The sequence below is a fragment of the Ambystoma mexicanum genome, chromosome 12, assembly GCF_040938575.1.
Source record: "Ambystoma mexicanum isolate Mex_15411 chromosome 12, UKY_AmexF1_1, whole genome shotgun sequence".
NCBI classification, from domain to species: domain Eukaryota; kingdom Metazoa; phylum Chordata; class Amphibia; order Caudata; family Ambystomatidae; genus Ambystoma; species Ambystoma mexicanum.
In genome coordinates this window covers 765616520-766193235 of record NC_090936.1, presented here as the reverse complement: position 1 = coordinate 766193235, position 576716 = coordinate 765616520, and the positions used below count along the sequence as shown (strand labels likewise).

Genomic DNA, 576716 nt, shown 5'->3' with positions numbered 1-576716 from the left:
CTGTTTTCTCTAAATTCTATCTAAAATGATATTCCTCTGAGTCACAGCCTCATAATCCTCATTGCCAAGAATTCCTTTGGCAAGTCTCCCACTCTAATACATCCTAATGTAGATCTTAGAACATTGAATAACCACATATCTCCAGATGAAATTGTTAAAGCCAATAGATACCATAAAAAAAGGTAAAGCCCCGGGTTCTGATGGCTTCCCCATTGATTTCCATGCACCCTTTAATACTCCATTAAGTACCTTAACTTGACAGACTTTTTTCTCATTTTACAACAGTGAAAAAAGCTCAGAAGGCATGTTAATTGTATTTCCTAAACCTAATAAAGATCCTGAAGATCCCCAAAGCTATTGACCAATTTCCCTTACAAACATAGACTGTAAAACATTTGCTAATATTCTGGCAAATAGACTTCTCCCTGTCTTACCTAATCTGATAAAAAATGACCATGTAGGGTATATTAAAAGTAGATTATACTCTTCTAATTTAACATTATTCCATGCTATTCTAGGTGTTATCCATAAATCTAAGGATACTTGTGCAGCTGTATCTATAGATGCAAGGAAAGCATTTGATAGGGTACAATGGGATTCTATATTTAATGCGCTCAAGTGGCATCAGATGGGTGCCCCCTTTCTTTCCATGATTAATGTGCTATATTACAATCCTAAAACAGCGTTTTTTGCAAACGGACAAGTGTCCTCATACTTTATGCCATTTGGAGGCACAAGCCAATGCTGTCCTTTGTCTCCCCTTCTTTTCATTTTGGCAATGGAACCTTTTCTAGAAGCAATTAGATGAGACAATACTATTCAAGGAATAGATGCTGGTGGAGTGTGAGTAGAATTTGTGGCATATGTGGATGATGTCCTTCTAGTTAGGATTAAATCCTGACACTAGTACAGAGCCTGTTGGATGTCATTTCACGATTTTCACTAGCCTCTGGCTATAAACTTAATACTGATAAATCCGAAATACTGCCTCTCAATATATACTGCACCAAACATCACATTGAAACATTTAGCATAAAATGGTGTCCAACAGGAATAAAATATTTAGGCATTCACATATCTTCATCTATTAAGGATATCATTAAGCAAAACACTAACACTTTACTGTCCGGAATCACAGACGTAACCAATTCATGGTCTCCCCTATCTTTGTCTTGGTGGGGTCGCATTGAGTCCATTAAAATTATGATTTCTCCAATCATTTTATATCTTCTATATATGTTCCCAATCTACCTTCCTTCCTTTTTGTTTAAAGCTATTGATTCATGGCTGATCAAGTCCCTGTGGGGGAAGAAGCGGTACAGAATATCAATATGTAAACTCAAAAGATCTCCTGCAAATGGTGTAGTAGGGTTTCCTGATTTAAGACAAAGATCATTTAGCCTTTGTCTTGAAAGAAATGCAAATGTGGTTTATCCCTACAAACCATGCTAATTTGCCTGTATGGTTGAACCTGAAGAGAGATATGGTATCCTCTATGTCACTCGTTGATGGTTATATTATTAAAGGGAAGAATCGATTCATCAAAGGCTCATGTGTTATCTTGTCTACTCGTTACCTCAGAACCTATTTGCACCCTACTATTCTTAACTCATCGCATTTCATTTAGTAATTTCTCTGGTTCAACTCCTTGGTACAAGTAAATGGCAAATCTGTCTTTTGGAAGCCACAGCTCTCTAAGGGGATCAGTATGTAGATCAGTTATTTTTTCATGGTGTGCCGTTATCGTTTCAATAATTGTCTGCAAAGTTCTCTATTCTGGTTTCATATTTGCACCATTGTTCATATATGCCACAATTATTAATGCACTAATGGAAAATGTTGAAGGTTTATTATTAAATTAATTTGCTCCTGATAAAAAAAAGATTACAAAGCATGCAAAATTGTAATTGAAGTGCTTCTATGGTTTTTAAGCCTTATCTGTCGAAACACCCCCTGATCCTGTGTGGGAGTAACACATTGCATGGCAGCATGTGTGTAACCTAAACAATGATGGGAAAAGTTGGTCCCCTGTGTGGAAAAGAATGTCCCAGGTTACTTCTTCAGCCAGATTACTCCAAACTGTATACATTTTCCATCACAGAGCTTTCACTATTACAACTAAACTGTTCAAGTGCAAGGTAGCTAAAACAACAGATTCTGGAGCTGCCTACAAGCTGAAGTATCACTTAAACAAATGTTTGGAGACAAATGTATTTAAAAAATGTGTGAAATGCAATAAAACTAATCTTCAAGATTCAACATGACATCTGTTTTAAATTCCTTCTGCTGGGCACTGCTCTTTTACGAGGAGTTTTAAAAAGTGATGCTTGACATTTGTTTGATCTCTTCATTTTAGTTGTTATTCAAACTATTTCAACCAATTGGAAAAACCTTGATCGTATTAATCATAAAATGTGGTGGAATTCCATATGCAATGTTCATAGACTGGAACAATGTAATGATTCCTCCCCTACGCTTGTATATACGCATGAATTGAAGTGGAAGGTTTAGTTTTTTATCTCATGCTGTTCCTAATTCATAATGTACGCTACCTCAGTATCTTCTTCTCTGACCCCTCACGTTCCTTGTCTGTATGGCTTTCGTTTTATGTTATTGTATGTTTTTCTTAGTTTTCTATCTAAAAAATGTGCTGCATTTAATCTAATCTCATATAGTTACTTGGCTTTCATGATTTCCTATTACCAATATACAGCTCAATTTGCATTATTTGTTGTATCATCAATTACTAGATCCACTGACATTATTTGTTGCCTTGCATTACATTCTTCAAATAAAACGTTTTTCCAAAAAAATAATCAGATGACCAGGGAAGCTACTGTGTCAAAGTAATTTACAGATGTTAAATACAACCTTCCACAACTATTGTTAAAATCTGAAATTAAAATAAACAAAGCTCACATAAAGTGCATTATATATCAATAAAATCATGAGCAGAGGTTTGTTTGTATTTATATAGCACTACAAACCCTCAGGCATCTGAGCACTGCTTACCCACGGTGTGTGGTGTTAATTTATTGACCTAGGAAGGATGAAAGGCTGAGTTTGGCCCTGCCGGGATTCAAACCTGCGTTGGCAGGTTCTGCACAGATGTCAAAGCGAGCACTCTACTCGCTATGCTATCTGACCAGTGGTAAACAGAAAATTTACTTTCAAGAGCAATACCCTTTCTATTCAGGGTTCCTCCATACTACAGTTTATGTTTTCTCCGAGGGTGTGAATGTATTGGCAAGTTAGAATAATATTTTAAAACTATGGTTTATTAATCTCCTGTTGAAATTTCAGGGTTGAGATTTTGACTGCTTCTCTGCAACGATCTTTGCCTTCTCAGTCACACCCTGTGTAGATACTTTGCAACAGACCAAATCATATGCCTAGATGATGTTAGCTTACATATGCCCATTGCATTGCTTATATCATGGACATTATAGAGCCTGAGTGCCGGTTTCAGGTACTCATGACTAAATAAGGAATGTCCAGGACAAAGGAATTAGAAATTGGAAATTATACTTCTATGCTTTTACAATTCAGGCAGTGCATGTCATGTGGCGGGTGCAAGGATTTTGTGAAAGCAGCCAGAGAGATTGTACCCATGCAAAGTCTGAGGATCCGGGACCGAGCAAGTGGTAGAGTTATGTAGTCAAATGTTCCTCATATCCCGGCTCCAGTTTACTCAAACTATAGGCCTGCCCCCTAGGCAATCACATTCAGCCTTGCGACATTCTTGTAAATATGACATGTATGCTCTGTTTACTAGGTGAATAGTCCCAGTTGTTGTGTCTTTGTGGCAGTGCAATAATAGTTTTCACTTGCTGGAACCAAGCATGTTATGAGCCTCCATTCTGAGATGAGATGTCAAGTATGCTATCTCTATATTTTAAAAGATCTGGGGACACCCATGTATTGTGGAGTGCTGGTTTTAAAGCTATACCATCCATAATAGGGTTCAGGTTAGTCTCGGCATTGAGGTGCATTTGATGAACTCTTCGGGGGAAGCAATATTCTCTTTAAGCATGACAGATAATTGAGGTGTACTTGAGTATCCCTGCAGCTCTGCCACGTATGTTGCGGCTGATATCACCTGCATTTTATACATGTCTAGCCTAGGGGTCTGGGCTCCATTACCATGTAATTAGGTGAACCTATATATTGCATGACTTGTACGTTCAAATGAAGCAATAGGCTTCAGTATTTGCCCAATCCAATTGCGCCTTCCAGTTAATTTGATTCCTAAATAATCACAATTGGTCACTTGGTCTGAGCTGGCATCGCCTAACAACAAATTAAGTTTTTATTTTTTATGCTTAGGGTGGAAAACCATAGTTTTCACCTTTGTTAGGTTAATTTCAAGACCCAAGTTACCGCACCACTCATTAAAGGCAAACGCGTTTATTTTTAGGCCTTTGGGTCTCATAGAGATTAGAAGTGCATCACCAGCAAAGAGTAGTATAGGTATGCAGTCAGCATCCAATTAAGTGGAATCTGCTTTAAGGAGAGTAGGGGTTTAATCAAAATGTTGATAAAAATACGAAAGCGGATCAGGGCCAGCACACAGCCTTGCCTCACACCTCTCTGTACTGGAAATGTCTCGGATGTCTCACCCTCTAAACTCCAATGCACAACTGCCTTTTTATATGTATAAAGGATTTGTATTGCCTTAAAAAGTGAGCTGGGTAGGCCGGCATCCGTAAGTACACCCTAGATAACTTCCCTTCCTCTGTTCTTAGGTCAATGAATACAGAATACAGACAGACTTTTCTTAGCTGAACATACTTCTCAGTAATGAGGCAAAGGCAAACACTTTGGTCCACAGGGCTCATGCCCTTCTGGAATTTGGCTTCAAGGTGACTTATTACATTGTTTTCCTCTACCTAGCACAAGAGGTGTCCCAGTAGTGTTTTTGCAAAGTTCTTATACAAAGCATCCGGGAGCGAGATTGGACAATATTTAGCTAGGTCTTCTCACCCCCCCTTTTTTATAAATAGGCACGATTTCAGCATTTGTCCATGAATCTGGCACTTGCCCTGTTGCTGTCATGATGTTAAAAAGGCGCAGGAAAATTGGTACACAAACGTCAGGCTCAGCTTTGAATAAGTTGAAAGGTATGTTGTCCGGGCCTGGGTCTGTCCCCCCTTTTTGCAAATGTATTGCTCCCCCAATTTCTGACAGATTAAAACTCAGTGTCAATCTTAAACCCTGGTCAATTGTCATGCTTTGATTGAGCTTGTCTTTTATCAAGAAAAGCCTAATTTCCCCTGATAAAGGTTGAAAGCGATTTTTCCAAGTGCTTTTTGCAATGCCCCCGGATATTGGTTTACTATTCGATTCTGCACTATCCCTTATCTGCTTCCAAAAGCTGGCACTATCCTTATTACTGGCTGCCTCCCTATGTCTATCCCACCTTGATTTCAAAAATTGACTTTTATCCCTAACTTGAAAGTTTTTGTAGGCTTGTGTCTATTTACTCCTTCGATGTTCCTAATGCATCCAAGGAGATACTTCTTTCCTATTCTGCATTCATCATCAAACCAGTCATTTGATTCAGGTGCTAAGTAGCCCAAGTCTCTTGGAAGCACATTCCTACTATCCCTGGGCAGAAATCCTACTGGGCAAGCCAGCAGCAGTACACTTGAGTTACACACCATTAAGCTATATTATTGTTTGGCCAGAGTGCAGGCCTTTCTTCAGGAAGTTTGGAAGGATAGGTGTCCCTCCTTCCAATTACTAAGTCACATCAACTTCACCATACTTCCTCGATGATTGATTTTCAATGTTCTCCTAGAAAGATCGAATGGCTATGTTTCTGCATTCCTGAACTACATGGTCACATATGAATTGTACAAGCTACACTACACGTAGAAATGTCATGCAGACAGAATCCACAGTGCTGACTGTTCATGAGTCTCCTCCCTCTTTCAGTCAGGATAACTAAGCCACAGGCAACGTGTGCACCCCTCAGCACTCCTCCCTGCTAAGGCATCGTAAACGTACTTAGATGTTCTCCCCACCCGAGAGCAACAGAAAAAGATAACTGGTGTCCCCAATCCAGTAATTTTCTTATAACGCAGGACAGTAATGCTTCATTTAGGATTGCTTTGCTTTTTTCCATATTATTAAAATTGGCAATTTCCAAATTGCAGTCTTAGATTGCCAACTCAGAATTCTAGTGACAATAGAATCCAAGTGAAGACCGGTTCTAGGCTGTAGGTTTTGCCAAAGGAGTATGTTTTTATCATAAATCACATAATACCTCATCCTGCACTTGAATGGTTAAAAGAACAAATTGAAAAAATAATATCTAATGCATTCACCATCTTCACTTTGCATTTCTTATTTCGGCAATTATGTGAAGCTGGACGTGGGAGTTCAAAATGATTCTTTAAAAGCATATGGAATGGTTCCATTTAAGAAATCAGCCCATTTTCCAGATGTGAGTTCGTTGGAGACAAACCACTGTCTGACTAAGTTCCTGGTAGCCCAGGGATGTGAGTCATGCATAACTGTGTATGTCAGTCTGCGGTTTGGTGTTAAGAGCCAGCCTGGTCACTGCTTCAGAACTATTTTCGAGTTTTGGACTAGTGTCTTCCCTCTAGGCTTCATTAAACAATATCTGTTTGTCTGCATTAAGTCATATATGGAAAAATAATTCCTTCCCATGTTTCCCCAAATCACCACACTCATTGAAAATAAATCAAAATAACTGAACAGAAGGGGAAAGTCATTCAACACAAGTTATTTACGAAGATGTAGGCATTCCCCACATTCTAAAAAACATGACTACCGACAATGAGAGAACTCTACTACAGAGAATGAACACATGCTTAAATTGCTTGTTCTGTAGGCTGTAGCCCACTCAGCAAGTCATTGATAATGCTTGACCTCTTTGTGTCATGTCAGAGCAGAACATTTCTGTGCATATCTGTCTGGTGTCACCCATTAGAGAAGTCCAGCCCAAAATGCAAACATATTTGCCCTCAACATGTAAGAACAGCGCGCACAGACACATATTTCTACTTCATTAGGCATCATTAATGAGGTGTATCGGTTTGTCTAGGCACAGAGAACAAGGGGTCCATGTCGCGATTATCCTACTCACCTAGGCGGAAACATCAAGTGGTTCAAGATTATCTCCACAGAAAATGAACAAATGCTAAACTAGATTTATCTGTGGCTGTAACTCTGTGCCACACCAGAAGGGAACGTACATTTACAAATCACTCTGATCCCACTCACCCATGAAGCAGCCCAGCCGAAAATACCCGAAAAATATCCTCTGAGCAAGAACACCAGCAGAAACTCGAGAAACAAGTGTATGCCTCATTGGAAGTCATTAGGTCAGTAGTGATGAGCAGCTATCTCTTTAGGCACATACCATTGCATAAACAACTTTTCTATTGCTGAATACATATTCTCTCAAGTCCCTATTCATCAGCAATTGTGTAACAATTTATTGAAAAATAACAATGAATTTTCTGTGAAAAAATATATTCGTCATTGTTCCATAAAATAAAAAAAAACACATATGTTATGTTATTTAATTTAAATTATAACATGCACCAGTGCCCCGAAGGCATAAGGGCACACATAAAGAACATTCAACAGACATTGCAATAGGCCATGAGAATTGTTACCAGACCACATTCCGACATTGCTGCACAAGTCAAGCACAATCTAAACATGTGGGTCTTTCGTCTTCTTTTAAAGAGTTTTCTTGATCCGATCTTCCTGAGATAAGGTAGAATTGAATTCCATTGCATGGGTGCTGCTGCAAAGATTGTGCTTTTCTAACTATGGTCAATTTGGTCCTGAGAGCCGTGAGTATATTGCCATCATTAGATCTCAAGCACCTTACACAAGGTTTATTTTTCAGGGTGTCTCAGAGATTGGGGGGCTATTAACTGCAAGACAATTGTGAGTTATGGACAAAAGACGGAAAAGGATTCTAGCTTCTATAGGAAGCCAATGCAGCTTTCTACTGGCTTCAGACACATGCCCTCTTCTATTAAGTCCTACAACTGCTCCGAACGCACTGTTCTGAATAGTTTGGAGCCTGGAACAATTCCTCTTCCTAATGCCAACTAATACACTAATGCAATAGTCGATTTTGGTGCTAATGTTGGCTCTGGCTATTATGGTGCCGCATTTTTGGAGAGGAATTGGTGAATCTGAGACAGGAGTCTAATATTGTAAAAGCAAAAAGAGAATATCGAGGCTGAGTATCCCAAAAGGAAATACACCAACACGGGTTTACAAAGATACACAGATCTTTATTCTACAACTGAACAGTTTCAAAGGACAAAGGAACAGATAGCTGTCAGGCCCTCAGTACAACACAGCGAATACCAGCCCTGTTCGGTGTGCGAAGTGAGTGGGACTGTATATCAGAATATTCATACCTTTTATACAGTTTTGTAACATGATGTTTTATGATGTTCAGCCCCTCTGTACGTTAATAATTCCCAATCTAGGGTTCGTGCCAAGTTCACCTCTGACTCACCCAGCTATATGCATATGGATCACCTTCAGTTTATATGTTCAACAAGTCACAATAGCAACAGTATATTCTTGGATCTAACATAAGCCTTAGTACATATTTCAATACAATGTAGTTCATCAAGTGTTCACGTTCAGTATTTACACTGCATTGTGCTTAATATATGCTCAGTGATTAGTATCGCTGGCACAGGTAATCCTCGACCTCTAGGTCAATGAAGGACAAGGTCTCAGTACATGACCCTAACATTTGGCCTCAGGGCAGTTTAAGCATTGACATGCATACAGAAGTCAAGACGGCCATGTTACTAACAGAAGAACACTGTCCACCATTTTAGAACACAGGCTGACCTTGGAGCGACAATCAAAATGGTGGATGAACCTAAAATGGCGGCTAAATCGATCTAAGGTCAGAACCTTGCAACGTGGATTTCTTCGCAGAGCGACTGAGCTTAGGCCAATATATACAATAAAGGAGGCATGATATGATTTCCCGTTCAACAATATGATAGCCCGAGGTGGATACTACATTATTAACCTGAGCCAGGAATATTTTATGTGTGATCCAGGAAGACTGCAAGGGTCTTCTTTTTCTGCTGGATGGTGATTTTACAATCTGCCAGCTGTATTTGTTGATATGCTGGGTCTAGATTATGGATTCTGGTTGGGGAGCCTACTACCATGAGCTTGTTTTTTTCATCATTTAACGCAAGTCCTTTCTGTATCATCCAGGGCTGAATCTGTTTGTATGTTTGTGACGTCCTCCGTTTAGACTCTGGAGAGGGGGATCACGCATTTGGTGTTGCCTTCATAATTAATGAAACTCGAGATATTGGAATAATGGAGCAGTACAAATGTTATACAGGGACAGAGAGAGACATGCCACCTGTGGGCCCCATACAGTAAGCATTTTGGGGTGCCTTTGCATCCCCACTACAGACTCTCACTAGTATATCATCCAGAAAATATTGGACCCTTTCTGCCGTGTCATGGGAGAAGTTTCCCACCTTTTGCAATCTTTTAATCAAGAGAGAATGATCCACCAAGTCAAAGGCAGCCGAAAGGTCTGGCAGCATAAGTATGGCCATATGACCTTTATCAGTGGATTGGAGCATGGAGGATTTCAGGTCCAGCAGCACCATCTCTATCCCGTGACCTTACCTGAACCCATAGTGGCATTTGTTGAACACATTATTATTGACTAGATGCTCTAGGATCTGCTCGTATGCCACTCTGTCAAGAATTTTAGGCAGGAATGGTGTGTTGATAATGGGTCTATAGTTGGTGGCAATTAAAGGGTAATTTCTTTTTTAAGGGGGGCATGATCCATACATTTTTAGCTCTCTGGATTCCCAGTTCTCCCTGAAGGAACAGTTGAAGAATTTAGTAATCGTACCTATGAGTGACAGGAGGTATACCTTGATAGTGATGACAGGGCATACATCGCCCTTACAGAGGGTTGGTTTTAGTTTGCTCACAATATCTACCATCTCTGTTTCTGACATGGTCCTAAAATTAAAGGTTTCTTTACCCTCAAACTGGGAGTCTGATGCACTTGTCTTTGCTATGTATTTTTTTCTTCTTTCATCACGTTTTGAGCTTCTCTTTTAAGGTTAATGATTCACAGTTCTTCTTAAAGGAACAGTTGAAGAATTTAGAAATCGTACCTATGATTGACAGGAGGCATACCTTGACAGTGATGGCAGGGCATACATCACCCTTACAGCGGGTTGGTTTTAGTTTGCTCACAATATCTGCCATCTCTGTTTCTGACATGGTGCTAAAATTAAAGGTTTCTTTACCCTCAAACTGGGAGTTTGATGTACTTGTCTTTGCTATGTATTTTTTTTTCTTCTTTCATCATGTTTTGAGCTTCTCTTTTAAGGTTAATTTTTTTTTATGTCATGTTATGTTATGTTAAAGATACTTATATAGCGCACCGTTACCAATGGAATTGGTCCCCAGGTGCTCTGGCAGATCTGTAAACAAGAAGGTGGGATGGGTTAGTAAGGTGAAGAGTGAGTAGGATAGTGAGAGGAGTGGTGTACTGTTGACAGCTTTAACTTGGTATACACTGGGTGCTGAGCTTTTGTGCGAGTATTGGATCGGTGTCAGTCCGCGTGTTATGTTGGTGCGGCTTATGTGTTGTTGTGGTGTAGTGAAGTGCGTGCAGCTTGTTGTGCGAGAGATGGTGGTGTGAGTTTTTTGAGTGAGATAAGTATGCAGAGAGTTTGAGCTTATATTGTTTAGATGGTTATATGACATTTAACATGCTTACATTCACAGTTCTGTCTAAGTGTAGTACTTGCTGATCTACAGATTCTGTCTAAGAGTGGCACTCGCTAACCTTCACAGTAATTATCTAGGTGTGGCATATGCTAACATTCATAATCATATCAAGGTGCGGCGCAGGCTAATGGTCTCAATTCTAAGTGTGGCACATGCTAACATTCAAGTTCCATCTAGGTGTGGCATGTGCTTGATCAGTCTAAGTTTATCACAAATAGCTTCTTGAATCGTATAACAGCACACATCATCCTTGATGGGTCTCTCAACTTCTTTTGTGCACAGAATCTGTTATCCCATCAGATTTTGTAATAATTTGTGAGTATCCTGTTCTGCATTGGCGATTCAGCTGTCCATCACTTTCTTTGCTTCTGCTATCATATTTTTACATAGTTGCTCAATTCTTGTTTATTCCGCCTTATCTTTGCTGCATCCAGACTTTTTCCAAACTTCAAAGCATTTACGGGTCTCTGTTTTGCATTTTTGTAGTTCCGGTGAAAACCATGTATTAATCATTTTGCACATTACCCGGCGTGAGTTTACACAGGTTTCTCAAGGTGACCCATGTACTATTCTTCTGGATACACCTGATTTTTCTCCATAGTAATATGTCAATTTCCACAAAAAGTCATCTGACCATGGGCAAAGAGATATGTTTGGATTGCTGCATGTAGTGTTGCAGACAACCTCCCAATCAAAGGTGTGTCCTTTTTCATGGGTAGCTATATTGACCAGCTGATTAAATCCAAGATCTGCCAAAGATGTTTCTAATACCAGGACATTAGGATCTGTGTCATTCTTCAACCATACAAAAAAAAGAGGTCTGGGAACTCCTTTGCGAGAACGAACACAGCCAATTGACCTGTTCTTTGGGAAGGTACCCACTCGAGAATCCACAGCCACGTTTTAGCTCACTGTACCTTTCGTAGAGGAGAAATATCCATTTACATATAATACTTTGACCCACACAGTTGGGCAGTCCAGCACCGAAATGCTAGGCAATTCTCATCTGAACAAGAGTACCAACAACAACCCCAGACATGTGTTTCGGCCTAGTCGGGCCTCATCAGTGAGGTGGAGCTGTGCCACGCTAAGCACAGTGAACATGCGGTCCAATTAATTCATCATTTACTCATAGCCTTACACGCTACACATATCACAATCATGCTAGAAATTAAATTTAACAGACATTGGATTACATCATTGACTCTTGGTATATCTTTTCTACCAGACATACAAGACATGTTCTCTTGAACTGAAATATCGCCTGACTTGTGATGTGTCAATGCCTCTATGCGAGAGAGACCCATTGTCATGTCAGTGACCTCCGCTTGATTTATTTATTTTTTCCTGTTGCCAACGTTTCTGCCCCTCTCCATTCTCTCTGTGGTATGGTGGTAGATGGAAACCTGTTGCCTATGCCTACACCATGTTTTTGCTTGGGCCAATCGCATGGTAATATTAAATACGCAGAATGGTGTCAAAGTCATGGAGTATGCGGCTAAACTCGTGGCTTGGAATGCAGAGGAGATACGTTGAGCAGGGGCTAGCAGTTGGCTTTCTATATATTCACTACGTTTGAAACCCCCTTGCTATCAGATGCATATTTTACTTGCTTTTTCAGTCAAAACATAATCTGAAAACTATAGAAATGTGCTAAACTTCTGAATATTTGCAGGGTAATTCATAGAAATTCGCACAAAAGTGGCGCACGCGAGTGGCGCACAGCATGCCCGTGCGAATGTCTGCGCCAGCCGCGTGCGCTAAAATCGATTTCCGCGCACAGCGTATTCATGGATATTCGCATCCAAAACCAGCCGTGGCGCAGCGTGGCGCAGCGACCCTGCAGCAGCGCCAGTTACGCCCCCAAGAACGCCCTCGCGCAAGGAAAAGCCTTCAAAAACCACAAATAATCGCAAAGGGCTGCGCTAACCCTGGACCAGTTCACAGGGCTGGCAAACAGCAAACGCCAAGCGGGAACGTGTATTTCAGTGGTTCGCGGTAAGTTCCACACGCGATTGTCCTGTGAACGTGTGCATCAGGGGTGCGCGGGAAGTTCCACACGCAAAATCAGCAGGGTATGTGTATTTCAGGGGTGCGCGGGAAGTTCCACACGCGATTTCAGCAGGGTACGTGTATTTCAGGGGTGCGCGGGAAGTTCCACACGCGATTGGCCCCGTGCGAGCAGGGTACGTGTAATTCAGGGGTGCGCGGGAAGTTCCACACGCGATTTCAGCAGGGTACGTGTATTTCAGGGGTGCGCGGGAAGTTCCACACGCGATTGGCCCCGTGCGAGCGGGGTACGTGTAATTCAGGGGTGCGCGGGAAGTTCCACACGCGATTTCAGCAGGGTACGTGTATTCCAGGGGTTCTGGGGAGTACTACACGTGAATTGGTCGTGTGGGTCCTCCCAGGTGTTCGCTCTACAACCTCCACGGCCCCTGCATGCAGCCCACACTACGGGGGACTACCCTGCACCCCTGCTCATGTCCCGCAGGCAGCCCATCCACCATAGGCATGCCCCCCAGCCAACCCACATGTCACCTTGCACTACTGATCAACAATGCATGTCTCCCACCACCCCCACCCCCCAGCAGTGCAGGGGCAGCCTCCACCAGGCCCCCAACCATGTCTACCACCACCCCCACCCCCCAGCCACCAGGGGCAGCCTCCACCAGGCCCCCACTCATGTCTCCCACCACCCCCACCCCCCAGCAGTGCAGGGCAGCCTCCACCAGGCCCCCACTCATGTCCCCCTGCACCCCCACCCCCCAGCAGTGCAGGGGCAGCCTCCACCAGGCCCCCACCCATGTCTACCACCACCCCTACCCCCCAGCCACCAGGGGCAGCCTCCACCAGGCCCCCACTCATGTCTCCCACCACCCCCACCCCCAGCAGTGCAGGGGCAGCCTCCACCAGGCTTCCACCCATGTCTACCACAACCCCCACCCCCCAGCCACCAGGGGCAGCCTCCACCAGGCCCCCACTCATGTCTCCCAACACCCCCACCCCCCAGCAGTGCAGGGGCAGCCTCCACCAGGCCCCCTCTCATGTCTCCCACCACCCCCACCCCCCAGCAGTTCAGGGGCAGCCTCCACCAGGCCTCCACTCATGTCCCCCTGCACCCCCACCCCCCAGCAGTGCAGGGGCAGCCTCCACCAGGCCCCCACTCATGTCTACCACCACCCCCACCCCCCAGCAGTGCATGGGGCAGCCTCCACCAGGCCCCCACTCATGTCTCCCACCACCTCCACCCTCCAGCAGTGCAGGGGCAGCCTCCACCAGGCCCCCACTCATGTCCCCCTGCACCCCCACCCCCCAGCAGTGCAGGGGCAGCCTCCACCAGGCCCCCACCCATGTCTACCACCACCCCCACCCCCCAGCCACCAAGGGCAGCCTCCACCAGGCCCCCACCCATGTCTACCACCACCCCCACCCCCCAGCCACCAGGGGCAGCCTCCACCAGGCCCCCACTCATGTCTCCCACCACCACCACCCCCGGCAGTGCAGGGGCAGCCTCCACCAGGCCCCCACTCATGTAAGCCACCACCCCCACCCCCCAGCCACCAGGGGCAGCCTCCACCAGGCCCCCACTCATGTCTCCTACCACCCCCACCCCCCAGCAATGCAGGGGCAGCCTCCACCAGGCCCCCACTCATGTCCCCTATTACCCCCACCCCCCCGCAGTACAGGGGCAGCCTCCACCAGGCCCCCACTCATGTCCCCCTGCACCCCCACCCCCCAGCAGTGCAGGGGCAGCCTCCACCAGGCCCCCACTCATGTCCCCCTGCACCCCCACCCCCAGCAGTGCAGGGGCAGCCTCCACCAGGCCCCCACTCATGTCTACCACCACCCCCCAGCCACCAGGGGCAGCCTCCACCAGGCCCCCACTCATGTCTCCCACCACCCCCACCCCCCAGCAGTGCAGGGGCAGCCTCCACCAGGCCCCCACCCATGTCTACCACCACCCCCACCCCCCAGGCACCAGGGGCAGCCTCCACCAGGCCCCCACTCATGTCTCCCACCACCCCACCCCCCAGCAGTGCAGGGGCAGCCTCCACCAGGCCCCCACTCATGTCCCCATGCACCCCCACCCCCCAGCAGTGCAGGGGCAGCCTCCACCAGGCCCCCACTCATGTCCCCCTGCAACCCACTCCCCAGCAGTGCAGGGGCAGCCTCCACCAGGCCCCCACTCATGTCTACCACCACCCCCCAGCCACCAGGGGCAGCCTCCACCAGGCCCCCACTCATGTCCCCCTGAACCCCCTCCCCCCAGCAGTGCAGCGGCAGCCTCCACCAGGCCCCCACACATGTCTACCACCACCCCCACCCCCCAGCCACCAGGGGCAGCCTCCACCAGGCCCCCACTCATGTCTCCCACCACCCCACCCACCAGCAGTGCAGGGGCAGCCTCAACCAGGCCCCCACTCATGTCTACCACCACCCCCCAGCCACCAGGGGCAGCCTCCACCAGGCCCCCACTCATGTCCCCCTGAACCCCCTCCCCCCAGCAGTGCAGCGGCAGCCTCCACCAGGCCCCCACACATGTCTACCACCACCCCCACCCCCCAGCCACCAGGGGCAGCCTCCACCAGGCCCCCACTCATGTCTCCCACCACCCCACCCACCAGCAGTGCAGGGGCAGCCTCCACCAGGCTCCCACCCATGTCTACCACCACCCCCACCCCCCAGCCACCAGGGGCAGCCTCCACCAGGCCCCCACTCATGTCTCCCACCACCCCCACCCTCTAGCAGTGCAGGGGCAGCCTTCACCAGGCCCCCACTCATGTCCCCCTGCACTCCCACCCCCAGCAGTGCAGGGGCAGCTTCCACCAGGCCCCCACTCATGTCCCCTATTACCCCCACCCCCCCGCAGTGCAGGGGCAGCCTCCACCAGGCCCCCACTCATGTCCCCCTGCACCCCCACCCCCCAGCAGTGCAGGGGCAGCCTCCACCAGGCCCCCGCTCATGTCTACCACCACCACCACCCCCCAGCCACCAGGGGCAGCCTCCACCAAGCCCCCACTCATGTCCCCCTGCACCCCCACACCCCTGCAGTGCAGGGGAAGGCTCCACCAGCCCCCCACTCATGTCTACCACCACCCCCACCCCCCAGCCACCAGGGGCAGCCTCCACCAGGCCCCCACTCATGTCCCCCTGCACCCCCACCCCCAAGCAGTGCAGGGGCAGCCGCCACCAGGCCCCCACCCATGTCTACCACCACCCCCACCCTCCAGCCACCAGGGGCAGCCTCCACCAGGCCCCCACTCATGTCTCCCACCCCCCACCCCCCAGCAGTGCAGGGGCAGCCTCCACCAGGCCCCCACTCATGTCCCCCTGCACCCCCACCCCCCAGCAGTGCAGGGGCAGCCTCCACCAGGCCCCCACCCATGTCTACCACCACCCCCACCCCCCAGCCACCAGGGGCAGCCTCCACCAGGCCCCCACTCATGTCTCCCACCACCCCACCCCCCAGCAGCGCAGGGGCAGCCTCCACCAGGCCCCATCCATGTCTACCACCACCCCCCCAGCCACCAGGGGCAGCCTCGTCCAGGCCCCCACTCATGTCTCCCACCACCCCCACCCCCAGCAGTGCAGGGGCAGCCCCACCAGGCCCCCACTCATGTCCCCCTGCACCCCACCCCCCAGCAGTGCAGGGGCAGCCTCCACCAGGCCCCCACTCATGTCCCCTATTACCCCCACCCCCCCGCAGTGCAGTGGCAGCCTCCACCAGGCCCCCACTCATGTCCCCCTGCACCCCCACCCCCCAGCAGTGCAGGGGCAGCCTCCACCAGGCCCCCACTCATGTCCCCTATTACCCCCACCCCCCCGCAGTGCAGTGGCAGCCTCCACCAGGCCCCCACCCATGTCTACCACCACCCCCACCCCCCAGCCACCAAGGGCAGCCTCCACCAGGCCCCCACCCATGCCTACCACCACCCCCACCCCCAGCCACCAGGGGCAGCCTCCACCAGGCCCCCACTCATGTCTCCCACCACCCCCACCCCCGGCAGTGCAGGGGCAGCCTCCACCAGGCCCCCACTCATGACTGCCACCACCCCCACCACCCACCCACCAGGGGCAGCCTCCACCAGGCCCCCACTCATGTCCCCCTGCACCCCCACCCCCCAGCAGTGCAGGGGCAGCCGCCACCAGGCCCACACCCATGTCTACCACCACTCCCACCCCCCAGCCACCAGGGGCAGCCTCCACCAGACCCCCACTCATGTCTCCCACCCCCCCACCCCCCAGCAGTGCAGGGGCAGCCTCCACCAGGCCCCCACTCATGTCCCCCTGCACCCTCACCCCCCAGCAGTGCAGGGGCAGCCTCCACCAGGCCCCCACCCATGTCTACCACCACCCCCAACCCCCAGCCACCAGGGGCAGCCTCCACCAGGCTCCCACTCATGTCTCCCACCACCCCACCCCCCAGCAGTGCAGGGGCAGCTTCCACCAGGCCCCCATCCATGTCTACCACCACCCCCCCCAGCCACCAGGGGCAGCCTCGTCCAGGCCCCCACTCATGTCTCCCACCACCCCCACCCCCAGCAGTGCAGGGGCAGCCTCCACCAGGCCCCCACTCATATCCCCCTGCACCCCCACCCCCCAGCAGTGCAGGGGCAGCCTCCACCAGGCCCCCACTCATGTCCCCTATTACCCCCACCCCCCAGCAGTGCAGGGGCAGCCTCCACCAGGCCCCCACCCATGTCTCCCACCACCCCCTACCCCCCAGCAGTCAGGGGCACTCTCCACCAGGCCCCCACCCATGTCTAACACCACCCCCACCCCCAGCCACCAGGGGCAGCCTCCACCAGGCCCCCACTTATGTCTCCCACCACCCCCACCCCCCAGCAGTGCAGGGGCAGCCTCCACCAGGCCCCCACTCATGTCCCCATTTACCCCCACCCCCCAGCCACCAGGGGCAGCCTCCACCAGGCCCCCACTCATGTCCCCCTGCACCCCCACCCCCCAGCACTGTGGGGCACCTGCCAGCAGACCTCCACCATGTCCAACTCATGTTCCCCAGCCAACATGTTATCACAATCTAATTCCCTGGTCCCTATGGTCAGCCTCCAAATACAAAACACCCACCCAAGTATTGCATCCACCCACTCATAATTGGCAATTACATGACAGAACACCAATTGCAAGTTCCGAAACAAACACATTTCCCTCACATACACCCAATGGGTGTCAGTGCATCTCAAAAGCCATATCATGATATGCATTAAACCAATGAGATGATACTACACATTGAAGTTTGATAAAAAAATATGTATTGAAGGAAACATAAATAGAATCAAAAATAAAGAAACAGAAATGGGAATGTACATAAATGAAAAGAAGCATGTCCGTGAAAAAAAGCAAAACCAAAAATGAAAATCCAAAGTAATGGTGTCCAAAGTCACTGTCCAGAAAACAAAATCCAATGGGAAATAAAATAGAAAGCCATTGCTCCATGGTTAAAATGTGAAAGAAAAATACAATCCAACAGTGAACTATGTACATACGAACAAGCCAGGGTCCATTATCCCAACAAAAGAAAGGAAGCCTATCTAACTACACTAACTAATAAAATAAACTATATACAAAAATGTGGCCAATGTCCGAAAGGTCCAAAATAAATCCTAAAATAAATGAAACCTAACACTACCTACATAACTATGTACAAGGGCAGCGGGCTACTTTGACGGCTCACTTGTGGATGTCCCGGGCCAGGGCATCATCGATCTCATGCTCAATGTCCCGGAGGCGGTCCTCCTCCATGGCCCCGAGGGTCCGCAGGGCCCTCGACGTGTCCACCTCCAACCCCCTGCGGATTGCCTCGAGGCACTCGGCCCACCTCAGGGCCCTCCGCATGGAGTTCTCCGCCCTGACCATTGTGAGCCGTGCCTCTTCCGCCCGCTGCCGCTCCGCATCTATGGCGTGGCCCAAACGCTGCCACACGGAAGACACTCTCTGTCCTGGGTCCTCCTGCCCTCTGGCCGATGCCTGCCCCTCCGATGTTGAAGGCCCCGAGCCTTCATGGCTCCCACCACGTTGCTGCTGTGCCTCTGCCCGTGCACGGCCTCCTGCTGCCTGCACATCCTCCGCCGGCTGGGGTGCAGTCGTTGATGTGGCCACCCCTGCTGGACGTCCGACTCCCGACTGTGGCAGGGATGCCTCCTCCACCAGCCTGGCCGCACCGTCAGAGGCAGCTCCACAGGGCACCCAGGTGACTGATGGGTGGGAAGATGGCACGGAGGACGACTGGTGCGTAGGGGGTTCAGTTGAGGAGGGGGTTGTAGCAAGCCCCATCATATGGAGGAATCCGGCCTGGGTGACCTGTTCCAGCAGGCTGACGTGGTCAACGAGCCATTCGAGATGACGTGCAGTCTCCTCATGAAAAGACTGCAGGTCATCTCGCATGGCCCGTTGACGCAACGCCACACCAGTCAGAACAGGCTCAACCCGGACCCGGATAGCCACGTCTGCAGGCAGAGGAAGGCCAGTTGTCGTGAGCTCCTCCCCTGCCTGAAAACGGGTCTGGACGTAGGCATCCCTGCTGGTGCAAGGTGATGCAGGGACAGGATCAGGGACAGGATTGCACACAGGCACCTCCACGGCGGCCTGTGCTGCCTCCTGTCCCTGGTCCTGCACTGCACCACTAGCACCAGTGGGATCCCCACCTCCAGACCCCATCTCTGTTGCTTGCACGGCGTCCTCCTCCACCAAACCCCCCACCAACCTGGATGACTCCGTGCATCTTCCCCCGTTGGGCCCTGTGGGGTCCCAGCTGCCCCTTCTGCTGCCGAGGAGTCCAACTCCAACCTCCGCCTCTTGGACCTCCCCCCGGCAGCTGCGGCCTGGGACGTGGCACCGGACTCCTCACTCCCCGATAAGATGACAACATGGGAGGGGAGTCGGGCCTTGCTTCTCCGGCTGGCGGTGGGATCCCCGCCGTTGTGCTCCACCGCACCTCCTCCGCCCTATTCATCAGTCGACGCTGCTGACAGTGAGAAATAAAACACAGGCATCAGGGCACTGTACAATGTACACATACACACATGACAGTTGTACATGAGTGGCATTGGCAAACCTCAGACATGTCATCACAATCCCCAACACACATGTCATTTCGACTCGTACACATGAGCCATACCACAGCCATATCGCAACTGCCAGCACCATCCATACACATACAACAGCATGAGCAGGCAAAGGTGAGCCAGACATCACATGCAACACAGGAAGTGCACCACACATGTACACACACCACCACACTTGCATGCATGTGTACACCTCTGGCAAGTGTCACAGTGTTCAGATGGGCATCCATGTCACATCTGCCCATCAGGCTTCCACATACCGCTGTCACATGCATCCATGTTGCATCACTGTTGCACCCTTGTCAAATACACACACATGCACATGTACACAGTGCTGATACCTGCAGCTGAAAACAACATACATGCGTGACATCACGGACATGTCTACTTACATACACATTCATCCAAACATGTGTGCCCACACAACTGCATTTGTCATGCAAGCCTACACACACAAGCACCATCCATGTCTCACACATTCCAGCCCTCGCATGTGTTAGCCCCATGGCCCTGTACACCCCCACCCATACTCGACCCCATACAAACAGATGTGCAACCTGCACACTACTGAAAAATCACCACACGCACAGCTCACAATCAGGATGCATGTACACTTACCGCTCGACTCCAGACGGGTCTGCCTCTCAAGGACCTGGACGTGGAGCGCTGGGGATATGCGTTCCAGGACCCTCATCTGTTCTTCCGACAAGTGGCCCCGGCGCCCCTTGGCATCCGCTGCCTTCAAGAGGTGCCGGGCCTTGTTCTGGGTCCTGGACCTGAAGTCCTCCCAGCGCTTCTTGACATGTTGTAAGTCGCGTACTGCCACCCCCTCCGCGTTGATGGCAGTCACGATGTCAGTCCAGATCCAAGTCCATCCTTCCTTGTCGGCGCGGGAACTTCCGAAGAGGGCATCATACTGCCCGAGGACTTGCTCCACCAGGAATCCAACTTTGGTGGCACTGAAGCTGGTGCCCCTCTGCCTCTCTGGCCGGGGGTTGTCAGTGGTCTCAGATGGTGTTTGCCCCGACATGACAACCCCAGAGGCAGGAGTGGGTGGGCAACTGGGTCCTGGGGCTGGGCTGTGGAGCGATGGAATCCCAGTCGGGAGTCTTTGGTTCCAGCAGGGGTGGTCACAGCAACAGCACCCCTGGCTGATGTGCAGGCAGCAAATGGCAGGGCACGTGGGCAGCAGGCAGTCAGGCAGCAGCAGATGGCAGGTGGGAGCGTGCTCGGGGGGGCAGTAGTTCGGCCTTCTGGGCAGGAGCGTGGTCTTCTGTGTGCTTACGCGTGGCCAGCTTGATACGGAGTGATTTGGCAAGTGAAAATCCTGCACGTCTGCGTGTAAATCGAGGAAAGGCCCTTAGCGCATATGCACGTCAGCACGCATATGCGATTTAATTGGACCAAAGACCCTTAGCGCGTGAGCGTGTCTGTGACGTGATGCGCGCGGGTGTTTCCCTCATTATACGTGATGACAGAGCACACGTGGATTTCCACCAATCGCGCGTGGAACTTCCTGCGCACCCCAGAAATACACGTACCCAGGCCAATCGCGTGTACGATCACTTCCCTCCGATTACACGCGATGACACTCGGAAGTGCAGTTTTACCACGTGTGCTCGCATATGCGATTTCATTGACCCAAAGGCCACCACGCGCAGCTGTGACGTTACGCGCATGGCCGTAGAGAATGGCGCGTGTAAAAATGAAGAGATACACGTCCGAGTGTCAAAGCGCGTAATTGGTGGAAATGGCCTCATTGCGTATGCTCGTCTGTGACGTGTGTATAAAAGGTACATGCAGAACGCCATTTCTTTGTACATACTTTTCGTGGAGAGCGAGTGGGTGAAATCTGTACTTCTTGTCGGTTTACACACAATTTACTTCATGGCGTTTCCAATTCGTACTCCCTGTTACCTCTGACAGCTTTTTCTCTTTTCCTCTTTTTCCTGGGCCTGTTTCCTCAAACAGCTTCCCTACTACTGGTGTCCTGTCTCCTCAGACAGCGTACAATTCTTCTTTTGGCGGGGGTGTTGCCAACGCGCACACGCGCATATTTCTCACGCTTTTGTTCCTGGTGGACGGTGAGTCGCGCATGTATCTAACATCTGTGCTTGCCCCGTGTGTCGCGTACCCCTTCAGAGGTCATTCTAGGCTACGTGTGACACGCATACGTTCATTCTTGTTTTCCTGGGTGCCACAGCGTAGTGCAGGTTTATTTTTCCTCGCACGTGGTCTAGGAGGGGTTGCGTGCACCTTACTTCGCTTTTTTGGGGTGCCTGTGCATTGCGTGACCCGTCATCTTTCCCCTGGGGTGACATACAGCCTTGCTAGAGCACTAGGGTACGATTACCATCTGGTACCCAACCCCTTTGACCCCCAATTGCCCAGGACAATAGTTCACATCGACTCCCATACGCACAATAGCCATGGCTGGGAGGTGAACAAGCCGTAAGGGTGGCAAAGGTGGCCGACCCCCAAGTGGTGGCCGTGGTGGATCCGGTAGGGGACGTGACCGTGACTTGCAGGGTGCCCCTAGCCTCCCATGTGTGGAGGAGCAGTCAGGGACACCCACGCCCCCCCCTGGTTGAGGTTACCGTGGCTGACACCATCCATGCTCAGCCATTGTTGGACCAGCCCACTGTGGAACCAGACCTGGCACAGAGTGACTCCATGGCTGACTTCCAGGTCAGCAGGTCTAGGCCACGTGCGCCGGTGAACGTTGGTGTCATCAGGCCACGTGGATCAGGGGCAGCTAGGTCATCTGCTGCCCCGCGTAGGCAGGCTCGGGAGGCTGCAGTGGCAGCTGCGGCTCCATCCACCCCACCTCTCACACACCCATCCAGGACAGTGTCGGTCCAAGTCCATCATGCTGACATTCCCCCTGACACCATCACACTTGAGATAATGCCTGCACCAACTCCCATGCTGAGTGTGCAATCCCACGATCCTGCCCCTAGTGTCCACAGCGGCGCAGGACACTCCGGATCCCCACCACCTTCCAAGCGGAAGAGGAAGAGTGCTCGTCCAGTAGAGGCTGATGTCCCAGACACGGCTACACAGTCCGGCCCGTCAAGGAAGCCCAGCTTCAATGAGGCCGAACTGAATGCACTTGTAGAGTATGTGTCCGCACATGACCGCGAAATGGTGATTGTTGCAGGATCCAAGACCACACCTGCACAACGTCAGGCACACTGGCAGACCATTGCGGACATCATAAGTGCCCTTGGAATCGTGAGGCGCACAGCTAATGAATGCTACAAGCGCTGGAATGACCTGAAGCGTAGGGCAAAGAATAAGCTGGCCTCAAGTCATGCCGCAACTCTAGTGACTGGAGGTGGGTCTCCAGCAGACAACATAGAACTCACTCCACATGAGCAGGTTGCTGGGACCTACGTCACGGAGGAACAGATCCAAGGCATGGGAGAAGTGGCAGATTACGAGGCATTGTCCGGTGAGTGCACATGCATGTGTGTGTCATCCATGTGCATGGTGTGTGTGGGAGGGCTTCTGTTTGAGTGCCAGGGGAGGGTGTGTGTCCCTGAGTGGTTCGGCTCACCCATGTGCCTCTTCCTAAACATTCTTGCCATCAGCATTTGGGTATAGCAGCATCCCTTCGGCCAACATTAGACATCCAGCCCAACACAACCCCAATTGCCCTTGGAGTGTCATCTTGCCACTACACTGTTGCTCATTTACCTCTGTTTATTCAGGCAGATTGTTTGCATATCACCACTTTTACTCGGGATTTCTCAGTCCTATTGTTACATGTCTGACATGGCTATGGTACAGTGGACTGGCTCAGTTTCGTGGACATGATTAGTTTGGACATGTCCCTATGCTATAGGACCATTTTTGACTGGCAGCTGCATGTTAAACATTTGAACCATTACAATGAAAATAATCAATCATATGAACAAACTGGACTGAATGAACAATTGGTGACCTCCTCTCCCTCTTCACTTCATGGCTAGGGTACATGCCATCTGTGTAATGGCATGTGTATTTGACCTGCCAATCAATGGCCAATGGGTGATGCCACTGCTAGGCAGCATGCAGCAAATGTGTTCATCTTCCATCTTGGTGTCATCAATGTGTGCCATCTGCCTCCCCATCACACGCAGTGACGGTGCATGCATGGGAGTGTTTTAGTCATGTAGGACATGTCAATCAAGTACTGTTTCTGTAGCCTCTCAGCCCTCATTGTGTGCAATAGTGCTAATGCCTGTTTCCATTTGTTTTCTTTTATGTCTTTGCAGGGGAAGACACACCTGATACTGCTGGGGTTGTGGAGATATGCAGACCCAGGAGGGGTCTGAGGGCCGACCGACCACCAGTTAGGGACGTGGTGTGGTGGTGGGTGAGAACAGATCAGAGGGGGAATGCAGTCCTGCAGCCTCAGGCAGTGCCGGCACAGCAAGGCGCAGTTCGCCTTGCCCCAGACAGGTGTGGTGCCCGCCGACGTGGTGGCCGTACGCCACCTGGCAATACCGCATGGGAGCAATCCATTTACGGTATGGCAGCCCAACAGGCATCATCATCAGAGATGATGGCTCAGGCCATGGATAGGGTGGCCACTTCCATTTTCCCCCCCGAAAGGCTGATGGAACGACTACAGCAGGCAACCGACTCCATCTGCCAGTCACACAGGGAGGACATGTTGGCGTCCGACAGGGACAGGCGGGCGGCACTGGCGACTCTGCAGGAAGCCATCTCCATAGAGTCCCAGGGCCACAGGGAAGCCCTGAGGCAGGAACTCCTTCACCTCAGGACGACTCTTGTTGAGCTTGAGGCTTCAACAAACCGAAGGACAGAACAGCAGCTGGAGCGTCTCACCCGTACGCTCTCAGCTGAGATGCAGGCAACTAGGGCGGAGGTCCGGGCATCCCGTGAGTTGTTGCATGGGGACCTCCGCACACTCATCCTCCAGAACGAGACCTACCACACCCGCATGCTTGCAGCCATGGAGGAACAGACTAGGGCTTTGCGTGGGCTGCCTTCCATAGTGCCACCACCTTCGGATGCAGCTGCAGAGGGTGAGGATAGCGACAGCAGTGATACTCCCACAATAGGGTAGCCGTGTAGGACATGAGCCCATGGAGGTGTTTTTTTTTCGCAAGATCCACACAGGTGGGTTTTGGTGTGCACCCTGTCCTCGGACCTCCTGGGTGGCCTCCCCAACATCCCCGGGCCCATTAATGGCCATTTTTGATTTCTTTTTTTCCTTTTTTTTTTTGGGACAGTGTGTTGCCTTGTGTGGCTCCCGTGGGCATACGCTGCATTGTGGCTGGGCACATGCAGGCTTGTCATGGATTTGGTTCAGATGCTTGGGTTTTTGTCACACACCCCTCCTGCTTCCCGTTTCCATGGGCTTGCAAAAGGTGTGCCCAAGTGACATTGACGTACATGGTGACAATGGACTCCCATGAGCTGTGTGGGCAGTCTGTAGTCAATACTGTGTATACATTCATAGTGCATATTGTTGTTGTATTGTACACTGCGTGGTGTATTGATATGTGCCTCTGCATCCATCTCATCCTCCATATTTGCAGGTCCATTCCTCATGTCTTCACAATGCGGTCCACCTTGGAACTGGAGTCCATGTTGTAAGCAGTGCACCTACACTCTTGCGTGGCGCTAACACTGTATACTTGGAAGTGTTCGGAGGGCTGTCATCATCAGGTGGTGAATCTAGCTAATTGCTAAGTCTGTAATGTCATGTTTAAGGTAGGTTGGAGGTTGTGTAGGTGATTGGTATTCTTGGTAAGTATTTGGTAATGTGGGTTGTAGGTCCTGCATTACTGTGAGCATTTCATGTGTGGACATGTTTCCATTAGGGACACTGTAGCTGCTGACACTTGGGGCATGTTGTGGGGATTCTTTTCTTTCCTCTCACATTGCATGACATGCCATGGTGTGTTGTGTGGCCGTGCCGGGGAGGGGGTGGGTGACATGGCACTGTTTTCATGTAATATTTTGCAAGTGGGTATTCATTTCTGCAGCATGGAAGTGTCTTTTCATGACACTGCATTGGTGGTGTTTGTGTAGGTAGGGATGCACACATTGTGACACTTCCACATGAACAATCTCAGGCTGCTATGGTTCTGACAGTTGACAGTCCCTTTGTTCGTCTTAATTGTCAGGTCGAGTCATCATTGCTTATCAGATGGTATGTGCCAGGCCTGTGTGCACTCCACTGGGGTGTGATTTCTATGTGTAGTAATTAGCCACCAGCTGCGTACGGGCTGCCTCACCCCGTGCCCTCGTCCCTCCCATGCGCAGCGGGCGTACATGAGTTGGGGATGTGGTGGCACCACCATGTCCACGGCCACGCCCCGGGGTGTTGCAACATTGTGCAGGACACATGCTGCCACTATGATCCTGCACACTACTGGGGGCGCATATAACAGCTGCCCGCCAGAACGGTCAAGGGAGCGAAAGCGTGACTTGAGCACTCCGAATGTGCGCTCCACTATGCCCCGGGTTGCAATATGGGCTGTGTTGTATCTTACCTCTGGAGGCATGATAGGGTTCCGAATTGGCGCCATCATGTGGGTGCTCAGAGGGTAGGCACTGTCCCCTGGTGAGGAGGTGATTGGTATCATTAGTGGGGTAGTTACATAACTCTGCATCTGACATGCATGCATGTGCAGTGCCATTCATACTCACCAAGCAGCCATGTATCGCCATGCCGCCCAGCTTCGAGGTCCCGGCTTAGGGTAGACATTCGGTAAATGGAGCTGTCGTGGGTGGACCCTGGATAGTTGGCATATACTGAGGTGATGATTCCCTTAGCATTACATACTACCTGCACGTTGATGGAATGCCAGTGCTTGCGGTTCCTATAGATGTGCTCAGATGCCCTGGGGGGACGTAGTGCCACATGGGTGCAGTCAATGGCACCTAGCACTTTTGGGAATTGTGCCACACCGTAGAAATCGAGGGTGGCTGCCTGCCTTTCTGCAGGTGTCCTGGGCAGGTATATGTGCCTACAAACTGATGGGCGTGCAGTGATGATGTTCAAGACCTGGTGTAGGCAGCGTGACTGCGTGGCCTGTGACACCCCACCCACTATGGCACTTGTCCACTGAAATGATCCTGTGGCCAAGAAGTGCAGTACATTGAGGACCTTCTCCAGGGGGCTGAGTGCTTGGGAGCACAGGGTGGGTGATGTGAGGTCATCCTCCCACTCACTGACCAGGTCCAGTATTATGTGTGGGGGAAACCTGTACCTCCCATACACCTGGTCATCAGGCATCCCAAAAAGGCTGGTTCTGGGAGTGAAAATTCAGGCCCTCACTATCCTCCTCCTCCTTTGGTAACCCACAGCCACTGCTGCTAGGAATGGTATATTCATCCTGGCGTATGAGCTTGTTTGTTGTTTGCGCGCACTTGTATGCTGCTCGGGTCAACGTACGCCTGCTTCATGCTGGCGTACGTGTCTCAGGATTGGACCATTTTTCTGCACGTCGTAGGCGAACGTGTGAATCTTCCCGCCCACCCCAGGAATACACGTAGTATGCTCTCAAAGGCACAGTCACGGGTAAATATTTCCGCCCACCCCTGGAATACATGTAACCCACTCTCACAGGCCCAATCGCGTGTGGAAGTTCACGCGCACCCCGAAGTACACGTACCCAGGCCAATCGCGTGTGGGACTTCCCGCGCACCCCGAAGTACACGTACAATCGCGTGTGGAACTTCCCGCGCACCCCGTAGTACACCTACCCAGGCAAATTGCGTGTGGAAGTTCACGCGCACCCCGAAGTACACGTACCCAGGCTAATCGCATGTGGAACTTCCCGCGCACCCCGAGGTACACATACCAGGCCAATCGCGTGTGGAACTTCCCGCGCACCCCGAAGTACACATACCCAGGCAAATCGCACGGCTGGGGGATGGGGGTGGTGGGAGACATGAGTTGGGGCCTGGTGGAGGCTGCCCCTGGTGGCTGTGGGATGGGGGTGGTGGGAGACATGAGTGGGGGCCTGGTGGAGGCTGCCCCTGCACTGCTGGGGGGTGGGGGTGGTGGGAGACATGAGTGGGGGCCTGGTGGAGGCTGCCCCTGCACTGATGAGGGGTGGGGGTGGTGGGAGACATGAGTGGGGGCCTGGTGGAGGCTGCCCCTGCACTGCTTGTGGCTGGGGGTAATAGGGGACATGAGTGGGGGCCTGGTGGAGGCTGCCCCTGGTGGCTAGGGGCTGGGGTGGTGGGAGACATGAGTGGGGGCCTGGTGGAGGCTGCCCCTGCTCTGCTGGGGGGTGGGGGTGGTGGGAGACATGAGTGGGGGCCTGGTGGAGGCTGCCCCTGGTGGCTGTGGGATGGGGGTGGTGGGAGACATGAGTGGGGGCCTGGTGCAGGCTGCCCCTGCACTGCTGGGGGGTGGGGTTGGTGGGAGACATGAGTGGGGGCCTGGTGGAGGCTGCCCCTGCACTGCTGAGGGGTGGGGGTGGTGGGAGACATGAGTGGGGGCCTGGTGGAGGCTGCCCCTGCACTGCTGGGGGGTGGGGGTGGTGGGAGACATGAGTGGGGGCCTGGTGGAGGCTGCCCCTGCACTGATGAGGGGTGGGGGTGGTGGGAGACATGAGTGGGGGCCTGGTGGAGGCTGCCCCTGCACTGCTTGTGGCTGGGGGTAATAGGGGACATGAGTGGGGGCCTGGTGGAGGCTGCCCCTGGTGGCTAGGGGCTGGGGTGGTGGGAGACATGAGTGGGGGCCTGGTGGAGGCTGCCCCTGCTCTGCTGGGGGGTGGGGGTGGTGGGAGACATGAGTGGGGGCCTGGTGGAGGCTGCCCCTGGTGGCTGTGGGATGGGGGTGGTGGGAGACATGAGTGGGGGCCTGGTGCAGGCTGCCCCTGCACTGCTGGGGGGTGGGGTTGGTGGGAGACATGAGTGGGGGCCTGGTGGAGGCTGCCCCTGCACTGCTGAGGGGTGGGGGTGGTGGGAGACATGAGTGGGGGCCTGTTGGAGGCTGCCCCTGCACTGCTTGGGGCTGGGGGTAATAGGGGACATGAGTGGGGGCCTGGTGGAGGCTGCCCCTGGTGGCTGGGGGGTGGGGGTGGTGGGAGACATGAGTGGGGGCCTGGTGGAGGCTGCCCCTGCACTGCTGGGGGGTGGGCGTGGTGGGAGACATGAGTGGGGGCCTGGTGGAGGCTGCCCCTGCACTGCTGAAGGTTGGGGGTAATAGGGGACATGAGTGGGGGCCTGGTGGAGGCTGCCCCTGGTGGCTGCGGGGTGGGGGTGGTGGGAGACAGGAGTGGGGGCCTGGTGGAGGCTGCCCCTGGTGGCTGTGGGATGGGGGTTGTGGGAGACATGAGTGGGGGCCTTGTGGAGGCTGCCCCTGCACTGCGGGGGGATGGGGGTAATAGGGGACATGAGTGGGGGCCTGGAGGAGGCTGCCCCTGCACTGCTGGGGGATGGGGTTGGTGGGAGACATGAGTGGGGGCCTGGTGGAGGCTGCCCCTGGTGGCTGTGGGATGGGGGTGGTGGGAGACATGAGTGGGGGCCTGGTGGAGGCTGCCCCTGCACTGCTGGGGGGTGGGGGTGGTGGGAGACATGAGTGGGGGCCAGGTGGAGGCTGCCCCTGGTGACTGGGGGTGGGGGTGGTGGGAGACATGAGTGGGGGCCTGGTGGAGGCTGCCCCTGCACTACTGGGGGGTGGGGGTGGAGGGAGACATGAGTTGGGGCCTGGTGGAGGCTGCCCCTGCACTGCTGGGGGGTGGGAGTAATAGGGGACATGAGTGGGGGCCTGGTGGAGGCTGCCCCTGCACTGCTGGGGGGTGCGGGTGGTGGGAGACATGAGTGGGGGCCTGGTGGAGGCTGCCCCTGCACTGCTGGGGGGTGGGGGTAATAGGGGACATGAGTTGGGGCCTGGTGGAGGCTGCCCCTGGTGGCTGGGGGGTGGGGGTGGTGGGAGACATGTGTTGGTGATCACTAGTGCAAGGTGACATGTGGGTTGGCTGGTGGGCATGGCCATGGTGGATGGGTTGCCTGTGGGACATGAGCAGGGGTGCAGGGTATTACCCTATCGTGTGGGCTGCATGCAGGGGCCGTGGAGGGTGTAGAGGGAACACCTGGGGGGACCCACATGGCAAAATCACGTGTAGCATTCCCCGGCACCACCGAAATACACGTACCCTGCAGGAATCGCGTGTGAATCTTCCGCACACATCGGAATACACGTACCCAGGCCAATTGCGTGTGGAACTTCCCGCGCACCCCGTAGTACACTTACCCAGGCCAATCGCGTCTGGAACTTCCCACGCACCCCCACCTACCCAGGCCAATCGCGTGTGGAACTTCCCGCGCACCCTGGAACACGCGCACACGCTATTTTTCACACAATGGGTGTCCGTGTTTGTCGGGGCCCCTTTGCACCTCATTTGTCCTAGAGGGCCACTGTATGGGCCATTCATCATGGCTGTATATGGGTGCTTTTTGTTAGCGCACATTTTGGCGCACATTTTTTTCAGTCGCAGGGGCGCTACCGCCTGCTTTCTTGTGGCGTACTTGTTTGGCCCTGTGCGCGTCTTTGACCGTGCGCTGGTTTGCCCTATTCGATTCCATGAATACGGGTTGTAGCGAGCGTGTGGGCGTTCCGCGCACTTGCCTCCTATACTTCCCCCGTGACGCCCATATTTTCAGGCGTTGTTCCCCATTCCGAGTGTTAAGCCCCGTGTTCCGCCTACTTTTGTGATGTGCGCCGCGCTATGTGCGATTTCGTAGTGGCCGTGGCGCACGCTGTTGGATGACCTGTGCGCCGGCGTGTGCGGCGCACATTTTTAGTGCACATCCAATGTTTTTCTCGTGCACAGACTTCCATGAATCGCTGTGCGCTGGTTTTCCTGCGATTTTCGCACTTGCACTGCGATTTTCGGACTTTTCCTGCGATTTGCACGTTTTGGCACCTCTGCGCGGGATTTTTCGGCGCACATTAATTCCATGAATCGACCCCTTAATCGTGCCATAGGTGTTTGTCGGAAGTGAAAGCTCTACCTGCTACAAAACCAATGCCATGAATATAAAGCCAGGAGCAGTTACAGGATCATCAACCCATGTCACAAAGCAATCTACTATATGTACACTTCTGTGGTCCTCGCGCGAGAAGTGTTGGAGTGCCCAGTGGATCTAGGCCTTCAATTCATCACTCATGAGAACAGGTTTTGATTAGTACCACGACATCGCCATTTTGAAATTTCCCCCTTTTTATTTTGGTAGTGAAATAAACCATTAAATAAACAGACAATAATCAGACTGCATTATTAAAATGTGAAACTAATCACGTTGCTTGAATGGCCGAGGGTATAATTTGGGTGAGGGTAAACAGTTCCCGCGCTACTTTTTTTGCCAAGGAATGCCTTTGTAGAAAGCCTTCTTTTTATTTGTTGAATAAGCGAAGACAGTGGACGCATTGCATTGTACTCTGGCCTTCTCTCCTGATGAACAACTGGCACACCTCATGCAGAATGAATGGATCCATGACCTTCAGCAACCTTTCTTTTATACAGGAACTGGGTACTTTTAACGTTCACAACAACACTAGATTTGACTCAGAGATACCTGTACAGGGTCTGCACATGTCTGTAGGTGATAGGACACAACTGCAACTTTATTTACAGGATGTTAGACAGGATATGCTGAAACACCCTTCCCCCACATGAATATGGATTTGCTTTGTACACAACTTTGTATGTATAGATCCCAGTTAAGGAATACCAAAATGGCTTCACTCGGACTGATATAAGGAATGCAGGTCCTGTACTTGATGGTTGGACTGTAGCACATATTATAGTGATAAAGCTGAGGTCTGCATCCTGCGCCTCTCTGAATGTTTTGCACCAGAGCCCCCAGGACTCCTCACCATAGAGCATGTCGGCTCAGGATGATCGGAGCTGTAGGCAAACACATTTGGAGAGACAAAGGTTGTGGATCCATCAATAGTGCAGTGGCAAGAGATTTCCCCAATGTTAGGGTACATTTTAAATGATTTCCACGCTTTGAATGTTGCGGTTTGTTGCCCCCGTTTAGCTGCATATTCTGTTATGTACCATGACTCCCATGACTCCTCAGCATAAAGCATGCTGGGTGGGGATGATAGGAGCTGTAGGCAAACACATCCGGAGAGGCAAACGTTGAAGATCCCTCATTAGTGCAGTGGCAGAAAAGCTATCCAATATTAGGATACATTTTTGAGGATTTCGGGTGCGCGCTTCCACGCTTCAATGCTGCAGTTTGATGACCTGGTCTAGCTGGATATTCTATTATGTAGGAACCAGAAATCTACTATTGTGGACAATCATGTTAATGTTCTAATTTAATGAAACACAAACATCTTGTCCAAAAGATCATCTCACCATCATCCTAGGCTCTGTGGTTTTCATTTGATAGTGTTGCACTATAAATGGCTACACAGACCTGCTCCGAAATAAAATAATGTAATTTAAAATCGTTACATGTTCAAAGTTGCATTAAATGAGCATGGAAATATCTTGCCTGGCCCCCTAATATCTTTTTTTTTAAACACTCTTTTTATTAGGTTTTTGCAAAGCATGTCATTAACAGCTTCATTGGCCCATCGGCCTATCACGAAGGCTGGGCATCTGTAACATCAATCTGTGCCCTACCACCCCCGCACCCCCGTACCCTCTCGCACCCTCATGAAACTTAAAGGAGAAGAAAGAAAGAAAGAAAGAAAGAAAGAAAGAAAGAAAGAAAGAAAGAAAGAAAGAAAGAAAGAAAGAAAGAAAGAAAGAAAGAAAGAAAGAAAGAAAGAAACACGTTAGCAATAATACCAATCACATAGGGGGAGCCAACTATTCCTAATGTTCATTTATGTCAGTAGTATATGTTCCCCATGAGCAGAGTTCAACTGTGGCCTGGCCCCCTAATCTTAATCCATGACCACAGGCACCTGCTGTGAGCAGCTGCCAAACTCAGAGAGTTGATTCACAATTGAACACATTCAAAGTCGTTGGGGAGTGGGCAGAAGCAGTGCAGCAGTACTAGATGCGCATTATTCACGCCACACCAAAGTGAGGATGCTAGAGAGGTAGGGAAAAGCCTATGGTACCCGGTGCACAATCAAGCGTCTCACTCGTGTTTTAGTAAAGGGCCTTTTCCAAGTTGTTCACAGGGGACTGGTTTGAACATATGGGGTGAATATGTCACTCTGTTTTAAAAGCAGTCAGAGGTAGAAGAGGTGAGAGAACTCAAGTGTGGGAGCATGGGCGTGGGGTGAGATAGAAAAGAAACAGAATCAGAATGTGATGCCGAAATTGGGGCGTACGTGTAATTTAAACAGTACTACATAGAGAGAACACTGTTATTTCTTGTTACGTTACTAATGTCTGTAACTTTAGGAAAATATAGATTTATGTTCTCATTTTAAGTGGATTGATAATCATCTGGAAATGACAGCTGCTGCTAGTTCTTTCTCATCTTGTGCCTTCTCTATGGAATGTGGATTGTTTACTCTTCAACGTGCAAAAAAGACACCGAAATTCTGGAATTCCTAGTTGCCATTCGTTTTGTTTTACACTCTGACCAGCTATCAAATATTTGCATCATGTGGGCCATCAAGTGCATGGATTATGATCATTATATCATTATAGGTTTTCCTCACTACTTTTCTTCCCTGCTCCTCATCCTTAACAATGTCCCACCTCTTCTCCAAACCTGTGTCTACCCCCTCACCTCCTTGATGTTCCTCCACATTTCCTCATCACTTCATTCTACCATCTCCTCCTCTAACTCTTTTCTTCAGTTCCTGCTACTACCTCTTCCATCGCTTCTTAAGTTTCCTCCATGTTTCGCATCCACATCTCTTGTTCACATCCTCTTTCTCTTTGCAGGTGTATTTCTACTCCTCTATCTCATTCAATAACTTTTCCAACAACTCTTTATCTGGTTGCTTTAACTCCGTCTTTTGCTTGCCCATATCTCCCGATCTGATAAAGCTTCCTTTTGTTCCGCTTTGACTAACTTCTTAAAATATCCCCTGGATCTTCCTCTTCTCAACACTCTGGTTCTCTCTCTTCTTAGACCTGTGGGCCATTCTCTTATCAACCTGCTGTGTCTTTCTACTCCCAGTCCTTCTCTTCCCACTCGTTTGGGTCTGTCTCATCCCATCCCTATAGGTTCTACTAACCCTGGTCTCCTGAGTCTCTACTCAAGACTGTATCTCCAGCTCCAACTCCTTCTCCAGATCATTCTGTTCTAATCTCCAGTGGTTACTATATGAGTGTTTCCAACAAACTTCCACAGCCCTCTGCCAGAGGGCCTGCCTTTTATAGGCCATTGACCACACCTTCAAGCTTCTGCCTTGCATAAGGGGACTCAGGTGTGTTGACCTATCTAGTTGAGATAGGTATTTGCTTAAAAGCCCCAGCCAAAGAGCTGACTTGCAGCCCTGCTGTGGGATGTTGGTTTGACCTACCCCTCTCCTTGTGTGGTGCTTTCCCTGACTGCCACACCTAGGCTCAACCCTCAGGGCATAGTCTCTTAGCCTAACTATTAATAACTGCATGAGTGTGGAGACTTTGACAGGTGAATTATTAATTTCTCGCATTCTAATTCATGGTTTAGGTCCCACTCTTTCCTTTTGTAGATTTTATAAGAGGTTTCTATACTGACAGAAGAGGAGGTGACCATAGAGGTATGAGCATCCCTGTGGAACCACGGCTAATCAATCCCCTTAAAGGGACAGGAGAATTCTCAATTGACACATGATGTGTCCCTGCTTTCCCACACATGGGATGGCTGGGGTAGCCAGGGTATCCCAGCCATGTCACGTCCAGGCCTAGCATTGCATGGTTTGCTGAAGCACCCATCATCCCTGTTGGCCTTACCATCCACCACCAAGATCAGACAAGGAACTTTGCCACATATTTCCAACGTTACTGTGCATAGCCATTGGGTAGTTCTAAGGGTTCTCTTGGTGTCCACTTCTTTATCTGTTTTATTTTGGAGGGAGATTTTTTACACACATAATTTCCAATCATCACCCGCATTCCCTACACTTTGCTTGTACCAATCATTGTTCCTTAACTCACCTGTGACTTTCTCAAGTGTTTTTTATCTCCATTCCGCGAGCTTCAAGCTTAATTTTGGGTTCAGGGTATTCAGAACGATATTGCACTGGTTAACTGGAATCTGAAATAAGGGTAAGTCTGCTCTGTGTTGTTAGTTGCAAGCATGCTTTATTGTCCTCGGTCTGCCATATACTGGCATTCAGGAAACAGCTGAAGGATAGATAGACAGAGACAACAAGTATATACGATAGGACACCAGATTTCCCCACACCCAACCAACCAGCCTCTCTCACACTCCTAACAGTGCTCTTGAGAACCGTAAGCCCTCACATTCCATATAGAACCAACAGCTATGACATCAGGTCGCATACACCCACTCACATTACTACACAACCCTTCCCCAGGTCTTGTCTGCTTTCTCTGATTGATGGTTTTCCTGGGACTTTCTGTATTTTAGCTTAACTCAGGCTAGAGCACCTGTGTAGCAGGATTCTGTTTTGTGATTTCCAAATAAGAGAGCTGCCTCAAGTTATATTAATTTTCAGTACACAGAGTAAGGTTTTCCCTTGTAGTATCTTGTCTACATCAGAGTTCTCTCGAAGATGGTCACTCTTTGATGGTCACTCTTGAAATCTAGGTAAGTCCCTAGTGGACAGGGAGCCACTACTGTTTGGAAACCTCTGAATTGCTCACAGTTGGGTTGAAGAGGTTCTTCATGATTGTCTTTGGATGCTGATAGATGTTCTTTTCATATGGAGTTTCGTATTGGAGTTTCAGATCATCAAAAGTAAACATTTTTGGTGAGTTGGCTTGTGCACCCTTAGTTGTATGTGTCTATTGAAGCAACAGAGTGCTAAACAGCCATGTCTTCTCTGTCGCTTCACAGGCTGACACTCTCAGTGTCGCTTTATGTTGTCACCCTGTTGCTATATAAGTTTCTCAAACTCTTCTCTTCTCCCCTCTGCAGATGTCTGGCTAGCGCAGCACCTCAGTCAGTAACAAACTTGGAATTTCTCTAATGGTGGGGAGGTCAGTTTTGCATGTCTATTACGGTTTATGGTGTGGCGTCTGACTTCAATGTCTCTCCTACTCCAATAAGGGCAAACATCATGGTGATACCAGAGGTTTGCACAGGTGAGCAGGACACAGTTGAAATGTATTCATGCTCTGATGGTGTGGGTCTGACCATAATGCCTATCAAAGCATCTTTTTCAGAATCTATTATGCTGAACTGCTCTATGGGGAGCTGAATCATTGTCTTCTGATTTCCGATATTCACTGGGTTTCCATGAACCTTCTGTAAACCACAGATGTTTGCAAGAGAAGTGGGTGATGACATCCCCTTGACTGATTTGATCGGGTTGCTCTGATAAGTTGAGGCTATCAATTTCCCTGAACAGTCAGTGGAGACTATGCCATATGTCTCCTTAATGCAAGGTTTAAACTAGATGTTGGTGATGTTGTTGATGGTGACAGAACACCATTGAAATGTCAACACTCCTGTTGATTTCAAGCAACTCTGTCTCCCTTCTGGGACACAGTAAGAAGAGGTTGCAAATATGTCATAGGTGTTACTTGTTGGCTAGCAATTAATGGTTTTCTAAGCCTCAGGAATCCCTCTACGACCACATGGATGTTTTGCCAATTTTGGGAAACTGTCTCATGTGTGAAGGTGCTGAAATCTGGGGAAAGGGGTGGGGTGTCCAAATGTTATGTAGTCATACATGTCCAGAAGGTCCTAATAGGTAAGTATGAATAATTTGGTGCAGATAGATGAAATGGTGTGGAATTGTATAAGGAACAACCCTTCACCAAGCCACAGAATCAGATACAAATTCAGAGTTGTGCTGAAATCCAGGGAAAGTGGTGGGTATCCCAAATGCTATGTAGCCAGTAATGTTTGCAGCGTCCTAAAAGGTAGCTATGCAAAATGTTGTGCAGATTGGTGAAACAGTGTCGAATTGTATAAGGAACGATGCTTCGCCAAGCCACAAACTCCCAAACAAATTCAGAGTTTTGCTGAAATCCAGGCAAAGGGGTGAGATGTCCTAATTTCATGTAGCCACTAATCTCCAGAGTGTCCTAACAGGTAACTTTACAAAATATGGTGCAGATTGGTGAAACGGCATGGAATTGTATAAGGAACAACGCTTGTCCAAGCCAAAAACTCACAAATTCAGACTTTTGCTGAAATCCAGGGAAAGGAGTGGGGTGTCCAAATGTCATGTAGCCAGTAATTTCCAGAAGTGTCTAACAGGTAACTATGGAAAATGTGGTGCAGAATGGTGTAACAGTGTTGAATTGAATAAGGAACGATGCTTTGCCAAGCCACACCCACAAAAATGTTAGGGTGTTGCTGGAAACCAGGGAAAGGGGTGAGGTGTCCAAATGTCATGTACCCAGTAATACCCAGAGGATTCTATCAGGTAACTATGAAAAATGTGGTGCAGATTGGTGAAACAGTGTGGAATTGTATTAGGAATAACTCTTTGCTAAGTCACAAACAAATTATGGCTCGTGCTGAAATCCGGGGAAAGGGGTGGACTGTCCACATGTCATGTAGCTAGTAATGTCCGGAGGGTTGTGGAATACGTTTATCCACACCACTGCACCACACTGCACCCCTTTGCCAATGCAGAAAGAAAACTGTCAAAAATTGAGGAAATAACCCTGTGCGCGTCAAATCTGAAAAATTGCACATGGTGCATAAACCACCAAAGAGCTGCACACCCTGCCACACGCGCAGGCAAAGTTGGTGTAAAAACAGGAATCACTGCTGTCATCTATCATCTGTCACTGCCACCTGAAATAAGGCCACAGAAGGGCTAAAATCCGAAAATGCTCTTAAATACAGTTTCCTAATCAATGGCAAACTACAAAGTGCTGTTTTGGTGCTCATTTCAGTGATTTTCCCCAGTGAATTATTGAAAGGAAAGTGACTGACAGCTACATCAGAAAATTGGCTGTCAGACCCAGTTTAAATGTATTTTCTTTGCCCTGAAAAATTACAAAATCCACTGTTTCAAGCATGTTGGTGAAGGGCTAATTATTTTAAAATGTTTAAATCCATTATAAACTGTGCTTATATTTTATGTGGTAAATTAACAAAATCTTTAATGTCAAAGGGCCCAGTCTGGGACCAATCCACTATGTAATTCTTATCTGATAGCCTGGCCTGGGAAAACTGACATCTCCGCTTGACACTTCCTTGAGAACAGGAAGGCTAATGGCTGTTAATGGTTCCCGCAAAATGAAAACAAAGAAAGCCTCAGACATTAGTCTCCTTGCTGACCCAAGGACAAAGCAAGGCTTGGGCACCCATCTTCCTAAAGGAGGGGCCGGATGTGGAGGAGGTTTCTCAGTGAACTTCAAAGGACTGGCCATTTGCTCACATTGAAAGTAAGAAATAAAAACCTGGACTGGATTTTGAATGGAAATTACTTGTTTTTGCATCAGAACTTTATGACATTTAACAGGACAGTCAAAATAAGTAGACAATTGAAAAATACAAACTTATAAATCTTAACTCATGCTAGATAGTTGAAGATGTGGTAGCAGTTCGTACTACATAAGGAACCAACAATACACTAAAACACTGATTGTGGCAAAACTATAAATGTTGCAAGCTTAAAAATGTATGTACATGATCCCGTGATCAGCGCCTAGAGATGTATCAAATTAAAAATGATTAATCCAAAGTGTTATGGATAAAATTGATAAAAATCCATAGAATGACCAATACAGCTCTCACAAAGATGGGAAGTGAATGTAAGTGTAAATAATTGAGTATAAAGTACACGTGTACAATTTTATGAGGGTACATAATGGTAGAAATGTACATTTGTGCAAAAGTATGTTTTGGGTAAAAATCCAGGAGGGAGATCCTTAAACCTGTCATAAGATGACAGCTCAGTTTAGACTGCCAACCGGGACTGCCAACCAGGACAAAGCACACGCCAGTAGCCACTCAGAGACATGGGGGTGTGTTTTAAAGTTCTGCCCACACCATAAACTGGGGGATGGCATTTGTAATGTATAAATATAGAAGTTTCACTACACAAAAGGGACTGCTTCCAGAACAGACTGATTCCAGAACTCATCCAGATGTTCGCGCAGCACCTTATTCCAGAACTCTTCAATTTATAGCTGACATCAAAATATTTTGAAAAATCCAGACTCTAGCATTGCAAAATTATTGCTAGCCTGACCCAATTGCAAACATCCCAAACTTGAAGGGATTAAATTCTGATTCAACTTGGCTTGCTACCACTAAGGCTTGCTCGCTGAAAACTTGCATGCTGCTATCTACCGTATCCAGTAACCAGAAGATGCCCTTCCAAATGCAGGCTGAGGTGCAATCAAGTTGACCAGAACCACCTTGCTTATCCGATCCCGCTAGAGGTGCCCTGCCACCGGTAGACCAGATTCAATTCATTGAGCAGAGCTGACCTCCAATTTAATAACTTCTTCTGTAAGTATTAATGAGAAGAACAGTGACCCTTAGTACATCTGCATTGTATTATCCCTATCTCAACCCATCCCATCTTTAATTCAGAACTCCAGTATTGTTAGAATCTTTCTTGCGCTGATTGTCTCACCTGTGTTCCAAAACCATAACTCCCTAGTGATTTGTATAACTAAAGTAAATCCCAGGAAGAAGTAGAGCATCCACAACAGGACAGGTTACGCTGATCATGTGACTGTAAGATCCATCTGTGGTATTCTCTTTTTCATAGTCATAATATAGTGCAATCAAACCCATCTATCATTTACTACAGCGCATTTCTGTTTTCATTTTTGCGCCTATTTTGCAAAAACGCCTCTCACTAAAACCTCTATAACTCCCTCAGTTTTAAAGATAGAAATTAAATTTCAACGGACTAGTGTATTTGACCTATGTTCTTCAATATTGCATAGTAAAATAGTTTGCCGCAAATTTGCAAAATTCCCAAGTTTACATGTGTCATTTCCCCATTTCAAAGTGCGTTTTCCATCCATACTAATCTCAAGTGTGTGTTGTTGTTTATATTATGACTCATGTATGTTAGGACCTGATTAGTGTTGCTTTTCTTAGAATTTCTATCCATTTAAGCATTTTGCACACTTTTGCAGTATTTCACAAAGCCATTTTCACCTGTCATTTTCAAAGTCACCTGTCATTTTCAAAGTGTCATTTGCCAAAATACGGTTTTCTCTCTTGTTTGGGTGGGAGGATTGCCTATAACTCTAGACATTGTCAGGGTAATTCATAGAATTTCGCACAAAAGTGGCGCATGCGGCTGGCACACAGTGTGTGCGTGCGAATGTCTGCGCCAGCCACGTGCGCTAAAATCAATTTCCGCGCACAGCGTATTCATGGATTTTAGCCTCCAAAACCAGCCGTGGTGCAGAGTGGCGCACCGACCCTGCAGCAGCACCAGTTACACCCCCAAGAACGCCCTTGCGCAAAGAAAAGCCATCAAAATTCCCAATTCAGTGCAAAGGGCTGCGCTAACCCTGTACCAGTTTACAGGGCTGCCAAACAGCAAACGCCAAGCGGGGAACGTGTATTACTGGGGTGCGTGGGAAGTTTGACACGTGAAAGGGCCTGTGCGGGTGGGGTACGTGTATTACTGGGGTTTGCGGGAAGTTTCACACGCGATTTCAGCAGGGTACGTGTATTACGGGGTTTGCAGGATCTTTCACACGCGAAAGGGCCTTTGCGAGTGGGGTACATGTATTACGGGGGTGCGTGGGAAGTTTCACACGTGATTGGCTGGGTACGTGTATTTCAGGGGTGCGCGGGAAGTTTCACATGCGATTGGCCTGGGTACGTGTATTTCAGGGGTGCGCGGGAAGTTTCACACGCAATTGGGCTGGGTACGTGTATTTCAGGGGTGCGCGGGAAGTTTCACATGCGATTGGCCTGGGTACGTGTATTTCAGGGGTGCGCAGGAAGTTTCACACGCGGTTGGCATGGGTACGTGTATTTTGGGGGTGCACGGGAAGTTTCACACACGATTGGCCTGGGTATGTGTATTTCAGGGGTGCGTGGGAAGTTTCACACGCGATTGGGCTGGGTACGTGTATTTCAGGGGTGCGCGGGAAGTTTCACATGCAATTTTGCTGTCAGAGCGGGGAACGCGTATTTCGGGGGTGCGCGGGGAGTCCTACACGTGAATTTGCAGTGTGGGTCCTCCCAGGTGTCCCCTCTACCCCCTCCACGGCCCCTGCAGGCATCCCACACCACAGGGGACTACCCTGCACCCCTGGTCATGTCTCGCAGGCAGCCCATCCACCATGGGCATGCACCCCAGCCAAGCCACATGTCATGTTGCAATATGATCACCAACTCATGTCTCCCAGCACCCCCACCCCCCAGCAGTGAGGGGCACCTGCCAGCAGGCCCCCACTCATGTCCCCCAGCACCCCCACCCCCCAGCAGTGCAGGGGCACCTGCCAGCAGGCCCCCACACATGTCCCCCAGCACCCCCACCCCCCAGCAGTCAGGGGCACCTGCCAGCAGGCCCCCACACATGTCCCCCAGCACCCCCACCCCCCAGCAGTCAGGGGCACCTGCCAGTAGGCCCCCACACATGTCCCACTCATGATCCCCTGCACCCCCATGATTGACAGGCACCTGCCAGCAGGCCCCGACACATGTCCCCCAGCCAATACGTCATCACAATCCAGATCCCTGGCTCTTATGGCCACACAAACCCCACCCCACAGCACCCTAGTCCAAACACCCAACCAAGCTTTACATCCACTCCTAATTGAAATCATCATTACATGATAGATCACAATTAAGCAGTATGCGCATGTGTTCAAGTCTGTCAGACCCACACAATGGCAACACATGACTGAGAAAACCCACATTGCGACATGCATGAAACCAATGAGAGAAGACCACACATTGAAGTAAGAAACAAAAATGTATTCAAGTCAAAATGAAGGGAATGAAATAAAAACAAACAATAATGCCAATAATAATCAAAATGCAGCATGTCCCAAAAAATGATTAATAAAAAAAATAAGAATCCAAATTAATCCAAATGAAAATGTGTCCAAAGTCACCGTCCAACAAAGCAAATCCAAAGGGAAAGAAAAGCGTAATTATACAATGGTGGTGGTTAAGTCCAACAGCTCACTTGTTGATGTCATGGGCCAGGGCATCATCGAAATCCTATTCAATGTCTTGGAGGCGGGCCTGTTCTCTGGCCCAGAGGTCTTGCAGGGATAACGTCATGTCCACCTCCAACTCCCTGCGAATTCCCTCAAGGCACTCAGCCCGCCTCAGCGCCCTGCGCATGGAGTTCTCCGCCCTGACCATTGTGAGCCGTGCCTCCTCCGCCCGCCGCCGCTCTGCACCTATCTGCTGGCCCAACCGCTGCCACACGGAAGACACTCCCATTCCAGGGTCCTCCTGCCCTCCGTCCGATGCCTTCCCCTCTGGTGTAGATGGCCTCGAGCCATGATGCCTCCCACGTTGAGCCTGCTGCTGCCTCCGATGCAACTGCCTCTGCCAGCACAACGGCATCCAGGCTGATGGAATCCACCGACGCCGTCGTGCATGCCCTGCTCGATGATGGCGGCACATCCTCCATCTGCTGGGGTCCAGTTGCTGTGGTGTCCACCCCTGCTGGACCTCCGACTCCCGACTGTGTCAGGGATGGGATCCCCACCGAGCTGGCTGCGTTGGCCAGGGCAGGTCCACAGGGGGCCCTGGTGGCATCTGGGCCGGAAGACGGCATGGAGAACGACTGGCGCATAGTCTCCACAGAGGAGGAGAGGGCCGCCAGAGTGGCCGACACATGTACAAAACCCCTGACCATGGACACTCCCAACTGGGCCACGTTGGCACGGTGCTCTTCATGATGACGTGAACCCAGGAAGCACGCACATCTTCACAAATGTCACACGTGCGCAACGCGACACCAATCAGGACCTTTTCCATACTGCCAGGGGTCCCCTCGTCCGCAGGTAGAGGAGTGTCAGATGACATGGACACCCCCCTACCTGCGGACGGGCCTGGGATGGGGCATCCCTGCTGGTGCATGGTGGTGCAGTCACAGGTTCAGGGACAGCGACATGATCATGCCCCTCCGCGGTGACCTGTGCTGCCTCCTGCCCCTGGCCCTGGACTGCACCACTTGCACCAGTGGTACCACCCCCACCAGGCCCCATGCACGGCTCAGTAGCGGCCTCCTCCTCCTCTGTGGAAACTGGATGGCTCCACACTGTCTTCCGCCGTTGCAAGCCCCTGTGGGGGCTCACCCACCCCTTCCACTGCGTAGTGGCAGACGCAGCACCAGTCCCCTCACTCCCGGACGATGGTAAATCTGGGCGGATGACTGGGCCTTGCATCGCTGGCCGGTAGGGGCATCCCCACTGATTTGCACCACAGCGCCGTCTCCGCCCTCTTCATCATTTCCCGCTGTGTAGAGGGAGACATAGAACACAAGCATCAGGGTACTGTACAATGGTCCCCTAGACAGGAAGCAATAGCAGATGAGTGGCACTGTCAAACATCACTTCCATCATGTCCCTCCACAACACATGGGTCAGTGCAGGCAAAACACATGCATTAACATGCATGGCACATGCTATGAACATTAGAATACATGTCCAAGGGACTCTTGAAACATACAATGCTGGTTTGAAACTCACATGCATCATGGGTCATGCCTATCACATGCACACACTTTACCGTAGTTTCATCCATCTGGCCTCGTACACCCCAGACACAGTGGATACAAGGATGAGTAGGCTGCATCAGTGAATCTGAACATTGTCACAGGCATGTGTCATGCATCCATGGCATTTACAAGTCACAGACATGCAAGTCAGACAAACAGACATGGACACCATACATGTCCATGACAGCAGCACCCATCTCTCACACCCCATCCATGTCCAATAACAGAGACAGGAATGCATTAATGTGTGCATTCCCCATGCTGCTCCGCATGTTGCATTGTAACACATGCACCAACCATGTGGTTCACACATTACTGGTCTCACATGCATGACCATGATGTCCCTGCACACACACATACGTGCATGGCCTATGTCACACATACAGGCAAGTATCAGACAACCAGCACCCTGCAACATGCCCTGTCTCACACAGCAATGCTTGGCCACTTATCGCTCAACTCCGGACGGGTCTGCCTCCGAAGGATCTGGGTGTGGAGCGCTGGGCCTACGCGTTCCAGGACCCTCATCTGGATGGTACTCATGCTGCCCCGGCCCCCTTACACGAGGCGCTGGGCCTTGTTGAGGGTCCTGGACCTCAAGTCCTCCCAGCGCTTCTTGACTTGCTTGATGTTGCAGGTTGCCACCCCCTCCGCGTTGATGGCAACCACAAAGTCGTCCCAGATCCTATCCCGTCCTTCCTTGTTGGCGCGTGATGTTCCGAAGAGGGCATCATACTGCCCCAGGACATGCTCCACCAGGACACCAACTTCCTTCTGACTGAAGCTGGTGGCCCTCTGCCCCTCTGGCTGGGGGTCGCCAGTGGTCTCAGATGGTGTTTGCCCCAACATGGCGACCCCCGAGGCAGGCGTGGGTGGGCAACTGGGTCCTGGGGATGGGCTGTGGAGCGATGGTATCCCAGTCGGGAGTCTTCAGTTCCAGCAGGGCGTTTCCCTCATAGCACGTGATGACAGAGCACACGTGGAAAAACTGCACGTCCGAGTGTCATCGCGTGTAATTGGATGAAAGCGCCCACGTACATGCGTCTCTGACGTGTATGTGTGGGCCGGTTTAAAAGCTGCGTGTAGGACGCCATTTCCTTGTACGTGCTTTTCGTGGAGAGCGAGTGGGTGAAATCTGTACTTCTTGTCGGTTCACACGTGATTACTTCACAGCGTTACTAGTTCGTACTCCCTGTTACCTCTGACAGCTCTTTTCTGATTTTTTGTTGGGCCTGTTTCCTCAAACAGGGTTCACTTCTCCTTTTGTCCTGTCTCCTCAGACAGCGTACAATTCTTCTTTTGGCGGGGGTGTTGCCAACGCGCACATGCGCGTATTTTTCACATTCTTTTTCCAGGCAGACGGTGAGTTCCGCACGTACTTAGCAACTGTGCTTGCCCCGTGTGTCGCGTTCCCCTTCAGAGGTCATTGTAGGCTGCGTGTATTACGCGTACGCTTATTTTTGTGTTTCTGGGTGCCACAGCATAGTGCGAGTTCATTTTCTCATGCACGTGGTCTACGAGGGGTTGCGTGCACGTTTATTTTTGATTTTGGGCTGCCTGTGCGTTGCGCAACGCGTCATCTTCCCCCAGGGGTCACAGACAGACTTGTTAGAGCACTAGTGTATGAATTCCATCTGGTATCCTACCCCTTTGACCTCCAATTGCCCAGGACAATAGTTTACTGCAACTCCCATACGCACAGCATCAGTGCCATGGCTGGGAGGCGACCAAGTGGTAAGGGAGGCAAAGGTGGCCGACCCTCAAAAGGTGGGCGTGGAGGGCGCGGTAGGGGACGTGGCTGGTTTTTGCAGGGTGCCCCTATGCCCCCATGTGTGGATGAACAATCAGGGATACCCATGCCCTCACCCCCCCATGGTTGAGGGAAACGTGGCTGACACCATCCAAGCTCAGCCCCTGTTGGACCAGCCCATTGTGGCACCTGACCTGGCACAGGATGACTCCCTGGCTGACTTCCAGGTTAGCAAGTCTAGGCCACGTGTGGCAGTGCAAGTTGTTGTCACCAATCCACGTGGATCTGGGGCAGCTATGTCATCTGCTGCCCCAAGTATGCAGGGTGGGGAGGCTGCAGGGGCAGCTGCAGCTCCATCCGCCCCAGTTCTGACTCTCCCAGCCAGGACAGTGTCAGTCCCAGTCCATCAAACTGACCTTCCCCCTGCCAACATTACCCTGCAACCAATGCCTGCATCAAGAACTATGGTCATTGTGCATTCCCACACTTCTACTACCCAGTCCACCGGTGATTCTGCCCCTACTGACCACAGCGGCGTAAGCCACTCTGGCTCTGCTCCACCTTTAAAGAAGAGGAAGAAGGGTTCTCTGGCACGACAGGCTAAGACCCCAGACACGGCTACACACTCCGGTACCTCAAGGAAGCCTCGCTTCAATGATCCGGAACTTGATGCACTTGTGCGCTATGTGTCGGCACATAGCCGTGAACTATTGGTGATTGCAGGGTGCAAGACCACACCTGGTCAACGTAAGGCACACTGGCAGACCATTGCCGACCGCATAAGTGCCCTTGGATTTGTGAGGCGCTCAGCTGATGATTGCTACAAGCCGTGGAATGACCTGAAACGCAGAGCAAAGAACAAGCTGGCCTCAAATCATGCCGCTACTCTGGTGACTGGCGGTGGGTCTCCACAAGAGGACAACAAACTCACTGAACATGAGTCTGTTGCTGGGGCCTTCGTCACAGAGGAACAGATCCAAGGTGTGGGAGGACTACCTGATTATGAAGCATTGTCCGGTGAGTGTCCATGCATGTGTGTGTAATGCATGTGTATGTTGTTTGGGTGACGGGTTCTGATTGAGTGCCAGGTGAGGGTGTGTGTGCCTGAGTGGTATGGGTCACCCATGTGCTTCATCCAAAATATTCAGCGGCCTTGGATTTGGGTGTGACAGTATCCCTTCTTCCCACATTAGTAATTTGGCTCAACATTACGGCAGTTGCCCGTGAAGTGGCATCTTGCAAAAACATTGTTTGTATTTTTCAGTGTTCGTTCAGGCTGATTGTTTCAATTCTCCCACTTTGGCTATGCATTCCTCAGCCCTATTGTCACATGTGTGACATGCTTCTGTCATTGATGAACCCCACATTGGACCACATGTGTTACCTTGTTAGATGAATGATTTGACCATTCAGGCTAATTGAGTATTGGCCTGATCACAGGAATTTTTGGGGCCTGTTTGAATGTGGAACATGATAGTTGTTTCCTGTCATGTTGAAGTGACAAACCATTGATGTGTACATCGGCCTGCAATCACTGTATTTTTGTACACTGGATGTGTTGCAGTGTGTGGCACATGCCTATTTTGTCACACTATGTAGCATTTTTCATCTCATCATGTCCATCTCACATGGATGGCTGACAGTATTCATTCACTGACACATGGATGTACTTGTGGAATGTACCATGGCTATGGTACATGCCATCTGTGTGTTGACATGTGTCATGTATGTGTATTGGACATGCCACTCACAGGCCAATGTGTGATGGCAGTGCTACCCAACATGCAGCAAATGTGTTGCTCTTCCATGTAGGTGTCATCAGTGTCTGCCTTTTGGGTCCCCTTCAAACTCAGTGACAGTGCATGCATGGGAGGGTTATAGTCATGTGGGACATGTGTAAATTGTGTAAATCATGTACTGGTTATGTAGCTTGTCAGGCCTATTTGTGTGCTATGGTGCTAATGCCTGTTTCCATTTTTTGTCTTTCATGTTTTTGCAGGGGATGACACACTTGATGCTGTAGAGGTTGAGGAGATGGTGCAGACCCAGGAGGAATCTCAGGCACGACCGGCCACCAGTGGGGGACGTGGTGTGGTGGTGGGTGAGAACCCAATCTTGCTGCAGAACATTCTATCGAGGGGTGCCTCGGGGTGCACCTCCCCAGACCTCTATTCAGGTGCTGATTTGGATGATGAGACCTATGTGCCGTCGCAGGTAAGTGTTTTTGGCAGGGATTCTGTTCTGTCCAACCCACCTGTACCAGGGGCAGAACCCTCTATGGGGATGTCAGTGTTGGTAAGTCCGCCTTTGGCGGTTACAGACGCAGGGTCACACTACACAACATCTGATCCTGTTCCTGGGCCAGCAGATCAGAGGGAGAATGCAGTCCTGCAGCCTCAGGCAGTGCCGGCACAGCAAGGCGCAGATCGCCTTGCCCCAAACAGGTGTGGTGCCCGCCGACGCGGTGTCCGTATGCCACCAGGCAATACCGCATGGGAACAATCCATTTACGGTATAGCAACCCAACAGGCAGCATCAGTTGAGATGATGGCTCAAGCAATGGAGAGGGTGGCCACTTCCATTGTCCCCCCTGACAGGCATATGGAGCTACTACAGCAGGCAACAGACTCCATTTGCCAATCACACAGGGAGGACATGTTGGCGTCCAACAGGGACAGACGGCGGCACTGGAGACTCTACGCCAATCGATACCAATAGAGTCCCAGGGCCACAGGGAAGCCCTGAGGGTAGAACTCCATCACCTCAGGGAGACTCTTATTGACCTTGAGGCTTCCACTAACTTGAGGACAGAACAGCAGCTGGAGCGGCTCACACGTTCGCTCTCAGCTGAGATGCAGGCAACTCGGGAGGAGATCCGTGCATCACGTAAGGTGCTGCATGGGGATCTCCGCACTATAATCCTCCAAAACGGGACCTTCCACACCCGCATGCTTGCTGCCATGGAGGACCATACCAGGGCTTTCAGTGGGCTGCCTCCCATTGCACCACCACCTCCTGTGGCAGCACCACCTCCTGTGGCAGCAGCAGAGGGGGATGATAGCGACAGCAGCAGGCCTCCCACATTGGCATAGCCGTGCAAGCCATGAGCCCATGGAGGTGTTTTATTTTTCCCAAAAGCACACAGGTGGGTGTTGGTGCGCACCCTGTCCTCGGACCTCCTGGGTGACCTCCCCCCCTGGCCCCCACATGGCCATTTTTGATTTTTGATTTTCTTTTTTTTTTGCAGTGTGTTGCCTTGTGTGGCTCCCGTGGGCATCCACTGTATTCCGGATGGGCACATGCAGGCTTGTCCTGAGTTTGGGTTACATGCTTGGGTTCGTGAGACACACACCCCTCCTGCTTCCCGTTTCCATGGGTTTGCAAAGGGTGTTCCCAAGTGACATTGACTTACACGGTGACGTAGGACTCCCATGAGCTGTGTGGGCAGTCTGTAGTCATTACTGTGTATACATTCCTAGTGGATATTGTTGTTGAATTGTACACTGCATGGTGTATTGCTATGTGCTTGCGCATCCATGTTTTTCGCCTAATTTGCAGGTTAATTCCTCATGTCTTCACAAGGCTGTCTACTTTGGAGATGGAGTTCATGTTGTAAGCAGTGCACTTGGACATTTGCGTGGCAGCAGCACTGTACAGTTGGAAGTGGCCGATGTGCTGGCATGATCAGGTTGTTAGACTACCAGTACTTTAACTTAGTACTGTCATGTTTATGCTATGTTTGAGGTTGTGTAGCTGCATTGTATTGTTGGTAAGTATTTGGTCATGTGTGTTGTTAGTTCTACATTACTGGGAGCATATTGTGTGTGGGCAGTTTCCATTGATGTCACTGTACTTTGATACTTGTGTGATGTTTTGGATATTGCTCTGTTTGCTCTCACATAGCATGACATGCCATGGTGTGTTGGGTGGCGGTGCTGGGGAGGGGTTGGGTGACATGGCACTGTTGTCATGTTGTATTTTGCAAGGGGGTAATGATTTTTGCAGCATAGAAGTGTGTCTTTTGATGACACAGCATTGGTGGTGTTTGTGTAGGTAGGGCACACAATGTAACACTTCCAGGTGACCAATCTCAGGCTGGTATGGTTGTGACAGTTGACTGTCCCTTATGTCATCATCATTGATTGTCAGCTGGCTTGTGCCAGGGCTGTGTGCACTCCACAGGGGTGTGATTTTAGGTGAAGTAATTATCCACCAGCTGTGTACGGGCTGCCTCACCCCATGCCCTTTCCCCTCCAATGCGCAGCGGGCGTGCTTGTGGCTGGGGATGTGGGGCACCACCATGTCCACGGGCAGGCCCTGGCGTGTTGCAACGTTGTGCAGGACACATGCTGCCACTATGATCCTGCACACTACTGGGGGAGCGTATAACAGCTGCCCGCCAGAACGGTCAAGGGAGCGAAAGCGTGACTTGAGCACTCCGAATGTGTGCTCCACTATGCCCCGGGTTGCAATGTGGGCTGTGTTGTATCTTACCTCGGGTGGCGTGGTGGGGTTCCGAATTGGTGTCATCATGTGGGTGCTCAGAGGGTAGGCACTGTCCCCCGGGGAGGTGTTGATGGGTATCATTAGTGGGGTTGTGACATTGCTCGGTATCTGACATGCATGCATGTGCTGTGGCATTTATACTCACCGAGCAGCCATGTATCGCCATGCCGCCCAGCTTCTAGGTCCCGGTTTAGGGTTGACATTCTGTAAATAAAACTGTTGTGGGTGGACCCTAGATAGTTGCCATATACTGAGGTGATGATTCCCTTGGCATCACATACTACCTGGACGTTGATAGAATGCCAGTGCTTGCGGTTTCTGTAGATGTGCTCTGATGCCCTGGGGGGACGTAGAGCCACATGGGTGCAGCCAATGGCACCTAGCACTTTGGGGAAGTGTGCCACCCTGTAAAAATCCTGGACGACAGCCTGCCTTTCTGCAGGTGTTCTGGGCAGGTATATGTGCCTGCAGACTGATGGGCGTGCAGTCATGATGGCCAAGACCTGGTGTAGGCAGCGTGACTGCTGGCCTGTGACACCCCCCACTATAGCAGTTGTCCGTTGAAATGATCCAGTGAGCAAGAAGTGCAGTACATTGAGGACCTTCTGCAGTGGGAGCACAGGGTGGGTGATGTGAGGTCATCCTCCCACTCACTGACCAGGTCGAGTATTATATGAGGTGGAAACCTGTACCTCCCATACACCTGGTCATCAGGCATCCCAAAAAGGCTGGTTCTGGGTGTAAACATTCTGGGCCCGACTATCCTCCTCCTCCTCCTGCAGTATCCCACGACCACTGCTGCTAGGAACGGTATATTCATACTGGCGTCTGTGCTTGTTTGTTGTTTGCGCGCACTTTTATGCTGTGTGGGTCCACGTACGCCTGCTTCCTGCTGGCGTACTTGTTTCCGGATTAGCGCGTCTTTTTTGGCGCACGCGTTAGCCCCGTTCGATTCCATGAATACGTGTTTTGAATGTGCGTGTGGGCGTTCCGCGCACTTGCCTCCTGTACTTCCCTCGTGACGCCTACATTTTCACGAGTTGTTCCCCATTCCGCGTGTCACGCCCCCTGTTCCTCCTACTTTTGTTGTGTGCGCCGCGCTATGTGCGATTTCGCTGTGCGCTTAGCGCACGCTGTTTGGAGACGTGTGCGCCAGCATGCGCCACGCAGAATTTTGGTCCACTTCCTGGAATTTCCTCGCGCACGGACTTCCATGAATCGCTGTGCGCGGGTTTCGGTGCAATTTTCACACTGGCACTGCGATTCGCACGATTTTGCATGCTTGCGCTGAAAATTTCAGCGCACATTAATTCCATGAATCGGCTCCAGAATTTCATTCCTGAAAACCTGCTGATTACTCACATTGGTGTAGGATTGCTCGTTTGTATTTGAACAAAACTTTGCAGGGGGAACATTAACCTAACCACTATCTGTGTGCAAAACGAACTGTTCTTTTTCCCTGTGTTTTCTATTTTGCCTCCTTATATATGAATTCAATTGCTTTGCTTATTTCTGAATTGTATTGTCACCCTTTGGGTGATTGTTGCCCCAAATATATATCTATAGTAAACCTATGTGTGATTGTACATTAGAATAAATAAATAAATATTTACCTTTTATAAACTAGCCTGATTCCTGGTTCAGTGTGACCTGGGGGTATTTTGAGAAGGGTGTGATGTGAGTGGTATATCATTCAGAATATTGAACTTATAGACAAAAATAAAATAAGGGTTTCATTTGCGCACTACATGCTAGGCGAGACTTGGGTGTGTGCCTGACTGAAATCCCTTACACGCCGTGATTCTGAATTGAAATACCACCCGTGACAGTCTAACCCAGCATACTAGCCTGCAGGGTACAGACACCTTGCTGGGTGGCATACTGTGCTACAATGTACAAGCAACCCTCAAAAGAAATACTCAAAAGAATTGGGCCTGTTTGCAAAAGTAAATTAACCCTGAAATAATTCAGAAGGAAATTGATATTTCTGAGATGGCGACCCCAATGGAAATTAATATTGCTAGGGAACACCTCCTGCACAAACTGTTTGTCAGGGGTGAGTGGCCAGAACAGGATGAACAGGTATGGCTGCAGGAAATAAAAGAACAAGTCATTGCAATAGACCTGAATACATGGCAGGACAAGGGTCAATTACATCAAGCACTTAGCAAACTGTACATGGCCCCGCAATAAAAGAGGAGCAGTGTAAAATTGCCAAAATAGCGGCCTACCTGTTCCTCCACATAGGAGTCATACAATAAAAGTATGCAGACAACAAAGATCAAGCAAAGAGGCAAGGGGAAACACTGCAGAAAATACAGACTAATCTGGACTCTGCAGAACAAAGGCTCCAGGACAGCCAAGAATCAGAAACAGAGGCTAGACAATATATATTACCAAATTAAAGGAAGATCTGGCTCTCTTACAGCAAAGGAATGTAGAACAAGATCTCAAATTACAGACACTGCAAGATGAATATCAGGAAAGAGTTGACTCTTTGCAACAGAGTCAACAGAAACTGGTGCATCAATTAAATTATAATAGAGTCTGCACAGAACAGATAGTTACATTACAGAACCACATAGAATCCTTGAAAGAGTAAAATAATACATTAATTATTAAATAGATCCACTCTCAAGAGGAATTTGACGAGTAGCACCAAAAATCTAGTGCATTTAAAAAACAGAGGGATGACCTGGCTGAACAGAGGGGCACTCTAACTCAGGAGAGGGACGCCTTAGGGCAGGAAGTCTGCCAATTAAAAATTAAGTTGGAAGAAAGAATGCTGGCTCTTCAGGAGTTTTGTGAAGTTGAAACTTAGTATAAAAAGCTACTAGAGCACACCAAGCGGGTGGCGGATGCTCTGGAAAAGAACACTCAGACCAATAAGGACCAAACTCAGGAGGTGAGTCTCCTGCAGCAAAAATTGGCCCAGTATTCCCAATCCAGACAGGAAGCACAGAGAGACAATGAGGCTCTCTGTGAAAAGAATGACAGGCTCCACAAACAGATAGCCGTGCAGGAGCAAATCATTGAGACCAGAAAGGCCTTAATAGAGGAGCAAAAGGGTCAGATTTTGGCATGTCATCAGGGAATAGGGTCTGAAAGAGATGAGGTAAGAAGGTACAGAGAAACCCCTGAGCATAACCTCAGGACCCCTGTCATCAAGGACTTTAACCCCTTCAGTTCCATGGACTCTGCCACCCTCAGGTCCACTGGCTCACATGAACCAAGGGCCGCGAGATGGTAGACCAGTAGAATGGGAAACATGGAACTGACAGATCAGCGCCTCCCAGAAATGGATGGGTGGGCATCTCTGTACAGATTCCCAAATGTTAGGGCTAGCCTCTCTGATCAGGAAGACTCCAGTGAGGGGAGAATCAGAGAATTGTATCCTCAAAAATACTGCCTACCAAGGGATCAGTCTGTCAAATTTGGTGGGGAATTCCATGAAACTAGACCCACAAAGTACATCTTAAAGACCTCTTCCCAGCTTGTTCAGTGGGGGGGGTACTCAGCCAATCCTGGGAGCAAGGGAGAGTCAGAAGACCCTTCTGAGCACCACAGGTCTCAAGAGACTAGGCCCCCACATTCTGCAAGCCATTCCCAAGCTTGCAGAATCATGGAGAGCCTAGAGGATCAGAGAGTCACCTCCTGTAGCAGTGCCTCTGAGTCAGAGTGGACAAGGGTGACCAAGACTAAAAAGGCCATCAAAATTAAGAGGGACCTACTGAAAGAGCCCCTGAAACAAATCAAGGCCATTAGGAGCGTCATAACTCCCTATCATAAAAATGCCAAGTATTCAGTTTTGGAGCACCTCGAGATATATGAGCAATTGATGGATAGTTTCCATTTGAAAGATAGCCAGAATTGCATTCAATATGCCAAGTGGAAATTTTCCCCTGAATACTCCAGCTTATTTGCGGGGCTGGAGGATCCGAACCACTCAAGATGGTCCACCTATAGGGCAGCCATCTTAAAGCATTTCTCCATACATAGGAATCCTCAAGAGGCCCGCAAGGCGGCCTACAATCTGCAATGTGGGGAAGTCCAGGCCCCACAAGAATTTGTACAAGAGTTAAAACGTGCCTTTGCGCAGACCACCAGCAGGGTGCGCACAGAGAGTAGGGAGTTCATTAATACCTTCTTTTCATGCACTCCCTAAATACATCATGACCCAGCTGGTGAGGGACTTCCATGAGAAGAGATCACTAGACTGGGTCATTGAACAGGCAACTCGCATTTATGAAGTGCAGAAACCGGTAGAGAATAAAAGTACCAATAAAAACCCCAAACCAGCTAACACCCCTACTGCTGCTAAGGTGGCAGAGGTGAAGGTTGCCCCCATATTAGATCTGGAGATGGGGGGCCTAAAAATATTGGGGGGAGCCTAAAAATATTCCTGTGCAAAATCCTTCGAACCCAAGACCCAGAAGGCCCTCGGGCCAATCCCAAACAGGTAGTCAGGGAGGTAATCCCACAAATGGGACCCCTAACTCCCCTGATTATATCAGCCCCCGTTACAAGGGCAACAGACCCATCCTGGGCTATGTGTGGACTCCCCCAACCCCAGGGGGAGGGATCCAACCAGGTAGTTACCAACCCAGGAAACTTCCCTCTTAACTTTCCCCAGGAGGGCAGTAATCCCCCAAATGCCGGGTTGAGCTTCTTTCCCCAGTACCCATCAAACATCAACCCCCAAAACAACCTTTCTTTCTTTCCCCACTTTCCTGAGCCCAGAACTATCCCAAACCAGGGTATTATGGGAGAAGGGACAGTTACCCTTCCCGTGATCAACCTAGGATGGACCAGAGACCCCCGTACCAACCAGAGCAGGTGTCCCAACTGGAGCACCAGGTCCAGAACTTGTCCCAGGATCTGGGTCGCATGTTGAGGGCGCAGCAGAAACCTCAGATGAACATGGCTGCCCAGAACCCCTCAAATCAAGGGTCTGGTACTCCAGAGCAACGATGGGGAGAGAACCCTGACAACCCACCGGATCCCAGGGAGGAGGCACAGAGGGAAGGTGGGGTGTCAAGCTTTAGAGCAAGTTCCTTCCCCACTTGTGAAAAGCCCCTGGAAACCCAGGAACCGGAACCAGAATCTCCTGCCCCCGAAAGTCTGCAATCTAAGGAACAGAGGGCGGGTAGGAGAAATAAAGGGCCTAAAAATACCCATTTTGTGGAGGAGGTTAGAGTCTTCCAATTTGAAGGAGAGGGGTCATCAGTGGATTCTGGGAAAAGGATCTTCTCATTCAGGGATGGGGGAACTCCTCCCAAAGGAAAATGGGTCCCGAGAGATCCTAATCCAGACAAGGTAGATGTGGGGGGTATTAGGTAATATTATCCCCACCAAAAATATCGCTGTATGTATGGTCGTCGGGAACGGCCATAGGCGATATTTTTAGTGGACATAATATTATGGTTTTTTGTGAGTGGGGGTTGCAGGGGTGTCCACCCGCCTTTAAAATAATATGTGGGTTGCGGGGGTGTCCCCCGCAGGTTCCATGCCTTAATATTGACACAGAAATATGGCAATATCTTTGTATGGAGATATTTTTGCGAGGATAGTAACACATGGAACCATGTGGGGACTGAGTTGAAACCACCCATCATTGAACCCCAGAATGACCAGCCAGAAAATCACCTTGCCCAAACCAATTCTGGTGACTGCCTCCAAAAAGGGGGGGCAGCCCAGAATCAGAACCAAGGGAGCTCAAAACCTCCCCAATATCCAGCTGTCACCTTTTTCTTACAGGTTCTCAAGCTCCCAAACAGAATCCTGCCCAAATTACCCCTCTGTCAGAATCGAGATTAAAGAAATTAACCCATCAATTGGCCCAGAATGTGCATTATCTTTGCCCCCTTGAGGAAAAGGAGGGAAGATTTTATGCCCTGGTCCAAATACAATGTACATTTTTGGCACGGGTGGACACTGGATCCCAAGCCACCCTTATGTTAAAGAGGGCCTTTGATCAGCTGAATTCAGGAAGGGGGGAGTGATACGAGATCCCTCTCACCCCCCTTCCTGCACAACTTCAGAACTTTGATGGGAATGAAATTCCTGTCGCGGGGACTGCAGATTTAGACATTAAAATTGGGCGACATGAGGTGATAGTTGGGACTCCCGATGGCACACCATGTTTACTAGGGAATGACATCCTGTGTAGATTGTCTCCCCTAATAGATTGTGTAAACAAGGTCCTCTGGACCCAGACTAACCGACCCAGAAAATTAAAACATAGTGTCAACCATGTTAGTTTAAATGGCACATGCCACATGGTTGAACAAAAACCTGACCAAATTGAATTCCATTTTCAAAACAATCAAATCCCTGACATGACAGTAATTGCAGTAGGACAACAAACTGGTGATGGGAAGTCCTCTCTGTTTCTGAAAATCAACCTTCCTTCCAGTCTCAAGTGGCATTCCACGTTGGAAGGAAATACTCTGAAATTCTATACCAATCCACAATCAGAAAATCCCACTTCTATAGTCAAAAATGATGAGAAACCAGCTCAAAATTTGGCTAACATTCAGAAAATTGGAGAACAGTTGTTCATCCCATTCAGTTAAATGGGGGGAAGGACTCTGTTCTTGCCCGAGTGTGCGTGAACAACGGTAAGAGCTTCATCAGCGCAGCCATGTTCCGAAAACTCCCAAAAGATCTAGCCATTCCCACATTTAAATTGATAGAAAAATTTGAAATGGACATGGAAACACCCAATTCCAAACATCTCCTGCCTAGCAGGTGTAGGCTCAAAATTTCCATAGGCAACAAGAGCATAGTCCATAATTGTTGGGTCGTGCGAGATGTCCCTGCTGCATTTTATTTAGGCAGTGACATTCTCAATCACTTGGCCATTAGTTTGCACTTAATACACTTCAAAGCCTGGTCCCGATTAGTGGGTAATCCCATGGACTTTAATGATCCAGAGAAAGCATTTTGGTCAGCTCAATTACTGCTATATGCAGTTGAAGTTCAGATTGGAGAGGAGGTCACCATCCCAGAATGGACCCGACAATTCTCACTGAAAGTAAAAATTAAAAGAGGACAGAAACTGCAAAATCCTGACGCATATGTTCACCTCAATGCCCATTTGCAACAGCAAGGGTTGGGGTTAACACCACTAATCATTGCAGAACACGACACCATTCCAATAGTGGCGGATAACAGCAACCTTAGGAGTATCACTCTGGGCGCAGGCACCATTATTGGAATGGCGGTTGATGACCAACATTTTTCCATAGATTTAGGTAATTAATTGATACAATGAATCCACAATTACTGTTTTGACAGTGATAGCGACAATGACACTACACCAGACAGGATCTTCACCCGGTATGGGGGGAATTTCCTGGTGTACCCTTCCTGCCCTTATGGTAAGGAAGAGGTGACCTGTGACTTCAGGAGCGATGAGGTGATCTTTAAAGTCCACCAGGACTGCCTTCCCCACCTGAAGCCATCAGTCCAAGTCAGTATTTTAACCAGGGACTTCTCCACCCAGCTGGATGAGGCCACTGAGATAACCAAACCAGAAGTCTTTCTGTGCTTCAGGCAGATGGTTGAAGAGAGAGTCAACCCAGCTGATGCCTGTGAGACTCTGGAGCAAATGCAAAAATTGAAACAAGTTTTCTTAGATTTTCAAGATCTCTTTGCATTGGACTCATATGACTGTGGTCGCACCAAAATCCATACAGCAACAATTCTCACTGACCCTGGCATGACTCCAGTGTTTGTGAAGCAATACCGCCTGCCTCTCGCATAAATGGAGACCCTTACCGAAATAATCAAGACCCTTAAGTCCTGTTGGATAATTCGTCCAGCCGACAGCACATTCAATAATCCGGTGCTGGGGATTTTGAAACCTAAAGGCGAGTGCTGACCTAAGGGAGCTCAACCAACGGGTCCACACTTCCCGATGGCCTCTTCCCTACATTGACCAAGGGCTGGCCCAGATCCAGGGGTCAAAGGTATACACTGCCATTGACCTGACCAATGGGTACTGGACTGTACCTGTCAGTAGGGAGGACCAATGCAAGCTGGCCTTAACCTTCAGGGGCAGCAGTACACTTGGACCCGGACTCCCTTCGGATACATCAACTCCGGCAATTAATGTAATATCTTTTTGCATAAGGCCATGCCCGACTTGGGTGAAAGGAGTAACCTGGCCTATGTAGATGATGTTCTAATCAAAAGCTCAACTGTGGAGGAACACATAGCGGAGATCTGTTATGTTCTGACACAGTTGAGGGCTGCCGGAGCAAAACTCTCTTTCCAAAAGGCACAGTGGTGCAGGACCCATGTCAACTTCTCTTCCAGAGTGGCATATGATATGATATAGTGTGTGCATAATCTTTATTCTGCATATTCTGTTTTCTTTCCGCTAAGGTGGATTTTTGTTAGTGTATTTATAGTGCAGTTATCACATATCGTGTATTTAATAACATATATATAGAACCTTGATTGGACTTTCCTTTATTTAGGACTGTTGTACTATTGCTGTTTGAACTGATACTGTAATCCTACATTCACATGCCTCTTACGAGTATAGCCTGCCCTTGTCCATGTTACCACAAAAGACGAAGGAAGTGTATCTCTTGACTGTTCCTGTTTCATCTTTATGATTGAAATCTTTGTTGTTCTGCAGTAGTTTGCAAGATGAACACGTGGTTTTTCCAGTATTCACCCATGTAACCCTTACAGGCAGCCGTCACAGTAGGCAACTAGACCTTACAGTCTGTTAGATAACATTTACTCTAGTGCTGAAAATCCTGATGTAGTCTGGATGGTATGTGGAGCTGGGTCTGTGGCCAGTCGATTCTTTTTCTGAAATCATGTCACATAGGGTCATATACGCAGAAGGGCAATCTACATCTCTGATGGAACCTGGAGAATACCTGGAACAAACAGAGAGGGGAGTGTTCCCATCAGGGATTATTTATGGCCAATACCCAAGACGTGCAAGTGCAGCAATATCAGCCCATAACACATGCATTACAGACGCAAGGACACATGCAGCAATCACAACCAGCACAACGGGTACCAGTTCAGCAGAACATGATAACCATGACACATGTTGGCACCTTGATGTCGGCTCCCATGCAAAAGCTGGGAGGAGCGACTGTTGTAGGGGGCAATCTATGTACATGGACGGGAATGTCATTATACAAAACAAAAGAGGTGACGGCTGGAAGGTTTGGAATTAATTCTAACATCTGATATTGCTCTGGGCAACCTTCTAGACCACCGTTCTTCACCTGTCAAGCCATTATGAAGGGGGAAAGACCATATGCAAATCAGGCTTGGTCCCACCCCAAAAGGGGCAGTCCAGCCTGAACTGCTTGGTCGCATCCCTTCTGCACGAGACCGCAAGCATCCCCAAACATATTTCGGCCTAGTGACCATCCATGTTGGTATCCATGGAGCAAGCCCGATTTGCATATGTTGTTTCCCCTTCTGTAATGGCTTGGTACGTGAAGAACAATGGTCTGGAGGGTTGCCCAGAGAAATGCCAGAGGTTAAGATTGATTCTAAACCTTCCAGCCATCATCTCTTTGTTTTTGCTCGGGAATGTCATTATATCCACAATAGGACAACCCACAGACAGACCTGATGTGTTCAATCCCATCTGTTACACCCAATCCGTCTGAGGAACCATGTATAGGGGTGACAATAGGTGACAAGACTATTTCCTTTTTCGTGGATGCAGGGGCAACTAGGTCTTGTGTCAGGTAGAGGAGATATCCGATGTCAGGCATTGCCATGAATGCGCAGGGATTCTCTGGTGCCACAGATTTGGTTCCTTTTACTGACAAATTGACACTTTCTGTTGGAAAACACAACCTGACCATACCACGCTTAAATTCCTGGCAGACACCAGTGACTATAATCGGTAGAGACATGATGAGCCAACCTATTATGACCATTTCATTCACAGACCAAGGGTTTGTGTGCGCAACACCAGGGATTCATTACATGAATGTGAGAGAACTCATCCAAGCTTACTGCAGACTAATAGTACAGAAGAGGTTACCAGTAGAAATTGAACTGTTCTCATATGGGGTAAAAGTATTAATTGCATGGCTTCCAGGGATACAGGGTAGACTGTTAGGCATACTAAATAAATTTCTGTTCAGACCAGAGGTTCCTTCAAATGAGAAAGAAAAAAAGGAAAAGTGATCCCAATAGAACGGGAGGCAGTTATAATAAGGGATGAGAGGATAGTACTGCATGGGACTGGCAATACAGGACAATCATAGAGGACTGTAATTGCAGTGGGGGAAGGATACAGGTTGACTGAAGTGACAGATGAGGAGTTATTCAAAGATGACCGATCAGATAACGAAGTGGTGTTTGACATAAGTGTTACACATTGTGTGGAAATACACTACAGGGAAGCACCACGGAGAATCACTGTGTTGCAAAAACCGCCACCACCATTCCTCAAGGAAGATTTAGAGCAGGTACCCAGCGTCTTATGGACTAATAGTCCCTATGACGTGGGTCTGTTAAAGGGGATAGGACTGGTCAAGATAAAGCTCAAACCAGAAGCTATTTACCCAGGGCCAGACAGTATCCCCTATAGAGGGAAGCAGACATGGGCATTTATGAAACGATTGCTGCATTAGTGACATTCTGGTGCCTTCAGAATCGCTGTGCAACACTGCAGTGTATCTGGTGAAGAAGGTGACAGGGAAATCATGGAGTTCTCTTCAGGATTTGTGCCCATTGTACCAAATTGTTGAAGCAGAATTCCCTTTAGTTCGTAATCCAGCGACAATCTTGTGCAGCATCTCAACATAAGCTACACACTTCACGGTAATAGATTTGAAGAACACCTTCTTTTGTATAACACTTCATGAAGAGTCACAGGACTTAACTCCTTTCCTATATAGAAACCAGATGTGGAAACACACGAGACACCCACAAGGATACTGTGAGTCACCCTCCATTTTCACCAGGGTCTTCAGATGGATCTAGGCAAGATACAAATAGCGAGCGCAGTCATACAATACGTGGAGGACATTTGAATATGTAGTAAATCAGAAGAACAGTGTCAAAATGACTCAGCACATTTGTTGACAGTATTGGCAGAGAAAGGTTACAAGGTGGACAAGGCAAAATCACAAGATTGCCAAAGAGAAGTGCTATATATAGGACAGTAGATATAACAAGAACGGTGAACAGTGATTCCAGAAAGACCTGAGGTGATCAATATAACGCAGATGCCAAAGACAATGAGAGAAAAGCAACAGTTTATGGGCCTTTGCAATTATTGCAGAACCTGAGTGTTTGACTATGGCACATACACAAGACCCTTGCGGAGTGGTATTAGAGAGGCACAGAAAGGGAGTGTTAGGTTGGTATGGACAATGAATTGACTAATGTTTTCGAAAAACTAAAGAAGGCAATATGCACAGATCCAGTACTAGGGATCCCAGACTAACACAACAAATTCTTTTTTGTTCTCACTCTCCAATGGAGTGGTTATGACTGCAGTACTCACATATAAGACTACACTAGGGCACAAGCCATTAGCTTATTATAGTGGACGTTTAGACCCACTGATGAGTGGAAATTACCCTTGTGAGCAAGCTCTGGCTGATGCCGCATTCGCAGTATGTCAGCGAATATTACCATGGGGTATAGCACCACACTTCATGTGTAGCATACCCTCTTTGCAATTCTCGAAAGACCCAAGAGCATATTGACCACACAGAGGGCTACTGGATATAAATTAATCATCTCAAACCCAGCAATCAAGGTAGTCAGGTGCTGGACTGCTAATCTGGCACAGTGTTTAGCTGAACCAGTAGAAGAGGGAGACTATGTATATGACTGCACTACATACATGAAACAATATGATGACCTCCCCAAGGTAGGGGAGAAGCCACCTGAGGAGGGAGAAGTTATTTCTACATACAGGAACGGCAGTGGTAAAACTCGTGCAGACAGTACAGCTGAAATAATAGCCATCGCAAGATTGCTTTCACATTTATCAGAGCAGGCAGCAGAATTAGTGGCACTTGTAATGTCATTAGAAGCATGCATGGACTATGAAATTACATTGCATTCAGATTCAGCCAACGGGACGTCTACAGTACATTCTGGGCTGTCAAAATGGCAGAGTAGGGCCTTTTAACATGCTGATGGCACACTGGTGCAACACACACCCCCATTGGGAGGCTCATAGACACTTTTGAACTCCCAGCAGCAATAGCGGTCATACAATTCCAGGCCCACACGAGTGGCGAGGATGCAGTCTCCTGGGGTAACAAAGCAGCAGACACACAAGCAAAGTGCGCAGCATATTTCCCAGGAATAGCAGATTTCGGTACCCGATCAAGCACACGTATTTGTGTACTCTGCATGATCATAACGGAAGGCTATAACACGCTACCAGCCATGGAGATAATGAGTTTCAGGGAAGGGCTCCTAAAAAGGAGAAGGGTCAACCGATAAGAATGGGGTGTTATATATCTTCCATGGATGTTCTGTGGCGACAAGAAAGCACAGGCAAGTTAGTACCCCCAATAGTGTTATTGCAAATTACGATTACACAACTGCATCATCCCACCCACATGAGTAAGAAAATACTTGCTGCTCACATAGGGGAGGACTGGTTCTGTCCTAACATGCATAATGGCATTCATGGGGAATTGTGTCACCTGTATTACAGGACATACTTTATGTGTAGGAAAGCCCCGATTGGCTGTGGTATGGGAGAGCATGGAAAAGACATTGGATGCAATTCTATCAGAGCACAGGCTGTTCAGCAGAACTGAGATGCTCTTTGCATCCATCGTTTCAGCAGTACAAACAAATATGAATGTGAAGTGGCTCCAAATTACGAGGTGGGTACTGATGCAGCCAATAAACTCAACCGTGAAGGGGTTCAACGCCATCAAGGAGGAGCTGAGAACAGTTTGGCCATAAAGGGAGGCGTTTGCACCAAGATCGGGTCTTCTTACTGTACATGCAGCCCTGCCAATAATGAAGGCAATGTGACATTGACAGAGGCCATCACCAGGCTCTCGAAACTTCACATGAAGATGGAGCAAGAAATGAAAAATTTTGAAAAAGATGAAGTTTGGATGTTTTACATTTTCTCATGAATTCCAATATGGATGGCCAATGGACTGAAAGTACTGGCAGCAGCATTGGTATTAGTTGTGCTGCCTATTAGCTCAGACAACTGTTCAGACCATACCCAATCGATGACTTGGACAATATGAAAATGACATTGATCAAGCAGGTGGACTGACTGCAAAGCCAGAAATCAATTATGCCATAACTGACATAACATCATAGCTGCATTATACATGAAATATATATTCATCCATTTATGAAGTTACACAAACATGCGCTAGATTATTGCAAATATGATATGATATCGTATGGCATTTATAACGCACCTGTGCACAAGTATTTCAAGGCACGAGGCAAATGCTTATGACTCAAGTGGGCAAGAGGACAGATAGATGTACATATTGCTGTGTTCATATCTTTCACTAAAAGATGAAACCACAAGATGCAAAGAGTTCATATATTTAGCTTGCACATGTTTGACTGTTATTAACACAGACAAGTCATAGGGAGTGATATAGAAGCTACATGGACATGGAAAGTCTGACAAGATCGCTGCAGCTAGAGGATAGGAGAAACAAGGCACCCAGCCAAGGACAAGTGGAGATGGAAAAGTTCCTGTTACCACGACAATAAGCCATCTGCAGAAAGTCAGGCCAAAATCCTCATAATTACAGGTGAGAGGGCTTCATTTCATGGTCTTAGCAAATGTGACCCAGCTGAACGGGACAATGAGCATACGACCAAGGTAGACGAGGCAAGCTGTTCCCATTGAACCAAGTGAGTAGAAGATAGAAGTTTTGCAGCTTGATGTTCAACTGAATGCACTCTCACAGGCTTAGGTTACCAGAGAATGGCAACATTAGGGTACCCTTTGCACCTCCATGTTCATTCCCATTGCCTTGAAAAGGTACACTTAGGGCCTCATCACGACTTTGGCGGTAACCCTTAAATCCAGCGGTCGCGCTATTACCGCCGGATTTGAGGGTCCGCCAAATCAGAACTTCAGCAGATTTCGCCCCAGCTCTTGGCTGGGGCGAAATCTGCTGAAAATTTACGCTATTACCGCCGGTTGGAAATCCGCCAGCAGTAAGAGCGTGAATTTTTCCCATTTAGCCCAATGGAGAATGGGGCATTCCCGAATGGGCTCAATGGGGAATTACATTACCGCCAAACTTGTGATCCGGCGCTATTAGTGCCGGGGAGTTCGCCGGTAGGACTAATACCGCCGGCGGTAATACCACCGGCGTTACAGCCAAAGTCATGGTCAGGCCCTTAGTCTGGTAACTCTCCAGGGACCCAGGGATGGGAGGACACACTCTGACCAATCCAGATTTATCTTTCACGTGGGGATAATTTTTTGCAAGGGCCAATGGTCTCTCTGTGACCCTGCAACATTGTAGATTGATACGTGTTGGGGGGTCTTTGGGAGGGGCTCCTAGCCATGGCTATCCAATTGTAGGACTAACCTTTATGTTCTCTATATGGAACCTTTTCAAACTGACCAATGTAATCGGCTGATAGGTTTTTTGGGTTGGACCCTGAATTTGTAACACATGCTTAAAAGACGAGAGCTCTGAAGAATATTGTTTTTTCTGCCGTGATCCCTGTCATTTTGTTTGCTAAAAAAGGATAGTAACTTGGCCCCATGGCTGAGTTTTCCGTTCTTGTTTAGGGAAGATTTTGATGGGCCGAAGTGTTCTCTGATAATTGGGGTGACTGCTAGAGAGTCCCGCCCAGCTTTACAGATAAATGAAGGCAAAGAAGTCAGAAAACAGAAAGCAGCTCCCCCAAAAGCTGCAATCCAGAGACCTACAAACAGTTTGAGAGAGGGCTAAGAAGCAACATAATTTATGCCTGCAAGAATTGAAATCCAATCTTGCTTCCTTTGAAAACTCATACCTTGATACTGAAGTTTTAGAAGCAACGCTTGCCTCACAAAGCCACAAAGCCTATGAAGTAACAGTCTCCTGCCTGAAAATGCTGGAGGCAGATTAACTTTGTAATTCATGGATTATTTGCGCTGAAAAAACGGGATTTGTGCGCCATTCTGCCCGCAAATCCCCATTTGTTAAACAGGGATTTGCAGGCAGAATGGCACACAAATCCTGTTTTTTTCAGTGCAAATAATCCATGAATTACCCCCTAAATCTCAGAAGGAATGCTTGAGAGTTGAAGCCAAGAGGTTGGTGAGGCCTCAGAATAAATTATATCCTCACAAAGGTATGAGGTTGGGGATGTCTCCAAATTAATGCTTGCTTGACAAAGTCAAGTGGCTGGTGAAGTCTCTGTGGTAATACCTTGCATAAAAAATTGAAGAGATTATTGAGGAATCATAGGAATGCTTGCTTGACAAAGTTAAGAGACTGGCAAAGTCTCTGAACATATCTTGCCTGAATAATTGAATGGATGGGTGAAGTCACAGAAGAAATGCTTTTCTGAAAAAGTCCACAGACTGGTGAAGTCTGTGAAAGAACAGTTTCTTGACAAAGGCAAGAGACTGGTAAAGTCACATAAGGCATGCTTATCTGACAAAGCCAAAATGCTTGCAAAGTCTCTATAGAATGCTTGACCAGCAAAGCCAGGTTGCTGATGAAGCCTCTAAAGAAACACTTGCTTGACTACTTCAAGATGCTGGTGAAGGTTCTGAAAAAATACTTCTGCAAAACAGGAGAAAGGTTGGAATGTCTCTGAGAAACAACATTCTGACAAAGCAACAACACATTTGAAGTCTTCTTTAACCGATAGAAACCAGACATAGTGGAACGCCTTTATGCCCCATTTTGCTACACAACATAAGAGGTTCCTGAAAGCCTCTAGATGACAAATGACTGAATGACTCAAGAGCCTGGAATGAGAGTTTGATTTAACATTGTTGTGTCACCTTTAGGAGGTCACAAGGGCATTCATAAAAGCTGATATCAACAGGACATTGAAGTTGAGAAGTCTATCTATGACTACTTCCTTCATGAATGGTTTTTATGTGTTCTAATTTATTTGTGTTTAATCAGTTATTATTTACGATTTATACAGTAAAATCAAACACTAGCTTTGGCTAATACATTGATATCATGGTTATAGTATTGACGACCCATATAACACCATCACTGAATGAATTTAAACATAGACAATAAAGTAGATAACATCCAATTTCATTACCTAACCGCTTCATTACATGCACCTCCACCTAATTATACAATGCATTCCAGTTATTACAGAACCAAATACAAATATAGACATTTACTTTCATAATTGTAATAGTAAACAGAGTATAAACATCAAGGTTGTTGACTAAGTACAAGATTGCCACAGTTAGACAGTATCAGTAACTGTAAATGATAGTAAACCAGAAAACAAAACCAAGTACACTTAAATATCTGCTTTCCTAAACCAGCATCCACTAAAGTGATGTCCCCCACACTATATACACAATAGTGCACAATCAGAACACAGTGGATTAACTTTTCTGAAAAAGTTGGAGGGACATGACATCTGTATAAAAGGTGCCCCAGCCAAATGAATGGTGACAAAATGGTGGGGGGGGGACAAAACCCCTGTTCCCCCCTAAAATTAATTATGCCCATGCTGACTATAAACACCACCAGGCTTGAACACTGATATAGTAACTTAATGCATGGCATAACACAAAGGGAATCAGAAAAGTGAGGAATGATTAGGACGGTGGTTATATGCTTAGAGGTGGTTGTTAAATATTTCACATAGCAATCCTAAACTGAAGATTCAGCCAAGCAAGAAACATGCTCAGGGTATTTCAGTTGGATGTGCTACAGTGCATCATAGTGAAACATTGTACATTCCCATTATTTAATTAGAACTGAAGTTTGCAGACTGGTTAGTGAATGTCACAACATACTCGATACATGGCTAACATAATTATCCCTAATAATGAATTAAGAAAACTATATAATGTAATGATAATGACATATACAATTTAGGAAATCTAGATCCGGTTCAGGTCAAGAAATATATGTATAAAGGCGTCTCCAGACTTATGCATATTTAGAAAGTTCAGGAGATGGTTGATCTCTCCAAATGGTTAATGCTACACACATTGTGCCACCACATGCTGAAAGAAAGCCAGCTGGAACTATAGCAATACGTTATGACACATTCAAAAGCAACAGTGATTATTAGGTGTAACAGATTTGCTGAGGGGAGGCCACATATCCCCATACCAACAAACCTCCCAACAGTTCATTTGAAGGTGTAAATGGAAAGCAAACCTCTGAAATAAACATATTTGCCCACAGATCATCTTTGTCCACACATACTGACAGAACATGCTGAAATTAGGACTACCATGTGTTATAGTGACCCTAAATGTAACTGGCATTTGTGTTGCATGCACAGCTCTAAGCATTAAGGAACTCTCTTATAAATGTTACTCTGAGCCTCACATAAAAAAAACAATACAGACAAATCTCCAAATCAGTTTAGCTTTGTTTGATGTCATCATTCTTGTGAGGCTGATGGGAAATCAATCTATGTATAAAGTACATCTCATCAAGTTCTTAAAATCTTGATAATGTTATGGGCTGCGAAAGCTGCATCAGCACCTCTCTATGTGATGTTTTAGCCCAAATATGCTGGTAATGCTGGCCATACACAACCTTTTGTCATTCGGTTTTTCATTCACAACTGGGCGGCTCCTTGCCATTGAATAGTGACAAGCTCTTGTACCTTCAATGAGTGGCCACAGGAGTGGTAGGAGTGAGAGGAAAGAAGGAATGTAGGGAGGGAATGTAGGTTCCCATTCAAGCATATATGCATTCTGGTTCCTATCGCTGTGTGAGGGTTGTGGCAGTGGCTCTGAGTTATAGCTGATTTGCCTCCTGAAAAAGATTTGGGAGCAAGGCTTTGAGGTTCCTGCTCACCAGTTGATTGCATGTGTGCTTCATACATTGGGTGACCCAGATCAATTGATCACAATTTCTCTCTACCACTGTCACTTTTTTAAGTGATTTTAGATTTTTTACATTTATGGAAAATTCTTACAGCCAGCCATAACACCATCGAGACCTGCTTCTGTACAGTAAGTACAGTGTCTACATGTATACTTCTGTGTTGGAGCCAGGAATTGGTGTGGAATCATTGGCCCTGTAAAATAGAGGAGATATTCTGCTTGCTTGCTGTACAGTTTTAAAGGCAATTTACTTAATAATGGGGCCATACTCCCAAGGCCCAACCCCCGTCTTTCAGCTGACCTTCCTACAGAATTATGCTCCTGTGAAATTGTCCCAAGCTAAAACCGGTGGAAGGAGGGGAAGATGCTCTATTTGTATCAATGACATATGTATTCATTTTTGTAATTCTATAAAACAGGTCCCATGGTCGAGTGTTTCCATGTAAGTACGTCAAACCTGCAAGAATATCAATAAAACATATGTCAGCGCAGCAATCAAAAACAAGATATTCTTCAGGCATTTCCTAATGTTTTCTTTTACAGGCACATTACGTAATGTAAGACAGTATTACAGCACAATAGCCATTGTCCAATTAATGATACTGTACTGTGTGCCAAATGCTGCAGAGCAGGTGATGAAGTTCCAAGCTGTGCGACAGCAGTATAGGTTATTACTGGTAAGAACATGTTCTCGACAGAGTGGCTTTCCACCATCAGGGGAAAGAATGATCGCAGTGGCGCCTATTTGTAGAGGAAGCATTGTCATATGGTGAATACACCTAGTTGTAAATTGGAACTTGCAGAATCTGCACAAGGGCACCAAATATTAAATGTATGCTGGCAAGAAATCATTTCACAATATTAGTCTTCTATGACTACTGGATGAGGGTTTCATTTGCATTCAGTGTGCTGACAGTAATGTCCACATATCATCTCCAGCACTTGTCTACCTCATACTAGCACAGGCAGCCTCTCAGTGATTCCACACACCAAGGTGCCTACTGCCACAATATATTGCCATCCTGCTACAGTACCATACTACTGGCTCATTCAATAGAATGTGATACATTAACTGGTACTATAGCGGCCCATCAACCGCGACAGCTGTAATACATTAAACAACACCTCTAACCCCAAGCAACAAAATAGCCAGTCGGCAAAGCCTCAGCCAACCCGGCACCAAGTCCCATCACAATGTATTGTGCACTTACATGAGAAAGGCAACTCAGCCCAAGCATTGTGTTGGGTGCAGGATATCCATTTCATTGTCCAGCAGAAGTTCAAAATATAGCTAGTTTGTTCATACAGTCTGGTCTTGTAAAGGATTATATACTGTTAAACCATAATCGTATAATACCACCTTCTTATGAATATTGGCCTAAGCACATTTTTGTTGCACAGAAAACCGTGTCTGAAATGTACCAATTTCCGATCAACTTCACCGCCATTTTAAGAATCATCCACCATTTTGATTTCAACTCTTGTGTCTGTGTTCTGAAATGGTGGACTGTGTTTTCAACTTGTAGCCGAGCCGAACGACCTCTGAGTTTTGTTAATGTTTAGGCTGACCGAGAGCAGACTGTTTGCTCAATGCAAAGAAACCTTGTGACTAGAATGAACTGCAATCCAAGTGTTGTCTGCGCTCACAAGCCTCATCCTCATATAAACAGCGAGACAATGTAGAACAAACTCAGATCGTGTGCTTTTGCTGAACTGCATTGTAGCGAGTCTTGAAACAAGGCTTACTGTGGATCAGAGAACCAATAGCATCCTTGTAACTTCATGGACATACAAACATGTTTAATCCGCTGTACAATATTGCAATATTTGACATGTGAACTGGGCACGAACCCTAGCATGTAACTTATTAGTTCAGGGAGGGGCTGGACAATGTTTGTAAAACTGTATAAAAAGGACAGTGTTAAGATGTCCAGCATTCTCACCCCTCACTGTGTCTGCTGGCACGAATTGCGAGGTGTTAAGAGACAGATAGCTATCTGTTTACTTTGATTCTGTACAGAAATAAAAGATACTTGTATCTTTTCAACCCGTGATTGGCGTATTTCATTCTGTGGTACTAAGCCTTGATATTTCTTTGGTCTTTCAGATGGCACCCAAATAGGGACCCTCAAGATTGATGTCTCCTCGCTGAAAACAAGACGCGGCTATCGGACCGGGATCAGAGAGTGAGGGAAAAAAGGGGGCCCCTTTGTATGAGACGCGACACAGCGACAGTACTGCACAATCTGATCCTTGAACGGTGAGCATGTGGTACAGTATCAAAAGCTAGAAAAAGAGAATTGTATGCATGGGCTATGAAATGTATGGAAGAAGGTGAAAAATCAGCTGTCTTAACTGCAATTTTTGATCAAGAAAGTATTCCCGAACAAAATATTTTGATAGAGGGGATGGGAATGCACTTGGCTGAAATGTGGAGTGATTTGACAGACATGGATGTACCACAAGGGTTAAGCGATTTGAATGTCTTAGCCTACTCAAGGGACACTGCAGAGAAAGCACATGAGCATGTTGAGAGGGTTTTTGAGTTTAAGAGGGAGTTAGATCGGTTACAGAATGATGATATGGATGGCGATAGATTGGATGCTTCGTATGTGCAGAAATTATTTCTTCCCTCTTGTAAACCAATGAGTGAAGAGACACGTATTTGCACAAGGGACGCGCTTAGATGGATTTCGGATGTTTCAATTTCTCCCATTGAAGTATATGACACGTTTAGTCAGTATGCTCTGGCAAATCAAAGGAAAGTATTACAGGTAATGGTAGAATACCTGCAGGATGAGTGTATGAAGAAAAAGGTTTGTTGTCCATCAGATTTGATGGTCATTTATAGGCAAGCATTTTCACATGATACTGCTTTGGCTACTTTGTCACTTGATTTAGCTTTGTTGCTTAACAAACGTTCAGAATTGCCTACTTCTCAATTGCCAATGAGGGAAGTTCCTCTGACATTTTTTCCTAAAGTAGAGATTCCAGCTAATGCCGCAACAGGCGCAGTAGCCACTACTATTGAAGCTCATTATGTCTCACAGTTTCTTCATGTCCCATTTTCCAGATAGGAAGTAAATACCATTAAACAGATGATCTCAGATATTAGGAAAAGTCCAACATGATTTTATAAAGAAATTGTATCTGTCTTGCATTTGTCAGTTTTCACGCTGGTTGATATAGATTTATTGGTCCCTGTGATCCTACCTGCTGATTTATGGAAACAGATTTGAATTGTAGAATGATGTGGCAGGATTGGGTGACACATGGGTTAACTTGGTACGGATAGATGGAGAAAGGAATGCTGGTGAGAAACCACCACAGGTGATACTGGCACTACCAGACAGAATAGTAACTAAATTGAAGACTTTAGTTCTAGAGAGAAGAATAGTTTAGGGCAAGCTTACAGCTTGCATCCAGGGGAAATCTGAAGGTGCTACCGAGTTCTTTAATCGGTTCAAACAAGTGTTTTTGGATTTTAGCGGTAAGGATTTGAGTACTGAGTCAGGAAAAAAGGCTGTTTGTAGATACATTTGTGTCTGGATTGTTGCCTTATATCCAATCACAAATGAGGACTTCCAAAAGCACATGGCAAGCAAAATCGCAGTCTGAGGTATTGCATATGGCTCGGTATTATGAAAATAAGGTCAATAATGAAAAAGAGAGGATAGAAAAGAAGAAGGGAGACTTGAAGACAAACGTATTGTTAGAGCAAATAGTAAGAGGAACTAGAGGTGGGAATACGCAGTTTAGAGGACAGTTTGCACCACAGAGTAATGCACAGATGGGTCCTGTACACATGAACCAATGTGCTTATTGTAGACAAGAAGGTCATTGGTGAGCACAATGCCCGATCCTTCATCAACAATCGAATAACACATATGGTACCATGGTTAGGCGATCCAGAGGCCATCCTGGGATAGGGGGTCCTGGTAGAAGTTAGGTCACTCAGAACCAACCGTCATTTTCATAAGATAGTCAGCAGCATAGTGTTGATAATAGGAACATTTTTGATAATCCTTCGGCTGTCTATCTTTCTGAGGATCTTGCATTTGATGATATATTGTTCTGCTATTACAGCCCGAAGCAGAGTCTGGAACCAGTTCTTATTCCCATCGATCAGAAAGGACCCTACGTAGAAATGAAGGTGGGGAATCGGAAGCATCTATTTTTGATAGATACAGGAGCACAGAAGTGTTCTGTTGATCATTCGCGGGTTCCAGATATTCTACTGTCAGGGCAGAACAACATTTCTGTAGGGTTCTCTGGTACGCCAGTGGTTAGTCCGGTTTCTCAGCCGGTACCGATTTCACTGGGACCATTTACCAATTCATGTCCATTTCTTTTGACGACGAATTGTGGTGAAAATTTGTTGGGGTTGAATCTGTAGAAAGAATTGAATGCAGTAATTTATTGTTTTCCGGATGGAGTGCATTTGACGATTTCACCTCAGCAAACTTCTGTTCCACATTTCTTGACTAGACCTTTACTGACTGAATTGGATAAAGTTCTGGCATGTTTATGGCCGATTGATGATAAGGACGTTGGTATTTTACAGATTGAACCTGTTAAAATTGTGTTGAAACCAGGTTTTAAACTACCACGTATTCCACAGTATAAGATTTCAGTTGATGGTGAGCAAGCTTTAAAGAGTATAGTTTCTGATTTTGTACATCGAGGAGTGATTGAGGAATTTGCAGGAAGTTTGTGTAATAGTCCGATTCTACCGGTGTATAAGAAAGGGGATAATGCAATTCCCTTATGTTTTATTATTGATTTGCGTGCTATCAATAAGATTTTTGCTCCACAATTTCCAATTGTGCCTGATGTGACCACTATATTAACAATAATTCCAGCTTCAGCTACTCATTTCAGCATTGTGGATCTAAAGAATGCTTTCTTTAGTATTCCTGTACATGTTGACAGTAGATATTTGTTCGCGTTCACCCTAGGGGGACACTCGTTTACATTCACTCGTGTGCCACAAGGGTACACTGAGAATCAGAGCATTCACAGTAGAGCTTTGAAGGAACAGCTTGATACATTTGAGTTGCCTTCCACTTGAACGTTGTTGCAGTATGTTGACAATCTTCTTTTAACTGCAGACTGAGAAGTTGCTTGCAAGGAGAGCACTTTGTTGCTGCTTATCCTTCTAGCAGAGCATGGGCATAAGGCTTCATTGAAAAAGTTTCAATATTGTCGACAGGTGGTCACCTATTTAGGCTATCTCCGGTCAAAGAAGGGGAGAAGACTGAGACCTGAACAGATACAAAGCATCTCTAGCATGTCTGTCCCAAATACACAGAAAGAGGTCAGAGCCTTAATAGGCATGGCCTTGTACTTTAGACAGTGGATCCCTAATTTCTCATTAATGATAAAACCGTTGTTGGCATTTACAAAGAAGGGCATTTCTTTTCCTTTACTCTGGACCTTGGATTGCCAGAAAGCTTTTTATCTGCTCAAGGCTGTGTTGGATTCAGCACCAGTTTTGGGCACACCAAATTATGAAAAGGCCTTCGTTTTGTATGTGCATGAATGTGATGGATGCGCTTTGGCTGTGTTAACGCAGGAACATGGAGGGAAAAATAGACAGTGCGGTTATTTTTCCTCCACACTTGACCCTGTTGCTTGCACTTTTCCAAGATGTTTGAGAGCTGTTGCTGCTGCATCTCTAAAGCAAAGTGAGGGTATGGTTCTGGGTCACTACTTAACCGTGATGGTACCTCACTCTGTAGACGTTCTATTAACGAGAACACAAACGCAACTTCTCACGTCAGCCAGATTATCAAGATATGAGCTGATTCTATTTGCACCGCTTATCCAAACTTAGAGATGTTGCACATTAAATCCGGCCAAACTATTGCCTCTTCCGCAAGAAATTGCTTGCAGTGACAAGACGTCACATGACTGCCTCTATACCACAGAGCAAGAAATTAAAGGCAGCAATGATTTGAGTGATACACTGTTAAATGATACACAAGGGGAGCTGTTTGCGATGGCTCCTGCCTCAAACTTCCAGATTGTACATCCACTGCTGCTTATGCCATCACTACGTTAAGCACTATTGCAGAGACCAAAAGAATTCTGCATAGCTCTGCGCAGGCCGCAGATATTATTGCATTGACTCGAGCTTGTGAACTTTCCGAAGGGCTTAGTGTGAATATATTTACAGACAGTGAGTATGACTTTGGGGTGGTTCACAACTTCAGTAGATTGTCGTCAGAGAGAGGTTTCTTGACCTTACATGGGACTAAGATACAACATGGCACTTTGATAGTTTGGCTACTCTCAGTACTTGCACTTCCTACTCAGTTAGCAATAATGAAGTGCGCAGCACACCAGAAAGTAACAGATGATATGGGGAGAGGAAATACTTTTTTCTGACAGGATAGCCAAACAGACTGCCACTGATTTGCATTTTGGAAATGTATATAACGAGAGAAGCCACTAACGTTTGTATAATAGGCGAAGGAATTGATTGTGTAAAAGACATTCAGGCTGATGCCACTTCATAAGAGCTTAAGCAATGGGCTGAGGGTTGAGCAAGTTTGGACGATGAAGATTGTTGGGTAGATATTGAGAAGAAAAGGTGGATGCTACCCGATGCTTATGGCACCGCTGTGGTTACGATGGCTCATGGTCCAACTCATATATGTGCTAAAAAGATTTGTAAATTGTTAGAAACTGTCTGGGTGAATGTAAATATCCCAAAAACAGATGAGCGCTTGGTCCAAAATTGCATGGTATTCCTACAGATATTGTGGGGTGGGGTAAATCGACATTGAGGGGTCAGTTTGGTCCCCCCACTGTGCCTTTTGAGGTTATACACTTCAATTACATTGAAATGGAGCATTGTCAGAATTACAAATATGTTCTGATAGTTATTTGTGCTTTCAGCAATTGGACTGACGCTTTCCCTTTAAAAGATGCCACAGCAATGATGACGGCGAAAACCATGCTGAAGGAATATTTTTCTAGGTTTGGTTTGCCGAAGATCATTTGGTCGGACAATGGTCCACATTTTATCGCTGCTCTTATCCTGCAAATATGCGTGGGATTACAGATCCATAAACGATTCCATTGGGCCAGACACGCTCAGAGTGCCGGACTTGTAGAACTCCACAACGGTATATTGAAGAACAAATTGGCAAATATTTGTGCCAGTAGCAATTTGAAATGGCCAGATGCCTTACCGATAGATCTATTGTCCATGCGGACAACCCCACAAACAAAAACTGAGCTCTCTCCCGCTATGAGATAATTATGGGTATTTGGAATATACCCAAACCCAAGCAGTTAAAAGATGTAGAGCATTTGCTCCTTTCTGACTACTGTTACCAGTTAACTCAAAACTTGTATTTAATTCATCAACAGGTGCGAGAAGCCCTCCCAGTACAATACGAGGGGCCAGGTCATCGACTCTGACCCGGTGACTGGGTGCTCAGCAAGGCATTTGAAAGAGCATCCTGTCTCGCACCTCGCTGGAAAGGACTGTTCCAAGTCCTCCATGCCACACAGACCGTTGTACGAGTGGAAGGAAAACGACACTAGATTCACGCAACTCACATCAAGAAGATACCTTTTCCTCTGCCTCACGACGAAGGAGAAGAGAAGGAACTTGTTCACTTTGTTCCGCATCACAAGTCTGTTCTAACCGACACCAAGGGTGTCCTGGAAAACCTTCCTGAGCCTGTGGGGCCTGGGGAGACTGCTGCATTGCCTTCAAGTTCTTCTTCAGATCTTTCTGTGCCATCGAGCAATCTTGCTTTTGCTCCATCACTTCCTTCAGGAAGCAATAAGACTCTGTTTGCAGATCACGTCGTACCTGGAGTTTGAGGTACGATCTGCATCCGAGGAATCAGACTTACAGCACAGCATCGGCTGTGCCCACAAGGAATCATCATTGAGCCAATCCCTTGTCACTCTCTCGCTGAAAAAAAAAATAAGATGCAGGGACCAGCAAAGTTACCTTCAAGCAAGCTAGGCCACGTGTTCAGGGGCCACCGACAGATGAACTAAAAGAGCCCAATGGAGAGGCTTCTAAAAGGACACTGAAAAACAATGTCCTTTCCTAAATATACTTGTGCGGAACAAGCTATTGGTCTTGTGGCTGACAAAGAATCTTTTCATCAAAGATCATGGTCCCTGAGGACCCATTGTTTTCTAATCACAGTATTGGTCTATTTGGTAATTGTATTTTCGCTTTGGTTTTGGTATATGGAAGGGGCGCGTCTGCTTGAGACTTTGTTACCTATTGAAATTATCTCCACTGTGTCTCCGCCTTTCGTGCATCTGCACACTCTTCATCCTCGAGACTCCCAACATAGACAGGGTTATCATAATAACACTCTTCTACTGATCATGAATGCGACCCATACGAATCTAAACACAACAAATTGCTGGGTGTGTTCATGCTTGCCACAACACAGGGAAAAGGGGTTGGGCTGGTATATTCATCTTCTTCATTTAACTACTGCATGCTATGCCTCACTAAGGGCACTATTCTTTGGTCGTTGGAATGACAGTATTTCTGGGAACTTCGATGGGACTAATCTGAATGAATTTGAAAACCGACTCCTGACACCTTTGGGATGTTCCCTCTTAGCAAATCAGAGCAAACTCAATGTTGCTTCTATTAGGCCTTCTGATAGACTCTCTAGACCTTCTCAATCGCTGATTTCTTTAAAGATAGCTCCTGTAGGCAATCGGGATGCCATGCCTCCTTCCTATAGTATCAGTCATAGCCCCAACTCTGTTTCCTTCTGTATGCAAAGGGATGGTTCTCAGCCAATGGGTACATTCGAGGGTTGTACCAACATTGCAAATCCTACCCGTGAGGACAGACCTTTTTATGTAGGAGACCTCGTTTACTTTTTCTGTGGCAATCAAGCTTGCCCTTGGTCACCTAGAGATTGGCAGGGTACTTTTTACTTGGGTATCTTGTTACCAGGGGTATATGTGGCTACAACTTCTGAAGTCTCTAGAACTCGTCCAAGACGGGATGAGAATGGTGATACTCCTTCGCAAGTCTTGGGTGATATAGCAAAAGCCTTTTGCCATTTTGGGGACAAATAATGAACTCCTAGGATATTAGAAGACTAGCAAGGGTACTGGAGAAAACCATCAACAGAACCACTGATCTACTATACAACATGACACTAGAGCAAAAGGCCATTAGATTAGTGGCCCTCCAAAATAGAATGGTGTTAGACGTCATCCTAGCTGAGCATGGTGGGTTATGTAAATTGGTGGGATCTGCGTGCTGTGTTTTTGTTCCTGACTCCTCCCCTACCATATTCAAGGCAATACAAAATCTGCATACCTTGAGTACAGAAGTACATGTCCCTGAGGGAAACTGGAATCTTAGTGCTTGGTTCGTGAAGTTTGAATCTCTTTGCAGTCCTAATGATAGTTCTTGGTGTTCTATTGTTTTGTTGTTGTTGTATACAATGTCTTCCTGCCATATGTTCGATGTTAGGAGGATGTTGTGAACAAACTATAGGTACATTAGAACCAAAGGTACATGTGCCCAAGAAAACTGCTAACGCTTTTGTAATGAAGGACATCACCATCAACTTATGGCGATTGATATTTCAGAAGACTGTGATTCAGGATGTACGGACATTGAGGCGTGGGGTTTTGAGTAAAGCAAATGTTTGAGTAATGCTCTTGGCTTAGGCCAAAAGGAGGGTTTGTTAAACTGTATTCATTAATACCGCCTTGTTATGAATATCGGCCTAAACCCATTCGTGTTGCACAGAAAACCGCGTCTGAAATGTACCGATTTCCGATCAACTTTGCCGCAATATTGATTTCATCTCTTGTTTCTGTGTTCTAAAATGGTGGACTGTGTTTTCAACTTGCAGCCGAGCCAAACGACCTTTGAGTTTTGTTAATGTTTAGGCTGACCGAGAGCAGACTGTTTGTTCAATGCAAATAAACCTTGTGACTCGATTTGAACTGCAACCCAAGTGTTGTCTGCGCTCACAAGCCTCATCCTCATATAGACAACAAGACAATGTAGAACAAACTCAGATTGTGTGCTTCTGATGAACTGCATTGTAGCAATTCTTGAAACAAGGCTTACTGTGGATCAGAAAACCAACAACATCATTGTAACTTCATGGACATGCAAACTTGTTTAATCCATTGTACAATATTGTAATATTTGACATGTGAACTGGGCACAAACCCTAGAAAGTAACTTATTAGTTCAGAGAGGGGCTGGACAATGTTTGTAAAACTGTATAAAAAGGACTGTGTTAAGATGTCCAGCACTCTCACCCCTCACTGTGTCTGCTGGTACACACTGTGAGGTGTTGGGAGCCAGATAGCTATCTGTTTGCTTTGATTCTGTAACATTAATAAAACATACTTGTATATTTTTGACCCGTGATTGGTGTATTTCATTCTGCAGAACTGAGCCTTGATATTTCTTTGGTCTTTCAAAACTGCACAGCCCATCACTAACCAATCTTTCTGCAAAAAAGTAAGATGTGAGATCTAAACTTCAAAAATAATATCTAAAGGGATAGGGAATTTGTTAATAGGAGATTTTGTGGTAATCAGAGGAACGTTAACTCAACACTGGCCATACCATTACACCATGCCTATTTTTTCTGGGAAAAGATGCACAATTTATTCTGGCTGGAATTAACACATATGTATGCAACCACTCTAATGTTGCATGTAGTCCAGGAGCATCAATCATTGGAGAGATGCTGACTGTTACACTGACCAGACCTATGAGACATCCTCCTGCCCTCACTTACTGACAGACCAGAGTTTACACTTTCCCACCAAGGTGCCCACAAATTGTTCCACACCAATCCACATAACGAGATCAGCAACCATCATGCATACTTTGTGACCCTTTTCTTGAACCCCCATGTCATGTCTGCTCCTGAAAGTCAAATTCGCCCACAGCCCTGAGGCATGAAACAACAGAAGAAGAGTGTTGGTCCTGCATTGTTGGACTTCTCACTGCAAAGAATTTCAGCTCGGGATGAGAAAGAGATTGTTCATAAGTGAAACCATTAAACAGGTGATATGCTGTGGAGGCTCTTCAACCCTTAATGAAAAATGTAGGTAGTCCACTTAACTCGTTGAAACCTGGGGAATACCCATACATTGAATAGGATGGGGTGTCAAAAGGATGAATTCAAACAATGAATGATTATTCTATCAAATAAAGCAATGAATGTTCATAAAGAAATGGTGCTAAGCAGAGGCAGCACAATCAATACAATCCTTGTATTTAAAATACATACATGAATTAATAGAAATCCATGCAGTGCATCTTAAAAATATGTTAAAGAAATAAAACATGATAATTCGGCTTCAAGAAAATGAAACATGCTCAATTTAAAAGCATAGCATCACCAATGCAGCTGGAGCGGCTGCAGTGTTCCTCACCCATATTTTCTTTATACGCACATGAGGCACAGACATTCTGGAAGGTAAGCCCCTCACCTTTGGGCATTTGTGAGCGGCATGGAAGTCGCACAAAATTTTACTCTAAATTGTATTTTTGACTTTTGCCTGCATAGGCACCTGATTCCATCCAGAAGTCATTTAACTGTGTGAGCCTATAACACTCCTGTTTTATTGTCATGTTTCTGCCATACTCTGTGTTTGCTTGCATTTTGCCATTCCAAGATGCCCGTTCTTACTGCTGCCTGCACTGGAGTGCTGGGCACGGTGCTGCTGGGGGTCACTGATTTTTGTTTGCCCTGATAATATGGGCCAATGTGGAAGCCGGTAGGCTTAGCCGGCTCGCCTCACAAGGCCCACTCCTAAGGCCCTGTCTACTCCTCTCCACCACGGTACACCGCGTAGGCGCCCACCTGTATGTGTGAGTCTGCTCCCCCACCCCCCATGGTCACTTGTGAGTGAGTCTGCTCCCGCCAACCCCCCCTGGTCGCCTGTGTGTGAGTCTGATCCCCCCCTGGCTGCCTGTGAGTGAGTCTGCTCTCCCCGCCCCCCGGTCACCTGTGAGTGAGTCTGCTTCCCTGCTTCCCCCTCGCCCCCTGGTCACCTGTGAGTGGGTCTGCTCCCCCCATGCTCGCATGCGAGTGAGTCTGCTCTCCCCACCAGCCCCCTGGTCGCGTTGTGAGTGATTCTGCTCCCCCCACCCCACACCTCCTCATGCAACATAGGATGCACCCACAGGCATCCTATGGTGCTTCCATCTTTCAAGCTGGGATAAGCATCATGTCTGTGCCACATATTTTGACTCTCTGCATTGTATGCTGAGGCCACCCTTCAAGATGGTGTGCGCTTCATGTCTGTGCCACATATTTTGACTCTCTGCATTGTATGCTGAGGCTGCCCTTCAAGCGGGGTGTGCTTCATGTCTGTGGCATATATTTGGACTCCCTGCATGTTATGCTGAGATCACCCTTCAAGATGAGGTGCGCTTCATGTCTGTGCCACATATTTTGACTCTCTCCATTGTATGCTGAGGCCGCCCTTCAAGATGGAGTGCGCTTCATGTCTGCGCCATATATTTTGACTCCCTGCATTGTATCCTGAGGCCACCCTTCAAGATGGGGTGCGCTTCAAGTCTGTGCCATATATTTTTACTCCCCCTGCTTTGTATGCTGAGTCTATGCCATATAGTTTGAAACAGTATTTTCTCTGCTAGCACTTCTGTAATCAAGATCTCTCACAAGAACTTGTGTAACTAAGCAAGCCTTCTTAACAGTGCTGCGATGCCTGAGGACAGTTGTGCGCTTTACAAATGCAAATAAATAATTAATAAATAAATGTTCTATTGGCATGTACCTCTTAGTAGGGGTGGTCATGCTTTCAATCTGAATGAATCTGACGTAGTCATCTCAGTCGTAATTTTCGAAGACTGGATTTGGGAAACATGGAACTTTGTACATTTCTGAAAAGAAGGCACTTGTGGGAATCCAAAGATGTCTGACTTGCACAAATCACCCTAGAAGTGATTACCCATCAGTCCCGGCAAATTTCAAAATGTAGGGGAAAAACAAAATGTTCAGATCATTTGCCACCAGGAAAAGCACCAAAACACACCAGCAACCACTCATGCCCTACCTTCCCTTGTTCCCACAGGTGTCCCAATGAAAACATCACCCCACATGTGTGGGTGCACCTACGTGAACGCAAAGAGATAAGGCTAAATCACTGGTACACCAAACACCATGGGAGACAACATTTTTACTGGATATGGTTTTGTTGACAACCCACAGATTTGGGCCTGGGGTGTTGCAGCCATCAAGGAAAACAGGAAACCCCATGCATTTCTGGAAATAAGACACAGGTTGGTATCCAAAGAGATCAGACTTGCACAAATCACCGTCAAATGTATTACACACAAAGGACAAAATATAGGGAAAAAAACTAAATTTCAGACATTTGCACCAGGAAACCACCAAAACACACCGGTTACAACACATTTCCTACCTTCCCAAGTTCCCACAGATGTTCCCACATTACCTCACATGTGTGGGTGCACCTAAATTACTGGCCTGGAAAGACCACATTTTTACTGGATTTTATCTTGTGGACAACCCACAGATTTGGGCCGGAGGTGTCATGGCCACCAAGGAAAATAGGTAACCCCATGCATTTCTGAAAAGAAGACACCCGTGGGAATCCAAAGAGGTCTGACTTTCTCGAATCGCTCTAGAATGTATTACCTACAAGGATTGGCAAAGTCCAAAATGTAGGGAAGAAAATAGAGTTTTCAGACATTTGCCACCAGAAAACTAACAAAACACTTGGGCAACAACACTTGTCCTACGTTCCCAAATTCCCATTGGTGTCCTGGCAAAATCGGCACCTCACATGTGTGGGTGCACTGACTTGGGCGCAAAGGGAAAAGGCTATATGACTGGTACACTAAATGGCCTGGGAAGACCACATTTTGACTGGATTTGGTCTTGTTGACAACCCACAAATTTGGGCCTGGGGTGTCACAGTCACCAAGGAAAACACAGAACACCATGCATTTCTCAAATGTTTGAGTGCCTAACGTGCCCCAAAACGTTTGTTTGTAACCGCAGTTACAATATAAACAGGGGAGCCATTTAGCAGTGGATAGAACAACTCCAGTTGTTGCTCTCCTTAGCTATGGAAGCATAATCCTGCGCCTCATTGGCTGATCCTGTAGCAGTGGCTAGATATAATAATATAACATTTAATCTACAAATCTGTGTCCATAAATATGTGCATTGCACATATGTACATGTCATATTTATCTAATGTCTTACCCAATACCATTATGTGTTGTCTTATGTCTGTGAATTTCATAAGAAAATAAAAACAAGAATATTCATGTTTTTTCATAATGGACTAAGTGAATACTGAAGATATTCCCAGTACACAACCAATAAAAGGTTGCATTCATTAATCATACAATAGAGGAAAACAACTGCTTGTTTGAGAGAAAAAAAAAACGATTCAGTTCTTTAAAATGGTTGACAATGCATATTTACATATATATATATATTTACATATATATATATATATATACAAATTATAGACTATCTCACTTTCTACACATATATATCTTTATAACATGTAAAATAAAAATGTAAACAATTGTATGAAATAAACATTGTATGAAAAATCACCCTTAGAAAGTAACACTTTCAAAAATAAAGGGTTGCTACAGTGTAGCATAGGAAAGAAATACAGTATGATTACCTCAACTATACGTGGTTTTGCATCAGCAAATTCTAAACAGAATTGCCCACAATCTCAAAAGTTCATGCACCTATAAAGGTATTCCACAACATTGAACAGATGTTAAAATACTGGACAAACATTGTTTAATATCAAACGAAAAACATTCACAGATTAATGTATGCAACCTTAACCAGGTAACCAAGACATATAACCTAAAACGGTCTTCAGTTTTACAAATAAATAAATGAAGACATGCGAACAGTGTAACATTATTTTGGGTATACATCTTTTTAAAGTATAGTCATACCAATATTTCAATAAAGAGGTAGACGATGAAAACCTTTGTGTGTGCAAATATATTAACAGTTAGCAAAAACTACACTAATAACCTAACAAGTATCATTTCAATACTTTTTGTGAAATATGTGTATGTCCTTTGTTTGGCCACCTACACACATGAGAAGTTCATAATGACATTTCAAAATGCACCCACCATATTTAAACATTTTAAAAACTAGGAATTGTTCATTAAACTTCTATTGGCAAACATAGTTGTGTGCAGTGTGGAATACGTTTCTTATGATATCAAAATAAATTAGAATCAAAAGAATTATATCTACTTTGCCAATAGAATACTTTGTTTATAATTTGGTGTGCATCCTTTTTTGCCACCTACACACCCAAGAAGCTAATGACAATTTTCTAAAACCTACTATAAAAAAGAAAAAACATCCAAGGTTTAATGACTACATTGTACAGCTTTTCTGAAAACATCCACACCGCACGTAGAACATATTTCAACATTGAACACACTAACACTTCAAGTAAGCTGTTTTCATGTTTTTCTTGAATTGGAATACATACGTTTTAAAAAATGTGTGCATACTTATGTTCACCACCGATACAAATAACAAGTAAACACACCATATCTAAATTCTTCCCTTAAACTCTTATTAGTAGTTATAGCTTATGTATTTTATTATCATTGTACCTTATTGTATTTGTATCTATAGTATTTGTACTATTTACGTGTTTCATATGTAAACAATCATGACCTTTTACACTCACAAACACTCAAAATAATGTACAGGAACCATTTACGTAACCTAGCACTTATAGGGAACACTTTTACATATTAAAATATACAGTGTTTTACAGAATAAAACATAAGTAGAATATTGCAGAATGCTGCCTTCTCTTCTAATTTATGGGATCTTCAGAATCATACCTCTACATTTATTTCCTACTGTTTTTAAAATACATCCTATTATCAATGAATCTTCTACTTTACATAAAACATGTATTACCCTATTCTTCCATTTCAAACTTTATTTTGCATGGTTATATTGACAAAGAATACAAAACATACATTTTAAAATGTTATTTCTAACAACATTAAATAAGCATTCTTTAAGCCCTCTCGTAACCTAGCATGGTGTGTGACTATAGAGACATTACAAACAAGCCAATATACTTCTGTCGGCACCAATGTTGTGAAATGTCCACAGTGAATGGATGCCCCCTAATGAAAAATAATTTCACACATCTTAAAAGTGCTCTTACTAATAGAAACGTGACTATTTGAAAAAAATGCATTACTGACATGTTAATTTTCCTACCATCTACACTGTATCTCTGAAACATAAGCAATACATAATTATTAAAAACTAGATTTTTGCTGTGTTGATTGTAAATTACATCAACAGTCAATGCATTGCATGCCATGGAATGCTTTAGTTAGAAGATCAGAACAAATTACACTTTTCTGATCATGGATAGAAACATATACAAATCTTTCAGAAATATCCTGATTAGTGCAATGTTTCTTACAGAGTGGACACATATAATTTAACTCATAGCTAATTCCTGCATACCAATTTACACCAACACTTCCTGGACTAATAAATCAAATACAGTCATTGAAAATGCTTTACTATCTACCCGTTTATTTTCAGAAAATCTTTGATTTCCACTTCTAACAGCTACTACATTTCGGATTGACATTGCCAAATGTGTGCTGTGTGGCTTTTCATTAACAGATATTTTAAGAAATGAAAGCTCCACACATAGCTGCCTCTCTTCTGTGGAAGCTACTTCTTGCATCAATTAAGTCATTTGAAACAACATACCCAAAGCTGCATTACAATAGCATTCAACTCCGGTTTCATTACTAAATCTGTAATGAGAGTATGTTATAGTTGAACAATGATTCTGTTGTTTCTTAGTCGTAAAAGCAATTATTTCATTTGAACGTACTTTCACTGACTCCTTATGTTTCCAGGCTAAGTGCTTAGCAAGTACCGGTATATGGTTCTGTGAGGAGCAGACATTACACACAACCTATTATAGTCTTCAATACAAGAAATGTCAGGTGTCACTTTTCTTTCATCAAAGTTTATTAAAAAATAAACCTTCTATATTTTTCACAAATGACACAGCTACATATGGCATTCCTTCTTTACACACTCTACAATGGTTGTCAATATGTGCTGCTTTTAAAGTCAACCCTTGTGATTTATGAATAGTTATTGCATCTGCAGAGCACAATGGAAACTGCACTCTTTTCGAAAGGTATCCTTAAAAAGCATGAAACATGCATAGTTCCGAGAAATCAAATGAGTTTCTTCTACATGGTCAAACTTTACTTCAACATGTTAATTATTTGTACTGTGAAGAAAAGTGTGAAATGCAATCACTCTTCCCATCGCTTTATTGACTAGACCAATTCCTACATTCAAGCTCCACTCTAACATTACCCTTGCATTGATGCACAGTTTTAAAACTACTTATAGACCTGCTGTTTTAGAAATTAAATTCTCTTGTTGACCTAATTGAGTTTTTGCTCTCTTATGGCATAACATGACCATCTAAAAATCTAAAACATCACATGATATTATCTCTACAATATTTTGCTTCTCTGACAGTAGCATTGTAGAGTTAAATGTGTTATATTCTGCAGGTATGCACATCAAAACAACACAAACAAATGATTTCCTTTAGAGTCCACATGACATCAGACAGACTTCAATGTGCCTGAAGCATGTTAGAAATCAGATTCCCTTTAAGAATGCTTTCATATTCTCCTCAAGAACACCTATAGGAATCTCACTAAGCATTTTTGCATATTATAAGTCTGCAGATTGCCTCATATTAATGTTAAGTCACTGGAATTCAAACCAATTCCAAAGGTTAAGATGACCAATACTTCCTATACTCTTTTGACTATACTGTCATTGCAGCATTTTGATAACTGGCTGACCTTTCACAGGAGTTAATTGTAACAAGTCTCCAAAAACAATTGCATGTTACCTCCAAAGAAAACATTGTAGTCCGTCTTCAAATCCTCTTGCATTTTCAAGTGAATGAAAGCTAGCATCAAGTTAGACACCATACTTACTTCATCTACAATCAAGGAATTTAATTTTCTAAGAACCATTCCAACTTCTTGCGCTGTACGTGATGCACATTTTCGAGACTCTAGTTTGTTGTCATGCACCACTGGTAGCATCGATGTAAAGTAACACCTCCAAAATTAAATGCTGCTAAGCCTGTTGGATCGGTTACAATACATGACAAAGAGCAATCAGTTACATTTTGAATCATAGCTCTTATTGCATGAATTAAAACAAAGATGTACGTGTTCCTGTTTGTCCACTAACGTACAACAATACAGGTTTGTATTGAACACAAGAACATTCATGCTTGTCATGATGTAAACCATATAGGAACCTATATTTAATTTTATAATAAACTTCTTTTTGCTCTACATTAAGTTTCCAAAATATTTCATCAGAATTTGCATCTACACATTTAGTTTGTTGTATTGTACTTTCTACTTTTAACATGACAAGCTCAACATCAGTTTGAATAATCGGCTCACCAAACACATTTTGACATCCTGCTGCAGCATCTAGACTTTCCTCATGAGTCTCTTTTGCCAATTCAGCAGCCAAAAGTTCTTCTTCATGTATTTCTTTCTCCAGTAACTCAAAGTACTGCTCAATTTTGGATATGTAATTAAGCTTTTTTTGCAGAAAATTATTCTTCAATAGTTTCAAAACTTTCAATCAAATCCCTGTCTGCACGCCATGGGAAGAACAACTGCAAAAGACAAAAATAAAACAATTCCTTTTTCTCTGTAGTTTGACAAGACAGTTTGATGTGGTTGATGAGACTTGCCTTCTCATGTCCCACTAGACAACCAGTACTTACATGTACTTTAAAGCATCCTCTGTCACTGTTTGCTTCAACATTTCGATATGAATGGCGTTCTGTTGCTTCTTATAAGCAAAGATCCTCCAACACTGCAGACTGATTCGGATAATATGTATCAATCAAGTTTGTTTTCAGAATATCTGTACTGTCAGGTACTGCTTCAGCTAACTGCTCAATTTCACTCAAAAGGTATCAGTACCTAATTTCTAGTACTATCTGGGGCAAGACTTTACCAATGTACATTAATGCTACTTCCATACAGAGGCAAACTAGGTAGCTGAACTGCAGCTTTGTACCTACCACACTCTCTTTGTGAGAGCATCTTCAGACTAATGCTTAGAAGTTTTTGACTAAGACTTGTATCTACTGAGAAATCTGCCCGCACCTCAGCTGCATTGCTCTTTTCAGCTCTTGTCATCTATGCTGTAACATAAGGAGCCGCAGCAGTTGTATAATCAGCAATATACTGTACATCACTATTTGCATTCCAAAGCTGAGCAATGACAGAATTGTAATTATTCATGAATTGGCATTCCTTATTCCTTTTTAAATTATGTATATTTCTTGGTGACTTACCCATAACATGCTCATGCTGTTGAACACAAGACATCAAATTATTCACTCAACCAACTGGTGTCACCTTGGAAATTCAAATCTGCACCTTATGTAGTACTTGAGTTTACTTTTGGATTTTCTCTGATAGTACATTCCACATAAATTGCCTTTGAAACCTTTCCACGTTTTTCCGTAGATCAACATTCACATGCTGAGCAGGAATGGAACAAGTAACATATTGTTCTATGAACTCCATCACACAGCCATCACTTTCTTTACCAAACTGAGTAGCATATATATTCCACAACAGCATATGTATATGTGGAGCCCCACATGACTGGTACTCTTTCCTCCAAAAGAAATGTTCCACAGTTCCTAATGAATCATGTTCTTTATCACATATAAAGTGTAACATGGCAAAAAATCTGTGATGAAAATGAACCGCGATATACTTACATGGTCCATGGAACACAATTATCCTGGTATCATGTATTCTATGTCTTCTTTATGTGGATTACTTTCACAAATCCACTCTTAATGATCGTTTCAACCATACTAAGCACAACTTAAAGTCACAAACCAATTTGTAGGGCTCAATTTCTGATCAAGTATCTAACCTCTGAGTGTCTCCTATACCAATATTCCTTGGTTCCTCTCATTGTAGCAAGAATATTGGTACGTTTACCCTCCAAAGTTCAATTTCTTCTTTCACCTGTTGCAGCATCTAACACGCAGAAAGATTTTGAAATCTAGTTCTGGTCTGAAGTGAATGATCAACAACATAAAATAATGTTGAAAATTCACATTTATACAAAAAGTGAAAAATATATTCAAAGTTGGTGTGGAATAGGAAATCGTCAGAATACATTCTTCTACAACAGTATTCTGAAGAAGAGATTCGAACCTTCATCCAATCTGCCTCCTGTACCAGCAGGAAAAAGCATAGGGAATCAAGGACGCTTCTACCGTCTTTCTCCAGACACTGATTAGTGCACCTTTCATTGCTTTCATTTGATACAATTCTAAACTGTCATCCATGACTTCATGTGATTGTAGAGGATGAATAGTGTAATGTTCATACAAACGATTCACTTCTGCAACAGATAGACCTTCGAACTCCCCTTGACTGTTTGTGCTAGTTGACTCAACATCAAGCATAGACAAATCTGGTACAGTCAGACTGCCTTTGTATAAATCATTGTGCTCCAATAGAAACACCAGTGTGTTTTTCACCTTTCCAATATCTATAAGCTGTTGCCAAATGCTTGAATCTTTAGTGGCAACACCATTTACTAAAACAAACAAAGAATCTGCAATGTCACGCTTCACTCCTAGAATGTTCACATTTTCCCCCAAATTGAGAGGTAAATACACAACTTTGCTTCTCACACCTTGCACTAATGATTTTTAGGCAGATTTGACATCTGTATTTGAAATCTAACAATATCTTTGAAAGGATGAACAGTTTTCAATGCAATCACTTCAAGCATGTTCCATTTTCTTAGCACGACAGGGATACCAGGCACTACCATGTAATACAAGACACTTCTAGGAGGAATACTTCTTTGATTATCAAACCCAACACAGTGTCTACAAACATAAAGTGCCTCACTTGAGTCAAATCATTCTTCTACAAACAAATACAAATAGAGTTATTTCCAAACATCTTCAACACTGTGTTTAATTTTCTCCTCAATGTGCACTAGTTGGACTTTAGACTTATAAAAAGTGTGTTCGACAAGATATGCAAACAATGTCACATCTTTCAGTAGGAGACAACTCAAACATTGGAATACTTTTTTATACTGTTGAAAAATCTGATCCTTTCAAAGCATAGGATCATCATGTAAGTGTTTGATCTACATACACATAGGGCCTCATTATAAGTTTGTCGGTCTGGGAACTACGGTACCGTATTTCCCAGACCGGCAAACTATAAATTGTGCTCGCGGGTGCCTTTCTGCCCGCCAGGTAGATAGGCACCCTCGAGCACAGCATGTCGGATGCACCGGCACCGTTGTAAATGGTATCGGCACATACAACCTCCCCATTCCCATTCAGCCCTATGGGAATGGGGAGCATCTTTTTTCTGGCACCCGTGAATGGGCAATTACCGGGTCTGGCTGGGCGCCAATGCCGCAGTAATTACCCATTCGTGGGCACCGGAAAATATTGCAAGTTTGGTGGCAGCCTGTCGGTTTTACCGGCAAGGCTACCGCCAAACTTGTAATGAGGCCCATACTCTTTTAAATGCATGCTATTTATCATTTGCACTCTAGAAACTAAACTTTTTACATTTCCACTCAGAATTGTGTGATTTAAAAGTGCAAGAGACATACTTGGTATTTTGCACTCATAAAGTTTCACTAGAAGGTATCTCATTTTAGTATGATGTGCAGCCAGCATCCGCATATGCTGAAATGGACTCTTACATCAACTTTTATCAAGTCAAGCAAGAGAGTGACCCCGAAGACCTGTTTTTCATGAACTCCACAGTCATCTATTCTGTGTAGCATCTTGATCTGTCTTTGAACATTATTAATTCTGTAAAAAACGTGCAAAAATCTCTTTAAGGCTTTACAAGAAAAGTATCAATATTGCACACAAAACTGCACATCCATACCTCACAAAGCTTTTTAGTTTGTATTCCTAAACTTTCAATTTCTGTATTATCAGAACTTAGAATTTCTTTGATATCACACCATTTTGGACTTCATGGCTATGTCCACTCTCATCAAAAGTTAGGGGAAAATTCTTTACTTGTATGTAACTCTCCTAAATAAAAAATCGTTCTGTATGAGAAATGTGTTTCCACTCTCCACCAAACACGTCAAAAAAGTTGTCACGTGGAAGTACATGAACTATTTCTATATTTATATAGAATGGTGTAGTCACCGTAAGCAATTTCTTAAGTCTATTCAATACGAAAATGAACAATTTTCTTTTCATATGAAAAGTTTTTTCATGGTTTAATTCTTTTTTTTCTGTTGCAAAAAAAGCTTTACCATATATATATATATATATATATATATATATATATATATATATATATATATATATATATATATCAGAAAAAAATCCCCGTACCAAGGTGCAGGAAAAGTGGATGGCACTCCGGGAAGAGGTTTGGATTTGAAGAGTCCTTTCCAAACCCAGAGTCAGGAAGTCAAGATGTTTGCAGGCACAAAATAGCTTTAATAATAATAATGTCCAGAGAGAGAAAAAGACACGAAAACAACGACGCATTTCGCGGCAACAAACCGCTTGTTCACGTTATATATATATTACATGGACGCGGTTGCTTTCATGTTAGTTATGGTTAAGTTGGTGCTCCCTCTCGACGAATCCTCACCAAACTTTGCAAAGAAAGTATATGGCCCACGCTGATTGTTTTTACAAAGTTTGGAGAGGTTTGGTCCAGGGGGGGGCAAAGTTATAGGTGGGATCCCAAAACATTTGTTTGTAAAAATTTGGTGTAAATCCGTCCAGTAGTTTTTTTTAAAATGACCAAAATGTATGGCAAAAAAATTAGTGATATCTCTGTTCGCTTCGTGGACGGACTTCCCGGTTCGCTCCGCGGACAGTGCCCTGATTACTCGATCGGCTTGCACGATGTCCACAAACATGGGACGTGTTCACTGATTGGATGGCGTGGGGCGTGGAGCACATTAGATTTTTTGTGGCGCCCGCCATCTTGTATTCGCCGACGACCGCGGACAGCGCGGTGAAACTTGGATTAAAAATTGTATTTAGTGGAGTGTGTTGGTGTGTAAGAGTGTTTGGGGCGGGTGGGGGAGTATGAGATAGGTTCAATGTTCTGCTTTTTTTATGTGCTAGACGCTTTTGTTGTGTTCAATCTTTCTGCGGACAACACGGCTGTTCTGAAATGTTCGTAAATAAACAGAATGGATTCGGTGTCAAGTTGAAAGTGTTCTAAGAAGACTCGTGGGGTCCTGGAATGTTCGCAGGGGGTGTCCTGAAGACGTTGTCTGTATTGTTCGTTGTCAAGTTGAAAGTGTTCTAAGAACACTTGCGGTGTCCTGAAATGTTCGTACATCAAGAAAATGGGGGTGTTCTGAGGACGTTGTCCGTATTGTTCGCTGGCAAGTTGAATGTGTTCTAAGAACACTCGCGTTGTCCTGAAATGTTCGAAAAGAAACAAAATGGGGGTGTTCTGAGGACATTCCCCGTATTGTGTGCCTGCTTAGCTGTATCCAATGAGGGAATGGCACAGAGAGTGAAGTGGAAATGGTAGAAGGGCTGTCTAAGAGTTACGCGGTCCGCGGACAGGGCGTGCTACATCCGGGATTTTCCAGCAAATCCAACATGGAAAGAAGACTGTAGGGATCAGCCAATAAGATGTTGAGGTTGTGGATTTGTGTTCAAAGAGACTGTGTGTAGTGAAGATGGCAGAAGTGGAGAAAGTAAGGGTGTTGGTGCTTGGAGATATGTTTGTGCATGGTTTACAACAGTATGCTCAATGCAGGCATGTTGCAAAGAATTTTGATGTTAAAGGAGTGGAGGTGGTGTGGAGCACTGTGCCTGAATGCAATGTACAGGGAATTGTACGAGTTTGTGAAGATATGGGCAGGATGAACAGTCCCCATGTGGGAGTTTTGCACTATGGTGCTTTCCATTTGGGCTATGTCAGTGCCCCTACTTTGTTGGCAGATTTGGAACACTTGGTTCAAGCAGTAATGAACATCCTTCCAAATGCCAAAGTAATTTATTCTGGATTAGTACCTAGGCCAATATGGGACAATAGTTCAGTTTTTTGTCCTCAGCAAAACATTGCTAGGTGTGTAATCAACCGAGGCATGTGTGCCTTCATGCTTAGAGCTGGTATGTTCTTCTGTAATAATGAGAATATTGATTCCAGTAATGCTGTTTATTTTAAAGAAGATGGCATTTCCGTATCTTTTAAGGGAAATGCCATTCTGTTTTTGAATGTAAGGGTTGCTTTGGAGAAGGTTATGTGAAGATTTTAGGAGTAAAGTAAGAAAAATAAAATAAAAAAATACAAAATAACAGGTGTCTGTCAAGCATCTGCAAAAAAAACAAACAAAAAAACGGCTCTTTTCAGAGCCAACCTCAAAGGGGAAATGGGGCACACTATTTAAATTTACATTCACCACGCTCAGATTTTCGATACGTCCGCGGACATGGCGGTAGTCCACGGACATCGAAATCACTAGCTAGGGGTTCAGTATGTTCTATGTTACATATATATAAAGTCAGGGATATTATGGTTAAGTTGTGCTACTAAAAACAAATGAAATTCAGTAAAAAACTTTGTTAAAGGGACGTTATGGTTAAGTTGCACTAATAAAAACCTATGAAATTCAATGAAAAAACTTTGTTAAAAGGGACGTTATGGTTAAGTTGCACTACTAAAAACCTATCAAATTCAGTAAAAAAACTTTGTTAAAGGGACGTTATGGTTCAAAGTAAAACCGAAAAACCCCTGAAATTCGGCAGTTATGGTAAGATAGGCAACCATAACTCGCGCCACCATGCACTGCTAACACTAACATCCAGGACATCAAAGATGACATCACTGATGACATCACATGGCTGGCTCTCCCTTTTTTTCCTTTACTGATATATCTAAGCCACATAGTTTTCTTCAGTAACAGTCAGGAAGTAAACATTGAAAAGGTACTATATTTGTAGACTTAGGGTCAAGTCATATCATATGAAACATATATATAGCGGAAGACACAGGCTTGAAAGAGAGCAATCCTTTCTGTGCATGAAGATAATCATTAGAGTTATCAGCACTTTCTCATAGTTTTATTTTTATTAGTATGCCTTCCCTGTATATGCTCATATTTGTATACATTGTACTCACACTCCTTTCCTTAGGGTTCACTGACATCATTTGATACACATACATACAGTAAGTAGCAGCTTCGAAACAGAGCAATCATTTCTCTGCATAAAGATAATCAGTTAGGTTATGAACTCTTTCTGCTACTACTTCTGCTTTTTTGCTTACTTCTCTGTCCCTGTATGTACTCATATTTTTATGTGTTGTTGTCTTTTTGTGTTTTGTCTGTAATAATGTAATTATGTATTAAGTGGGTTTTATTAGCTACTTATTGCATGTTTCACAGTACGCAAAACTCTAATAATAAAGCAGTTATCATGTCATTATTCTACATGGCAAGATTATGAATATTGCACCTTTATCATGTATACTGCACACACTGCCTAAGTTTCTGCATGAGTTGCTTAGTATACTGGATAGAACTTCATAATAGAATGCTATTTATATCAATGCATTGCTTAATGCACTAATTAGCTCATGATATTTATTCAAAGGATCCTTGACACTTTTTGGTCAACATTATAAGAATCCCTCCTACAAAGTTATCCTGAAAAGTAAATGCATATGTGATGTCATCAGTGATGTCATCAATGTCATTTGTGATGTCATATTTGATGTCTTGGGTGTTAGTGTTAGCAGTGCATGGTGGCGAGTTATGGTTGCTTATCTTACCATAACTGCTGAATTTCAGGGGTTTTTCGGTTTTACTTTGAACCATAATGTCCCTTTAACAATGTTTTTTTTACTGAATTTGATAGGTTTTTAGTAGCGCAACTTAACCATAACGTCCCTTTTAACAAAGTTTTTTCATTGAATATATATATATATGTAATATGAGTTATTCTTTATATAAAATATATTCAGTATATTTAGGTTTGTAATTTGATACACTTTATAGGTTATACTTGGACAGTACGATTTTCCACATTTAATTTCCGTGTTTTCTTAAGAGGGCTCAGGTAATAGTACATGTTATGCTATGGTTATGTATGAAAATGTCCTTCCTACTTTCCTTATACGTATGACCTGGCAATTCCCTTAGTTGGTGCATATGGCCCCACCTGCAGAGCAAAAATCTTGGGGTCATCTTTGACTCCACTCTCTCCATCTCCATTCACATTTTGGACATTTCTAAAAAGCCATGGTTCTCTCAAGCCTGGACTACTGCAACAGCCTCTTTCTCAACCTCCCTGCCTCTCCTTTGCACCCTCTGCAACTCACTGAGAACAGAACTGCAAGACTTATCCTTGGCCTCAATCCCAGAGATCACACCAACCCAGCGCTGAAATCCCTCCACTGGCTCACCGTGGCTGCAAGGATCAAGTTCAAGACACTTTGCATTGTCCACAAGGCTTTCAGGGGCCTGGGTCCTACATATCTGCAATAATAAATACGGTTGTTCCCGAGCCCTCCGCTCATCTACCTCCAACCTTCTGATAGTGAGCTGGTTATCCATGCAGGGGCCTCCTTCTGGAATAGCCTCCTTGCCACCCTTAATCTTGAGCCTGATCTCTTTACGTTCCAGGCACTCCTTAAAACATTCCTTTTCTCTTCTTCTGTCTCTCACCCTCTACCCTGCAAACCTGTCTTCTCTGCTCTATCCCTCTCTCCCACTGTCCCTCCTTTTCCACACAGCTTGCTCACTGGCTGCCAGGTGTACCTCAGCGTCTCATAGGTCCCTGGCACACTTGCCAGTCCTCACACAATTGCCTCCGGCCTGCACTTGCCTTATTGCTACTGCACTTGGTCAATGACCCTTGAGAATGGCAACTCCCGAAACTTACCCGATGTTCTGACTGACTGAGTGCACTTGGACTTCCCCCCTGCACTTTTTTCCCCCCCTGTCACTTGTTCTCCCCATCCCCTCTCCTTTACGTCTGTGCACGATCTGAACGTACTATATCTTGAAGATTGTCTGTATATCTTCCCTGTCTCCCCTCCTTGCATGGTGGTGCCTCAATGCCCTTGTAAAAACTTCAGAATTGTCGTCAGACCTATTTGTTTTTATCTACACTGTTAATTGTAATATATGTACTTATTCTGCCTGTGCAGACTTGTATCATTTAGAAATTCAAGGGATCTGAATTACCATTGTTTTTCCCCTTGTTCCCCCTCCTTGAGTGCTTTGAAACACTTGCCTGTCTATAGGCGCTTTACAAACAAACATTATCATACCATGCCATTACCATATCTTTCATTTCAAATGTGCATCCCTTATCATGATTTCTAAGGCTGTAAAACAAATGATCACTATCGTCTATACAATTAGCTCAGGTTTCAAGCAGTCTTACCATGTTGAAAATATATTGTACCAACCACATATGCATCACAAACTGAGAAATTCAGTTACCATCCATTCAAACTCCACTTTACTCATCTTATTTACACTACATGCAATCCTTCACTCACTTTCTCCAATCATGTAAGACTAATCTATAAGAGCTACATCTGCCTATGGGGCAATTTCATTCCTTCACCAGGAATTTGAAAGAAAGACACATGGGGACCGATTCATGGAACAAATGTGTGCCGAAAATAGTGGCACAAGCTTGTGCAAGCGTGAAAAGGCAAGGGCACGTGCACACGTGCGATTCATGGAAGGCTGTGCATGTGTTTTCCCCGGGATGTGCGCCAAATCCGCGGGTGGCGCACATGGGCGTACACGTCACTGCAACATCCCGAACCCTGTGCGAGATGCGCACAGTGAAAGCGCACAATGTGTAGCGCACACACCAAAAAGGGGGCGGAACACGCGGAATATGTAACAATGCATGAAAATGAAGGCGTAACTGGGGAAGTACTGCTGGGAAAACACGGAACGCCCATACGCGCGTGAACAACACGTATTCATGGAATCGAATACGGGAAACCTGCGCATGTCAAAAGACACGCACAGGTGTAAACACATCCACCACACGAAGGCAGGCGGAAACGTCCCAGCGCAGTATAAAAGTGCGTGCAAACAACAAACACGCATAAACAGCTACGATGAATGTCCCATTTCTCGCAGCACTGATTGAGGGACACCGCAGGAGGAGGAGAATAGCCAGGCCCAGCATTTCTTTGCCCAGGACCAGCCTTTTTGGGATGCCTGATGATGAGGTCTATGGCAGGTATAGGTTTCCACCTCGTATCATCCTAGACCTGGTCACTGAGTGGGAGGATGACCTCACATCACCCACCTTGTGCTTCCAAGCACTGAGCCCCTTGGAAAAGGTGCTCAATGTTCTGCATTTTTTGGCCACTGGGTCATTTCAGCAGACAACTGCCACAGTTGGGGGTGTTTCACAGGCCACACAGTCATGCTGCCTACACCAGCTGTTGGCAATCAGAACTGCACGCCCCTCAGTCTGCAGGCACATATACATGCCCAGAACACCTGCAGAAAGGCAGGCCGTGGTCCAGGACTTTTACAGGGTGGCACACATCCCCAAAGTGCTCGGTGCAATTGATTGCACCCATATGGCCCTACGTCCAACTAGGGCCACTGAGCACATCTATCGAAACGGCAAACACTGGCATTCCATCAACGTACAGGTTGTATGCGATGCCCATGGAATCATCACCTCTGTCTATGCAAACTATCCTGGCTCTACCCATGATAGTTTCATATACAGAATGTCTGCCCTGAGCCGGGAACTGGAAGCTGGGAAGCATGGTGACACATGGCTCATTGGTGAGTACAAATGTATGTGCACAGGCATGCATGTCACACACAGACAAATACACAAACCCAACTAATGACAACCATGCCTACACTCTGAGCAACCACATGATGACGCCAATACGGAACCACACCACACCACCCCAGGTGAGATACAACGCTGCCCATATTGCAACCAGGGGCATGGTGGAGCGCACATTCGTAGTGCTCAAGTCACGCTTCCGCTCCTTTGAACGCTCTGGTGGGCAGCTACTATATGCACCCCCAGTAGTGTGCAGGATCATTGTCGCAGCATGTGTCCTGCACAATGTTGCAACACAGCAGGGCGTACCGTTGGACATGGTGGTGCCCCCACATCCCCACCCACAGGCGCTGCTCATGGGTGGGGAAAGGGCACATGGCGAGGCAGCCCTGACCCAGCTTGTGGCCACATTTTTCACCTAAACTCCCACCCCTGCGGAGTGCACAGAGGCCTGGCACATACCAGGTGACAATCGATGATGGCAAAGAGACAGTCAACTGTCACAAGCTTACCACCCTGAGAATGTTGCCATGGAAGTACTACATTGTGTGCATCCCTAGCTACTTAAACATAACCAACCCTGTGTGACCAAAAGGAACACATGCAAGGTGTGTATCACACCACCCCCCTGCAAAACAGGCCATGACAATCAGTGGTATGTCACCCAAACCCTACCAACCCACATCACCCTTGTCGGCCACACCATGACATAGCATGCAACAGCAAAAGAGCAAACCAAAAGCACAACACATGACCAATTACATACAAAGTGGCATGTGATAAATGGAAAGAGGCCTGAGACAATCACACCTGGCATGGAATCATATGAAATGACTGACCAACAACCTCCCACACATACAAAGTCATACACAAATGCATGCCACCAGCGGTACCATCAACAAAAGACAGAATGCCTCTTGGCATGCACATTGGCCAATCCAAATCCGCAAATCCCAAACCTATGTGCTGTGTGTGTCTCCTGCAACACACCACTCAGCACAGAGCACAGTGAGCAGCCATTGTGTTGGGGATACACCTTGAGCATCATTTAAAAAGGATAAGCAACAAAAATAACCTACTGCCGCATGTACACGATCCCCAAATGGTAAGTGATCATGCGCTGCAGGGCCACAGCATGCCAGAGAAGGCAATCACGTGTGGGCATGGAAGGGTGGTTGTATGTGTGGTGGAGCATTGTGTAAGTGTTTGTGTCAGTAGGGACATGCACTCAATACATGCATGCGAAATCAAGTCACCCTCAGTGTCCTGTACACATCACATGTGTACATTGGCCATGTGTACACCCCAGTATGTCAAACCACAACAATCCCCTGACCCCTGCAAAGTAAACCCAACACAGGAACAGCCATTGACCAGCAGAACACATCATGTACATAGTACCCCACAATGAAAATGTCAGAGAGTGCCCAAACACTGTAGCCCAAACGTACTGTCCTTCAACAAAAGGCTCCCCCACATTTACTCATCACCATCACCTTTAGAAGAACTGTGTCTGGGGTGTGTTGGCTTCTTCCTTCTAGTCTACCTGGCTTCACAATCCCCCTACCCCTTGGTTTCCTTGTTCTACCTTTCGTAAAATAGGGTCCAGCCCCCTCAGAAGCCACATTGACTGGTAAAAATACCAAATCGCAGAGAACTCCAAGGAACCAAACCCCCAAACCAGGGTTAAAGCCTGTAGCCACCAAAAAACCCTGGAGGAGTCTCCAGTAGATGACTTGAAGTCGCTGAATATGGCCAAGCACATGTCCAAGCAGAATGATAGAGTAACTACCTAGGTAGCACAGTTGAACAATGGTTCAACAGGATGGGTAGCAATTTCAGTACACAATAATCAATGAGGATGCAACAACTGATGGGTAGTGTCACAGCTCTGGCCTCCAGAGGTAAAACTTACACAGGCCTCCGAGACCCCGTCGGGGAAAGAGGGTTAGGGATCCGTTGGTTGGATAGGCATCAGTATTTAGGATAACTGGAAAGAAGGTCAGGAGAGAGGAGGTGGATGGGCAAGGGAAAGTAGTGAAAATACAAAATACAACTATTGATAATTACACATACTGAATCAGACAAACCATGTACTTCATGCACATTGTACAAAATGGCTCAAAGGCGAGCAAAAGAGAGACTTATCTCTGGGGTGAGTGATGGCTTCCTGCCTGCGCACTCCCAGGTCCGGTAACAGGAGCAGTTCAATGCTGCAAAGAGAGCATGAGTTACTATTCTGTGTGTGTGTGTGTTTATGCTGCTTGTTACTGGGCCATGTCTGAGACCTACATCTGGCCTCCTCCCACACAACCCCAGGTTCTGTACCCTGACAGGTAGAGCTGGAACTTTAGTAGAAAATAACCAAGGAGGCTGGCACAACTGGATGGTTGAGCTGAAACACAATCAATCCTTGATAGCATGAACAAAGAAAGGCAGAGACATCACAAGTCTGGAAAGGCACAGAGAATGTGAGATAGCCGGAAACAGCTGACAGCAAGTAAAGAGCCACAACAGTTGAATAGCATTGGTAAAAGCCAACAGTCAACATAAAGGCATGGATGTAATAGATGAGCAGAAGTGTACTGAGGCGAACAGAGGCAGTGTAAGAGTACATGGAATAAACAGCCCGAGAGACGGGTGGACAGATATGCAACATAGACAGTAGCAGGAAGTAGAACAGGGACTAAAGGCACCAGAGTGTGAAAAACAAGTAAAAGAGAAGTAGTCCAGTAGGAAAACTGCGCATTCAGGCAGCATCAAAGTCCAAGAGGGAAGACAGACACAACGCACCATCCAAATGGAACGGAGCGTAGTAGTATAGGTGTATATCTCAGGTGAGGAATGGACCGTGAGTTGTGCCTCCTGGGTCACATTCCTAATGCATCCTCCTTTGCCACAATCCCCAGGGGCTGAACTCAAAACGTACCAACCTGACATTGTCACCACCCAGCCCCCTCCAACCATCAGTGTGACTTTGACAGCCAATGGGTGTAGGCTACCGTCTACAGCATGAATTGCATCAAGCACATATACAGGCAAGAAAAGAACATACATCACAATCAACATCAATAAATGGACAGTTCAATAATAACCTCACCAAAATTGATTGCAGACATGCCGTGGAGAAAACATCCATAATCCCCACTAGGGGTGTTAACTCAAGTAGTACAGCAGCAGGCAGGCCACAGATATGATGAAAGTTCAATGCCCTTGTGTAAATGGTTGTCACACCGAACCATCCTTGCAAGCCCATGGATAGGGGAAGCAGGAGTGGCATATGTGTCAGGACCCCAAGCCGCAAACACATAAACGAGACAAGCTTGAAAAGGCCCAGCTGGAACAGACATTGGATGCTTTCAAAAGCCACAAAGCACCACACCATCACATGAATGCACAATAGACAAACAATTTTAAACTATATTAACTAATTAAACTAACTAATAAAATAAAAAATGGACACATAAGACCTGGGGGGAGGGGAAGGCACCCAGGAGGGTGGAGGTACAGAGTGCACCTCAACATCCATATGCGATGATGTTGAGATTAAAAAAAAAAAAAAAATCTGTGGGCTCAACGCCTGCACAGCCCGACCTGTGTGGGAGATAAATTGTTGTCCAAGTCACCCTCAGATGGAAAGCAGAAGGTGGACGTGGCACAATACCTTGACCACGCCTATGCACAGCTTGCCTCTCATCGGAAACAAGTCTGCGGGACTGGTAAGCCTGGTCCTGTGCGGCGATGACACGTAGGTCAGCATGTAGAACCTCACATGATACACATGCTTCCTCTTGCGAAGTAGCACATGTAACACAGAGTTCTTCCTGCATGGCCTCACACGACATCCGGAGCACCACCCGGCTTGCACGTAGCTCAGCCGAGTTGGTATTCTCAAGCTGCTCAACCCTCTTCTCTGTCCGCTGCCTCTGGGTCATGTTGAGCACACCCAGAGTCGATCTGAGAGATTCATGGTCATACCTCAGGGCCTCCCTGTGTGCATCTGCATGAGCAGCAAGTGCTTCACGCAGAGACACCATTTCAGCCCGGCGTGCCCTGTCTGAGGCCGCCATGCCCAGCTTGAGTGGGCCATGGACTGTGTTGCTCGCTGCTGGAGCTCCACCTGCCTAGCTGGGGGCAGCACGGATTGGGCCACATGTTCCATGCTCTGAGCGATCTTATCAATTGCTGCCCCCTGTTGATCTGAATTGGCACACATGAATTGCTCCCACTCAGTATACCCCAGTGGCGCACGGCCCCGCGTTGCCGGGCTTGACACCCGCGGGGCCCAACGAGCCGTGGTCCTCGCTGGGTTGGCTCCACCCACGGCAGCAGGATGACAGCCCTCCGTCGACATGATGCCCGAGGCACATCATCAACTTGTGTGGAGTGTGACCGTGCGTCCCTGTTAGGGAGAATTCTCATTTATGGCTAATTTCCCTCACCTAGTTACTCCCTCAGCAGCTTTGCTGGATTTCTGGGGTTTATTTTTTCCACCTGGTAAGAGTATGAGCCTTTTTTCCCACTCTTACATGTGTTTTTCCATGTGTATTTCTACTGTTTTTGTGATTTTGGGCTCTGGAGCACACCACTCCACGAGCCACACTTTGTGTCTGTATTACACAGCACCTTCAGTGCAGTGACACAGGGTTGTCTTTTAGACTTCCCACTGACTCCATTTTTCTGGGGCTGACTACTGTCCCCGAGAAACATGTAAAGTTGCCATTGACTTTATATAGTCACTTTAAAACTACAGACCCAGTACACCCCATCTTATATGGAGTATTGGAAAGGGTTAATTCCTACCCCTTTTGTCTGTGCCTCTCTGAGCTTTGTTTTGCTCTTTTAACATTTAGACTTGGCTGGTGGCAGTGGTGTCTACCCTAACTTTTCTACTGCGATTATACTATATAAACGTGGTACTGTACCAGGCTATTGTGGTAGCCTCGAACTTAAACCCACTTGTCCAAATACTTTTTATTTCGGCTCCGGTCGGGTTTAGTCGCCATTTCTTCTTGTTAAAGTCCTTCCGTGGCAAACCAGGTTTGCTTTCTTTATTCACCGTCTTTTGGCGGGCTTCTACGAAGAAGCCCTCCTTTGGCACCTGGGTGTCTAGGTGGGCTGAATGTGAGGCAGGGCTGTAGTCACCCCCTGCACAGGTTCTCCTTGGAGACCCAAGTCGCACTTTGTAATGATTGGATGAGGTGGTTGTCCGGGCCGGACAACCCCCCTGCTGAGTGATTCAAAACCAGGCTGTGTGAATGGGGAATTTTTGCATAAGAGGCAGGACTCTTGGGATGAAATTCAGAGTCGCCACTGGAACTGCAAGGAACCGAAGAGAAGCAGAGAAGAAGACGGCTGCTGCAACCACGAGTCCCGGTGAACCCTGCTGCAGACCTGAGCTATCTACCATTCAACGACCAGAGAAGATCCAGTCCGGAGTCTTCTTCCCTTGATCCTGGTGGGGTCAACCAGCTCATCTTCCACAGCCAGAGGATCCTCTTCATGGTCGAAATCACTGCACACTGCTGTAGTGGTCCGGATAGCCATCTGAAGAGCCTCTCCTGTTTATTCACCGTTGCTGCTGCTGGCCTCATTCCTGGGTAGTGCAGATCCCTCCAGATGGCCTCCTTCTTGTCTCCATGACTGAAGCTCCAGGAACCGTAAGTCTGCAGGAAACTACCAGGAACAACTGCCGTGGCACCAGCATTCTGCAAAGAATAAAGTACTGTGTCCGACTTCAAGGAATTGGAGTGAACCCTTCTTCCTCACCAAAAGCTTGGCCATTTCTTCCTTCCCTCTTATAACTTTTGCCTCTTCTTCTGACAATATCTAAGTACTCCTGGCAACCTTTAATCTTGAATTGTTCTGCACAAGAGGAATTGCTTGTGTGTACTGCATTTGAAGTGTGCTTTTATTTTACTAGAAGTGAAGTGTTTTGTGAACAGATGGTTTCAAAATAAACGTACTTATATTTTTTAACCAGAAACCTTGAGTCAGTGTTTCCTTGAGTCACAGTAATTGTAGTCCGTTGTGTAATCTCTACTACTGCTCATTTGCTCTTGAGATAAGTCTGGCCGCTCAGTCACTGCTACCGCTCTTTCTGTGTAGTACACTCTTGTACCAAAGGTGAACTTGTATTACCACTTGTAGTCTTAATTTTGTGCAGCGGTCCCTATGGGCACTGCATAGGATTCTGCCTAACACTGATGTACAGCGTTGAGATCTTTAAGTATAGTGATTAAACCTAGAGTGCTGCTATTACCTTGGGTCAACTAACCACAAGGCTAAACACCACTACAGTCTAATAACTGAAAAATCATATCATATATGGAAAACTACAGTGAGGAGAATCTCTGAAACTACACTGCTGAAGTTTTGAGAACCATGTGTAGAGAACAGAGACTGTCTGGTAAAGGAAAGAAATCTGAACTGGTTGCTAAGTTATTGGGAAAACAAAGTATGGAGAGTGGGTCAGAAGGGCCTACCACTCCAGCAAATGTGGATAATGATGTTTCTGATTCTGAGAGTGTCGGGGTAGAAGAAGAAGTGGAATCTTTGTTAGGAGATCCTACCACTCCCTTACCTGCTCAGAAACCACAACCACTGACCACAGGGACCCCCACAGGTCCTACACTCACTTCTGAATGTATTGCCCTTGAGTAAATGAGACTTGAATTGGAAGTGAAACGTATTCAGGCGCAAACTGCCATGAAAGATCAAGAGTTAAGACTCAGGGAAATAGAGATGGCTTATGCTTTAGAGATGAAGTAATTGTCTTTGGAAAATGCTTCTCTCCCAGAATCTATGTTAGGCTAACCTGGTCTCCACAGGGGCGCCAAACGAAGCTGGACTGCAGCGGTCTCCACCAGCGTGACTCGTAGTGAAGTGATGAATGACTGCACCTGCCCACTTAGTTTCGTCTTTCTAGCACTAAGGAAGATTTGCCTAAAATGTTGAAATGATATGTTAACTAGCCGTAAGGATGAGGACCAACTTCCACCTCCCGTGACCTCCTTGTGCACCCTTCTACTATGTCTCACCTTAATGTTATGAATGGCGGGCTCTCCATCCTGCGACTGTATGCAGGGGTGCATCGAGATACAGGGATCCAGTTAACTTCACTGATCCTGTAAATTTATTGCAGAGTTCCAGACAACGATGACTCTGGGGTAAGTCTTTATGACAATACTCGATAGTATTGATTGCTTTAGAGTTCAAGTTGCCAAAAGTTCACTCCTGTGCCTTTTCTTTGCATATTCCCCTTTTGGATGCACTAGATGAAAAGCGACTCCTCTCCGGAAATGGTGAGTAGAATGCCAAGGTAAGTTTCTATACTTGCACGATGCGATAATGTCTAAACATGTGATATTGTTCTTCTGTGCAACTAATCTGCTGTCCCTTTTCTATTCTGCAGGTGCTGTGCCTCCGGAGCGAAGATCGTGCGATGGTGACTCGTGGAACCGCAAGCGAGGGCAGCTTCAGGTGAGTATTTATGCTGCGTGAGATTGGATGTCTTTAGAGAGGCGCAGCTCACCTGATGTTTTCTTTTCTATTCAGCAGGTGCGACAGCTCCGGAGCGGCGATCGCGTGCGTGTGCCTCGTTGGATTGTAAGAATGAACAGCATTGAGGGCCTCATTACGAGTTTGGCGGTAGCCAAGCCGCTTTTGGCGGTGTTCCTTTTCTGCAGATGTGGAGACTCCCGGACGATCGAGATGGAGAATCAGGTAAGGGTTTTGTTCTATTCTCTACTCTCTCTTCCTTTGCAGGCATGGATCGCGATGACCAGAACGGGCGTGGCTGAAAACAGGACTGGAGCTTGCAGACACGGTGAGCGTTACACTGCAGGAGTGCAAAATAACGCGAAACGTGTTCTGTTCCAAGGGTGCGGTTTAAATAGCCTAAATAGTAGTCGCTCCAACCACACCCTTTCAAAGTAGTTCCAGGTAAAGTAGTCCCTCTAGTTTGCCTCAGACTAGGCTGCCATGGTCCCTCTTCTCCTGCAGACTGTTTTGCTTGAGAGGGCAGTATGAGCCTGGCACCAACGGCACCAGGACTGAGTCCAGGAAGACCTCGGGTAGTCCTTTGGGGCCTTAAAGGTCCCCATAGGTGTTAGTATCTGGGGCAGGTTGGTATGCTTCCCCTGTCTGGAGGCAAGTACCATGACAATCTACTAGGTTTTCGACCCTAAGAGACCCCATATGCCACAGGAAATGATTGGTATGTATGAGACTAAACTTTAATGTTTTTGATTGGATAGCAATGTTTGAGTATAATCATGGGATTCAGGGTATCACAGGGAATCAGTTGATTCCTTGGCTTTTCTCTAGGCTTCCCCCTGTTGCAAGTGATGCTGTAATGGAGTTGGGGAGGAGGATACGCAGGATTATGAGTGAGTGATGCTAGCTTTAATAGCTAGATTTGGGAAGACCCTTTCCCAGTACCTTAACAGGTTCAGGACCCTCAAAAAGCATTATGGTACCCCTTGGGTTACCTGGGTGTGTGAATGTTTGAAAAACTTAGATGGTTAGGTTAAGGGTTACAAAGTGAACACTTATGAAGCTTTGAGGAATCTTGTTATGTTGGAGTCTATCTATGATGCCTGCTCTCATGAGCTTAGACATCACTTGGCTGATTCAAAGGAGATAGAGCCCAAGAAGTTAGCTAAGGCTGCTGACTTGTCGGTTGCCAACAGGGCTACTCACAAGGATTCTCGGGCAACTCGAAGAAGGAGGAGGGAAATCAGCCAAAGAAAGATGACACAGAGAATTCCAATACCTCCCATCCAGAAGATGTCCCCAAACATAACCAGGGTAAGCCACAAGGGAAACCAAATATGGCTAGCTTACCTCCTGGTGCCAAACCAGAGGTAGGTCAGGACAGACCCCATTCCAGAGAGCATTTAGTATAAGCCTTAGTTGTGGGTCAACTGACCATATGAGAGGAGATCCCACATGACCAGAGCCTGCCACTCACTTACTCTGCTGACCACCTATTTAATCAGTCCTCCTTAAGCATCCTCATCAAAGGACATGCAAAGACAATGGCCTCGCCAGTTTGTACCTGTTCAGACTTGATAAGGCCAATCTGTACTCACTATCCTGTATTTTCACACAACCGTATAACTACGACTGCTACTCAACAAAATACATCACCATGTGCGTTCTCCCTCCACTGCCTATCTACACTCTCACTAGTGTTTGAACGGCCAAGTGCACTGGGCAGCCTCAGAATGCTACCCTAGCGAACATAGTCAATAATGCGCTTACCCACATTTCAGTGCACATTTCTTCGGTAAAATCTGATATGCTGTAACCATAACTTCAGAGTACAATTCCCAAACCACTTCTACAGAGAAGAAATGTTCACTGGAAACTTAACAAATGAAGTTAACTTTCCCTGTAACATGTCAGAATCCATTAATCACCACAACTAAAAACCAAACTAGCATTTATCAGCTGCACTCCATTATAAGATTTGTAATATTATGGCCACATTCAAAATTATCCACAAATCTATCACAAACATAGTTACAAATATGGGACCATAGTGAAGAGCTCGCTATCCAACTTCAAACCACAAACACAGCAGCAATATTTTTCAATGGTAGAGGTATGCACTTATTTAATGATACGGAAGACTATGCACCCCTATTCATTTTATATCTCCCAATGTCAGTGCATTGTGTACAAACATATGAAATTGCATAGCATGATACCCTAATAGTTCCTGCCACTCCAAAACACACCATTTCCAAGCAAATTGTGAAAACTGCCAAATACGGTTGCTGATTATTATCCCTAAATTTGATTTTTTTTTATTTTAATTTTGATTTTATTTTATTTATAAAGCGCAAAAAACCAGGCCCAGGGGCAACCGGGCCCATACTCTTAAACATGTTACAAAAAGCAGTAGTTACAGAAGTTACAAAAATATACAGCATATATACATGTACATACTCTTAAACATGTTACAAAAAGCAGTAGTTACAGTGAGTTACAAAAATATACAGCATATATACATGTACCGAAGGGTACCATTAACAGTGTATAATACAGGGACAGAGCAGAGAGAAAATGTATATTCAATTCTGTACCCCACATGGAGTCTGGACTGTGTCAAGGTCTCATGAGACTTGGGAGAGCAACCATGTTTTAGCATTGTTCTTGAAGGAGTGGAATGATGGTTCAATTCTGATAGGTGTGGGCAAGGTGTTCCAGAGTTTGGAGGCCAGGACGGGGAAGCTCACCCCACCAGCTTTTTGGAGTTTGCATCTAGGCACGATGAGGCTGTGAGTTTGGGCTGCTCTGGTAGGTCGAGTGGAGGTGTGGCGTGAGAAGCGAGTGGACAGGTAAGGTGGGGCGTTATTGTTCAGACATTTGTGAGTCAAAGCTAGGGTTTTCAGGGCAATTCTCTGTTTTACCGGGAGCCAGCGTAAGTCCAATCTGACGGAGGAGATATGAGAGCGTCTCGGGATGTTTAAGGCTGCCCTTAAGGCATTATTTTGTACAGTTTGCAATTTATTAAGGTTAGACTGACTGGTCCCTAGGTAGAGAGCACTACAATAGTCGATTTTGGCCATAACAAGAGTTCTGGCGAGTGTGATACAGTTGGTGGAGTTTAGGAAGGGTCTACAGGCAGTGATAAGTTTGCAGGTATAGGCCGAAGCTGACCTAACTGCATTTATTTGTCTGTTCAGAGAAAGCGAGGAGTCAAGATAGACCCCTAGCGTCTTAGTATCTTTGGAGACTTTAATGTCATTGCCGTCAATAATGAAGGACTTGTAGGTTTGGTCTAGTTTGTTGAGCCGATGATTTGATCCTAAAAGTAAGAGCTCAGTCTTATCATCGTTAAGGCAGAGTTTGTGCTGTGCCATCCAGGCCTGGATGATCGAGTAAACATTGTTAAGGGCTTTGGTGTCAGCTGTGTAGTCTCCTGTGATAGGGATGAGTATCTGGGTGTCGTCCGCGTAGTTAGTTTAGGAGACAACCAGATAGTCAAGCACATGGAAGAGGGGCTTGGTGAATACGTTATACAACGTAGGGGATACACACGAGCCTTGAGGAACGCCACAGTGAATGGGGGAGGGATCCGCTGAAGCCAGCGGTGAGAAGACCCTCATGGATCTATTGCTCAGGAATGAGTGGATCCAGGCATTGGCAGAGTCGGAGAAGTGGGCTGCGGATTTGAGATGCTGGCAGAGTATATAGTGGTTGACCAGTTCAAAAGCCGCAGAGAGATCGAGGAGAAGGAGAAGAGCTAGCTTCCCATTGTCCTTCAGTGACTCCATCTGAGTTTTCAAGTCGATCAGAGCTGACTCCGTGCCATGTTTAGGGTGGAACCCTGATTGTCTTAAGCCCAGGAGATTGTTTAGTTCGAGGTAATCCTGAATCTGCAGGTAGGCTGCGCGTTCCAGGATCTTGAGCAGGAATGGGACCGTAGTGATAGGTCTGAAGTTAGTTGGGATATTAGGGTCAAGGGAGGGTTTTTTGAGGAGTGGGATAACCCATGCGTCCTTTAGGTTGTCGGGGGCAATACCCGCTTTAAAGAGGCATTTATGAATGCTGTAATGAACAGGGCTAGCTCATGAGATCTTCTTTGATAAAAGGTGCTGGGCAGGGGTCGCCTTGGCAATTGGAAGGTTTTAAATTGTTTATGATGTTTTCTACTTCGTGAGTAGTGAGTGGGGAGAAGGAGAAAAGTTTATGCGGATAGGTTAAATGTGTATTAAGTGTAGGTGTGGTCGGTGGTTGGTCAAGCTGTAGGGATTTCTGTTTGTCCCTGATTTTAGATTGGAGGGTAGCAATTTTACCCAGGAGTGCTGACTGAATATTGGTGCACCAAGTGTTGTCTTTGGAGCAAGAGTCAGGGGGGGCTGCAGGTGTCTCGAGTTCCTTAAGGATTTTAAAGAGTTCCTTAGTATTGGACTGGGCTGACATAATGCGGTTATTATAAGAATCTTTTTTTGCCTGGAGTACAGCATCTTTATAGTTAAGGGTGGCTATCAGAAGACTGTCCTTGTGGGCGTCGGAGTGGTGACTTCTCCAGCGTGACTCTGCTGAGCGTTTCTCTTTGCGTAACACTCTAAGCTGGGGAGTAAACCATGAGTTAAGGTGTGCTCGTTGTTTGGGTTTCCTCAGTTTGAGCAGGGCGATAGAGTTGATGGCTGCAAGCAGTGACTGGTTATACATGTCGGCTAGGTTGGTGGGGTCTGAGCAAGTGTCAGGAGCGTTATTTAGTGTGGGAAGGATAAGGGGGAGTATTTTTTCTGTAGTAATGTTCTTTTTATTTCTAGTGAGGGTGGCTGGGGCGACAAAAGGCCTGGGTGGTGGGGCTGCTTCAATGCTGAAAGTGATGACATGGTGGTCAGACCACAAGCAAGGGGCGTTGGAGATTACGCTAATATTGCAATTGGTGTCACTAAGCCAGTCAAGGGATCGCCCTTTAATGTGGGTGGGTTCCTGTATGTGGTGAGTGAAACCTAAATCTATTAAGGTATTAGCTAGGTCGAGGGCCGCAGGATCATTAGGGTCTTGGTGTCCTAGATTGAGGTCGCCAAGAATGACTACCAACAATTAGATGAGAGTGCAAATACTGCAGTTTAAAAGAATCCCCCTTGTAGACCTCTCCTCTACGTGCTTGAGGTGCTTGACTTTGCATGTTCTTTGATGAGGACTCGTAAGGAGGACTGATTAAATGGGCAGTGGGAGTATCAAGGGTGTGACAGGGCCCAGTTATGTGACTGGCAGTACAGTGAATTCTGTCTTCCACGTGTTTCGGTCTCCCTTGAGACCTTTCTCAAATCAGGGCTTATTTCCTCTTATGCCCCTATTGGGTTAGCAGAACTTGTCCGCTCATCAATATTCGGGTTTGATCCCTTGTACCAGTTATCCTGCGTTCGATCGCGTGATTCGTATGTCTTACTAACCCAATAGGGGCATAAGAGGAAATAAGCCCTGATTTGAGAAAGGTCTCAAGGGAGACCAAAACACGTGTCATCATAAAGGGCACTTTGTGAAATATTTTAAACCACGTTGGAACATTGGGCACAGTCTCATTCTGGGTTATTCTATCATACTCACTAAATAAAAAGTGAGCTAATCCTATACGCCACAGTACACACTTATTCCATATCCTAGCAATTCATGATAAAGCATGCACTTATTAAGAGAAATATATGCATAAACCATGTCATTTGCAAACCCATACCTATGTAGAAAGAGTCAAACACATTTTATACATTTATAGTCATAGGCACTCCTCTGCAAGAATGAACATGGATAAATGACCTGTTCTTTGGGAAGGTACCCACTCGAGAGTCTGCAGCCACACTTTAACTCACTGTTCCTTTTTCAGAAGAGAAATATTGATTTGCATATCAGCCTTTGTACTGCCCACATGTGCAGTCCATCACTGAAATGATATGGCAATTCCCCTCTGAACAAGAGTACCAACAGCAACCCCAGGCACGTGTTTCAGCCTTGTTGGCCTCATCAGTGAGTTGAAACTGGGCCTCTCTGAGCACAGTGAGCAAGGGGTCCACATCTGGATGACCAAAGGGAACTTAGTGTGACTAGACCTAAGTCCCTTAAACAATCAAAAAGTAGTCATGGGTGCCATTCTGCGAGAACGAACACGGCTAAATTACCTGTTCTTTGGAAGGTACCCACTCATGAATGTGCAGCCACACTTTAGCTTACTGTACTTTGCACAGAAGGGAAATATCGATTTGCATATCAGTATATGTCCCGCCCACATGGGCAGACCTGCAACAAAATGCTATGACAATTCTCTTCTGAACAAGAGTACCAACAGCAACCCCAGACATGTGTTTCAGCCTCTTTTGGGCCTCTTCATTGAGGGGGAGCTGTGCATCTCTGAGCACAGTCAGAAAAGGGTCCACATGTGGATGATCCTAGGAAACTTATGGTCACTAGACCTGAGTCCCTTAAACAATCAAACAATAGTCATTGGTGCCCCTCTATGAGAACGAATACGGCTAAATTACCTGTTCTTTGGAAAGGTACTCACTCGAGAGTGTGCAGCAACACTTTAGCTTACTGTACCTTTCGCAGAAGGGAAATATCAATTTGCATATCAGTATTTGTCCCACCCAGATGGGCTGTCCTGCAACGAAATGCTATGGCAAGTCTCTTCTGAACAAGAGTACCAACAGCAACCCCAGACACGGGTTTCAGCCTCTTTTGGGCCTCATGCAATGAGGTGGAGCTATGCCTCTATGAGCACAGTGAACAAGAGGTCCACGTGTGGATGATCCTAGGAAACCTATGCTGACTAGACCTAAGTCCCTTAAACAATAAAAACATTGTCATGGATGCCCCTCTCCGAGAATGAACATGGCTAAATGACCTTTTCTTTGGGATGGTACCCACTTGAGAGTCTGTAGCCACACTTTAGCTCACTGTACCTTTCACTGAAGGGACATACTTGATAAAATATGAAATTCAAACTATAATATCCTATCCACTTATCCACTATGAATTCACCTCCTTCACTTTGCTTCATAATTTCTCAGAAACCATTTGTCTGCTGTATTTTGCCTGAGATGCCAACAGACTTCAATAATACCTGGCATAATCTAGCCATACCTTCATAGTACAATTCCCAAAACATTTCCCAGTAAACTAGTAGAATGCACAAATCTCCACAAATAAGCAAAAGAACATTGTCAAATACCATTACCACGTTAACATTTATCAAGTACACTGCCTCTAAAACCTCTCAAATTTAAAGGCACATTCAAACACTTCCACAATTCTAACACAGTAGAAAATCATCAAAATGGGGTCACAGAAAACCCCTTAATATCCAACTTCAAAGCACATACACAGCTGCAATATTTGTCAAGGGTAGAGTTATGCTGCTTGGTTGACAGTAGGGTTTCCTTTGTACCCTCATTCATATGTACAATGTACAATGAGCAGGTTCATCCGCACAGCTACCAAAGCCCGCCACAAAGTACGATGTATAATGGGAGGGTTCACAGCCTCGGATGGAGTCAACTGCCAGTTGTCGCGGCTGTCCGTAACATCTTAACTGATTCAAAAAGACACATTGATAAGGTGTAACAATTCAAATAACATAAAGGTACACATGAGGGCATAGAATCAGGAACACATGTAAAATTGTGCAGTGTAAAATCAATGACACAACATGAGCAATGCACAGAAATTGGAATCGCCATGCCCGCGGCTAAGGCAATAGTCACAGACGAGGCTACACCCACCAAAATACATGACATGCCATTGGCTTAGTGGTATCCGTGGCTTTAATCTATTTGACAAGGCCTGACATTTCATTGGCTGCTGTCGTAACTGTGGCTATTTTTAAAAAAAGACATTAAAGGTATTTTCATTTTCCAATATACTTAAAAAGTTCTCTGGGTGGCTCTTAAAAGAGCCTTTGGGTTTTTTAATGAATATATAACCAGAACATATATTTTCTATCAGAGAGATACTCTTTACCTCTCTTACAATTAAAGCAATCTTGGAACATTTCTATGTGCTTTTCTTTAGATGATTAATTCATTTTCTTTTCCCAAAGAGAAAAAAACCTCTTCTCCCTGTCAAAAATATTTCTCCACAATTGCAGCATAAACCTCTCATTTCAAACACTCCATCTAAAGTAACGTAAGCCAATGCTTTGACAACACATCACCTGTGTCCTCAACATCACTATGAACCCCATTCACAAATTCTTCACAGTATTCTGAACAATGAATTTACGCTCCTTCTGAAATTGGCTGCATGTTTTAAATACCAATCAAACAATACATATACCCCAAAAATAGCACAATCTCCTAAGAATACACGTCAAGCAATACAAATGCACTGCGTAGAAAAAATCTTAATACAATGAGGCAATATAATCTACAGTTTTTCTAGACATTATTTTTATTGCGCATTTCAACAGACAGGACCAGCCAGTAGGGACCTGGCGGTAACCATAAACAAAACCAGTAGAAAATGCTGAACCTTAATAAACCACCTTCACCCTTCCCCTTCCCTCCCCCCACACATAACAATACCAAGCCTAACCGGGTGTTGAGTACAGATAGCATAGTGAAGAAACAAGCAGTGAGGTAGGACGATCCCAAATAACTGAACAAAAAGAGGTGTCAAGTTTTAAAACACAAAATAGGGTGGGTTACAGATAATAAGGAAATCCAGAGAAATGCGTTAACTCCCTCAGCACCGGGGAGCTATAGCTTCAAAGCACCACATTCATCACTCAGGAGAAAAACAGACAGGTTCAGTAAAAAGGAGTCCATTTGGTTGCTAGATATTGCTAATAACTTGTCATACATAAAAATGCCTGATAGCTTAGTGAGCACTCAGTTCTGGAGAGAGTAGTGGAGCTCTTCCATTTCTGAGTGAGGGCTAGTCTACCAGCTCTCCGCATCGCTTTCACCACTTTTGGGAATGTGCTCACATTGGAGTCCGGGGCAGGCGTACCCAAGAGAATCTCCAGGGGATGGAGGGAAGGTCCAGTGCCCACAACCCCCTTGATCCAACTGAGTAACTCGGACCAATAGACCCGAACCACCGCACACTCCCACCAAATGTGATACCAGGTTCCAAGCTGGGTGCACTTCCTAGGACAGAGACAGAGAGGGGATGTTCCCTCAAACATCTTGGATAGGGTAGCTGGAGGGCGATGCCAGGAGTGAAGTATCTTGAAACCACATTCCATAGCCGAGGTGTAGAGGGACCCAGAAAAGACAGACCTATAGATCGCCCTACATGTTTGATTGTCGAGGGTCAACCCCAGTCTCTCCTCCCAGACTCGCTTGAAAGGCTGTCTACCCTCTAAGTTGGCTGTAACTAGCATTTTATAAACCTTGGAGGGGGAACCCTTTCTAGTCACCGACACCACAAAGACTTTCTCAAAGGGTGTAAGTGGGTGGGTTAAGTTAGCTATCCATTTGGGATGAGTGAGAATCCCCTTAAGGCGCAGATATTCGAACACTGTAGGTGGATTGTCCCCTTGCATCAGACAATTGGTCGTATTTGATGAAGGCACCTTGACGGAAAAGTTGGGCTGCCCTCTCCAGGCCCTTATCCAACCACGAGTGAGTGTTGCGGAATCCCTTGGCTCCTACTTTAAGTGGGGCCCCCAGATGGAGGTCGGGGGGACGGCCAGGAGGAAAGGAACTTATTATCCCTGACTGGTTTCCAAGAATCCCATAGCACGGCCAGGGTCGGGTGTGTTCTAAGACGAGTAGGGAGGGATTTGGAAGGGGCCCACAGGAGGGCCCTCATTTTATTGGGATGGGCGTGATTGTCGTCGATGTAAGTCCAGTAAGTGCCCATGTATTCCCTCATGTGCTCTAACATCACTCGAAGTTGGGCCGCTTTGTGGTAAAGCCTAAAATCGGGAAGCCCAAATCCTCCGTAGGAATTTTGTAATGTTAGGGTTGAGTGTTTGATTCTTGCTCTTTTGACACCCCAGATAAAGCGTTGAACCCGAGCATGCAATTTCGCAAAGAATGATTCTGGGATGACAGTGGGAAGGCCGGAGAAAGGGGTAGGATATTTATTTTAACCATGACCATGCGCCCGAACCAGGAGAGAGTTAGCTGTGCCCAACGCAAGAGGTCTTCAGTAATTCTCACCATAGCCAGGGGGAAATTGGATTCAAACAGTGTACTTAGGTCTCTAGGGATGGATACTCCCAAGTACGGGGTGGTGCTATGCTCTATTCTCATACCCCCAGTTCATACTTTCCTCTGGTGTCGTGTTCCTGACTTCCCATAGGCATAATGCACAACTTAGATAGGTTAACCTTGAGACCAGAGAAGACCCCAAGGGAATGGTGTAGATCAAGGAGCCGCGGGAGAGAATCACAGAGATTGGTCAAATAGCCAGGGTGTCATCTGCAAAGAGCGACAATTTGAAGGCATGTTCACCACATCGAACCCCAGTAATCCTGTGGTCGACCTAATAGCAATGGCCAGGGGTTCCATCGCGAAGGCGCACAAAAGGGGGGGAATGAGACACCCTGGCAGGTACCTCTAGAGAGCTATAGGGGTGCTGAAGTGGTGCCATTGACCAAGAGCCTTGCAGAAGGGCCACCATACAAGGCATAGATCCACCCACAAACCTATCTCCCAGGCCCATTTTCTGGAGGACTCTACACATATAAGGCCATTTGACATGGTCGAAGGCCTTCTCCGAATCCAACGAGAGAAGATAGGCCTCTAGGCCACGGCTCAAAACCTTGTGCATGAGGTCCAGGGTCTTTCTTATGTTGTCTGCACCTTGCCTTCCATGGATGAAACCAACCTGATCCCCGTGCACTAAAGAAAGAGGGTGTTTAGTGAGTCTATTACCGAGGAGCTTGGCCAGAATCTTAACTTCCGTATTCAGGAATGAATTGGGGCGATAGGAATGACACTGGGCAGGATCCTTCCACTCCTTGGGAATCACAACAATAAGGGCCGACATCATTGAGCATGGGAGGGCTCCTGTTTCAAGGGCAACATTGAACATTTTGGACATGAACGAGGCCAGGGTAGAGCGGAAGGATTTATAAAAGCTAACGGTGAAGCCATCATCTCCCGGCGTGGTGCCTCCCTTCAGGGTGCCAATGGTATCTATTATCTCCAGTGGCGTGATGGGAAACTCGAGTGGGTCAGCAGTTTCAGGGGGGAGGCGGGGAAAGGGCAGAGAGTCCAGGAAGCGGTCAATGTCTGAGGCATCTCCCGAGTATCCAGACATATACAGGTGCTCATAATATTGGCAGAACTGTTCCGCTATCGAGGAATCGCTTACAAACTTCTCCCTCTCAGCTGAATAGATGGCGTTTACACTCCTGTTGTTTCTAAGTTCCCTCAACCTCCAGGCTAGTATCCTGTCTGCCTTCTCCCCTTTCTCAATATACTTATGTTTTAGGAAGGCAAGCTTCCTTTCGGTCTAACCTACAAGAAGGGCTGCAAGCTTAGTCCTAAGCTGTTGAAGCTCCGCCTACTTGCCCGGGAACACTTGTGTTTTTAATTTCCCTCCAGGTTGGATAGCACTTATTTTCTCACTGAACTTTTTCTCCTCCATGACCCTTTCCCTTTTCCTCCTCGTGCCCAACTCCATGAGGGTGCCCCGGATAGTAGCTTTAAATGCATCCCAGACCCCCGTTACTCCAACTTCTCCATTGTCATTAATGGCAAAATATTAATTTATCGTAGTCAGAATGGACTGGGAGAGCTCTTTATTTTGCAGCAGGCAGTCGTTACATGACCAACGTGGTCTGTTGGGGGGAGGGGGAACACTCAAGCTGGTCATGACCATGTCATGGTCAGACCAAGGGATAGATTCAACCTTGAAATCGGAGATGTGTTCTCGAAGCGAGGTATAAATTAAAATATAATCTATCCTCGAGAAGGCTGAATGGGATTTGCAGAAGAGGTGAAGAGTCATGTCCCTGCTTCGGCATGTGGGAGTCGAACAAGTCCAATTCCTCATTGACCCTTTGGAATTTGGTAGCCAGCCTCTTCTGGAGATGAGAATCAGTATGGAGAGTCGCTGACCTCCTGTCCCTCTCCGGATCGAGAACCATATTAAAACCCCCACCCACCCGAAGAATACCCTCTGTAAAGGCCATGAATTTCTCCTTCATTTCATCCCAGAAATAATCTTGGGCCTCGTTTGGGGAATATATACAAACTGCTGTGAGCAATCTACCTCTCACTTGCCCCTCAACCATTATGTATCGCCCCTCAGGGTCAGAATATTGAGCTTTTGGTGTGAAGTGAGCTTTGGGAGACACCAAGAGCACAACCCTGCATTTCTTTGCTAAATATGGTGAGAAAAATGTATGCTGTGTAGCCTGAGTCTTCAGCTTCGGCTCCTTACCCTTAACCCAGTGTGTCTCCTGTATAAAAAGGAAGTGCAGTTGGAGCCTGTTAAATTCTCTCACCACCATCAACCTTTTTGTAGGCGAGTTTAGCCCACGTACATTTAGTGATCCCACGGTCAGTGCATGAGACAAATCTGCCATCAGGGGGGAGGAGACATCCTAAAGCACCATTTAAGGACCACAGTAGACCCCTCACCTCGTCTTGCTTCCATGAAAAATAATTACCTTTGAAACAGAGTGTAACCTCGCAACACCCTCTATGACTTGGCAATAATAGCACACAACCTGAGTAAACTAACCAGAGCAAACCCCCCCACCAGCCCCTTCCCAGAGCACCTGGATCCAAAGCGACAAAATCACTGTCGCTAGGTCAGGCCAGCTGCGTCCCCTCCCTCCATGCTACTAAGATCCACAATAATCACATCAAGAGCCCCCCTCATTAATTAACACAGACTGAATCATCAGACCCCCCCAACCTGGCCAAAGGCCACATTGGATGAAGCAATACAACAGTGAAAAAGCAATTAGATCATTTCTTCGACAGAGAGCGCTTCAGTGAGTTAGGTCGTAGGGACCCCACAAATGTCAACATGCCAAACAGGCAGAAGTCTTACAACACTAGAAGGTGGATGGGGCCTCAGTCGTAGGCTCATCCATCATTAGCAGCTCTTGAAGATGCTGGGGCGACCCTTCTAAACTTTCTGTGTCCCCAAACCTTATATCTCTGTGTGGGATTATTGGTGTCCCCCGGCCCAACAGACAAGGCCTCCAGCAGCAGTCTGGGTCGCGGGGCTGAGGCAGGCTTGGGCTCTGTCAGGATACACCAAGGCTATATAACAGGGCTCCCTCCGGGGTGGCAAGAAAGCCAAGCGGCAGTAGGGGGGGCCCTGGTGCGTGGTGTGAGGGTACATGCGAGCTCGTCCACTGCGGAATCTCCTCCGGCTCACAGTTCGGCAGGCTCCAGGGCAGGAAAGAGGAGGACAGAACTCTGCAGCCCAGCGGGTGACAGGCTCCCCCCATCCGGATCCACAGGGAGAGCGTATGCGGCCGCAGTCCAACTCCCGCTGCACAACACACATTTACAGCATTGCCTCTCTCAGACTACATTTCTCCAGGTACGTCGGGGGAAACAGGCAAGTATTGGAGTCTCGGGGGAGATGGGAGGAGAGCGGCGACTGGGGGCTCACAACCCACCACAAGGGGGAGAGGGGGATCAGCCACGTAGACAAAATGAAGGCCTCAGACCCCTCCCCCACCTCAGGCACAGCACAAAATTCCCAGAGCAGTGGGCAGGAATCAGGATATGCTCACCTCCCCAGAGACAAACAGGGCTGGATCGCAGGTCATACACCACCCCCGAAGACCGGGCTTCTCTATGATGATGCTCAGGGGGCTTGCACAGCCCCAGGGGGGACCAGGTTACTCCCCTGGGGGTGCTCAAGTCCCTTTTTACCTGCTGTAGAGAGGACACTGACAGAGATACATCAGACCATCTCGGCGCCCCCTGGTGGTTCATAATCTACAGTTTTATTGGCATATATAAACATCACTCAAATAAACAAATTCTCAGGTTCAACAATTCGACATCATCTGAGTTACTTGACATCCTACTGGTAGCCACCTACCACACAGACAATGAACAACCAAACAGAAAGTACATACAAACACTCAACCTTTTCCCCTCATGTACTCTTCGTCCATTGCTAATTCTCATATCTGAAGTAATAAGCAGTATTTCTACCACACTAAAATGGAAAACTACACGCACGGCTGGAGGACAATAATCCTACAGCGGAATAACATAAAAAGGAAGATGCTGAAGAAAATGAACCAGTAGAAACTACATTACATTCAGGATTTTGTAAGTCCATTCTTTATATCTATGTAAAATGAGACTAACCATAATATTTTAAAGACAAAATAGTCATCAAACAGATGTACTTTATCTACCTTAAATGTCTATTCAACCAACACACATTTTTTTAAAGTGTATTATATCTTCAATTGTTGAAAAATATTTCAAATATTTTCAAACAGATGAAGTTGTCTTTCAAGTATCAAGATGAATCAAACAAGAAGCACCACAATGCATACCCACTAAACTAATCATGGATTCATTAACAGAATTAAAACTACTAATTAATATTGAAAAACAAGTACAATCAATAAGTAAGGACATGGAACATTTAAGACAAATCATGGACAGTAAAACTCCAGATAATTGGGATTAAGAAGAAGATGTATCATGTGTTTCAACTAAGAGAAAAAGAAAACCCACAACCACCTCCTCCCCAAATAAATCTGTTTTCAACAAATTTTGTTTACATATTTATTTACCTTTTTCAAGTATGTACACTTATATGTATTATTAATGAATAAAAAGCATTTCAAGTGTTACAATAAATGTTTACAAACACTACACTCAATACCACCCACATGCAATTTCTTTTCCCAAAGATGTTCCATAGCAGTTTCTACCACCCAGCACTTTGGGTGGGTTTGGGATAGCCGCAGACAAACACTCCCAGTCATTGATCTGAGAAACGAGCTGGAGGTAGATCTCTGTCTTTAGCTGGGGCCTCCCCGTGGAACAGCCTCCCTGCCACTCTGAAACTTGAGGATAACCATCTCCAGTTCTGGAAACACCTCAAGACCTTCCTCTTTGCGTCTGCTTTCTCTCCTCCTCTGCCCTGCTGCTGCCCTGCTGATCTTTTCTGCTTTAGCATCGTCCACCTTGGTACACTCTGATTTCGGGCCCAGGTACTTGCCCACTCTGCCACACACCTGCACTGCCTCCTGGCAACCCCTGAACTTGGGTCTGTATCTATAACCCTACAGTCCACCCCATTTTCTGCACCTATCTGACACCCCCTGTCTGTGCCTTAAACTTAGCACTTGCCACTTTCTGGCTCCACTACCACTTGTTGTCGTTTTATTTGTTTGTTCAGCACTTTCCATTTCTCACCTCCCCCCTGCACTTTCCCCTTTCCCTCTCCCCTGCACTTGCACGTTCTCAATGTCACTGGGCCTAGTAAGATCACTGTTTTGTTTTCCCTTGTTCCTCTCCCTTGCCTCGTCGCACTCTGAAACACTTGTGAATGAGCGTGATACAAATAAAATATCAATATCAATAGCAACAGGACCAAATACCACCACACATGGGGCAACTGTGGACTGATACATGAGCCAGAGTTGGGATGACAGCCGCCAATCCCAGGACGCTGATGTGCAGTCTGAGTCTGCATCCCCCACATCAAGCCAGACACATTCCCCCATCCGCCAATTCTCCCTGGAATACTCCCCCTGTGCAGCCTCTCCCCACTGCACACATCACCTTCACATTGGTCATCCCGCTGTGCTCTAAATTATGAACAGGAGTCCTCCTGCGATGAGCACAGCCAGTGCATGGCCCCACAATGCAGGCCATTTATGATCCTCTGAACAGGATGGATCAGAGGCAGGACAATGGGGCATTCACAGTCTGTGCAGGATTGCTATCTGGGGGTATATTGACAATTGTCCAGGTCCACAGACTGTCTGGACAGGAGCACAGTGCACAGCAGTGCCGGGCAGTGTCTCACCAGCCAAAAGATGCAGGAGCTGGCAGAACAGTTGTCATCCTCCCATGAGGTCATGGCCAGAGCCAAACACCTCACCATGGACCATCTCCCGTGAAGCGTGCCGGGGAGTTTGCAGTCTGCTACCCCTATTGGGTCATTGATGAGCACCCCACCCAGGTACTCACAGTGCCATGAATCACATGCTGCAAAGCCTGCTGATGTAGGGGAAAAGAGGAGACACTAGTGGGTGTAAATTTTGGTACTAGGGTGTGAGGCGGGTGATTGTGTTGGGACCGGGGTGTGGAGTGGGTGATGGTGTTGGGACTGGGGTGTGGGGTGGGTGATGGGGCTGGGATGTGGGGTGGGTGATGGTGTTGGGGCTAGGGTGTGGAGTGGGTGATTGTGTCCGGGCTGGGGTGTGGGGTGGGTGATGGTGTTGGTGCTGGTGGTTCCTTGTTTTTATGAATAAACACAGTTCAATCATGATCATTGGAACAGTTTTTATTCAATGGTGTAGCGACATGTGCATTCAGTGAACGTATGGACTGCATTTTTCCCAAGTCAGAAGAAAATCTCCATGAGTTCCTGGCGGGCCATTCGTCCTTCCCTCACATTCCTACAAGACAAGATCACGCCCTACCTCTCGACCCACACCCTTAGGTCTAGCTCTGCCTCCCTCCTAGTGGTCCCCACCTCCAATTTGACCAGGATCGGAGGGTCGGCCTACTGAACCCTGGCACCAACCTTGTGGAATTCACTGCCTTCCTGCTATAGACACAGCAAAGACTACATGGTGTTCCAGAAGGCACTCAAAACCTGGCTCCTTGCCTAAACAGACGAACTATCATCCAGACCAACACCTGGCATGTTACCTGCAGAATATGGACCCTAGCATAGACTGTCAGGCCTGACAATCTCCAGCTCCACCACCTGAGACCCAAGCCCAGACGTGAACCCAAATCATAGTGGCACCCTGACAGAATTCTGCATCCTGACCAAATGTATCCATCACCTCATACACAGGAGCTCATCACTGGCTAAGGCCTAAACCAGCTATTGCCAGTAATCATGGATGATTGTACTAGACTTGTAACCTAATCACCAACAAGCTTGAGCTTGTCTAAGGCAACACAATTAGGCACCACACAATCAGCCTTAGATGGCACATGCAAGACCATAACTAGATATTGAGGGACCATCCCATAGTTAAGCTGCTAATCACTCCTACCAGTGAATGGCTGTAACAGAACTATCAACCGGTAATATATTGAGTGGAACTAAAAGCCCATGTGCTAATCAGCACCTAAGAACTTAATACTTAATCACTGACCTGCAACGATGCACTATGCTATAAAACCAGGAATTGCCATCACTGGCTAATCCTTATGAAGAACTATAGCAAGAAATGCCCTGGGAGTTATTCATTGCTAATCCCAACTATCCGGGTATGTCCAATTAGAAATTCCTACTGGCGATAAAATTTAACAAACCTATGACCAAGGATAGCACTAGCAGCTATGTAAATATATATATATATATATATCAGTGAAAAAACTTTGTTAAAGGGACGTTATGGTTCAAAGTAAAACCGAAAAACCCCTGAAATTCGGCAGTTATGGTAAGATAAGCAACCATAAATCGCGCCGCCACCGTGCACTGCTAACACTAACACCCAGGACATTAAAGATGACATCACAAATGTCATTGATGACATCACTGATGACATCACGTGGCTGGCTCTCCCTTTTTTTCCTTTCCTGACATATCTAGGCCACATGATTTTCTTCAGTAACACTCAGGAACTAAAAATTGTAAATTACTATATTCGTAGACTTATCCTTCAAGTATGTTCTTAGAATAATTCCCTTATGGTCCAGTCATATCATATGAAACATATACATAGGAGAAGTCACAACCTTGAAAGACAGCAATCCTTTTTGTGCATTAAAATTATCAGTAGATTTATCAGCACTTTCTGATACTTTTGATGTTTTTTTATTACTGTACTTTCCCTGTATATGCTCATATTTTTATATGCTGTACTCACACTATTTTCCTTAGGGTCCAGACACATCGTCTGATATACATAGATAGGGTAAGTAACAGCTTTGAAATAGAGCAATCATTTCTCTCCATAAAGGTAATCAGTTAGGTTATGAACACTTTCTGCTACTATTGCTGTTTCTTTTTCCTACTTCAATTCCCTTGTATATATTCATATTTGTATGTGGTGTTGTCTCTTTGTGATTTGTGTATAATAATGCAATTATGTAGTAAGTGTATTTTATTACCTACTTATCACAGGTTTCACTGTACGCAAAACTCTAATATGAAAACAGTTATCATTTCAATATTCAACATGGCAAGCTTATGAATATTGCACCTCCATCATGTATGCTGCACACAATGCCTATGTTTCTACATGAGTACCTTAGTATACTGGAGTGAAGTTAATAATACAATGCTATTTATATCAATGCACAGCTTAATGCACTGATTAGCACTTGATATTTATTCCAATAATCTTTGACACTTTTTTTATTAACATTACACTAAGAATCCCTTGTACAGACTTTTCATGAAAGGTAAATGCACATGTGATGTCATCAGTGATGTCATCAATTACATTTGTAATGTCATCTTTGATGTCCTGGGTGTTAGTGTTAGCAGTGCATGGTGGCGGCGCGAGTTATGGTTGCTTATCTTACCATAACTGCCGAATTTCAGGGGTTTTTTGGTTTTACTTTGAACCATAATGTCCCTTTAACAAAGTTTTTTCACTGAATTTCATAGGTTTTTAGTAGCGCAACTTAACCATAACGTCCCTTTAACAAAGTTTTTTTTACTGAATTTCATAGCTTTTTAGTAGCGCAACTTAACCATAACGTCCCTTTAACAAAGTTTTTTCACTGAATTTCATAGGTTTTTAGTAGCACAACTTAACCATAATATCCCTGACTTCATATACATGTAACATAGAACATACTAACCCCCTCGTAGTGATTTTCATGACCGCGGACTACCGCCATGTCCGCGGACATATCGAAAATCTGAGCGTGGTGAATGTAAATTTAAATATTGTGCCCCATTTCCCCTTTGAAGTTGGCGTTTTTTTTTTTTTACAGATGCTCGACAGACACCTGTTATTTTGTATTTTTTTTCTTGTTTTTTTTTCTTACTTTACTCCTAAAATCTTTACATAACCTTCTCCAAAGCAACCCTTACATTCCAAAACAGAAAGGCATTTCCCGTAAAAGTTAAAGAAATGCCATCTTCTTTAAAATTAACAGCATTACTGGCATCAATATTCTCATTGATACAGAAGAACATACCAGCTCTAAGCATGAAGGCACACATGCCTCTGTTGATGACACACCTAGCAATTTTTTGCTGAGGACAAAAAAACTGAACTATTGTCCCATATTGCCCTAGGTAGTAATCCAGAAAAAATTACTTTCGCATTTGTAAGGATCTTCATTACGGCTTGAACCAAGCGTTCCAAATCAGCCAACAAAGTAGGGGCACTGACGTTGCCCAAATGGAAAGCACCAGAGTGCAAAACTACCACATGCGGACTTGTCATCGTGGCCATATCCTCACAAACTTGTACAATTCCCTGTACATTGCAATCAGGCACATTGCTCCACACCACCTCCACTCCTTTCACATCAAAGTTCTTTGCAACATGCCTGCATTCAGCGTACTGCTGTAAACCATGCACAAACATATCTCCGAGCACCAACACCCTGACTTTCTCCACTTCTGCCATCTTCACCACACACAGTCTCTTTCAACACAAATACACAACCTCAACATCTGATTGGCTGATCCGTGCAGTCTTCTTTCCATGTTGGATTTCCTGGAAAAACCCGGATGTAGCACGCCCTGTCCACGAACAGCCGCGGTGTCCGCGGACGGCGTCCACTTTACTCTCTGTGCCATTCCCTCATTGCATACAGCTAAGCAATCATACAATACGAATAACGTCCTCAGAGCACCCCCATTTTGTGAATTTTCGAACATTTCAGGACAATTATCATTTCATTATTCAGCATATTAACATTACAAATATTATACTTTCATCTTGTACTCTGCACACAATGCTATGTTTCTCCATTAGTAGCTCAGTATACGAGATAGAATCCCATAATACAATGCTATTTATATCAATGCATCGTTCAAAGCACTAATAACGGTATGATATTTATTGCAATATCCTTGACACTTTTTTCGCAACATTATAATAAAAATCCCTAGTACACAAATTCCATGAAAAGTACATACACATGTGATGTCATCAGTGATTTCATCAATGACATTTGCGATATCATCTTTGATGTCCTGGGTGTTAGTCTTAGCAGTGCACGGTGGTGGTGCGAGTTATTTTTCATAGCTTACCATAAGTTGCGATTCTCAGGGGTCTTTCAGCTGTACTTAAAACCATGACATCCTTTAAACAAACTTGTTTTAATATCACGCAAAAAATATACAAACATGGCGTGCAAAAACCAACTTCTACAGATGGCTTTACACAGAATGTTGCAAAGTAAGAATTTATGCTCGTTCACAGTGAAGGTCAGCTGCTTCCATTTTTTTCTCGGGCCCCGCAGAGGCTCACGAAGCGGACTATAAGGTTGTATTGTGTTTTGACCTTGACAGACAGAGATTGTGATGAAAGAATTCTCTTGAAGGAGTGTTGCTAAAACGTAAGAGAAGATAAGGATGACATTTATGAAACAAAATCACTTTTATATATTATATCACTATGCGAAAGATCGTTGGCACACGCAGAGTCGTAATTTGGGACTGCACCACTCGTAGACAATGGAAATTGCAATTGTACTGTAAGTAACCCGTTAGATTATTTTATACCAAATATAATTACAATAGCGTAGCATTAAAGACCGCTCAAGTTGAACTTGTTCATTGAAAGTGGCATATTGTTTTCTACCGCGCACTATCACCACTGAATTGATCCCCTGTTGTTTAGAGGGCTCTGAAAAAGGCAGGCCACACAGGGTGTGTTAATAGTAATAATTTAACCGGTCTATAGGTGGTCAAGCGCTCTACTTGCTGTGGCACTTCACTGTAGCCTGTCAAATGGCACAGCGAGTACAACGCTCGCTTTGAGATCGGTGCACAGCTTGCTAACGCAAGTTTGAATCCCGGCAAGGCCAAACTCAGGCTTTCATCCTTCCGTGGTCGATAAATGAGCACCACACACCGTGGTTAATAATAAGCACTGCTTAGATACCTCACGGTTCTCAGCGCTATATGAATGGGAAAATATTATTATTTTATTATTAACATACTCCGTTGCACTATCTTTGATAGCAAATAGTTTCACGCCCTAATAAATAAAATGATGATTTTTAATGAAGATCGGCTGGTGACACTAATTTATGTTTTTTAAAACAGGTATGTGGCCCCATTTTGCCTATGTCACGATTTACAGACTCCAGCGGATGGGGTCTTCAACTGCCATGTGCAGGTCCAAATATGCAACTTCATGACCCTCACCATTTTATGGGACAATCGCCAAGGACCAATATGCCCTTACGCAGTACTAGCGGCTACAAACAACATACCAACCAATAGGGTGGTCTAATGGCTCGTTTTTGGAGCAACCTTCCGATTATCAGAGCGACCATTTACTGCTTTTATCATAAACCAACAGCCTATCTACCGCAAAGGAACAACGCGTGGCTCCAAATAAACTTTTGCTGTCGACAGCAGAGACAATAGCAAATCGCTGAATATTCACTAAACATTTCATGTGAAATAAATGTACTTTACCAAATGTACAATCCTGCTGTTTACTTTTAAACCACAGTTTCATATTCCGAATTGTGGCGCACTGAGTTGTAAGCTGATCTAACACCCTCTGTACCGCAAAGGAACATCGCATGCCTCAACATGAACTTTTGCGGATCGACAACAAAGACAAAAGCAAATTGCTGAATATTCTCTAAACATTTGATGTCAAATAAATGTACTTTACAAAATTTACAATCTTGCTGTTTGCTTTTAAATCACTGTTTCATATTCCGAATTGTGGCGCGCTGTGTTGTGACATAATATGTGTTGTCATCTGGGTTCTGTGTAAAGTCACTTAGGACTGGAGAGGACTGGGCCCGTTTGATGACGCACCCTGTAACGTCACGGAGAGAGGCGGGGAATATGAATGCTTTAATAATATCAGGCTTAGGGGCGGGAGATATGATTTAGTGTCGCAAAAGCAAGTCAGCCAGGTCAATAGCGCCAGTCATAGGATTATCACATAATGTCGGCGCACACCAGCCGGATTTATCGTTTCTTTAGTGGACAAAAAGTCGGTTGACGCCCATAGGAAATTGTACTATTAGCGGACAAAAGGAGTGGTCTTAAAACACTTTCACCCTGACAGCGACCAATACAAACAATGTTCTCAGAACACCCCCATTTTGTGTAATTGCAACCATTTCGGGACACCGCGAGTGTTCTTAGAACACATTCAACTAGACAGATTGCAATACAGACAGCGTCCTGAGGACACCCCCAGTTTGTGTATTTACGAACAATTAAGTACACCGCGAGTGTTCATAGCTCGTTTTTACCTTCCTTGCGAACAAAAATGACACATACTCCGTCCTCTAAACACCCCACCATTTAGTTTATTTACAAAATGTCAGAACAGCCGTGTTCTCCACGGACAAATCGAACGCAACAAAAACGTCTAGCACATAAAAAAACAAAACATTGAAACTATCTCATACTCCCCCACCCTCCCCAAACACTCTTACACACCAACACAGGGCACTAAATACAATTTTTTATCCACGTTTCACCGCGCTGTACGCAGTCGACGGCGAGTACAAGATGGCGGGCGCCACAGAAAATCTGATGCGCTCCACGCCCCTCGCCGTCCAATCAGCGAACATGTCACATGTCCGCGGACATGACGCAAGGCCATGGCCCAATCGGGGTGCTGTCCGCGGAGCGAACAGGGAAGTCCGTCCGCGAAGCGAACACAGACATCACTTATTTATTTACCTTACATTTTGGTCATTTTTAAAAAAACTACTGGATGGATTTACACCAAATTTGCAAAAGCACGCTTTTGGGACCAGGCCGCCACTCTTGCCGCAAATTTGGTGTAAATCCGTCCAGCGGTTCGGGCTGTAGCCGTGCGCAAAGTTTTTTCCCATTCAGTCTATGGGAAAAAAAAAGTTTTGGGACCCCCCTATAAGTTTTCCCCCCCTGGACGAATCCTCACCAAACTTTGCAAAAAGATTCAGAGTGGGCCATATACATTTTTTGCAAAGTTTGGTGAGGATTCGTCCAGGGGGAGCGAATTTATAAGCCGCCCAAAAAGTGCTCTTCCTATGGAAACACCAACTTAACCATAACTACATGGCCACTACCGTGGCCATGTAATATTTGTCTCTTTTCATAGAAGTGATCCTCCTTGTCTCCTGGAGGTATGGTTGGAAAAAGTTTCCACTAAGTCTCCTCTGTTGCTGTAAATAATAAAACATAACACTTTAGCTTTATAGTTCTGGTTGCCTGTTTGCTCTCTTTCTGGATCTCATCTGTACTCATCTCATCTCTTCTTCATCTTCGAATTCAGGGGGTTGCGGCAGGCGGGTCTCTCCTTTTTAGGGTTTGCCGTCAACGAGGTACAGCCATAGCCGCCTTCCTTGCACCTTTACAGCTGATGGTGTCACTTCTTCCACACGAAAAGGTCCTTCAAACCATGGCTTGTGCCAGCGCTGGGTGAAACTTTCGGATGAGGATTTTGCTGTCTGGGGATAGAGAAAGAGGATTCAAAACTGTTGTGGAGTCAATTTATTTGTCAGTCTTCTTCGACCTCCCCTGCCATGTCTGAAGCTATTGAAACATAAATGTAACACTTGCCTTCATAGCAGTCAAATAATCATGCATTTCAAATTTGAATACGATGGGCGTCACTTTGCACTCTAGTGGGAGGAGCAAGAGGTACACACATACAGTGTCCTGTCACCAGCTAGCGTGGAGTCAGGTGATGGTCTGAGGTGGGTAAAACATGTAATGCAAATAGGGCTAACGGTAGGCAATGGAGCTATCCTTTTTTCAGGATCACTTTTAATTTGGCAATGCCTTCCTTGAGGAGGCCAATGAGACTCTCACTAATGCCATTTGCTTGTAGGTGGTAAGCAGAAGAGAATTTATGCTTAATACCGAACAAAATTGTGTTGTGCTCAAAGGCATCATTTACAAAATGTGGTCGATTCTCTGACCGGAGCACTTCAAACACTCCACACCTTGGGAAGGCCTCATGTGCGAGGAACTTCGCAGCACATGTGGCATCAGGATGTGAGCATGGACCTGATTCATTCTATTAGGAAAAGGGACATTCGACTATTAGCATATACCTGACACCATTACAAACTTGGAACATATCTGCATAGTCTATATGCAGATGCTGAAATGGTCCAGTAAAATGGGGTATTGCTCCTCTCACTGTTCTCAGCATGTGTCCAGCAGTAAACTGCTGGCATTTTAGACAGTTCAAAACAAATTCAGCAACATGCTCTGCCAGGTTTGAAATGAACCAGTCCTCAGAGAACAATGCTGCAAGACACTCTTGTGTTCTGTGTGCTGGCTGATGTAGTTAATCCTATGCTACTTTGAGTAATCCCAAGAGCATAACTGGTTTCCCGGTGCTGTCCTGCCACCACAGTGCATTCGTGGGGGATAATGAGCACCCTCTTTGTTTCAACAATTACTGTTCTTCTGGTGGTTCTCTCCCCAACAGTTCAATTAACTTGGCTATGGTGTATTAACGCCTTCCTTTGTTTCCAAGTTTTGTGCAAGTGGGTATTTATTTTATGCAGTTTCATATTCAGATATTTCAGGGAAATATGCAGCTCTTTTTTGCTTCTAAATCAGCAGCCTTGTTGCTACAGGAATTTAAGTCTGTACCTTTAGTTTGTGCTGCGCACTTTACCACAGCTATGGCAATGGGAGTTGAAGTACACTTATGAGCCTGTCGAATAGTGGCGCATACTGCACTTGTGTACTGTTTGTGCATAAGAAGCCATGCCTCTTCCAACATGACTATCCTCAGTGTAGTGTTGATGACATGTAGGCAGAGTCGGAATACACTGTTACCCCCTTGTCTTCATACGTTTCAAGTGCCAAAATGAGTGCTAGCAATTCTGCTGCTTGTGCCGAGAAATGCAGTGGCAATAGTGCACTTACCACTGTCTCAAAGCTGTCCTTCAATCTTACTTTGACCACTGCGGTCCCACTGTGCATTGCTCTGATCAATTGATGAAGACACATCAATAATGAGGATTATCCCCTCTTCTATCTTATTTTGAAATTCAATCAATCAAATACTTTATTCAGTGAAAAATCATAAAGTAAGAATAATACATGTCAAAACAAAAACATAAAATCATTTTCAATTCTCCAAAGTTTAAAAACAAATCATTTTACAATTCACCCTTTCCACATATTCATCCCATAATTTCTTAACATATCAAACAAATTAGAACAAAATGAGGAGAGCATGGTTGCAGCCTCATTGTATTTTATCCTTAATATTTCCCATCATTTTCAGTCTCATAACCATGCCCTATGAACATAACGGGCTACACTTAATACAACATGATTCAAAGTAACCTCTTAAATAATATCTTCTCATACCTATCAATTTTATACAAAAAAAGAACACAGCGGTAGTGTCTCTATTTTAAATCAAGCATACAAAGATCTTTCTGTGATATTCAGTGTACTTGGTGCAATCATGCACATTGTCTCTTTCTCTTAATTGTTGTGCAATGAATCTTGCTGGATTCAGTATGCTACACCTGACACTTTTAATCAATGTCTTTGACATAATCACCTTGTAGCCAGAGGCTCTCTGTGTGGTCAATGTGCTTGTAGGCTTTTCAAGAACTGCAAACAGGGCATGCTTGACATATAATGTTACTGCAGAGCCCATTGTGAAGCTAGCAGCGTTCTCAATTGCAAAGGCTTCTGCCGCCAATGCTCGTAATGACCTGCAATTCTCTCACTGTTTTTGTTCTGGCTGTTTTCTTAATCACTTCTGCTGTCTCTGGGGTCACTTTTCTTCCTTCTTGGGATATTATCTGACCTATAAATAGTACTTCTTCATGGCAATATTGATTTCATTCCTTATCTACTCTTTTTCTTCCAAGACTGGCATCAGCTGGACTGAGTCTCTCCTGCACTGTTCCTCTGTCTTGCTGAACATCAAAAAGTCATCTACATATTGAGTCACTGTGCTGTCAAGATGTGCGTTTTGTAAGGATATTTGGCGTGTTACAGCACAGAGTACAGCACTACTGCACAGGTAGCAATTTTTTTGATCCAGCACCAAATGCCTATGGTGCATTGCTATATGTGTTACCAGATTAACAAGGAAATACAGGCTATTCAGTCAAAAACAATTTTAACATATAAGATGCAAATCTATTTTTACAGTTAAAAGCACACGTGCACATTCAAAAATGCACACTATTTTTCACCTGAAATGCCTATGGTGCAATAGACACATTTGAAAATTAATAACTAACATTACTCATAACTAACCTGACTAATGAAACTGAAGTTAACATAATCCACTAATAAAAATGTGTCTCCACTGCAGAAATAGGCCTACTCTGAAAGTGAACTTTTAAATGCACATTCATTTTTTTTTCGTTTTCTCTGCTGCTCTGTCCACATAACTACAGGAAGCAAAAGGGCTCGAAAGAACAGGAAATCAGTTGGTTACAAAGTATTACTATAAAAATGAGCCATTGTGTAGAGAGGGAGGAGATGGCATGGTTGATTCTGATTGGAGCAGCGTCATAGCAAGTATCATGCTAGAGGCAGTGATTAGGGTTTTGCTGGGGGGAGTTTGAGGAGAGAGGGAGAACAGTGGAGATTTGGAGAGCTGGGAGAAGGATCTGTTTTTCCTGGTTGGAGCATTTCTGCTGAAAAAGCTGAGAGTTCCAGGCAATGACCCCGGTTTGAGAATGAAAGGTGCTCCTTTTCACTGGGGTTAATCTTCCAGGGAGCCACATTCAGAAAGAGAGCAGCTGAAGAAAACTCGGGCTGAACAGATAAGGTAATTACATAAGTGTAGGAGCTGAGTGTGTACGAGAATATTCAGTCAGAGTAGGAAAGGAGATTCCGATGCCTTAATCACATGTTAATGTTGCAAATCGAGTTCTTTTCTCCGCCACTCTCTTTTCAGTGTATCACAGACAATGCTGTTACTGTGCTATTTTATTTATTTCTGTAAAGAGTGAGATCGTGTTTAAATGCAACTTTTATAATACAGAAAAATATTTGAAAGCAGACGGGTGGTGTGTCTTATATTTACCAATACAGTGCTGATGATGAGGGGAGATTTTTAAACAATGCAATTGTCATTTTAAGACAGATGTGTGCATGATCATATTCAGTATGGACAGTTGAGAGTGATTGTTTGTAGCATAGCTCGTTGGAGGTACATGAGCCAACGGGAAGAGGGACTCTCTGAACATAGTTCCCTATCGTATATAAGGTAGTGGAAATTACCACAAAATTACCACATATAGCTCTCTGTCGTAAATAAGTCAGTGAGATCGCCCATGGCGGCACACTTACACTGAAAATGTGGTATTCCTAAAATGTAGGTCTGAGGTCTCTCTAGTGATTACGCGAAAAATATAAGCAAAGATAAGGGATTCTGGACATTGGGGCCACAAATAAAACAAGGGAATTATGCTCACCAAAATACCACCAACCACGCATACCAACCACGCATACCAAATATGCATGTCTGGGTGCTGAAATAATGCATGTCCACTGTATTATTGTTGCACATGGCCCAATCTGAATACAAGGAGTGATTATTGCTAAGTTATTTTTCGGCGGTAATAAAATACCGTCAGGCCCCAAATCTCCACAAAATACCCAACATATTTATGGTGCGTTGCAGGCCGGGAAAGTGATCATAGAGTACCTACTGGGCGTGGCAAGCGTGTCTCACACTGCCATTTGCACCTTAAAGGGAACCCATTTTATAATAGCAGTGTGCCACTAAAAACAAATTTCAGAATGTCACAAAGGGAAACCACATTCTCAGATCTAGTGCAATATTTAGAGGCAAAGTTGTTTGCACATGGGAATTGGTCGTCGAATAGCACGTTAGAATGGAGTAACCGCATTCAGGGTGAGGTGCAGAAAGAAAAAAGTTATTTTTCGGCGGTAATAAAATACCGTCAGGCCCCAAATCTCCACAAAATACCCAACAGTTTCCTACTCTGCTTCAACAATATTGTTCATGGGACATAGGTCCTGAATAACCCCCCCATTGCCTTGTTTACTCGGTACATTGCCATGTTACCAAAAGCTTCTGATGGCACCAGAGCGGATTGTATGGACTACTCGTCCACAATATGCTCAGTACGTATGCCAAATCTTCCTGAAGAAAATAGAGTATCTTTTATACCAATGATATTCTCTGAGGTATTTTTCTGTTCTCAGTTTTTAGCTGATAGGTAAGACGTACGTGAAACATTACTTCATTATCTGAGTCATTGGGCCTCATTACGAGGTGGGTGCAAAGGGATACCGGGCACCATTAAGGACATTGGTGCCAGTAATCCCTTTGCGCCCTATTCCGAGGTCGCTTAGCGGGTCCCTTCCTTAACGCCTGGTTTTACGAGACTTCAGAGCTAATAATGGTACCGCAATTTGCGGTACCTTTATTAGCGCCTTCCCATTGAGCCCTATGGGGGCTGAAATGGGAATGGGGAATGGCTTTTTCAATGGGGACTTACCGGTCCTGCAAAGGTCGGGATAAACCGGTAAGTCCCCATTGAACAAGGGCGGACTCGGTACCGGTATTGGAGGTAGTCATGGCGCTAATAGCACCATGACTACCTCCAACCTCGTAATGAGGCCCATTGGCCCTCATTACGAGTTTGGCGGTAGCCATGGAGCTTTTAGCTCCATGGCTGCCACCAAACCGGGCTCATTTACCGGGTTCCTGCAATGTGGAATAATCCGGGTCATTCCAACATTGGAGGACCCGGTAATTCCTCCTTGCAGAAACCATTCCCCATAGGGCTCAATGGGAATGGGGATGGAGGTAACAATGGGCAGATTACAACTGGCCCGTTGTTACCTCCTTCTTCCCCTCGCGGGACCCGGAAAGCACGCCTGGTTTTACCAGGCGTCCAATTCAGGTCCCATGATCGAAGCTTGTAATCAGCCCTGACGGAATGAAGGGGGCCGGTCCCATAACGACCCCTTCATTCCGTCAGCACAAGCTTGTAATGAGGCCCATTGGGCCTCATTACGATGTTGGAGGTAGCCATGGCGCTATTAGCGCCATGGCTGCCTCCAAAACCCTTCTGACTCTGGCCTAGTGAATGGAGAAATTACCGGTCAATTCCGAGGTCGGCGGGACCGGAAATTCCCCATTCACCAAGGCCATTCCCCATAGCTGGACAAGTGGCACAGCGAGTAGAGCATTTGCTTTGACATCCGTGCAGAGCCTGTTGACACAGGTTTGAATCCTGGCGGGGCCAAACTCAGCCTTTCATCCTTCTGAGGTTGATAAATGAGCACCACACACCGTGGGTAATAATAAGCAGCACTCATATACCTGAGGGTTCGTAGCTCTATATAAAATGCCTAAATATTATTATTATTATTCCCATTTGAGCCCCCATAGGGCTCAATGGGAAGGGGGAAGGCGGCAATAACGGTACCGCAAATTGTGGTACCGTTATTGATCCCGGTATACCTTTGCGGGTCCCGTCCTTAACACCTGCTAAAACCAGGTGTTCAGGAAGGACCCACAAAGGGAACTTGTAGTAGGGTGGTAAGGGATTACTGGCACTGGTGCCCTTACCGGTGCCGGTAATCCCTTACCGCCCACCTCGTAATGAGGCCCATTGTCTGGTACCAAGTCTTCATCTGTAAAATCAGTCAGCCTGCATCCCTTGTCAAGAGCTATCACTGTCCTTCAGTTTATTACCTTATCATCAACTCCAAAATCACCCTGTCTTCCCTCACTATTGAGGCTTCTAGCATTTTTATAATCACTTGCCCTTCTTCCTCATCCATGGGTACTTCTGGTTTCTGTAATCATAATATTCTGCCCCATATTCCTGGAAGCCATGTTAACATTATGTGTACTCAGTAAAGGAATACTTGTGGGTCTAATGGCACACCCTTTTGTGATTTCTGGCCATAAAATGCAAATATGAATTGTTGTGCATTTACATAATGGATCCCTGGAATAGAACCTATTATTACCTGGTCAGTGAATGATATGGTCACATTCAGTTTACTCATCAAATCTCTCACAGTATGTTGACTGGTGCCTTGCGGGAAGACAATAACTGCATGGAAAGATCGTGTTCTCATTTAGTAATAGATAAGTCGCCAGTAAAAGGAACCACGCTTGTTGCCCCGGAAAACATTGTGCATTTATGGCAATGCTTGACATTGGGTATTTTCCCTCTCTAACACAAGATAGAGTCACTTGTGTATCTACAAGGAAGAACAATGTTTTGTCACCTATGGTCACCCAACTCTCAGTTCCTCTTGTGGGTCTGGTGTAACTGATAGGATGGAACACATCAAGTCTCTCTGTGGGCTGTCCTATTGTCGGTATATATTAAGTCCTGTGCTACTAAAAGGATTCCCTCCCACTACTGTAACACGGCTTATCCAGAGTGTGTGTCTGAGCAATATGTTTGCGTTCCATTGTGCAACTGTATTCTGTACAGGTGATTGTGTTTATATCGGTATCTGCTGTGTCTGCATGAGGGTGTTCTGTGCTTGCATTGGTGCTTGTTGCATTTACATTGGCCTTCCTTGCTGGGTAGGTTGTATTTGTGGCACTTGTTTCTGATACTGCGTTTGATCTTGGCAATAATATTCAGGTGGTTCTATGCTATAAGGTGTGGGATATGCTGTCCCTCCTCTTTGATCTGACCAATTCTGTTGCATCCCTCCCCTGCTTCCACACACCCAGTAAATGTGCTCCATTTTTACACATGTCCAACATTGCTGTGTCTGTCCTCCAAACCCAGGTTAGCCTCCATTAAATCCTCCTCCCTGTGGACCCTGAATCCAAACCCTCTGCCTCCGGGTGCACCCCTGATTCTTCATAGGAAATAATGATACTCTCCCCTTCCTGCCAAATTTCTGTTAGCTATTGGCTGTACATGCTGTGATTCCTGTGTAATCACCCTCTCTCCACTTGTTAACCCTGCTCCTTCCACTGAAAACATTGATGGTTATTTTTTAACTAGGTCTGCTTCCTCCAGCTTTCTTTCTTCTATTGTCTTTCTATATTTCTCTTGTCGTAGCCAACAGTGGTGAAATATAGTCAACTCTCTGGCCATGGTTTCACTTCCATTGCCATTATCTTTTTGAATTGTCTCTGCACTGCCTAAGGCAGACCCTGCCACAATTTTGATAAAAAATAGAAATAGTTTTATCCTTCTGCTCTCTCATTTTGAGCTGCCATTTTTCCGGAATCTCTTGAAAATAAGAACTGTGTCTTCATCGTCACACATCTTTTCTTTCTAAGACGTATAAAGTGCAAACTAAGGCCCACAGGCGTCTAGGCACTAGGCACAGCTAGGAAAATGGTTGAAAGTCCCTTGCAATATCACAACACCAAACGGCTAGAAAGGATGGGGTTTAAGCACTCTGCGAAAGGAGAGATGGTCCTCAGTGATTCTCAGGGATAGCGTGAGCCTATTCCATAAAGTGGGGGCCAGCAATGAGAAAGAGCACTCCCCTGAATGGGCACGCTGGCACCTAGGTACTCTAAGGAGCACCTTTGAGGAGGATCGTAAATGTCTAGTAGGGTGGCAGTGCTCTAACTTGTTTTTAAGGTAGCTGGCACCAACATTATGGAGAGCCCAATTAGTGACACAGAGAGTCTTAGGGCCTCATTACGACTAGTGCGGAATGGGTTTAACGGCGCCGGTAATGGTTATTCCAGACGTCCATAGCGGGTCCCACGAGGGGACCAGGGAGCTAACAATGGGCCTATAATTAACAGGCCCGTTGTTAGCTCGCTCCCCATTCCCATTGAGCCCTGTGGGGGCTCGAATGGGAATGGAGAAGGACCAGGTCTTGGTTCCCTGAAGGAGGAAATACCGGGCCCTCCAAAGTCAGAATGGCCTGGTATTTCCCCATTCAGGAACACAGACACGATTTTGGAGGTAGCCATGCTGCTAATAGCACCATGGCTACCTCCAAAGTCGTAATGAGGCCCTTAAACTCAAACTACATTGAACTTGGAAGCGAGTGGAACTGATGTAACAAAGTGGGAGAGTGAGCTAGTAAAAGCACATTTAGAGCCAGTCTAGATGCAGAGGTCAGGAGTACCTGCAACCACTGTATCTGGTACATAGGTTTGCCCAGGTAAATCCTGTTGCAGTAATACAGAGAGCCCATTATGGTTGAAGTAACCATCGTAGTACCGCTGTCTGGTGGTAGCAGAGGTAGAATCAATCTCACCACTGTAAATTTACCAAAGCCGGCACTAAAAACAGCTGAGATCTGTGCTTCATGTGAGTCATTAGCTAGGAGCCTATCTTCTAGGCTTTTTACATATGCACTTGGAATTGGACAAGGACCAAGTGATTTGGGCCAGAATTGGGATCTCCATGAGCTGCTAGCTGTTTGGGGGCCAAACACCATTACCTCTGTCTTTTCTCCGTTAAGCTTTAACCAACTGGCAGACATCCATTTGCCCATAGTGGCGAGACAATTTCTGAGTTTGAGGGGAGGGTCAGTTGACAGGGAGTCCAGCCAAAACACTAGTTGAGTGTCACCGGCATAGTTGTAAAATAGGACTCCCAACTCCCAAATAAGGTCTGCCAATGGACACAAATACAGATTGAACAAGAGGGGAGACAGTGCTGACCCTTGGGGAACCCCACAGGTAAGTGCGGATGACGGGTACTGGCAATCTTAAAAAGAAACGGTTTGAGTCCACTCAACAAAAAAAGACCTAAACGAATCCAGTAAAACCCTGGTAATCCCCACCTGCTCTAGACGGTCCAACAGGATACCATGGCCCATGGTATTAAAAGCCACAGAGAGGTCCAGGAGAATTAAAACTCCAACCTCTCTACAGTCCTGGACAAGTGTCAAATCATCCAGGAGTAATATCATGACGGATTAATTGCCCATCTGAGGACTAAAGCCAGATTGAAATGGATGCAGGCAATTGTTAGCTATCAGGAATTGTGAGAAAAGTGGTGTAATCATTGCTTCCATAAGCTCCCTTAGTACCAATAATAAAGATATGGGCAGGTAATTGGCAGCCAACAGAGGGTCCATATGAGGTTATTTTAGAAGAGGAGTGACTAGCGCATGTTTCAGGGGACCAGGAATTTCCCCTTAGACAAAAGAGTACTGTAGGGCTGCTACAAACATAGAGATGGCCCATTGCGGCAGTGCTTTTAGTATATGCATTGGCACCAGATCAAGAGGCAAAGCGGATTTCACACCAGTAAAGGCCCTCAACTTAATAGCATCAACAATAGGCTCCAGATGGAAGACACCAGTCGATATGGGTGTGATACATTCCCTTAGGTCAATACACTGTAAAATGGCATTCATTTTATGTGTCCTGATTGTGCTCATGTCTGATGAATCGGGGAACTGTACCCTAAGTGCTCTCCATACATCAGACCTACAGTTATGAAAGGGTGCTCCATCATGAGTGGTGTGCTGGACCATCCCTCCAGAATGGCCCGCTCATTTCCAAATGTCATCTGTCCTCTTCTCTATTATGGAAGCAAGCACGCTTTTTATGTCACCCACTGCTAACGTCATTCCCACCGTCGTCTTTCTAATTCATAATTCCACTTGCCCGTTCCTGATGCATTTGTAGCTTATAGAGTTCATGGTTCTTGTCCATCTGTGGCCATGTAATATATTGCTGCCATCCTCCCCCTTTTCCAACAATGGAAACTGTGTCAATTCACCCCTTCTCTGAGTGCAGCAGCACCATTCGTCTTTATAACTACGTCTGTCATGCTAACTTTTTTTCACTCCAGTAAAGTTCTCAAACTATTCACATATGAGATTCTCTCTTCCAAGCTACTTGAGAACATTTTTGTACATCTGGGGTATTGTACAAGTTCTGGCTTTCTCCCTTCTGTGTCTTCTAAATCTGACTATGCTGTCTCTTTCCCTGTTCTCACACTTGTAGAGGAGGCCTGTGCGGTTCTTTGTTCTTCATCTTCCTCCTCATATATGAACATTGTATCATCACTTTCACCTCCTTCATTGTTCTCAAAAGAGACTTCTTACGTATGTTCCACTCATTACCTCTTCCAATATGTTCCTTCCCTCGCCATGTGGAGACCCTCCTCAACAGTGTACTTTTTGAGTATATCATTCACTTCCTTGCTACGTTTTTCCCAACTCCTTTGTCTTTCTCTCAATTCCTGCATTTTGTCTCTCTCTTTATCCGGGACTGTACGTCCCCTGAAAATCTCATCTATCTCACTTTGTCATATGTCCTTACTTCTTTCAACCTCTACTTGTCTCTCCCTACCTCTTCATTCCTCTCTTTTCCTTTCCTTTTCCCTTTCTGCATCTCTTGCCTTTCTCTTTCCTTTTGCTTTTCTCGTTTTCCCTCCTTCAGTTGGGGCACTCGCTGTCTCCTCCCTATTACCCTGCCTTCTTTTCTGTCTCCGGATCTCCTCCTCAGCCTTTGCGAGTTTTGCCTGTAACTCACAACATTCACAATATTCATTGCGTATGGACACTGAATTGTGTTTATTTATTTTTACTCCATTTATAATATCTTCACAGCTGTAGGTGGCCGCGCATATGTGGGCTTAGTGTATCCTGCCATTGTTTTAATGTTTGTAGTCGGTATAGTTCCTGTGTTGTGGGAGATGGATCAGTGCTTTGGGGAGGGGGAGGAAGATCCGAGGGACCTGTGCACTCCCCTTTATGCTAATTAAGCATCCACTCTTTAATGGGCGGTTCCTCTGTCTCTTCTCCATACATCGTCCACAGTTTTAGAATGGGTAGTTGTTTTTCTAATTTCTTCCCTTTGTGTGTGGCATGTAAATATTGTGTCATGTGTTATAGTAATGATCTCAAAGGAGTGCCCTCCTGCAGCCAATGCATAAACATCTTGCCCGCAGTGTCACACACACACACTGGGAGGGGTACATGGCAATCTTGTCATTTTACAGGGTAATGCTTTACATAAATGAATAAGGGGAGTGTCTCCCATGATGGTACATCACAATTTAATCTATCAATACTTACCCATCTCGATTTCAATTCAAATTTACTATCCATTCACCTCTCCTTCACACTCTTCCCCCAACCATATTTCCCTGTACTCCCAATGCTTCTACGTCTCCCCAACACCACACCTTCTATGTCACAACAAACTACTAGGGTGTTAGGGAGAATTCTCAATATGTGCTAATTTCACTTTCCTTTTGAGACCACCAGCAACTTTGCTGGATTTCTAGGATTTTATTTTTTTATCTGGAAAGAGCGTGAGCCTTTTTATCTCACTCTTTCATGTATTTTGATGCGTGTTTTACTTTTGTGTTCTTTGGTTATGGTGTTTAAAACAAACTCCATGGCATCATCTTTTTCTGTGTGTCACACAGCACCTTCAGTGCAGTGGCACAGTGGTGTCTTTCAGACTTCCCAAGGTTTAAATACTTTCTCTGGTACTGACTACTGTCTCCCAGAGCATGTAACGTTACATTTATTTTACTAGTCTCTTTAAATGTACTGACCCAGCACACCCTATCTTCATATAGAGTGCTGGAGGGGTTGCCTAACTTCCCCTGAGTCAAAACACTCATGTAGCAGTAAAATGTTACTCTTTCCTGCTTTAAATGGCTGGTGGCAGTGGTTTAGATTAACTACCGTGATTTTTCCCGACCGCTAACAACAGTAGCTAAAAATCGTGTCAGCCATGTTTTTCAATATGGTGCCCAAAATCTATCTGTAAAAACAGACTCTGGTCATCTTTTTTCACCATTTCTTTTGGGAAAGGTCCTTCTTGTATTTGTCTCTGCGCGCCAAACCAGGTTTGGTCCCTTTGTTCGTTGTTCTTTGGCGGGCTTCAGTGCTGAAGCCCTCCTCCTGAGCCTGAGTATCTGGGGTGGACAGGATGTGAGTGAGGTGCCCAAATCTCCCTGTGCGTAGTCTCCTAGGAGACCTGAATGCACTCTGGCATGATTGGCCGGCTGGCTGTCCAACAAGGACAGCCACCCTGCTGTGTGAGTGACAGCCAGACTGGAATGAATGGGGGAAAACTGTCTAAAAGCAGGTCTCTGAGACTTGGAAAGCAGAGTCCACCACTGGAACGAAAGAACTGAAGAGGAGAGGAAGGAAGCGGACTGCTGCAACTCATGGACGACCAATGAAGACCTGCTACAGGTCTGAATTGCCTGAAACTCCGACGACAGAGAAGCCTTTTAAGGTTAACTTCTTCCCTTGAGTTTGGTGGGAACAACCAACTCGCAAGCCACCTGGACACCGTCTTATTCTAGTCGAATTTTCATCAGAGTGCTGTTGAAAACCGGAGAGCCAGAGGGAAGGAAACCAGCTTGTGGACTTTAAGGCGCTCACACCTTAAACCAACATCTTGCTACAGCTTTTGGTCTCTTCCCTGGGCAGTTCAGCAACCTCCCAACATCTTCCTTCTTGTCCCCATGACTGAAGCTCAGGAACAGCGAGATCTGCTCGAACTGCCAGGAACAACTGCCTCAGCTACAGCTTTTTTCATTGACAATGTACTGTGCTAACGCTGTCCGGAAATCTTTTTGGCCATCGAGAAAGTGTGTGAAACTTACCTCAACTACAAAGGCTTGTCCTTCCCTAAACATTCGTCAAACTTTTCTCCTAGCCAAATCCTCTAACCGTTATATACCAAAACTGTGCTATCCTATACAAAAGACTCTGAACCATTGACTTTGGCCCAGGCCTATTGAGAAGAATGGCTGGTTGTATTTAACTGCAACCCTTTGCCCCTATGAATGTATTTGGGCTGCCTATTGTTATAACCTTGTCTTTTTCCTCTTTTATTAGGTATTTGAAGTGCCATTTTGCTCCCACTTCATTTTGGAGCTAAACCTGTTCATTTACTTACCGGTTGGATTTATGGGGTGTATTAGTGTGTGATATTGAGCTGCTTATGCTAGTGTAATGTTTTCTAACTGACTGAGTAAATAAATGTATATGCTTTTACCAAAGAACCTTGAGTAAGTATTTACTTGAATCACTGTATTGGTTGATCCTTTGTGCAACTTGTTCTACTGCTCACTTAAACTCTTGAGATAAGTCTGGCTGCTCAGCCATTGCTACCACTTTACTGTGTAGTGCAGGCTTGTACCAAAGGTGAAATTGTACTTACACTTGTAGTCCTAATTGCCTGTAGTGTTCCCCTGGTGTACTGCAGGTGATTATGCCTAACACAGGGCAATACCACAAATGCAAGCCACGCTCCAGACCACACCCTTTGGCCCAAATCACAGCTTCACGTCCTCCACAATATACACAAATATACACAAACATTCACTTTTCACAAAACTAAGCCACCATACAACCTACGGCTGGCACCAGCAATCACTAGATAAATGAATATACTTCAAATACAATATGGCCGTCTTCTCCACTTCTGGTGAGGTAATCCAACTTGATCAATATTACTAGATAAAGAGGTGTATTATGTAATCTTCTGTGATCTTGTCCCAGGGTATCCCATTACTGTTAATACATCCTACGAGGTGTATTGCATAATCTTCTGTGACCTTGTCCCAGGCAACCCATCTACATTAATCCTTTATTTTACCACTATTCCCCCAACATACAAATTCTTCACTCCCCCCATTTCCGTTTTACCAGGCCAACGCTATATATACTTACATCCGTGGATCTACCGAGGACTTCAGTATTGAGCTTCCCCCAATCTGCAGATGTCCTACGCCAAACGGGACTCCCAGCGAGGATCTGACAGGAATGTATCCAAGGGGGCTCCTGCCGACCTCTCTCAGTTCACGCGTGATACCAGTCTCTACAGATCACCTGGCAGTCTTTGGGCCATGGCTGGGAAACTTTGACAATCGGAGTGCTCTGGCCACAACCATCTGATCCACGACAATATTTTAAGATGGTCTAGAAAACCCCAGTTTAATCAGAAATGGGAGGCAAGGAAATCCTGCACTCAATGATGTAAATAATCAAAGTGAATGGCAAACCCTATTTTATTAACAATCCAACATAAAGCATGGATAGCATTCAAGCATTGGATTCTGGTACCTCTCTCAGAGCTCTCATGCAAAAAACAGATTATGAATTGAAAACACATTACTACTGAGGTCATACTACAATCTTAGTTACAAAAACCTGTGGGGTAAGCAATTGGTTAAGGGAATTGACTATATATATGTATTAAATAGGGGTTAATCTTCTAATTGGATGTAACATATCTGATGGCTCCACCTGGGACCAGCTCTAAATTGATAATATTGAATACATGTAATCTCTACAATATGCGATTGGTTTATGCAACATGTACTGGGTGGACTAACATTGAGGGTTTTCTTTGGTTGGCATCTAACTGACAAACTTTGGGCAATTGACAGGTCGTCAACACATGAGCCAGACAGGAGTAGGCGCTGAGATGCGCCTCCTTTCACAGAATATGTGGGGAGTCTAGGCAGGTGCCCTATCTGTGTCTGGGACTAATGAATACACAGTGTTCTTGAATTATGGGTCACATGTGAGCGGAACATGTTTTGAATTATTTCACCCTGAACGTATTGGGATTTTAGCCAATACAAGTGTGTTATTACTTTCTTGGCCACTAGGAACTTGGTTTTTTGCTTTCCCTATGAAGGTTTTAGCTGATAATTATTATGCACCTGGCATTCAAAGTCTGGTTGTTCTTTAATTAATCTTCTTTCTTGTGCTCTGGGAATTATTATCTCGTGGTCTCTCCGAGCCATCCAGGGGTGCCCTAATTTCTCAGTAACTTTGGGTGGGTCCACGCAGCTACTGTCTGTGCCCTGCACGGGTCTGTATTTCCGTAAATTCATTAGTTTGAGTTTTCATGAAGCCTCAAGGCCTTTCATTCATTTCAATGTGTGCTGCTGCTTCCATTTTGAAAACAATGGCTGCTTAGTACTTGACGCGTTTCTATGTTAGTGAGCTATATACATGTGTCTTTCGTGCTACATTTAGCTTATATATTGTTTATGTTATGTTCTTCATGTCTTTATGGTTACAGTCAATATTCTTCATGTATAAAGGCATATTTGAGTGTCAGTGCTCCTTTTTGGCAAGTGCATATTTGCTTCTCCATGTCTATTGCATGCCCATGTTTGAGTTCACAGTGAGTTTGCTTATTCTCGCCATATTAGTTACATTAAGTCCATTTCCTGCTGCACCTACCTGGGATAAGGGCGGTACAATCGCCTTAATGAGTAACATTTCTCACCTGTTCGATATTTGGCTGGGGGAGGGGCAGTAGCTATGAATGATGTATTCATCTGCCTATCAACAAGTTAACCCCATGATGCATTGCAAGAAGAAGCTACATAGCCTTTAAGGCGCACTGCAACAAAGTATGTTGTTGTAATATACTTTCAGCCTAGCACTACCTACTAGCTGATCGCCGTACTTGGCCTGCACACTACAATTTATCCATGGCCCCTCTGCCCATCAAATCAGTCAGGATACTATCCTGCCTGACTGTTTATAACATATTATTACACATAATCTCTTGCAACAACCTCCTAAACACAATAGAATCTCAAACCTGCAGCAGCACAACAATGTTTCAATCTGGCGATACTTTCCTACAAAGAAAGTCAAACTGTAGCCACACAATGTCCATGGCCACCATGCTACCATGCCCAGCCAACATCAAGCCCACCTCATTCCTTCCACACCTTAAACAAATGAGTAATAAACCCGATAATCGAACCAGCCCACAATCACCTTGCACTGCAAGAATGGATCAACCTATTTGCCAGGAAACCCACACCGAATATACCGTGTCCTACCATAATCAGGAACGCTAGATTAGGTCATAGACTCAACAAAAGATACCCTAAGGAACCTGCCAACCACTCCCTTAAGCAACAGCATAATATGACCAATTCCAGACTAACCTTCCTAACAACCTTCAGCCTTCACTGAACACCCCTAATAAAAATGACAGCAACCAATTGCCTGCAAATAGCATCAGTGGGACTGTGAAAGGAGGCCTCATTAACACCAGGTCAGTAACAGCTCATGCATTGGATATCAATGACCTTCTACTATCCAATGACCTAGACCTCCTAGCTATCACAGATACATGGCTCCACCCAGACTCAGGCCCGCTCCTCTCGCTAGCCATACCAAGCCAATACACTATCTTTAGACAAGAGAGAACATCCTCCAAAGGTGGAGGGGCTGCCATTATCGCCAAAACTGCCCGAGGCCTCAGACAAATCCCCAGCCCAATGCTCCCTTCCACAGAGCATCTATCATTCAAACTACCATTATCCCATTCATAAACCATCACAGCTCACCTGATCTACAGACCCCGGGGCCCTCTCAACTCCTTCAAAGAAGACATCACAATATTGCTCACCAATAACTCCGAACCAAATTCACAAACCCTCCTTCTAGGAGACTTCAATCTGGGCCTTTCTGACACTAATGACAAAAAACGCACAAGTAATCAATGACAGCCTCTCAGACCTAAGCTTTACCCAAAGACTCTTGCAACCTGCTACCTCCAAAGGGAGACAACTAGACTGGATAGCTGACTGTAACTGCAATACCACTGTTACCGCCAACCAGTCACTCGCATGGACTGACCATCATGCTATCATCTTCTCTATTCCAAGGAACACCACTAAGCAAGACAAACTAACAGCCCCTCCTAGATCAGCCAGAAATCTTATAGAAATATATCTTCTTAAATTGTGTAAAATGTCACTTGTACTTTTTTCAAAAAACACATTTCATTTTACCTACTTCGTATACTGGATTCCACCTTGGGATCTTTTAAACATTGTATTTAGTTTGAAGGAACATGCCCTTAAGCAACGACATCCTATTAAAGTAAGATGTCACAGCCTCTAAGCTACTCCCACTATTGAAACCTATCCTACAGGTGGTCACAGATACCAATCTAACTGAAGACCCTACGCAGCTGGTTAACCTCTACAATACCACCATCTTAAATGCCATTGACAAAATAGCACCTATAAAACTTCGTAAAACTAAACCCCTTGCCCATCTAAATACCTGATACACACCACACTTGAGATAACTACGAAACATCAAAAGAGCGGACGAAACAACCTGGAAAAACCTCCCTTCACCCCTGAACAAAGAAAGCTACCTTTCAGCAGCATCAAATTACAAATCGGCTATCTTCCTAGCCAAGTCGGATTCATATAACAACCATATTCAGAACGCAAAATCTAAAACTACGGAACTGTTCACCATACTCAGAGCACTTGAATCACCTACTCCACCGCCTACCTCTACTAAAGACGCCACATGGTGTCAAAATATCCAGAAAGCGTTATCAGATAAAATTGAACTACTACAATGAAAAATCGAGTCCAAAAAGACGATCCTAACCAACAATCTTCCCTCACCTTTAGCACCTACACCGCTGCCTGAACATTGCAAACTATTCAAATTCACCCTACTTAGCGTCAAAGAAGTAGAAGAAATTATTCTTAGCCTCAAACCTTCTAGATGCATGGGCGACACTTGCCCTGCACCTATCATAAAAGAGACAGCTAAGGACTTTACCCCCTTCATTACCTCAATAATCAACGCCACCTTCAAGTCCAACTCCATTCCCACTAACCTTAAGGATGCTTGGGTCATGCCCCTCATCAAGAAAACCACTTTGGACCCAAACAACCCGTCTAACTACAGGCCAATCACCACAGTAACTTTCCTCCTGAAGATCATTGACAGAGCAGCCTACCTGCAAATCCAGCAACTCCTAGAATACAACAACTTGCTAGGACTAAGAAAATCTGGATTCCGCCCAAGACATGGAACAGAGACGGCCTTGATAGATCTAGTAAACCAAATTGAACAGATCAAAGACTCAGGCAACCTTGCCGTCCTCCTCCTACTAGAATTATCAGTGGCATTTGACCTTGTTGACCATACAACCCTCTGTAACCATTTCTCCTCATCAACACACTTCTCAAATGATGCCATTACATGGATCCAATCATTCCTGAACAATAGAACAACCAGAGTATTTGCACCAACAGCCACGGCCTCTCCATCAACAGTCACGTGCGGGATCCCACAAGGATCATGTGTCTCCCCTACACTCTTCAACATTTTCACAAAACCACTATTCAATATACTTGACCAGCTAGGCATTTCATATACTAACTACGCTGATGACACACAAGTCCTCATCCACATCACAGGCAACCATGAGGTAGACACACAACGACTCAATGACATTCATCTTATCATCCAAGCTTGGATGGTACAACATGGCCTTTGCCTTAAGGACGATAAGACTAGTAGGCACCCAAGCTAAAATTAACAAACTGGACAACAAATTCAACACCTTCAACATTGACAGCAATAACATCAAAGTCTCAAAAGACGTCTAAACACTAGGTATGTATATCGATTCCACTCTCTCACTAGGAAGACAAATCAGCACCACAACATCCACTACTGCTTATACATGCAAGCTAATCAATGCCTGTAGACCCTTCCTTACACCTGCCAACTGCATCACTCTGGCCAGACCATTGGTACTAACCAAACTAGATTATTGCAACACGTTATACTTAGGCACAAGTCAATATAACCTGCGCAAACTTCAAATCTACCAAAACAATGCCCTCTGAGCAGCCACCAACTTCCCGAGAAAGCTACACATCTCGGAGCTGAGGCGCAATATTAACTGGCTCTCAATTAATCAAAGAGTGAAGCTCAAGACCCTCACACTCACACATACATGTATATACAACCAAGCACCGACATACCTATGCAACAAATTCAATCTGAACTCCTTAGGCATACAAACCAGATCATCCCTGTCCAACTACCTGATCATTCCTAGGTCTAAACTGCAAAAAGCAGGAGGAAAAAGCTTCCGAGTCCTCGCAGTCGAAACTTGGAACACACTATCCCCAAACATTAGACTAGAACCTTTATTCAACAAATTCCGAAAAGAAGCCAAATCCTGGCTCATGCTGAATGAAAACTAATCACGCTGAGCCGGCCACCCAATCCACTAGTCTGAACTCACACTTTACTCCAGCACTACTGTGTAAATACTATGCACATTTCTGGATGTATAGATGGGGACTATATGACAGCGATATTCATATCACCTGCTAAATGTACAAATGTTGATGAATATGACTAAAACTGTAAATATGAAAGTGATACTCATATTACCTGCTAAATGTACAAATGTTGCTCACTAATATGACTGTAACTGTAAATACTGTAACTCATGTACCGAGAAATGTGCCCAGTTGCCCTATGGCTTGGAGCGCTATACAAATAAATACAATACCACATGACAAGATGGAGAGGGGATGTGCAAGCTTGAAGCGAGGATGCTTAGTTGGGAAGTGAGGCAAGCGCTTATGCGAAGGTGCGAAGTGTAATGAGTATGCACTTCTCACTTTGATAAGGGGTCTGAGGCAAGCGTATTGGCATCAGGTAAAAGATGCCCCCATTTCTGCGCGCGGAGTTCATTTGGTCAGATGTGCATACTTTGTTAGTGTATTTTCTTACAATGCAATGAATTATTAAGTGACTCTGTTACCTGTTAGTACCTACATTTGCAGTCCGGAATTCAATTATTTTGATAACAGTATGCATACATGTATGTGGTTAAGACACTATTGAACTAAAGTCACATATAGGTCAGGTATTACTTTGAGAATAAACATAATTTACTAAAGTTTAGATATCAATGAATATCATTTTTTACCAATAGATGGCCAATTAAAATACTTGATGAAAGTGATTTACACAATGGAATTTGTTGTTTCATACACAAACATCTGGTACTGTGAAATACACAATCCCTATTCATTAATATACTGCTATTTCTTATTGCACCCCCTCCAACAATTATTTAATTGCTATTTCATCTACTATCTGCTTTTCATCAGTAAGGCATGATGTGCTCTTTTAAACAACATACTTGCATCTGTTTTTTATCAGAATCAAATAAAAGATTTCCTCCGAGGCAGATGGCTCTCCCTTTTTTTCTTTTGTTATCCTATGTCGCCATTTATCAGAAGAATTTTGCTCAAATATATCTTCTTAAATTGTGTAAAATGTCACTTGTACTTTTTTCAAAAAACACATTTCATTTTACCTACTTCGTATACTGGATTCCACCTTGGGATCTTTTAAACATTGTATTTAGTTTGAAGGAACATGCCCTTAAGCAACGACATCCTATTAAAGTGAGTAAGAGCCTGCCTTTTCTTTTGCTTAGGTAATGAGGTGTCCTTAGCTGCTGGAAGGGTTAACTTGTGTAGTCGCTGGCGCATATATATCAGGCTGTATTCATAAAACAAGACGTGTAGCCTGGGATAAACCGTTGCAGACAAATACCATTGGCCACAGCAAAGAGGGAGAGGTGCGAGAAAAGTGAGGTACGTTTGAGAATAAATAACTCTTTCCTTGCAATGATGGCTAGATACTATTACCAAGGTATGTGGGGTGCATTTTCTAGCAGCATGCTGGGGTGGGGACACTACTCTGGGGGAGGGAGGGAGTGCCACTTTATGTGTTTTTACGTCTCCGAAGACTACGACAAAACAATCTTCCAGGAGCCAAGGATTTCCACATGCAGGTGATCACTGTCAAAGTGTAGATACCGCTAGAAACCTACCGTATGTGTTCATTCCAGAACAATCCATACATTATTTTAAATGCCCTTTTCTTTTGTTAATGCCGTGCGAGACCGGTATTGTGTAATTTCTCCCAGGAATCTGGCATGGCTCCTGTTTGAAATTCCAGATGTGCATCTCTTTAAGCGTCTTTCACATCTGTCAGATTGTCATGTTTAAAGGATTGTTTGAAACCAATTAAGTAAAACGAAAATAGGGCAGTAAACAAGTGTACGCTTGCCGAGGTAATTCATAACCTGCACTCCCAAGTTGAACGTGGGCTGGTACACGGGTTTGCACCCAGGCTTGGACACATTACTGGTGGGTGTAGTTGGGAATTACCTCGCAATAGAATAATGCATGCAGTTCGCATGTACTTCGAGGAGCACCGGTGCTGGCGTGCACGAGCGTTGAGTAGAGATTTGAATTCGTGGATCTCGCGTGAAGTGAGCATGCAAAACACATGCTTTATTATTTTATGTTCCTCGTGTTAAATTAAATCATATTTGGCTTGGTAATTAATTTGCTCGGCAAATGCATTCTTTTCACCACCGATAGGTGTCCTAGCCTTTAAAACTCCAGCCACATCTAAAACTGCTGCTACTACTACTAATACTACTGCTACTGTTACCACTACTACCACCACTCCTGCTACTACTACTAATACTACTGCTACTGTTACCACTACTACCACCACTACTGCTACTACTACTAATACTACTGCTACTTCTACTACTACCACTACTACTACTACCCCACTACTGCTACTACTACTAATACTACTGCTACTATTACCACTACTACCACCACTAATGCTACTACTACTAATACTACTGCTACTTCTACTACTACCACTACTACTACTACCCCACTACTGTTACTACTACTAATACTACTGCTACTTCTACCACTACTGCTACTAATACTACTGTTACTGCTACCACTACCACTACTACTACTACCCCTACTGCTACTACTACTAATACTACTGCTACGGCGACTACTACCACTACTACTATCAATACTGTATTACTACTGCCACAGTACAAACCACTACTGTTATTACTACTACCTCTGCTACTGACATTGCCACTACTACCACTACCATGATATTTCTACTACCACTAACACTACTTCTTCTGCTACTACCTCCAATGATAATAATTTTAAGAACACGAGTAACATAAATAGAAATAATTTGCCCCAAGGAGGTTGGGGTCACTGTAGCCCCATGATGGTAATACAGATACAAATCTTGCCTAAATGAAATACTTTACACAATAAAAAAATGCAGTAGTGCAAACACATTACAATAAACTGTACCTCATTATGGTGCTAATTAAACAAACATACACTACTAATATCTGCTCTCTTCATTTGCTTACTTGGATTACATAATTCTCTCTAGTAATCTCAGCTGAAAGGAAATACTTTTTTTTTCATTGTGATTGTTATTCATTGTTGGAAACAAATGGCTGTTCCCTTCAAAATAACTCCCATTTGCTGTGTGTTGTGAAAACTTTCTGTGCAGTTTTGCTTTTTCATGTTAAACCATTTCTATTCATCTTCCATTTTTTTAATCAAGCTGTGCACCTTAGCTGTTGGGTAAGGTCTTAGGCAATGGCTGTGGAATCTGGGTAGACCTTGGTATTTTTTCATTTCTAATCACTATGTATGTGTGAGTGTTATGTATAAAGACAGACTTTTCCCATTCAACGTATCACTATTAATATATATGAGGAAATGTGTCTTCATATATGTACACCCGTGCACCCAACACTGATTTTTTTTTACAGTGCTGTAAATGTAATCTTAACTGGCTGCAGCCTGCTTCTACAGCTCTTTGGAATCCACATTAGCGTGCACAATTATGTCTGTGCGGAATGTGCTAGCAATGTTTCCACACGTTACATATTGTAAACATACGCATTGTGGACCATTTGTTTGAGGAGCACAGCGCAATCAATGAAGTCTACCGAACATATGGAATGTCACTGTACAAGACAATCAAATGTCGTTATTGTGTGTAACGTGCAGTGCTCCAAGGGCTAATCGTAACTATATCACAATGATCTTCATAATTAAGGGATGTCGAGTATTGCTTGCTCACGAGTGAGCAACGGGCAGCATCTAAATCCGGCCATGTAATATTAAGGGAAAACATCATGTATGAGGGCTAAATTTGGACAACGACAGGTACCACAATTATCTAATTCATTGTGTTCAACTTGAGTATTGTTGCAATGCTGTAAGGTCTGCTGGAAGTATAAACTAGAACGTGTTACATTTAGCGCATGAGCAGATAACTTCAGCCTTTCTATTCACAGGGTAGGTGACACGCATATATGAAGAACATGTATGGGCAGACAGCACGGTAGGCAGATAAGCAAATCGATGAGTAGTCATTGAGGTCTATATAATAGGATGCATGATGGATATTAGGTAGGGGGCGGTATTCCATCATAAGTAGGATGGCATTTAAATGCATGGCTGGATGGGTGAACCAATGGACGGCTAGACTGACAAAGGAACAGATGGACTGCCACACAGAAGAAAGTACAAAGGAAATAGCTGGCATGCAAATGCTTAGATGGCTGTCTGGATGGATGGAGGGATGCATGGATGGATGGATGGATTAATGCATGGATGAAAAGTTGGACTGCAGATATTTGAGTAGGGGGTTTGACAGAATGATTGCTGATCAGTTAGACTGGCTTAGTGATGATTGACAGATGGACCCCTGGGCATATGGTTAAATGAATGGACAGATGGAGGGAAATTTGAATCGATGGAGAAAGGTATTGATAGGTCGAGGGAGGATAGTGAGAGAGAATGAGAAAAATAGAGTGGTAGTGAATCAGGCACATAGACTGATAAAGGGGCACATGGGCATATATCCGTACGGACAGATTGACAGGTAGACAGAACAGTGCGCCTTGTCACTATACATTGCTGGTCATGTTTCAGGAATGTTTACTATTTGCATACATATGTGCTAATCAATCCAACAGTTAACTTAAAAAAAAAATCAAGGTCATTTAGATTGCAGCCTTCAGAAATGAGCATTCATTATGGCTGCAGGCACCATTGAGGTTTAGGCTGCTCTAATTTGGAGATGATTGTCACAGGTACCATGTCTGTAGACATACCGAGGTCTGACACCAGGTCTATGGACTTAGAGTCAGGTCTGTGGATCTAGCTCAGAGCCAGTTTTAGCCTTCTTAAAAACATCTTTGTGAAGTGAGAATTTATGTGACTTTACAGATATAACACGTTCTCAATTCCAGTCCCTCCAGACAATTGACAAGCAGGCATTGGGCCTCATTATGAGTCAAACCGGTATTGAAATAACGGTGGCGGTAAACCCGCCACCACCGTTATTTCCATGCTGGGTGATTCAGAGTCCTGCAGGCGGAGGTGTCATTCCCGCCAGGTCTGACCTGGCGGGTTTAACACTGCCCGCCTGCAGGTGGACGTGGAAACACCGGCACCATCACAAGATGGTGCCGGTCTTTCCATGGTCCCCATTCCCATTGAGTCCTATTGGACTCAATGGGAATGGGGGATTTACCGAATTCCGGCTCCGGAATTCCACGGTCACTGTGGTTGTAATGCCCTGGTAATTCCGGGAATCACGGAGGCGGAATGGTAATTCGAGTCCGGCGGTAACCGAGCCGGAAAAACCGGCAGGTTACCGCCGGACTCGTAATGAGGCCCATTGTCTTTCTTCTTTACTACCAATGTCACAATACATTCAGGCAACCTCTGCCTTCTTCTCTTTCCTCTCTCTAGCTGTTATATCTCTCGTCCACCCCTCCTTTTGTGTCTACAGATCCTGCAAGTACTCTCCCTTTTGCCCTGAACTTCACTATCTCTAACCTCTTCTCTTCTCATTCTCTCTTTTTCTTGCTCGATGTTCGTCTACTCTAACATTCTCCCGCCCTCTCCTGCTTCCTCACTTCACTCTGTAATTCCACCTCCTTCTGCGCTGTCACCTTTTGCTGCACATTCAGCTCTTTCTGAACCTTTCCTCCTCCCTCACCCCTTTCTGTCCTTCCACCTTCCCCTGTATCTCCAGCACCGGCTGCACCACCACCTCTTCCTGTTAATCCACCTCTTCATGCCTGCACCTTCAGCTCCCTCTTTCCACCTCTACACTGTGCACAGCTCCAATGATCCACCTTCCCACACTGCCTCCCCTCTTTCACAGATGCATATACTCTCTGTTCCCTGCCCAGGGCGATGTCTTCCTCAAGGTTTCACCGTTGGGGATTCTGATTGTTACAGCTCAGGGATTGGTGAGAGCTTAATGGATTTTCCTGTGCAGGGGAAAGAGGTTGAATCATTCTTGCCTTCCCCAATTTAAGGGCCAAGCCTTCAAAAGACTGATGTACCTACCACCTTTGTCTTGTTCAATGCATGCTTGCAAAGTAAAACACAGTTTCTGTGATCTGTAGAGTCTCTCCAGCTCCCTCCACACTTCTTGCATTGCTTTCCATAACACCATTAAGTGTCAGATGTGCCTCTTGTGTCCATGGGCAACTGTGTTTACCATTCAATTGGTATGTTTTGCAGTGGTAGACGTTGCTGTTCTTCAATTAAGCCCCTGCCTTGAAGGCCTCATATATTTAATTGGGTCTTTTCACGGATCCAATATGTGTAGGGTTGTCCTAGGGCCTGATTCACAAAAGTGTTTTTATAATAGTGCAATCTAATTGAACAATGCTCTGTGAATCAGGACTTTAATATTTAAACCAGGCACCTTAAGACAAAGTAATTAGTACATGTCTGACATTTCCCATACGTGGGCTTGAAATTGAAACCAAGTCCCCAATGGAGAGGTCCGTATTACATTAATCAAGACAAAAACACAAAGACAGATTCATAGATAGCCAGAAACCATGAGACCATGCGTGTCAAAGTATACAGAGTTAAGCATACATCATGTTTTACAATCAGATGTGTCTACATTCACCATCTGTCTTCTCCTGCGCGTGAACAATTTATGGTGCCTGCCCCATACTGCATTGCTTAAATGAATTAATCGCCCATAGCCACCGATTATCGAATGCCCCCTGGCGAAAGCCTGCATCATGAGGCCAGTTGTGAGTTAAGAATGCTCTCCTCTGCTTGTGGTATGCAGATGACAACCCCCGTGCGGTTTATGAACATGTGGTTTATGGAAGCAATGACGTTTTCGAGTTAATCCGCAGAGTTGGGCTCCCCAGGGGGGCATCTGAAATCCAAAGTAGCTGCTGGGAAAGATGACTCGTCCTTCTCCTGTGTGGGGAGCTTAACTACCAGCATGCTCACGTTTGCAGTTTCATCAGAGAATGGAAGTGTAATCAGTATAATTGAGTCCTTACTACAACATATGCTATACTTCTTATCTTGGAGCATGTGAAAATAGACCCCCTCCAAAGGTTTATGATGCAAAAGGATAGTATGTGTGACGGAAATACACATTTGAAAGTTGTATTGTGAAATGCTGTGACTAACTTACTAACCCACGTATTGTGTTCCCCACTCAGACAGCTACCAGGTTTGTTGTTCTTGATTTTTTGACATTGTAACTATTCATGACATTTCTCTAAACTGAAAGTTGTACACGTGCAATCAATGGGTATGGTTCCAATTGTCAATATAAGGGAGGAGCACATGTTTTGACCCGGTTGTTAAGATTGGTCATCCTCGTGACCATTTTGAATGGTTGATATCTGAGTATAGTCATCTAGGACAGGTGAGTCATCTATCCTGTACATTTGAAGAGGTAACATCAAGTAGGTTAATATGGAGCACAATCACAGTGATGAATGCCGTCATTTAAAACACGGAGGGCCTGATTTACAAAAGCATTTTACAATGGTGCAATCCCATTGAAATACGCTTCTTAAATCAGGCCCTGAGTTGGTAGGATTGAGTCAACCACGACACGCCTATTTTCCTCAATGTATAATTTAAACTGGAACATTTTAAAAATAATAGGGGTAAATGATACGGTCCATTTTTCATAACATGTTTCAAATATAATTGGATCAAAGCAATAGGAAATACTGAGGTCTGGTCTGGGAAGATGACATTAGGAGTCAGATATTCATAAATGTTTGCGGTGCAAGTGATGAGATGCACAAGTACATCTCATCACTTGCACCAAACAAATGTGCACCATATTCTCAAAGGGGATATGAACGTGTGCATCACAGATGCTCACACTAACATATCCTTTCCCGTCCTCTTCATGTACAAATGAGGGGGGCAGGGGGTTTCTGCGCGTTTTAGTGTGCCTCCCAAATTCTGAAATGGGATGTTCTTTTCGAAATGCGCAGAAATGAGCCACATTTCCTTGCACATACTGGGGACAGGAGCAGGATGATATGCACATCATACACAAAGAGTCAGTTTCTTGAAATGTGAAACTGCAGACAGCTGACACCCCCATCCCCCAAACAAGAATAGAAATGCAATGCTTACACTTCACAGAGATGGGCCTGTCATTGTGAAATGCGCTCCCAGCACCAGCGTATATGACGGGAGCCAGTAATACATTAGTGTTGAGAGTGCACTGCCAAACTCAATATGCAAGGGCGGCTGGCCAGCACATCTTTTGGGCTACTGCAAAGCCTCCAAGGAATGCATAGGTCAGCTTTGAGAATAAGGTGACCTGCACATTTATAAAAGGAAGGCAAATGAAACAAGCACATCCTCTATGTTCGTTTGATTTGCACTTCTAGAGTATCCGGTTCTAGGTGTCTGGGGGCTTCAAAAGATGAAGATCGTTTTCTGAGAAAGGGCAGATTCAGTGCCATGCCAGGCTTTTTGTGCATCACCAGGAGCTTTGAACTCCACCCTTGGCACCAATTGAATTGTCTTTAGCGTGGCGTTATGTGGTCAGCCCATTTCAGGACGCCACCCCGGCTAAGTTGCCAGGCGTGTAGTTTTAGAAAAGATTGATTTAGGTCTTACAAAGCTTCGTACATAAAAGGATTTTGCAAACTGCAACACTGCAAGAGTGGTTTACATTAGAATGTGCTGCTGTAATGTGTAATATGAAGTACATTGACATGACAATGGAGAGATTACTCTCTTGACAGAAGATAGGCTCTCTATAAGGGATACACATTTGAATGACCTCGTTGTCAGCCATTACATAACCATGGGAGACACTCAGAATGACATTTTTGGGATAGTCCCTGCTTTGGTGGCCCCAGGAATGGACAGAAAACAAAAATGGTGCCAAGTAGAATAGTGTTTAACCCTCAAGACGGGAAGCCAATTGTATGGCATTAATAAGCAAGTCTTGTTTGGTTCAAACATTGTAGAGTGGATGTTTTAGGCCCCAGCCTCACTTCTTCCTTATCAGTGCTACTTTGTATCTGTTCTTTCAGAGAAGTCTTCGTATGATTTTGTGGAATTATGTATTGCTATGATACAGATTTATAAGAATATGTTTTTAATCGTTTGGGTGGCATTCACAATTATGTCATTATAGAGTGTTTTACTCAGGTATGATATGATAGGTTATTTATAATGCGCTTAATACCTAGAGGTTTCTAAGCGCACACCCGGGGATCAAACCTGTGTTGCTCTATGTTGTCTTGCGTCTAAGGCAAGCACGTTGCCGCTGAGCTATCCTCGCGAGACTTGGGTTATACAGATGATTGCAAACAGAGATGCAAATCAATGTAAAGGGTAGCAAACATTGTATGTGATGTTATCCCGGCCTAAGAGATGTTTAAAAAATGACCATATACACATATGTTGTACTTTTGAAACAATGTTATTATCTAGACACAATTTACTTCACATGTTTCAATGTTTTGAGGGTTGACCTGTTTTAAAAAAAACATTTTAGGCAAATGGGGTTTCTAAAGTGGGGCTGTAATTTTCCCTCATTCTAAGATGACCACTTGCGGATGCCACCTAGTGTGCAGGCTAAAAATAGAAGTAGGACTCTTTCAGCCTGCATTATTGCTGACATCATTGGGTAAAGACTATACACTTGTTTTTGACACTAAAAACAGTAGAATACCACGTTTGGTAAGCATCATCTCTGACATCATGGGGTAAAGCCTGCAAATCGTTAAGGAGGTTGATGCCACTAGTAATGTGTGACAATTGCTTTTGGAATTCATTTTTAAGCTTGTATATTGCTTTCCACCATAAGGCAGTGAAGTCAGTCTTTTCCCTTTAGGTGTAATCTTCAATTATTGAAAGAAGTTAATATTATGGGTATTTCTAGGAATTCTGAAAATATTAATTCAATTAGTTCATGTGCAATTCAACAACATTTGACATGTGAGCTGTGGTTTCTGCTAGGTGTCCCAACATATAGACAATATTGTATGACCATTGAGCTGACATCTTTTGCACATTGTTATTTGTTGGCTTGCTAATTGTGGCGGGTCAGAAGAAGCACATGGGCACTGACTCTCCATTTCACTCAAGATGTTATTAAAATAAAAATGAAATGCTTATTGTTCCCCATACTATGGTATTCCCTACCTAAGAAAATGAACTAAGGTGCTCGTTAGTCAGAGTCAAAATTAGAGTCCGTCCACCGTCCACACTAGTCTATCCTAACCATACCACTATGTAAAAATAAATACCAGGAGAATGTCTCCTTTCTCGTGAACACTGGAGACTCCAGAGATAGTACTTCAGTATGAGATCCTTAAGTAATTTTGGGTAACTATTTTTATAAGTTCATGCAGTTCTTTTTTAGCTGTGTTCAACATTTGACTTTTCTCTCTCAGATCATTTTTCTCCTTTTCTCTTCTGTTCTTTTCATGGTTTATCTCAATTGTATTTGTCCTTCTATTCTTCCAATGTATTGTTATCAGTTGCATATTTAGGCTTTCTGCTGCCCTATGCCCAAATAAGTGGTCCCCAAAAACTTTACTCCACTTCTGCCAGACTCTGCACCTTCACCAGAGTCCACTCCTTCAACATACTCTGTCTCCGTTGTCCAAAATACGCCCCTTCGCCCGCATTTTGTCCATCATGTTGGCTCCATAACATTATAAGGGCATTTTTAAGGTTTCAGCGATTAGAAAAATATTGCGTCCTCTCCAATTATTCAAGCCTATAATTTTCTATGTTATGTCAGTTGAAAGTGTGTTTTTAGATCTTTGCTGCCTAAGATTTGGAGAAGGCAGTGTGTTCTACAGCTGAGTGTAAGAGAGGTAATTTTTACAGCTAATTGTCTACTTTAGGTTAGGACCGAAAACAATCTTGTAGAGGATGAAATAAGAACATATGCTGTCTGCCAACTGGACACAAGTGAGAAAAGGTTGGAACAATGAATTTTGGTTTCAATGCTAATATCTGGTTTCTCTCAAAATTTGCCTGCTGACACTATTTTTCTATCTATCTGTGTTCTTGTATTGTACCACTAACCCAAAGGCCTCAGGGTGCACACGAGAAATGGGAAAGAAGACAGACAACAAAAACAAATAGTCCAGAAAAAAACAAACAAAGCAGCAGAAATCATCCTACAAGCCAACCAAAAAAAAATCAATAGATGTTACAAAAATGGCGTTGTAGAAATGAATGTCAAAAACATTTGAGGGTTTATCCATGACCTATATCAAATCAGAAGGTTTTAAGTTGTTTCTTGAAAACAGTTAATGAACTGCTTTCAGCCAGATGTTTTGGCATTGAGTTCCATAGGGCAGGAGTCCAAAGATTGAAACTAGCCCCACCAATTCTCTTCAAAGTGGACAGGGGTTGGACCAGAGAAATATTACAACTAGATCGTAATAGACGTCCAGTGGGTTTCTTTTTGATCCTAACGGTAAGGTATGATGGAAAATCGGCCTGCAGGCATTTGTACACAATAGACAAACCCTTATGCTGCAACCGCTGTTGAACAGGCGGCCAGTGCAGGCTGCGCCTAGCCTCAGAAATGTGCATATTGCGCTTGAGACCAAGCACAGCATGCATAGCACTATTCTGGACCACCTGCAAAGATCTAAGATTAGCCTGGCACGTACCAATTAGAAGGCTGTTACAATAATCCAGCTTGCAGTTTACAATCGCAGCTGCAATCAAAGGAAGATTTTCTTTTGACAGATAAGGCCGTATCTGCCAGAGAAACTGAATGTAGAAATGGCAGGAATATTTTAAGTAGCTAGTCTGCCGGTTAATGGACAGTTGAGGTTCCAAAAAGACCCTGAGGGTTTTAACAGTTTTTGATACTTCAATAACATGTTGGCCAATCAGGAAACTCTCGTATCTTACATCCAGCTTCTTAAGACGCTGGTGGGTGCCCAAGACAAGCGACTCGGTTTTGGCAATGTTAAGAACCAGGGAATTTATAGCCATTCAAGTCTGGATTTCTGAAAAAATGTAGTTGATACGCCCCAAATCTTTATAATACTCGCCAGTAAGTTTGATGACAATCTGCATATTGTCGGCATCATTGGCAAAATATATTCCCAAAGCCGACAGAAAAACACAACGAAGTCGTGAATAAAATGTTAAAAAGTAAGGGCGAGAGGCACAACCCCTGGGGGACACCACATAATGAAATAGAGGTAATAGAAAAAGCATTGTCCTTAGTTACTCTCATATTCCTCGGACCCAGGAAAGATTTAAACCAGGCCGTTGCCTCTTTGGTGCATTTACCAACCGAAATTAATCTGTCCGCCCAATCCAAAAGGAACAATAGTGCTGTGTTACCCTCATCCATGATACCAGCAATATATGATTTCAAGTCTAACACTGCGGTCTCGGTCCCATAATGTGGTTGGAAACTGGACTGCTGAGCAGCTAACATATCATTTTCTTCAACAAAAGTCTGATATTGGCAGTAGGCAATTTTATCCAAGATTTTTAGGATGAAAGGAAGATTTGTAATTGGACGATAGTTCCCAGCCTCTGCAGGATCTAAATTTTCCTTCTTCAGCAGAGGCTTTACCCATGTCTCCTTTATATTTTCAGGGACATATGACTCATAAAAGGATCGATTAATGAAAGTAGTCACCCATGGGGCAAGAGTTGAAATATATTCTTTGAATAATGCTGCAGGGGTAATAATCCCATTACATGAAGTAGGTTTGAGCTTTGAGGCTACATCAATGACCTCTTCTATTGAAACTGTGTTAAAAGAAAAGACAGAAGAGTCACTGACACATCCTGTGCCAATTATCATAGAAGTCATGTGGTCAGATGATAATTTGACCTGAACATTGATATTATTTTGATGGGTGAGAGTTTTGTTGATAAAGCTATTATGGATATTTTGACACCAAGAGCCATCAGCATGGGATAAAGAAGACATAGTACAACCCTTCAATTCTTGAAGGATTGTAAAAAGCTCCTTTGGCCTAGATGTTACATTTGAAATCCGGGAATTAAAGTGTATTTCTATGGTCTGACGAATAAGGGCTTTATAACATCTAACAGCAAGCCTATAAGTAGTAAGGTTTGCCTCAGACAAATGCTTCCACCATAATCGTTCCAATTGGCATTTTTGTGCGCAAGCTTCAATTATCTGGGGTGTGAAAGGAGTATAAAATGGATTAACTCCTTTATTTTTGGAGGATTTAAGAGGAGCAAGTATCTCAAATGCTTTGTCTACTGCAAATCTTATGTTGGCTACGAAAGCTCCAAGAGGCAAAGGTTCTTCAAGTGATGGTAACAATGGGAGAACCATTGCATGAAAAGCATCTTGAGTAACTTTCCGTACGTTCCTAGTCATACATGATATGAGCGACTGCTTATCAGTAGAGATGATGTTGTGATCATTCATACCAGATGATGAGCCGACCAGATACAAATGTCTACCTGGATACTTGTGATGGGAACGTTTTTGGATAAAACCCAGTCTAAGGTGTGAGGTGAGTAGGAACCTTAATATACTGCACAAAGTGTAGAGATGATAAAGACTCAGCAAGAGAAATAGCAGTTCCCTCCGTTGGGTCGTTAGCCCAAAGGTTGATATCACCCATGATAATAGTGGGAGAGTGTGGCTTACAAGAGTTGCCAACAAAAGCCAACAACTGTTCTTCAAAGAGGGGTGTGTGAGTAGGGGGTCTATAAAGAAGCAATATATTAATAGAGGATACTGGATCAAGGCTGAGTTTGAGAAAGAGTGCCTCACAATGATCCAGTATGGGTTTACTTGATTTATGCAATTTAAGAATAGATTTATAGATTAAGGCCACTCCCCCACCCTGTTTTTCTTGCCTATTTGAATAAAAGAACATATATCCAGACGGGGTTGCCATTTGGAGTGAGTGAATAGCAGCATCATGGACCCAAGTTTTTGTCAGTGCACAAATATCCATTTGGGTTTTGCACAATAAGAGCAGCACCTCATGACAGTGCTTAACTAGTGAAGGTGTGTTCAGTAGCATGCACTTCAATGTTTTATCATTGGGTATTGTCTTACTCGGTAATGTTGTAACCATGATGGAGGACTGAGATATGGGCTCTGATACCATAGCCTGCTCAGTTTGACCAGAAATGAGATTTGCAAATGTGGATGAGGCAATCATGGGTTTTAAATCAGTTGGGGGATTTTCCATGTCGTTGTCGTATGATGCAGTTTTTAGCCTGCTTCTACGATTGTGTTGGATGGTCGTTACAAGATCACACCAGGAGTTCATCATTTTAAATAATGGACAGTAGAAAATGTAAAATAAGTGAACAAGTATGAATTATGATGCAGAAAGTGGCAGGTACAGGTACTCACCTCCACTAACCGCCACAAACCGTCCCAGACACGCCGGCGAAGATGTGCTTGACATGTCTAGAAGTACGGTGAGAAGACTACAATCCTGAAGGGAATTGCAGTTCTTAAACACAGCGTGTCAACAAAGGGAACATGCTAATGTAGAAGAAAAAGGCCCCCAGGAGTCAGGAAGCGCTGAACTATGGTATTTCGTATTTTTCAAAAGTCAGCGCAATTTAAGAATGTATTAAAAAAATTATTCAGTAAAAACTGCTTCTTGCCACTATGCACGTAAAAAACAACAACATTGTAGACTGACAAGCCATATGACTACAATAATTTCACATGTCTATACACCCTATAAATCTAAATACGGGAGCAGAATTTTTTTTAAAATACACCAGCCCAAAAAGCATGCTGAAGTATGAAAGTTTCACCAGAGGGACGTGTGGCTGGTGTTCAAATACACAGCCACAAACCATCCCAGACACGCCGGCGCTGACACACCTGACGTGTCTAGAAGTACTGTGAGAAGACTACAATCCCAAAGGGAATTGTAGTTCTTAAACACTGTGTGGCAACAAAGGGGACACAATAATGTAGAAGAAAGAGGCCCCCAGGACCCATGAAGCACTGAACTATGATATTTCATATTTTTTAAAGTTGGCGCAATTTAAAAATGTATTAAACAAATTATTCAGTAAAATCAGCTTTTTGCCACTATGCACGTAAAAAGCAACAACATGCTAGACTGACAAGCAACATCCTGACTACAATGAGTTTCAAATGTCTAAACACACTATAAATCTAAATATGGGAGCAAAGTTTTTTAAAATACACCAATACAAAAAGCGTGCTGAAATATGAAGGTTTTCTATGAGAAGCTCCCAGACTAGTCTGTACTATTATTGCAACATAACTACATTTCTACATCTGGTCTTGTCAAATGATAAGGTTTAAATATGAAATATCTGCAAGTGGTACAGACAATTCTTATACAGTATTAAAATGTTGAATACAAATAACTCAACCCCCTTCTCATGGCTACAGCTCTGGTGTTAACAGGGTGTAAAATGAAAATAAGGCAAGTTACTTGCTGCAGCAGATTCACCTCCAATCCTTTGGGCTGGAATGCCAATATGGCAAAATCACAGGCAAACATTGTAAACTCTGCCTGGGCATACAAACCTCTGTAAAGTAGAGACAGCTGGAGAAGGTTCTTGGAATGTTTGGCTGTGCATTCTCACAAAGGAGTAATGGATAAAGACAACCCTGAACATTCATGTGTGGTTAGCAATGAACATTCCTCGTAGCTGTACAATGCAGGTGTCTTTTTTTAACAAATGAAGTGGTACATATTGTTTACATTATTGATGTTTGTGCAATTGCTCGAAATGCCCAACACTCGAAGAATAAAATTGAGCAATGGATTGGGCGTTCAAACACAATATTACCTTTGTGCGTTTAGTTTAGGCCATGGGTCTTGCCAGTTGCGTTCGAGGTCATTTTAAATGTTTTTTTACCTCTGTCGAGTTGGTTGGACTGTACAATTCATAGGAACATTTTGAGATTTGTGGGTATAGATACAGATATACCGCTGTCATCTGAAGCACTGTTTCACAGTAAAAGTCCTACCAAGTATTTAAAATATAATGAATGTAAAAATTACTTATAAACATCACAGTTATACATTGAGTGACATACTTTGCTGTTGGTTCTACTGGTAGTACTGAGTGTGCAGCAGAATGTCCTCAGAGACACATGATAAACCTAGCAGGGATGCCATGTGCCTGCTTGCATTGAGCAGCTTCTGTAAAGGTGGCTGAATTGATATATTTTCTGGGATACCTTTACAGCCTTGTTCTCATCCTTCTATGGCTTTGGGTATCCTTTCGCAGGTTTCTTGATGCATGTGCACATTCAGATATACTCTTCACCAATAGGTAAATGTACTATTCAGAATCTAGGTGCTGCCCAACTGCATTTTAGCCTAAGTACATCATCTGTTTCTAGGTGCTGCCCTTTAGGCCTGCCTCCACCCAGACCAAACTAGTTACCGGCAAGCCACAGTCTATATTACTCATCCAACCAGCTCCGCTATCCAAACGCACTCTACCTCCCCTATAAACACTGACCTCCCAGCCAACGCTGATATAACCCACAGCCATCTCAGACCAAGTGACCTAGGCAGCACCCCATCCCCTACCAAACCCAACCTCACCATACTAAACGCTAAGCCTCCTGCCACACCCAAGATTCCTCGACCGACCTCCTCTATCACTCCCAACCTCACAACCCGCAACATTAGACTAGGCAACAGGCTCCCCGTCACAGCTAACAAGCCCACTGCCATTTCCAACACTAAAACAATCAAGAAACACAAGGCACCCCTCAAGCCCAAACCTCTCCCATTAAAAGGTGACTTACTTAATGTCAGATCCCTCACTGCCCACCCCACAGAAATCTCTGACATCATTCTCACCAATGATCTAGACTTCCTAGCCTTAACAGAAACCTGGCTCCATGAAGCGTCCGGACCCTACTTATCGCTAGCCATCCCTGACAAATACTCTATCCTCAGAGCTGATAGACCCAACGCCAGGGGAGGAGGTGTAGCTATCAACTCTAAATCTTCCCTAGGCTTCAGATCAGTCTGCTCAGCATCATTCACATCCTGCGAGCTACTTACTATCAAGTTGCAAACCTCCCCCACACGCACGATCACCTTTCACCTCATATATAGACCACCAGGCCCCCCCGGGGTCTTTGAAGAAGACATAACATCTTTCATTGCCGAAAACTCCAAGCTGTCTGCGCAAATTTTATCATCCTCTGAGACCTTAACCTTGGTTACCGTGACCCCAATGACGCACCTGCTGCATCCCTAGCTAACGCCCTAACAGAACATGGCTTTGCACAACTCAATATCCTCCCCACCCACTAGAAGAGCAGAATTATCGACTGGGTGGCGACCTAAAACTGCAACACAATCTGCAAGGACCCCCAACCTCTGGCATGGACGGATCACTACCTTATCCTTCTGGAGATTAACACTAATCATGTAGTACCCAAAAAGTGCCCCACGGCACCAGCCTGCCCTACCAGAAACAAACGCAACATCACTACTGAGGCCCTACTACCCCTGGTCCTACCTACCATCAACGCACTTCCAGCCAATGCTGATCTTAACCTAATGATTGACACCTTCAATAACTCCATGGCCAAGGCGATGGATACCATTGCCCCTCTGAAATTGCGTAAAGATAAAGCAAGAGCTCATCTGAACTCATGGTACACCCCTGAACTCAAGTTACTTAGGAAAAAGAAAGCCAAGGCACAACTCACATGGAAAACCAATCCCTCGGCCGAAAATAAATCAAATCTTACGAATATATCCTCCCTTTACAAAAGTGAGATAATTTGCACCAAAAAAAGATGCATACAACGTCAGGATTGACCAGGCAGGGTCCTCCACTAAAGAATTATTTAAAATTCTAAAAGAACTCGAAAATCCCAGCCCACCCACAGACACCTGCCTAAAAGACAAACTCTGGTGTACCAGCATCCAAAACGCCCTCAACAACAAAATTACAGGTCTCCAATCTAAAATTGAAGACAAACGCCAACAACTTTCCAACAACAAGCCCACCTACCTTAGCTCACCAACACCCCTCGCTACCAAATCTGGCTTCACATTCAAGAAAGTAACTACGGCAGAAGTTCAAAAAACGATCACCTCCCTAAAACCCTCGAACTGCAAAGGGGACAGCTGTCCTGCCCAGATCATAAAAGACGCAGCTAGAGACCTATCCCCATTCATTACTAAACCTATTAACCTATCATTCACCAATAACTCAGTTCCCATGGTTCTCCCACTCCTGAAAAAACAATCACTAGATCCAGCCATACCCACCAACTACAGACCCATCACCACTGTTCCATTTCTGTAAAAAATCCTGGATAAAGTCGCCTACATCCAAATTCAGGAATATCTGGAATCCAACCAACTGTTAGGAATATGTCAATCTGGCTTCAGACCTCAACATGGAACAGAAACTGCCCTTGTTGATCTCAAAAGTCAGATTGATGAAATCAAAGACAAAGGTAATGCCACGATCCTACTCCTTTTAGACCTTTCAGCAGCCTTCGACCTGGCCGACCATAATATCCTCTGTAGCCACTTAGCCACCGCAGCTCACTTCTCCCCCTCAGCCGTCACTGGATACAATCCTTTCTGGCAAACAGAACCATGCAGGTTTCTCTACAACAGCTGCAGCAGACCCCATTCCCACCTCATGTGGGGTCCCTCAAGGCTCCTGCATTTCCCCCACTTTGTACAACATATTTACAAAGCCACTATTTGACCAACTGGACTGTCTGGGTGTCACCTACACGAATTACGCAGATGACACTCAGATACTTCTCACCATAACAGGCAACTACCATGCAGATGTTACCCGGATTAACGAAATATTCTCCATCATTCAGGCATAGATGGCCTCTCACAGCCTCTGCCTGAATGATGAGAAGATGGAGCTCCTCCTTGTTGGCTCCCCTAGCAACCTAGCTAAACTCAATCCCAACTACAACAACATCATTATCGATGGTCACACCATCCCTATTGCCAAAAGTGTGAAAACTCTCGGTTTTTACCTTGATGCCAATTCTAACCTCACCAAACAAACTAACATGATCACCTCAGCCTCCGCCTACACCGGCAAGCTTATTAGGGTCAGTAGACCCTTTCTATCTTCTAATAGCTGCCTCACTCTTGCTAGAGCCCTCATACAATCCAAACTGGACTACTGCAATAGCCTGTACCTAGGTGCTAACCAATCTATAATGAACAAACTACAGATACTTCAAAATAACGCACTACGCGCAACGCTTAAGATCCCCAGGTGAGAGCACATCTCCACTGCAAGGAAATCAAGCAAATGGCTCTCCATTTGACAAAAAATTGACCTGAAAACCATTTGCCTCACATATAAGCCATTAAACCACTTGGCCCCACCATATCTCACCAATAAGTTTACCATGAAACCCGCCACCAGAACCACAAGATCCTCCAACACCTTATCCCTGACAGCGCCCAGATTCTCTCTAAAAAGAGCAGGATGGACGAGATTCACAGTACTTGCCTCCCAACTCTGGAACACCCTACCCCTCAACATTAAAACTATTGAGTCCTTCCAGATCTTCAGGAAACATGTTTTAGGTTGGCTCCTAAACAAAGAATCGCACTACAGATAGGCCGGCACACCTCCCTCTGTGCAACTATGTCTGTGAACTCTATAAACTGTTGTACTTTGAAAGTGTAGTACTCCAACTGCTTACTACGTTGGTATACTCTGTAAACTGCTGTATATTGAATTTGATTTTGTCACAATCTGTAACCATCCTCTTTAAGCATCCTTCTATCTCTGGGTTTGGAGCACTATACAAATAAATAAAACAAACAAACAAACAAACAAACCATTTTAACTTATCCATACTCTATATCATGCTTGCACCTTTTCTGGTGGCCACAGACATCTGAAATGTGGGACTGGCAAGGGAAATTAGTGCTTGCATCTGAACATCATTTTAGTGTCACCTGCAGGAACCCTGTGCTTGACTTACGCATAAGCATGCGTTTAATATTGTAATATTATGCATCATTTTGAACCTTTACTTTTCTGAACGGGAAACCCTAATTTTTGCAAAGGTTTAAAAAAGGCATGTTGTGTCTTAGAACATAAAAGTGATTGCTTAGGGCAGTTTATCTGTGTATTGATTAGAAATAACTCCTAAGATAATGTGAACTGAGACACGAAGAAAACCAATGAGGTTTTGGCTGTTTTGCATATTAAAGAGCATTTTGGGAAGATAAGAATTACAAAATGGCTTTATATCTTTCATATATGTATGTGAGAGTTGTATGACTGAATCACTACATTTTTAAAGAACGCTGGGTTTGGTATGCATTTCCTTTTTCTTTTTAAAACAAAAGTCACCCATACAATAAAGCTTTTCTAAATATGAAGCACAAATACAAGCTTCAGATATTTTATATTGTAAGTTATGTCTTCTGAGTCTGATTGAGTTTTATGGTGAGTGTCCTGAGATTGGAATTGACTTCCTCTGTTTTTGTGACTGGGACAAATATGAGTACCCCAATAATGATTCTCAATCACTTCTTTCAGGATTAATCTTTTATCTCGATTATGACAAGAACAAACATTCCAAAAATGTTTTTTTTTAGCTTCACTTAACATCAAGGTTTTATCTTGTTTATGAATAGTATGAATGTTGAAGAAATCATTCTCTTTCATTTCATTCCATATTAATACTACAGCTCCACTGTGATGAGTATGTGTTTTTCAATAATGATTTCTTTCCTGACTCCTGGGTCTCACGTTTTTCTCGTTACCTGTTTCATTCAGGGGTAATGTCACCGGGTCTATGGTTAGTCAGATACCTACTCTACTGGTTGTCAGAATGGTTTCCTGCATCCTCTCTTGGTTACTTTCATTTTAGTCTGCAGTCCATGTAAACTCTCTGGCTTCTTGCTCACTGGTAGCTTTAGCTTCACATTGAGCAGAGGGCTATCAGCTCTATTTTGGGACCCCTGGTTCCCCGCACTTGCTTTGTGGTACCACCACCACTCATTTTCTCTTCAGCATACAGATACTTTGTGTCAGTATTCATCTCTTTCCATACTCGGGGTCCCTCCTGTCGGGTCTTTGTTTAGGCGTTTCCTTCTTTCTCGACCATAGGACAACGTTGCGTCCTCTATCATATGTTCACCAGCCAACAAGCAACTTTATATCTTGCAGGCTTCTTTGCTTTCAGCCCAGCTTCCTCCCCTTCTTTTTATGATGTAGTTGTGAGATTTCCCATGCAGAATCTTGTATTCTCTGTTTGTTTTGCATTCCTCAATCCTCCACGGATATTCTTCGTCTCAGTAAAAAGGGTTTTCTCATTTAAAGTAGTGTTCAAAGACTCTGGACAACAGTAACACATTTTGGTATTTTTTTCACAATTTTTCTTTCTTAGAAGTGATTGAAGATGTATTACTAGGGGATTTATCAGGGGAGTTCTTCACAGAACAGGAGTCCTTGCACTCAAAGGGGGAGTCTCTCCCAGTGATGTCCCACTTGCCTGGACTCCTAACAAAGGTGTTGCAGAGAGGACTGTAGGGTATTTTGTGGAGATTTGGGGCCTGACGGTATTTTCTTACCGCCGAAATATAACTTAGCAACAATCACTCCTTGTATTCAGATTGGGCCATGTACAACAATAATACAGTGAACATGCATTATTTCAGCACCCAGGCATGCATATTTGGTATGCGTGGGTGGTAGGCGTGGTTGGTGGTATTTTGGTGAGCATAATTCCCTTGTTTTATTTGTGGCCCCAATGTCCAGAATCCCTTATCTTTGCTTAGATTTTTCGTGTAATCACTAGAGAGACCTCAGACCTACATTTTAGGAATACCACATTTTTCAGTGTTAGTGTTAGTGTGCCACCATGGGCGATCTCACTGACTTATTTACGACAGAGAGCTATATATGGTAATCTTGTGGTAATTTCCACTACCTTATATACGGTAGAGAGCTATGTTCAGAGAGTCTCTCTTCCCGTTGGCTCATGTACCTCCAACGAGCTATGCTACAGTCACTCACAACTGTTCATACTGAATCTGACATGCACACATCTGTCTTAAAATGACCATTGCACTGTTTAAAATCTCCCCACATCATCAGCATTGTAATGGTAAATAGTAAATACACCACCCGTCTGTTTTCAAATATTTTTCTGTATTATAAAAGTTGCAATTAAACACGATCTCATTCTTTACAGAAATAAATAAAATGGTACAGTAAAAGCATTGTCTATGACACACTGCAAAGAGAGTGGCGGAGAACAGAACTCAAATTGCAACATTAGCATTTGATTAAGGCATGCACAGGAATCCTACACTGACTGCATATTATCGTACACACTCAGCTCCCACACTTCTGTAAATACCTTATCTTTTTAGTTGTTCTCTTTGGCTGTTCTCTTTCTGAATGTGGCTCCCTTGAAGATTAACTCCAGTAAAAAGGAACGCTTGCCTACTCAAACCGGGGTCATCGCCTGGAATTCTCAGCTTTTGCAGATAGGAATGCCTCAGCCAGTGGAAAGGTCCTTCTTTCAGCTCTCCCCAATCTCGACTGCCTTTTTCCTCCCTCAAACTTCCCCCAGCAAAAAAAAAAAAAGCCTGATCACTCCCTCTAGCATGATACTTGCTATGACGCTGCTCCAATCAGAATTAATCACGCCATCTCCTCCTTCTCTACACAATGGCTCATTTTTATAGTAATACTTTGTAACCAACTGATTTCATGTTCTTTCGAGCCCATTTGCTTCCTGTAGTTATGTGGACAGAAAAAAAAATGGATGTGCGTTTAAAAGTTCACTTTCAGAATAGGCCTAATTCTGCAGTGGAGACACATTTTTATTAGTGGATTATGTTTCATTAGTCAGGTTAGTTGTCAGTAAGGTTAGTTATTATTTTCAAATGTGTCTCTCGCACCATAGGCATTTCAGGTGAAAAATAGTGTGCATTTTTGAATGTGCACGTCTGCTTTTAACTGTAAAAATAGATTTGCATCTTATATGTTAAAATCGTTTTTGACTGAATGGCCTGTCTTTCCTTGTTAATCTGGTAACACATATAGCAATGCACCGCACCCTTGTGGTGGTGCTGCAAAAAAAAAATTGCTACCTGTGCAGTAGTGCTGTACTCTGTGCTGTTTGCTACCTGTGCAGTAGTGCTGTACTCTGTGCTGTAACATGCCAAATATCCTTACATATACCCTCCTTTTGTTTTTAGAACTTGGCTACAATCCAAGCCAATTCCTAAAAACAACTTGTTCTCTCTTTTTTTCTTTTACAATATAGCAATCCAACAAAATGAATATTCATGTGCATCAATGAAAACTTTGCAATCAACACAGTATTCATCTGAGTTCATTAGTTTACAAAATATTCCACATTTGCCTTCTCAGTTGAAGTGCCATTACTTTAAGTTTAGATTTTCCAAGTCAATTAAAAACAAAGAAATAAAACAACTAACTAAAACAAATAATTAATATAACAAATTAAAATAAATAATTAAAATAATAAATACGTGGAACTCCATATGTCAGTATTCTTGTCCGCTTCTGATATGTCCCGACCAGCGATGTTATTCGGTTCATTCGAGTACAATTCCATCTTGGCAATCTTAGAGCCATAGGAGTCATCCTTTTTAGCATTCTGGTTATCTTGTCTTCACCTCCACCTGGAGGCAGGCATCTTTTGGTCTTCATCCAGGGGACTCCAGGACTCCATCGTCTCTCCCGTGGGCTCTGATCTCGGAACCTCCGACCAAATAATGTTAATTGTCTAAATCAAAATAGAAAATAAACAAATTAAGTACATAGCATAATACTAACTTCATCCTTTTGCCAAAAATAAAACATGCTTGGTAAAAATATTTCATTTTTTTTTTTTTTTAAATTAAACACAAGTTAAAAGAAAACAAGCAGATATTCAATATTTAACACACTTTCTCTCTGCACACCAACCATGAGCTTCCATTATATGTGCATTTATTTATTTATTTATTTATTTATATTATATATTTTTACATATATTACAGTGTTTATGTACCATCATAACAATCAACTTTTTTTTAACTTCTTTGTCACTGCCTCCTGACTACACCCATTTATTTTCTCTTTTCTTTGTTCAATGGACTTTATCTGTCTCTACATGCTCAAGCTGCCTGATCTCATGTCTGGGATGGCATGGTTTGATTTGATTTACATGGACAAACTGCTCTATTGCTGTTTCACCTTCATTTTTCAAAATTTTATACACTACAGGAGAGACCTTATCTATAATTCGAAATGGCCCCTGCCAGGCCGCTAGAAATTTAGAATTTTTCTGTTTACTTTTTCCAAAATGAAACTTGTACACCTGATCCCCTACACTGTATTCCTTTACTGATGTCTTTTTATCATAATATGACTTTGCACTGTCAGCAGCTCTTTCCAGATTTCTCTGCACAAAAGCAAATGCATGTTGCAAATGCCTCCTCAGTTCATCAATATATTCATGAACTGTGGATGCACTCACAAGGGTTTGCTCATGTGTTCTGTATAGTAGGTGTTGTGGTAACACCATTTTCCTACCTGTTAAGACCTCATGGGGGCTAACACCTGTTGCTTTGGCAGGAGTCGACCTGATTGCCATCAAAACCAATGGTAAACGCAAATCCCAGCTGGAACCTGCTTCTGCCACAAATTTCTTTAAAATATCCACAACAGACCTATTGCTTCTTTCAACTGTACCTGAAGACGCCGCCCGATATGCGATATGTAGTTTCCTTTTCACACCTAGTATTTGCCATACCTTACTCATTAGAGTACTTGTGAAATGACTTCCTCTGTCTGACTCAATTCTTTGTGGCAACCCAAACCTTGAGAACACATGGTTCACCAGCAATGTGGCTGCTGTTTGCGCACTACAATCTGGTGCAGGAATGCACTCAATCCACTTCGACATCAAACATACCACACTCAAAATATAACGGTGTCCCCTGCTCGACCTTTTTAAAGGACCTACATAGTCTATTTGCAAATCTGACCATGGGAGAGTTAGGCCCCTTTTCATCAATGGTGCTCTATGCATTGGTGAAGCAGGTTTAAATTGGGCGCATACTAGACATCCTCTAGTATATAATTCCACATCTTGGGACATATGAGGCCAGTAAGCATAATCTTTTAGTATTTCTAATGTTTTTTGTGAACCTCTATGGCCTGCAGTTATGGCATCATGTGCATGGTGTAGCATTAGTCCTCTGAATGAAAGGGGTACTACCCACTGTATTTGCCCTGTTATGGACTCTCTAATCATGAGTCCATCCCGTAATCTAATTCTTGTTTTGTTCTTTAATAACACCCTCAACTCTTCTTTTCCCATACAATCATTTTCTGTTAAAGGATTTTGTTCAGGATCTATCAAATGATTATAATAGATTCCCAAAATTTGATCATTCTTTTGTGCCTCAATCAAATGTTGGTCTGGCGTGTCATGACTCCACTGCACCACCGGTTGATCTACCTCCTTTGGTGCTTTAGAACGTGTGACTGCATCAATTTGTATTTCACCCATTAAATAATCAATAGGTAGCAATTCTCCCATCACAGCCCCAATCTTAGCCAGGTGGTCTGCCTTATGCAATTGGCCAAGTACATGTCTTATTTCATCAAAATGGCTTTTCAGGCTTTCATTTTTTATCAGGACATCATCCACATAAACTATTGTTCGCCTTTCCGCTGCATCCGGCATGGCCTTTCTCAAAAATATGCCAAATTCACTCCCACTATTGATGTACCCGAATGGAGCTCTACGCCAGGCATATTGAGTCCTGTCAAATGTAAAGGAAAATAAGTGTTGTATCTCCTCTGCCAATGGCACGCACCAATATCCAGAGGTGAGATCTAATGTGGTAAATACATTTGAACCATGTATCTGAGCTAGGCCCTGATCAATGAATGGCAGTGGCCATCTAGATATTGGTACTCTTTTATTTAACTCTCTTAAGTCTGCACACAGCCGCCATTGACCATTTGGCTTTAACACACCTAAAATAGGCGTATTGGATGTGCTATGAATGGGCCTGATTATTCCCCGTGATTCCAAATTTTTAATAATCTCTGCCAATGATTCTAAACATGCCAGCGGTAGTCTATACTGGCGTACAAACACTGGATTTCTGCTACAACCTTCTGGTAGTGTGGCCACATGTAAATCAGTTAAACCACAATCATAAGCATCTTTTGCAAATACATCCTTAAACTCCATAAATATTTCCCTCAGGTCGTCCCTATCCTTATCGCGGTCACATGCATCCGCTAAGGAGATCTGCTCTTCTACCATTCTGGAAAATTCAGGAAACTCTTCTGGTAATGGAATCTCAGCGCTTTCCTCTAACTGTGTGGCTGTGTCTTTTTGTAGAGCTGCCACTTTTAAATATTTTGGCATATCAGCTTCCACTTCAATGGGCTGATTTCCTGTTTCATTTTCATTTAAATTAAATATTATGCAATCCTCTTGATGGCAGCACACTGTCTCATTTGAATCATAAGGATACACAGAATGAATTTTAAATATTCCTTTGGGCTGAGAGTCCAGGTGTTCTGGCAACTCGCCCTTGGCATCTACATATTTTTCAGGAATATTCCCAATCACCATGTTATTTAAATCTGCCGTATAATGTGATTTTTGTATAGCCATTCCTAATGGGGAGTTTTCCTCTAAATGAATATCCTGACAACCTTTATTATTTACCATGATTTTTACAGATCCCTCACCAGTGTCTACCAATGGAATGTATTCATAATCCAGGCCTTGCTGTTTTATGGATTCATTCAGGCATACAAATGCATCAGAGCCTTTTATCTGCTGTCCATTTTTGCATTTCAGTGTTATTGCAAACTGTTTTGTAAATGCAGGAATAATAGTATTTTTCCTCATTTGTAATTCAACTGCATAAGGAACCAGTTGTGCACAATGATAAGCCCTTCTTTTGTCTTCAAATTCAGGTGCCGGACCACCTAGGCGTGACCATATTTTTTGATTAAGGAAATCTAACACCATACACATTCTGTGCATGATGTCATTGCCCATGTAAAATTCATTTTGTGCTCCACTCACTATCCATACATTATGGTAAATTGTTTTTTGCCCAATGCTAATTTTAAGCATGCATCTGCCTGCAATTCGGTTTTCAAAATCTGGACTGTCCAACCCAGAAACATATTGGTTTTTAATCCTAAATTTCGGGATTTCTTCCCTCTCCATAATTTTTTGCAACAATTTCTCATTAATGAAACTCCTTTCATGTTCAAGCGCTAAAGTGGCTTTTATTGTTTTAAGATAATCATTTATACCAACATGAACCCATGGTTGCTCATCTTCCATGTGTATTTCTGCCAGAGTGGTAATGTGTTTTTCTGAATCTGTTTTAGGAGCAATATTCTGTTTGCATGTTTTCTCTTTTAAATAGAAACGTAATGTGTGCTCATCTATGGCAGTCTGCCAATCTTTCCTTGGGTCCAAATATATTTGTACAGGTAGTTTTTCATTGTCGCTCTGCATTTTGTCTTGACACATTAATATAACAGTGACACTAGGTATGCAGCTATTCTGGAGATATACCTCCACAGCATCATTTGTTTTGGCAACGGTGTGACATTCATTTATATTGCTGTTTTGTGATTCTAGTTTCTTAGGCCTGAATGGTTTTTTGGTTAAGGACCACAGCACTCCATTCACCCCATCTATGAGAGGAGACAATCTTTTCAGGCAATCTGTCCCCAGCAGAAATGGAATTTCACAAATAGATGTGATCAATACCTCTTGTTTCATTCTGTGCCTTCCTATTTTTATGTCAACCTCAGTTACACCTATGATGGGCACCTCCTCCCCATTAAAGTTAGGCACTGGGCCTTGATTTGCCTTCACTGTGATCTGACTCTGTGGAGGCCTCCCTTCATTGATACTCTTTACCAGCTCCTTGGACATAATTGTGGCCTGTGCGCCAGTGTCAATCATAGCAAAGGTGTGGCATTTTTCTTCTACCGTGATGGGTGCATAATATCTGTCCTCAACTTCCTCTAATACACATAAGAAATGTGAATTCTTACTGATTTCAGGGCTCACCTTTCTCAGGTCTTTTTCACTTTTGGCTAAGCACATTGGTAAATGAAAAGACATTTTTCCCTCCTTTTTACCCATTTCTGTGCGAGAGATTTTATTCATTTCTCCATGTTCAGAGGTTTTTTGGAGTGTGGCCACTGTTCGCCCATCCATCTGGGTAACATCAGAGACCACATTACAATCCTCCAACTGAACATGTGTAACAACATCATTCAGCAATTTGTCATTTTTTAATTCTGTGCATTTGTGATCATTTAGTGTGGTACCAGCCCTTTCAGCCTCTTCAAAAATATGTGGCTCAAAGAATTCTTCAGGTGATTGACTTGTACCCTCCTTGTGAGTATTTCCTTTTTCTGCCTGTGTTTGGTCATTGTTTTGCTTGCCCAGGGAAGGAGCTATGGCATCCCCACTTACTCCCTGTTCACTGGTATTCCCCATGCATGAGTCATTTTTCTTAAATCTGTCCCTTTGTTCTTTTGGAATTCCTAATGTTTCTTTTTCATTTGTGCAAATCTTTACTGTTTTATTTAGCTCTAAGTTAAACCGTACCTCTTTTTTAGAAGTATTTGCACTTTCTGTCACAATTTCATTTACTGGTACTTTCATTTTTAATCCATTATGCATCTCAGAGTCGTTATGCAAAATTATATCAGAGCAATCAGTCATTTTGGCACTGCAGTTATCATGAGTACTTAGTCACTTTTCGGAAGCCCCCCGGTCATTGCTATGGCCATCAGCCCCCTCTTTGGAAGGTTGTTTTTGCGCTGTATAGAGCTTTCCTATTTGCTCAGCTAACATTTTCACTTGGGCCTCAAGGCACTGGAACCTTTCCATCTCTCTAGGATCCTCTTTCTGTGGCCTAGGTCGATATTGGTTGTTTTCCCCCTGATTGGATCTATTCTGATACCTCTCAGGTGATTGATGTCGGTTGGGATGGTTTCTGAACTCTTGATTCATTTGTGGAGAGGAGCGGGTTGCACCCATCCTTTGATTATATTCCCCTGGTGGGGAATCATTGTACTGGCGTGGACTGTAGTTCACGTTTTGCCTCATGTCCTGTCTCTCAGATTGTGGGTACTGGCCCCTATGTTGATTTCCATTATCAGTAAATCGATCCACATATCGGGGCCTACCCTGATTACCATATATCATGGTGTTGGGATCAAACCTACTCTGTGTCCCCAATGACTGGTAGGGACCATCATTTCTTTGATCTTGATTTTGTCTCTGGTTATTGTTCATACCTGACATATCAGGCCGATATCCTACCCGGGGTCTATCCCCTAAATACCTAGGGCTGATGTAGCTCTCTCTATTACTAGGATCATGTGATTGGAACATTGGTACAGGAAATGGCGATCTTTGTTGATTACCCCTTTGTTCAGGTGTCACATTATTTTTACCTTGGCTTTGAGCAGACTCAAGGGACATTTTGGCTGACCTGATTTCCATTACTGTGGCTGAGGGTTCTTTAGATTTAGGCCTAGTATCTTTCATTTTATCACTTTCTCTACCCTGACAATAGAGTACCTCATATAGCTTTGTGCTTTGATGTACAATCCATTCAAGGGACTTGTCACGGTCAAATTCACGGACCAATTGGGATATGATGTCTTTCTGTAGCCCATAGAAGTATGCAGTTTTAAACTCATTGGAATTTGAGTCAAAAGATACATCAAAGCGAGAGAATGCTCTTTTTAAGTCTTGTAAAAATTGGCGAGGGGATGTATTAGGTCCAGCAGTAATTGTGTACGCGACTTTCTTTGCCTCCTGCAATGACTGAAAAGGAGAAAAATGAAGCCTAATTTCTTTTTCAAACTCCAGCCATGTCATATTCTGCTGTTCATTTAATCCCCTTATGATGCTAGCCGTCGGGGCATCTAAAGTTAAATGAAAATATTGTCTGTACTGTTCCTTAGGTATCTGGAGTGCTTTAAAAATGTCATGCACCGCTTCTAAGTGATCCTCAATGCAGCATTCACCTCCCTTCTTAAATGGTTTGATCAGGGCTTTAATGGATTTCATTATTTTTATGGGGCTACTTGTTGCAATACATGGAATTGCACTATTTTGTGATTCAATCCTGTTTTCAAGTGTATGATATTGGTGGCTGCCCCCAATGGGAGTATCAAATCCCCCTAGGGCGCTGCAACCAAGTTCAGTCACCGGCCCAGTCACTGGAGCACTAGCTCTTTGGGCAGAGCTAGAATTCACCTCCACTCCATTGAATGTGGTACCCTGCCGCCTCTCCTGGGACCTGGGAATGCACATTTGCTGTTCTAAGTCCTTACACTTTTTAAGGAGTCTGGTTGCTTCATTTTGCAAATAATTATTTTCATCACTCATTTTATTAATCACCTCCTGCATTTCGCACATTTGCATTTGGCATTCATTGAACTCTTTATTTCTCTTGTCTCTTTCTTGGATCATTTTAATCATTTCTTGTTCTGCACTCTGGAGATCACCTTCTTTTTCACAATGTTCTTTTTGTAAAATCTGCATTTCTGAAACAACCTCATCTTTATCCTGCCTAATGTGATCCACTAAGGCTTTTAAGTGTGCCAATTCTTGCTCACTATCTTCAAATTGTTTCTTGCTTTTGGATAACTGAGTATCAAAGTCTCTGCATTTTAATTGCATGTCTTTTTGGCATACATCCAATTCTGCTCTCAACATTTCCTGATTTTTACTTGCCCCCTCTAATTCAGTCTTTAACCTGTTAATTAGCTGAGTATCATTCTCTTGCATTCGCAGGGACTTGTTTAAAATAAACCATATTTTGCCGCATAGCCGTATTAAACAGTCTTTCTCTGCACTTTTATCGGCTGCATTCAATAATCTTGTAAGGCAGACCTGAATTATGCTGCCTTCTGCAAAAATATTGTCTAGTTTTTCTTTCTGCACCTCACCCTGAATGCGGTTACTCCATTCTAACGTGCTATTCGAAGACCAATTCCCATGTGCAAATAACTTTGCCTCGAAATATTGCACTAGATCTGAGAATGTGGTTTCCCTTTGTGACATTCTGAAATTCGTTTTTAGTGGCACACTGCTATTATAAAATGGGTTCCCTTTAATGTGCAAATGGCAGTGTGAGACACGCTTGCCACGCCCAGTAGGTACTCTATGATCACTTTCCCGGCCTGCAACGCACCATAAATATGTAGGGTATTTTGTGGAGATTTGGGGCCTGACGGTATTTTCTTACCGCCGAAATATAACTTAGCAACAATCACTCCTTGTATTCAGATTGGGCCATGTACAACAATAATACAGTGAACATGCATTATTTCAGCACCCAGGCATGCATATTTGGTATGCGTGGGTGGTAGGTGTGGTTGGTGGTATTTTGGTGAGCATAATTCCCTTGTTTTATTTGTGGCCCCAATGTCCAGAATCCCTTATCTTTGCTTAGATTTTTCATGTAATCACTAGAGAGACCTCAGACCTACATTTTAGGAATACCACATTTTTCAGTGTTAGTGTTAGTGTGCCACCATGGGCGATCTCACTGACTTATTTACGACAGAGAGCTATATATGGTAATCTTGTGGTAATTTCCACTACCTTATATACGGTAGAGAGCTATGTTCAGAGAGTCTCTCTTCCCGTTGGCTCATGTACCTCCAACGAGCTATGCTACAGTCACTCACAACTGTTCATACTGAATCTGACATGCACACATCTGTCTTAAAATGACCATTGCACTGTTTAAAATCTCCCCACATCATCAGCATTGTAATGGTAAATAGTAAATACACCACCCGTCTGTTTTCAAATATTTTTCTGTATTATAAAAGTTGCAATTAAACACGATATCATTCTTTACAGAAATAAATAAAATGGTACAGTAAAAGCATTGTCTATGACACACTGCAAAGAGAGTGGCGGAGAACAGAACTCAAATTGCAACATTAGCATTTGATTAAGGCATGCACAGGAATCCTACACTGACTGCATATTATCGTACACACTCAGCTCCCACACTTCTGTAAATACCTTATCTTTTTAGTTGTTCTCTTTGGCTGTTCTCTTTCTGAATGTGGCTCCCTTGAAGATTAACTCCAGTAAAAAGGAACGCTTGCCTACTCAAACCGGGGTCATCGCCTGGAATTCTCAGCTTTTGCAGATAGGAATGCCTCAGCCAGTGGAAAGGTCCTTCTTTCAGCTCTCCCCAATCTCGACTGCCTTTTTCCTCCCTCAAACTTCCCCCAGCAAAAAAAAAAAAAAGCCTGATCACTCCCTCTAGCATGATACTTGCTATGACGCTGCTCCAATCAGAATTAATCACGCCATCTCCTCCTTCTCTACACAATGGCTCATTTTTATAGTAATACTTTGTAACCAACTGATTTCCTGTTCTTTCGAGCCCATTTGCTTCCTGTAGTTATGTGGACAGAAAAAAAAATGGATGTGCGTTTAAAAGTTCACTTTCAGAATAGGCCTAATTCTGCAGTGGAGACACATTTTTATTAGTGGATTATGTTTCATTAGTCAGGTTAGTTGTCAGTAAGGTTAGTTATTATTTTCAAATGTGTCTCTCGCACCATAGGCATTTCAGGTGAAAAATAGTGTGCATTTTTGAATGTGCACGTGTGCTTTTAACTGTAAAAATAGATTTGCATCTTATATGTTAAAATCGTTTTTTACTGAATGGCCTGTCTTTCCTTGTTAATCTGGTAACACATATAGCAATGCACCGCACCCTTGTGGTGGTGCTGCAAAAAAAAAAATGCTACCTGTGCAGTAGTGCTGTACTCTGTGCTGTTTGCTACCTGTGCAGTAGTGCTGTACTCTGTGCTGTAACATGCCAAATATCCTTACAGGACTCACCTCCCTAGCGTCAAGGGAGGGTTCCCCTTGGGGAGAAGGGATGAATTCCAGTTATTTGACACATAATACAGATGTCTGAATTCCCCCAGAGCACAAACCTTTAACACTATTTTGATCTGTTATTCAAACTAATGAGTGCATGTGTGAAACAGTGATCAACTAGAGTCAACAATCTGATCTACAAAACTTTAAACTTATAAGCCTGTTTTAAAAAATAAATAAACAATACGTTTGAAAGAAAAGTATAACAAACCCGAGGATGTTCAAGCATCAGGTTTTCCAACAGAGGTTTACACAATACTGCAGCATTGGGTATGGTCAAAAAGTCTATTATCAACTTCATATACAGATAACAAAAATAGAGTAACACCCCTTTGATACATTGTAGTCTGTGTGACATACATCATTATGGATCAGGGGCTCTGTGTTTACCTCCCCCTTTGAAGGTGATCACAAAAAACAATTGTAGCATGGCGTTTGCAGTTAAAGGCACTATGAAGCAACCCACAATACCTAATTCTCCTCTGTGAATCATGCCATTACATGTGAAGGAATACAAACTGTCATCTGCACCAAGTAGTGTGCTGCAACTGACTGCCACAGTGTCAGACTGGGGCACTAAAGATATCCTGGCACCAATAAAAAAAAGTGTCCCACAGTCACACATTACAATTCATTACTATCCAGAACACACTGTGTGTACTATCCAAGGGGGTGTTTTTGGAAACGTATGTGGCACATAATGCATTTGAAAACAAATTTGCTTAGTAAAATTTGTTACAATTAGTCAAGAAACTTGTGAAACTGGCCCACTTTGTCCAAAAAAGAGGTACATGCTTCTACAAATGATACATTTCAATCTAACATGCCATTGATTGGCACACTACTAAACTAGTCGATAAAAAGAACATAGTTTAATTGGTCAGTTATTTGTTCATCTGGCCTTGGGCACTTTTATGCAGTGCCAAGGAAGGTGGTGGGGGAGGAGAGGTGGGTGAATCGCTATGATCCAGTTTAAAGAAGTTACTATCATCTGGTTCCTATACATGAGACCATATCTGCCAGTCTATTTGTGGCCTTGGCATGTCATCTCTAGGTCTGGATGTGCTAAGGAAATGCCAGGTGCACTATCTAATTGGGTCTGGAATAAATTACCATTTTTTTCAATCACGTGGGCAAGGACCACTTTTCAGAACTCATATTCGTCTATTTTTGGGATTTCCACTGTCCGAACCAGTGTGTGCTTCCTTCAGTGGATACTGGAGGCGCTGTGTATTCCTTTATTATGGAATCAATTGGCACGGTAGCTACTTGTACCTAGCATTCAAGGATATAACTATTTCTCACTGCTACCAATAAAAACGAATTAACTTTGATAATTGCATGCTGTGTGCCTGTGAACCTTGATCTGGTGGTGTTTAAACTTCTAAGCAGAACTCCTGTCGGTACACTGACCTTGATGCTTGGGCTACTGTCTGAGCCGCGTGAGACCTGGAACTTTGTGTTAAGCAATTTTATGTCAGGATGCAGCATTTGAAAATTGAGGCGTTGCAGTGTTTGGTCTGAGTAATGACAGTATTTCTGCTCTTTCTCCGCCATGTTAGTGTTCTTCGTATCTTTTGCATGCCACCATTTAATTATTCCCTGCCTGTGTATGCTGCAACGTCTCCCTGCCTGCTCCTCTGTATACTACTTGTGTAACCCTGTTTGAGTATTCTGCAACCCTCTAACTTATGTGAATGTAAACTACTTCACTCCCCACTTTTGTCGCACAACCTATCATATTCTTAATGGTGGTTATGTGACCATTGGGGTTTGACTGAATGTTTATAGAATGGTTCTCAGCTTGTACTTTAATTCATGCTCGGGAATGGTTGGGGCATGGGCAGACCCAGTGCAACTCTCAACTGCACCATCACAGGTCACGGTTGTTTTTTTTTTGTGTCATGTCCTCAAAGTAAGGCTGATACCATCATCATAAAACTTTATTTCGTCTGTCAAGCCATAAAAGTGCAAATATACAAAAAGAGAATCACATTTGCAAATAAGACATATTTAAATCACAAGGTACCATTACAATCAATAAAATATCTCAGATATAGTATTAGTTTAGTTAGCTAAAAAAAGCGTTAAGACATAAAACATAAAACAGGCCATTGTGGAATGAAGAGGGAATTCTCGCAGCTTCCTACAAATAGAGCATGAGACATAAAACAGGTCATTGTGAAATGAAGAGGGAACTCTCGAAGCTTCATCCATATTGGCCATTCCTAAACAAATTCATAATTAATCACTTGCTCTTGCATCTCAACATCCAGGCTCTATGTATATAACGTGCTGTACCCAAAACTACATCCAGGTCGGTACATGCTCTTAAATATTAAACAGCCAGTTCTATCTGGCAGATACCTATGTCCCTCAAGATCTGCTTTGAAAACATTCTTCTCAATGTCATCGTTCTTGGGCAGATCAGCAAAAAAATGGCTAATTGATTCATTGGTTGCCCGACATAGTGGGCATTCGGTAGTGTTGGCCGGACGCCAACTTTTGGTTGAAATAGGCGATGGAAAAAATACCCAATCTAAACTTTATACATGAAGACCTTTCAAAAGCAGGGGTGACAATATCGAGATATTCCTTAAAACCAGGGGAAGTGCGAACCTGCAGATATTCTGGGCCTAATTTCAATTTGGCAGCATCTACTACCAAGGCCTTGCTACTCCTTGATCTTGGGTTGGCTTTCATAGCCATTACCTGGGCCATTACGATACCAAATAGCTCTCCCATAACCCTGATACATCCAAATCTTGACAAGTGGCCTTACCATGTCGAGCCCATAAAGTGCTTTTGCCACCGTCAATGGCTAATAAAGATGACAATGCTGCCTTATAGGTTTCCAGATCACGTTGCTTCCAGATCCTTGCCCAGAAAAAAAGCTGTCAGGGACCGTATCCCACAGTTCAGCACCATATAGGGCTGCAGGGAGTGCATGTTTCCGGAAAAGATCAAACAAAGGGGAGATAGCTCCACCACAATGTTTTACATAAACGGACAAAATGGCTCCTCCCACTTTCTCCAAAGTGATGGGGGCCTTTAGAATTTGAGATGACCACCCACAGGTCTCCTGAAATCTGAGGCCTAAGTAGTCATAGTGATTCACTTGCTCCAGTGTCTCCCCACTGGGTTCCAATCTCAAACGTTTACCTTTGGAGTGGGGAGGTTTAAACACAAATGACCTTTGATTTATCCAGATTTAGTGAGAGGCCCAGTTCATCACAGTTATTCAGGAATCTAGAAAGGGATTTTTTAAACCTTGGGACGTAGTAGAAATAAGAACTGCCTCATCTGCATAGAACAACAATGGGTAGTTCTTGAGGGCCGATTTAGGGCAATCTTGACATTCATTAATCAACCTATCAATTATTTCCTGAATATATATGTTGAACAAGAGTGGGGCCAAGCCACACCCTTGTCTGAGCCCCCTCAACAAGTCAAATGGGTCAGACAAATCACCTCGCGATCCATATCTAACCCTTGCATTATTACAAGAGTACAACTGGGAGATGACATAGATCAGATTCTGGGGGGCTTTAGGCACCATTAGTATTTGCCATAGTGTTTCCCTACAAACTGAGTCAAATGTTGGTTTAAGATGTAGGAAGGCCACATATTAATTAATTGTTCTCATTGTTGTATATTTGTATATCAAAAGTGAAAAAAGTGAAAACATGAGACACTGGTCAGTAGTGCCCCGGTTTGCCCTAAATCCGCTTGGCTGATATATACATATGCCAAAAAAGAGGACACCGATATTTTGTCTGCCTGAAATTATGTGTCAGGCATGCTTTAGTTGCAAACTCCCCTGCAATGCATATGACAAAAAAGGGGGGGTCTGCCCCTCTTTCTCTGCTCAACACATTGCTAACTTCAGGCAACATTTCTGGGAAATGCAAGTCTCTAAATATAGCAAAAGATCTAGCTCACAGTTGTATCATGTGGATTTCCAAGCTATATCACCATTTTAGTTTTCCCAGTGGTGGCTTCGTCCACTCTTTTTCTACTCTCCCTTCCATTTGGTTTCTCTTTCAGGTGTTTGTTGTTTTACTTCCCCTTAGTTCTGGCATAGCTGGCAAAACACATATAGATAAATAGTTAATCTTACTTCTCAGTTTGTGCACTATATCGGTAGGCCAGTTCTGGAATCCTCCCATTAGTGAATTAATGTATTGTAATGTATTACAACTATACCATTCAATGTGTATATGTAAAATGGACTCTGTCTTTTGCTAAGTCGTGTATACTTTATAAAACCATGGAGCATGGAATAGAACAGGGACCAAAAACGTTTTTATCGTCCTGTAAAGTAATGAACCACTGCCTACATCAATAAGATATAACTGTGAATCATACGGCTGTCATTTTTATAAGGCGTTGTATTGTGCTTTTCCCCAAGATTTCCTTTCTCACCTTCATTCTGAGTGCTAAAGACTTACAGGCCTTTAGATGTTTACTATACACCTCCGGGTATATGCACTCCAGTTCATAGGATTACTTCGATTAGGCTGATAAACAATTCCTTTTGATACCAGACTATTAATCTTCTAAGGTGATCACATTCGGGATTGGAATAGCTATGTAAACTGAGTTTAATGGTTTGTGATTAATTGTATATCTTGCATTTTATCTCATTGTATGTTTAAGTACAACCCAGGAGATGGGTTGATAAATATATATCTAAAGAATGATAAGCTTAATTACTGTAAGCCTAGAAGAGAATGAAATTAGTTATTAAGCTATAGTTGTGACTTTCCATGGAATAAACATGATCTATTTTTATACATACAGGTTATCCTTCTATTTGTTAACACTGTTTGTGCTAACACCGATGCTGTTCCTCCTCCATTGGTGCATTGTTTAATCAACACACTTGACTTAGATTTCAACCATGAAACTGGGAAATCTAAGAGATTTAGCGCCTTGCTGCTGGAAGGGCAGTATGAATGCCACCAACAGTAAGAATTACACAACACGAAAACACTGCATGGTATAAGGTGGACATGAAGACCCTGAAACAACAAAACAGCTGGCATACCATCTGTGGAAAAAAACTTATGCTGGTGTCAAGCTCCAAATCACCAGTGAAACGATGACGAATGAAGAAACCAATCCCCAGATCTCCTTAAGCTATCACCCACAAACAGAACCTAAGGAAGGCAATCTACGGCATACCAATTTACCAACTGAGAGATAGCTATGATAGGACGATACCGTGGATTAAACACAGCTAGATCGGGATGGAAGGACAAGGACGATATATCAATAGCACCTTGACCTACAAACTACACACAAGTACTTACAGCACCAGTACCAGAGGTGGCACTAGACACACCCCGACCTATCACACTAAGTCCAAATACAACACAGTGGGAAACGCGCCACACCACCACTCATAACAATTCGATGGACAAGAAAGAAAAGTGGAGATTATGCCTACATACAGGACAACTGGATAAATAGAACAAGATCTGTAAGGACTAGGATATATAACCCAATAACCCTATGCTCAAATCTCTGTGTACCTAACTCACCCAAAAATACACACAACCATCTTTTCGCTTAGTAAACCGAACGCACTTTACCACACCACAACAACAAACAAACAACACATAAACCGCACCAATAGCATACGAGGTCTTGCATCAGTACTATATCCACACCAAAGTTCAGCGCACAGTGAAAACCGAACTGAAGCCTCCAACAGCACTTCACTTCTCTCACTTTCCTACTTCCTCTTCACCCAACTAAACAACCCCGCCTTCTTGTTTACAGATACGCCTGAGCATCTGGGGACCAATTCCCTTGGTGGCGATGCGCGGTATAAATACCTTTAACATTAACAACATTACCAGTGAAAACTCACATACCTCACTGTGATGTCTGGCCCAGGCCGGGGGCTGAGACAGGAAGGATAGGCCACATGGCCCTATTGCGCAGCACAGCAATCAGACACAGGACATTTCTCTTGATTTCTGGAGCAGGGAACCACCTTTTTGGCAGGCCGCTCCTCCCTTTACTCACTCGTCCACGTGACAAGGCTCACATGGACATCACATCCCTTTTTAACTTCAGATGAACAAAACAACACATTAACTAGCAGATCGCTAACACATGTTCATAATCGGAGCTGTGGAGATAAATTGTCTCAGACCGTCTGGTGGAGCTCCTCTTCTAGTTCATCCCTCCTTTCGCACATAGACACCTTTCAGTACATAGCCTTTCAGTCTGGTTGAAGGCACTAGTCATTTCCCGAGTGAGTAGTGTTCCCCTCGCTCCCAGTGTGGTATTGAGGGTGTGGCTGTGCACCTCTCTTCTTGTTGGTCTGGGATTTTGTGCGGTATGTCCTCGGCCAGCCTCTCCCCCGCCATGGGACTCATGGGGCTGCCTTCCTGTGGGGGCATTGCTCCATTGGAGTTAGGTTCCACGTTCACTTCTTCCCACAGAGTTGATGGGATATTTTGGAAGTGTGAGACATTTCTGGTCACTGTCTCTTGTCCTCGGGTGGCGGAGGCAAAGCGGTGTTCTTGGCGAGATATCATCCATGGTGCTGATTCATAGGGGAGGGACATCTTTCCTTTTTGGGTCCTGTTTTTCACAAGTACCTTGTCCCCTATCTGAAGCTCACTGGAGTGGCTCTTCTGGCTTCGTCTTCCTTAGTGTTTTGTCTGCGTCTCCTGATTTTGAATTCCTCTAGGTCCACCTATGGAGGTATCCAGGAGTGGTGTATGGGTAGGCTTCCCTGGATAGGGACACCAAACATCATGGCCACAGGGCTGGTCCATGTTGTCGAGTGAGGGGTCAACCGCTAGGCTCAGAGGAACCTGTAGAGCTCTGGGAGCCATGGCTGACCTTTGTCTTTGGCAATTCTTACTGTCTTATTGATTGAGGCCATGAATCTTTCAGCGTCCCTGTTTGCTTGTAGCCAGTACGGGGTGATGGTGTATTCCTAGATCGTCTTTGAAGGTTCGGAATCCTTTGCTCGTGAAGGAGGGCCCATTATCACTCCGGATAGAGGATGGGATGCCGTGTGTCGCAAACATCTTTTCAAGTGCAGTGGTTACGGATGTGACGTCTGTTGAGGTGACAGGTTTGACTTCTGAGTATCTGGTGTGTTTGTCGATTGCTACAAGTAGGTACATCTCGTTCGGGATCGGGCAGAAGTCGATGCTTATGGCGTCCCACCTATGGTCACTCCGGGGGGTGGGGCACTCCATAGGTTCCGGTGGCCCTGGTCAGTGTGTGGACAAACAGGCAGTGCAGGCTTCTACGAGTGTTATGACTTTGTGTTGCATGTGTCGTAGCCATACCTGGGACTTGAGGAATGCTTGTATTTCACTATACCCTGGTGCCCCTCATGCGCCAGTCTGAGGGCTCTCTCATGGAGGTAGGCAGGTAGTATGATCCGATTTCCTTTCAGGATTAGGCCATCTAGTGAGATGAAAAGTTTGTGGCATATCCCAAAAAGTGCTTGTATCAGCTCTTGAGCTGGGGCTGTTTTTCTGTGCAACTGCTGTCAGAAACGTTTTCCATCCATCTGACAGGATTGCAGCCTTCGCAAGTTGTAGACACGGTTCCTTTCCGTTTCGACCTGGATTTCTTCGACTTTCATTGTTCTGGCCCTGGTGCATGCAATGATCTGGCACACATGTTCTTCCGTCACTTTCACGATTTCATGTTCGGTGGTGTTGGCCGGGCGAGGGTGACATGACAGGAAGTCTGCCGGATTGTCAACACCTGCTCAGTACTGGACATCTAGGTCAAATTGTTGTAGGTGTAGTAGCCAGCGCTCGATCCTGACGGGGGGTGTGGTGCTGACCCTCCGAAGATGGGGATAAGTGGCTTGTGGTCCGTCATCACCTTCACCGGGTGCCCCAGGATGTACATGTGGAAGTGTTTGCACCCCCAGATAATTGCTAGTGCCTCCTTTTCAATGTGGGCATAGTTTCTTTCTGTTGGTATGAGTGCCCTGCTCGCAAACGCGATGGTGACTACTGTTCACTCTTTGTCCTTCTGTGTTAACACCGCACCTAGCCCCACCGGACTTGCGTCGACAAGCAGTACTTCCGTGCGGAATGTGTCAAAAAACGCCATGGTGGCATAACTGGAGAGGGAGTCTTTGATCTTATTGAATGCTTGTTCTTGTTCCATGCCTCACTCGCAGGGGGCCTTGGCTTTCGTAAGTTCATGCAGGGGGGCAGCGGAGGTGGCCAGGTCAGGAAGGAAGCAGCCGCAGTAAGTGTCCATGCCCAGAATGCTGCAGACCTCCGTCGCTGTGGTTGGGTCCTGTGCATTCTTGATGCCGTTGACTTTGCTAGGGTCGGGTGACACCCCATGCTCATTGAAAACGTAGCCAAATAAACTCAGCAATTGTTTCCCAAACTCACACTTCTCCTCGTGGAGTGTGAGCCCTGAGTCCTCTAGTGGTTGAAGAGTGGCTGCAAGTCATTTGGTGTGTTTGGCTTCTGTTTTCCCGTAGACCAGGATATCATCGCTGACGTTCGTCGCTCCTGCTAGGTCTTGTAGGACCATCCGTATTTCTTGTTGAAAGACCTACGTCGCCGAGGAGCTGCCAAAGTTGAGGTGGCGGTAGCGTTGGAGACCAGGTGTTAGGAAAACGTGGTGATGCAACATGAGTCCTTTGCAAGGCATATCTGGTGGTAGCCTGATCAGAGATCAAGCTTGCTGAAAATGGTTGCACCCATCAGATCAACGGTCAGTTCATTTATTGTTGGCGTGATGTGTCACTCTCGTCCTATTGAGGCGTTGGGGAGTTTCTTGAGCTCTGCCTCTACTGCGGCTCTCATGTGGAACGGTACTCTCCTGTGACATACCACCCGTGGCTCGATGGTAGGGTCGATATGAAGCTTCACTGACCTGCCCTTGAGGCAGATGATTCCTGTGAAGAGGTTCTTGTGTTTCGCTAACAGGTGTTCTATGTCTTCTGATTGGACGGCGAGGTTGAACTGGATGACTTCCAGGCATTCTGCTGTGGCACAGCTGAGTAGGGTCTCTATCCCGGCATCTACAACGTGGATGTGGGTTCTGCAGCTGATTTCCTGGTGGGAGAGGGTTGTCTTGAAGTAGCCACCCACAAGGAGGGGCTTCTTGCAGCCGTAGGTGTAGAGCAGGACTGAATGCCACTGAAGCAAAGTTTTTGGGTCGAGTTTGTTGAATTTGGAGGATGGCATGACGTTCACGGTGGCCCCTGTGTCAATCATCATTGTTACTGGGACATCTCCTACTACTATGGTGCACCGCCATGACCGGGACTCGCTGGGCTGATTCTCACATCTGGGTTTTACTGCAGAGATCATATGAGTCTTCTCCCTTCTGCGGTGGCGAGGGTTGTCAGTGTTTGGGGACTGGTCCCTGCTGGGCTGCTCTTCGTCACTGCTGAAGCTGTCGGTGCTTTTGCCATCATTGGCTCAAGCGTGTCCATTTCTGCCATTGTGCAGTCTGCCTGGCTGTCCTTTCTGTAAATGATTGCGTTACTCTGGATGGCCTGACGGTCTGAGGGATATCCAAATTGCCCTAGTGGTGAGGGGTCGATTCTCGAGGTGAGTAGTCTTTGGGTTGATGGGAGCTCAGGCACACTGATGCGTATTGGTTATGTTTTCCACATTTGTGGCACGTGGTGCCATATGCTGGGCATGGGTCGCTCCTGCCGTGCTGTCTGCCACACCATATGCAGTCCTTCGACTGGGTGGCGGGTTGGCTTTGTCGAGTTCTCTGTTGCCTTAAGGCATTGATTGTCACAATGTCGTTCTTTGTAAGCTCTGTGTCCAGTGGCAGGCGGCTTATGATTATCTCCATCTCGGTTGCGTTTTCATCCGTTTGCTCTTGTAGTCGCCCCATGGACAGGATGGTGTCCAATGGGAGGTCTGTTTCTGCAAGAATGGTACATGTGAGTTTTTCCGATGACAAACCGTGTATCACTTGCTGTCTTACTGAGAATTCTTTGTTTGGGAAGTCGCAGGCTAGTGCCATTTCCCTCAGGCGGCTGTGTAAATCATCTATGCTCCCCTGCGGGCATTGTCTGGCCTGGCTCATTTTAAACCTCTCGAAGTCGGAGCTGACCTTCGGCTTGAATTTTCTCGTGAGTACATCCTTCGCCATCTCGTAGTCCTCAGGCTGTTGAATATGCAGAGTGCCATCGTGCCCAGATTGAGCATAAGGAATGCTCTCTTCATTTCCCCACTGTCGATTTTCCATGTGAGGAGGCATAGCTCAAATTGTTGCATCCACAGCTCCCAGCAGAGGCCAGTGCCTGGTCCAAAAGGTTGGAATGGCTGCATGAATGTCCCTTGTGTGGTGTCTATCCACGTGCTGGTGCCTGGGTTGCGTCTTTGCTGCCTCTGTAGTGTTGTGATGTCATCCGTCATGTTGTCCTGGGCCTGGTACCTGCTCCTGTGCTCTTGTGGGTCTGTGCAACCTGAGTTCTGGTTGCTTGGCGTGTGCAGGGCTGCCTTGCACCCCCTGCTGGTTTGGGTGCTTGTGGTAGGGCCTGATCCCCTGTTGGGGTCTTTTGTGCTTCTCCTGGGATTGGGCGACCCACTTTCTTGGCAGGAGGTGCCTTAGCGTGCTTGCTCGTGGCTGTGTGTGTGAGGCGTATGCCTTTCTTCCTCGTGGTGGGCTTCCTGGCCTGAGGCTGGGGCCTGGAGCATGTGGTGCCTTCATGTGCTGAGAATCTTATCCCTGGTAGCTCCCTTTCTCTTTCCCTGCAGTTGGCTGTGCTGTGCGACCATTGTTCAGCTCGTGGGCCAGTTCCCTGGGTGTTTTGCTCTAGTGCAGGTCGTGGAGCTTCCAGCTCAGGTGTTGCGTGTGGGAAAAAGTTAATTCAGATCATTTATTATTTGTTTTTCTTAATGGTGGGCCCGTGCTGGGCGCGAATGTTGGTGCCTTCCTGGGATGTTTGGTGGCCTCTCGGGGCTTGGTGTGATGCTCCTTGATGTGCCCCTAGTGGGCTCTGTGCGTGGCGCACTTACCTCTGTCATCTTCGTCTGCTCTCTCACGCTCCATGGGCCCCTGCTGGAAGACGCAAGTAATGTCAGCAGGCCTTGGGGTTGCCAGGGAAGCGCAGTCACGGCTGTGTTCTTCATTGTACGCGTTGTGTCTGGCAGTCCTGGGGATCAAATACTTGTCGCCAGTGTGATGTCTGGCCCAGGCCGGGGCTGGGCTGGGAAGGATAGGCTGCGTGGCCCTAGTGTGCAGCACAGCAATCAGGCACGGGACACGTCTCTTGTTTTCTGGAGCGGGGGATCACCTTTTTTGGCGGGCTCCTCCTCCCTTTATTCACTCGTTCCCGTGACAAGGGTCACGTGGACATCACACTCACCAATTACATCATTACAGAAGAAACACTGCCAGACCCGTTTGGTAAATGCAACACAAAATAAGGCCTGGCTTGAGCAGGTCTGCAAAATAAGTTAAATCATGTAGTAACCTGGAACATGTGCTAGGTGACTACTGGGAGAACCCACCAATTAGTCAAAAATAACAGAACATAGGTAGTATAATCCATCATCCGCCATTGACATGCACACATCACAATGCCAAACACATTGGAGGAACAGAGAATCACTAAACTGTGAAGCTGTACTGTGTATGACATGCCTAATGTGATAAGGGAAATGGATGGGATACACATAGACATACATGAATCCTTGGGGAATACATACACATATGTTAGCCACTGTGGGAAACACTCCATCAATCGCCAAGTGATCTGTGTCCCCAACACTTTTTCAAAGCTACCAACCCTTATGTCATTAATCTCCCAAACAAATGGTTATTGCTCTCAGTACACTAAGAGACTGAATACTGAATTGGCAGGGATGGAAGAAGTGGCCATTCCTTGCTAATGCATCCTGATCTTAACAGGTACTAAAGGGACTATACACAGAGCAACCAAGTGACCCAGTGTCACTCATCACACCTTCTTTCACTGCCAATGTTATGATAAGCAGTGTTTTACACGTCTAGCCACAGTATAATTGGCTTAAGGGGTCATACTTGTACTCGTGCCAGTTGACAAACACAGTACAGTATGGTATTGTAATACACACACCCTGATTTGTGTGGGACTGATAAACACAGTGGCACATAATAAAGACCCACAGAAGGTCACATTGAGCAATGGTCTCTATGCACCCCCGACTATTAATCACATACAGAAAATTCCAGGAGCTTAAAAGTGGTGATAGAGTGGCATGCAGTCATGTGGACACATACATTTGGTGCGTGACAAGAATGTCTCGGTCTAAAACAGGTGAAGTCAGTCATGTCAAAAATGGATAGTGGGGCTTAGAACTCATCTGTGGGTGAAGGGCTAGCAAACATACTCTGCATGCGAGCTATCTACATGTTTCCCGGATCCCAATTTTTCTGATTTTCCCCAAGGTCCCTCATTATGCCAATATCTCCTTCATGATTAACTACCTATAATTCCCTATATTCTGAACGGTTTCACTCAATTTATAACCACACATCACTCAAATGTTATGCTAATGTGCCAGGGCTAGTTTGTGGAGCACATTTTCATTACCTATTTAGGAAAGTCCCACCCAAATCAAGGCAATATGATACTTTTTGAATATCCCAAACCCCATTTTGAAAGGTTGGTCTCAAATAGAAATACTTTCTCCAGTCCCCTAGGACTCCAAACAATGTCACCACACAAAAGGATTGGTAGGATTTTTGAGAGCGTATTGCAAGTTGTCGGCAAAAGCATAAAATAAGCTCAATATATTTCTATCCGAAATACCAGACACTTTTTTGTTCAGTTCCAAATATCAAAACCGTAGTGTTCCCAATGTTAATTTCCAATGTATTGTCTATGCTAGTTAGAAGGTTCACATTTCTTTAACATTTAATTAGAGATAATTCCAACAGTTCCATCAGTACCATATCGTCAGCAAACATCCAGGGTTCGTTATTTGTCTCCTTCACTTGTGAGGATACTGGTCTTCTTAGGGCATTTTCAGGCTGCTTGCATCTTCAATTCTGATCCTAGTGATGAATGTAGAACTTGCTGGGAACATGAGATTGTGATTTTGAAGTATGTCACCGGCTTTTGGTTGTTTTGTTTTGGAATACGAACCTTGAAAGTTTCAAGTCCTCAATAATATCTATGGGCCTCATTACACGGTAGGCGGTAAGGGTTTACCGGTACCAGTATTTTACCGGTACCGCCTTACTAAGAGGTCCCTTTGCGGGTTGGGGAATTTAATGCCTGCTTTTTGCAGACGTTAAAAACCAACCCACAAAGGGACCAGGGAGCTAATTACTGTACCGCAATTTGCGGTACCGTAATTAGCGCCTTCACCATTCCCATAGAGCCCTATGTGGCAAAAATGGGAATGGGGAAGGGCAATGGGGGAAGGGGGAATTACCGCCCCACCAACCTTGGAATAGGGCGGTAATTCCCCTTTCCACCAAGGTGGTGCCGGTATTTTACCGGCATGGACCAAGGTGCTAATAGCACCTTGGTCCACCGCCATCCGTGTAATGAGGCCCATCTTCCCTTGGGGTACTGCAGATAGAAAGGTTGCCTTTAACAAATATTCTTCAGAGGAGCAATTCCAGTAACAAAAAGCTGGTTACATCTGGCTAAGGTGAATAATGTTTGCTCTTCGGGGCTAGATAGATCAGACAGGTGCAGGCTTAGTTCTGCTGTGTTGTATACTATTCTTAGAGAGGCACAGATCCACCCTACTGATGAGGTCCAACCAGACCGAAACACGTGTCTGGGGTTTCTGTTGGTACTCTTGTTCAGAGGAGAATTGCCTAGCATTTCGGTGCTGGACTGCCCCAGGGCAGGACAAAGACTGATATGTTTGGGATATTTCTTCTCTGTGAAAGATAGTGAGCTAAATACTCTGGGTAAGTCTCTCGTAACCAGGACTAATGTCTGGCAGAGGGACTCCCAGGACCCCCCCTTGTTAATTTGCATATTTAAGTAACTTTGGGTCTCACCCTAAGTTACTAGGGGAATCCAGACGTGGACCCCTTGCTCACTATTCTTAGAGAGGCACAGATCCACCCTACTGATGAGGTCCAACCAGACCGAAACACGTGTCTGGGGTTTCTGTTGGAACTCTTGTTCAGAGGAGAATTGCCTAGCATTTCGGTGCTGGACTGCCCCGGGGCAGGACAAAGACTGATATGTTTGGGATATATGCAAATATGATCACCTTAGCAACATCTCCTCTCTCTGCTGTCATTCTCTCGATCACAGAGAGAGCAAAAGGAGGAAGGAACAGGTCAAAAAGTGTGAGACAAACAATGTTGCATTTCCAGGCACATGGTAATAAGTGTGTACACTCCAATAGCTAGGTATGTGGTGTGCTGAGTGCGCTCTCCTTTGATATGTCGGTGCAACCATAGGAAGCTCATTATTTCCATTCAAATAGTCGTCTGTTCACATTGACAGATATGGGTTACAGTAAATGTTCACTCTTGTTTATGTAATTATTTGTACTTTTATTTAAAAACAGATTCCATTTTATAGTCAATAAATACAACATCAAAATGTTTACTACAACCTCTAAAATAAAACTATTAAAAATACTTTAAAATGGAATACCACATAATGGATGTTGTCCCAGGTGCTTCGTTTACTTCACAACAGTTAAGGATATTTTCTTCCCAACTGGATTCTCTAAGGAACTGCTCAGCACATAAGCCATACGTTCTCTGGCAAAATGTGTCATTGTGCTTCTTATCGGTCAACATATTTATTAACGACACCATTCCTTGCACCAGTATGTTTTTCTCTAAATGTCCTTACATCTTTAAAGGGAATGAGTGGGAAAATGAATAAATGCGAGTGTGTGAGCAAGCTAATTAATTAGTAAATGTAAATATTTAGTACAACAGACTGTTTTAACGACGGAATTTCTGGATGTTACCTCCATGGTTACATGATATACGAGTACAAAGGTGTGGGAAAAAACAGTGATAATACAGTGGTAACTACTGCCGCATTACTGCAGTGCCATACTACAACTTTGGTGGTAAGGTGGCGGATTTCCCTCCAGCAAATGCTAGGGGTAAATCCTCCATTTTACCCCCAAAAAACAGCAACATTGTTTGAATTACTGCCAGTGGAATTATGGTGGAATTAAGTCTGCCAACATCCCCATGGAGTCTTATGGACTCCTAAAAACGGGGACTCACGCCACGTACCATAGCTTGTATTTCTTCAGTAAATCCACGGCACCAAGGGGCAGTAACAGTAATTCCATTTAGCTGAATCTTGGCACATTGACCACTGAAATTCCTGCATACTTCTCATGGGGCCAATGCTGTAGGTCTGCTGCTGAGAAAAATAACAGTGAATAACTTGCTCAGATTGCAAAGTCGTTAGCTATATCCCAAAAGGGGAAGAGGTTTGGGATGGATGGGTGACCATGTCTGGCAAAGAGTTTAAGGAGCTATATTTCAAATAATAAACAGCTTTGGACCATTTAAGCATTGCAATTCAAATAGGCTGTGCACGCACACAAGCACGCACACATGCATATAGTGCGAACTACGGGATGGATGAAATGTAGAATGAATTAATGTAATAAGGATAGGCAGAATTATGCCACTGTAATGTAATGTACTGTGGCATTTGTATAGCACCTATTGACATTGGCATGGCCTCAAAGCACTGTAGGTGAACATCCTCGGGGACCGAAGCACATGGAATGGGAGACCTGTCAAAGGAGTATAGAATGCGTGTGTGCATTTCAGCCCATATGAAGGAAGGTAGGGGGGGCAAGTCCCTGTTTGCGATCCATATCGAGCAGGCTTGTGCATGGGTGCTGTTAGGTTATAGGGAGAGAATGTGAGTCCAGGAGAATGTTTATGCATCCAGCTAGTCCAAATGTTTGCTGTGGGACTTAGCTGCATTCTAATGGCAGAGGTATTGTGCAGTGTGTCTTCAAGTAGCATGTGACTCCAGATGAGTGCGTGTGGGTGACCAATCCTATAGCCAAAGCGCTGTAGGAGGACTCCCTTGAGAGACTTAAGTCCCTGGAATGGGAGATTTGTCAAAGGAGTCAAAGGAGTATAGAATGCGTGTTTTGATTCGAGCCCATATGAAGGAAGGTAGGGGTGACCAAGTCCTTGCTTGTGACCCATATCGAGCAGGATTGTGGATGGGGGCTGTTATGTTACAGGGAGAGTATGAGAGGCCAGGAAACTGGTTATGTGTCCAGTTAGACTGAATTCTTGTCATGGCACTTAGCTGCATTCTAATGGCAGAGAGGTGTTGTGTCTTCAATTAGTGGGTGATTGCCGATGAGTGTGGATGGGTGGCTGTGCCTGCGGTTATCTTCCATTGACATGGAGTGTGATACATGCCTGATTGTCCTGGAAGATTTCTTGTTTCATTTGTTCCTGTCCTGTGTTCTACTGGAGTCCTTTTTCTGACTTGCTCAATACTTTGTTTGAGGGTCTCATTGCTCCTCCAGCTTAGATGCCAGCAGGTAATTAGCACGGGAGGTGGAAAGGATTCATCAGGACACTGTGGCAAAGAGTCAGGTCTTTCAGAAAGTCTGGCAATCCTCTAAGCACCGGATGTTGAGGGGAAATTTTTTCCATATTGTGGGAGCCCTGATGTAAAAGGAGGATCCTCTATTCTGGACGATTTTAAGAGGGGGTGACAATGAGTACTGAAATGCTTGATCTCGATTTTCTAGTGGGTATGTACAGGGTGAGCTTGTGTTGTAGGTATTATGTGTCTGTCTATTGCAGTATGTGGTGGGTGATGCACCTAGCTTTGAAAGTGGACCGTCATCCCACAGGGAGCCAGTGAGGACAAAGAGGGTGGGTGTGATGTGCTAGGAGGAGCCTGGCTGCAGTCTGTTGGACCCTTTGGAGTTTTCTGAGTTTAGAAGCAGGGGCACCCTTGTATGGGGAGTTAGTATAGTCTAAGCAAGAGGACAATAGTTATGAATGCAGTGACTCTGTGAGGGCAAGAGAGGTAAGGGACGATGGTTATGAGAATGGAAAGGTGTAATTGCTCGATTTAGAAACAGTTTTGATGTTGGTTGAAAGGTTCAGATTTGCGTCCATGGTACATCCCGGTTCTTTACTGAGTTGGATGTGATGGGAAGAGGGCCAATGGAGTACGGCCACAGGGTGGGATGGGGAAAAGACCAGTCTTTCCTCAGACCATAATTTTAGTTTTTACAGGGTTGAGCGGGAGGAGGTTAGCCGCCATCCAATAGTCAATATCTATAGGGCATGACGTGAGGTCAGGATGGGGGTTGGAAGATGTCTTAGGAATCTTGGAGATGATCTGGGTGTCGTCTGTGTAGTTTTAACAGATTAGGTCATGTGATGAATAAGAGCAGGGAGGGGGCTTGAGTAGAGGTTGAAGAGCAGGGGGCATGGGGAGGTGCCCTGTGGTACCCCATTCATACCTCACGGTGGAAGGTCAAGGAGAAGGGAGGAACAAGAGTTATTTGTGATCGGTAAGTGAGGATGGAGGATATGCACCTTAATGCTGTGTCCCTAATGCTGAGTGTAGTCTCTCTGTGAGGATGCAGTGATTGATCGATAGTGTCAAAGGCCAAAGAGAGGTCAAGGAGGATAAGTGCAGCACAGCCTTCTGAGTCTGCGGTTCATTTGAGGTAATCCCAGATGGAGACCAGGGACAATTCTTTTCCTCAAAGGGGCCAGATACCAGAAAGTGGGATAGAGGAGGACGTTGGATTCAGTGAACAGGCAAACCTGGAAGTAGGCTGTTCAGTGAATACATTTGTCTATTAAACTGTTATTAGAGATAGGTCTGTATTTGTCCAGAAAGGAGGTTTTTTTGAGCAAGGTTGTTGGGCTGGCATAGATCTCCCTGGGATCCAGGCAGGCAGCTGCAAGCAAGTACCTTCAGGAATTTGGGTCGAGGGACGGGAGAGAAGGAGTGTATGGTAGTGCAGGGTGGGAGGGTTTTTGGGGTCGACAAGGGTGTAGGCAATCAGGGCGGAAGTGCTACTAGTTTAGCACTGATGGTGTTGTTTCCTTCCATGGATAGGTTGTGGAAGTGGTCCGAGAGGGTGTCACAGAGTGCTAGAGAGAGGGAGCAAGTGCAGTGAGGGGCCTGGAATTTTGAGATGATCTTGTGGAGTTCCCTGTTGGTGAAACATGAAATAGAAATTCTGTTCCAGTAGGATTATTTTGCCTTCTGCATTTCTGCTTTGTAGGCTTTGATCTGACTGGCATAAGTAGCTCTATTCTGGGGAGATGGATTGGGGTCTCCATTCCAGGGTATGGTTAAGTGTTTTGAAGGATTTGAGAGAAGGGGTGAACCATCTTGGAACGGTTGTTGTCTGTGGAAAAGGATCTAGTGGGGGTGAGCGGTCTGAGGGCATTGGAGAGGCATAGGTCAAAATGGTTGATGGAGGGCAGCCCTCCCTGGAGTGGGAGATTGGAAAGGGAGGCCAGCAGGGAGTCTGAAAGGTCCCAGGTTACTATTAACTTGTTCCACAGTGGGAAACAGGTGGACGTCCAGGATTTGTCAAGCGGAGAGAAGGAGTCATCGTCAATAGTGAGAAGATGATGGCTGTGTGGACCCTACAGATAAGTGGTTGGGGGAGTGTGGAGATCAGATTGTAGGAGCTGAAGTTAACATCTAGGGTATGTCCTACTGTGTGCGTGGCACCTGATATCAGTTGAGTCATGTTGAATACTTTCTAGCTGTCCAGGAGTGGTCCTGTCATGGGGTTATGCAGGGCATCAAATCACATTTTAAGATCTCCTAGCATGGTGAGGGAGGGGAAGGCGACCAGGGTGGCCACTAGCAAGTTCCTTAGGGCTTCAGCAAAGTTTTTGTTGCAGCTGGGATGTCTGTATATGAGTAAGAAGCTGCGGGTAAGGGAGGAAGTTATAAGAAATTTCACTCAGAGGGATTTTCAGTCGGCGTTGCAGGCTTGTTCATTGAAATGAGAGATGGTGAGGTGTACTTTTCTGTAGGATGGGGGAAATGCCCTTCTGTGCGATGGGTCAGAGTCATCGGAAAACCAGGATTCTGTGATGAAAAGGATGTACGATCCTTCAGAGGAAATAAAGTTCTTTTAGTTGTTTGCATTTTTGGTGACACTTCTGGAGTTAATTAGGATGCATGAGTTTTGGTTAGATGGACAGAGTTTGTTAGCCCCTTGGAGGGGAGCAACGGGGCTGGTGGGGGGATTCAGTGAGAGTTAGGTTTGCTGTGAGGGGGGAACAGTGAGGGGGATGATTGCAGGAGTGGGGTTGTTGGGGAAAGGTGAGGTGTGTCTGTTGTGGGGAAATATGGGCATTCTTTGAGTGTGTGAGAAGAGTGCTCATGATGTATGGTTCCTGATGGGGTGGGCTGGTGCGGTGGAGTGGTCTGGATGCGGTGTGTGAGAGGGAATTGCAGAGGAGTCCCTCATCTGAGGTGTGGAGTCAGAGGTGGGAAGAAGGGCTGGAGTGGGTGCAGGGTGGTGCCTGTAGTCACCAAGAGGGGTTGTTGATGAAGGGGGGTGGAGAGGGAGGGACCATGTAAGGGCGGAGATGAGGTTGGGTTGCGGATTTCTAAAGAAGTGTCGAGAGGGCTGAATGGGGTCAGTACTAGGGGTGTTGAAAGAAGGGTTGAAGAGTGATCTCACTGGATTGAGGGAGTTGGGGAGGTCATAAGGGTGCAGGTGAGAGGAGCAGGTAGGGATCTGGGTGATAGGGTGAAGTGTGCAAAGATGAGAGGGTCTGGTTGGTGTGGATTTTATATTTTAAAGGATGTTGGGGTGCCATGGCATGTGTGTGATGGTCAGCGGGGCAGCCGAGAGTGGGGTATTGTCGAGGGTAGCCCAAGCAGCGCTTAGGGAATGTGAATCCCGTGATGGTTTGGGGAGGAGGTGGAGGGAGGGGGCTGGGTGGTTGCAAGGGTGGGGGTGGGCAGAATGGAAAAGTTAGGAGGGAGGTCTGTGTGCAGAGTGCTGAGGGAGGTTTCCGGGGGATGGTTGGGGAAGGGAGTATTCCCCCCCTAGCACTGGACATGTGGAGAGTGCAGGGGAGGGAGGGAGAAGGGTCAGGAAGTAGGGGTTGGCCAGATATCTGATGTTCCACAGTGCCCTTCTAACACTGGAGCTGCTTGGCATGATGGACAGTCCACTACCTCTGGTCTGGCAGCTAGATTTGTGATTATGGGCCTGCAGCACTGTCAGCACACTCAAAGGCAGCTAGACTAAAGATGGTGGTAAGATGTAAAGCTCCAAACAGTGGCTGCGTCCAAATGCAGCTAGGTTAAGCGAGGAGCAGTTAGATTCAAGACAAAAGTAGTATTCCAAGCGAAGCTGGAATTAAACCTGTGGCTGCACTCAGATAAAGCTAGATTAAAGACGGTGGCAGGATTCAAAGTGCATCCAGATTCAGGCCAGTGGTGATATTCAGGGGGCAGTTTAATTGAAAACAGTGTCAATATTAAAGCACAGCTATGCTCAACAGGGGCAATATTCAGAGCGCAACAGGATTCAAAGAAGTGGCAGTATTCAGGGTCAGTTAGATTCAAGGCAGTGGCAGAATACAGGGGGCAGCTGGAAAAGGACAGTGGCAATATTCAGTTAACAGCTGGAATCAGAACGAAACAGTGGCTCAACTCAAAGTGCAGTTAGATTAAAGGACGAGGGACTTTTCAAGGGTCAACTAGATTAAAATTGGTTGCAGTATTCAGGTGCAGCTAGATTCAATACAGTGGCAGTGTTCAGGGGCAGCTAGCTTTAAAACCTATAAGAAAATTCAGAGTGCAGCTGGATTTAAACAGAGGCTACACTCAGAATGCCTCGCGATTCAGCACAGTGGTAATATTCGAAGCATAGATTTAAAACTGTGCCACAATTCAAGGCGCAGTTGTATTTAATACAATGGCTGTCCTCAAATGCAGCTATATTCAGCACAATGGCTACATTAGCCAAAGCATAGCTAGATTTAAAACAGTGGCAATATTTAAAGCACTGCTAGTTTCAACATAGTGGCTGTACTCAAAATGCAACTAGATTCAACACAGTGGCCCTCATTAGGACCCAGGCGTTAAGGGGTTTACGGCGCCGTAAACGGCGCCGACCCTTAACGCCTGATTCCAAGGTCCCTTTGCGGGATGGTGATTTTAACGCCTGCTTTTTGCAGGAGTTAAAACCCATGCCGCAAAGGGACCTTGGTGCTAATTACGGCACCGTAATTTACGGTGCAGTAATTAGCGCCTTTCCCCATTCCCATTATGCCCTATGGGGCAAGAATGGGGAAGGGGCCATTGGTGAATGGGGAATTACCGCCCCACTCACCTTGGAATGGGGCGGTAATTCCGCCATCCACCATGGCGGAATCCTGACCTTAGGGCATGGACCATGGTGCTATTAGCACCATGGTCCTCCGCCAAGGTCGTAATGAGGGCCAGTGGCTACAATCAAAAGGTAACTAGATTCAATACACAGGCAATATTCGAAGCACAGCTAGAATTAAAACAGTGGCAATATTTAAAGCACAGCTAGAATTAAAACAGTGGCAATATTTAAAGCACAGCTAGAATTAAAACAGTGGCAATATTGAAAGCACAGCTAGAATTAAAATAGTGACAATATTCAAAGCACAGCTAAATTTAAAACAGTTGCTATACTCAAAATGCAACTAGATTCAGCTCAGTGGCCACACTCAAAATTCAACTAAATTCCACACAGAGGCATTTCGGGCCCGAATTATGGAATAATTTGCATGTAAAATAGGGTACTTGTGCACGCAACTGCGCACATCCATCTTCTTTGATTCATAGAATTTAATGTGCTGCACTTTTCCTAGACTTGTGTGGAGTTTGCGCTGGCTCGGCACATATGTGCGAGCTGTCAAGGGCCTTGCGCAAGTCTCCAAGGAGAGAGTGAGTGTGGCTTGCACAGAGAGCTGGGAAGGGAGCAGAACACCAAAAAAAGGGAGAAAAATTGGGTGTTTTCGAGGGACGGCCTGCAGGCAGTCCCTCGCACGCCCTTAATTACATGGCATGAGACATATTCATGGATTTGATCGTGCAACGTCTCGGCTGGAAAATGGCCATGCAATTCCTTCATGCGATTGGCCACCAGAAGGCAGACATAAGTAAACTTGCGTGTAGGATTTGCAGCACACAGGTGGGGTTCCATGTCGTATTTCGGGGTGCGTGCACTCAATCAAGGTTCCGATGTAACTAAAACAGTTACTAGGGGAATCCAGACGTGGACCTATTGCTCACTATTCTTAGAGAGGCACAGCTCCACCATACTGATGAGGTTCAACCAGACCGAAACACTTGCCTGGAATTGCTGTTGGTACTCTTGTTCAGAGGAGAATTGCCTAGCATTTCGGTGATGGACTGTCCCAGGGTAGGACAAAGACTGATATGTTTTGGATATTTCTCCTCTGTGAAAGATAGTGAGCTAAAGAATCTGGGTAAGGCTCTCATAACCAGGACTGATGTCTGGCAGAGAGACTCCTAGGACCCCCCCTTGATAATTTGTGTGTGCATACAGTAATGATTTGGGTGATTCCATGTATCAGCTGCGTATTTTAGCAATTTGATAGAACACGTTCCTGCCATGGGAGCCCTTGCATTAAGCATGACCTTAGCAGCTTCAAAGCACTTTGAAGATTTGCCATTATCTGCCATCTTCACAGCTTTGCATAATTGTTTTAGTTGATATTGTACATTGTTTGTTTGATTAATTTCTCTTAAGCTCAGCATGCTGATTAGGTATAGCTCTCCTAATTCTCTGACATCTATAGAACAGATGATCTTAAAGTGTAATGTGGGGGACTAGTTCTGTGATTGTGAAAAGGTAGTGTAATATGTGCGGTTCTTCAGTTTGTAGTTTGGTAATTGTTGACATCACAAAGGTTTTGGCAATTTATTGTACACGTGTTAAGGAATCAATGAAAAATTGAAACTGGTTTGTGATTAGCTGATATTATTCAGATATTGTTTGCATGTATTTAAGTGAATGATATAGGAGCAATCAACCACAATATTAGGAATTTCACCACCATAAAGTGCCCCTCTTTTCCATACAGCCCTTACTCTGTTTTCCTCTATTTTTGTAGATTCAGTAAACACAATATGGACTACAATGTTATTTCAAAAATGTGTGATATTTAACAATCAGTGTTCTGTTTTGGGCTATGGTTTGTTTTTATTATATTTTTGTGAGCATTTGGAAGGTGCTTTATACAAGAGAATTATGTTTGGCAGTGGCTGTTGCTTTCGAATTGTGCCTTGATAGGTTGATGGCATAAAGACATGTAAGGAAGCCATGGTATCAAAGTAAAGACAGACACAAGTAAACACACTTCAAGGGTAATTATTAAACTGTATAATGGGTGAAGTAATCACCTAATCAAAACCTAAATCTAAGATGGGAGCAAGCTACAACCAACAAATAATAATAATGCAGTCCTAGTGGTGTCTTAGTCAAATCAGAAGGGCCTATACTAAAAAAATAAATTAAAAAAACGATTGCCAATCCTTACCGTTATGCTACAAAATCGTGTGGGATAATGCTTACAAAAAGGTAACTCAGGATGGTTTAGCTGGGGGTCTCCCTTCCCCATGTTTTAGCACGGGAAAAGGTGGGGCTCTTGCACAGAGCACACTCCTGGGCTTCTCCAGCATAGGCTTACGGATTGTTTCCAAAATATCAGTAACTTTTGTGGCCAAGTCTCTTTCACACAAAGCCTCTTGCCTCAAAGGACCTGATGTGCCATAAAAACAAAAACAAAAGTTTCTTTCAGTAATCTACAAGTCGGGTGATTTCTCTTCACCTTTAGATTCCCCTCCACCGGGCTCTGATCCTTCTTGCAACGTGGGTCTCCCTCATTCAGGTTCACCACAGCCTTTCAGTCAAGCAGTCAGCAACTTGTAACATTCAAGAGTCTCAATGTCTTTTCAAACAATCATTCACTGTGGACATCCCTTAACCAGGCTCACACTTGTCGACACAATGTTCACGGGTATTTACCCCAATCCGCAGGCATCCCTCAGATGGGTTCACGTTTGCCAAATACACAGTTCATTTTACTTTATCAAAATGCAGGATTCACTTTCCTTAGCTTTCCTCTTGGAATCCCTCCATCTGGTTCACATAGTCATTCTAACACAGTTAACAATTCTATCCTCTCAACAGAAAAGCAGGGTTTCCTTCCCCTGGCTTTCTTTCGGCATCCCTCCATCAGGTTCACACTTGCCTCAGTTTGCAATTTCACAGTTCATCAGGAAGCAGGGTTCCCTTGCCCTAGCTTTCTCTTGGCATCCCTCCGTCGGGTTCACAGTTGCCAATCTTCACAAGACCCCTTAGGTTATTTTCTTACCTAGGTCTGGGTCTCAGCCCCTAGTCAGGCTTCACATACTTGGATTCACACAATGTTCTCTTGCCCCTTTAATGTGTCAAAGGCTTTTGATTGTAACAGGGTTTTTGAATGACTGCCGTATGACCACTTTGACAGCTCACGCTGGCCTCTCCTAGGGCCTCTTGGTATCTGTAGTTTCAACAAAGGGGACCAGCCAGAGTCCTACAAATGAGCATTCCTTTGGCACCAGACCACTTTGCAGCTGGTCCTTCACAGGGTTCAACCATACAAAAGTTATTTGTTCGTATATTGTTGCTGTTTGCAAACTTGGGCTCAACACAGTCTGGTTTACTATCAGTTCTCTCCGATTCACCGGTTGTGCTGAACGTGTTGGCTTTTCTTGCCCCGGGAGTCAAGGATGGTACCACAGTACCAAGCACTTCTCCCCGGCTTGGCTATCAGTGCGGGAGGGTCCCGTGTACGTTGACACCTGTGACACCATACACCAGCTGAATCTCCCGATCTTATAATTCCCTTTTTGGAGGCTTTGCAGGTCTGGGTTGAAAAGGGAAATTTCAATTCCATCCTTGTCGTCCTTTCAGGTCTCACCACCTTTTGCCTCCATTTGGACTGCCATCCTGGAATATCTGCGTCCTTCTGTGTTTGGCCTCACTCCAAGTGTGCTCTCGTGCTCTGCCTTTTATTCCTGTGGGGAAGGGAAAGGACAGTTAGGTGTGTGTATTTATCAGCATTTGCCTGACTCTGCCTGACCCTTGCTTTTCGACATGTCAGATAAACGGCTCTAGTGTTAGTTCGCTTTCAAGGTGTGAGAAAGTGTTTGTATTGGAAAAGGGGGGTAGAGCTTCTAAATATCCTACGAGATAGGAGGGGGAAATGGTGTTATAAGGAAGGGGGTACTGCATCTCACCCTTTGGTGTTCCACTTCCACTCCCCGAAGACCCCTCATCCACATGATGCTCCCCCACTGGTCCACCCCAGGAACTGCATACAATAGTGATGGGCTTGTCCTGGCCACATGGATGTGAGAAACCCTCAGGTTTCTCACACAACGCTGTTAAGTTGAAAGAAATAATCATAAGAGGCAGGTAATTGATGTATGGTTATTGTAGGAAAGTCATTCTGGTGCAAGAAGAGACAAAGAATGTGGGGAGAGATTGGATACACTGTACTGCAAATACCTTTCACTTCCACCTCAGGAGCTTTCAGCATTCTTATCTCAACACATATGAGATGTGCAGCTCATAAGCACTATGGGGATTAGAAGGTAGAATAATCAGAACAAAGGTCAAACTAGAGAATTTCGATTGCGTGCTAGGCTCAATCTGTGCACACACGGGACTGTTCTACAACCTCTTTAAGGCCATCATTAACTTTAACAATCCAGATATGATTTAGGCTGTTGTTGTGGTTGTACATTAAATCCAATATTGCATAAGACCTCAATTGGTCAGGGGGAAAACATGCCTTCAAGGTAGACACTGAAAGAAGTTAAGTCAGACCTACGTCTAGACATGGGCATAATTGTAGGGGCCTATTGGGGGGCTAAGTCCCCCCCCAACTTTTGTGGCATGCCTTTTTGTCCACCCATCTTGTTGGGGGGCCGCATTGTTGCTGCCACATTCATTGATCATGTATTGGGACAGCTTGAGCCTGGCTGAGGTGCCCAGCCAGGCTTGCGGTGTCTCATTACATAATGCCAAGCTGAGCTCAGCTGTGGGTTTTTTTGTTGGAGGGCTGGGCTGCGGGCTGTCCCTAGTGAGGGGGCACCTTTGGACAATCGCATTTGGTGTCAGTGGAGAATCCAGCATTGCAAGAGTTAGGGGTGAGGTGAGCCATCGAAATGCAATGCGTGTAATAGTTTCATTCATGCCCCCAAACCGCCCAACCCTGCCCCAATCTAATTTTTTCGTAACATTAGTGGCAGATGGAATTTTTACACTTTAAAAAAAAACTGCGGGGTCATTGCAGATACAGGAAAGTCATCTGTTAGAGCTCTGTCCAGGTACTCTGGGGCAAAATACATGGAAACCTCCAAATGTGCATTTGGATTGCACCAACAGTAGTGACTTCACAGAAGGGACATTGCAAGGAGCATCACTAGTCTTTGATACATGGAGGCTCCATGGAAGTGACTTTAGAAAAAATTGCCATAAGTAAGCCATGTGGCAATTAACTTTGTGGTGCACAATACCTACATTGCACTATTGTTATACATGGAGCAACTCTATAATCATTAGGCCTTTTTATTATAATACCATGATATATTAACATAAGCTTTGAAGTAAATCAGAATCACGTACAGAACTGCAGATAGGATACCATGTGATTAAATGAATTGCCCAGGATCACACACTTTGGTTAAATAGTGAAACTGATTTAGGCAACTGTGCACATCTTCCCAGGTTTAGTTGATATAGATATTTATTAAGGTTTTGCTTTACATTTCATGTGCTTAAATAGTTATTTCTGGCAATGCCTTGGTAGCAAACCACATTACATAATAAGCTAGCCTTTCATAGTAAACTAACTGTACAATATATACATTGTCATAGAAATATGTTGAGGAATGAATGTATGGCTTTAGTTTTATTCTCCCCATCCTGAATGCAAAGTCACAATAGCATCATGCAGATGAACGTGAGCCTTACAAATCACCCTTGCGTTTTAAAGCCATAGTCATTATTTTATAAAACATGCAACATTATGCACCCTTCTCACTTCTCATTACTCTCTCACATTCGCATTTCTAAAGGGACAAAAGACCCTGCTAATAGTCGCCCCCTTCCCCCATCTATGCCTAATGGCTCAAAGTGTAATTCTCTGTTGACACAGAGCAACGTGAGGACTCTCAGTTTACCGGAGCTCTTGGAACATTGTCCTGGCAGCGGGACACCTGTGCTGTTTTGAATGGGTAAGGGGTCCTGTTTCCAGGACATAAGCGTGCTGAGCAAGAATTGCTTGCCACACATTGTCCGACCAGTGGGACACCTTTTCCGTTGGGCACCCTCTTTGAGGTGCCGAACAGAAGTGGCACCCCATTGACAAATGTCCCGGTCTGATTTCCCGCTCGGGGCGCTACTGCTTGGGGTCATTTGAACACTGGAAAACATACCTAAATTTTGATGAGTCAGACTGTTGTAAGTAATTAATGACATCAGAATAAGCAACATAATGTGCCTTTTTAAAATCTTGCAGGCATCCATTTTGTATTATGTCTATATGCATGTTTGAGTCAGTGCCCTGGTGGCAATAATCAAACACCAGCCCCCTTCTGCATGCTTACAGGCCCTCTTTAGGTAGAGGTGGTGCAGGCTTACTGTTGTCACTGCAGTGAATTCTAAAGACCAACTGTAGTGTTATATGTTTCAGAAGAGTGGAGTGTCTTTAGAATTGAATTTTAAAAATATTCCACCAGTTTTATGAAAGTTATAAGAGCGTTGTCACTTGACTCTTGTGGTAGTAGTTTAATGTTCCCCTCAGAGCCACCATCCCCCTTCCTCCAACCTGCCCCTTTCTTTCACTTGTCATGTCTACCCCCCCACCAACATTTTCAGCAAAGTTTCTCCACTGCGTCTAGAAGATGCTGGTAATTTGATTAACCATACTTTTAACGTTTGATCCCACCATGCATTTTCCAGGATAATGTATTTATTGATTTTGAGACATTGCCAGCCATCAGCTGCAAAAGCAACTGTTTATATTTGCTTGACTGGCCCATTGTTCTGTGGGTAGATGTGCTTCTATGTGACCCATGCTAACACAATTGTAAATGGGGGTCTTACATGTCAACTACTCAGAAGGTGGAGGAGTGCTTGAAATCTGAAGAAGGTGTTGCAAGGAGATGTCAGGAGAAGTGGAAACACAAGCTGGATTGAGAAAAATAAGAATGTCTACTGAAGGCAAAGCAGATCATGAGATCAGGAGACAACCTCCCAGTGGGGTTAGACTTGAAGGGACTCACTGGCAAAAATCCAAAATCATATCAAGTGGTATTGATGCAGATGTTATATCTCCTGCAGATTAGGTGGAGAAGGTGGACTGAATCATCAACTAGGATGGAGCCTCAGTCTGTCGGATGAAGAGACAATGATTAAATAAAGGAGAACATAAGATAATTACCCTGTGCAGTACAGCTCCTAAAACAGTTGAGGGGTTCTGCAAAAGTTCAAAATATGCCCCGCCTGTCTCCCATTCAGCTACCTCTCAGAGGGTGATGTAGAGTACAGACATCTGGATGCTGAGAGCATAACAGAACATCGTCTTTGCGATATGAGCACCTCATGTAACAGAGAACAAGGTTGCATTCCATATCACCACGAAGTAACAGTGGTTACTCCAGATAGGAAAGTGAGTGTACCACACAATAGCTGTACTGCATGCCAGGAGGTACATACATAACTGTATTCTGTTAAGTAACCCATATGGTAAAACTGTGCCCCAGAACAGGAGTTTACCCTGAAAGTATTTCTCAAGAAAAAAGTGACCAAAGTCTCCTCGGAGGCTGCAATTGAAGAGAAGAATGTCTACAGAAGGAATGTTAATTACATGTGCAGGAACATCAGCCCTTCTGAACTGTTGACATTGAAAGAAGAGTCAAACACCAACAATATAAGATTAATTTGACATATTTGTCATTGTCTGAATTTGAAATGTTAGGATGAGGCACATACTATTAGGAATTGAGGGAAACATTAGAAAGGTTTAAACGAGAGCATAGTAAAACTTAGATTATTAAATCCAAACAGACTATAAAAGATTGATTACTATAACTTGTATATATTTAAAAAAATAAAATGGTAAATGCCTGCATAAGGTTCTGTTTTATAGGTATTGAAAGCATATACAGCATTCTCTGGAATTATTTGACCCATCCGAACAAAGAGAGAGAGAGAGAGTTCAACTACCATGCATTGTACGTTTATCTCAAGGGACACATAATTTGTTAGGCTGGAATACTGAGAAACGAAAAATATGGTGGTCCCTCTTTTGGTTGAAGTGCAGTAATTCAGTAAGATGAATTCCCGTCCCTGATTCTGTATGAGAGTGGAGGTCAGTGTCACAGAATCCTGCCATCCATCTCTTGGGCAAACAAAAAATTGACAAACCTGGAAGAGGATCAACCTTTACCCTTTCTATGCTGCACTTTTACCGTTATGTACAACCTTAGCCCCAGGCGATCTATCCGATTAAACAAGTGGCTTTACCAAATGTGTGCCTGTTCTGTTGCCATTGGTCAATAAAATAATATGTACGGTGTAAATATTTGTGAGGATGTATGTGGCACCGCTACCCTAGTAGACATAGACTGTGGACAGTACCTGGAAATTACTACAGCATTACGTGATATTGAGAGAGAAGAGCTAAGTTAAGTAACATCGACTTTAGAAATTGCATGCGTAGTACATTTGATTGGGAAAAGAAATGGAGAGAGAAACGGTTTTTATTTCAAATTCAAACTCTGGGGATTGACATTATGCAAATATTGTGAACATGCTTCAAACACCTGTAGGTGCTTTGAAACAGAAGAAAGCACTTATATTTAGTGGTCCACTTTGACCATGGACACACAATCTCTAATGTAATTGAAGTTATGTTGGAATTGTCAAAAGGGAATTAGGAGTCTAACCCACATGTTCTGGCAGTGCCTGAGTGTGTATATGTCTGGGACATTATTTTGGGGGGTGCCAGGGATAACATCTACTCCCCCTGGTTCCCCCTCTGCTACCCCTAGACCTGTCCTTGCAACCCCTAGGCCAATGGACAAAGAGGCAGTCCCAAGAGCGGATATTTGTGTTGCACCTGAAAAAGGGGGTTGAAATGCACCTAAATGTGCTACAGTTTTTTTTTATTTTTTAACCTGGAATCTAGATCTCATTAGCTGGGGAAATAACAGGGATTCAGGAAAAACCATGAAGCCACCATCACTGCAGGTTGGCAGTCCATTAGTGAAGCATGCCTGAATGGTTAGGTTCAAAGGGCGGCTGTCTGTGCAGCTAATACCCAGTACTGTAGCAGCAGGAAGGGTATGGGGGCTAGGTGTAGCTAGCTGGGAATGGGTAACAGCAGCCTGCAGTACTCAGTGACAGCCCAGCATGAACACACATCTCATCAGTGTTTCTCATTGTCTGCTTTGTACATCCATTGAGCCACTAGGCCTGTGATGAGAGGGGTGTGCCTCAGTGGCCTCTGCCACCAATCCTGCTTGGGCACTGTGTGACCTGACCCAGATCTGCCAGACCTGCATCACATGCATACTGTAGATAGTTGCAAGGTGAGATCATTCATTTACATGAAGTTGCACTCCACCTTTGAATTAAACCATCTGTTGCTTCCTCAATCAAAAACAATATATATTTGGAAGGATAGCTCAGGGGCCACACATTTGCTCTGAAACAAGAGGATGCAGTTCAACATGGTTTCAGTTCCTGTTCAAGTGCTTAGAAGCTGGAGAAGGCTGGCATTAAGCAAGATATTATGTACCAAAGAAAATAATAAAATGGGCCTTTTCTAATGGTGATGTCATGGAGCTGCTGCCTCTGTCTACATTTTTAAATAAAAACCTGCAATTATTTTGACCTGCACCATATCCTTACCCTATATCTCCCATCTACAAAGAAAACGGTGGGTTACTTACCAAATAAGCAAAACAGAAAGGTAATGGCTGGAAGGTTTCAAATAATTCATAACCACTGGCACAGCTCTGGCCAATCCTCCAGCCCATCGGTTTTCTGGTTGGATTTACGTTGGTCAGTTGCTGTTTCCAGTCTGTGTCCAGATACTTGGCAGGCACAGGATGTCTGCGCTTTGGGGTAAGTCCTCTGCGAAATGCTCTGTTTGTTTACAGTTTAACTCGAATGATGTAAAATACTCCAGGTTTTTGTGTTGGATGTCTGCTTACATTCAAAGTAAGTTGGTAATATGGGCCTATACTCACTTATATTAACGCTACACATGCTGATCCATTCTTGCATGAAATGTACATCATATTACAGTGATATCATAACCATATATTTTTAGTGTAGTGAGGTACAATGCTGTGTGATGCCACTTCCTGTTTTGTCAAGGGGCGAAAGGTTGTGTGCCATCACTTCCCGTGATGTCACTTGGGGGTGTGGTCCAGTGACATGACTTCCTGTGATGTCATCAGAGGTCACAATTCATGTGATGTCACCTCTGCTACCCCTTGCATTTTGATGAAATGACGTCCCTGGTACATGTAGAATAATGAGGTAGACAATTGTTTCCATATGGAATTAGGTGCACAGTTATGTTTGTCATCATGAATATTATATTTGCATATACCAAATTCCGTATTAGTTTGCTATAAAGCCAACTGCAATAGGTTTTAAAGGTATTCACTTGTGCAAACATAATACTGTCAGGACCTTGGAAGTCAGATAGAATGCTTACATCATATGACAGCTAGAGCCTCTGGTTAATTTGTCCAGGCATTGCAAAGCTTCATACAGAATTGAGTAACCTGGCTGAAGATTGAATCCACCTGGTCTGGCTTTGTCACATTTTTGATTTTGTAAGTTCATGGATTGTGCAAATATATGACTTACATTGATCTTTTCAATGTACATCTCTCCCTAACTTTTTGGTCACACACTATGTTATATTATGCATTTTGATTGGGCTTGATACTGCGCACCACTGCCATTTGCATGGTTTCAAAGCGCTGCTGTGGATTTGAAAGGCAAAGGGGGGTAGATAAGGAAGAAGAGAGAAAATGCATGTGGTTGTGCTTTTGCTGTTGGTGGGTTAGAACCAGAGCTAATGGTGCCTGTACAGTTGTGCTTTACAGGTCACTTTCTTGTGTGCACTAGAGGAGGATTGTTTCTAGGTGGGAAAACTCAAGTGATTGATTTGTCAGCTGCCAGGGTATTTAGGTCACTTGTTGTGGTTTGAGAGCTGATTTGAGAGGTATAGTAGTTTGGAGTGTTTAGGGCAAGGATGAGGGTTTTCTCTAGTCATTTGTGTTGTATGGTTGGCTAGAATGTGATTATAAGGGTGGTTGGGCATGAGAATGTTTATGGTGAACTTAGGGACAGCTAGGTATGAAACACAATAGGGCACAATATATAGCAATGCAAGTATTTTCTTTTTTTAAGGGATGCATACGTTAACACAATAGCATAAAATCTTCAAATAATGCAAAAACTCTTTCTAGGAGATACCTAGGTATGAGAGAGTATGTAAGAGCAACGCAATGCATTTTATCATTGATACTTGGAAGTGAGCAGCAAAGAGCACAATATACATTAATACACTTTCAAAGGGATATCTAATTATGAAAACACAAAATGCAATATGTATTAATTTAATCTTAGGAATGCTTAGCGTTGACAAACAACCAAGACAGATTATAAAAAAAAGTCATAAGCTTTCAAGGGGTACCTAAATGTGATACAAAATGTGTACACACTATTGAAATCATGCAATCCCCTTTAATATAAATACTTAGATGGGGATGATAATAATACAGGAGATAATTGCACAAATACAGCATGCTTTGTCAGGATACGTAAATGGGTGGTAACAATATAGAACCTGAAATACAGTGCCTATGTTATGTTATGTTATGGCATGTTACTTGGCATTTATGTAGCGCCTTATGTATCATTGGCATGACCTCAAAGTGCTGGTAGGTTGAACGCCCTTGGGGACCGCAGTACAAGTCAGTAGAGAGAGAGAGAATGTTGTATAGTGCGTGGGTGCACCAGATATGTGTGCAGCTGGTGTGGTTGTTGCATGATAGCTGCTTCTTAGCGGTAGGTGTGGTCCTGAGGAAATCAGTTGAATGTGTTCAGTGTGAAGGGTGGACACCTAGACTGAGTTCTGGTTGCGTTAGACCTGAGGAGACGCCTAATGCTAGCGGTATGTGCTCAGCTCGCTGTGTTTTATTAGGATGATGGGTAGTTCATGGGGTCATGTTCGTATGAGAACAGCTATACCGAATGTGTCATAGTATAGATAGGAGAAATATAAGGCACAATATAGAAACAAGTTACAAACGGTTCACAGCTAGTGACTGGGTAGGCAGCAGCACAAAGCAGGGCTAAACGGTAATTGTGCCGAAGTGAAGACCAGGAGATATTTTACTGCTGGGGGAGCTGGCAGACAACAGGAAAACAAGCGGCACCCTTACCCTATGCCCTTCACCGGCTACACAGGCATGATTTCCCTAGACTAACTGAAGAAAGAGCACTGAGAAAAAGTTGAGGTGATTTGCTGGGCCTATAAACCTAAATAGAAACATTGATTAATGAATAGTTAACTTCATGTTACACTTGTGTAACTTCATGAAACACTTGTGTACAGGCGCGTTATGAATGACATATCATATCATATCATGTTAGTCTACTCAAGGTCTTGTTCAGCCCTAGAAAATCTAGATGTTCACTGGTCAAATGAATGGCGATAACTACCCACTTTGGAGCCGATGTTAACTGCAGATGCTTAAATTGCTAATTTAAGATATAGTGACACACAGGGAGGAGGAACACATGAGTGTTTTTTGGATGTGCAAGAGTGGGATCACATGGAGCAATAAGCATGGCAAGAGGCCGGGGCACTTTCACGGCTTCTACAGTTCAGATCTAGACTGCTCATGGCATGTCTGAAAATCAAACCTGAGGGTGGAATGCCTGCAATGCACTACATTAAGTATGAGGAAATAATCTCCTCAACAGTTTAACCCAAGGTTGCAATTAAGAATAACCAGGAATAACTAAACACAAGATGACTGTTTTGAAAAGCATGCGTGCACCGTCAAAATAGGTTGTGTGCACATGCAGATTGGCATTAAAAATAAATAAATAAAGAGCGGTGGAAATTGCTGACGACGTTATCATATTGTTGTTGTCACTTTAGTGTACACACATTACACCAATAGCCTGCACCCACAACCGTACTGCACATGCACATAGCCTTCAAAGCTTTTTGCATGTATCTATGACCATATGGCCAAGGCAAGTATTGTCACATTTTCATTTTGTAATCGTAATTGAAGTGGTTTTGTAATAGGAATGCACCACAGTTGTGTAAATCCTTGATTTTCTGTAGCAACACATTTTTCATGTTAAGAGGAAGGAGCCTTATTGCCATTAGCAGACTCTCACCCTAATGGATATTCTATAGGTCACTCTCTGCCTGCAGTTGAACTCCTCCTGTCCACCTTTGCCAGAATGTGATGCGTAGGACACAAAGGTTTCTGTAAAACGTACATCACGAGTTGTTATCCAGAACAGTCTTTTAAATTATGAGAAACGAATGCACAAAAGGACAACAGGAAGTATTGCTTAATTGCTTCATAAGATAGAATAGGATGGATGTCAACTAACCAGAAGAATGAGGGCATTTTCTTCCCATGTGTAGGAGTGGTACAGGTAGATTGGTACATTTGTTTAAAGCCAATACCTTATAAGCGGCCAGGTTAAAAACACACGTTTGAATTAAACATATCAATTGCTCTTACCGCCGAATGCATAGCCCTCAGGAAATAAAACGGCATTTTAAACAGGATGTATTTGAGAGAAATGGCCACTGCTAAAACTTAAGAGAAATACGTCTAAATTCACAGTTTCGGGATTCATGATAACCAACTTGTGGGGATGATAATTAAGTTTCAATTAAACACCCCCCCCCCCACTGAATTTGTTCTCTAAGGCTCACTTCATAAAATCACAAGTTATACATTCAACATAATTGTTTTGGAAACAGTACTGCATGGCACTTTCTCAAGTGTGGGTGCAAGGTCATTTCCCCTTGTCAATATCAGTTCAAACCTATTTAGTAATTAACTTTTGTCAACAGTAATTTCTCTAGTTTGGTTATATACAATACATATTTTATGGTGTATGTTTACAGGATATTACCCTGATTAAGTCTTGGCCATACATTTGTTAGGACTTTAGGTCGAAATGTATGCTTGCTTCTTTATTGTGGTGTTATGTGAACTTTTTCTTACATTAGCTTCCATTTTTGAGGATTTGCTCAATTATGTTTTATTGTCACTTAGTTGTTAGATTCTGTATCATCTAAATACTTTCATTTTTTTCCTAAATTAAATTGAGTATATATTAATTAATACGTTCAAAATAATGAGTATGTTTAAGAAATTGATATTTTTTTCTATCTGTCTATTAAAATGTATAATTCTGTTTATTACATCGTTCCTATTTTCTGTATGTATCCATGTTTTAAATTCCATAAAGTATACATCATGTCATTGTTGAATGTGAGAACATTTTGTTAATATATATCACAACATAATGTGGCGTTATGGCAACACCGGGGTTAATGGCCCACGGCCCCAGTTAACAGTCCGAGCCATTAGCAAAACATAAGGCATTAGCGCCCCAGGTTAGCAAAGTGGCAACCTGGGGTACTAAAAAAAAGGAAGTGCGTCAATTCTTGACCGGCATGGCAGCCATGGAAAGGGAAGACAGGGAGCCCCTCTTCCCTTTCCATGGCAGCAGCGGGAAGCTGAGAGGAAAGTGCGGCTGTGGCGGCGAGGCCCACAGCAGCCGAAATAAAGTAAGTGGGGGGGAGGGGGAGAAGAAAAAAAAGGGGGACAGAGGGTGGGGGGAAGATGGCGGCGGGGGAGCCGGCCGCGAGGCTGTTTGGAATGCGGGCTTACACTGGCAGTTCAAGCCTGCGTTCCTAGCCACCTGATTGGCTGGCTCCCCACCCAAGGTGCTAATTGGATTTATTACTATTTAGATTTAGCTTGTCACAAAACGACTACTGCCCTACAGGAGTACAAAAATTGGTTAAAACACCTACTTAACCCCTACACTTCTACGAGTCAGTCAGTCAAGTAATAACCCTCCTTTGCCTTTTGTGGTAACGTGGATCACATTCACACCCCTTTAAGAGGGTGTGTGAATGAGATCCCGATGCAAACCAAACAGCAAAGTAGAACAGTCCAAAATAAAGGAAAGTCCAATCAAGGTTCAATAACAAATAAATATGTTTTAATTAAACACACCAATATGAAATACCTGTACTATGAAAAACACTAACAATCCCCTCAACCCCGTGGAAGGAACACTGACTATATGGCATGTAGATGATGCAATAACTCTGGCTAATGCAGCAGCAGGGGCAATACATTACACTCAATATCACCAAAAAGGAAATATCTTGTTAAAAAAAGTGCCAGGGGAGACTTAGCAGTAAGTAGTTTCTCAAAAGTGGACCAAAGAGGTTGGGGCCTCTCAACAGTGCCTTTCTTTCTTGTTAGCAGTTTGATAGCATCGAACCACGGATCGGGATGCTGTCATTGTGGGAGAACAAGGGTGGAGGTAGCGAATGGTGCTAGTCCAAGCAGCAAGCTGGCATCATGTTGGTTCAAAGCAGTAGCCCCATGAAGTTTGAAGGCAGTGATCAAGCGATGAAGTTCAGATGGCTCACCAGGGTCAGTATAAAGGTCGAGATAGTTCGAGATATTGTTAACTGCTGAGTCAAGTTAACGAGTGACCGGATCCTTCCAGTGGTTGAAATCAAGGTCCATGCGGTTCAAAGCCATGACGTTGATGGTCCGAAGAGATGTTTGAAATGGAGGCAATTCGAAGTCGCCGGCAGAGGGAAGCTGTTTTTTCGAACCGATCATTTGATGTGCTCTGCTTAGTATGATGTGGCCTCTAGCCAGTTACATTAATATTGTCCCAGCAGCTGGAAGGTTCAAAGAATTTCCAAAAGCTGCACTATCTATCCTCTTGGTTCGAAGGCCTTTCAGCGCGGTCGACTGTGGTTTAATGATGTGTTGATACTATAGAGCGCTGTAATCCAGAGCATGCTTCCATGTATGAAACACATAGATTAGAGTAGAAGAAAAGCCATGCAAAACTTCAAAGGCCCAACTTGAGATGAGAAGAGAGAGAAGCCTATTAACAGTACAGAACCTCAGTCAATGACAAATATATTTTCACCACGTGGCCACCTTCAGTGCAAGGTGGAAATAATGCATCCAGTTGCTGGGCTCTGAAGTTCTTTACTCTGAAATAGTTCTTGGAGGAGTGCCTAAAGGTTTGCATTTTAATGTCAGCCATGTTGCACAAGTTACGATTTCTGGATAAATAGGGAGAGATGAAGAACTTTGCTTGTAATTTCTCCTGCTATCACTTGTATGATCTTCTCTTTTGTGTCTAAATTGAACGACCCTAGCCCTGGGCCTCGAGTTGAGTGTCAGTGAGGTGGTTTGTGTCCCAAACCATGTAATAATATGGATGTCAATACATCATGACCACCACTGGCCGGAGCAAGAGTGTGAGCAACATGGTGAAAGCAGCTCCTCAGATCTTTTGCAAATTCGATTTCCTTCACACCTTTATATTGCATTATAATTGATACATTTAAACCATGGTTTAATTCTACAATGAAATATGTATAGGATATGTTTAATTTGTGTTGCAATGCACATTGAACATTTTTGAGAAATAATTGAAACTAAACATTGTTACAACCTAATTACATGTGTGATAAGGTGCTGAAAAGAGAACACACACATTAATTATTGTTACGTTGCTTGCTCTTCTTGGTATCCCTCATGTACCCTAATTCAGTAGCAGGCAGTTAATTGATTCCTGTTACTGATAGAGACCACAGGAAACATCTCCTTCTGGAGCAAATGCACTGGAGCCAGAACTGAGAATATTCTGGAAGCCTTTTAAAAGCATGGCAATACTTTCACACGCTCAGATCAGTCATAGTCCTGCCACAGCTATGTATGATAATCAGAATACATCAAACCGATGTGATATGCTCCAGTAGGCAGAAAAGGGATACCTCCCTCGTACTCCGCAGAAGTACTAAAACTGGGCATTTAAAGGAACGAGAATTATTACATCTTTGGAGCAACACTTTGGTCCCAGGCTGTGTTAATTTACAATGTCTGTACATGCACATTTCACATGACCATGCAGGCCAAGACAAAACTCTTCCGAAATAAGCACACATAAAGACTAGCACTGGCAAAGCAAATAGGTTTGACTTTCGCAGTTGTTCATTGTATTTTACATTAAAAGTCAAAAATATATTTCCAAAGTCCTTATGAAGATTCGACAGAGCTCAAAGAAAAAGTACGCTGAAGAACACGTCACCAGATGACTATTCTCACATTACTTGGTAGCCTCTTCTGACTTAAGAAATATTTCAAATATTTTAAATTGGAAGCTAGGCAGAAAGCCTACAGTTTCATTGCTTGCTGCGGAGGTTCACAAAATGCTTTTTATATATGTGCCATCTGGCATAGCATCACCAAACCCACCATCACACCCCAATTACCCAGGTTCATAAGCTATGTCCAACAGAATGATTTAATGATTTAACCCTTAAATCCATTTACTACATGTTGAGACACTAGTACAGTGTGATTCCATACGAACCACAGACATCCATGAACCAGGACGACGTGTAAAGGGCCTCAACATTCATGTAAACATGCTAGTTGTAACTTATGGAATGAAGAATCAAACCCATGAAGGCCACGTGCCTATTTCTGACTCCCAAATATTTGAGGAACATTCATGCCGTACAATTTGGAGCAGGTAAACTTGAAGCAGCTGCTCTACTCCTGCCTGCACGATTCAGTCTTAATAACAGAGCATAAGTTCAATGAATAGTCCACCCTCTTCAAACAGTTGAGGCTCCCAGTTGTGAAATACAGAAGTAGAATACTCAGAAAAACACTGTATGCAGGCCTTGATGATGGTTGTTATTGTATAACAGGGACACATTCCGATAATTATATCCCACTGCACCCTTTCAGTGTACATCTGTATTAACCAAAGAGGATGAATGGTTATCAAGGCACAGACCAGCAATGAGCCTCTTAATGACAAAACTCCAGATAGCTTTATTATATATTTGTGCAGTTACTTTAGGGTGCCAGTTGTCTTAAACTCTACGCAGGAGAGTCCACACACTGCCCATCCTAATGCACTCCATTTCAGGTCCCTAACTGACAAATTCAGAACACTCACTCTCTCATCACTCATCAACATTCTTCTGAGCTGTGAGTCACTCACTTGCATCAGCATTTGACAAACATTGATAAATGGCCAGAAGTACAGGGCCACATTAAGCCAGACAAACCACCATTCCCCTCACAAACTTTTCCTCCAACTTTCAATTTCTTATTGGCTTTCTGTTTTGCATTTCCACTCCAACCGGCACAAGCACTAGCAGTAAGAGAAAAACAAAGGGAGAGAAAGAGTGAGGAAGCTAGATATATAGAGACCAAGAAATAGACAGAAAGGGACATATGGATAAGCAAAGGATATATGAAGTGGTGCAGAGGGGGATTAGAGAAAGACTGTACATGAAAGAATGACTCGGCTGAAGGAGAGCGGCTAGGACAAAGGTAAATGACTAGACCGAAGGAGACCTTGTAGAAGAACTAGAAAAAAGGAGGAAGATTAGGAAAAAGCAGTATGACTAGGTTGAAGAAGAACAAAAACATAGGACTAAAGAGCAGTAATAAAAAAGCTGCAGAGGAATAGAATGAAGTGATGAGAAGGAGTAAAAAAAGGGTCTGAAGAGGTATACGACAAAGGGCTGAGGAGGAGTAGGAAGAAGGGCTAAATAAGATTACAAATGGCATAAAAGGAGAATGAACATCTGTTAACTAGGGACAAAAGGCTAGAGGCTAGGGATCAAATATGAAGGGCAAGGGAAAAAGGGCTAGACAATGGGTAGAAATGGATGGGGACAGGAATAAAATTAAGGATGAAGGTCTAGGAACAAAGGGTCAAGGGCTAGAGACAGGCACCTAGGCGCTAAGGAAAAAACGATAGGGACTAGGAAAAAAGGCCTATGGGTTGAGAACTAGGGTAGAAGTACTAAGGTCAAAGGGTCTAACAAGTCTAACACTTTCAGCACTGACCCTAAATAAGAAAGAATAGGAATACCAAATAATGTTTCTTTCTGGAATTCTTAAACACCTCAACTCAGCCTTTCATCCTTCTGAGGTCGATAAATGAGTACCAACACAGGTTGGGTGATATTGGGTGTATATTGTTTCTATATAAAGCGATTTAAGCCTAAGTGCTTTAAAATAACACATCATTATCATGTGGTAATGGACGTCTGCTTGCATTCACAGTAATTTGAGACTATGGGCCTACAGACAGTGATCTTAACGATACATATGGTGATCCATTCCTGTATGAAATGTACATCACATTATAGTGATATTGTAACCATATTTTTCGTAGTGTACAATGCTATGTGATGCCACTTCCTGTTTTGTCAACAGGTGAAAGGTCGTGTTCCATCGCTTCCCGCAATATCACTTTGGGGTGGGGTCAAATGACATCACTTCCTGTGATGTCATCAGGGGGTCAAGGGTCATGTGATGTCACTTCTGCTACCCCTGGCATTTTAGTGAAATGACATCCCTGAAACATGCTGGCAGAAATAAGCATGGTGAGGGTCAAGAAACATACAGAATCTGTGATACAGCCAATGCATGCCATAAACACTTCCAGATGTCATGCAGAACATGTTCTTGTGAGTTTATTTGCCTAACTAGTGTAAAATTTCTGGCATGTGATGCGATTCAGAAGGAACTCAGACCTGGGAGAGAGATCACTCTGTTTGTATTGAGTTCTCTGTGTGTCTTCACTGGCACATGGAAAGTTACATGTACAATAAAGAGGGAAGGGGTGTTGACTGCCACATAGAAAGAAGTCAAGTGCGTAAAAGAGGCAAAGAAACATAATAAAGGGCAAGACCTAGAGTTCACAGATTAAAAGTATTAATGAGGGCAAGACAGAGTTACAGAGGCAAGGATAATGAGGCATACAAGCAAACTGAAGAGAGGGCAAGCTCGAGTGATAATAAGAGAGCGAAAGAAAGAGAGGGAGGGAGAGAGAGAGCAAGAGCGAGAGAGATAGACAGATGTTAGTGGCAAAGACGATTTCAGGAATCTGGTCACTGTTCTGTACTTACAGGGACCACTAAAAGAGTTTTGCAAATGTGATTAATTGCTAGCTTCATTAGCCGTTAATATGCCAGCAATGAAACGCATACTCAAATCTACCTACAGCACACCTTAATTCTTGCTCACGCATTTGCCTTTGTGCTCTGTCTGAAGCAGCCTAACTATGACAATACTGGACCCCATACAAAGCATAGCTGATGCACAACATTCATAATCAACAGCACCACTGTTATATCTGTAATGAGACCTGCAATCAATACCGCAACACACACTTTAAAATCGATCCCAGCATCACAGGAAATAAAAACATGTATTTCCATTCTTATTATGTGCTGTGTGCCATTAGTGCACAAATGCATCAATAGTGGAGAAGAACAAAGCAGGATAGAAGAGGATTTTAGAAACCATGATGAATATGAGGTCCTCCTAAATCTTATCAGATTGGGTTCCTGGCAGCGTGGCAGAGGTGTTGCTAGGAGGGATTGAGGGGGCTATTTTCCCGGGTCTTTTGGTTGTAGCCCAGGATAAAGGCTCAGGGTGTACAACCAAAACGCTAGCTAGCCCAGAGTACCAACAGTCCTGACATTAGGGTGCCCCAGATCTTTTCCAGACCTAGCAGCACCCCAGCAGTGTGGAATAGGGAAACCCCCAAAGTTTTGACATCAGGAGCACTTTCGTGTCTACAAATTGACATATGTAAAAGATTTCAACCTTGTTCATAAATCATTCAAGCAAGAAAAAAGGTAATCTGAGCAAATAATGCAGAGGTTTTACTCTGCAGTTTTTAACTAATTAAGATACATAGAGACTGATTTACAGAAGTGTTTTTTCAATGTTTTGTCTTATTGGAGTGTGCCTGGTACCATAACAATGCCAGGCTGATGACAAAATTTGATTATTTAAAAAAGGACTATATTAATAGGTGTAGGGCGTGGACTAGTAAAACAGATTTCTGGAGGCTCTCTAACCGATGCCCAATTCTTTGATCCTTATCCAGAGCTATTGAAGGAAGAAACCTACAAAATATATACTGCATGTTCCTATGATCCTGCAATGGAAGTTACGAACATATGGTGACCTTGGGAATGCAAAACTGCACCTCAGATTATTTTAAAAGTGTTACCTGATTTTGTAAATGTGTGCTATACTGAAACTATGAAGTGATAATATGAGAGAACAACAATAATATAAAATATTTTAAATGTTCAAACTCATCAGCACAACACATTTGCGTTGTACTCAATTCTCCGCGATCAGTTTATTCTAGCACACAGTATCAGATGTGTGTTACATATGGAGGCAAATAAATGGAAAAACTATACATGTGAAATATGTCACGGTTTATTAGATGGCACACACCAACTAGGGAACTCCTTCCCCTCCAATGGATGTGGCGCACGATACAGCGCTTTTTATTTTTAATAAACTATGGATTCTTTTGAGTAGGCCTCCAACCCGTCTAGCACCCATCCTCCACAAACACCCTGTGTCACAATGGACTAGGAACCAGGCCGGTGTGTATCAATAAGATATTTATCAATGTATTATTTTCTGAAAAAAGGAACATACTCAAAATAGAGCAGCCACCAATTTTGTGGCAACACAAAATGAAATGATCTCTACAGAACAACCAGGTTAAGATGTCCTATTACAGTTCACTCAGGTCTTTAATGGCAAAAGAGAAAAATAACGATTTACCACAAAATGATAGCACCAACAGTTTAACACTCCCCCTGCAACACTCACCCCCAAACATCAATTAAACTTGATTCCTTTTAATGGAAGGCAGTGGCAAGAATAGAAGGAAATGTGTATTGCTTACACTTAGGAGCTAGGGAAAGTTTAGAGAATACTGATCAGCACAGCAGGGCAAAAACAGAAATTAAGTGGGAAAATCGGTTTTGGGAGGAAGCAAATGCCAAGGGAACATACAGTGGCAAATGGAAATTCGTTTACACTGGGACTGATAATGACAGGCAGCTGAGGGAAGGGGTTTATCTTACAATGGGAACATCGGTTTTCAATGACAAGGACAGGGGCACCTAACAGGTAGACTTCTAGGCAAAAGGGATTGTCACAATGGGAACAATGGTTTGGGTTTAATAGGACAGATGCAAATGGGAATTCATTGGTAATGCACAAAATATACAGACACATTTGGTTTTAGTTACAAGGAGACTAATCCTGTTGAAGCAACACTTTAATGAGAGATTTTTCAAAGGAGATTTGCTAACATATACAGACAAACAAGAGATTCTTCTATGGGGAGATGACTGTATTACACTGGTAATTTGGGGTTTTCACTGGTGTATTGTATTAAAAGCACTACCTCAAGCCGGTAAGATAGCTCAGTGGGTTGAGCGCTCCCTGCTGCAATCTGAGCGTGATCTGCTGGTCGCAGGTCCGAATCCTTGCAAGGCCAACTCAGCCTTTCATCCTTCTGAGGTCGATAAATGAATACCAATTTCGGTTGGGTAATATTGCATGTAAATATGTGCTCTGTAAAGCACTTTGGATAAAGGCGCTATATAAATAACACATCATTATCATTACAAAAATGAAGGGTTTGTGCAATTTAGGGCTGGGGTTATATGCTACTTACCAAGCAAGCCTTGGTTTAGGATTCAGGTGAAGCCCGCTGGATCTCAGGACACTCTGGACAGATAGGGCAAGGGTCTGGCCACTGCACTCTCAAAGATGGTATGGCTCAGCAGCCTTCTCTCTGTCCTCCTTTTCTGTCTCCCCGGTTTTGTTGTCCCTGTGTCCTAGCACAGTTACCCCTTATATAGCAGAAATGACATTACTAATTTTAGAATCTAGGGGGAGAAGAACCCTGTAATTATCCCTGCTGCTCGGATTGGACAGTTACCATCCCTCTCTCCTCACCCTGTCAGGACTGGTTCAGGGGAGGAGAGCACCATCTGTCTGTTTGCATCTATTACTATTCTTTGTTCTCATTACAACTTTTTGGCAAAAACAAAGTATGTATCATAACTACATAATTATACTAGCCACTGCCCCATGAAACATATATTCGGTTTTAGCTGGTCATAGGGAATTAAGTAAGCCGATCGCCAACTCTGCACAATGTAGCATGGCCCTGTGGCACATTTTTGTCTTTTTCATAAAATGTACAACAGGTATGAATCTGCAAATGATCAAGAATGTTCCTAATTTTAATGTCCACCCTTTCATCAAATCTCATAATTGTCACTTGTTCAGATAAGCCAGAAAACAAGTCTACCTGGCCATTTCAGTCCCCAGAATTCCAGATAAATGCAATTTATATCCCCAAAACTGCCTGGAAATCACATGAAAAATAGCATGACAATAAATTAATCCTCATTCTTGATTGCTGTGCAAAATGCCTAAAAATGAAATCAGTCTCTTAGTGTCAATTGGGAGTGTCTGTTCAACCTCTGGGAGGATCGCTTCATCCCCCACAGCCATCTGTCTTCCCCTTGAAATTGGCAGTTTGATCTTTGAAGTGGGTGCAGGAAAGGCTCACACCTTCTTGTCATGCTTCAGCCACAGTTTGCCTTTTTTGAGATCTCAGGGCTCCTGCCTTCATGTCTGCAGAACAGGGAATTATGACGCCCTCAGCAGAATCACATTTTATTTGTGGGATTGTTACACTATATGGGTGATATCCAGCATGAAGTGGGGCTTTTGTCATTATGAAGTTCCAGCCTCAGCACGATCCGGTTTTACCTGCAGGAAGTGTCTCTTCAAAGGTGACTGGAGTTTTTGTGTCGAAACATAATATACATTTGCCTTGGTCACCAGTCACATGATATTTCCCTGACACTTTCTGTGTGAGCAGTTCTATCTTTATCCACTGTGGCTTTTTTCCACACATGTGCGGGACATTTTTGCTTTTAATGTTTAAAATCCTGTCTGGCAGGTCACAGGATTCTATGATTTCTCCTTTTGTGTAAATTTACATTTGCTGTTTGTCCATAGATGATGATGGATAGGCCCCCTTTCCCCATGGTCCTTTAATTTGACATGAACAAAGAGAAAAAGCCAGGCCGTTTTGGTTGCAGTGTTTAAAGGGCTGCTGTTCTTGTGAAAGGGAAAGCAAAAGCCGATTTTGGTTTTAGTGTTGAAATTCTTGCCCCTCATGTGAAATAAAAGTAAAGCAAGGCCGTTTTTGGTTGCAGTGTATAACTTCTTGTCATTCATGAGAAATAAAAGCAAATCAAGGCAGTTTTTGCTTGCAGTGTTTAATGCTTGCCACTCATGTGACAGGGAAAGCAAAGCAAGGCCATTTTTGGTAGAAGTGTTTCAATGCTGTTGTTCAGGTGAAAGCGGCTTCTGTTTGGGGCCTTTAAATGCACCCCACAAATACCATTTCCGAGGTTTAGAGTATGTCATCTTATACACTATGTGATAATAAATGGCCATCATATTGTTATCTATACATACATATGTATACCTTTTTTTGTGTACACAATATAATACATAATTGTTCCTTTTTATTTTTAGTTGAACATGGCTGTGAAACTGCTGCCGAGCATCATGGTGTTGTTCATTAGCTCTTTTTTCTGGACAAAGATTGACACACAGTTCTACGATGATACGGATGATGACACTTATTCTGTGATGTCCTATGAGTGTCCTATGGCATGCTTTTGCCCATACAGTTTCCCACGTGCTCTGTACTGTGACAATAAAGGACTGAAGGAAATCCCGATTATTCCATCAAGAATCTGGTACCTTTACTTGCAAAACAACCAGATTGAAGCCCTTTCTGAGAAGTCATTTGCTAATGCCACTGATTTAAAATGGATAAATCTAAACAAAAACCTTTTAACTAATGGAGGAATAGGAAAAAACCTTCTGAGGAATATGAATAAACTGCTGTATTTGTTTCTAGAAGACAATAAGCTGGAAGAAGTGCCGGCTCCTCTGCCAGGAAGTTTGGAGCAGTTGCGCCTGGCTCGGAATAAAATTGCGAAAATACCAGAAGGTGTCTTCAGCAATATGGAAAATCTCACTATGCTCGATCTGCAGCACAACAAGCTGGCAGACAGTGCCTTCCAAAGCAACACATTTCAGGGACTCAAGAACCTTATGCAGCTCAACGTGGCCAAGAACTCACTAAAGAAAATGCCGCCGAGTCTCCCAAGCAACACAATGCAGCTGTTTCTTGACAACAACTTAATTGACTCCATCCCAAAGGGCTACTTTAATGCAATCCCAAAAGTGGCTTTCATAAGGCTGAACTATAATAAACTGTCTGACTCTGGCATACCAGACAATGTGTTTAATTTGACATCCCTTCTAGACTTACAGCTGTCCTACAATGAACTCACAACAGTTCCACCAATCAATGTCCACCTTGAGCATCTTCATCTTGATCACAACAAAATAATAAGTAAGTAGACCTCAACATGTAAGATATCATATTAAAAATTGCCAGTTCAGTCAAATAGGCACTCTTGATTAATCAATTCTTGTCTTAAATTTCACTTTTGCAAGTTTATCTCATGAACCATAACACAAATGTAAATCAGTAACAAGGTTAATTTTAGGGGAGGGGCCATGTAGAACAAACAATATTCTGCTAACCGTATTTGGGTGTGCCTCGTTGCCTTTTGTATAACTTGCTTCTCCAACAGTGGCGGCTGCTTACATAGGGCGGGTGGGCGCTACCCCCCCCACCCAGGGCCACCTCGACGCAGAGGGTGATGCACACGAGTGTGGAGAGAGCAGTTCTGCAATCTGCATAATGTTTTAGCAGCGCTGCACTGTGCTGCTGGACGGCAAAAAGAAAATATAAATATGCCACTCTCTGCCGTCTTATCAAGTCTGTGTAGGCTGCACAGAAGGGCGTGTCCCATTTTACACTGCTTTTTTACTGTAAAATGCGTGGAGCTCATAGCTCCACACACTTTACGTAACCCCCATCGCATTGTAGAGGCTGACGGGGTGCTAATGGGGTGGCCCCGCCAGGATAAATCTGTGTGCAAATAGTGCACCTGAGGAGCTGACGTGACCTGCTGCTGTAATTTCGGCATATCAACAATTCATTAACTGCAATGTCATTGGCTGTTTGCCAGCCAATGACATTCAGTGTGGCTGGCTTGGCACAGACCTGTGATGCCGGAAATCCTGTTTGTTCCACCTTCTCACTTCGTCCGAATGTTGCTGCCCAGAACACTGTTCTCTCAAGAGGGTCCAGTTGAATGCACATGGCCTACCTCCGATTAGGGTAAGTTAATTACATGTGATTTGAGAGTTGCTTGCCTGCCCTTCATTCCCCAGGACAGTGCTCCCAGTCCAGGCCCGTCCTGGAGCACTGCCCTGGGGAATGCCGGGCGTAGTAGTGGTTCTCTGTGTCGACGGTCTGTCTAGGCCAGGTTAGGTACGTGCTGACCAGCACGACACGTGTGGTTGCCGTTGCACAGTTCTGTTTTTTTTACACTACCTGTGAAATGTTGTATATCACTGCACAAGGTGTCTTTTGCTGTCGGATTGATTGTAAAGCTGTTGCAAGTTTTGCATCCTTGATCCCCTAGTCCTATGGTACCTAGTGATGTTGCCTACTATTTGGCTTGGCATAATTAACATGTGAGAGGGACCATTTTGAGCAATTGTGCACTTCTCTAAATAGGCCCTTGAATACCATGAAGCACAGGGGAAGCCACGGCACGCCACAAATGCATACTATTGCTGGCTTAGTAAACCTGCAATCCAGTGAAACAAGTCGGTATTCAGCATTGCCATTTCCGTTAGTGGGGGGACCTTTTTTTTGGAATGCAAATTCGTTGTAACACCCATTTTCCACCTGCAATGTAGACATTTGTTCCATGAACGTGGGTGCCGGCCCTTTCTGGCCCCATAACAGACCCTTAACAAAACAAAAAGTGATATTCTGCAATCATCCCCATACAGGCAGGGTAGATTTCTGATTTGAAGTCTGGGCTGCTGCAGCCAATTCATGATTGCTTAACCCTAAACACTCTGCTCTCACCGGTGAGAGACCGGACAGGGCTCTTGCTGTAGTGCCCTGGGCATGAGTGCTGCCTTCTGTCTTCAACTTCCTAAATGTGTGGGCCTTAAGCCCTTCCTAGCCAGTTGATGTCAAGGCACTGGCCCAAGAGACATCAAGATGTGATTTCCGCGATCAAATAGCTCAGTGGGTTAAGTTCCTATTCATTGCGATACTTTTGGGTAATCGTAGAACAACGGTTATTGACAGCGCTTTGAAACGCTAGAACTATAGCAGCGTGCGCTTCATGGAGTAATTATGTAAATATTTTGCACGTTTTCTCACTGTATCAAGAAACGGATGAGGTGACAGCCCCTTGCAGAAAATGATTTCCCTCTGCGACATGAGTACATGTAAAGTAAATACGTGTATGCACTGTGACCAAATACTACACAGTGGTCTCACAATCAAAGTGCTGAGGCTTGTGCAGAAAGTGATGTACTGTGACCCTGCCTGGGAGTCCAGACCCTGGTCTGTAAAGGAGAAGGAACAGGTACACAGGAGCAGGAGCTTTTAAGGGAAGATTCTAGAGAGGCAGGCGGGGAGGTCCGGGGGTGTTTGTGACATAATTGGATGCAGGTCACTGGACTCAGCGCAGCTGGCTTATAAAGGAAGCACAGGGTGAAAGGAGAGCAGTTTGCTAGGACTCCATGGGTAGTGTTTGCAGGAGATGCACGCTAGTGTGGTAGGCTCAAGCGGTCCCTGGAAGCATGGAGGGTTGTTTGCAAAGGTCGAGTTTTACCATCAACACAGACACTGAAGAAGCTTACCCCTGGCACTGCCGAGCCTACCTGTCAGAGAGGACGCTTCGGAGGTTGACTGTGGGGAAGGTGACCGAGGGATAGAAGGATGGGGGGGCATTGTCCGTACAGGGTGCTAGGTCCAAGTGACAGTGGCTTGAGACTGCAAGGGGGGTTTAGGTTAGCCTGAAATGCATTCCCTTGGACACGCGCAATCTGCGGGTTCCCAATTGCCCAGTGTGGGAATGTTGGACATCTATTGGGAGGGGGTGGCCAGGCAATGAGTGCTTTAATGTGTTGAAACAGTAACTGTAGCAACGGGTACTCGAAAAGGACAAACGCTTGACAGTCTTAACATCCAAAAAGGAATGAGGGAGAGTGGAATAAAGGGGAAGGGGGAAGTGGGAAGAAGGAGGAAAGAATTAAGGACAGAAGTGAGGAAAGAAAGGACAAGAGGACATCAAGGAGAGAGGAGGTGACAACGTGTTTCTTTATGGTGTTTAACCCTCCCCATTTTAAATACCAGAGTCTTTTCCAGCCAATCCAATTAAGTTCCATACATACGTCTATTAAGGATGAAAGGCAGCGCAGCAGCAAGTGGAATTGGCACGGATAGGTCTGGAAGGGAGAGCATTGTCCAAATAAATTACACCATAACACTTGCACACGTAATAATAATGTACCACCATTAGTATGCAAAACCTAATGCTTTTTATGTCATTTCTGTGGGTTTGGACAGTAAATTTGCACATTTTGGAAGCCATTTTTCAAACGTTTTCTATCAGTGGGAGAAACCCCACGGACCTCCATTAGTGTGGGTTGGGCTCGCTCACTCCGTAATTCGCACCAAGCAATGTACGCCCCACCACCTTTCAAAGTCACCAGCCGCCACTGTTCTCCAAGAACTTTATGCAACTACATTGAAGAAACTGAAGCTCCTGACACCGGAGCGCAATGATTGTAGCAATGCAATTTACACTGACTATAAATTAAGCCCTAAATATAGGATTGTGGACATTATTTTCTGAACCTGTACCTCCTTGTCATAATTGTTCTCCTTAGGATGGTGAATTGGCCATCATGCTTTGCATCTGTTTTAGCAGAATTGTGAAGGTCAATTGTACCATATATGTGGGGGGAAACTCCCCACAACCCCCCACCCAATGCCAAACCCCCCAACACCCCTATATATATATATATATATATATATATTCAGTGAAAAACTTTGTTAAAGGGACGTTATGGTAAAATTGCGCTACTAAAAACCTATGAAATTCAGTGAAAAAACTTTGTCAAAGGAATGTTATGGTTCCAAGTAAAACCGAAAAACCCTTGAAATTCGCCAGTTATGGTAAGCTAAGCAACCATAACTCGCGCCACCACCGTGCACTGCTAAGACTAACACCCAGGACATCAAAGATGACATCACAAATGTCATTGATGACATCACTGATGACATCACATGTGTATGTACTTTTCATGAAATATGTGTACAAGGGATTCTTATTATAATGTTGCGAAACGAGTGTCAAGGATCATTGCAATAAATATCATACCCTAATTAGTGCATTGAACGATGCATTGATATAAATAGCATTCTATTATGGGGTTCTATCTAGTATACTAAGCTACTGATACAGAAACATAACATGGTGTGCAGTGTTCAAGATGAAGGTATAATATTCGTAATGTTAATATGTTGAATAATGAAATGATAATTGTTTTCTTAATAGATTTTTGTGTACTGTGAAATATGTAATACGTAGCTAATAAAACATTACTATAGACAAAACACAAAGACACAAGAACACATACCAATATGGGTATATACAGGGAAAGTGAAGTTAGCAAAAAAGCACAAGTAGTAGCAGAAACAATTCATAACTTAACTGATTATTTTCATGCAAATAAATGATTGGTCTGTTTCAAAGCTGCTATTCACCCTATGTATATGTATCACTTGATGTGATTGGACCCACAGGGAAAGTACAGCCATAAAAAAAAAAACAACAGAACTATCAGAAAGTGCTCATAAGTCTATTGATTATCTTTATGCACAAAAAGGATTGCTGTCTTTCAAGCTTGTGTCTTCCCATATGTATATGTTTCATATGGTGTGACTGGACTCTAACAGAATTACTGTAAGAACCTACTTGAAGGATACGTCTACAAATAAAATAAAATGTTTAGTTTCTGACTGTTACTGAAGAAAGCCATGTGGCCTAGATATGTCAGCAAAAGAAAAAAGAGTGAGCCAGACATGTGATGTCATCAGTGATGTCATCAATGACATTTGTGATGTCATCTTTGATGTCCTGGGTGTTAGTCTTAGCAGTGCACGGTGGTGGCGCGAGTTATGGTTGCTTAGCTTACCATAACTGGCGAATTTCAAGGGTTTTTCGGTTTTATTTGGAACCATAACGTTCCTTTGACAACGTTTTTTCACTGAATTTCATAGGTTTTTAGTAGCACAACTTTACCATAACGTCCCTTTAACAAAGTTTTTTCACTGAATTTCATAGGTTTGTAGTAGCGCAACTTAACCATAACGTCCCTTTAACAACGTTTTTTCATTGAATTTCATAGGTTTTTATTAGTGCAACTTAACCATAACGTCCCTGTAACATTTTTTTTTAACTAAATTTTAAAGGTTTTTATTAGTACAACGTGACCATAACATCCTTTTCAATAGATGAAGACCACTAACATCTTATGTCCTCAAAGTGGGAATGCCGGGTGGTAAAAAAAACAAAAAGATTTTCCTACCTACGCCGGGACGCCTGCGGCGTCTCGGTGTAGGAAGGAAAATCTTTTACCAAGATGGCCACCATGGAAAGGGAAGGCGGGGTGTATAAAGAACACAACTGCGCATGAGCGGGGTTGGGGGGGCACAGGGGAGACACATGGGCATGAGCGGGGGGTGAGAGGGAACAGGGTACAAACGGGGCATGAGCAGGGGGTGGGGGGGAAAAGGAAGGAAACACAGGGCATGAGCGGTGGTGGGGGGACACGAGAGAGACACAGGGCATGAGAAGCGGGTGGGGAGGAACATGAGGGAGACACGGGGTATGAGCAGGGGGTGGGGAGGAACACAAGGGAGACACAGGGCATGAGCGGGGGGGTACAGGGCACATACGGGACATGAGCGGGGGTGGGGAGGAAAGGAGAGAGACAAGGGGCATGAGCGGGGGGTGGGGGGAACACGAGGGAGACACGGAGCATGAGCGGGGGTAACACGAGGGAAATACGGGGCATGAGCAGGGAGTGGGGGGCAACAGGAGACAGACACGGGGCATGAGCAGGGGGTGGGGTCAACAGGAGAGAGACACGGGACATGAGCGGGGGGTGGGGAGAACAGGAGACAGACACGGGGCATGAGCGGGGGGGTGGGAAGAACAGGAGACAGACACGGGGCATGAGCAGGGGATTGGGGGAACAGGAGACAGATACGGGGCATGAGCGGGGGTGGGGAGAACAGGAGACAGACACAGGGAATGAGCGGGGGTGGGGGGCAACAGGAGAGAGACATGGGGCATGAGCGTGGAGTGGGGGAATGCAGTAGACAGACACGGGGCATGGGTGGGGGCAACAGGAGACAGACACGGGGCATGAGCGGGGGTGGGGGAACAACAGAGACAGACACGGGGCATGAGCAGGGGGTGGTGGGAAACAGGAGACAGCACAGGGCATGAGCGGTGGGTGGGGGGCAACAGGAGACAGACACTGGGCATGAGCGGGGGGTGGGGGGCAACAGGAGACAGACACGGGGCATGAGCAGGGGGTGGGGGGCAACAGGAGACAGACACGGGGCATGAGCAGGGGGTGGGGGGGAACAGGAGACAGACACGGAGCATGAGTGGGTGTGGGGAGAACAGGAGACAGACACGGGGCATGAGCGGGGGGTGGGGGGCAACAGGAGACAGACACAGGGCATGAGCGGGGGTGGGAGGAACAGGAGACAGACACGGGGCATGAGCGGGGGCGTGGGGGGCAACAGGAGAGAGACACGGGCATGAGCGCGGAGTGGGGGGGTACAGGAGACAGACACGGGGCATGGGTGGGAGCAAGAGGAGACAGACATGGGGCATGAGCGGGGTGTGGGGGGAACAGGAGACAGACATGGGGCATGAGCGCGGGGTGGGGGGTACAGAAGACAGACACAGGGCATGAGCGGGGTAGTGGGGGGCAACAGGAGAGAGACATGGGGCATGAGCGGGGGGTGGGGAGGGTACAGGAGACAGACACGGGGCATGAGCAGGGGGTGGGGGCAACAAGAGAGAGACACAGGGCATGAGCAGGGGGGGTACAGGAGACAGATACGGGGCATGAGAGGGGGTTCGGGGCAACAGGAGAGAGACATGGGACATGAGCGGGGGATTGGGGGAACAGGAGACAGATACGGGGCATGAGCGGGGGTGGGGAGAACAGGAGACAGACACAGGGAATGAGCGGGGGTGGGGGGCAACAGGAGAGAGACATGGGGCATGAGCGTGGAGTGGGGGAATGCAGTAGACAGACACGGGGCATGGGTGGGGGCAACAGGAGACAGACACGGGGCATGAGCGGGGGTGGGGGAACAACAGAGACAGACACGGGGCATGAGCAGGGGGTGGTGGGAAACAGGAGACAGCACAGGGCATGAGCGGTGGGTGGGGGGCAACAGGAGACAGACACTGGGCATGAGCGGGGGGTGGGGGGCAACAGGAGACAGACACGGGGCATGAGCAGGGGGTGGGGGGCAACAGGAGACAGACACGGGGCATGAGCAGGGGGTGGGGGGGAACAGGAGACAGACACGGAGCATGAGTGGGGGTGGGGAGAACAGGAGACAGACACGGGGCATGAGCGGGGGGTGGGGGGCAACAGGAGACAGACACAGGGCATGAGCGGGGGTGGGAGGAACAGGAGACAGACACGGGGCATGAGCGGGGACGTGGGGGGCAACAGGAGAGAGACACGGGCATGAGCGTGGAGTGGGGGAATGCAGTAGACAGACACGGGGCATGGGTGGGGGGTGGGGGGCAACAGGAGACAGACACGGGGCATGAGCAGGGGGTGGGGGGGAACAGGAGACAGACACGGAGCATGAGTGGGGGTGGGGAGAACAGGAGACAGACACGGGGCATGAGCGGGGGGTGGGGGGCAACAGGAGACAGACACAGGGCATGAGCGGGGGTGGGAGGAACAGGAGACAGACACGGGGCATGAGCGGGGGCGTGGGGGGCAACAGGAGAGAGACACGGGCATGAGCGCGGAGTGGGGGGGTACAGGAGACAGACACGGGGCATGGGTGGGAGCAAGAGGAGACAGACATGGGGCATGAGCGGGGTGTGGGGGGAACAGGAGACAGACATGGGGCATGAGCGCGGGGTGGGGGGTACAGAAGACAGACACAGGGCATGAGCGGGGTAGTGGGGGGCAACAGGAGAGAGACATGGGGCATGAGCGGGGGGTGGGGAGGGTACAGGAGACAGACACGGGGCATGAGCAGGGGGTGGGGGGCAACAAGAGAGAGACACAGGGCATGAGCAGGGGGGGTACAGGAGACAGATACGGGGCATGAGAGGGGGTTCGGGGCAACAGGAGAGAGACATGGGACATGAGCGGGGGATTGGGGGAACAGGAGACAGATACGGGGCATGAGCGGGGGTGGGGAGAACAGGAGACAGACACAGGGAATGAGCGGGGGTGGGGGGCAACAGGAGAGAGACATGGGGCATGAGCGTGGAGTGGGGGAATGCAGTAGACAGACACGGGGCATGGGTGGGGGCAACAGGAGACAGACACGGGGCATGAGCGGGGGTGGGGGAACAACAGAGACAGACACGGGGCATGAGCAGGGGGTGGTGGGAAACAGGAGACAGCACAGGGCATGAGCGGTGGGTGGGGGGCAACAGGAGACAGACACTGGGCATGAGCGGGGGGTGGGGGGCAACAGGAGACAGACACGGGGCATGAGCAGGGGGTGGGGGGCAACAGGAGACAGACACGGGGCATGAGCAGGGGGTGGGGGGAACAGGAGACAGACACGGAGCATGAGTGGGGGTGGGGAGAACAGGAGACAGACACGGGGCATGAGCGGGGGGTGGGGGGCAACAGGAGACAGACACAGGGCATGAGCGGGGGTGGGAGGAACAGGAGACAGACACGGGGCATGAGCGGGGACGTGGGGGGCAACAGGAGAGAGACACGGGCATGAGCGTGGAGTGGGGGAATGCAGTAGACAGACACGGGGCATGGGTGGGGGCAACAGGAGACAGACACGGGGCATGAGCGGGGTGTGGGGGGAACAACAGAGACAGACACGAGGCATGAGCAGGGGGTGGTGGGAAACAGGAGACAGCACAGGGCATGAGCGGGGTAGTGGGGGGCAACAGGAGAGAGACATGGGGCATGAGCGGGGGGTGGGGAGGGTACAGGAGACAGACACGGGGCATGAGCAGGGGGTGGGGGGCAACAAGAGAGAGACACAGGGCATGAGCAGGGGGGGTACAGGAGACAGATACGGGGCATGAGAGGGGGTTCGGGGCAACAGGAGAGAGACATGGGACATGAGCGGGTGGGGGGAACAGAAGACAGACACATGGCATGAGCAGGGGGGGCAACAGGAGACAGACATGGGGCGTGAGCGGGGGGGGTGGTGGGGTACAAGAGACAGACACGAGCATGAGCGGGGGTGGGGGGTACAGGAGACAGACACGGGGCATGAGCAGGGGGTGGGGGGCAACAGGAGAGAGACACGGGGCATGAGCGGGGGGTGGGGGGACCAGGAGACAGACACAGGCCATGAGTGGGGGGTGGGGGGAACAAAAGAGACAGACACGGGGCATGAGCGGGGGGTGGGGGGCAACAGGAGAGAGACACACGGCAGGGGCAGGGGGTGGGGGGCAACAGGAGACAGACACAGGGCATGAGCAGGGGGTGGGGGGAACAGGAGACAGACACGGGGCATGAGAGGGGGGTGGGGGGCAACAGGAGACAGACATGGGGCATGAGCGGGGTGTGGGGGGCAACAGGAGAGAGACACGGGACATGAGCGGTGGGGGGAACCGGAGACAGACACGGGGCATGAGCGGGGGTGCAACAGGAGACAGACACGGGGCATGAGCGGGTGGTGGGGGGTACAGGACACAGACATGGGGCATGAGCGGGGAGTGGGGGGCAACAGGAGAGAGACACGGGGCATGAGCAGGGGGTGGGGGGAACAGGAGACAGACACGGGGCATGAGCAGGAGGTGGGGGGAACAACAGAGACAGACACGGGGCATGAGCGGGGGGTGGAGGGCAACAGGAGACAGACACGGGGCATGAGCAGGGGGTGGGGGGCAACAGGAGACAGACACGGGGCATGAGCGGGGGGTGAGGGGCAACAGGAGACAGACACGGGGCATGAGCGGGGGGTGGGGGGCAACAGGAGACAGACACGGGGCATGAGCGGGGGGTGGGGGGCAACAGGAGAGACACGGGGCATGAGCGGGGGTGGGGGAACAGGAGACAGACACGGGGCATGAGCGAGGGGTGGGGGAACAGGAGACAGACACGGGGCATGAGCGGGGGTTGGGGGGGAACAACAGACACGGGCATGAGTGGGGGGTGGGGAGAACAGACACAGGGCATGAGCGGGGCGGTGGGGGGCAACAGGAGACAGACACGGGGCATGAGCGGGGGGTGGGAGGAACAGGAAAAAGACATGAGGCAGGGGGTGGGGAGAACAGAAGACAAACACGGGGCATGAGCGGGGTGGTGGGGGGCAACAAGAGAGAGACACGGGGCATGAGCGTGTGGGGGGAACAGGAGACAGACACGGGGCATGAGCGGGTGGGGGGAACAGGAGACAGACACGGGGCATGAGTGGGAGGGTTGGTGGGGCAACAGGAGATAGACACGGGGCATGAGCAGGGAGTGGGGGGAACAGGACACAGACATGGGGCATGAGCGGGGGGTGGGGGAAGGGGAGAGAGACACACGGGGTAAGAGCGGGGGTGGGGGGTAGGGAGACAGACACACGAGGCATGAGCGGGGGTGGGGGAAGGGGAGAGACACGTGGGGCATGAGCGGGGGGTGGGCGGGAGGGGGAGAGACACACGGGACATAAGCGGGAGGTGGGCAGGAGGGGGAGAGACACACGGGGCATGGGTGGGGGGGAGGGAGAGAGACACACGGGGCATGAGTGGGGGGTGGGGGGAAGGAGAGAGAGACACATGGGGCATGAGCGGGGGGTGGGTGGGAGGGGGAGAGACACATGGGGCATGAGCGGGGGTTGCGGGGAGGGAGAGAGACACACGGGACATGAGTGGGGGGTGGGCGGCAGGTGGGGAGAGACACACGGACATGAGTGGGGGTGGGCGAGAGGGGGAGAGACACGGGGCATGAGCGGGGGGTGGGCGGCGGGTGGGGAGAGACACACGGACATGAGCGGGGGTGGGGAGAGACACACGGACATGAGCGCGGGGTGGGCGGCAGGTGGTGAGAGACATACGGACATGAGCGGGGGGTGGGCACGGGTGGGGAGAGACACACGGAGATGAGCGGGCGGCGGGTGGGGAGAAACACACAGACATGAGCACCGGGTGGGAGAGACACACGGGGGTGGGAGAGACACACGGGGCAAGAGCGGGGGGTGGGCGGTTGGGAGAGACGAGCGGGGCACGAGTGGGGCATGAGCGGGGGGTGGGCGGGAGGGAGAAAGACACACGAACATGAGCGGGGGGTGGGCGGGAGGGAGAAAAACACACGGACATGAGCCGGCGGTGGGCAGGAGGGAGAAAGACACACGGACATGAGCTGGGGGTGGGAGGAACAGAAGACAGACACAGGCATGAGCGGGGGTGGGGGACTTACTGTGCAGGCGGGATACAAAGCCTCTCATGCGAGGAACAAAGATGGCGGGCGTCTCTGAAGCCAGACGCACTGCACGCTTTCATGCATCCAATGAGAGAGCACGTCAGATGTCCGCGGACATCACGCAAGCTGCTTGCCCAATCACCGTCCTGTCCGCGGAGCGAACAGGGAAGTGTGTCCGCGAAGCGAACACAGATATCACTAATTTTTTTCACTTACATTTTTGTCATTTTTTTAAAAACTACTGGACGGATTTACACCAAATAAAGCAAAGCACGCTTTCGGGACCAAGCCGCCGCTCCTGCCACTAATTTGGTGCAAATCCGTCCAGCGGTTTGGGCTGTAGGCGTGAGCAAATTATTTTCCCATTATGTCTATGGGAAAAAAAAAAGTTTTGGGCCCCCCCCTATAACTTTGCCCCCCCTGGACGAATCCTCACCTAACTTTGCAATAAAATTCAGAGTGACCCAAATACTTATTTTGCAAAGTTTGTTGAGGATTCGTCCAGGGAGAGGGAAGTTATAAGCCACCCAAAAAGTGCTCTTCCTATGGAAACAGCAACTTAACCATAACTACATGGCCACTACCGTCAATTGTGAAAAGGTCAATTGTGACCCTTGTGACCCTTTAAATTCGGTCAATTGTTCATTCGAACAATTGTAAACGAACAATTTGGGTAATACCTCGTCGACCAGGTCGTCCCGGAGTCTGTTACTTCCCATGCTTTGTTTAGGAGCTTGACGGGTGGGGCACACCATGGGTTGCATGTGCCCCCCCCCCACCCAACTTGTGGGCTACTCCACTGGGCACTGAGATCTGAAATCATGTATCTTCACTCAAACAATGATTTCCAAATTGGAAAGCCAAAATGAGGCCTCAAGTCTCATAGATTCACAGGCAGCAATTTAAAAATAAATAAACATGCTGCTCCTAATATTCCTGAAATACCCAAAGGATTTTCTGTATTATGGATGTCATTATGTCGTTATAACCTTGGAAATAAAATGCTACCTGTTTTAGCACCAACCTCCTTATTGGGATGTCATAGATCCAGTAGCATTCAAAGAGAATATCATTGGAGGTAAATACCAAGGCATTATAGCATAGCACTTTGTTACCTTGAAAAATCAAATATGTTTACCTCCAACCCAGAGATGGGGCTAGAGATTTTAAAAAGTCTATCTTTAAAGTATTTTTGTATCCCCTCACTGATGGGAAGAGCATGCCCTTCTCTTCAGTACTGGGGAAGAAACCTGTTGAATGAAGGCATTGGAAGGGGTGAAAAAGAGGTCATCTCGGATGCCCGCCTGATGCATCAAATTATCCATGTCTAACCTAAAAGTGTCAGAAGTGACCCTTTTTTGCATAAAAAAAATGCACACTACTGGAAAAAACTACTGCTGTGCACTATTAAAATTCAGGATGGCAAAGGATATGGGAAAAAAAGGAAAAAAATAAAACCCAATGGTATTCTAGAAATACTAATATTTTTACCACTAATACGGTGGTAAAGCTGTAATTGGCTGGAATTTTAGGAATATCACTGGAGGTAATGGTAATTACTGCTGGCGGTATTCTGGACAAAAACACTGAGAAAGCTGTAATGATGTTTGCAACTTTTGCTCTCCGTGAAGAAGCTTGGAATCACAAGTGAGTCAACTGAATGCACACGCCCTGAACATCTTTGCCTTGGAACACTGTGGGGCACATTTTAATGCAGAACTCTCATTTGCAATTCCTTGCACTAATTTTCGTGATACAGCTGATCAATAAAGCAGTATTTTCCTATCCTGTAAATGAATGGGAGCGTTCAACCATAACGGGTAACGATTCTCTTGGAAAATATGTTATGCCCTTTTTGGAAAGGACATGGCCCATTGCCAACCATCAAACGCACATGAAACAGCAGCGTTGATACATTAATCTCTCACATTGCTTTAAAACACTATTGCGGGATGACTTCATGGCTTAGAAGTACAATTATGTCCTTAAGTGTCAAAGAAACATCAGCGACAGAGGCGTGCATGGGGTTCGCTTTGACCTGACCAGCTTGCAGGCAAGAGATAAGATCACAGCGTTATCGCAGATACGAGCTGTCTTCCATTTCAGATGACCTTGGGTTCAAGCAGTACAAGTTAATGGAATGCAGCAAAGCCTAAGGAACAACACAGTGACTGACATCAAAGGCTGCATATTTTTTTCATTTAAGGCAATGAAGGGAAACATTTATATTACGGGTTAGAGATCTGCAAAGATGTAAAATATTCCAACAGGTTTTTAACAAAAATAATAAGCATATGCAATGTTTTTATTGAAACATTGGCAATGCCCTGATAACATATCAAGAACAAATAGCCATTATTGTTTGTAACTGAAACAACAGATTAGGTTGCATCAAAGCATTACTAGTAAAATAACATCTTTTTAGTGAATAATTTCTTAAAGATATAACGGCGTAGGGATACTGGCCATATTACATTACCTTTGCCGTAACCAGCACATTTTACATATATTTTGGAATCGAAGTGAAGAGTAGGGGCGGACAACCACATGCAACACGACCTCACAGGATAACACGAATGCTCGAATGGTCATTTATCCTGTAACAGCCATCAGCATCCCGAAGTTGCGACAGACCCCGACCAAGGAATTAGATATGTAGGACTTTTGTCAGTGGGCCAGCAGAACCTTGAACCTTCGACAGAATGTTAAATGGCCAATCAGTGCTGAGTTGTTGCTTAAGTGTTAGATGGTGCTACAGGGCTGAAGAACACTGTGGGGGGAGTGGAGGGAGGTAGAAGAGCTTGTGCTCCGTGTAAGACAGAAACACCTGCAGTACCCTTTGGGAACACTACAGGTAATTAGGACTAGAAGTGTAAACACCATTTCACCTTTGACACAATCCTGTACTACACAGTAAAGTGGTAGTGATGGCTGAGCAGCCAAACTTATCTCAAGAGTTTAAGTGAGCAGTAGAACAAGTTACACAAAGGACCCACCAATACAGTGATTCAAGTAGACACTTACTCAAGGTTTCTTAGTAAAAGAATATACATTTATTGACCCAATAATTTATAAAACATTACACTAGTGCAAGCAGCACAATATCACACACTACTACACCACAAAAACCCAACTGGTAAGTAATTGAACAAGTTTAGCTCCAAAATGAAGTGTGAGCAAAACGGCACTTCAGATACTTAATAATGACGGAAAAAACAAGGTTATAAGAACAGAAAGCCCAAATACATTCATAGGCAGGGCAAAGGGTTTCAGTTAAATACAACCAGCAATTCTTCTCAATAGGCCTGAGCCAAAGTCAATGGTTCAGGGTCTTTTTTATAGGACAGCACAGTTCTGGTATGTAACAGTTAAGTCTTTGCCACAGATTTTTAAAGGATTTTGCTAGGCGAAAAGTTTGATGAATGTTTAGGGAAGGGCAAGCCTTCGTAGTTGAGGAAAGTTTCACGCACTTTCTCGATGGTTGAAAAGATTGCCAGACTGCGTTTGCACAGTACCTTTCAAATGAAGAAAGCTGTAGCTGAGGCAGTTGTTCCTGGCAGTTCGAGCAGATCTCGCTGTTCCTGAGCTTTAGTCATGGGGACAAGAAGGAGGATGTCGGGAGGATCCTGCACTGCCCAGGGAAGAGGCCAAAAGCTGTAGCAAGACGTCGGTTTAAGGTGTGAGTGCCTTAAAGTACCTCTGGTTTCCTTCCCTCAAGCTATGTCATGATCCATGCCCCTGACCCCCTCAGGTATAACAGCCCACTGGCAGCAGTGGGGCTAAAGCCCTTCAAAGTGGTCCCAAGGGCCTTAAAACTCCATCAGAAACATACATGGAGTCAGTCCTAGGGCCTTTGGCGCCAGGCCCATAACAGGAATAAAGCAATACCAGTTTTGGACCATAATCCAACATGGAGGCCTATTACAAAGCTCAGTTCTTTAGAACCAAGCTATGCGGTCTAGTGTTTTGGTGTGGCTGGGCCTGGAACTACTTGGCCTGAAACTACTTTACCTGGGCTATTTAAACCACACCCAAACAGCAGAACATGCTTTGAGTTATTCTGCACTCCTGCAGCGTAACACTCACCGTGTCCAGCTCCTGCTCATCTGCTGCTTCGGCGGCCCGATCCTGAAGTCCTAGATCCAGATTCCATTAATAACCTGGAAGAACAAGAACAGCATTAGCGAGCAAGAACACTTACCTGTGAAGTAACTGGTCTTGAATCCATCCTGCGCTTCACTTTGTAAGAAGTTTCAATCCAGCACTACAGCCAAGTCAATGCCTAGTCTGGGATACTGAATGAAAACCCTTATTGATATATCTTTAGGTCCAGTTCATGAGTTCTGGATGACTACCCCTGTATAACACTCCTCTCTTAGAATCCCCCTGACCCCACTGAGCCAAGAAGTAGATCTGTTTTGCAAGTTTAAAAGGTTTATTTGAAAAAAAATTAAACAGTATATATATATATCACACTTTTATAATGAATTAATAATTGAATATCACACTTAATCTGAGCAGTAATCAATAATGGATAGTCTGGCACTAGCACACTTCTTTATAATCAATGATGAGTGGGTATAGGATGGATAAGATAGCAACAATACTTTTATGGTTTCAAATAGATGCAATGTGGAATGAAAATGCAGTACAGAAAATAACTTGATCCGATTTCAGCAAAAGACAATGTAATCACTTTCTTGGACAATTCACCCCCCCCTTTATACAATGTAAGGAGATGAAGAGTAGCACACAGTTCTCAGACATGCAATCAAATGTAATTCAGTTCACCCCAGCAAGCTTAGACTATGGATAGAAGTTGAAACACAGGCCTAAAATGCTTTTATATGTGCTGGCAATGAAGTGAGGAATATGCTGAAAATGGTTTTAATTCCCTTTAGGAGGTTCAGGGTGAGTGAAAGATACTTGGGATGAGCTCAGGCTCCCTTTAACAATGCTCCAGGAGTAACTAGCAGGTTAAACAAATTTTTGGCGAAGGAAAGCAAGGAAGCTGCTGTTTTCACACGTGGCTGGATTTTTAACCAAATCGCGAATCGCGGCAAAATTATAAGAGGCAAGATTATAAGGAGTAGCAAGTCGGTTCTAGGTTCGTTGAAAAGCTAAGATTCTAAGCTTTCAGAGGAAAGTTAAACTAGCCCAAACGGTTCCAAAGATATGAACGATTTTGTAAAGGTCGTTTTTCGAATTTAAAGTAACTCAAATTGACAGGTGAGAGCTTTTAAAAATGACAAGTGACAGCTATGCGGCTGCAGAATTGACAAGTGACAGTTAGGAGGCAGTTCTACTTAGATTAAATAGATTGGATTATATCACTGGAAACTAAGAGATTTGGTTTCACACCGTCCTAGCTGTACTCACAATGTATTTGGAAGGTGTAGGTCTCACGGATCGGGTCAAGATGGCTTCGGTTCTGGTTTCGCCCTGGACGGTCTCTGCGCACAGCGTCTGGTCTCTGCTCTGCTGGTCTGGTCTGACACTGCTCCTGGCCCGGCTCCTGGATCTCTGGGTACAGCGTCTGTGCACAGCTCCTGGATCTTTCTGCACAGCTTTCTCTGGACACAGCACTGATCTGCACGGCTCCTGGATGCTGCTACCGCTGTTAGGTTTGCTGGATGCTGAGGCCTGCTGAGAAGAGTTCTCAGTTTGTGGGTTTAGGCCCTTGCTTTGAGTTCTGAATCAAGTTCTTTGGAGTTTTAAAGTCTGAGTGTTGGATCTGGTATCTTCTGGATGTTGTGTGGTCCGGCAGAGCGCGTTGCAGCAACTGGAGTTGAATCTCCTCTCTAGCTTCCAGTGGCTCTTTTTATGTCTTTTGAAAGTGGGTGTGTGTGCAGCATCACTAAGCCGGCCCCTCTCTCAACTGGTCATTGGTCAAGCTTTCCGCACTGCTTGGATTGGGGGAAGGAAATGTGTGTCAGAGTGATGCTGTAGGTTTTATGGGTCAGAGGATCCTCCCCTGGTCAGTTTGCCCACAAATCTATATTTGATTCAAATACATATTGCACAGATACACAGTTGTTTAAAATTACATGCACCCATCACATATCACATGAGGTATACTCTGTTCAAACTCTGCTCTTCCTGGGGGCTTGCATTCAGAAATGGCAACATTTTGCACTTTTTAACTGGTTTTGCAATATCGAACATTTACCCAAATTTACACACATGTGCGCAAGGAGTGTGGACATTAATTGATGAAGTGTCAGATTTTTAACATGCAGACATTTGGAGTGAAACCCTATTTTCCGCTAGCAACCCCCCAGATCATACCACCAGGTCCTAAAACCTCTTAAAATGTGGGCAGAATAATCACAAGAATTATGGTATCATTTAGATAATTTTGTCAAGTCCGCACCATGAGTTATACATCTTTCTTAAAATCATATTCTGGCCAACAGGGGTGTGTCTTCCCAGGTCACATGGTGGAGAAACCAGTCTATCCACTTTCTTTAAGCTCCTCAGAGGGGCTGCCCCTCCCCGTTTCTGCCAAGAGGAAACCACTTTACGACCTCCCCTATAAACCATCTGCCTGAGTCAAGGAAGGGCTTTGTACAAAAGGAAGCCATTTACTACCACCCTAATGAACCATCTGTCTGGGCCAAGGACAGGCCTTTGTTCAACTCCCTGTAGCTGCTCCACCCCTAATCTAATCAGAGAGGTGACAACTCCTTTTGGCAAGGGGAAGAGTGGCTGAGCAGGTTTCAACTCCTGTGGGGGTAGATGTCAGGCAGAATTCAGTTTCACTAAGCCAGGTTTCAGATAAAATGTCACTTTTTGTCCCCCAGTTTAAGTCTATTACGATTTTTACATAAACATTAAATAATTACTTCCTTCAAGTCATTTCAGAGTATAGTTTTACATTGTATCTACCTCTTAGCAAGTCTTTCCTTGGTCTGGTTTTGTTTCATTTGTTCAGTTTTACACAAAAGTCTGGTGGTTTTAAAACGCCGGCTTTCTTATAGTGGTGAGTACTGGTAATGCAACCATTTTTGGGATCTAAGAAAATTAATTCCCCACAGTTCTAGGTTGCTTTTGGCAATCAGCATTGCCATTCCCAATGGTTTCAGGCTACTGTGTGGGTAGCACAATGGTGGTTTTAGGCAGTGCCCTCCTGTGCTCACAACCTAGGCAAAAATGGTTGGCAGCCTATTCTTCATGCATGTCCCTGTGCATTTTCTGGGAAGTTCTGGCCATCATGATGTTTTCCATGCCAGTACTGCACAGTTTTCCTATTCTGGCGTACATGTGGGCTTCTTGGCCATCTTGGATTTTCTAAGCCCACAGCACCAAATGTTGCAGCATGATAGCTCAAACGAGGGTCAGGACACCCAACAGCTTACCTCGCCCATCTACGGAGTTTGCCACAACCTGCAAAGGTAAAGAAACAAGAACAGCATTAATAACAATTCTTACCTGGGCAAACAGCAAGTCCTGGCAGCACCCTGAGCTTCTCTTACCTCGCCCATCTCTGCTTTACACCGCAACCTGCAAGGGAGAAGGAACAAGGTCTGCTTTAACAAAGCACTTACCCGGCAAGAAGCGCTTCGATCGCTCATCACTCCGGAACATCACTGCAACTTGTACAAAGAAGAGAAGAGAACACAGGTTAGCAATTAACACCAATAAACAGTGCAGCGCTCCGCGCATCAATAACTCACTATAGTCTTCGCCATCGGCGCGACAACTCCGAGATCGCAACCATCCCTATGAAAACAAAAAGAGACATTGTTAGGGAACAGCGTAGTGGAGCAAGACGCCGAGAAGACAAAGAAAACAGGGGGAAAGAAAGAGACAGAATAAAGACGGAAAAGACATTATAACTCACCTGGAAGACAGCAAGCAGAGTCGGAGTCACAGCCGGTCTGGACCCGACATAAGGGCACATGGACCAGTGAAGCAACCAGGTCCGCGGAACACCCACATCAACCACATGCCCCTGCACAGAGACGCAGGACGGAGAGTTCATCGCACGAAAACCTAAGGTGAGCAGTAACCCCAAGGGAGGGGATTTGGACCAGAGGGAGGTGGGAGTCCACCCATTACAGAACCAGTATCTTAACCCTCCATTCTCCTGTTATAGGCGCTACCCAACGTCTGACACATAACCAAGCAGAGAGGGGTCCGGGATAGCGCTTAGACCTCCATCCTGTATCGTGTGGCGCCCCCTTGTATACCAGATGAGCGTAACAGCTATCCGGTTTTCAACAGCACTCTGAAGAAAATCCAACCAGAATAGGACGGTGTCCAGGTGGCTTGCGAGTTGTTTGTTCCCATCAAACTCAAGGAAAGAAGTTAACCTTGAAGGGCTTCTCTGTCATCAGAGTTTCAGGCAATTCGGACCTGCAGCAGGGATTCACCGGTCGTCCAGGAGTTGCAGCAGTCCTCTTCCTTCCTTTCCTCTTTGGTTCTTTCGTTCCAGTGGTCGACTCTGCTTTCCAAGTCGCAGAGATCTGCTTTTAAACAGTTTTCCCCCATTCATCCCAGCCTGGCTGTCACTCACACAGCAGGGTGGCTGTCCTTGCCGGACAGCCAGCCAGCCAATCATACCAGAGTGCATTCAGGTCTCATAGGAGACTAAGCACAGGGAGTTGAGTTTTAGGCACCTCCCTCACATCCTGTCCACCCCAGACACTGGCACCAGAGGAGAACTTCAGTACAGAAGCCCACCAAAGGGCATGAACAAAGGGACCAAACCTGCTTTGGCGTGCAGAGACAAACACAAAAAGGACTTTTCCTAAAAGAAATGGCAAAAAAAGATGACCAGAGTCTGTTTTTACAGATAGGTCTGGGGCGCCATATTGAAAAACATGGCTATCCCTGATTTTGAGCTACTGTTCTTAGCGGTCGCAAAACATCATGGTAGTTGATCTAAACCACTGCCACCAGCCATTTAAAATAAGAAAAGATAACATTTTACTGTTACATTAGTTTTTTGACTCAGGGGAAGCTAAGCAACCCCTCCAGCACTCTATAGTGAGATAGGGTGTGCTGGGTCAGTAAATTTAAAGAGACTAGTAAAGTCAATTTAACTTCACATACCCTGGGAGACAGTAGTCAGTCTCAGGGAAGGTATTTAAACCTTGGGGAGTCTGAACAACACCTCTGTGCCACTGCACTGAAGGTGCTGTATGACACACAGAAAAATATAATGCCATGGGGTTTGCTTTAAAAACTCCATTACCAAAGAACACAAAAGTAAAACACACACAAAATACATGTAAGAGTGGGAAAAAAAAGGTTCACACTCTTCCCAGGTAAAAAATCAAATCCTAGAAATCCAGCAAATTTGCTGGGGGTCTCAAAAGGTAAGGGAAATTAGCGCATTTGGAGAATTCTCCCTAACACTCTGCTCCAGCCACTGGGCGTACTTTGTGTCTTTTGTGCTGGTTCATTCCCTATTGTGACATTGTATGATATATTGTGATTGTTTTGTAAAGTCCCTTAAATATTAACCCTTTTTTAGAAACCCCTGGTGGACCCCTTTCTATTGTTTGCCTTTGTCAGTCTCTTATGTTCTTCCTTCCATCAGAAAATATAGAAAAAAGGAAACCCTTTATAAAAAAAACCTTTCTGATTATTTTTTAATCCATTTGCCTTAAAGATACCCCTTCCACACCGCAAACATTAAAACAATAGAACCCCTTCAGAGACCTTTTGTAACCCCTTTTGTAATTGTTGTTTTTAATCTCTTTTCCTTATACCGTCCCAAAACAGAAAGAGAAACCCGATGTGAAGGCCTTTGTACTAGAAACCCCTTGTGAAAACCGTTCCCTTGATGCCTTCCACTCCTAGTGGTGCTATGTTTCAAAAAGAGGATTTCTACAGTAGGAGGAAGAGATGGAGAGATGGAGAGGCAGCAACAGGTGGAACACAAGGCAAGAACAAGTGAGGGGAAGCAGGAGTGGGAACATGAAAATGAGCATGAGAAGCAGCAGGTGGCAAATGAGGTGTTGGAAAAGGAGGAGGCAGATGAAATGCAAGAGGAGGCTGACAAGGGGGAAGGAAGATGAGGGGGCAGGAGAGGTGGAGCAGGGACATTTGGGGGACATCAGTGGGATACGAATAAGGGGCAGTAGGAAGGAGGGAGTAGGAGATGTGTGTGCAAAAGGACTTCTGCCCCCCAGCAGTTCAGGGATGAGTAGTCGCTAAACGTCTAATCAGCTCTCGCATGTCTAAAAAACAAGAGTGACACCAATCAAAAAGGTGAAACAGGTGCATATAGGAGATGCAGCACTGTTACCTTTTGCTGTAATGTGGACCGAAGGAAGCCTATACCCTTAAGAGGGATATGAATGTGAAAACAGCAGCAATCGAAGTAGCAATAGGTCAACAGTCTGCACTATAGGAATGTCCAATCAAGGTTCTATAAAAATTAGCTTAGTCCAACCTTAATTAAGGACAGGGATATGCAATAAAAACTGTACTACAAAACACTAACAAAACAATCCACTGTGAAGAACGACACAGATATACAGAATGTAATGATGCAAGCTCTCTGGATACTTAGCATGGCTAAAAAAAGGCTCTAAATCAATGCAATGCTCAAAAAGGATATGTTTCCTTAAATAGAGGTGCAAAAGTAGGCTTAACCACTCTATAGGGTCCCAACAAAAGGAGAGGGGGTTAGGGCCTTCCAACAGCACCAGAGTTCTTATCATTGTGTGAGTGGATCAGGTTTGGATGCAGCAAGTGGCGATGACCCAGGTGGGGAGCAGGTGTCAAGTCAAATTCAAACTGTGACGTGTTGTAGTTTGCTGAAGCATTCACATGAAGCAGGTTGAAGGGTACCAGGGTCTGTTCCGTGTTTGCGCTGCAGTAAGCAATGAAGATTCAGGTGGTTTGAGGCTTTGTTGTAACGTGACGGTTCAAAGAATTCCACAGCGCTGTGGTTCTTGTTCCATTGAAGCATTCAGCTAGTGCAGTGTGGTGGTGAACTGGTTGCGGGATGCAAATGCAGTAATTTCGAGATTAGAGTACCAAAGGCATCAACGTTGACTCCTGTTGGTTCGAATGATACGAACATGGATCAAGTGCAACTCAATCAGTTCAAGCCAATGAAAAACAGGGATCCTGGCTTCTCTGGCTTTCTGAATACTGTGAGTCCAACTCCAGAGGCTCACGGACATGATATGTCCTTGTTCTCCTTCTCTCAAACTCAGTGAGGCTGGCAAACACCTGCCGGGGTCCTTCACCTCCAGTGAGTTGCTGGGTACCGATGTAGCTGGCAGAGAGGCAGGTCTTGCCCCAGTAGCAATTCACCCACTGTTGACAGGATGTGGGTATGGAGCAGAGCGTGTCTATGTCTTGGAGCACTCAATATTCACCTTACTAGTGGAGGTCTTAGGAGAGGACTGCTCTCCAAAAAGAGGCCCAGAAGAATTATTGTTGATGGTCCAAAATGAATCAATGTAGGGCTGAGAGACCCCTCTGTATAGGCAAATGATCCCATGGGATTCTAGGAAAGCAACCCTACATTACAGAGCACAATCCCTGTCTTTATGACAGGGATTGTATTTCTTGTTTGGGTCCACATGGCCAGCAAGCGCTGTTGCCCCAATACACTTGTAGTCCACAGGCTATCCGGAAAGTACCAGTAAAATCTTTGTGCAGATTGATATCTGTGTAGGATTACATGTTGTGCCTCACTTCAGTGTGTCTTGTGTGTCCCGCAGAGAGAAAAATCACTCTCACTTTATATAAAATTGTTTCTTGAACTGACTTTCATTTTTTTGTAGTCATTTAACATCTTTCGAAAACTTCACTTCCCAGAAGTCGTAGACATTACTTATTGAAACGTCAGGCACTTCAGCATTGACGCTTCAGTGACCAGCTGGTCTTCACCAGTTTTCGCTGACCTGCCGTCTCCACCAGCAAAACTGTTTTTCTGGCTGCGATCAAAACAAAGTAAGTTACTGCTTACAGTAACTCAGTGTAGGGAAAACATCTTCTAAAGTACTAGACCTCCCATAGTCCCCACTTTTTCTTTGGTCATTTAAGGCGGGCATCTCCGCAGCATTGGACCTCTTCATTACCTCACAAAAACTAAAGATACTTACATTTATACATAAATATGCATTACAGAAATTGGAATCCCTGGAAATAGCTTAGGAAATACCACAGATATCAGATCCTCCATGCCTGCCCTTACCGCCTACCGAGTATCATGTAACTCCCCATGGTACCATGATAAACACATGCCAGAGAAAGGAACACTCCCCATGTCAAGGAAACATGGTCAACCTCAAGCCCTCAACAGGAACAAGACACAGAAGTCTCAGAGACCATGGAACTCCTCAACCCACGTCTCCCCAATAAAACTCTCCCCGTGCAGGTCACCAACAAAATCCTCAAATTGGCCCTTCTAACCACGAGGTCCTTAATAATCATGCACAAAACATTAATGATCTTATTATTCAAAATAACTTGGAAATGATGTGCATCACAGAGACATGGGGCACTGAAGTTAGTGACCCATGTTCAGTATGGCCACTCCCAATGGCTACTCCCTCTTTAGTAAAGACAGAGAGTCAGAAAGTGGAGGATGGGTGGCAATTGCAGCCAAGACCAATCTTAAGCTGTTCCCCTCCCCGTGCAACTGCTCAGGCTGTGAAATAGTACATCTTAAAATGACACCCTCTTCTCAAACATGTATCAGTTTTATTTTGATATACCAGCCCCCTCATAGTATGCCAGATTTCAATGAGGAAATTACCCAATTGTTCAGTAAATTTTGTCACGCTAACACCTCCACCCTATTCCTAGGCGATCTCAATCTCTGATGGAGTAACCCCTCAGACAAACATGCCATTGATCTGGAGTAATCGCTCACACACATTGAATGCCAAATTATGAATAATGAACCAACTAATGATAACAACAACCAATTGGATTGGGTGTCAGTGAGAAATCTATCTGTATATACCTTTCAAACAACCCCTTGTATCTGGTCTGATCATTACCTGATCTAATTATCTATTGACTGTAAGACTAACTCTGAAAAACTACCCAACCCCTGCTAGAGGGTCATGAGTCAGAATTTCAAAAAGATATCCGTCTCTGATATAGAGTTATGCTTAAACACGATCATGCTGACATTGTCAGATGATGACCACATAGACATCCTAATAGACAACTGCACTAAATCAATGCAAAACATGACCGATCACATTGCTCCTCTTTGACCAAGACTTGTCAGAGCTAATCCGAGACATCAGGATTGGTTTATTCCAAAGCTGTCCACCCTGAAGAAAACCAAACAATGGGGGTCATTACTACCCTGGCGTTAAGGGGTTAACAGCGCCATAAAAGGCTGCGGCACCGTTAACCCCTTAACGCCTTACTACGAGGTCCTTTTGTGGCTTCCGACCTTAACGGCTGGTCTGGACCAGCCGTTAAAGTGGGGACCCGCAAAGAGACCTTGATGGCAATTACGGTACCGCAATTTGTGGTACCGTAATTGCCGCCTTCCCCATTCCCATTGAACCCTATGGGGCAAAAATGGGAATGGGGAAGGGACATGGAGAAAGGATGAATTACCGCCCGCCAACCTTGGAATGGGGTGGTAATTCCCCCTTTCTCCATGGTGGACTCCCGCATGGACCATGGTGCTAATAGCACCATGGTTTAGCGCCAGAGTCCTAATGAGGGCCAATCATTTGATGCTAAATGGCTAAAACCTCCATCCAAGGAAAACAAGGAATCCTGGAAGCCATGGACACCTCCTACAACGCCAAGAGAGTTGAAACCAAAAATAACCTTTGCAACACCCAAATTGAAGAGGCCCCAAACAAACCGGGTAAACTTTTTCAAATGTTTAAATCCCTAGAAAAACCAGATTCTCCCGCTACAGCTTATGCACCCTCAGCTGATGACTGCAAGATAGTCCAAGCAACCTTCAAAGCAAAGATTACTAAAGCAAGGGACCAAGTTCTTACCACACAAAACACCTGAAAAATCCCTAGTAACACTAGAATGGCTCTAAGGGACTTTCCAAGTTTGCCTACATTTGCTCTGAATCCCATAAAGGTACCAGAAATGGATAAGATTCTCTCAAGCCTGAAACCCCCCTCCTGCTTAGAAAATCCCTTACCCCCCACATGTATCTTAAAATATAGCACCATCTTTGCTCCTCTCTTAATGTGATTTGTCAACTCATCCTTTCGAGACAAGTGTATCCCTACCTCCATGAAAGTGGTTACTGTTACCCCCTGCCAAAAAAGCCATGGTCAAAGAGATCCTGCAAACCTCAGGCCTATGACAAACTGCCACTTGCTCCTGAAGATATTAGAGAAAGTTGTAACATCATAGCTACAAACCCACGTACAGACCAATAATATTGTGCATGGAGACCAATCAGGTGTCAGGCTGTCCCACAGCACCGAAACGGCCTTATTAGACCTGCAATCTCACATGTTGGGGATCATAGAGAAGGGCAAATCAGGCTTTCTGATCCTTCTGGACCTCTCAGCAGCCTTTGATCTGCTTGACACCAATGCCTCCTGCACACCCTATAGCCAGAGGAAATTGCTTCAGTGGAGCTATCGAATGGTTCCAATCCTTTCTGACCAACCGTGTATCCTGAATACACTGGGGCTTTGCCCTCTCCCCCCCTACCACTATCCCCTGTGGTGTACTTCAGCAGGCTGGCCTATAGCCCTTGTTGTTTACTATGTATATCCAGCCACTATGTGCCCTATCAGAGAGTCTGGGCATCTATTTCACCAGCTACGCAGACAATATGCTTTTGCTCATGAAACTCAGCATGGGCTATTCCTAAGACCCATTCAACCTTTTCTCGATCTATAACCAGGTCGAATCATGGATGGTTGAGAATTGTATGTGTATAAATGGAGGGAAAACAGATTTCCTCATCTTTGGCTCCTCGCATAAACGGAGCAAGCTTAGCACCTTCTATGATGCTTTCTCCGTAAATAAAAACTTGAAACATGTCCAGACTAAGGTAAAAACCTTGGAAGTCACCCTGGAAGCCTCCCTAAATGCGGACAAACATACCAAAATGATTAGTAGAAACTGTAATCATTATCTTTGACTCATCAAGAACATTCAACCTTTTCTAACAGAGGTGAATGTGGCTACCATCGCCCGCGCTGTAATTTTACCAAGGCTGGACTAGTGCAACGCCCTTCTACTTGGGGCCAAAAATTCCAGTATAAAAAGATGCCAGTGGATTCAAAACGATGCTGTACGAATTATTAAAATCGTTACTTGGAAGGAGCACATTTCAAAACATTGGAAAGATTTGCATTGGCTGTTCATACAGGACTGCATCAATTTCAAAACGTACACCATCGTCCACCGCAGCCTCTATGGGAACACTCCCTCCTACCTTAAATCAGCTGTAACTTGCTACTCCCCTGTTAGACGACTCCGCTCAGTGGACCGTGCCTTGGCCTCCTGCCCCTCTTTCAAACATTGAAGAGGCATGGGCAGTTCCTTCCCTGTCAGCGCAGCCCAGTTGTGGAATTCCCTCACCGGGAACCTAAGGCAGGATGTGAACCATCTACATTTCAGGAAAATCTTAAAGACAATGTTCTTTAAATAAATCACCAAATTCTTTTCACCTGACCTTCCCCATTGGCTCATTTTCACATCTCTTGTTATTGACATTGTGTTTGTGTGTACCCTGATGCCTGCAGGCTAACGGCACATTATAAATACATTTAAAAAATAAATAATTGTCTATGCCTGGCTGTCAAAGGGTTTTGTGCAAAAGGAAGTGTAGGAGGAATGAAGGAGAGTTACAGAGAAAAGCAAGATGGAATCCTGCCGCAGCTGTGCTCCACTCTCTTTGACTACACCAACCATACCACGCCTCTTCTAAGACCCATAGCATCAAATGCCCTTTGGTATGCAACACCCGGGTGATAGGCCAGTCTTTTAGTTTCATGTGTGCCCTTTAATTCCTATTTCCTTGGACAGTTTGTGCTGAGTTGTCCTGCAGTAGACAGATGTTACTGACCTCACAAATAGGCTTGGACTGACCTATAAGGCAAGAGGCCTATGGCCGAACCAAAAAAACAAAATGCTGGTGTCAGCCACTTTTTTGGGTGGAAGTGGGCCACTTTTTTGGCCAATGTGGGCCAGTTTGATGAGTTACATCAGTAGTTTTCACCAGTGTTGCTGAATAAATATTCTTTAAAATGCACAATTTGCATCACATTTTATCAAAAAGCTCCCCCGTGGGTACTATTCAAACAGTGTCACAAAAGGAATGAATTCCCACTTGCAACTGTGGGCCACTTTTTCATTTGCGCCCGAGACAATTTCATGGTCCAGTCCGACCCTGCTCACAAAGGAGAAATAGCGAAGCAGCCCCCACTGCCTATTCTCTAGGTGCATTAGAGACAGCCAGTCGATGGCTGGCCTGGGCTCACAATGTTGTCATATGTATGATACAGATCAGATGTGGCTTTGAAAATGGCAGCTTGAGTTGTGATATGTGACTAGCATGTAAAGTGAGTATTGGTCAATGGTGTTGCTGTGCTACAGTAGGGATACTAACACTTTTGTCATTATATCATTCTTTCAAAGTGTGAGTATTGGCATCACCTGTAGAGAAAAAGGTCTTATCATTGTCTCCTCAACCAGTGCTAAGATGTCAAATTCATTGTAAACAAAATGCATGCTCATCATAATTCAACTCCAAGCACTGTCAGGCTCAGTGTTCCGCCACTGTGTTCCTTCTTGGGACTTCTGCGGGGTGCATGATACATACACAGGGACTTCATTGTAGGCTAAATTGAACTTCTCCTGCCTTTAACAGTTTTTAGTTGGTATTGAGATTTGGCCCTGTTTTCTTCGGGAAGCATCTGTAAATTAGATCAAATATGTTAAAACATTGTCCACATCCAGTTTGGTACATAAGGCAACAAAAGTTAGAGCAGCTGGTGACAGATCTCACAAATAGGGAGACATATAATCGGGCCTTACAAGCACCTCTGCCCATAATATTTTAGAATGTTCTTTTTAACGCAAAGCTGTTATAATACGTTTTTTTAATTTTTTTTTTATTTTGTTATTACCAAAGTCCATCTTCTCAACAAGCAAACATATTTAAAAAAAACTATGGAATTTCTGAAATAATTCATATTTGGAAATCAATTCATTCCCTCTTGTTTAATCATTAGAGATCTGCAAACATTTAACAGATTGCTGGTGGGGAATGGACAGTGGTGCTACTTATATATATCTGGAGATACTGTTGCCTGTGCAATGAGAACAGGATACTGGCAACGTTAGTAGGAAGATGTGGGTATATAGACACCATACTATGGTCTGTAGGTAAGGTGGCACGTGCACAGGGTGAGAACAATGCGGGGGAAGGGTAATATAGATAGTGGGTGGAGCAGTGGGCAAAAGAGACACTGGTAACAGATGATATGCCAGCCCACAGACATTGTAGATGGTCCAGCGGGGAAATTAGAAAAAGTTACAATTGACTCAGAAGGATGGTATGCAATGCCTGTGGAAAAGAGATGGAAAAGTCATTAGCATCACTAGTTTTGAACAGAGCCAAGACTAAAAATGACATTATTGGTAGAAACGGAAATTACCAATTTCAAAATTATTTGAGTGATGTTGGAGGTCTCCTGCACTGGTTTTAGAAGATCATAGTGACTGCTCGTATGGACCATGGGTTTAACAAGAACCCAACGAGGCCATTTTATGGGAATACCCTAGGAATTTGGCATCCAGCCAGATGTTGAATATCCAACAATACGGGTCTTGTTAGAATCAGATAGCTTTAATGCAGGCAGGTGATTTGCGAGCAAACAAGGAGGCTTTCCCAGGTGGCCTGTAGATTGTAATGATGATGAGGCAGGTACTAACATCCAAAAAACATGTGTATGCTAGACTCTGAAGTGAAATAGTCTCAACTGTGGTGAGGTGGAAATAAAGGTGGGAAGATAAGGGCAACGCACTCCCCACCTCTCTGATCCTCCTATTGAGATGGATATTGAAGCTATTGGGCATCAGAGTATCAAAAATGAGTATGCAGTTATTGGTGAACCATACCTTTGTTAGGCAAAGAAAGCCAATGTCAAGTTCAACAAAGACGTTGTGGATGCTAGTGGTCCGGTTATTAGCACATCTCACATTAAGGGTACTGACGTTGAAGCAGCCCAGATGTATCAACACATTCTTAGGGGGGGGGGGTTGATAATAGACATGGGAGGGTGTCAGGGAATGCAGCCATGGGAGTTTGCCTGCAAGCAGAACCAGCCACAGTTATGGCCCAATATTGACAGTGCGATGCATGGTAGAGAGCGTAGATGCATGAGTGGACTAAAACCCGTATGCCTCCATTTCTTGCTATGTGTATAGTCACAAATGCAAAATACTGCACTGCACAAGGATTCACCCATTCACCCAGCGCAAGCCCATGAAATACCATAAAGATTTATTTGCATGTTGTATGAGGTTACAAGTATTGCAACATGTTTGTCGGTTCATATGCATTCCAGCACGTTTACATGCACATATGTAGGCCTCTGATGGAATTGCATTGTGTTATGTTATGGTATGTTCCTCTTATCAACCCTACTTCCCATCCCATCTGAGTGTTGTCCCTATGTACAGGTCTTTGTTGTTCCCATCTAGGCTTGTGATTTATAAATCCTATACATAGAGATATTTGTGATGTTTGATGTATTAGATTTTACGGAGATTAATACCGTTCACTGCTGACTATTGCATGATGTGTGGCTATGGTGTCGGGCGTTTAGAGGTGCGCCTGCTGCGACATCTCGGTAGTGGTGTTCATGGGAAAGGTGTTTGTAAAGATATGTCATGAGGCCCCTTATTGTGGGCTGGTGTCTCTGGTAATGAACAGCGTGCAAATACTCCTCCGTGTTGAGAGTGATGGACAAACAGGTTGGAGTGGAAGACAACGTAAGCATGCAACAGTGCACACCAGGTACACAGAGGGCAGGATAGGGATGCTAAAGAGGACAATGGTGTATGCGGTTGCTAGGAACAACTCGGCATGCTGTGGGGTCAAGGTGCAATACCTTCGAGCCAGTCATGTTTTGCATTAAGCATCAGGAAGCAAAATCACACTAGAGCTCTAACTTTACTGGGCACTGGAGGAGGGGTCACAGTGGGGCACAAGAAAGCAAAACCCCAGTGCAGAAAAATGAAAGTGGGGCATCCAGGTGCTAAAGCAGGCTGTGGAAAATTTACAGTGGGACACAGAGGGGCACAATTCCTCTGTGGCACAAGAGCTCAAATCTGATCGACAAGAAGTGTGATATATGGAAGAAGTAAAATGTTGAGCAGGTTTATTAAGCGACACAAACAAATTCAGCCACACATATTAAGGTATAACCTGGCCTACCAAGGCACGATAAGGGCATAAAAAAACACAAAAAGCTTTAAAAAGAAAGATACCATGGCCTCCTATCGACACTACTACCACTCACCTCTGCAGACAGCCCCGCCTTCCCTTTGTTTCATTGCCATTGTCAAACGATTCCTCTCTCTCTCTCTCTCTCTCTCTCTCTCTCTCTCTCTCTCTCTCTCTCTCACTCTCAATCTCTCAAATGGATTACTACTTCACTGTTTCACAGAGAACGATTTGGGAATAGATAGATAAGAGGAAGGTGAGCACTTTGGGTTCTACTCATTTAGATATGAAACCCCTGTGCTCACTCCTCCTGTCCTGGTAGGTTTCTTGGTAGGCTGAGTTCCATCTGAAATCTCACTCGAACTTGCTTCTGTGCTGCATTCAGAAATCCCTGCTGGGTCTTTTGCCCATTAGGACAATTCCCGTTGGGCAAAGAACAGTGTTTGCAGGGCATTGGTCAGGCATTCAGGGGAGGGGCCAGAATATCTGGTTATGTCTTGAAGAACTCTACACCAGTGTATCAAACAAAATCAAACCATTCTCCTTCATTACACCGAGTCACATGCCAAAAGTGAATCCCAGCACCTGAAAAACCCTAACTTGAAGGTAAGGCAGCCCCACAACTTTGGCTTCCAGAACAATGTTGAAACCATACAGGGGGTTCTTCATGGGAGGTTGGTGAGTGTGGTTTACACAAAGTGCAGGTTACGCTTGGCGCACTGTCCACTGAACTGACGGGTTTCTGTTTCTTCATAAAGATGAAAAGAAGCATGCATTGATGATGATCAGCTGGTGCAAGTGGATCTTGGACACGCTGAGCTAATCTATGTGCGCTCAGTTGGTGTTCTTTTTTGCTCCAGCCCTTTCTTGCCATTCTTAACTCCAAGGGCATCTCTCACCTGAGGTTTTCTGATGCGAAGGGCCAACAAAGAAAAGGGTAATTCCCGTTTGGGAAGGTCCTGAACCCCCAGAGTTTATGTGTATTGCACATGACACACACCTTGCAATTCCCACTCTCACCTTCAAACACAAAACACCCAATCAGCAAACTGTTCTCATGCACCTCGAACTCACAGAACATCGTTCACATCCCACTTATCACCACCCACACTCCACCCCCAAAGCACTCACATAACCTCATGATAATTAGTGTTAGCTCCACATCATTACATGCAGCATATACTCCCAACCGTATCATCGCTCACAACGTAAATGCAGTCTTTGTCACATAGACATGTCTCACTTGCAGTTCGTGGCCCAAATGGTCCCCAGCTAAGGAGGTGTACATGCTTGTCCCCAAAGGGAAACCTTGAAATAAGACACAAACACCAGGGTTTGTTAATAACATATTGTGTTTTAGTGTGTGTACTGTTTTGTGTGTGTTTCTACTGGAATTACATATCCAGCCCACCACGGGTCTGAATTGAAACTTAAAACAAAAGGAACAAAGCGACAGAACTCCTCTGCCCAAGAATGATCTTGGCAGGGGGGAAGGATTCTAAAGATAAGAAAAATAAATTTTGGAGAATGGCGGATCAAAAAGAAAAGAGAGAGAGCAAGAGAGGAAGGAGAAAAGGAGAACACACAAAATGACTCCTTGCAGGGGCCGTATCCTCGAGCAGCCCCCCTTGACCTAGGAACATTTCATGGCCAGTCTGCAGGTCCTGGGCAACCCAGACAGACCCGACCAAGAAGAACCTCCCTCAGGCTGAGTGTGTGAGCACCTTAGGGGGAGAAGAAGATGTCAACCCATCGGGGTCACATGGGCTGTGTGGCCTGAATGGGGAAGCATGGATGTGCTCTCTGTCAGGCCACCCCAATGGCAGTCAGGATGAGCCCTGCATAGAAAGTCCTCCTTGGCCATGCATGTCAAGTGACCCAGGAGTTGAGGAATGAGGGGGAGGATGTTTACCCGGCCCCCATCGGGTGGGGTGTTTACAGAAGCACTAAGCTGCTGGAGCAGCCGAGGTGAAGAGAAGTCCTAGACTGCTCCATCATTGCAGTCTGGGTGAAGATAAATCCTGGGCCGCTCCATCATCATGGCCTGGGTGAAGACGGAAAGGTAAGGAGGCAATGTCCCAATGGCAAAATGGACGCCACCTAGTGTCAAGATGACATTGCATGCGTAGTGGTGATGTGGGCAGCCTTCCTGGCTAGTGGGCCGGCCTGAAGATGAGAGAGTGTTCTACGGAGATATACTGAGTGTGGGGCTGAAGCCACCAGGCAACAGGGCCATCCCAAACACACCAACATGTCACAGGCATGGAGGTTATAATGGTGGTCCCTGGACATAGGGCCTTCAATGAAAACAGTGTGTGCCAGAGGAGATGTTTTGAATGTTGTGGGCCCCCACCAAGCATGGGGTCCAGCTATGGCTAGACTTAGGGCATGCATGGTGAGTCAGGGTGGCGCTACATGATGGATGGGGCTACCTAGAAGAGGGATCTGTGGGTTCTAAGCCCCAAATTACATCAGTGGCAGACCCCCAACCTTCTTGTCATCAGGTGGAAATCCACCCTCCACGATAGCACCAAATAAGGTGCTGCGAGGGCGTGCAAGAATCATCCTAATGTGATATACTGTTATGTCAATTTTTGTTGTGTATATTTATATTTATATGTAAAGCCCTGTTTCTAGTTATAATAATGCTTTTGACATTGGCAGGCCCCAGGCTATGGCTACCCGGAAGATGAGGGAGTGGGTGAGGAAGTGGCGGTAAGTGCAGTGGTCTGGCCCCCAGGCTTTGGTGCCACTCCAAGACATCAACAGGGCGCAAGCACCACATTGATGATGGTGGCCCATCGGCCACAGGGCTGTCAACGAGAACTGTGTGTTCTACAGGAGAGATGGGGAAAGTTGCCTGCCCCCACTGGCATGGGGAATGCCTATGGATTGAGTTAAGGCATAGATTTCAATTCTGGGTGGCCCTGTCCACAACATGAAGTCACCTTGGCCGACCAGGCAAGGGCTGTACCCTAGGTATATCCATAGACCTATATACAACTCTATCCATCAGCCCAGGGATAGACTTAGGGCAAAGGCCTTACATGGTGAGCCAGGGTGTATAAAACAGTGTGTGCCACAGGAGGCAGTGGATAAAACCGTCTGTGCCACAGTAGCGTTGTTGAATGCCCAGTAAGGGATTTCCAAGTTCACCACCGCTCCTGCCATCACTCTTGGATCCCGACCCTGGGGCAGACAAGCGAGAGAAGATCACCTGGGCAGGGGTTCCTTGGGGACTGAGGGGAGAACACCCGAAGGTGAGACATGGTATTCCACCATTCCTTGCAAGGATCTATCCTACCCCCCTCTGCTTTCATGGGACATTGTCATTCATATCCTGTCCTACCCCATAGCTTTCCGTCAAACAATGGGAAAGGGAGGAAGATAAGGAAATATAACAACAGAGGTTGGCAAAACCATTTTCAAACTACACTAACCTATCCTCCCCTCCCTCAACTCTGATAGGTTATCGTGAAACCCAAACGTTTCCTTCCCTCTTAACCTCATCTAATAATAATCGCAGAATAAAAGGATGAGAAACGACACCCATTTACTGTCACTGTAGCAGTAAGACTAGAATAAGGTGATTAGATGTATCACACACTTACCATCTTAAACCTCAAACCCGTCCCCATTCATTTGAATCAAATGCCGAGACGAGGAAGAGGGAGACAAGAGTAATACACACTCCCTATGTGAAACACCACTGTAGTACTGAATAGAGGTAGATGACTGCAGAGACACATCAGTATAACCAATGTACATATCCCACTAATGGGTACAGGCAAGGTCAGGCATTTAACCTCAATGGACATGTCCCACTAACAGGGATAGGCAAGGTCATGCATGGGAAGTTAAGCTTGCACACCTGCAACCTATCAGAGTCCCAGGAGAGTATAAAGACAGAGTCAGAAGTGAAGTTGAATAACTAGGAGAGCGTTTTGGAGGAGCAGCTGGACCAGAGCAGCAGAGGACCAGCAGAAGGAGAACGGGATGCCAAAATGCTGAGGGTCTACAAGGAGAAGCAACAGGAAATAGCGTGGCGAGGGAGCCGTGTCACCAAGGAGCCAGAATTGTCCTCAGAAGGGAACCCAAAGAAGAGGAGTCCAAGAAGGTCCAACGGGCAGGCGGTGTGACCCTGACCGCAGATAGCAAAGGCAGCATTGACGAAAAGCCAAGAAACAAAATTGGTGAGTCGCTGTGTGTCAGAAACCCAGTAATCATTGTGAAAGACTGACTACAAAATAACAGAGTTGTCATGTATCAAGGAAAGCATGTATTCAAAAGTCTCTGTGAAATGGAAGAAAGCTCTCTGACAGAAGGGGAGCTGTGAGTGTATGAAGTGGGAGAAAAAGATAAATCATTGAAGGGGGAGCTACGAGAAAAGGGTGAAACATCAGCAAAAACCCCGAGTAAGTTAGTTGAAAGTGGTAAAAAGTGTGAAAGTGGAAAGGAAGCAAGAGATGAAAATAACATAATTAAGCATAATTAAGCATTGATGCTTTTAGATCTTTCACCGGCCTTTCATCTCGTAGACCATCTTAAACTCTTAATGCGAATCCAGGAAATAAGAAACTGTTCTGTCAATACAGATGAAAGGTTCTGTGCATTTCTTAGCAACAGAATGTCCAAGATCATCTCTGAAATGCTTCTTCGAACCTAGAACCTATCATATGTGGAGTTTTGAACATTTTTTGTCGGCCTTTGTGTGATCTCTTAGACTCTATTGGGTAATTATGCTGACGACACTCAGCTAGTATTTAAGCTGAGTGGACAATACATAAAGGACACCGGGCTCATTATATTTGTATATGAAAAAATCTGAATTTGGATGGCAGAAAATGGGCTATGGCTTAACAGTGAGAAGACTGAACTCCTTATCTTCGGATTGGTCCAAGCAAGGGAAAACTAGAATCTGCCTATGCAAACTTTTGCATTGATCAGCATCTCATTAATACACTAAGCAAGGTAAAAACACTTGGGGTCACAATTGAGGCATCTCTTAGCACGGATGCCAAAGTCGCAAATGTCACAAAAAATATATAGTACTATCTAAGGCTTGTACATCTGTAAAGCCTTTCATCTCAGACAAGAACAGCGCTATGCTGGTTAGAGCCCTAATTATGCCAAGACTGGACTACTGCAATGTGTTATTGGTAGAGCGAGTAAGTCTTGTGTTAAAAAAGTGCAGATTCTGCAAAAATATGCAGTTAGAGTCATCATAAATGCTCTGAAACGCAAGCACATATCACAACATAGAAGAGAATTGCACTGGCTCCCTGTGGAAGCTAGAATAGAATTCAAAATCAACACCACGACCCACAAATGTTTGTTCGGAGATGCAACAGGATACTTGAAAACATGCATCACCATCCAGATCTCTGCCAGGACTACTAGATCTAAGGATTCTATAAGACTGACATGCCCCAGATTTCGATGGGCTAAGGCAAAAGAACGGTCATACCCAGTAAAAGCTGTTGTAGCATGGAAACAATTACCAATAAACCTTGGTTGGGAAGGAAATCTGTCAGTCTAAAATACCTTTTTATTTTCCTAGGCTTTTATCCCTGCCTTATGGACTTAACCTTTATCTGGCTACTTTACTTCCCGTCTGATCTGTCCTTTCTGCGCCCGTATGCCTATGGGCTATGGCACGTTAGAAATAGATACATCATTTCTTTTTCATTTTAAATTGGGGTAGCCTCCAGGTGGGAGAGTGATCAAGGAAGGCCGCAGAGACCCCACCACAAGAATATATGTAATTGGATTGTGAATGTTTCCAGGCTGTGGAGTGACTCAGGAGAACCACAGAAGTCCAACAAAGAAAACATTCTTTACTTTGAATGTGGTGAAGGGAACCCCAGAATCAATCAGTTGAATTTTATGTGTTGAGCTTGAACGAGGAACTTTACAAAACCAAGAGTGGCTTGATCTTTGCCTAAGGAAGTGTGAGAAGCCCACTGAAATATATGGTAAGCTTGAAAGTAGAATTCAGCAAAATGCAAAAGTGGCTTGAGCTATGGCTAAGGAAGCTTAAAGAGCCCATTGAGGTATGTGTTAAGCCTGAAAATGGAACTTTATAAAAAAGCAAGAGGGGTTATAAGCTTGGGCAAGGGAGGCCTAAGAAACCTGTTGAACTTTTGTGAGCGTATTTGAAACCGTGAGGAACTTTGTGAATCCTGAGAACTTTGTGAACCTTGTGTACCTGTGAACTTTCAGAAGTTTGGGAACTTTACAAACTTTGGGAACTTTTGTGAATCTGAGGACTTTGACGTCTGGGTGACAGAAGGCTTGCGAAATCTGTGGAACTTTGATGAACCTGAGTGCTTTGAACCTTGGGGTAGGGAGCTGTGGAGAAGCTCATTTGACACACTCTTCATACTTTTTGAACATTGTTGATTTATTGAAATTCCCTGGACCCTGTTATTCTATAGTTGTGAGGGCAAGTAAAGGTTTTGGCACAGACGGCATTTGATTATACTGGCAACACCAGGACGTCCCTTATTCTTATTTAGTTAGGGATTCCCATCTTAGAGTTAGGGCCAGATAGAAGTTCTACCATCCTGATTACTTTAAATAAGGTTTTTCAAAACTTGCATTTCTGTTGTCTGAGTCATCTTCTGAAAACATGCCTGCATCACAGTGTGCATTTTGTGACTAGTAATTAGAAGGAATAGCGGGGATTAGAGCTGTGGCATGAGATAAGTGAGGAAAGTGGTGTCCTACCCGAGGTCGGATGTTATTTTCTTTTACTAGGTGTAGTGCAGGGGTCAGTTCCATCAGTCTCCCCTGGGACACCTCTACATTAAGGTATGGGTTAATAGGGCATATCCATTTTTAGAAGGAACATCATGGGGACATTTAGAAGGGGATTAAGAAGTAGAATAGAAAATGTTACATAATAAAAGTGTCTGTGATTTTATAAATAAAGAGGGATTGCCATTGGGATCTATAAAAAATACACCTTGGTGTGTCTGTTCTATGAATGTATTAAGGTAAGAACGCATGGTGTATCCCATCTCCTGGTAAAAGCAATAATATTTGGCAGGGGTTGTGCTTCACCTTATCCAGCTGGCCTCCTAGATGGGAGTGGGTGCTCCCATGGGGACCATCCCTGGCCTGGGGTGATGGAGGTGTACACCTTTCCTCATGGTTGGGAAAGACGAAAGAGCTCCAACATCCAACACTAGGGCCATATGTGCTAAACTGTCAGAGGGCTCACTTTTATTCACAAGACTTCATGAACATGCGCCTTCTAGGAACACACAACACCTGCAACCATGGAACTCCTTGTCTGCCACTTCCTGCTCACCAACGCTCTGTCAGATACATTCTACCTGACTTAACATTCACCCCATAACAGTAAGGCATTTCTCAAAGAAATCACATACCTCATCACAAAAGCATTCATCACCCACGCAACTGATATTTTCCTCAAAGACCTCAACATGCCCGGGAGTCACATCACTTAGGAAACCTGTGCAGCTACTTGAAAAGCTTGAAACCATGGACATCAATCAACTTGTGCAGAACCATCATAAAACAAAGGGACACATAAGTCTTGGTCTTCACCACCTCTCCAAAAATCGTATGTCCTACTCTAATCACTCTACTCATCCACTCGATCCAACGGAATGCAACCAAGACACCTCATCACTCTTTCAAGAACATCCCCATGGATTCATTGGAAGGGGACTGTGTCAACTTTGCCTCCACATCGGACCACTTTGGATAATGTCAATGCCCAGCTCAGAGCACTGAACCACACCTTGACATGGCCAACAATCATGCAACTCTGAAATCTCAGCTGCACAAACATGAGCCATGCAAAACTTGTTAGACACAGGAACTCATTGAAAGCAAGCATTTCATATGCAGTGAAGAAATACAAAGCATTCCATCAACTTGTTGCCAGACCCTGCAGTATTGCAATCCACTGACAAATACAACACAAGCAACAACTTCGTCCCAGACAAGACAGACAAGATATGTCGAATATTAACAGTTCTATAAACACCACAGACATCCATCCCAAACCAGCCCACAACACATCGAAATTCAAGACAATTACTGTAGAAGACCAGACCAAAACCTTTGCATCACTTACAACTACCAACTACTTAGATGACATTTCAATCTCCTCTGTTGTGAAGGTAATCACAGGTAAAAAAAAATCACCATTTCTTCAGATCATCACTGCATCACACACAAATGGCACATTCCAAGATGTGCAGAAAAATGGGACAGAACCTCCAGCTGCTGAAGAAACCCACACTTTACTTGGGTGACCTAGCCAAATTTCACCCATCATGCATTTAGCATTACTTGACAAAGAGACTGAGAAGACAGTTGCCATCCATTTGCACAGTAGGACCACTCATCACAATCTCCTACAAAAATACCAATATTGTTTCCAACCAAAGTGCAGTATAGAGACTTGCACCATCCAAGTTATCACAGACACAATACACATTGAAAATAAAGGAGCAGTCTGCTTACTCCTCCTACTCGAGTCTCTTTCGCCTTCAATGCTATTGACCAGAAAGCCTTGCAGCAACTTCCTGTCACATACTTGGGCTTCGACAGAACAGCCATGCAATGGTTCTCTCCTCACTCTCCAACAGAGATCCACATATCCATATGGGCCCCAATAGATCCCAGTATCAACCAGTAACCTGTGGAGTTACACAAGAATCCATCCAACCCCCACACTTTAAACTCTATGTGAATCCTCTGGGAAAAATCCTCACCAAAACTGACATCAAGACACACCAATATGCAGTTGACATACAGCTTTACAAAAACAAATTGCATACATTACATCCATTGACTAAAGCACTGTCTGTCACTTACCCACCCTGGATGTCAAGCATCTATCTGAACTCAACCTGACAGAGACCAAATGTATTCTTTTAGGAAACCACATGCAGTATGTCTAAGTACAGAATTGTCTGACTGACATTGAGATTGAGGATTTCAACTCTCACCCAGTTTGAAATCTCTTGATGTCATCATGGTATTTATTATTTATTTATACAATGCGGAACAATGTTCTTTTGATCACAAAAGAATGTACAATAGATAAGAAATCAGATTTGACTGGAAGCAGTGAGCTCTTGCAATGCAATGAGTTTCAGTGACATTCTGACCAGGTTGTGGTGGAGAGGAAATTGAGCAGTCACCAGGGACAATACATGGATGGACATACATAGATTAAGAACAACCAACATTATACATTTTAACTGCAGGTATGGCAGTAGAAAGAGAGGGACAGAAGCACGGTAGAGGTGAGGGAGAATGTTAGCTAGAAGGCAGCTAAGAGGTTAAGATGGTAACTCTGAGGCAAGGAGGGAGGTGTTTAGTTGGGTTTTGCGCAAATCATTGTGGATTGTTTCTTGGATGTCTGGGGGAAGATAGTTTGATGCTAGTGTAGCAAGAAGAGAGAAAGAGTGAACGGCAGAAGCGAGAGGAAGCACATGGAGAGTGAGGTGCCACAAGGGTAGTCAAGGAGGCAGAGCAGATATTACAAGAAGGCTTGTAGCATTCAATAGATGAGGATAGGTACAGTGGTGCCTTTCAGTATATAGATTTGTGAACCAGGAGCATACATTTAAATCTGGACCTGTTTTGCATTGCCAGCCATCCAGCATGGTGATGGTACGAGAAAGTAGGTGTGAAGTGAGGGAGTTCAAAGAGAGCTATGATATGGTAATAATTTTATAACACACCTGTACACAAGTGTTTCTAGATCTGAGAAGACAAGGGAGGGAGAAAAGAGGAAGGACAAAACAAAAAATCTTACTAGGCCTTGTGTCATTCAGATCGTGCAAGTACAGTAACGCAAAATGTAGGGGGGAGGAGAAGGAGAGGTGCCGAGGGGAGGAGGGCGAAGTGCAGCAAGGCAGCATTGCTCTGAGTGAGTGCAGCTTGGGTAGCGTAGCTCTGGGTAAGTACAAGGAGACAGGGGACTGTAGGGTTCCAGTTACAGCCCCTAAGTGCATGGTAGGCCCTCTTACATTGCAGATCTTTCCTTAAACAATGCTGGAAATCGCTTGATAAAGTTTGATAAAAGCAGGACCTACTCTTATGAATAACCTGGAATCTCAAGTTAAACATTTCTCTGAACATCATCTCTCGCAGTGCTACAAACCAACCTCTTTTCTACCCTTTTTATGGGACCTAACCCTAAAAACTAATCCTGCTCAAAGAAATTATGTGCCCCAAACATTGTTATGATTCCCAGATTAATGAGAAAAAAAAGCTTAAACGTCAGCAGAGGGCGAGACTAAAAATGAAAAATGGAGGGTTTTGATAAAATAACCTTTGGAAAACGTGTTAGAAGTATTAATAATGAGTATAGGAATTGGGTACGGTCGCACAGACATATATTATGCCAGCAAGACGGTGAAAAAATGTTAATTGCTTTATCTCTAAGAAATTCTAGGAATTTCTGGGTGCTGACCAGTTCTACGAATAATAAAACCACTGACAATCAAGAGACTGTTCTTCAAGAACAGGTTTGGTCTGATCATTTCACCGAGATAAAGGGACCTTCACACATCTTGGTCCCTAAAACAGAGGTGGACTGCTCCTGGTCTATATCTTTCTCCTGTGAGGAGATAGAAATCCAGATTAAGAAATCATCCTCTTCGAGAGCGGCATGTCCTAACAGGCTGCGCAATTCCATTTTGAAAATTAATCCTGCTCTATGGGCAAAGGTTTTAAAATACCTATTTGATAATGTTACCTCATTAAAGGAAATACCAGAATCTTGGTGATCTTGTGTGTTATTTCCAATTTACAAACAGGGGATCAATTAGCAGCATCGAATTATCGCCCCATTTCCCTCTTAGATGCAGACAGCAAGATTTTTGTGGGTCTTATATTGGGGGAATTGGAGAGTTGGGCAAAATTGAAAGGCGTCATTCCGAAACAGCAAACTGGATTCAGAAGGGGTCTATCAACATCCCTTATTGTGTTGGTCCTCAGCTGTTTAAGTGCATAGTCTTTTATTAAGGGCGGATTTCCACTCTTTGGTGCCTGGATAGATTTTCCACAGGCGTTTGACACTATTAACGGAAATCTTTTGTGGAAAATATTGAGCGCATGGGGCATTCCGTCCACTCTGTTGTCCATTCTGATTGAGATCCATCAAAATTCAACTATGCAAGCGAGGTTGTCTAGAGCAGGCGCACTATCAGGCCCTATTAAAATCGAATGGGGTGTGCATCAGGGCTGCTTGATTGCCCTTCTTCTTTTCATTTTCTTCATGTCTGACCTGAGTCTATGGCTACAAAACAAGGGGCTAGCTGTTCCAAAAATTGGAGACACTAAGTTAAAATGGTTGGTCTATGCCGATGATGTAGTGGTTCTAGATCACTCTCAAGTGGGGGCGCAGCGTTTATTGCTTGCACTAGCTGATTATGCCAGAAGTAATGACCTAAAGATCAACCCAAGTAAATCTAAGTTGTTGATCTTCAAACATCCATAAAAGGTCCTTAAATCATATACCTGGGTGCCAGATAAGCTTCCTATTGAAATAGTCACTGAGCTAACTTATTTGGAGTCAACCATCAAAGCCTTTCCGATGAAGCTAAATCTTCTTGCAGCCATCAATTTAAAGGTTCTTACTAGTTCTCGATTGAGCCATTAGTGAGATATTACATCAGCAAAGTTGTTCCGACTATTCTGTTTGGCCTTGACACTAACTCTCTAACCCTCTTTCTGTGAACATTGATAGGATGGAGGTGAGGCAAAACCATGGAAAAGTTTGCTGAACCTGCCAACGTGTGTTCCCATCGTTTGTTAAAGGTTTGAATTACGATTGACTTCCCTTAGGGCAATCATGGAGTGGAGATGGTTCTCAATATTGAGGTCAATCTTGGACCCTCCAATGGGGTCGCTATATGAGGATGTGGCCCTATTAATGCAAAGAGATTTCAACCTTTTCCTGAAAATTCTGGGTAGAAAGTGCCAGGAGAACCTGGCAAACTCAAAGTTTACAATGGAACTTCTTATTGAAAATCCATTTAAAGTTAAAGCAAGTATTAAACAAAAGGACTAGATCGGGACAATTGATAACATGAGGCAGGCAAAACTATCAACCTCGCATACACGCATCGACAACTCAGGTCAGTCCTGCCCAGGTACCTAAGTTAATCACCTGACCCAGCTACAAGATCAGATTTTTTAAGGTTCAGGTTAAATCTGTTTCCGATGCTGCAAATTTTATCTGTAAGAATCAGAGAGGAATTTCCAACTGCCGTTTGTAATAAATGTGACTCAATCACTATATGACTTATTATCACAATGCCCTGGTACCTGTGCTTTGAGGGTGGCAAGATTCCAAAAGTTTGTCCATGATGTAAGTTCTTGAACTTGGACCTTTTCTGGGATAGATTATCATCAGGCAATGAAGTTCTTTTAACTTTTGAAGTGGGTGCTTTTCTGATAACTTTGGACCTGGGGTGGGTAAACTCTATCCGAGGATAATACAACCAGGATATGCTTAATTTAGTAATATATATGTTTTTGTAGTGAAGTATTATTATGGTTAATTTAATTTTCTTTTTTTCTTTTTTCTGTTCTTTTTTCAGATTCTATTTTGTTCTATATATTTAATTATCTGTCTTTGTATTACTTTTTGTGCTACAAGTCTTAAAAGACATGGGGCCTCATTACGACTGAGGCGGAACGGGTTAACAAGCTCCGCTAAAGGAGGTGGACCCGTTACACCCGTTCCGCCTCATTACAAGCTCCCCTCGCGGGACCCGGTAAGTAACGCTGGGTCAAACCAGGCATCCTTACGGGGTCCCGTGAGGGGAAAAGGGAGCAAACAACGGGCCGCTCGTAATCGGCCCATTGTTTGCACCCGCTCCCATTCCCATTGAGCCCTATGGGGGCCCAGATGGGAATGGTGAAGGTCCGGGCCCGGGTTCCTAGAGGGAGGAATTACCAGGCCCTCCAAACTCGGAATGGCCTGGTAATTCCCCATTGTGGGAACCCGGACCCAATTTCGGCAGCAGCATGCCGCCAATAGCGGCATGGCTACCGCCGAAGTCGTAATGAGGCCCATGGTGTTTTATTTTTGTATGGCTACTACACTATAAATAAAAATGTAATTTAATTTAAAAAAGTAAGACTATGAGGGTAGCCAGGCAACCAGTCAGCATGGCAGACAGGTAGATCAGCAGGGGAGAAGGGAGATAAATCAGAGGTGAAAAGGAAAGTCTTGAGCAGCTTCTGGAACTTCAAGTGGTCCATCACAAGTTTGAAAGAGGTAGGGAGGCAATTCCAGGGGGAGGCACCTCTAGAAGAGAGAGATCTACCCCCCCACTCTCTGCCTGGAGAAGCGTCTGAATCTCAAAGAGTTGGGGGTGGCTGAGTGAAGGGCTTGAGAAGGAAGGTGTTTAGGAAGAGAAAGTTGGATGTAGTCTAGGCCCCAGATAGCCTTGTGGATGATGCAGAGGGTCTTGAACTTGATCCTTGCAGCCACCGGTAGCCAGCACAGAGATTTCAGGAATGGAGAGATACGGTCCCTGGGCATGAGGACAAGGACAAGTCTTGCAGTCCTGTTTGGGATTAGCTGCAGAAAGCAGAGTGTAGAGGAAGGCAGATTAAGAAAGAGGTATTAGGGAGAATTCTCCAGAATGGCTAATTTCCCTTACCTACGGAGTCCCTCAGCAGCTTTGCTGGATTTCTAGGATTTATTTTTTTCACCTGGTAAGAGTGCGAGCCTTTTTTTTCCCACTCTTACATGTGTTTTGCTGTGTGTTTTTAATTTTTTTGTTCATAGACTGTGGAGCCTCACCTACTACATAGGCATCATATTTTAACTGTGTGTCACACAGCACCTTTAATGCAGTGACACAGGGTTGTCTTTTTCAGGCTTCTCACTTTAAACTCCATTTTCTGGGACTGAATACTGTCTCCCAGAACATGTAAAGTTGCCATTGACTTTATTTGTCTTTTTAAATTCACAGACCCAGTACAAACTATGTTCCATAGAGTACTAGAAAGGGTTAATAGTTATCCATGTTTGTCTGTTTCTCATGGAACATTATTTTGTTCCCCTTTCTTTAAGATTTGGCTGGTGGCAGTGGTATCTACCATATTTTTCCTACCACGGTCTATGAAAATAGCCTTGGTACTGTTTTAGGCTAAGTTAGTAGCCTTGAACTTTAATCCGCTGGAGCCCATTTAATTTTATTTGGTACCGGCTGGGTTTATTTGCCATTTGTTTTTGTAAAGGTATTTCCCGTGTTTTACTCTGCGTGCCAAACCAGGTCTGGTTCCTTTGTTCGCCGTCCTTTGGCGGCCTTCTGCACAGAAGCCCTCCTTAGGCACCTGAGAGTCTAGGTAGACAGGATGTGAGGGAGGGGTTTTAGGCCTCCTGCACAGGGTCTCCTTGGAGACCCAAGTCACACTCTTGTTTGATTGGCTAGATGACTGTCCTGCCAGGACATCCACCCTGCTGTGTGATTGACAGCCAGGCTGTGTGAATGGGGGAAACTACATAAAAAGCAGGTCTCTATGACTTGGAAGGCAGAGTCACCACTGGATCGAGAGAACCAAAGAGAAGCTGAAGGAAGAGGACTGCTGCAACTAGTGAACCTCCCAGTGAAGCCCTACTGCGGGTCCGAATCTCTTACACTTCGACAACAGAGAAGATCTGCAAGGAATCTTCTTCCCTTGAGCTGGTGGGATCAACCAGTTCGCCAAACACCAAGCAAGGCCTCCCTCCTCTAGTCAAATCTGCTGTGCAATGCTGCAGTGAACCGGATAGCCAGGGGGAACGGACCCTGTTTGGGTTTAAAGGAGCACACCTTTTATTTGTTGCTTTGCTCTGCTGCTGGTTTCTTCCCTGGGAACTGCAGGACCCTCCAGTCCTCCTCCTTCTTGTAAGTCCGACAGTCGCTTCAGTAACCATGAGCTTGCAGGATCTGCCAGAAACTTCTGCCTCAGAAACAGTATTCTTCTTCTTCTAAGGTACTGTTCAATCCTGGTTGTTCGTTTCATCCGACCGTGGTGAAAGTGTTTTAAGTCTTTCGCCAATCCGAGGGCTTGTCCTTCTCTACTCTTTTAAGTAACTTTTCTTCCGACCAACTTCGTTTCGAACTCTTGGCAAAAACTTAATCGCAAACTATTCTGAGCTTTGTCATCCTCTGCAAAGACTCTGAACAATTAACATTGGCCCAGGCGTATTGATTTGAATCCTCATTGTAGTAAGCCTTTTCTAGATTGCCCTGCCTACTTACTTGTTGGTGCTGCTTGATTTTGAATAACCTTGTCTTTCCCTCCCCTTTTAAATTACTGGAGTGCCATTTTGCTCACACTTCATTTTGAGCTTAACTTGTCCAGAATCGATTGGGTGTTGTGTAGTGTATTAAGATTGTGATTTTCTGCTGCTTTACTTAGTGAACTATTTTACAAATGATTGTGTAAATAAATGTTTATTCTTTTACTCAGGAACCTTGAGTCAGTGTTTGTTTGAACCATAGTAATTGCTGTCCTTTGTGTGACTTCTGATACTGCTCACTTTACTCTTGCGATAAGTCTGGCTGCTCAACCATCGCTACCACTTTACTGTGTAGTATGGGCTTGTACCAAAGGTGAATTTGTACTGTCACTTAATGTCTTAATTGTGTGTGGTGTTCCCAAAGGGTACCGCATATGATTCTGCCTAACAAGAGGCTGTTGCAGTAGTCCAGCCTAGAGAGAACCAGGTCTCTGGAGGAGACAGTGAGCTTCTGGGGGAAAGTGAAAAACGGAAGAATATCTCTGAGGAGGTACAGCTGCTAGTGGGACTTCTTGGCAAGATCTGTTATGTGAGGAGAGAAGGAGAGAGTGGATTCGAAGATGACACCAAGTTTTTTTGCCTCACAGGAAGGTGAAGGGAGAGGGACCACGGCATGCCGCCAGATTGAGAGAGGGAAAGCGAGAGCAGGGGTCCCAATGAGAAGGATATCAATCTTACTGGGATTACGTCAGAGATTGTCGGATGCGCACCACTCCTGAATTGCAATTAGACATCCAGGAATGAGCGAGAGAGGAGAAGAGACTGAGGGGAACCTGAAAGAGACCTGAGTGGCATCAACATAACACTGAAAGTTAGAGGAGAAGGTAGAAATAAGGTGGGCCGATTAGAACATGTTTATATCCTTTGCCAGGGCTTTATATAAGTTAAACAGGCTGATGACAAGCTGGTCCTGAGAACTTGCCTACTTTAAAAAGGAAGACATCCTTTTCCAATTAGAGAACAGGGTAGGAGTTTTTTCTCCATCCATTGCATGGTTCAACTACAGCTTCTGAGGGAGCTCACACATGGATAGCAATTCCACTTATGATATTTCCATTCCCCTGTTTGTTTTGCTCCTTACCATGTCCACACTAACTTGAAATGGGGCTGTAGAACATTGTAAGCTGTTTATATTATCTATTCAGAGCTTCATGCTAGATTCCTCCAGCTCCAAGGTACTGTTCCTGTACCTACCTACTATCACTATTATTACCCACACTGTGGTATTCAATCCATCACCATGGGAAGAGGGGGTGTGAAGAGCTGAGGCTGCCCTTCGGGGGAATTAACCCATGATGCACTGCTTCATCCCATTTCCGAGGAATGCACATTGCTTTTGAGCTATCCACTTGACTAGTGTGTGTATTGAATGACGAGATGGATGGTGTATGAATTTGATTAAATAGACCCCTGTCAATGATTTATTTGCCAGTGGAAATTGAAAATGTTTGAAGACCCTTTCTCTCTACAGTTCCCTTATGTCTTGTGATGACAATACACTAACCTCATGAAATGGCAGGGGATCCTCTCACCCTCACCACAGAGTGCAAAATCCCTACACACCAGAAGGCCAACAATTGAAATGCTGGCTGGAACAAGGTGTGTTGTTTAAATTGGTACTTGAAAAATTCACTTCACTGATCTGAAAGCTGAATTGAGGGCAGCGGAACACTAGCATACGGATTGGCATCTGTCCACTTCTCATATTGTACAAAAACATGGCATCTGCATCAGTGCCTAAATCACCTTGTCTTAGCTTTCTTTGATATACTTCAAGTGGTACTCTTCTTGGGTGCTTTGAAAGAAAGGAAGTTTGAAATTGGACAATTTAGGTTTCACCAGCTCCATTATTTCAAGCACAGAAGATGTCTGTATTCCTGACTAAATACAAGATCAGGGCGATCAAATTTTATTAACAAATATGGACAGATGCCAAAGTGGCCAGTGTATGGTCTTTCATTATGCAGACTATAATAGGTATGTAATGTGGACAACCAGTCCTAAACACGTGTGGGTAGGGTGTGCAGTCCTCATCATAGGCCACTGAAAGGGGGCGATATCATTCATCAAGATGTGGACAGCTTCCTTCCACCGCCTGGTTTCCCTCTTTCTGTATTGTGCTTATCTGTTATCTTCGCCACAGAAGAAGGATTGGGCTTTAATTGGACAGGCCGTTGTTACAGTGTACTGTTTGCAATCCAAAATGGGTGGAAATGGAAAGGAAACTATTTAATTTTCCTTTCTGAGGTTGTCAGGCTGTCAGTCAGTCCATGCCTTTCAGTGAGTGAGCCCCTGTTAGGCTGTCAGAATCTATTGGTCTGGACATTTTTATAGATTGAACCTCCTCCCATCAGACGTGGGAATAATTTCTCTAACCTAATTCGTCAGTGTATGTGATTGGATAATGATCCAAAAGTGAAATCACACTAAACAATCCCCTTCGTACTCATTGGGCATATAACTGAAGAGGGCAGTCTAATGGGAGTAACTTCCAAACACAATTTCCCTCGCACTTGATGTGATGCCCTTTTGGAGAGTTTTACATTAAACAATAGTAATTTTTTTGGAACATCTTATGTCTCACATGTGCACTGGGATAGATGAATCAGTGCCGTGCAACATTTCTGTGCAAAAATATCTACACTCGTCTAATTTGCAAAATTAAACAAATGTAAAAATAATTTTACATTCAGCTGATGGAGCTTTTCAACCCAAACAATTATAAAAAAAGTCCCTACGATATTTCGTCAAAAGTTAAAAATACAAATATTATTCCAATTTTTAAATGTACATAGTGTATTCATTTTCTTACATATAATGGGATGAATCACAATCTGATATGCCATACCATCCCCTGCTTCAAAACAGAACATCTGTTGTCATAAAAATATTAGTTTTTTTGGATCTGAGGGCTTGGCCATTCATGACTCAGAGACATCTGGCTGGCATGGCCCGTAGTATCAGAAGGCTTTTTGAAATGTGGATGCCCCATCTATTTGTCGAGACAGGTCCCTGCCCCTTGAGTAATTACAGCCAATTCTATCACTTGAGACAGACTGGTGTGAATCTTATGACTCTGGAAGAACGGATGGGAAGAGCAGATTATTTGGGAAGTATTTATAAGGTATTTGTCTTACTCTGCAAGGCCTATTGCTGAGAATAAAAGTAGTACATGTGGTCATTTGCTGAATTCCACAGAGTGCCAAAGTGTTGTTGTCAGCTTCAAGGCTTGAGTGCATTTCCTTAAGAGCAAACATATCTCTCCGGCATCTGTTGGTGACAAGGAATGTAATTTGCCAATCCAGGCCAGGTTGATAGCTTTTATTCACAAATGCAGACTTTAAATAACTTTTATTTTCCCCATTGCTTTAATATTTCCACAAAGCAGGGCAACATTATAACAGTTTTTTGCAATCAAACTTCTGTCAACATTTTACATTTTTAGGTGTCTATAGGTTTTATAATGCAGATTCATAATCCCGTAAGGAAGTGAACAGAAGACTACAGGTCCAAATTTGAGTGTTAACTTTCTGTAACATGCTGTGTTTTTACAGCCCAGATTGACTGTTTTGCATTAAATATATGATGCTTCAAGCCACTTCAGCAGTGCACAACCCCCCTTTGTGACAACACAGGACCTGTAGTGCAGCTTTTTCTTTATTTAAACGAAAAAATGAGTTTAGTTCACAAAGTACTTTTTAGATTATCTAATAGTAACATCTTCACATAATCAAATTTCATGAAAAGAATAATAATGTATTTCAATGCTTCCTTGCAGCACTTACAATCCTTGTAAAATGTACGTCATGCAACAGTGTTTCTATATAGTGGGCTAACACGACGACAGGACAAATCATCATAAATAAAAGAAAATACTATATTCTTGTTACATGCCATTCAGCACCTCTAGTTGTACCTGACCCATTACCCCTTCAATATTAGCAAAGGTTATCAAGAGTAAAGCCAACAACAATGGCATGCTCCAAGCATCCCCCACCAGTAAATTGTGCATCCCCACTCCCATTCAGAAATGCCCACACACACTCTCATACAACACTCTTTCACCTGTGCATACATTGATCCTTTTACCTCTGCACACATTGATCATTCAAACAATGCCTTGCATGAACACATAGATAAAAACATATAAACATGCACACACACATATATATATTCACATTCCATTAAAAATTACACTTACCTTACCTGCTCTCACCCTCAGCACTCGCCACCACAGAGGTCTATGTGGCCCGCAAAAAAAGGGGCGGTTTGGGCGGGCACCGCTGAGTTATTCAGATTACTGTGGAAATTTGCAAAGTTCCTTGTAGAGTTGATGGCGAGCCCCAGAGATCCAGTATACACTGTACTGGTATAAAAATGAGCAAAACATTGTGTCCAATGAAGAGAAATTTCATCAGACCTGGGGTCGCCAATCGGGTAGCAAAAACTACGATTGGATTTTACTCTTTCATCTAATATTCGAAAAAACAGACAAAAGTTCCATGTGATGAAAAATAATGTTTTATAATTTCTCTTTTGATTCTATATGGTTAAAATTTATTTTGATGAAAAAGCAGAATCCAAGTATTGCCAATGCATTTTGGACCTTTAAATTGGTGCTTCTTCAGGGCAAATTCTGCAGTATGTCTTTATTTGGAGCATATATTATGTATGCATGTATTCCGTTCCATAAATTCAATTTTCAATTTTCAGATGACCGCACTAACTTTTCATCACTAAGGCAAAAACATATATATTTGTTTCCACAATGGGTTTTAACCAGTATACACCAGATTACTCGTTATCATTTTGTAGAAGGAAGATGTCTCCCATCGGTGTATTTTCCTGTAGATTTAGTAGTGGCGAGAGTTATGGCGGCATCTAGTGAAGCCTCAATCTAGTTTCCACGAAGCATAGGACCTTGCGTGGTGATTCTTGTCGGGTCAATATTCCCAAAACCGCCTTATGGCCCTCCCCTATCATCACTGCAACATGAATACGCTGACTGACATAAGGGGGCTGCTCTCCTGTCAGTTAGTGTGCCTATACTGTTCGCACAGTAATGACAGGAGGCAGGGCCAGCTTTCCAACACTCTGAGGACCTCTCCTTATTGCTCACTATGTTTGTTACTGTGCCCTTGGCTTCACATCCACGCTCATACTGGCGAGTGCATTCAAACTGTAAGTTTTCAGAGGCAAGAGCTGAGTAGGGAGTTTCTTTTGCTGGCTTATAAAATCATTCATGTCAAATTAAAAAGGGTTTATCAATCTTTACATGTTTTACAACATGCCACAGCTGTTCCTTCAGGTTCAACTTCACATATCCAGTCAATGCTTTTTTCAAGATAAAACTAGAAGTCAGATTGCGTGGACCAAACTGTAGCGTGCACAATAGTTCTCTCTTAAAAATTGCTGATTCCAAATTATAAGGAGTTAAAGAAAGTTTGCAGAAGCAAGTGACTGGCTTACTATCAACATCTAGATATGCATGGGATGATTAACTGCACAGGGTTGAGTGTATTTCCAATGATTGACATTAAGACAGTCTAATATTGCAAATGATACCTTTACATATCCACTCATGATAGGAATGAACGTGAAGGTTCAGGACAGGGAAATGCTGATAGGAGTCTTAAAAAAACCTAGAGCATTGATGGATCCCCTGCTCCTTGTTTCCAAGTGCAGACCAAATACAGAGGAACACATGCTTGCAAGAGCATATCCGAAACCTATGGCAGCGTTGTTGAGAATCAGTGAGATCATCCACAGAATGCAGGAGTGTTCTCGACTTGCTTGTCCCCTACAGAAAGGCAAGTTGAGGGAATGAGTTGGTGAAGTGATCCCCGCCCGCCCACATCCCCCTGAAGACCACCCACCGCCCACGCTCACCGAGTGTATAGGTTACGCTGTTGAAGGAATGTCTCCTTGTGATGTTGTATTCATAAACAGGGACCTAGCTTCAGTTTTTCTCACACTGTTCAGCATTCCTCTTGGTATGCCTCCATCTCTCATTATAGAAGAAGTTCTCAACCACATTTGTTATTATACATTGTCTCAGTGATTCTTTAGGACATCTACTCAATTTTGCAAAATGTAATATCTGGACGCTCTTTCTCCAGCAATATACTTTGCTACTTTCACTTCACTTCCCAGATGCACTGTCAAGTCCTTTTTTATTTCACAATTTATTTGAGAACTTTCCCTGATTTGTCCAGAATGCGCTCTTCTTAACTCTTGGACACTTATGTTATTTCACTACATTTACCATCTTGCAGCATCAAGATTTTCTGTCTCCACATTCTTTCACCACTTTATGTTTCCCAGAATGCTCCTTGTGGTCTTGATTTATCTCACAGTGTCTTTCTGATGCTTTGGTTCTGACTGTGTTTCCCAGAATATAGTGCCAGAGCTGTACTCCTTAACAATGTCTATTGATACTTGATATGTTTACTACATTTCCCTGAATGCAGTGCCGCCGCTCTTATTCCCATTTTTAGGACTTTCAACTCACCAACTAAATTGATAGAAGTTCTGTCTACTCGCAGCTCCCCTCTTGGGTTTCACATGCCAGTCACATCTTTTCAGCTCTCACAGCATATCCCCAACTCCTGTGTGGGCATCTCCGGTGTCTTATATTCCATGGGTCACAGCCCTGCATGGACTCTTTTTCAGCTTCCCATCGCTGGCTGCAGTTTTCAGAAAGCCTCGACAGATTCTCTTGTGGATTCCTCCACCCAGGACAAGCTTCAGCAATTTGGAAACACCTCATTCTCAAAGCAAGCTGTAGTCTAGTTCTCCTGCAGGCTTCTGCAGCTTCTGGTACCAACTCGTATCTTCCTTGTGCCCACATGTCATCGATTCTTCCCTCCTGCTGTAAAACTTCAATTTCTCATACCTATCCAGTTTTCAACCTATTAGTGCTAAGTCCCTGTTCTCTGGCTACCATCTGGGACCTCATTGCCACTGTGCTCTGGCGCTGCCTGGTGGGAGCTGAGTGCTCTCTGTTCCCCGAGTCTACAAAGGTTAACTGTCTCTCTCTCTCTCTCTCTCTCTACCCCCAACTTGGCTTGCATGCAACTAATAGGACACCCACACCCCACAATTGTATAGTGAGTCGTGTGTTTGCGAGCAGGGCACACAGTCGAGGGTTCTGTACACGTGGGGGAGAGCGTCCTGCCACTTTGTTCAGGGGGCTACGCCGTACCCCATCTGTATTTCTCAGGCCAGGAATGCAAACAAGCTGTGTTTCTCTATTTTGTGCACATTTAACAATGTAATCAATGCTTGGAAGAGGGGCGATCCTGGGGACCCGAACCGCGGTTGCCAGGTTCCAGTTCAGACACATTTCCACGAGAGCAGATCAAAGGTTAAACAAACGAGTCAAGGTACAATCTCTTATACGGGGACTTTGTTTTCTAGGGACTGTTTTGGTAGCAATGCAACACCATGATATACAAATATCCTCGCTTGGGTTATTTTTCATGTGTTCATATTAGGAAAGGCAAACCCATTCGTCCTGTGACTTTCTTCGATTATGAAATTCGCATATTCTACTGTGATATGTTCATTTCTGATGATGGCACTTCCAATTAAGTATGTTCATGAGTCTTCCAAACTTTATTTTAGGACTTCTGCCCTGAGAGGCCTGAAGGAGGCACAGTCTGAGTTTTTGGTGGAAGGCAGGTTTCAAGCTGTTTATTAAAACAAAATACACAAAATGGATGCATTCAATCTGTTCTGAAACTGACATAAAGACAGTGTTGTTGATATAATTTAGCTTTGCAAAGGTGCACATGCTTTTGGTGAATTTTAAAAGACCCTCTCTCTGTTTCTGTTGAAATAAAATGAGTATTTCAACAGCCTGAACATTACAGGTTTTTTTTTCCTTAAGCCAAATGTATGTTATTTGCCCAAGAAGTACACGTTTTCGCATGCCCAAGAGACAACCACAACACCCCATTTCAACAAAATCCTGTCATGTCTTGTGAGCAGGAAACACGGTATTTGGATAGCCATCAGGCATGTCAGCATACAGTAATTGTGTTCAACTCGACAAAGGTCCCTCAGGCAGCAGGCAATCCATCACAGCGCATCACTCTACACTGCTGAAGACTCCCAGAAAGAAGACATTTCGACTGAACGATGTAAAGTGCATCAGTTCATGCTTTCTTACCGGACCCCCCAGATACATCTGTCATGTTTAAGACGTTGTGAATTATATTGTGTAAAGCACAAGCAAAGTGTCAGTGCCCTCAAGCTTAGTTTCTAGTGATTTCAGGAATCAAATATCGCCAAGGCGCCATTTTACAGACAACACAGCTCTCATGTTTCTCTGACTTGAGTCTCCAAATGTATACCTGGCATGCTGACATGTGCTTGGGTGTTGTATGAACACAGAGTAGGAGCAGTGTTTTCTAACTTAATTTTAATCAAATGAATTTGCAGTATAGAAACCTTCGCATGTTTAGCCTACACCGTTGTAATTAACAGCAGTTGGGTAGCAGTGCTAGCTCTGGACAGTAAGAGATGATGTTACAGACTTGTTAGATCAAATACTTTTTTTCTTATGGACAGGAGTGTCGCTTTGATAGATAAGCATCTTCTTATTCATTTGACAATGCAGCAAATGTGGTCAATGGGCAACATGTGGGCAATGTGCAAACCATGAAAAAAAAGATACCATCAAATAAATGCTGGAAAATCGAAGAGTACGTTTGTCATTTTACCACCGTTCCGGCCTCCTCATTTCGTCAACATGGATTGGATTACTGAGACGAATATTATGCAGGTTTTCATAGGTTTAACCGCTTAATAACTGGATAACTGAATAATCGTGGATGCTATCTGGTGGCTTCATGCACTCCCATGTGGCATAACATTTATAAACAAAGCTGGAAATATAAATGTAGGACTCATATAATGAATTCATACATTTTTAACAGGTTTGGTAAATGATAAATTCACTTAGGATGTTTAATTCGTATTCTATTGGCAGTTTCCAACTAAAGTGTTGTTGGGAACATGAAGACTTACACACAGATTTAATTCTGAATACTGAGAACATATTCTCCTGCCCCACCACCTTTTTATGGCTTAAATTGAATCGAATGTTTTGCATTAAACTGATTTTTTAAAACTGTTTTTGTTTCCTTTGGCACAGTTCCATGCCCAGTGGGCAGGGGAGTGACTAGACAGGGAAGGGAACCATTTTGATTTTTGATGAAAACGATTGCATGTATTTCGTAATTTCCTCCATGTCCCTCTTCCTCGCAACAGTAACCTTTTCCCAAAACATCTTATTAAGCACATGACCTGTCCGATAAACCTCCTGATTTATTTCTTATCCTTCCGGACAGTGAAACCACGAGCGGCCAGCAGATCTGGTATCTTGGTTTCCTAAAATTTGACCCCACTGCTAGGATGTGTGGGTTTGAGTGTTTGTTGTTATCACCCTCGGTTCCTGTTGGGCTTGTACTTCGGAGTGGCAGGGTATCACCAGGGCTGGTGAGTATGACATATCTCAGGAGTTATGCTGGGCCTAGTGTGAGGTGGCCCCAGGCTAGTGGGTGGCTCATGATACCACTTGTTTTTGCATCTCACCTAGCCTATTCTGTAGTGCCTCATGTTTTTGCATTCGTACTAGCCTGCTCTACAGTACCCCATGTTATTGCATTTCACCTTGCCTATTCTCTAGTGCCTCACGTTTTTGCATTTGAACTAGCCTACTCTGCAGTACCTCTTGTTTTTGCATTTCACGTAGCCTACTCTGCAGTACCTCTTGTTTTTGCATTTGAAATAGCCTATGCTGCAGGGCCTTATGTTTTTGCATCTGAACTATCCTTCGCTGTAGTGCCTCATGTTCTTGCACTTGATCTAGCCTATGCTGTAGTGCCTCACGTACTTGCACTTGAACTAGCCTATGCTGCAGTGCCTCACGTTTTTTTGCATTTCAACTAGCCTATACTGTAGCAATGCTTAGCAGTCCGACCTAGCCAACCTCTCTAAATAGTCTCTTTCTACCACCAGAAGGGTCCTGAATTAGATTACACCATCGATATTGTACCTCAGCTCTCAGCTCATTGAATTTGCTGCTGCTCCCCTACCCACGGGCAATATTCTAGTCGGTGCTATATCAACATGTACCTCACAGGAATCTACACAGTCCTACTAAGGACCATCCTAGACCTGCTCTTCATTACCTCCACACCACTACTTCACAAATACTTTAACTCCGCTAGGACACTGATCCCTAACTACCTCCCCCTGCACCCCCACAACATGGACACCCACAACATGGACACCCCGTGCAGCACTATAACCAGAAATCAACGACTCCGATCCAGACTACCAAAAACATTTGAACCTCTCGCCAGGTCCATAACCAATACTAACATTAGGCACCCCCATCCACCCATCAGCAACCAACAGAACACACCACCCAATGCACCTCTCGAAAGCAAAATTACCACTCTGGTCCCGCCACTACAACCGACAAGTAAGACATCTCCACATCTTAAGGGTGCCTTTATCAATACCCGTTCCCTAGTGGCACACACCACAGAAATAGCTGATATCTGACAATCTGAAGATTATGACTTCTTATCCATCACTGAGTCCTGGCTCCACACGGCAGCTGGCCCAGTCATTATGTTGGCAGTCCCTGAGAACTATACAATAATTAGAGCTGACAGAACAGGAACGATAGGTGGAGGTTTAGCCATAATAGCTAAATCCAACCTTGCTATAAGACTAGCACCTAGTCCGATGTTAAATCATGCAAATCTTTGGCCGCCAAACTACCCATCACCGGCTCCAACACCATCACTACCCACCTACTGTACAGGCCCCCCCGCCCCGCATCGGCTCATTCGAAGACAACCTAACCACCATCATCTCAGACAACCTAAAGAGCTCCTCATAAGTCCTTTTACTAGGCGATTTCAATTTAGGTTTCAACAACCCTAAAGACCAGCAGGCAGAACTTATTGCTGCTCCCTCACTGAGCTAAGCTTCAGCCAAAAAGTAACTTCCCCTACTTACAAAAAAGGGAGAACCCTTCATTGGGTCGCTGACCACAATTGCACAGCCACCATCATATCCACCAACCCGCAAAACTGGACTGACCACCATCTTATAGCCTTTTCACTAGAAGCCATAAAGATATCCCCCGAAAACAACTGATTGCCCCCCTCTATTCCCACCAGGAATAAAAAAAAACATCACAGCTGAGAAATTAACACCCCTAATACTACCAACTCTCTTCCAGACTATACCGACCCCTGCATCTTAGTTGAGGAATATAATAAAATAATGACCAAAACCCTTGACACTATTGCCCTGCTAATAACTAGAAAGTGCAAACCTAAAAAACATCTTAACACCTGGTTCTCCCCACAACTCAAACTATTAATATTAGAAAAAGAAAAAGCGAAGCCACTTGGAGACAATCACCAACGGGTGATAATAGGACTAATCTATCCAATATATCCACCCTCTACAAGAAAGAAATTCTCATAGCTAAACACAACACTTATGACAAAAGAATCCTGCAAGCCAATTCAAGCATAAAAGAATTATTCATAATACTCAAAGAGTTTGAATCTCCAATACCTGACACAGACACCTGCGTAAAGGACTAAAACTGGTGTACCAGTATTCAAGAAGCACTCTCCAATAAAGTAACAAGCCTCAAGACAAAATCGCCAAAAAGCAAAACAACCGCCAGAACCTAGTCCAACAACATAGCTTTCTCTCAGAAACCAACCGATCGATTCAACTTCACCAAAGTCTCCACCCTAGAAGTTGAGAAAATCATCCTCACTCTCAAGCCATCTACCTGTCAAGGAGACCCTTGCCCAGCCCAAATTATTAAAGTTGCAGCTAGAGAGTTATCCCCTTTCATCTTCAAGCTCATCAATGCATCATTTTTCACTGGTACCATCCCTAACAATCTTAAAGAATCCTGGGTACTCCCCCTACTCAAAAAACAATCCTTAGACCACTCCATACACACCAATTACAGACCCATCACCACTGTCCCCTTCCTGCAAAAAATCTTGGATAGGGTAGCATACCTCCAAATCCAAGATTACCTCGAACAACAACACCTATTAAGAGTCTGCCGGTCAGGATTCAGACCATAACATGGGACTGAAACAGCTTTGGTAGATCTTAAGGCGCAGATCGAAGCCCTCAGGGACAACGGCCAAACCACCTTACTGCTCCTGCTTGATATGTCGGACGCCTTCGACCTGGTTGACCGCAAAGTCTTCTGCAATAATTTGGACTGCGGGTCTTTTCACCAACATCATCCGCCAATCCCATTCCCATCACTTCCGGAGTGCCTCAGGGTTCATGTGTGTCACCCACTATGTACAACATATTAACCAAGCCCCTTTTTGATGATCTTGATGGTCTTGGTATCACCTGCACTAACTATGCAGATGATACTCAGATCCTCTTACTGTTGACGGGAGATTTTGATTGGCCTTGGTTAATGGTGTGTACCTCATCATCCAAGCATGGATGGCCACCCACGGTCTATGCCTGAACGATGACAAAACAGAGCTCATCATCCTTGGCACCACCACCAACATCAATAAACTCAGCCACAAATACTCTAGTTTTGACATCAATGGCAACATAATCAAATTTTCCAAAGAAGTTAAAACGCTTGGCTTCTATCTAGATGGCACCCTCTCCCTCTCTAAACATGTCAACTCCCTGGCCTCTGCCACAGCCTAGACATGTAAGCTTATCAGAGCGGCCAAACCCTTCCTCTCAACACCTAGCTGTATAACATTGGCCAGAGACCTGATCCTTTCACCTTTCAAGAATGAACTACTGCAATTCCCTATATCTGGGTGCCAACAAACACATCATTAATAAAATCCAGATACTACAAAATAGCACCCTCAGAGCGGCAGTGGGTATTTTTAAAAAAAGATCATATCTCTGAGATAAGGAGACTGAACAATTGTCTCACAACTAATGACAAAATCACTCACACATAAATGCCTCAATAACGCTGCCTGCGCTACCTCACAGAAAGATTCACAAGACAATCCTTTAACCACCCTTCAAGACTGGACAAATCAAACCTGTTAACAATAACCAGTTTTAAACAAGCAAAAACAGGTGGGTGCAACTCCTTACCGCCTGCCCTAAGAAATAACAAAACCTACCCTCACTTCTGACAGAACATCATTAATTGGTTTAAAGAAAATGACCATTGACCTATAATGATCCACCAACGGACTACCATGACCAGCCTACATCGTACATATTCAGCCATTGCTTTGTACATCATATTCTGCCTCAAATGTTGTATATTATCTCTACCTGTTTATTATTTTTGTATATTATCCCCACCTGTTTATTATTCCCCATTTTTGTCTACTGTTGTACATACCTATGACTACCGCCCTATTGTATATATATGTACAGCATTGTATCCAAGCTGAGAATTCTCCTGCCTTTTTCTGCGCTCTGATACCCTCGGTTCTGGTGCACGCTTTAAATAATAAAACAAACAAGCTCTCCCTGGGCCTGCAAGTGTGCAAGGTTCAGTGATTGAACAACAGGAGAAATTTACAGCACTGTTGGCCAGAGTGGCCTACGCTTGGCCATATGTACAGGGAGCTATTAGGTCACAGCAAGTAGTGGTGAAAGTAATTATAGTCATTGTATTTTGCTCTAAGACTTATTTACATTGCAACTATTCTACTTGTCACGTCTGCAAGTTTCCCACACTCAGGAATGCAACCATCAAAGCCTCTTGCAGGTTCTGCTGGGCTTCTTAGTCTCCTAATATGTGTACATGTCTGGATGCTGCCCTTTTTGAGGCTGTGGCAGCTGGACACTGACCATAATATAGGGGACAAGTGAAATTTTGGAATTGAATCGTTCCATGGCACAGTGGGCAAGATGATGTACAACTCTTCCCCTCCAGAAGTTGGGCTGTTCCTTTGACAATGCCTAAAATAAAGCCTAATAAGGCAGTGTGACTTGAAGTCTTCCCTCTGTTGTTCCACCAGTATTGGTTTAAAGCCGACGCCAGCTTGATAACATTAAAAAGCTGGTGTAGGTCCCTTCATGGCACTATGCATGAGGAATGTGAGTTCCTAGCAATAGAAGGAGGCTGTACCTTTGGTGTTAGAGCTGCCTGCCCTTGCAAATGTAACATGTGCATTTGTTGCTATTGTATCCTGGCTACATCACTCTTGGCTATGAATCATGTTGCCTTCCAGGCAGCTCTGCAGAGTAAATACATTCAGGTATGGGGCACCCAAGCTTGTATTGTGTTACCTTTTCTGTCTTGTAGAAATCTGTTTGATTTCCAGATTATGCTGGTATTACACTATAGATATTTACAAAGGAAACAATGATATGAGACACACATTTATGTTGAATACAGGTCTTGTTTTCAGGCGCAAAATGTTCACAAATTACATCTGTATTACATTGAACTTCTATATAAGTCATTCTTTGTCTGCTGTTTGTTGGAATCACTATAGCTCATCGGTTCTTGCATTAAACTATGAGTCCCACAGATGCGACCCACAATGTGTTAAATCAACAAATTGTTATCATTACCTCTTCGGAGTCAGTTTAAAAATAAAATTGCCCAGATTGCATTTTAGATTTGAAGATTCATTCATGCCTGTCATGTATTCCCATCTCTGAAGCAGAAGGATTAGACTGTTGATAGCCATGTGCAGCTCTGTGTGTGTTGAAAGGTGGATCTAACGAAAGACATCAGCAATGAGCCTTACTAACGAGACACAACTGTTTCAATATCTCCTGGGGAAGGCAAGCAGTACAGAAAATGCAGGTTTCTTTGAGCATTTCAACTGGTGGCAAAGTGCCAGGGAAGTTGGAAGGACAGGCCCCTCTTGTTGGCTGATGTAGCTTTCTTGTATGAGGCAGCAGAGCTTGAGGATTCCGTCAGTGTTATGCCATTTGTCCAGGAATGTGGTTTTAGGTTGCCCAAACCACCTAAGTGATAGGTCCGGTTGTGATAGTATACTCCCTATTAGGTGTGGGTTGAGAGTGTGGTTAGAGTGAGCCCTGTAAACACTTTACAGAGTCTTATGTCCCTCCAGACCTAGGTGTATGGTTTGAGGTATGCTGAAGGAAACATACACAAGCTGGTGTAGGTGCTGTATTCCCACTTTCATTTTCTCCAGCTAAGACAAGGTTTTGGTACGTATTATTTCTTGTCTGGTACTGGCTATGTTTCGTTCCATTTACCGGCTGGCCTGTAGATAACCTTTTTTTGGCTATGGAAGCTCCATCAGGTTGGGTCTCCTGGAATCACTGAAGCATTAAAGCAACTGGGGCGTGCTTGATTTTGTTTTGGGTTACCCCTCTCACCATTCTCTAGTTTCTAATCATTGTCCCTGGTGAGGGGGGTATGCTCCCCTCCCTCCCTGGTTTGGGTGGTGACTGGGTGTTGTAAGATGTGTGTTCCTCTGTCCATAACCAGATAGTGTGCCTCATGGTTGTGCATGCAAATAACGGGGGTTGTGTATTTGGTGGTCTGAACTTAGTCCAGCCAGCATGTTGGTTGGTCCTGTCTGATAGTTATAAATGAGCAGATTTGCTGTTCTTGAAGCATATCCCTGGCCCTGGCCTTCTTACATTCATGGGCATGCCGTAGGTTGGCCTAAAGTACTCCCAAAATTTCTGGAACTACTTGAGACTTTGGACCTTCCATCTGTGCAGAGGCAGCGTCAGGACCCTGTGGGTCATGAGTGGATCTTTTCCTGGGCCATGGAATTGAGTGATATATGTAAAGTTGGCCTTGTTGGTGAACCTAGCCTGGCCTTGCTGCACCTCTTATTATAGATTGAGCAGGCCCAGTCTGACCTCTCAAAATAGGCCTGTTAAAGTTGTGGGCATATGGTGGGGGTAGCAGGGCGTACTTGGTAATATATGAGCCTAGTTGGGACCCCACCTTATACTTGCAAAAGTCAGGTTGCCTGTGCTTTTGCTTTGTTATTGTGTGCCGTTTCTGGAACATTGGAATATAATTGTGAAGGATCTGACAATTGTGGTGGTGAGGCTGATCCCACACTGCTGTGGATTATACATTTTGCAGTAAGCCTATTGCTTGTGACCTTTTGTTGTAGAATTTCAGGTACACTATTTCGGCTGTACACTTGCTGGTGGCTGCTATCCAGCTGTGCATCTTGACTGCCAAAGTAGCGTGTGAAGAGCGCTATGGCATCAGTGCATGGACCTTAAGCTCTTGATTGATGATAATAGACAGGTTGGTCATGTCATGTGTTGATTTTGTGATTTTTGATACCAATTCAAAATTATCTTATGGCCTAATTTTTCTCAATACCTTCGATCAGTGTAGGTACTATGGTAGCAATCACGATCTGCATGGTTGAAATATGTGCTGTTCTGGATATGGGTCAGAATCTGAGTAGTTTGGTACCTGGCTCCTCTCTTTTTGGGTATCTGTTTCTTCAGCCACCTGAGATGGAACTCTATGGGCTGCGGGATGGCAGGAAAGATTTCTTGCCAACCATTTTTTGAGGCACTAGCCTCTGCATAGGAGGTCCTTGGTGCAGCCCCTTCATCCAAAGAGCTTCACCAATCCAATGACTATTGGTCCTTTATGGGGTGAGGAAGTCAGAGTTCCAGGGGCACCAGCATATTTTTCCCTCCTCTTTTAAGGGCTTCCTGCATCTACGCTCATTCCCTGCTATGTGCCTTGGAAGCCATTTTGAATTGCTTTTGGTTCCACCTTGGGCAAAGGCTGAACAGGCCCACACTTGGAGTATTTGTATTTGTATTTGATTATTTATTTAGCACTCTTTCCCCACTTTTCTGGCCCCAATGCGCTTTTCCAGTTCGAATGCCCTCAGTGACCATAGTCAATGTACTGTAATATTCTAAAGAGTTTAGATTAGGAGATGCATGTGTGCATTATTGACGGTTTAGGACTTGGGTGGCTGGCTAGGCTTGACTAAGCAGCCCCAAGAGAGGCCAGCTATACCAAATTTATTTTCATTGGTAGTCGATGTATGCTAGTGGCAGAGGTGTTGAGGTACGTCAGGTGTTTCAGTGTGGATGGATATGTGTGCTGCTAGACCGGAAAGCATAGCTGTCGCTGCATTTTACGGTGCACGGACGCTTGGCCTTGCCTGCAGCCTGTGTCCACAGATGTGGTGTAAGGTATAAATACCGTAGTCTTCAAGCTTATACGTACCGTAGTCTTCAGAGGCCCGCGTGCTGCTCTGCTTTGCCCAGTGTGTGGCATGGTGCCTAGAATTGAGAGCACTGTATATTTGGAGAGAGGCCTTGGTTTCACGGAACACTTTGGGTACAGGCAACACATTTGGAATTGAGAATCTTGTATAGTGGGAGAAAGGCCTAGGTTTCACAGTAGAACATGTTGAAGGTGTGCAGTGGTGGGGAGGTGGGCTCTGTGTTGGCAGGAGTAGGGAATGACTGTGGTGGATCTCATTGGGGCTACTGGTGCACCAGCATACTGCTCTGCTTTGGCCAGTGTGTGGCATGGTGCCTGGAAATGAGAGCCCTCTATAGAAGGAGAAAGGCCTAGGTTTCACGGATCACTTAGCATACAGGCAACACACCTGGAATTGAGAATCCTGTGTAGCGAGTGACGCCTAGGTTTCAAGAATACAGTAGGTTTCACAATATAGTAGGTAGAGATGGCCTAGGTTTGACAATGCAGAAGGTTTTATGAATAGTTGGCAGATATGGGGAAAACACACCAAGAATTGAGAGGCCTGTATAGTGGGAGAGAGGCCTAGGTTTAACCAAACACTTTAGGTACGGGCAACACAACTAGAATTGATAATCCTATATAGTGGGAGATAGGCCTAGGTTTCACAATGCAGTAGGTTTCACAATATAATAGGGAGATATGGCCTAGGTTTCACAGTGCAGTTTGGGTACAGGAGAAAGACACACCTAGACTTGAGAGTCCTGCATAGCGAGAGAGGGTGCCTCTGCTTCATAATGCAGTTTGGGTACAGGAGAAAAACACACCTAGATTTGAGAATCCTGTATAGTGGGAGAGAGGCCTAGGTTTCACTGTGCTGTTTGGGTACAGGAGAAAAACACACCTTGATTTGAGACTCTTGTATAGTGGGAGAGAGGCCTAAGCTTCACAATGCAGTTTGGGTACAGGAGAAAAACACACCTAGATTTGAGAGTCCTCTATAGTGGGAGAGAGGCCTAGGTTTCCCAATGCAATTTGGGTACAGGATAAAAACACACCCAGTAGTAGTTCAGGACAGTGGGTGATAGGGCTAATCTCAGCATGTAGTTTACTCAAACTACATTTCCCAGCTTCACTGCAGCATTTTTCCTCCTTCAGCTCCGGGGCATATGTAAGGCCGGTTTTCACTGGTTCTCGTCCAGGCACAAACTAGCAGGTTGTCATTTCTGTATCAATGAATTACAGGAAGAAACGCTAAAAAACACTTAGTTATACACTGTTTATTCTTTGAGGCAAAGAGATCTTTGATTTTTGGCAAATTTCATTTGGGGGATATCGTTGTATTGTGAGAACTAATGTGGGTAAGACCAATGAGGGGCGAAAATCACTCTATAGTTCTTGCATTAACTACATTTCTAAAACTCATCAATAATGAATTGACTGACATTTTTGTCATTGTGTATCTCATGACGATCTCTGCATTTGTGATTGTCCACGGCCTTAACCTATTAATCATAATATTGGAATCTCTTGCGTTTGTAATTGCTCTAATAACGACAAAGAGAGATGTAATGCTACTGCTAACAATTCAATTATTCTAGGCTCTAATGTAGTAATATTTTTTATACATATGCATCTGGAAATAAGATGAATTGTGTGATTGTGTTTGTTTTAATGTACACTGCAGCAGACTTTTCTTTGAATATTATTTTTTTTAAATAATGTGTGTTTCTCATACATGAAAATGATGACTAACGTTATGCCACAGATATGTATTTTAGTGTTTAGATAGACTGTTCAACACCCCATTTTTTTTAGCCACGATCTCGCTGTGTTTCTGTCTATTATTTGGTTTATGTTACTTTATTTGACAGAAACCTAGGTTGTTTTAAATATGTGTTTTATGATACTTTATTTTATACATTTTTATGATGTAAATGTACCATCTTTCAAAAGAAATATAATGTATCTTTAACTGCTCAATGTAAAAACTATTGTAAAAATTTTGATTTTTTTCAAACTAAAAACAAATAAAAAATAAAATAAAATTGTGCACCAATCACCTCATCATGGCGATCAAGAGGTCTAGGAAATCTGCTATTGTGGAAAAATATTTGAAACTAGCCTTACTACCTAACACTTGGGTACAGCTTTGCCTTCTATCTGTGCTCATATATCAGAGATTGTTTCATTCACGTGAAACCGCTCATGTGCCAACATGTTTAATATGCAGAGTGCAGAGACAACCACTTTTAACTTTGACCCAGAGCGCTACTGCACCCCCTTCCTTCTTTGTTTGGGGCAATTATGGGCAGCATAGTTAAGTTGCGGAAACACTTTCCACCGCCTTTATTTCTCCCGGCAGTCATTCTGGCTATTATTTATGACTGCGCGATCACGATTATGGGGGAAGGACCGGCTTCCAGTCTACGTGATTCTGCTTGTAAGTTAGGCATTACTGAACCCAATGAAAAAGTACTTACTTATCTTTATGGCCAAGAAAATATTACTGAGAGATAAGAATGTTCTCCAAATATCCCTCATGTTGTATTACTCACTGGCTTGCCTGAGGTGGTTGGCAAAGACAGCCCTAGAAAAACCTTAAAATGCTGCCTATTAAATACTAGATCCCTGATTAGGCATGCAACTGAGGTGGCTGATTGTATCTTAGATCATAAGATTAACTTGTGTGCTATCACAGAGTCCCGGTTGCATGCGGCAGTCCGGCTTTTCCTGACACTAACACTGCCCCAGGAGTATAACATCCTAAGAGCAGATCGATTACTTAGAAAGGGAGGGGGTGTTGCCCTAATGTTTCATAAATCTATTAAAAGACATCAAATTAATGAGGTCAGTATACCAGGCAGTGAAGTTCTGAAAGTCAAGCTGACCATTGATCGCAACACTACCTTGAGTATAATTCTGATATCGGCCGCCAAATATCATGCCAGATATCCTAACACATTTCTGTGACTGTATCTCCTCCACACTCAAATCTCATTCTAAAATGATTATTACGGGTAACCTCAATTTAGGTTTTGGTGACACTACAGATTCCCTTGCAACAACTGTTCAGTGTACTCTGGAGGGACTTCATTTCATTCAATATTTTAGACAACTCACCCACACAGGGGATAGGATCGTGGATTGGATAGCCTCTCATAGGGTATCAGGTATTGGTAGATAAGGTGAAAATAGATTGAAGAGGAAGTGCCAAGTGCCATCCATACTCCAGCCACCACCTTCGTAGTACCCGGTACTTTCACATCAAAGTATGTGACGTATGAAGAACAAATAAACCAGCAAAGAGCAGCGACAGGGCTCTTGCCAGTGCCTATTTGAGTAACATCACCTTTTGAAGCACGGGCAAGAAAACCTGAAAAGTAAGGTACCCATTGAGAAAATCATATCTACAGTCAAGACAAAAATGATGGGGGTCAGAATGGAATACCCGAAGAAGCCAAGAAGATAATAAAGGAAGATGAATGGTGACATCATAAGACATCAGACGGACACGGTGGTCAGTCAAAATGTCGAAAAAAAATGTCGAATGACAAAAATGTCGAAAAAAAATTGTTAAAAAAAAAAGTCGAATCTATTATTTTTTTATTTATATGTATTTTTTGGGTTTGGTAAGTATAAAAAATGGGTAAAATACAAAAAAAAATTAAAAAGGGGGAATGGGGGGCACCCCCCATTTGAAAAAAAAAACGTATTGAAAAAAAAAGTGACTTTTTTTTTTTTAATTTATTTTTCCACATTATGACATTTTTGTTTTTGACATTATGACTATAAACCGACGGACACACACATAGATGATATAAGACCAGAGAATGCTGATGGAAAACAAAGTCAAAAGGAGATACTATGGATAAATGTCTTCTTGAACCCAAGATGAAGAAGCTTATGCCATATAAACGATGAAGATATTCAGTTAGTTTAAGCGTGTACAGATGCAAGAAACCGCAAGAAGCAAAGAAATCGTTATGTTTGCTTATGCTTAATAGGAAAGAGATTGCAGCAAGCACCAACATATACATATATTTACCTCAAAAGCATGTTATACATGAGTATAATTCCACTACGCACCTGAGCAGAGTGAACAAAGGTTACTAAAGGTCTCAGGAGAAGAGTGTTGGAGCAAACAAATCGAGAATTAAGACAGAGCAAAACTCAGCTGAAGGTAACCATGCCAAGAAGCCAAGGTCGTATCTGGTTGGAAAAGGCTGACAGTGGATACAATTAAAAGAGAAAAGAACAAAAGAACAGAGTATCCTGTTTAGAAAGGTCAAGATAAGCCACAGATGGTAGAAGACTGGCAGAATTAAATCAAATACACGAAAATGCACTGTGTCCTATTCACGTGACAAGGCAGACTGGAAGAGTTAGACTTTCACACCTACTCATGGATCTCCGCAATACCCATACTCTTTAAGAGTTCACATTCCAAAAAGCAGACTCAAGGTCAAACTACAAGGCAGTAATTGACACATGACCACTAAGGTGATGATTGATTGCAACATAATTGCAGGGAAGCTGGGGTGCAGACTAGCTCCCTTCACCTTGTTGGTTGTTCTGCATGCTGCTAGACGTAAGTGGAAAAGTATGAATGGGGTTGATGCCAACCCAATCATAGTGGACCGTGTAATCTAGGGTCCTATAGAGAGTAGAGCCAAAGGGACGTCATACTTTTAGTGACATTCATAGGGGCCATGTTGAAGGAAGGGCTTAGATGCCCCACCTGACATTGATTGTCCAATGCCCTCTCCCTGTTACCACATACAGATATAGTAGCTATGATAAAGTTACCTTCCTATAACCAATCACATTTCATGTTAGGTTTTTAAGATTGTACGTCAATGATGATGAGTTTTGCTATACATATTGTGTTTTTTCTAGAATTGAGTGGATTTGGAAGAGAGAGCCAGAAGATTGAGCAGTTGCTGATGTTCATTGTACTCCCCGTTTTATATACTTGTCATTAAATGGACTCCCTTTGCCAAACTATTGAGTTGTCATGGTTATTTGATGCATGAGTACAAATCTGCATCCATACCTATCTCGAGGGTACTGCTACTCATTTTAAAGGACTGTTTGGAGATCCCCAGTCAGAGGACTGGCTGGAGACCACCCAGTTCACTTGGTAGCAGAGATTAGATGGTTAGATTAGACAAGATACCCATTCGGCCGTCGACATAAGTAACTCCAGGTCCTCGGCAATATCACAAGTTGTGGCCATCTGGCTGATAGAACGAGAATCTCCCCGTAGATAGTGGTTAGTTTAATCGAAAACCCTGCAGGTTAGGTGTAAAGGAACGCTTGCTTTCACCCAAAAAAACACTTCTCACTTCTATGAGCAGCTGATCGAACGAGCGGCATGGAAAGGCAGTAATGGAGGCGGTGATCCTGAGCATCCAGAGAGGAAAAACATGCGAACAGTGAGTAAAGAAGATTGATTGTTTTGGCAAAAGCTTGCATGCCTTATAAAACAAGTTAAGGGAAGGTAACAGAGGGATGGGGGCAAATATAACGTCAGAGCAAGAGTATAACGTAGATGTATATAGAAGGGGAAAACATTGACTCGAGTATGGCTGAGCAATATAAAGAGATGTCGTGAGTGTGGCCGCGATAAGAGTATACGCCCCGGTGACTAGGTTTTAAAGAGCGCTAGCAGAAGCCTTCATCTAAAGTCCTGATTGATAGGATGACGTAGGAGACCAGATCGATTAAAGATGATCTGAAAGAGATGGGCTTACATTCCATATTGAAATACAAATAGGGACAGGATGCATCTGAGGAAGCAGATGGCATGACATTTGTGTGGCCGGCCAGAGTCTATCTGTCTGTTCTATGTGTTTTATTTAATTTATGGCGTCATAAAGTACATTTTTTTTTTTTAAAGAAAAATGTTGCATGACATGGATTGATGGTTGTTGTTGACAAAAGTAAAAGTAAAATTATTGTTGAAAAACGAGATTGGAGCTTGCGACGATTGGTGCTCGCTCATACTGTTGATTTTGTTTGTGAAACGTAAAGTATAATAAAGTGTTATATAAAAAGAGGATAAAACAGGTTAAGCATGGAATATGTTACCCCATTAATAAACTTGTGCAAACAGTTGCCGAAGAATGTGCCTAAGCTTAAACAGTAAAGTGCAGAATGGGTTAAAGGGACCGCAGACAAAATGTTTATGCCACGGCCCCAAGGCGGATCGCTATCTAAAACGATCCTGCAGCACATGAAAACATATTTACATGCCACATTCACAGGAAAAAAGTTAGACACATGCCTGGCTAGTTTAGAACTTTGGAAGATGTACCAAGAAGAAAAAGAGGAGGAGCCACCATTAGAGTGGATACTGAATATATGCACAGAGGGGGGTGTCAAGCCTTCTGTGCCCGTCTGAAACAAAAAGCGAAGCTAGTAAAAGCAAAGGATTGTACCCATTGAGGGAATTTAAAGCAGCCACAGGATATAGTAACCCGTCATATGAGTCGCCTACGCAAAGTGGTGATGAAAGCCCAGAAAAGGATAAAGAAAGAGATATTAGCTCCAAAGTCCCGAACGATAAAGAGAGACACAAAAAGGAAAAAGGAGATCAATCACAAGCAGGCACATCTCGAGGTACAGAAAGAGAGGTAAAGAGATAAAAAGAAGATGAGGACAGGTCTAATGAGATAGCATTCACACAGAACAAATGGATGGGATGTCAGATTTTATTGAAACTTGATGGTAAAGGCATTGAGGATATGAGACAAAGGGGAGAACAGGACGAATTAGAAGGAAAAGGAAAATCGATTAAGAGACGAAGGTGTAAGGAAAAAAGATAGGCAGAAACGAGAACAGTTATACCTTGATGAGCAGGTCAGAAAACAAGGTGGAAGAACAAAGAAAATGTGTTCATAAGCAGAGAACAGCTGATGATCAGGATAGAAGAAGAAGACGGGAGAATAGAAGAATAGAGTAGAAGAAGAAGACGGGAGAAGAGAATAAAAAGACAAAGAGATGAGTAAATGCGAGGGGTACATGCACAAAGAGATGCAAGGAAACAAGAGGAAGATAGGGTCAAAGAGGAAGCGAGGAAGCATAGAGAATTTGATGATGACATAGAACACAAGGGAAGACAGAGAGCACGGAATCGCGAATATCTGGAAAGAGAGGTTAAAAAACCTGATCCAGTAGTAGACTGGTAAGATATAGAAGAGTATGATTCAGTACCAGGCACGTCTAGAGTAAATCTAGAAGATGACTTCGACAACAGTAGTGTCATAGAGACAATCGATAAAATATATGATGAGATGGGGCTAGAAAAGGTACCCCATGGGAAAGGAGAGGCTGAGCGTCTTGTGAGCACTCATTTGTATGATACTGAGGACGCCTCCTGAAGTAGTAGGCATAGAGAACTGTCCTTAGATAGGCTGACACTGAATAGAAATGAGGAGGATGAGAGATGTTGCGCGGGTTGGGCACAGACAATATCAGACGCAGAAAGAGAGGAATATGAAGAAAAAGAAGATGAGAGAAGCCGCAAAAGACGCCTCTCTAGGGGAAAGTTGACAAAGAGAAGTTACAATATTGTCAATAAGAAGTGCTGCACATAGGTCAGCTGATATCACATTAGGGGAAAAGGGTTACCCCTGAAAGAGCTGAAGCCATTTCAAAAACAGCTAAGCCACACACGATAAAACAAATGCAGAGTTTTTTAGGATTATGTAATTATGTCAGGTAATGGGTCTTTGACTACAGTTCTTATACTAGGCCCTTATTACAAGCCTTAAATAAAGCACAGGCAACAAAGGAGAAAATTGTGTGGACTAAGACAATGGAGGAATGGTTTGATGAACTAAAAAGGCCATTTGCACGGCACCAGTATTAGGGATTCCCAATTATGCAAAGGAATTCTACTTGTTTTCACATACGAAAGGCAGTGTTATGACAGAAGTCCTTACACAGAAAACCACATTGGGGTACAAGCCTCTGGCATACTACAGTGGGCATTTGGACCGAGTAATGAGAGGCCACTTCCCATGCGAACAAGGTTTGATTGCCGCAGCGTTCGCCATAGAGAAACCTACAACCATTGTAATGGGGTGCCCAATTACATTTTTCGTCCAGCACGCATCATTTGCAATTTTAGAGAAACTGAAAGGCACATTGACATCCCAGAGAGCTTCTGCTTATGAAGTGCTCATATCGAATCCAACGATCTTCCCAACCAAGTTTTTCTACTACACAATATTTTACCAAAGTTGCTTGTTTAATGTTATTTTTCAAGCAGCTCCTATGGTCCATGATTCTCATCTTGACCATCAGGTTAGTTTTTCCTATGTATTTTAAGCCAAAAGTACATGTATTAAGATACATAACATCATCTGTGTTACAATTGGAAAAACAATATTGTGTCCATAGTCTGGTCATTCACAGCTTAACACTCTGAGATTTGTTGGTAAGTTTACATACACCACATTGGGCACAACAATGGTGTCCCTCTTAAGACCCTAAGTAGACAAGATGGTACACCGTGATCTGAAGTTTACTTTTACTCACACAGTTGCCTATGGATGTGCATTTTTTATATGCAAAAATCGGTCGCTCAAGGTGCTGGTCTGATCGACCAGAACTTTCCAGTGTTTATTGATGATACTATGAATGTTTAAACTTTGATTAGAGAAGGTGGACACACACACCAGACGATGATCAAAGGTCTTTGGTGGTCTGTTGTCAAGTAAAGCCTCTTTATGTTGTTATAAGCCTTCTTTGCATTTTTTCTCACCAGTTTCTTAGGCTATCCTTATTGTCAAAGTTTGTTCGAGAAAGCAGTGCCCTAGTTTTCAAAGGCCTCCTTAGTAGTACTATTTCTTTACAGCCTGAGGAATTGCCCGGTAGGTTTGTGTAATGGTTTCACTAAACAACGGCCCTCTTCATGGAAAATAGTAATATCCAGTATATTGGAACACTGATTAATGACTGTCTTGTTGAATTTCACATGGTGATTTTGGATGTTCAACCATTCAAAGAACCTTGCTGCTTTGTCTGTCAAGCCTTCCAAAATTACCAAGAGGTAATCTATGTAACGAGTCCACAACTTAATGTGTGATTTAAACGGGTTAGAATCAGAGTAAATACTTCTATTTTTTAAACTTCTCACATAAAAATGTGCTAGACTAGGAGCCACAGAAGTTCCTTTGACTGTTACTTCAAGTTGTTAGTAGAACCGTTCCATGAACTCAAAGTAGTTCTTGATGAGTGCCATTACAACACACCACATGACAAATTTGTTTGGGACGGGATCATCATCTGGTCTATCTTATGATGTCTCTTCTATCACCTCTAGGGTGGCTTGTTGGGGGATGTTGGTGTATAATAAGACTATGGTATTGGCCTACCAGTAAGTTCTTAGATTGAATTTGACATTTTCAAATTTCCTAATAGCCTCAGTGTTGTCTTTCAGGTAAGAGGTCATGTTCCTCACGAACCCTTTCAGATAGTGATCAGCAAATGTAGACAGGTGCTCAAGGACCAATTTAGTTTCTGCTTCTATATGCCATCCCAGGGGTACAATAGCTTTTTATGGATTTTGGGTAGGCAAAATGTTGGTACTGTGCAATCCGTATTAACTAAAAACGCTGCCTCTTGTTTACTAATTCACCCTCTTTGTTCCGCTTTGCTCACTTTTAGGTCAATGCTCTGTAACAGGGCTTTAGTAGGATACTCTATGAGGATTTTATAATGATCCTGATTATTTAGCTGGCAGAGGCATTCATCAATGTAAACTAGTTTATTAAGGACAACTATGCTGCCCTTTACCACTTTTTTTGATTAAACTGGTGTTCTTAGTGGTTAGAGATTTAATAGCTGCTTTTTCATCCCCACTGAGATTTTGAAAAATGTGTCTCTCTAAGGACTCTAGGTGTTCAATGTCTGCCATGACTTTGTGTTCAAACACAAGGGATTCAGGGGAATGTGTGTTTGGCAAAGGACAAAAGGTTTAGGCTTTTCTAAGGCCAGTACAATTGGTTGTTGGAGGATATTCGTTTTTGTCAAAGAATTCCCTTAAATGGATTTTCCTCATACGTTTGTGAAAGTCTCCCCTAAAATCAAAGGGGTCATGCTATATGGTGAGAATAAAGTCCAACTGTGTGTTGAGTACCTGCTCTTCCACTGTAGATAATGTATATTGTGAATGATTAATTACGAGCGATTGCTGCTCCTTGTTTGTCTGTGATTCTCCTCTCATCCTCCACTGTTTTGACCTCAACATAAAAAAGGCTGAGTTGTCATGTTTCTATTCCCTCTTACATGCCATCTACTAGATTGTCCTCTGCCTCTACTCATGGTTCTGATTGTGTAAGTACCTTCTACAGTTTCTTCGCTCTCGCTGCAGTTGTTACTTGCACTGTACGACGTGTCCCAGAAACACACCTGTCTAATTTTATTATTGGAACCGCTAGTTTGGTAGAGCAATGCATTGCGATAGCCGTCTTTTATATAGAGAAAAGCTTTTCCATGGTTAAATTTAGCCAAGTCTTTCTTTAGTCTTTGAATTCTTTCAAAAGTATTGTTTTGTTTAAAATCTTTCATCTCATTATCAATTTCCTTAATTTGTTTTTGTAGCTATCAAGCGATACCAATTTCTTTATGTATCCTATTTTTTTAGATTCATTTCTTTGACGTGTCTATAATTAGGATACGCCAGTCTCTCCCTCAACAGTTGACAATATAACCCTACTGGACTTTAAATGTGTTATTATCCAGAAAAAGTCTTGGTTCGTTTTGTGAAATTAACCTTTGGGGCAGGGGTTTGTTTTTCAAATACTCAAGCATAATTACTCCATGGATCTCTGTGTGGATGGGTCTTTTACATAGTTGCACTACTTCATCACAATCATTTGGTGTTTGGCTACTTTCCCCAATCTCACTGTCATTGAGAATAGAGGTAACTGCCATCACAGTGGCTGCATAGTTGTCACTAAAAGCTAATAATAAATCTTCTGCCATATTGAACTGTAAAAAAAAGTGTCTAAAGGGCAACAACCAGTGAATTAACCACTGAATACATTTTCTGTGACTGTAAAGCCACTATAAAAACAAATACAGAAAGGGATACCCGAGACGCACCAGTAGAGATGTATACGTGTGGTCCTACCTCCTCACCGGGATCAAATTGATACAAAAAACAAGAGTATGGAAGTAGTAAAATTTTAAGGCATCCACAGTAAGAACAATCCCAAAGGTATCACACCAAATCAATTGCCAAAATACCCAGCTGATAAAAAATACAAAAATACTTTATTGAATAAATATTGAAAACCAATAGATGACATACAACCTTCTAACATGCATCCATAGATACACACAGATACTTGCACACTAGATGTTGTATGAAGAGCACACAATGAAGTGTACACAATTCACAAAAAGTGCAAGAAGTGTAAACAGTGACTCTAGAACTTACAAAGTAAGAGCAGGCTGTTCTATGTAAAGCCTGAAAATGTCAGTCTGTATTTATGTAACAGATCTGATGGAGTAATTACAACTCCATGTGGTGCTATTACAGTTTCACGTATGCCTTAGCACATAACAAAGGCTGAGGCTTGACATGTTCTAGTTCTTCAATCCATAAATGGTGAACATTACTCAAAAGCTATATTGTTTTGTCACTAATTGTGCTGGGAATTGCTAATATGAAACCCCTAAATTGCTCTGGGACAATACACAGCTAATGTCTCTCATTGACCCTTGAATTTCTTCACGCTGTGGAAAACAAACAAAAAATAGACATTAGTCCTATGGGACTGGAAATCATTCATGTCCCTAGTGTTCAACCAGAGGTTTATCATAAATACAAATGCACACTCTTGTCCTTAAGTGGTATGAGAGGTGGCTAACTGCATATCATATATTTCCTGAAATGTCAAAGTACTCCAACATGTCAAGGTATTCCCATTTAAACCCAGACACTTACTGCATTGCTAGGTATTGCCATCAGTACATCAGGTACTTTTTCAAATACTAAAGCACTTAAACCATTTCAATCAAAAAGTAAAGCACTCAGAACATCAACATACATTCTCATTATACATCTTGGTATACATGATTGTCATAAGGCAGGTACCAACATCATGTGGCAGATAATCATACTGTATTCAGTATTGTCCCATCATATCTCTGTCAACCTACACCAAATGCAAAGATTTGTGATCACATACACAGGTACTGACAGCATTACCTGAGATTTGCATCATTTTCCCAGGTACCCATACCCTTGCCAAGATGTGACTTCAAATATCCAGACATACATGCCATTATCAGGCACTGCTACCAAATGGTCAGATATGTATCCCATGTCCATGGACAACCATCAAATACTCCTGTACCCACATCATTTATTGCCAGGTATTGATATCAAAAGTCATGGTTTTCACACCATTATGTGCTACTATATAGGGCCCAGGTCCTCACACCATTGCCAGGGATTTCCATCAAATGACATTTTACTGACAACATTCCTTTGTCCTACAAGAAACAGTGGTGCATGCCTGTCACACAATGCTCTGACCATCTGCCATTGACAGTGACATGACGGGGGAGGCAGAAAGTGGGAAGTGCCAAAGGGCTGGAGAGACAGGCAGTGAAAGATAACTATTTAGTGGGAGAGTAGGATATTCTGCTCTTCTACCTCTGGTGGGAATGAAGGCAGTGATCCTACTGCAGTGGGAAGGAGGGTGAATTCATATTTTCTTGAAGGGTGAAACCGTTGCAGGTAATTACAAATATAAATCAGAAACTTTACACCCTCCAAACTAGTGAGAGTAGTGAACTTGTATTTATTGTATTTATATGTTTATAGAACACCAAAAGTCACAAGCATCAGGCTGCTTACAAAACACAAGGACCAATGAAATATGGGACAAAAACATTTATTAACACATGGATAATTTACAGAGGAGCAGAGGCTGTTGAAGCAGAAAGGGAGACTTATCCAAATAGACTTTAGCTCTTTTGCATCTTGGGACAGTTAGACATCGACAGTTAATCAAGCGAAGTGATCTTATGGGGGTGTATAGGATCCCTAGTTCATTAAAATAGATGGGTGCGCCTCCATTGACACATGTGTGGATCAGAGAAAGAGCCTTAAAACATTTTCTTGCTGATACATTCAGCCAATAAAGATTCCCTCTAGCACAGGAGATATGCTCCCTCCTTGGCATGTCACGGATGGCTCAGACAGCTTTTCATATTGAGGAATTTGAAGTCTGTTTATGGAGTCTTTGCTAGCCCCAAATAAAAGGGCGTTACAATAATCCAAACATGGCAAGACGATGGCTCTGACCAGAGTATGATGATTTTTAAAGGACACAAGTGCTTTGGCCTGCCTCACACCTTGAGTTGGTACCATGTGTCACTAACCACTCAGTGAACATGTGCATCAGAGCCAAGAGAGACTTTGGGATACACTCCGAATGTCTTAACCTTATCCATGATGTCTATGCAGTTCCTTCAATGTACATGTGGGTGTACTCCGGATCCAGTTTGGCTCTGGCCTTCGTAGATCCAAAGACCATCAGCTCCATCTTGTCGCTGTTTAAACACATCTAGTTACTGGACATCCAGCTTTTTTGATCAGGCCATAGATGTGAACTAGTCTGATTGAGTTATACTTGTATCTCCACTCAACTCCATCAGGAGATGAGTGTCATCCTCGTAGTTTGTGAAATGGAGAACCTGACTAAATAGAAGAACGCAGAGGGGCTTTATGTAAAGATTGAACAATGTTGGCAACAAACAGGGCCCCTGCGGTGCACCACAATGTATTGAATCCATTTCTGAACAAGCATCACACAAGCATACCCTTGAGTATCTGTTACTGAAGAAGAAGATGATCCAGTTTCTGGCCCCTTCTGAGCACTCACTGATGGTAGACAGAGTGTCCAGTAAGCGCTTGTGGTCGATCAGGTCAAAGACGGCTGATGGATCTAAAAGAATCAGCAGCCCAGACCTGCTGTCTTCCAACACCACAACATGCGCTTCTGGAGGTCTAATAAGGCAGTTTATGTTCCATGATTTGCTCGGAAGCCAGATTGTTAGGGTTGGAAGATACCAGAATCTTCATGATGTTGCTGAAGCTAGGAGGCTGCAACCTTGTCTATGATTTTCAATAGAAAATGAGTGTTCATGATGGGGCTCAGATTATTGGGATCTTTTGGGTTTAGACCAAGTTTCTTAGGCAAGGGTGTAACAACGACCTGCTTGAGGGTATCAGGGACAAAACCATAGCTGAAACCTGGCAAGAGAGAAGTGAAGAGTCCATGATGACGCAAGATCATTTTTGCAGGCATGATCTCTCCAGGCCAAGAGGTAGGCCGCATTGAGTTAACGAAAGTAAATATCTCTAACTTGGTTACTGATTTTAAGGAGAACACTGTCATTTCTTTATTCCCCAGTATCAGGGTTTCCTGTTCGATGTCAGTAATCAGGGAATTGGATATCCTGCTGCAGTCTTCATTGGATGGAAGAAAGTACTGGAGACAGGAAATGGGTTTCTCAAGACTTCTATATATCTCAAATAGTTTTATGGTTTGATTACCTGCTGACTCAATTTCCTTGTTATAAAAGTTCTTTTTAGCCTTTTTAGGTGTTTTTAAAAAAAAACTGTATTTAACATTTAGCTTGGCGTCACATCAGAGAACACTCTTAACATTTCAAGTCACAGGAACCATTCGTGGTACATTTATAGCTATAAGAACCACCCAGAGAAACAGAATAATGCAAGTACACACAAGAGCAGCAAACATCCGATTAGACATATATTCCTTATGCAATTTCACTAAACAGCAGCAGGGGTGGGGGGTGTATCTGTCTCTTCCCAAGAATCGTCAGATAGGGAGGAGAGGTATTGTCGAAATGGGCCCCAAATGTCTCTCGGCCTAGACCTGCTCGGCTGCGTCAGTGTCCAGCACTCCTCAGGGTCCGAGGCCCACGTGAGTGCGTGGAACCAAACCATTGTTCATGAGCGGTGGGTCTTGCTTGAAGCCATACCAATAAAATACAGCGGGTTGCCAGGAGGAGTGCCAGGCTTGCCAGCTTCTTATGGTCCCGGCCTAATGCAGGTAACTCGTAGAAAAAGCAAGTTAGTGTTAATGGGGAGATGGTGCATTCTAAAATGTCTGATAGAGACACGCATACTGTGGACCATAATTGGGCTATTTTAGGGCATGTCCACATCATGTGCATGTAGTCAGCATTGTCTGTGTTTCAACGCGGGCAGGTGTGCAAGTGCTCTGGGGACATGCAATGAAGCCTAGCCGGGGTATAATAAAATTTGTGTAGAGGTTTCCTTTGGATTAGTTTGAAACGGGAATTGAAGGATATTGCTTGTGAGCATGCACACATGTAGCCCCAGCGCTGATCGGTCAGTTCGACCCCCAAGTCTCGGGCCCAGGTTTCCATAAGTTTGGTAAACAGGGGAGATGTTTGGGTTTGAAGTATGGTGTATAGCCTTGATACCTTACCCCTTATGGATGTGGTGTCAATGAATTTGGATAGAATTGGGTCATCCTGTGGTAAGCAGCGGAAGTCCGGAGCTAAGTTTTTAATATTGGCCCTAGATCAGCAAACTGCAGCCAACACGAATGTCTACTCTGCAGCTGTCTAGGGAGTTTACTCCACTCTGTAAGGACCCCTTGTTCAAATAGATCTCGGACAGTCTGGAGTCGACCCGGGAGGCGTTGGGAAGAAGTTCGAGAGGGGAAAATCTCCATGAAATGGATGTGTATTGCCCGTCTGTTTCCATATCTCGGCTAAGGCATGGACCATATCACCCACTGGGTCCGAAGGCTCAAACCGATTAGTGCGGCCGGGCAACACCCAGGAACGGATGTCAACTTCGTCTGCAGCCAGGTGCTCCAGTTTAACGTGCAGGGGTGGATCTGTGAGAACAAACCAGTACAATGCATAATGGGCTTGGGTGGCTATCCACTACCCCTCAAAATTGGGAGCTCCGAGACCTCCCCTCAAGACCGGGGTTGTCAGCGTTGTGAGCTTCAGGCGAATCACGGCCAAATGCCAGCGAAATGTATTAGTGGTTTGAGCTAGCATTATGAAGAAATCACGGCCAGGCTAGACTGGGACATTCGAGAATCTGTACAGTAGCTGAGGCAGAATCACCATTTTGAGAACAGCTACCTTGCCCGCTAGGGTTATTGGGAGAGTCGCCGAGCCGGCACACTTCCGAGCCAACTTTGCAGAATAGTTGCCGTAGTTGCTCTGGTATAAGGAGGCAGGATCTTGTGTGACTACCACCCCCAGGTACGTAAATTTGGATTGGGCCCAGACAAATCCCTGAGGATCAGATGGGGGGGGGCGTGGCCTCCGTTAACGGGAAGAATATTGATTTAGTGCAGTTCACCTGGAGACCTGAGAGTTTGCCGAAGCAATGTCTTCCAGTATTGGGGAGAGATTTATTTCGGGCTGTCGGATGAAAAGAATGGCATCGTCCGCATATATGAGATTATCTCAGGGGGACCGACAAGGCGCAAACCTCGATGTGAGTGTCGTTGGCATATATGATTGAGTATCAGCTCCATGACTAGAGCAAGTACTAGTGGCGAGAATGGGCACCCTTGTCTAGTGCCTCTCCCTATCTGAAATTGGTTCAAAGATAAGTTGTTGGTGCGGACCGTCACCACCGGAAGGGAGTACAGTAGCTTGACCGATGTTCTGAATTGGGGGCCAACATTGCACTTTTTGAGCACCTGCCAAAGAAACCTCCATGAGACAGATTTGAGCGCCTTTTGCATGTCTAGGGCTGCTGCAACAGCTAGTGCATCTAGGTCGATGCGTGTTAATTATTTTTTATTTTTTTTATTTTTATTTGTATCAGTTGAAATTAATCAACCTTTCAAATACAATTACGTATTATATATACATATAACACTTTATAGGGAAAAGTAGGGAGAAGGAAAGAGCAATGAACAAATTAACATAGGATCAATATATACAAGTTATGAATCTTACATTTCACCTTTAAATGAACTTTAAAACAAACAATAAAAGAAAACTTATGAGAAACATGAGATTGTAAAACTTAGGCTTCGCCTTCAAATGCGGGTTAATATGTTAAATAGCCGGTGCAGGTTGTATGTGGTGGAGCGGCCCGTGATAAACCCTGACTGATTCGGGTGTATGATGTAATGCATATATGGGGCCAATCTGAGGGCAGGACCTTGGCATATATCTTAGCGTCACAATTAATCAACGAAAAGGGCTGATGGATCAGAACAACAAACAAACAAACTGCATTTCATGGTGATAACAAATCATCTGCTATATTTAAGCTCACATGCATGTTTACTGAACTTTATAATGGGTGAGATAAACACCTAATCAAAACATAAATCTAAGATGGGAGCAAGCTACGACCATCAAATAATAATAAGGCAGTCCTAGTGGCATCTTGTCAAAATAAAAAGGGTCTATACTAGAAAACCCATTGCCAATCCTTAACACTAAGTTACAAAAAAAAGTGTGGCATAATGTTCACCAGAAAAGAAAGAAGTGTTCACAAAATGATAAGTCAGGATGATATAGCTGGGTCTCCCTTCCTCAAGTTTTTAGCACGGGACAAATCAGGACGTTTGAGCACAGCACACTCCTGGGCCTCTCTAGCACGAGGTCCACAATTCCAGTTCAACGTTACCAGAAACTTCATGGGCCAAGTCTCTTTCCTACAAAGTCTCCTGTCTTAGAAGGCCTGATGGATGAGAACAACAAACAAACTAAAGTTACTTTAGTAATATTGCACCTGGGAGATGACTCTTCGCCCCTCGGTTCTCCCTCTGCCGGGTTCGATTCCTCCTTGCAACTTGAGCCTCCCTCCATCGGGTTCACTATGGCCTTTCAAATGCACTTTGCCATATTCAAGAGTCTTAATGTCTTTTTAAACAACTTCCTACTGCTGAACACCCTTGGCCGGGTTTACTCTTATCACACAATGTTTACGGGTGTATTACTCTTCACCCCAACTCGCAGGCATCCCTCTTTCGGGTTCACATCTGCAATTCTCACAGTACACTTTGCTTGATTACGATACATATTTTACTTGTCTTTTCTTTTACCTTGGCAATGGGTTAGAGACTTTCAAATGCACAAGGTATTTGACGTGACCCTTGTAGGACCACTGCGACACCTCACACCACCCTCGCCTAGGGCCTTCTGGTACTTGCAGTTTCACTACACGAAGGCCAGCAAGAGTACTTTCACTGAGCACTCCTATGGTGCCTGACCACTCTCCAGCTGGCCTCTTCTGTGGGCTTTCTCGAAAGTTCTAACACAAAAGTTCTTTGTACTCAAGTTCTTGCGTTCATCTAATGTTTCTAGTTGCAACCTATGGATTAAACACAGTTCAGTTTTCTATCAGTTTCCTCCGACTCACCGACTGTCTTGATTCCACTTGGCTTGGCTTGCTGCTCGAGTCAAGGACGGTACCACGGTAGCCAACATGCCTCCTCAACTGTGTTATCAATGCGGGAGGCCCCCGTGCACTGTTGACACCTGTCACACCACACGCCAGCTGTACTCCACGGTCTTATAATTCCTTTCTCAGAGGCTTCGTAGCCCTGAGTTGAACCAGGAAAGGGCAACTCCCTACTCATTGTCCTTTCAGGTCTTGCTGCTTTTCTCCTTCTCTTGAACTGCCGGTCTGGATTAGCTGTCTCCTCGTGGGTCCGGCCCTGCTCGTAGTGTGCTCTTGTGCTCCACCTTTTATCCCTGTGGGGACGATAAAGGGCAGTGAGGTGTGCGTGGTTATTGTCAATTGCCTGACTCTGCTGGGTTGGGACAAGTCAAGTAAACAGCTCTGGTGCTAGTCCATTGTCAGTTATGGTGCACAAAATTGTTTGTGTCAGAAAAGGGCGGGTAGAGCTTCTAAATATCCAATAGGGAAGGATGGTGAAAATCTGATACAAGGAAGGGGGTACTGCGTCTCAACCTTTGGTGTCCCACTTCCACTCCCTGAAGACCCCTCATCCAGGTGATACTCCCCCACTGGTCCACCCCCAGCAACTGGATCCAATAGAGATTTCTGTATCCTGGCCATCTGGACGACAGATCTCTGGGGACTAGCAGGTAAAACACTGTCAGGTTTCTCAGATAAGCCAGGGTATTCTATCTGCTGTATCACTGTTAATATAATCGGCTAACAGTTTTTATGGTGGTCTCCATTTCCCCATAATAAAAACCATGCCAGAAATGGTTGTGTTCTAATACGATCCTCTATATATGGGGCGCTAAGATCCCTATGAAGGAAAAACAATGCATTTCCATGCAGTAGCTTAAATATTTTGCATGGAGTCTGTATATCCCCAGAATCCAGCTAGAGTGGTTGCCAACCCTACTGCCTTTGCTTGATATGCCTTCAGTAAACTCCCTGTCCGTTTAGTAAAGTAGAAGAGAGCCAGATTTGCCTGTCTAATGCACGTGGCTGTCTTGAAAATGTGTGGTGTCCATACCAGTTTATTGAAAACGGTGATACCCAGGTAAAAAGGAGAGGGTTTGTATAGGGTGTGCGCTGACAAAGAGATCAATATCAATGAGCTCAACCAATCAAAATATTTGCACTGAATAATAACCAGTGCCAAAAAAAACACCATGGAAATCAGTCCATTTGAACTGCTTTCCATGGTGTTTTTTGAAACTTTTGCATATCTTTGGCACTGGTTATTATTCAGTGCAAATATTTTGATTGTTTGAGCTCATTGATATTGATCTCTTTGTCAGCGCACACCCTATACAAACCCTCTCCTTTTTGATTTGTGGTCTGGGATTGTCCTGCAATTATACGGGGGATCAGCAGACTATTGTCTCTAAAATTCCACTGGCCTTTTCTGTACATATCACCAGAGCGCTCATTACCTGGGAATCCCATTCTACAGTCAAGCGTGATAACCAAGTAGTCAAACATTTCAACCCATTCCAGCATCTGTCATTTGCATAGCATCTTTCTAGTGTGTCGCTTCTTAAAGTCTATCACCATTCCTTTGGATGTAGTACTTCCAGGCTGCAAGCATCAACACAACAGCAAAGTTATCTTTCATTCTCCTTCTCTCTCTCTCCACTAACCTAACCCACTCTCTTCTCTTTCAGAATGACCATCGTGCCTGGAGACCATTGGAAGTTAGAATTCCAGCAGTTGTTATTGTAAGGTGGTTTGATAAAATGATGGTCAACGAGGATGAATATCAACATGTGACCAATATGCTGCAAATGTTAGCATTGCGGAGCATAAATCCAACCACATAACATAACATGCCTTAAGAAGTGTTGCAAAGCAATGGTTTTACAAAAGACCTGAAATACAAGAAATAGGTTTTCTATACAGCACTAGGCCCTTGTGACTCCCTGGCTGGCATTACTCCTACGTGGTATCTTCGAAGCTGAAGGTCTCTTCTCCCAACTTACCTGGCCTGATGATTACATCGTATTTACCGACAGGACGGGTATCCTACTAACTTACCAGCTTTAATGAGCAAATGTGTGCCATTGCAGCATACCTGAGAAAATAAAATAAATGTATTTCCATTTATTTGAATTGGAAGCCACTTGTTTGGCGGCACCATAGTGCCTCCTTCTTTGCCCCTGCAGCACTCATTGCTCACTTGATATCGATTCTGCCCTCCTGGGCCCTGATGCAGTGGCCTCGTGTTGGCCTTCTAAGATGCCCAACTTTTTCAACTACAATGAGGAAGCACTGTGTGGTGTGATGTGACCCGCCGACCCGCAGCTCGATTGGTAGGGGCTTCATTCTTTGTCTCCAATCATTGTGTCCAATTGTAATCTTCCAACATCTACTTCTTCCTTGCACCTTTCAACACACCTTAGCTCTTAGCATCAGATTGCAACGCTTATCAGATGGTTTCATTATTAGTTATTCTAGTGTCCATTTACTGCTCAGCAAGTTAGGGAGAGTTGTTGAAAGATGCATTTAAGAATTTACCGTTTGATCCTTTATTTGTTCAGTAGTTACTGTTACAAATTTTGGCATACAGTGTCAATCTACAATTATAGATTAAATATAACATGTCTGATTGTCAGTACTGCACAATGAACGTAAAGATGAAAATCCTTAAAAAGGAAATTTATATTTCAATTAGCCATGCAGTATTTCGTGATATATAATACATGGCTGTACAAAATGTCTCTATGAACATTGTAACACGAAAGGCCTGTTGGGCAAATATCCCACTCTTGCACCCTACTAAATCAAATATCACACACAAAGAAAGAGGGAATACAAAATGCATGTAACCTAGCAACTAGGAAATTGTCCCTGTCTACATACTTTAACTGCCCCCATAGAGTGGTTAAACCTTGCATGCACTGATGCGCAACTGTCTAGGAAAAAAGACACAAGGAACTTTCCCCAAATGTCTATCACCTCAATGTTAGTACTCAAATATTAAAGGAACCTCTACCCACTTTTATTCATGTACTGACCAAACTATTAAAAAATAAAAAAAGCAAATTCTCTATGTCCATTTTTAGGTGCTTATCTAATTGCACAAAAAGCACATTTCTCTTGTTCTTGACTGGTGTTAATATCCATCTGGAACAAACAACATGTAGAAAAATGTGTGTTGTGAACCAACTAATGTCAGGCTCACACCCAAATCAGTCGATGAGCTGAAATGACTTGTGCTCATTCGAATTCCTCTAAATGATTCTACTCATTCGAATCAGGTCAAACGGTTTCAATGGCACTTAGCTTATTGGAACACCTTCTTTAGAGCAAAAAACATGTGGGTTAGTTTCCAGGTCTGCATTTCAATTCACTGTATTGCCAGAACAGTCCACAATATTGCTTCTTTTTGCTTATGTTGTTGTACTTGACACCTGTAGGGACAATAAAGAGAGGCACTTATAAGTGCTCCCATTCTAACCATTAACTAACAAGATCAACAATGTTTAATTCAACAAAACATGCCATTGTCTGTGGTCATCATATATATTGGATTTTGTATTGTTATGCATTTTTACTCTGTTTTTGTGGTTTATGGATAATCTGTTTCTGAATAAACTTATTTAAAAAAATATATATGTATCCACTCACCCACACCTATTTGCACAGCTGACACCCGTATCATTGTTTATTAAGCTTGTATACCATAACATTCTTGTTGGGTTATGTTTTAGTTAAACAACAATTCTCCTTTGTTTCAATCTATAAGGAAAAGACATACAGAACAGTGTGTTAGGCAGCGGGTTGTTTCTTGTTGTAACTGAGCTGCATGATAATACATTCAATTTGCTGTTTTAAAGTCAACTACACCGGCTGACAGTTATGCAATTGTAAACCACAATATAATCGCAACTAGGTTTTTTTCATTTATCTTCGGGGGAGCTTGGAACTGCTTGTTTGCGCCCGTCAGTTTGTGCCGTCCCTCCTAATCCCATCCACGTTCCACAGTACTCTATACGAGTAGGGCACTTCCGTCTAGAAAGAAATGACAGCCATGAAATCCCTCGCGATTACCAGAAGCTGCATGCAGACATCTTGAAATGCAGTCGCCCTTCTTAAATTCCTACCGGAATCCATCTATTCTATTAAGCTTATATTGGAACTGTTGTTCATCATCTTATCACCTCAATCTGTTCATGTTATTTCTGTGACCCAAACTGGATCTCCTTGGTTATTTGTTAACATCTTCCAAAAGCAACTACTGCCATGAAAAAACATGCATGTAGGCTGACTTCAGGCAAACATTAAATACGAAAAGCTATGTTTCTTTCATCAATAGGGTTCCCTGTTTTTTCTTTCGTACAGCCTTATTATGGACTCATATTCATACACATTCTGTGTTGTTACAATGTTGACAGATACTGCCAAGGGATGTTGTCATTCAAACCTAGAGTGTCCGTCTTTAATCTAAGGATCCAACTTTTTCCCCTGAGTAGGAGGAGACTGACAATATTTCCTCCTCTCCTCGAGACCTTAACCAGTTCAAACGCAGTCCATTTCAAATGCTTCTCATAATGGACCTTCACCTAAGCAGCAATATGAAGCTCTGACAAAAACACATCACTACTTTGTTACAGCTCTGACCTCGGGGAATATGGGCTGAAGTCTTTAGGGGTTCTGAGGGTAAAGGGTTTGGGTACCGTATGTGTTAGGTTTTGGGTATGTAGGAAAGTCAGACAGGATCTATCAGGTGTCAGCAGGGAGAAGGAGTGGGTTCTAAAAGCAGATTCATGCCACTGTATTGGTAGTTGCCTGGGAAACAAATTGTGGTTTTCTGGGCAGAAATATGCTGCTATGCTGAGTAGCTAGCTCGGGGTACACAAGGGTTGCACAAAGTTAAAAGAACAGTGAAGATATTGGGAAAAAGTAAAGTGGATAGTACAGAAACATAAAATAAATGGAAAACAAAAGTGAAATGTGAATTGAAAAATGTAGCGAGTGATGGCCATATAAAAGTAGATTGGGCGAGATCCCTCCTTCCCCCATAATGAATAAGGGTTTGTTCCTTACTCAGGTTATAGCTAGGACAGCTGCTCTGCACAGAATTCCAAAGCTGTGACAGATCACCTGGAAGTTAGGCAGAGTGTGTCTCAGGCAATAAGGTTATGTGTGCCTAAGGTTTGTGGTGTAAGGGTCTTGTGCGGTCACTTCTATACTGCTCCAAGCTGCTTCTTACTAGGCAAGGATCCACTCCTCCCACAGGCCTTGGAAGGGCGGGACTCATCATTCTTCATCCCGTTAGAAATGTCAGAAACTTACTTGGTGAATAGGAGTGGTTGAGAGTGAGAGACAGTGCATGCTACAGTTGTGCTCAAGCAACTCCCTATCGAGCTATTCATCGATACGCATTGTTAAAAAGAAGCCTGTTCTAAGTACAATTGGTCAGCCTTTGGGTAGTACATGCCGAACTTGAGACATAAACCACCTCAGGAGATGGGAGGTGCATGCAATAGACAATCAAAACCATGTACAGTTAAGTGAGGAATACTCAAAAGGTGCAAGCAAAGCTATTAATGAAAAGAGTGAATCTGTATTAACTGGTTACGATTACAACAGTCAGAAGGTAACACAAGACACTTCAGTCATCACTAGTCTCATTTGTGATTAATACAAATAAATAAAACAATTTAAAAAACAAGTCCACTGTGCTACCGAAAACTGTCAAAAAGCTAAATTAGAAATATTCTTGACAAATAGACTATTAAAAGGCTGTACTTCCACCAGGTGGCCTGATCAAGACAGGATTTTTGCGTCCTAGTTGGCCTCCCTTTGGTGAGGTGCCACACCTCAAAGCCCTACACCCCAATCCCCAGGAACACACAGAGACAAGGTAATCTCCTACTTTCTATATTTCCCTTTACAGGCAAATTTCTGCGGGCTCTACTAGCCCCTCCTCTTCATCCCTTCCTCCCAGTGCTCTCTGGATTCCCTTCTCTTCCCTTCTGGTGGCTCTCCTCTTAAGGTGGGCTGTCCCCGTTGACTGCCACAACACCCCCCTTGCTTATCATCTTTGTAGGTGGGTGGTCTTTCTTCTCGTATGTTCTGGCGGCTGGCGGGGTGTTCGCCTTGATCTAGTTCCCTTTTCCTGTTTTTCCTCTCTGTGATCATACTAGGACATGTGCGATGTCCTAGCACAGATGCTCGGGATGTGATGTTCCTCCCCAGCATTCGTGCTTGTGGTTCACACTGTTGGGTCTCTTTGGTGTGGCTCTTGGTTACCTTGGCGGCGATGACATCTTCCTCACCTTCTGTCACTCGCTCCTGTTCCATGTCCTTCTTCCTTATTTGTCTTGTCCTCTCTGGCATCCTTAGCTGCCTTTCCGTCTGAGCACCCCTCCGTTCAACCCAGACGACATAAGCATTTGTTGTTATTGACCCCCTCTCTGCCTCTCCTTCGTGGGCTGTGTCTGGAGGCTGTTCTTCGGATCTTCTTTCTGGCCATTCGCCAGATTGGCCTGGTGCTCCCTCTCTTTGGTATCCTGTTGAGCAGCCTGTTTCTTCTTCCATTTTCCTCCTCCTTCGTGCTGGCATGCGTGCCATTCGGGTGCCGTTGTTGTGGGCTGCTTTGTTCAGGGGTGGTGGGAGGTTTGCTTCCTATCCGACCCTAGTACACGTACTGTGCAATCAGTGAGTAGTAGTCATATGGACGGTTGATGTTGTCGTATGGTCCCGCGTTCTGGTTGTGTTGACAGTCCACAGGTTCATCGTAGCTTGTGGTATCATGGACTGCCTTTTCGTCACCTGAGATCATTGTGGTTGAAGCGCAGGCCGCCTGCATGGTAGGATGTGTGCTGTTATCTTTAGTGGCGGCTGGGATCTCTACAGTGCTGGTACCGGCCTGGGGCGTGCTGCTTGGCTGGTTGTCCAGTCGAGGTCCTTGACAGCTCATTATCATTGAGGTTGGTGTTGATGACTTTAGCCCAGTAGATCTGCTAGCACCTTCTTTAGGCTGGTGATGTGGTTGATGCACCTGCCTGTGCTGTTGCACATGTCCTTCTTGGTAGTTGGGGCGCAACCTTGCCTCTTGGTCCTGCTCGGGGAGCTACTGATCAGCGGCAGTGGCTGTGCTAGCTACGGAGGATGCTGTGCTCCAGGTCCCAGCTGGGAGGACCCAGTGTTTGCCTGCGCCTTCCTTGCAGTCTACTGTCTGTATTTTGTCCATTGTTTTGAGTCGCAAGTACCCCCTCCTCTCCCCTTGCAGTCCTTGAGGAGCCTCCGGCATTGAAGCATGCTGTCTCCATGGCAGTTCTTTGTTCTGTTGTGGTTGCTTGTCCTCAGAGGGTAGGGTGTTACCCCTGTCAGGGGGCACCTGTTGAGAGACTGCAATCGTGATGTGTTCTGCTAATGTGTGGGGTGCTCTGTTCTTCCGGGTGGTGGTCTCATTGTGACGTTTCCCAGATAGCATCGTTTTTTTTTGCACTCGGAAGGGGTTGTCTCGGTCGCAGTCAAATTTCGGAGTGCCGCTTCTGCAGTCCATCCTCTTCCTGAAGGTGTTTGGGGACACTTGTTGCTCAGCCCTCCTTCCCTCATTGGTTTGGGTGTGCTGCAATGTCTGGTGATGCTCCTCACTTGACTCTCATGTTTATTCTAATGGGCTTCTGTTGTTGTCTTGGGCCTTATCTTTCCACCTTTGCTCGGTAGTGATGATGCTTCACCAGGTGGTGACAGACTTGGGTTTGGGTGTGGCTCCCCCTTTGTCCACTTACTCAACTGTTTCTGTCTCATTGGTAGCCGGTCATTCCGTGTTATGAGTGTGCCGCTGCAGAGTCTTGCCCGCACTCTCTTTTCTTCTGCTTGGCGCCATTGTCTGTGCTGTCCTTGGGTTGTTGCATTTATGGGTATTCTTGCTTGTGCTACTTTGTTAGTGTGGATGAGCTTCTTTAAAAGCCCTTGTCTTGTTGGTCTTGATGGCTTGGTTGTGGGGGTTTCTGTGGGTGGCCGCCTCATGCTCCGTCTCTGGTCGCCTTGTTGGGCATGCATGGTTGTGTCTTGTGAACTTTGAATCCTGGCCTGTGCTCTGGTTCCTTGGTGGTCACCCTGGCCCAACTTCCCGGCAGCCCCTGTCTGCTTCTCCTATCCAGATCAGTCTCCTTCCCTTCTATGGGTCTGGGGCCTCAATACCTTCAACTCTCTCTTCCTAGATATCTTCCCTCTCGAGCTCTTTGCTCATCCGCCTCCAACTCCCTCAGGGTCAGTCGCTTCTCCAAGCAACGAGTTGGTGGTAGATCTCTCTCTTCGGCTGGGGCCTCCCTCTGGAACAGCCTCCCTGCCTCCCTGAAACTTGAAGAGAACCATCTTTGGTTCCGGAAGCACCTGAAAACCCTCCTCTTTGCTTCTGCTTTCTCTCCCCCTCTCCCCTGCTAAAGTCCTGGGTGTTACTGAGACTGTACTGGTTACCTGGCCACCCATCTGTTCTCGGGCCCTAACCCTGCCAGATGCACGCCTGCACTGCCTCTCTGGCAACCCCTGGACCGGGGGACTGTTTCTGTATCCCTACAGTCCCCGCACCAGCACTTATGTCTGCACTCACCCTGCACTTGCCACCTTCTGGCCGTTATTTTATTTATCTTGTTATTCTATTATCTCATGCACTGCACTTTCCCCCCCTGCACTTTTCTTCTTCCACCTTCCTTTGCACTTGCGCGATTGGAATGACACTTAGCCTAGTAAGATCGTTGTCTGTCTTCCCTCTGTTCCCCATCCCTTGCTGTGTCACGCCTTGAAACACTTGTGCAGTATTCTTCTTTGGCCCCCACCTTGGGCAGTATTCTTCTTTGGCCCCCTCCTTGGGCAGTATTCTTTCTTGGCCCCCTCCTTGGGCAGTATTTTTCCTTGGCCCCCTTCTTGGGCGATCTCTCCTGTGGCCGTCTTATTTTTTCTTCTCCTGCGTTCGCATTATCTCGGGGTCATCAAGATCTCCTCCTTCACATGCAACTCACGTTACTGCTTCTCTGTCGTCTTTTGGCCTTGCTTCCAATCTCATTGCTTCTTGCCAAGTTGTTTCGCTTACGTCGCTTTCTCCTGTGCACTTTACTTCTTCTATTCATGTGAGCCCTACTGGCATCCTGATTTTAGTGCCCTCTGCAGGTTACATCCTTCTGCTGAACATTTATTCTCTGTCCTTTGGGTTATTTGTGCTCCCTTTTGCCCATCTGTGCACTCCCTTGTCATTGCGTTCTTTGTTTCCTTCTCCTTCCTGTCTGTTGCGCCTGCGGTGGGCATGCCCCGTCTATTTGTCCCGTTGTGTCGTATCGCATCTTTTGTCGCCTGTTGGTGGGCACTTACTATGTTGCTGTGCGTGGTGCACATGTTGAATGTGTGAAGGGTTCCTCCATTGGTCTGCTGGGATGTTTGGTGTAAGGGTGGTCCTTCAGCTATTCTGTGGGGGAAGCACTTCCCTGCTGATTTAGTGGGTAGTCTGTATCCCAAGGTTGTTGTATTGGCTGGTGCAGAAAGGTTTTCTTTTCTCTTAACCGAAAGTAATACGGCCTCTCTGATGATATACGTGTAGTGGTGTGCACGTGGCTTTGGCCTGTGCGTGTTCTCGTTTACCTCCCCCACCTTTGCTCGCGCTCTCTTTGCAGGTGAAAAGCTAGTGCCCAACAGGTCTCCTTACTGCTGAAGTGTGGTGGTATCCTCTCTAAGGGGTCTTGCTTTCATTACTTTAGAGGGCATCCAGTGTCTCATGGGCTCCATGCATACCACTTCTTGTGCTGGGCAGTTTAGGCACGTGGCTGCCTATGTGGGTGCTGTCTGTCCCCCTCGCCACCTCAGCAGACCTCCTTACCACTATAGTGGCTTGTGGCCGGTGCCTCCTCCTCACGCTTAGCAGCTCCCATGGTCTGGTGGCTGGTCCTCCTCCCTCTGGTGGTTGAAGCGGTGGGTCCTTTCCTGCCAGAGTGAGGGCTTGCTGCTTCCCCTCTGGTCCACCTCCAGGCCCCGTTTTTCTGTGAAGGCTTGCTGCTCCCCCTCCGGTCCACTTCCAGGTCCTGTTATTCTGTGAGGGATTGCTGCTCCCCCTCTGGTCCACCTTGTTCCTTGAAGGCTTGCTGCTCCCCCTTTGGTCCACTTCTCACGTGTCGATCGCCTGCCTGCTGCACGGCGTAGTTTGTGTCTCGTCTTCGCCAGTTGTTGCGTCCTAGTTGGCCTCCCTTTGGTGAGGTCCCACACCTCAAAGCCCTGCACCCAATCCCCAGGAACAAACAGAGACAAGGGAATCTCCAACTTCCTTTATTTCTCTTTACTGGCGAAGTGTCTTCCCTTCCTCCCCTGGCTCTCTGGCTTCCCTTCTCTTGCCTTAAGGTGGCTCTCCTCTTAAGGTGGGCTGTCCCCGTTGACTGCCACAACAAGGACAACAAGGATCTTCAGAGATGAAGAGCTGGAGAACAGTCATCTTAGCTGATGAAACGTAAATAACATGAATACACTTCATGTGTTGAGTTTTTTCACCCCAGCAAACCAGCTGTCTCTCATTATGTAAATTCATAGTGCTTGGTGCTCATGGGGAATTCTTCACACCTAAAAAAACATTCATGACATCATAATACACAATATCCCAGATTTCCAATCACAAATCTAAACATATTCACGGGGAGTGATTATATCCATCTTCCTCATGATCCCTAAAAGTGTCATGGGTGAAATCAGGAGATCAACATGGACCAACCAAGACCCAGTCCTATTCGCAATGTCCATGTGCGTGTACTGGTTCAACACTGTTTGGTGAGCGCCTGCCATGACAACTTCACTGTCCAGCACCGAACCTCAGCCCACAACTATGAGAAAAATGTCTCTACCAGTGTCCCCAAATGTTTAAGTCCAGAATACAGTTCAATGCAATAAGCTAAACATACCGCCACATACATATATGCTTACACACAAACTATACTTGAGCTATCTGAAGAAAAAATAATACAGCAATTGCAACTTAGCATCAACAAATGTCAATAATTTCCATCTGGGCAAACCTAAAAATTGCTGCTTTGTTCATAACTAAAAACACTCAGCCACACACACATGTTCGATTTCATTATTATTTCAAGCTCTATTTAATGCAAAAACCGAGGTTATGTAGTTAATACAAGAACGCCCAGTGGGTAAGGCACAGAACGATAAACCAATTTGCCCACGATCACAAACGTGAACAAGGAAGGAAGTCAAGGATGTCATAAGGAGTTATATGATGGTGCAAATTTTCATTGGTGGTGCAGTGTGACTCAGTCCACAAAGCATTCTGTGAGTCGGGGTCAGAAGCAAAGAAGAGGCAGTGAGTCACTGGCTTCTGAATGCCTGGCTACCTCTTTCTGGCTGCTCTAGTTACATTCCTTGCCTGCCCATAAGACTCTGTCACAGTCCTCAACCAGTGGGAGCCTGGGTGATTCGCCCTATAGATAGAGCTGGGAAGTCTGCAGTCCATCATCCTCAACTATTAGCTAAACGCATTAAGGTACATGTAGTCTAATGGGCTGTGTGTACTAAGTGAGGCATAATTAATTATGGGATATCTGTGTTGGGGAGCATGTGAGAAAGGTGGGTCGAGTTGTGTGAGCTTCGCCTCTAGCTGACATACAAACTATTTGGGGACATGCAGTCCTTTGATGGCTTTGATACTGAGCAAATAAGAATGGATTCTTGGACATGTAGTCATATGCCTCCCCAAGAGAGAGAGACAACAATGGGAATTCTTTAACATGCAATCATTCTTGAGATCTGGTACTGAGGGAGAGAGTGCATCCCGTACAATACAGGCCTAGGGTCTACGGAGACAACTTTCCTGAGTAAAAATAGTTCACTCTAGGACAATCAATTCTAATGGCACCCCTGACTTGAGGGAGACAGCATACATTCTGGACAGAAGGTTGTCTTGGATGCTCTGTACCGAGAGAATAGGGTGCACTTTCAAAACACAGTCTATACTCAGTGAAAGAGTGGATTCTGGGCAATGAAGTCCCTTTACGGGGTCTCTAAACGCAGTGATGCATAGTGCATTCTTCAACATACACACCTGAGAAGGCCTTTGTACTGACTGCGACAGTGTGCACTCCAGGACATGAAGTCTTGTGGGGGGTATCATAATGATCCAGATGATTTGCATTCTGACATAGGGGTACTGGGTACGTGGGCCTCTGGGGGCCAGGCAAACCCAGGGAAAACCAATCTCTAACTACATTATTACCCTTTAAATGCCACTCCCCTAAAATCTAGGCAGCTGCATCCCTCGTGTGAAATTCATATGTTGGATCCCCTGTTCTGAGATAAGTTGTTCACTGCGAGGTCTTCCATGTGGATTGAGACCGTGCATCCTGGCATATTTGGTTTTGTTGGTCAATTTTATCGGGATGAGCCAAGTGTGTTATGCAATGTGTAGACATGTAGAGGGAGCACTGTGTGGGATACAACGGGAAACATCCGTTGAATGACATGCCTCTTCAGCCATGATAGACACACAATGATGTACCAACATTTCATATTTCAAAGTGTGATGTGCAGAAATACATGTACCATAATACCACTGGCAAATCTGTCCCAGATGCACAGTAATTAGTGTATCCATCACATCTGTTGGTAGTGGTATTCATTTTGCACCACCCATATGAGTGCCTCTAACACCACAAGCCCTAATCTCCTCACAAGCCTCGGTTCTTGAGAATGCAGTGCCCACAAGCTTTTTTTTGCCTCTCACCCTGTGTTTCCTTGTTTAGCACTTCCCAATTGATCCTAAACTACCCTGGCAACTATGGATTCCTCTGATTACGTGCAATCCTGCCCCTGTCTGTTCTCTAAGTCATCAGCCTGTGATAGTCTGGCATTCCTGTCTTTTCCTGTGTCTGTATGAGAATGCAAGGTTCTGCCTGTGCCCTATGATAATGTGACACTGCCTGCTTCAGTCTATTCCTAGATATTCTTTTATTCTCTCAAACTGCCCCTTGCATCACTTTCTCTTTTTTCACTGTTTCGTTCATGCATTTCCTACCGAATCCCCAATTAGTGATCTAGCAAGCTGGTGTTTTTCCATGCTTACTACCTTGTTTTAAACTTGAGAGTTCCAGCCCTCAAGGCCACTTGAATGCATAAGAATTTGTTGTGCATAAGCTAGGTTGCATGTGTTTTAGTTTTAGTTTACAGGTGCTGCTTGAAACTATTGCATTGGAGCACAGGTAGGAAGGAGAGGACATTTAAGGGGGCACACGCAGCTTGCGGGTGATGTTTATTTACCTACCTATTGACTGAGAACGGCCAAGCTGTCCCGATGGGCATTCCCTCCCTCACCAAAACACGGCCTACTGCAATCTTTTTGAGCTAGCACTTGCAAGCAGTAACTTCAAACTTTGGCCTGTCAATGTTATTTCTAAGCTGTCTCCTGAGAGTTAATGGCATATTTGCAGTTGTACATGTTCAATGGTTGTGATGAAAATGTCTTAATCAAGTGAACCTTCAGCCACTTGATTGACATATGTTTATAAATAAGCACTGACAAAGTTAACAGTTTTGGATTGTGCAAAAGTATTATGTAGGCATTTGCTAAGCACTGCAATCATATGCCTAGATAATTACAACATTATTCTCCTGATTGGATGTTATGTTATGTTTGTTTGTTGTTACTGCCTTATATATTTATAATTTTGAAATGTAATTTGCTTATTTAATATAATGCACATTATACAATTGAAATATTTATTTTTATATATTTTTTCATCTAGATGTGAAAGGTACATTTTCATGAAAAGTATATGTGTTGAATATTTATTTTTTAAAAGAAAGGTTATATATGAATTATGTGAATAATAGTTTTTTAATTATGGAGTACTTTGTTTTATTAAAACATGTTATGGTTTGATGCTGTATTAACAGTATATTTTAATTAAATGTTTAATACTTTTTAAAAATTTAACAATTGATGATTTTTTATTTTAGATATAATTGTATTTATTATACAATAATATTTGGTGATTTTATGTTTATTGGTGAGTTAAGGTTACAATGATATTTGATGTAAATATAATATTTTTGTGAACTGTATTGATAACATCTTTTTATGTTGTCACCTTAATTTTAAAGGTTGTTGTTGGTTTAACCTTAATTTTTTTGTTAAAAATGAATCAAATCATTTCTTGTGTTTTTTTAAGGTGTTGTAATTGTTTGAAACATGTTTTTAAGCACTGTTTAATTGTGTGTGTTATAATGTATTGCATTGAAATATATTTGTTATTGTAATTGTGTTATTTTGATGTAGTTGAGTAAATGTAAATATAAGGTTTTGTGACAGCCTCTACATCACCCCTTAAAGTTGTCCCTTACCTCTAGAATCTTTTAAAAGGGAACACATGAAAATACCAAATTTAAAATGTTTGACTTCCAATGACATTGTATTTATGTATAATAGCTTTTTGAATAATACCAATTAAGGGTACTTTAAGTTCTAAAATGAATATGTTTATATACTTATTAATTTCCTTTTGGGTATCATTACTAAAATCGCCAGAAATTGAGGATGCATGTAAAATAACATATGTTGTGAACTTGCTTGTAAAATATTTTTAAGTACTATTGTATTTTAAATATTATTATGTGTTATAATCTATTTATTGAAACATATGATTTCCTGTTGTAATTTTTATAATGTAGTTCTGTACATTGAAATAATTTCTATTTTTTAAATGAAAATATATAATTTGTGACAGCCTCCACATCACCCCTTTAAGCCATGCCTTGCCTTCAATTTTTAATAAACCTTTCCAATTGAAAATACCGAAGTTCAAATTTAAAAATTCCAATTACATTTCATTTGTGTATAATATGTTTTAAAAAAACCATATTCAAGTTTCTTCAAAACATATATAAGTATACTTTAATGGGTATCACTACTCAAATCACCAGAAATTGAGGTAGTTTGTAAAATTATATGTACATGTGATTAACATTAAAACAATACATTTTGTGTAACTTTTATTTTGTTTCATTGATGTTGGTAGTAAAATTCGTTTTTGCGTTAATATGTTGTGTACAACATGAAGCAAAATGTTAAATTGCCTCATGTGTTGTATGCATTTTTAATATTAGTGAATTATTTTAAATTCTTATACAATGTTTTTATGTTTTTGTCTTTTTTGTGGCAGGAGGAATAATAATTTAAAAATATTGTTTTAAAGTTTACTTTGGAATATACAACTATTTTATTGTAACACATTTATTATGTTATGTAGTCATATTGCTATACTGATCTTTTATTGTAATACATTGATTATTATGAAACAGCAACAGCCCACATTTATTAATACACACTAATAATATATTTAAATTTCAAATTAATAATGTTAATATGTATACTATTAAGAAACAAAATGTATTTAATAAATAATTGCTTTTTAAAAGCATGTCTTAATTGATGACACGCTGTTCTTTGCAGACAAGTAGCTGCATTTGTTCTTCCTACAGCAATTATTGTTCCACATTTTAAACAGCCTAAAAAAGAATAAGCACACTCTCAATCAATACTTGTTAAATTTAGAAGTCACACAGACTCACCAGCTGGATATGTTTTAGGTACTTTAGAAGGCACAGGTACATTTCCTTTTTTCTACAGTTACAGTTTCTATATTTTTTATTTCAGTAATTTTTTCCGACGGTACTAACTACAGTGGAACTGTTTTTTGTATTGAAGTTTGTTCGGTAGTTCGAGTTTTACTTACATTTCTAATATATATCTGCTCATTTTTATTTTGCATATGTACTAACATTCCTGAATTTCCTAATTAATATTTTTTGGTTGTTGCTTTTTGTTTCTGCCAGTAGCAGCTCTTGGAATGCTTTTACTACTGCCAGTACTACAGACATTTAGTTGTGATATTTGTTCAGTTGCTGAACTTTATGATGTATAAGCTAAAGGGATGATGGGTAAATTATCATTTTTGTTTGGTGGGCCATGCTAGTTTTACTTTGAAAATTACTATTACTTGAAATTGAAGGAGTTTTAAGTTGCTTTTTGCTGAAGTTATCTAGGTTAATATTGGCACAGTAATTGTTTTACTTTTAGATATATCAGGAGTGGAGTTTTATTTTTGAAATAGAGGTTGTTGAAGTGCTGCAATGTTTTTTTGGTTCAATAGACATTTATGTGGTGTAATGTTTTGATTTATTTAGTGTAACAGCACTTTCACTCATTAAAGCAGTGGTAGAATGAGTGATAGCCACTGAAGGTTTTATTTCTATAGAAGAAATGTGAACTGTAGAAATATATTTTAATTTAGACCGAGTGCTTTTTATTCATTTTAATTTGTTCACTTTAAGGGGGTAATTCATAGAATTCAGCGCACAAGTGGCGCACGCGGCTGGCGTGCGAATCCCTGCGCCAGCCGCGTGCGCCAAAACCCATTTCCTCGATCAGCGTATTCATGGATTCCAGCCACCAAAACCAGCCATGGCGCACAGTGGCGCAGCGACCTTGCAGCAGCGCCAGTTACGCCCCCAAGAACGCCTTCCGCTCAGGGAAAAGCCATCAAAATCCCCAATCCAGCGCAAAGGGCTGCGCTAACCCTGTACCAACACGGCAAGCGGGCTACGTGTATTTCAGGGGTTCGCATGAAGTTTCTCACGCGATCGGGCCTGGGGGAGCGTGCTACGTGTATTTCAGGGGTTCGCGTGGACTTCTTCACGCGATCGGGCCTGGGGGAGCGTGCTACGTGTATTTCAGGGGTTCGCGTGAACTTTTTCACGAGATCGGGCCTGGGGGAGCGGGCTACGTGTATTTCAGGGGTTCGCGTGAAGTTTCTCACGCGATCGGGCCTGGGGGAGCGGGCTACGTGTATTTCAGGGGTTCGCGTGAAGTTTCTCACGCGATCGGGCCTGGGGGAGCGGGCTTCGTGTATTTCAGGGGTTCGCGTGAAGTTTCTCACGCGATCGGGCCTGGGGGAGCGGGCTACGTGTATTTCAGGGGTTCGCGTGAACTTTTTCACGCGATCGGGCCTGGGGGAGCGGGCTACGTGTATTTCAGGGGTTCGCGTGAAGTTTCTCACGCGATCGGGCCTGGGGGAGCGGGCTACTTGTATTTCAGGGGTGCGTGAGAAGTTCCACACGTGATTGGCCTGGGCGCGTGTATTTCAGGGGTGCGCGGGAAGTTCCACACGCGATTGGCCTGGGCGCGTGTATTTCAGGGGTGCGCGGGAAGTTCCACACGCGATTGGCCTGGGCGCGTGTATTTCAGGGGTGCGCGGGAAGTTCCACACGCGATTGGGCTGCGTGCGGGTATTAGGGGTGCGTGCAAAGTTTCACACGCGATTGGGCTGCGTGCGGGTATTAGGGGTGCGCGCAAAGTTGTACACGCGATTGGGCTGCGTGCGGGTATTAGGGGTGCGCGCAAAGTTTCACACGCAATTGGGCTGCGTGCGGGTATTACAGGGGTGCACGCACATTTTCACACGCGATTGGGCTGCGTGCGGGTATTAAAGGGGTGCGCGCAAAGTTTTACATGCGATTTCAGCAGGGTACGTGTATTTCAGGGGTGCCGGGGAGTCCTACATGTGATTTGCCAGTGTGGGTCCTCCCAGGTGTTCCCTGTACACCCTCCACGGCCCCTGCAGGCAGCCCACACCACAGGGGACTACCCTGCATCCCTGGTCATGTCCCGCAGGCAGCCCACCCAACATGGGCATGCCCCCCAGCAAAGGCACATGTCTCCTTGCACCAATGATCACCAACTCATGTCCCCTTGCACCCCCACCCCCAGCATTGCGGGGCACCTGCCAACAGGCCCCCACCCATGTCTCCCAGCACCCTCACACCCCCCAGTCACCAGGGGCAGCCTCCACCAGGCCCCCACCCATGTCTCCCACCACCCCCACCCCCCAGCACTGTGGGGCACCTGCCAGCAGTCCCCCACCCATGTCCAACTCATGTCTCCCACCACCCCCACCCCCCAGCACTGTGGGGCACCTGCCAGCAGGCCCCCACTCATGTCCCACTCATGTCCCCTTGCACCCCCACCCCCCAGCACTGTGGGGCACCTGCCAGCAGGCCCCCAACCATGTCCCCCTGCCCCCAGGTCCTGACGATACACAATCATGGCAGTAATGGGCAGCATACCCAGCACAAACACCCAGCCAAGGATTGCATCCACCCACATAGCAAATGCAATTACATGATACAACCCAATGGCAAGTATGTAAATGAACACATGTCCGTCACACACACATACACAATGGGTGCAAGTGAATGTCAAAACCCATATCATGACATGCATGAAACCAATGAGAAAATACCACAAAAGAAAGTTATAAAAACATGTATTCTCGAAGAAAAAGAAGTAAACTAATCAAACATACAACAATGGGGATAACAAAATAAATTGTCCATGTCCGATAAGTAATGTAAAAATCCAAAAAACAAAGGAATCCAAAAACTAATGTTGTCCAAAGCAAAATCATGGTGAAAAAAAATAAGGAAAAACCATTGCCTCATGGTGAACACAAATATGAATCAAAAAAGATGTATTTTAAAAAATCCAACTATACACAAGAATATTCCAGGGTCCATGAGCCCAACACTATAAATGAAACCTACTATTACCTAATAAAAAAACTATATACAGAAAAGTGGCCATTGTCCGAGCGGTCCAAAAAAATCTCAAAAAATAAAGGAAACCTAACACTAACTAACTAAAGAACTATATACAATGGCAGCGGGCAAGTCCTGCGGCTCACTCTGTGATGTTGCCGGCCAGGGCATCATCGAACTCCATGTCGATGTCCTGGAGGCGGGACTCTGTCCTGACCCCGAGGTCTCGCAGGGATAACCCCATGTTCACCTCAAACTCCCTGCGAGCTTCCTCGAGGCACTCAGCCCGCCTCAACGCCCGACGCATGGAGAACTCCGCCCTGACCATGGTGAGCCGCTCCTCTTCCGCCCGCTGCCGCTCCGCACCTATCCGCTGGACCAACTGCTCCCACACGGAAGACACTACCATCCCAGGGTTCTCCTGCCCTCCGGCCGATGCCTGCCCCTCTGATCTTGATGACCCGAGCCATGATGCCTCCCACGTCGAGCCTGCTGCTGCCTCCGACGCCACTGCCTCTGCCAGCACGACGGCATCCAGGATGATGGAAACCACCGACGCCGTCGTGCACGTGCCCTGCCCGATGATGCCGTCACATCCTCCATCTGCTGGAGTCCAGTTGCTGTGTTGTCCACCCCTGCTGGACCTCTGACTCCCGACTGTGGCAGGGATGGGATCCCCACCGAGCTGGCTGCATTGGTCAGGGCAGGTCCACAGGGGGCCCTGGTGGCATCTGGGACGGAAGACGGCAAGGAGAACGACTGGCGTATAGTCTCCACAGAGGAGGAGAGGGCCGCCAGATTGGCCGACACATGCAGGAAACCCCCGAACACGGCCGATCCCAATTGGGCTACGTCGGCACGGTGCTCTTCGTGATGACGTGCATGCTCCTCCTGGGAAGCACGTACGGCATCACGAATCACAGCCATCGCGACCCCAATCAGGACCTTCTCCACACGGCCAGGGGTCCCCTCGTCCGCAGGTGGAGGGGAGTCAGATGACATGGACATCCCCTCTACCTGCGGACGGGCCTGGGACGGGGCATCCCTGCTGGTGCAAGGTGGTGCACACACAGGTTCAGGGACAGCGACATGCACAGGCCCCTCCACGGTGACCTGTGCTGCCTCCTGCCCCTGCCCCTGGACTGCACCACTTGCACCAGCAGGGATGCCCCCACCAGGCCCCATGTGCGCCTCAGTGGCGGCCTCCTCCTCCTCTGTGGAAACCACCAACCTGGATGGCTCCTCGCCATCTACCGCCGTAGCAGGCCCCTGTGGGGGCTCACCCACCCCTTCCGCTGCAGCCGTGGGGGCATCCCCGCCGCCTTGCTCCACAGCGCCGTCTCCGCCCTCTCCTTCACTAGCCGCTGCGTAGAGGGAGACATAGAACACAAGCATCAGGGTACTGTACAATGGTCCCCTAGACAGGAAGCAATAGCAGATGAGTGCCACTGTCAAAGTACACTTCCATCATGTCACACCACAACACATGTGTCAGTCCAGGCAAAACACACACAGTGACAGTCATGGTGCGTGCCATGGACATTTCAATGCATGTCCAATGGACTCTCGAATCATACAATGTAATGGGACTCACATGCATCATGGGTCATGCCTATCACATGCACACACTTCACCTCAGTCACATCCATCTGGCCCCGTACACCCCAATCACAGTGCATACAAGGATGACTAGGCTGCATCAGTGAATCTGTACATTGTCACAGACATGTGTCATGCATCCATGGCACTCACAAGTCACAGACACGCAGGTCAGGCACACAGACATGGATACCACATATGTATCTGGCATCAGCACCCATCCCTCGCCCCCACCCATGTCCAGGAACAGAGACTGCCATGCTCTCATGTGTGCAATCTGCACAGGGCTCCCCATGTCGCATTCAAACACATGCAACAACCGTGCGGTTCACACATTACAGGTCGCACATGCGTTCCCATGATGTCCCTGCACACATACATGCGTACATGGCCTATGTCACACATGCATGCAAGTATCAGACAACCAGCACACTGCAACATGCCCTGTCTCACACAGCAATGCTTGGCCACTTACCGCTCAACTCCAGACGGGTCTCCCTCTCAAGGACCTGGGCGTGGAGCGCTGGGTGTGCGCGTTCCAGGACCCTCAACTGGATGGAACTCATGCGGCCCCGGCCCCCCTCCACGAGGCGCCGGGCCTTCATGAGGGTCCTGGACCTCAAGTCCTCCCAGCGCTTCTTGACCTTCTGGATGGTGCGGGTTGCCACCCCCTCCGCGTTGATGGCAACCACACAGTCGGCCCAGATCCTCTCACGTCCTTCCCTGTTGGCGCGGGACGATCCGAAGAGGGCATCATACTGCCCCAGGACTTGCTCCACCAGGACACCAACTTCGGTGGCAGTGAAGCTGGTGCCCCTCTGCCCCTCTGGCCGGGGGTTGCCACTGGTGCCAGATGTTGATGTGCCCGACATGGCAACCCCAGGGGCAGGAGTGGGTGGGCAACTGGGTCCTGGGGCTGGGCTGTGGAGCGATGTTATCCGAGTCGGGAGTCTTCTGTTCCAGCAGGGGTGGACACAGCAACTGGACACCTGCAGATGGCTGATGTGCAGGCACCAAATGGCAGGGCATGGTGGCAGCAGGCAGGCAGGCAGGCAGGAGCAGATGGCACGTGGGAGGCTGCTCGGGGCACTGGGGGGCAGTAATTCGGCCTTCTGGGCAGGAGCGTGGTCTTCCGTGTGTTTTCGCGTGGCCAGCTTGATACGGAGTGATTTGGCACGTGAAAATCCTGCACGTCAGCGTGAAAATCGAGGAAAGGCCCTTAGCGCGTAAGCGCGTCAGCACGCGTACGCGATTTCATTGGACCAAAGGCCCTTACAGCGTAAGTGCGTCTGTGACGTTTTGCGCACGGGCGTTGCCCTGGCAGGGCTTGGAGATCCCGCGTGCCTTTATGTTCTGTACGTGCTTTTCGTGCGGTGCGTGTGTTTTCCATCGGTTGGGGTTCACACGCTATTACTTCACAGCGGGTGTTGGCTACGCGTTCTTCTACACGCAAGGCAGATGGTGAGTGGTACCCCGCTCCCCCAGGCCCGATCGCGTGAGAAAGTTCACGCGAACCCCTGAAATACACGTAGCCCGCTCCCCCAGGCCCGATCGCGTGAGAAACTTCACGCGAACCCCTGAAATACACGTAGCCCGCTCCCCCAGGCCCGATCGCGTGCGAAACTTCACGCGAACCCCTGAAATACACGTAGCTCGCTCCCCCAGGCCCGATCGCGTGAGAAACTTCACGCGAACCCCTGAAATACACGTAGCCCGCTCCCCCAGGCCCGATCGCGTGAGAAACTTCACGCGAACCCCTGAAATACACGTAGCCCGCTCCCCCAGGCCGGATCGCGTGAGAAACTTCACGCGAACCCCTGAAATACACGTAGCCCGCTCCCCCAGGCCCGATCGCGTGAGAAACTCCACGCGAACCCCTGAAATACACGTAGCCCGCTCCCCCAGGCCCGATCGCGTGAAAAAGTTCACGCGAACCCCTGAAATACACGTAGCCCGCTCCCCCAGGCCCGATCGCGTGAGAAAGTTCACGCGAACCCCTGAAATACACGAAGCCCGCTCCCCCAGGCCCGATCGCGTGAGAAACTTCACGCGAACCCCTGAAATACATGTAGCACGCTCCCCCAGGCCCGATCGCGTGAAAAAGTTAACGCGAACCCCTGAAATACACGTAGCACGCTCCCCCAGGCCCGATCGCGTGAGAAACTTCACGCAATGCACGTAGCCCGCTCCCCCAGGCCCGATCGCGTGTGTAACTTCCCGCGCAACCCTGAAATACACGTGCCCCGCTCGCACAGGCACTATTGCTGTATGTTGCCACTTTTGTAATGCGCAGGGACGCTACCGCCTGCCTTCGTGTGGCGGACGTGTTTGGGCTTGTGCGTGTCTTTCGCTGTGCGTGGCTTTGCCCTATTCGATTCCATGAATACGTGTGGTTCGGGTGCGTGTGGGCGTTCCGTCTGCTTCCCTGCAGTACATGCCCAGTTACGCCCTTGTTTTCGCGAGTTGTTCCCCATTCCGCGCGTTACGCCCCGTGTTCCGCCCACTTTCTAGTGTATGCGCAGAGGTTGTGCGCTTTCACTGTGCGCGTCGCGCACGTCTTTCGGGATGTTGCAGTGACGTGTGCGCCATGCATGGGTTTGGCGCACATCCCGAGGAAGACACGCGCAGGGACTTCCATGAATCGCCTCTTTTTTTCCGCTTGCGCCTGCTTGCGCCTGCTTGCGCGTAGATTTTCGGCGCACGTTTGTTCCATGAATCGGCCCCTAAGTGTTTTGCATGGTGAATGCACATAAAGAGGTGTGGTACAGGTACCCTCAGTGGTAACATTGGAAGTACTGAAAAGTGTTTGACTATTTTCTGTGGTTTCTTTTACATTTTTTAAAGGACTTTGTTGATACAGATGGTACGACTTCAACAAGGTGCAAATAACAAAGGATAAATTGTTTATTAAAATACTGTTTTTAATGTATTTTATATTTTTAAAATAGTGTTTTTGTTTTTTGTGATAAACGTAAATCTGGTGAATGTTTCTATATGGTTTTAAAATAAATTATACTTACATATTTATGGTGATGTTTGTGTTCTTTTATATTGTCTTCTGGTCTAAACACAAATTATTTTTCAAATAATTTATTTGTTATCCTTTATGCACTAATGGAATTTGTATAGCTGAAAAAATATATATATACATTTTAACCGTATTTTGATTGACGATACCACTTAACCTGAATCTGCTTGTGAGATTTGCTACACGGGTGGACTTTGAAGGACATTCCACTGTTGCAATGTTCTTTGACATAGACCGTGTTCTGGGAAGAAAACCTATTGTCCGGCCATGTGGTCCCATTGTCAATACAGTCAAAGTGATATTTCTCATGAAATCAAACTCCATCGCCTTGAATACAGGTTTGGCTACCCAATCTCTTCCCTTTTTTGTAAAAACCATGTCGCAATGCGGTAGGCCTGCTGCAATAAGATTTCTAGGCTGTTGCATGCCAACCTTATTTTGTGCTAGTAATGCCAGACTTGTATGACCCTCCATATCATCCAAGCCAAAATGCAACCTTTTAAGCCTGTATTTTGGATACATCTTGTGGAAAACCTCCAAACCACCAGTATGGCAACATTCAGTAAGGCCCTTCAAATCTTTGGTCAGCTTTTTTTCTTACACTATCTTCTCAAGGGCTATGTTATGAGGTGACCATGCTCAAGCCCTTTTTCTTCGACTGTTCATCACTAAGAGGTGCATGTTGGCACACATGATAGTGTGTGTTTTCCTCCCATGAGAGTCTGTTAGCCAGAGGTCAAGTTCTAATAAAAAAGTGGGTGACTCATTAACATACGACGTGGCATATGACATCACCAGAAATTAGAAAATCAAGGTGAAATATTTACACCCATTCAATTAGCTTTGCATAACCATGAAAAGTGCACAGGACAAATGGTATTTGCCTCTCATAAAATCAACCATGCAAATTGCACATGACAAATGGCATTTGCCTCTCATAAAATCAACATTAAAAATAACCAATAGAGATTATTTTCTTCTAATAGTGTTTTTAAAACGTTAAAACATGTGCATGTTTTAAACTCCAAGAATCAATATGCAGTCCTGAAATGTGATATTTCACCTTTACTTGTGTGCAATATTTCATCATATTATCTGGTGCAGCAGTGAAGTGCTTTGCCTGCGATCCTGATGACAGTGTTTCAAATCAGAATGACTGCATAAGTAAAAAAATGTCAGCCAATGGTTCTTAATTTACACATGGCAGCTGAAATACCCAGAGGTGACGGCATCCGCCCTCTGAAATAAATGGATGTGCGCGTACACCCATGTGTTCCCTCGACTTGAGCCCTGCTGTTAGCAGAATGGTGAATAAGTGACTGCCACTTTTCCAAAAGTACCTGCACTGAACCTTTACAGCTTTTGGAGCACCACCAGAGATAATTACTGATAGACTGAGGCCATTTTATGCCCCCCTCAACCCGTCACCCCTACCAATGATCAAGCCCACACCCAAAGAGGTACACCCCTCAAAGCTCTCAAAACCCTCCAGCTTTGCCTAGAGCAAACTTGGAGGACAAACCCTACTCTACAAAACAAAATAGTCTTCCCAAGACTGAAAAGGGCATACACTTACAAAATCAAGAAAGACAATAAAAACACTATGGTAACAGAATCTCCAACTCCAACAATTTATGCAGGGAAGTCCACAACATCCATGAATTAAATTCCCCTAGTTGCCTAAGCCCCCTCCCTAACTCACAAGCTCTCTGCCATGAAATTCTCAATCACTTTCATAACATTGCGCTTGAAAGACATTGCTATCACCACAAAAATAACTCGGACCCCTCCCTCCATATCTTGCCCTCTCGCAAACCCAATCCTTTCCTCACCCTCCCTACCAACCTTATCTCCATTCACAACTCTTTCCCAGGACAATTTCTGCAATGCATTAGCACTTAACTGACCCTCAGGCTCATCTGGATACCCTTGCCCACCCCTCTTCTAAAGAAGATCCTTACCTCCACCTACAGGCAGCATAGCCCGCTCGATCATCAATAAATCCCTTTCATCTGGAACCTTCCCAGAGGCCTTCAAAACCTCTCATGTCAAACCGCTACTCAAAATACCCAGCCTCGACCCACTCTCTGCATCAAGCTACCACCGAATCTCCAACACCTTCTTCATTGCTAAACTAATTGACTGTGTGTCATACTAGCAACTTTGCCTCTTAACAGAAGCCAAAAGACTCCTTGAACCATCCCGGTCGGAGTTCCGACCTCTCTGTGGAACGGAATCCTCATGGACTCTGTCTGGGATGACCTAAAAAGACAGGCAATTCTGAAGGAAGTGCCGCATTCATACTCATGGATTTATCTGTGGCCTTTGACAACAGCAACCACATAATTCTCAGGAACAGGCTTCTCACCCTAAACATCAAAGATTCAGCCCTTTATTAGATCTCATTTATTTCTAACTGCTCGCAAATCACTCTCCTCCCAACTTTCTCCTATGTCCCTTGCCCTGTCAAAAGGGGACCCAAAATGAGTCTCCTTTTCACCCCTCCTCTTCAACATCTACCTAAGCCCACTTCATGCTCTCATCCGCTCTCACAACCTTACCTGCTACAGTTACACAGATGACACCCAGATCATTTTCCAAATTCCCAAGACTCCAGCCTCCTCTCTTCCCAACCTTGCCCTTTGCCTCTAGGATATTGACCTATGGATAACAGCCAACAATCTAATCCTTAATGCAGGTAAATCAGAAATCCTAATATGCTGCAAAAACTGCTCTGATTCACAAACCTTTACCATGGCCACAAGCCCTGGGAGCCCCACCTGCTGCTGGTACCTCAGTTAAAAATCGTGGATGCACCAAGGATGCAGACCTATCTCTCTCCAAACATATTAACTCCGTATCCAGAACCTGACACTTCCACTAATGCATCCTAAAGCAAAATAGCACAATGTATATATTTTACAGAACAAAGTGCAAATCAGAAATCACTTTAAGCTGAGAAACATATAAAAAAGAAAATCTGCCATAGTTCTTGTATTTACTCAATGTCATTTACATTATTGTTAATGTCTGTTGCTTTCCACCCAAAATGGTTTATCGTACACAGAATTGTATGATCAGCCGGAAAAAAAGTCTGACCGTACAAAAAGTCTGAAAAATGCTACCACCAAATGTTCGAACACCAAAAGTTCGAACCTTTGGTGGTAGCATTGTAGGTAAGTATTAAAAAAAAAGACTGCAGGGGTTGCAGGGGTGTCACCCGCAACCCCACGCTCATTATACTGGGTGGTCTAGTGAGCGGGGTATCGCGGCGGACACCCCCGCAGCACACCCACAAAAAGAAAAAAAACAGGGGCCGCGGGGGTGTCCCCCGCAACTCCATGCTCACTATACTGTGTGGTATAGTGAGCAGGGGTTGCAGGAGACAAACCTACAGCTCTCAAAAAAAAAAGAAAAGGACCCTGTGGCGCCGGGTCCCGATCACCGAAGTGAAAGGGAACTGGCGCTGCAGGGAGACAGTGTGAAGAAAAGGTAAGTAGGGTAGGGGTATGTTGGGGGTGTGGGTTGGGGTGTGTTAAGGGTGTTGGTGGGGTGTTTGTTTGTAGATGCCTGTTCGCAGGGGAAATGTGCAAACCTTTTGTGGTTCACACATTTCTCATGCAAACGTTTCCGTCACAGACTTTTCCGCAACGGAAAAATCACGCAGATCCAAGGTACGCTGGCCTACCTTTCCTGTAAGAATGTAACCATGAAAACTAGAGGCAAAGTACTATAATGTGTACCTGTTTCTTATGAAGGCTGCTAAAAATGATATAATTCTCCGATCAGCCTGTCAAGTTTTAGGACACACAATCCAGGTACATATACACCAATAACAGACCAGTTTACACACAGTTCCATGATCAAACTCAGTGGAGTATAATTAAAGTATAGTTAATGGGTTTCAAAGAAACCTATATGCAGTCGTTAAAACCAGACTTTAAACCAATCCACGTATTCGATCCTCATGTAGCTAAACGAAAGAAGCAACTAAAGAAAGATCTGTATGCACTAAAAACATTAATAGATGGATAGATCATTTTAAGAATGTATTTGACGATGGGATAGTTTCTCATGAACAAAGCAAATGACGATCACAATTTAGCGGACTCTTGAACCTGTAGTTCAAATAAGAAGACATTAGAATTCTCATTAAGAAAGCAAGTACATCAATAGCAGCAGGGCCGGACAGCCTTTCTAATGCAGTTATAAAAGCAAATTCAGAAAAATGGGCAGAATACTGTGCAACGCTATTCCAGACAATAATGAAACAAGGCAGAATAATAGAATCATGGCAAAAAAGCGATTATAGTGCCCATTTTTTAAAAAGGGGATAGATCCCAATCATTAAACTATCAACCCATTGCGTTACTTGACTGCATTGAAAAATGATTTGCTATGCTATTTAAATCTATTAAAGAATTGGATTAAAGAAACCAAATCTTATGACGTCCGACAGACATGATTTGTCGAACAAGTCGGATGTAGTCTTAATGTATTCTTGTTAGGCCTGCTGAAAAAAAGAGCCCTAAGTAACAAGCACAGAATCGGAAGAAGGAAAATCACGGGGCAATAGAAACCCTCTTTTTTTGTGAAGGGGGGCCTGACTCAGGAGGGTTGGTAGACTAGCAGGACATGAAGTAGAGCCAATGGCTAGCCTTATTCATAGACGCACGGTAGGTGCACTAGAACTACAGCCAGGCTGGATTGAACATATACTAGCCCAAAAGATCACAGAAGTAGGAGTGTCATAAAACAAAATTTAATTAATAAATAGATGAACATTTAAAAGGAAGGCAACAAAGCCTACATTGTACAAGTAATGAAGAACAACATGTGAGAACACATTTGTGTGGGCTAGTAGCAATATTTGGTGCACTTTCATGTACTACTCCAAAGGTAGTGCTACCCAATCATTGACGACACATAACAATGGGTGCTTCTGGTTCAGAACAAAGTAGAGACCGACAGATGTTGCGTTGTAGATTCAGATTATCTGAAGGTACCGAACTGTCGTCAGGAGACTGCTAATGATGTGAAGGTATTATAGTATACCTAGAAGGGGTAATGAAATGAAGTGTAATAACCAGGTGATCTAGGTCTTGACTTGCTAAGAGCTAAAGGGAATGCTACAGTTGGAGACCTACCTTATTTAGTAAGGTGACGTCTTGAAAAGGAAAAATTGAATATCAACTGCTGTCATCGGTGTTGGCAGGAGTGTAAGAAATGGGATGCGGCAGTCGCTTGTATCTAGGAAAAAGGCTGGGTATTAATCCAGGGTGGTCACTAATTGTACGTGGTGATGTACAGATAGAGTGAGCATGGGACCTATCTTGGAACAATAAGGTGGTATCTCGAGCTGGATAGCTTCTATATAGTTGCATATTTCGTTGTTAAACGCCATTTGGTGTTGTATGGGAGGTCTCAGGGTACCATGGCATATACAGATTTATTTCCTGTAAGAAGCTTAAAATATATAAATTGCCTATGAGTGACAGTATTTCTTATCCAATCTCACGTGGAACAAAGGAGACTTATTGGTGGCTGAGTGAAACTAGTAGCTCATGCACTACCATTGCAGTAATTCCTTGATCTATCACAATGAAGCCGGTGTCTGCAGGGACCGGGTTGTGGTGAAACTGTAGCTCGTGTGTGCATGGCCTGATGGAGCTGCAGTTGGAGCTGTGGGGAGTTTAACACTAAGGCAGAAGAATCGTGAGTGCTGACCGTCAGAGGAACGTGAGGAGTACTCTGTCTTGTTTGAGTGGTATCCATTACGTGAAAAAGGGGAGTGTGCAGCAGCAAACACGATAATAATTTGCGAGATCTTGGTAAAAAGTGATATTTTGGATGGCCCTGTAAGGACCTAAAAGATGCGTGATCTAGTCACTTAATTGATATATTAGGGTAAGCACTGGGTCGAACGTGCAGAGTGGGAATCTTACCTGCGGTCTGGAGGTGTATTGAGCCTGGGGTCAGTGCCACGTGTGCGCACATGCGCATGAAGGTCGAATGTTATAGTGAAAGCTATATTGAGCTGGCTCCTGGCTGGATGCCGGAGGAGCTGTGTCAAAAGGGAGGCGCTGGCCGTAGATGCACTAAGCTAATATGTATAAAGAAGAATACATCGTGGCCAAATGTGTGCAGTTACTGATGGCATACTGTTAGAGCACATGATAGAGCACATGAGTGGCAAGGGTGGTTGCTTCTGCAAGTTGAGTATTATTAGTAAAATAAAAATGTACAAATTTGGAACCATACATTTTTGGATAATACACATCAGTGGAGTCGGTAATCAGTGAGTAAAGCAGCAAAATATATTTTATCTCGTACATTTTGTAAAAAATTGCTGAATGTTGTAGTTTACATAGATACAGCTGCTTTGATTGCGGACCCGGTGAGGCTAGTATAATATGACCAGGAAAAAAGATGAAAAACGGTCCGCTTGTGTGGACAAAAGATCTTTTTAAATTCACACCATTATTGTGGCACAGGGAGTTGGAAAGTTTGTAAACAGGCAACTGTTTTGCATTTTGACATGTTTACATTTTCTCGTTTGCACAGTGACACAGCATTAACACAATGGGGCTGAGTCATGGAATCTGTGCGCCGAAAAACAGGGATTTGTGTGCCATTCTGCCCACAAATCCCTGTTTAATAAATGGGGATTTGTAGGCATAATGGCGCACAAATCCCAGTTTTACGGCGCTCAAATTCCATGAAACAGCCCCAATATGTCATAGGAATAATTAGCACAGGAATTACAACCATTATAGAGAAGAATGTTACATCAGTCAAAAGACTGGTGAGGGAACTGCTACTACAAGGGATATTATAGTTTTTGATCTGGTGGTGCATGCATCATATGTGTATGCTTTTTTCAGCAATAAGTGATAGCTAGGGTCTCACCACTGTTATTTAAAGAAATCATGAATTCTGCAAATGGCAGTCTGTGGAAACTTAGGTGAAAAGGAGGTTACACTCTATGGAGACGTTATGGCCTTGTTTCACAGAGTCAAGATGGTTAGATCCATTGTTGCTCGGGTTTAGTGCCAAATCTTGGTTCCCTCCTCTCAAAGGGTTTTTTGATGTTTGTAGAATGAACCAACAGATGTTATTATAGCTATGTTTCTTGGCTTTAAAATGTGCCACCAGGGGTTTGTCTTCTACTGTATTTTTAATACAGGATCTATCTTCTTCTCGTTTGTACTTGCCTACATAGATGATTTTGCAGGGGGATTGGATTGCATATACAGACCACTTAGTTTTACAATTTGTGAACGTGTTGAATGTCCAGGGTTTGCCATTAAGATAAATTTGTTACATATTCTTTGTGAGGCAGTATACTGAGCAGGCCCCACATCTGCAATGGCCTTTTACAGGCGGGAGGTGCCAAAGTGTATGTTGTGGATTGGGCAGTGGACCGAGTTATTCATAGGTCTGGACTAGACAGTCTTTTCGGTTTCTGCTGCATTTCAACGCCAAACACAGTTTTTCATGTCTGAAGGATTCTGTGTATGAGATATCCCAATGTCGAAGAACAGTTTTTCTGAGCGAGTTACTTAGAGGCATGAAGGTGGTCACGCATGTGATGTTGTCTTTGTGTTTCTCTTGTGGTGCAGGGTTGAGACAGGACTCTCTGTTGATGTGTTGAGCTCTTTTACGTTCCCAGCGGATAATGTGCCCCTGGTATCCTCTTTCTTTCAGCCGGGTAGATAGCTCAGAGCTTTTGATGTCATAGAGTATTGCAATTGTGTCTTAGTTGGGAATTGGCCATAGGGTAGATTTTCTTTTAGCGCTGCAGGGTGAAAGCTGTTGAATTCCAAGAGGGTGTTTTTTGGCATCGGTTTCCTGTATAAGGTTGTTCCCAGGGTGTTGGTGGTAGTTTTATAGATTGTTAGATCTAGAAACGGTATTGATGTTTTATCGTATTGCACAGTGAATTTGATGCAGGTGTTGCATGTATTAAACCATGCTCGAAAGTCAAGGAGTAGTGTCTCTGTGCCATCCATATCATAAACACATAGGGCCTCATTACGAGGTTGGAGGTAAGGGGTTACCGGCACCGGTAAGGGTGCCAGTGCCAGTAACCCCTTACCTCCATATTCTGAGGTCCCTTAGCGGGAGCCACTAAGGAACCAGGGAGCTAATAAAGGGCCTGCTGTTAGCGGGCCCGTTATTAGCTCCATCCCCATTTCCTTTGAGCCCTATGGGGGCTCAAATGGGAATGGGGAATGGTTCTCAGAATGGAGATTTACCGGGACTTCCAAGGTTGGAATGACCCGGTAAGTCCCTATTCCGAGAGCCCGGACCCGGAATGCGGTAAGTGGGTAGCCATGGCGATAAAAGTGCTATGGCTACCCCCTACCTCGTAATGAGGCCTGCAGCTAATGTAATGATACAAGCACCATACATTGGTACTGAAAGTGTTCGTATTATGATAGATCAAGTTTTTTTCAAACAAGTCTATGAACTGGTTTGCCACGTCTGGGGCAAACGTTGCCCCCATACTCGTTCGGTGGCATTGCTGGTAAAAGGTTTTTTCAAAAATGAAGTAGTTCTCCGTCAGAGCAATTCTGGTACATTCTAGAAGCAATGTCGTTGGAGGTTCAGGGTTGGGTCTCTGGTCTAGGTATGTGGCTAGTAAGCACAGAATCTACATGGCCAGAATTGACCGCCAGCAGGCTTTTGATAGCATCGACCAGAGCCTTTCAACATTGAGTCTAATGGATGTCCACCCGATTCATTAAAAGCTATAAAAGAGCTTTATTCGTGTACATCAATGGAAGTGAAACTTGATCAATGTGGGAATCTTTCAAGTAAAATTGCAACAAAAAAAGGCCTAAAGCAGGGATGCCCCATAGCCGTCACTTTATTTTGTCTCTAAATAGAAGATTTGAAAAAGATACCCGAAAACAAGCTATTCTTCCCTCCAAAAATGAATGGTAATGAGGTTGGCAGACTACTTAATACCGATGATCTGATTTTCTTAGGTCAGACAAAGATAGGCCTGTAGAGGTCTTTAAATAAGATGGAAAAATACATATCCACCAAACGTCTGAAAATAAATGCTGCAAAATCTGTCATCATGGTACTGGGTGACAATAGATGGAAGAAAAATAAAAAATAAAATGGAAATGTTAACAAATTAGAACCGGTGGAAAAAATAAAATACCTAGCCGTTCAACTAAATACATCGAAAAATGAAAGTGCCTGGATGGATTCCCTGAGCATGAATGTGAAAAGATTCACTGCACAAGGGAAAGCCATAGACAGAAGATATGGCACATTTTCACTACCACCAATTATTGTCTTCTATAAACAGAAAGTGTCTGCGGCGCTTATATATGGAGGAGAGACTTGCTTTGAAATAGAAGGCAACTTTTGGAAAACAATTTTACCCTTACAAAATCTATTCCAATGGCGGTACTCCGATAAGAACTGGAATTGATCTCTCTCAATGCACACATTTAATGGAATAAGTTAATGCTGTACAGAAAGACAATGCTTGGTAACTGCCTGCGACCATTTGAAGTGCTTGGTATGAATAAACCTGGAAACAAAGAATAGGTAATAAACAAATGGAAAAGTGCCTGCAAACAAATTACGATCAATCTTGGAACTACCCCAGATACTTTAACCACAAATCCTATGCTGGCAAAGAAGATCCTCTGGGCAGATAATTGGAGAAAATCTGAAGAAGTAAAAACGAAATCCCAGATACACAGTCTTATGAAATCCAAGAGAATGATGAACACAACACCACGTTATTTAAAAAGATTTCCTCATCATAAACAACGACTCCTGTTTCTAAGATTCAGATGTTTTGCACAATAAAGCCATGCTGCAAAGATGTGGAAGTAATCAAGAAGGTTCAGAGTGTTGTCTCTGCAACCTCGAGAGAGAAACTCTGAAACATTTGATCTTATTTTGCCTGAAATTGAAAGATCTGAGGACGACTTACTTGTACAATCAAATAATAGACCTATATGGTCTAGAAGCTAAGAAATGGTGGGAACTCTTTTATGAATGTCGAAACAAAGCTTGAACTTTGCAACATTAACATTTTTGGAAGCAGCACTAAAGAAGTGAAGGGACAACAGTGACGGTGAACTAGTTGATTAATGACAATGATAAAGAAAATGAAGAACACATGTATGGAAATACGTTTTACTAAGTTTTAATTTAAAATGTGAAATGAAATAGTGAAAAGTTTGTAATACACTATTTTCACTGTAATAAAAAATAAAGAAAAATGTAGGTTTGCCAGGACCTTAGGATTTACTAAGTTTATGAGTAACTTAAATTAGGCTATATATTTCAGAACTTTCTGTTATGGATGAGTGTCTCAAGTTGACACACGGGCACATAAGCATGTGCATTGAGCATTTAACTTGAATAATGAACTGATAAGGTGCTAGACACCTGCATAAAGATGTACCTTTCTGTTAAGGACCATTGTCCCCTTTATTTTAAGAAAATCCTTTTTTTTTTTGTTCTAGCATTTCCTCTTGACCCTGTAGGCATTGCTCCAACCCATAACTATCAATTTGTAACAATACAGAGCGTTGTTCATACACTTGTTTTATTACTATGGTTTACCACACCTGTAGGGAGTAGTTCATCATTTATGAAGCTATCAGGCAAAGACGGGGCCACATACAGACAGTACACCTTATGAACAGAGATACAGCAGTGGACAAGACCATTTTGGCACACACAGTAAATCTTGAAAGGCATACACGAGGGACCAGGAGGAGGATGTGCACTGTAAAGAATGACCAGAGCCAGGATGTACATGTCATTGTGACAAGGCTGCTAGAACATGTACCTTTCACCATGTTAGTAGAATTAAGAATCTGGCACTGGTTGCTCCGAGTATCAGGGAACAATTTAAAGGCAGGGCCAGGGAGTCTCAAAAGGGAAATATAAATCCAGTACCTTGCTTCAAAGAAGGCTATAGAGGAAGTGATGAGTGACTCAAAAGTCCCGAGGTTCCTGCAAGTCCAAGCAAAATATACATATAAAACATGCCAATATTGCACTTTTCCATTTTACAGCTCTCCCTACACTGTTGCATTAAAATAGTCAAACTTTGTATGTAAACACATCTGCAACTCTAATGTGGTTTGCCAAGTGTACTAAATATCTAAAGGGCAGATTTTGAAATTTGAGGTGCTGCCATCATTAACAAAGCATAACAGTATCCCAGAAGCCCCACACAAAAAGTGATCTATGTACAAATCATAGAAACTCATTAATTTCACGAGGTATTGTGTATGTGTGAGTAATCTCAATTTGTGTGGGGTAATATCACTGAAATAACTGTGGACACAACATATTTATACTACCCTTGTTATATAAAAAAAAAAAAAAGCTCTGCAAAGGGTAGTACATCTGTGCACTACTACCCTACTTCCATATGTGGACTCCACTCTTGAAAAACATATCCCCTCATTAATTTTGCTTACATGTGCTTACATGTGTAACACATATACAATAGACTGCACAACAGAAAGTTAGATTTCTCTAATTCTGATACCATCACTTTAAATTTGACAAAAATTCATAGCTAAAAATACAAACTGTGCCTCTCAAAAGAGCCCTGGATTTATAAAGTCACTGTGTTTCAGCAACATGTTCCACATTAATCTTGTGTTGCTGTTTTGAAGCATGGAGATAGGGTATTCACTCCTGGAAGCCACCTTGTCTCCAATCTGGGAACAACTGGACGTAGATGACTTTGGGAGGAACACCCAGGAAGGAGGGAAAACCACAAACGGAAAACAATGGAAACATATGGTGATCAGAAGATATGCAAAGGCAGCAATCATGCAGATGTTCAGTGGACTTCTCTGGCCTCAGGCAGATGAATGTTTGAGGACTCAGGAGGAAGAAGGAAGCACAGGCGCAGCCAGAGGGGGGAGCAGAGAAGAAGCAAGGCAACACGGATATCGAAGAATTTAAGAGGCAAGACACTAGCACAACAAAGGAAGAAGAATAACTAGAGGAAAGCAAGGCAGGGTACAATGCCCTCAGCATCTGATAAGACTTCTGAATAAAAAAAACTGCAACCAGAAGTCGTCCATCTTGGAGGTGGCATGAATAGAGTGTAGTATTGGATGGGGGCCTGTGATGAATTGGAATCTGGCAAGGGCAAGGGTGTACAAACCGTGGCATGTTTGATTTTTTTTTAAAGTAATACAATGATTCAGGTAATTTTATTTTTGAAAAGGAAATCTGGTGATCAGATTCCCTTTTTATAAGCTCCATGCCAAAAGCATAGTGTAAGCCTGTGCCCTGCTGCATCCGTATCCTGATTCGCAGTGCCTGCTCTGCAGGTGTCCTCTTAACAACTGCAGTGACAAGCAAGTCTCTGCTGTGCAGGGGCTGCATTTAAGGTATGCACTGCTGTTCCAAAAAGTGTAGAACTCAGCGGATCCTGGCCTGGTGTCATGGGAAACTGTAGATATAAGCCAGTAAGGGTATAGTGGGCAGCACCACTCATAGTTGTTCCAGCAATGCTAAATTGATATCACACATGTGTCAGTTCTGTGGGCCCATTACATCCATGTAAGGGTTATGTGTATTCACTCCAGACAAGGAGCCCCCTGCCCAATGGCAGGACTATAGCTTTGGAGGATTGCCTCAATGTTTTCATTTGTAAGGGTAGATAAGGCCCTTTTACCAGAGACAGACACTTTACAGGAATCTGTCCTGGGAACAGGAATCAAAGGGTGCCCCCTTTCACCAAGGGGTAGACCTCACACTAGGGTGATGCATTTTTGAAGGATTTTAATTCAATTGAGCAAGGAAGGAGGCTGAGTTAGAGCAGCCATAGGGAGATCTGTATATGTTTGGGAAACCTCTACCATCTTGTGCCTCTATGCCTCACTTCCTCTTTCCTGTCCCCTCCATGTCTTGTAGCACAAAGCACTTTCGGTTTGATGAAGGGTGTGTCTTGGGAGGATAGTTTAGGGGCAACATGCTCGCATTGGAAGCAAGCCAACACAGAGCAACACGGGTTTGATCCCCAGGTCAGTGCTTAGAATCCTCTGGGTATTAAGCATGTTATAATTAACCAATCATATATCATATGCATGTCAATAGGGCAAGGTCCACTCATTTCAAGAGCAGGGATTGGACCCCTAAAGCAGGGTAGCTTTAGTCCAATCATTTGTGGACATTTACCTTTAAAAGAAGGTGTCTTACACTGCTTCTTTGAATCATACTTTGGACTTCAAATCTGAAAGAAGATTGCATTGCACCCTGCTGCTGGGAGAGCTGTCCTTTCCAGAGTCCTGCAGCTGTGAGTTGAAGGCAGGTGCTCCAAGGCAGAAGCAAGCTTTGTCCCTCAACAATATCCACAGACCATTGGGGTGACTTCTGTTGCTGGACCAATACTGCAACCCTGCATGCCACCCTGGTGTCTGGGACCTCGCCATGTTGCAGGACCCCTGAATGTGTGTGCCAGCCTCCGCTGTGTTTGGTAGCATCTGAATGCCAGAACAGCCGAAATCCCTGTTTCAATATGGACCCGCTGTGAGCCATAACTCAAGCGTGTTCGATATTGAGTGAACTATCAGGACCTTTTAATTCTGCCTTTGGAGCGCTGTTTGCGTGTTTGACTCCATTCGCCACCACACCGCGCCAGCTGAAGCACATCATTGACTCAGCTCGAACAACGAAGCACTGCTGCCTTGCATTGCTTGAGCCTCAGTCCAAAGCACCATCCTCGTTGTCACTGTGCTTGTAAGTTGATCAACTCAACCTTGGTGTCTCCCGAACAGTGACCGCTGAGCCTCTGCATAGAATCACCTCACCTGCGCATCCTGGTCCAAGCTCAAGAACGTTGAACTGTGACCACCGAATGAACCTGAGCACCACAGCCACCTTCTGTTTGACCTGACTTCGTGCCAGCTTGACACTGGACCACCACACCTGCTGCATCTTCAAGCTTTAAAGAACCCACATTTTACTCCAAAAAGCATGGCTCGATGCCGCTAAATCACCAAGACCTTTGCAAAGGAATTATTGACTAGCATCTACCCCCCTGCTTCATTCTTGGGCCCATGATACTGGCTAGGTCATTTTAATTCCTATTGAATATTGTGGTCTTTTAATTGCCTTTTCTCCCCTGTCTAATTTCCCAGAGTGCTGCATCTATTTTATCAATGCATATTCTTTGTTCCTTCTACGGGGTGGGTTTTTACAGTGTTTTCTAGTTGGATATTATTATACATGGTGTGTTTTGTTAAAGTATCTATATAATTGAATAGAACATTGATTGGACATTCCTTGATTCTGGACTGTCATACTTCACTGTTTGGGTTGCTACTGAACCACATTCACACCCCACTTAAGAGTATAGCCTTCCCTCGGCCCACGTTACCGCAAAAGGCGAAGGAGGTACATCTTTAAACTGTGCTTTTGAAAACTTTATGATTGTGTTTGCTCTTCGTTGGTAGAAGTGTAAGGGCTGAGTCAGCATTTTAGCCTATTTTCACCCTTGTACTCCTGCTGGGCAGAAGTCAATTAATCACAGGGCCATCTTGGGAAGGTTGCTGCACCCCATTAGTGCAAAGTGCAGCTTCCATCGGTGAAGGAAGGGAGCACGTACATATCTCTCAGGAAACATAAAACTGTGAAATAATTTGGCTACTCGGTCATCCTACAAAGCCTGCAAATTGCAGTTTGCATCACCTTGTACAAAAATACCTAGGTAACTAGAGATGATCCTGGTTTAGTGCTGCACTAGGGTCTTTTTTACCAAAATAATAAAATACCATACACTCAGTGAGAAAAATCTTCTCACACAAACATCAGATGTCTATCCGGTTCACATTCCATTCAGAGATTGATAAGGAAAATTAACAAATCTTCTCAACCAATGACAGCTATCATACCCTCCTTCAGCCTTTACCTTACTTGCACCATAACCAAGAGAAGACTGAGTGTCTACATCTCTGGAGCATTCACAGCTTGTGGGGTAAAAAGAGAAGACAAACATTCTCTATCTCACATGCCAGGTATCACCCCTTTGAAGCAAAGGTTTTCTTTGTATCTATCACGGGTCATATTGAACTGGAAAGATACTGTTAGCACTACAAAAGAGTGTTCCCTTAGGTACTCAACACCTACAATTCTCCCTTTCCCAGACATGGAGTATGAACTTTTAACTGTATTGATGTTTGGGTAGATACTTAGCAATTAGAAACAATAGACAATTTGACTATTCTGCAATGGTTAACAAACCTTAAACAAGGAAACCAACAAGTAGCAGGACCAGGGAGTAAAAGAGGACCACCCATTAACAGCTGGCATTTTTGCATGGCCTAGAAAGGATACATGTATTCCAAATGTGTTCTTTTTCTAATGAGATGTGGTTGTAAGAACACAATGGAGGTTCTGTCAGTTTAAATGAGCCTTCCACAGCATACAAACATGCATCATGACAAGGGTGAAATAGAGGACCGCCAGAAAAGATCTGGTATTTTTTCAAGGCAGTTAAACCTTTTTGTCAAATTCCATCTGTTCTTGCTGGATGCACTTGAGAGAATCAATTACAGCTGTGCCAATTTTAAAGGGCCTTGAAAAGTGAAAAATAAAGGAAGCAATACAATGGAGCTACCAAGAAGCACCAGTAAATGTCTTGTAAATGTGCAGTCTTGAAGGTTTGTTTCCAACCTTTTCTGGTCTCGCAAAATGCCCTCATAAAAACACAATGACATTCCAGCCATTCCTTAAGGCCTTTGAACAGTGAGAAGATCAGGGAGCTGGACAAGGTTGTAAAAGAGCACCACCAGCACACATCTGGCATTTTTGTAAGGCCTAGAAACATGTTTTTTTTCAAGTTTCCCATTCACACGAGATGCATTTGTGAGAACACGATGGAGTTTGTGCCATTACTAAAGGGTTTTGAACAGGGAAATCACACAGAAGCATGGCAAGGGTACAAACAAAGATTACCAGCAAATATCTGGCATTTACATAGCGTATAAAATAAACATATTTTCTCAAAATGCCTCATCATTCTCCTACATGATAACAGAGCAAACGTTGACCACCTGCAAGGACCTGATATATTTGACAGTCTACAAATTATATTTGCCAATTTGTCCTTCTTTTTTCATGAGATAGATTCACAGGAACTGGAGGAATGATCAGCCATTTTAAAAGAGCCTTCAAAAGTGCAGAGGTAATGGAATGCATAATAGATTAATGGAAATTCGTATAGTAGAGAATGTAGATAAGAGATTTTAGAGATCTCCTGAGACAAAGGCCACAGGGAAATCAATAAATGTCACACTTAGATTATCTTCATGATAAATACAGATCTGCCTTCAACTAAATAAATAATTAAGGCCTGATGTTCAGCACCAGCATCTGAACCAAAAGACCAGTTTGTAGGTGAGAAACTCTTGATCTCATCAATCTACAGTTGCAATGTTTCCAATAGTACCCTCCAAAAATGTTGAATGAATAATAGAAAACTGATGTGGGTGAATAGCTGTTTGGGATAGAGTGTCCTTGGCCTTAGGCCCCTCTCTTTCCCCCAGAAGCTCACTTTCTCCAGAGCTTTGGTTCTCTCTAGTATTGACTACTGTAACAGCCTCTTTTTAAATATACCCTTCTATACTCTTGATCCTCTGCAACTGATCCAGAACAGGACTGCAAGACTTGTCCTTGGCCCTAAGCCCAGGGAACGCATCTCTCCAGCACTGAAATCTCTCCATTGGTTCCCAGTGGCTGCAACGATAAATTCAAGACCTTTTGCATTGTCCACAAGGCCTTCTGGGGCCTGGGACCAAAATACCTCCAGCTTTTTCTTCAGTCTTCAGAAGTATCTTCCTTCTGGAGCCCTCTGCCCTTTGCCTCCAACTACCTGAGCGTCAGTTGCTTCTCTAAACAAAGAGTTGGGGGCATATCTCTCTCTTTGCCCAGTGCCTCCCTCTGGAACAGCCTCCCTGCCTCTCTGAAACTTGAGAAGAACCATCTCCAGTTCCGGAAGCAGCTCAAGACTTATTTCTTCCACTTCCCTGCTGATCTCATGCCTGAAATTGCACTAGTTACCTGGCTTCCCTCTGAATCACAGACCCAGGACCCAGCCCTCCCATTTGCACACTTGCAGTGCATCCTGTCAACCCTGCACTCAGGGGCTGTAGTCTGCATTCCCACAGTCCCCCCTGCTTGCACTTATATAACAATTTTTGACTGCACTTAACCCCTGCACAGCCACCTGTTGGCTGCACATTTTTCCTGTCTTGATACTATGTCCCCCACTTCTCCTCTTCTCCTTCCCCCTGTACATTTCCCCTTCCTTCTCCTTGAATTGCGTGATCTCTTTGTCACTTGGCCTAATAAAATCATTGTCTTGTCTTCCCTTGTTCTCTCCTTTGCCTGGTTGTGCCCTGAAACACTTGTGTATTGGCGCGCTATAAATAAAATAGCATATCAGTGGTCTTCCTTCTTAGAAAATGGGCAGATAATGGCCTGCCCTCAAATATTCTGAATTGTATCTTTTTCTATCATTGCATTTCAAAATTTAGTGAGCAATGGTGTCTCTATATCATTATGAAACTTAAAGCGATCAGAGGGCGGAAAGTCAGGACCTGGGCTCTTGCCTAGTTTTGTAGCCAGTATTGCAGATATTGCCTTCTTAATTGTAATTTGCACAGAGGTGTTAACAAAACCATCAGGTGTATTTTTTTAATTCAGACAACACTTGAATGTTACAATGTTCGCTCAGAAGGCTGAATGCTGTATAATGAGCTGATGTGCTGTGTCACGCAACCCTCTGGTATAATTCAACTCCTTTTCCATTCCCCGTCATGAAACCTTCCCCACCTCTCATTCTCTCCCCTTCCCTCAAATCTTCCCTATGATCCTCTCTTCCCTCTCCCTTGCCCTTATCCTCCCTCATTTTCACCCTTATACCCCTCTGTTTTTCCCTCCTCCTTCCCTTCCTCACCCCCTCCCTCTTCACTCACAGATGAATTGCTCTACTTACTGTTTTTATTGGTTTGATTCAAGATTGTAAATTGCTTCTACTGTTTTAATGCTCTATGTATTCTGTTGTTATAACGTAAAGTGCTTTGGATGAAAGTGCTATGTAAACACAATAAGTACAAATACAAATAATTGTCTCAAAGTAGTGTTCACATTGGTGGTGTGGGCCATTAGCCACCATTTCCCAAAATCTGCAAGAGTTTTTTTTTAGCAGAAGCCTCCACTAATTCATCTCTGGCTAATTCAACAAGATCTCTTTTTCGGCACTTGAACACTTTATATAGTTTTCTGATGAAAGTCGGGAAATGTTTGCCAAGTTTGTCAGCAGCACATCCTTACTCCTCGTATTCTTGGCCTGACCAACTTTCTCTATTTTTCTACCCCTTCACAAGTTTCATGCAAAGAGTACTGTTTAAGCAATAAGCCCTGCCCTATGTGTAGTCCCTTCTTCCTTTCCATGGTGGCCTGTTGCAGATCGAGAGCGGTCGTGCTGATGACAGAAGTGTTCCCAGCACGTCCGCACCCAAAATGAACTTAAAAGAAGGTAATTAGGGTTTGGGACTCGGGAGGGAATTCTGTGATGGGGGCGGAGAGGGGGAGGAGGACTGCACTTACCTATTTCTGCGGTGGGGGAAAGATGGCGGCCTCCAGCCGTGAGGCAGCTTGGAGCGGGGGGGTTACCGCTGGTAATTCCCCAATTACAAGCCATGTCATCTGCTGAGAGGCTGCAAACCCCCACCCCGCCGGGTACTAAATTAAAGTAGAGCCTCATCTGGCAAAGCCTTATCCGATGACCAGCCTTCAATACAGTTCAAATGATCCCTTATTCGATCTTCCATCTTTTGTTCACTCAGCGCATTGTCACACTGCAATCTTTGCCTCTTTGTCACACTGCAATCTTTGCCTTTTTGTTGGCATTAACCCCTCTACAATCTACATATCCATATGATCTATACCATTTTCAGATATTCAAAGATATCTCCTATTAAAATGCAGGGAGTAATAATTGCAGCTTGTCTTAGGTATCACTATGAAATGTTCTAAACTTTATTAGCACCCAGGGAGGGGGCAGGAAGCAATCAGGTTGCTCAGAACGCTGGCTAAAACTGCCAATCTAAGCCTCTGTTCTGAGCAACCTCATGGCTGCATTCCCTGCCTGCCATTTTCTCTCCAATCTCCCTTCACTTCTTCTTTTAATCCCCCACCAACCTACCTGATTTCTGCAGCTGCAGCGGCACACACTTGCACTGCTGCTGCCTCCTCCCATCGTCCATGCTGGCTGCCATGGATATGGAAGTGGGGCTCTGTATGGAGCCCCACCTTCTAGCCCTGTGGCAGTCATCTCAAACAAATTAAAATGCTCTCACCATCCCGGGTTACCTAATTGGCAAACCAGGGTGCTAATAGCATTCATACCGTCTCCGACATGCCGGATCAGGTGTTATTGGCCCAGGACCATCATTGAAAGCCCTTGTGAAATGCTTAAATATGGCATATCTATAACAATGTAGTCAGTCAATAGGCGATTTCTAACAGGGTCCGTTAAATGTTGCCTTTCTCGGTATATCTGTGAGTAGCCTATCACTGACTGACATCACACCCCTTCCTGCAATATTTTATAAAGTCTAAGGCCAGTGTTCCATATGACAGTCCTCCATTGTGGATTACAATTTCCTCTTTTCTGTCAAAAGCACTCAATTGGGACTATTACTAGGTGTAAGGTAATGCAAATGAATCTTTAATACCCATGTCTATGTCTGCAATATTATCAATACATATTTCTACGTTCCATGAAAAGACTAGTTTTTACAATGAAGCCTTACCCCTGTGTTTTATTTTCAAAATCTGTATTGGGGTGCAATTTTGATGAGCTTCTTCCAAAACTGATAAATCCAGAGATATCAAACACATATGTCTCCCAAATTCCTTCCACGTCTATTTACCCTCTGTGCTTTGGACACTGAGAGGTGCCCTTATCTGGTAAAAGGGGTTAGTGTACATGTTTTCTTCTATAATATAATGTTACATGTCCCTATGGTTGGTAGAAAAGTATTTTCCGCCTGTTTATATATACGACCTGCCATGTTCTAGGACATGATCCCCGGTTTGTCCTTGGGATTGCCTACATTTGTCACACCATTAAATTATAACAGGCATCTTGTTCAGTAAAAGCCTTAAAAGTTCCTTTAGAGAATGATGGTTTAGAATGCTATTTAAAATCAAAATCAGCTGGGTGGGTTTCTTCCCTTTTAGCAGGTCTTTCTTGTTGTCAGTCATCATCCTTTAAAGTTTTAAATAGTAAATTCCACCTAGTAAGGGCGAAGGGAGCATAGACATATGTTGGTTGGTTAAGGTATATTCGGCTTACACATGGGATATAAACTGTCCAATATGTTGACACAGGGACGTGGATAAAAGTATCATAGCCATAAGATGAATGGTCTGTCAAATTAGTATTAATCAAATAGTTGACCACTTGTTGGTTCTTAAAAGTGAGAATTGCACAATCTACAATTTCTTGGGTCAATTCAATTCACCTGTCTTGCCATATGTGTCAGTTGCGGGCTAATAGTTACACCATTTCTTTTTATGTTGGTATTGTTCCATTGGGAAGATTTATTTATTTATGATAATGTCTGTTTTGTGTTTGTTTCCTTTAATGTAAGGGCTTGCACTATTATTATCAATATTGGGGCTGCAGACAGAGGTAGATCAATTCTTGTCTCTTCTAGAAGGGATTTTGCTGGATTTCTAACACCCAAAATGATGCTCTTCTGGTTATCAGACGAGATGGATTGAACTTGGCCAGTTAGGTTATTGCGAGGTGAAATTCTTCCTTCCTTAATTCCTTAATTGCTTGAGTTTCTTACTTGCTTACCTTATTGCTCCTGCCCTGGCATTCCAGCCTTGATCTTTATGCAGATTGGGTCAAACTCAAAGGCCTGTAGGGTATTTTGTGGAGATTTGGGGCCTGACGGTATTTTATTACCGCCGAAAAATAACTTAGCAATAATCACTCTTTGTATTCAGATTTGGCCATGTGCAACAATAATACAATGGACATGCATTATTTCAGCACCCAGACCTGCATATTGGGTATACGTGGTTGGTGGTATTTTGGTGAGCATAATTCCCTTGTTTTATTTGTGGCCCCAATGTCCAGAATCCCTTATCTTTGCTTAGATTTTTCGTGTGATCACTAGAGAGACCTCAGACCTGCATTCTAGGAATACCACATTTTCCAGTGATAGTGTTGGTGTGCCACCATGGGCGAACTCACTGACTTATTTACGACAGAGAGCTATATATGGTAGTCTTGTGGTAATTTCCACTACCTTATATACGGTAGGGAGCTATGTTCAGAGAGTCTCTCTTCGCGTTGGCTCATGTACCTCCAACGAGCTATGCTATAGTCACTCACAATTATTCATACTGATTCTGACATGCACACATCTGTCTTAAAATGTCCATTGCACTGTTTAAAAATCTCCCCACATCATCAGCATTGTAATGGTAAACAATAAACATCACCCGTCTGTTTTCAAATATTTTTCTGTATTATAAAAGTTGTATTTAAACACGATCTCATTCTTTACAGAAATAAAATGGTACAGTCAAAGCATTGTCTGTGACACACTGCAAAGAGAGTGGCGGAGAACAGAATTCAAATTGCAACATTAGCACTTGATTAAGACACGCACAGGAATCCTACACTGACTGCATATTACCGTACACACTCAGCTCCCACACTTCTCATTACCTTATCTTTTTAGTTGTTCTCTTTGGCTGTTCTTTATGTGAATGTGGCTCCCTTGGATTAACTCCAGCAAAAAGGAACGCTTGCCTTCTCAAACCGGGGTCATTGCCTGTAATTCTCAGCTTTTGCAGATAGGAATGCCTCAGCCAGTGGCAAGGTCCTTCTTTCAGCTCTCCCCAATCTCGACTGCAGCAGGACACAGGAATCTGCATTCAGTCAGGAGCCCCACAGCCAGGTCTTCTCCCCAGTAGTGCAGAAAAATGTCTCCTCTCTTTTTCCCCGTTACTGCCCACTAAAACTTTCCTCTCAGCCCTCTGTATGACGTGTCCCAATGAAATCCATCATCTCTCATCCTCCTACTCTTCAACAATAGCTTCGCTTATACATTTGCAATTGTTGCAAATCTGACTTCCTTCTTCCTGCAGTTACTGTGCACAAAAACACGGAGAATCAGGCAGAGAAGAGAAGAAAAAAAAATCTGCACACACATTTAAATGGTTTTCAGAGTATGCCTAATTCTGCAGTGGAGAACACATTTTATTAGTGGGTTATGTTAAATAAGGTTTTATTAGTCAGGTTAATGGTTAATAGGTTAGCTGTTAATTTTCAAATGTGTCTCTCGCACCATAGGCATTTCAGGTGAAAAATAGTGTGCATTTTTAAATGAGCACGTGTGCTTTTAACTGTAAAAATAGATTTGCATCTTATATGTTAAAATCGTTTTTGACTGAATAGCCTGTCTTTCCTTGTTAATCTAGTAACCCATATAGCAATGCACCGCACCCTTGTGGTGGTGCTGCGAAAAAAAATTGCTACCTGTGCAGTAGTGCTGTACTCTGTGCTGTTTGCTACTTGTGTAGTAGTGTTGTACTCTGTGCTGTAACACGCTAAATATCCTTACAGGCCTTTGCATAGTTTGCACATTTTGTCTGTTTTATTTATACATGGGTGGTTAGCCTCTTATGTTAACCTGCTGCACCTTGTCTGCATCGCTTAATTTATTTTGCATTTAAAAACATTTTCAAGTCATCAGCACAGCAATTATTAAATCAAGTATTTGATAGTTACGGACATGGGGACCAAATCTTCTCCCATTATCTCAGGCAATTGAGAGTTATGATTTTTTGATTAAAGTGCTGATCTTAAAGAAACCACGTCAGTACTAAAGCCGGTGAGGGATTTTCTTAGGTTTCAAATTGAACTGGATTTCTTTAGAAGAGAATAAGCACAATGATTCATTTGCCATCTCTGTTATTCTTGGCACCCACATTCATTGTATTGGGTGATTACAACTTCTTCACTCTCTCCGATATATCAGACTTCTATTTTTAACAGGGGTTATTGCCTTGCTGTGCTAATTAATTTGCTTTCATAGATTTGTTAGACTTGTTTACTTTGCTGACAGAGCCAGTTGCAGTAACTGTGGTTGATTTGTCGATGTCACACTGATCAACAATTATGCCCAATTTAGTGATTTCATTAAGTACACCAGTTAAGCAATACGCTCTGAGCAGGGCGGCATTACTTGAAGTGATAATGCCCCCCCCTTGCGAGGGGCTTATTGCTATTACTATCCCGGCCTGTAAAACCGGGGTACTAAAATCATGTTTGTTTCTGTTCCAAACTGGCGTTTCGAAACAGAAAAAAATATATAAAACATATCGCTGCCAGGGAAGGGAAAATAAAGTCAGTTTTCACTTTCCATGGCTGCTATTGAAAAAAGTAAACAAAAAAATGGCCGCCATGGAAACGGGAGAAGGGACTATACATTGTCCCTTCTCTCTTTCCATGGTGCCCATTAAAAAAAGTAAACAAAAAAATGGCTACCAAGGAAAGGAGAGAAGGGACTATGTGTAGTACCTTCTTCCTTTCATGACAGCCTGTCGCAGATCGGGAGCAGACGCGCTGGGGATAGAAGTGCCTCTGCCCCCGAAATGGACTTTAAAGAAGGTAAGGGGGGGTTGGGCATGGGGAGGAAATTCTGTGGATCGGGAGAGGAGGAAAGGTGGGGGGCCACACTTACCTCGGTACAGGTGTGGGAAGATAGCAACCTCCAGCCGTGAGGTGGCTTGGAGCGGGGGTATTACTGCTGGTAATTTTCCCGATCCGAGCCTTCTCATTGGCTGAGAGACTGACAAACCCCACCCCCGGGTACTCATTTTTTAAACTTTTGGTGGAGGTGCATATTCTGCAGTGGGCCTCTTTAATGGTGCCATATACCTTTCTGTAAAATTACATCATGCTGCTTTAGGAAGTTGTTCGATTGAATTTGAATGGCATATTACACTCAGTCACAGGGATCTGTGCTTGCAATGCACTAATCACTTAGTTCAAATAAACATTCACAGCCCCCATCATATGTATTCCTTTGGGGGCAATTTTCACTGTGAGAGAAGTGGGAGACTTTCTTTTGGATAAACTACTCTTTTCTCTGCCACATCCATCCCCTCAGGAATCCCTTTTCTCAGTCTTGTTTCAAAGTGGCCACCACTGAGCTACTGTTCAAAACTAAATGAGTACATTGCATTACACGAGAAGAGAGCTGAAAATGTCTAATGGATATAATGTATGTTGCACAATGGGCAATGAGCAACAAGGTGCAGTGTGCAGAAAAAAGTGCTTATGGCTTGCTGCAACGCAATACAGAATAACACCATTAGCCTGAGCATGCTTATTGCAAAATGGCGTAATGTGTTTGGTGCTAAACATGTCAGGTGCATGGGACAAAACCCCCACTCTATTACTTAGTACTTTTACAACACCTCCTGCAGACCAGTTCAGCTTCCAGCAAATGTCAGGCTGTACAAACCCAGAGACCATTGGCTAACACACTAGGTGAGATTGCACAAGGACAAGGCAATCCATTACGTCTTTGTGACAGCCTGGACTGCCTGAGGATTGCTGAAGACTGCCTTTGACTCTGGCCTTTTGAGCCAGAACTTCTCTAGTGATGTTACACCATACAGATGAGGGGGAAGGTTCCCCTAGTCACTGCAGCTGGCGGCCTCATCCCCCAAAAACTGATGTTGCCTCTGGTATTTTGTGCAAGAGATTTGAACCAGGCCGGTACTTTTACTCGTTGGCACCAAGTGGTGGTCCACCACTTAGGTGAGTGGATGGGTTCCTCTGGTCACTGGAGCTGGTATCATGCCGCAAACTCTCAAACCTCCTAAATTCTACTCTTCTACCGTCTTGACACCCACCCAAAAACCAAACATCTACTTGCCAACCTCATAACATAATTGTAAGCATGTTGTACTTTCCCTTATTCTTGTCGACACTGAGGAGAACAACTGGGATTCCCACTTAAACAATAGTGTATTTTTATTACTGAAAAGCCTTAAATGCTACAAAGCAATATTTAAGGTTTTTAAAAGACTTTGCTGACTGGGCACTCCACGCTCCAACTAATTCTTAAGAAATTACCGGCAGATTCATTTTGAATTAAACAAGGCATATAACAGATTGTGCCTTTCCCAGAACAGATTTGATGCAAATCTGTCAAACAGTTTATAACATAAAGCTTTTAAAATGCTACACATTTTTCCACATGGGAATTCCAGTGCAAAATTAAAAAGTAAACACACTTTTTTTGACCATTTAAAACTTTTGAACTGTTGGATTTATTTGAACAAAACGTCCCTGCTTGTCTGCCCCTGGATAAGAAAACCAAAACCAAAAGCAATGTGAACATTTCATATAGATGAGTCCAACGGCTTAAATGTTATTTTTCATAGTATATTCAGAAAGTCAGTGGGTCATAGGTTTAACCTTGAACATATGAAGACTAATGTAAACAAATATATATATGTATATTACACGCCCTGCGGTAGCGGGCGTGTAGTTATGGTTAAGTTGCTCAAACCATAGGAAGAGCACTTTTTGGGTGGCTTAGAACTTTGGCCTCCTGGATGAATCCTCACGAAACTTTGCAAAAAAAGTATATGCCCCCGTCAGATTGATTCTGCAAGGATTGGTGATGTCTCGTGCAGTGAGGGAAAAGTTATAGAGGGGTTCCAAAATGTGTGTTTTTTCCCATATATGCAGTGGAAAACACATTTTGACTCATGCCTACAACCCAAACCACTGGACAGATTTTCACGTAATTTGAGATCGGAGCGGCGACTTGTTCCCAAAAACGTGATTTTGTAAATGTGTTAAAAACAGCCAAAAAGCAGGTAAAACATAATTAATTATATCTTGGTTTGGTCAGTGGACTCTCTTCCCTTTTTGGTCCATGGATAGGCCTCTGATTGTCCTGGAAGACAGTGTGATGTCAGCGGACATCAGATGCACCCACTGATTGGTCAATAAAAAATGTGAGGGACATCATATTTTCTGAAATGCCCGCCATGTTGTATCCGCTGTTAGTCGTGGCTGACACATTTTGGTTTATTTGGTGGTGGAAAGAGGGTCTGGGAAGGGTGGGTGAGTGGAAAAAAAGATGATATGGGGCTATTTCTGTAGGTGGAAAAAGGTCAGACAAGTGTTTTAGCAGTGCTCAGACACCACAGTAGTTTACGGATAGCAACATGAACAGACGGCTTAGAAAACACATTTAGAATTATTTGATGGGTGAAAGAGGGTTTGGAAAGGATAAGGGAGTGGAATAAATATGATATGGCCCTGTTTCTATAGGTGTAAAAAATGGTTTGCAGATTGCATGGTCAATGTTGGTGTCCGTGGTAAACATTTCAATTGCTGGGGGTCAGGGTGAGTTTTATTAGTTGATGGTGTATGGTACGTACTTGTTATATAGTTAATTTAATTTTGGCTGTTGCCACAGACCATGCCCCCCAGAATCTGGCCATTTGCCATGGCCACCACAGTAGTAATATGTGTATAGTAATTATAGGTAATGTAGTGGGAGTATGGCCAGAAACAACACAGTAGTAATATGCATATAGTAATTATAGGTAATGTAGTGGGAGTATAAAGTGTTTGTAATATGGTGGAATGATATCATTGAACTGTAAATGGTACTCATGATTGTATTACAACTGAATAAAGTGCTTATAGAATTTGTATTTGATAATACTTTGTATGGTTACTTAGTTACATACCGTTAAAAGCTGGAATCTCTAGTTAATTTTCTGTGGGAAAAAGAACATTATAATGTGTTGGTTACTTAGTATGGTTACCTAGTTCCATATTGTTATGAAGCTGGAATATCTGGCTCATTTTCTGTGGAAAAAAACAGTATAATTTGTTAAACAGAATAGCCTCATAAACAGTACATTCTAAGTACTATGTTTGGTACAACATTAGTGTATGACACACTGCTATTGTAATGACATTAAATAATCATTTGGTCATTTGGATAAAATAATCCATACTGGATTACAAAAAAAAACAATTATAATTATGAGAGTGTAAGTGTGATGGTATGTTTGTTTGAAGTGTGTTGTGATTGAGGGAATGCTAAAGATAGATAGATACCTGTTGGCGTATTCCAACTAAATTAGAGTTTAGAAGATGTTTTGTGGTAAAAGAATTGTGATGGCATATTATAAGTGTTTTGCAATGAAGGGAATGTTTTAATTAGTTAGATACCTGTTGGTGTATTATAACTGTTAATTGTGGTACAGTTTAGTGATTAAATTTAGGTTGAAGAAATACTAAGTAGGCATTTGCTGGTAACCTTTGTTTTGGAGTACCAGAAGTTTTGTTACATTCAAACCAACCACTTTTTTTGTTACATATGTAGTATACTTGCCTGAAGTAGTTGTGGCACTAGTGTGGTATATTATACATACTGTCGTGAAGGTTTTCTTTCCAAGAGATACTTTGACATGTGTGAAGCCTTTATGTTTATAGTTATTTTTTGTACCATCTGCATAGTACCTTAGAAGCATTACTATGACACATTGGCTATGCAAGTTAATTTGTATAGTGGAACGATTGTCTGAATTGCAAAAAGGGAATAATATGTCATGATTTGCATTCTGCAGAAGTTGGTGAAATGCAATGGATTCAGAATTTGGTATGGATACATACACAAATCGTTCATTAGGGATGTGCTGTTGTGAAACATGGTTGTAGAAGTGCATGTATGTTTCCACGTATATGAAATCTGGAAGATTTAATTTACAGGAATGTTTTTGTTTCCAGTACTTGTAGTAAGAACATTGGGAATTCTTCGGATCTTCCTGCGTGTTTATGGTAAATTTTACCAATCCTGCACAGTAGTCCAATTCTTGCATTATACCTGAGACGCTGTAAGTGTTGTCAGGATTATTTGTTGCATTTCTATGAAGGACGAGCATTTGAAAACAAAAGTGGTCTGAGGCATTTAAGTAAATATTGTGAACATTTGGTGGCAATTGAAAAAGAAGATTGATCAATTTACTCCAGTTGTTTTGCTGAAATTAAATGGATCAGAGAGTACTGTGTGTGGATTGTTTGATGGGCCTGCAGATGTTTCTGAAGAAGAGAGATGTGTGTATTTCGTTTCTGATGGATGTGCAGTAGATTTTGTATTAGATAGTTTTGTGGTTGTATTTTGTATTATTTATCTGTTAAAAGGTTTTTTTTGTGGTACAGGGTACATATCCTGATGGGGATGTATAGTGCCCATAGCCTATTATATTCCAGGATGCAAAGTATGTCAGTATTGACTTTGTTTGCATCAAAGTTAATTAGGAAAAGATCATTGAGTGTACACAGACTTGAAAGTGCTACGTAGCTCATACCTTTTTAAAAGACTGCGTTGCGAATGTCAATCAATGCTTGATCTAGGGTTAGACCTTGTGATTTGTGAACAAGGACATTATATGCAAAGGATAGAGAAAACTGCTCTCTGCGTACGTACATGTCTTTGAAAAGAAGGAAACGTCCTATTGTCTGGCCAATTTTTTTAAGTTCCCCAAGTTTTTCAAAGTGGATGTTGACAAACTGAATGTTGTTGTCATGTGGATATGTTTGAAAGAAAACAACTGTATCAATTGCTCCATTGACTAAACCTTGTTATATGTCAATGGTAGTTTTAGAATTACTCTCCAGTTTAGACACAAAGTCAATATTTTCTCTTATCTGGCTCTGTTGGAGATACATTTTTTTAAGCTATTTAGTCATGCTGTTGCTTGTTGACACATAGGAAATGTCATGATGTGCACTTCTGGTTTGTCTGTGGAGCTGATATATAGTATGGGTTGCATCTCTTTTTTGTCATTGTTCCATTGAAATGAGAACAGATTGCAAGGGTTGGCATTAAGGACATGCATTTTTGATTTTCTTGAGTTAGTTGTTCAATGACATCAGTAGCAGATCTGTTTCAACCATATATCTCATGGATTAGTCCACTATCCACTATTTAAGATGGATTTTGCATCTTTACTAAGCAGATCAGTTCTAATGCTTTTTAAAATGTTAGCAAAGTTGAGGTCTTCAGACTGACATATGTTTTGAGTTAGGTCTTTGTAGTGAACATTTTGCCAGAAATTTACATTTCCAATGCTGCTGAGCATTTTGCGTCATTGTCTGTGTCTTAGTGTTTGAAAATAGGTTGACATTTTACTGGTGTTAACTGTAGGAGGACTCTGAAAACAATAACATGTATTCCCGCAAGCAGTTGAGCAAACATGAAGTTGAAAACCATGCTTCCTTCTCTATCAGGAGCACTTATTTGTTTCAGAATTCTACGTACTCCAGTAGCAACATCTGCTGATAATGTGTAGTATTCTAATTTGTTTTGGTCTTCTACAGGGAGGATCAGTGGTGGGGGTAAAATTAAACCTCCTATGCCTCCTTCAAAAGCTAAGACTGAATATTTGCCAGTTTGTGTAGGTGTAGCTTTGGGCAATGTCGTAAAGACATTTTTTTCAAAGCAGTACTTCTGTTTGGGTAGTATGTGTCAATTACATTGTTTCTTAAAATACCCTGGCTGTTAGGAGCATTTGTGGCTATGTTTCCTTTCTCTTGGTAGGATTTTAGTACACATTTTCGGGATAAAGCTGGACCAAAGTTTAGCCAGACAATGTGTTGCCATATTATTTGGGATACTTGACTGCAAAACTTCGACTTTGTCTTTTATCTTTTGAAGCAGTTGGGTAGCAGACCTGTTAAAAAAGTTAGAGCCTTTTTTTAATGTGTCTTCTACTACATAACATAGAATTGCTAGTTCACTTTCGAAGAGGAGGTGGAAAATGCATTTGACATTTTGTCTGAATCTGGGGTCTTCAGAATACATACTCAAAGAGCGATATTTGAATGCACTAATTAGTGTGGACCTTTCATCATATCATCCTCCTGTTCCTGTAGGAAAGAGTAGAGGAAAAGAGCATGCTCTACACATGTTTCCCATATGCTCATTGGGCATACTTTGGCTTGATGCATTTGATATGTTTCTAACACATCATCAATGATGTCTTTGGAGTCTAGTGGGTGAATTGTATGCTGGTCTAAAATGTTGGCTTCAGTAACAGGATCTACATGTTCAAATTGGCCACTTGCTGCTGAGTCTTGAATTACGTGGGTGGTTTCTCTTTAGTTTTCCTTTATGTTTATATCTTTATAGTATTCATTGTTTTCTTTTAGATATTGTAGGGCTTGTCTAACTATCTTTAAGCTGACAAGTTGTTGCCAAATGAGTGTGTCTTTTGTTGGTACACCATTAACTAGTACAATCAAAGATTGATCTGTTGGTTGCTGTACTCCTAGAGTTTGTACATTTTCTTTAAGATCTAATGGCAAATATAAGCCTTTGCCACAGATGACCTTTAGCAACTCGGATGGAGGTAATTTAACTGATTCCGGTTGAAGTTGAATCATAGCTTGAAATGGGTGTACTGTTTGGATTATAATGCTCTCATACAAGTTAAGTTGTTGGAGACATTTTGGAAGTTGTAATATTAGTTATTAGTGATAGCATGTTTTGGCATTTGGTTATTGTCAAGCGTTGTGTTGCAGTACGTGCAAACTATTGGGGGGGTCAGTTATGTTGTATTTAATTTCTGATGTTATATACAAAGCTAATTGGAACCATTGGGATTCCCCATTGTCCGCTATTTCCTAGGCTATATCTACTATTTTTGTGCTGTTTTTATAAAATGTTCAGTGACAACAAACACATACTTGGTCTGGTATTTCAGCAGATGTGTTTTGAAACTTAGCTATTTCTTTTTTGTGTGTCTTTGTTTGGACGTTGCTGTTTATGAGATTTTCAGTAATGTTACAGAATTTTCTACGTCAACTTCGGCTCCAAAGTATTTACTTTGGATGTGCTCTAATTCTTGAAGCAGTTATTTGGCTGTTCCATGTAGGAGAATGTTATTTACATGTTGCATTTCTAGAGGAGGACTTTTTGCAAAGTATAGTCTATGCACAAGATTCCATATAACAGAACGGTGTGTTGCTAACATTTTGATCTGGTGGAAGGTGCTATTGCAAGCAGTTCCTGAAATGCAGGCTAATGAATGTCCTCGCAAACCAGTGTGGCTGTGCACTGGACAGGAGTCCATGGTTTGTAAAGTTTTCATTCTACTTTTGTCTTTTAGTTTGACATAGCGATTGAGGATTTGTCGTACAGATTTAAAGGATTGTTGGTGTATGTTACAAATTGAGCTGCATGTCCATTTGTACACTAGGCAGTTTGTTTGGATGAAAGGAACATTTGGTTTAAAGTGTGTTGGGGATGTTTTTTCTATAAGGGTTTATTTTGCCATAATGGAGTCTTCTACCATTTCATACACTCAGCCATTACTGTCTATGTCAACAGATGTTGTTGTTCTTGTTTATAAGCTTCGTAATTGAAATCTGTTTCTGTGCTGCTTGTGTGAATCCATTCACCATCACAGAAGTTTGAACAGGTGTCTATATTGACACATGCATATTTAGAAGTACTTTTTGTAATTTATTGATTAATTTAGTTAGTGGTTTCATTCTGTTTAAAATCAATATAAACAGTTTCCTCTTTAGTAGAAAAGAACTGGCAATTAGAGCTTTGAGGATTAGTCCCCTGTAGTAGTAGTACTACACCCCGGGTAGTTTATAAAGGCATATCGTGGCTTTTCAGCTGTTAGCTGCATAAAGGTATAAACATTTTTGTAACATACATTTTTTGGATTGATTTACTGTGACTACGTCAACACTGGTAGATACAGTGTTAGGTTAATTAGTAGGTCTGCTTTTCTTTGTACATTTTTACTTTTAGTTTTTGCGAGAAAGGCATTACCTTTTTTAGTCGTGGCTGATTTAGTTTTGTTGAGTAAGCTTACTAGCTCTTTTGCTTTAATGTTTTATATAAATAGAGGTGGATAACTATATGGTCTGGTTTTATTCTTATCTGCTCTATGTTTCCTTTCTTTCCTTCAGGGTTTCTTTTTAGTAGACATTTTGTTGTGTCTGTTGGGAAAAGAGAAAGTTTTGGATTTGAAGTGTGTGCAATGTATATGCATGTATTGTGAATAGGTGTGTGGGTGTGATTGGTGCTGCTTAATACTGTGCTCTTTGATTGTCAGGTGGCATATGAGGTATTGTGAGAGTAAGAGTCTATAGAGTTGTGATGGCGTTGTTTTAGTGAATAGGGGAGTGGTGGTGTGATTGAAGCAGTAGGGACATTGTGTTGTTTTCAGGAAAACAGCGAGTGTTGCAATGGTTGTTTTCAAATGGGAATATGGACAATGAGAATGCTGCAGTATAATGAGTTAGAGTGAAAGAAATGTTGTTTCAAAAAGAGTAGTCTGAGGTAATATACGGTGGAACTGTGCTGTTGAAATTACATACATATACATGGTACATTAATGAACTTACTTTGTAGGATGTGATGGGTATTCTTTTTTCGGTTCTTGTATTCGGCATTGTGCTTCTTTTCTGTAATTGTAAAACAAAGTGGGGATATGTGGCAATGGTGAAGTACTTTTAGTAAGCAATGTTGTTATTTATGAAGGTAGCAGGAGTTTTTGTGAAAAACAGTTAATGAAATTGCTGGACATTTAAAAATGTTTGTTTTTAGGAGCATTTTCATGAAAGTTAAGAAATGCATATGTGTATTTATAGAAGGTCTGTGTGTAAAATGTTGTAAAAGAGAAGAACAGTTGATGGAAAAGATTTGTAGTACACTTTTAAAAGGCAGGTGGTGTGTGGAAGTTTAATATGTTAGAAGGTTATGCATACTTGCCAACATGATGCATTCTAATGTGTAGGTGTTTATGCAGTCCTAGATTTTTTGTTTGAGTTCTTGGATTTGTAGTTCAACTTTTCACATTATAAAAGTTGGAGTACAAGTCCCAGACTGTAGAGAAAATATAAGGACTGGATAAGCACCTACAGATTGGAATGGGTGATGTTGGGATGTATGCATGTACTGCCAAAATATAAAACTGGCACACACTAACTGCCACTTAAAAATGGTCAACACATCTATTCTATTTGCTTTTCCTTTCTTCTATGAAAAAGTGACATAGTGCTGCTATAAATGAGCATATCCCTTTTTTAACTTTTTTCAAAATGCTTTTAAAAAGAGACATCTTGAAACACACAGCATTTTATATGTTTCATTCAATATGAATGTCAAAGTTTTGAATCTTGAAGTCCAGTACTGTTTTTTTCTTTACATTCTGGGACTTGTAGTTTGAGCTTTATAATTGGAAAAGTGGAATTGGAAGTCACAGAATGCAAAGGAACAAAAGAAGACTTGATAAGACCTACAGATTGGAATGGGTGATGTTGGGATGTATGCCTGTGCTGCCAACTAAATTAACTGGCGCACACAAAGTGCCTGATTAACAGAGTGTTTTCCTATGCAATTGCACTATTATAAAATGCTTCTTTGAATCAGGCCCAACGTGTCACTTAAACATGGTCTACAAATCTATATTATCAGCTTTTCCTTTCTTTTATGAAAATGTGACACACAGTCCTGCTGTAAATGCAGATATGCATTTGTTTACTTTCATGACATTACTCTTAAAATGAATTTTATTTAAACGCAGAGCACTGTAATTATTTGCTACATAATGTGAGTAGGTGCTGAATGCTGCAATGCATGGCATTTGCTAGAGTGGTTACATAAGAAAATATGCGTATTGAGAAGCTTGTTAAAGGGTAAGTAGCAGGAACATTCTATATATATATATATATATTTTTAAAGAGTTGAAGGAAATATGCTTTCAAATATAAACATACCTGTACTATGTCTTGTTAGATGCAGATCTTGGTGAATTTGGAAATATAAATCTTGGACAGTTTTAGATTAGTTTTTGATGCAGATGACTTTGATTAACAGGAGATATGTACTCTTAGAGGTCAAGTGTACATCTAAAGTGTTGAACTGAGATGACACGGTTAGGTGTAGAGTTTTTGGATGTGATTGGTGGATGGATGTGTGACTCTTTGAAAGCAGCCAATGAGGGACTGTTGATAACATGGAAGTGGAAAATGTAGAAGGACTGTCCCTGTGTTACAAGGTCAGCGGACATTGTGGTAGTCTGCGGAGGGCACGCACCATATCCCGGTCTTTTGAGGATGCCTGCCATGGAAAAGGGACTATGGGATCAGCCAGTTAGATTTGCTGGGTGTGGTATAAAGGAATAGAGTGTAGCAGGAGTTTTGTATGCAGGAGTTGTGAGAGCACTGAAGATGGCTATGGCTATGAATGTTCGAGAAGGTATAGTGTGTGGATTTTGGTGGAAATCAAGGCATTTTTGTAAGTATTGGTTTTGCAGAAGTGGAAGTTTGTGACATGTAATTTGCCGCTTAAACTGGGCAAGCGTGTTTTCATTTTGTGAGAGTATGGCTCACTTTAACTGTGCAGACAGTGTAATTGTGCATTGTGGAAGGTACAGTTTGGGGTATGTGACTCCAGTGTATTTGCAGGTTTCCCAGAAGAATTTCTTTAAAAACATAATGCAACTGATTCCTGCTGCCAAGATTGTTTTTTTCTGAAATAAATCAGAGGCAAACATGGATGTCCAATAAACTTTTTTCAGTCAACAAAAGGAAGAATCAAGGCAGTGTTTTCAATAAAACAGACTCTGCTTTTTATATTTTACAGGTATCTTTTCAGAATGACAATATAAGGTCTGATGGTGTGAATTTTTTTTGTGAAGATGGAGTTCATTTCACAGCTGTAGGAAATGCAAATTTCCTTTACAATGATAGGAATGCATTGAAAAGGTTCCTGTAAGAAAATTGTAAATAAATACAAACAAAGGACAAAAGGTATTTGTTAACAACCCCCCTCCAAAGAAAAGCTTAATTTCAGAGCCACCACTAAAGAACAAATAACTGAAATTGAGTTTACACTCCTACCCACCCCTTTGATTGGCAGTGATGTCCACAGACAAAGCGGTAGTCCACGGACAGGGTTGTGCCCCATCCGGGTCTTTTAAGGATTCCTGGCATGGAAAGTGGAATGTGAAATGTGGAGACTGCAGATATTCGTGGGTGTCCGCGGACATCGGGGGAATCAGCCAATCATGTTTACTGGGTGTGGTATACAGGAAGAGAGGGTAGCAGGAATTGTGTTAGTGGGAGTTGCGGGAGCACTGACATTGGCTATGCCTATGTGTTTGATTTTTGGGGACTTGTGGGTCCATTGGTTGAAGGTCTTTGCAGATCAGTGTGGATTGGTAGAAATTCTTGGATTCTATGAATTTAAATTGTCATGGTGTGGAATGCGAGGGATGAAGTGGGTGGACCTGCTCCCATATTGTGCAAATATGGTTCAATTGAAACATCCAGACATTTTTATTATTCACAGTGGAGGAAACAGTTTGGGTTATATGACTGGAATTTCATGGCAGTTTGCGATAAAGGAGACTATGGGAAAGTTGAATAAAATGTTCCCACATTTGAAAACATTTTTTTCTCTCATTGCTCAGAGACAGATGTGGATGCGTTTGAGTTTATTTGATCTGCAAATGGAAAAAAACGAGGCACAACATCAATAAAGTGGTGTGTGCGTTTCTGAGAGATATTAGCATGACATCTTTTAATAATGAGAACATTAAATTTGATATTGCCAACATTTTTCGGAGAGATGGAGTCAATCTAACTGATGTCGGTAATCAGATTTTTCTGCAAAACATTAAAAATGCTTTGAAGCAGTTTTTGTGAAAGGGGGAGGAAATAATTACATTTTGTAAAATGTTTCGTAGTTCAGTTTATAAAACAAACATTTAAAAAATATATATGAGCCAAAAACACAAAAAAATAGTTATTGTTCGAGCCACCATTTTTGAATGCAAAACAAAAAAATTATTTCGACTCTCCCACCCCACACCTGAAATGTTTTAGATGTCTGTGGACTACTGCACTGTCTGCAGACTTCTTTTCTAATTTGTATGTTTTAACTGTGAAAGGTGGTTCCTAAAAGAACCTTTTTTTGTGTTTTTTTTTTGGTTTTGTGATTTGTTGGATTTTTTGCAGGAATGGCAAGGTAGGGGAGGGAAGGGAAGGTAGGGGTACGAATCACAGAGACAAAGGAGCAGGTGGACAGAGGAAGATTTTGGGCAGGCCTTAAATGTATTGTGGGAGGGCAGTGTTTCTCATGTTCCAAGACCGTAGCCTCGAAACAATCCAAAACTGCTTGACCCTACAGATCAGTGCTTCACAGTACAAACTCTCAAAAGGTACGGGTTAACAGCATTCTGTATTGTTTTTGTTAGTGCAACTTAACCATAACATCCCTTTAACATTTTTCAGTGAAATTCATGTTTTTTAGTGCAACTTAACTATAACGTCCCTTCAACAATGTGTTTTAAGTGATATATATATTTCAGAGCCGCAAATAATTGCTCTATAGTTAAGGTGAGTCGGACTCCCATAGGAACCCCTCAAAAAACCTGCAGGCCCCCCAGACTGCAAACTTTCGTAAAGATTTGTTAAAAAAATGTAAACATTATTAAGTGTCAAAAAACCTTTTTTTCCAAACGTGTAGCCTACTTCCCATTAATTTTCCCATAGACAAACACTGTCAATTTATGGCAAAGCACACAGCACAAACCACTGGGCAGATTTGGACCAGGTCAAAACAACTTGGGCTCAAAGCATTATTTTACGATCCATGCATGGTTGGGGTTATCCTGTGCAGCAGTTATTTAAATATTTGATGGAGAAGGGTGTGCCCCTTCTCAAAAATAGATAGCTATATCTTGGGGATTTATCTAAAACATTTTTTTTTTAGAAATGAATTGTCCGCCAGCTTGTTTTTTTCTCGATGTGAGAGATATCTGCATCTCTGGTCGAGAATATGGGTAAATGAAACGCAGAATAAAACCTATTTGCAGGTCAAAAAACGTGCAAATACCAACAGTCTAGATGTGATCGGGGTGGCTAGAGAGCACCAAGGGAAATGTGCGAGTTGGAGTGGGTATAGGTGTCAAAGTCTGTACACGGTTCGTCCTTAACTACCCAGCTTCCGTCCTCCTCCTCACCTGTTAGGCTGGAGTGCTTGTACTCAGGACTCAGTGGCCCTCTTGCTTTGTAATCCTTTTCTTTTTTAACTTGATGTCAGGATCTCACTCGAGGGGGAGCCACAGTGAAGGCTTAGCAAATAGCCCACACAGTGACCCCTTCCCGAGAGGGACAGAATGGGGAAAAAGCCCAGAAGGGCAGAAAAAACCCCAAGGAGGCGTCTTTCTGGTAGGCTTCCAGTTTGGCAAATGGGCTCCGTTGATGAAGAAATGGTAAGAGTCCCAAAAAACAATATCCACAGGAAGCAGAAAACACAGCTGGCAGAGTCCAGAAGACCCCAAGGTCCAAAGTAAGAAACAGGAAAACATTGTCAAATGAGCCAAAAAAGGATTAGAAAATGAAGAGGAAAAGAACGAGGAAAGCTCTGATCAAAGGCAGGGAAAGAGAGGCTGGTGTGCCGAGCTGAAGCGTCCGAGCGGCACTGGAACACAGAGGAAAGCCAAACGAAAAATGAAAAATAAGCAATTGCCGAGCAGGGTGCTGGCAAAAAGTATTTAGGAAAAACAAGCGTATAGCAAACAAAGGTAAGCACGAATGAGTAGCTGACCTAAGGTGGTTAAAACGCAACCCGGAAGAGAGTGGCTGTGGCGTAAGAGCTCTACGTCCATGAGCGGCAAAAAGAACTAGACTGCTGGAAATAGGATGTAACGTGATGGAACATTAACCTCCCCCGAGTCGGAAACGGGGACAAATGCGCCAACCCATAGAAAGGCGCATGACAATAGGTTCTGATTTTGCAACACAAAGCTTTCTGCGGCCTCCAATAGCCAACATCTCAAAGAAAACTGCATCACAGAAACAGTGTGTGTTTTGGGGGGGAGGTGAGAGGGCAGGGGAGGTAAGGAGGTAAGTTGGGGAGTGGAGGGAGCTGGCACAGATGGGGCCCTGGGGGGGCAAAAAAGCTCTTTTGTTGTGGCCATTTTGTAAATGACTATGGATAGCCGATGTGCAGCTAAGTAACTGTGGTTAAAGTTTTTTTTGTTAACAATCTTTTTAGAACTATAGTGATGTCTGGGGTGAAAAATCACTGCCCATGGCCAGTGACAATATTGCCATCCAAGTCTTCCATCCTTGCAGTAACAAGGACAGACCCTGCTTAGCATCAAAGTGAGAAAAGAGCCATCATCCACAGCCCATAATTATTTTTGTATTTATTGTGCATTTATAAGGCAATTATACAGTAAATTGTGTTTCAAAGCACCCACAGGGCAGAGGCAAGTGCTGTGAGCTGGCAGAGACTGAGGGTGATTGGGTGTGGGAGGCCAGGACCCAAGAGGACACATAAGGGTGCTGGTCACCTATCTCGGCAACGGTGGAATTTAGCAGAGGAGGGAGGAAGGGAAGGAGGAGGTGAAAAGGAAAGTCTTGAGGATCTTCTGGAATTTGAGAAGTCCTGGCTCAAGATGAAGAGGAAGGGGGATGCTTTTCCATAGGAGGGAGACTACTGTTGAAAGAGATTGGCCACTAGCTTGCTGTTTAGCAAAGCTCTTGACACACAGAGAGTTTGTGCCAGCGGAATGACAAGATCTGGAGGGAGAGTATTTAGTGAGAGAAAGTTGTTGATAGCATGGCCTCTGGCCCTAGACAGCCTTATGGATGATGCAGAAGGATTTGAATTTGCTCCTTGCAGCAACCGGGAGCCAGTGTCGAGTTTCTTGGGCTAGAAAGATGCTGTCCCTGGGCTTGGGGCCAAAGATAAGTCTTGTAGCCTTATTCTGGATTAGCTGCAGGGGTTGCAGAGAAGAAGAAGGGTCGAATTAGGAAAAGGCTATTGCAGTAGTCACTCCCAGAGAGAACCAGAGCTATAGAGACATTGAGCCTCTGGGGGAAAGTGAGGAAAGGAAGAATTCCTTTGAGGGGGTGGAGTTGAAAGTGGGCCTTTTTGGCAAGGTCCTGAATGTGAGGGAGGAAGGAAAGAGAGGTGTCGAAGATGACTTCAAGGTTTCTGGCTTCAGAGAAAGGAGAAGGGCTGAGCCCATAAAAGATGGCCAGAGTGAGCGGAAAAGAGAAAGAGCAGGAGTCCCAATAGGAAGGATTTCAGTCTTGCTGGCACTGAGGCAGAGATCATTGGAAGTACACCAGGACTGGATGCCAGATAGGCAGTCAGAAATGATCAAGGAAATAAGGAGAGGGACAGAAGGAAGTTTGAAGAAGAGTTGTGTGTCATTTGCATAACACTGGAAGTTAAGGGAGAAGGTGTAAATGAGGTGTGCAAGTGGAGCAAGATAGGTGTTAAAGAGCCAGGGAGAAAGGTTTGAGCCCTGTGGGACACCACAGGTAGAGATAGAGGTGTGGGAGGAGAAATAGCCCAGAAAGACCTGGGAAGGACAGTCATTGAGGCAGGAGATCAGCCAGTACAGTGCCCGCTCTGAGATAACTAGGGTATCTTGGAGTTGTTTCATGAGGATGGAGTGGTTGATGGTATTGAATGCAGAGGAAAGATCAGGTAGAATTAATATAGCTGGAGAGTTGGAGTCAAGAGATGCGAGCAGTTCCCCACGGTTGTTAAGAAGAGCAGTTTCCATGCCTTTGGATGCTCAGAATCCAGATTGATGGTTGTGGACGCAACCCACACGTTTAGTGTGCTGGGTCAGTTGGGGGAACACCAGCTTCTCCAATAGCTTCCCAAGGAAGGGGGTGATAGATATGGGGTGGTAGTTGGCTGGACAAGAAAAGACTGCAGAAGGATTTTTCAGGAGGGGGCGCACAAGTGAGTGCTTGAGGGAGGAGGGGGAGATCCAGTAGCAAAAGAGTGGTTGCAATAAATCAGCGAGTGCAAGGGCAAGAGAGCCAATATTGTCCTTAATGGTTCTGGAGGAACATGAGGGAGACCTGTCTGGAGGAGACCTTCATGGAGCAGCCAACTCTGGTGACCTCATCAGGTGTGATAGGAGAGCAGGATGAGAGAAAGTCAGAGGAAGGATGGGAGGCTGTTGGTGTTAGGGGGTTGGGGAGGAGGAGGGGTAGAGGGACGCAAGGGTGCTCAGGATGTCCTGAGTAGTTGCAATAAAGTGTGTGGGTAGTGCATTGCAGAGGGGCTGGAAGGAAAGAGGTGATGAGGACACTGCAGAAGGGTTGGCTAGTTCCTTGCAGATTGGAATGATTTCAGATGTGTTATTGGAAGCACCAGAGATACCAGCCTGGATGTGGGCCCTTATCTTGGTGTGGATGGAGAGTCTGTATTGCCTTTGTAGCATGCAATAGGCCAGTTTGTCAGAGGGAGAGCCTAAGGTCTGCCACTTCTGTTCCGCAGCTCACCATTTGCGTATCAGGGCTGCAATTTCGGAGTCATACTGGGTGTTACACTTAGAGGAATGTTTCAGGCGAATCCTTGTGACTGGGGCAAAAATGTCAAGGTTATTAGTAATGGCAATATGGAGGTTGCTGAGAACATGGTCAGAGGTAGAGTCAGTAGTGAGGGGAGAGGGGGGATGAAGGCTGACGCAAAGGCAACAGCTGACACTCATTTCCTTGGATGAATATTTGTGAACAAGGTGGGCAGGGCTGGTGGAGGTACAGCCAGAGGGCAAGAGGACCCAGGTAAGAGGAGAAGGTGGTCTGACCAGGAGAGTTGGGTGATCAGAGGGTGGAGACTGAAAGATCAGTGTGTATGAAAGCATCAAGAGTGTGTCCAGCTGAGTAGGTAGGACCAGAAGGGAGAATGGAGAGGGAGAGTGAGGTGCATAGGTCCTGGAAGAGAGTGGATGCCATGATTTAGGAGTCAAGGTGGCTATTGAAATCACCCAGAAGGAGTTTAGAGGTGGTTGTGAGGAGAGAGGAGGAGAAATCTGCCAATATAGAGAGGAACAGGGTGGAAGAGCCAGGTGGACTATAGATAGTGGCAATGGTCATAGGGGAGGTAAGAGAGATGACTAGCCTGCGAACCAGGCTCTCAAAGGAGGAGTAAGGCTGGGTGGGTATGAGGGAAGATAGGACCCATTCAGGGATGATCAGAGCAACCCCACAACCATGAACGGTTAGTTCAAGGCTTGGAGATTAATTTATAGCCATCAGGGAGAAGGGAGACAAAACCAGTGACTGAACTGGCATTGAACAACATCTCAGTAAGAGTGTTTGATGGAAGCATGAGAATTAAGTGTGGCTTGAGGCAAGAGATCTCCACCTTTGAAGATATTCTGAAGAGGGGTAAATGGGCGTGCTACACCGGTAAGAGGGGGGACATGGAGAGTAGAAGAAGGAGTGGCAGGTCTGGGAAGGAAGTTAATCAGATATGGCAGATGCTGGTCAAAGATGAGGAGGTTGGGTTGGGGACCCTGAAGCAAGATAGTGCCAGTGTGGTAGACATTAATGGTACACCTGGATGATGCGAAGCCTGCCAAGAGTACTTCCCATCCAGTGTCCCATTAATGGGTGAGGATGTGAGAGGAGAGAGGGTAGAGATGAGATGAGGAGAGTCCATAGATTAAGAGAGGGGACAGAAAAGAGGATACAAGTGAAGATCTATCTGCAGGTGGCGCTGACATAGGTGTCAGGGATAGGTAGGCCAGGGTTAGTGGCCAGGATGTATTTTTAAAGCTTTTTTGTTTCAGACTTCATTAGGTAGGGAGCATAAGTAATAGTGTAGAAGTTAGAGAAGATAGGGGAGATGGTGAGTGCCATAGGGGTGGTGGAGGATAGTTGGATGAATGAGGAGTGGCTGCACAGCACAGTCTGAGCACCAACTCACCAGGTGGCCCAGTAGCCAAGAGAAACAAAAGAACATATGCACTGGGAATACTTTAGTAATGCAGATAGGTGCAAAGATGTTAAAACACACAACAGGCTTCAAATTTGCAAAAAGAAACATAAAATGCAATGCAAAATCGGGGCGCACAGATGTAAAAAAACACACCTAGCCAAACAGGAAACGTATAATACTAGAATATCTCAATCTAAATCTAGTGTCAGTGAATTGTTCAGCATTCTGAAAGAACTGGAAACACCTATTGTTCCTCAAGAAAACTGCACCAAGGATAAAAAATGGTGCCCCAGCATACAGTCTGCCCTAACCAACAAAGTAGCCAACCTACAAACTAAAATTGCCCTCAAAAAAGCATCTCTAACGCCTCATATCCCGCAGACTATAGCACCAACACCAAAACCCAAACAAGAATTGCGTTTCTGCTTCTCTGAGGTATTGAGGTAGAAAAGGTTATTCTGGGACTTAAACCGTCCAACTGTAAAGGCGAACAATGCCCTGCCCAACTGATTAAGGATGCTGCGAGAGAATTATCACCATTCATAACTAAACTCATCAACTCATCCTTTACCACAGGCACTGTACCGAATAACTTAAAAGAGTCTTGGGTATTGCCACTTTTAAAGAAGCAAACCCTTGACCCGGCCATTCCCACTAACTTCAGGCCCATCACGACCATGCCCTTTCTGCTAAAAATTCTAGACAAAGTGACATACATGCAAATACAAAACTTCCTTCAATCCAATCATCTATTCGGAACCCGCCAATCCGGTTTTCGCCCACAACACGGGACTGAGACAGCCTTAATCTATCTTAAGGCCCAAATAGATCACTGCAGAGACAATGGCCAAGCAGCACTAATCTTCCTGCTAGACCTCTCCGCTGCATTTGATTTAGCTGACCATACAGTCTTATGCAGCCACCTAGACTCTGCAGCCCACTTCTCTAAAGAGGCCATAATATGGATCAAGTCATTCTTGAGTAACCAAACTATGAGAGTCTTCTCTCCATTAGCCTCGGCAGACCCGATCCCCATAACATGTGGTGTACCTCAAGGATCTTGTGTGTCACCTACCCTTTACAATGTATTCGCAAAGCCCCTCTTTGACGAAATGGATCATCTGGGTATCGCCTACACGAATTACGCAGACGATACCCAGATCCTCCTTCTGCTTTCAGGAGACTACGTCAAGGATCTGGCCCTAGTGAATAAAATCTACAGCATCGTTCAGGCATGGATGGCCACACACGGCTTATGCCTGAACGATGACAAAACTGAGCTCATTATCCTAGGCACCACGACATACATATCCAAACTCAGCCCTGACTATGCCAATTTCATTATCGATGGGAATAACATAAAAGTAGCTAAGGAAGTGAAGACCTTAGGCTTTTACCTAGATGCCACCTTGAACTTTGGTAAACAACTTAACTCTCTAGCCTCAGCTACTGCATACACATGCAAACTTATCAGAGCTAGCAAACAATTCCTCTCTACAGACAGTTGCATCACGCTTGCCAGAGCCCTTATACTTTCCAAATTGGATTATTGTAATGGACTATACATTGGGGCTAATAAACAGACCATCCATAAAATCCAGGTCTTCCAGAATAATGCCGTGAGAGCAGCTCTCAAGATTAACAGAAATGAGCATATATCTTTGGTAAGAAGAGAATACAAATGGCTATCCACTTCTGATAAAATTCAACTCAAAATTGCCCCCCTTACCCACAAGTGCCTCAACAACAAAGCACCACCCTACCTCAAGGATAGGCTACATATAAGAACCTCGACCAGACCCACAAGAACAGCGAACGCAAACTGCCTACAAGTCCCGCGATTCAAACTCGCTACTATAGGAGGACACAGCTTCCCAGTCAAGGCTGCGCAGCTGTGGAACTCCCTAGCCCATGGCATTAGAGAACCCCAGCCCTTTGTGAAATTCAGACAGAACTTGACCAATTGGTTGAGAGCAAATGACACCTAACTACCCTGACATGCTTGTATCCGCTGACGCACTAACCTGAAGTTCTACTTGCACCCCATTACCAAGCTATTTGAATCCGCCTCTTTCTTCCTGCAATGGAATGTTCCTGGTGCCTGTATGTTATTACTGTGTATATTATTATTTTATATTCCTCTCAGGGATACCTGCACCTGTAAAACTTTGTTTCTGGACTCACTCAGCGCATTGTCACACTGCAATCTTTGCCTCTTTGTCACACTGCAATCTTTGCCTTTTTGTTGGCATTAACCCCTCTACAATCTACATATCCATATGATCTATACCATTTTCAGATATTCAAAGATATCTCCTATTAAAATGCAGGGAGTAATAATTGCAGCTTGTCTTAGGTATCACTATGAAATGTTCTAAACTTTATTAGCACCCAGGGACGGGGCAGGAAGCAATCAGGTTGCTCAGAACGCTGGCTAAAACTGCCAATCCAAGCCTGTGTTCTGAGCAACCTCATGGCTGCATTCCCTGCCTGCCATTTTCTCTCCAATCTCCCTTCACTTCTTCTTTTAATCCCCCACCAACCTACCTGATTTCTGCAGCTGCAGCGGCACACACTTTCACTGCTGCTGCCTCCTCCCATCGTCCATGCTGGCTGCCATGGATATGGAAGTGGGGCTCTGTATGGAGCCCCACCTTCTAGCCCTGTGGCAGTCATCTCAAACAAATTAAAATGCTCTCACCACCCCGGGTTACCTAATTGGCAAACCAGGGTGCTAATAGCATTCATACCCTCTCTGGCATGCCGGATCAGGTGTTATTGGCCCAAGACCATCATTGAAAGCCCTTGTGAATGCTTACATATGCCATATCTATAACAATGTAGTCAGTCTATAGGCGATTTCCCACAGGGTCCATTAAATGTTCCCTTTCTCGGTATATCTGTGAGTATCCTATCACTGACTGACATCACACCCCTTCCTGCAATATTTTATAAAGTCTAGGGCCAGTGTTCCATATGACAGTCCTCCATTGTGGATTACAATTTGCTATTTTCTGACAAAAGCACTCAATTGGGACTATTACTAGGTGTAAGGTAATGAAAATGAATCTTTAATACCCATGTCTGTGTCTGCAATATTATCAATACATATTTCTACGTTCCATAAAAAGACTAGTTTTTACAATGAAACCTTACCCCTATGTTTTTTTTGCAAAATCTGTATTGGGGTGCAATTTTGATGAGCTTCTTCCAGAACTGATAAGTCCAGAGATATCAAACACATATGTCTCCCAAATTCCTTCCACGTCTATTTACCCTCTGTGCTTTGGACACTGAGAGGTGCCCTTATCTGGTAAAAGGGGTTAGTGTACATGTTTTCTTCTATAATATAATGTTACATGTCCCTATGGTTGGTAGAAAAGTATTTTCCGCCTGTTTATATATACGACCTGCCATGTTCTAGGACATGATCCCCGGTTTGTCCTTGGGATTGCCTACATTTGTCACACCATTAAATTATAACAGGCATCTTGTTCAGTAAAAGCCTTAAAAGTTCCTTTAGACAATGATGGTTTAGAATTCTATTTAAGAATCAGAATCAGCTGGGTGGGTTTCTTCCCTTTTAGCAGGTCTTTCTTGTTGTCAGTCATCATCCTTTAAAGTTTTAAATAGTAAATTCCACCTAGTAAGGGCGAAGGGAGCATAGACATATGTTGGTTGGTTAAGGTATATTCGGCTTACACATGGGATATAAACTGTCCAATATGTTGACACAGGGGCGTGGATAAAAGTATCATAGTCATAAGATGAATGGTCTGTCAAATTAGTATTAATCAAATAATTGACCACTCGTTGGTTCTTAAAAGTGAGAATTGCACTATCTACAATTTCTTGGGTCAATTCAATTCACCTGTCTTGCCATATGTGTCAGTTGCGGGCTAATAGTTACACCATTTCTTTTTATGTTGGTATTGTTCCATTGGGAAGATTTATTTATTTATGATAATGTCTGTTTTGTGTTTGTTTCCTTTAATGTAAGGGCTTGCACTATTATTATCAATATTGGGGCTGCAGACAGAGGTAGATCAATTCTTGTCTCTTCTAGAAGGGATTTTGCTGGATTTCTAACACCCAAAATGATGCTCTTCTGGTTATCAGACGAGATGGATTGAACTTGGCCAGTTAGGTTATTGCGAGGTGAAATTCTTACTTCCTTAATTCCTTAATTGCTCGAGTTTCTTACTTGCTTACCTTATTGCTCCTGCCCTGGCATTTCAGCCTTGATCTTTATGCAGATTGGGTCAAACTCAAAGGCCTTTGCATAGTTTGCGCATTTTGTCTGTTTTATTTATACATGGGTAGTTAGCCTCTTATGTTAACCTGCTGCACCTTGTCTGCATCGCTTAATTTATTTTGCATTTAAAAACATTTTCAAGTCATCAGCACAGCAATTATAAAATCAAGTGATTTGATAGTTACGGACATGGGGGCCAAATCTTCTCCCATTATCTCAGGCAATTGAGAGTTATGATTTTTTTATTAAAGTGTTGATCTTAAAGAAACCACATCAGTACTAAAGGCGGAGAGGGATTTTCTTAGGTTTCAAATTGAACTGGATTTCTTTACAAGAGAATAGGCACAATGATTCATTTGCCATCTGTGTTATTCTTGGCACCCACATTAATTGTATTGGGTGGTTACAACTTCTTCACTCTCTCCGATATGTCAGACTTCTATTTTTAACAGGGGTTATTGCCTTGCTGTGCTAATTAATTTGCTTTCATAGATTTGTTAGGCTTGTTTACTTTGCTGACAGAGCCAGTTGCAGTAACTTTGGTTGATTTGTCGATGTCACACTGATCAACAATTATGCCCAATTTAGCGATTTCATTAAGTACACCAGTTAAGCAATACGCTCTGAGCAGGGCGGCATTACTTGAAGTGATAATGCCCCCCCTTTGCGAGGGGCTTATTGCTATTACTATCCCGGCCTGTAAAACCGGGGTACTAAAATCATGTTTGTTTCTGTTCCAAACTGGAGTTTCGAAACAGAAAAAAATATATAAAACATACCGCTGCCAGGGAAGGGAAAAGAAAGTCAGTTTTCACTTTCCATGGCCGCCATTGAAAAAAGTAAACAAAAAAATGGCCGCCATGGAAACGGTAAAAGGGACTATACATTGTCCCTTCTCTCTTTCCATGGTGCCCATTAAAAAAGTAAACAAAAAATTGGCTGCCAAGGAAAGGAGAGAAGGGACTATGTGTAGTCCCTTCTTCCTTTCCATGACAGCCTGTCGCAGATCGGGAGCAGACGCTCTGGGGATAGAAGTGCCTCTGCCCCGAAATGGACTTTAAAGAAGGTAAGGGGGGGGGGTTGGGCATGGGGAGGAAATTCTGTGGATCGGGAGAGGAGGAAGGGTGGGGGGCCACACTTACCTCGGTACCAGGTGTGGGAAGATAGCAACCTTCAGCCGTGAGGTGGCTTGGAGCGGGGGTATTACTGCTGGTAATTCTCCCGATCCGAGCCTTCTCATTGGCTGAGAGACTGACAAACCCCACCCCCGGGTACTCATTTTTTAAACTTTTGGTGGAGGTGCATATTCTGCAGTGGGCCTCTTTAATGGTGCCATATACCTTTCTGTAAAATTACATCATGCTGCTTTAGGAAGTTGTTCGATTGAATTTGAATTACCATGCATATTACACTCAGTAACAAGGATCTGTGCTTGCAATGCACTAATCACTTAGTTCAAATAAACATTCACAGCCCCCATCATATGTATTCCTTTGGGGGCAATTTTCACTGTGAGAGAAGTGGGAGACTTTCTTTTGGCTAAACTACTCTTTTCTCTGCCACATCCATCCCCTCAGGAATCCCTTTTCTCAGTCTCATTTCAAAGTGGAAGTGACCACCACTGAGATACTGTTCAAAACTAAATGAGTACATTCGATTACACGAGAAGAGAGCTGAAAAATGTCTAATGCATCAAATGTATGTTGCACAATGGGCAAAGAGCAACAAGGTGCAGTGTGCAGAAAAAAGTGCTTATGGCTTGCTGCAACGCAATACAGAATAACACCATTAGCCTGAGCAGGCTTATTGCAAAATGACGTAATGTGTTTGGTGCTAAACATGTCAGGTGCATGGGACAAAACCCCCACTCTATTACTTAGGCCCTCATTACGACCCTGGCGGAAAGGGGAAAACGATGGCGGAAAAGCAATTCCGCCATCGAATAGCGCTCGGTGCGACTATGACCCGTCACCGGAAAGTACGAAGCCATTAGCGACACCGTAGTGAACGCCAACGCTAACTGCACCAAGCACGCGCGCGCGCGCCATGCCAAACCGCAAAGACCACCATGGCGCAAGGGTACGCCAATTCCGACCCTAGCGGACATGTACCTAACGCCATCAGGCATGGCGTAATGTACCATTCCGCCATGGCGAGAAGTACGGCATCGCGAATCAACCGTAAACGGCCCCACTGAGTGCCTGTACACCGCTCCCTGCCCACAAAATACAACTCCCCGTAGGTGCAATGAAGTCACAAAGCAACCATTGAAATGTACAAGTCACCCCTGCATGGCAACGAACAAAAGAAACACAAGAGGGGCCAATGGGAGCTGCAGGGCACAGATGGCACGAATACAGAAGCCAATCCAATGGACATGACCACAATCCCCCACCAAGAAACGCACGCAAACACAGGCACCTGTGACCAGCAATATTCCGAAAATCACATCATTCCACCAGTCCACCTGGCTGACCGGCATCTGTTACACAAAACCCAATCCCCCGCCCCTGAGCATGACAACATTCAAACAGTCATATTGGCAGCCCCCATCCCTGACCTCACTGTGCTTCGTAGGCAAACGCGCCCAGCACAGTACCACGCGACTAAACCCCGAAGCAGGAACCCAATGCAGATCTCCTCACAATACATCGCCCCCCAAATAGGCATATGCCACATCACTTGCAAAGAAAAACGCTACACGGGCCAAATCAGAATAGAAATTTAATGCACATCAAAGTCCCCAAGCCCATACAGCCATCAGGCCATGAACTCCAAAACACTAATCACCATTGTGGGCTGCATCCGCAAGAAATGACCAGCCACTACCTGTGTGTCGCCCTGTTCCCCCATGGTACACAGAGCCACATTCACGTACGAAAAGGCAACATGGAAGCGCACAGAACCGCAGGGCCGACCCAATGGGGAGGCACTAGTCCAGCTGAAAGGCCGAAATGTTGCTCCGAGCCACCAGTACTGCGTAAGGGCATGTGGGCCATTGGCGATCGTCCCATAAGATCGTAATGCTGCTCCACTGATTAACACGAAGCAGCAGGTGTCGGGAGTAAAATCCATCTGCAGGAGTGGCATACAGATGGCAGTGGCAAAAGGGGAGGAGATACCTGTCAACCAAAAGAAAAGAACAAGAACAGAATGGCCATCAGAACTACATTCGAACAACTCACTTCAATGATCACACGAAATCCACAGCCATATGCATGCTAGCCCACTCAAAAGGATCATCACCACCCCAAAACCACTTGCGACTCATGACCATCTATATCGAGGTGCAAACACCATCACAAACGAGTGTACCTGTGCATGCGTCTGTCAAAACAGAATCCATCAGATGGGAATGTTAACGTGCATGGACACAAGTGTCTGAGGGCGCCTAGAGACAGGGAGGGCTCAACAAGGCCAGATAGACGATGGTCCCACTATGGCAGCCCTGCATCACATAGCGTAGGGGAGGCGGATAGATCCCAAGAAGCCCTGTACATGGCAAACTCTGTATCAAATCACCTGCCCATGCATCCATTCATCATTCCCTCATCCCGGGATCAAAACGCATGAATAATTACTCACATAACATTAGAAACATCCATTGAGTCTGTGCGTAATGCAGCCTGCTAAATCCACAGTGCCCCAGCCCGTAATTCCAGTGTTGTGAAGTAACATGTATTTGGAAACGGCCTGCCTCATCGCCCACGTAGCTATTGCGCATCCCAAACTATTCATATCAATCATTGCTCCCTCGCCATGGGCCCTGTCTCAAGGACATAGAACAAGAGAACGTTATATTTGCAGTCAGACCTGTGGGCATCTCCTCGCCGCTAGCTGGAAACCGAAAGCGCCGGCCTTCGAATTCCTCATTTGCAACATCACGTCGAAAAGGCATCTGTGGCCGTTTGAAATCACTAATCATTCCATCGAGTGCGGCTGTGTGTGAAAATGGCAACTGCCTTCACCAACAAATGGGACGCCCCGCCCGTCGTTGCAACTCGGTACAGTGATGCATGAGGGCCCACCGTTACTCGAGTACTACGTTCCACTGACCCTTCACAAGTCTGTTCGCGACTGCACAGATAGTATGGGAAACAATGGGACCACAGCAGAATGAACATATCAACCAATCTTACACGGCCATCGGGTACAAATACATGATTGCAATAGCAAGATACCATTCCCCGATTTGCAGCGTTGTGCGCGGGACGTGCTCGGCCAAAGGGGAGAGCAGTTTGCACAGGTGGAATTAATCACCACAGGTGGAGGCCATACAGCCTGGAAACACATAAATTGCACAGCCAGTCTCCTCCCACAACCACACCGAAATGCTACCGGCAGGACTCGCGATGTTGGCCCTGGGGGACCTGATAGCACTGCAAGTGCTCCGACTCCAAGAAGAAGACGAACACCAACTACAACCAGCCGCACGGAGGAGACGCAGGAGGAGGAGGAGGCCAAGGCAGGGCCAGCAAGGCCCACCAGCACAGCCACTACCACCACGCAGGCAGCCCGCAATACCACGCCTCCGAGCACTTCCGTTCAACCTCACTGATGAGCAGATCCACACCCTCTACCGTCTGGACCGGGACACCATAGCCGCCATTGTGGACATGACACAGGCTGACCTTGTCAGCATGATAGATAGCCCAACCGCCATCCCACCCCTACTGAAGGTGGTGTCTGTACTACACTTCCTGGCCACAGGCACCTACCAGCACACAGTCGGACAGTTGCATGGCATTTCTCAGCCACTGTTCTCACGGACACTATTTCAAGTGCTCGATGCCCTCCTGCAGCACGCAGACGACTACATCTCACTACCACGCTCGGAGCAGGAAATTACCAACACAAAAGTGGGATTCCATGCACTTGCCGGCATACCGGGTTGCATTGGTGCCATCGACTGCACCCATGTAGAATTGGTCGTCCCACATGCCATGGAGGCCCAGTACCGCAACCGAAAACAATTTCATTCCCTGAATGTACAAATGGTGTGTGACTCCAACAGGATCATTACACATTGTTGTGCCCGATTCCCTGGATCAACCCATGATTCTATGGTCTTGAGGAACTCTACAATACCACGCTACATGGAGCGACACGCAGGGAACAGATCCTGGCTACTCGGTGAGTCTCATAACATGCATGATGATGTGGGGTATGTGAATTGGCAATGTACTGGCAGGAAGGGGGGGGGGTGTGCGTACGTATCAATGGCATTCCACATCATACGTTTCTCATCCACATACAGGTGATGCTGGATATCCACTGAAGAGATGGCTCCTCACACCAGTCCGGAACCCACGGGACCAGCATGAGGAGGATTACAACCATGCCCATTCACGTACCCGTGTAGTCATAGAACAGGCATTCGGCCTACTGAAGACTCGTTTCCGCTGCCTCAGCAGGTCTGGCGGGGCACTCCTGTACCGCCATGAGAAGGTTGCAAAGATGGTCATGGCATGTGTCATGCTCCACAACATGTGCGTACGTAGAAATGTGCCCATGCCCCCTGACGCAGAACTGCAAGCACCTGATGATGGTCATGATGAGGGTGGGGATGTGGCAGCACCTCATGGAGTCTGCGAGGCACCGGAGGCCCGTGACATTCGTCAGCATCTCATTGATGTATGCTTCTAGCACTCACGGCTGGTGGCTGATACATGGACACGGGACTCGTGGCACTGCGTGTGTCTGGGACATGCACAATATGGACTCTACGCCTATGATGGCCTAGTACACAAAGATCAATGTCCACACATCTAATTGGTTTATCGTGCACTTTTTATGGCATATGTGATGTCATGTTGAACATCGACCCGCCACCCAAGTGAGCCCAACACACCCCCTCCACCCTCCTACCTCCCCCCCGAACACCAGTGTCCAAAGATGCTCATTGTCAGTGGGCTGTCGCTATTGCAAGCCCCCTCTGCGGGTATCAGGGGCACCCCTGCCTGTGGAGCGCAGGTTCCTTCCAGATCTACGTTGGGGGCTGCCCTGGACGGAACTTGCAACGGATGATGTGTCTGCCTGCTCACGTCCATGCATGTCCCTAAGGGTTTGCGAGAGCTCAGTGAGCACACGGCGCACTGCGGCAAGTTCGGCACATACGTCTTTGGACGTGGCATGCAGTTCCCCCCTCAGGCTCTCGGTGCTTCTCTCAATTTGTGCCCTTAGCGTCTCTGTACCTCTCTCCATTTCTGCCCTAAGTGTCTCAGTTGATGTTTCTATGTCTGCCTTAGTGCCCCCACATTCATCGGCATGGTCCTTGAGGAGTGTGGCCAGTTGCCGCTGTTGTTCGATCAACTGGTCGAGGGACTGTTGCCTCTGCTGGACCATGGCCATTTGCGGGGGTGTCGCAGAGGGGCTGTTGTCCTCATGTTGCTTTGCCACAGGGCTTGTGGGGGATGGCCAGTCGTCGTCTTGTGGGTGCCCCTGCGTGGTATCCTCATGTTGTACGGGATGGGACAGACAGGGGGATTGGGACAGGTCATGGATGGATCTGACTTCGGCATCCCCGTTTTCTGTGTCGGAGCATGCTGCCATCAATGGGGTGTCGCCTATGGTGCTGCTGCCACCTGAGGCAGTGCCTTCTGTGGCATCCATTGGGGGGCCCTGTGGTGGTGGTGTTGTGGGCATGCTGGCTGCTGGGGTGCCTGTTGATGTTCCCTCCTCTGTGCTGCCACCTGATTTGTGCTGCTGCCGTGTCTTGATGCGTGCAGCTGAGGTGGAGGGTCTCTGGCCGTTGGTCTTGGCCCTCTTTGCAGGTGTGCTGGTAGGGGTGTCCTGTAGCTCGTCGTTTGGATCGGACCCTGTGGTGGAGTAAAGGAGGGCAATGGGTCTGTGGGTATTGGAATGGCATTGTATCACATGCATTGGGGTGGTACCTGAGGGTGATTTGGGTCGGGGCCTTGGAGGTGCTTTGATTTGTGTGTGGAGTGAGGGTGCAGTTGTTTGGCAGCCTGCAGTTAGGGTGTGCCTGCTGCACGTGTAGTGCGTGTTTTAGGGGTTTTTAATTATTTATGTATTTATTGTGGGTTTTAACGTGCGCTATCAGGCCGATGTGTGTGGACGTTCTCCTGGACATGTGTTTCTGTTGCACTATGTGGACGCATGGTACTTCACATGGATGGACTGTGTGGATTTGGCATTGTTTTATCTGGCCCACCTACCTGAATCTTCGGATGTCTGCACTCCTTTCTCCATCCCTCCGACTCCCTCTATGCTCTCCATTCCGATGGTGGAGGCACAGATTTCTTCCCAGGGGGTCAACTTGATGGGTGATTCAGGACCTCCCCCGGTGGCTGTGGCAATGTTGCGGTTGGCAGAGAGTATGCTGCGGACGCGTATCCGCAGGTCGTCCCATCGCTTGCGGCATTGCTGTGGGGTGCGGGGTGCGGTCCCCACCGCACTTACCCGCTGTGCCACCAGAGCCCATATGGCCTTCTTGTTTGCAAGTGCCGTCCTGGTCATTTGCGTGGAGAAGACGACGGCAGCATTCTCCTGGAGGGTCTCTGTTAGCACGGTGAGTTCCTCACGGGAGAAGTGGACCTGCCGCTTGCGGTCGCACGCTTTCTTCGCTACTTTTCCCATTTTTCTTGGTTTCGCTAGGGTGGTTGACGGGTTGGGGTGTGTTTCAGGGTGGTAATTTTAGTGGTTGTGTGGTTTTAGTGTTTTTATAGGTGTACGCCGGGATGTTTCCCGTTCCGGGCCCATGTTTTAACTTCCGTTTCCGTATATTTCCGGTCACCGTACTTTCCGGTAGGCGCACACTGCGGTGACCGCTGAGAGGGGTGGCGGTATTGCACCTAGGGCGCCGTACGGCGGCGGTGTGGGCCATTTTGGGGTCATTTCCGCCATCGCGGACTTTGCACTTCCGCCGTGGCGTGGTGCTCGTGCCCGATGGGTCGGAATGGGCCGCACTTTGCTCCTTCGTGCAATGGCGGAAACGCTATTTACGCTGTGGCGATCCGGTCAGTCGCTTTCCGCCAGGGTCGTAATGAGGGCCTTATTCTTTTACAACACCTCCTGCAGACCAGTTCAGCTTCCAGCAAATATCAGGCTGTACAAACCCAGAGACCATTGGCTAACACACTAGGTGAGATTGCACAAGGACAAGGCAATCCATTACGTCTTTGTGACAGCCTGGACTGTCTGAGGATTGCTGAAGGCTGCCTTTAACTCTGGCCTTTTGCGCCAGAACTTCTCTAGTGATGTTTCACCATACAGGTGAGGGGGAAGGTTCCCCTAGTCACTGCAGCTGGCGGCCTCATCCCCCAAAGACTGATGTTGCCTCTGGTATTTTGTGCAAAATATTTGAACCAGGCCGGCACTTTTACTCGTTGGCACCAAGTGGTGGTCCACCACTTTGGTGAGTGGATGGGTTCCTCTGGTCACTGGAGCTGGTATCATGCCGCGAACTCTCAAACCTCCTAAATTCTACTCTTCTACCGTCTTGACACCCACCCAAAAACCAAACATCTACTTGCCAACCTCATAATATAATTGTAAGCATGTTGTACTTTCCCTTATTCTTGTCGACACTGAGGAGAACAACTGGGATCCCCACTTAAACAATAGGGTATTTTTATTTCTGAAAAGCCTTAAATGCTACAAAGCAATATTTAAGGTTTTTAAAAGACTTTGCTGACTGGGTACTCCACGCTCCAACTAATTCTTAAGAAATTACCGGCAGATTCATTTTGAATTAAACAAGGCATATAACAGATTGTGCCTTTCCCAGAACAGATTTGATGCAAATCTGTCAAACAGTTTATAACATAAAGCTTTTAAAATGCTACACATTTTTCCACATGGGAATTCCAGTGCAAAATTAAAAAGTAAACACACTTTTTTTGACCATTTAAAACTTTTGAACTGTTGGATTTATTTGGACAAAACGTCCCTGCTTGTCTGCCCCTGGATAAGAAAACCAAAACCAAAAGCAATGTGAAAATTTCATATAGATGAGTCCAACGGCTTAAATGTTATTTTTCATAGTATATTCAGAAAGTCAGTGGGTCATAAGTTTAACCTTGAACATATGAAGACTAATGTAAACAAATATATATATATGTATATTACACGCCCTGCGGTAGCGGGCGTGTAGTTATGGTTAAGTTGCTCAAACCATAGGAAGAGCACTTTTTGCGTGGCTTAGAACTTTGCCCTCCTGGATGAATCCTCACGAAACTTTGCAAAAAAAGTATATGCCCCCGTCAGATTGATTCTGCAAGGATTGGTGATGTCTCGTGCAGTGAGGGAAAAGTTATAGAGGGGTTCCAAAATGTGTGTTTTTTCCCATATATGCAGTGGAAAACACATTTTGCTCAAGCCTACAGCCCAAACCACTGGACAGATTTTCACGTAATTTGAGATCGGAGCGGCGACTTGTTCCCAAAAACGTGATTTTGTAAATGTGTTAAAAACAGCCAAAAAGCAGGTAAAACATAATTAATTATATCTTGGTTTGGTCAGTGGACTCTCTTTCCTTTTTGGTCCATGGATAAGCCTCTAATTGTCCTGGAAGACAGCATGATGTCCGCGGACATCAGATGCACCCTCTGATTGGTCAATAAAAAATGTGAGGGACATCATATTTTCTGAAATGCCCGCCATGTTGTATCCACTGATAGTCGTGGCTGACACATTTTGGTTTATTTGGTGGTGGAAAGAGGGTCTGGGAAGGGTGGGTGAGTGGAAAAAATGATATGGGGCTATTTCTGTAGGTGGAAAAAGGTCAGACAGGTGTTTTAGCAGTGCTCAGACACCACAGTAGTTTACGGATAGCGACATGAACAGACGGCTTAGAAAACACATTTAGAGTTATTTGATGGGTGAAAGAGGGTTTGGAAAGGATAAGGGAGTGGAATAAATATGATATGGACCTGTTTCTATAGGTGTAAAAAAAGGTTTGCATATTGCATGGTCAACGTTGGTGTCCGTGGTAAACATTTCAATTGCTGGGGTTCAGGGTGAGTTTTATTAGTTGATGGTGTATGGTACGTACTTGTTATATTGTTAATTTAATTTTGGTGGTTGCCACAGACCATGCCCCCCAGAATCTGGCCATTTGCCATGGCCACCACAGTAGTAATATGTGTGTAGTAATTATAGGTAATGTAGTGGGAGTCTGGCCAGAAACAACACAGTAGTAATATGCATATAGTAATTATAGGTAATGTAGTGAGAGTATAAAGTGTTTGTAATATGGTGGAATGATATTATTGAACTGTATATGGTACTCATGATTGTATTACAACTGAAGAAAGTGCTTATAGAATTTGTATTTGATTATAATTTGTATGGTTAGTTAGTTACATACAGTTAAAAGCTGGAATCTCTGGTTAATTTTCTGTGGGAAAAAGAACATTATAATGTGTTGGTTACTTAGTATGGTTACGTAGTTCCATATTGTTATGAAGCTGGAATATCTGGCTCATTTTCTGTGGAAAAACATTATAATTTGTTAAACAGGATAGCCTCATAAACAGTACATTCTAAGTACTATGTTTGGTACAACATTAGTGTATGACACACTGCTATTGTAATGACATTAAATAATCATTGGGTCATTTGGATAAAATAATCCATACTGGATTAAAAAAAAAACAATTATAATTATGAGAGTGTAAGTGTGATGGTATGTTTGTTTGAAGTATGTTGTGATTGAGGGAATGCTAAAAATAGATAGATACCTGTTGGCGTATTCCAACTAAATTAGAGTTTAGAAGATGTTTTGTGGTAAAAGAATTGTGATGGCATATTAGAAGTGTTTTGCAATGAAGGGAATTTTTTAATTAGTTAGATACCTGTTGATGTATTATAACTGTTAATTGTGGTACAGTTTAGTGACTAAATTTGGGTTGAAGAAATACTAAGTAGGCATTTGCTGGTAACCTTTGTTTTGGAGTACCAGAAGTTTTGTTACATTCAAACCAACCACTTTTTTTGTTACATATGTAGTTTAGTTGCCTGAAGTAGTTGTGGCACTAGTATGGTATATTATACATACTGTCATGAAGTTTTTCTTTCCAAGAGATACTTTGACATGTGTGAAGCCTTTATGTTTATAGTTATTTTTTGTACCATCTGCATAGTACCTTAGAAGCATTACTATGACACATTGGCTATGCACGTTAATTTATATAGTGGAACGATGGTCTGAATTGCAAAAAGGGAATAATATGTCATGATTTGCATTCTGCAGAAGTTGGTGAAATGCAATGGATTCAGAATTTGGTATGGATACATAAACACATCGTTCATTAGGGATGTGCTGTTGTGAAACATGATTGTAGAAAGTGCATGTATGTTTCCACGTATATGAAATCTGGAAGATTTAATTCATAGGAATGTTTTGGTTTCCAGTACTTGTAGTAAGAACATTGGGAATTCTTCTGGATCTTCCTGCGTGTTTATGGTCAATTTTACCCATCCTGCACAGTAGTCCAATCCTTGCATTATACTTGAGACGCTGTAAGTGTTGTCTGGATTATCTGTTGCATTTCTATGAAGGACGAGCATTTGAAAACAAAAGTGGTCTGAGGCATTTAAGTAAATATTGTGAACAATTGGTGGCAATTGAAAAAGAAGATTGATCAATTTACTCCAGTTGTTTTGCTGAAATTAAATGGACCAGAGAGTACTGTTTGTGGATTGTTTGATGGGCCTGCAGATGTTTCTGAAGAAGAGAGATGTGTGAATTTCGTTTCTGATGGATGTGCAGTAGATTTAGTATTAGATAGTTTTGTGGTTGTATTTTGTATTATTTATCTGTTAAAAGGTTTTTTTGCGGTACAGGTACATATCCTGATGGGGGGTGTATAGTGCCCATAGCCTATTGTATTCCAGGATGCAAAGTATGTCAGTATTGACTTTGTTTGCATCAAAGTTAATTAGGAAAAGATCATTGAGTGTACACAGACTTGAAAGTGCTACGTAGCTCATACCTTTTTTAAAAGACTGTGTTGCGAATGTCAATCAATGCTTGATCTAGGGTTAGACCTTGTGATTTGTGAATAAGGACATTATATGCAAAGGATAGAGAAAACTGCTCTCTGCGTACGTACATGTCTTTGAAAAGAAGGAAACATCCTATTGTCTGGCCAATTATTTTAAGTTCCCCAAGTTTTTCAAAGTGGATGTTGACAAACTGAATGTTGTTCTCATGTGGATATGTTTGAAAGAAAACAACTGTATCAATTGCTCCATTGACTAAACCTTGTTATATGTCAATGGTATGTTTTAGAATTACTCTGCAGTTTAGACACAAAGTCAATATTTTCTCTTATCTGGCTCTGTTGGAGATACATTTTTTTAAACTATTTAGTCATGCTGTTGCTTGTTGACACATAGGAAATGTCATGATGTGCACTTCTGGTTTGTCTGTGGAGCTGATATGCAGTATGGGTTGCATCTCTTTTTTCGTCATTGTTCCATTGAAATGAGAACAGATTGCAAGGGTTGGCATTAAGGACATGCATTTTAGATTTTGTTGAGTTAGTTGTTCAATGACATCAGTAGCAGATCTGTTTCATCCATATATCTCATGGATTAGTCCACTATCCACTATTTAAGATGGATTTTGCATCTTTACTAAGCAGATGAGTTCTAATGCTTTTCAAAATGTTAGCAAAGGTGAGGTCTGCAGACTGACATATGTTTTGAGTTAGGTTGACTTTTTACTGGTGTTAACTGTAGGAGGACTCTGAAAACAATAACATGTGTTCCCTCAAACAGTTGAGCAAACATGAGGTTGGAAACAATGCTTCCTTCTCTATCAGGAACACTTATTTGTTTCAGAATTCTACGTACTACAGTAGCAACATCTGCTGATAATGTGTAGTATTCTAATTTGTTTTGGTCTTCTACAGTGAGGAGCAGTGGTGGGGGTAAAATTAAACCTCCTAGGCCTCCTTCAAAAGCTAAGACTGAATATTTGCCAGTTTGCGTAGGTGTAGCTTTGGGCAATGTCGTAAAGACATCTTTTCCAAAGCAGTACTTCTGTTTGGGTAGTATGTGTCAATTACATTGTTTCTTAAAATACCCTGGCTGTTAGGATCATTTGCGGCTATGTTTCCTTTCTCTTGGTAGGATTTTAGTACACTTTTTCGGGATAAAGCTGGACCAAAGTTTAGCCAGACAATGGCCCTCATTACGACCCAGGCGGTAAGCGGAAAAGGATGCCGGTAAATGAATACCGGCATCGTTTTCCGCTAGGTCCGATTATGACCCACGAAAGTGCAATTAGCGACATCGTAGTTTACGGTGCCGCTAACAGCACCAAGGTCGCGCGCGCGCGACCCACCATGCCGTAAATACTGGCATGGCGCAAAGCTACGCAGATCACAAACCAAGCGGACATGCCCCTAACGCCATCGCCAAGGCCGTAAAGTACCTTACCGCCATAGCGCTAATTCCGCCATCGCGAACCAACCGTAAATGGCCATGTGCAGTGTACCCAGCTGCCACAGGTGCACAGAATCAGCACAGGTGGAGGCAATACAGACTCTCCCAGTGCAAAAAGAGCACACCCACCCCTACCAGCCCCAGTCACACTCCACAATGATACCAATAGGACTAGCAATGTTGGGGCTGGAGGACCTGATAGCAATGCGAGTGCTACAACTGCAACAACAACAACAACAACAACAAGCTGCACAGAGGAGACGCAGGAGGAGAAGGAGGACAAGGCAGGGCCAGCAAGCCCCACCAGCACAGCCAGTGGCACCACGCAGGCAGCCCCCAATCCCACGCATCAGAGCCAGTCCATTCAACCTCACCGCAGAGCAGATCCACACCCTGTACCGACTGGACCGGGACACCATCACCAACATTGTGCACTTGATACACAACGACATTCAGCATGATAGAAACACCCACCGCCATCCCGCCCCTACTGAAGGTCGTGTCCGTGCTCCACTTCCTGGCCACAGGCGCCTACCAGCACACAGTGGGCCACTTGCATGGCATATCCCAACCATTATTCTCACGTACACTGATCCAAGTCCTCGATGCCCTCCTCAAGCACACAGACGAGCACATCTCATTGCCACTGTCTGCCCAGGAGATTGGCAACACCAACGTGGGTTTTCATGCACTAGCTGGCATACCTGGTTGCATTGGTGCCATCGACTGCACCCATGTTGAATTGGTGGTCCCACATGCCATGGAGGTACCATACCGCAACCGTAAACTATTTCACTCAATCAATGTGCAAATGGTCTGCGACTCCAACAGGATCTTCACACATTGTTGTGCCCGATTCCCCGGATCAACCCATGATTCAATGGTCCTTCGGAACTCCACAATACCACGCTACATGGAGCGACATGCAGGCCCAAGATCCTGCCTACTCGGTGAGTCTAATGCCATGAGCATGGAAATGCGAAGTGTGTAGGTGATCGACGTACCAATGCATATTTCACCTGGCAGAAAGGGGGGGGGGAATGATGCATACGTCACATGGCTGCGACTAGCAGTAGCCAGATCATACCCTGAGGCAGCACTCACGTCATCTGACAACTGTATACATGATGCCTGATCTAATCAGCCCTAACATGTGAATGAAAGTGAACCCCAACCATGACACAACCATCTGCAAGTGCATTGTACGAAATGTGACCACATTGACTCCAAAGGAACGCACCTACATGCACGTCACCAAACACCATCAACTGAAAGGCCTGTCCCCCATAACTGCGCACAAAGGAGGCACATGTCGGACAGGAACATCAATGCACCACTACACAGACAGCAAGACTCACAAACTCCCCCCATTGACACCAGTATTGTTCCCTGGGGTCATAATGAGCCAGACAGCAATGTTGCAATCATGTGAGCTTTGACATCACAGGACACGTGCCAGGTCACATAAAGTAACGGCCTGAACGGACACAGTGGATGGGCACTCACAAGGCAATTGTCCCCCCTGCAGTGTGTCTTGGCATGCAAAACAGTACATGAGAGCCATGAACATATACCGGTTGCATAGTGTGAATCCATTAGCACAACTAAATTTGGTGCAGAGTAACAGTTGAATGCAAGGCATGGTGGCGCGTCATGTTCAGAAAGCGATCTCATTCCCGACACATACATTGTTGCCCATTTACAGGTGATGCAGGCTATCCCCTGAAGGGGTGGCTCCTTACACCAGTCCGGAACCCACAGAACCAGCATGAGGAGGACTTCAACCGTGCCCATGCACGTACCCGTGTGGTGATAGAGCAGGCCTTTGGCCTACTGAAGGCACGTTTCCGCTGCCTCAGCAGGTCTGGCGGGGCACTCCTGTACCGCCATGAGAAGGTTGCGAAGATCGTCATGGCATGTGTCATGCTACACAATATGTGCGTCAGACGTAACGTGCCTATGCCCCCTGACACAGAACTGCAACCACCTGATGATGAGGATGATGAGAGTGGGGATGGGGCAGCACCTCAAGGAGGCAGCGATGCACAGGAGGGGCGTGAAATGCTTCAGAATCTCATTGACCAATACTTCTAGCACACACAGCGTGTGCATGTAACATGTGGACGGCACTTGGGGCACTGTGTGTGTCTGGTATATGCACACTGTAGACTGTACAAAAATAAAGCACACATACACAATGAGCAATGTCCACACATTTGGTTTGTGATAAACGAAAAAGTGTATTGTGCTTCTGAAAAGTTATGACACACCCAATCCCCCCTCCCCCCTGAACACCCCAACACACCCAATCCCCCATCCCCCCTGAACACCCCAACACACCCAATCCCCCCTCCCCCCTGAACACCCCAACACATCCAATTCCCTCCTCCCCCTGAACACCCCAACACAACCAATCCCCCCTCCCCTGAACACCCCAACGCACCCAATCCCCCCTCCCCCCTGAACACCCCAACACACCCAATCCCCCCTCCCCCTCCCCCCAGAAATCCCTGCAAAGGAATGCCAGTGTCTGTGGTGAAGTGGGTAATGTTTTAGTGGTCCACTGGGCGGGCACTATTGGAAGCCCCCTGTCCCGGAACCTGGGGCCCCCCTGCCTGTACTCCTCTGGGTCCTGGATGACCTGCGGACGGGGCTGGATGGGGCCGAACTTGCAGCTGAGGAGGTACCGGCCTGCTCGGTACGCCATGTGTCCATGATTGTCCGTATCAGTTTACCAATCATATTCCGCACTGCGGCTAGTTCTGTGCATATGTTCGTGCTTGCTGATTGGATGGCTGCCTTGATGCTGTCAGCACACCTCTCCATGCCTGAACTGGCACCTCCACAATCAGCAACATGCTGCGTTAGGATTGACGCCAGTTGTTCTTGCCTCACTGATATTTGGTCCAGCACCTGGCTGAAATCAGGCACAATGGAGGTTGCAATTGCAGGCCCAATAGGACTACTCCCCTCTTCCCCTACTCCCACTGGGCTTGGAGTGGCTGGCCATGAACCTCCAGGGGATTGCCCCTGTGTGTCCTGTCCATGCAGGCTACATGGGGACAGGTGTGGGGAGGTAAGTTGGGTGTTGGGGGGACCTTCCATGTCATCATCCCCATTCGCCACATCGCTGTCAAAACAGGCTGCGATGGCTGCAGTCTCACCGACTGTACTGCTCCCCGCAGACAAGATCCCCTCAGTGGGCGGCAGTGGTTGTGGGTCTGCCGTGGGGGCCATCATGTCCCTTTCCTCGGGGGGAATTGCTGCCCTGGGCTGTTTGGCAACAGGAATTTTGGCCTGCTGTGGGTTGGCCATGGGTCCAGCAGAGGTGGATGGTTGGTGGCCTCTTCCCTCTGTCCTGGTCTTCTTGGCTGGGGTGGTGCCACTCTCGTCCCTGCCGGTGTCCGAGTGTGAGCCTGTGGTGGAGCAGAGGAGGGAAAGTGTTATTGATGGTTCAGCGACATTGAGCAGGCATTGTGATGAGTGCCATGGTTTAGATGGATAGATGGTAGGCCGTGACATACAGGTTGTCTCACTTTTGGGTGGGTTGAGCATGCAGGAATGTGTGTGCCTGCTGTAGAGTGTACATGCTGCATGTGTGCAGGGTGTGGGTCTTCTGCTGATGTGTTGCGTTTGCCATATGGGGCGACATTGTGATTCCCATGTAAGTGTGATTCAGGGTGTTTTGCAAGGCTGCATTGGAGGCACCTACCTGTGTCTCCTGATGTCGGGGCTCCTCTCTCCATTCCGCCGATGCCCTCAATGCACTCTATGCCGATCAATGAGGCACATGTCTCCTCCCATGGCTGCATCTTCAGTGGGGAGTCTGCTCCACCGCCAGTTGCCAGTCCCAGGTTGCGGTTTGCTGACAGTATGCCCCTTACTCGGAGCCGGAGGTCATCCCACCTTTTGCGGCACTGTCTGGCGGTGCGTGGGGTGGTACCTACGGCACTGACGCGTTGTGCCATGAGTTCCCATGCTGCTTTTTTCCGGGCTATGGCTGGTCTCGTCATCTCTGGTCTCCTGCAGCGTTTCTGCAAGCATGGTTGACTCTTTGCGACTGAAGCGGTCCTGCTGCTGCCTGTCGCAGGCTTTTTTGACAACTTTTGGCATGGTTGGGTGAGGAAATGGGTGGGTAATGGGATTCACAGGGTTTCAGGGTCGAATGTAGTGTGGTTGGGTAGGATGGCAATGGATTGTGTTTTTAAAGATGGCCGCTGTGCTCTTTCCCGTTCTGCCGCGATGACGCTACTTCCAGTTCCGCTTATTTGCGGTGACCGCTAATTACGGTGCCCGTTAATTACGGGGCCCGCTGATTACGGTCGGCGCAATGATGGGTGGCGGTAGGTCACCCAGCGCGGCTTTCGATGCCGGTAAGGGCTGTTTATGCCATGGCGTAGTTTACATTACCGCCATGGCGTAATGCTCGTGCGCGATGGGTCGGAATATGGCGCTCTTTACGCCATCGGTCCATGGCGTAAACGATGATTACGCCATGGCGGTAATGTAGATTACTTACCTCCAGGGTCGTAATGAGGGCCAATGTGTTGCCATATTATTTGGGATACTTGACTGCAAAACTTCAACTTTGTCTTTTATCTTTTGAAGCAGTTGTGTAGCGGACCTATTAAAAATGTTAGAGCCTTTTTTTTAATGTGTCTACAACTCCATAACATAGAGTTGCTAGTTCACTTTCGAAGAGGAGGTGGAAAATGTATTTGACATTTTGTCTGAATCTGTGGTCTTCAGAATACATTCTCAAAGAGCGATATTTGAATGCACTAATTAGTGTGGACCTTTCATCATATCATCCTCCTTTTCCTGTAGGAAATAGTAGAGGAAAAGAGCATGCTCTACACATGTTTCCCATATGCTCATTGGGCATACTTTGGCTTGATGCATTTGTTATGTTTCTAACACATCATCAATGATGTCTTTGGAGTCTAGTGGGTGAATTGTATGCTGGTCTAAAATCTTGGCTTCAGTAACAGGATCTACATGTTCAAATTGCCCACTTGCTGCTGAGTCTTGAATTACGTGGGTGGTTTCTCTTTAGTTTTCCTTTATGTTTATATCTTTATAGTATTCATTGTTTTCTTTTAGATATTGTATGGCTTGTCTAACTATCTTTAAGCTGACAAGTTGTTGCCAAATGAGTGTGTCTTTTGTTGGTACACCATTAACTAGTACAATCAAAGATTAATCTGTTGGTTGCTGTACTCCTAGAGTTTTACATTTTCTTTAAGATCTAATGGCAAATATAAGCCTTTGCCACAGATGACCTTTAGCACCTTGGATGGAGGTAATTTAACTGATTCCGGTTGAAGTTGAATTATAGCTTGAAATGGGTGTACTGTTTGGATTATAATGCTCTCATACAAGTTAAGTTGTTGGAGACATTTTGGAAGTTGTAATATTAGTCATTAGTGATAGCATGTTTTGGCATTTGGTTATTGTCAAGCGTTGTGTTGCAGTGCGTGCAAACTATTGGGGGTCAGTTATGTTGTATTTAATTTCTGATGTTATATACAAAGCTAATTGGAACCATCGGGATTCCCCATTGTCCTCTCTTTCCTAGGCTATATCTACTATTTTTGTGCTGTTTTTATAAAATGTTCGGTGACAACAGACACATACTTGGTCTGGTATTTCAGCAGATGTGTTTTGAAACTTAGCTATTTCTTTTTTGTGTGTCTTTGTTTAGACGTTGCTGTTTATGAGGTTTTCAGTAATGTTTTCTGTAGTTACAGAATTTTCTATGTCAACTTCGGCTCCAAAGTATTTACTTTGGATGTGCTCTAATTCTTGAAGCATTTATTTGGCTGTTCCATGTAGGAGAATGTTATTTACATGTTGCATTTCTAGAGGAGGACTTTTTGCAAAGTATAGTCTATGCACAAGATTCCATATAACAGAACGGTGTGTTGCTAACATTTTGATCTGGTGGAAGGTGCTATTGCAAGCAGTTCCTGAAATGCAGGCTAATGAATGTCCTCGCAAACCAGTGTGGCTGTGCACTGGACAGGAGTCCATGGTTTGTAAAGTTTTCATTCTACTTTTGTCTTTGAGTTTGACATAGCGATTGAGGATTTGTCGTACAGATTTAAAGGATTGTTGGTGTATGTTACACATTGAGCTGCATGTCCATTTGTACATTAGGCAGTTTGTTTGGATGAAAGGAACATTTGGTTTAAAGTGTGTTGGGGATGTTTTTTCTATAAGGGTTTATTTTGCCATAATGGAGTCTTCTACCATTTCATACACTCAGCCATTAGTGTCTATGTCAACAGATGTTGTTTTTGTTTATAAGCTTCGTAATTGAAATCGGTTTCTGTGCTGCTTGTGTGAATCCATTCACCATCACAGAAGTTTGAACAGGTGTCTATATTGACACATGCATATTTAGAAGTACTTTTTGTAATTTATTGATTAATTTAGTTAGTGGTTTCATTCTGTTTAAAATCAATATAAACAGTTTCCTCTTTAGTAGAAAAGAACTGTCAATTAGAGCTTTGAGGATTAGTCCCATGTAGTAGTAGTACTACACCCAGGGGTAGTTTTTAATGGTATATCGTGGCTTTTCAGCTGTTAGCTGAATATTGGTATAAACATTTTTGTAACATACATTTTTTGGATTGATTTACTGTGACTACGTCAACACTGGTAGATACAGTGTTAGGTTTGTTAGTAGGTTTGCTTTTCTTTGTACATTTTTACTTTTAGTTTTTGCGAGAAAGGCATTACCTTTTTTAGTCGTGGCTGATTTAGTTTTGTTGAGTAAGCTTACTAGCTCTTTTGTTTTAATGTTTTATATAAATAGAGGTGGATAACTATATGGTCTGGTTTTATTCTCATCTGCTCTATGTTTCTTTTCTTTCCTTCAGGGTTTCTTTTTAGTAGACATTTTGTTGTGCCTGTTGGGAAAAGAGAAAGTTTTGGATTTGAAGTGTGTGCAATGTATATCCATGTATTGTGAATAGGTGTGTGGGTGTGATTGGAGCTGCTTAATACTGTGCTCTTTGATTATCAGGTGGCATATGAGGTATAGTGAGAGTAAGAGTCTATAGAGTTGTGAGGGCATTGTGTTAGTGAATAAGGGAGTGGTGGTGTGATTGAAGCAGTAGGGACATTGTGTTGTTTTCAGGAAAACAGCGAGTGTTGCAATGGTTATTTTCAGATGGGAATATGAACAGTGAGAATGCTGCAGTATAATGAGTTAGAGTGAAAGAAATGTTGCTTCAAAAAGGGTAGTCTGAGGTAATATACGATGGAACTGTGCTGTTGAAATTACATACATATGCATGGTACATTAATGAACTTACTTTGTAGGATGTGATGGGTATTCTTTTTTCGGTTCTTGTATTCGGCATTGTGCTTCTTTTCTGTAATTGTAAAACAAAGTGGGGATATGTGGCAATGGTGAAGTACTTTTAGTAAGCAATGTTGTTATTTATGAAGGTAGCAGGAGTTTTTGTGAAAAACAGTTAATGAAATTGCTGGACGTTTAAAAATGTTTGTTTTTAGGAGCATTTTCATGAAAGTTAAGAAATGCATATGTGCATTTATAGAAGGTCTGTGTTTAAAATTTTGTAAAAGAGAAGAACAGTTGATGGAAAAGATTTGTAGTACACTTTTAAAAGGCAGGTGGTGTGTGGAAGTTTAATATGTTAGAAGGTTATGCATACTTGCCAACATGATGCATTCTAATGTGTAGGTGTTTATGCAGTCCTAGATTTTTTGTTTGAGTTCTTGGATTTGTAGTTCAACTTTTCACATTATAAAAGTTGGAGTACAAGTCCCAGACTGTAGAGAAAATATAAGGACTTGATAAGCACCTACAGATTGGAATGGGTGATGTTGGGATGTATGCATGTACTGCCAACATATTAAACTGGCACACACTAACTGCCACTTAAAAATGGTCAACACATCTATTCTATTTGCTTTTCCTTTCTTCTATGAAAAAGTGACATAGTGCTGCTATAAATGAACATATCCCCTTTCTAACTTTTTTCAAAATGCTTTTAAAAAGAGACATCTTGAAACACACAGCATTGTATATGTTTCATTCAATATGAATGTCAAAGTTTTGAATCTTGAAGTCCAGTACTGTTTTTTTCTTTGCATTCTGGGACTTGTAGTTTGAGCTTTATAATTGGAAAAGTGGAATTGGAAGTCACAGAATGCAAAGGAACAAAAGAAGACTTGATAAGCACCTACAGATTGGAATGGGTGATGTTGGGATGTATGCCTGTGCTGCCAACTAAATTAACTGGCGCACACACAGTGCCTGATTAACAGAGTGTTTTCCTATGCAATTGCACTATTATAAAATGCTTCTTTGAATCAGGCCCAACGTGTCACTTAAACATGGTCTACAAATCTATATTATCAGCTTTTCCTTTCTTTTATGAAAATGTGACACACAGTCTTGCTGTAAATGCAGATATGCATTTGTTCACTTACATGACATTACTCTTAAAATGAATTTTATTTAAACGCAAAGCACTGTAATTATTTGCTACATAATGTGAGTAGGTGCTGAATGTTGCAATGCATGGCATTTGCTAGAGTGGTTACATAAGAAAATATGCTTATTGAGAAGCTTGTTAAAGGGTAAGTAGCAGGAACATTATATATATATATATATATATATATATATGTATATATGTATATATATATATATATATATATATATATATATATATATATATATATATATATATATATATATATATATATTTAAAGAGTTGAAGGAAATATGCTTTCAAATGTAAACATACCTGTACTATGTCTTGTTAGATGCAGATCTTGGTGAATTTGGAAATATAAATCTTGGACAGTTTTAGATTAGTTTTTGATGCAAAAGACTTTGATTAACAGGAGATATGTACTCTCAGAGGTCAAGTGTACATCTAAAGTGTTGAACTGAGATGACACGATTAGGTGTAGAGTTTTTGGATGTGATTGGTGGATGGATGTGTGACTCTTTGAAAGTAGCCAATGAGGGACTGTTGATAACATGGAAGTGGAACAGGTAGAAGGGCTGTCCCTGTGTTACAAAGTCAGCGGACACTGTGGTCGTCTGCAGAGGGCACGCACCATACCCCGGTCTTTCGAGGATGCCTGCCATGGAAAAGGGACTATGGGATCAGCCAATTAGATTTGCTGGGTGTGGTATAAAGGAATAGAGTGTAGCAGGAGTTTTGTATGCAGGAGTTGTGAGAGCACTGAAGATGGCTATGGCTATGAATGTTCGAGAAGGTATAGTGTGTGGATTTTGGTGGACTCTTCAATTCAGTAATTAAAGAATTGTTGAAAATCAAGGCATTTTTGTAAGTATTGGTTTTGCAGAAGTGGAGGTTTGTGACTTGTAATTTGCGGCTTAAACTGGGCATGCGTGTTTTCATTTTGTGAGAGTATGGCTCACTTTAACTGTGCAGACAGTGTAATTGTGCATTGTGGAAGGTACAGTTTGGGATATGTGACTCCAGTGTATTTGCAGGTTTCCCAGAAGAATTTCTTTAAAAACATAATGCAACTTTTTCCTGCTGCCAAGATTGTTTTTTTCTGAAATAAATCAGATGCAAACATGGAGATGTCCAATAAACTTTTTTCAGTCAACAAAAGGAAGAATCAAGGCAGTGTTTTCAATAAAACAGAATCTGCTTTTTATATTTTACAGGTATCTTTTCAGAATGACAATATAAGGTCTGATGGTGTGAATTTTTTTTTGTGAAGATGGAGTTCATTTCACAGCTGTAGGAAATGCAATTTTCCTTTACAATGATAGGAATGCATTGAAAAAGGTTCCTGTAAGAAATTGTAAATAAATGCAAACAAAGGACAAAAGGTATTTGTTAACAACCCCCCCTCCAAAAAAAAGCTTAATTTCAGAGCCTCCACTAAAGAACAAATAACTGAAATTGAGTTTACACTCCTACCCACCCCTTTGATTGGCAGTGATGTCCACAGACAAAGCGGTAGTCCACGGACAGGGTTGTGCCCCATCCGGGTCTTTTAAGGATTCCTGGCATGGAAAGTGGAATGTGGAATGTGGAGACTGCAGATAGTCGTGGGTGTCCGCGGACATCGGGGGAATCAGCCAATCATGTTTACTGGGTGTGGAATACAGGAAGAGAGGGTAGCAGGAATTGTGTTAGTGGGAGTTGCGGGATCACTGACAATGGCTATGCCTATGTGTTTGATTTTTGGGGACTCGTGGGTCCATTGGTTGAAAGTCTATGCAGATCAGTGTGGATTGGTAGAAATTCTTGGATTCTATGAATTTAAATTGTCATGGTGTGGAATGCGAGGGATGAAGAGGTTGGACCTGATCCCATATTGTGCAAATATGGTTCAATTGAAACATCCAGACATTTTTATTCTTCATAGTGGAGGAAACAGTTTGGGTTATATGACTGGAATTTCATTGCAGTTTGCGATGAAGGAGACTATGGGAAAGTTGAATGAAATGTTCCCACATTTGAAAACATTTTTTTCTCTCATTGCTCAGAGACAGATGTGGATGCGTATGAGTTTACTTGATCTGCAAATGGAAAAAACGAGGCACAACATCAATAAAGCGGTGTGTGCTTTTCTGAGAGATATTAGCATGACATATTTTAATAATGAGAACATTAAATTTGATATTGCCAACATTTTTCGGAGAGATGGAGTCAATCTAACTGATGTCGGTAATCAGATTTTTCTGCAAAACATTAAAAATGCTTTGAAGCAGTTTTTGTGAAAGGGGGAGGAAATAATTACATTTTGTAAACTGTTTCATAGTTCAGTTTATAAAACAAACATTTAAAAAATATATATGAGCCAAAAACACTAAAAAATAGTTATTTTACGAGCCACCATTTTTGAATGCAAAACAAATAAAATGATTTCGACTCTCCCACCCCACGCCTGAAATGTTTTAGACGTCTGTGGTCTACTGCACTGTCTGCAGACTTCTTTTCTAATTTGTATGTTTTAACTGTGAAAGGTGGTTCCTAAAAGAACCTTTTTCTGTGTTTTATTTTTGGTTTTGTGATTTGTTGGATTTTTTTGCAGGAATGGCAAGGTAGGGGAGGGAAGGTAGGGGTACCAATCACAGAGACAAAGGAGCAGGTGGACAGAGGAAGATTTTGGGCAGGCCTTAAATGTATTGTCGGGGGCAGTGTTTCTCATGTTCCAAGACCGTAGCCTCGAAAACAATCCAAAACTGCTTGCCCCTACAGATCAGTGCTTCACAGTACAAACTCTCAAAAGGTACGGGTTAACAGCGTTCTGTATTGTTTTTGTTAGTGCAACTTAACCAGAACATCACTTTAACAACATTTTTCAGTGAATTTCATGTTTTTTAGTGAAATTTAACTATAACGTCCCTTCAACTATGTTTTTTAAGTGATATATATATTTCAGAGCCGCAAATAATTGCCCTATAGTTAAGGTGAGTCGGACTCCCATAGGAACCCCTCAAAAAACCTGCAGGCCTCCCAGACTGCAAACTTTCGTAAAGATTTGTTAAAAAAATGTAAACATTATTAAGTGTCAAAAAACCTTTTTTTCCAAACGTGTAGCCTATTTCCCATTAATTTTCCCATAGACAAACACTGTCAATTTATGGCAAAGCACACAGCACAAACCACTGGGCAGATTTGGACCAGGTCAAAACAACTTGGGCTCAAAGCGTTATTTTACGATCCATGCATGGTTGGGGTTATCCTGTGCAGCAGTTATTTAAATACTTGATGGAGAAGTGTGTGCCCCCTTCTCAAAAATACATAGCTATATCTTTGAGATTTATCTAAAACTGTTTTTTTTTTTAGAAATGAATTGACCGCCAGCTTGTTTTTTTCTCGATGTGAGAGATATCTGCATCTGTGGTCGAGAATATGGGTAAATGAAACGCAGGATAAAACCTATTTGCAGGTCAAAAAACGTGCAAATGCCAACAGTCTAGATGTGATGGGGGTGGCTAGAGAGCAGCAAGTGAAATGTGCGAGTTGGAGGGGGTATAGGTGTCAAAGTCTGTATATGGTTCGTCCTTAACTACCCAGCTTCCCTCCTCCTCCTCACCTGTTAGGCTGGAGTGCTTGTCCTCCGGACTCAGTGGCCCTCTTGCTTTGTAATCCTTTTCTTTTTTAACTTGGTGTCAGGATCTCACTCGAGGGGGAGCCACAGTGAAGGCTTAGCCAATAGCCCACACAGTGACCTCTTCCCGAAGGAACAGAATGGGGGAAAAGCCCAGAAGGGCAGAAAAAACCCCAAGGAGGTGTCTTTCTGGTAGGCTTCCAGTTTAGCAAATGGGCTCTGTTGATGAAGAAATGGTAAGAGTCCCAAAAAACAATATCCACAGGAAGCAGAAAACACAGCTGGCTGAGTCCAGAAGACCCCACGGTCCAAAGTAAGAAACAGGAAAACATTGTCAAATGAGCCAAAAAAGGAAAGCTCTGATCAAAGGCAGGGAGAGAGAGGCTGGTGTGCCGAGCGGAAACGTCAGAGCGGCACTGGAACACAGAGGAAAGCCAAATGAAAAATGAAAAATAAGCAATTGCCGAGCAGGGTGCTGGCAAAAGGTATTTAGGAAAAACAAGCCTATAGCAAACAAAGGTAAGCGCGAGAGAGTAGCTGACCTAAGGTGGTTAAACCGCAACCCGGAAGAGAGTGGCCGTGGCGTAAGAGCTCTACCTACATGAGCGGCAAAAAGAACTAGACTGCTGGAAATAGGATGTAACGTGATGGAACATTAACCTCCCAACGAGTCGGAAACGGTGCCAAATGCGCCAACCCATAGAACGGTGCATGACAATAGGTTCTGATTTTGCAACACAAAGCTTTCTGCGGCCTCCAATAGCCAACATCTCAAAGCAAACTGCAGCACAGAAACAGTGTGTGTTTTGGGGGGAAGTGAGAGGGCAGGGGAGGTAAGGAGGTAAGCTGGGGAGTGGAGGGAGCAGGCACAGATGGGGCTCTGGGGGGGCAAAAAAGCACTTTTGTTGTGGCCATTTTGTAAATGCCTATGGATAGCCGATGTGCAGCTAAGTAACTGTGGTTACAGTTTTTTTTGTTAAAGATATTTTTAGAACTATAGTGATGTCTGGGGTGAAAAATCACTGCCCATGGCCAGTGACAATATTGCCATCCAAGTCTTCCATCCTTGCAGTAACAAGGACAGACCCTGCTTAGCATCAACGTGAGAAAAGAGCCATCATCCACAGCCCATAATTATTTTTGTATTTATTGTGCATTTTTAAGGCAATTATACAGTAAATTGTGTTTCAAAGCACCCACAGGTGCAAGTGCTGGGAGCTGGCAGAGACTGAGGGTGATTGGGTGTGGGAGGCCAGGACCCAAGAGGACACATAAGGGTGCTGGTCACCTATCTCGGCAACTGTGGGATTTAGCAGTTGAGGGAGGAAGGGAAGGAGGAGGTGAAAAGGAAAGTCTTGAGGATCTTCTGGAATTTGAGGAGTCCTGGCTCAAGATGAAGAGGAAGGGGGATGCTTTTCCATAGGAGGGAGCCTGCTGTTGAAAGAGATTGGCCACTTGCTTGCTGTTTAGCAAAGCTCTTGACACACAGAGAGTTTGTGCCAGCGGAATGACAAGATCTGGAGGGAGAGTATTTAGTGAGAGAAAGTTGTTGATAGCATGGCCTCTGGCCCCAGACAGCCTTATGGATGATGCAGAAGGATTTGAATTTGCTCCTTGCAGCAACCGGGAGCCAGTGTAGAGTTTTTAGGGCTAGAGAGATGCTGTCCCTGAGCTTGGGGCCAAGGATAAGTCTTGTAGCCCTATTCTGGATTAGCTGCAGGGGTTGCAGAGAAGAAGAAGGGTTGATTTAGGAAAAGGCTATTGCAGTAGTCCAGCCCGGAGAGCACCAGAGCTCTAGAGACATTGAGCCTCTGGGGGAAAGTGAGGAAAGGAAGAATTCCTTTGAGGGGGTGGAGTTGAAAGTGGGCCTTTTTGGCAAGGTCCTGAATGTGAGGGAGGAAGGAAAGAGAGGTGTCGAAGATGACTTCAAGGTTTCTGGCTTCAGAGGAAGAAGAAGGGCTAAGCCTATAAAAGATGGCCAGAGTGAGCGGAAGAGAGAAGGAGCAGGAGTCCCAATAGGAAGGATTTCAGTCTTGCTGGCACTGAGGCAGAGATCATTGGAAGTACACCAGGACTGGATTCCAGATAGGCAGTCAGAAATGATGGAAGAAATAAGGAGAGGGACAGAGGGAAGTTTGAAGAAGAGTTGTGTGTCATTTGCATAACACTGGAAGTTAAGGGAGAAGGTGTAAATGAGGTGTGCAAGTGGAGCAAGAAAGGTGTTAAAGAGCCAGGGAGAAAGGTGTTTAGCCCTGTGGGACACCACAGGTGGAGATAGAGGTGTGGGAGGAGAAATAGCCCAGAAAGACCTGGGAAGGACAGTCATTGAGGCAGGAGATCAGCCAGTACAGTGCCCGCTCCGAGATAACTAGGGTATCTTGGAGCCGTTTCATGTGGATGGAGTGGTTTATGGTATTGAATGTAGAGGAAAGATCAGGTAGAATTAATATAGCTGGAGAGTTGGAGTCAAGAGATGCGAGCAGTTCCTCATGGTTGTTAAGAAGAGCAGTTTCCATGCCTTTGGATGCTCAGAATCCAGATTGATGGTTGTGGAGGCAACCCACACGTTTAGTGTGCTGGGTCAGTTGGGGGAACACCAGCTTCTCCAATAGCTTCCCAAGGAAGGGGGTGATAGATATGGGGTGGTAGTTGGCTGGACAAGAAAAGACTGCAGAAGGATTTTTCAGGAGGGGGCGCACAAGAGAGTGCTTGAGGGAGGAGGGGGAGATCCAGTAGCAAAAGAGTGGTCGCAATAAATCAGCAAGTGCAAGGGCAAGAGAGCCAATATTGTCCTTAATGGTTCTGGAGGAACATGGGGGAGACCTGTTTGGAGATGACCTTCATGGAGCAGCCAACTCTGGTTACCTCATCAGGTGTGATAGGAGAGCAGGAGGAGAGAAAGTCAGAGGAAGGATGGGAGGCTGTTGGGGTTAGGGGGTTGGGGAGGAGGAGTGGTAGAGGGACGCAAGGGTGCTCAGGATGTCCTGAGTAGTTGCAATGAAGTGTGTGGGTAGTGCATTGCAGAGGGGCTGGGAGGAAAGAGGTGAGGAGGACACTGCAGAAGGGTTGGCTTGTTCCTTGCAGATTTGAAAGATTTCAGATATGTTATTGGAAGCACCAGAGATACAAGCCTGGATGTGGGTCCTTTTCTTGGTGTGGATGGAGAGTCTGTATTGCCTTTGTAGAATGCAATAGGCCAGTTTGTCAGAGGGAGAGCCTAAGGTCTGCCACTTCTGTTCCGCAGCTCACCATTTGCGTTTCAGGGCTGCAATTTCGGAGTCATACCTGGTGTTACACTTAGAGGCATGTTTCAGGCGAATCCTTGTGACTGGGGCAAAAATGTCAAGGTTATTAGTAATGGCAATATGGAGGTTGCTGAGAGCATAGTCAGAGGTAGAGTCAGTAGTGAGGGGAGAGGGGGGATGAAGGCTGACGCAAAGGCAACAGCTGACACTCATTTCCTTGGATGAATATTTGTGAACAAGGTGGGCAGGGCTGGTGGAGGTACAGCCAGAGGGCGAGAGGACCCAGGTAAGAGGAGAGGGTGGTCTGACCAGGAGAGTTGGGTGATCAGAGGGTGGAGAGTGAAAGATCAGTGTGTATGAAAGCATCAAGAGTGTGTCCAGCTGAGTAGGTAGGACCAGAAGGGAGAATGGAGAGGGAGAGTGAGGTGCATAGGTCCTAGAAGAGAGTGGATGCCATGATTTAGGAGTCAAGGTGGATGTTGAAATCACCCAGAATGAGTTTAGAGGTGGTTGTGAGGAGAGAGGAGGAGAAATCTGCCAATATGGAGAGGAAAAGGGTGGAAGACCCAGGTGGAATATAGATAGTAGCAATGGTCATAGGGGAGGTAAGAGAGATGACTAGCCTGCAAACCTGGCTATCAAAGGTAGAGTAAGGATGAGTGGGTATCAGGGAAGATAGGACCCATTCAGGGAAGATCGGAGCAACCCCACAACCTGAACGGTTAGGTTGAGGCTTGGAGATGAATTTATAGCCATCAGGGAGAAGGGAGACAAAACCAGTGACTGAGCTGGCATTGAACAACATCTCAGTAAGAGTGTTTGATGGCAGTATGAGAATTAAGTGTGGCTTGAGGCAAGAGATCTCCACCTTTGAATATATTCTGAAGAGGGGTAAATGGGTGTGCTACACCGGTAAGAGGGGGGACATGGAGAGTAGAAGAAGGAGTGGCAGGTCTGGGAAGGAAGTTAATCAGATATGGCAGATGCAGAGGTTGGGGACCCTGAAGCAAGATAGTGGCAGTGTGGTAGACATTAATGGTACACCTGGATGATGCGAAGCCTGCCAAGAGTACTTCCCATCCAGTGTCCCATTAATGGGTGAGGATGTGAGAGGAGAGAGGGTAGAGATGAGATGAGGAGAGTCCATAGATCAAGAGAGGGGACAGAAAAGAGGATACAAGTGAAGATCTATCTGCAGGTGGCGCTGACATAGGTGTCAGGGATAGGTAGGCCAGTGTTAGGGGCCAGGATGTATTTTGAAAGCTTTTTTGATTCAGACTTCATGAGGTAGGGAGCATAAGTAATAGTGTAGAAGTTAGAGAAGATAGGGGAGATGGTGAGTGCCATAGGGGTGTTGGAGGATAGTTGGAAGAATGAGGAGTGGCTGCACAGCACAGTCTGAGCACCAACTCACCAGGTGGCCCAGTAGCCAAGAGAAACAAAAGAGCATATGCACTGCGAATACTTTCGTAATGCAGATGGGTGAAAAGATGTTAAAACACACACCAGGCTTCATATTTGCAAAAAAAAACATAAAATGCAATGCAAAATCGGGGCGCACAGATGTAAAAAAAACACACCTAGCCAAACAGGAAACGTATAATACTAGAATATCTCAATCTAAATCTAGTGTCAGAGAATTGTTCAGCATTCTGAAAGAACTGGAAACACCTATTGTTCCTCAGGAAAACTGCACCAAGGATAAAAAATGGTGCTCCAGCATACAGTCTGCCCTAACCAACAAAGTAGCCAACCTACAAACTAAAATTGCCCTCAAAAAAGCATCTCTAACGCCTCATATCCTGCAGACTATAGCACCAACACCAAAACCCAAACAAGAATTGCGATTCTGCTTCTCTAAGGTATCGACCATTGAGGTAGAAAAGGTTATTCTGGGACTTAAACCGTCCAACTGTAAAGGCGAACAATGCCCTGCCCAACTGATTAAGGATGCTGCGAGACAAATATCACCATTCATAACTAAACTCATCAACTCATCCTTTACCACAGGCACTGTACCGAATAACTTAAAAGAGTCTTGGGTATTGCCACTTTTAAAGAAGCAAACCCTTGACCCGGCCATTCCCACTTACTTCAGGCCCATCACGACCATGCCCTTTCTGCTAAAAATTCTAGACAAAGTGGCATACATGCAAATACAAAACTTCCTTGAATCCAATCATCTACTCGGAACCCGCCAATCCAGTTTCCACCCACAACACGGGACTGAGACAGCCTTAATCGATCTTAAGGCCTAAATAGATCACTGCAGAGACAATGACCAAGCAGCCCTACTCCTCCTGCTAGACCTCTCAGCTGCATTTGATTTAGCTGACCATACAGTCTTATGCAGCCACCTAGACTCTGCAGCCCACTTCTCTAAAGAGGCCATAATATGGATCAATTCATTCTTGAGTAACCAAACTATGAGAGTCTTCTCTCCATCAGCCTTGGCAGACCCGATCCCCATAACATGTGGTGTACCTCAAGGATCTTGTGTGTCACCTACCCTTTACAATGTATTCACAAAGCCCCTCTTTGACGAAATGGATCATCTGGGTATCGCCTACACAAATTACTCTGACGATACCCAGATCCTCCTTCCGCTTTCAGGAGACTATGTCAAGGATCTGGCCCTAGTGAATAAAATCTACAGCATCGTTCAGGCATGGATGGCCACACATGGCTTATGCCTGAACGATGACAAAAGTGAGCTCATTATCCTAGGCACCCCGACATACATATCCAAACTCAGCCTTGACTATGACAATTTCATTATTGATGGGAATAACATAAAAGTAGCTAAGGAAGTGAAGACCCTAGGCTTTTACCTAGATGCCACCTTGAACTTTGCTAAACAAGTTAACTCTCTAGCCTCAACTACTGCATACACATGCAAACTTATCAGAGCTAGCAAACAATTCCTCTCTACAGACAGTTCCATCATGCTTGCCAGAGCCCTTATACTTTCCAAATTGGATTATTGTAATGGACTATACATTGGGGCTAATAAACAGACCATCCATAAAATCCAGGTGTTCCAGAATAATGCCTTGAGAGCAGCTCTCAAGATTAACAGAAATGAGCATATATCTTCGGTGAGAAGAGAATACAAATGGCTATCCACTTCTGATAAAATTCAACTCAAAATTGCCCCCTTACCCACAAGTGCCTCAACAACAAAGCACCACCCTACCTCAAGGATAGGCTACATATAAGAACCTCGACCAGACCCACAAGAACTGTGAACGCAAACTGCCTACAAGTCCCGCGATTCAAACTCGCTACTATAGGAGGACACAGCTTCCCAGTCAAGGCTGCGCAGCTGTGGAACTCCCTACCCCAGGGCATTAGAGAACCCCAGCCCTTTGTGAAATTCAGACAGAACTTGACCAATTGCTTGAGAGCAAATGACACCTAACTACCCTGACATGCTTGTATCCGCTGACGCACTAACCTGAAGTTCTATTTGCACCCCATTACCAGGCTATTTGAATCTGCCTCTTTCTTCTTGCAATGGAATGTTCCTGGTGCCTGTATATTATTACTGTGTATATTATTATTTTATATTCCTCTCAAGAATACCTGCACCTGTAAAACTTTGTTTCTGGACCTAGATCCTGCCTTCTATATATCTGCCTACTGTAACTTGTCTGATGTCCCTGTACTGTCCTACTTACCATGTACCTGTAATTAAGTTGAGCACATTCCTGTCTTGTGGGTCCTTATGCCCCAGGGTCTGGCGCGCTCTATAAATAATAAACTAAACTAAACTAAACACCTGGCTTCAAATTTGCAAAAGGAGACACAAAACGTAATGCAAAATGGGGTGCAAAGATGTTAAAAAACACACACCAGGCTTCACATTTTCAGAAAAGAGACACAGTATAGGATGAAAGAAGGAATAAGTGAGATAAAGTGAGGCAAGGAAGGCAGAATGGTATAGACACAACTTGGTTCAACAGTTATTGGGATTAGTTGAGAGGCAATGAAAATGTCCAGACATCACTCACAGGTATTTTCCAGGGTCGTAGAGTTGCAGAGACCCAAGTTTGTGGGGTAAATGGCTGCCTGCCAGGGGACTATTCCATGACTTGCTGTGGGGGCAAAAAGGAGGAGGGACCCTCCAAGGCCCCCTAATCCCGGACAGGCACAGACAGGGGCATTACTGAGGGGGCCTTGGTTGTGGGGGCCCGGTTCCAACTGCTGGTCCCTATGATTAGATCAAGTAGGCAAGGGCTGCCCAATCAGAGATGCAGAACGCTCACAATGCATTTTCTCCTCCCCATGAGAAGGCAGCAGCCATTTTGAAGCATTTTCTAAAAATGTGGAAATCAATGGCCTGTTCCCTACTGCAAAAGTGAACACCTTCACAATAACATGCCCCACATATGTACAGTAAGGTGCAAATAGTCGAATTTCATTCAGTCAAAGAAAGTACCGAGTGATGGAGCGCTCTCTACAGGATTTCCAAATTTGGGAAACACAACTTCACAAAAGCACATCATGGCTTACCTTCAGTGCGTAGATGTAATACTGCTCCTGCAGATTCCGAGGATGGTCTCTGAATGTTTACTACACACGATGCTGCAGTGTTGCCTTCTGAGTTGCGATGGATTATATCAGGCACAGACAGGGGACTTACTGATTGTGCCTTACTGACTTGGTTGTGGGCAAAATGCGCCAACATTACAAGACCACTTAGAGAAATTGGCTGGCCCTTTCCTTGCTTTGAAGCTAACTAGGTTCAGTCCCCTTTACTGCATGGATGGGTGACCGAATGGGCATCCACATTTTGTTTTTTAAACCATGCTACTGGCAGTCCTTGAAGATTTTGCACTCAGAGACAATTGTTTGCCTTTTGCTGAATTGCTTTCTGGTATTTGTAGTCTCCCAGTCAATAATTATACAAAAACAGATATTTTTAGAGCAACAGGGGTTTTTCCATCTGGCAGTAACTGAGACAAACCCTGCTTAGCTTCAAAGCGAGGAAGGGGTCCACCCCCTCTGGCCATTTTGCCTAATAATTGAGCCCACCTTAGAATACCTGTTAGAGAAACATGGCCTAAGGGGGTTGGCTCTTTCCTCACTAGCAGGATTGGTCCTGATTACTGCATGGATGGAGGCAGTTCACAATTCTGAATGCCTTGTGTTTTCTTAGATTTAAATATTTCATACCACACGGCATCCACATTATTATTTTTTAAATCGTGCTACTGTCATACCTTTAAAGTTTTGCACTCAGAGACAATTGATTTGCCTTTTGCTGAATTGCATTCTGGTAGTCTCTGGGGGCAATAATGCCACACCTGTACACTTTTTGCCAAACACAGTTCTATATGGATTTATATAGTTGAGTGACACTATCTTATGTGTACTTTTCAGGTTAGCTTTATAAAGCAGAGTACTGCTGAAAGCCAGACATGGGGGTGAGGAGGGGAAATGATGAGACGGTAAGTAAGTCATGAGTATTTACCCAAAATGTGGCAAGAGAGTTTGCAATCCTGGACACTGGTGCAGTTATTTTCCCCTGATTGTAGCTGCGTAACTTTTTTCAAAGGGAGGACCCAATCCCTTGGGTTTTTTTGAGGTTGGCAAGCTTGCTCAAGTATTTGGCTAGCAGGATTTCACTGACATTGTCATGTTCCCAGTGCAGACACTTACTCACAAAACCAGAAGCACTTGTTTTATATTGGGATTTACTTTTTCTGGCAATATTTCATGACAGATTGCTGGGTTTAAAAGGTGAGCACATTTTATACTTTGCCAGCATATCTATTGGATCATTTCCTCTCTCAGTTTATTTTTCTGGTGTTTATTACTTTGTCTAAAAGTCCAATGCTATTTTGTCTTGCACACTTTTGTCTAAGGAGTGAGTCTATTGAACTACATTTGTATATTTCAGTTTAACATATATGTTCACTTACTGTGCATATATTCATGGGTGCCAGTCAGGGATGTTGCTAGGTCTGGAAAAGACCTGGGGCTACGCTAATGTCAGAACTGCCGGGACTGGGGGATAGCTAGCCTTTTGGTTGTAGCTCCTGATATTCTATCCGGGGCTACAACCAAATGACCAGGGGTTATAGCCCCCTTACACACCCCCTAGCAACACCTCTGGTGCCAGTTTTTGATTTTCGCTATGGGGGCAAAACAATCTCAGCATATGTTATTTTTGCAGCTGGTCATTTTCTTCCCTTTTACGTGAGGCTTAAATGAGGTAACTTAGGGTTGTGCGAGGTATGACAACAGTCAAGAAGAGAATGGCCATAAAAAAGGGTCTTGTAGCAAGCTGCTTAACCAAAGTGTGTGATCCTTGTCAAAAATTTAATCGCACAGGGGATTACTGTCATGATCTCTGCTTCCAAAAGATCAGGACTTGCCCGACTCCCTTGGAAGCAGACCCATAACCCCGGTTCCGAGTGCCAGCCAGTCCCAATTGGGACCTTTTGGACCCTGTCCTGGCGCCAGTGGCACCAGGCTCATAAAGATGCCCAGTCCCAGCGCTGGAAGCGCCGGGCTCATAATGCTTGGGTGGACTTACCTGCAGCAGACCATGCTGCTTACTTACCTGCCAGTTGAACCCCTGATCCTCTTCTGTTTGGGACTACTTTTCCTGTTGGGTGGGGCAGGAGCCACTCCCTAGGTTCAGAGTACTGGAACTCTTCTGGAAAGCAGGAACTCTTTTCTTACCTAGGCGTGGCTGTGGAAGGAGACACCTAAGCACTACGGGAGGCTATTTAAACCACACCCGATGGATGAATCTTGCTTTGTGTTATTCTGCATTCTCTGCAGCAGAACGCTCATCGTGTCTTCTGCTTCTGATCCTGGGCCTAAGGGAACAAAGGCTTACCATCCTGGAATCCAGTCTTCAGCAGCACCTGTAAAGACAAAGAAAGAACAGGTTAGCACTACGGTCTTCAGTGGCAGCGCATCTCTTACCTGGTCCATCGGCTGTCACCAACGCCTCGCGCTGCATTCCGGCATCTGAAAGACAAAGGCTTATCTACTCTTCGCATGCTCCGGAGGTCTTCGCACTGCATTCCGGCATCTGAAAGACAAAAGCTTACCAGCTCTTCGCACGCTCCGGAGGCCTTCGGCGCTGCATCCCGCATCTGAAAGACAAAAGAAGGTGCGTTCAAAGACATTGGGCAACTTTATTACTCACGTGCCATTACTCCTTCCCACGCCGAATCCAGTGGGTATTCCAGCACCCTTCAGCTTCTCTAAAGCTCCGAACTTGTACCTGCAAGATAAAAGGGACAGTTAGTGTGCATCGTGAAGCAGGCTACAAGCGCTTACTTATGTGCTTCCAGGCGCTTCTATTCCTCACGCGGGTTCGATCCTCAACTCTCATCAGCCCGCCATCCGCCATCGCCGGAACCCTGCAAAACAAGAGATATCATTACAAAAGACTTTTAAGACATTTGAAGTGCCCAGAACTTACCGTTCGTGCAGTTAACGACGGACAGCAGTCCTCTGAGGTCAAGAGGCCTGCACCCTTATCCAGTGAAGAAACTGGTTACGGCACCCTGCCCCGAGGCAGATGGAGAGCTCGGCGTTCACTTACCTAAGGTGAGGGCGTTAACCTTTGGGGTTCTACAGGAGAAGAGAAAGGGAAGAGGAGAGAGGCATCCAATAACCCCAGTTCATCAATCCCATATTTTCTATCTGCAGACATCTTACTCTTCGAGTCAGACATACAGTGCACAGAGGTCCAGCCCAAAGAGCCAACCGTGTGTTACACATCACCTTTGAAGATACGGCATTCACCCAGTCAAGACCGGCGCCTCTGCGGGAATCAGGTGAGCGTTACAGAACACAAAGCCTACCGCAAAACTCCCACCCAGGCGCTATGGAAACCTCAGATACCGACCAGCTAGCCCAGTTACTTGGGGAACTAAGAGCAGAAGTGCATGCAGCCCGTCAGGAGACGAATGCTCTAAGAAGGGAACTGATTATTTCCAAGGAGCGAACAGACGATCTCGCTAGACAATTGCTACAGTCACAAGCCGGACAAACTCCGTTACCCGCATCATTGGCAAATCTTCCTTCAACATCCTCTACGAACCCAGTGCAGATCAACCTACCTGGGAATGTACCTCTGGCTCCGCCCGAACGATTTTCTGGTGACCCAAAGAGGTTTGCAGTATTTATTAATCAGTGCCGGTTGCACTTCTTATGCCGGCCAGCAGCCTTTCCAACTGATCAAGCTAAGGTAGCTTTCGTGCTTTCGTACCTTAGTGGCAATGCGGCAGACTGGTCGATCCCTCTAGTTAATCAAGATGATCCGGTTCTCCATGATTTTCAAGCTTTTCAGCTCAGTATGGAAAAACTGTTTGCAAGACATTCACAGGGGCAGGCCTTGGACAATGAGCTCCTTTCATTGCGACAGGGTAATCAAGACCTTTTGGCTTATATTGCGTCTTTCAACAGACTGATAGTGGAAACTCGATGGCCTGAGGACAAAAGGATTACGCTGTTTTATAGAGGTCTACGTGGAGAGCTCAAAGATGTGTTAGCCCAAGTAGTGAATCCCCCGCAAGACTGATCGGACTATATTGACTTAGTCGTTCAAATTGACCACAGACTGCAGAACAGGAAGGCCGATCGTTCCAAGTTTGATGCTCGAGTATTTTCCAAACCACCAACTCCTACCAAAGGAGTAGACTCCGGGGAACCCATGCAAATAGGGGGCCTGAAAGGACCACTAACACAAAAGGAGCGGGAAAGGAGAAAACAGCTGCAATTATGCCTCGATTGCGGAAACTCGGGGCACTTTCTTCGAAACTGTCCGGTGAAACCAGCCAAGAAGGCAGTAGGAGCTGCAGTTACCAGGGTCACAAACTCTGAGCAGGGAAACAACCTCGCCCGACAAGAATAGAGCTCCTCTTGCCGAGCGTTAAAACCAGTTCAGTGACCTCGCATTTCGTGATACCCATGGTCCTCATTAGCCCTGAACATCCGGATCGATTACATCCGATTGAAGCTTACGTCGACAGCGGTGCCATCGGCAATTATGTGGATCATGAAATGGTTTTGAGGATGAATCTGACTCTTTGTCCAAAGGCTGTAAAGGACGTCATTACTACGGTGGATGGTACGGAGATAGCCTCCGGACCAGTAACGCATACCACCCAAGAAGTGACGCTAGTAAGTCAAGATGGACACCATGAGAAGATCGTGTTCGATGTGATCAAGGCCCCTCAGTTCCAGATTATTCTAGGAATTCTTTGGTTAGAGAAGCACAATCCTCAGATCGATTGGCGAGCAAGAACGGTTCAGTTTCCAGAATGTGTCTCTACTTGTCACCCTCGACCTGGCGTTGCACTGGCAGCAATTTCCTCGGAGGCTCCCCAGTTACCTCCTGAATACCTAGAATTCCAAGATGTTTTCCGGAAGGATCAGGCTAACTCTCTACCTCCTCATAGGTCTTATGACTGCCAGATAGACCTGATACCTGGATCTACTCCTCCGTGTAGTAGAATTTATGCCCTCACCGAGCCTGAGAATCTTCACCTCCGACAATACCTGGATCAATACCTAGCGAATGGGTTTATTCGTCCTTCCAAGTCCCCTGCTTCCTCAGCTTTGTTCTTCGTTCCAAAAAAAGAAGGGGACCTTAGAACTTGTATAGATTATCGCGCCCTGAACCAGATCACCGTTAAGAATAGATATCCGTTACCTTTGATCCCTGAACTCCTGGACCAAGTCAGAAAAGCATGAATATATACAAAGCTGGATCTTAGAGGAGCCTACCACTTGGTACGAGTAAAAGAGGGCGATGAATGGAAGACGGCCTTCCGCACCAAGTATGGGCTATTTGAATATCAGGTCATGCCCTTCGGACTTTGCAATGCCCCGGCCGCCTTTCAATATTTTATGAACGATGTCCTCAGAGAGCTCATAGATGTGTGTGTTGTTGTTTACATTGACGACATCCTCGTTTATTCTTCATCGGAAACTGAACATCGGAAACACGTGAAAATGGTCCTTGAGAGATTGCGTCAACACAAACTTTTCGCTAAGTTGGAAAAATGTGTTTTCAACGTGACTGAAGTTGAATTCTTGGGATTCATATTATCACCTAGCGGAGTGCGTATGGATTCAAAGAAGGTCGATGCAATTGTCAAATGGCCATCGCCATCCTCCGTAAAAGGTGTTCAAAGCATGTTAGGCTTCGCTAACTTTTACCGCAGGTTTATCCCCGAATTCTCTCGAATAGTCCAGCCCATCACCGCCTTGTTAAAGAAAAACAAACGTTTTGAATGGTCTACCGAGGCGGAAAAAGCTTTCCAGAATTTGAAGACTAGATTTATCTCTGCATCGATCTTAAAACATCCTCGCCCAGAACTCCCCTACATCGTTGAAACTGATGCTTCGAGCCTTGCCATGGGGGCAGTTCTATCACAAAAGGACCCAGTAAACAATCAGTTGCATCCCGTGGCATTTTGGTCACGCAAATTCTCGCCTCCTGATATCAATTACACTATTACTGATAAGGAACTTCTAGCTATCAAGTCCGCCTTTAAGGCTTGGCGGCATTATCTTCTGGGGACCCGACACACCGTTACTGTGATTACAGATCACCGAAACCTGCAATATTTGAAAACCGCAAAAGCTCAATCCTCTAGGCAACTCCGTTGGGCACTATTCTTTGCCGAGTTTGACTTCATAATTACCTATCGACCTGGTACAAAAAACGGTAAAGCTGATGCCCTTTCTCGGATGGGAGTGGAAGAACATTTGATCAATCCTAAACCTGTACCTATCATTCCCCAACAAAGAATTCTAGGTGTAATCGCCACACAATCCATAGAGGAAGTTAAGGATAAAGCCAGGCTACTGGTAACTCCAGCAGACATACAGACTTGGCATCTGCAGGGAAAGGACAACCTATTATATTTCCAAGAACGGTTATACCTGCCCAGCACAGATTTACAGAAAAAGGTAATCTCTTGTTATCACGATTCTTTAATGGAAGGACATCCCGGTATGACGAAGACCTCGGAAAAGATCAAGCGCTACTTCTGGTGGCCGTCTTGGAAAAAAGATATCAGAGACTTTATAATGTCCTGTGGAGTATGCGCCCAAAACAAGAGTCAAAAGGAAAAACCAGCCGGCCTCTTACGCCCTATTGACATCCCGCCTCGCCCTTGGCATACGCTTTCTATGGACTTCATCACCGATCTACCTCCATGCTCCGGATACAATACGATCCTAGTAATCGTGGACCTATTCTCCAAGATGGCGCATTTCATTCCACTCAAAGGCTTACCAACAGCAGCAACTCTGGCCCGAGAATTTCTCAAAAACATCGTCCGACTGCACGGTTTTCCTTCAGTTCTAATTTCGGATCGAGGTAGTCAATTTATTTCTCATTTTTGGCGAAGTTGCTGTCGGTCGGCTCAAATTGATGTGAGACTTTCGACCAGCCACCACCCTCAAACCGACGGACAAACCGAGAGGACCAATCAAACTCTGGAACAGTATTTGCGCTGCATGCTACAACAAACTGAAAAAACTTGGAAAGATATCCTTTGGATAGCCGAATATGCCTACAATAACTCTGTCCACTCGGGAACTGGGAAGACCCCGTTTTTTCTTTTATACAGTAGTCACCCTAGAACCTCGGAGTTGGATCCACTCCAAGATCTTGGAACACCAGCAGTAGACCACCTGCATTCTACAATCACCCAAGCCTTTAAGGAAGCCGTTTCTCACCTTCAAAGGGCTAAAGAACAATACAAGAAAGGAGCAGACCAACATCGGAAGGAAGCCCCCCAATATCAAGTAGGAGATCAAGTCTGGTTATCCACCAAATATCTACCTCTAAAAGGACCACGCACATTCAACCCAAGATACCTTGGTCCCTATTCCATCACTACCATAGTAAATCCAGTAGCGGTCAAGTTGGACTTGCTCCCTCACATGAAGATACATCCGGTCTTCCACGTCTCTCTATTAAAACCCGTGCAACCTCAAACCCGACTAACTACATCTCCAAAACCTATTCTAGTTGATGGAGAACTCGAGTTTGAAGTCAAAAGCATCCTGGATTCCAAGATCTCCAAATCTAAACTATTTTACCTGATTGACTGGAAAGGCTACGGTCCCCAAGAAAGATCCTGGGAACTTGCAGAATATGTCCATGCGCCTCGTCTAATCAAAAGATTTCATCGAACATTTCCTAACAAGCCCAAACCCCCGGAGAAGCCCGGTTTGGGAGGGGCCTTGAGGGGGGGTGCTGTCATGATCTCTGCTTCCAAAAGATCAGGACTTGCCCGACTCCCTTGGAAGCAGACCCATAACCCCGGTTACGAGTGCCAGCCAGTCCCAATTGGGACCTTTTGGACCCTGTCCTGGCGCCAGTGGCACCAGGCTCATAAAGATGCCCAGTCCCAGCGCTGGAAGCGCCGGGCTCATAATGCTTGGGTGGACTTACCTGCAGCAGACCATGCTGCTTACTTACCTGCCAGTTGAACCCCTGATCCTCTTCTGTTTGGGACTACTTTTCCTGTTGGGTGGGGCAGGAGCCACTCTCTAGGTTCAGAATACTGGAACTCTTCTGGAAAGCAGGAACTCTTTTCTTACCTAGGCGTGGCTGTGGAAGGAGACACCTAAGCACTACAGGAGGCTATTTAAACCACACCCGATGGATCAATCTTGCTTTGTGTTATTCCGCATTCTCTGCAGCAGAACGCTCATCGTGTCTTCTGCTTCTGATCCTGGGCCTAAGGGAACAAAGGCTTACCATCCTGGAATCCAGTCTTCAACAGCACCTGTAAAGACAAAGAAAGAACAGGTTAGCACTACGGTCTTCAGTGGCAGCGCATCTCTTACCTGGTCCATCGGCTGTCACCAACGCCTCGCGCTGCATTCCGGCATCTGAAAGACAAAGGCTTACCTACTCTTCGCATGCTCCGGAGGTCTTCGCACTGCATTCCGGCATCTGAAAGACAAAAGCTTACCAGCTCTTCGCACGCTCCGGAGGCCTTCGGCGCTGCATCCCGCATCTGAAAGACAAAAGAAGGTGCGTTTAAAGACATTGGGCAACTTTATTACTCACGTGCCATTACTCCTTCCCACGCCGAATCCAGTGGGTATTCCAGCACCCTTCAGCTTCTCTAAAGCTCCGAACTTGTACCTGCAAGATAAAAGGGACAGTTAGTGCGCATCGTGAAGCAGGCTACAAGCGCTTACTTACGTGCTTCCGGCGCTTCTGTTCCTCACGCGGGTTCGATCCTCAACTCTCATCAGCCCGCCATCCGCCATCGCCGGAACCCTGCAAAACAAGAGATATCATTACAAAAGACTTTTAAGACATTTGAAGTGCCCAGAACTTACCGTTCGTGCAGTTAACGACGGACAGCAGTCCTCTGAGGTCAAGAGGCCTGCACCCTTATCCAGTGAAGAAACTGGTTACGGCACCCTGCCCCGAGGCAGATGGAGAGCTCGGCGTTCACTTACCTAAGGTGAGGGCGTTAACCTTTGGGGTTCTACAGGAGAAGAGAAAGGGAAGAGGAGAGAGGCACCCAATAAACCCAGTTCATTAATCCCATATTTTCTATCTGCAGACATCTTACTCTTCGAGTCAGACATACAGTGCACAGAGGTCCAGCCCAAAGAGCCAACCGTGTGTTACACATCACCTTTGAAGATACGGCATTCACCCAGTCTCTGCGGGAATCAGGTGAGCGTTACAATTACCTAAAATCATTGGGAGATCTCAAATACTGCAATCTGTTATACATAATACAAACATAGATATTTTTACAGCTACAGTGACATTGGGGGTGAAAAATCACTGTTGATCCATGTCTCCCATACATGCAGTAACCAGAACCAACCCTGCTTAGCTTCAAAGTGAGGTAAATGCCAGCCCCCTCAGACCATGGTGACTAATGAGTAACACATTGTTACAAGACCACTTAGAGCAACAAGGCCTGAGAGGGCCAGCCCTTTCCTCACATTGAATCTAAGCAGTAATGTGCATATATTTTTGCTTTAGATTTTCGCAATGGGTGCAGAGAGTACCTGGGCATATGTTATACTTTTAGAAGGCCATTTTTCCTGTTTCCGTGCTGCTTACATGTGGTTAGTTGGGGTTGTGCAATATATCACAACAGTCACCAAGAGACTGGCCATAAAACAGGGAGTGGACAGGACAGGACATTTCAGCGTGGCCAGTTAGCCGCAACCTGTTATGGTGCAACCGTTTCCCCGTAGGTTCCATTTGGGTGTGCCCAGTTAGATGAAGCCAGTTCAACGCAGGTACCTCTCGGTGCAACTATGTTTTGATGAGAGAGGTCGCAATTGGAATAAACCTGCAGGCACTTTGCATCATTGTGGAATTGAACACATATTAAACATGAAACACATTTATTTACTGCAACATTATAAAAAAGAATGTAACATGTATTACACTGTTTCTGGGCAACATTGTAAAACTGAAAAAGGGAAATAAAAACACATTTGTGCTGAACGCTGCTATCGAGAACCCTGGCTTGCGGGTGTTCAAGATGCAGCACTTAACCATTATATTACAATAACATTAATGTTTGGATTTTCACGAGTTTCTTACTTAGCCTTTTACAATTGGACATATTAAATTGTAGGCTAAGGATGAAATGTATGGACTGCGAAGCCCAAAGCCATTGTGGCATTATGGTTGATTGCTGTTCCTTGAACTCTAGCAGACCAGGATTCAAGACTTTCAAAAAAAAAAAAACAGTACATTAACACTTATTCTGGACTATGCAGTCTTAACAGGCATGCCTTTGATCCATGTGGCCTCCTTCATGGAAATGTTCACCCAAACACTGCATGATTTTAAGAAGGTTTTTTGAGCTGCACTACCAATTAGGTAATAATAGTTTGGCATCTTCCATTGCACATGAGCCAGCACAAACCAGACTTTATTTGCATCTCAAAAGATGGGCTTGCCACACAATCCCATTACTCCCTTAATATATTACACTACTTTTAGACTTTGAAAATAGCTTGGGCAAGTAGACACCACTACTCTCCAGCCCCTTATTCTCACTGTCCAAAGCTGAAAAATACCAATTTTACTTTTTCCACCCTGCTCTGATTCTACACTACGTACCTCCTCTTTCAACAATGTACAGATCCCTTCCTGCCATTCAACCCAAACAAATAAATGTGCAGGAGAATTCATGATTATATGCAAGTTATATGTCTTGTATATCTTGTTATATGCTACATGTCCCTTGTTATTTGGAAGATGATCCTTCAGATTTCCATGTTACTTTGCATTTTGGGACTTCTAGTACAGGACACTTGATAGACAAAACAAAACTACAAGTCACAAAATACAAAAAAAACAGTACTGGCTGGCAGCTTCCTACTGACATGGAGACATGTACACACATACACACACCCACATACTGAAATGTATGCCCAGCGAAGCACCAAACCTTTGTGGCCCAGTAGTTAAATGCTGGGCCTTGAACTCTGGTAGACCAAGGTTCAAGGCTGTATGTTTTTTTTTTATATTCAACTAATTGAATTTATTTAAAAGAAAAGCATTGCAACTGGGAGTTGGTGAGGTTTGTTGCAGGTCAGCTCTGAAATCTTATTTGGCACAACAGCGTTTAGGCATGTCTGCAATGTCAGCTACGTCCAAAATTCCCTCGCACCGAAATGGATTTCGCGCTGAGAAGGGCTCGAATGCCAAAATTGGCACTGCAGCAGAATGGCCGTGCCAAATCGACATGCTGCAAAATGATGGGGCCGAAAATGGGTTACCACTTGTAGCAAGCTGCTTAACCAAAGTGTGTGGTCCATGCCAAATTATTAAATCTCACTGCTCATTGCCTAAAACCATTGTGATTTTTCAAAGCCTGCAATCGAAGACCATGGCTAGTGGTCTGGTAGCATTTTAAAATGAACAGTGGGCACGGCCAAAGGCCGTGCCCACCTTCCATTGTCGAAGACCATGCTAGTGTTCTGGAAGCGTTCTAAAAATCTATGGAATAAACAAGTCCTTGAAATTCAAGGAAAAAAACTTTAGTTGCAGGGACATTAAGGTGAGAACTTAACTCAACAAAACCACTGTAATACAGCTAAAGCCATGTTTACTTTGCGCCCCCTGTAGCGCAGCAACATCTGTGATGTCATAATTATGGTCATAGGCTGCACAACAAGGGGTGTGAAGTTAAGGTGGCTTTAGTAGAATTTCAGGGGTTTTGTTACATTAAGTTCTCACCTGAACGTCTCCTGCAACTAACGTTTTTTCCTTGAATATTAAACGTTTTGTTACAATGTATTGCTAACCTTAATATCCCTGCAACTAAAGACTTTTTTCTTGAAAATATATTCGGTGATAAAACATTATTTAAGAGAGAGTTATGGTGATCAGATTTAATGCAACAAAACCCCTGTCATTCAGAACTCACATTTTAAGTGAGTCCACCTTACCTATATGCCTCCTGTTGCGCAGCGTATGATCACAATGCTGACATCACAGTGGCATCACTGATGACATCACTGGTGATATCACTAATCATACATGGCATCACTAATGACATCATACATGGCACCCATGATTTCGCTGGTTTGATTAATTACCTTTAAAAAAAGGACAACTCTGTTTTGCTATGTAACATATGTGTACATATCTCATACTGACACTGTACATTGTATTCTGCCCTTGTTTCTTTAAATGTAGTCCAAGGCACACAATTATTTAGCATAAGTAACTGAATTTGTATAATAAAGAAACCTCGAAGTTTTAGATTATATGCTATCACAATGCATACAGTCACACACTCTTTTGTATGTGATTATTTGTTTATAAAACTTGTAATGCTATCACATAAGGAGAATTATAAATTTAAAGGTGGACATTGACTATTTTTATAACACTTACTATTATGCATGTTTCTAATTGTATCTATAATTTTTTTACTGCCATATAGCTATCATATTATGTTTGAAATACCTGAAATAGATCTACCTGAATCAGGTACTTTCCATGCAATGAGGTATTGTAAATACATATTCAAACAATTTGTACAACATTACATATTTTTAATTGTATAAGTTGATACATACTGCAAATGTTTGTTCCACAAATAACCATATCCATACTTGAATGTGTCCCATGCCAGTTTGTATCAAAAGAGGACAACACAAATATTCTAACCTCTATATTCAGTAATGCCATATATGATGTAATTATTGATCTTCTCAGTGAGGTCATGTATGATGGCATTAGTGATGGCATCAGTGGTGCCATGTATGATGTAACTAGTGATGTCACCAGCAATGTCATCAGTGATGTTATCTGTGATGCCAACATTGCGTTCATAAAATGTGCAGCAGGGAAGCATAGTTTACGTGGGCTTCCTTGAAGTGCAAGTGCTGAATTTTAGGGGTTTTGTTGCATTAAATCTGATCACCTTAAGCTAGGTTTTTTCCACTGAATTTCAAAAGTTGTATTCCTATGTATTTTTCATGTTAGATCAGATTACATTAAACCTCTCTCATATAAAGTTTTTCAGTGAATTTCAAGGGTTTGTTATACTATAGTTTCTCTAGGGACCACTAGCCCTGGTATTCGGCTTTTGCCCTCTGTACATGTTTCACAAATAGGTTTCTTCAAGGCCCATTAGCCGTGGCCTTTGGCCATGGCCACTGTGCATGCTGCACCAATAGGTTTCTTTGGGGCCTACTAGCCATGGCTTTTGGCCATTGCTTGTGGCATAGAGACCCATTGCTCCCTGCCTAGTAAATGTGAAATTCTTATGAGATTGCCCGGTATTCCCCGATAATGGCAACAGAGTTTCTATTCTCACAAGATACGTCAGGTATTCCCCCCAACAATGCTTGAAAATCAAAAACCTTTCCCCATCCTCACAGGCACTCATCATGTGCAACCTTATCTTTCCTTGTTCCCCCTACCCAATTGCTTTTTCCCACACTGGCACTCTCCCATTACCCCTTATAACTCTTCAGTTCATGTGATGCATTTTCTATTCAGGGTGCGTCTTGTGTTATTGCCAAGGGAACCTAGCGATATTCCTCCGGTATTCCCGCAATAAGTAAATAATGGTCAAACTGTAACTGGCTCCCAATTTTACCATCCCCCCCTCTAGCCAGATGCCAGTGCAACCTTTTCCTTGACCAAATAGCTTTTCGATCACTGACTGTTTTTGGCTTCCCCAGGTACTATGGCAGGCATCACGGGCATAACAGGGACCCCCGCAGGCCCCGCCATGTGGGGGGCCCCACCAGAACGTGTGGGGGCCCCTCCCAGCACTTGTCGAAAAATAAACTTCTGTAACAGAAATTATTTCTTTATGAAGTCAGAGTGACTTCAAAAAGAAACGATATGCCTCATTGTGGGTTTGGCGGCAACCGTGCCATTGCTACCTGCAGGTTGCCGCCGGAACCGTAATGATTTTCCGGCGCCTGACTTCCCGGTAACACCGGGGGATTATAACCCCGGCGATCTGGGAAGTCAGGCTCCGGCAAATGGTAAGTCCCCATTTCCATAAAGTCCTATCGGTCTCTATAGGAATGGGGACCGCAGAAGCACCGGCACCATTAATAATGGTGCCAGTGCTTCCGTGAAAACTATGCGGGTGGGTGCCATTCTGCTCGGCCGTTCTGCCCGGCAGGTCTGACCTGCCAGGCAGGACGGCAACCGCCCGCAGAGCTGTAATATGCCGGCCCGGAAACAACAGGCCCGGTAAACTTACCAGCACCATTGTTTACAGTCCGGCATAGTTGTAATGAGGCCTAACTTCTTTTTTAAGTGTTAGGGCTCCCCTCAACCCCATGATGTATGCGTGTGTGAGTGTATGTTGAAAGGGTGCACACTTTAATATATGGGTGGCTGCCTGGTTGTGCCTGTATGGTGAAAGGGTCCACACGTAAATGTATGGGTGGCTGCCTGTGCCAGTGTATGGTGAAAGGGTGCACATTTTAATATAATGGTGGCTGCCTGGGTGTGCCTGTATGGTGAAAGGGTGCACACATAAATGTATGGGTGGCTGCCTGGGTGTGCCTGTATGGTGAAAGGGTGCACACTTAAATGTATGGATGGCTACCTGGGTGTGACAGTATGGTGAAAGAATTCACACTTAAATGTATGGATGGCTGGGTGTGCGTGTCTGTATATGGTGAATGGTGTGTGTGCTTGCGTTCAGGGGCGCTACAAAACCTACATTTCGGGGGCTAACCCTTCAAATGTTGGGAGGGGTGCCAACTTCATGGGCGGTGGAGGAGGGGCAAACTTATTTGTTTGGGTCATCTAATTTCTTTATGTATTTTTTATGAGATTATTCTAGTGCAGCTTCAATGTTACAAGCAGTTAACTCTCTCCTTTAAGGTTTAAATCACCCACTTATGGACTGCCGTGAGAATGAGTGGTCTCCTGTTCCCTCTCTACCCTTCCAATCATTCCCATGGCATGCAAGTATTAAACCCACATCACAATTTCAATTGCCTAAAAAAAATGGCATTTGAATGCAGGTACTAACAGTGAATTGCTTTATGTTAGTAATTTGTGGGTTCTTGTTAACAGACAAACCCATGTGCTGTTTAACATATGTGTCCTTTTCTGTCTGGCAACTGCTCAGAAGGTCAGCCAGTTCAACATTTCATGGGGAGTGGGGGGAGTGCTGAATCCCAGTCAACTCATTGGTGTTGCACCAATACTTGTGTTTAATGCCTGGATTACTTATTGGTAATCTTCATTACTCCTAGCCCTATTCTTCCTCGTCCCAGAGTGTATGAGACAGTACTTGTGTATAAGGCACTCTGCCTCATACACAAGTTCTGGGATGAGGTAGAGGTACATGGAGGTAATGCTTTATTTAGCTACCTGTAATCTTCATTACTCCTAGTACCACTCTTCCTCATCCCAACACTTACCTATGAGGCAAGGAGCCTCAACCGTAAGCTCTGGGGCAAGGAAGGGGGACATGGAGGTAATTCTGGGCCAAGGAGCTGATTTTGGAGGTTGGGATGGGAGGGAGAGGGGATGTGTCGGGTGGCAGGATTGTACAACAAATTATAATGGCTATCCATGTCCAGGCTAAGCAGGCATGATATGTGTTATTAGTGGCTAGAGATGCATTTTGGTGCAGCCAGGCTAGTCATTCCTCAGTTTGGTATGACTTTTTATAATGGGGCATTTATGATAAAGCAGTCCTGCTAAGTGAATTACCTGGCTAGACTGCCATTTGGGTGCTGCCAGTCTAGCCATTTCTTACTGTGGCATTGTATATTTTTCTGGGCATCTGTGAACAAATGATATGATATAAGTCATTTATAACGCACCTGCACACAAATGTTTCTAGGCGTGACAAGACAAGGGATGGAAGATAGAGGGCGGACAAGACAAACAATCTTACTAGGCCTTGTGTCATTCAGATCGTGGAAGTGCGATAACGAGAAGCGCAAGGGGAAAGGGACGGGTGAAGTGCAAGGGAGAGGGCAGGGGAAAAACAGGGCAGCAAGGCTGAGTAAGTGCTGTCAGGGCAGCACAGCTCTGGGTAGTGCAAGGAGAACAATGGACTGTAGGGTTACAGTTACAGCCCCTTGTGCATGGTCCTACATGGGTAGGACCAGAGGCAGTGTAAGGGTGACTAATCAAGAAAGAGTCTCGACCCAGTGAGACTCTGAGGGTAGCCAAGCAACCAGTTAGTAAAGCAAACGGGTAGGTCAGGTAGGCCAGCAGGGGAGGGAGAGAGAGAAAGCACAGAGGAGAAGAGGAAAGTTTGGAGCTGCTTCCAGAACTTCAGGTGGTCCGTTAAAGCTTGAGAGGGGAAGAGAGGCTATTACAGAGGGAGGCACCTGCAGAGGAGAGAGATTTACCCCCCACTCTCTTCCTGGAGAAGCGCTAACCCTTAGAGAGTTGTAGGTAGCTGATCGAAGGGCTCGAGAAGGAAGATATTTTGGAAGAGAGCGTTGGATGTAGTGCGGGCCCCGGGCCAGAAAGCCTTGTGGACAATGCAAAGGGTCTTGGCATTGCTTGTATCGAGCAATAATAAAATGGCATGTTTTCATTTCTGAAAAGTCTCTCTACTGCAAAGCACCATGGGAGATTAAAGTCTTTTGGAGCAGGGGCACCCCCTTCTCTGTCGAATCTTTTATGAATTACTGGACAAATTTACCTGAAACCAGTCTAATAAATTAAGTCCCACAAATATTACCTTTTCTCCATGACAAAATGAATTGAAGTAGGGCGAAAGCATTTTTTTGATTTCTGCATAACTTTTTTAATTTGTTTATGAATCTTTTCAAACATTTCCAGTATTGGAGGTGGGACTCTGCTAAACTTTTTTTTTCCTAACATTCCATCCAAATCCACACAGCGATTCAAAAGCTATTATCAATAGAATGAAATCTATCTGCAAAGGTTTCACCTTAGCTATAGGCTGGTGCCGTGTAGTTAAGGTGACTCAGCGATACTTAGGAAATCAAAACAAACAAAAAAATGAATTATTCATAACTTTTGACTCATGTGACGGATTTGGCTGACATTTTGCAGACAATGGTGTATTGACCAGCCCTCCCCTGCCACATCCACACTTCACTCTTCCCCAGAATGGAAAGTTATTAAGAAAACAAAAAAGCATGTTTAGCCTAGTCCCCATTAATTTTCCCCTAGATGTAAAAAGGTCAACTTTTGCTCGACCACACAGCCAAAACTGCCAGACCAGGGGTGAAACAACTGGTCACAAAGCGTTTTGACACGCAATGCTTTTGTTGATTGTGGTTAGCTATATCTGCCTGGAATCATTGAATATCTGGGTCTTTAGGGTATTTATAAATGAAACAGCCACCATATTTTTTTTCTCGATGCTTTTGATAGCCGCAATTATACGCCATGTTATACCAGTGTTCCTGAAAATAGAATGATGAAAAAAAAACATTTGCCGGTCAAAATACATGCAAATGCCACCAGGCTATATGTGGGGGGTGGCAAGAGGGCACCAAGTGACATTTGGGAGTTGGATGGGCCTATGGACCAAGTTTGCAACACAAGGGTCACATATTTTTCACATACCCAAGGGAATAACCTGGGGTATAACCGCGGCTACCCACTATGTGAATGAAAACTGCATCACAGAAATGACCAGTGTTGGGAGGGGTAATGGGAGAGGGTAGGAGAAGAGAGGAGGCCACCAGGGGGGTGTGGGGAGCAGGCACAAACGAGGGTGCACTTGATGAGAGCCTGGGAGGGCATGGAAGCATTTTATTTTTTGCAGTTTTTCCTGATAACCATTGGCATAATACCTACAAATAACACAGAGTATAACAGAGGGTAGCTGTATTTCATTGCAATGTACCTGTGGTTATAAAGACATCAGGGGTGAAAAATGACTGACCATGGGCAAACACTTGGTAGCATCTTAAACTGCTAATGTACTGATAGTGATGTAAAATATGAAGTGGGCATGGCCGAAGGGGAAAAAAAAACTTTAGTTGAAGTGCAGTTAAGGTGAGTAACAAAACCCTTAACATTCAGAGCATTGGGAAACTCAGTACCAACTTAACTTGGCACGCTCACCTTACAAAGCCCAAGTGCACAGATGTATTTTAAGAGAAAAAATTCTCATTGCCATACAACATGGCATTATGGGTGATATGGCATTATGGGGGAGATCAACGAGAACGAGCCGAGTTAAGTCATTCCAGGTTTCTGAATGCACTGAATTTCAAGGATTTTGTTGTGTTAAATTTACTCACCTTATCTGCACTTCGATTAATGTTTTTGCTTTTAATATGTATACATATATATACAAAATCACAAACAAACCATATACCTGAAGGTGCCCTTTTTAATTTAACATAGAACATGATAAGACAGCAGAACATAGGAAGCTGCTGCATCGTTCCACATATAAAACTATCTGACATTTAGGGGTGCTCTATTTTTTAAATGACAGCACAAACAAAGAAAGGAATTCAGTGTATGGGAAGTCCCAGGTGCCATTCCAGAGAGGTACATGTTTAGTAGTCTACCAGATGAATTTCATAAACCCTTATCCTCTTGTGCATTAAATGGGTCTTCACTATGAATTTGGTTAAAGTATTGCCATAATGATTTGAAAACCTTACTTTTATGGATAATAAAAATCAACAGAAATGCCACAATGTTAAGACATTCAAAAGATATCTCATTATTAAAAGCTCCTGTTGCCGATGCCTGATTAAAACTGCAAATTGGTTTGAATCGGGGCAAGTTCAAACTTAATTTCTGCTATGGTTAGCACATATTTTAACAATTGAGGATATACAATTTTAAAACATTTTACAACTCGCAACGTTATATTTCACTTGTGAGGTTTGCTGAAGAGATGTCTATAGCTTTTAAATTAAATAGATAATGTTATGTTATTTGGTACTGTACCGCAGACTGCTGACATGTATGTGGTCTCTTGGCTCCATGTTGAACAAAAAGATGGATTGAAGGGACCAGCAAATGTTGCAAACACTTAACATTTACCAAATACAAGGTCTTGAGAAGTAGATGGAAAGAATTTTCTTTTCGTTGAGATATTTTCAGTAATTTAATTTCTTTTTGTTTAGGTGTTAATGGCACTTTAATTTGCCCGACGCCACTTGATCTGCAAGACCTAACTGACCCCTACTCTGATGGACCACGTCTTCGATATCTCCGCTTGGATGGAAATGATATTAAGCCTCCAATTCCTGTTGATCTTTTGATATGCTTCAGGCTCCTGCATGCCATAATTATATAGAGATGTTCATCCAATCCTGAAATACGATTAGATGTTAAATGTTTGAAGAACATGTGTTGTATACCAAAAACGTGTTTCTGTACACATGGCAGCAATAGTCAATGTGTTTTTACTGTCATCCCTTTTTCTCTAGTGAATTGCCACACAGTGGTTTTCACATCTAGAATTTGTTTGAATGTCTACAATGTAAAATACCTACAACCTCAAAAGACATGTTGCAGTATTCATCTCATTTAAAATGCCTAGAACAATGTTTCATTTCCTGTGCATACTATAGCTATGACTACTATGCATATGTGTGTGCATAATCAATAACTTGTTTACATGTAGGTAATGTATAATGGCACAAATGTATTCAGCTGCACCTAAGACAGCGTCTATTTGACCAATTACATAGTATTGGCATCCTGGCATTCTCATGCCTACCAAATAACGTCACGAGTAAAGACATCACTTCTCATAGCTATCTAAACCAATATGTTTAACGTTCACATTAAAGATATTGACAATGTGAATAATTATCCATCAAACCAGAGCTTTGCCTGGTTTTAAGTTCTTCTCTATTGTCATTTCACCGTGGTCTTTTCCTTCTAAATGTCTGCTCTATTTAATAACAACGTTATACTGTAGTTCTTTGAGTTATTACCGTTTAAATGATATGTAGAATCACTACTTACTTAATACTTAACAAATAAGTTACATATAATAACACTGCCAACTACAATTGTCAGAATGTTATCTAGCTAGGACAAAATAGGATCAATTTTACCATGGCAAGATTGTGGGGGGAAGGGTATTCACAGATACAGTTATGCATAGCTGTGAGTGCCCATAGTGTACCAGAATAGTCACTTGCTACAAACTTAGTGTTCCTTTTGGGTACCCCACACTTTACAGAATACATGCTTTAAATTCAAGTTTGCAGGTTTGAACGTGTTTAATAAATACATGTGTGCATTCTAACGATGATTCATTACGAAATCAAGACATTGCTTGCTCTATGTATAAGGTTTCCATAACAGCAATGAAAGAGATTAGCACTGCATTGAAAAGTTATTAAAACTTTATGATGTGCAGGACATGGCTTTAGTTTCTGGTGCTTTCCTAAGGCAATACAAGAAGGAATGGATAATGTCTGCAGAATGATCATGAATATCAATCTTTTGCCTGGTGTCCATTTTTAAGTGGACACGCCCTTCCGTATCAGGGAGTTAGACTGATAAACAGAACAAAATGTTCATAAAGTTTGATTCAGAACGTCTTAACAAGCATATTCAGATTTTACTGTGTGCCGAATTATTGTGCTCTCATCCATTGATTAGGTGGTGGTGAGTCTTCCACTGGTCCTGCTGCTTCAGCAAAATGTGCATTGCATGATGCAGTTGATCTAAAACATGAACATCTCTAATTCATTACAGAAAATGAGACCCTACTTCTATGCTGTGTTTCACGTCACCACAGGATAGAGCAAAATATAGTGATATTTGTGATCAAATGACAAAGATTTTGGTTAGTCTAATTATAATATATTTGTAAGATAATTTGTCTTATCGGGGTAAATTTGGGATTTTGCAGTATTTTCTTACCGTAAAAATATTGGCGGTAATTTGGTGGTAAATTAGTCTTGCATTTAGATTGGGTTTGGCGTCATATTATTTTAGTGACCATACCTTGTTAGCTTATATTGGTGGTAATTTTAGTGGTATTTTGTTTTGCGGGATTTATTCCTGTGGTATAGTGTTGAGCATGGTTTTCTTCTTTATACTATAACCCCATCATAAAACAAAACTTTTACCTGCTAGTTGTCTGTAGAGAGCTCCAGACCTATGCACTTCAGAAAAACACAATGATTTTATTCAGAGCGCCACCTACAGTGTGTGGCTAGTGTTACTGGCTTATGGACATCCAGTAACCTATGCGCCGTTAGGCATTACTGGCCTATGGACATCCAGTAATCTATATGCCCATTCAGACACCTTCCCATCAGCATGCAAGGAAGGCACACCACACACAGACCTCCGAGCTTTCTCTGGTTTGTTATTTTACCTGCATTGGGAAATTGACAAATGCACTACTGCACTGATATGAGCCTCCCCTGTATGCATTACTGATGTAAATAAATTCACAGATGCATAAATGACACAAATTCCCATTTGTTTTCATACACACTTATTATATTGAATCTTATTTACATGTCATAAAGTCTTACCATGGGTTAATGACATTGTCACCTGGAATTCAAAATAAAAGAAAACAAAACAGAACAAGCAGTTCTTTTGAAACATGGGTTAATGTTCCCACATTCTGAACATGACGAAAAATAAACATGCAATGACTTCCTGCACTGTAATAAACCTCTGCCACTTATACGGCAATTCACATGGTCCTCACTTGGCACATATTTTACCAAGATTAGTATTTCTTTGAGGTTCTCAGCACGACCATGCTATATTCTCAAATTCAAGCCCAGTGTCAGCGCGAAATGCTTCTGTAATCTTGTGTGGGGAGCACTAGCGAGATATCTCTCACAGCCAGTGCTCTGACCCCTTGGAACTCCGTCAGTCTTCTCAGCCCAGCATGAACTAACTCTTCTTCGCATTTTTTGTCACCACGAAAGTTCCTATCCTTCCCCTTTTGACATTTCTTGTCTGCTGACACTTTCTCCCAATCAGGTTAAAAAGAATGTGTTCTGTGCCGCCCTTCATTTTCAGAACAATGAAGCTTCAGACCAGAATCACTGTTTAATTTTTGTTTCTTGCTGCAGCATTTTGTTGTTCTCCACAAGCTGAATAAAACACCAGTGTGCATTTAAAAATGAATTTCAGCAGTGCCACTAAAACATGGATTTTCACCTCATTTTGCATATGAGACTGCATTATAATGATAAAGAAGTTAGAATTCGTATTTTAGCAGTGTTAATTATGTTAGTCAGTTATATAATTTAATGTATTCTCCATGTAAGAGACATCCAAAAAAAAATATGGTGCACTTTATTATTTGGCCTGGCAGCACTAAGCTTTTCTATGCGTTCATTTCATTATCTGCAGTTTCAAGTTGGGCTTGGCTGTGTTGTAAATCTTGTACTTTGCATACTACCAATAAGGCTATATTATACTGGCTAAAAAATGCAATAGTTCTGCTGGCAACAAAATGCCACTATATTTTGCAAAAATGCCATTACATTTTGTAAAATGTTGTACATGTCCTTACAGTTCCTTTATGACAATCATGTAGAATGAAAGGTTTTTATTGGTTGGATTTTACGTGGATTCTGATAACTGGTCTTGAAATTGAAACCTTCCATATAGAGTATATAGAAAAAAGATAACTGGAAACACAGAATGGGCCAATGAAGGCTTTAGAGTACCCAATTTGTGTGTTTTACTCTACACATCTGTTCTTTTTTAGTGGTTGATTTAATATTTCTTTTTTTTCAAGTGTATGTAAACATTTCAATGTGTTTGATAAGAAACATGATCTATTCAATGAAGCTATCACTAAGTTTGTTCCACGCTTTGCAATTAAAAACATTAAAATAAAATAAAAATAAAAATGTGTAATGTTTTATGTCTAGAGAACAATTTTAATGTGTTATCTATTCTAAATAGTACTACTCCTGGACCCTTCAGGCTTTTATATGTAAAATGATTAGCTACCAATTGTGGTGTCCAAATATTCACATGTATACATTGATGATCGAAACCCAGGAAAAGTAAACATAAAATACATCATAAGAGTTTGAAGAAGAGGACCAGTATGTATTTCGCCACAAAAAGGTTGCCCAAATAGGACAATTCCTTCAACACCACTAATGTCTTGTTAGTAATGTGCCAAGATAACTTATATTTATTCTTGTTTAATTTTTGATTTGAAGAAAAAGAAAATTACGGTTTTATTAATTATAATGGTCAAGTTTGTATCAGTTACATATTCCTGAAGGGCATTTAAAGCCCACCATAGACCAATCACAGTCTGATCCAATAAAATAAGGTTGTCAGCATACGCCCACCATTGGAGGGAGAAGGTCCCTAGCCTTGGAGGGAATGTTCAAACAATCTTCAAGCCCTCTCTCATATGTGATACATTTAGGTTAAAAAGGCAAGGGGCTAGAGCCCTTGCTCTAATCCTCTTGATTTCTCTATTGGGTAATTGAGGCTACCTTTTTCATTCAATCGACCTGAAGGAAGGTGTATGTATGAAGAAGCAGAAGAATCAATTTTAGAAGACCATCCGGCATACCCCATTAATGAACCTTTGCCATAGCAGATGACGATAAACTCTGTCAAAAGCCTCAGCAATGTCTACACTAGCAAAATATGCGTAATTTGAGTTTTTCCTGATCGCCTCCATCTGTAATAAATGTATGTCCAGACCAATTTATAGAATTTTCTTATAAGTGTGAGAAACCTGTTTGAAATTCTGAAAGGCAATTGGTGACTGAAATCCATTGTTCTGGATGCCGTGATATCACTGAGGCAAAGACTGTGCTGCTGACATCTAAGCGAGCAATTGGGAAATCATTTTTGAACAAATGGATGTTATATACAAAAAGACAAACATATTATATGAGTAACCATAGATGTTTCCCTATTCAGTATACATCTCAGACTTTTTCATTTGAGCACATGTACAGAGTATTTCTCCATGACACAGGTCAGGAATACTTAGTCTTACAAGAACTTCCAGCTGTCCACTTTCATCTACTCAGTGATTACCATATGTAGCTTCACCACGTACATATTTATGCAACCTTCGGTGGCACAAACACTTACTAAAGTGCTGTTCTGAAGGCACCATAATTACCAGACAGATGCCAGTGTGGTGGTGCTGGCATATTTGGAAAAATGGAAACAATGAAATGACATGTTTAATAGAATTGGTTTCAGGTTCATCCCTTCAAGACCACTGGACATAATGGGCATGGGAAGGACAACATTTAAACTGCTTCAGAACAGTCTACAATGAAGGACCAGACACATTTCAAAACTCACCCTTCAAGATAAGCTTGGTACAATAAGATGAAATATTGAAAGCTTTTAGTAGGTCAAGCATAGTCAGGATGACAATACCGCAGCCATAAACAGTAGCAGCATTGGTACAACAAAGTGGTGTATTATTTTTTTAAATCATTTTAAGAGAGAGGTATTTTGATCTTAAGACCAAAATTAAAGTTTCAGTAATGTCAAATATACTTTATGTTAAGTAGTATTACATCTACAGCTATGTTGGCCACATTGTGATCTAAATGGTGAGATAAAAGAATGTGTACAATTATATTGATTTACATTGAAAAATCATATTTTGTAATCTGACAATGCTTTACATCTTATGTTTAGCAACTCCTGGCAACTGTTAGAAAATTGGAGTACAACAACTTATATTATGTTAAACTGTGATTGTTTGAATTTGGAGTGAATCCCATTGGATGCATCCATATCTACCCCTGTTACACAGATGCATTTCTGCAATAATCAGCCAATGAAATTAGGGGTTTTAGATTCAGCATTGCTATGCATGTTTTTGATTGATAGTTCATACTAAACATTTGCAAAAGGAGGTGATGCAATCCTTCAATTCAATATATGTACTAATATAACATATTCATGAAAGAAAATAATTCTATCAAACTCAACATGCTCTAAAAGTCATAATTGCTTTTATCTAAATTTAGCATCCTGGAGGGGGGCCTGTTCTGAATGGGAGTGTACCCCATGGTAAAGTCCCAATTACGAGCCTCCTCAAAGCTGGAGGCTGCAATTTTCCTCACCAGTACAGCAGGTAAGTGTACCCCCATTCCTCATTGTCCCCACCCCACACACCCATATTCCACATCCCACCCTCAACCGTGCCCACTTACTTGGAGCTTCCTTGTCCATCACTTATGCCGGGAACACAGTGTTCCCGGCACTTCCCCATCACAGTAATGCCATGTATGTAAAGGGACAAGGGTCTATGTGCAGTTCCTTTCTCTCGTTGTCATGGTGTCCATCTTGTTTTGGTATTTTTTTTTAAGTTGAGAAACAGTGAACACACAGTTTCTCAACTAAAAGAAATGATTATTACCACCGAAGTAATACATGCAGGGATGCTAATTGCAATAAATGCCTATGGATGGAGGCATTACCAGGGGCTATGATAACTCTGAAATGTAATGCTCCCACCCGTCTGGGTTTAATGCTTAATGAGCAAACTGGCAGGGGTGTCACATGGTCTCTCAAACAAAAAGGAAGCTCAGAAGGAGGCCACTATCTTCACTACCACCAGGCATCAAGTAAGTGATCTCCCTTCCTTCTACACCTCTTCCCCAATTTCCGCATCCCTTGCCCACTTCCCCCACCCAAACCCCAGACTCACTTACCTGGAGCTTCCTTTTTCCTTGCTGGTGCCCCGAACTCTAGTTTTCCCAGCACTTCATCACATCGGTAATGACCACAATGATAAGAGAGAAGGGACTATGGGCCTCATTATACATTTGCAGGTTTGGTAACAATGGTGCCGGTATGCTTGCTGGTACTGCTGTTACCGGACCAGTAAACTACGAGTTCTGCTCGTGGGTGCCTTCCCGCCTGCCAGGTCTGACCTGGCAGGAGTACCAGCACCTGTGAGCAGAGCATGTTGGATGCCCCGGGACCATTCTCAATGGTGCCGGTGCATCCAACCTGCCCATTCCCATTGAGCCCTATGCGGCTCAACGGGAATGGGAATGGGGAGCATTTTAAGCCGGCGCCTGCGAATGTCCAATTACAGGGTCTGGTGGGGCCGTAATAACCCGGTAATTGCCCATTTGCTGGCACTAGAAAAAAAATTATACTGGCAGCAGGCGTGCCTGTTATACCGGCACGGCTACCACCAGTATTGTAATGACCCCCTATGTGTACTTCCCTTCTCCCTTGTCCATGGTGACCATCTTGTTTTGTAGTTTTTTTGTAAATTGAGAAACAGCAAAAACGTCATTTTTCAACTAAAAAAAACAACTATTGGCATGCATTGCGGAAAGGTAATAGCAATAACCCCTAAAAGTGGTGGCATTACCAGGTTTTGTAATGCCCAGAGGCTTAAGATAAGGCCCTTGCTTTGCAATGGCCGGAAACTCTGCCCCTGGGCATTACACAATAATGCATCATGTCAGAATGTCTGAGAGTCTATGCACTGCAAATCTGAATTATTATCAACCAATGTGAAGGCACTAAATTACCAATCATGAAAAGGATAAGGTCAACCTCTCCTTGTGGAGGTTTCCACCTTGTGAAGAGCATGCTGTCACCATGACCAATGTGAGTACTTATATTGTGTGCTATTCCCTCAAGACATATCAATATGAATATGCATAATTATATTTGGCTCAACAGCACATAAACCACACAATACATATGTACATACATAATAGTTTAATTTCATTGAATTTTGACACTACCTCTTCTTTTATTGGGACCGATTATCACCATTAACACTTGTGTCCAATGTTGTTTTCTTTAAAATGATATGCACAGTAGCATTACTTATATTGGGTTCTCTAGACTTCTACATGGGATGTAATACTACAACATGGGTAGGTTACCCTTTGGTAATATATTTATTACAAAAGAAACCTCAACACAACATTCTATAAAATGTATATTGCATTCAACTAGTTCTTTTAATTCATTCTGTAATTGTTGTAAACATAAATTCTTTTAAAGTGGATTACAACACTATTAGACACTTCATTCAATTGTATTAATTTAAAGGCACAAAGAATCAAGAGTGCAACTTGAGGCTGACAATGGATGTTGCTAGAAGATAGGAAACATTAGCAGATTGGGATTACTATCCTCAGTAGCTGACCCCTACACTAAATTAGAGCAGGCACCTTAATCACCAGCTTACACTAAATAGCTTCTCCAAGCATGACATTCTGAATTCACAAAACTGTAATGCAAGTTCTGTAGTTACAATACAGAGTTGTAAGTTCCAAAAGAACTCTGATGTTGCAGATGTCTTTCTCTTTAGTAGCTGCTCTATTGGATTTCATTTTCAAAGAATGGCCAAAATGTTGCTTGCATTAGAATACAAATTGGACCCATGATAATAAAACAGTATTTTGCTTCAGAAGAAGAGTGGTGGACCTCATTACGAGTTTGCCAGTCCAGAAATAAGGGTTAAAACGGTACTAGTGCTTCAGTGTCCCCATTCCCATGGAGTCCTATGGGACTCCACGGAAATGTGAAGTTACCGTTCTGCAGCAACTTGTGATATCCCAGGTGCACTGGGGTGCCGCTGAGATATCACGTGGCGGAAACAATGTTACGGGGTCAGTGGCAGTGGAATGAAGGTGTTTCTATATCCATAATTAAGAAGTATTTTTTTGAATTTGGTGTAGCATGTAAAATGTAATGGCCTTATGACAGGAGAAAAAATGTATGTTATTGACTGCATACGTGTGTCATAAGAGGGGATTGAAAACAGATTTGCTTCCCAGTATGAACTGCCAAAGACAAAAACTGCTCAATACCGAAAAACAAAGCACTTCGCATTTTTCTTGTTTCAAACCATGATCTTTCTTTTGTTATGCCAGAATCGATTTATGCTGCACACTATTGCTAAATGCTTGGTCGCCTGGATCTCTGGAGGGTCTGACAGAGAGGTGTGATTGGATATGTAAGTGGAAAAGGAGGACAAATGAAATATTGCTTTGTTGTTGTCATCATACATGCAGGCTGGATTCATCCTGACGTCTAAATGGTTGTCCTTTCCTAGGTGTTCTTTGTTGAAGAGCATGGAGAATTGTGTGCCCAGAGGGGAGGTCAAGTGCCCTAAAATGCATTGGCCAGCACAGTAGTCTGTAAGGTGGTTGAAGAGGAGTAGTGGTTTATTGTTGGATCTCTTTTAGGACGACTATTAACGTACTGTGTGGGAGTGGTGTTATGTGTCTATTTGTAGTGTTTGTGCATAGCAGTTATGAATGTTAGTGTATGATGCATCCTGGTGTGGGGTGGTATCTCGGGCAGAATAAAGTGTGCACTGACTGGTTTTGCATGAGGCTGGGAAACCTGGGTGGCAAAGGGATCATTAAATTGTGGGCACCTGTAACAGCATAGATGTGAAATTATTCCTGAAGAGAGTCTTGGATGACAATTTAGAGCCTGCAGAGTTTAGTTAGAGTATTTTGCAATAGCTCTGCATGCCCCAATGTAGGGTGTAATATCTAGAAGTCATTCAATAGAAGGCCACTAACTGCATTGTGCTATCCAAGTGCATTGCAGTAAATCCCATTACCTTGGGTTCCTGGGAGAAATTATTTTGGGCACTAAATAGGAAAAGCAATATGCACAAATTAGATTGGGCACCTAAGAGAACATCAACGAATTGGTTTAGTAATGTTCTGAAGTTGGAAAGTGATGTGTAACCCCTTTCTCTGAAGTGCCAGAGAGAAGGAAAATTTACATTTCTCCAACATTACTGAAAAATTGACAGACTTGTAGGAAATTAAACATGGAGATAATTCAAAATATATGTGTTGCGTGTAGAGAGAAATGGTTATTCTGGCTTTCCATAAAATGTGACAGAAAAGTGTCCAATAGGAGGGCCATTTCTTTAGAATATGGAACACCTAAGAAGAATTACCTGAATTATATTCTGCTATTTTGCATTGCAACTTTTCATATTCCTATTTGAATCTGATTGTAATTCAATGGTGAACAATTGTTCAAAAGGTCAAACAAGCTTGGTCTCTCTATACAACCAATTAAATCCAATTAATCTGATTTTAATTAGCAAATGACAAAGTCACACGTTCCAGTCCATCCATTGTTGGAACCTATTGATCCTTTGATTTGGACAGTGTTGACGAAAATCAAGTAATTGCTGTAAAAAAATATGAATGTATCTGATTAAAAAAAATGTCTCAAAGGTTTGAAACTAGGGATTTTACAAGTGAACACATCTGTGAGCAACTTCTGAGCAATTGGGAGTGTGGGTCCTAACATTGACTGGACACTCATACTGTGTCATGGGATCCCTAGTGAGAAATCTTATCTTATTTTGTGAAGATTTATTTGATCTTAGTTCATCAATATACTATGACCAAGTAATGCTATATGAAAATGTTTGTATTATCACAAATGAAATCAGTGTTTTGTCTAATATATTTATAACCAGCAGTATCAACCTGCGTTGCCCGGGTCTGTAGCTGACATGCACGTGGGGGTCTGCTATTGCCTTGTGTATGTTTTATTGTGTCATAACTTCCTGTTTTTGAAAAATCTCAAAATTGGCAATCTCTCAAAATCGCCTATATCGATAGCACAGGGTCGGACCCCGCTCCCCCCGGTGCACCGTCAATGGGCGGGGTTGGTCAAATTTCACTATCGCCAGTACACCCCAGACTGGTATGCCAACCTTTTGTCCTAACTTCCTATTTTTGTAAAAGAAGCAAAATCGTCAATGTCCCAAAAAATTGCCTATACTGCTAGAACAGGGCTGTGCAGGGCGAATTGGTGGGGCTGGTCAAATTATGGGGCTGGAGCTAACCCCAAACATACAGACACACTTTGACAAATATATAGATTAAACATTTTGACTTGAACATATTATTTCTTTTGACAGATTATTCATTTAATTTCACTAACATTTAAAGAAATATGCCTACTAATACTTGTTTACAAGGTCTGCTCATGTATATCCCTCTGTATGTTACAAAGGCAATTAAGTATACTATTGCATTATTATATTATGAATTGCCAATGGTCATGTTCAGGTTGTATTCATATATATTTGCCCAATCAGAGTAGTTAATACCAGGTTTTCATAAAACATGATGTAACAAAGTGTAATGTCCATATTTTTAAATATCAAGATTAAATGAGAAAATGAGTTGGGATAATTGCAGGTATTTGTTGTTAGAATGATTCTATAGTTGGGTGGTGGGCATCATCTGTGTACTTAGTTTTACTAATTTTAGAATTTGGTCATATGTATTTCTTGAAGAATAGTTTTATGTGGTCTGAACAGCAATGATTGATGTAATTATAATGGGAAATATATGATGTATTACAAAGCGGATACCAATATTACAACTGCATTTAATGTAAGGTACGCAAACAATATGCACATTTCTCTATGTTATCACAATAAACTATTGACGAACTACTGAGGCAGAGTTGTACTGTTTTCCATGTGTGCTCAACACTTTAAGCTTTAAAGTTCCTCTACTGAGCTGTGAAACATTTGCGTTAATTTAGAACAAAATGGTTTTATGCGTTTTAGGAATGTCAATGCAGAAACTCTCAATTAAAGTGAAGTGAAATCTTTATGTTATCTACAATAAAGAGATTATTTTTCATCAATACATCTTAGGTACTTCTGGTAAGCTCACAATGGCCATATTCATCCAGCAAGGTTTGGTGGCATGCAACCACTGTGGTGGTGTTTGGCATGGACTAAAAGACTCCTAAAAAAACAGAACATATTCTCACTGAACAATATTTAGTAGAGAATACACAACTATGAACTAAAGTCAACACCATCCGCACTCTGTACATTGCTATTGTTCTGGTAATGGTCCTCATGCTTTGCCTACTTTACATTTGAATCATTTGGTGAAATGTGTTGAGGCAGGACAAAGTCATGCTTCCAAAAATCGTTGTTGAAATGTGTTCCGACTGCTGCTGATTTACAACATCTAATAGATCCATTCAGGAATTGTATGTGTTTCGGGAAGATAAGTAAATATGTGATAATGGTGGAATAGGGTATTCAGCATTGCATCCTGTAACTGGATGCTTCCCACAACATACAAGTTCTAGGTATTTATACATTTGCACATGTCAAACTGAAATGAAGATTATTTGCATAAATGTGTTCATTTTGAAAATCCTGACTAGATTTTACTTAAGTTTTATAGACCTAGCTGGAATGCCCTACCAGGAGTTATGTATGGGTCCTGTAGAGCAAGTTAAAGACCAGAGTGCAGAAAGTTCATTTAGTGAGGACTTCAGGGCCCATAAATCCCAGTAAGGCCAGAGGGTGTGATCTATAAAGCTAAACACTTGTGAAACACTTGTGTATAGGCGTGTTATAAATGCCATATCATATCATTATGTCCCTTAAAAAACACAAAGTAAATAAAGTGAATCCGCCTGCAGTTGTTTCTGCGAACTGAATAGTTCCCAGCAACCATGTCAAAGCCTGCTGAGGAGGAGGGGCATGACATAATTAGCCGGCAGGCCAAGTCTGCCTGGTGCATCCAGGCAAAGGCTGCAGGCAACATGGGGGAGGGGGGTTGGCAGCCATCCATCCTGCCACCCTAACAAGCTAAGTAGTGGGGGCAGTTGATTTGATTAGACGTGCCCATGCCATGCCTCGAAGGTGCAGGCCAGGCAGGATGAGAGAGGTGCTGGGAGGAGGGCCTCTGCCCCCTGCCAAAGAAGGTAAGGATTGAGTGTAGGGGGCACATCATTTTTCGTGCCTGGGACATGTCTGGTTGGTGGAGGCTGGGAAGGGTGAATGCCAGATTCAACGCATGCCTGTCAGCGCAGTGCTACAGTGAAGAGGGAGCACCGCGCTGACAACCATGGCCGCATGGCACCCAGTCTAGCAGTCCTGTGATGAGGAGCACCGCACTAAGAGCCACGTGCTGCCATGCAGCATGGCTGTCAGCACATTGCTTCCTCTCATCATTTGAGCACCGCGCTGAGAGACATGTGGTGCTGGAAGGACTGACAGCAATGCTGTAAGTACTCCCTTCCCATGATGGGAGAGCCATGCTGCCAGCATAGTGACCCTGGGAGAAAGGGGAGGCCTTTCCCAACTGGCTAATCTCCAGGCTTTATGAAATTTCAGAGCTCTATCAGCTCGTATAGCCAGAAATTGGCAAATGGTGGAATGACACTTCACTATCCCGAGACATAATATTTAATAATCAACTCCTAGTTAATTGCAGTATCGCTGTGTATGTTTGCTATCAATTCTGTTTATTCCAAGAATGAGATCAATGTCTTCTTTTAATTTCCATCTGCCATACTGTCCATAGGAAACTAAGTTTATTGAAATCATATATTGAAATAATCGTATATATTCAAGAGCATTTTCTGCAAAACAGGAGACAGACAGTAAATAAGTACTTACAATCAATAAGACAGAGCTGGCAGTAAACCACGTCTAGGTCCAGGTCTAGGTCTTCAAGGAGGTCACAGATGTCAGTGGAGTGTTTGATGGCAGAGCGAGAATTGAGGGTAGCTAAGTGGAGCAGGTTGCCACTTTTGAAGGCCTTCCGAGTAGGGGTTACAGGAGTGTGGTACACCCGTCGGAGGTGACAGAGGGGCCTGAGGGGTGGCAGAAGGAGGAGTGGCAGAAGAGAGGAGGAAGTTGGTGAAAGGTGTAAGATGCCTAGCAAGAAGGAGGAGGCTGGGCTGAGAGCTCTGGGCCATAGCAATGCCGTTTAGGTAGACATTAATGATGGCCCTAGAGGCCAGGAATGATGCCAGGAGTACCTCCAAATGGGTGCCACCGTTAATGCGAGAGGTAGAGAAAGGGGAGAGCACAGAAACCATATGGGGAATCCAGAGGTCTGGCGAAGGGACAACTACGAGGATGTCAGTAAAAGTCGGCCTGGAAGAAGCGTTGACATAGGTGTCAGCAAAGGGCAGGCCTGTATTGGAGACCAGGAGATCCTTCTTGAACTTTTTCCTTCCAGACTTCGTTAGAGGTATATGTTAGGTGATAGAGAAGCAATTTGAGAATATTGGGGAGATAGAGAGCAACACTGAGGGAGAGTGAGGAGAGAAGGAAGCGGGGAGAGAGGGAGGTAATACAGAGTACGACAGAGGTACTACAGAGCACTACACCAATTACACACCAACAGCAATGACACAAACTCTGGTGTAAAGTGTCCAGGAAGGATTCAAAATAAAAAGATCTACTTTAAAACATATAGCAGAAAGCACAACACCAAGAAGCAAGTTATCAGGACATAGTGAAGAACCTGGAAAGAGGGATAGAGGAAAAAGCCACATTTTTAAGCACAGCAAAAAATACAAGAACACACAGATTTGATTTTCATATAAGAAGAGGGAAAAGCCTCATTTTAAAAAACATCAGCAACTGCAAGAACACACAGATTGAGCATTCCTAGAGAAGAGGGAAAAGTCACATTTTTAAACACATCAGCAAATGCAAGAACACACAGATTGAACATTCCTAGAGAAGAGGGAAAAGCCTGATTCTTAAACACAGCAGCAAATGCAACAACACACACATTTGACTTTCCTAGAGAAGAGGGTAAAGCCTAATTTATGAGCACAGCAGCAAATGCAAGAGAACACTGATTTGAATGTCCTAGAGAAGAGGTAAAAGACTAATTTTGAAACACAGCAGCAAATGCAACAACACACAGATTTGACTTTCCTAGAGAAGAGGGAAAGTCCTGATGTTTAAACACAGCAGCAAATGCAAGATTACACAGATTGAACATTCCTAGAGAAGAGGGAAAAGCCTGATTTTTAAACACAGCAGCAAATGCAACAACACACGTTTGACTTTCCTAGAGAAGAGGGTAAAGCCTAATTTATGAGCACAGCAGCAAATGCAAGAGAACACTGATTTGAATGTCCTAGAGAAGAGGTAAAAGACTAATTTTGAAACACAGCAGCAAATGCAACAACACACAGATTTGACTTTCCTAGAGAAGAGGGAAAGTCCTGATGTTTAAACACAGCAGCAAATGCAAGAACACACAGATTGAACATTCCTAGAGAAGAGGGAAAAGCCACATTTTTAAACACATCAGCAAATGCAACAACACACAGATTTGACTTTCCCTACACAGATTCGACTTTCCTAGAGAAGAGGGAACATCCTAATGTTTAAACACAGCAGCAATTGTTAGAATACACGGATTGAACATTCCTAGAAAAGAGGGAAAAGCCACATTTTTAAACACATCAGCAAATGCAACAAAACACAGATTTCACTTTCCCTGAGAAGAGGGTAAAACCTAATTTGTAAGCACACCAGCAAATTCAAGAGCACACAGCTTTGAATTTCCTAGAGAAGAGGGAAAAGCCTAACTTTTAAACACAGCAGCAAATGCAAGAACACACAGATTTGACTTTCCTAGAGAAGAGAGTAAAGCCTAATTTGTAAGCACAGCAGCAAATTCAAGAGCACACAGATTCACATTTCCTGGAGAAGATGGAAAAGTCTAATGTTTAAACAAAGCAGCAAATCCAAGAACACACAGATTCCACTATCCCAGAGAAAAGGCAAAAGCCTCATTTTTAAACACAGCAGCAAATGCAAGAACACACAGATTATACTTTCTTATAGAAGACAGAAAAAGCCTAATTTTTAAACACAGTAGCAAATTCAAGAACACACACATTCATCTTTTTTAGAGAAGAGGGAAAACCATATTTTTAAACACAGCAGCAAATGCAACAACACACGTTTGACTTTCCTAGAGAAGAGGGTAAAGCCTAATTTATGAGCACAGCAGCAAATGCAAGAGAACACTGATTTGAATGTCCTAGAGAAGAGGTAAAAGACTAATTTTGAAACACAGCAGCAAATGCAACAACACACAGATTTGACTTTCCTAGAGAAGAGGGAAAGTCCTGATGTTTAAACACAGCAGCAAATGCAAGAACACACAGATTGAACATTCCTAGAGAAGAGGGAAAAGCCACATTTTTAAACACATCAGCAAATGCAACAACACACAGATTTGACTTTCCCTACACAGATTCGACTTTCCTAGAGAAGAGGGAACATCCTAATGTTTAAACACAGCAGCAATTGTTAGAATACACGGATTGAACATTCCTAGAAAAGAGGGAAAAGCCACATTTTTAAACACATCAGCAAATGCAACAAAACACAGATTTCACTTTCCCTGAGAAGAGGGTAAAACCTAATTTGTAAGCACACCAGCAAATTCAAGAGCACACAGCTTTGAATTTCCTAGAGAAGAGGGAAAAGCCTAACTTTTAAACACAGCAGCAAATGCAAGAACACACAGATTTGACTTTCCTAGAGAAGAGAGTAAAGCCTAATTTGTAAGCACAGCAGCAAATTCAAGAGCACACAGATTCACATTTCCTGGAGAAGATGGAAAAGTCTAATGTTTAAACAAAGCAGCAAATCCAAGAACACACAGATTCCACTATCCCAGAGAAAAGGCAAAAGCCTCATTTTTAAACACAGCAGCAAATGCAAGAACACACAGATTATACTTTCTTATAGAAGACAGAAAAAGCCTAATTTTTAAACACAGTAGCAAATTCAAGAACACACAAATTCATCTTTTCTAGAGAAGAGGGAAAACCATATTTTTAAACACTGCATCAAATGCAAAACACACAGATTCGACTTTCCTAGAATGGGAAAAAAATCCCCCAGACTAATTAAGAAACATAACAAATGCCAAATAAGGAAATCATACTTCTGCCAAGTGCAGCAAACTGCAGTATTAGATAATAAAAATAATAAGAGAGGAAGGACAGTTAAATAGGGAGCAGTAATGGCTATCCCCCTGCTCGTACCTTTCTTAACTTGTCATTCGCTGCTGCTCCCACGGTGAACACTGGTGAACACCCTCAGGATCTGCTTCATTGGAGCTGCCCTTAGCCTCTGGGCCCTTTGCCAAAGGGACTGCAATGGGCAGTGGGGCTGTCCTAGTAGTAATAGTTAAGTAGGGCCGCTGGCCCAATCAGGTGACAGGGGGGAGAGGTAGGAGGCAGGTAATGAGGAAAGGGAACAGGAAACAAAAGAGCATGTGGGCCGCGATGCAGAGAGGTAAAAGATGGTGCCAAGAAGAACATTACTTTTCTGTAAAAGCGGGAGCTCCTGGATGTAAAATGCTCATATGCTATCAATCAGAAAGTAAAGCTGCACCGAACACAGTCTAGGTAGTACAGTCAACACACACAATCCTGGGCCGCTTGCCCAATCAGGGATTGTGGGCAGGGAAGGAGGTGGGAGGGAACGAGGAAAGGGAACACAAAACAAAAGAGCAGGCCTGCCATGATGCAGAGAGGAAAATTATGGTGTGAACAAGCATTTTTGAGTAAAAGAGGGAGCTCTTGCATGTAAAATTGTCACCTGCTATCAATCAGATTAGTTCGCTGATCAGGGAATAGATAAATTAATTATACACACCCTGAACCAGAGATTGCCACAAGCCAGTATCCCCTCCACCAGGCATCCACAGAACAGCCAGAGACCCAAGACAACAAGAGAAGCCAGCCAACAAAATGTACAACCAACAGCCACCTGCAGTGTACAGCCATTGCCAACCTAACAGTCTAGTACAAATACCTTGCCAAGGATAAGCAAACAATTACACCAGCCAAATAAGTCAAAGTGCAGTGATGGATGCTGCTACCTGAAAACTGTTCCACACACGTGTGTTCCTCAGTGGGGGAGGGGTTTACTAAAAATGTGAAGCTTACTGCCATTCATGGAGCTGTAAAAGGGGATACATATGGTTATTCCTACAACTCGACACCTGAGCAAAACAGTCAAAGCCATCCCAAAGTTGCATATGTGGAATCCCTGCGACAGTGAAGCTACTGCTGCTTACGCGCATGCAGCCTGTTTGACCCGCGCAAACCCTCAATGCAAGTCTCCTGCTTTGAAGAAAATGCTCTTGAATATGTACGATTATTTCAATATATGATTATTTTGGATAAACTGTCTGATTCTTAAATTGAAGCCCCTGGATCTTTTTCTGTATACCATTGTTTGGTTCCCTGATCATGGGCGGCTGGGGCACCTGCTTTTCTGTTTTATACTGTCCACAGGAGGCATTTTACCTTAGCCTAATGTGTGTGACCACTAGTGAACCCAATATGTATATCACATCCCAAATTGTGTGCCTATTTGAACACCTCTAGCCAGGTATGTACGACACATTATCAAATATGTTTTTCTCAAAGTTATTATTACCTCCAACTTGCATCAGAAACAATCGGAAGCCTTTGATAGCCTCTTTACATCCACCCTTTTTCTTTCTCTGATTCATAGATTCATCAGGGCGTGTTACTCTTCCAGCTCTCTCCTGCCACTACTTGCTCCATCTCATTTGTCTGTCTCTCACGGCCCTCCATCATTTCAGATGACACCCTCATGTCCATTTTCCCTGTGGCCATTCTTTTATACATATTCCAAGGGCATTCAGCTTCCTCAGGTTGGCCAAAAACTCCGAGTCACTTGCTTGGGTGCCTATAGCCCGTTGCAGCGGTCAGACATAAAATGCCCCAAAGACCTACATTTCTAAAATAAGAAGGAAATAACAAGTACTTCTTGAAATGGATGATCCAAACTACCATCCAGGGAGCACATCAGTTAAAACACACCCCTCCGTAGGTGGCATTACTTTCCACACAATTACATTTTGTGGCAGAACACTGCCATGAGGGCTTTTCTTCCTTTTCAAGGGGTGCCCCAAAGCAAATGTGGCACCCTCTATTGCAGATGTGCGCTACTTTGTATTAGCTAAGCAAACAAATGGAAAATCCAACCATGTCAGTAAGTTAAGACACTTGCCAAACATTGGCGCAGAGAGATGTTTGGGATGTAATAATGGACAGCACCACTCCTTCTGCAGGTTAGCCTCCTTCCATCTGTGGTTGAGGTCCAATGGAATTTGCTATGACAGTGAAGAAGGAGCCACAATTTCAAAATTAGCACAGGAACCCCACAAGCGACATTTGATGGAGTAGCATAGCATCTTCTGCGTTAATACATGTGCATCACCTGCTACAAGTGCTGCCATCATGTCTGCAAGCAGCATCTTTATTATGGGGTGGAAAGCTGCATTGTTTGCTTCCTGTAGCCTATGTCCACTGTGGCAGACACACATTGGGGCCTTGGTTAAACTGGCCTCGGCTGCTATTGTCAAACACTAGTCTCAAACGCAATGTCCAAACCAGCATGACAATAGCTTGGGTTATACTGAGGGAAAGTGGCTTTCTGAGAGTACTCAACCATGAAAAAACTAAATGATGGGGGTGGAATATAAAGAGGTTCTGTCTGGTTTCTCTAGGAGAGAGAGAAAGTGGGTGACACGTCTTGGGACATGGGATGTCAAGGTCCACCAAAAGTAAAGTTTTTATGCTTTATACTGAAGAATGAGCTGAGTGATTAGTCAGAGAAAATCTGTAACACTTTGTTTGATCAAAACAACAATTCAATCTTTTTGTTAAAACACTGTTTACTGGTATGCTCTTTGGAAAATGATAGCTTAGTCTAGATGGACAGATACAGTAGAACTATCAGCATACAATGCAGACATGTCACTGGACCCTAGTGAAATGTTCATTATGTAGAAATAGTAATAAGAAAGACATGTTGCCTGCATTTTATGAAGTGGCATACATATGAATTGATGCTCTGGATCCCATAATACCAATTGATAATATATGAAGCCATGTGAAGAAGGCAGATTCCCTTTGAGATATGTTCTGCTCTGTTGCATATTTTGCAAATATCTATGAGAAAAAAAAAATATACGACTATAACAACTCAGAATATACAAATCAGCAGTCCTCAAAGCAAAAAACATACTACACTACGAGAACCAATTCGGCAACCAATCTGCAAAAAGAATCATCAATGAGATAAAAAAAACGACATTCTACAACAAAGGCCTCATTCCATCACAAGCACTATGAGACAACATCTCCAACTACCTTAACTCAAACATTGAAACAATCCAACAGACCATTGTAGCAAGCTATGCAACGATAAACACAACCACAGAACCACTGACAATTGGCAATCCACCAACCAGAACAAGTCCAATTGAACTAATAGACAAAGACATTTTCTCCACGCTAATAAATGAAACTAACCTTGCTGATCGCTGAGCGACCCTTGCCCTCCAAGAAATACTCAACCACAGCATTCCAGCATCACACTTCAGGGTTCTGATGAACCAATCCCTAAACACAGAAAAAGTGCCAAAATCATTCAAATCGGCTCACATCTATCAAGCCACTGATTAAAAAATAAATGGGTAGCACGAAAGACCCCAGTAATGACAGACCTATATCAAACCTGCCCTATACTGGAAAATACTGGAGAGGCATTTATCCAAATTTCTGCTTAGCTACGTAAAAACGTACAGAATACTCAATCACTTGGAAGTCGGTTTCTTGCCCATGAGAGGAACTGAATCGGCACTCCTATCAATATGATATGATATGATATGATAGGTTATTTATAACACACTTAATACCCAGAGGTTTCTAAGCACAGACCCTGGAATCAAACCTGTGGTGCTCCGTGTCGTCTTGCTTCCATGGCAAGCACATTGCACTATCGTCTGAAATGACTGAAAACATGGCTATTCAACTTCCAATGACTGACACAAAATGGACACTGCCAATGATATCAATGGGGGATGAAGAGCGACCAACAACTAACTCCCTGTGACGACTCCTCTCCAGCATACCCCACACTTACCTCACGTGATCCTCTGAATCAGTCTAACTCCCACTGAAACACACAACCCACACATCTACAACTAAATTAACTGCTGCAAACAAACACCCGATCACTGGACGCTTCACTTCCGGACATAATAGCCCCAGTATGCGCAATTCAAACACACATTGTAACCCGACACCTGGTTCTACAAGCACAAACAAAAAAGCACAACCTCTGTCCTACTCCCTCTTCCCTCACTTACCTACCCAACCCACTCTTTTACAGAACCACGTGAGCACCTGGAGACTATTCCAATGGTAATGATGCACGTTATAAAACAACATAACATAACATGATAGTGTGAAAACAATGTAATATACGCACTGAAATATAGTCAAAATAATTCATAAAGGTAAAAAAACTTTGATATATTGCACATCTGACACCCAATTAAACAATTAAAATGTATCCTCATCATTAATTATTATATGCAAAATAAGAAAAATAATTACTGAAAAAATATTATCCCTCATCTGCAAAATTACAAACATAAAAACATAATCTGGAAAATGATTACCAACATGTAATAACCGCTCAATCATAAAGCCTTGAAATGAATCCTCCAATGAAATGTGGAAATTCAGGTCCACTAGCTCAGACTATACACCCATCAATTTACAGCTCCACTTACTTTCATATTGCCCCACTGATTTTCAAAAAAAATGCTTACCTCCCATAGCCCATCATCATCTGGTCAGTCATTTGCACCATCATGTATGATAACTATTTAGCTCCATCAGTGATTCTTTCTTTTCATGTTTTTCACCATGGGCAACAGTTCATTTGTTTGAGATCTTCTATCTTACAACAATTGAAGGTAAACAATTAATTAATTATACTACTTACATCATATTTAATTAATTAACCATAGTTTCGTAAATTAGGACAACACTACTTACACAAGAGATTTCCTTGGTAAGCACTCTTTCAGAAACTTAATTCATTTTCTAAATGTATCTGTTGTTATAAATCTCATGACCATCTAAGTTTTCACAACTGTACATAATACATAAACAAGTACCTATGTCCAGTCAGTAACACTACATAATATTTAAATCCTCAATCTCATGACGGTAGACCCGCTCTACAGCAAATTCATAGTCACTGCATTTTTCTCTCAACGTGTCCGATCTGAACTCTAATCATAATATTACATGAAAGCTAGGCGTTCAGCAACCTAAATCTGTGGAGAATCGTTTTGATGTGATATGCAATAGGGAAGTCAAATTCATTCATATTATTGGCGACCCTTGCCCAATCATTTGTCTCTTCTGTTTACCTGATGTTTTGCTGTCACGTGACGACTTATGCTGGCGGCCATCTTACTTCCCCATTTGTGCCAATGTTTACAAAGTATTAGATTAAACTTGTTGTATCTGTCATCTTACTTACCCAATATAATTAAGTACCTTAACATACTAAAATCACATGATGGATTCTTTATATTTTTCCACATAATGACAAATATGGCATTCATCTGGTATGTATACCAAGACACAATGTTCACACAAAGTTTTGCACAGAATCACGTTTGGAAACAAGCTGAGAAAAATGAGGTGATTATGAATTTAGTGTATAACAAGTCTACATTAATGACTGTGGTGGGTAGTGCAGCCATTACTGCATTCCATTAAAACCCCACCACTCTTATTACCTACTATAATATAGCCTAATTGTGTAAGGTAGCCTTATTTTGCATTTAGCCTAATTGTCTAAGGTAGACATAATTTTCACCCAGCCTAACTGTGTAAGGTAGCCATATGGTGCTTTTAGCCTAATTGTGTAAGGTAACCATATTTGGCATTTAGCCTAATTGTGTAAGGTAGCCATATTTTGCATTTATCCTTTCTGTGTAAGGTAGCCATATTTTAGCATAATTGTGTAAGGTATCCATACTTCACGTCCAAACTGTTGGTATAGGCTAGTTACACTCAAATACATAAATAATAGAAATGAACAATGAATATATAAATGCTCCCTGCTGCACCCTACAGTTAGCCATTGTGTTCCACCCCATAGTTAGCTTGTGTTGAACTGTGCAGCACCCTATAGTTAGCCACTGTGTCTGAACGGTGCTGCGCCTGATAGTTGGCCATTGTGTTTCGCCTCATAGTCAGCTTGTGCTGAACTGCGTTGTGCCCTATAGCTAGCCACTGTGTTGCACATCATAGTTAGCCAATGTGCATCACATTTAGATATAATTGTGAAGATTAGACATGCACATACAGGCACAGGAAGGCAATCAGAGGCAGGGAGGCCTCCAGGACATGGAGGCTTCCCTCAACTCCATGAATACTCACACATACCTTCCACTACCCTGACTCTCTACTCAGTACCTACAACACTATAATGCAGCTATCCACCCACAATTAACAACCTTCAGAAGGCAGCGGCTCCCTTTATAAATTCAGCCTAGCTGCACACATTATCACACATACCTCATAAACACGGCAAAGCACCACCTCCACTAGAATTCAGCTACTCCCACAACATATTCGGCCTAGCTGCACACATGCTACACATACTACCTGTCTCACATACCCTGTACAATAATTCCAGCATTAGAATGCGGCTATCCCCCACAATAAAATTGGTCTATCTGCAGACATACAGAATGCACACACACACACACTGTTTATTCCTCTGACTATCTCCACTTACCTGGACCCCCTGTCACCTTCCATCAGCTCGCAATTACTACCATTCCCATTTACAATCACTCCCACCTTCCCCACCATTCCCCCGCCATGTCTTCTTGGCCTGGATTTGGAGAATCGAGAATGATGCTACCTCCTCCTCTGCAGGGTCTGAGAAATGAGGACGCCAGTCCTTATTCCATCTAACATAGTGTGCACTCAATAATACCTCCCTGAATACTCTGGCTACTTCCAGGAGGCCTCGTAGGAGGTGCTTGTGGTCCAGCCATTTTGTTGTGAAAGACAGCCCCCTCCTCCACGATAAATATTGAAGCAAGGAATAGGATATTTAGTTTCTTACAAATGACATTTTGAAGCACACAATTTTATTTTTGTTGCAATTTTCAGCTATTTTTAATTGAGTTGAGGGTGTGTGGGAGAGCTAACATGCAGGTGAGAGTGGGGTCAGGAGGTAGACAGTGGAGGCTAAAGGGTGCACGGCTCCTGGAATCACTCCTGGTTGGATGTATCAGGGAGGAGGGGCCTCCACTCCCTTGCCACCCCCTATACATCATTGTCTAGTACATACGGTTTCCATACTGTTTATAATATGCAATTGTGCATGATGACTTCTTATTTTACATGTTAACTTTGCTATTTTGAATGTCACATTTTGATCAATAAATGTGGTCTTACATTTTCCATAGAAAGATGTGTGTATGTCTCCCTGGCTGGGCCTGACCCCTGCGCTGCAAACTGGATCACTTCTAGGGACTCGTAATTTTGGCAGGAAACAAACAGTGGGATTAAATGATTTTCCCAGGATTACACACTTTGGTTAAGTGGTAAAGCCAGAATGTCATCATAGCCTGAAATGTAGCTACTCGACCACAGATCTTCCCATCTAAAGTGGGTACAAATATGTATTGAGGTTTGTTTTTAAATACCTAAAATATTACAATTCTGGGTCTTTGCACACAAGTCACTTTTTGTACAGATTTTGAAATGGTACTTATACCCTGCTTACCATAGCCATTACTCTGTATATAAAACACACTTTAAGTGATAGGGATGATTTATAGGAAAAAATGTTTTATTGTTATGAATTGCATACTTCTATACCAATGATTGTAAGTCATGAAAATAAAAAAGTTGTTTCATTTGTAAGGTCCTGTATTTGATTTTTCTCTTTACTTTTCTTTTTCCATTTATTTAGTCCTTTTTCTTACTTTGCTAACTTTTTGTAAAGGTTTGTAATAAGCCATAAACAATAACAAATAATAACACTTACTTTTATACAGATTACTTTAAAAATGCACAAGTCACATGATAAACCAAATTGACATTGGGGGTCATTACGACTATGGAGGTAGCCATGCTGCTATTTGCGATATGGGTACCCCCATACCGGGTACCGGGTCCAGAATCCCTGAATGGGGAAATACTGGGCCCTTCTGACCTTGGAGGGCCCAGTATTTCCCCATTCAGGGAACCCATACCCTGTGCATCCCGATTCCATTCGAGCCCCCATAGGGCTCAATGGGAATGGGGAACATGCTAACAATGGGCCGTTAATGACGGGCCCATTGTTAGCTTGCTGAACTGAGGCGGTAGGGGGTTAACAGGGCCGGCAGCTCTACCGGCCCTGTTAACACCCTACCGCCAAGGTTGTAATGACCCCCAATACGTTCATCATTGTAGAATCGGGTTGATGAAAAAAAGAGTATTGGGGCAATTTTGTATTGAATTCTATATTGCATAGAGGGAACTGCTACTTTTTGCATGTCTTTGCAAAAGGGCCCCTAGAGGCAATTTGAATTGTTTCCGCAAAGTACTCACCTCCCGTGCATGTCCCTTCCATCTTTGCAACATTCGCAAAATCCGATCTTTCCTTACCTTTCACGCTACTAAGCTCTTAATATCCCCCGTGATCTTTTCCCGTCTCTTCTACAGTTCAGCTCTCCTCTTTGGCCTCCCCGCCTCACACCTAGCCCCTCTTAAATCCCTTTACCACTCTGCCATCCATTCTCTCTGTCTCCTCTCTCCTTGCGACTCCTTCTCCTCCTCACTCTCCATACTTGGCTGGCTCTCCTTTCACTCTCAACTCAAATTCAACTTCCTCTGTCTCGTCTTCAAATCTCTTCACAATCTCGCCCCTCCCTACCTCTGCTCCCTCCTTGGCCTCCCCACCTCACACTTAGCCCCTCTTAAATCCCTTTATCACTCTGCCATCCATTCTCTCTGTCTCCTCTCTCCTTACAACTCCATCTCCTCCTCACTCTCCACACTTGGCTGGCTCTCCTTTCACCCTCAACTCAAATTCAACTTCCTCTGTCTCGTCTTCAAATCTCTTCACAATCTCACAGGTTTGGCAGAACAAGTCAAAGTCCACAGCGCTTGTACACTGAAGAAATTAGGGTAGCACTAAAGCTGTAGGTGGCTGAGGGCTGTGGGAGCACTGCCAGATGCCACCCACAGTTAAGAACCTAAATGAACACAGACAGTTCTCAGTCTCACTGCGCTGAACAGTGCAATAGTGACAGGTGTTCCTAGTAATTCAAAGAAGGAGTGATTTCTCATGAGTCCAATGAGTTTAATAACGAAGTAGCCTGACACGTGTTTCGAGTCATCACCAACTCTTCATCTGAAGCTAAACATAATGCACAACATAATGATGAACAAAAATAGTACAGCACAACATAAACAGTTTGAATGAAAGTCGTCCATTGTGAGAAAAAAAAAATCAATAAAAAATTGATAAGGACATTAGTAAGGACATTCAACCAAAAGGGCAAACACAAGTGCAGGTAGGCAAAAAAAAAACAGCAGTTACAGCATACATATTAAGATAAAATCACATAGCAACAAACGAAAATAATAAAAAAAATAATAGATAAATAAGGTTGGCACAGTACCATATTAGGAGGGGATTGAATTGAATGGAGTATCCATAGGTTACAAGATGCATGTAAGAAACACGGGTAAAGAAACAAACAAGTTGCAAGGAGTTAGTTATAATGCATCCACAGAACAGCTATAGCAGGTAAGTCAAAGAGGCAAAAGCCACCAAAAAAAAAATAATTGGAATCATAAATAAAAGGTACCTGAAAGTTTCAAGAGCTAGCCTAACCAATTAAGTATATTGTGGCCAGTGCCAGATGCACTCTCTAAAAAGGAAGAGAGAAGAAAAGATTTTTATTTTATATGAAGTGTTTAAATACGCTGTTCAAGCACAAATGTGAAATTAAGGAAGAAAAAGAGAGTGTGGGATTAAATGACAAATCATACCTCACTGCTTCGCAATTGCGGAACTCTATAAGGGAAAAGAAATTCCCTCAGCATCACTTAAACATGGACAAATTAACACAACAACTGTGATTGCTAAAATGCAGCTACCCAGAGTGCCAGAGGCAACCCAAAACGCAAAAGCATGGCGTGCGTGTGCAAATAGGAATGGGCAAGAGCTAAAAATTGACTTTCTCTAAACTCAATTGAGACGAACTGATGCACTAATTAGAAGTATCATAGCGGCCAGGGGGCCGTGAAAAACCGTCTTACCTGTGCAATGGTGCTGAACTGAATGAAATGAAAGTAAGCCCAGACCATAGAGATAGAAACAGGACTATTTAAATACACAAGGTATTTTAAAACATGGCCGATTAGGTCAGGAAAGAAAACCGCCATATTGGAATGATGGAAATGAAATGAATACCTCAGGAGTGAATTGCCCCAAAAAGTAAGGAGCTTACCAAATGCTGCAAAAAGGCAGAGATTAACCTGTTCTGAATTGAAAAATTAGCAGGGCTGGAATTCCACAAAAATGTATATAAAGTGCGTTGCACAGCAAAATGTACTAATTGCAAAAAATGGAGCCCTGGAGGGCGCCAAGATAAATATATACTAGTAAGGCCTGAGAACAAAAGGAAATTTGTGCCGCGTGCACCAATTGCTGTTGAGCTGAATAACCAAAAGAAAAAACGGGTTCATATAAATGAAGGGGATGAAACCGCAGAGAATTGCGACTACTAGAGTATGCTAGTAGGAACCAAATTAGGGAAAGATGTTAAATAAATTGTGCATCTGCCATCTGTGAATGCGCTGCTATAGAAAAATGTGAGGTAACGGGACTGCAAACAGTCATTGTAGCGGGATCACTAGATCCCACACGATTATAAATGACCACTTGGGTGTAAATAAAGTACTCATGTCCACAAAAAAAGGGAGGGAAAACATGATACCTGTGTAAAATAAAGAAGAGAACAACAGTAGGTTTTCACAAAAAAAAAGGTTGAAAATTCATGGTCTGAATTTAGACCTCTAAACACAGTACGATATGTACAGATGAGTCTCGCTTCTAACTGGCGTAATTTGATCGTGAGATTGCCCCCTCTAGGCGGCAATGACTCTTTGCAAAGGCCCACAAATCGAATATCATCCTTACTATCTAATTGATGCAGTTTTTGCCAGTGATTGGCCCGTGGGTATTTGGATTCCTGGCAGCCAATTGTGGCGAGATGTTCCCGAATACGAGTCTTAAGGGGCCTGATGGTGCTGCCTATATATTGCAATCCGCATGTACAAACAATACAGTAAACCACGAACTTTGAATTGCAATTGAGGAATGTTTTAATAGTGTGGTCTCCTCTATCTCCAAAGGAGACCTTTGAAGTTTCCAGAGTGTACTTGCACATGCTGCAGAATCCTCATTTGTGAAAACCAGCAGCACGGGCAGAGTCTAACCACGTAGATTTAGGAGTGAGTGGACACATAAATGAAGGGCAGAGTTTATTTTTAAGAGATTTCCCTTTGCTAAATGTTATATTAACAGAGGGATCAAGCCAGTTGGCAATGTCAGAATCGAAATGGAGCAGGTGCCAATGTTTCGCCAGAATTCTGTGGATCTTGTGACTATCTGAATTGTTTCTAGTAATAAACCTGATTTTTTGAGGCAAAGGCTATTTCTCGCGGGTTTTAGGAGTTAGCAGATCCGCTCTTTTCAGCTGACGTATTGACATGAGTGCCTTGTCGAGGCAGCTAAGTTGATAGCCCCTCTCCAAGAACCGGGATTTGATGGCGATACTTTCTTGATCAAAGTACAAGGGTACAGAACAGTTTCTTGTTGTATTGTGCCTGTCTGAGGTGAGGTAGCTTGAGATGTCATGTGGAATGTTTATGTGTGGATGATGGAATATTCTGAGTGAGTGTTCTGTGTAGAGGCGGTTACAGCTGGCTGACCCTGGGTGATGGGAGCCGGTGTTGTCACAGCTTATGTCCTTTATGTTTTCATGTGGCTATGTAGCTAAGAACTTGGAAATAAACTTACCTGAAGAAATCTTAAAGAGCCTGGAACCTGCTTTTTAACAATGGTGATGAGTCGGTCTTCTGTATCACACGTGCCGCAAGCTGAAGGAAAGAGGACCCTGCTGCGGGGGTGCAGGAAGGACAAGCTGCTGGAGAAGGACAACACCGCCCCTATAAACTGTAAGTCCCATCACCCAGGGGCTGAGGGGGTCGTCAGGGAGAAGCCCTGACATGCTTACCCATGGCGTAGGGGGTGCCGCAGGGAGAAAGCCCCTTTTGTTCGTGGGACCAACACCCATGAGTTGTGGGAAAGCTGGACCCCAGGGGGACCTACTCAGGGCACAAAGTAAGGCAGAGAAAAAGGATTCCCTGGCGGGCTGGCCCTAACTGATGACAAGGTATGCTTAGGTTTTCAGCTGCCTTAAATGTATAGAGGAACTGGCAGACCGGGAGCAAGCTGCGCTGTTACCTGTAATTCAAATCCGAAAGTGCTGTCCAATATGCGATGTGGAAGGATGGCACATAATTGGATAGCAGACCACTTCTGCTTGGATCTTTGGAACAGTGCTTTGGGTTTTAATACTGAGGTCAGAAGATCAGCGTGCCCCAGTGTGTGAAATGAGGGCATACATAGTTGTTCAAATGTCGTTCGAACAATGGTGTTGCTTCCCTGCGTAGGTGTCCGTTTTGCAGAGCAGGATATGTGCTCCCTGTCATTTCGTTTTGTGACTGATGATGTCACAGCAGTAGCAGGCGGAGCTGGCGAAGCCATGGAATGCTGAGAGCCCAGTGCTCTGTGAAGCCATCGGCTTCTGTGGTAACACCTCGGTGAAGTAACGAGTAAATCACCCTGGTGCGTCTTTATGCGTGACCAGGAAGTTGTAGCAGGAAGTTCTGACCTACGTCTGTGCAGCGCTGGTCCGGATTATTATTTGTAGCCTTCTGTTGTTAATTGACATGGAAGGGGAAGGAGCGTCTCCACCCGTTTACAGAATAAACTTCCTGGTGGCTGTAAATTCATGTCTTGTTAGCTGATGCACTGTCAGCACAGGATAATGTTCACGATGTGAAAGAAGATAATAGATGCCAACTAAAGGCGGCCCAACGGTACGGGGGAAGAAGTTTACTGCCGTGAGACTGATAAAATGGAAAATGAAACGGCCTCTCTACTGGATACAGATTTTGTAACATTTTCTTATTTTTTTTTTAACTGTTAATCTGGAAGATGCAGGAAGATGCATTGGGTTTGGTTTCTACTTTCTGTACGGAACATGTAGGTCGCGTGGATGCTGATATATTGTTGATGCTTGCAGCAAAGCATTTAAGATGGACCTGATCACTGCTGGTGTGGGTAATGTACTTGACGATGGGATCGAAGCCCCATCCCACTTTGCACTTATAAGGAGTTTGTAGCACATTTTGTTGGGATGTTGGGAATGGGCATTTAAATGTGGTAAACGGTTCATGTAATATACAACAGGCCACATAAGTATGGAGGGAAAATGGCAATACATGAGCACGTTTGTTAATGGTTGGTGTGTGTTATTGCATAAAGGAGCATGATAGTGGTTATGTATAGAATAATTTGTTTTGAGGATTTTCAGGTTTAGGGTGCATTGCTCATGGCACATGGACTTCCGCAAACTTTACTATGTTTTTGCAAAGCATGCACTTGTATGTGTTTGTATGTGATGGATAAAACTATTTTTTTTTTAGGATTTGCAGCATTTATAGTTGCAATAAGCAACATGGACTGGTAGGGATTTCCTTAGAGCCCATGGCTATGGACATTTACGTAGTGATGGTGCCTAGTAATGGCTATGGAGCTTTAAGTCCATTAATGTGTGGGTTTGGTGTTTTGCCTCATGTATAGCGAAATATGGTTGTGGCATTTCATTGTTTTAGAATGCGATTTATCAATCTGACTCGTGTGATATTGTATATAAAATGCAATTTCTGTATGCGGATGGGGAGAGAGTCAGGGGAGCTTGGTAACGGATTCAACTCACAGTTAGCATGGGTTATGCGTGATGTTCTGTTTTTAGACATGTAGTTAATCCATGGGTAATGTGTGCTTGGTATGGTTTGGACAATGTTGTAACTGTGCTTACTCATTTTAAGTTATTGGTAAAAGTTGAACTGATAGGATGTAGTTCTAGAGCGGGGTAGCGCTGAACTGCTGGGATGCAGTTTTAGAGCGGGGTAGCACCCATGTTTTTTCAGTACAGGAGGATGTTTTCTTTTAAGTTTGGAGATGGGTTTGGTTTATGGAGTTTACCTCATTTTGGGTAAAGGTTGAGCAACGCTGTGGTTGTTTTAAGGGGAGGTAGCGCCTTCCCTAAGGTTTGCTAACCTTCTCATCATATAGGACAGTAGGTAGATGGTGGTAAAGGGGTAGCTGGGGACGCCTGGTAATGACCCGTCGGTATTGGGTGTGGTTTGTCCTGAATTGATGAGTAAATTGTTCTCTATGTTACTTGTGGCATTTAGTGTGGATTTCGTTTTGTCCATGGGTTCAACAGTTTGAATTGAGTGAGGATGCCATCCTTGCTTAAAAGATCATTTAGTTTTATTTACCAGTCTTTGATGTTGGTATTGGGAGTGCGTGGACACTGCTCCTGATGTGCTTGAAGGTTTGTACAACCGGGTCTGGTGTGATGTGTATGGTGTTGAGTCCATGGGTGTTTGTGGTTTCAGTGATGTTATGTGTTTCCACTTTGTGTATCCCTATCCGAGTGAGGTTGTGGTTGTTCTTCTTGGAGGCTTTGAGGTCTCAGCTCTCTAGAGTGGCAGTCTAGTGGCCTGCTGGAGTTCCAGGGTGGCAGCCTGGACACCCGCGTTGTTGTAGGTGGAGGCAGGTGGTAGGAGGTGAAGCAGTTTTGTGGTGGTCTAGGAATGTAGGTGAAGTAGCCATGTTTTAGGGTTTGACAGGTCTGGGGTGAGAGCCCGGTTGCTTGTTTGTGGCAGGAACAGGTAGATGGATGACAGTATTTTTGTGATTGGTACTTGGAATGTAGTTTGTTAGGTTGTGATGTTTTGATGGTTGGGTTTGGCCGTGGAAGTTTCTGTCTGCCAGTTGAGTGTCTCGTGTGTGCATATCATGGAAGGTGGTAGTTGTGTTGTGGTTTTGGTATGTGACTCGTTGTGTGTATATAGTTTAGTAAAGGAGGGAGGTGGTTTGTATTGTGCCTGTCTGAGGTAAGGTAGCTGTGATGTCATTGGAATGTTTATGAGTGGATGATGGAATGTTCTGAGTGAGTGTTCTGTGTAGTGGCAGTTACAGCTGGCTGGCCCAGGGTGATGGGAGCCGGTGTCTGTCTCAGCTTATGTCCTTAATGTCTTCATGTGGAACTGTAACTATTAAGCTGGAAATAAACTTACATGAAGGGAACTTAAAGAGCCTGGAACCTGCATTTTAACATTTCTCTTAGTGCAAATATACTCTCCTTTAGGAATATTCGCTATGAAATGATTTTTGTGACAGCTGTCCGCATGTAATATTGAATTGACAGAAGTGGATTTGCGAAAAGTTTTTGTCACCAACCCATTTGGAGTAACATCAATTGAAAGGTCCAAAAAATCTCTGTGAGTCTGACTGTAGGTCGAAGTAAATTTTATACCCCAATCATTATTGTTGAGATAGGCCACACATTCAAGCAAGAGTTCTTGTGTACCAGTCCAAATTAACCAAACATCATCAATATAACGTTTCCACAGTTTCATGTAAGGTAAAAAAGCTTCATTCCCAAATACAAATATTTGTTCAAATGAATGCATGAATGTGTTGGCCAAAGCTGGTGCGAAGCTAGCACCCATGCCACTCCAATTAGTTACTTAAAGTACATGTTATTGAAAACGAAAACATTATTCTGTAAAGTAAACAGCAAAAATTCTTTAACCATCAAAATGTGTTCGAAATATGATGCAGAAAATTCACGGAAAAGAAAGTCCACACTTGCTAATGCTTTGTGATGATCAATAGAGGTATATAATGCTTTTACATCCAGAGTAACAAGCCAGCTGTTATTTTGAAAATCTAAACTGTCAAGAATTTGTAAAGTGTGCATGGTATCTCTAATGTATGTAGGAGTGTTAAGCATGACTGGTAACAGGAATTCATTGATATAGACAGAGATAGGTTCCAATGTACCACCGCTCCCACTCACTATTGGTCTCCCTTCTGGTATATTGATGAATTGTTTATGAATTTTTGGGAGGAAGTAAATGGTGGGCATAACAGGTCCGTCTACAGGGAGAAATCGCCTTTCCACATCCATAAGAAGGCCTATTTTATGCCATTTGGTAATCAGACCATTGGCTGTCGCATGAATAGTCTTCAAAGGATTATTAGAAAGAATCAAATAACATCCGGCGGAATTCAAGTGCTGCATGCCCATAGTTATATAATCAGCACGATCCATGACAACGTTCCCGCACTTGTCGGCCTCCTTAATAATCAATTCAGAATTGCCAGACAGATATACTATTGCGTGAAACTCATCTTTATTAAGATTGTGCTTATAACACGGTTTGCGAATTGCACTGAAATCTTCCAATGAATGGATATCCTTAATGACTGCTTGATAGAAAGTATCTATGACGTTATCAGAAGGGAATGTAGGAGTAAACTTAGATTTCCTGGTTAATTCCTTGATGAGACATTTTGTTGAACAACATCTAATTCTTTAAGAACTTCTGAAATGCTGGTTTGTGTTTGTGGTGCAACATCATCTAGGGTCATAAGGACATGAGTAGTAAGGAGTGTTTGCATAGAGATGTGAGACGGAATAGGAGTGGGAGGTAAAGGTTTATAATTGCGAACTTGCGTTGCAAACATTTTTTTAAGCTTGAGTTTTTTTTAGCTCTTCACGATCTTGCCCCTCCCTACCTCTCCTCCCTCCTCTCATTCTACTCTGCCTCTCGCTCACTCGTTCTGCCGACCACTTCCTACTCACTGTCCCGCCCGCCCCATGCGCCCCTTCCGCTCCTTCCAGCTACTTGCCCCACTCTACTGGAATTCCCTCCCTCTCCCTATCTGCTCCATCACCTCTTATTCTTCTTCCTGCACCTCCTTAAAATCCCACCTACTTCAATCTCCCTCCTGACTGTTCTCTACCAGTTCCCTCAATTGTTTATCCCACTCATGTTCTTATTCTAATGATCCTGGCAAATTTTTCTGCATATTGCTCTTGGTTCCTTGAGTCGTGATTGGTACTTTATTGCTTCTAATGTATTCCTGTTGTTTCATGTAAAGCGCTTTGGCTTAAAGCGCTATATAAAATGTAATAAATACAAATACAAATACAAAACATAGGCAAAATTGCCTTTTCACTTCAGTTTTGCACTATGTGTCTGGAAAAGTATAAATCTCTCCTACAATTAACGATTTGGAATGTGCTTGCTTGCTTTTACTGATAAAGTTACAATCATAGGTGGTAATTTTCCAAGCCCTGTGAATTGGAAACAATGGCAGTAAAATGATTTTTGATTGTAGCTTTATTTTCCCTGTTCTGATTGGAATCCTACAAGCTCCAGAATGCTAATTAATCCGAATTTACAAAAAATCCCATACAGACACAAAGTGAAATGAAATGCATAACAAAGTCATTGTTTCACACAGCTTGTTCTGTAACCCCATCAACCAACAGCCACACTTAAATAGCTCAATAAAACCGTATATAATTTAAAGAAAAAAGACACTTTTCCTACCACTAATCACTTCCTATTTTAAATAATCTGCATCCGAGACATGTTAAAAATATAAGGCATCACTGGAAGGACCTGTGCACCCCTGACTGACTTTGAGGGGAGAAAGACAGAGCAAGGGTGCCCCACTGACATTTGTCCATTTTCTGTCTGTTAAATCCACCTCTGATTGCACTCTGCACAGAATATTTCAATACCCTCTTTTTACGTTTAACAGATTGTTAGAACTGATATAATATTGTTTCGTCCTCATTGTATATGTTGGCCTATGCCCAGTCGCTTTGCAAGGAAATCCGTATTACAAGGTCGTGACCCCAAGTGAATCGAGCCTTCATTTTAGGTTAGAGCCGCCATTTTAGTTTATTGTACAAAGTCACCCTGTAGTCTAAAATGGCCGTCTCGTGTGCTCTTGTTCTTGCCTTAACCTCTTCAACCTCTGTAGGAGGGTTAATGTCCAACCAGCATTCAGGCTACATGTTAGGGTCATGTAGACCTTGTCCTTTGTTGACCTCGGGATCAGGGGATTACTTGAATTAGCAATGTTAACCTACAAGTATACAAGAACAATAATGCTATCCAAATATGACATGCGACACATTTGTTTGATCTGTATTAAAGCAATATGTAAAGAGTGTAACGTTAAATTAGAGAATAATAATGTCTGTTAGTAAATGTATTTAAAAGTAAACTGCATACACGAGATATGTAAATTAGGAAGCAAACCTGGCGCGACCCTAGCCCAGTGTATAATTAACTTGTAAGAGGCTGGACATCATTATAACATCATTATAACAAACTGTATAAATACGCTGATGTCCAGCTAGCAAATTCTGCTCACTGCTCACATTGAACCCTGCTGGTGGTCTCTGTGATGTATTGACAGCCAAATAGCTATTTGTGTACTTTGTTCGATACTGTTCAGTTTTGTAATAAAGATTCTGGGAATCTTTACAAGCCCATGTCGTTGTATTTTCCTTTGCTTGGTGTAACAGCCGTAATATTGTATTTTTTATGATTCCACAAGATCTGCACCGTTTATACGTTGCCAGAAACATTTAAGAAATGCTCTTTTTCTGTGTTATTTTCAAGGTTTCATGAGCAATCTTCTGAGAACTAAATGTTTATTGGGGAAGTGGGAACAATCCTCTAGACCCACACCTCCTCCACCTCTGGATCCCACATTCAATACCTTCAATTTCTGGCACTGCCTAAACACCTAGCAGTTATATCATACTTTTCAAACAAGACCCACAGTACACATGATGTATTCCGTTTGCATCCAGACATTGTTAATTGTTACTCCAATAGTATGATGTTATTAAGGCAGTACTCATCTACCCATTTCATGAGAAGTTCTGGCCAGGCAGTTTAGGCTTCCACACAAACAAATATGCATACTATTTAGGTCAGAACCCCACTGGTAAGAATGCATGAGAAGATTATTTCAAGTTGGTCCATACCTGCCATCCTAGCCTTGATATGTTCAGGTAGATTCTTGTTGGTCCAACTGAGGGAGGTGCAGTTTGAGCCCCTATCCGTTGCAAACAAGGCTCCAAGATCAGGGCATATATACTTTCAATTAAGGAGGTAAACTGAAACCAATACACACGGGCAGGGCCAACAGTTAGGCCTTTTGAATACACATGACAAAGGTATTTGCTAGGCACTGCCATAAGGGTACCACCTGGCAATAAGGTGGGAACATCTAGAAAACGGTGCGAGTACCTAGGCATATGATGTAACTGTCTGGAAAATGCCTTTGTAATACTTATACACATGTCAAAACAGTTGCATTTGAGATTGCTTGTTTTAGGATTCCAGTGCAAGGAACAGATGTGAGGATGCCATGTTGTTTTTAAATCTACTGGCTGAAAACACACCATGTTAAGAGATTTCTTATTACAACAGGAGCTCATTTACAGAGGCAATTAAGTAATTGAACACTCAAAAGAATGCTTAGATATAACACAAGCAGGCCCAATACAGCACGTTTGATGTTACATTGTGACAGAGCTAGCTCAAAGAACACTCAAGGAGGTATGTTTCAGCAGGGAGAGGGCAGATGGTTGGTGCAAATACCATAGAGTTTAACATGGAAATGGATGGGTAAATGACCAAACACGTCCATTTAATGTGTATCCCTCCTAACATCCTTTCGCCATTCTATCTGTGGTCCAATGCAATTTTTTTGGCTTTCACCTAATAGCCTACTCCAACGCATCATATCACTTTGTATTTGTATTTGTTTATTTGTAACGTGCACCATCCGGCCTGGAGGCATCAAGGCACAACCTGTGCAGAGTTACATACATATCTTATAAACATACATAATTATAGACATGGATAATATACAAGCTTGGCTATATACATGAGTTACAAAAAAATGTTGACAGGAGGCATAAAGACGATAATTTACAAATCAGGGATCAATGGGTCGGTACTTGTACGGCTGTGGTGTGCAGAGCATGTACAGGAGTGTCTCAGTTCTGGTTGAAAAGCCTTGATTTCGTTTTAGACTTGATTGTGTTAAATGAGTCTTCAGATCTGATGGTGACGCGGAGGGCATTCCACAACTTGGAGGCTAGAACAGGGAAGCTCGTACCCCCTGCTTTTTGGAATTTGAACCTGGGGATCGATAGAGAATGGGTCTGGGCGGTTCTTTGAGGTCAGGTGGTGGATTTTATTACACTCTCCCCTCCAGAATTACATTGTTCTTACTACCAACCTTATTTTTTCACTTATACTCAAGTAGTTCATGCAGCAGAATATATACTTTGTAAGGAATTTGTAAGGGCTTTCAGATGGAATCAATCTTAACCAGTGCCATTGCTTTCGTCAGGCTTCCATACCGTTATTTACGAATCAGCCTTGGACTCCCTGCCACTAATGTGAGCAGCCCTGCCCAAACTGCTGGACCACAAGCCCTAAAAATACTTGTGGTATCTTTTGTTCCAGTCAATGTAACTTGTCAGGGTCCTCTGCCGTTTATGCACCTGGTGTAGAAAATCTGTGTCCAAGCATCATCTGCCACGATTTGTTTTCTACAGTTTACCATCTTATTAGGCATGATTGGAACAACCGTTATAAATCCACACATAAAAACCTACATTCAATTACAGAAATCTACTTGATAGGTTTGAAACAATAGCTACCTTATAAATGAGAGATTTGAAATGTAAGTAAGATTAAAAGTGCACTTAAAAAAGCAACACAGGATCTTGCTAGATAGTTGTAGGCAGCCTGCTTGAGCAAGTACTTAGAGGTGTGAATGGCCCTCCATATCCCTGGTCATTTCTCCTTTCATGGCTGTGGGGCATAAATCATTATCCAGAGCAAGCAAACAAATCCTGACTCAGCCGCCTTCAGTGCAGCTCCTCAGAATGCCAATCGCAAAATCCCCCCAGCCTGTTTTTACTCCCTTAGTCTCCCCCTCCAACCCTAGCTCCCAGTGGAGGTTAACATTCATTTTTTTTTTTTTTTTTTATTCTGTATAGTTAAAATACATTCAACCTTTTGATGGAAAAAAGAAAAAAGGAAGGTAACCTCAAACCACTGACAAGGTCTCCTTTCTAGCAGGGCTAGACTGATGCATCGGGAAACTGGGAGTTTCTCCGGTAGGCCTCGGGCCATTGGGTCTCTTTCCTTGGGGGAAGGATACATGGGGACTCAAAATTTAACTATGACTCGCCATTCAGCGATATGCATCCATACAGGCCAGCCTGGGTGTGGCTGTTCGCTGAATGATTTGTTTGCTGACAGGCCCGCCCCGTCCATAGATTTTGGGGCTTGTGCACTCGTCGCACTAGGTGTGTGCGCATTGAAACTGCAGGTGCCCTAGTATGCTCTGTGCTGTCGAGTTGCGTACACAGCTTTTTCTGGGCCTGCGATTGAACGTGCCAGTGCCACCTGAGAGACACTGCCGACAGACAGTCTAATTGCTGTGCTGTGCTGGTACCGGGTCCATGCCGTGTCCTGTGCCTGTGTTCACTGTGTGCCCTGACAGATTCAAGAAAGACAGCCAACCAACCAGGTGAGGCAGGCCACACTGCCTCCACCAGCAGATAGCAGCAGGTGGCCCAAGTGAGGCTGGGGATGAGAGCAGCTGAGGGCAGTAGGGAAAGGTAAGGGATTATTTGTTGTTTGTGCCCCTCTCCCATTCTGCCGAGTTCGTCTGACCCTCACTCTCACCCTAAGCGGTAAACATTTTCCAGTAATATTTTCTAGCCATCATGCTAGCGATTGTGGTGCTGCCCCCTTAAGGGACGCGCACGCGGCGGCGTGACGTTGCACGCTGCCGCATGCATTATAAATAAAGGGGGTGTTCCCAGCCACGGGAGGATGACCGGGGAGCCCGAGCTGAACAGACGTGTGTGCCTGTGTCTGTGGGGTTGGGGGCTCATGGGAATCATCAAACGGGTCATGGAGAGACCCCCAACAGTGGCAACGAGGTCGGTGCATTGCCCGGGCCTGGTGGTGATGTGACTTTCAATTTTTGATCCAGATCGGATTACTGAATGCAATTCGTTCCCCGCTGAAGGCCGGGCAGATGCCACACAGTAAGCGGCCATTTTGAATCCCAGGCAGGGGATACTCACGAGGCTCCGGTAGGGCTCGTGCAGGGCACCCATGCCTAATTTTTGGAGCATTTCATAGCGGGCAGCTGTACCTGCCCATACATGCCAACATTTTGAATTTTCTTTGATTTTTGGGCAAATTACGTCGAGTGAAGGTGAGGAAAAGGGGGAAAGATGCCAAAGCATACTTAGCCCTTATGCCCACCTGGCTCAATTTCTGGGACATCCATGCTGGGACACAGCACTTTGCAGCTGAGGACTCACATCTCCATCGTCATCTTCATCATCATGCTCAGCTGCTGTGTAGGTGTGTGAGGCACACTGTTGGTCTGGAGTTCTGCCACCCATCTTCATCATCATCATCATCATCATAGGTCTGGACTTGAGTTTCCTGTGTGTGTCTGGACTGGTGTTATTCAAGGCCCCTGGTGGGGACTGGACTGTGGTGGTGGGGTGAGTTGCGGCCCCCAGTTCACACTGGGTGTGCCTGTGCGCTCTAACCCATGAATGTGCCTGACGACCAGTGCAGTGGGCAGCCCGCGGACCTGCAGCAGCCTCAAGACCAGCTACAGCATCAAGCTCAGCCCCAGCCTGTGCCGCAGTCTCAGGCCCAGCAACTGCCGCAAGCTCCACCTGTAGCACAATCAGTTATGCAGCAGCCCCCTCCAGTCATGGTGCAGATGCGGGCCCCGGCAGCGCTGCAGCCTTTCCCTGAGTTCGATGTCTCAAACCCGCCATCCAGCCTGGGGCCCGGTGGAAGAGGTGGGTGGACCGTATGGACATGTACTTCAGGGCCACTATGGAAACAGATGATGACAGCAAGCTTGCAACCCTGCTGTATGTGGCTGGACCTACAGTGCAAGACATTTTAGAGTCCCTCCAACCAGCTAACGCCTCCTATGCGGCGGCAAAGACTGCTCTTCAAGATCACATTTTGCCCCTCGCCAATGCCGATTACGAGAGTTTCGTAATGCTGTCAGCACGGCAGAAGGAGGATGAGACGCTGGTCACCTTCTATGGCTGCCTCAGACGCCTGTCATTGGCATGTACCTGGTGTGATGCTGATGACATGATCAGGACCATGCTCATCCAGGCCTGTTCGTCAGGTAAACTGAGACAGCGGGTGTTGAGGGAACCAGGTATGACACTTGCCTGCATCTGGGGCGTTGCCATAAAGTGTCGGAGGCCCGGGCGTCCAGGATGGAAGCTGATTCGCGCCCGGTAAAGACTGAGGAGGTATGTGCCATGTGGCAGGAAGGCAGAGGTGTCAGAAGACCCGGAACCAGCCTCCATGACAGGGGTGGGAGAGCTGGTGAGTCGTGCCAGAAGTGTGGATATGACTTGCCTCACCCTGCTGAGTGCCCTGCGGCGGGAAGATCCTGCAGAAGGTGTGGCCTCCCGGATCACTATTCCCGTGTGTGCAAGGCAGCCCTGCCTTTGATGGTGTCCAGAGGACCGGTTCGGTCGGGGTTCCTACATCAAAACCGCCCCCGAATGTGGCCCAGGTCTACCAGGGCGAGGAGGGTGCCCCCATGGAAGAAGAGGAAGAGGAAGAGGAAGAGAACATCTTTTCGTATCTAGCGTGGGGGCCCTCAAGTCAAAGAACAGACATCAACCGAGGTATGTGGTGGAAGTGAACAAGTCGACGGTCACGGTGCTCATGGACACAGGGGCCTCGGTCAACGTGATGGCCCGTGGGCATTATGATGCGATGGACACACCTCCTAGGCTCGTAAGTCCGAAGGCCGTATCTTTGCTTTCGGTGGGTCGGAACCCATTCCTTTGGATGGTGCCTTTGTGGCAAAGGTGGAGCATGACGGCACGTAGATCTCGGCCCGCTTCTATGTCACACTGGTGAGCACAAATACCCTCCTGAGTTGTGCTGCGGCGGAGGCCCTAGGCATTGTCAGCTTTGCCTACTCTGTATATCTCGAGGACATTCATGATCTGCTGGACAAATATTCCACCTTGTTCCATGGAATTGGCCAAATGGCTGGTGACCCAGTGAGGCTGCACATTGACAAATCTGTGCAGCCTATAGCCCTGAAACATCAGAGGGTTCCGTTTTATCTCCGGGAGTAGGTGGACAAGGAATTGGACAATCTAGTGAATCTAGACATTATCCAGAAGGTGGAAGGTCTGACACCTTGGGTCTCACCAATCGTGGTTGCCAGGAAACCAAAGCAACCTGACTCCGTCCACATATGCATCAACATGAGGCTGCCCAACAAGGCCATCAAAAGGGAGAGACACCTGACCCCAACCATCGACGATATCATCACGGAGGTAAAGGTGCTTGCTTCTTTTCGAAGTTGGATCTTCGGGCCGGTTATCACCAAGTCGTCCTGCACCCGCAGTCAAGATACATAACCACGTTCATCACTCATCGTGGACTCTACTGATACAAGAGACTCAGTTTTGGTGTGTCATCGGCAGTGGAGGTGTTTCAAAACATCATCAGGGGTGCCCTTGCTGACCTAGATGGCAACTTAAACATTAGTGATGACATCCTCATGTTTGCCAAGACTGAGGTAGACCATCTGCGCAAGCTGGCCAGGACTTTTGAGAGACTGCAATCCCTGGGCCTCACGCTCCACAGGGAGAAGTGTGGGTTTCTACGCCCGACCATCGAATACTTTGGGTTTGTGTTCAAGGAAGGAAGTGTGTCGCCAGATCCGAGGAAAGTGCAGAACATTAAGAAGGCCCAACCTCCTGAGTCGGTGTTGGACATGAGGAGTTTTCTTGGTATGGTAACGCACTGTGGTTGATTCATTCAAATCCTTGCGTCCAGATCTGAGCCCCTGAGGGCCCTTACGAAGAAGGAAACGACCTGGCACTGGGGCCCTCTCGAAAAGCAGCATTGGAAGACATTAAGAGCGTCCTCACGGCTGAAGACACCATGGCGTTCTTCCACCCCACCATGCCGTACGAACTAATCGTGGACGCCAGCCCGTTCGGCATAGGGGTTGTATTGACACAGGTTGATCGGGATTGCGGCATTCGCCCTGTGGCCTACGCCAGAAAGGCGCTGTCCGTCACTGAGCAGCGATACTCACAGATTGAACATGAGGCCCTGGCAGTGCTGTGGGGTTGCAGGCACTTCCGGCTCTATGTCCTGGGCGACCCGGTGACTGTCGTGACGGACCATAAACCCCTGCTGCCCATATTGGTGGGGTCCTCTTCCAAACCACCGGCGAGGACTGAATGATGGATGCTTGCCCTCCTCGAGAATGGTGTCACCTTAGTGTACAGGCCTGGTGTGAACAATGCAGCTGACTATTTGTCCAGACATCCCGGTATGGACAGCAGAGAGGACCAGGACACATGTGCCGAGGAAGCGGACGATCACGTTCGCATGGTGGTGGAAGCGGCAACCCCCAATGCCATGCCCCTCGAAGATCTGGAGGTGGCAGCAGATCAGGATGAGTGTCTCCAATACTGAAACATGCCATGCAACAAGGTGCATGGAAGACCTGCTGGAGGCCTTGGCCGGGCGCACACAAGAAACCAAGGTGGGGCTAGAACAACTGTGGAAGGTGAGGGAGGAGCTGTTGGTCTCAGCATCTGACCTCCTACTAAGGGGTGACCAACAGTCGTTCCCCAATCAAAGGTCAAAGAGGTGATCACTCTGGCCCACCATGGACACCAAGGCGCCACCAAGACCAAGGCCCGGCTACGCCTCAAGGTGTGGTTTCCTGAGCTGAAACAGAGGGTCGACGACTTTGTTGCTGCCTGTGTCTGGTGCCAGGCGGTGTCCCCGCTGCAAAGAGAGCCAGCGATTGAAGCAATTCCCTGGGGGACGTGGCCATGGGAGGTGGTGCACGCGGACTTTGGATCTACCACACTGAGGAAGCACTTCTTGGTGATTGTGGACGAGTACTCCCGCTATCCGGAGGTCGAATTTGTGGACTCTGTGGCTTTTGAGCACGTGGTGGTGGCCATCGAGAAAGTGTTTGCCTCCCACGGTTTCCCCCACACACTGTGCTCAGACAATGGGGCGCCGTTTCAAAGCGAGCGCTTCTCTGAACTTATTGAGGGGTATGGGGCCGAACATCGGAAGATCACCCTGCTCTGGCCGAGGATCAACGGTGAGGCGGAGAGGCTTGTGAGAACATTGAATAAGACTTTCCGGATCGCACAAGGCCAGGGGCAATGCCTGCAGAGGGCTCTCTATCAGTTCTTGCGAGTCTATTGCACCACCCCCCATGCCTCCAAAGGAGTCGCCCCAGCCGAGGCCCTGTTCAAACGGTGCCACCGTGGGCTGCTGCGTGAGGTGGGGGATAAGGAGCCCGGAGTGATCAATGATCAGCAGGTGGAGCTGGATCACCGGCTGCAGATGGAACAAGAGAACGCGAGGAAAGGGCTCAACCCGCAACGACTGGAGTCAGGAGATGAGGTGCTCATCAGGAACAGGCATCCCCATGGAAAGCTCTCTCTCCCATATGAACCTGAGCCACTTGATGTAGTGGCCATCAAGGGGTCCATGGTGACGGCCTCGGACGGGAGGTCGGCCGTCACCCTGAACGTAAGCTTCTTTAAGAAGCTACGGGACCCCAGAAAAGAGCCTCCCCTTGAACCGGACCGGTTGGAAGTACCCAACGGGGGTGGAGGCTGCTCCTCCACGCCCGCATCCCCAGCCCGGGGAATGTGTCATGATTCCTGACCCTCATGTCCCCAGCCCTCCAAGATGTCAGGCTGGAGCCAGGCCACGATCACCTACATGGCCCTCAAGGGCCTCTCCATCCCACCAAAGACCCACTTGGAGTCAGACTTGGCGCTTGTGGCACCAGACTCACTCACTCACTCCCATAGGATAACATTGGGGATTGGACTTGTAGTGCATTGATGGGGACAAGATGGATGCCCCCACATATTTCGATTCCCAGAACTGCATGTGCAGTCTAGTCTTTTGGGTGTGGTTCAGCCCAGTGACACCTGGGATACCCAGAGCCTATTTAAGCCACACCCAGGCTGAGAAACATGCTTTGTGTTTTCTGCACCTGCAGCGTGACACTCACCATGTTCGGATCGGTCTCCAGTAGGCCTGCATCTTTCTTCTGCGCTCAGCTCCTGCAAGAACAAGAACACGGTTTGGAACAGCCTTACCTTGCGGCGCTTCTGCCCATCATTCATCGCTCCTTCTGTTCTGCGGGCATTTTCGGCGGTGTCATTCCCATCCCGGCACGCCGTTTCCTAAGAAAAAGGGAAAAGAACAGAAAAAAGGCATTAGTAAGCATAGCAAAGCAAAGGCAAATCTTCGCTTATTTTTTAAGACTGTACGAGCTTCAAACGCTTACCTGAATCTCAGCCGCTCTGGGGGAACTCTGTCTCCGGAACTTCTCATCCATCTGCAAGAGGGAAAAGACACTCCAGGTTAGCGTAGAAACATCTAGAGGTGCCGCATACCGCCATTACTCACCGCATTTTTTCTTCATAACCGGCATCCACGCTGAAAACGTTGCGGCACCTAAAAGACACAGAAAAAGAGCTCAGTTCAATACAAATACGATAGGGTTGCATCGCGCATCACGCTCTCACTCACCTTCAGCGCAACTCATCTCAGCAGCACGTCGCCATCCCCAGACGCTGGCCATCATCTAAGGAAGGAAAGGAACGAAGTTAGAGAACTGTTGAAAAGACTCATTATACTTACCTGTCGGACTCTTGCCAGTGAAGTAACTAGGGAGCAATGAGCCCGCATCAATCGATGCGCCCCTGCGCTGAAAGCAGGACACAGAGCGCACTTTCCAAGAAAACAAGGTGAGCTGTGGATCAAAGGGAAGGGTTGGACCCCAGGGAAGAAGGAGTTCAAGCACACAGAGACAATAGGGAGTTAAACTCTACCAATCCTGTGTTTCAGGCCCAGTCTCCAGTCGAGTAGACTCCAGGGAAGGGTTCGAGGTCGTAAGAGGTCAGAACAGGCTGAGTGACGTCCCCGTGGATACCAGGTGAGTGTTACAGAACACAAAGCCTCACATCAAAATCCACCTGGGCATCATGGAAACATCAGAAACCGACCAGTTAGCCCACATGTTGGGGCGGCTACGTTCCGAAGTACATGCAGCCAGGCAGGAGACCAACATCCTGATGAGAGAGCTGATAGTAGCCAAAGAACGCACTGATGATTTAAGCCGGTGACTTCTCCAGTCACAAGCAGGGAATGCACCATTGCCGGGAAGCGTGCCCTCGATGCCAGCACCATCAGCCAATCCCGTTCAGATAACCCTTCCTGGGGCAGTTCCCTTGGCCCCGCCCGAACGATTTACGGGAGATCCCAAGAGGTTTTCAACGTTCATGAACTAGTGCCGCCTGCACTTCCTTTGTAGAGCAGGGGCCTTTCCGAATGACCAATCACGGGTCACTTTCAGGTATTCAGGTAGGATTCAGCTATCCTACCTGAATGCTAGCGCCGCGGACTGGTCTGTACCCTTTGTGGCCCAAGACGATCCTTTGCTGCGTGACTTCAGGGGCTTTCAGCAGTAGATGGAAAAGCTGTTCGCCCGTTGTACTCATGGGCAGGTATTAGACAACGAACCTCTGTCCCTATGCCAAAGGAATCAAGACCTATTAACATACATAGCCACGTTCAATAGACTCATAGTTGAAGCAGAATGGCCAGTGGAGAAGAGAACCGCGTTATTTCATCAGGGGTTGCGGGGGGAGCTCAAGGATGTTCTCGCACAAGTACTGAACTCCCCAAAAGACTGCTCAGAATTCATTGACCTTGTTGTTTAACTGGATCATAGGTTGCAGGACCGAAGAGCAGATCGAACCAGACCGGACCCTCACCCTATGTATGTGCGTTCAAAGGACAATATTGCCCGCACAATGGAAGGTTCAGGAGAACCAATGCAAATCAGGGGGGTCAGATCCCCCTTGACTGAAGTGGAAAGGGATAAAAGGAGACAGCAGCAGTTATGTCTGTACTGTGGAAGGTCAGGTAATTTCCTTAAAGAGTGCCCTGTGAAGCCACCGAGGAGGACGTTAGGGGCCACGGACAAGCAAGATACCATCAAGGAATCGGAAAACTCCCCAGCCCGGCAAGTGTAGGGGTCCACTTGTCGAGTGAAGAAAGTGAACTACAGACCTCCCATTTTGCACTATCTGTGGTCTTGATCAATCACCAACAACCATCTTGGATGAATGCAGTAAGAGCGTACATTGACAGTGGAGCTGTTGGGAATTACATTGACCAGGATCTTACAGCAAAGATGGGGCTTCCGTTACTCCCTAAATCAACCACCGACACAGTTACGACTGTGGACGGCACGGAAATAGCTTCTGGTCCAGTATCCAAATGCACTGCAGCTTTAACCCTTCTGTGCCAGGATGGACACCGAGAATCTATCGTTTTCGACCTCATTAAGGCACCACAGTTCCGGTTGATTTTGGGAATGCCATGGTTGGTAGCTCACAATCCTCGAATCGATTGGTGAGCAAAAGAATTGGCCTTTCCTGAGACTTGCGCCCAGACATGTTATCGCCAAGAGAAACAACCAATAGACACCAGAACCTCCACGCTTACGACTGTGGCAATCGGCACCCTACCAAGTGAATACCAGGACTTTCAAGATGTGTTTCAGTAAGAACAGGCTAATACCCTGCCACCGCATAGACCATACAACTGCCAAATCGACCTGATACCCGGCGCACAAATCCCTTGTGGGCGGATTTACGCACTCACGGAACCAGAAAACCAGCACCTGAAGGTCTATCTTGACCAATACCTGGCCAACGGGTTCATCCGTCCCTCGAAGTCTCCAGCAGCCAGTCCTCTATTCTTCGTACCGAAAAAGGAGGGGGACTTGAGAACGTGCATCGACTATCGCGCACTGAACCAGATTACCGTAGAAAACCGCTACCCCCCTGCCACTGATCCCTGAATTGCTTGATCAAGTCAAAGATGCCCAAATGTACACAAAACTAGACCTGTGGGGGGCATACCACCTTGTTCGGGTAAAACAGGGGGACGAATGGAAAACCATTTTTTGCACCGAATACGGCTTGTACGAATATCAAGTAATGCCCTTTGGCCTTTGCAACGCGCCTGCAGCATTTCAATACTTCATGAACGATGTCCTACGGGAATTGATTGATGTCTGTGCTCTAGTGTACATCGACGATATTCTAGTATATTCCGCATCAAAGCAGGACCACGTTACACACGTCCGATCCGTATTGGAGAAACTCTGTCAACACCAGCTCTACGCCAAGCTTGAAAAGTGCTCATTCCACGTCTCCGAGGTGGAATTCCTGGGCTTTATTCTCAGCCCGAATGGAATCTGAATGGATGTACACAAGGTAGATGCTATCCTGAAATGGCCATAACCAAATTCATTCAAGGGGGTTCAAAGTATGCTGGGTTTTGCAAATTTCTACCGCCGGTTCATCCCAGGATTTCCGAAAATTGTGCATCCCATCACGTCATTGCTAAGGAAAAGGAACAAAAAGTTCCAGTGGACAACAGAAGCAGAGGAAGCTTTCCAAGAACTCAAAGCAAGATTCACTTCTGCCCCAATCTTACGCCACCCTCGCCCTGATCTCCCATACCTGGTGGAAACGGACGCCTCAAGCATGGCTATGGGAGCCGTCCTCTCACAAAAGGACCCCGAAGCGGGCCAGTTGCACCCTGTTGCCTTCTGGTCGTGTAAATTCACACACCCTGAACTCAATTACGCTATCACAGACAAAGAACTCCTGGGCATTAAGTCAGCCTTTAAGGCATGGCGGCACTACCTCTTGGGCGCCAGACACGCAATCACATAATAACTGACCACCGGAACCTCCAGTACCTACAAACGGCAAAGGCCCAATCCTCATGACAACTACTGTTAAGATGGATTTCTGAAATCTGGCTTGGAGGGGCAGAGGTTCAGAAGGCCAGCCTAGTTTCTTGGAACAGGGTAACCTCTGGACAAGCCAGACCAATCAGGGTAGCGATGGAGGTGGTCAAGACTAGGTCTCAAAAGGGGTGAGGGTGACTGAAAGCCTGAAATGAGCACACAAAGCAAGGACGCTTACAAATGACTCCAGACAGGTGTTATATTAAAAATATAGACACATTTATTACAAGGCCATTGTAACATCGACCATAGTAAAGAATCACAGTAAAACTCCAATAAACCAACACATCACAAGCAATACAATATATATACAAGACTAAGGGGTCTAAAGAGTTAGAAGCACAAAATATGCAGACCACCTAGATGGGGAGGAAAACAGGCAGTGCAAGTAATCGTTAGACCCAGTTCGACATCAGAGGCCACCTAACTAGAAGGAAGTCCGAGCCCTACGAAGAGTGGAGCCTTGTGCTCAAAAGTACCTGCACACGTGGGTGCCAACGGGCAAAGGAGAGTCTCTTCAGGGATATCAGGCATTTCAGAGAGGTGAACAAAAAGATGATGAACAGTTCCCCGCTACTCAAGCGCGGCCTCCATTTGTGGCAGAAGCAGGGCGCGAGTGCGGAAAAGGGTTGCTGTTTACGACAGGGGTGGAGAGCCACAGGCTCATGCGGGAGGGCGACCGGTTAGGATATTGACTACTAACCGGTCCCCGATGCAGGCAGACCCAGGATTCTCCGGTTCCGTTTCGGTACTGGCAGGTTCAGATGCGATCAGCAGGATGTCTCGACGCCGTGTAGATTCCGCGACAGCAGGAGTCAGGGTCGAGGGTGTCCCACATGCAGCGAACACGCACAGTTTTGTTACCACAGCAGGGCAACTCGGCAACTGCATGTATTCCGGTCCCAAAGCACACATCTCACTTCAGACCGGGGAATGCCAAGTGTACGAATCATGTGAGAGTGCCGAGGACACGGGATCAGCCGTAAGCCAGACGGCGGTGACAGAGAAAGGTTCCTGTGTAGGCTGGACACTCCACTGGATGGCCCAGGGACGCTTCCGAAGGCTTACGTACAGGATTTGGTGAAGATGCCGAGAATAGTTGTTCCCACTATTGTAAAGGGTTGTAGCGCCAGTACAGGCCTTCTCGTTCGATCAGAGGCAGAGGGGTCTCACAGGACGACAGCAGTGCAGGGTGCCAAACCTACAGCGGGTCACCAGCGATTCCTCGACTCAGCTTCTTAGTTGCAGGATACTTGGCTCCTTATCCTTTGTTCGTGAGAACTCAGGAGATCGACATGGTAGTGGTGTTTCCAGCCTGCTCTTATCCAAAGTTCCCTTCGCACCAAAACTGAGAGGACCAAATGGGAGATCTGCTCACAAAACATTCACACCATACGTGGACCTATCATGGACCACGGTGGTCCCAGGCATACAAGACACTCTAGACTCTCTGGCACCCAGGATGTGCATTGGGAATAGACATCCGAGCCCACATCCTGGAGGCACACACAAGGCATGCAGAAGCCCGCGAAAGCGTTGTGTTTCGCAGGAAAGCGCATGACCAAATAAGGACTGCCCCAGGTCGGCTCGACCTGGGTGAAGGTGAAGGGGCAAGACGGTCAGCGGACAGGACAAAGAACCTCGTGGCATGGCCATTTTGGAGGCCAGGCTACCCATTTGGGCCAAACGCGGGATGCGTGGTTAACATGGCAGTAAGGGGTTTAAAACACAAAGAAACGATAGCTGCCACCAGTGCCGTCAGTGACACACTTGCACATTTCATGATAAGTCCAGCAAGAGTTTCTAGGGCCAATGGAATGACTAGTGATCCAAGAGCGTGGTAATTTAAGTTATGGTGCACTCTTGTTTCATGTTGCTCAAAAGCTGCAACATGAGGAAAGGACTAAGGGAAACAAAGTCTCACGGTTCTGTCTGTCTTAATGGCATGTCAGTTTCCCCGAAAGAATGGAGCGAAAGCCCAGAGGAGTGCGGCGGAAGGCTGCGCTTCTCTGGCAAAGTCTAGATCAGAGTGTAAAACAACAGCAAAAAGTTTGGGGGTTGCCACATGGAAGGAAAATTAACTACAATCATGAAATCTTTCCTAACACTCGCCCCTCCCAGACTAAGGACAGGGGGAACAAATCCACCCCTGGATGAGTTTCTTGTTGGTCGGTTAAACATTCTGGACACCCATCAGCATTGCTATGTTGAACACCTGGCCTATGCTCAATAGTGTAGTCAAAGCCTTGCATACTTATGGACCACCTAAGAAACTTTGGATTCTCTCCCTTCATGTTCATCAGCCACTTTAAGGGCTTATGGTCAGTTTGCACAGTGAAGTGGGTGCCATAGAGGTAGGGCCTCAGCTTCCGTAGGGCCCACACAACAGAGAAACATTCTTTCTCTACTGTGGACCATCTGCGCTCTCTGTCCTTAAACTGGCAACTAATGAAACCAATAGGGTGTTCCTTACCCTTCTCATCTACTTGCGATATTACAGCTCCTATCCCAGTGTCAGAGGCATCTGTCTGCACAATAAAAGGTCTTTGGTAATCAGGGGCCCTGAGAACAGGGGCCTGGCACAAGGAGCCTTTTAAGCCTTTGAAGGCCTTCTCACACTCGTCGGTCCAAGTTACCTTCTTGGGTTTCTTCGGAGTGGTGAGAGCAGTCAGAGGGGCAGCTATGGTACCATAGTCTGCCATGAAGTTGCAGTAATACCCCCTGAGTCCCACAAAGGCTCTCACTTGGGTCTGTGTAGTGGGGGTAGGCTAGTCTTGTACTGCTTGTACCTTACTGTGTTGAGGCTGTATCCTCCCTACACCTACTTCATGTCCAAGGTAAACCACAGATCCTTGTCCAATCTGGCATTTACTAGCCTTTATGGTCAAGTGTGCTTTCTGAAGAGCCTGCAGCACAATCCTGAGGTGTTTCACATGGTCTTCCCAGGTGGCGCTGAAAACTGCTATATCATCCAGATATGCAAGACAGAATTCATCCAACCCGTTTAACACATGATTCACAAGCCTCTGAAAAGTGGCAACTGCATTCTTCAACCCAAACGGCATTACCCTGAACTGGTAAAAACCGTCTTGAGTTGAGAACGCTGTCTTCTCCTTGACATGTTCTGCTAGGGCTATTTGCCAATAGCCTGCAGTGAGGTTGAATGTGCTGAGATACTTGGAGGCACCCAAGGTATCCACCAGCTCATCTGTTCGAGGCAAGGGGTGTGCATCTGTCTTGGTGACAGCATTCAGAACCCTGTAATCCACGCAGAACCTCAATTCAGAAGTACCTGCCTTTGGAACCAAAATCACAGGGCTGGACCAAGGACTACTAGAGGGTTCAATCACCCCAAGATCTAACATTGTGTTGACCTCTGTCTAAATGTAAGACCGTACTTTGTCTGACATTCTGTATCCTCTACTTTTGGTCGGTACGCTGTCTCCTTTGTCTATGTTATGTTTGCACCAAGGTGTCAAACCAGGGGACTGCGAAAACAGGGGGGAAAATTGCCTAAGCAAACTTTTCACTTCAGCCTGCTGATCAGGCTGAGGTGAAAAGTGAGTCAGTAAGATGAGGGGCCACTCGGACACCCTCAAAGGTGCTATCTGAAGGACCGCTTTGGAACAGGTCGGGGAGACGTTCAGACTCCTCTTCCTCAACATCTGAAGCCAGTAGCAGTGCTGCGATTTCGACTCTTGGGACGAAAGCCTTCAGCCTATTTACATGGAACACTTTTGGAGCCTGTCCAGGCCTTCCAAGGTCCACTAAATAGTTGACCTCACCCAGGGGCTCCACCACTGTGTAAGGGCCTGACCATTTATCCTGTAAAGCTCTAGGCCTTATGGGATTCATGAACAGGACTTGCTGACCAGGTGTGAAGTTGATGAGGGAAACTTTCTGGTCATACCAATGTTTCACCAGGGCTTGTCCTGCCTTCAACCTGTCACTAGCCAGACCCATCAGAAGTACCATCCATTTTCTGAGCCCTAACACATAGTCTACTACGTTGGTAGTAATAGGGGGAGTGGGCATCTCCCATCCCTCCTTGACTATGGCTAAGGGTCCCCGCACAGGGTGACCAAACAGAAGTTCGAAGGGGCTGAGGCCAACACCCTCCTATGGCACCTCTCGGTAGGCAAACAGTAAGCATGGTAAAAGAAGATCCCAATTTCTTCTTTGAGGTTCTTCCAGAGCCCCAATCATACTTTTTAACGTTCTGTTGAACCGTTCCACCAGACCATTGGTCTGGGGGTGGTATGCGGAAGAGAACTTGTAGGTGACCCCCTATTCTTTCCACATAGCATGCATGTACTTCGACATAAAGTTGCTGCCTCAGTCAGACACAACTTCTTTAGGGAAGCCAGCCCTAGTAAAGATGCCAAGTAACGCTTTTGCAACTGACTTGGCAGTTACAGTTTTTAATGGGATGGCCTCAGGATATCTAGTAGCATGGTCGACCAGCACCAGGATAAACCTATTGCCTGAGGATGTTTGCGGGTAAAGGGGACCAACAATGTTGATCCCTACCCTTTTGAATGGTATTCCCACAACTGGGAGTGGTACCACTGGAGCTGGGATTGTTGAGCCACCCTTACTAGATAACTGGCAGGAGGCACAACTCCTGCAGTGACTTTCTACTTGCACCCCCATCTTGGGCCAGTAGAAGTGCATGGATAACCTTTGCTTGGTACTCTTAATACCAAGGTGACCAGCAAGGAGCACTTCATGTGCCAGCTGCAGGAGGAAGGGTCTTACAGCAAGGGGAACTACCAACCTCCTATGGTCTCCTTCTGTAGACTCTGTGGGCTCACTATACAGGAGTCCACCTTCCCAATAAATCCGATGCTTCCCAGGAGGTTCACCCTCAAGCTGTGAGCAGGCCTGTCACCTTAGGCCTTCCAGAGATGGGCACTTACGTTGGCCTTAACTGAATTCTTCCCTGTCAGGACCACCTTCTACTAACAAGTCGTTTAGTTCAGGATGGTCATTACGGTCAGATACTTCAGGTATCGCCGCCTCCTCGTCAGGTCCGGGAGATTGACCAACTTCCTCCACCGCAGTGGTAGGTGAGTTTGGGGGAATATTTTCTTTCTCTCGTTTTGGTTTTCTGACTCCTTTAGCCTTGGGTTTCCCCTTTGGCTGGGGCAGCTCACTGATCTTGGTCAGTGCTGCCCTGGTTTGAGACCTTGTGAAGGGTCTGTTGGCAGTGTCTCCCATGAGCCCTAATGCTCGGAGATCGTTGCCCAACAAGACCTTTCCTGGCACGTTCCTCTGAATCCTCACTGGAATCCTGACTGCTGTACCATTGATAGTAAGATTTACAGGTATTACTGGAAACATGCGAGGTGGGCCGTCAGACAACTTAGTGGGCATCAGAGTAGCTCTGGCAACTTCCTCTGAGCCTACCAAAGTAGAATCCACTACAGTTCGACTGCACCCACTATCCCTAAGAGCTGGAGTATCTACTCCATTGATCAGCACACTGTCTTTAAAGTAGTGCTTGGTATTATCTGGAATCCTAGCATAAGCCTCTGTGACTTTAGGCTCCCAGGAACCCAGGGGAACTAAAACTACCTCAGCTTCTATCCCACTGGGGAAGGAGCCTGAGGAGAAGGATGCTCCTGTAATCTCTTCTTCCTCGCAGGAGGAGAAGGCCAGATTAGCAGAGTGGACCCCCAAAGGTTTAACATTACACCGGGTATCCCCCTTCACGAGGTCAGTTGCTCCACAAGCAAAACAAGATCCATTGGGTCTGTTTACATAGGGAGGCTTACTATAACCAGAGTTCTGTTTCGGAGGCTGACCTCCACTATCCTGTGAGTTCTCTTGTGTCTTACCCTTATTTTTCTTTTTGTGGCCCCTTTGAGCAGAAGATTTATCAGTTTCTCCACCCTCCATATCTTTGGACCTTTTCCCTTCCTCCTGCTTACCAGGCTGAGTCTTGTCCTTATGGGACTCTCGATGTGACACCCACCAATCTGCTGCAGTGGCAAGCTTCTTTGGATCTATCTCCTTAGAATCTGCCAAATGCTGCTTAAGCTCAGGGGAAGAAGATGCAAAAGTATGTTTCAGCATGACAAGACTTATCATACCTTCAAAGGTAGCAACCTTATAACCTTCGACCCAGCCAGTCAAGTTTTTTAAGGATTCGGTTACGTAAGATACCCAAGTACCACCTTCTTTTTTCTTATACTCTCAGAATCGTTTTAAATATTGGGCAGGAGTCTTTCCAAACTTTAAAATGAGAGTTTGCTTCAACATTGCAAAATCTGCTCGCTCAGCCTTCAACATTTCCATAATGAAACTGCAGCCAGAATGGGCAGTCTGCTAAGTAACCAGGCAATTTTATCAGCATTGTCAACTTGTTGAAATTCACATGCATACACAAATGTATTCAGCCAGTCCATAATGTCAATCTTTTCCTCATAGACACTGAGCAGAACTTTTGGAAACCATGGATGAGAGGAGGCCCCAGACCCATGTCCAGGACCCTTGGATCCATTGGCAACTTGAAGTTGGCCAGTTCCAACTGGTGATCCCTGTCTTTCTGTTTTTCTGCCTGTTCGATTTTTAGCTTGACCCTATTGAACTCAAGCTCTTCCTGGAGTTTGGCCATATTGAACTCAAGCTCCTTCTGCCTAAACAGCAGCTCTTGCTTCTTGAATTCAAGCATGGCCTCCCCATCAGCACTGGCAGATGAAACATTGGACATTTCATCCTCCCTGTCCTCATGGTCGCGGTGGAGTAGTGCAGCGGCAGAACTGTCAGTTCTAACAGTGAGAGAAGCCCCACCTCCTTCTGCACTGTCCTCGGAAGCTATAGCGTCAAGCTGAGCTTCTTGCCACGCCATGATTCTTTGGATCATTTCCATTTTTGTGCCTTGCGAGGAGACACCTCTTTCAGCACACATCTTTTTCAATGTTTCGGATTTAGGAGCATATAAAGTTAACAAGGTACCTGTTTCCATAATGTTTGATAGGACTATGGCCTTTAAAGAGCTATACTACGACAATTCACTACGTGTCCTGTTAGGAATAACTTGAAATGCCCTCGCTCGTGCGCAACACTGGATACCTTCAGTCGTATCCCACCGCTGTACACCAATTTGTTAAGATGGATTTCTGAACTCTGTACTGGAGCGGCAGAGGTTCAGAAGGCCAGCCTAGTTTCTGGAACAGGGTAACCTCTGGACAAGCCAGACCAATCAGGGTAGCGATGGCAGCGGTCAAGACTAGGTCTCAAGAGGGGTGAGGGTGACTGAAAGCCCGCAATGAGCGCACAAAGCAAGGACGCTTACAAATTACTCCAGACAGGTGTTATATTAAAAATATAGACACATTTATTATAAGGTCTTTGTAACATCGCCATAGTAAAGAATCACAGTAAAACTCCAATAAACCAACACATTACAAGCAATACAATAAATATACAAGACCAAGGGGTCTAAAGAGTTAGAAGCATGAAATATGCAGACCACCTAGATGGGGAGGAAAACAGGCAGTGCAAGTAATCGTTAGACCCAGTTCGACATCAGAGAAAATCTAACTAGAAGGAAGTCCGAGCCCTACGAAGATTGGACCCTTGTGCTCAAAAGTACCTGCACACGCGGGTGACAACGGGCAAAGGAGAGTCTCTTCTGGGAGATCAGGCAGTTCAGAGAGGTGAACAAAACAATGATGAACAGTTCCCCTCTACTCAAGCTCGGCCTCCACTTGTGGGCAGAAGCAGGGCGCGAGTGCGGAAAATGGTTGCTGTTTATGACAGCGGTGGAGAGCCACAGGCTCCTGCGGGAGGGTGACCGGTTAGGGTATTGACTACTCACCGGTTCCCGATGCAGGCAGACCCAGGCTTCTCCGGTTCTGTTTCGGTACTGGCAGGTTTAGATGCGATCAGCAGGATGTCTCAACGCTGCGTAGATTCTGCGACAGCAGGAGTCAGGGTCGAGGGTGTCCCACATGCAGCGAACACGCACAGTTTTGTTACCACAGCAGGGCAACTCGGCAACTGCATGTATTCCGGTCCCAAAGCACACATCTCACAACAGACCGGGGAATGCCAAGTGTACGAATCATGTGAGAGTGCCGAGGACACGGGATCAGCAGTAAGCCAGACGGCGGTGACAGAGAAAGGTTCCTGTGTAGGCTGGACACTCCATTGGATGGCCCAGGGACGCTTCCGAAGGCTTACGTACAGGATTTGGTGAAGATGCCAAGAATAGTTGTTCCCACTATTCTAAAGGGTCGAAGCGCCAGTACAGGCCTTCTCGTTCGATCAGAGACAGATGGGTCTCACAGGACGACAGCAGTGCAGGGTGCCAAACCTTCAGCGGGTCACCAGCGATTCCTCGACTCAGCTTCTTAGTTGCAGGATACTTGGCTCCATATCCTTTGTTCGTGAGAACTCAGGAGATCGACATGGTAGTGGTGTTTCCAGCCTCCTCTTATCCAGAGTTCCCTTCGCGCCAAAACGGAGAGGACCCAATGGGAGATCTGCTCACAAAGCACTCTCACCATACGTGGACCTATCACTGACCACAGTGGTCCCAGGCATTCAAGACACTCTAGACTCCCTGGCACCCAGGATGTGTATTGGGAACAGACATCCCAGCCCACATCCTGGAGGCACACACAAGGCATGCAGAAGCCCGCGAAAGCGTTGTGTTTCGCGGGAAAGTGCATGACCAAATAAGGACTGCCCCGGGTCGGCTCGACCTGGGGGAACGTGAAGGGGCAAGACGGTCAGCAGACAGGACAAAGAACCTCGTGGCATGGCCATTTTGGAGGCCAGGCCACCCATTTGGGCCAAACGCGGGAAGCACGGTTAACATGGCAAAAAGGGGTTAAAAACACAAAGAAACGAAAGCTGCCACCAGTCCCTTCCGTGACACACTTGCACATTTCATGATAAGTCCAGCGAGAGTTTCTAGGGCCATTGGAATGACTACAGACTCAAGAGCGTGGAAATGTAAGTTACGGTGCACTCTTGTTTCATGTTGCTCAAAAGCTGCAACATGAGGAAAGGACTAAGGGAAACAAAGTCTCCTGGTACTGACTGTCTTAAGGGTATGTCAGTTTCCCCGTAAGAATGGAGCAAAAGCCCAGAGGAGTGTGGCGGAAGGCTGCGCTTCTCCGGCAAAGTCTAGATCAGAGTGTAAAACAACAGCAAAAAGTTTGGGGGTTGCCACATGGAAGGAAAATTAACTACAATCATGAAATCTTTCCTAACAACTACGTTGGGGTCTTTTTTTTGCTGAATATGACTACGTGATTACATTTCGACCAGGGGTGAAAAACTGGAAGGCCGATGCCCTTTCCCGTATGGGGGTGGAAGAGCAAGGGTATCAGACCCCTGACCCAATAGCAATCATCCCGAGTGACAAGCTCCTAGGAATCACAGCAACCATAACTCAGAAAGAATTACATGAAGAAATCCAAAACCTGATGAGTCTGGAGCAATTACAAGCGTGGAGTGCACAAGAAGAACATAACATGATAAAAGATCAGTTGCCCTACTTCAGGAATCGTTTATTCTTACCAAACCAAGAACTACGAGAATAAGTCATGCCCTGTTATCATGATTCCTTGATCGAGGGCCACCCCGGAATCGCTAAAACCCTACCCAAGGTAAAACAAAATTATTGGTGGCCCACGTGGCGTAAAGACATTATCCAATTCATCCTATCTTGTGTGGTGTGTGCTCAAAACAAGTCATCCATTGGAAATCCCACCAGCACCCTTGCACACGTTGTCCTTCGATTTTATTACTGACTTACCACCCAGTCAAGGGTTTAACACTATTCTTGTGTTCATGGACCTATTTTCAAAAATGACACATTTCATTCCTCTTAAGGGGCTCCCAAATGCTTCCACTCTGGCAAAGGTATTTCTTGAAGGCATCGTACGGCTCCATGGGTTTCCTTCAGTTCTAGTCTCAGATCGAGGTACTCAATTTGTATCTAACTTCTGGAGAAAATGCTGCTCTATGGCCCAGATCGACATCCGGCTATCCACCAGTCACCATCCCCAAACGGATGGTCAAGCTGAGAGGACAAATCAGATGCTGGAGCAGTATCTGCGTTGCATGTTACACCAAGCTGAAGGAAGCTGGTTCGACCTATTATGGATAGCTGAATATGCTTATAATAATTCCCTACACACCAGCACTGGGCAGACACCCTTTTATACCATGTATGGCAGGCACCCACGTACTTCTGAGTTGGACGTTCCTACAACCCTGGTAATGCCAGCAGTCAAAACCTTGCACACAACCATTTCTCAAACCTTTAGAAGGGCAGCTGAACACCTCCTTCAAGCTAGGAATCGCCAAAAGAAGTTTGCTGATCAACACCAAGCAAAGGCCCCCAACTACCAAGTGGGAGACAAAGTCTGGCTGGCGTCTAAACATGTGTCCATTATAGGAACCCGAACTTTCCGTCAAAGATACCTTGGTCCATTCACTGTCATCTCCGTGATAAATCCTGTGGCAGTCAGTCTAGCTTTGCCGTCAAAAGTGCAGATTCATCCTGTGTTCCATGTGTCTCTCCTTAAACCTGTTCAACCTGGGACCCGGTTAGCAACGCAACCACTGCCAGTAGTAGTCACCGGGGAGACAGAATTCAAAGTCAAGGACATCCTGTATTCAAAGTACGTAAGATCCAAATTATACTACTTAGTAGACTGGAAGGGGTATGGTCCACAAGCCAGGACATGGGAGCCTTGTGAGTACATCCATGCTCCTCGCTTGCTTGCTCAAAACCATCCAAACAAACCAGGACCAGACAGAAGAGCCACCTTGAGAGCGGACTTGGGGGGGAGTGCTGTCATGATTCCTGCCCCTCATGTCCCCAGCCCTCCAATGTGTCAGGCTGGAGCCAGGCCACGACCACCTACATGGCCCTCAAGAGCCTCTCCATCCCACCAAAGACAATAGGGAGTTAAACTCTACCAATCCTGTGTTTCAGGCCTAGTCTCCAGTCGAGTAGACTCCAGGAAGGGTTTGAGGTCATAAGAGGTCAGAACAGGCTGAGTGGATTCCCCGTGGATACCAGGTGAGCGTTACAGATTGCCACCATATGGACTGCCCATGCCGGAGGTAAGCAGGAGGTACCCCAGAGGGCTGGGCGAGGGAAACCCGCTTACCTCAATGATTACGTGCTGGGACATGTTTCATAATTGGCCCGTGGGCCTCCTGTGTTAGTTAAGGGGATACAGGGTGGTTGTGAATAAAGGGGTGTGTGGGGAGTTCATGATTATATTGTTTTAGTGTTATTGTTGTTGTTGGAGACTGTTAAAATATTGTCGTTTGTCCTCATGGAAAAGGAGGAGTGTGGTGCTGCCCCCTTAAGGGACGTGGAGGCATGACGTTGCACGTCGCCGCGTGCATTATAAATAAAGGGGGCGTTCCCGGCCGTGCGAGGGGGACTGGGGAGCCCGAGCTGAACAGACATGTGTGCCTGTGTCTGTGGGTTTGAGGGCTCACAGGAATCGCCAAACGGATCATGGACAGACCCCCAACAGCCATCATGCTACAATGTTTTCCTTGTGTTGCTACCCTGCTTGCAAGTGCTGAACTTTTTTCTTACTGTGGTGCCATGGACTGTAATATTCTCCACCTCTGTTCCCCCTGTGCTGTAATCATTTACCGGCTGGGGTCCTGTAATATTTTCTCCATAAACTCCATAAACTCTAACATTCCCCTTCCTGTGCTTTAATGTTCCCTGCCTGAGCTATACTGTAAAACAGGCAGGACCCTGTTTACATAATATGCCCTCCTTGTGCGGTGATTCCTGGCCCTGATCTGAATGGGGATGGTTATCGGGGTGCAGTGGGAATACTGGCAACCTGTAGACCTATTCAACTGCACTTCAGCTCTGCTATGCAAGATCAAACTAAACTGCTAATCCAGTAATGCCACTCGCACCCACCTCTACAAATGTACCTTACCATGACCTAAAGAAGCCTACCTATGTCATTACAGAGGCTGACACACCGCTCTGCTAATGCACCTCTTCCCAAGCCAGACCTCCCACACCCCAGCAATTCCAGTACATTAGAGCCATACACCGATCTACCATTATGCTTCAGCACTGACCTCCATTGAGGCCTGCTGTTCCATTACAGCAACTAACGCAAAGCTCATCTGACTGGCCCTACTACTCCACCCTCACCAAAAGTAACCCGTTTGCTTCTATTACAGCTATTCAAAAAACTGTGCTGGGCGTGCAGATGACGGCTCGGGCCCGCAAGTGGCACTTTGCAAAGTTCTTACCTTGTGCTGTAAAATTCCCAGTGAGGGTACTGTGCTCTCCCAGTGCTGTACTCTTCCAGCCACATGCTGTAATATTCTCACTGTCTGCTGCACCATCCACTTCCCGAACTATGGCCTCTTCTACTGGTACACTCTTCCTGCACTTTAACGCCCCACCCTGTGTGCTGTAATATATCAGTGTGGTGTGATTTCCCAAAAACACCTGCACTAAATCTCTCCTTGCTCAGAAATCATCAGCTAGTACATTATGCCCTGCCCACCCCCTTGCTCCATACACTCTCTTTCCTCCCCTCCAACTCCCCAATCCTCCAGGCTCCGATGGTAATTTCATATCTGCCCGGCTGATTCATGGGGTCCTGCCTGCCTCTGCAGTTGTCTTCTCGCTGTGCTAAGCACCCCACCCCACAGCTTGTGCATGTTGTTTAATCCACCAGCCCACCACTGCTCGATAGTTCCCCTGGTGTGTAAAACCCCAGCCCCATGTTGTAATATTTCTTCCATATAACAAAAATCCCCTTCCATAGTATGTAATCCCTTAGCCCTGCATAAAGCCAGTCCTGTTCTATATCATGACCTGCCCATTATTAAACAAACAAAAATGGGTGCCCTGATGGACTGGTAGCAGAACGGGCAAAAGTAATGTTAGGAACACACAAATGGGACTGCTGCCGGTGTTGGTACTAGTGTGGTTATTGATTTTTAACCGCTGATGACATATTTATTTGCGCCAAAATCGTCCAGCCCTGTGCTGTAATATTTTACCCTCTGCTTTAACAATCAAATTTGCCATCACACCCCCATGCCGTGGGATTTGCTGTAATATTCACTACACACTCTCTTATCCTCATCTCTGTGATTTTTTTTTATTAGTTTGGGCTTCTAGATGGCGCTTGCACCAGCTATAAACCAAAACTATTGCATTAAAGTATAGATGGGGAGAAATCGGCTATGAGGCAGAACACTCACTGTGTAGTTGTTATTTGGGTATTTGCTCACTCATTGACTGCCCATGATAATCCCTGTGGCTATTCCCACCTAGTTCCCGTCCCTCCCTGCCAAAAACACCTCCTCCAGAGAACTCTTTGACTTTGTTTTAATCAAGCCTTACAATTAAACTTTGGACTCAAAGTGCCTCTCAGTGTTTTTTTTTAAGCAGCCTTGTGAGAGTTAATGACTTAATTGGAGTTGTAAACCCACTACTGGTGTAATAAAACATTTCTTCACCAGGTCTGCTTTTAGCCACTCGATTTATAAGCACTATGCATGCCCTTCTCTTAAGTCCTGTTCAAAATAATCATTGGTAAAGTCAACAGTTTTGTCTTGTGTATAAGTATTAGGCATTTGCCAGGCACTTCTAATAGGTGTCCAGGTACTTGCACCGTTTTGCACCTGCTACCATTAATGGCCAGTTAATACCAATACGGCGGTGCTAGGAAAGTGCGCTTCCCATCCCTACACAAATTGTTGGTATTGCCAATGCATGTTTTCAATATGATGGCATCAACTAGCCCTATTTTGCAATAGTGCCCCTTGGTGCAGTAATATGTTCCTGTGCACTAATATTGCTCACTCCTGCGGCGAAATATGGGGCCATATTCTTCACATTTTCCAGTACCTCTTTTGGTCCCCATTCCGGCCCTGCTTTCTAGGGCGAGGGGCTGGACATGGGGGTGCCTGGCCCCCTTCACTCCCCCTTGCCGGAGCCAGGCCTGAGGGATACACACTTCACAGTCTCCAACATGCACCCAGCGTAGCTTGCCATTTTCTCACTGAAGGCCTGCTAGATGTGACTGAATAGAACTGGTTTTTCCTTGCTGTGTCTACACACAGTTGGTAAGATTGTCATGGTCACTGTCACAATCCAACACACAGGGCAGCAAGTCTTCATGTACTAAAAGCACCAGATTCAGATGACGATGAATATAAGGATGAACGTGATGAAGGTGATTCTCAAGAACAACTAAGAGTTAATCCAGATGCAGTGGACGGGACACTAACAGGTCAGCACCAATAATTGTTGCTAAAAAAAGTATACATTTACAATGCATAAAACACTACAGTACACCACCGACTGAGCAACCCTTCACGTCTCCAATAATGCCCTGCTTGAGAAGTCGGTCACATTGAGAGAGCAAATGATCTTGCAGGCTCGTACTGTGCCGATTTACCCTATGTATACGATTAATGGGGTTAGGTTTGGATTACCTCAGTAGAGGACAAGCCTTCCACTGTTTAATTATGTTTATGTTAGGTGATTGTGTATTTGGCCAAATATCATTTGATGGTGTGATTTGATGCTAAATCAACCTGTTAATAGCATCCTGCACTGAGGGGATCGCTGCTAATTTCTTCTATCTTGCATGTCTGCTTCTGGAGGCTGTTTGTTCATGTTCGCGAAGGCATCTTCCAGGTCACTGGCAGAAGCAGCCACATCACCTGCTACAAGCATCTGCTCCCAGGCGTTGCCCTCAAATGCCTCAAAATGCCCCTCATGGCTGGACACTCTACCACCTCATTGGCATTTGGTGCTGCCTTCCCATGCATTGTCTTGACTGTAAATATGTAATTTACAAAAAAGTTGCATCACATATGTAAGAGCTGGAACTCTCTTCCTGCTTTGAGGTACTTCCCTGCAGCCCATATATACCCTGAAAATACATTTTGTCCTCAGCATTTTATATGTGCAGCAGGTGGTTTTGCATGTCTCGGCAGTGCATGCAGTCTGCCCAAATGCCTTTCAGACCAAAATAGATAAATAATAAAGTGTCATAGAAATTATTGTAGTTGTAGTGTAGAAACTGCTGACCAGTTAATGGAATAATGTGCATAACAAGTCGCTTCAGAATCGTGCAGTTATTGGCAGTGCAAGGTGCAAGGAGCTATCAGTTTGTTCACTACCTTTATTGGAGGCGTAGCAAGTCAAAACCTCTTTCCACCGCAGAGCGCCACTGCGTTGCTTCAGAGTCCTTCAGTTATTTGCAGTTGGTGGCAGGCAGTGGCGTGTGGCCTAAGAAGACCTATGAGTACACTTGTTGTAGCTGGAGGAGGGGGGGGGGCTCTGAGAGGCTCTGTTTCAACGTTGTGTGCTGCGCTGACTTTTTCATTTCATTGGACTTTAATATGGCTATCTACGATCTAGGGACGTGCTCAGTCATGCACTCCGTTCCAAGCTCATTGGCCCCAGGCCCCCTTTGCGTGTTGGAAAATCAGCCACAATCCCCAAAATCCTCCAACATCTCTATCTCAGCAGGACGAGCCTCACATTTTTCCACCAGAGCCGCTGTGTGATTTTTAACTTGATTTGGAGGGTAACAGATTCAATTCTGCTTTGAGTGTGGAATTAACAAACCTCACAACATCTGTAATCGAAACCCCCGATCACGGAGAAGGCAGGGAGGGGAGAAATCAGAATTTGTGTGCCTATGCAGTTGAGGAACCTACTTTAGACACAGTCCCCTCGTTCTCCTCACCTGCTCTGAAGCAAGTTTGCTTCCATCCTTCCTCTCAAGCGTCAACGCCAATGTCTATCACTGCAAAAATGTGACCCCCCAAATCAGCCCCCCTAGGGTTCCGGTGGAGGATCCAGGGGCCAGGGTATTCCACTTTGGGAAATCTCACTGTCAATCTTTTGCTTTTCAGAATGACAGAAATAGGGTGACTCTGTCCCCAGCCGGTTGCTCCAAATCGGTTCCTACCAGCACAACGTGCCCAATGATTGAAGGGAACCTAATGGAGAATGACTCTTTCTGGGCCCTTCTTATCAAGAGCAAGGAAATCCTTAAATAAATCACACACCGGGAACTCAGTTATTTCTTTAACAAGGAGGTTGTCTGGTCCCCCATACCGCTGTCCAAAATCACTACATTTGAAAACCATACAAGGCTTAACTTGAACGTTTCTTTCTGAGACCATTCAGACAATGCTCTGGATAAAGCAGGACTCCTGAATTCAAGATCTCTCGCTGCCCTTCCAATTCCAGTCAAATCCTTACAGGGTAATCGAGAGGACTTCAATCCGCCCTCTTTATTCCCACCCCGTCGATCGGTGATCCTCTCACTAAGAGAAACATCAGTATCATCATGGAGGGTAATGGGGTCTGTTTTCTTAAAAAATCACTGGCCCCTGTAACTTGTGTGTGGGTGCACGGCTGGACTTAAAGGCCCTTTATGACCAATAGGAGGAGGTTTCGGGTGCCGTTCAAGCCAATAATCACCTGCTGTCTGCTTTAACTGAAAAATTCTCCTTTGTCGAATCATTTCTAAAGGGTCCTCAGTGGTCACTGCTGTTTGATTTTGTGAAAATATCTTTCCTTACTCCAAAGGAGTGGGGCACAAGGTCTGCTAGCCGAGGCATCAGACTCCCAATTTATTGCTGAGCCTGAAAGAGAAGAAGTGGTTGGATGCTGCTTGCAGCCATTTGCTGCAGCTGCAGTCAGCTTCTTTGAGAACTCGCAGGGGATAATGGTGGAGGTATCAGTTCACAGTTATTCGGCCATGATGCAAACAGCCAATGTCCTTCTACATGAAGGGAGGGGGGATGTAAGCTGTAGAATCCCTGCTGTGGAAGCTTCAACCACGGTCACTTGAGTGCCTTTCGGGATATTTAGGGCATGTGATGCTAGGGTAAAAAAGGCAACCAAGCATCCTAGAGCTGAACTGCCAGAGCCGACGTGGAGACAGCAGCAAGGGATTTTGCTACAAAGATACAAAAAACAAACAGGAAAGGGGCCAACAAGAATTTGGGTAAGGGGTCCAGACAATTCTTGAGGAACTTGACACTCCCATGACTCCCATTTGAGCCCCATTACCCTAGGGCTCAGCTAACTGGAACTTAGTATCATCCTAAACTGGCCCCAAATCCCATTCCACCATCTGGAAACCTTGCACCTGTGTCTATGCTTCTGACCGATGCTAGGGGGGTCGACAGCTCAATAGAAGTCCAATCAACTGACAATGAGGGGGTGGTGACGTGGGAGCAGACCCTTTTAACCACTACCATGCTACCGTGGTGTGAGTCCCGCTCCTCCTGGGCCCCACTTGTGGTCCCATCACCTATGCAAGAAGAAATCTCCCTGTGGCCCTAATCCTCTGGCACAGAACAGAACCCCCCCAGACTGTGTGAAGAAAGACGTCAGAACACTCAGGGGCCCTCTCGTGAGCAGACGGGTGATTGGGGGTCACCTCATTTTACAACTATAGACGAGCGCAGTACAAAACTCTTAAATAAGGGCATAGCAGAGCCTTTTCACCATCCCCTCTCTCAACTGATGTCTTTGAATTTGCAAATTACTTTTTACTTTTGTCCTGGGAGCTGACGCTACTCACCAAAGTGCCTATGCTATCTCACTAGAGCTCGGCAGATATTAAACAGGTGGAATTTTCAAACAACTTGAGATTGGACAAGGTCATTCTCCACTTTGGTTCTCGCCTGCTCCTGGACCAGGTTTTAGCACGGTTGGCCCAATTGGAGTCACAGAGTCTCTATTGCAGCCGATTGGGGTAACCAGCAAACATCTAGTATCCCGATTCCTGCAGATAGCCATGACAGTAACTCTTTTACTCAGGCTGCAAAGGTGCTACAACCTCTACCCATCGTAACAATAACATGCTCATGGGACGGCTCCGCTGGCAGACATACTACTAGCCATTTAATGGGCAATGTGGAATCCCAGGACGGCATGGATTGGAAATGGGTTGCGGCTTGCTTGAATGCGCGCAGCTACTAACAACTCAAACTGAGTAGGGTTGTTGCTCCAACATTAATTAAATGCCTTAAAGGCCTCTCATTGAACTCTAGAGGTTATGTTAATTTGCTGTCATCAAGGGTCACGTCTTACCTTGGAGCTGATCTATTTTGTGTCCAGGAGTGCAATCTCCTGGAGCCCCTGAGTGTGGATGGAAATCACTGTTTTTTTAATCCAGGATACAAAGGGGACAAAGGGAGACCAGCTTCAGGGCTATTGTTTGGCATTCGGAACAATATCAAAGTACCACCAACCCCCTATGCTGCTCCAAATGCCTTTGTACAGGCAGTAGAATTAACATGGGACAAGGAGCTGTATGTAGAAATGTCTTCCGCTTTGATAATCAACCATTATTGGAACCCAAATGTGAGAGCACAAGATAGTTTCTTTGAGAGAATCGAGGCAATAAAAGACGTAATCTATGAGTGGCAGACTGCAAACAACTGTAATTCTATTTTATTGTGTAGAGACTTTAACGCATTGCTATGAAGTTATGCCTCACCCTAGTCATGGAAGAAGAAGATCCGTGAGGAATCATGTAAATTAACCCATAATTCAATAGAAAAGGTACTTGAGGCTGCTCATAGAAAGACACTGAAGCTTAAATACAAACAATGGCTTCAATTTTATAAACATGACATTCTGCTGAACGATGCTTCAAAGATGCTCCAGTTGGTTAGCTCTAAGGATGTCTCCTCCTTCTGGCAAACAAATAGTAATCTTGTTTCCCTGTTGTCTTGTTCCTTGGTAAACACTATCGGGGAGGAAGGGGGTTTGGCCACTTTATAAAGTATATAAAGAGAATCCTGGGAGAGAAAATTCCCACTTGGCACCAATTTCAGGTTCATGGCGCTTGTTTTTTTCAGAAGAGCAGATAGTCTCATTAATAACCCAAAGTAAAAATTCTCGTGCACCAGGGCATGATGGTCTGTGAAACACAGTCTTAAAACCTGACCCTTGCATGTGGGCGCACATTCTGGGCATGATTGCTAATCAAATTACCTCACAAGCAACTATGCCGAAAACATGGACAGGGTCCATCATCGTCCTGATCTTTAAAAAGGTTCACGGCTGCTTCCATCCAACTAAAGGCCCATAGCACTCCTAGACATTCCTGCAAAGATCTAAGTATCTGCAGTTTTTCGCCGAGTTTGGCTCACCTTAGCCTGGACTATCTACTGTATGCAGACAATCTCGTCCTGTTTCAGTACACTCCAATAGGGCTACATCACAAGCTGGATGCCCTGGCTGCATATGCTGAACTAAACCATCTAAACATCAACATAAAAAAATCACGGATACTAACTTTCATGCCAGGGACGAAATTAAAATACAAACACTTCTGCCCGAGCATCAGTAGTGGGCCCCTGGAAAAAGTATCTAACTTCTACTATCTGGGGTGTAAACAGTTCAAACTTCAGAGAAAATTGAAGTTGCAAAGTTATCAGCGCTCTAAATTGTTGATGCTTGCTACACGAGCTTGTTCCGTGAATCAGAAATGTGGTCATTTCTCTTTGAGCCCAGTGTTAAAAACATTATAAGATCAAGGTTTTGCCATCTATAACCTATGGGGCTGAGAAATGGGGTCTCGCTACATTCTTGGACTGTGATGCCTTGGAGGGTCTTTTTTGTAAGAAGTACCAAATGGAGTTCCTGCAGCTTTTATCTGGTGTGAGTTAGGCCTATCTTCCATACAATTCTATCTTAATTGGATGAATCGCTCACTATTGAAAAATATCCTCTGTGCAAAGGAAAATTCAATTTGGTGGTTGCTAAAGCAGCTGCTGCATAAGAAATCATGGACCGCCTGAACCACATGGGAGACAGAGTGCTATGCGATTTGTGAGAGCTATGGCATCTCGAAAGATACAGCTTTGCACAGTCCAAGTACCCTTAAAAGGAGGTTTAAAGAATGGGACTGGATCGACACAATCAGTAAAGTCAGAACATATCATCTACATGCTGACTTACTGATTGATGTCATGCTAGTCGGAACATATCCCGAAAACTTGAACAAGTCAGCCGGTAGATCCTGGCAATTTAAGGTGATGAGGCTGTGACTAAATTTGATTCAGACATATGAAATTTTGGTTGCCAGGAAGAATGTCCTGAAAATGTTGAGATTGTGCTCCTTGCCTGAAGAGGTGGAGACATGTAGTACTCCATTGTAGAGCTTTGGAGGCGAGGCACATACTTTGGTTATCTTATTGAACACTATGCACAGGTACATACGGAAAGAGTGTGGCAGCTTGTTATGAATGCTTATGGTCATAATGACTGGATGGCTGCCACAATTCACTTTTTGAAAGAAGTCTTAGAACCATGCAAAACGATAACCTGAATGATTTATTTTACTCTGCATTATTTTAGTCTTCCATTGTTTTCTTCCCTCTTTCTTTTAAAACGTTTTATTTTACCCTGTATTCTTTGTATCTTTTGCATTTAAAAAAACATCTTTGTATGTTTTTCTAAGCATGTTAAAGGTTGCTTTGTTAACCAAATAACAATAAATGAACTAAGTCATGAAGCACTTGTATAACATGTCTATGAATAATATTTATTGTAAGCACTAAACAATAAGACAATCATTTCTTAGCACTACATATTGTTATAAACCATATAAAATTAGAATAACATTATTGTTTCGATTCCTAAGCTCCTTCATGAGAGTATAGATGGAGGTCCCATTGCAGTCCAAGTTTTCAATCAAATGGGGAAGCACACACTGCGTGCAACCACTGCAAGGGACGCAATGTGGCATATAAGTCCCGAATAATGGCCCACTGAATGCTAAATCTTTCTGGCAGTATCTCAAAAAAACATGGCTGTGAAGCAAATGAAACAGCAAAATGCCTTAAAGAGAGATGGTTACCACAAAAATATGTTAAGTATTAAAAAAAACATACTACTTGTCAAACGACGTAGAACTTCCTCTAACATACTGAGACAATAATAGCAAGCTACACAATTAGATACCCTTACAACAGCAGAAAGAAAGCAAACACAGAACATCGCTCAACAGGCGAACAGGTTTGGATGCCAACAGTAATTGCTGAAATAACGAGAAGCAGGAGAAGAACCAAGTCACTCGTCCACTCTCAGAATCAAGTATGAAGGGATGGTTTCAAGGGAAGCTTTCCTAGCAGCAGAGACATAGAAACATTGATTTTGTATCCTTTGGTCAGTAGACACAAGACCACCGAGAGAAGGTAAATCACGGTTCTGCTCCAGAGAAGTGATCCTGGACAAGAGCCCTACACATTATTGTCTAGCTGACATCTATGCTCACCTCGTGTGGGGCGGAAGGGTAGGGTGAGGTGAGAAAGGATTCTAAATAGAAAATGTTGGACAGAACAGAGAAAACAAGTCAGCAGCAAAGCACCAGGTAAGACTGAACGTGAATAAAAAGGTGAACATGACAAAACGTCTGTGTAACATTAACACACACATTGCCCGTTTCTTGTGCACATGCTATAACTATCACAAACTAGTTGATACTCAGGTCCAAATATCCCAATCAAACACAAATGTAGAAATCACCTAGTAGTTGCTCCCTGTTACTGAAACTTCGTTATTGTTCTATGTCGTGTGGAGATATGCAGTCCACAGTGTGCCAACACCTGTGTGGATTTATACAATCATATATACACAAGCCTCCCCAGTCTAGCACAGGGAAATCTTCACACTTTTCCCCAAAGAAAATCTCATGGAATCTGCAAGATTCCTTCACTCTTACTGCACACTGATCAGTCACAAAGACCCTCAGTGAGTCTCTATTTACGGTAGGATTGGAATAAAACTAACAAACAGGCAGGAAATTACACCTGGGAGCACAGAAAGAAGCTTGAAATCCGCCTCAGGATTGGTTTTCTTTTAGACATGCCCAAGAACAGAGTTAACTCAGAAGAGGCCCGGTGCTAATGGGTCTTTTCTGAATTCAGTCCTCTTAATCAACATTCTGGCTACATCATAAGTGTCGGCCTTGTTCCTTCCGAGGTGGTGCCCCCCATATAAAGCATTGCAGAAGTGTTGGACTTGCATCTAACAGAGATTTGATTATGAGTATCGCGCAGAGTTGAGCAGTCACTGCAGAACCTTGCTAGTCTGCTTTCACTGTCTGTTGTGAAGGGGAGTGTCTGGCTTCTAAAACCCTGCTGATCGTGGAGCACGCAGAGTCACGCAGAGTTAAGCAGTTAGTGCAGTCTTGGCAGGTGAGGACAGCAAAGGAAGTACAACCGACACAAACGCCACCCATTGTTCCCAAATCTCTATCAAAACTGCTGTGGAGACATGTAAATTCTTGAGAAGGCAGGAGAGTGGTGGTTGGCGATGGCAAGCCGTCCCTGCACCCTACGGCAAGGCAAATTGCAAGAAGGTATGCCTTCAGTGTCCATGCTTGCGAGAAAACTAAGCAAACTAAGCTAGGTGCGCGAGGAGCGCAAGGTGCACATTCCCCCTCTGCCCCCTGTATCTCTCCATTCCTCCTTCGGGCATCCCACCTACCCTGACAAACATCCCTACAGAATCTACATCTACAAGCACCTCATCCATCAGCATAAACACTGCAGAGGTGTTGATAGCTTGCACAATCTCAGAGTTAGCCAGTGAGAGGAGGGGGGGCTCACAGGTCACTTCAATACTTGTACCACCACAACTGGCCCTTGTAACGATTCCAGTGACAAACGCTAAAAGTGGCGGAGACAGAGACGTGCTTTGAACATAAAATAACCCATTGAAAAAAGGTGATCTGAACTTATCAGAACCACCATGTGCTGGGACCCGAATGCTCAAATAGGAGATTAGAAATGCCAAAAGCGTACATGCTACATACCAACACATGGCCTTTGATCATCCTATTACGCTCACCCGGCTCCCACAGAGGCGTCGATCTGGACTGGACAGCTGCGGTCTCCACCAATGTGACGCGTAGGGCCAAGATGACGGACTGGATTGTCCCACCTAGCTTCGTTTGCTTTGCCTGTAGGAATATTCTTCTGCAAATGGAGAAAGGGAATTAACCACCCGTGGAGTTGAGCGTAAATCCCCTCACCCCGCTGTTCTCCCCACTGATCACCTTTGATGTTCCCTCTTATAGTCTCACCTGATGGTTTGAAAAGATGAGCTCTCCATCCTGCATTGAGTGCAGGGGCGTGTAGATAACCAGTTGCTTCACTGGCTTAAAGGAATTGGTGAGTTCCAGAACAGTATTGACTCCGATATTCCCGGCAAGACGCTGTAAGTATGTAGTTTGTAAGAGTTCAAAATGCCTGACTTTCACTCTTGTCCAATTCCTTGCAGGTTGCAGCTTGACCCTACTGAAGAGTTCCTCATGGCAACTGGTAATATTCTGGTAAGAATTTGTATTATCCAATACAGTTCGATAATAATGTCCACATGCTATCTGTTGCTTTCTCCCTTATTCAGGCGCTGAGAGAAAGTATCAAGTCTCGGGGAATAATGCCTCCGGCAGTAAAATCAGATAAGTTTTTTGTGGTGAGGAGGGTTCCCCTTGTTAGTCCCTTTGTTTCACCTTGCTGTCATTTTGTTTCCCCTTAGGGGCCGGGGTTCGGCTAGGATGCAGTGGAAGCTGCGCTGACCGGTGAAGAGGAATAGTACCCCCGGTGGTAAAATTAAGTAAGTCTATGGGGGGTATTCCTCTGTGTATTCCCTTGGCTCACCTTGCTGTTCTTGTCTTATCCTTAGGTGCCGGATTGCGGCGGGAACATGCAGGAGGATGCGGTGGAATGTGAAGATGCTGCGACTGCCGGTAAGTTCAACGCGGCGCTGCAGCAGGCGAGGCGACATGCATAAAATAACTTCTTTCTTCCAGCTCGAAGGCGCGATGGATCAGGAATTCAGGTAAGGATCAAAGGTATTGCTCTTGTTCTAACCTTTTCTCCTTCTTTCTCCCTTTTTCTAGGAGCTCCAAACTCGAGGCGGGCGTGGCAGAAGACTGGATGCAGACTTGCAGGCACGGTGAGCGTTACGTTGCTGGATGCAGAATAATGCAAAGCATGTGCTGCTCTTCGGGCATGGTTTAAATAGCCTCCAAAGTAGTCCCAGGTAAGTATTCCTCCCCAGCCCCACCCGAGTAAAAAAATAGTCCCTAGGTAAAATAGTCCCTTCCAAGCCTCTTTTGGCTTGGAGCTCTTGCAGCATGGTCTGCATCAGGTAAGTTTGCAGCATGGTCTGCATCAGGTAAGTTTTAATCTATGAGCCTGGCCTACGGCGCCAGGACTGACTCTCCATATGAGCCTGGCACCATAGGCGCCAGGGCTGCACCCAAATAGACCCTAGCAGGGGTTGTAGGGCTTGCTTGGGGTAACTTGATGCCTGCTTCCGGGGTTGCTGGACTTGGTCTGGGTCCCCGGGGGTAGGCATCATGACACATCCCACCATAGTTGCACAAGGCTTATCTGAAATAACATGCCATCATTGTGATTCCTGCAGCCAACTTGATCCAACACCACACAACTTACGACATCTGTTATTTCAGACAGAAGCAGAAGAGGAAAATTATTGCACGTTTCTTGAAGACCTCTTCACGCACCCTGACTTACCAGAATATAAGAGATTTGCTGCTCGCAGTCAACTTGCAGAGCCCATGAGTACTCCTGTCATGGAAAACTAAACTCTTCTAATTCTGCGATCCAACAGTCCAACCGTGCAGTGCGGCTACCCTGAGACATTGCTGAGATCAAAACAACAATAGCCCTGCAAAAAAGGCTAAGAGTCTCAATAAAAGACATGTGCGAAGCTCCCACCATTAGGAATAGAGCAACCACTGAATTTACAGTGGATTCTCCACCATGAGAGTGGGCTACAAGAACAACGGAGTCTAAGTAATCATTGATTCCTGATGGAAATCTGCAGCTTAAACTAATTGAGGATCCCGTCCCTCTCCCCGAACCACCACTGCCAAGAGAAGAATTCTTTCATGCAACTTAATCCGAATTTCCTAAAAGTGAAAGCAATATCAATTCTCCCTCCCAATTCAAATGTGATCAACAAGCAACAGCCATGACATTGGCCCAAATACAGACCAACATAATGTCCGCTCTAACAATCGCCTTAAATCCCTTCAGACTTTTAGAAGGCATGATTTACACCATTAAAGATCACGCCACTGTCCTGGCCATGATGCACACTAAATTAATCTTTTTAGAATCCTTCACATCAGAGGTTCAAAGTAGGCTGGACCAAGAAGCTGAACTGACAGCTCAATGGCACGGAAGGCTATATTACCTGGCACGAAGTGAGGAGGGTGACAAGAACATCATGATGCCTGCCATTTTGGAATCAGTTAAATGGCTCAGATGTCTACATGAGAAGGATGCCAGTCGCCGAAAGCCTACAAGTGCTGTTCACCCACTCAGCCATCATCTGCACAACAGCTACATTCACCAGCATCTGAGATGCTTCTGAATCCAAAGCAGAAGCAGAGCCACATGCCAGCCCAACCCCCTCTGCTCTCACCTCGCATGAACAGAGCCACAAATAGGATCCAGCATAACATTGAGAATAGACAGCACTCCTGTAGTAACCAAAGGTGGTGAGCGTGTGCAGCCTCCGAGTCAGTCAACCGTGACCACAATCTTACAATCCAGTGTCCAGCCCCCCGTAAATCAGGCCAAAGACTTGCAGAACCCACCAATAAAATATGTCTCTCAGATAGTCGCGATTCTAGCAAATGTAAAGGTGTTTTCCATCTTCAAAAACCTCCATCCATCAAAAATAACAAAATCAAAAGGCTCCCATGCATTCATAAGACCCTTGACCACACCGCACTAAACAAACAGCTACCCATAGTCACTAAGGCGGACACTAGAAAAGAGACTAATAGTAACCATCCATGAGCTAAACAATGAGAAGAATTTCGATCTCCCTCCAGTAGAGTGGTGAGTTTGCAATACTTTGAATATGAAGATTTTACTGATCTTTTGGCTTTGACAGATCTGACAATGCACCTGGATGATGGCTTTCAAGGCATTGACAAGAGAGATAACTCTATGGCCTCCGTTTTAAGTGTAAATACCATTACCATCCATCAAGCAGAGAAGAATATCCACATTACATCTTCTAAAATTGTAAGTGCAACACCTAATGACGACCCCCAAGGATATATCGAGCCACAGTTCAAGACCATGGAAGAAAAATTAAATGCTCTGGCATACATAAGAGGCCCAGCTACAAACTTCAATTTGGAAGATTCCTGCGAGCATGCACAAGTAGGGATGGCAAAAATGGAAATCGCATTAGCGACTCGAGTTGAGGACCATCACGAAAATGCTGAATCCCACTTTAAGACTCTAGAACAAAAATGGCATGCAATAACCAAGAAAATACATCAAATCAAATCTACTTCATAGCAGTCCCAGGCTATGGGACATATTGTGTCTGATGACATCCAGATAGTTCATTTCATAAATGAGGCTTGATTAGACTGGAACATACTGCACATGAACTTGAGACTGATCAGAAAAACCCTACTGGAAGCCTGCGAGGATGTACTACCTTTGGGATTCGAAATAAGTGATGACGCAAAGCTACAATGACAACATGTGGCCATAGATAACTCAAAGTTACCAGCAACGATGGCCATAACGGATCATGTTATATCGCCAGAGAGCATGCCGACAAAGATAAAAATAACTTTCAATACAACCAACTCCCATGTGGGGAAGGTGACACAACTCTCCAGGGACTCTGTTCACAGACAGCAATATTCAGACTGGTCTTGGGTTGCCTCACCATTAGTCGCCTCTTATGCAATATAACATTATATAAACGCTATATAAAAGCCTAATTATTTTATTATTATTAAAAAATAAAGTCTCTGATGCCTTACAAATGGGATCCTGGAACATCAGGGGGTATGAACACCTGTTCAACAATAATGACTTCGGTCTAACAACATATGACATCTTGAGCCTCCAGGAAACCTGGATTCGAGACAAACCCACCTGTGAAGGGTTCACTGTATTTTTTAATCTGGCCACAAAAGACATGTTAGGCCACCCTCATTCCATCCTTATGACATTAGTGAAGCTGGGTCAAGGATTAACAGTCATAGAGGAGATGAATCCTATCTTAACTCCTTCATCCACATGCTATCAAGTGGCAGACGCCAGTGGGCAGGAGCTGTTGTCTGCCATTAAGAAAACACTGGTTGTGCTTAACCTCTATTGGAATCCACCAAAGATTGTTGATGCAAACTTTCTTAACACCCTAACATCTCTGATCAATGCTTTAGACCCACATATGATCCTTTGTGGGGTTCTTAACATTCAATGCCTATACATCTGTAGCAAGATACTTGAGAATGAAGAAATAAAAGGAAGCTCTTCAATATGAATCTGGGAACTCAGAGCTTGGGATTTCTTCATGTTGAACAGACAAACCCAAGAAATATTCCTGGCAAAGTCACATGGTCTCGTGGAGATCAGAAAGCCCATCTTCACTACTATTTTGTATCATGGAATATGAGAGTCTTGATTGATACACTGAGCATTAGTCCAACCAAAAGTAGTTACCATCATCTCCTCACCACAACATGGAAAATTATGAAAGCGTGAAGTGCAGTCATGTCAGTACTGCCCACGTAGGCTTCCTATGGTGGGAATAGATTGCAAATGAACCCTTAGCAATTGTTTTAATTACTGAGAATTACCGTAAGAAAATAACCATGGAAAACACAAACCTGGAATCTCCTGGCATAATCCTAGCATTCAGAGAAAACCACAGGGAGAACTTGAAGACCAATTTTTCAAGATTAGACACTCACGAAAAGAAACTGTTTCTAGTACGCAAAATCTATCGAACAGACATGAGGCAATTTAACAAACTTCCAGAGAATGACAGAAGTAAAGCATACAAACACAGAAGATAGCACTACAAGAACTGAGTAATCTCCTCTAAGGCTCTTCGCTCACAACACGATGCAGAACAAATGCTGAAATCCATAAACCCCAAAAACTTTTGTGACTTATGGGCTATGCTGATCAACAACACAACCTTCCAACTAGCCTCACTTCCTAATGTCATCTCAGAGGAGAGATGGTAATCTCACTTCATCGCCCTCTTTGCGCGGCTCAAATCAAATCACTACCCAGAGTAAAAAATCCCTGAATCATGGTTGTTTGAATTCGAACAAGATGAAATTGTGAAACTAATAAAAAAAACAAAGCCCTTCCCATGCCCCGGGGCCAGATGGCCTAACAAATGCAATATTGAAGCAAAACCTGGATGCATGGTTTGACTTCTGTGTGCTGCTGTTTAATGAGATCATAGCAACCAGAGAGATCCCTGCATCCTGGAAAATGTCCCTAGTAATTTGCATATTCAAGAAAGGAAATAGAGAAGACCCGCAAAACTATTGCCCGATGGCCTTGTTGGCTATTTTATGAAAATTCTTTGGCACTCCCCTAATGTGTCAGATTGCTTCGTGGACACATCATTCAGACCAATCAGATCCTTGGCAATATGGATTTGTAAAAGATGTGGGCGGGCACAAACCTCAGTCTTTTCCTGCTAAACTTGTTAAAACTCAAAACCAACATGTCGTGAGCCAAAATATACTTGGCCTTCATTGACCTTAAAGAGGCATTTGACAGCGTCTGCCGTGCGAGTTTATGGGCCAAGAAGTGCGCATGGGATTGTCCGGGAGCCATGTTGGCAGCAATTAAAGTACTTTACACCTCAACCTCTATTCAGGTGAGACTATCACAAGATGGCATCTTTTTTGAGAAAATCAATACCTTCAAGGACATCAAACAGGGATGCCCACTGGCTTCTTTTTTATTTAACATCTACATCTGAGAGAAATGGTACATTGCTAACCAATCTCTAGAAACAGTCCAATCTATCACTTATTTAGGCATACAAATCAATTGTAACATCAAGGAGGTGAGTGGATGAGAGTCCTTAGATCTAAATGTTAAAAACTGTCATCACAAGCCTTATTGATGAAGAGGAAATAGGGTAAATTCACAATTTGTCCAAACGTAACCTTCTATAAACTGAAGGTAGCTTCCATTCTGATCTATGGAGCTGAAACAATGTTGAACCTAACATGGAATTTTGCACCCTTCTAGGGAGTGATTTTTGGAAAAAAAGTACTACATCTTTCCCAAAAAGCACTCCTGTAGGTATGAATTGGGCTTACAATCCTCAGGCCCACTCATCCTATGAAAGTCATTAGCACTATATCGCAAGTGCATCATGTGCGATATCCTGCCTCCGTTTGAAATCCTGCACACGACTCCATACAAGACTAGCGAGTGGCTGCTAGACAAGTGGAAACAAATATGTCGAGAAACACTTGCTACTAGAGTGCACAGCACTAACTCTGACGAGATCCAAGCACTTGAGTGAGATCTGTAAAAACCTGGGAAGCTTAAATGTGTAAGACTGGTGGTCCTTGTTTCTGATCGGAGAAAACATTCCCATGATTTTTACAGGAATTACATTTTTAAAGGATATTTTAAGTCTACACTAACAATTGACATGAAGAACCTTGTCATTATGAACAAGTCTGAATTATGGAACATGTAAACTTATTTGTAATTGTCAGATGACTCCAAGGTTTCATGAATATGAAAAGTTTGTAATAAACTAAATCATAATAAAAAAATAAAAAAATAAAGTATCGTGTTACTCGGTACAACCAAGACTATGGGCCTCATTACGACCCTGGCGCTAAGGGGTCTGCGCCAGCGTTAGCTGCGCGGACCCCTTACCGCCAACTACTAGTTCCCGGAGCGCCATGGTCATTTTTCCGCCCGCTTTTTGCGGGCGGAAAAATCCATGGCGCTCTGGGACCTTGGTGTTAATTACGCCACCGTATTTTACGGTGGCGTAATTAACTCCTTCCCCACTCCCATTGAGCCCTATGGGGCCGAAATGGGAATGGGGAAGGGTAAATGGGTCAATGGGGACTTACCGCCCCGCCGACCTCGGAATGGGGCGGTAAGTCCGCCATCCGCCATGGCGTAAAGGGACTTTGCGCCATGGCCGGAAAGTCCGTCGATGGTGGAAAAAATCCGCCAGGGTCGTAATGAGGGCCTATGAAACAAAAAAGGCTGCAACTTTTTCAGGCTCTGGAACAACAATACACATGACCTTTTAGCCACTGAACGTTTTTGCCTTTTGGGCTCAAACTTGCTCAACAGTTATGACATGTGCCTGTCAGACTCATTTTTACCGTGTGTTACTAAGTGCCCTCTGACACGTTTTTCCAGGACCACGACTGGTGTAGTATTGTAGAAATTATACCTAAATTAGCTGCAAAGGATTTTCAAACAAAGGTCTTACCAAACTATCACTTGTCAATGAGGCGGAGAAGTAAGTTACATGTTGAAGATCAGAGAATGGTATAAAGTACAATTAACAACAAAAGAGATTGAATGGTCACATAGCTATATAATAACACATGAATTATTAAAGAGCACACTTTCATTAAGGTCAAAACACTGCAAGCTATGCAGAGCAATATCTACACAAATCCATTTCACAGTTTGGTAAGCCAAAATGGGTTGCCCACCACTTTAGTAATAATGCAGTTTCATCACCAATACTGTAGCCGTTCCTAAAATGGGGAAAAGATGTTAAACATAAATCACACGCCTCTTGAGAGGATAACTCGCCACCAACTCAACTAAACGTAAGACGTCAAGGCTCTTTCCAGCAGCAATTTTCAGCCGTGTCAAAGTTAGGTAACCCTTGTTGAGCATGTTACTTAAGGCTAGTTAGAACAGTACCACTACAGCACTACCGTAGAGACTCAATAAGCACAGTAGTGACTGAAAAGTGGCTCGAAAGCAGTTGTCTTTACAATTAGGGTAAAGATTTTTAAAATGGTAATTGTTAGTTTTCCGATAAACAAAAGTACAGTCTACTAGTCTATGGGCCTCATTATGAGGAGCGTGGTAAAAACAGGGTCATTACCGGCATGGGGGTACTAGCAGAACCGTGCTCGTATGGCGCCGCTAATAGCGGGTGATTACGAGTGCGCGAGCACGCGTGTACCCCCATGCCGGTAATGGCCATACCGGCATGCCGATAAAGGCCCTCCAACCCCCCGATACTGCCATCACGGGACCCGCCGATACCGCCTCTGCCTAGGAGGTACTCCTTAATACCGACCCGGTAATAAAAACATGCTAATACCGGGTTCGTAATACCGGACCCGGAAGTAACGTCATCGCGTCGGAATGGTAAATTCTGAGGCGGCCATCTTTAAAAACACAATCCATTGCCATCCTCCCAAACCACCAGTTTCATTCAGGAGAGACCAGTGGCAATCCCTTCACAATGTCGAAAGCTACCCAAAAAACAACCTCCCACCTGCGCAAAAAGCGTTTCTCAGACACAGAACTTGCTGATGAGATCAATCAGCAGAACATGAAGAATGAGGTGCAGCAGCATAAAAAGGAGATCTGGGAGGAGGTAGCCAGCTAGGTCTCGGCTGTCGGAACCACCACACGGACAGTGAAGGATTGTAAAAAGAGGTGGGACGACCTCCGCCTCAGGGTTTGTAATATCCTGGCAAGCAACAGGAGGGAGGCCATGGCTACATGCGGGGGTCCCCACTCTCCTGCCAAACTGACTAGCTAGGAGGAGGCGGCATGCACGTTCATCCAGATTGAGTCCATTGAGGGATTTGGTGAGATGGAGACGGGTGCGGCAACATCTGCAGATGGAGGTGAGTGACCCTGCAGATCCCCGGAGGGGGGACCATGACGTAGCACAAGTGATGTGGAAGAGAGTCTAGGCAAGGCAATGCATGTCCCAACACACACATTAACATATTCTTGTCCAGATGGAGGGCCAAACCCTGCCACACTGAAATGCATGCTGAGTGCCAATCCCATTACCAACACACAGCCAACACACACAGACCGTGCCCATGTAATACATCACACAAACCCCAATACAACGGCATGCCACCTGCCATGCAGCAAAAGCCAAAAATGCCCCCTCCATAACACCCTGTGTGACACACCTGTAAAATATGAATGCATGATAAATGAAATACTCCTCAGCACCATATAATGCATCTAGCATCTAATACCATCACTGATGCCCTGCATCTCTTCTACCCCCCAGGCACTAATGGAGAAGATGCCAGCCAGGATCCCACCACAAGGGCCCACACCTACACCAGCGGAAGGCGAGCCCATAGACCCATCGACCAACAATGATGATGCAGAGGAGGCGTATGTGGACCAGAAAGGACTGACGCATGTGGCATGTGCACACTCCCCAAGCCCCGGGCCCACCCTCCCGCCCCACATTCAGCCCTCACCCACCTGCAGCAGTGTGGATCCCTGCCTGCACGATTCATCCACGAGAATAGCACTGCAATTGCAGGCCCCGTTACAGCACCCCCGACCACTGCTGATCTCACCATCAGCCTTGAGGCACGGCTGGCGAGGGTGGAGGCCAGACAGGACTCCATGTTGGACCTGCTCCGGCAATATATTGCGGATGGCGAGGACACGAGGCATGGGATAGCCCAGGCCATAGCGGGGACCACAGCCGCCATAGCCGCAAACACAGCTGCCATAGCCGCCAACACAGCCGCCGTCAATACCTCAGCATTGTTGATGAGAGACTGTCTGGGGGCCATCACACAGGTCCTCACATCCATCCTGCTGCACATGCAGCAGCCACAACCCGCACCAGGCGTGCAAATGACCACAGCTTCCTCCCCATCCACTACACCTGCTTCCTCTGCCCCCACTTCCTCTGGACCCTCCAGCCCTGTGCGTCCAACACGGTGGAATGCGAGGCACACTGAAATGCCGCCTCTGGACAGCAAGAAGTCCCAGAAATAGTGTGGGAGAAGTATGGGAGTGGGTCCAATGGTGATGGCGGTGAATGGGAGTGTTAGGGGGAGTACATTGGGGGGTTTTGGGAGTTCACTGGGGGGTTTTGGGAGTTCACTGGGGGGTGGGGGGGTTGCACTTTCTTCAGTTGATAACAATACACCTGTTGTGTTAAAAAAATTCCAATGGCTGGACATTCTTCTTTTCGTGTGTATCAATTTAATGTATGACGGTGTACAGTGGCCAACTCCCCACGTTCCCTGTGTACATGTCCACATGGACACAGTGTAAAATGTGTCACTGACACATATCTATCAAGGTTCCTGTGGGTCAGAAGTATTCGTCGATCAGTGATTGAGGTACTGCACGGCCATCCTGTGCATCACTTACTGGCAGGGGTGCTGCTTCCCCTCCATCTTCATCCTCATTATCCTCACCCGGTGCATGCATGTCAATGTCAGGTGGCAGTGGTACATTTCCCCGGATGCACATGTTGTGCAGCATGACACAGGCCATGGTGATCTTTGCCACATTCTCAGGCGCATAGAGGAGTGCTCCACCAGACCTGCTTAGGCAACGGAACCACACCTTCAACAGGCCAAAGGTCTGCCCAATCACTGCACGGGTACGGGTATGTACCCGATTGTACTCCTCCTCAAGGCTGTTCTGTCGGTTCCGCAAAGGGGTAAGTAGCCACTGCTTCAAGGGATATCCTCCATCACTACACCAAATACAGATAGGTCTAGGTGAGTCACTCTGAGCTGCCACCTTCATGATACACAGTCATGGCCGCAGCTATTTGCTGTCGACCTGCACATGTCCCTGTAGGTATGCACAAATATTGTTTGGATGCATTCTATACTGCTTTATGGTGTGGTAGTCTGGTTGGTGTTGTACAGATGATGCAGGGTGCAATCATGCATGCTGATGCGGATGTACTGTGGTTGTAGGACTTTGTTTTTCCTCCCATTTCTGCTGTGTATACTACACTGTGCATGGTCACACTAGCCACATTGGCACAGTTGCAATCCCGTTCAGTCATGCATTGCTTGACATACCCATGCTGGCCAGGTTGTACGTCTTACATGTTTTCATTGATATGCGTAATTGGTCAAATGTGTGCCAATGATGTGTCATGTTGGGGTTGGGAGGTTCAGGTCAGGAGTGTTTAGCTCTGCATGCATTCTCCACTCACCGTCAATTCCGACCCAGGTGGAATATGCATCCCCCCCTTTCCCACTAAGGTGGAGTATGCACCCCCCATTTCCCACCCAGGTGGAGTATGCATCCCCCCTTTCCCACCCAGGTGGAGTAGGCACCCCCCTTTTCCCACCCAGCTGGAGTATGCATCCCCCCATTTCCCACCCAGGTGGAGTATGCATCCCCCCTTTTCCACCCAGATGGAGTATGCACCCCCCCTCGTTCCCACCCAGGTGGAATATGCATCCCCCTTTCCCACCCAGGTGGAGTATGCATCCCAACACATCACTACCCCAAATAACTGCCATGGGCAAGTTAGGCAACTCACCAAGCAGCCAGGCATGTGGTCCAGCATGTCGCTCCATGTGACGGGGTAGCGTGGATTTGCGCAGCACCATCATGTGTCGATCCGGGAAATCGGGCGCAGCAATGTGTGATGATCTTGCTGGAGTCACATACCATCTGCACATTGATGGAATGGTATTGCGTGCGATTGTTGTACACCACCTCTATGGCATGGGGGACTACCAATTCCACATGGGTGCAGTCCAGGGCACCAACACAATTGAGCATGCCTGCCAGTGCATGGCAGCCTACTTGTGTCGGCTATCTCCTGGGCAGTCTGTGGTAGGGATATGTGGGTGCTAGCGTGCTTCAGGAGGGCATCCAACACTTGGTTCAGCATGCGTGAAAATAGTGGTTGCGAAATGCCATGCAGCTGCCCCACTGTGTGCTGGTAGGTGCCTGTGGCCAGGAAGTGGAGCACAGACACCACTGGTAGTAGCAGGGGGATGGCAGTGCGTATTTCTATGAGGCGGGCAATGTCATTGCCTATCATGTCCACTATGGTGGTGATGGTGCCCGGTACAGGGTATGGATCTGGTCAGGGGTTAGATTGAATGGACAGGGTATGATGCGAGGGATTGGTGGCTGCCTACGAGGTACTACTGGATGCACTAGTGGTAATTGCTGGGCCTGTCTTATCTTTCTTCTCCTGCTGCGTCTCCTCTGTGCTGCCTGTTGCTGCTGTAGATGTTGTTGTAGTTGCTGTCGTTGCTGTAGTTGTAGCAGTATAGGCAGACCCTCCAGCTTATAGCGATTTTGCGATCCCGCAAAATGCTGCGAAAACGGCCGTTTTGTGCAAAATGCCGCAAAAACGGCCATTTTGTGCAAAAACAGCATCTTTTAAAAAAAAATATATATCTTTTTTTTTACTTTTTTGTTTTTAAGTAATCTGCAAAATGACTGTTTTAAGAAAAATTATACTCAGGGTGCCAGGTTCTCAACTTTTTTTTTTTTTACACAAGAAATGAAATGCGCTAACATGTCTCATCACTTGCGCCCCAAAAAAGTGTAGCCCAATCCACAAGGGACACATGAATGGGCACATTTTATATGCGCGCCCATTTAGAGGGCCTTATTCACCTCCTTGATCAAATAAAGTGGCGTCTGTCAATTTAAAAGCGCATCCCTCATTTCCAAGCAAGATGCACTTTTAAATGTGTAGAAATGGTAGGCAACCCTACGCGCACAGGATGTGGGGCTGCCTCTGCATGACAGGGTCTTTCCTGACCCTGTCATGCATTTCTTTTAAGGTTTGAACCACTGCTGTGTCACTTGCATTTCTGTTCCTCAAACAGGATAAAAATGCATTTTTTGGGTCGCATTTTACAGCGGCAGGCACCTGGAGGGCCTGTCCCTGTGAAAGGCGCTGGGAGCTTGCAGAACACTGTGTTGCGGGGGTGTCACCCGCTCCCCATGTTTAGTATTTCTGGTCTAGGGTGGTTGCAGAAGTGTTTTCCCCTTTTTCTTCAAAATTGGAGGCGGGGACAGAAAAAAGGAAAATAATTAAAAAGGGGCCCTGCGGAGTCGGATCCGACCCGCGTTAGAGGGACGGATCTGGCACCGCATAGTTGCAGGGGAAGCGGCAGCGACCAAGCAGTTAAGTAGGAGAGGGGGTGGGGTGGGGTGGTGGTGAAAGGTACATTTTAGCTTGTTTGGCAGAAGTGCAAATCAATTTGCAGCGAAATTGACTACGGTCAATTCCGCCGCAAATATATTACACTTCGGTCAAACAACCCAGAACACCATTCAAGGCAGCTAGCCAGCGCACAATTTGCGCTACAGCTCAAGCCTGTGGAAATGCACCGGTCACCTTTGAGAATGAGGTGACCTGCTCATTTTCAAAAATGGGTTGTCTAAAAATAGCATATCCTCCGTTCTTTTTTAAATGCCCCATCATCTGAGGAACTGGGTCAAAATGTACATTTAAAAAAAATAAAAAAATGGTTACACTATGAGACAGAGGGAGAGTGATGGGTGAGATGTGAAGTGATAGGCAAGAAAGCAGAGGGAGAGCAGTGGGTCAGAGGAGGAAGCGCTGCACAAGAGAGCAGAGGAAGCAGTGATGCGGTGGGCCAGAAATCTGAGAGCAAGCAGAGGTACAGATTGTAGAGGGAGCGTGTGGTCAGTGAGCCAGAAAGCAGAGAGGAAGCGGTTGGCCAGAAAGAGGCAGTGAGCTACAGATTGGGAAAAAGGATGAGGGAAGAGTGTGATAGAATGGGAGAAAGGATGCAAGATGCAGAAGCAGCACAAAAGAATGAAGGACTGTATATTGCGGGAGGAATTGTAGAGTGTAAGGTGTGAGTTGGGATTATGATTTGGGGTGTGGCAGGGGCTGGGCAGTGCAGATTGTGTTTTGACAGTGTGACATAGCACGTGAGTATTTGTATGACAGAGTGAGAGGTTAAGAAATGCAAGTTGTGATGGAGAGTTGGTGAGATGTGTGTTGGTGAGAGAGGTGTGCGGGTGTTTGGGGGATTGGAGAAGATAGAAGGGGGATATTTTCAGCATTACAATTGATAATGATCAATTTAGTTAATACTATTAAATAGGAATGAACATTAAACCAGAAATGTAGCCAAATCAAACACTGTTCTGCCAAGCCAGAGACATCTGGGACTCTTCCTATTAAATTAATACAAACAATACATAATAATGAAACCATTGCTCTCTTGTAGCCTTGCACTATGCCTATTTCCTGCAATGTGGCAATCTTACACCCTCCAGTTAATACAAAATGTCCCGCAAAGATGCCGCAATAAATAAAGGTTTGTGCCGCAAAATTTGCCATTTCATGCCGCAAAATTTGCCATTTCATGCCGCAAAATCCTGGAAGGTCTGCCTATACCAGCGCCATGATTGCAACAGCAAGTGGTATCATTTTGGTGTACGAAGGGGTGTGGTGTGTGGGTGTACTCCTTTTACACTGGCCAAGCTCCATTGAGTCCACCTGTGGTGATTGTATGCACCTGTGGCAGTTGGCTTGATTGCTGATTGCTGTTTATGGGTGGTCCGCGATCCCTGTATGGCCGCCATCGTGCATACCCTGATTACTGCCTTCGGGATGCCAGTATTTCCATGCCCGCGTGGGTTGTGATGTCCTCCTTTTACTGGCATGCCGGTATTTACTCCCCGAAGGGGCGCATGTACGCGCCCATGCCGGTATGAAGGGGCACGGTATGGGCGGTGCCAGTATTGGCAGGTTGTCGGGTCGTAATGCCCCGGACCCGTTAACGATGCCGGTATTACCATTCCGCCTTCCTTTTTTAATTACCTCCATTCTCGTAATGAGGCCATATGTGTCTCTTATGCCCAATCTCAATAACCTATGCCAAGGAAAGGATTGCTGCTAAGGTGCACTTCAAATCCAATGGTTTGCGATGCGGGGCAGTGAAGCTTAACAAACCAGCCCTATGGAAAAAATGGAATGTGGAATCCAAATGGAACAAGGATCCTTTTGGATAGCAGTTCTCGTTATTTGATTTGCATCTTCGGTCTCACTGGCTGCAGGTAGAAGGCTTCTTCCAGTGGTGAGGTCAGACACCAGCAGGAATGCTTGCATGGGATTAAGAAGGCTTTATGTGGCTTCACAGAATGCAGTACTATCCCACAGGAGAAGCAGAAACGAGGAGCACTTGCAGGGACACAACACATGGTCATCAAGCACCGGACTACAGGACAGTTGCAGGTAGGCCTCTCTTTGTGGTAAAAACAACAGCAGTGTTAAGATGGCAAGGTACCTGCCATGCAGAGAAGATATTTGCAATGTTTCCACCTCAATGCTAGGTGGTGTTCATGCACATAATCAGCTCAGTTACTGGAGGATGCATGCGTGTTGCACACCTAGTGACTCCTTGGTGCTCTGGGAGACAATGCCAGCAGAGCAGGGCTGCTGACTGGTTTGCACCCATCACTTCAGACACATATTAAAGGTTTCCCCTGTCAATAAGAAGGCAGAATATCATTATGAGGTGGCAGTCTTGGCCAGGTTGGTTTTGGCAACAAACCTATGCAATCCTTCTGTTCGATCTTTAGCAATGGATGCTTGGCTCATGTGTTGTCCCTATGAATGCCTGCATATCCTCTCCTTTTATCCACAAATCTTTTGTTTGGAGTGCCCATCCCACAAAACAAGGACCTGCTACATTACATTAGAGAGTGCTGTCCAATGCTGGCCAGATAGATCCACCATGAACTGTCCAGTAACAGGGAACATACGATGGCTCTAATGTCTGTTGGAGACAGACAGGCTAGCTTCCCAGGTCCAGCTAGATCAGCCGCACACTGGACCTTCTCTTTGCATCTTGCAAGCAGTCAACAAAAGTACATAGCCTCATATGGTAATACCCTACCTAGAAAAGTAACACAATTGCCAACTAACCAGTGTGCCCGATTGAGTTGAGCAGTTGAGTGAGGATAAAAGGACCTTACTCATCACAAAATATCAGTCACAATCCAAATCAGACAGTATATATGGTAGAGTTTCATTGAAGTGGAAAGGGAAGGGAATAGAAGAAAACATTCATAACACACACCCTCTACATTTGCATAGCAAGTGCCTACATGGATGATGAGTATTCTTAGACCAAGAATTATAGAATACAGGTTCAATACCCTCTTCAGAATGTAAATGCATATCTAGCTAGTGGAGCTTCATTCAGCCTTTGTTGTCCTCTTCCCCTTTAGCATCCCAGTCAGTAACCCACAATAAACACAGTAAAAGGACTGTAATATGTAAACACATTGACCATCTGTTCATGAATACCACTCCAGCGAATCTAACATACTATATGCTGCCATGCTGCACATCATGAACAAGTATCATTCTCCTAGTATCTGGAATTTATAGTGTGGGGCTTTGTGTGCCACCGGTGGAGGATAATTTGATGACCATGAGGGCAGACATGGGCATGAAGATAGCATTCAAGGTGGAAGACATCTCCTTAGCCATACAGTGTTGGAACCTGAATAGGGCACCGACACCAGGCAACATTCCTGCCAACCTCTTTTTATATGAGCCTGACTTGTGGACCCCAATTTTCCCCTTAGGGTTTAATTCTATATGCTCAGGAGTCTTATACCTGTTTCTTGGTCCTGTGCTATAAAACAACCCATTTTTAAGAATGGTCAGATGCTCTTACCTGCTTCATAAAGACCAATATCTCTGTTAGAGACCCTCTTCGAAACTTTTAGCTGGGTCATCTTAGCCAAGCTGGAAACCTCGGCAGTTAGGTACAATATTATTTGCCCCATACATTTAGGGTTTAGACCTGTCATAGGTAATGCTGATCAGCCTTCATGGACCTGAGCACAGCCTAAGTTAATGGGGCGAAGCTGTGGAGGGTCCTCGGGTCCTCGTGCTGTCCGGTTGAGTTGTTAAACCTCCTAATTAGGTTACATCAGTCAACACAGGCCTGTGTGAGGAGTGGGACGAATGGGCGTTGCACTGCCTTCTTTCCAGTGGCCTTTGGGGTGCCCAAGGGATGTGTCCTGGCCGCTCTAGTGTTTAGTCTATGTACAAATGGTATTTATGAGTGGCTACTTAATTCCAGCTCTGGATGTCCCCTAAATGGGAAATAGAGTCCTGCCCCTGTTATCGTGCGTAGATGACACAGTTTTACTGGCACGTATGCCACGTGCATTGCAGAAACTCTTCCAAGATTACACTTTGTTCAGGATTTCCATGTTACACTGGATCTCAGGTTCAAGGTCTAAAAATAAGCCAGTATGGTCTGTTTCAAGGGGAAGTGCTACCCGAAATAACCTGCAATATTCAGCAAGGGTTCTCTAATCCGCAGTGTCAGTGAATTTACCTATTTTGTGATTTTATTTGCGTCAAATCTTTCCCCTAAATCGCATGTAAAAAAACAGACTGCACAATTTAGGCAAAATATGGGAGGTGGGGAGCTAGAGCCATGAGAATGTTTGAAGCAAAACTGATCAATTTGGCATTACAAATATATCGTGGAAAAGTGGCAGTGGTTGCAAAGTATGGGATGGAGCTGTGGGGTTTCATAATGTAAATCCAAATCAAGTTGTGGAAAATGATTGTTTCAAAAGATTGCTGGGACTTGCACATGCAGCATCTAATTTTGGAGTCCACCTTGAACTGTGTTGTGACTTCATCAGCGAAACCATTTGGCAGCAACTCTATCTCACTGGCTCTGATTCGGGAGCAATGCCAAGGAAGAATTGACCCATGAGCTGATTAGTTACTTGGTTCTTAAAGACCCGAATCGTTGAATTCCTTGCTTGATGTTTGTAAGATCTAAGCGGGCAGACGTAACTGCAGCATCATGTTTTCATTTATTAGAGATCTTACCTTCCAGTGTGGCAAGAACTGTAAAAGCTAGATTCTGTTCTCACATAATTTGATTTGATTTTTGGATTTTTATAGCGCCTATCCACATGAAACCTTGCAGAGACTGCACATGGGCACGGCTGTTACAACAAGAGAAGGCTAACTGAAAAATGTGGAGAAAAGGGATTCCATGGAGATGGTGAAACCCTCGAACAGGATGCCTGTGATTATTGCAGCCTAAGGCCTCAAAAAGTATTTGCTCTGGGCTGAGAATCCCTCCCAGCGAATCCCAATAACAAGGGCATGTTTCAACTGCCTTCCCTTGAGAGCGACAGTGGCTCTTGCAGTATGAACCCGCTTTGCTTTATGGGTAGATTCTCCTCAAGTGGATTGGGCCCTTCTATCGTTTTTGTTGCATGCTCTGAATATAAGGAAATGTTTACTGAAATGTTAGAATGTGATGTGTTGGTTTTCACATACATTGGTTTCTTAACTGGGTACAAGGCTTTTCCTGATTGTATTGGCTTTTATAGGTTTTATCTGGGTTATATTGTTGTAGTACTGTATCTTTGAATCTGTATGTGTTTTTATGGAAATGCGTTGCTATTTCAGAAATAATGTTTAAAATGAATGGAATGGAAACAAAATGTTGAAACCACTACTGTAATTCTGGAAATGAACTTGTCAAGATTCACAAAAAACCCATGAGGTCTAAAGGCTCATCTAACATCATTGAACCATCACAACAACCAACATGCAATATATAAGCCATTTTCTCCACACAAAATCAACAAACTATGGCTAATCAAAATCACCACTATTCAGGACTCAAACTCAGACTCACCACCCCATTCTCCAAACCTCCCACCTCCCAAATCCTATGGACCTTCACCCCCTTAAGAAAGAGTGGCAACCTATGCAATAACTACAAAACTGTGGGCTCTTCTAGAGAGCTTTGCATACGTAGTCACCTCAGACATATCACTGCACTCTTCCAGGATAACTTCAGCTTTCCAGACAATTCCTCCTTTCCCACAAGCAGCATGTTAACATTAACTCAAACATGCAGTATTTCATCCCCTTTTGAAAGAAGAATCTATTGATCCATCACATCTAGGAATAATCCAGTCAAATTCCCAGATTCCTCTCCTAGGTACAGTACTGGAGAGGGTGCTAAGTTCCCAAATGGATACATTCTTTGTAAACAACTTATTTCACCAGCAACAAGCTGCATTTAACTTTGGCAACCAAACAGAACCTGTCCTACTGGCAGTAACTGACCACATCAGAAGACTATCAGACACAAATGGTGACTGTGCCTCAACCATTCTCAAGCTCTCTGCCGCATTTGACATAACTGACCATGTCCTTCTTCTGGAGATCATACCCTGTGCAGGGATTAGAAAACTATGGCTAGCTTCCATCAAGCACTTTCTCTCAAATTGCACTCAATATGTAACTCTACTGCCTTTGGACTCAAATTAAAACAGTTTTACTCTGTGGAGTACCACAAAGCTCAATCTGTTGTTGCTCTTCTTCAACATTTATCTCAGAGCTCTGACAGAACTCATTAGCCCCTACAACATCCATTTCTGAACCTCTGCAGATTACACCAAGATACTTCCTTAATACTTGAGATGAGCACAACAAATCGGTCACTGGCTTCATTGATATCATGACAAGAGTTTCCAGTTTGGTGAGTTCCAGTTGACCCCTTCTAAAATGCAGATCATCACCTCCAACTACGACCCACCATCCTGCATTCCAAAAATATATCCTCAATCCCTGAGATCTTGCCCACTACAGTGCACATGCCTGAATTCTGGAAAACCTCATCTACACAGAGCTAAGGTTTAACAATCAAATCAGTTCACTAGTAAAAAAATATCCTTCTTCCTCAGGTCACTGCCATTGTCCTATCATCAACCACTTCCTAATTTCATTTTATACCTTAGACTCCAAGACCACTTCTAAATGACATTTAACTAACTTCATTGAAACTTCATACACCATTCAGTGAACAAACAAATGCAATAATGTATGCATCTAACACTGTGCTTAGTATGGCATTGTCCCCAGTTGTGATTATCCAACAAAACAATCCTTGTTCCACTGATGTTCCACTGAAAAAGGTGCCTCGTAGGGACAGGAGGTTGAGCTGTCTGTGTGCATGCCATAAATCATTGGAACTGTCTCCCAAATCACATATTCAATTTACTAGCCTTCTGGAAAGCACTGCAAATGTGGCTGTAAACACCATCAATCTAAATACAATCACCCTCCTCTACCTGATCAACTCTTCATCCAGTCACAATGAATGTAAGTTTGGCCTAGGGCTAACACTGAGCTTTTCAATAACTTAGGAACATAATCAGCTTTCTAAAGTTAATGAAAAACTGAAAAACACCCATTCGGTTTGACTATCAGAAAAATATGGCTGCCAAGTCAATTTGATGTCATCTCATACAGTTCGATTGGTAACCACCAGAGCAATGTGTGCTTCTCTGTATAGAGGTGAGTGTGGAGAAACGCCATCATCTGTATGTAGGTCAAAATACCATCATGGCCATTTTGGCACACCCGTGTTTATCACAATAGTTTGATTGGTTCTGTCATAACGAGTTTACTGTTGTTGTTTGCAGACCACTGAATGATATTCTGTGGTATGTGAGCAGCCAAACACTGGAGTAGATATGGACAAATAAATGTGTGCAAACCATGAATCACCTGATTGTTCAATGTATTCAGTTAATTCAGGATCAGCTGAACTCTTAAAAGATTCATGTTTAGTTTAGTTTATTTGCTTATATAGCGTGCTGCACCCAGGGGTAGCTAGGCGCTTGGACTTGCATAGAGGTTACATACATATATGTGAGGTTGCTTTCTTACAGGAAATTTACAGTTACATAGAGTACAGATAAAGTTACATAATTACAGGCATTTACAGTCACATAGTATATATACAGAGGTGATTGGGTAGTTGTTGGTGTTAATTACATAAAGTCATTTTTACAGAGGTTGAGTAGTAAGAACATATTATCCCCGGCTGGGATTGGCAGAATATACATGTATATACAAGTTGAGTGTGGAGGATGTGGGTATGATGTTATGTGCAAGGGATTGTGGATAGGAGCCATGCTTTGACTTTGAAGCGGAAGGCTGGGAAGTGATGTTCATCTCTCAATGATGGGGGCATGGAGTTCCATGTTTTTGCTGCTAGGACTGAGAAACTCGTCCCGCCTGATTTCTGGAGTCTGTGTTTGGGAATGTTGAGACAGTGCGCGTAGTTGGTTGTGCTGGGTCTGGAGGATGCCCTGATATAGAATTTGTCGACAAGGTATTTGGGGGCTGTGTTGTTAAGGCATTTGTGTGTGATCATGAGGGTCCTGAATGTGATTCTGTCTTTTATGGGGAGCCAATTGGCCGTCTGTTTTGCTTGGGTAATGTGGTCAGTATATGGGATGTTGAGGTGTGCCCCGAGGGCGTTGTTTTGTAGGATTTGGAGTTTGTGAATATTTTGCTTGCTAGTGCTTAGGTATATTGAGTTGCAGTAATCAAGTTTGGAAAGTATCAGGGCTCTAGCCAGGATGATACAACAGTGAGTAGATGGAAAGGGTTGCAGGTTGTTATAGGTTTGGTGGTGTAGGCCGATGCGCAAGCAGTGGCGTTAACTTCTCTTGATAGTGTCAGTGTGGAGTCTAGGTAGACGCCGAGTGTTTTAACATTATTAGAGACCTTGATATGGTTTCCGTCAATGTTGAATGAGTTATATTTAGGGTCTAGTTTATTGAGGTGTTGTTTTGAGCCGATGAGTAAGAGCTTGGTTTTGTCATCGTTTAGACAAAGCCCATGCTTATCCATCCAGTCTTAGATCTTGCTGTAGATTTCATTGAGAAGGGCTGAGTCTTTTTCATGTGAACCTGTGAGCGTGATGAGGATCTGTGCATCATCCGCGTAGTTGGTGTATAGGACATTAATGTCATCAAGGAGGTCAAATAACATCTTAGTAAAGATGTTATAGAGGGTGGGGGAGACGCAAGAGCCTTGGGGAACTCCGCATGTGATAGGTGCAGGTTCTGCAGATGCGTTGTCTGAGAAGACCCTCATGGATCTTTCGGATAGGAAGGATTGGCTGCATTGGGTGAGAAGGAGGCAGAGGTGGTTAGCAGTGCGGTAAGGATGTTATGGTCAACCAGGTCGAAGGCCGCCGAGAGGTCAAGTAGTAGAAGGAGGGATGGGTGGCCTTTGTCTTTTGCCTCATCCATTTGGATTTTCAGATCTAGAAGTGCTGTCTCTGTGCCGTGTCTAGGTCTGAAGCCAGATTGGCGCAGGCCCAGAAGGTTATGCATTTCTAGATGGTTCTGGATTTGGATATAAACTGCTTTGTCAAGGATTTTTAGCAGGAAAGGCACTGTGGTGATGGGACGGTAGTTGGTGGGAATATTTTGGTCTAGGGTTTTTTTGTTGTTGCAGTGGTTTGACCCAAGCGTCTTTGAGATTCTTGGGCACAGTGCCTGATGCGAAAGAGGAGCTTATGAGCGTGGTGATGAAATCTTTAGCTCCTTCTTTAATGAAGGGTGCAGGGCAAATGTCCCCTTGACCTATCGAGGGCTTGAGGCTGGAGATTATTGCTTCAACCTGAGCGATGGTGACTGGGGCAAATTCGAATAATTCAGCGTTATTAGGTTGAGGTTTGTGGGTTTGGTTGGTGTTTGTATCTTCGGTGGATAGGAGGAGTCTTTTGGCTTCTATTTTTGTTTGGAGTAGGGCTAATTTGTCTAATAGTGCCTTTTGGATTTTGGCACACCAAGTGGCTTCTTTGACACACGTGGATTGGGGGGGATGGGCGCTTCCATTTCTCTGAGAATGGTGAAGAGTTCTTTCATGTTAGATTTGGCATTTTGTATTCTGTTGTTAAACGTGTTGCTTTTAGTGTTGATAATAGCTTTTTTGTAGGAGGTGGCCGCTATCTTGAAGATACCTTTTTTGTGGGGTGAGTTTTTTTTTTTTTTAGCCAAGTGGATTCTGCAGCTCTTTTAGTTTTCCTCAATGCTTTTAGTTCAGGTGTGAACCAGTTATTGAGGTGGTTGGGTTGTTTAGCTTTTCTGGGTTTGATGGGGCGATTTGGTCTAGTGCATGTTGTAGGTTTTTATTGATGGTGTTCTCCAGAGCTTTTGGTCGAGTAGAGGGGTGTGAGGTGGATTGATTATGGGCTTGATGAGTGGGCGGATAGCGTCCAATGCAATGGCCTTGTTGTTCCTAGTTGAGGCTGGAGGAGACTGGATGGTCGCTGGGGGGATGCGAGTAGAGTTAAGCTTGAAGTGAATAATGTGATGGTCGGACCATGTACATGGGTTATTAGAAATTAGATTCAGGTTGCAATTTATGTTGGCCACCCAATCCAGTGTTCTGCCGTGGCAGTGGGTGGGTTCTGACATGTGTTGTTTGAAGCATAGCTCGAGAAGGGATTGTTCTACTGTTGTGGCGTGGGAGTTTAGGGGGTCTTTGAACCCTAGATTCAAGTCTCCTAGTGGTAGGATTTTTGAGGTAGGTTTGGTGTTGTGGGAGAGTTGGTTGGAGATGTCTTCTTCAAATCTGGAGGTGGGGCCTGGAGGTCTATAGATCAGATGAATAAGGAGTGTGCTTTGGGCAGAGAGTGGTCATTTGGTGGATGTAAATTCTCCGGAGGGGAATGGGAGAGATGTAAATTCTGTTAGGCATTGTCGGGTTTTGGAGATGAAGGCAATTCCTCCCCCTCTGCTAGATGTTTTATCAGCTTTGGTGATGGTGTAATCTTTAGGGACTGCAAGCATAAGTGCATGTCCTGCTGCTGGATGTAGCCAGGTTTAATTTATTGCGAGTAGATCCAAGTTGTTGGCTGTGATGAGATCTGAGATCTCAAGGGCGTGTGCATCAAGGGATCTGGTGTTTATAAGGGCGCAGTTGAGTTTGATGTTGATAGGTGTTGGTGAGTTGTTAGGGCATTTAGTTTGATCGTGAGGTGTGGTGGATATGTTGTTATGATGGTTTCTGAGTGTGTTAGAGTGTGTCATCATTTGTGAGTTGCGGCTGAATTTAGTCGCTAGAGGTTGGGGGTGCGGTAACCTAAGAAGGAGTTTCTACGTATGAGACTGTGGGGTGCAAGTGTGTAGGGGTGGATTTTTAGAGGGTGCAATGGGCCCTTAGTGCAGAGCATCTTTTGATGGTGAGATGGGATGATGGTTCGGATTTGCATGTTAAACTTAGGGGTGGAGTGGTGGCGGACTGGGTGTGGTAGAGGTATAAAGAGAGAGTGATGACAATAGATAGGCGATGTGCAATGTGGTCTGTGTTGAGCGTGCTCGTATATGGTAATAGTTTGGGGGATGCAGTAGTGCTAGGCTAGATGCAGAATATAACAATGAGGCATTGCTAGGCTAGATGCAAATCATAACAATGAGGCAGTGCTAGGCTAGATGCAGAACATAACAATGAGGCAGTGCTAGGCTAGATGCAGAATATAGCAATGAGGCAGTGCTAGGCTAGATGCAGAACATACCAATGAGGCAATGCTAGGCTAGATGCGGAACATAACAATGAGGCAGTGCTAGGCTAGATGCAGGAAATAGCAATGAGGCAATGCTAGGCTAGATGCAGAACATAACAATGAGGAAGTGCTAGGCTAGATGCAGAACATAACAATGAGGCAGTGCTAGGCTAGATGCAGGTTCTACCAATGGGGCAGTGCTAGGCTAGATGCAGAATGCAGCAATGAGGCAGTGCTAGGCTAGATGCAGAATATAGCAATGAGGCAATGCTACGCTAGATGCAGGTTCTACCAATGGGGCAGTGCTAGGATAGATGCAGAGCATAACAATGAGGCATTATGCTTTGGTAGAGATAAAATCATGGTGGGCAATATTATGGCACGCAGACAATGGCAGTTAAAGTGCTAGTCATGGGAGGGCGCACCATAGGGAGGCTGCGAGGTGCATCAACTGCGTATGAGTGGTCTACTGTGTGGTCCGTTGCTCGTAGAGCAAGCAGGTAAGGAATTATATAATACACCAATGTGTGCAGAATTGGCTTAGTACGACTACTTACCTGGCAGTCGTTAGCTAGTGTGGGGATGTTTTGTAGGTTAGGTATTGTGCAGATGCTATGTTTAGATTGAGGACAGTGGCACTTCGACAATGGATCTCGATCGCGTCGCATAAACGTCAATCTGGTGCTGTTGCTGGCATGCTCAAGTTACACCTTTACAATTATTTGTACTGAACAGCGTGCAGATGAAGGCATCACCTGACAGTTGGGTAACAATGTTATTGTTAGTGAATGGAGGTGTGGGCAGTAGCGAGGAAAATGTCTTACCAGCTGGTGAACTGAGTGGGATTCGGACCAGTCTGCGTGCTGGTTATATGGAGGGGGCAGAGTAGGGGTGATGGGGAAGATCCGGCAGGGGTTTCTGGTGATGGCGACTGGCAGGACTGGACAGGTACAGGACAGGTCGTTGTCCTTGGTTCAGGGGTCCTTTGGTAACATATTTAGATTATGTTCATGGCAATTCGTGCTGATGAAATGGTACTGTAAACATTGTATTGAAGAGGATAGACCTTTTCATTCCAGCACATATTCAAAGCAATTAAAGGCTACATTAAATGGAATAGGTCAGACATTCAGAATGTTTCCTGCCACGAGTGCTCAAAGAAAGCAAACTGTCTAAATGAATAATGGCTAGAACCTGACTGTTTTTAAAAATAAATAAATATTGAAACCAACATGAACTCTTTGTTTGCATCTGATAAAAACGGAACATTTTAATAAAAAAAACACATATTGTCAAATACACCAAATGTGCTGGACAGAAACTGATTTTTTTTATTTGCATTACTTTGAAAAATGCACAGGTCACCGTATTCACAAAGGTGGTCTGCACATTTCCAGTGGGCTGTGCTTCAGCAGACATGATGAACTGACCAACACCCTTTCATTAGCAACGGAAGCATGTATGGTTCTCCGAGCATCCACGTGAATGCTGGGATTGGATTTCATCATGGCATTTCATCATGAAATGTGTCCAAAAAAACCCAATAATATTCCCAATTGAGTAATAGTAGTGCACGTGGAATAGCAGTGGTTGACGCAATGGAGTTTTGCCCTTAAAAATAAACGGCCCAAACAATTCACAAATGACACTGTCATGCATTGCACTTACCCAGCACCTCTTCCAAAGAGGCACAAGGGAATGCATTTTTTTTTACATCTTAATGTACATCCCGATTCACAATTTGGGATGAACATTAAAATGTGCAAAAATGTCCCCTTAATTATGCAAATGTAATAAGGGTATGCCAAAGGGGATCTGAATCTGTGACTCTATGGTGCACATGGTGATAGGACATTTAAGAACAGGTCATATCTTTTTTTTCGTCACAAGTGATATTAACTAGTGTGTCTCATAATTTGCACAAACAAAAGATGGAGAATAGCCCTCAGATTGTACATATGTGTTATGTGCTTTACCGCGTACATAGCTCAAAACATTGCAATCCTACTTGACTAAATGGTATTTCTTTTAAGGAACGTCATATTCTACATCATGAAAAATTTTCTGTTTAACAAATATGCCTAGCTGTTGTCTTACCACTCATAATGTATTTTCTGTACTGTAACCTACTCTAGCGCTGTGATACTTATGGGTTTTGGCGGTATCAACAAATGAAAAAAATAAATAAATACATGTTTGACATGTGACTGATTCTGCCCCAGTTCTACTGGCATTTCTGAAGTCATTGAGTTGAGACCATGGGCTCTCCATCCTTTGAGGATGATTAACTTAAGTAGTCCTCATGGAAGCAAACTCAGGTGGATGAAATGTATTACACCACTAATGCATTACTAGCTCTTTCCCAGCACTATAGACTTTTCAGAGGTCCTTGTCTGTCATGAAATCCCCATATAGTACTATTTTAAACCACAGTAAAACTCAATGGTCCAGATTCTCAAAAAATATTGCACGTGAAAGGAGCGCTGAGAATGCGCCCATTTCATTTGCACTATTTTCAGAAGTGCTCATGTCACCTTATTCACAAAGGTGACCATAGCATTTCAAGAGGGGCTTCATGATAATGCAAATTTGCACTGTCCAGCCGGTGTGCATACATTTGTGTTATTTTCTGCCCCACACTTTCTCACGGCGCTGGCGTAACATTACTGATGCAGAAATGTCTGCTGTCATTAATGACACTACTTCTGCTGATATGCCCTGTGACTTCACGGCACTATCCTTAGCTCTGGTTACCTAATCTGGTTACCTAATCTTGTTACCTAATCACTTGGCACCACCTAAAGCCTCCAGTCCTCGTGGTCATCCGACAGAGTCTTAGTACTAAGTCGAATTGGCCAGCCTCCATTTGAGTCAGAGGCAAGCTGAGCACAAGTGACGCATATCCTTTTGCCCCATAGCTCATCTAGCGCTGCGTAAAGCCATCATGTCTTATCAGCATGCTAGTGTGCAAGCTAAGTGTTCCTATTTTGCTTCCCAGGGGGAAGTTGCAGTTATCTACCCAAAGGAACATTTTATGGTAGTGCAGTCTCTCTCCTCCTTCCCTTTCATCAATCAGGTAATAACATCGCAAGGACTATGTGATTCTCTTTAAACATTCTTTGATGACAAAATTACTATTATGACTCAGATGTTATTAGAGCCACCTTGAGTATGAAATTGGCCTCCCATCCTGACCTGATTCCACTCAACAATCTTAAAAATATTATCTTTGCTATTGCACCTTTAGTTTCCACTGCAGTCAATCTGTCTTTTGCCAATACACAAATTCCTGCCTCACTTAAGCATGCTTTTGTTACCCCTCTTCTTGAAAAGCCCAATCTCGCTCCTCAATTTCTTCCAACTTTCATCCTATCCCTCGGCTATCTTTTTATATGAAACTCTTGGATGCTCTGGATACCTCTCTTTTCTGTTTCTTTCTTGAAGACTATGGCTTCTTTGACCCCTACCAGTCCAATTTTTTGACCTGGCCGGGGAACGTATTCGGCCCTCTTGCCAAACTGATTCACTCTTTTGGGTTTCCGTTGTTTCTCCTATGCGGATGGCTCACAAATCTTGGTGTGGCTTGATCTATCTATTCCTGCTACTGCTGAGCATTGTTGCTCCTGTTTGTCAGCTGTCCACCTTTGGATGGGTAATAACTGGCTTCACCTCAATGGGTATAAAACGGAGGTCCTTATCGTTGGTTCCCCTCCTGAGTCCTCGGTGTGGTCATCGGCCATCTGGCACAGCGAGCTTGGTCTCTTGCCCTTACCCTTTGCTGTGGTCAAGAATTCGGGCATCAAGCTTACAACCTTGCTGTCGATGCAGGCCCAGGTAAGTGTGGTGTACCAGTCCATTAACTTTAAATTGTCTTCCCCTTTTACTTCGTCTGTGGACTATTGTAATTCACTTTTTCTTGCTTAACCTGCTTCTCTTCTTTATCGACTCCAAATACACCAAACTTCTACAGCCAGGCCTGCTGCTGCTGCGGCCAGCTACTATCCTGCATGACCTATTCTGAAGACCTTGCATTGGTTGCCGGTGGCTAAGGAGGTCAAGTAAAGGTGCTTTGCATCGTCCACCGGGATCTTTACAAAGCTGGGTCTGAGTGAGTATCACCAGTACTTCCCTTCCCATCTTCTGCGTTCCTCCACTGCATTGCATATTGATGTTCCTGGTTGCATTTGCTCCTGGGTGGGAGGTCGCTCTTTCACAGTACCCAGTTATGGAATTCCCCCTTACTGCCTCTTCATGAGATCTCGGACCATCTATCCTTTCAACACTCCCTGAAGACTTTCCTTTTTCAGTTTGAGCCTTCCTTGTGCCATGCCTTCCTGGAGCTTTAATTCCATAGCACCATGATGCCCTCACTGGTGTAGGTCGCTCTATAAGTGATCTTAAGATAACATAACCTAACATAACATAGGAAACCAGTATTTCTGATCTACTGCAGTGTCATGATGGCCTCTCAATTGTTTTTTACCCTTTTTCAACTTTCCATGGAACTAACAATATATGTTATTCTTGCACTTTAATCCTGGAATGTATTTGGAACTGTTTCTTTTCTGCTATGTTGCTTTGGGGAGTGATACTTTTTCAACTATTTATTCCCAGCCTGATCTGGATGTTTTGGAATTCAAACACGGAGAAAGGATGTGTTGTACTACGTGACACATTTCACCTGCTGGTTTTCCTAACTGCTTAGTCACAGGGTAAATATACTTTTGTATTTTAAACAAAATGACTATGAGCTTGTGAATTCCCTGTCTGTGGTCATTGAATGTTTTTCCACATATCCAAATGTCCTAGGTTTATTTCCATAGATGGATCAGTGAATAACTGAGTGCAAAGGGATGCCTGTATGCATTTTCTCCTGTACAGAACTAGTTCCTGTGGACATGTGTCTTTCAAATTAAGAGACCCTAACCAGAACTCAAGAAAATATCATAGAAGGATTAAGGGGCCTATCAATGTTTGAAGAAAGATACAAACGACAGAGCTTACCTGTGTCTATACAATGGTAAATCAGGACATTGTGTAAGAGAGTTACCCATTACAATGCCAAATGCTTGGGAAACAAAGAGGCTAACTTTAGATCGGAAATCTGCTTAGTGGCAGGTTCTAACATTTTGGCAAACACTCTTCAGACAGCAGTTGCCAATTTGACTATGAATGTGGAATTTCAGGTAGTGCATCAGGAACCTTTTCCGAAGTGGTCATGAGAGATTCAGGGGCAATGGGCACTACGATGGAATTGCCCTGCTATGGAAATTTACATTTCCCATTGGTCAACAATACCACTTCAGAAACAGTACATGATGGGGATGGAACTACCTTTCATTTTTTTCAGCATATGATTTTGTGTTAAAATATTGTCCGGGTAGAAACACAGTAAGGCTCTTGTTGATGGAAGCACCAATCAGACTGTGCAAGGCATCACATATATATGTATTTTAAGTGCACCTTTGCATTCGTAAAAGCATCGAAGACAATAGTGAAGGACTAACACACATCTTTATGTACTCCTCTCAAAACATTTGCATTCAAAACAACCTTCGCTGTCACTCAACATAATCTAAAACCTGGTTTGCGAAATGGTACAAAGATCACAAAACATTATAGCCACGCTCAAACGCACAAAATGATCCCATGTCAAATTATCCCATATGGCGGAGTTGAGATCCTGCCAACTCCTGCGGACACTTCAAAAGCAAGCTCACACTTTAATATGGATACATGGCATAAAGTATTGGCTGGCTTGCTTTTCAAGGAGTGCAGCATCTCAGCTCAGACCAACCCACCTAATTAACCTACACTGCCTTAGATGGCTGTTATCTTTATAGCCTTGAGGTCACCCAACCCCAGAAGGTTCAAGAAAACCTCAACAAACACCTTCTGGCATGTTTGCCCCACCTCCCTCAAACAATGAAGCAATTCATAGAAATAGGCAGTCATATCTCAATGTTGATGAACTGAAGTTATGTTCTTTGAAGTAGTTCCAGTAAAGTTTAACCTATCAAGTGGTGGAAATCACTTCTCAGGGAGGCCTTGCGCGTCTGCCTCATCAGCCAAAGGTCATACTTCCTCCACCACATGATGATGTCTTCATCACCAGACTGCTGTCCATTGTTCATACCAGTTCAGGCTGGTTGGATCCTCTGAACATGTGTCTATACCTTGTTCCAGTGACCTAGGAGGGGAAGGTGCATGTCTGTCTTTCATTACTGCTCATGTGTCCATTACCAAGTTGTGTCTTCCCCCAACAATGGAGTGGGAAACCTAACACAGTGTCTGATGAAGGAAAAAGCTAAGGGCATAGAGGGGGGGCATGATATTTTATGTTTTGTTTTGTTATCTTGCATTTGTATAGTTCTTCCTGCCAAATTATATGGCATTGAAGAACTTTGCCTATCAGAGAGGTAAAAGAGGATTATGATTAAAATGGTAGGTACGAGCAAGGTTGGGAAAATAGCTGGAATGAGGAAGAGAGATAGATACGATGTTCAGGAACTTATGAAAAGGAACACATGGAGGATCTATGTGTACATTTTGTCCACATTTGTGGTGGGATTCAACTCCATTCTATAAGGTGCAGAGGTAGAAGTCGAGAGAGCTGGAAAAGAGGTATTTGCTGTGCCAGTGGGTACATCTGAAATTTGCTCACTGCATGGTGAGCCTGGACATGTTGAAAAGCTATCAAGAAAATACAGACTGAAAAGCCCTTCTACCTACTTCCTTAAGTCCCTAACAACAAATGGGAGGGATTGTATGTCAGGAATCTGAATTTGCCAAGTTTTCAAAAGCTTGCTGAACAGTGAGCAAAAAAAAATGACATTCTGTGGTTTGTGCATGTGCATTTGTGCAAAGTGAGCAAGGACACAAAGGGCCTCATTACAAGTGTGTTGGTAAGCTTACCAGCACCCTTGTTTCTGGACCGCCACATTATGAGTCTGCCTGCCAGGGCTGCTGCGCCCGACAGGTCTGACCATGTCAGACGTAGCGGCCTCGGCAGGCAGAGTTGCCATGGAAGCAGTGGCACCTTCAGCAATGTGCCAGTGCTTCCGAGTCCCCATGTCCATGGAGTCCTATTGGACTCCATGGGAAGGGGGATTTACATTTTCCGGCACCTGGCTTCCCGGGCCACCGGGACATGTAATATGTAATGTCCCAGTGGCACCGGGAAGCTAGGTGCCGGAAATGGTGTTACAAGATCGGCAGCAACCAACCAGTCACACCGGTGGGTTACTGCCGACCTCAAGCCTGGCTATGGCTTAGCAGTGGTCAGATGTTTGAGCCTTCCACAGTATCATGGTGAGCCAAGGTATGTAAACATCATGCCCAAGAAAACACAAAGTGCAAAGCCATACTAATTACTTCCCATTGGAAGAGCTTGGAATATTATTTGCAGAAGTCCGTAAGGGCCAGTCCGCAATTTAAAAATTCCTCCCTCATCATCTCCCTCAGTGCTTATGTTCCCTTCTTTAGTTATTTATTTTTCAAAAAATTGCATTTCCCCACGGGATCCTTTTATTACCTGCACATGTGTTCCAAAAGTTAACACTCTGGCTACATTGTAAAAAGGGGCTTTGACTACATTGTCTACCACTTGCCAATGCTGTCACTAGTAGGGTCTCACATTTCACTTGGAGAAATCTATAGTCGGTTTCATTGCCCACTGCACAAATACTAAAATAGATGGAAAAACCAAATGCCTTAATACTGCAAAGGAACAATATTTAATATGTTTTAGTTTACAGACTCAAGATACTTTTTAAGCATGCTGATGCTTCATACAATAATAATCCTGACCAACCGTCTTCTCATGTTTCACAATTGTTTCCAGTACGTTGAAGGAATCCTGCATGCTGCTATTGTATTTTTTGTGTTTTTATTTATCTATAGAGCGCTTACATTTAAGTGCTGAACAGTGCTGAACAAAAGTAAAAATGGTACAATAATAAGTGTAAACAAAGATCAATAAAATAAACATAGGAAATTATGAAGAAGACAGGAGAAAAGATGATAGTGAAGAGCAGAAGAAAGGTAAAGAAGTAGACAAATGAGTTGGAAGAGGAAGGGAGTTCCAATAGTTTGGGTCAAGAAGAGCGAATGATTGAAACCTGGAGGAAGCACAAGTTGGCTTTGGCATGGTAAGAAGAGATAAAAACTGAGGGCAGAGAGAACAGGGCAGTAGACGAAAAAAAGAAAAGACAGTTAAGGTGTTGCAAGACCATGGAGAGATTCCAATACAAATCATTAGAAATTAAAGAATAGAGGTGATTCAAAAGGCCACCAAGACAGTGAAAGAAGAGCTGAGGAAATGGAAGAACCTGGAGGAAGAGAAAGCAAAGTCCGAATTTGAGATAGTACACAGTGCAGAACAGTAGAAAAGGCAAGATAAAATGAAAGCAGAGATAAGGGATTTAGAAGCAGAAAAATATATTGAAGGTCAAATATTACGGTTCTTAGAGAGACGGAACTGGCAACTATGGGCAGTAGAGTTAATGTGGTGAGAAAAGGCGAGAGAGGAATCAAACGTTATGGCTCGATTACAAGCGAATTTGGAATAAGACAATAGACCATGAGGACAAGAGAGAGCAAAGACAAGAGGATAAAGAATGGAAGAAGCCGGGAAGAAAAGAACCTCCAAATAGTATGTCTCAGAGGATATCTCGGGGGCAACGTGCTCACCTTGAAAGCAATACGATACGTAGCAATGCAGGTTCAATCCCTGGCTCCATGCTTAGAAACCTCTGGGTATTAAGTGCATAATAAATAACCTATCATATCATACATCATATATGAAGACTGTCAGGAAAGGGAGAGGAAGAGATGTGAATCATCACCATAGAAATAAAAAGAAAAAACACATTTAGAGATGACCTCAGAAAGAGGACACATGTACTGAGAGAAAAGAAGGAAGCTGGGAACCGAACCTTGGGGAACCCCGTTTAAGAGAGAGCAGGAAGGATAACAGATACCAGAGCAAGACTGTCATGACCCACAGGACGTGCCCCTTTTGGTCTTCCTGGTCCTTATCGCAACGGGCCTTGCATTGCCTGACACTCCCAACATGGCCGTCCAGTGTGACACGCCTTCTGCGGTCTATGCGTTGGACGTAACGTATTCTACTAACAGACCGCACCCCCGTGGCTCTGCGCGTCTCAATGCTATTGCCAAGTAGCGATCAGACGTGTTCTCCGTAGATCGCTGTATTGCTTTCCTGGTTCCTAGCTTTTCTACTCCATTCCTTGCCCCTTTCCCTTTCCTCTTGCTTCCTGGACTCGTGCGCCATCAGCACGTCTTCTTCGTTTCCCGGATCCCCGGATTGCTGCATCCCGGAATCTTAAGCACACGCTGGAGTCGGAAGAGACTCGCTCAGCCTTATTCAAGTCCAGGTCTGTCCGCAAGAAGACACCGCCCACGGAGTCCAGCAAGGATCAGTCTCAGGTAAGAAGGGGGGAACTCTGTGACAAAGACATAGAAAAGATGTGATTAGAAAGATAGGAAGAAATGATCCATGAAGTGATAGCACCCATTCAAACAGTTCCCACAGCCAACCTCTGTTTGCATTAGTTACAGCGAATCCATATAAATGTTCAGAGACAATCTCATTAAACTGAACTGTCTCAAAAGAAACATTCTGATCAGCGCAGGATAACGTCTGGTTCTGGGCAGCATATCTGTGATTGCACGGTGTACTATGTATGTGAATGTGTTGGTCCTGTTTGAAAGACAGTTATATTGGCTGTTCCAAAAAAGGAAAAACATCTTTAGTATGTCCCTGATCACACAAGTCCAAAAATACACTATATAATATATATATATATATATATCTACCCACGGCTAGCACAGATTCACTCTTACTGTGGGCCTCATTACGACTCAGGCGGTAAGGGGTTTACGGCAGCGTAAACAGCGCCGACCCTTACCGCCTGATTCTGAGGTCCCTTAGCGCCATGGCGGATTTAACACCTGCTTTTAGCAGGTGTTAAAATCCATGGCGCTAAGGGACCATGTTGTTAATTACGCCACCGTAATTTACGGTGGCGTAATTAACGCCTTCCCCACTCCCATTATGCCCTATGGGGCAAAAATGGGAATGGGGAAGGGTAAATGGGGATTGGGGACTTACCGCCCCGCCGACCTCGGAATGGGGCGGTAAGTCCGCCAACCACCATGGCGTAAATGTAGTTTATGCCATGGTGGTAAAGGTACGACCCAGGCGGTAACTTACCGCCTGGGTCGTAATGAGGCCCTGTGCATATTACCTCCTTTGAACAGCACATATTTTTTTACCATTGGAAAGTATTCATTGACAATTTTTTTCGTCAAATTAAAGTGCTGGGATACCGTTTTGAAATATTTCAACATAAAAACACAGTATGGCTAACTCCCAAACTACCAGAGAAGCACTATGGAAGGCACAAGCCACATCCCTGTTCAATGAAACACTGCAAGCTAGTAACACCACCTCACCGGCTGCACCAGCACCCAAAGATGACAGTGAAATAGGTTTGCTGAAGGAATTAGAAAAGCTACAGAAAAAGAAGTAAGCAAATGGTGGGAAGAGCATTCGCTCCAAAACTACATAGAGGTGGGCAGAATCCCACGTGGTCTTAGAATCCTCACTATTCCCTCATTCGAGGAACAAGACCCTATGATGCTACAAGAATGGAGTGATGCAACCAATGGGTGTTCAAGAAGATTTTTATAACTGTTGGTAAAATATGCTGGTGCGGACCGCATCAAGACGTTAGAAAAAATAGGTGAAGTGGAAAATCAATTGAAGAAAATAACATGAAACTGAAAATGGTAAAAAATTGAAAAATAACATGGAAAAAAACTTGGTTTAGTATGAAGAGGAGGTCAAACAAAGGAAACAAAGGAAGTTCCTCAGAGATTAAAAGGACTACGAAAGGGGAAGAGTGCACACCTTTGCTAAAAGATTTAATCAACTGCGACAAGTGTCCTTGAGCAAACTTACGAAGCCAATTGAAGAAATCGAAACCAACACTAGTGAGCCCTCCTCGGCATCTGAGTCAGACTTAACCAGCAGTGAGACAGACGAACCCAACGTTTATTTACATTTTTTAGACGAGAAGCGTCTACTGCACCAGGACGGCAGGAAAAACAAGTCAACAAGAGGGGGAAATCAAAACCGGGGGAGAGGCAGAGGTGGGAAAAAACCACGAGGAGGGGGCAGAGGAGCCGGAAATACAAAGAGCACTACACCGGCCAGATCTCTGCGCTCTGGAAACTAAATGATACGGAGCAAGAAGACGACAGCAAGTTCTAAATAATCAATTTATCTGAACATATCCTCAACCCCCGCCAGACCAAAGTACTTAGTCTGGTTCTGAACTTTTGCCCCAATGCATAAAATGACTATGTACAAACAAGGCTTGATTTCGACCAATATGTATGTAAAATACGTCTAAAGAAATGTTTTGCAACTATTGAAATAAAGAAACGCCCAATACAGAAAACAATGGGAAAAACAGAGGTTAAAATAAATGAAATTAACACATTAGCAGACTTGATAGGCTTAGAAAAGGGCGTGACATGGGCGCTGAAGATGAGCCCATTGACTTTGAAGAACTTAACATCAGAACAGACTGGACAGCCAAAAGCAAATTGAAACAAAAGTCCAGGTTTAATCCCATTATGAGTACTGGAAGTAACATTGAAGCATTTCAGAGTTTGGTTATTGAAGATCTCAAAACTTTGTGAAGGAAGGAACATAAGCGGAAATTCAAGGATAATATGTCAGTCCTTGACAGACAAGCCTTACCAGAGCTACAGGAGCTACAAAATATCATTATCAAACCTTCAGACAAGGGGCGTAATATAGTCTTACAGAATAGAACAAACTATTTTAAAGAAGCATACAAACAGCTGAATGACAAAACATGCTATATAAGAATAAGCACCAATCCAATTAAGGAATTGGAGACCAAAATAAATGCACTCCTATCGGGATGGGAACAACAAGGCATTCTTACAGAGGAGACTCGAAAGTTTTTGTCAACCAGCAACTCAATTGTACCTACTATCTATTTTCTTCCTAAAATACATAAAGATCTGAATAAACCACGAGGAAGGCCCATTGACTGTTTGATTGGCTCGGCTCTCGAAAACATGTCCAAATACATTGATGAGGTCCTTTTTCCCTTTGTATCTGTGCTACCGTCATACCTCAAAGACACCACAGACTTTCTGTTGCGCGTTGAGGACATACCATGGGAATCAGATTATCTTATGGTGACCATGGACGTGGTATCATTATACACATCCATTGGCCATGAATACGGTAAAAAGGCGTGCCTGCATTTTCTGAATACCAAATCTCGGAATTATTTGGAACATACCGAGATGCTCCTTACAATGATAGATCTTTGCCTCACAAACAATGTTTTTCTGTTCAATAATGAATACTTCAAGCAAATGCAGGGGACTGCTATGGGCGCAACTTTTGCGCCTTCATATGCAGACTTGACAATTGGAGCATGGGAGGAACTTGAGGTATGGGCAGATTGCAACCACAAGTACATAGACAATGTGGTACTGTGGTTAAGATTTAAAGACGATTTATTTATAATTTGGAAAGGCACAGAAAGGAAATGGTTGGACTTTGTGAAATTTCTGAATCAGAACTCTAACAATCTGAGATTTACGGAAACGCACAGCCGCACGTTAATAACTTTTTTAGATGTAAATGTGAGAATTGTAAATAACAAAGTAACTTGCGAGCTACACAGAAAGAGCACTGGATGTAACATCCCACTAAATGCAAAAAGTGGACACCCCAAAAATCTAATTTGGAGTGTCCCATATGGGGAGTTCATACAACTCAGAAGAAACAACAGCACATTAGAAGTTTTTGACTCGTAAAGCAAAATTACAGCTCAAGGTTTCAAATGTCAAATGTACCCGAAGAAGGTGACAGAGAGGGCCTATCTCAAAGCTAGATCAAAAGAGAGACAGAGCCTCCTATCAGGATCAAGCAAGAAAGCAAATGTAGGCACAGAAACTGAGAGTACACGCCTCATTCTCACCTTTAATACTCAAGTGTCATCCATTAAACAAATCATACATAAGTATTGGCAAATCCTCATGGTGGACAGGGACCTATGTACCAGTTTGAAGAATAGGCCCGAAATAACATACAGAAGAAATTGGTCTATCAAGGACACCCTTGTTCAAAGCTATCTGCCGAAAGTTGAAGAAAGCAGCAAAAAGAATTGGTTGAGAAATACTATGAAAGGTTTTCACAAATGCACACGTTGCAACATGTGTAAATATGCCAATAACTGCAATTTCTTTTAACATCCTGTCACATGATTTAATTATCAAAATATCAGAGACCATCACATGTGAAAGAGAATATGTAGTTTGTGTACTTAACTGTTCTTGCCAGAAATGGTACATAAGCAGCATTAAGTGTAAATTGAAAATACGCATCCAACAACATGCACGTGCCATCATTAACAGCGGTGTGAATTACCCGATGGCCAAACACTTTGCTGAATATCATAACAAGAACATGGGTACCCTTGGTTTCTTTGGCATTCAGAAAATAGACACTGGACCAAGAGGAGGCAAAAAAGAAAAATTATTGCGACAACAAGAAACCAGGTGCATTTTGGACTTTGAGAGCAAATCTCCCAACGGTCACAATATCGATGAGGAACTCACATTTTTGGGCCAATAAGCAACACTCTCACCCTGTATGGGACCATATAGGAGAATTTCTAGCTCATTTTATGAACAGTACTTGATCCCAATTCATGCTCAACAACCGTGGTCATGGAGTACAAAGTTAAGAAATATTAAGGCCTTATTTCCATCAGAACAATTGGTTGCCAGCAGCAGTGTTTTGCGCAGGGATTATTTGATATACAGTGTTTTTACTCTCTTTTTTATATTCACATTTTAACGTGGTGGTTGTTTTCTTGGATATTGCACTTTAGTTTGTGGTTGACAAGTGTGTAAAGCTTTTTGGCCAAGTATATTGGTGAGATGGCTATTGGTACTATGATAAAATGACAATGCAAAATAGAGCAGATATTGGTCTTTAGAAAGGATTTTTCTTCTTTATTTGAAATAGATGACAATTGGCACTAGGCATTTCAACATAATGGAGTTCATAACCTTCAACATTTATAGGGGAGTTTATGCAGATGACTAATTTCAGACACAGTTATTCGATATGTTGGATTACTAAAACATGTTGTATTATTAGTGCTTCTGCAATGACTGCCAGATTTGCACTTTGCGCTTTAGAAGAATGATGCTGCTATTAACACTTTGCACTTTAGGATTTTAATGTTGTTTTATGCATTTTACATTTTGTAATATTTATAATGAGTGTTGATTAAGTCATACAACTGTTCTGGCACTATGCACTTTAGTAACATTATGCATCAAGCATTGGACACCTCTAAGGAACCGTATATGGACCTAACAGAGTGGGAACAATAAATGCTTTGCATGTTAGCTAATGAATGCAGTTCCAGCTTAAATGCATTGTAAATCATAGATGTCAACGTTTTACTTTAGTTTATTTGTAGTCAAAATACGAGAACCAATTTAGATACCATTGATAATAACTCTCGAGCCATCTTCTGCACTGTGCAGAACAAATGATGGCACATGATTCTGTAATGTGCTCCCCAAACAGGCTATAATCATTTGGCTGAAGGTATGGCATGTTGGACAGCGTCTATGCATCTCGTGGGTCCGGCTAAATATTTTCAGATCATTTCTCTACACAGAGATGGGAAAAATATAAATAAACTAAATTAATCTTTCCTATGAAGCACCAGATGTGGGATGCAACACTTTGTATTTCAATCGACAGAATGCACAAACAGACATGTCACTGTCGAAACTCCTACTAGAACATGGTGCATGGAGAGGACGGCAAAACCATTCCATGATGGTGGGATGGTTTTTAACAGTCAGTTAGTAATGTAGCACCTTAAGAACATGGTTCGTTTTTTGTGTTCATCTAACCATGGCCAATCATTGGCAGATTTGTTTGCTGGCTGAATGTCTTTTTAAGAACAACACACTTGTGCAACTGGGATTGTGGTTGTGAACAAGCGGCGAGTTTTGCCGCGAAACGCGTCAACATTTTTTCACACTTTGGGAGAGCCTTACTTTTTATGGCTTATATTTGCTAAATAGATGTTTAGCTGTGTTTTTATGGATTTAAATAAAGATTGACTTTGCTAAAGAAGACAAGGTATCCGGATGGATTGTTTTCGCCCTTTGAACATGGAGAGTGCCGCTCGCCTGGCCTGATTAACATCAGAGTTTGACATTGATATATATATATATATATATATATATATATATATATATATATATATATATATATATATATATATTACACAGCCAAGGCAGTGGCTGTGTAGTTATGGTTAAGTTGCTGTTTCCATAGGAAGAGCACTTTTTGGGCGGCTTATAACTTCGCTCCCCCTGGACGAATCCTCACCAAACTGTGCTAAAAAAGTATATTGCCCACTCTGAATTTCTTTGCAAAGTTTGGTGAGGATTCGTCCAGCGGGGGAAAAGTTATAGGGGGGGTCCCAAAACGTTTTTTTTTCCCATAGACTGAATGGGAAAAAACTTTGCGCACGGCTACAGCACGAACCGCTGGACGGATTTACACCAGATTTGCGGCAGGAGCGGCGGCCTTGTCCCGAAAGCGTGCTTTTGTAAATTTGATGTAAATCCGTCCAGTAGTTTTTTAAAAAATGACCAAAATGTTAGGCAAAAAAATTAGTGATATCTGTGTTCGCTTCGCGGACGGACTTCCCTGTTCTCTCCGCGGACAGCACCCCGATTGGCCCATGGCCTTGTGTCATGTCCGCGGACATGCAACATGTTCGCTGATTGGACGGCAAGGAGCATGGAGCACGTCACATTTTCTGTGGCGCCCGCCATCTTGTATTCGCCGTCGACCGCGTACAGCGCGGTGAAACGTGGATAAAAAATAGTATTTAGTGCCGTGTGTTGGTGTGTAAGAGTGTTTGGGGAGGGTGAGGGAGTATGAGATAGGTTCAATGTTTTGTTTTTTTATGTGCTAGATGTTTTTGTTGCGTTCGATTTGTCCGCAGAGAACACGGCTGTTCTGACATTTTGTAAATAAACTAAATGGTGGGGTGTTTAGAGGACGGAGTATGTGTCATTTTTGTTTGCAAGGAAAGTAAAAATGAGCAATGAACACTCGCGGTGTACTTAATTGTTCGTAAATACACAAACTGGGGGTGTCCTCAGGACGCTATCCGTATTGTAATCTGTCTAGTTGAATGTGTTCTAAGAACACTCGCGGTGTCCCGAAATGGTTGCAATTACACAAAATGGGGGTGTTCTGAGAACGTTGTTTGTATTGTTCGTTGTCAGGGTGAAAGTGTTTTAAGACCACTCCTTTTGTCCGCTAATAGTACAATTTCCTATGGGCGTCAACCGACTTTTTGTCCACTAAAGAAACGATAAATCCGGCTGGTGTGCGCGACATTATGTGATAATCCTATGACTGGCGCTATTGACCTGGCTGACTTGCTTTTGCGACACTAAATCATATCTCCCGCCCCTAAGCCTGATATTATCAAAGCATTCATATTCCCCGCCTCTCTCCGTGACGTTACAGGGTGCGTCATCAAACGCGCCCAGTTCTCTGCAGTCCTAAGTGACTTTACACAGAACCCGGAAGACAACACATATTATGTCACAACACAGCGCACCACAATTCGGAATATGAAACAGTGATTTAAAAGCAAACAGCAAGATTGTAAATTTTGTAAAGTATTTTTATTTGACATCAAAGGTTTAGAGAATATTCAGCAATTTGCATTTGTCTTTGTTGTCGATCCGCAAAAGTTCATGTTGAGGCACGCAATGTTCCTTTGCGGTACAGAGGGTGTTAGGTCAGCTTACAACTCAGTGCGCCACAATTCGGAATATGAAACTGTGGTTTAAAAGTAAACAGCAGGATTGCACATTTGGTAAAGTACATTTATTTCACATGAAATGTTTAGTGAATATTCAGCGATTTGCTATTGTCTCTGCTGTCGATCAGCAAAAGTTTATTTGGAACCACGCGTTGTTCCTTTGCGGTAGATAGACTGTTGGTTTATGATAAAATCAGTAAATGGTTGCTCTGATAATTGGAAGGTTGCTCCAACAACGAGCCATTAGACCACCCTATTGATTGGTATGTTGTTTGTAGCCGCTAGTACTGCGTAAGGGCATATTGGTCCTTGGCGATTGTCCCATAAAATGGTGAGGGTCATGAAGTTGCATATTTGGACCTGCACCTGGCAGTTGAAGACCCCATCCGCTGGAGTCTGTAAATCGTGACATAGGCAAAATGGGGCCACATACCTGTTTTAAAAAACATAAATTAGTCTCACCAGCCGATCTTCATTAAAAATCATCATTTTATTTATTAGGGCGTGAAACTATTTGCTATCGAAGATAGTGCAACGGAGTATATTAATAATAAAATAATAATTTTTTCCCATTCATATAGCGCTAAGAACCGTGAGGTATCTAAGCGGTGCTTATTATTAACCACGGTGTGTGGTGCTCATTTATCGACCACGGAAGGATGAAAGGCTGAGTTTGGCCTTGCCGGGATTCGAACTTGCATTAGCAAGCTGTGCATGGATGTCAAAGCGAGCGTTGTACTCGCTGTGCCACTTGACAGGCTACAGTGAAGTGGCACAGCGAGTAGAGCACTTGACCGCCTATAGACCGGTTAAATTATTTCTATTAACCCACCCTGTGTTGTCTGCCTTTTTCAGAGCTCTCTAAACGACAGCGGATCAATTCGGCGGTGATAGTGCGCGGTAGAAAACATTATGCCACTTTCAACGAACAAGTTCAACTTGAGCGGTCTTTAATGCTACGCTATTGTAATTATATTTGGTATAAAATAATCTAAAGGGTTACTTACAGTACAATTGCAATTTCCATTGTCTATGAGTGGTGCAGGCCCAAAATACGACTCCGCGTGTCCGAACGATCTTTCGCATAGTGATATAATATATAAAAGTGGTTTCATTTCAGAAATTTCATCTTTATCTTCTCTTACGTTTTAGCAACACTCCTTCAAGAGAAGTCTTTCATCACAATCTCTGTCTGTCAAGGTCTAAACACAATACAACCTTATAGTCCGCTTCGTGAGCCTCTCCGGGGCCCGAGAAAAAAATGGAAGCAGCTGACCTTCACTGTGAACAAGCATAAATTCTTACTTTGCAACATTCTGTGTAAAGCCATCTGTAGAAGTTGGTTTTTGCATGCCATGTTTGTATATTGTTTGCGTGATATTAAAACAAGTTTGTTTAAGGGACGTTAGACCCCTGAAAATCGCAAGTTATGGTAAGCTATGAAAAATAACTTGTGCCACCACTGTGCACTGCTAAGACTAACACCCAGGACATCAAAGATGACATTGCAAATGTCATTGATGAAATCACTGATGACATCACATGTGTATGTACTTTTCATGGAATTTGTGTACTGGGGATTTTTATTATAATGTTGTGAAAAAAGTGTGAAGGATATTGCAATAAATATCATACCGTTATTAGTGCTTTGATCGATGCATTGATATAAATAGCATTGTATTATGGGATTCTATCTAGTATACCGAGCTACTAATGGAGAAACATAGCATTGGGTGCAGAGTACAAGATAAAAGTATAATATTTGTAATGTTACTATGTTGAATAATGAAATGATAATTGTCCTGAAATGTTCGAAAATTCACAAAATGGGGGTGTTCTGAGGACGTTATTCGTATTGTGTGATTGCTTAGCTGTATGCAATGAGGGAATGGCACAGAGAGTAAAGTGGACGCCGTCCGCGGACACCGCGGCTGTTCGTGGACAGGGCGTGCTACATCCGGGTTTTTCCAGGAAATCCAACATGGAAAGAAGACTGTACGGATCAGCCAATCAGATGTCGAGGTTGTGGATTTGTGTTGAAAGAGACTGTGTGTGGTGAAGATGGCAGAAGTAGAGAAAGTCAGGGTGTTGGTGCTCAGAGATATGTTTGTGCATGGTTTACAGCAGTACGCTGAATGCAGGCATGTTGCAAAGAACTTTGATGTGAAAGGAGTGGAGGTGGTGTGGAGCACTGTGCCTGATTGCAATGAACAGGGAATTGTACAAGTTTGTGAGGATATGGCCACGATGAACAGTCCGCATGTGGTAGTTTTGCACTATGGTGCTTTCCATTTGGGCAACGTCAGTGCCCCTACTTTGTTGGCTGATTTGGAACGCTTGGTTCAAGCCGTAATGAAGATCCTTCCAAATGCGAAAGTAATTTTTTCTGGATTACTACCTAGGGCAATATGGGACAATAGTTCAGTTTTTTGTCCTCAGCAAAACATTGCTAGGTGTGTCATCAACCGAGGCATGTGTGCCTTCATGCTGAGAGCTGGTATGTTCTTTTGTAATAATGAGAATATTGATGCCAGTAATGCTGTTAATTTTAAAGAAGATGGCATTTCTTTATCTTTTACGGGAAATTTTCTATTTTGGAATATAAGGGTTGCTTTGGAGAAGGTTATGTGAAGATTTTAGGAGTAAAGTAAGAAAAAAAAACAAGAAAAAAATACAGTTTTTGGTCAGCATTATAAGAATCCCTTGTACAGAGTTTTTATGAAAAGTAAATTCACATGTGATGTCATCAGTGATGTCATCAATGACATTTGTGATGTCATCTTTGATGTCCTGGGTGTTAGTGTTAGCAGTGCACGGTGGCGTGAGTTATGGTTGCTTATGTTACCATAACTGCCGAATTTCAGGGGTTTTTCGGTTTTACTTTGAACCATAACGTCCCTTTAACAAAGTTTTTTCACTGAATTTCATAGGTTTTTAGTAGCGCAACTTAACCTTAACGTCCCTTTAACAAAGTTTTTTTACTGAATATATATATATATATATATATATATACATATATATATATATATATTACACAGCCACAGTAGTGGCTGTGTAGTTATGGTTGAGATGCTATTTCCATAGGAGGAGCACTTTATGGGTGGCTTATAACTTCGCTCTCCCTGGACGTATCCTCACCAAACTCTGCAAAAAAAGTATATGGTTCACTCTGAATTTATTTGCAAAGTTTGGTGAGGTTTGGTCCAGGGAGGGCAAAGTTATAACGGGGGGTCCCAAAACTTCTTTTTTCCCATAGACTGAATGGGGAAAAAACTTTGCTCACGCCTACAGCCCAAACCACTGGACGGATTTTCATCGAATGTGAACCAAGAGCAGCGGCTTGGTCCTGAAAGCCTGCTTTTGCAAATTTGGTGAAAATCCATCCAGTAGTTTTTTTAAAATAACCAAAAAGTAGGTCACAAAAAATTAGTGATATCTATGTTCGGTCCGCAGACACACTTCCCTGTTCGCTCCGCGAACAGGGTCCTGGTTGGCTGGGCGATGCGCGTCGTGTCTGCGGACAATGGACGTGTTCACTGATTGGGTGGTTGAGAGCGTGTGGTGCATCAGATTTTCTGTTCGTAGGCAAGTTGAAACTGTTATAAGAACACATCATGTGTCCTAGGATGTTCGTAAATAAATGAAATGGGGGTGTTCTGAGGACAGTAGGCCTGTCCGTATTGTTCTCAAGCAAGCTGAAACTGTCCTAAGAACACAAGTGGTGTCCTGAAATGTTCGTAAATAAACAAAATGGGTGTCTCCTGAGGACGCTATGATTGTCCGTATTGTTCGTAGGCAAGTTGAAACTGTTCTAAGAATACAGGTGGTGTCCTGAAATGTTCGTAAATAAACAAAATGGGTGTCTCCTGAGGACGCTATGATTGTCCGTATTGTTCGTAGGCAAGTTGAAACTGTTCTAAGAATACAGGTGGTGTCCTGAAATGTTCGTAAATAAATGAAATGGCGGTGTCCTGAGGACACTGTCCGTATTGTCCGAACAGCCATGCACCCAAGACTCTATGCCCTGGCCACAACCACTGCAGCATATCACACCCATAGTGGCTTATAACTTTGGGACCCAAGAACAAATTTATAAGCAATTAAGTTATAAGCCAGTATGAGTGTGATATGGTGTGGTGGTTGTCGGCAGGGCCTAGAGTCTTGGGTGCATGGACAAGAGCAAATTTATAAACTCTGAAGTTATAAGCTACTATGGGTGTGATATGCTGCGGTGGTTGTGGCCAGGGCCAAGAGTCTTGGGTGCATGGCCACGACCAAATTTATAAGCGCTGAAGTTATAATTCTCTATGGGTGTGATTTGCTGCAATGGTTGTACTTATTATCATATACTTACTTTCTGGTTTAGTAACTGGAGTACATATATTTCTTGTTAATTTCTGTGAAAAAAGAAAAGATCATGTTAGTATTGGTATTTTGTAATGACTTATAACATTGAATAATCAACTTTTTTTTTGGACCCTCATATTTAATAGATTGCAAACCAGTGTACTGTGCAATTTGCTCAGTTTCTGTTTGTGTTGCTAAAATCATTGGGTCTGTGAAAAAAAAAAAATCCATGTTGGATTTATAAAAAAAACTTTTTTTGTTATGCTACAGTCTGTTTGTTTTCGGTGTTCACTTGTTTCTGGCTAATGTTCTATATGTTGGCTTGTTGTAGATTTTTATAGCAGTTAGATACCTGTTAGCATATTCTAACTGTCTATTTTTCGTTATAATGAAGTGGTATTGATTTATCTGTTTGGATATTGTAAAATCTTGGGACAGTTAGATACCAGTTGGTGTATTCTAACTCTTTATTGTTTGATAGAATTTTGTGGTATTCATTTATCTGTTTAGTTGTTGTAGAATCTTGGGGCAGTTAGATAGCTGTTGGCATATTTTAACAGTTTATAGTTTTTTAATAGAAGTTTTGTTAATGTTTAAGTACAGATTAGTTAATAAAATTTGGTTTTAAGAAGATTAAATAAGCATTTGTAAGATTTGCTGGTAATCTCTGCTTTAGAGTAATGGTACTATCATTACATTCGAACTATCCACATTTTTATTTTATATATGCAGTATAGTGACCTGCATTGTTTGTGGCTCCTGTGTGGTAGATTACACCTATTGTTGTGAAGGTTTTCTTACCAAGTGATACTTGACCAGGTGTGAATCCAGTCAGCTTGCAGTTGTTTTTTGCTACCATCTATATTAATAAGGTGGAGCAATTATCCAAATAGCAGGTAGTACATAATCTACCATGGTTTGCATTTTGTACAAGTTGCTGAAATGGAACAGATTCACAATTAGGTATTGATACATACACAAAGCGTTCATTAGGGATTTGTTCTTGTGTCACATTGTTGCAGAGAGTGCATGTATGTTTCCACATGTATGAAATCTGGAAGATTTCATTTATAAGTATGTTTTTGTTTTCCAGTACTTGTAGTAAGTACATTAGAAATTATTGTGGATCTTCCTGTGAGTTTATAGTGAATTTAACCATTCCAGCACAGTAGTCCAATTGTTTTCTTATTCCATGAACACTATACGTGTTGTCAGGATTATTTGTTGCGTTTCTATCAAGTACTAACATTTGCAAACACAATTGGTCTGTACTGTGTAAGTAAATGTTGCCAACAATTGGTGGTAATTGAAATAGAATATTCATTGCTACATTTGCAAGGGAATTTACACCAGTTATATTTGAAAGTTTAAATGGACCAGGTAGTTCTGTATCTGAGTGCTTTTTTGGAGTTTGTCTTCCTTCTTTGAAGAAGTACCTGGTTTACTTTCCCTAATAGGTTCTTCTTTGCTTGTGGTACTTGATGAAGAATTAGTTACTTTTACTCTCTTTGGAGGATTTGCAGTGACATCCTGTTGCATTTCTTTTTGATTTTACAACATTTTACTTTTTGTGGAACAGGATATGTTTTTATATGGGGGGTGTATAGTGAACAAAGTCTATTGTATTCTAAAATGTAAGGAATATCAGCGTTTACTTTACTTGCATCAAAGTTGATTAAAAATAGACTGTCAAGTGTACGTAAGCATGATGGTGCTACGTAGCTCATGCCTTCTTTAAAGACTGTGCAACCAATATCTATCAATGCTTTGTCTAGGGTAAGACCATGTGATTTATGAATGGTGACTGCGTATGTAAGAGTTAGAGAAAATGTTTCTCTGCGTACATACATGTCTTTGAAGTGAAGGAATCGAGCTGTTGAGCGTCCTATCCTTTTCACTTCTGAAAGTTTGTCAAAGAGAATATTCAAACTGAATGTTATCACGTGGGTAGGTTGAAAGCCAACAACTGTACCCAGTGCTCCATTAACTAGTCCTTCATCCACGTCAAGGTTACGTTTAAGCATTACTCTACAATTTAAGGATAATTTTTATATTTTTTCCAATCCAGCTGTGTTGGAGATTGAATTTTCTAAACTATTTAGTCTTGTTGTGGCTTGCTTACACATGGGTAGTGTCATACCATGTACGTCTAGTTTGCCTGTGGCGCTAATTTCAATTATTGATTGCATTTCTTTTTTTAACATTGTTTCATTGAATTTGAAACAGCCTGCAAGAGTTGGCATTAAGGCCATACAATTGAAATTTGTGTGCACTAATTGTTCCATAACATCCATAGCACATGCATTATCACCATAAAGTGCATGAATGTGCCGGGTTTTCAATGTTGCTTGTGCTTCTTGAGATAGTATACCAACTCTAATACTTTTTAACATGTTGGCATAAGTGAGATCTGCAGATTGACGCATGTTTTCTGTTAATTCTCTGTATTGGAAATGTTGCCAAAGGTTGACATTTTCTATGCTGCCAACAGTTTTACAGCAGAGTGTGTGTCCTGAGGTTTTAAAATAGGCTCACCTTTCACTGGTGTAAATTGAAGATCTCCGAAAACAATAATGTGTTTTCCTCCAAAGAGCTCTTCATAGTTTGTTTTGAGTACTTCTTGTAATCTGATGCGAATCAAAGCCAACATTAGGTTGGAGACCATGCTCACTTCATCTATTAGTAGCATTTTCATTTGTTTTAATACTCTGCGTAGTTCCATTGCAGCATCTGTAGAAAGTTTGTAATAGTCTAATTTGTTTTGGTGTTCTACTGGCAGGAGTAGTAATCGGTGTAAAGTGACACTGCCTATGTTGTAGGTGGCTAAACCTGTGAGGGCAGTGACAACAGCTGACAGTTTGTTGTTTGTCAATTGTCGAAGGAATTTGCTGATGATTTTGATTAAGAATGTTTTGCCAGAACCAGCTTCACCACTGACATACAGTAGTATAGGTTTGTAATTTTGGCAGGCGCATTCTTTATTTTCATGTTGTACACCATTGTTGAACGGGAAATTATATCGTGCCTCCTATACTGTATGAATATATGTGTATTGGCCTACGCCAAGATGCTTATAAGGCACTTGCGAGGAAATCCGCGTTGCAAGGTCTTGACCTTAGATCAGTGTAAGCCGCCATTTTAGATCTATCTGCCATTTTAGGTTCTCGCTCCTAAAGTCACCCTGTATTCTAAGATGGTGGACAATGTCATTCTGAATACAACATGGCCGTCTTGACCTCTGTGTATAAACTAATGTATAACTTGCCTTCAGGCTACATGTTGGGGTCATGAACTGAGACCTTGTCCTTCGTTGACCTTTGTGTAGAGGATTACTTGTGCCAATGAAGCTAATCCGCGAGCATATGTTAAGAACAATGTATCCAAATACTGAACTGAGAACACTTGTTTAAACTACATTGTATAGATGTTTTAGAAGGTCTTTAAAAGAAATCCTAAAGTACACTGTTGCCAGTGAGGCTTGTTGGCGAATGTATTAAAGGCAAACCCTAAGTGTACAGCTGTGTGAACTCGGCACGAACCCTAAATCCTTAATACATTAACTATCATTAACTGGGAAATGGGTTGAACATCATGTTTTCGAAGGTATATAAAGTGCTAATATTCTAATGTACAGTCGCACTCACTGAGCATACCGAACCACGCTGGAGTTTGTTGTGTTGTACTGAGGGCCGATAGCTATCTGTTGTTTTGTCCTTTGAAACTGTTCAGTATAAAATAAAGATCTTTGCATGTTCCTTTGTAACCCGTGTTCAGTGTATTTCCTTTTGGGGTACTCAGCTTCGATATTTTTCTTTGTTTTCACAGTTGGCGCCCAAATAGGGACCCTCATGATTGATGCCGGATTGTCTAAGGTTGACACACGCTATTGGACCGGGATCGCACGGTGCAACAAAATAAAGGGGCCCTTTTCTGAAAGAGACGCGACACCTCAGCAGCGCTGCACGACCCGATCACTGGACGATTAGCTTGTGGTCCGAGACGGCATCTTGACGAGGGTCCACTTATCGAGGTGGGCAGATTTGCTGAAATCAACAAACATGAGGTAAGATTAGTTAAGTAAGAATCTTTGTAATCCGATTGGACCTCCTTTGGATTTATCAGGTGAGTCGTGACCCGATTCCTAAGTATCCTGATAATTTGTTTTGGTGCATTGTATCTGCAAATACAGTTATTGACCGGTAACACCAATAATTTGATATGCCTGGGAAATTGTCTACCTGCTTCAGGGCGTTATTCTGCAGTGATAGGCAATCTTTGGAATTTAGATGTCCGGCATCACAGGAGGGGTCGCCGGCTTGTACTATGTACTGTAAGCAATGCATGGGAAGTATAGTGTTTAATGATATTTGGCACAGACAAACCAGACATGCCTCTGAACTTCAGTGGTCAATCAATGGTAGTTTTGAAATCCCTCCTATTGAGTATTTAGAGTCAATTTTGTTAAAGAAAAAGGCTAGACCTGCAGCATTTGATGTTTTACAGAATTGGAAGAAAGAAGCTTTAGCACAGCTTAAGAGTAGAGAAAAACATGCGCGCCGTCATAAAACGAACGCCGAAAAAGCGTTGTTATATCACCAAGATAAACAGTCTGAGTCGGTTAGGAATATGGATAGGGCTTTCTCACTTGGCATTCAGAAAATCTATCCTTCTAAAGACCTTCATGTTTCCGATGAATTTATTGACAAATTGTTAAATGAACGAAGGCCTGGTGCCACTGCGCCACCTCTGTATGTTCCTCTTCCTGCTGCTTTGCCTCTTCCTGCTGTTATTCCTTCTCTTCCTGCTGTTGTTCCTGTTGTTCCTGCTCCTCCTAATGTTCCTTTTCTTCCAGTTGTTGTTCCTCCACCTGCTCCTACGCCTCTTCCTATTGCACCAGTAATAGTACTTCCATTGAATTTACCTGCTCCCCCTCTCCCAAGTGGTTCTGTGCCGCTTGTAGTCAATCAGGGTGTGGGGTCAAGGGTTGTCACTCGTAATACTGTACCTCCAGAGACAAAGCGAAATTTGATTGCATGGGCTAAGCATTGTATGGATAGAGATGATCGAGCTAATGTTCTTGCCACACTTTCTAATATGGATAATTTTCCTGAGAAAAATGTTTTTATTGAAGATTTAGGGATACATTTATGTGTAATGTGGGGCAAATTAAATAATGCAGATCTCCCACAAGCGTTGAGAGATCTGAACACTTTAGCGTTTTCAAGAGACACTGTGGAGAAAGTACATGAGCATGTTGAGAGGATATTTGAGTATAGAAAGGAGTTGGAAAGGTTACAGAATGAGGCTGACGATGAGGATAGTATGTATGTACAGAAACGGTTCCTTCCTTGTCGCAAATCGATATCCGAAGAAACAGGAATTTGTACAAAAGACACGATTAGATGGATCTCAGACACGTCAATAACTCCAGGTGAAGTATATGACGCATATAGTCAGTATATGCCAGAAGTGCAGAGGAAAGTGATACATGTAATGGTAGAGTGCCTGCAGGATGAATGTGTAAAGAGAAAGATTTGTTGTCCCACAGAGTTATTGAGTATTTATAAGAGAGCTTTTTCACTTGACACTTCTTCAGCTGTTTTAGCGCTCGATTTGGTTCTGTTGCTTAGTAAGCGTTCGGAGTTGCCCACTTCTCAGTTGCCTATGAGAGAGGTTCCTCCGACATTTGTCCCGAAGGTTGAGATTGCGGCCGGTGCTGCAGCGGGTACGGTTGCTGTGAACATTCCTGCACATTATGTATCGCAGTTTGTTCACGTCCCGTTCTCAAGACAGGAAGTGAATACCATTAGACAATCTATTCCTGACATTAGGAAAAATCCGACAGGATTCTATAAAGAAATAGAGTCTGTTTTGCAGTCCTCAGTATTCACCTTGGGTGATATTGATCTGTTATTTCCTGTACTCCTGCCCGTAGATTTGTGGAAACAGGTTAGGACTATAGACAACGTACCAGGGTTGGGCGATACATGGGCTAACATAATTAGACTTGATGGAGAAAGGCCAGCTGGTGAGAGACCGCCTCAGGTGATACTAACTTTACCTGATAGAATCATTGCAAAATTGAAAACTATAATTCCCGAAAAGAGAATTGTTTGGGACAAGCTTACAGCCTGGGTCGAAGGGAAGTCTGAGGGTGCTACCAAATTCTTTAATCGGTTCAAACAGGAATTCTTGGATTTCAGTGGACAAGACTTAGGCACAGAGTCTGGGAAAAGATTATTCGTGGACAAATTTGTGCATGGATTTCTGCCTGACATCCAGCCAGAAATGATGTCTTCTGAGAGCGCTTGGCAGGCAACGTCCCAATCAGAAGTACTGCACATGGCTCAGTACTATGAGAATCGTGTCAATAATGAAAAGGAGAGAGTCGAGAAGAGAAAAGGTGATTTGAAGACTAAAGTATTATTACATCAAATTGTAAGAGTCCCTAGAGGGGGTAGTTCGCAGATTAGAGGTCAGTATGTTCCACAAGGGAATGTGCCCTTGGTTCCTGTGAACATTAACCAGTGGGCCTATTGTCGGCAAGAGGGTCATTGGTGTGCACAATGCCCCGTCCTTCAACAAAGGTCGAATAACACATTTGGAAATATGGGTAGACGATCCAGAGGTAGCCTGGGTGTAGGGGGCCCTCGTAGAGGTCAGTTTGCACAGGATCCTCAACAACCTTTTTCACAGGATAATCAGACTCAGAGTGTGGATACTAGAAACATATTTAATCATCCTTCTGCTGCATATCTCTCTGAAGAACTTCCCTTTGATGACATTCTGTTTCGTTAGGATTGCCCGAAGCAGGGTTTGGAACTGACGCCTATTCCCGTTAATCAGAAAGGTCCCTACGTTGAGCTGATAGTGGGAAATAGGAAACATCTATTCTTGATAGATACAGGGGCACATAAGTGTTCCATTGACCATTCTCAGGTTCCAAACATTCCACTGTCAGGGCAAACCAATGTTTCTGTAGGGTTTTCTGGCACACCAGTTGTTTGCCCAGTTTCTTCACCGGTACCAATTTCTTTGGGTCCCTTCCTGTCCATTCCTTTTGACTTCGAATTGTGGAGAGAATTTTCTGGGGTTGAATCTGTTGAAAGAATTAAATGCGGTAATTCATTGTTCTTCTGATGGAGTGCATTTGAAGATTTTACCACAGCAACTTTCTGTCTCTCAATTCTTAACCAGACCTTTGCCGCCAGAATTCAGTGATGTACCAGAGTGTCTATGGGCAATTGACGACCATGATGTCGGTGTTTTACAGATCGAGCCTGTTAAAATAGTCTTGAAACATGGGATAAAGCTGCCACACATTCCACAATATACGATTTCAGTTGAGGGCGAGTAAGCTTTGAAATGCATCGTTTCCGATTTTGTGCATCGAGGGGTGATTGAGGAAATTGCTGGTAGTTAGTGCAATAGTCCAATTTTGCCCGTGTACAAAAAAGGCGATAATACAATACCATTTCCTTTCATAATTGATTTGCGTGCCATTAATAAGGTTGTCGCTCCGCAATTTCCAATTGTGCCTGATGTGACGACAATATTAACTATGATTCCGGCTACAGCTACTTACTTTAGTGTTGTGGATCTGAAGAATGCTTTCTTTAGTATTCTTATACACAAGGACAGTAGATACTTGTTCGCGTTCACCTTAGGGGGACGCTCGTTCACCTTTACCTGTGCACCGCAAGGTTACACGGAAAGTCCTAGAATCTACAGTAGTGCTTTGAAAAAACAGCTTGATACTCTTGAGTTGACCTCTACTTGTACATTGCTACAGTATGTTGATGACTTGCTTTTAGCTACCAACTCAGAGAGCGCTTGTAAGGAGGGCACTGTCTTGTTGCTTATACATCTGGCTAAACATGGTCACAAAGCTTCCTTTAAAAAGTTTCAATATTGTTGTCAGGAGGTCGCCTATTTAGGCTATCTCCTGTCAAAGGAGGGAAGAAGATTGACACCTGAAAGGATAAAACTAATGTCTGGCATGTCTGTCCCAAATACACAGAAAGAAGTTAAAGCCCTGATAGGTATGGCTTCTTACTGTAGGTTGTGGATCCCAAGCTTCTCACTAGTGATTAAGCCGATGTTGGCTTTGATGAAGAAGGGCATTTCTCTGCCATTGCCGTGGAACGCGGAACACCAGCAATCTTTTGATCTGCTCAAGATTGCATTGTGCTCGGCACCGGTTTTGGGCACAACAAACTATGAAAAGGCCTTTGTGTTGTGTGTGCATGAATGCGATGGATGTGCTTTATCTGTATTAACGCAGGAACATGGAGGGGAAGAATAGGCTATGCGGTTACTTTTCTTCTGCCCTTGATCCTGTAGCATGCGCTTTGCCAAGATGTTTGCGCGCTGTCTCTGCTGCTGTAAAACAGAGTGAGGGAATGGTCCTAGGCCATGATCTAACCCTAATGCTAATTATGCAAATTAACAAAGGGGGTTCTAGGAGTCCCTCTGCCAGACATTAGTCCTGGTTGCGAGAGACTTACCCAGAGTCTTTAGCTCCCTATCTTTCACAGAGAAGAAATATCCCAAACATATCAGTCTTTGTCCTGCCCTGGGGCAGTCCAGCACCGAAATGCTAGAGAGGCACAGATCCACCCTACTGATGAGGTCCAACCAGACCGATACACGTGTCTTGGGTTTCTGTTGGTACTCTTGTTCAGAGGAGAATTGCCCTGCATTTCGGTGCTGGACTGCCCCAGGGCAAGACAAAGACTGATATGTTTGGGATATTGCTTCTCTGTGAAAGATAGTGAGCTAAAGACTCTGGGTAAGTCTCTTGTAACCAGGACTAATGTCTGGCAGAGGGACTCCCAGGACCCCCCTTGTTAATTTGCATATTTAAGTAACTTTGGGTCTCACCCTAAGTTACTAGGGGAATCCAGATGTGGACCCCTTGCTCACTATTCTTAGAGAGGCACAGATCCACCCTACTGATGAGGTCCAACCAGACCGAAACACGTGTCTGGGGTTTCTGTTGGTACTCTTGTTCAGAGGAGAATTGCCTTGCATTTCGGTGCTGGACTGCCCCAGGGCAGGACAAAGACTGATATGTTTGGGATATTTCTTCTCTGTGAAAGATAGTGAGCTAAAGACTCTGGGTAAGTCTCTTGTAACCAGGACTAATGTCTGGCAGAGGGACTCCCAAGACCCCCCTTGCTAATTTGCATATTTAAGTAACTTTGGGTATCACCCTAAGTTACTAGGGGAATCCAGACGTGGACCCCTTGCTCACTATTCTTAGAGAGGCACAGATCCACCCTACTGATGAGGTCCAACCAGACCGAAACACGTGTCTGGGGTTTCTGTTGGTACTCTTGTTCAGAGGAGAATTGCCTTGCATTTCGGTGCTGGACTGCCCCAGGGCACGACAAAGACTGATATGTTTGGGATATTTCTTCTCTGTGAAAGATAGTGAGCTAAAGACTCTGGGTAAGTCTCTTGTAACCAGGACTAATGTCTGGCAGAGGGACTCCCAGGACCCCCTTGTTAATTTGCATATTTAAGTAACTTTGGGTCTCACCCTAAGTTACTAAGGCAATCCAGACGTGGACCCCTTGCTCACTATTCTTAGAGAGGCACAGATCCACCCTACTGATGAGGTCCAACCAGACCGAAACACGTGTCTGGGGTTTCTGTTGGTACTCTTGTTCAGAGGAGAATTGCCTTGCATTTCGGTGCTGGACTGCCCCAGGGCAGGACAAAGACTGATATGTTTGGGATATTTCTTCTCTGTGAAAGATAGTGAGTTAAAGACTCTGGGTAAGTCTCTTGTAACCAGGACTAATGTCTGGTAGCGGGACTCCCAGGACCCCCCTTGTTAACTAAGCCTAATGCTGCCTCACTCTGAAGATGTTCTACTGAACAGAACTCAAACACAACACCTCACTTCCGCACGGTTGACGAGATATGAATTGATCTTGTTCGCTCCTCAAATACAAATAAAGAGGTGTTCTGTTCTTAATCCGGCTGAACTCTTACCTTTCCCGCAAGGTACTGCTTGCAGTGACGAAGAGTCACATGACTGTCTGTATAGAACCGAACAAGAGACAAAGGGTAGAATTGATCTAAAAGACACTCCTTTGAACAATCCACAAGGGGAGCTGTTTTGTGATGGCTCCTGCTTCAAAATCCCGGATGGTACATACACAGCTGCTTATGCAATCACTACATTGAGCACGGTCGTGGAAACCAAGAGAATCACGCATATCTCTGCGCAGGCCGCAGAGATTATAGCATTGACCCAAGCTTGTGAACTTTCCGAAGGGTTTACAGTAAACATATATACTGATAGTCAGTATGCCTTTGGGGTGGTTCACAACTTTGGTAGACTTTGTTATTGTTATTGTTATTGTTATTTTGCATTTATATAGCGCCTTATATACCATTGGTATGGTCTGAAGGCGCTGGTAGGTTGAACGCCCTTGGGAACCGAAGTTCAGGTCAGTAGAGAGAGTAGAGGGAGTCCAAAAGTGCGTGTGCGCACCAGGTATGTGTGCAGCTGGTGCGGAAATCGAGTGGTAGCTGCTTCTTAGCTGTAGGTGTGGTGGTTGAGCGGTCAGGAGTATGTGTTCGTTCTGGTCGGTTTTACCCAGAACGAGTGTGGCTGCGTTAGGCCTGAGGAGAACGTCTGGCTGGGGGGTGTGAAACCAGCAATGATTACTTAGAGTGATGTGGAGTAAGCGGGAGAATGTAGATATGAGAACAGTTATACCGAATGGTGTCATAGTATCTCTGTGTTCTAGATGAGTGGTGGTGTAAGGGGGAGAGTAAGCGTGGGGTGTGGTATGATGTATGTTATCAAGTGTTTCCTTCATTCCAAAGCATATTAAGTATCGTCCGTTGCACATATTCGTCCGTTCCTCATACTCGTCCGCTCCACACATTCGTCCAGTCATTATCATCGTCTAGTTCACACCCTCGTCCAGTCGGCACACTCGTCCAGTCCGCACGCTTTCTTTGCTGCGATTGGTGTGAGAGAGGGTAGGGGGGTCAGAGGTGGAGACAAAGGCAGCTTTGGTTCTCGCTAGGGCTAGGCGTGCAGTTTTTAGGGAGTTTTTGCTATAGGTGCTTCGCTGGGTCGGTGTTATTTTGGTGATGCTAGAACGGAACCGGTTGGTTTTAGGGAAAGAGCCAGGTTTTCAGTAGTTTGCGGAAAGCTGTTAGCTCCTCGGTTAGCCTGATGTGGGGTGGGAGAGAGTTCCACAGGGTTGGGGCTAGGGCTGAGAATGATGCTCCGCCCAACCTGACTGAGTTTGTCTTAGGAATTACTAGGAGGCCGGCTGTGCTTGATCTAAGGGTGCGAGTGGGGTGATAAGCTATTAGTTTTTCTTGAAGATATTGCGGTCCAGTTTTATGTACTGCTCGATGGGTGAGGCATAAGGTTTTGAAAGCTACCCTACGGGCTACTGGAAGCCAGTGCAGTGTCTTGAGGGCTGGGGATACGTGGTCTCTTGGACCAAGCGCAAGTAACGCTTTGGCCGCCGCGTTTTGTGCTCTTTGAAGTTTGTTCATTTGGTAGGCATGGATTCCGAGGTATAGGGGGTTGCCGTAGTCCAGCTGAGCGATGACGATTGATTGTACCGCAGAGACTCTGTTAGGAAATGATAGATATGGAAAGATGCGCCTAAGGTTTTTGAGGTGGTAGTGGCAGGACTTTGAGACGTTGTTTACTTGGCGCGAGAGTGTTAGGTCAGAGTCTAGGGTGCATCCAAGATTTTTCACTGTCTTGGAGGGTATCGGCGAGTTGCCCATGGCGGTTGGCCAGGGCAGTGGGTGCGGGAGAAGATCTGGGTTGCCGCACACCATGATTTCTGTTTTGGAGGGGTTTAACAGGAGGTGGTTTTGGGTCATCCAGCGTTCAATGTTAAGGAGGCAGGCTGCCAGGTCAGGTCGTGAGTTAGGATTCGTGTTCAAGAATTTTAGAATTAGTTGTGTGTCATCGGCATAATTGTAACATAGGATGTTGTGTGCACGAATTATCGGTGGGAGGGTGATCAGGTAGAGATTGAAAAGGAGAGCAGATAGACACGCTCCTTGTGGGACTCCTGTGTCGACTGGTCGGGCTTGGGAGGTAAAGTTGGAGAGTGTCGTTATTTGGTGCCTGCCCTTGAGGAATGAGGCTATCCATTTGAGGGCGGTTCCACGTATTCCTAGGGAGTGGAGGCGATCAAGGAGTATTGAGTGATTGATCGTATCAAAGGCGGCTGATAGGTCGAGAAGGATTAGTGCGGCGCATCCCGCGGAGTCAGCAGTCATTTTAAGGTCGTCCAAGATAGAGGTTAGGGTGGTTTCAGTTCCGTGACAAGTTCTGAAGCCTGATTGGGCGGGGTCTAGGAGTTTGTTGGCTTCAACAAAGGCGTTAAGTTGAGAGTAGGCGGTTCGATCAATGAGTTTGGCGAGGAACCTGGTGTTTGATATGGGGTGGTAGTTTTTGGGCTCGAGCGGATCGAGCGAGGGTTTTTTAATCAGGGGTTTGACGTGCACCAATTTGAATGCGTCTGGAAAGGTACCGGAAGAGAGGGAAGCATTTATGATGGATCTTGCGTGTTCTCCTGCGCAGGTGGAGGCAAAGATTTCTTTAAGGGTAGTGGCTGGGCATGGATCTAATGGAGATCCGGACGGTTTGCGGGCAGATAGGAGTTTGAGAAACTGTTCTGTTGTTAATGGACTGAAAGAGTTGAACGTTGGTTGCGTGGAGGTTGCGGCTGATGGGTTCGGTGGTATGGGCTGAGGATTGTCTAGTGGCTGTAGGAGTGCTAGTTTGGAGGTTAGAGTATTTGTCCTTTCTATAGCTGTGGAGTGGAAGTGGAGGGAGAGTGAGTCACAGAGTGATTGCGATGCGGTCGGGATGGTTGTGTTACAAGCTGGATTGGTGAATTCGGAGATAATTTTGTGGAGTTCTTTACTTGGGTTTTTGCAGTTTAGGATTCGGGAGTTGTAGTGTGCCTTTTTTGTTTTCCGGATTTCGGCTTTGTACCGATACAGGTGTCGGGCCAAGGTGGTCCTGCTCTCATGGGTTTTCTCTTTATGCCATTTGCGTTCTAGGTGTTTGTATAGTCGTTTAGTGGTCTTCAGCTCAGGAGTGAACCATCTGGGGAAAGGGCCACGGCGGGTTGATGGTTTGCAGGAGGGGGTGAGGCGCATCAGAGATGCGCTAAGCCATGAATCAAGGGCCTCAGGGGTGAGATGGTTGTTGAGAGGGCAGGATGGTGGTGGAGACTGGAGGAGAACTTCGGCTAGGTCTGGAGTGATTATTAGTTTCTTCCAGCATTTGCCTATGTTCGGAGGTTCGGATATGGGTGGGGGGGGTTTCGGGTGAGTGGATGGTGAAAGGGAGAATGAAGTGATCAGACCAAATGATAGGGGTGGGTGGCATTAGCTGAATCAGGTTGCTCGAGCTAAAGATGGCATCGAGAGTGTGTCCTTTATAGTGGGTCGGTCCGTTTATGTGGGGTTGGAGGTTAATTGCATCTAATCCGTCAACCAGGGAGTATGTCATAGGGTTGGTGGGGATGTCGAGCCATATGTTGAAGTCTCCAAGAAGGGTGAGGTTGGGATGATTTAGTTGGAGGGTGGCAATAGAGTCGCAAAGGTTATTTGCGAAGTGTCTATCGTAGCCTGGGGGTCTGTAGATTATTAGGAAGCTATGTGAGAGCGATGGTGAGAGGGATAGTTTAACAAGGAGAGATTCGCAGGATGGGATGGAGGGTTGGTTATCGATGATTGAGGCGCGGAAGAGAGATTTAAAGACGAATGCTACCCCTCCTCCCCTGGACGGACGGTTCAGTGGGATGAGGGAGTAGTTGGGGGGAAAGGCTTCGTTGGCGATTGGGCCGAAATCGTCAGAGAACCAGGTTTCAGTGATGAAAACTAGGTCTGGTTTGTCAGAGGTGAGGAGGTCAAAGATGGAATGTTTGTTTTTTGCTATTGATCGGGCGTTAAGTAGGATGCAGTTCACATCGGCAGTCAGTGATGATCTTGGTGGTGGAGGGGGAGGGTGCAGTGGTGGAGAGTTTGGGGGGAGGGGGCTATGTTGGGTGATGATAGATGGGAATAGTGGGCGAGCAGAGAGATTGGCAGGCTTCGGGAGGGGTTGGGAGGCTGTGTGTGATTGGATGGTCGGGTTTTGGAAGGGGGATTTGAGAGAAGGATGTTGACGGTTAGGAGTTTCAGTTGCAGCTGATGAGAAATCGAGGGAGAGGGGTTTCAGGCGGGGGAAGCCGCGGGGGAGAGGGGGGATTGCAGGATAGATGTGATTGGTCGAGATAGGGGGTGCGAGGAGTGCTGTGAGATTGAGGGGGACCAAGAACGTTTCCTCTTTAGTTTCCTTGCTGCGACTGGTGTGTGGGAGAGAGTGGGGGGGTCGGAGGGTGAGCGGGAGGCGGCTTCGGTTCTTGCTAGGGCTAGCCGTGCAGTTTTTAGTGAGGGGAAGGGGTGAGGTTGAGTAGGGATGGTGGCAGGGGTATAGGGGGAGGGCGGGAGTTGGGCGATTGAAGGGTATGGTGTGTCAGGTATGATAGAGAGGGGAGCGGGTATGGGTAATGCTGGTGGTGGGTCGGGGGTGGGTTCAGGGGATGACTGGTCTTGGGGTGGGTGGCTCGCCATCGTGCCCCCCTTGCTTGGTGTTTGGAGAGGGGAAAAGCAGGGAGTTCGAGAGAGGGTGGCGGGGTTTGGGAGAGGCGGGAAGGGACGGAGGACAGATTGGGTGGTCCATGGGTGGTGTTTCTGACTAATTCTGGTGGAGTGGGTGCACTCATGATTGGTGCGAGTTTTGAGATTGGTTTAGAAGGGTTTTCTGATTCTAGTTCTAAGGTCGGTGATGACACGCTTTTAGGTACACTTCAGGGTTCAACTGCTCAAGAAGGTATTAGATTTATTTGATGCTTTCCAGCTGGAGTTGTAAACATAGATTATTTTAGTTTATTGGGTTCACTTCTAGCTAGAGTTGTAAACAGAGATTATTTTAGTTTATTGGGTACCCTTCTAGGTTCCTCTGTCGCCAGGGAGGATATTCGGACAGCCTCAAGATTCTATTTGCTTAGAAGGGGTATTCAGTTGTTAGTCTCAGAGAGACTTCTTAGAGGGATTATTGGGCACAATTTCTACTTACGCACGTAGGCTAAAGGAGTGTAATACATAATGAATGCAATTCGGAACACTACTAATATTTATCTATTTTCAGAGAGGTTATTGGGCGCAGCTTCTAATTGTAATTTGGGGAACAATTCTAAATGCCGGTTTCTTAGAGAGTCTATTGGGGGTAACTTCAGAAATACAATTGGGAACACTTCTAAATGCAACTTTCTTACAGAGGCTATTTGGCACAACACCTAAATGCAGTTGGGAAGACTACTAAATGCAATTGGGGATATTTCTAAATGCAGCTTTCTTCAGAGAGGCTATTGGGCACAACACGTAAATGCAATTGGGAGCACTATTAAATGCAATTGCGAACACTACTAAAAGGTATTGGGAACTCTTCTAAAATGCAACTTTCCTCGGAGAGGCTATTGGGCGCAACACCTAAATGCAATTGGGAGCACTATTTAATGCAGATGGGAACACTGCTAAATGGAATTGTGTGCACTTCTAAATGCAACTTTCCTGAGAGAGGCTATTGGGCGCAACTCTTAAATGCAAATTGGAAACAATACTTAATGTAATTGGGGGCACTACTCAAGGCTATTGGGCGAAACTCCTAAATGCAATTGGGATCACTTCTAATTGAGCTTTCTTGCGAGAGGCTATTGGGCACGACTCCTGAGATGCAATTGGGAACACTTCTAAATGCAATTTTCCTCAGATAGGCTATTGGGCACTTTGGTCAGAAAGAGGGTTCTGAACCTCACATGGTACAAAGATTCAGCATGGCTCCCTAATAGTGCAACTGCTCTCAGTGCTTACGCTCCCTACTCAGTTAGCTGTTGTAAAATGTGCAGCACATCGAAAGATCATAGATGATATAGGAAAAGGTAATGCTTTCGCTGATCAGATAGCTAAACAGACTGACACCAATCTCTTTACGGATATGTATGTTTCAAGGAAGACTGTAAATGTCTATGCAATGGATGAGGGTGTTGGATCCGTAAGGAATATCCAAGCTGATGCCACATTAGAAGAATCCAAGAGGTGGGCTGAAGGCTTTGGGAAACTTGATGATGATGGGTGCTGGGTGGACATAGTTGAAGGGAAATGGCTACTTCCTGACGCATATGTAATGATGATGGTCGTCATGGCTCATGGCCCTACACATATATGTGCCCAGAAGGTTACAAAAATGTTGGAGAAAGTTTGGGCGAATGACAAAATCTCTAAAATAGCTCAGCGCTATGTTCAATATTGCATGATCTGTTTACAGCACAATGTGGGAAAGGGAACATCAACTCCGAGGGGAAGTTTTGGGCCACCTTCTGTCCCCTTTGAGGTCATCCACTTTGATTTTATTGAAATGGAACGGTGTAATAATTTGAAATATGTGTTAGTTGTCATCTGTGCTTTCAGCAAATGGGTCGAAGCTTTCCCTGTCAAAGATGCTACAGCCATGACTACTGCACAAACTGTTAAAAATTATATTTTCCCAGGTTCGGGCTACCAAGAGTCATCTGGTCGGACAATGGTCCACATTTTGTTGCTGCTGTAATCCTGCAGATATGTGCGGCATTGCAGATCGACAAACGGTTCCATTCGGCCAGACATGCTCAGAGTGCCGGACTAGTAGAAAAATACAACGGCATCATCAAGGACAAGCTCGCTAAGACGTGTGCCGGCACAAAACTAAAATGGCCGGATGCCTTACCGATCGTGTTACTAGCCATGCGTACAACCCCTCAAACTAAGACTGGGCTCTCTCCATTTGAGGTGGTCATGGGGAGACCTGCGAATATGTGGAACCTTCCGAAATGTCGATCTTTAAAGAATGTTGAAAATGTACTTCTTTCAGATTACTGTAGCCAGTTGACTAAAAACATGTATTTGATTTATCACCAGGTGCAAGAGGCTTTACCTCCTATGATACGAGGGCCCAGGTCATAGCATCCAGCCTGGAGATTGGGTATTAACCAAGGCCTTTGAACGTTCTTCTTGTCTTGCACCTCGGTGGCGGGGCCCATTCCAGGTCCTGCTGGTCACACAGACTGCGGTGCGTGTCGCAGGCAGAAAACATTGGATCCACGCGACGCATGTCAAGAGACTTCCTCACCCAGTGCCATACGATACAGAAGAAACAGAACCCCTCGCTAATGCTGCAACCAATGATCCCGAAGCAGTAAACAGCATTGAGAGTGTATCAGAGATTCTCTCGGAGCCCGTGAGGCCTGGGGAACCCACCATCTTGTCTCCACACTCTCCAAAAGTTTCGTTTCCGGAAACTGTTGTTCTGGATCTTGCATCTTCACTTGCTCTTGATACGCTGCTTCCAATGAGAAGTGACGACACATTGTTCTCAGATCAATCAGTACCGGGGACAACAAGGTACAATATGCATCCAAGAAAATAGACTTACGGCACGGTTCGGCTGTGCATTCGAAGAAGAAAGGTAAATAATCAAGGGCTTGCTTTTTGCCCAAATAATTGTTTGAAAAAGGGAATTCTGTTGGTTAGGGTTGTGGAAGGACTAAGAAGTCTCTCGGCCTGGAGGTCGCCAGCAAAACAAACATTGGGGTTTCCGTTTGAAGACTGCAATGCCTGCAATCGCTACCACTCATACTGGACTGATAAATGATCGTGTGACTGGCCGGGAAAATGGACAAATCATTTGGGCCCTAAAAACGTATTGCTGTCTTTTTATAATGATAATTGGTTTTATAATAGTCACGGTCGTAGGCTTCTGGCACCTCGAGGAAGTACATCCATTGGAAGCCTTGTTACCAAGTGAAAATGTACCCACTGTTCCTACTCCTTTTGTGCATTTATACTCTGTCTCCTAGAGACTCCCAGCATAGACAAAGATATTACAACAATACATTGTTAATTATCATGAATGCTACACATGGCATTTTTAATAGATCCAACTTTTGGGTCTGCTCGCATTTACCGCAACATGGGGATAAGGGGCTAGGTTTGTATATTTACCCTTTACCTTTGACAACTGCTTGTTATGCTTATCTTAGAGTACTGTTCTTTGGCCATTGGAGCGATAGCATCTCGGGGAACTTTGATGGTACTAATTTGAATATTTTTGAGAAACGTGTTCTGACTCCCCTGGGATGCTCGCTTTTCGCAAATAGGAGTAAGCTTAACGTTACTTTTATTAGGCCTTCTGATAGACTGTCTCATCCCTTTCAATCTTTGATTTCTTTTAAGATGGCTCCTATAGGCAATGAGGATGCAATGCCTCCATCGTATACTGTTAACCATAGCTCCGATTTAGTTTCTTTCTGCATACTGAGGAATGGTACTCAGTCAATGGGAGATTTTAAAGGTTGTGTCAACATTGCGAATTTGACTGGGGAAGACAGACCTTTGTATGTAGGCGAACACGTCTACTTTGTTTGCGGTAATGTAGCATTTCCATTGTTACCCAGGGATTGGCAGGGAACTTGTTATTTAGGCATCCTGTTACCCAGGGTATTCATAGCTAGTACTATAGAGGTTTCAAAGGCTCGTCCACGGCAGGACGAGAATGGTGACACTCCGGCACAGGTTCTGGGAAATGTAGCAAAATCATTTGTGCCATTTTGGGGACAGATATCGAATTCCGAGGACATCAGAAAACTAGCGAGAGTACTGGAGAGAACTATCAACCGGACCACGGACATACTCTACAATATGACATTAGAACAAAAAACAATAAGATTGGTAGCACTTCAGAACCGGATGGCATTAGATGTCATTCTGGCTGAACGTGGTGGAGTGTGTAAATTAGTGGGGCCGCTTGTTGTGTTTTCGTGCCAGATTCCTCCCCAACTATCTTCAAGGCAATACAGAATCTGCACGTCCTTGGTTCAGAAGTGCATGTTCCCGAGGGAAACTGGGATCTTAGCGCTTGGTTCTGGGACATCTTGAGATCTTGGGGTTGGAAGGTGCTTTCGGTCTTGCTGATCATTTTTGGAATTCTATTGTTTCTTTGCTGTTGTATCCAGTGTTTACCTAGTATATGTTCAATGCTAGGGGGATGTTGAGAACAGGCGATAGATACAATAGGACATATGGTGTATGTCCCAGATAAGAACTCCAAAGAATATGTGTTAAAAGAAAGTTTAGTAACTGATCTAATGGCAATAGATATTTCTGACAGTGATTCAGGGTGCATGGATGTTGAGACGTGGAGTTGTTCGTAATGTGACCAAAAGTAGTTAGCAGTTGGCATAGGCCAAAAGGAGATTTTGTCGAACTGGAAATTATATTGTGTCTCCTATACTGTATGAATATATGTGTATTGGCCTACGCCAAGCTGCTTATAAGCCACTTGGGAGGAAATCTGCGTTGCAAGGTCTTGATCTTAGATCAGTGTAAGCCACCATTTTAGATCTATCCACCATTTAGGTTCTCACTCCTAAAGTCACCTTGTATTCTAAGATGGTGGACAATGTCATTCCAAATGCAACATGGCCGTCTTGACCTCTGTGTATAAACTAATGTATAACTTGCCTTCAGGCTACATGTTGGGGTCATGAACTGAGACCTTGTCCTTCGTTGACCTGTGTGTAGAGGATTACTTGTGCCAATGAAGCTAATCGGCGAGCATATGTTAAGAACAATGTATCCAAATACTGAACTGAGAACACTTGTTTAAACTACATTGTATAGATGTTTGAGAAGGTCTTTATAAGAAATCCTAAAGTACACTGTTGCCAGTAAGGCTTGTTGGCAAATGTATTAAAGGAAAACCCTAAGTGTACAGATGTGTGAACTCGGCCCGAACCCTAGATCCGTAATACATTAACTATTATTAACTGGGAAATGGGTTGAACATCATGATTTTGAGGGCATAAAGGGAGCGAATATTCTAATGTACAGTCCCACTCACTGAGCACACCGAACCGAGCTGGAGTTCGCTGTGCTGTACTGAGGGCCGATAGCTATCTGTTGTTTTGTCCTTTGAAACTGTTCAGTATAAAATAAAGATCTTTGTATGTTCCTTTGTAACCCGTGTTCGGTGTATTTCCTTTTGGGGTACTCAGCCTCAATATTTTTCTCCTTGTTTTCTTTCGTTACTTCTTGAAAAATGCTACGCTGCTCATTGTTTAGTTTTGATTGTAGTATAGTTAAGTCTTCTTTATCTTCATACTGACACATGGTGTTTTTTTCTTCCATCATAGCTAATTCTGCCTCATTTGCTATTAGTGGCTGTCCCAGTGGTTCTTGGCTTCCTGTTACAGAAGGTTGACTACTGTCAGGAGTGTCCTTATCTAGTTGGGCCTGGAGTTCTTCTTCATGTTGCTGTTCATTGTGCAACATTGTTTTGTAGTGTGTATAGTTTACATCAGTTATAATGCTTTCATTTGCTTTGAAAGCATCTTCGTAGGAGTCATAGTTATCTAGTATTTCTTCTTCTTTTCTCCATGGTTTAAAGAGTTGTAGCAGAGACATGTAAAATAGTTCTTTATGTTGAGGAGTATTTAATGACAATTTGATATGATTAATTAAATCTGGTTTGGTGAGATTTACTAAGCTGCCTTCACAATTTGTCACTCTGTATCTACCTTTTTTTTCATCGGGTTTTATATAATTTTTTATGTGAGGTTTTGGGCTATGTGGTATAGACACATGGTTTCCAAAGTGGTACTTATGTTTGGGTAGTATGTGTCCTGCAAATTGTTTTTCAAAATGTCTTGGCTGTTGGGATCATTTTTGGCTATTGTTTCTATGTCGTCGTATGATTTCAGAAATCTTTTTCTAGATTTAGCAGAACCAAGACTTAGCCATACTATATTTTCTGATTTTCCATACAAAGCAGTACTGGTTAAACGGTCTGCTGCTTCATAGGAGCCGCATTCTCTATGGGAGAGCATTTTTATGCCCAAGCTGTATAATTTCTGAGACAGTGTTTTGTCTGATGACAGGTCATTCCAGAGGCCTTGAAGCTCTGTTTTTTCTGCTTTGGTTAAGCATGCTGTAACATATCGTGCAACTGCAGTGGAATTGTCTGCAATGTACTGCACATCTATGTTTGCATTCCATAAGCGGGCAATGATTACATTGTAATCATTGATATATTTTTCTTCTTTTGTTCTTTTTATGTAATATGTATTTTTAGGTGATTTACCTTTAGCAGTATGTCTCATTGAAGACATGAAGTTGTTCACTTGACCTGTTTTTGTAACTGGTCTAGGGAAACAAAAGCAGCATTTGGTGTAGTATTTCCCTTTGTTTTTGTATTTGCGAAGACAATATTTGCTACATGTGTGTCTTTGAAATTGTAAAATTTGTGCATGAAGATCACTATTTGTTGCTTCCGATGGAATTTCACAAGTGACATATTTTTCGATAAACTGTAACACAGTGGCATCATTGTCTTGACCAAATTTAGGAGCATCTTTAATCCTTAAAAGCTTGTGGATATGTGGTGCTCCTCTGGCTTGGTATTCTTTTCTCCAAAAGAAGTGTTGCACTTCTCCGAGGGGAGGAACAGTTTTATTACAAATAAAGTGTAGCATATCAATGAAGCGATGATAAAAATATCTTGAAACATTAACAGGATCTAGAGAACAATGTTCTCCAGGTGTTAGTATATCTATGTTTGTTTTGTGTTTGTTTGATATGCGTAGCAAATCATGTAAATCTTCCCATGCATATGCATATTCAGCACAACTTAATGTAACAAACCAAGTGGGTGGGCCAAGGTTTCTTATCATACAACGTACATCTCCATGACGTCGGAACAAGTACTCTTTAGTACCCTGCATGTTTGCTAATAGATTTTTAATACTTGATTGTAAAACCTAATGTTTTTCTTGCACTTTTTGTAATAATTGTGTAGCTGACATATTTTGAAAGTGTTCTTGATTCTAATGTGTGTGCAACTCCGTAACATAGAGTTGCTAGTTCACTTTCAAAGAGTAGGTGGAATATGTATTCCACATTTTGTCTAAATCTGGGATCTTCAGAATACATCCGTAACGAGCGGTAGTCTGATCCTGTTATTTGAATAGGTCTATCATCGTACCTTCCTCCTTTGCCAGTAGGAAAGAGTAGAGGAAAAACACGTGCTTCTATACTTTTTTCCCATATGCTGATTGGTGATCCTTTTGTTTGTCGCATTTGGTATGTTTCTAGTGCATCTTCTATGGTGTCATTAGAGTGCAATGGATGAATTGTATAATGGTCTAAAGTATTGGATACTGTAGCAGGATCTAGAAGCTCAAATTGACCCGTTTCTGGTGACTCTTGAATTATTTCTGCGGTTTCCTTCAAGTTTTCTTCAATATTAATTTCTTTGAAGTATTCATTATTGTCTTTCAGATATTGCAAGGCTTGTCTAACTTTATGTAAGTCTACCAGTTGTTGCTAATTTATATTTTCTTTTGTAGGTAGACCATTTACTAAGATAATTAAAGATTGTTCCATTGGACGTTGCACTCCCAGAGTGTGCACATTTTGTTTTAGATTTAATGGTAAATACACTACTTTGCCACGAATGCCTTTCACCAATTCAGAGGGAGGTAATTTTGCTGTTTTTGGTTGAAGGCGTATTATTGCTTGAAAGGGGTGCACTGTTTGAATTATGATGCTTTCATATAAATTGAGTTGTTGTAGGGTTTTTGGTAGTGGGAATAATTCCAAATTATTTGTGATAGCACGTGAAGGAGTTTGGTTGTTGTCAAGTTTTATAGTGCAGTAACTGCAAAGTATTAAGGGGTCAGTTATTTCATATTTGTTTTCTGCTATATGGTAAAGAGCTAATTCAAACCATTTGGAATCTTCATTGTCTTCTATTTTGTATGTTAGGTCTACAGTTTTTGTGTTACTTTTATAAAAAGTTCTGCGGCAACATACACACACATGGTTTGGTACTTCAGCAGATGTACTTTCAAATGTCAGTATTTCTTTTTTGGATGTGTGTAGTTGAATGTTGCCATGTGTAGAATTGTTGCTAATTTGTTGTAAAGCTATTTCATTCTGTAAGTGGCTATCACTTCCAAAATATTTTTTCTGGATATAGTTGATTTCTTCAAGTAGGTCTTTTGCTGTACCATGTAGAAGAATGATATTTAAATTGGCTAGTGCTAAAGCAGGACTTTTAGCATAGTACAGTTTATAGACTTCATTTCTTATAGTTGAATGATGTGTTGATATCATTTTGATATGATGGAAGGTGGTTTTGCATGTAGGTCCTGAAATGCAGGCCAATGAATGCCCTTGTAGTCCTGTGTGCTTGCGCACTGGACAGGTATCCATATTTTGCAGTAGTTTAATTTTGATGTTCTCTTTGCCTTTCACATACTGATTGAGGAATTGGCGTAAAGACTTGAAAGATTTTTTGGGAATGTTACACATTGAGGTGCGTGCACATTTGTATACTAGATGTTCTGGGTCAGTTGAATTGAGAGGTAATTCTAAGTTTTCAGGTGATATTTTTGTAAGCAGTATTTCTTGTTCCATTATGGTATTATTAACTTTTTCATAACCTCATCCACTGCTATGTATGGCAATTGTATTTGTTTGCTTTTGTTTGTATGCGTCTTCATTTAAATATGGTTCTGTGCTTGTAGTGTGACTCCACTCACATCCACAGATATTTAAGAAGTTATTTTTGTTGACATTTCGTTTATTGAGAAGTATTTTTTGTAATTTAGTCATTAGTTTTGGTAGTGGTTTCATTTTGTTTAACACTAAAATAAATAACTTTCTTTTGAGAAGGATTGCACTGTCTATCAAAGCTTCTAAGATTAATTTCCTACGGTAGGTTTTAAGGGTTGTGCATGATTTCTCTCCTGTTTTTATAAGATTTTGAAGGACTTATCAAGATTTATAGGAACAGTTTTAAAATTAGTGTTAGCTGAATTCTTGTTAATTGTTTTCTGTTTCGTTTGACATTTTGATAGAGGAGGTGAAGTTTCTGTACTTGAAGCTTTTTTGTTTCGCTAAATGACTGTATTACCTGTTTTGTTTGAACTTTTTGTACAAATTCTGTTAGAGATGGATGCTTATTTTGGACACTTCTATTTTCATTTTTTCTACTTCTGTGTTGCTTTCTATGGACTTGATTTTTGGTAGCATTCTTTAGGGTCTGTTGAAAAAAATAAAGAAGGTGTTCTGCAATGTATGTGTGCTATGTGCATGAGTGTCTGAGTATGATGATAAAGATGTATGTGATGGTGTGTGATTGTGCATTGGGCAACTACAACTAGTTGGGATGGGTATTCTTGAATTTATGTGCTACTAAACTGGGGTTCAGATGACAGTAGAAAGTAAGCCAGTGGTGAGGTGAAGCACAAATAGTAAATCTAAAGGTATAGAATTAAAACAGTTGTTTGTTCTATAATATTAACATTCTAGGGGCTGAGTTATGTCATTTGTGCACCGAAAAATGGGGATTTGTGCACCATTCTGCCTGTAAATCTCTGTTTAACAAATGGGGATTTGTGGACAGAATGGTGCACAATCTCTGTTTTTAGATGCAGAAATAGCATGACAGTGTGTTTGGTAATAGTAACAATATTATGGTGGTATTTAACTTACATTTTTTGGAATGAGCAGGTTTCTTCTTAGTTGTTTTTTGTACTTCAAATTCTGCTGCTGCTTTTCAGGAGAGTGGTCTTCACTGCAATTGTAAAGGAAACAAATTAGTAATGTTGTGTGTTTATAGCACTGATGTTAATTTAGACATTGATTTTTATGTTTTTGTACAAGTATTGTTGTTTGATATTTGAACATCGTGTGTGCATGCAATTTTGTGTAACTATGTGCAGTCTTTATATTTTACTTTAAATATGTTAGTTCAACATGCTTTGCAAATGTGTGTGTAAAAAGAAATTAAATAGCAGAAAGGTTTGGAAGTGACAGTTCATTACAGTAAGTTCATTTTATAGGTTGTACAAGTTAAAAGTCAGTTAATCTGTTTATATGAATTTATAAGAATTGTACATGTACTACACAGAAAATATGCATACCTGTATTTTGTGTTCATGCATATGGATATGTATGCAGCTGCAAGTAGAAATCTTGGGAGACTTGTACAGTATTTCTTGTAGTAGGTGCTTTCCAATGATATGACACTTGTACTCAAATTGACAGTACATTTGAGGTGCTGATCTATGATGATGGAGTTAGATGTAGAGGTCTTGGATGTGATTGGTGGATGGTCGTGTGACTGCTCCAATGAGGAAATGGCACAGAGAGTGAAGTGGAAATGGTAGAAGGGCTGTCCATGTTACGATATGTCCACGGACATGGTGGTAGTCCGCGGACATCGCGTGTTACATACAGGGATTTTGGGGTGGGGAGGCATGCAAACGAGAATGAGCAGAGCAAGGGATTGGTCAGTAAAGTTTAGTGGTTGTGTTGTGCCAGGAGAGAATTTGTCAGATACTCTTTTTCCTGTGAGAAGAACAGATAGCTATTGCTGTGTGTTTCAGAAAACAGATTGTTTGGATTTTGGAAGACTCGTGAATACATTGGTTGATGGTGCATGCAGAAAGCTGTGGAGTAGCTGTAGATCTTGGATTCTCACATGTGGAAGTGCACTGGCATGGAGTACGTGGAAAGAAGTGGTTGGACTTGCTACCTCTCTGTGCTACTTTGGAGACAGAGCATCATCCAGACATAATGATAATTCATTGTGGAGGGAATAGTTTAGGACATGTGTCTGGAATTTCTTTGCAATTTGCAATGAAAGAAGGACTTGGGAAGGTCATGGACATGTTTCCAAATTCTCAAGTAATTTTTTCTCGGATTGTGCAGAGACAAATGTGGCTGCGTTCTTCTTCATTTGGTCCACAAATGGAGAAACAGAGGATGTAGTAGAGGAAGTCAACCTACTACGCTCCTCGCAAGGTACAACATTTTGAACTGCCCCACCGTGGAACGACCTTAGGTGTCGCTTCATAGTAGTCGTACCAAAGCTGTATGAACAGGTGCAGGTGACTTTGTTCGCACGCGCCTTAGGTACGTTACCATGAATGGTAAATAACCACCACACCCAAGACTCACGGCGAGTCTCTGGTAGTAGGGACTTCCACTACCTCATTCTCGTCATCCTCTTCATCCTCCTCTGCATCCTCACTCCTGTTCCCCTCTTCAGGCCCTTGGGGAGGTGGTGGTTGTGGAGGGGGTGGGGGTGGTGCTGTGGCAGATGTAGCATCAGGTGGCAGTAGTGCAGCCATGCATGCTATCAGGTTTCAGAAATAAATCTGGAAAATTGGCAGCAAAAATGCACTGTGGTCTGTAAGATAGCCAGAAACACAATGAGGATGAGCTCTGGGGTGTGGCTTTTTATAGGGGTGCTTGTGCACGCTTCGCGGACACCCGCACTGTCCGTGGACAGATCGAACACCAAAAAAAGGTTCAAAAAGTCCCAAAAAGTATGTAGCAAGTCAGGATTACTGTCTCGGACTTGTGCTATGGTGATTAATTATTGAAAAATATTGTGGATTGCCTGAAAGGGTAGTTTAAAATTGTTCAGGGACACAAACAGTGTCCGCAGTCAGAAAACATGCTCAGCGTGGGCACGGTCACATGATGGCTTCGCGAACATGTCTGAGAAGGGAACAGGTGTCCGCAGGACACCAAATGCACTGAAACTGTTTTGCGCATGTGCGTTGGTGTTCTACGGATACAAGCGAAACGAACAGTTACGGACAGGCGTTTGTTCTTAGAACAGTTTCAATCCGCTTGCGAACAATACGGAAAGGCATAGCGTCCTCAGGACACCCCCATTTTGTTTATTTACGAACATTTCAGGACACTGCGTGTGTTCTTAGAATAGTTTCAACTCATTTGCGAACAATACAGACTGGCATAGTGTCCTCAGGACACCCCCATTTTGTTTATTTACGAACATTTCAGGACAACGCGTGTGTTCTTAGAATAGTTTCAACCTGCCTACGAACAGTGCGGACAGGTATAGTGTCCTCTGGACACCCCCATTTTGTTTATTTACGAACATCCCGGGACACTTGATGTGTTCTTAGAGCAGTTTCAACCTGCCTACGAACAGCACGGACAGCTCTAGCGTCCTCTGGACACCCCCATTTTGTTTATTTATGAACTTTTCAGGACACTGCATGTGTTAGTTTGATTGCGGACATCCCGGACACCGAATGTGTACTTAGAACAGTTTGGACTTGGTTGCGAACATTACGGACAGGCATAATGTTGTTAGAACATCTCCATTTTGGTTAATTGCGGATATCCCGGACATCTCGTGTGTTCTTAGAACAGTTTCAATGTGCTAGCGAACAGTACGGACAGGTATAGTGTCCTTAGGACACCTCCATCTTGATTAATTATGGACATTCCGAACACCAGGTGTGTTCTTAGAGTAGTTTCAACTTGCATGCGAACAGTACGGACAGATATAGTGTCCTTAGGACGCCCCCATTTTCATTTCTTTACGGATATTCCGGACACCCGCGCTGTCCGCGGCCACCTCAACTGCTGCTAAAAAAAAAAAACAAGAAATTAATTAGGGCACAACATAATAATTTCACTTTATTATATATGGATGTTAAATTTATAACAGAGAAGGTGAAGCAGAAACAAGCACAGGAGAATTGGGGGTTTCAATAGGATTCATATGAGGTGAAGAAGGGATGGAAGTCTCATCAAAACGTTTTGTTCATGGAGAGGGTTTGGGGATGATTGACTGGGATATGGTGAGGGGGGCAGGTATTGATTATCGCAAAATTATGTATATTACACTTCCATCATGTATGCTGCACACAATGCCTATGTTTCTACATGAGTACGTTAGTATACTTGATAGAATGTATAATAGAATGTATTTATATCAATGTATTGATTAATGCACTAAGTAGCTCATGATATTTATTCAAATGACCCTTGACATTTTTTTGTGAACATTATAATAAGAATGCATTGCACAGACTTTTTATGGAAAGTAAATGCACATGTGATGTCATCAGTGATGTCATCCATGACATTTGTGATGTCATCTTTGATGTCCTCGGTGTTAGTCTTAGCAGTGCACAGTGGTGGTTGTTTAACTTACCATAACTGTTGAATTTCAGGGGTTTTTCGGTTTTACTTTGAACCATAACGTCCCTTTAACTGAATTTCATAGGTTTTTAGTAGCGCAACTTAACCATAACGTCCCTTTAACAAAGTTTTCTTACTGAATATATATTACATGGCCACGGTAGTGGCCATGTAGTTATGGTTAAGTTGCTGTTTCCATAGGAAGAGCACTTTCTGGGCGGCTTATAACTTCTCTCTCCCTGGACGAATCCTCTCCAAACTTTGCAAAAAAAGTATTTGGGTCACTCTGAATTTTTTTGCAAAGTTTGGTGAGGATGCGTCCAGGGGGGGCAAAGTTATAGGGGGTGTCCCAAACATTTTTTTTTCCCGTAGACATAATGGGAAAAAAATTTGCTCACGCCTACAGCCCAAACCGCTGGACGGATTTACACCAGAAAATGACAAGAATGTAAGTGAAAAAATTTAGTGATATCTGTCTTTGCGGACATACTTCCCTGTTCGCTCCGCGGACAGGATGGTGATTGGGCAAGCAGCTCGCGGACATCTGACGTGCTCTCTCATTGGATGCAGTGAAAGCGTGCATTGTGTCTGGCTTCAGAGACGCCCGTCATCTTTGTTCCTCGCATGAGAGGCTTTGCATCCCGCCTGCACAGTAAGTCCCCCACCCCCGCTCATGCCCGTGTCTGTCTCCTGTTCCTCCCACCCCCCCGCTCATGCCCCATGTGTCCTTCTTGTCACCCCCCACGTGTCTTCCCTTTTCTTCCAGCCCCCCGCTCACGCCATCGGCACACGGTGGCCAGCGGAGGGCCGAGGAGTGGGGTCTGCCGCCTGCACACGAACGCTGTGTGTCTTTCTCCCTCCCGCCCACCCCCCGCTCATGTCCGTGTGTCTTTCTCCCTCCTGCCCACCCCCCGCTCATGTCCGTGTGTCTTTCTCCCTCCCGCCCACCCCCCGCTCATGTCCGTGTGTCTTTCTCCCTCCCGCTCATGTCTGTGTGTCTTTCTCCCTCCCGCCCACCCCCAGCTCATGTCCGTGTGTCTTTCTCCTTCCCGCCCACCCCCGCTCATGTCCGTGTGTCTTTCTCCCTCCCGCCCACCCCCCTCTCATGTCCGTGTGTCTTTCTCCCTCCCGCCCACCCCCCGCTCATGTCCGTGTGTCTTCCGACCTCCCGCCCACCCCCCGCTCATGCCCCGTGTGTCTTTCTTCCAACAGCTCACCCCCCGCTCATGCCCCATGTGTCTCTCGCCACCCGCCGCCCCCACTCATGCCCCGTGTGTCTTTCACCCCTTCCCCCCACCCCCCGCTCATGCCCCATGTGTCTTGCTCCCTTCCCCCACCCCCGCTCATGCCCCATGTGTCTCGCTCCCTTCCCCCACCCCCGTTCATGCCCCGTGTGTCTCTCTCTCCCTCCTCCCCACCCCCGCTCATGCCCCGTGTGTCTCTCCCCCTCCCGCCCACCCCCCGCTCATGCCCCGTATGTCTCTCTCTCTCCCCCTTACCCCCGCTCATGCCCCGTGTGTCTCTCTCCCTTCCCACCACCCCTGCTCATGCCCCGTGTGTCTCTCTCCCTCCCCTCCACCCTGCTCACGCCCCGTGTGTCTCTCTCTCCCTCTTGCCCCGTGTGTCTCTCTCCCTACCCCCCACCCCTGCTCTTGCCCTGTGTGTCTTTCCCCGTCCCGCCCACCCCCCGCTCATGTCCGGGTATCTTTCTCCCTCCCGCCCACCCCCCGCTCATGTCTGTGTGTCTTTCTCCCTCCCGCCCACCCTCGCTCATGTCCGTGTGTCTTTCTCCCTCCCGCCCACCCCCCGCTCATGTCCGTGTGTCTTTCTCCCTCCCGCCCACCCCCCGCTCATGTCAGTGTGTCTTTCTCCCTCCCGCCCACCCCCCGCTCATGCCCCATGTGTCTTTCTTCCAACCGCTCACCCCCCGCTCATGCCCTGTGTGTCTCTCGCCACCCGCCGCCCCGCTCATGCCCGTGTGTCTTTCTCCCTCCCGCCCACCCCCGCTCATGTCTGTGTGTCACTCCCCACCCAC

At 44.3% G+C, this 576716-nt stretch overlaps 1 protein-coding gene across 2 annotated transcripts; it reads left to right on the top strand.

Annotated features, from left to right (window-relative positions):
- Positions 1 to 148805: 148805 nt before the first annotated feature.
- Positions 148806 to 431594, top strand: KERA (keratocan). 2 transcript variants are annotated; one of them, XM_069629264.1, is made up of 3 exons: positions 148806 to 148915; positions 226219 to 227110; positions 430343 to 431594. In XM_069629264.1, exons 2-3 carry the CDS (start codon positions 226225 to 226227, stop codon positions 430513 to 430515), a joined length of 1059 nt encoding a protein of 352 aa, XP_069485365.1. In that variant the 5' UTR covers positions 148806 to 148915; positions 226219 to 226224; the 3' UTR covers positions 430516 to 431594. The 2 variants fall into 2 exon arrangements, with proteins under 2 accessions (XP_069485365.1, XP_069485366.1); XM_069629265.1 differs by lacking the exon at positions 430343 to 431594 and adding an exon at positions 310342 to 311723.
- Positions 431595 to 576716: the final 145122 nt, after the last annotated feature.

Excerpts from the sequence above, each read along its gene's own strand:
- KERA (XM_069629264.1), top strand. The coding sequence starts at position 226,225 with ATGGCTGTGAAACTGCTGCCGAGCATCATGGTGTTGTTCATTAGCTCT. Across the intron at positions 227,111-430,342 it reads TGATCACAACAAAATAATAA|GTGTTAATGGCACTTTAATT; the intron begins GTAAGTAGACCT and ends CTTTTTGTTTAG.